Below are 576,716 nucleotides of genomic sequence, written 5' to 3' on the forward strand. Positions count from 1 at the left end.
CGGAACTGTTAACAGCAGTTTCCCCGTGTTTGACTGAAGGGCTTCCAGGGTGAATCAGTGGCACCCCTTTGTGGTGGAAGCAAAGACCTGCGGAGGTGGGCATGGTTGGTCCTCTCTTGTGTGACCAAGGAGACTCCGGTGAATCCAGGGAGTCGGAGGGGCTGAGTATTTGGGCCTTTGAGCCCCTAGCAGCCGAGTGTTAGCAGAGCCCCGGACCGCCCACCCCCACGTGACACTGCCTAGGCTGAATATGTATATCATTATACTTTGGCATCAGTCAGTGTGAATTGATTTTTAGGCCTACCGGGGACTACGGGCCAGAAACTGGCCCCCGCAGAGAGAGACACAAAGAGCGATGCCCTATAGAAATGCACATTGATTTTGGAGCATTCTATGTCTGCCATCCACCGGGCCAGGCATCCAGAAAGGTAAGCTCCTCAAAACAAACCCATATTCTGGTTAAAACGACTAAAATAGAGAAACGAGTGTGGACAGAACTCCCCAAATGAAAATGAGCAAACGAGCATGAAATCACCTGCGCCACATGCCTGCACAGTTCCCCCTCCCTGGGAACGGGAAGGAGGAGCCCCAGAGATCCACCCTCCAATTCGAGGCTGGATGTCAAAACATGCGAAAATAGCCAGCCAGAAGGAGGGGGTTGCCAGGGAGCCTCCGGGTCTCACCCAAAAAATGGCATTTCATTACATTCAACCTTAGTTTTCTGGGGGGAGCCTCTTTGGCTCCCCGAAGCTGCATCACCAAACACAAAAACTAGAGGGACTTACCTGGCAGGCGGTTGCTGCTCACACCTTTGTGCAGCCGCCGACCCAAAGCGACACAGGCCCGACAAGTTCCAGGAACATTAACGAAGTAGCGTGCAGCCAGTTCGACTGCCAAAAACCCCATGCCCAAATGTCAGCCCAGGACATGTTACCAAAGAGGGCAGCAAATGCATCAATCTTACGAACGTCATGGGCACAGGGATAGACCGCAGGCTGGCTAGCCAGAATAACACTGCGGACGACCTGAGAGACCTGAACCCTAGATCAGGGAAGAAGAGAAACTCGATTGTTACGACCCTGGGTTCTTCAGTGGAAACCAGAGGTGAAAATTGAGCTATTAAACTTTCTTATAGTACAGTTGAGTGCATCACGAGCGGCAATTGTTTGTATCTTCCTTGCCAGACGTAAGACTATTCTTGTTTCTCAAAGAGCATTTAAAGACTGAGCTGGGGGTTGATTATTAAATAATAACATAGGCTCCAACTATGTTTAATAATACTCTAATCATTTGTAAAGTAAACCTGAGTAAACTTGGTATAGGGCCGCGGTACGATTAGTTGAGCAGTCTGCCGGCAACGAGATAGCTGGCGGGAGGCTGATCTGGACTGAAGCGGTCTTCTCTGGTTGCTGGCTGTGGTGAAAGGAACTCCCTCCTATCCTTCCTCTTCGTTTCCTTATTTCTGTGTCTTGTTCAAGATAAGTATATTGAGCACCGTATTATGCATGTCTGGCATACTCATGTCCTATGTGTTTAGTAGTATACTTTATGTGTAATAGGTGTTTTTAGGGTTTATATTACTAGTTATTCAAAAGGGGGTCCCATTGGAACCACGTGGTCCCCTACCCTAAGCTGACTCTAACTTCAAGTTATTCAATAGTAGAGCTTTACCCTAGCTTGTGCTCAGTGTAAAACCTTGTATCCTGTCTATGTGGACCAAGGCTTTTAACGTAAGGTAGTGTGGTAAAGTTATTATTATTATTGTTATTGGTGTGAATGTATATGGGGGGCTGTTAAGGGGTTAATAAATAAGTACATGAATTATAGGAGTATCCCTTCTTCCTGTGTAGGAGTGCATTGATCAACCCTTAGACTGACATATATGGTCTAGTAGCAAGGTATTATTACTGTGGATAGTTTATTTTGGGGGCCGGGCCTTTTAGCTCTCCCATATTTGATACTCTGTCTTCTAACTACCCTTACCCCTTAATAGAACCAGTCCCCCATAGGAAGCCCACCACAATATTATTTATTTATAACAAGTGGGGGCCTGTCCGGGATGAACATTATAAGTGTAAAAAATTAGATTCTTGAGTGCCAAAACTAAAATTTTTTGTTTTCCGCAGAACGGTTGTGTGCTAGCCTAGGGTCCAGCTCATCTAGCAAAGGACATTCTTGCACTGACTGGACACCCAGCTGGATCCCTTCACGATTAAGGTTAGTGTGGCCTTGTGTTAGGGGCCGTGCAAATTTTTGTGTTTTTTTCCAATTTTTCTTTTTTAATTTTTTCTTTGGCTGGGAGCTAAAATTATTAGTGATGTCATCTGAAATGCAGAGACTAGCAAGGGAGCCTTCAGCAGTAGAGATAAAGAAACTTACCAAGTCTAATTTAGTATTGTTAGGCAAGGAATTTGGCCTAGAATTAAATGACGTGGATAAAAAGTGGACTTTGGTGAATTAAATATTACAGCATTGTATTGATGAAGAACTATTGGCAAATGATACACCTTTATGCCAGCCTAGCCAAGCAGAAAGTGCAACTCATAGGGATAGAGAATTAGCTCTAGAGTTAGCAAAAATAAAATTAGAGGAGCAAAGACTCAAAACCGAGGAGGCTAGAATTAGAGCGAATGCCACTGGACCTCCACCTGCCGGGGATTCAAACCCCAGGCATTATGAGAAAAAGCATAATTTGCCTGAATTTTCAGAGTCGGACCCTGAAAGGTTTTTCAACCATTTTCAGAGATTGGCCATGTCCATGAACTGGCCAAAGGAAGAGTGGGTGAAAATCCTACAGGGAAGACTTAGGGGTAAGGCCCAAGATATTTTTATAAACATGCCTGACGATGAGTGTTTTGAATATGATAAAGTCAGGGAACATATTTTGCGGGCATATGAAATTACTCCTGAAGCTCACCGCCAAGCTTATCGCAACCTTAGGCCTACCCACAACCAACCGCTCACTGAATTTGCTAATGATCAAATTAGATTGTTTGATAAATGGGTTCGCTCGGCTAAAGCCGAAACATACGAGGCACTCAAGAACACTTTGTTAATCGAACAGTTTATAGAGAGTATGCCAGACATTGTAGCTCAGTATATTAGAGGAAGGGTAGAGGTAAATTCTAAAATAGGGGATTTGGCCAAGTTGGCAGAAAACTACCAATTGGCGGGCAAAAGGCCCAATAAAAATAATTGTACCCCACAGAGTAACAAAACTTATACCCACAGCCAGTCCAGACCAGCTCATTCTAACCCTTTAACTAATGCACCTTCTGTTTCAGACATAACTAACCCTGTTAAAGTGTCTAGTCCCACGGCACCTAAGGGTGAACCGAAGGGTAATTCTGTTAGTAATGTCTCTTCTTCCCGACGTTTTTGTGGTCACTGTAAACGCCCAAACCACACTATTAGCCGTTGTTGGCAACTGGACCCGGAAAAAAGACCCAATGCTCTAGTTGTGACACAGGGCTTGAGGCCTTCGGAAGGGTTAGGGAGTAAGACCTCCAACCCACAGTGGTTGGACTTGCTTACCCCATTCTTATCGAAAGGGAGACTACTTTTGTCTGAGGGTTCTTCCTGGAAGGACGTGGTGATCTTCCGAGACACCGGTGCCATCCAGACTTTAATTTTAGAGAGTGCGTTGCAAGGTGCCAACACTCTCGACACTGGAGAGGTGGTACTGGTCGAGGGTGTCACTAGTGATACTCGAGCAGTACCCCTCCATAAGGTTACCCTGGAATCTGATTTCCACAAGGGTGTTTGTACAGTCAGAGTTACTTCATACCTACCTTTCCCTAATGTTGATGTAATAGTTGGTAATGATTTAGCAGGGGATAAGGTAGGGGACTCCAGACTGCCTATTATGTTGCCTACCCCTAAGGTTTGCCTGGATCCACCCGCCGCAGAGGATAATGTTGTGTACCCTGCGTGCACAGTGACCAGGTCTATGGGACTTAAATGTAAGGGCAGCCCTGTGCTTGCCAAGGTGGTAAATCCCGAGGACACAAGGAACTTTCCGAGTGGTGAAAACCAAGTGGACCTCGCGGACACATTCATGGCCCGACTCGATGACGTGGCCGAAGACATTGTGGAGAGCCTGCCACCGCCATCTACTGAGAGTAGTGGGGAGGTGGAGGAGAACACTGTTGACCCTCAGCCAATAGCATCTGACCAAGGCCTAGATGCCTCCTTCAGTGAGTTACAGAAAGCTGACCCCACTCTTGCAGATTGTCATGAGACAGCTGTCTCTATGGAGGAAATTGTAGACGCAGCAACTGGGTACTACTACAATGATCGGATTTTGATGAGAAAATGGAGACCACAGAGTGCTCCCTTGTCAAATGAGTGGGAGGTAGTCCACCAGGTTATGTTGCCGACCTGCTATAGAGAAAGAGTTTTGGCAGCTGCTCATGATGATCCTATGGGGGGACATCAAGGTATAAATATTATGTATCACAAAGTTTTAAAGTATTTTTTCTGGCCCAAGCTGAAAAGCGATGTGGCAAAATTTTGTAATGCGTGTATTGTTTGTCAACTGGTTGGGAAACCAAACCAGACTCCACCTAAAGCTCCTCTAAGGCCTATTGTCGTGCCAGAGGAACCATTTTCTCATGTGGTAATGGACTGTGTTGGACCATTACCTAGAACTAAGTCTGGTAATATTTACCTAATCACGATGATGTGTATCACTACTCGCTACCCCGAGGCTTTTGCTGTAAGGAACATCCGAGCAAAAACTGTTGTTGCTCGTATGTTGCAATTTTTTTCCACTTTTGGACTGCCTCGGGTCGTGCAAACTGACAATGGTACTAACTTTAAGTCTGATATTTTTGAGCAATTTTGTAAGGACCATGGAATAACTCATAAGGTTTCCAGCCCATACCATCCACAGAGTCAGGGGGTAATTGAACGTTTCCATCTAACTCTGAAGCAGATGTTGAAGACATCGTGCGAGAGTTCCCTCACCTTCTGGGATGAGAATTTACCGTATGTTTTGTTTGCGGCTAGAGAGGGATTACAAAGTTCACTGGGTTGTTCTCCTTTTGAGTTAGTCTTTGGCCATAAAGTTCGTGGACCCTTGCAAATGTTACAGGAGAATCTGTTAGGGAACGTAACGTTAACCGAAGGTTCGGCTTTCTTTGCGCAACACCACCAGAGACTCAAGGACTGCAAGGCGGCTGCACTAAAGTATCTTGGGAAGGCCCAAGAAAAGATGAAAGACCGAAACGATGCTACGGCTAAGTTACGGGTATTTCAGCCTGGCGACCCTGTCCTGGTATTAAAGCCTCGACTAGGGAACACTATGTCCCACAAGTACGAAGGCCCCTACATTGTGACAGAAAAGACTGGGGACCTCACGTACAAAGTGAGGCACTCTGACAAACGTAACCAGGTAATGCTCGTACATGTAAATCGGCTGAAGAAGTTCCAGGGCCCCAGGCCCATTGCACTAACCAATGTTTCCATTTCCAGTGAGAGAGGGGATGATTGTTCTGGGGACCCAACTAATCTCATTTTCAATAATTCTAGTTCTGTGAATGCTGTGGAAGAGGGACTGTCCCATTTGCAGATGGCCCAACGTGAAGAGGTGCAGTCGTTGGTTGATGAATTCTCCAGTCTGTTCGGGGAGGTCCAGACCCAGACTGATGCCATTTGCCATGATGTTGAGTTGACGGACTACACTCCCATTCGCCTTCAACCCTATCGGATGAGTCCAGAAAAGAAGGCCATCGTACGGAAGGAGGTCGACTTCTTGCTCCAGCACGGCCTCATCCGGCCGAGCCAGGGCTCTTGGTGCTCGCCCTGCCTTTTGGTCCCCACACCAGACGGCTCCTGGCGATTATGCACCGACTATCGGCAGCTCAACAAGGTGACCATTGTGGATGCCTATCCGCTGCCCCTCCTCGAGGACTGCATCGACGAGCTGAGAAACGCCAAGTACGTCTCGAAATTCGACCTCTCGAGGGGTATTATCAAATCCCACTCACTGAACGTGCTAAACAACTAACTGCGTTCGTGACACCCGAGGGTGTTATTGAGTATCAAGTGTTACCATTCGGCTTGCGTAATGCCCCTGCCACGTTCCAGAGACTCATGAACTCTCTGCTCGCTAAGGTGCTAAATTGTTGGGCGTATTTAGATGATATCGTGCTCTTTAACAGTAATTGGGCTGACCACATAACTAGGTTACGCCAGTTGTTCGCAATCTTGAAAAAGGCAAATCTTACCTTAAATGCTAAAAAGTGTCATTTTGGCCAAGGCACAGTGACGTACCTCGGTTATGAAGTGGGCCAAGGAAAAGTGTTACCTCGGCAAGATAAAATCAGTGCCATTCTGGAGTATCCAGTGCTCCGGTCTAAGAAGGACGTTCAAAGATTTATCGGTATTTATTTATTTATTTATTTATTTATTTATTTATTTATTTATTTATATATACAAGAAGGTACATTGGGTTTGTGAGAATACATTGGATAGTACAGTATTTACATTCTTGTAAAGCCACTAGTACGCGCAGCATTTCGGGCAGGTCCTTAATCTAGCAGATAATTTTAAGTAGGTAATTTCAATCAGAATTGATAAATGATAAAGATACATTACAAGAGAAAAATGAGATGAGAGAGATAAGTAAGTATATTAAAGCACATTGTTATATTAAAGCTCTGATTGATTACATTGACAGCTTGATTAGTAATTTAAACAAGATTAATAGACACCATACAGCAGATTGACAGCACATATAAGACAGCAATGATCACAATGGTAAAGATGTTCAGATTGGGTACATAAAGATTGGGAGACTGGGTAGCAATAGATACAGATAAACAAGATTTATAAACACCATACAACAGATTGGCAGCACATATAAGAAAACAGCAATGATCACAATGGTAAAGATGTTCAAATTGGGAACATAAAGGTTGGGAGATTGGGTAGCAATAGATACAGTGCAATTTTAAGGCAAAAAGTGAAAAACTACGAAGATGAAATTAGGTACTTTTTAGTATTGATTTTGAATGATGTAAAAGTTGGACAGCTTTTCAATTCAGTAGGGAGTGAGTTCCATAAATGGCCCACTGCCTTTTGACGAAAGGCGGTGGAGTTTCTGATGGGGAAGGAAGAGACAATTGCGCATCGCGTCCCGCAGGCGCGGTGCGGCCAGCCTGGGTGGCATAAAAGGCGCACGAAGTCAGGTCTCGCTCTCACTCCCACTCCCGTCCCGGACCACGATTCACGAAGCGGCTCCACGCTCAGCACCACGCCTCATCGACACGTGGGCCAGTACCCTTACCACTTCTACGTTCTGTTTACTGTGTACACGAGATTTCTCAAGCAATTGGACTCCCTCCCCGCTACTATGGTCCCACAACTGATGTTCTCCGATCCTTTGGGGCCTTCCACATCCCAGGCCGTTACCGCAGGGGCCCCCTGCCCTACCCAGCAAACCCTAAGGTAAGAGAGTTTCCTGTACAAGTTAGTCAGGACTACCCCCAGTGCTGGCGTGTGTTTGCGCCGTCCCTCGCGGCCCGTTCGTGCCGCTTAGCTAGTTGCCTAGGGCCTTCCGCCTGCTTGCTTCCCTGGGGTTGCTGGCGTTCCTCCAGGTCGGGACTGGTGCGCTGGTTATCTGCGGCGACTTCATGTGGCCTGGTTTCGGTGGTCCTGTGCCCTGGGGCCCGGCCCTATTGCGTGCTCGGTGGACCATTCGTCCCAGGTGTGCCCTCCCCGGTTTGCTGTGCCCCTAGGCTTGCCCTAGGGGCCATGTTTCGCCCGCGCCTGGCTGTGCGTGCGCGGCCAGGCTCCTTCTGTGGTCTGGCATCGCCCTCTGTGGCGACGCCACGCGGCGGTTCCCGGGGTTCTGAGCCCTGGGGCCCAAGCCCGGTAGGCGGCGCCCACGTGGCTTGGAGCTCGGTGAAGCACTCGCCCCAAGGATGCCCTTCATTTCCTTCCCCGTCCCAGGCGTTTTCCCCGGAACCTGGTTTGTTGCGCCCTCTAGGCTTGGCCCTAGGGGCCAGGGTTCGTGATGCGCTTGGACGTGCGTGACCGGCCAGGCTCCCTGCGAGCGTCCTGGCGTCACCCTGGTGGCGACGCCTCCTGGCCGGGTTTTTAGTTGTCTTTGTCCCTAGGGCCCGACCCTAGGGGCCCATGCCAAGGACGGCATCACCCACGTGGCATGGAGCTCCAGGAGCGCTTGCCTTGGGCTGTGTTCGCTTCCTTCCTGTCCTTCTCCCTTCTCGCCCTCGGGCAGGAGACGCCCTTGTGGCGGCGGTGCCCCGGTGGGTAGGCCCAACACTTTCTTGTTATTGGCTGACTTGCGTCAGCCGGTGTCGTCCGGCATGTTCTTCAGATGTTTGTCTGGACGGTGATGCCCTGCTTGTTCGTTCCAGTTGGTTGTCCGTCCGGTGTTGCTCGTTTTGTCCGTAACTAGGCGTTTTGCCTGGCTGGGGTAGATCAGCCTGTTCGTTCCTAGACGTTAGTCTGGCTGGTGTAGCACAGCCTGTTTGTCCCTGTAGTTTGTCTGGCTGGTGTAACCCAGCCTGTTCGTCCTAGTCGTTTGTCTGGCTGGTGTAGCCCAGCCTGTTCGTCCTAGACGTTCGTCTGGCTGGTGTAGCCCAGCCTGTTCGTCCTAGACGTTTGTCTGGCTGGTGTAGCCCAGCCTGTTCGTCCTAGACGTTCGTCTGGCTGGTGTAGCCCAGCCTGTTCGTCCTAGACGTTTGTCTGCCTGGTGTAGCCCAGCCTGTTTGTCCTAGAAGTTTGTCTGGCTGGTGTTGCCCAGCGTGTTCGTCCCTAGACGTTTGTCTGGCTGGTGTAGCCCAGCCTGTTCGTCCCTAGACGTTTGTCTGGCTGGTGTAGCCCAGCCTGTTCGTCCCTAGACGTTTGGCCGCTTGGTGTAGCCCAGCTTGTTCGTCCCAGTTGTTGTCTGGCCGGAGTAGGCCAGCTTGTTCGCCCCAGACGTTTGTCTGGCTGGTGTAGCCCAGCTCGTTTGCCCAGACGTTTGTCTGGCTGGTGTAGCCCAGCTCGTTCGCCCAGACGTTTGTCTGGCTGGTGTAGCCCAGCTCGTTCGCCCCAGACGTTTGTCTGGCTGGTGTAGCCCAGCTCGTTCGTCCCAGACGTTTGTCTGGCTGGTGTAGCCCAGCTCGTTCGTCCCAGACGTTTGTCTGGCTCGTGTAGCCCAGCTCGTTCGTCCCAGACGTTTGTCTGGCTGGTGTAGCCCAGCTCGTTCGCCCCAGATGTTTGTCTGGCGGGTGTAGCCCAGTTCGTTCGTCCCAGACGTTTGTCTGCCTGGTTTAGCCTAGCTTGTTCGTCCCAGTCGTTTGTCTGGCTGTTGAAGCCAGTTTGTTCGTCCCAGTTGTTTGCCTGGCTGGTGTAACCCAGCTTGCTCGTCCCAGTCGTTTGTCTGGCTGTTGAAGCTCAGCTTGTTCGTCCCAGTTGTTTGTCTGGCCGGTGAAGCCCAGCGTGTTCGTCCCAGTTGTTTGTCCGGTCGGTGTAGCTCAGCTTGTTTGTCCCAGTCGTTTGCCTGGCTGGTGTAGCCCAGCTTGTTCGTCTCAGCTGTTTGTCTGGCTGGCGCAGCCCTGCTTGCTCGTCACAGACGTTTTGTCTGGCCGGTGGAGCCCGGCTTGTTCGTACACAGATGTTCAGTCTGGCCGGTGTAGCCCGATCTGTTCGTACCCAGTCGTCTGGGATGGCCGGTGTATCCCGGCTTGTTCGTACCCAGTCGTTTGGGCTGGCCGGTGTATCCCGGTTTGTTCGTCCCCAGGTGTTTGCTGGCCCCGGTGTCCCACGTTATGTTCGCCCCAGCCGTTTGGCCTGGTCGGGGTAGACCGGCCCGTTTGTTCCATGACGTCTCGTCCACTCGGTGTAGCCGCCTGTTGTTCCTGCACGTACACGTTCCCTCCTGTTTCCCTGTCCTGTCCTCCTCCAGCGCAGGCGCATGCCGTCGGGCGGTCTGTCCGCTTGGGTGGGCTATGTTATGTTATTATCTTTTATTTAAGTTTCTAAATTAATTTATTACTTTGTTCAGCTTTCAGTTATGCCTTGTATTTACTTACTATTCCTGTTGCAGCGTTAAGGCAGTGTCCATTACCGTGGGATATGCAAATAATTTTGTTTTCACTTTTGAGACTATTATTGTTTTACTCTAGACCATCTATTCCATGAATAAGTACTGTTTAATTAACTAATCTATCCCATGAACTTTACAATTTTAATCTATCCAAACTATACCATGCATATATTACTGTTCAACCTAACCATCCTATACCTTGTATAGTCCTGCTTTAATCTACCCATATTATCCATGATTATCACTGTTTACTCTTTTATTTGTTCAGCTTAAATACAAGTATATTATATCTTTTATTTGTTCAGCTTAAATACAAGTATATTATAATACGGTCTTAAGCTATTTACTTGTTCAGTTTCAGTTTGTCTTGTATTTACTCCGCTATTTATTCTCTGTTTCTAGCACTGCTTACGCCTCATGCCTTTCTTACTGTTTTGGCCTCGCTATGTTATTTATATTATTTAAGTTTCTAAGATTAATTTGTTACATAGTCCAGCTTCAGTTATGCCCGGTATTTACTTAATAACACTGTTGCAGTGTTAAAGCAGTGTACATTTCTAGTGGGATACTCAAATAATTTTGCTTCTCACTTTTGAGATTATTATTGTTTGAATTCTTCTAAACTATACCACGAATAATACTGTCTTAATATAAACAAACTATACAATGAGTAATACGGTCTTATTATAACCAAACTATACCATGAATAATACTGTTCAATCTATACATGAATATTACTCTCTTAATCTATTTTAACTGCTCAGAGTTTATTACATTGGTTTTTATTACGATAGCATTGGCTATGTCCGGTATTCTCAATCACTATGGACACTTAACTTTACCTTGCTTTTGTCTACTTGTGTATGTGACGGTTGCCGGTGCGGCAGCTGGGCCTCCCTGCCTGTTTTTTCCCCCGTTAGACCTGTCGATGCTTACTTTTTCATTTTCCGCAGTGGCGAGAAGCCGGATCACGCAGCAACTGCAACACGGAAGAGGGCTCGGGCGATGTCGCGTGAGGACAACAGCGCAGTGGGGTGAGGACGCAGCCGGCCTTCGCTTCGCCTCCCCCTCCTCGGGGGCCTCCTCGGGCGGCTCTGATGTGGACGGCGACCACACTTCCCAGAGGCCACTGCCGGCAAAGCGGCGGGTGGCACAGCGTCGCAGCCTCCACCTTTTTCGGCCGACGATTGGACGACGCTGCAGGCGCCCATCGCGCAGGCTCGGGGGCCCTCTCATGTCACAAGCCTTCAGGGCATGGGAACCACCGAGGCAGACCCTGCCGCGGCTGCTACAGCCGCCCTGCCCCCCACCTTCACCGACCGTCGCCCACGGGCCAAGGCCAGGGGGCATAAGTCGAGGCGATGTGCGAGCTCCTCCAGTCTGTCCTCCTTCCTTCCTAGTTTGGTAGCGTAGTTGCTCTGCCACCCTGAGGTTTCCCTCGCGGCCAGCGGGCACTCGCCCTTCGGGGAGGGGGGTCCGGCCTGCTGGCCTGCGGGGTGGGGGTGCAGCGCCCGTCCCCAAGTGTTCCGCTGTCCGCAGCTACTACTTTGACTTTACTGCCATTCTACTAGTAAGCCCTACCTTGTCAGGTAATTCCTTCCTTGGCGGCTCGGCCTCTGGCCTGGGGTTATTTTCTTCTCCAAATACATATTCAGGCTTCCCCAGTCACTATGTTTTTCTGCCGCCTGATTATTCTCCAGCTAGGGTTTCCCTTATGTTATGTTGTTCACTTTGGTGTCCTGTTATACTTAGAATTAGATTTGTTACATTCGCCTCACTGCTAATTCTAGACATTAGGACATTAGGTTTCTGCAGAGTTGGTTACTAGGCTATAAGATTACGTTATGTTACTACGGGTGTACAATTTAAGATGTTTTGTGTACTTTGCGTTAGCCACGGCTATGTTATACATTTGTTAAGTCCTATTTAAAAGCCTGTTTTACTTCTGCAGAATTATTTATCATGTCAATAAAATTACGCCCCCAAGGCTTGGTGTCTTCCTTCCCCTGATCAGAAAACTGGGTCCCTTTATTTGCATAGAGTGTTTACGCAGATTAAGTTTAACTCTGGGGATATCAAAGATATATTTATTTCTGGTGTGGTGATAATGGATCCTATTACAACTGTCCAGGAAGAGTTTCAGACAAGGATTTGCATTTAAGAACAGGGTTTTATAAATGTAGTTGACACAAGAGAATTTGTGGAGTGAGATTATGTTTAGCATGTTTAGGGAGTTAAACAAGGGGGCTGTGTGTTGTCTGAAAGCAGAATTTGATATTATTCTGATAGCAGATTTTTGCTGGGTGATGATGGACTTGAGGTGGTTTGCAGTGGTTGAACCCCATGCACAGATACCATAGTTGAGATAGGGATAGATTAGTGCATAATATAGAGAGATGAGAGCAGAGTTAGGAACATAATATCTGATTTTGGAGAGTATACCAACTGTTTTAGAGACTTTCTTAGTTATGTGTTGTATGTGGGTACTGAAGTTGAGTCTCTTGTCTAGGAATATGCCAAGAAACTTTCCACCATTTTTATTGCTAATGTTTACATTGTCAATCTGAAGCTGAATTGCATTTGTAGATTTGCTTCCAAATAGGATGTAGTAGGTCTTTTCTATGTTAAGTGTTAGTTTGTTGGTTGACATCCATAAGTGGACTTTTTTTAGTTCATTATTAACAACATCATTTAGTGTATGTGGGTTGGGGTTGGTATGTGTGCGTACTATCGACGCTTTTGTCAGAACTTTTCCAGTGTTGCCACTCCTCTCACAGATTTGTTGCGGAAAGCCGTTAAATTTAAGTGGTCATCAGACTGTGCAGAGGCATTTAAAAATTTGAAATTGATTTTAGCTTCCGACCCAGTGCTTGCTAGTCCAAGGTTCGACCGACCATTTAAAATTCATGTTGACGCGTCTGACTCGGGTGCTGGTGCAGTGTTGTTGCAAACTGGGGATGATCAGGTGGAACACCCAGTATATTATTACTCTGTGAAATTTGACAAGGCACAACACAATTATTCAGTGGTAGAAAAAGAGGCGTTGGTGCTAGTGTTAACATGTAAAAAGTTCGAAGTTTACCTCACAGGTAATATAGTGGAAGTGTACACGGACCATAACCCACTAGTCTTCCTGACTCAGATGAAGGGTAAGAATAAAAGCATCCTCAGGTAGGCGTTGGACCTACAGGACTTCAACCTTTCCATTACCCACCTACCGGGCCGACTCAACGTGATAGCCGACGCTCTGTCCCGGTTGCCTGAATAACATTCATCTGAGGCACAGGAAGCCATTTACCAACTGTCATGCTTTAGTTAAATTAATTTTTTTAGGTTCTCCTGTGAGATTAAATATTCCGTGTCCAATTTATTTACTTCCCTGTTTTTTTTTTTTTTTTTTTTTTTTTCTTTCAGAGAACTCCTTTGTATTTTTCTTGCAGAGAAATTGTTGTTTTTGATTGATTTTTTGTTTTTGTCATATTTTTTCTTTTTATTCTCTGTATACTCTTACAAAAAAAAAATATGACTACTATTCTAGTAGTCACATTTTTTTTTCTCTCTCTGAAGGAGGGAGGAGTGTTACAACCCTGGGTTCTTCAGTGGAAACCAGAGGTGAAAATTGAGCTATTAAACTTTCTTATAGTACAGTTGAGTGCATCACGAGCGGCAATTGTTTGTATCTTCCCTGCCAGACGTAAGACTATTCTTGTTTCTCAAAGAGCATTTAAAGACTGAGCTGGGGGTTGATTATTAAATAATAACATAGGCTCCAACTATGTTTAATAATACTCTAATCATTTGTAAAGTAAACCTGAGTAAACTTGGTATAGGGCCACGGTACGATTAGTTGAGCAGTCTGCCGGCAACGAGATAGCTGGCGGGAGGCTGATCTGGACTGAAGCGGTCTTCTCTGGTTGCTGGCTGTGGTGAAAGGAACTCCCTCCTATCCTTCCTCTTCGTTTCCTTATTTCTGTGTCTTGTTCAAGATAAGTATATTGAGCACCGTATTATGCATGTCTGGCATACTCATGTCCTATGTGTTTAGTAGTATACTTTATGTGTAGTAGGTGTTTTTAGGGTTTATATTACTAGTTATTCAAAAGGGGGTCCCATTGGAACCACGTGGTCCCCTACCCTAAGCTGACTCTAACTTCAAGTTATTCAATAGTAGAGCTTTACCCTAGCTTGTGCTCAGTGTAAAACCTTGTATCCTATGTGGACCAAGGCTTTTAACGTAAGGTAGTGTGGTAAAGTTATTATTTTTTAATTATTGTTATTGGTGTGAATGTATATGGGGGCTGTTAAGGGGTTAATAAATAAGTACATGAATTATAGGAGTATCCCTTCTTCCTGTGTGGGAGTGCATTGATCAACCCTTAGACTGACATATATGGTCTAGTAGCAAGGTATTATTACTGTGGATAGTTTATTTTGGGGGCCGGGCCTTTTAGCTCTCCCATATTTGATACTCTGTCTTCTAACTACCCTTACCCCTTAATAGTACCAGTCCCCCATAGCAAGCCCACCACAATATTATTTATTTATAACACCGATCAATCTAAAGCGCGTCCCCAGTCACAGAGGCCGTGGGGCACAAAGAATGACTGAGAGCCACAACCAGACACAACACATGATGCACTCCTGGCCTGAACAACCAAGCATCAACAACCTATAAGGACCCCCTCCGGAAAACAGCAGTCTCATTCTTCGCCAGAAAAGGAGACGGCTGCAAACAAACGAACCTATCGCCTCGACCAAAAGAACAGAAACCCCTGCGCTGGAGGAAAGCATGACGCTCCCCAAGCCGACCCCCAGAGGCCAATACCAACACCAACAAGAAAAAGATCCTCCGAAAAACAATCCTGAACCGAAGGGGCTACAATAAACAGTGGAGAAGAGAGGAAAGAGAGCACTCTGTCCAAAGACCTGGATGGCTCAGGCGGCGAATGAGCAGGCCTGAGGTGAAACAACGCCTGAGACAACTTGCGAAACGGTGCAGAAGTAACATCAATACCGAAAGCAAGCAGCAGGGGCTCTGCCAATGCTGCACAATATGAGTCGAAAGTATTCGGCATAAGATGATGGTCCTGAATCAACCATGAGAAAAAGGACAAAAAACCAGCGTTGAATGTAATGAAACGCCATTTTCTGGGTGAGTCCCGGAGGCTCCTCGGAGCTATCCCAGGCTGATATGCTAATGTCAGACTTTGGCATCAGTCATGTGTATGGAGTTCTTAGGCCTACCAGGGACCACGGCCAGAACCGGGCCCCCTCAGAGAGGCAAGGGAAGCAATGGCCTATAGAAGCCCCCGTGTGGTTGGAAGCATTCCATGTCTGCCTCGACCGGAACAGGCACCCAGAAAAGTAAGCGCCTCAAAACAAACCAATATTCTGGATAAAATTGCTACCAAAAGCTGAACTAGTGGATAGAACTCCCCAACAGAAAACAAGCAAACTAGTGTGACATCACACGCCGACGCGCTGCTGTCTACGCAACTCTCCCCTCCCCAGGAGGGGGAAGGGGGAGCCCCAGAGCCTCCACGCCGGCTACCCACACCTCAGTTGTTGAGGCTGGATGTCAAAAACGCGAAAATAACGCCGACCGGAGGGAGGGAGGGATGCCGGGGAGCCTCTGGGACTCACCCAGAAAATGGCGTTTCATTACATTCAACACTGGTTTTCTGGGGGGAGCCCCGTCGGCTCCCCGGAGCTAACTACCCACAGACAGAAAAAAGAGGGACTTACCCGGGAGGCGGTCGTCGCACACTCCTCAACTCGAAGCCGAGACAACTGGCTGCAACCGCCGACCCAAAGCAACACAAGCCCGACGGGGTCCAGGAACATTCACAAGGTAACGAGCAGCCAGGACCCTGTTCGACCGCCAAAATCCCCACGCCCGAATATCAGACCAAGACACATTCCCAAAGACGGCAGCAAGAGCCGCGAACTTACGAACGTCATGGGCATGGGCATAGACAGCATGCTGGCTGGACTTAATAACCCTGCGGACGACCTGGGAGACCCGAACCCGCGAAGAGGGAAGAAGGGAAACCAGATCAACCCACAGCGCGTCCCCGGACACAGAAGCCATGGCACGCAAATAACGGCGAAGCGCCGCAACCAGACACAAAACATGATGCACCCCCAGCTTGACCAACCAAGCATCAACCACCCAGTGACCCATCAGGAACGCAGCAGTCTCATTCTTCGCCAGAAAAGAAGGAGACGGCTGCAAACGAACAAAACAATCACCACGACCAAAAGAGCAGAAACCCCTGCGCTGGAGGAGAGCATGAAGCTTCCCTACCCGACCCCCAGAGGCCAAAGCCAACAAGAAAAGTGCCTTGGAAAAACAATCCTGGACCGAAGAGGCTACAATAAACCGTGGAGAAGAGAGGAAAGAGAGCACTCTGTCCAAAGACCTGGATGGCTCAGGCGGCGAATGAGCAGGCCTGAGGTGAAACAACGCCTGAGACAACTTGCGAAACGGTGAAGAAGTAACATCAATACCGAAAGCAAGCAGCAGGGGCTCTGCCAATGCTGCACAATATGAGTCGAAAGTATTCGGCATAAGATGATGGTCCTGAATCAACCATGAGAAAAAGGACAAAAAACCAGCGTTGAATGTAATGAAACGCCATTTTCTGGGTGAGTCCCAGAGGCTCCTCGGAGCTATCCCAGGCTGATATGCTAATGTCAGACTTTGGCATCAGTCATGTGTATGGAGTTCTTAGGCCTACCAGGGACCACGGCCAGAACCGGGCCCCCTCAGAGAGGCAAGGGAAGCAATGGCCTATAGAAGCCCCCGTGTGGTTGGAAGCATTCCATGTCTGCCATCAACCGGAACAGGCACCCAGAAAGGTAAGCGCCTCAAAACAAACCAATATTCTGGTTAAAATTGCTACCAAAAGCTGAACTAGTGGATAGAACTCCCCAACAGAAAACAAGCAAACTAGTGTGACGTCACACGCTGACGCGCTGCTGTCTACGCAACTCTCCCCTCCCCAGGAGAGGGAAGGGGGAGCCCCAGAGCCTCCACGCCGGCTACCCACACCTCAGTTGTTGAGGCTGAATGTCAAAAACGCGAAAAAAACGCCGACCGGAGGGAGGGAGGGATGCCGGAGAGCCTCTGGGACTCACCCAGAAAATGGCGTTTCATTACATTCAACACTGGTTTTCTGGGGGGAGCCCCGTCGGCTCCCCGGAGCTAACTACCCACAGACAGAAAAAAGAGGGACTTACCCAGCAGGCGGTCGTCGCACACTCCTCAACTCGAAGCCGAGACAACTGGCTGCAACCGCCGACCCAAAGCAATACAGGCCCGACGGGGTCCAGGAACATTCACAAGGTAACGAGCAGCCAGGACCCTGTTCGACCGCCAAAATCCCCATGCCCGAATATCAGACTAAGACACATTCCCAAAGACGGCAGCAAGAGCCGCGAACTTACGAACGTCATGGGCACGGGCATAGACCGCATGCTGGCTGGACTTAATAACCCTGCGGACGACCTGGAAGACCCGAACCCGTGAAGAGGGAAGAAGGGAAACCAGATCAACCCACAGCGCGTCCCCGGACACAGAAGCCATGGCGCGCAAATAACGGCGAAGCGCCGCAACCAGACACAAAACATGATGCACCCCCAGCCTGACCAACCAAGCATCAACCACCCAGTGACCCATCAGGAACGCAGCAGTCTCATTCTTCGCCAGAAAAGGAGACGGCTGCAAATGAACAAAACAATCACCACGACCAAAAGAGCAGAAACCCCTGCGCTGGAGGAGAGCATGAAGCTTCCCTACCCGACCCCCAGAGGCCAAAGCCAACAAGAAAAGTGCCTTGGAAAAACAATCCTGGACCGAAGGGGCCACAACGAAACGAGGAGACGAAAGGAAAGCGAGCACTCTGTCCAAAGACCAGGACGGCTCGGGCAACGCATGAGCAGGCCGGAGGTAAAACAATGCACGAGACAACTTGCGAAATGGCGCAGAGGTAACATCGATACCAAAGGCAAGCTGAAGCGACTCCACCAGCGCCGCACGATACGAGGCGATAGTGTTAGGCATAAGATGACGGTCCTGAAACAACCACGAGAGGAAGGACAAGACCACCCGAACAGACAAGGAACACAACGAAGACGCAAAAAGAAACAGAAGGACCACCAGGAAACTTCATACTGCCGCCGAGAAGAAGCCCTCTGGTGGGACACCAACAAGGGGGCCACCTGATCACCATAGAGATGATGATAGACTCGAGTCAAAAAACCCACACGCGAAGACTCGAGAAGATACGAGAAGAGGAGAAGATCGAACCAGCCACATGACATACCGGCCCGATCTGCAGAAAGAGGCAGAGCCGCGGGAAAACCCTTGGGTTCGGACACCAAGCAACCAGCGCCTGAAACCAAGGCTGGGCCGGCCACCAATGGGGCCAGAAGGACAACTCTCCCCTGGTAAGTCTCTAAGCGAGTCAGGACCTGGAGCAACAGCCGAACTGGGGGAAAGAGGTACAGGAACCCCCACCTTGCCCAGTCTAGCCGAAAGGAGTCGACCACGACAGCCTCGCGATCGGGGAAGGGCGCCGCATAAATGGGAAGACGCCGCGACCACGCCGACGCGAAGAGGTCCACCTCGGGGCGTCCGAACGTCTGGCAAAGCCAATGGAAGGACTCGTCATCGACCGTCCACTCCGTGGAGAGGGGAACGAAGCGAGACAGGGCGTCGGCCAAGACGTTGGACACGCCCTGTACATGAACCACCAGGAGAACTCAGCAGACGAGTCACCCGAAGCGACCAACCCCAAAGAGACAAGGACCGCATCGAACCCCCGTGGTTCAGGCAATGAACCACCGGAGAGCAGTCCGAATGGAGCCGAATCGTCGATCCGAGGGCCACCTGAATCCTCCCCAGAGCAAACCACACTGCCGCGAACTCTCGCACCGTGCTGTGAGCTCGACGGAAGGACGGATCCCAACGCCCCTGGCCGGCCTGGCGAGCACTGGTTAGAAAAACCCCAGCCGAGAGATGACACATCCGTGTACACATCGAGTGAGAGCTCGGGTAGGCGCCTAGGGCACAGAACCCTGAAAAAACCGAAGAGGAAGCTGGTGACGCAGCAACCGACGCAAGGCCCCCGGGGGTCGAACTCTGCGATCGCGAGAGAGGCGGAAGGGGGGACCCCGAAGGAACCAGAACAGCTGTCGAAGCCAAACCTGACCCGGCGGGTAGACCACCATCGCGAAGTTCAGCCTCCCACACAGCCCCTCGTACAACCGCCGGGTGACCCAAGGGCCCTCCAGAAACAGACGAAGGCGGGACCGCAGCCGCAGGAGAGACTCCAGAGGGAGAGATAAGGAGGCAGTTCGAGAGTCCCAAACGAGACCCAGCCAAGTCCGAACCTGAGAGGGAATCAGATGGGACTTTCTCCAGTTCACCAAGAACCCGCACCTGCCGAGCTGGGAAAGAACCAAATCCCTGGCTAGCAAGCAAGCTGACTGGCTGGGAGCCCAAACCAGCCAGTCGTCGAGGTAGGCCAACACCCGAACACCTAGGAGACTGCAAACGAGCCACCATAACCCGTGTAAGGCGCGTGAACACGCGAGGTGCCAGGTTCAACCCGAACGGGAGACAACGAAAGCGGTAACTCAGACGCCCCACAACAAAACCGAGCCAGTACGCTGAACTGTGGATGAATCAGGACATGCCAATAAACGTCTCGGAGGTCCAGGGACACCATCCAAGCGTCCGGCTCCAACAAAGCCGAACCTGAGACAGCGTAGTCATCCGAAAGGAGGGGCAATGAACCCAGAGGTTCAGACGGGACAATTCCAGAATGAACCACAGGTCTGCGCAGTCCCGTTTCGGAATCGGAAACAGACGGGAAACCCATCTGAGGGACGACGTCGTTTCGACGATGCCCAAGCGTACCCACTCCAAGACGACTCTACAGAGCGCAGGGGAAGAAACCTGCCCTGCCAGCCCCGACCCCCCCCAAGGGGGAAGGGGCCACCCACCGCCACCGCAGGCCGCGAGACACAACCCAAAAGGCCCACGAATCATGGGACCAGGCGCGGGCGAACAGTGCAAGCCGCCCCCCCCCCCCCCATCGCCCCGTCAATGGGGCAAACTGTGAAAGGGCTGGCAACCCTTACGAGACTCAGAACCCCGCACAGAGCGAACACCGTGCCGGCCAGATGAGGGAGGGTCCGCAGGAGCCAAACCCGAACCTGACACCAAAGGCCTACCACTGACGAGAGGAACCCCGAGCCCTGGCATGACCCTTCCGGGAAGACCCACCCCGGGACCCCCGGAAAACCAACAAGTCTGACATCAGGACGACAAGCCGCCGACGCAGCCTGAATAAACTGCGCCACGGCCGACTCCTCAAACAGAAGAGGACAAAAAGGTGAAGAACGCCTAAAAGCCAGAGCCCAAGCAGATTCCACGGAGGAACCCAGCACCGGTCTGCCGACACGCGAGATGGGAAGCATAAAACAGGGAAACCGCATCCTGCAAAATCGGCGTGAACAGCTTCAACAAGGCAGCCGACGAATGCGCAGCCGAGGACAAGGTGCCGGACCCCGGGACGGACCCAAGCGTTCTCACATCCTCCATGAGCCAATCCGAGGACAGCTCCAAGAGGAAAAAGAACCGCAAGGCCGAAGCCAAAAGGCCCCGGGCGCGCAAGTCCTCCATAACGAGCGCCGCCAAAAGGGTGGGAACCTGCACATGGAGCTGAATAACGCCCACATCGCGGGGAAGGGCAGGGGCAAACAAGCACTCATTCAGGTACTCAAGCTCGCCCCCCAGGAAAACCTGAAGCACTGTGGAAGCTTCCCGCCACTCCAGCGTGCAGGAACGACAGAAGGAATGCCAGGAATCCAGAACAAACAAGGGGCAGTCTGCTAGCCAGAACGACTCCGGAACCTCATAATGGAGCCAGAAAGGGAACGAAGTCCCAAACCTGAATTTGGACGGATCCATTTCCGAGGCATAATCCAGGATCACGCAGGAGGTAAGCTGCAAAGGCCACTCGCACCACACCAGGTTGGATGCGATAAGCCAAAAACCTCCGGAAGAACGGAACCAATGTACCCGGGGGAACATGGAACCGAACCCGGGGAGGGGCCGACACCAAATCCAACTCGTACACAGAGGGGGGAAAAGAAAACCCCACTTCTTGTAACAATAAGCCCCGCTCAGAGGGAAGAAAAACCCAGGCGGGATCCAGCAGGGCCCCAAGGCCCCCCAAGTCAGCCCCTCCCCAGCCTTGAGGTCCTTCACCACAGGACCCGAGGCCGAGTCCTCTCCCCAAGCCCCGACCTCACAAGACAACGACGGAGCAGCCGGAAAAGCTGGAGGAAGGGGGGCCCACTGGTCAGACCCAGAAGCTTCGGCCGGGAGACAAGACTCGAATGCATCTGCCGCCCCCCCCCCCCCCGAAGGGGCACCCCACGAAGCTGCCTGAGTCTCAAGATCAAGTAACCCCTGCTCCGACCCCGAAACCCTCAGACGCTTCGAGGCCGGAAGCAGGGGGAAGGGGACCAGAACGAGCAGAAGGGGAAGGACGAGGAGGTGCGGACTGAACCAGGATCGAAGTGACCCCCACCCCCAAGTCCGGGTCACGAAAAGCAAAGCGGGGCAGCCCCGGGGCATCCGGGTGAGCAACCAACCGAGCGCGTTGCAACAGACGAAACCTAGACTGCAACGCACGCGCCGCCTGTACCCGAAGAGAATCATCACCTATAGCATCAGCCTCAAGAACTGTAGCCGGCGTGGAGGGTCTGGGGCTCCCCCTTCCCCCTCCTGGGGAGGGGGGAGCTGCGCAGACAGCGGCGCAGGCAGGCGTGTGACGTCACACTAGTTTGCTTGTTTTCGGTTGGGGAGTTCTATCCACTAGTTCGGCTTTTGGTAGCAATTTTGACCAGAATTGGGGTTTGTTTTGAGGCGCTTACCTTTCTGGGTGCCTGTTCCGGTCGATGGCAGACATAGAATGCTTCCAACCTACACGGGGGCTTCTATAGGCCATTGCTCCCCTTGCCTCTCTGAGGGGGCCCGGTTCTGGCCGTGGTCCCCGGTAGGCCTAAGAACTCCATACACATGACTGATGCCAAAGTCTGACATTAGCATATCAGCCTGGGATAACTCCGGGGAGCTGACGGGGCTCCCCCCAAGAAAACCAGCGTTGAATGTAATGAAACACCATTTTCTGGGTGAGTCCCGGAGGCTTCCTGGAGCCATCCAGGCTGATATGCTAATGTCCGACTTTAGCATCAGTCATGTGTATGGAGTTCTGTAGGCCTACCGGGGACCACGAGCTAGAACCTGGCCCCCCTCACAGAGGCACGAGGAGCAATGGCCTATAGAAACCCCCGTGTGGTTGGAAGCAATCTATGTCTGTCATCGACTGGGTTAGGCACCCAGAAAGGTAAGCGTCCCAAAACAAACCCCTATTCTGGTGAAAATTGCTACAAAAAGCCGAACAAGTGGATAAAACTCCCCAAGCAGAAACAAGCAAACGAGTATGACGTCACATGTCGCCGCACCAGCCTTCTGTGCAGCTCCCCCCTACCCCGGAGGGGGAAGGGGGAGCCCCTAGACTCCCACGCCGGCCATCCACCTCTCAGTTCTGAGGCTGGACATAAAAAAACACCCGAAAACCGCTGACTGGGGGGAGGGAGGGTTGCTAGGGAGCCTCGTGGACTCACCTAGAAAATGGCGTTTGATAACATTCAATGCTGGTTTTCTGGGTGTGAGCCCCGTCGGCTCCCCGGAGCTACCTACCCACAGACGAAAACCATAGGGACTTACCCCAGGAGGTGGTCGCTGCGCACTCCTCAACGCGAGGTTGAGACAACTGGCTGCAACTACCGACCCAAAGCAACACAGGCCCGACTAGGGCCCAGGAACAATTACCAAGTAACGCGCAGCCAGGACCCTGTTCGACCTCCAAAAACCCCGCGCCCGAATGTCAACCCAGGACATATTACCAAAAACAGCAGTAACAGAAGCAAACTTGCGAATGTCATGGGTACGGGAATAGACCGCAGGCTGGTTAGCGCGAATAACCCTGTGAACGACCTGGGAGACCCCAACTCTGGAACAGGGAAGAAGGGAAACCGGATCAACCCAAAGCGAATCCGCTGGCTACAGAGTTCGTAGGCGCGCAAATAACGGCGAAGAGCCGCAACAGAACACAACACATGATGCACCCCCGGCCTGACGAACCAAGCATCAACAACCCAAGGACCCCTCAGGAAAGCAGCAGTCTCATTCTTCGCCAGAAAAGAAGGAGACGGCTGCAAACGAACAGACCTTCAGCCGGGACCAAACGAGCAGAAACCCCTGTGCTGGAGAAGAGCATGAAGCTTCTCGATCCGACCCCCAGAGGTCAATGCCAACAAGAAAAGAACCTTAGAGAAACAGTCGTGAACCGAAGGGGCCACTATAAACCGAGGAAAAGAGAGATAAGAGAGCACCCTGTCAAGCGACCAGGATGGCTCAAGCAGCACATGAGCAGGCTGGAGGTGAAACAACGCATGAGACAGCTTGTGAAACAGGCACAGAAGTGACATCAATACCGAAAGCAAGCTGCAGCGGCTCCGCAAGTGCCGCACGATAGGGGGCGACAGTATTCGGCATAAGACGATGGTCCTGAAACAACCAAGAAAGGACAAGACAACCTTAACCGACAACAAAGTATACTATGAAGCCAAAGAAAGAAACGGAAAGACCGTCCAGAGACTTCATACTGCCGCCTAGATGAAGCCCGCAGGTGGGACACCAACAATGAAGCCACCAGATCACCATAGAGATGATGATAGACTTGAGACAAAAACGCCATACGCGTAGACTCGAGGAGAAGACCGAACCAGCCACGTGACGCACTGGTCCGATTTGCTGAAGGAGGCAGAGTCGCTGGAAAACCTCCAGGTTTGAACACCTTGCAAGCAGCGCCTGAAACCAAGGCTGGGCTGGCAACCGTGGGGCCAAAAGGACTACTCTTCCCAGGTAAGTCTCCAAGCAAGTCAGGACCTGGAGCAACAGCTGAACCGGGGGAAAGAGGTACAGGAACCCCAACCTCGACCAGTCCTGCTGAAAGGCATCGATCCCGACAGCCCTCGCTGTCAGGGAAGGGCGCCACATACACTGGAAGGCGCTGCGACCATGCCGACTCGAAGAGGTCCACCTCTGAGCGCCCGAACGTCGGACAGAGCCAAGTGAAGGAGTCGGCGTCTATCGTCCATTTCGTGGACAGAGGAACGAACCGAGACAGGCCATCTGCTAAGACGTTGGACACCCCCCCCAAACATGAACTGCCAGGAGAGCCAAACTCTGAGAACTCAGCAGATGAGTCACCCGAAGAAACCAGCGCCAAAGAGCCAGGGACCGCATCGAACCCCCCCTCGGTTCAGGCAATGAACCACCTGGATAGCAGTCCGAATGGAGCCGGATCACCGATCCACGGGCAATTCGAACCCTGCGAAGCGCAAATCAAACCACTGCAAACTCCAGCACCGTGCTGTGGGCCCGATGGAAGGATAGACCCTATCATCCCTGGCCTGGTGAGCACTAGTCACGAAGCCCCAGCCGAGAGATGACGCCGAGAGATGACGCCGAGAGATGACGCGTCCGTGAACACATCGAGCACGGGCTCGGGTAGGCGCCATGGCACTGAACCCCAAAAAACACGAAGAGGAAGCTGGTGACGCAGCAACCGACGCAAGGTCCCCGGGGGTCGAACCCAGCAATCCAGAGTGGCCTCGTAGCCTGGTGGATAGCGCGCAGGACTCGTAATTCTGCGGCGCGGGTTCGATTCCCGCACGAGGCAGAAACAATGGGCAGAGTTTCTTTCACCCTATGCCCCTGTTACCTAGCAGTAAAATAGGTACCTGGGTGTTAGTCAGCTGTCACGGGCTGCTTCCTGGGGGTGGAGGCCTGGTCGAGGACCGGGCCGCGGGGACACTAAAGCCCCGGAATCATCTCAAGATAACCTCAAGCAATTGCGAGAGAAGCGGAAGGGACAACCCCGAAGGAACCAAAACAGGCAAAGCCACCAAACCCAGGCCAACGGGTAGACCAACATTGCAAAGTTCAGGCTCTCGCACAGACCCTCGAGCAACTGCCGGGTGACCTGGAAGCCACCCAGAAAACATCAAATGTAGGACTGCAGGCGAAGGAGAGAGACTGCAGGGAGAGACAAGGAAGTGGTCCGAGAGTCCCAAACAAGACCCAGCCAAGTCCGAACCTGGGAGGGGACCAGATAGGACTTCCTCCAGTTCACCAAAAACCAGAACCCTGTGAGCTGGGAAAGAACCAAACTCCTGGCTAGCAGACATGCGGACTGGCTGGTAGCCCAGACCAGCCAGTCGTCGACGTAGGCCAACACCCGAACACCTAAAAGATGCAGAGGGGCCACCACGACCCGTGTAAAGCGCGTGATAACACGAGGTGCCTGATTCAACCCGAACAGGAGACAACGAAAGCTGTAACTCTGATGCCCCGAAACAAAACCGAGCCAGTCCCTGAACCCCAGATGATTCGGGACATGCCAATATACGTTCCAGAGGTCGAGGGACACCATCCAAGCACTTGGAACACCTGGGACAGCTTAGTCATCTGAAAGGAGGGGTAATGAACCCAGGGGTTCAGACGGGACAAGTCCAGAATGAACCGCAGGTCCGCACAGTCCCGTTTCAGGACCGGAAAAGGCGGGAGACCCACCTGAGGGACATCGTCGTTTGGACCACGCCCAAGCGAACCCACTCCAAAATGACCCGACAGAGCGCAGGGGAAGCAGCCTGCCCCGTCAGCCCCGAGCCACCCCGAAGGAGGAGAAGCCACCCAACACCACAGCAGACCTTCGGAGGCTACTCGATAAGCCCACAAATCGTGGGACCAGGCATGAGCGAACAGAGCAAGCCTCCCCCCATTGCCCTGTCTATGGGACGAACTGCAAAAGGGCCGGCGCCCCTTACGAGAACCCGAGCCCCACACAGAGCAAACACCACGCCTACCAGATGAAGGCGGTTCCAAAGGAGATGCCAGCCCTGAAACCGACATCAGTGGCCTATCCCGATGAGCAGAACCACGAGGCCTGGCACAACCCCTCCAGGGAAAGGCGCCCATCCCCCCCTGGCCCCCGGAGAACCAACAAATCAGACATGGGGCGACAACTAGCCGAAGCCGCCTGCAGATACTATGCCACAGCAGAATCTGCAAACAGCAAGGGCAAGGACGGCGAAGACAACCTAAGAGCGAGGGCCCAGGCAGATTCCAAGGAGGAAGCAAGCACCGCCTGCTGACACGTGAGCCGGGAGGCATAAAACAGCGACACCACATCTTGCAGGATCGGTGCAAACAGCTTCAACAAGGCAGACAAAGCCGCCGAGCCCAGGAAACCGAACCCCTGGAACGGCCCCAAGCGAGTCCGAAGACAGCTCAAGAAGGGAAAAGAAGCTCAAAGCCAAAGCCAAGAGGCCACGAGCGCGTAAGTCCTCGGCAACCTGCGCAGCCGAAAGAAAGAACCTGCACATGGAGCTGCACAATACCTACATCCTGAGGAAGGGCAGAAGCAAACAAGCACTCATTGAGGTGCTCTAATTCGCTCCCCAGTAAAACCTGGACCATCGTCAAGGCCTCACGCCACTCAAGCATGCGGGAACAACAGAAGGAATGCCAAGCTTCCAAACCAAAAACAGGACAAGTCTGCCAACCAGGATGACTCCGGAACCTCATTCCGGATCCAGTATTGAATGAATGCCCCAAACCTGAATGAAGACGGAATCCATGATTGAGGCGTAATCCGGGTCACGCAAGAGGTAAGCCATAATGGCTGCAAGCACCACACGAGGCTGGATGCAGGAAGCCGAAAACCTCCGGAAAGACGGGACCAAAGCACCCTGAAGGGTACACGGAACCGAACCCGGTTCAGGATGGGCAGTCACGATATCCAACTCATACTGCAGAGGGGGAAACCTTGAGGTTACCTTGAGGTGCTTCCGGGGCTTAGCGTCCCCGTGGCCCGGTCGTCGACCAGGACCTCCTGGTTGCCGGACTGATCAACCAGGCTGTTGGACTGCGGCTGCTCGCAGCCTGACGTATGAGTCACAGCCTGGTTGATCAGGTATCCTTTGGAGGTGCTTTTCCAGTTCTCTCTTGAACACTGTGAGGGGTCAGCCAGTTATGCTCCTTATGTGTAGTGGAAGCGTGTTGAACAGTCTCAGACCTCTGATGTTGATAGAGTTCTCTCTCAGAGTACCAGTTGCACCTCTGTTTTTCAACGGGGGTATTCTGCACATCCTGCCATGTCTTCTGGTCTCATGTGATGTTATTTCTGTGTGCAGGTTTGGGACTAGTCCCTCTAATATTTTCCATGTGTAAATTATTATGTACCTCTCCCGCCTGCGCTCAAGGGAGTACAGTTTTAGGCTCTTTAGTCGGTCCCAATAGTTTAGATGTTTTACTGAGTGGATTCTAGCAGTATAGGATCTCTGCACGCTCTCCAGGTCAGCAATTTCTCCAGCTTTGAAAGGTGCTGTCATTGTGCAGCAGTACTCCACTCTAGAGAGCACAAGCGTTTTGAAAAGTATCATCATCGGTATATAGCATCTCTAGTGTGAAAAGTTCTTGTTATCCTAACCTGTCATTTTTCTTGCAGTTGTGACGGACTACTTTATTGTGTTCTTTAAAGGTAAGGTCTTCCGACATGAGTATACCCAGATCCTTTACATTGCCTTTTCGTTCTATGTTATGATTTGCCTGAGTTTTGTACGTGGTTTCCGTTTTTATATTTTCATTTTTTCCATAGCGCATGAGCTGGAACTTATCTTCGTTAAACACCATATTATTTTCTGTAGCCCATAGAAAGACCTGATCTACATCTGACTGCAGATTCGCCGTGTCCTCTATGTTGCCTACTCTCATGAAGATCCTAGTGTCATCTGCAAAGGATGATACAGTGCTATAGGTTGTGTTCTTGTCTATGTCCGATATGAGGATGAGAAAAAGTACTGGAGCAAGCACAGTACCCTGGGGGACTGAGCTCTTTACGGTTGATGGGCTGGATTTTATTTTGTTGACTATTACACATTGGGTTCTGTTGGTCAAGAAATTGTAGATCCATCTGCCTATTTTTCCGGTAATTCCTTTTGAACGCATTTTATGTGCAATAACACCATGGTCACATTTATCAAAAGCTTTTGCGAAATCTGTGTAAATTACATCAGCGTTTTGTTCGTCTTCCATAGCATCTAATGCCATATCATAGTGGTCCAGCAACTGCGACAGGCAAGAGCGCCCTGTTCTGAAACCATGTTGTCCGGGGTTATGGAGATGCTGTGATTCCATGTATTTTGTGATCTTACTTCTTAGCACTCTCTCAAAATTTTTTATGATGTGCGATGTTAGTGCTATTGGTCTGTAATTTTTTGCCTCTGCCTTATTTCCTCCTTTATGAAGTGGTGCTATCTGCTGTTTTTATTATATCAGGAATAACGCCAGTATCTAGGCTTTGTCTCCACAGAATGTGGAGGGCCTGCGATAGTGGTTTTTTACAGTTCTTTATGAATATGGAGTTCCAAGAATCCGGGCCTGGTGCAGAGTGCATAGGCATACTGTTTATGGCTTCTTCAAAATCCAGTGGGGATAGGGTGACGTCTGATATATGATTTGATGTTGGTATCGTATCCATGAAAAATTCATTTGGGTTATCAATCTTTAGTGTGTTTAATGGCTCACTGAAAACAGAGTCATACTGCTTCCTCAGTAGCTCGCTCATTTCTTTGTTGTCATCGGTGAAAGTTCCATCTCCCTTTCGCAGGGGCCCGATACTAGATGTGGTTTTTGATCTTGATTTTACATGGGAGTAAAAATATTTCGGATTTCTCTCTATTTCACTGATGGCCTTTTGCTCTCTTTGCCTCTCCTGGGTTTTGTATGATTCTTGTAGCTTCCGTTCAATTGTTTCTATTTCTCTACCTAACCTTCTTCGCCGTTCTTGAGATAGGGTGCGACTCTCAAGTTGTTCCGCGATTCGTTTTCTTCGCCTATATAGGGAACGACGTTCCCGTTCCAATCTGCATCTCTTCCTCTTTTTTCTTAGAGGTATGCGGTTTGAACATATTTCTAGTGCTACTGAGCTTATTTTTTCCAGGCACTGGTTCAGGTTTGCATTTTCTAGCTGTTCTTCCCAGTTTATTTCTGTGAAGTCCTGGTTTATTTGCTCCCAGTTTATCTGTTTATTATTGAAGTTGAATTTGCTGAAATCTCCTCCACCGGGAATCTGGACTGGATTTGAAGGTCTACTTCCCATGGTCGTCATAACTTCAATTAAGTTGTGATCTGAGTAACAGGTATTTGTAATCATTATGTTCCTGATCAATTCATCATTATTAGTGAAAATGAGGTCTAGCGTGTTCTCCTTCCTAGTTGGTGATTTGTAGAGCATTTCTGGTTTGATTAAGTCGTACTCTAGGAATATCAAAACTGTATTTATTTCTGGTGTGGTGCTCATGGGTTCTGTTACACCCTTCTATGAAGCTTTTGAGATAAGGATTGGCATTACAATTTAGCGTTTTGTATATGTATAGTACACATGAGAGAATGTGCAGTGACTTAATGTCTAACATATTCAGGGATTTGAATAGGGGTACCGAGTGATGTCTGGGGCCAGAATTGGATATTGTCCTAATAGCAGCTTTGTGTTGAGTAATTAGAGGACGTAAGTGATTTTGGGTAGTAGAGCCCCAAGCACAAATACCATAGTTGAGATATGGATAGATAAGGGAGTAATAGAGAGTCACCAGGGCAGGGCGTGGTACATAATATCTGATCTTAGAAAGAATGCCCACAGTTTTTGAAACTTTTTTTGATATGTTTAGAATGTGTCCCTGGAAATTCAGCTTGTGGTCAATGAGAATGCCAAGGAATTTGCCATCTAATTTGTTACAAATTTGGGTATTGTTTATTTTGAGATTTATTTGATTAGAGGATTTATTGCCAAACAGAATATAGAAAGTTTTGTCAATGTTAAGGGTGAGTTTGTTGGCAGTTAGCCACAGATGGACTTTATTTAGCTCAGTATTTACTGTGGCATTTAGAGCAAGGGGATCAGGACTGGAGTAAATGAAGGTTGTGTCGTCAGCAAATAGGATTGGTTTGAGGTGTTGGGAGGCATTTGGAAGGTCATTAATGTAGATGAGAAAGAGGAAAGGGCCAAGTATGCTGCCCTGGGGAACACCAATGTTGATGGGTAGGGTGGGCGAAATTGTATTATTCACAGAAACACATTGGAGCCTGTCAGTAAGGTAGGATTTGAGGTATTGCAGGGAGTGTCCTCTGACACCATAATGATGTAATTTAAGAAGAAGGTTTTGGTGGTTGACAGTATCGAAAGCTTTACGCAGGTCCACAAATAACCCAACAGGGAACTCATTTTTATCAAGAGCTGTATGAATCGAGTTAAGCATACTAATAAGTGCATCGTTAGTGCTTTTTTTGGGCCTGAAGCCATATTGGCAAGGGCTAAGTATATTGAGTTTGGCTAGATATGAGTAAAGCTGCTTATAGATTAGTTTTTCAAAAATTTTTGACAAGTTTGGCAGGATTGATATAGGTCTGTAGTTGTTAACATCTGTGAGATCACCACATTTGTGGACAGGCGTTACTCTCGCTTTTTTTAGAATATCTGGAAACGTTTGGAGTTCAAGTGACTAGTTGAAGAGCAAAGCAATAGCAGGGGCTAAAGATCTGGAGGCTTTTGTGTAGATTAAAGTTGGTATCTCCTCAAGGGCACCAGACTTGGTTTTAAGGGAAAGGATTATCTCATTGACGTCAATGGAATTAATAGGCTTTAGGTACAGAGACTGGGGATAGTTCCCTGTAAGATAGTCCTTAATGTCAGTACTGGAAGATGGAATATCATTAGCAAGGGATGAACCAATGGAAGAGAAGAACCTATTGAACTCAATAGCAGAATCAGAGGCTGAAAGCTGACCATCGTTATTAGACAGGAGAGTCGGTTTGTTATTTAAAGACTTTTTTGATCCCAATATTTGTGAAATTGTTCTCCATGTTTGTTTAATGTTGCTCTTTATTTGGGTAAATTTATCTTCGTAGTATTTAGTTTTGGCTCGTCTAATTATCTTAGATAGCAATAATGAGTAATTCTTTGAGAATTCTTTGGAGACAATCCCTAACCTATACTTTTTCTCAAGGTCATGTTTTTTATTAATAGATTTAAGTATTCCCTTTGTAAGCCAGGGATTGTTAAGCCTTTTGGTTGTGACTTGTTTTGTAAGCATAGGACAGTGGGTATTATAAAGGCTAAGAGTTATTTGAAGAAAAGATTGAACTGCTAGGTTGATGTCCTCTATGTTACCTAACTCGGACTCCCAGTTGACATTATCAGTAGCAGTTATAAAATTGTCTATAGCAGTTTCATTGTGTAGTCTAAAACGTATCTCTCTTGACTCAAGAGGTGGTTTGCTAATGTTAGTTAAGAGAAATGTGGGGTAATGGTCTGTAGTGCTATCGGTGATTATACCTGAAGTAAGCGGAGAGGTTATATTTGTCCAGATGTGATCAAGAGTCGTGGCAGTGCTATCAGTGATTCTAGTAGGTCTAGTGATTAAGGGTATGAGGAAGCAGGAATTCATACAGTTGAGGAAGGTAACAGCAGTAGGGTGTTCTGGCTCGCAGAGGTCAATATTAAAGTCCCCTGCGATAATTAGGTGGTTTTTGTTCAGTCTGTTATCAAGTATTAGATTTCTAAGGTTTGAGTTGAATTCGGACACATCAGTGTTAGGAATTCTATAAACTGCACCCACAGACAGGATAGACTCACAGGATACAGGATATTACTGTATTAGCCAGGTGCTTCCATTTCAGGTGTCGTAGGTTGAAGTCCCCAAGCAGGATGATGTTCGGAGCTGGATTTGTGAGGTTTTCCAAGCAGTGTTCTATTTTCATTAGTTGGTCTTTAAACTGCTGAGGGTTTGCCTCCGGTGACTTATATACAAGGACAATAACTACATTTAAAATCTCTTTTTTGATTATCAGCACTTCCACCATATCATTTGAGGTGTTTAGCAGCTCAGTACAGATGAGTGTGTCTTTGATATAGAGGCTGACCCCACCCTGAAGCCGGTGTTTCCTATCACATCTGAAAAGATTGTACTCTGAGATCCATATTTCACCATCATGGTAGTCCTTTGTGTGGGTTTCTGTTAGGGCTGCAAACACTGCATTTGCCTCATGAAGGAGACCATCTATAAAGTGAACTTTGTTGGATTTGCGTGTTTTTATACCCTGGATGTTGGCAAATATAAATGTTATCATCGTGTTAGTGGAAGTGCTGGATGCCTTACTTGGTGTTAATATCTGAGGCTCTGGTAAGGAGGCCACTGTGTTTGCGTCCAGGGTGTGTCGTTTTGGAAGTGATTCGTCCAGTTTTGGTAGTAGGACGGGTGTTGTCTGGTGTAGTACCTGTGTGCTTGTTGATAATTTGAATTCCAGTCTTGTGGGTATCTCCGTTCCCCTCTGTAATCCTGTAGTGGTTCCATCTGACTGTTCCTCTCTCTTATATTTACTACTCTGTTTCTGCCTTCCTCTAAAAAATTTCCAGTAGTCATATTGATTTTCCCGTCTATAATGCTCTGTACCTCTCACATGGAATTCCGGACACTGAAGATTGTAGCATTTTTTGTCTCTAATTGAAAATTGACATAATTTAGGGTGGAAGTATCTACACCCTGTTCCAAAACGGCATGTACCCCTTTCCAACATGTTCCTGCATTTTCGAGGATGCAGAAAATGGCATTTTGCTCCTAATTTTCCATATTTGCATATTCCTTTAGCGTAGAATTTGCAAATATGTTCCGGTTTTGCGTTTTTCAAGGTATTTATATCTGTGACTGTCTTGTCTACCTCTTTATTGGAGCCATCTCCGTTTTTCTTCCCAATTCCTTCATCTATGCACTCTGTCTCACTGTTGCTCTCATCGTTTATATCATCTGAATCTGCAATATTGCTGTTATTTTGTACCACAATAGTCTCCTCCTCCACACTACTGCTGCGGTTCTCTAAACTATCTGTTCCTGAGTTTTGGTCGTTATCCAATGTTGACTTTTCCCAGTCCGCATATATCACTGGTAGCCTGTCTGTGAATGATAATCTCTGTGACTCGGGAATGTTTTTCATCAGTTTAGTTATATTCTCTAACATTAATCTGTCATCTTTGCAAACCCAGTAAATTCCTTGCCTTTTTATGCATCCTGGAGCTAATTCTGTACAGCCCAGGTGGAATCTTATGTTACAGATGCAGCACGTTACGCCTGCATTACGTCTTCCCAGTACTCCCGAACACTCGCCACACCTCTCCATTGTCTGATGTATTGTGTTGTATTTGAGGTTCACTGTATGGATCACTTGTTGATGTCAGTCCTTTTAACTCTTTATAAAATTATATGTATATATATTTATATGTTTAATATTTATAATATTATATGTATACCGTATATTTGTAATATTATGTATGTTATTTTGTTCAAACTTTATGGCAGGTACTTAGCGTAGGGTAGCGAAGCTGGTCCCCCGGTGAATACAGGTGACCTCTTGTTGTCCCAGGTTGATGTCACCAGTTTCCAGTTACCCGATTTATAACCACGGATGCCGCCTCGATCTTGCCACTATTCTATATTTCTAGTATTCTATATTTATAATATTCTATGCACGATTTTCCTTCACTTCCAACTTATATGTTGTTGTGATACCCGTTCCACATCACTGTTCCACGAATCACCGTTCACTATTTTTTTTCCCTAATACACGCATGTACACAAAGCCTCGTTCACTGGCTCACACGTGGTCTCCCGTTTATTCTCTATTTAACACAAAGTTCTATTGTTAATGACTATTTTCAATTTTCCAGCGGGTCACTATGCACTTTGTTATGTCTGTAATCAGTAATCCATGGCAGTAGTCCTAAGAATCCCGGTTAATGTCACGATTTTAACGGAGCGCGCACGGTACGTCTTCCCCCTCCCTCGACCTCGACTCGACTTCCTCTCCCTTGAAAAGGAAAACCCTCTCCTTGTAACAGTAACCCCCTGCTCTGAGGGCTGGAAAATCCAGGCGGGGTCCAACGGGCCCCAAGGCTCCCCAAGTCAGCCCCTCCCCAGCCCCGGGATCCTTCGCATCTGGACTCAGAGCCGAATCATCTCCCAAAGCACCGGCCTTAAAAGAAAAGGCCGGCACAGCCATAAAAGCCGGATGGAAGGGGGGCCAACTGGTCAGACCCAGAGGCTTCGGCAGGGAGGGCAGACTCGAATACCTCCGTCGCCAAACCGGAAGGGGCATCCTCCAAGACTGCCTGAGTCTCAAGACCATCTAAACCCTGCGCTAACTCAGAAACCCTCAGACGTTTCGGAGACGGAAGCAGTGGGGAATGGGGGGGGGAAGGGACCAGACCGAAGCACAGGAGGGGAAAGACGAGGGGGCGTGGACGAAACCGCGTCCAAACCACAGGAGGGAAAGGACGAGGGGGCGCGAAACGAAACCAAGGCTGAAGTGACTATCACCCCCAAGTCCGGAATCCGTATAAGCAAAACGGGGCAGCCTCGGGGCATCCGACGTAGCAACCAACCTAGCGTGTTGCAACAACCTAAACCTAACATGCAACGCTTGTGCTGCCTGTACCCGAATAATGTCATCATTAGACTGGGTAAACTGAGTCACTAGTAAGTAACATAACTCGCAGCACTCTGGGTCGAAAGTGTCACCGACCCAACAGGCAGCGTGATGGAGGCAAAAACAATGAGAATCACCCTGAGACAAGGGGACCGAGCAACCCTCAAACTCGCACAAAGCGAGGGGAAACTCAAGGGTCACATCTATCGAACCCATGCGTCCCCTTAGGGGATTCCCAGGGTCCTGAGATGGAACTCATGCTCACGGAAGCCCAGGCAGGGCTAACCGGCACCCAAACTACCAAACGACACTCTTAAGAGCTGAACCCCCGGGAAATGTACACTCACGAGGACTAAGCAGGGGGTACCACCACAGGAGAATGTAGTACCCAGATACCGCACTCAAGGGGCAACCAAAGCAGACCCCCCACCAGGCAGAAAAAGAAAACCCTGCAAGAGGACAGCATACCGAGGCTGAACAGAGCTGACTGCTTTGAATAGTGAAAACAAACTGCGCAGAACCTAACACCCTGTACGAGTGTAAACTGCCCCTTACCCTAAGGTAAACAAGGGCAGACAAAACACCCCCAGCACACAAAGGGCGGCCAAAAACCTGGCAGTAAACGGCCTAGAAGAGGCAGAACCCAAGGAACTTGTGGAAGGTGCCCCCAAGGGCAGTACTTACTGGGCACCTAGGAAAGGAAGCCCTAGGCACATGCAGCCTGAGTACTGAAGAATCACTCCTGGCTCGCACACCCCTTGAAGACGGACACCACATTTAAAGCAGAGTGCTGAAACAATCACTGGAGCCAGAACACACGACCGTTGCTTATAGCATCAACCTCAGAACTGAGAGGTGGATGGCCGGCGCGGGGGTCTGGGGCTCCCCCTTCCCTTTCCCGGGGAGGGGGGAGCTGCGCAGACGGTGGCGCAGCAACGTGTGATGTCATACTCGTTTGCTCGTTTCTGTTTCGGGAGTTCTATCCACTTGTTCGGCTTTTTGTAGCAATTTTCACCACAATAGGGGTTTGTTTTGGGATGCCTACCTTTCTGGGTGCATAACCCAGTCGATAGCAGACATAGAATGCTTCCAACCACACAGGAGGTTTCTATAGGCCATTGCTCCTCGTGCCTCTGTGAGGGGGGCCAGGTTCTGGCTCGTGGTCCCCGGTAGGTCCACAGAACTCCATACACATGACTGATGCCAAAGTCTGACATTAGCATATCAGCTTGGATAGCTCCGAGGAGCTGATGGGGCTCCCCCTCCCCCCCCCCCCCCACCAGAAAAAAACTTAACCGAAAAGTGAAGTACAATGATGGAGAAACAAAAAGATCCGGAAGGGCCGCCAGGAAACTTCATACTGCTGCCGAGATGAAGCCTGCAGGTGGGACACCATCAAAGAAGCCACCTCATCACCATACAGATGGTGATAGACTTCGAGTCAGAAAATCAAACAAATAGACTCGAGAAGATCAAACCAGTCTTGTAGCAGACTGGACCAATGTAAAGAAAAAAGGCAGAGCCGCGGGAAAGCCTCCGGGTTCGGACACAGAGCAAGCAGCGCCTGAAACCAAGGCTGGGCCGGCCACCATGGGGCCAAGAGGATTACCCGCTATTGGTAAGTTTCCAAGCGAGCCAGGGCCTAGAGCAACTGCTGAACCAGGAAAAAGATGTACAGGAACCCCCACCTTGACCAGTCCTGCTGAAAGGCATCGACCTCGACGGCCTCACAGTCGGAGAAGGGCGCCACATATACCGGACGTATTTTTCGACCACGCCGACGCGAAGAGGTCCACCTCCGGGCACCTGAACGTCTGGCAAAGCCAACTGAATGAGTAGGTGTCGACCATCCATTCAGTGCACCGGGAAATGAACCAGGACAGGCCGTCCGCCAAAACGTTGCACATCTCCTGAACACGAACGGCCAGGAGAGCCAAAGCCTGAGAACTCAGCAGACGAGTCACCCAAAGCGACCAGCCCCAAAGAGCCAAGGACCCGTATCGAACCCCCTCAGTTCAGGCAATGAACCACCAGGGAGCAGTCCATATGGAGCCTAATCATTGATCCGCTGGTGACCTGAACCCTCCGAAGCGAATACCACACCACCACGAACTCCCGGTCCATGGTGTGGGACCGACGGAATGATGGACCCCCACCGCTCCTGACCGGCCTGGTGAGCACTGGTCACAAGGCCCCAGCCGAGAGATGACTCGTCCATGAACATATCGAGCGAGGGCTCGGGTAGGCGCCAAGGCACTGAACTCCGAAAAACCTGTAGAGGAAGCCGGGGACGCAGCAGCCGACACAAGGCCCACGGGGGTGGAACCCAGCGATCGTGAGAGAGGCGGAAGAGACGTCCCCAAAGGAACCAGAACAGCTGACAAAGTAAAACCCGACCTGGAGGGTACACCATCATCGCAAAGTTCAGGCTCCCGTACAAACCCTCGAGCAACCGCCGTTTGACCCGGGCACACACGAGACCAAGAGGTTATTGGTCTCGCGTGTGCTTGAAGCATCTTGCCCCTCCTAGTCTTGAGACTTGGAGGGGCAAGAAACCCAAGGGTTCAGACCGGACAAGTCCAGAATGAGCTGCAGGTCCGCACAGTCCCATTTCGGTACTGGAAACAGGCTGGAAACCCACCTGAGAGACGTTGCGTTTCGACCACGCACCCACTCCGAGATGACCCGACAGAATGCAGGAAAAGAGGCCTACCCTGCCAGCCCCGAACCCCCCGATGGAGGAGGGGCCACCCAACGCCACTGCAGGCTGCAAGAAAGACCTGAAACGCCCACAAATCGTGAGACCAAGTGTGAGCGAACAGAGCAAGACTCCCTCCCATTGCCCCGTCAATAGGGCAAACTGCGAAAGGCCCGAGAACCCGACCTATGTACAGAGCGATCACCTCGTCGACCAGATGCAAATGGAACTGAAGGCAATGCCGGCTCCAAACCTGGCACCTGTGGCCTACCCCGGCGATTGGAACCCTGAGCCCTGGCACGACCTTTCTGAGAGGACCCCCCCCCCCTCTCCGTGACCTTGAAGAACCAACAAGTCGGACATTTGATGAAAGCTAGAAGAAGCCACCTGCAAATACCGCTCAACCGCAGAGTCCACAAACAGCAAGGGACAAAAGGGCGAAGAAAACCTAAGAGCCAGGGCCCCAAGCAGATTCCAAGGATGAGGAGAGCATAACCTGCTGACACGCGAGTTGCGCAGTGAAAAAACCGCTACACCATATCCTGCAAGATTGGTGCAAACAGCTTCAGCAGTGCAGACGATGCACAAGCAGCCCAGACCAAGGCACCAGACCTGGGAACGGCCACAAGCACCTCTACATCCTCCGCAAGCCAATCCAAAGACAGCTTCAGGAGGGAAAAAAGCACAAGACCGAAGCCGATAAGCCACGAGCGAACAAGTCCTCAGCCACAAGTGCAGCCGACAGGGAGGGAACCTGCATGTGAAGCTGAATCATGCCAACATCCTGCAGAAGGGCAGGAGCAAACAAGCAAGCATTAAGGTGCTCATATTCGCCCCCGGTAAACCTGTACCACGGTCAAAGCCTCGCGCCACTCAAACATGCGGGTATGACAGAAAGCACTCCAAAAAATGAAAGCAGTCCGCAAGCCAGGATGACTCTGGAACCTCATAAAGAACCCTGTATGGAGACAAAGACCCAAACCTGAAAGAAGACGAATCTATTATAGAGGCAAAATCTGGGTCGCGCGGGAGGTAAGCCGCAATGGCCGCCCGCACCTCATTAGGCAAGATGCGGGAAGCCGAAAACCTCCAGAAGGACGGAACCGAAGGACCCACAGAGATACGGAACCGAACCCAAATCAAACTCCTATGCAGAGGAAGGTAGGGGGGGGGGGACTACACTCCTTGTAACAGAAAGCCCTGCTGTGAGGGTCGGAAAACCCAGGCAGGGTCCAACGGGGCCCATGGCCCCCAAGTCAGCTCCTCCCCAACCCCGGGAACCTCCACATCAGGTCCTGGGGGCGAGTCATCTTCCAAAGTGGGATGGACCAGTGGGCCCTTTCTCTTCTTGCTTTTTCGGCCGCCCCGGCTTTTTCTTGTGAGGCCGGGGCGGCCAGAAAAGCAGAAAGAGAAAGGGCCCACTGGTCAGACTAGTGGGCCCTTTCTCACTGCCCACCGGTCTGTAGGCACCACAGCTTGCGGAAATGACTTGAATGCCTCCGTCGCCACCCCAGAATGGAAACCCCCCGAAACTGCCTGAGTCTCAGAAACCTCTAAACCCCGCCCCGACTCCGAAGCCCTCAGACGCTTCGGAGCCAGACGCAGGTGGGGGGGGGGGGGGACCAAAACGAACCACAGCAGGGGAAGAATGAGGGAGTGCGGACTGAACCAAGGCTGAAGCGACCAACACCCCCACCAAGTCTGGGTCCCTATAAGCAAAGCGGGAAAGCCTCGGGGCTGTACCGGGGAAGCAACCAACCTAGCACGTTGCAGCAGTCTATACCGAGCATGCAATGCCTGAGCCGCCTGCACCTGGATAATGTCATCAGTTGATTGGGTGAATTGAGTCACAAACAAGCAACAATGCTTGTAGGACTCAAGATCGAATGTGTCACCGACCCAACAGGTAGCATGACAGAGGCAAAAACAATGAGCCTCGCCCTGAGACAAGGGGACAGAGCAATCCTCAAACTCGCACAAGGCGAGAGGGGAATCAGGGGTCGCATCCATTGGACCCCGTGCTTCCCTGTGGGGTTTCCCAAAGCCCCTTAGACTGGTATCACTAAGGGGAAGCCCAGGCAGGGTAATGCTAACCGGCACCCAAATCTACCAACAAACTTCTAAAACTGAACGGCCGGGACATGTCCACTCACAGGGGCCAAGCAGGGGGTACCACCAAACTCCGGAGGTCAAGACCCTAATATAACTGGGGGCAAGGGCAACTAGGCAGACCCACCACGAGGCAAAAACAAAAAGAAAAAAAAAACAGCAAGAGGACAATGTCCAGGAGGAACAGAGCTGGTCACTGAAATAGGTGAAAACTAGCTGCACATTACCCTGCGCCCCACCAGTGCAAAAACCACCACTTATCCCAAGATAAACAAAGGGAGGAAAGACCCCCCAACACACTCGGAGCAGTCAGTACCGAGCAGCAAATGACCAACAGAGGTAGACCCCAAGGTGACTTGTGGAAAATAACCCCAAGCCCCAAGAGGGGGGTACTTACAGGGCACTCAGAGAAGGGAACCCTAAGCACACACAGCCCAAGTACCTGTGAATATTACTCCTAGCTTGCACACCACCGTAAGAGCAGTACTGAACCAAAGGCACGCAACCGTTGAAAAATTTTTAGTGAGTATAATTGGACAGACTTGTTGCTAGGCAAGGAAGTGAATGAGATGTATGTCAGGTTTTGTGAAATATATGATAAAGGCACAAAAAAATTTATACCAAAACAGAGAAGCAGAACTAGGAAACAGGATTGGTTCAACAGAAAGTGCGAGAGGGCCAGAGACCAAAAGACACAAAAATGGAATCAATACAGAAAGAGGCCGAACCCCCAAACATGCCAGCGATACAAAGATGCGAGAAACAACTACACAGCAGTGAGGAGAGAGGCAGAAAGAAATTTTGAAAAAGGGATTGCAGACAAATGTCAAACAGAACCAGGTCTATTCTATAAATTCATAAACAACAAATTGCAGGTAAAGGATAATAATCAGAGGTTGAAAATGGGAAATAGATTCACTGAAAATGAAAAGGAAATGTGTGAAACACTAAACGAAAAGTTCCAAAGTATGTTTGTACAAAATGAAATCTTCAGGGAACCAGATACAATAAGAATTCCAGAGAACAACATAGAGCACATAGAGGTGTCTAGAGACGAAGTAGAAAAAATGCTCAAGGAGCTAAATAAGAACAAAGCAGTTGGTCCAGATGGAGTTTCACCATGGGTTCTGAGAGAATGTGCACCTGAGCTCAGCATTCCTCTTCAACTGATTTTTTAGGCATCCCTGTATACAGGAGTTGTAGCTGATGTGTGGAAAAAGGCTAACATAGTTCCAATCTACAAAAGTGGAAGCAGGGAAGACCCCCTTAATTATAGACCGGTATCATTGACAAGTGTAATAGTCAAAATATTGGAAAAAATAATTAAAACTAAATGGGTAGAACACCTGGAGAGAAATGATATAATATCAGACAGACAGTATGGTTTTCGATCTGGAAGATCCTGTGTATCGAATTTACTCAGTTTCTATGATCGAGCAACAGAGATATTACAGGAAAGAGATGGTTGGGTTGACTGCATCTATCTGGACCTAAAAAAGGCTTTCGACAGAGTTCCACATAAGAGGTTGTTCTGGAAACTGGAAAATATTGGAGGAGTGACAGGTACGCTTCTAACATGGATGAAAAATTTTCTGACTGATAGAAAAATGAGTGATCAGAGGCAATGTATCGGACTGCTGAACCACAGGGTTCAGTTCTTGCACCAGTGATGATTATTGTCTACATAAATGATCTACCAGTTGGTATACAGAATTATATGAACATGTTTGCTGATGATGCTAAGATAATAGGAAGGATAAGAAACTTAGATGAATGGCATGCCCTTCAAGAAGACCTGGACAAAATAAGTACATGGAGCGCCACTTGGCAAATGGAATTTAATATTAATAAATGCCATGTTATGGAATGTGGAATAGGAGAACATAGACCCCACACAACCTATATATTATGTGAGAAATCTTTAAAGAATTCTGATAAAGAAAGAGATCCAGGGGTAGTTCTAGATAGAAAACTATCACCTGAGGACCACATAAAGAATATTGTGCGAGGAACCTATGCCACGCTTTCTAACTTCAGAATTGCTTCATGGATGGCGATATACTAAAGAAATTGTTCATGACTTTTGTTAGGCCAAAGCTAGAATATGCAGCAGTTGTGTGGTGCCCATATCTTAAGAAGCACATCAACAAACTGGAAAAGGTGCAAAGACATGCTACTAAGTGGCTCCCAGAACTGAAGGGCAAGAGCTACGAGGAGAGGTTAGAGGCATTAAATATGCCAAAACTAGAAGACAGAAGAAAAAGAGGTGATATGATCACTACATACAAAATAGTAACAGGAATTGATAAATTCGATAGGGAAGATTTCCTGAGACCTGGAACTTTAAGAACAAGAGGTCATAGATATAAACTACTAAACACAGATGCCGAAGAAATATAAGAAAATTCACTTTCGCAAACAGAGTGGTAGACGGTTGGAACAAGTTAGGGGAGAAGGTGGTGGAGGCCAAGACCATCAGTAGTTTCAAAGCGTTATATGACAAAGAGTGCTGGGAAGACGGGACACCACGAGCGTAGCTCTCATCCTGTAACTACACTTAGGTAACTACCATCCAATTCCAAGCCCATTTGCCGACCCAGAGTAACAATTTCCTCAACAATAGGCGCATCATTTACAGGCTCAAACCCCTCAAAGTCTAGTCTTTGAGAGTGAGGTTTGTGGCTTCAATCACTTCAAAACATTTCTGAAAAAGTGCCCTTTCATAGAGTTTCTTAAAATTCGCTATGATTTTCTAGTCCATAGGCTGAATTAGAGGAGTGGTGTTAGGAGGAAGGAACTTTATTGTGAGAAATTTACTGCATCTGTGCATCAATTCATCTTCCAATCCTGGAGGATGAGCACGAGCATTGTTGAGAAGCAGGGCCTTGAGTGGCAAATATTTCTCCTGCAGATATTTTTCTATAACAGGGCACACCACTTCATTCACCCACTCCGAAAAAAAAATCCTAGTCACCCATGCCCTTTTATTAGCCTTCCACATCACACACATTTGGTGTTTCTGCACTTTACACTGTTTAAAACCCTCGGATTTTCAGAATGATACACTAGCAAGGGTTTAATTTTCAAATCGCCACTCACATTTGAACACAGCACAAGCGTAAACCTATCTTTCATAGGCTTATGTCCGGGCAAGGATTTTTCCTCCTTGTTAATATATGTCTTCTTAGGCAATCTTTTCGAGAACAGTCCTGTTTCGTCACAATTAAACACTTGCTGCGGTAGGTATCCCTCAGCCTCGACAAACTCTTTAAATTCTTCAATAAATCGTTCAGCTGCTGGTTTGTCTGAGCTGGCTGCCTCCCCATGCTTCGCAACACTATGGATACCACTTCTTTTTCTAAATTTTTCAAACCATCCCCTGCTTGCCTTAAAGTCTATCGTATCTGCACTCGTTCCAGGGGTTTTCTTTACAAGGTCTTTGTGCAATACCCTGGCTTTCTCACAAATGATGGCCTCCGAAACACTATCAACCACTAACTCCTTGTTGTGTATCCAAATTAATAACAACTTTTCCACTTCAAGTATTTGTGGTCTTTGTTTTGTGATTGTTCTTAAGCTTTTTGCCACTTTAGCACTCATAATGTCCTTTTTCTTGCTAAGTATAGTGCATATCGTTGACGTGGCTTTGTTGTACTGCCTACAAAGTTCAATAACACGTGTACCATTTTCATGCTTCTGAATGATCTCTTGTTTTTCCTCTATTGTCATCCTCACATGGCCTTTCTTGCCTTGATCCTTACCACTGGCTTTCTTGGGACCCATGGTGAGATATATAATAACAACTTTTATGGTCAAATGACCAAAAATCCAACAAAACACTGAAATTCCTAGTGAAGAATTGACGCGGGATTGTCACTGGGCGCGAGGCACTGGTAAACTGAGGGGTGAGGGGCGACGATCGCCGTACCACCACATGCTAGGTCGGCCTGTACGCATATCAACACACTTGCCTTCCGAGGTAACCCTCGCTGTTCGAGGCACATTTTCTGAGCAAATCCTGCTCGTATTAAGAAATACTCGTATACAGGGACACTCGTATTCTGAGGTACCACTGTTCATATCAGCCTGGATAGCTCCGGGGAGCCGAAGGGGTTCCCCCCTCCAGAAAATCAATGCATAAATGTTCGTTATAAGGCAAATAGGATACTGGCATTTATTTCTTGAAGCATTAGTAATATAACACCTGTTGTTATTCTTCAGTTATATCTTGCTCTTGTTATGCCTAGATTATGCAGTTCAGTTTTGGTCGCCATACTATGGAATGGATATATATGCACTAGAACATGTCCAGCGTAGGATGACAAAAAAGTTAATTCTGCAAATTAGAAACCTGTCATATAAAAAGAGATTGACAAAGCTTAATTTACATTATCAAGAAAGGCCAAGAATTAGGAGTGACATAAATAGAGGTGTACAAGTGGATGAATGGGCATAACCAAGGGGATATTAATAGGGTATTAAAAGTATCAACACAAATTAGAACACGAAACAATGGGGTATAAATTGAATAGGTTTAGATTTAGGATGAGTAAATACTGGTTCGGTAACAGAGTCGTTCATTTGTGGAACAGCTTACAGCGTACCTTAGTGAAGTAGAAACCCTTGATTGTTTCAAGTGTAGGTTAGACATATATATGAATGAGATTGGGTGGATATAAATAGGAGCTGCCTTGTATGGGTCAATATGCCTTTTGCAGTTACCTTCATTCATACATTCAATTTCTGGATGAGCCTCGGTGGCTCCCAAATTTGCCCTCCCTTTCAGGTCGTTGGGTAGGTTTTATTTGTGCATCTGCTCCAGAACTGTTAGTTCAGACCCCTGGAGATGTTAAGCACCTTCCATCCAAATGAGTTGGGAAGATGGGGCAAATGAGCTCTCTCAAGATTTATGAGATTTGTTTATCATCATTTGTTTATATAGCAACCTGTCCTCACACAAGGTTGTTTAAAGCAGCGGCCGTTCTTCCCAGATGCATCCATCAATTTTAACATACAGTTTATTTAAAACTGGTTTGTTCTGAAATATAAATTAATATTCTTGTACATAAAAATTCTATGTATAATTAGACATAGGTTAGGTTAGGCAAGGTGTTTAGGTTCTGTTGGCAATTATTTGTATTTGAAGTATATGGATGAAGCACTTATAGAATTGTGGTTCAAATAGAGGACGCAAGCGAAACACTTGTTCCGGAAGTGTTCGGATATCATCAGTTGAGAATTGTATATAAACCGCTTTTCATTCATAAACATGGGGGTTTGACAGCTAGATTAATGAGCTTGGATCTTTGTATGCGAAGATGGGCTGTATATAGTTCGAGGAGTTCATTAGATGGGTTTTGAGGCTTCGGTCTCTTTTTTTAACTCAGCAGTGATTTTTTTCACTTGTTAATTTTCAGGATGCCTTTCCCAGCAAGGTTGCAAAATATCACCATTCTCTACACCTGTATGAGGGGAGGGGTATGCCAGTTTCTTGCTCTTGTCCCTGGTAGGCCCAAGAGCTTCTCGGCTGACGTGACCTGACAAATGGGAACCATTTCAGTGTATAGCTTCAGGGACCCTCCGGGGCTCACGCAGAAATCGGTATTTCATTACATTCAACGATGTTTTTTTAATGAGTTACTTGACTGTTTCATTACTGTTGTAAGTAAATGTTCAGAGATATTTGTACACAGCTCCCAGAACAATTCTTCTCTGATTTCCAAGCATGTATAAAAGTAAATATGAATATCATCCTACCAGTTGAGTTTTAACCCTTTAACTGCGCCGCCTCCAAATATGACACCCCCAGTGCGCAGGAAATAAATTCTCTTGAAAAAAATTCTTTTGTTTTTTAAAGTGTCAAAAACCCTTCCCTCAGTATGGGTATGTCAAAAAAATTTTGAAATTGTACTTACTTTGGCTGCTATGGGGTCCGTTAGTTGGCGCATGATGTCATCATTCCCCGTTCGCCCGTGACGTACGTTCCCGGGGACAGTAAGGCGCCCGGGGCGGGTCGTGCGAGTTGCCGCAAATATATTTTTGTTCATTTTTTGCGCACAGTTCCAAATACATTTTATTTGTTTTTACGTGCTAATCCTTTGTATAATGAACACGTACACTATATTATGGCAGTAAAACATCCGTACTGTCCGAGGACATTGTTACGTGCATGACACTTGTGTACACATATGTTGCACATATTTACCATGTATCATGCTAATTTATGTATATATATACAATCTATTTACAGACTATACACTGTCACACACTATATACATTCACCATCAACACATTCAGAACACCGCGAGTGTGAGCAGCCACACCCAGCCAGCCCTCCCTCACTCCTCCAACATCGCTCCTCCAAATCATACAGTTATTCACACCAATGTTTCATGTTCATTTATGTATATTTACAACATATGTACACACTATACACTGTCACACACTATATACATTTACCATCAACACATTCAGAACATTGCGAGTGTGAGCAGCCACACCCAGACAGGCCCTCCCTCACTCCAACATCTTACTCGCCAACATTCCTCCTCCCACCATACTGTTATTGTTTTTATTACACTATTTACACATGTTATATATACCTATCTATATGTTTTATTTACCAGAAGTATGCAAGTAAGCCGGTATTGTGTTCAAACAGTACAGTGGCCACCATACACTGCATGAGAAATCACACAGCAGACGACGCTACGATTACGTCACCTCCCTCATCAAAATAGCTCAACTCAACATACTCCTGTTGCTGTTATTACACTATACACACACACACACACACTGTATATACTCATGTACATGTGTGTTGCCCAAAGAGAACCACGAAGCTAGTATGGTGAGCAAAACAAGAGTGGCTGCCACACAGTGAGGCTACCTCAATTCTCTCCCGTCTTCCCTCCCTCACCAAAATTCCTCCTTCCACAATACTATGCACAACGCTAATTATAACCACAATCCTGCTCACTAATTCCTCTAAATGAATAATTGACCACAAGTTTATTTTGAAAAGGAACCTAAGAAGTCGTTTGAAGATTCCTAGATGGACGAAATAATGCTGTGGTGCTGTGCCTAGTGCTGTGAACATCGTGAACAACATTGAATCACTGATATTTGAACATTGTACCCAGTCATTATCACACTCAGGCTTTTCTATAATACTATCATGGCTAAATAATTTTATACAGGTTATATATATATTTTGACATTATTAGGCAATGGTGTGCTCACACGTTGAACAGCAGTGCTGTACACTCATGCTGAGAGCGCCAGCCTTGGTTGCTCACTCACTATTGAAGCTCTCACACCCGGGAATGTGGACCATGATTTTTTTTAAAGATGGCGTCTGTTTACAAGAGCCCTGAGGAAGCTGATGTGAACCCCATGTAACTGCGGGAGTTTTAAATGGAATGTGAAAAATACAAATACCTGGAGGCACGTAGCGCACCCCAGACGTGGGCCTGCAGGCGCGTTGCACAGTTAAAGGGTTAATGGAAAGTGTTTGAGATATAGAATAAAAGTAATTATTGTATTAAAAGAAGGCACCAAGCTGGGAATATAGAGTAAAAGTTATTACAGTAATAATATGAATGGGTTCCTTATTGTCTGGGACAGAAATCATGTTAGGATCATTGAGGTCTCCCTAAGTCAATAATTGACTTTCCACAGGTTGCAACCCACAACAGTTACTACTGTTACTCATGTAACTACTTGCTGCTAGCTCCAATTAGTTGTGACATGTCTATTAGCAATAGAAATATTTGCATGTGACAAATATATTTATAGGAATATAAGGTTTATTAGCATAAACAATCCTTAAAAAACAATATTTTTATTATTCAATTTATACTGATATTTTCACCCACATTAGAGCCATTACAAAGCATATAGAATCATCGGGTGGTCATTACAGTAGTAAGGTAAAGTCTTTTCTCTTCTCCACCAAGAATACCAATCTCTGCAACAACTTCTTCCATACCCACTGTGTGCCAACCTTCTTCATCCAATTCACTGTTATATTCTAACCCTAAGTCATTCAGTACCTGGGGTAAATGAAACAAAATATTAACAGCTTGATCACTCCATACATATACACACACACATCTGCTCTGGTCCTTCTCTCTTCTAATCCAGCAACTCTAAAAAGAGATACAAACCAGAGCAGATATACCATACAAAATACTGAGGAAAAAAGTCTTTTTCCAGATGAGGGAAATAGATATTGGTAAAAAAAAACCAGCGTTGAATGTAATGAAACGCCATTTTCTGGGCGAGTCCCGGAGGCTCCCCGGAGCTATCCAGCCTGAATGGATATGTATAACTTTCTGGCATCAAAGTGCTAGGAGTTCTTGCCTACCGGGGACCACGAGCCAGAACCTGGCCCCCTCAGAGAGGCACGAGGAGCAATGGCCTATAGAAACCCCCTTGTGATTGGGAGCATTTTAAGTCTGCCATCGACCGGGACAGGCACCCAGAAAGGTAGGCGCCCCAAAACAAACCCCTATTCTGGTGGAATTATTGCTACCGAAAGCCAGACCCTCCATGCCGGCGATCCAACTGGCAGTTCTTAGGCTGGATGTCAACAAACGCGAAAAACGCTGCCGCCCAGAGGGAGGGAGGGATGCCAGGGAGCCTCCAGGACTCGCCCAAAAAATGGCGTTTCATTACATTCAACGCTGGTTTTCTGGGGGGAGCCCCGTCGGCTTCCCGGAGCTACCTCACCACAGATAAGTCAAACAGGGAAGGAAACGGGAGATGGATACCACACGTCCTAACTGAACAACCAAAACCAGAGACAAAACAAAGACCAAAACACGAAGAAAAAGACCACCCAGGCCAACGACCAGGACGGCACCAAAACTCAAGAGCAGGCCAGAGGGAAACAACGCCCAGGACAGCAAGTGGAATGGAGCAGAAGGAACCGCAACACTGAACGCAAGCAGGAGCGGCACTGCCAGCACCAACCAACATGAGGTGACAGGACAATCCCAGACGACGGTCCCAGAACAACCCCGAAGGGAAGACAAGCCAATCCTATCAAAGACCGAAGGACCCTTCGCAGTGATAGGAAAACCTCACCCCGCCCCGAGACGAAACACGCAGGTGGGAGACCAATAACGAACCCACCTATGCAGACACAAACGACGGGAAACGAACACCACGATCGAAAACGCAAAACGCGAATCTAAAAACAGCGACCCCGCAACCCAAAGGAGCAACATAACCAGCTCCAGCAGGGAAGAATGAGGCACGCGTCCCAGAGGCATCCCAGAGGAGAACTACCCAGGACGAGAACCGCAGGAAAGCAAACACACCCGGTCCGGAAAAGGAACAAAGAAAAACCGAAACCAGGACCGCAACCCAGCAAACCCGGTTCCAAGAAAAGGAACCAGGAAGGCAGGAGTGGCAGACCGAAAAGTCCACACCCCCCCCACAGACAGAGCAACCCAAAACCTGCAGAAAACCACACAGAAATCGCAAGAACTCAGTACCAAAACGGAACACCGGAGAAGTCCAAAAGCAGGACGCGGAACATGGACAGAGGCCCACCGGATCACCAAACAGGATAATCAAGAAGCACTGACCCAGATACACAAAAAGTGTAGCATGGGGGAGGAAAAACGGAAATAGGTAAGGAAAACCACGAATACGGCCCAAGGAGCGGCCGGGAAGTAATGCACACGACCAACCACAAAATGTGTAGAGGAGCGCGTACATACCTGAGGGACCTCACGGACAGCAGGGTGCAGTCAGGCACCGAAGATAGGCAAGGAACGTGTCCAGACAGGGAAAAGACCCAGGGGTCGACAACGAAAACAAAAGCACCAATATGCAGGGCAGAGCCCCCCACAGGACAACAAAGAACAAAAGATGGACAAAAAAGGCACTAAAGACACATGCAAGGTGACCAAACACCACACCAAACACCCCAGTCAGGAACCATCAACGCAATCCCGCCAAGCGGGGAAGATAAACAAGGATGGAACAGTGAACAAGGGTGGCGGAGTGAGTAGAGTATCCCAAGAAGATACTCGCTCCAAACGCATGAGCCTAACTAGAGAAGCAAAGCTCTACGAAGTACCAACGATGGAACTCAAACCGTTCCGTACGTCCAAGGAAAATTCCTGCCAACCTGTGGAGAACTGTGAGGCGGCGCCCAAGCATATAACCGGCAGAGAAGCGAATAATAACTAGTCTCCCTGCAAGTGTGGTCTAGAACAGACATGCGAGACACCGTACCGACACTCAGTGCGCCCAACCTGCACCATCGCCCGCCAAAATATCACCCGCAACTACTGTATACGCAACAAAAGATAAATAGTTCCTTAGTGTTTGTGTTTATTGACCAATCTTCACGAAACAATAGAAACTGGGATAGTGGCACACGCCACCCTTGCGGCACATTGTGGGCACGAAACAATGGGCATAAAAGGGATAAGTGCAGAATCAGGAAAGACCGGAGGAATGACCGGCACGGAAACAGGCCCGGTGACGCGCGTAACCAATTACCACAGAACGTGGTGGTGGGGCCCCACGATTGGTGCAAGGGCGGGTTGGACATGTATGTGAGTGGGAATGGATGGTAAGAAACAGTAGCTGCCTCGCACGGGCCAAGAGGCCCTCCGCAGGTCCACTGCACTTATGTCCATATGTTTGTACGCACAAGGGGACACAGGAGGAAGTGAGCACCCAAAGGAGCCACAGACACTAAAAAGAACCTGATGAATGTCAGAGGGGAAAGGAAGCGAAAAGCACCAAAAAGCCATGTGGAGGAGGCACACGCCACCCACAGGAGCAAACGTAAAGAAGACAGAGCCCAGGAGGCTCAGGAAACTGCACAACCGTCAACTGACATGAGAGGCGGGGCCCAAGAGCCAGAGCTCAACCCCCGTAAGCACAACTAGGCAACCCCACCAAAAGTGAGAACCAGCACTAGGCCGACAGAAGCGCCAGACAAGACAACCTCACCTGCAGAGCAGACACACGATCGAGCCACAACACAGGCGAGCCAAGTAACATACTAGGAGCAGCGCTAAAGGCGTGCCCGAAAGCCAAGCATACTCGAAGCAATAGGCATAATATGTACCATTACCTGAATAAAATGCGAAGTCGAAGGAGAAATACGGCCAGAGGCGCGCGCCTTGCAGAAGACGAAGCAGTATACAGAGGGGGAGGAGGCGGCGCCACGCTAAACCATCCCACACCAAGAAGCAGAGGAAGAACAAAGTGACACCCCCAGATATAAATCCAAAACACCTTCAGCATCCAGAGGGCCACAACTAGAGGGAGAAACGAGCAAGAAGCTGTAGAAAACCATGAGAAACGACGCGAACACACGAGCATACCGCCCGTAAACAAAACGCACACCGCGGCCCCAGCACATGAGGTACGAAACGCACCACCCGTCCACCGGGAGGCGTGGCTCATACACCAGGCGGACACACAAATCGTACACACAACGTACAGACTACAAACACCAGGAAGGTGTGCGGAATGAAGACAAAGAACGCCGAAACTGGAAGTAGAGACGACGCGAAAACAAAACAAACAAAAACGAAGCAAAAGAAAACAGATGATGGAAGGGAACCAACAAGGCCGACAAAAGACCCGAGAGAAACCACATCGAAAATCAACAGACGTTCCAATAATATTGGAAGGTATGAAGAGACTCGCGAACCAACGAGAACCATGACAAGCACCCCTGACCAAGGAACAAGCAGGGACAACGATACGAAGCGGGTTAGGCACTATGTACTAGGTCAATATATAAATCCATCAATGTTTCACACCTTGTATGGATGTACCTTACCTGAACACTTTTTTTTTTTTGAACAGCATCGCGATGTAAGAGCGAAAAGGGTAAGGAAAAGGGGGTGAAACACACCCCCAAGAACGACGGGACCGACGAACCCGAAGGAACATGGAACCGAACCCAGGGAGGGGTATACCCGAAAACAACAGGAACACAGAGGGAAGGAACAACCCCACTGAGGAACTGCCAGCCCCCCACCAAAGGTACAAAGACCCAAGAGGGGCAAACGGGGCCGAGGCCCCCCAGGCAACCCCTCCCTAACCCCGGGAACCTCGACGGCATAACCCAGGGCCGAGCCGCACCCCCAAAGCCCCAGCTTAACAAGGAAAAGCCGGGGCAGCCGTGCAAACACTAATGAAGGGAGCCCACTGGTCAGACCCATATGGCACGGCTGGAGGAACTGACTTGAATGCCTCCGCCGCCACCCCGGAAGAGGAAAACCCCCGAGACCGCCCGAGTATCAACCCAACCAGACCCCGCCCCAACCCCGAAACCCGCCTATGGTTCGGAACAGGAAGCAAGGGGGGAAGTGAGTAGAACAGAAGGGGAAGAACAAGAAGTGGAAGGAGCCAGAGTCGAAGCGACCCCCACCCCCAAGTCCAGACCCCAACCACCAAAACGGGGCAGCCTCGGGGCATCCAGGGCCGCAAACAACCAAGAGCGTTGCAGCAACCTACACCCAGCAAGCAACGCCGCAGCTGCCTGCACCCGATTATCAAGACTAGTGGCCTGGGTGAAGGAGAGCGCGTACCAACAACAATCATCGGACGACTCCGGGTCACAAGAACAAGGACCCCAACAGGCAGCATGGCTGAGGCACAACCGGTGAGTGTCACCCTGAGACAAGGGGACAGATCAACCGTCAAACTCGCAGGACGCGAGGGGGGACTCCAGGGACACACCTAGAGGACCATGGAGCCCCCATGGGGTTTCCCAGGGCCCTTAGCCTTTGGTACACGCTAAGGGAAGCCCAGGCAGGGTACCGCGAACCGGCGCCCAAATCTACCAACAAACTGCTAAAGCTGAACCCCCGGGACGTGGCCACTTACGGGGGCCAAGCGAGGAGTACCGCCAACAGAAGAATTCGAAAGAAAATCACCTAGAACAGGAAAGGGGGACCATAGTAAAGGCAGACCCCCCACCAGGCAAAAACAAAAACAAAAGAAAAACCCCGCAAGAGGACAACGTACCCAGGTGGAACAGAGCCGGCCGCTGTTAATGGTGAAAACTAGCTGTGCAGTACCCCGTGCACCTACCAGTGACGAAAACTACCACCTACCCAGAGACAAACCAGGGCAACAAAATCCCAGCCGACTCCAAGGGTGGCCCAGTACCGAGCAGTAAAGGACACAGCGGAGGTAAAACCCAAGGCGACTTGTGGAAGGTGGCCCCAAGCCCCAAGGGCAGTACTTACAGGGCACCTAGGGAAGATAGCCCTAGGCACATGCAGCTCGAGTACTGTGGAATCTTACTCCTGGCTCACACCCCGCCGGTAGAGACAGTCCACACCACAAGGCACAGAACTGAAACAAAAACCGGAGCCAGAGGCACTCGACCAGCCAGTAATACCATCAGCCAAGAACTACCAGTTGGATCGCCGGCGTGGAGGGTCTGGGGCTCCCCCTTCCCCCTCTCGGGGAGGGGGGTTGCGCAGACAGTGGCGCGGCGACGTGATGACGTCATGCTAGTTTGATAATTTTGTTTGGGGAGTTCTGTCCACTCGTTCGGCTTTCGGTAGCAATAATTTCACCAGAATAGGGGTTTGTTTTGGGGCGCCTACCTTTACCTTTCTGGGTGCCTGTCCCGGTCGATGGCAGACATAGAATACTCCCAGTCACAAGGAGGTTTCTATAGGCCATTGCTCCTCGTGCCTCTCTGAGGGGGCCAGGTTCTGGCTCGTGGTCCCCGGTAGGCAAGAACTCCTTGTACTTTGACTGATGCCAGAAAGTTATACATATCCATTCAGCCTGGATAGCTCCGGGGAACGACGGGGCTCCCCCCAGAAAAAACCAGCGTTGAATGTAATGAAACCCCATTTTCTGGGTGAGACCCGGAGGCTCCCCGGAGCCCATATCCATATAGGATATCCAGGCTGATATGGATATATTAGACTTTGGCATCAATGTGACTGGAGTTCTAGGTCTTCCAGGGACCACGAGCCAGAACCTGGCCCCCTCAGAGAGGCACGAGGAGCTATGGCCTATAGAAACCCCCAAGTGGTTGGAAGCATTCTATGTCTGAAGGTCTGGGTCAGGCACCCAGAAAGGTAAGCACCCCAAAACAAACCCCCCTATTCTGGTTATGAAATTACTACTGAAAGCCGAACTAGTGGACAGAACTCCACAAATGAAAATTACCCCAAGAACTCAGTAGAAGAACTACCTGAAGCGACCAGCCCCAAAGAGCCACGGACTGCAGAGGCCCAAGGGTTGAGACAATGAACCAAAGGGATAGCAGTCCAAATGGAGCCGAATCACAGAGACCCCCCTGAGGCAACCGAATTTGTTGCCGCAACGCCTGCCACACTGCTGCAAACTCCCGCACTATGCTGTGAGCCCAACAGAAAAACGAAATTCAATGCCCCTGGTAGGCCTGGTGAGCGGTGATTACAAAACCCCAGCCAAGAGACGAGACATCCGTGCAAGGGAAAGGGGAAAATGCTATGGTACTGAACCCTGAAAAACCCAAAGAGGAAGCCGGAGATACTGCAACCGGTGCAAGGACCCAGGAGGCCGAACTCGGTGATCGCGAGAGCAGTGAAAGGGACTGCCCCGAAGATACCAGAACAGCCTTTAAAGCCAAACCCTACCCAGCGGGAAAACCAGCAAGGCACAGTTCAGTCTCCTGCACAACTGCTCGAGCAACCGCCCAGTGACCCAGGTTTCCTTCAAATACAAGGGGATCAAAACTTTGTAGCCAGAACAAAGCCCCAGGAGGCAGACAAATGGATGCAGTCCAAGAATCGCACATGAGGCCCAGCCAAGTCTGAACCTGGGACGAAACCAGATGGGGCTTCCGCCAATTCACCAGGAACCTGAACCTGGCAAGCTGGGAAAGAACCACTTCCCTGGTGAGCAGACATGCAGACTGGATGGGAGCTTATACCAACTGGAGGTAGGCCAGAACTCTAACAACTAGCAGACGAAGACGGGCCACCATTACCCTGGTTAAACGCGTATATACGCGAGGTGCCAGATTCAGACAGAACGGAAGGGAACGAAAGCAGTGAGCCTGATACCCAACCACGAAACCTAACCAATCCCTGAACCCTGGATGAATAGGAATGTGCCAATAGGTGTTCTCACGGTCCAGAGAAATAAATCATCCAAGTGCCCGGGTTGAGAAGCTGGACCTGGGACAACGTAGTCATCTAAAAGAAGGGGCAAGGAATCCAACAGTTCAGACGGGACAAGTCCAGAATTAACCGAAGATGCGCACAGTCTTGTTTTAGAGCAGAAAACAAGCAAGAAACCCCCTTGAGGGACGAAGTCGTTTTGACCACGCCCATGCGAGTCCTATCCAAGATGATCCAACAGAGAGACAGGAAAGAAGTCTGCCCTGCCAGCCCTGAACCCCCAACAGGAGGAGTCACACAATGCCACTAAAGACCGGAAGAGACGATGCAAAAAGCCCACAAATCGTGGGACCAAGCGTGGGCAAACAGAGCCAGCCTCCCCTCATCACCCCATCAATGGGGCAATCCTCGAAAGGGCCAACACAACTCCGAGAAGCTGACTTCCGCACAGAGCAACCACCACACTGACCAGACGAAGAAGGCCCTGGAGGACATACCGGCTCCGAAACTGCCACCAAAGGCCCAACTTGACCTACAGAAATCTGAGCACTGGCATGACTACCCCGGGAGGAGTGAGAACACCCAGTCCTGAGCACCAACAAAAATGAAATAACGCGGTAACTTGTAGAAGCTGCCAACAGAAACTGAGCAACACAGTCCTCCGGAAAGAGCAGGGGACAGAACAGAGACGAAGACTGCAAAGCCAGGGCCTAAGCTGAATCTAGAGATAGTGAGGATGGCTTGCAGAAACGTTAGTTGAGAGGTAAAAAATATAGACACCGTCTCTCGAAGGATCAGCGCAACAGCAGGGCAGCCTACGCCTCGGCAGCCGAAACCAAAACCCCTGTCGAAGGCCTTCCCACTTAACGCCTCCACATTCTCCAAAAGCCAGCCTGGAACAGCTCTTGAAGGCCGGCATGGCCGAGTAAGCTGGACAGAAGGGGGCCCACTGGCCAGATCCAGAGGCTTCGGCAGGAAGACCGAACTCGAATGCCTCCCCCGTCGCTACACCAGAAAGGGCATCCCCCGAGACCGCCCGAGTCTCAAGACCATCTAAACCCTGCTCCAACTCTGAAACCCTCAGATTTTTCTGGGCCTTAAGCAGGGGGTAGGGGGACCACAATGAACCACAACAGGGAAAGGACGAGGGGGCGCGGTCTGAACGAAAGTCGAAGCGACCCCCCATGTCCAGGTCCCTATAGGCAAAACGGGGCAGCCACGGGGCATCTGGGTGAGCAACCAACCTAGTGTGTTGCAACAACCTAAAGCGCACATGCAACGCTTGCCCCGCCTGAACTCTTAGAACATCATCCTTAAATTGGGTAAACTGAGTCACTACCAAGAAGTGGTACTCAAAGGACTCCAGGTCGATAGTGTCACCGATCCAACAGGCAGCATGATGGAGGCAAAAACAGTGAGGGTCACCCTGAGACAAGGGGACTGAGCAACCCTCGAACTCGCACAAAGCGAGGGGGGGAAGACTGGGGACACATCCATCGGACCCACGCACCCCCCTTAGGGTTTACCATGCTCCTGAGTCGGAACTCACGCTCAAGGAATCCCAAGCAAGGTACTGCTAACTGGCGCCCAAAACTACCAATCAACAACCAACTGTCAAAGAAAACTACCAATCAAGGGACAAGCAAAGCAGACCCCCCTACAAGGCAAAAACAAAAACAAAACCCCGCAAGAGGACAACGTATCCCAAGAAACAAAGCCGGCCTCTTTGACTGGTGAAAACAAGCTGCATAGCACCCTGCACCTCATACCAGTGCAAACTGCCACTTACCCTAAGGTAAACAAGGGACACAAAACACCCAAGCACCCAAAGGGCAGCCAAAAAAACGAGCAGTGAAACAGCCCAACAGAGGCAGGAACCAAGGAACTTGTGGAAGGTAGCCCCAAGCCCAAAGGGCAGTACTTACAGGGCACTTAGGGAAGGTAACCCTAAGCGCATGCAGCCCGAGTACAGTGGTACCTCGGAATGCGAGTGTCCCTGTATGCGAGTTTTTCGGAATACGAGCAGGATTTCCTCGAAAAATATGTCTCGGAACGCGAGGGTTACCTCGGGACACGAGTTTGTTGTACAGGCCGTTGTTACGCGTACAGGCCGACCCCGCGCGTGGTGGTTCGGCGATCGTCGCCCCTCCACCCCTCCGCCCCTCAGTTTACCATTGTCTCGCGCCCAGTGACTACCCCACATCAATTCTTCTCACGGATTTTCAGTGTTTTGTTGGATTTTTGGTGATTTGACTATACAATTTCTTATTATATATCTCACCATGGGTCCCAAGAAAGCCAGTGGTAAGGATAAAGGCCAGAAAGCCCACGTGAAGATGACAATAGAGGAGAAACAAGAGATCATTCGGAAGCATGAGAACGGTACACGTGTTGTTGAACTTTGTAGGCAGTACAACAAAGCCACATCAACAATATGCACTATACTTAAGAAGAAAAATGAGATTATGAGTGCTAAAGTGGCAAAAGGAGTCAGAACAATAACGAAACAAAGACCACAAATACTTGAAGTGGAAAAGTTGTTATTAATTTGGATACACGACAAGTAGTTAAGGGGTGACAGTGTTTCGGAGGCCATTATTTGTGAGAAAGCCAGGGTTTGGACAGATTTGTGGTGAGGAAATTGAGCAGTGAGCCTCAACCAGGACCTAGTGGCACTCAGATAAAACGTCCCAGGGAGAGCACACCAGAAAGGTCTTCACTGCCTGATGTGATAATGGAAGGGGACTCCCCTTCCAAACAGTAACTCCTCTCCTCCTCCCCCCTCCTCACCATCTTCCATACGCCTACAGCATTCAACAGCAAGGTAAGTAATAACTTGAACATAGTTTTGTAGGTTTATTTAGATGAATTAGGTTGACCAGACCACACACTAGAAATTGAAGGGACGACGACGTTTCGGTCCGTCCTGGACCATTCATCCTGGAAACGTCGTCGTCCCTTCAATTTCTAGTGTGTGGTCTGGTCAACATACTTCAGCCACGTTATTGTGACTCATCGCCTGCACATGAATTAGGTATAAAAATTTAGTTTGATGTGGGGTTTTGGGGGAAGTCAGGAATGGATTAATTCATTTCCCTTTATTTCTTATGGGGAAATTAGCTTCGGAATACGAGTTTTTGGAATGCGAGGCGTCTCCAGGAACCAATTAAACTCTTAAACTGAGGTATGCCTGTAATATAAAATAACTCCTGGTTCTTGCACCCCCTGGAAGACAGCCATCACACTTGCAACATAATGCTGAAAGACCACTGGAGCCAGAGCACACGATCTCCACCTCTAGCCTTAGCCTTAGAAATGATGGGTGGATAGCCGGCGTGGGGGGTCTGGGGGCTCCACCTTTCCACTCCCGGGAAGGTGGGAGCTGCGCAGACAGCGTTTCGGCGACGTGTGACGTCATGCTCGTTTCTTTTAGGGAAGTTCTATCCACTTGTTCGGCTTTTGTAGCAATATTTTCACCAGAATAGGGGTTTGTTTTGGGATGCTTACCTTTCTGGGTGATAGACCCGGTCAATGGCAGACATAGAATGGTTCCAACCACACGGGGGATTTCTATAGGCCATTGCTCCCCATGAGTCTCTGAGTGGGGCCAGGTTCTGGCTCATGGTCCTCGGTAGGCCCACAGAACTCCATACACATGACTGATGCCAAAGTCTGACATTACCATATCAGGCTAGTAAGCTCCAAGGAGCCAATGGGGCTCCCCACAGAAAAGGCTTTTGACAGAGTTCCACATAAGAGGTTGTTCTGGAAACTGGAACATTTTGGAGGGGAGAAAGGTAAACTTCTAACATGGATGAATAATTTCCTGATAGAAAAATGAGGGCCGTAATCAGAGGCAATGTATCGGATTGGAGGAATGTCGCAAGTGGAGTACCACAGGGTTCAGTTCTTGCACCGGTAATGTTTATTGTTTACATAAACGATCTACCAGATGGAATACAGAATTATATGAACATGTTTGCTGATGATGCTAAGATAATAGGAGAGATAAGAAACTTAAATGGTTGTCATGCCCTTCAAGACCTGGACAAAATAAGTATATGGAGCACCACATGGCAAATGGAATTTAATGTGAATAAATGCCACGTTATGGAATGTGGAATTGGAGAACATAGATCCCACACAACCTATAAATTATGTGAGAAATCTTTAAAGAATTCTGACAAAGAAAGGGATCTAGGGGGTGGTTCTAGATAGAAAACTGTCACCTGAGGACCACATTAAGAACATTGTGCGAGGAGCCTATGCTACACTTTCTAACTTCAGAATTGCTTTTATATACATGGATGGAGAAATACTAAAGAAATTGTTCACGACTTTTGTTAGACCTAACTCTAGATTCTCTAGAGTGGAGTACTGCTGCACAATGACAGCCCCTTTCAAAGCTGGAGAAATTGCTGACCTGGAGAGCGTGCAGAGATCCTTTACTGCTAGAATCCACTCAGTAAAAAATCTAAACTATTGGGACCGACTAAAGAGCCTAAATCTGTACTCCCTTGAGCGCAGGCGGGAGAGATACATAATAATTTACACGTAGAAAATATTAGAGGGGCTGGTCCCAAACCTGCACACAGAAATAACATCACATGAGACCAGAAGATATGGCAGGATGTGCAGAATACCCCCATTGAAAAGCAGAGGTGCAACAGGTACTCTGAGAGAGAACTCTATCAACATCAGAGGTCCGAGACTTTTCAACACGCTTGCTATACATCAAATCAAATCAAATCAAATCAAATCAAATCAAATCAAACGTTTATTTAGGTAAGGTACATACATACAAAAGATTTTACAAAGAGTGATGGATTTATAGATAGGGCTAGTACATACAATGCCTAAAGTCACTATTACGCAAAGCGTTTCGGGCATGAAAAACTTAAATGACTAAAGCTTAATACTAATTGAGCATAAAGAATAAAATGAAAACATGGAATGAAAACATACCTGAAAAAGCAGCACAAATACAATTCTGTCGACAAACAGCGCTCTTTAAAAAAACAGACATTGGTTGACAATAGAGGGGTAAGGTAGGTTACAGGGAATTTATTAGGTATAGCTTCGTTTTTATCTTAAACTAGTTGAGAGGGGTACAGTCTTTAACATGGTTGGGAAGGTCATTCCACATTCTGGGTCCCTTGATTTGTAGAGCATTTCTAGTTTGATTAAGTCGTACTCTAGGAATATCAAAACTGTATTTATTTCTGGTGTGGTGCTCATGGGTTCTGTTACAACCTTCTATGAAGCTTTTGAGATCAGGATTGGCATTACAGTTTAGCGTTTTATATACGTATAATACACATGAGAGAATGTGCAGTGACTTAATGTCTAACATATTCAGAGATTTAAGTAGGGGTACCGAGTGATGTCTGGGGCCAGAGTTGGATATTGTCCTAATAGCAGCTTTGTGTTGAGTAATTAGAGAACGTAAATGATTTTGGGTAGTAGAACCCCAAGCACAAATACCATAGTTGAGATATGGATAGATGAGGGAGTAATAGAGAGGGCAATAAGGGGCATAACTGGCAAACCCCTCACAGTGTTCAAGAGAGAACTGGATAAGCACCTCCAAAGGATACCTGATCAACCAAGTTGTGACTCATATGTCAGGCTGCGAGCAGCCGCATCCAACAGCCTGGTTGATCAGTCCAGCAACCAGGAGGCCTGGTCGACGACCGGGGCGCGGGGACGCTAAGCCCCGGAAGCACCTCAAGGTAAGGTGACCAAAGGCACCTCAAGGTAAGGTGACCAAAGGTGGAATATGCAGCGTGTGTATATTTCCATGTGTATATTCCAATATACACATGGAAAATCCTGGAGGGTCAGGTCCCAAATCTACACAGTGAAACAACAACGTACTGGAGTGAACGATATGGAAGAAAATGCAAGATTGAACCAGTGAAGAGCAGAGGTGCCATAGGCACAATCAGAGAGCACTGTATAAACATCAGAGGTCCACGGTTGTTCAACGTCCTCCCAGCGACTATAAGAAATATTGCTGAAACAACCGTGGACATCTTCAAGAGAAAACTGGACTGTTTTCTAAGAGATGTTCCGGATCAGCCGGGCTGTGGTGGGTATGTGGCCCTGTGGGCCGCTCCAAGCAACAGCCTGGTTGACCAAACTCTCACAAGTCGAGCCTGGCCTCGGGCCGGGCTTGGGGAGTAGAAGAACTCCCAGAACCCCATCAAGCAGGTATCAAGCAGGTATCAAGCGGTTGTATGGTGCCCATATCTTAACACTTTCGCACTCTCGGCGCTCAAAAAAAAACAATACCCCAGATGCTTTCAGCACTTCGCGCGCCTACGCGGTAAGACCGAAAAAGTGTACACTCTTTTGACTGTCCTGACAATAATTGAAGGCGCACGTATTTAAATTTGGTATCACTGTGTTCGCAATGAAATTGTCTATAAGAGCATAACTATAAAATGCCGCCCAAGCATAAGGAGTATCAACACCAAATAAAAAACTATGCAGATCACTCGCCGAGAGCGCCAAACAGCAACAAAATGTTTCCACTCTCTTAATGGTTGCGAAGCCTACAGTTGTCCTACATCGCTAATTTTGGTATCATTGGAATCGCAATAAAATTCTCTACACGGACATATGCATATGAATGTTTAATATAGGTAATTGCCCACCCGCAAGAGTGTGTGAAGTGGAGAGTAGTTAGCCGCGAGCGCACTGGCGAAAACACAGGGGGGAAATCATGCTTGGAAAGTTTATACATTTATACGTTTCCTGACCCTACTTTTCTATGTACGTATTTCTTTTTTATACCAATGTGTTCGCAATAAAATTTTCTATAAGATGAAATGTATAACAATTGTACAAAGCATGTGTAAGAGAAGCGCCAAATATAGAACCACGTCGCTCAGTATGCGTTCGCGGCAGAAACGAACGCATTGTTTTCGTTCGTTTGATGTTTGTCATGTTTATACTTGTTGAAACATTTTATAATTTGTATGACAGTGATCGCAGTAAAATTCCCTACACAGACATATACATAACACATACAAATATTTCCCACGTGTTGGATATATCAACGGCTAAAGGGAACCCACTGCCACATGCCTGCCACACCCAGAGCCACGCCCGCCACACCCCCAAACATACTGTGTGTTTTTTTTTTTTACTCATACTTTACTCTTTACTTTTTTTACTTTACTCTTTTTTTTTTACCCACTTCACGTAATTGTTCTGTTAGGCTTACCGAGTTATAGTAGTTATCCATATACAAATGATAACCCTTGTTGACTAGGGGCGCCATCAACCCCATCACGGTTTCCACTGTCGTTTTTCCAATTACACAATACACATCAAATTTATATATGTAGCCTGATTTCCCTTCGGCCAACATATAAAATTTTACACCATATTTATCAGGCTTGTTGGGATTGTAGACCTTGAAAGAGAGGCGGCCGCGCCATCCCATTGTACCCTCATCGAGACTCAATTCTTTTTTGGGGATATATACAGATTCAAATTTTTCTGAAAATTTTCGGTGAGGGAGAACGGGAATTTCATGGAGAAAAATCTGAGAGTATCCCCATCCATTTCGGTTAGAAAATGGAATTTATAGAAATATTTTTTCGATGGACTACAGGCGTAGTCTGTTATGCGGAAACGTAAGAAAATACGGTGACGACTCATGGATAATCTAATGCGCGAAAGTGTTAAGAAGCACATCAACAAACTGGAAAAGATGCAAAGACATGCCTCTAAGTGGCTCCCAGAACTGATGGACAAGAGCTACGAGGAGAGGTTAGAGGCATTAACCCTCAAACTGCTAGGGGTCCAAATGGCTTTAACATCCACAGGCGCAACAACAACAAAAAATTCAAAAAAAATTATTTATCTTTTTAATCTCTTTATTTGTGTTTTCTGAGCATGGGAAAAATAATAAAAAAATATACTTACCAATGCTGTAAATGAGCCGAGAAGATAAGCGATGACGTCACACCTGATCTTTGCTGGACAGCTGTGCGCCCAGGGTGAGTCAGGCGCGACGGAGGAAAAACCCGAGTTGCCGCAAATTTATTTTTGCGTTTTTATTTACATTATCTATGGCGTATTTTACACCCATTTTTTCACTGGTGTGGTTCAATATGTTCTCACATGAAGATTTATAAACATAAAACTGTTGTCAATGTATATTGTATCCACATATTAGTGTCACAAGTATTTGCACAAAAATGTCTTATTTCACAATAAAATATACAATTTCTTATGATTTATTTCCACTATATACACTCACTTATTCTGTATTTACATGTTTTGGCACCAGTCTTGGACATTTAGAAGTCATCAAGACTGTGATACTCGTTGAAACATCGGACATGGCACAGAGGGACCTGACACGCTGTGCACCAAGTCATCACCATTTTCTTTTGTGTTCTCTCTTGGTTGTTGACCAGCATACTACACACGCACGCTGGCCTACTGCACGCTTTCCAGTTGGTGGTAAAAACCTGAGATTGTGTGTCATAAAGGCATCCCTGTAAGTGAGCCTGGGTGTTGGAGCATGGTGCAATACCGGGTTCAGAATGGGCCTCTGTACACCAGGAATTACTTTGCCAAACTTCTGTAGTAAATGTGTTACTACAGTAAAATTGAATCCACGAAAATTACGTTTACCACCTGTTTTGACAAGATACACATTGTAACTGTTCAGCATTGTTACGTCAACAAGGTGGAAAAACATTTTCTTGGTTCACTTCACTGTTTTCCGTACACACTCTACTGCCCTCCCCCCCCCCATCATATCACATTTATCCACCAAACGCATGTTGATGTTATGAGGAAACGCATGTTTAGAGGAAACACTATCTGGCTTATAGATTATTTCTCTGGTGGTTCTGTTCACCTTGCCACTGTCCAGCATTATTCCAGCGTGAATGGTGGTCAACATGTTCACTTCATGCCTGTCTTTCCACCGCACAAAGTATTCCACCTGTTTTTCTGAGCTCGCAATCACCTACCTGCATAGCACCTGGAAACACTGGCATTTCCCTTCGTTTTGCCTTCACTATGCCACACACTCCAATTCTATTATCAAGCAAGAACCTAGTTAGCAAGGGACTGGTATAATAGTTATCTGTGTATAATATGTGGCCCTTGTTCAGATATGGTGCAAGCAGTGACTTCACAACACTACCTGAGAAGCCATGTTGGTCATTAGCAGGAATGTCTACATTTGTACCCGTATACATTATCATGTGTAACACCATTCCTGTTTCACAGTCACAGAGTACAAAGAATTTTAATCCAAATCGGTGGCGTTTAGAGGAAATATACTGCTTGAAGGCAAGACGTCCTTTGAAAAGCACAAGGGATTCGTCAATCACAAGCTTCTGAGCTGGTACGTAGAAATCCCTGTACTTTCCGATAAGTTCATTCAGGACGTGCCTAACCTTACAAAGTCTATCATCATCATTCCAGTCTTCATCATTTGCAAAGTGAAGACACCTGAGGATTATCGCAAATCGGCCTCGAGACATATATTTGCCGAACATCGGTGTTGGAACAGTATGGTCTTTGCTCCAGTAATGGTCGATTACGTGTTTGACACAATGTTTCAACAACATACATAGTGCCGAAAACACATACATTTCACCTACAGTCGTATCTTTCCATCACTGAAAACGTGAATAATCGGATAACTCCTCCTCATCAATGAGATCAGTCGCATATGTTTCATGAACAAGATGTTCCATTAGCGGCTCATCAAAATATGCAGTAAAATAGTCCATTTCACACATATCTGCACCTTTATCAGGGAAAATGACTGTAATTCCAACATCCGAATTATCAAAAACAGGAATTTGTGGAACAAAATCCGTCCCATCACTCCACACAAAAACACCGGATGTCTTTCTAGAGCCAATAGCAGCACCACGGCGAGGAAACCGTGTACCAGGAGCTGAAGCAGGTCTAGGAACAGTAGGAGCGGGCAGGGACGGTGATGGAAAATTCCTCGATGTTGAGGGTCTTTGTTCATGTGGTGCCATGTGGTGCCGCATGGCTTGGCCAGATGCTGCTGACGCGACAAGTTGTTGCTTGGCAACACCACACACTCCACTTGCACTAGCGAAACTATTTTCCAATTCTAAGTCACTAAAACTGGAAAATGATTCACCTTCTTCAGACTCGTCGAGCAAAACATCAATATCTTGCAAGGGAGCACATGAACTGTGTGGTCTTGCACAAATTGGGGTTGAGTGAGGGCGAGGCATGGGCGAGATGCTAGGCCTAGCCCTGGTGGAGCCAGCATGTTCACACTCGTCGTCGGTCGTATCCACCTCTGAGGGCTGTGTGTAGTCATGATCAAAGTCTGAGTCGTCATTATCAGACTCATCACCATCCGGGAACAAATTACGATTAATTTCGTCCTCGGTCAGAGGTCGCGAGGAATGCCTCGTTGAGCGGGGTCGGTCGTTGGAACTTGATGCACTCGCCATGGTGTCTGCCGGGTAACTGAGGCCTGAACACAAAGGGGACCCACGCTGGATTTTTTTTCCCAGGCGGAGTTTGTTTATGGTCGGTCGAGGCTCGCCGATGACTACCCCTATCCCACGCGGGGCATTTAAATTATAGCGTTAGTCATGAAAGCATATATAAATAATGTGCGCGGTTTCGGTTTTGTCACTAATATCATTTATATATGATGTGCGCGGTTTAAGGGTTAAATATGCAAAAACTAGAAGATAGAAGAAAAAGAGGCGATTACAGGCGATTAGACACTAGGTACAAAATAGTAACAGGAATTGATAAAATCGATAGGGAAGATTTCCTGAGACCTGGAACTTCAAGAACAAGAGGTCATAGCCAGTCAATAAATTGAGGCCAGAGAGACTTGTTGACACCGGCACAATTGAGTCAACGAACTGGTGGGATAAGCGGCTAGCTCACCTAAGCGGGCTCTCCCTCCCCCCTTTTGGGGGAGGGGTGGGGTGCTAACAAATGGGTGTGTTAGTTGAATGTTGATTTGCTTGTTTGTTTGTTTTCTTTTAGGGCAGTTCTTTGGCTCTGTTTGGATGTAGGTTGCAATATTCACAAGTAGAGGGTTTGCATTGTTTTCCTACATTTCTCGGTGCTTTAAGCTTGAGACCAGGAGAAATGATGAAGCTAGCTCCTACCCAGAGGCAAAAAGAGGCACATGAAACACCCCAGCTGACTCCATGGGCGGGCAATCACCGAGCAGCAAAAGACCACGGCGGAGGTAGGTCCCAAGCAACTTGTGGAAGGGAACCCCCAAGCCACAAGGGCAATACTTACAGGGCACCTAAGGAAGATAACCTTAGGCGCATGCAGTTCGAGTACTGGTGAAATTATTCCTGACTCAAACACTACCAAGGGCAGGACCACACCACAAGACAGAGTCTGGAGCCAGAGTCGCACTAACCCCAGGTCTCACATCAGCCACAGAACTGAGGTGTGGATACCTAGCGTGGGGATCTGGGGCTCCCCTTCCCTGTCCCAGGAAGGGGGGAGCTGCACAGACAGCAGCACGGTGACAGTAGTGACGTCATGCTCGTTTGTCGTTTGAGGGAGTTCTGTCCAACAGTTTAGCTATCAGTAGCAATATTTTAACCAGACAGGTTTTGTTTTAGGGTGCCTACCTTACTGGGGTGCTTGACCCGGTCAATGGCATAGAAAGCCTCCAACCACATGGATGGTTTCCATTGGCCATTGCTCCTTTTGCCTCTCTGAGGGGGGCCAGGTTCTGGGTCATGGTCCCCGGTAGGCCTAAAGACTCCTTTCACTTTGACTGATGCCAGGGTCTAGTATATTCATATCAGCCCGGATAGCTCCAGGGAGCTGAAGGGGCTCCCCCCCAGAAAAGGATAAATATGCATGGTAAACCGTAAGTATTTTATCTATGGTATCTAGGATATTTAGGATATCTAATATGACTCTGATGAAGAACTTCGTTGAGAAAATTCAGGATATTAAGAAGAGTTACCTTAAAGAAATTACAATAAGCAGCTGTCAAGAAAATTTATGTTGTACTGAATAATATTATTCATGGGGAAAACTTTACCTAAGTCATTTAATTACAGTGCTTCTATTACCATTGAGGGAGATAATATTAGAAGTCTTTGAAATTTAGCATCTAGGCTAGGAACAGATACAGATTTATGTAACTTGATAAAGTACTGTATATAAAAAATCAGCGTTGAATGTAATGAAACGCCATTTTCTGGGTGAGACCCAGAGGCTCCCCGGAGTTTATCCAGGCTGATATGCTAATGTCTGACTTTGGCATCAGTCATGTGTATGGAGTTCTGTGGGCCTACTGGGGCACCACGAGCTAGAATCTGGCCCCCTCAGAGAGGCATGGGGAGCAATGGCCTATAGAATCCCCTGTGTGATTGGAAGCATTCTATGTCTGCCATTGACCGGGTCAGGCACCCAGAATGGTAAGTGTCCCAAAACAAGCCCCTATTATGGTGAAAATTGCTACCAAAACCCGAACAAGTGGATAGAACTCCCCAAAAAAGAAACGAGCAAACGAGCATGATGTCACACATCGCCGCGCCGCTGTCTGCGCAGCTCCCCTCTCCATGGGAGGGGGAAGGGGTAGCCCCAGACCCCCGCCCAGCTATCCACCCTTCAGTTCCGAGGCTGGATGTCAAAACACACGAAAACCGCCGACCAGGGGGATGGAGGGATGCCGGGGAGCCTCCGGGTCTCACCCAGAAAATGACTGTTTCATTACATTCAACACTGGTTTTCTGGGAGGAGCCCAGAAAACCAAACTAATTACCCACAAAGGAAGAGTAAAGGGACTGACCTGGGAGGCGGTCGCTGCTCACACCTCAACTCAAAGTTGAGACAACTGGCTGCAACCGCCGACCCAAAGTGACACGGACCCGACTAGGCCCACGAACGTTCACGAGATATCGAGCAGCCAGGACCCTGTTCGACCACCATAAGCCCCGCGCCCAAATGTCAGCCCAGGACATGTTACCTAAACCTGCAGCAAGAGCAGCGAACTTGAAAACGTCACAGGGCATGGGGATAGACCGCAGGCTAGCTAGCCGGAACAACCATGCGAAAGATCTGGGAGATCCGCACCCACGAACAGGGAAGAAGGGATACCGGAGCAACCCAAAGCGCATCCCCAGACACAGAGGCCGAGGCGCGCAAAATAACGGTGGAGGGCTGCAACCGGACACAAAACATGATGCACTCCTAGCCCGACCAACCAAGCATCAACAACTGGAGGACCCCTCCAGAAAGCAGCAGTCTCATTCTTTACCAGAAAAGAAGGACGCGGCTGCAGACGAACCAACCTATCGCCACGACCGAAGGAGCAGAAAACCCCTGCGCTGGAGGAGAGCATGAAGCTCTCTGACTAGACCCCTAGAGGCCAATGCCAACAGAAAAAGAGCCTCCAAGAAACAACCCTGGAACCGAAGGGGCCACAACAAACCAATGGAGAAGAAAAGAAAAAGAGAGCACTCTGTCCAATGACCAGGATAGCTTAGGCGGCACATGAGCAGGCCAGAGGTGAAACAATGCACTGAGAAAGTTTGCGAAATGGTACAGACATAACATCAATACCAAAAGCAAACTGAAGCAGCTCCGCCAGCGCTGCAGGATACTAGGCGACAGTATGGGACAAGATGACGGCACCGAACCTCCACAAGAGAAGAACAAGACCACGTCAACAAACGCAGCTTCCTAAGAATGGACAGAAGGAAAAGGAAGGACCACCAAAAAACACCACACTGCCGCCAAGAAGAAGCATGCAGGTGGGACACCAGCAACTAAGCCACCTGACCACCAACAGAAGGCCGTAGGCCTTCGACTCAAGGCAGAACCGAACCAGCCCCGCAATGGGCCAATCGAGCCTAGGAAGAGGCGGAGCCATGGGAAGATCTCGGGTGCGACCACGGAGCCAGCAGACTCGAGGCAGAACCGAACCAGCCCTGCCATGGGCCAATCGAGCCTAGGAAGAGGCGGAGCCGTGGCAAGATCTCTCACCACGGAACCAGCAGAGCCGGAAGCCCAAGCCGGCAAAGGAGGGGATGGAACGTCTGCAGTACAGAAAACAACCCTGGTTGATACCTGGTTGATGGGGTTCTGGGAGTTCTTCTACTCCCCAAGCCCGGCCCGAGGCCAGGCTTGACTTGTGAGAGTTTGGTCCACTAGGCTGTTGCTTGGAGCAGGCCCGCAGTGAGTGCCCAACCCAATGCCAGTGAGCCCGCTAGGAGACCAGAGACATCGGTTCCGACGTGAGATGCTAGAGAAGTGACACCACGAGACCGGGAAAATGCCAACAGGCAGGATAAGCCAAGAAACCAGGAACCCAAACCTGGCAACATAGGAGAGCCAAAAGGCACAAATAAAACACACAACAATGTGTAGGATAAAATGAGAAAACGGAAAAACACAAGAAAAAGACCAGAAGAACAGCCCCTGCACCAACGACCAGGGACATAAGCGTAGAAGGAAGATGAAGAACGAAGAAGGCAAGTAGCAAACGGAATGAAAGGGACACGACCAACAACACACAGAGCCGCCGGTCATGTCCCAACAAGCTACGCCAACAACACACAGAGGTGCATGACACATCCCAACACAAGACTAAACAGAAAAAGGCGCAAAGGTATGCCACCAGATCAGTACCCGAAGCAAGAAGTACAAGCTACGAGGACATGATTACCACATTCAAGATTCTCAAAGGAATTTGATAGGGTAGAGAAAGATCGACTAAGGGACCCCAGGGGCACACGCACCAGGGGGACATCTTCGGAATGAGAGCTCAAAGGAGCCATAAAGACGTTGGAAAGAAGTAGGTGCCAGAATAGTAGGAACGCATGAGGAAGCAATGTGGTGAAGGATGACACCACACACAACCTCAAGCATAGAAATGAAAGAGCCCAGCAGACTCCGGAACCCGCACATTAGCGATTGACAGGTGAGAAGCGGGACTAAAAACCCAGAGCCCCACTCCTGCAAACACAACGAGCGAAGTACAACTACATAAGTACAGAGAATCCAACGTATATGGAAGGGCTAAGCCAGGCACTGCAAGAAGGGCAAGGAATGAGTGACCAGGTAAGACCATGAAAAAAATGGGGCCGTGACCCTCCTTGCAACAATGAACACAGAGGAACAAGGAAGGCCCCAGGAAGAAGTATGGAAGGGCCAAACAAAATGCCATAACCAATCCCCAACACACATCCACAGTATGAAAACTGCAGCAAAATGTCACCTCATAACATCTTCATCACAGTTACATTTACCCAAAACATATACCCCCCACCATTGTACCTCGGAACCTGGTGGAGGTGGGGCCCCTTGCTGGACTCGAGCATGGGTTGGACCTGCATAAGAGTGGGACTGGATGGGTATAAATAGGAGCTGCCTCTTATGGCCCAATAGGCCTGCTGCAGTCACCTAGCTGTGTCCTGATGTTCTTATATTCGTAACCAAAAACCACGAATCAGCGCCTGGCCGAAAGAGACGTCAGACCGCATAAACTCACCTGCAGAACGTAGGCACGAATGTGCCACGACACAACATAGCCAAGAAGATGCTGGGAGCAGCGCCTGTGGAAGAAGGCAAAGCAGCACATGCAGGAGAAGACTAGGGTAGAGGCGACTGGAGGAGCCCCTCACCCACATGCAGGGAAAAACCCAGCAGTCCTCCCCATAGCGGTAATCCAGAACACCCCCAGCAGCTATGGGGCACGGAATGGAGAATGGAGATGGAGCGAGAGGTGAAGCACCATGAGAGAAAAAGACGCAGAACACCAGCACACGTGCACACCACCCATATCAAAACAAACTACATAGCGCATGCGCAGGCAAGGATGCCAGATGCGGGTTGCTAGAAGCCGCGAGCTGAAGAAATAAAATCACGAATTTGACTATAAAACTAGACAAAATGTTATTGTCAATGATTGAGTCCCTGTACAGAGTACACAGGGAAGCTATGACCAGTAGCCGAAAAGAGTAATAAGTAGCGAAACATACATAGCATAACTCTGCATGTGGGCGACAGTCGCACCCAAGACCAAAAGTCATGCAGAACTCCAAGAAGAGTGGGAACATGACAGTGAAGGCCCGTCCCAAAAAGAAGGGTGGAGAAACTAAGAAAAGTACCCACCGAGATGACAGAACCTATGGATCCAAGGGACAAGGAACCGAACCAGGGAAGGGGTCGATGCCCAACAACTCGTACGGAGAGGGGGGAAGAAAAAACCCACTCCTCGTAACCGCAAGCCCCGCCCAGAGGGTAGAAAACCCCCAGCCGGGTCTAATGGAGCCCAAGACCCCCGAAGTTCAGCCCCTCTCCTAGACCCAGGAACCCACACGGTAGGTCCCGGGGCCGAGCTGTCCCCCCAAAGACCCAGCCTCACAAGAAAACAATTTTCTATCTTTTTAAGATAAAAATTAAGTACTACGTAATTAACTCAATGTAACCTACCTCACCCCTGAATGTCAACCCGTGTGTACGATTTTAAACAATGCTGTTGTTGACCAAATTGTATTTTTGCTTTTTTCTGCCATGTTTCCCCCCCCCCTTTTTCATTTTGTTCTTATATTTTCTCAACACAATTTATACTTTATTCTCAATTAGTATTAAGTTTTAGTCTTAGTGTTTTTCCTGCCCAAAACGCTTTGCGTATAGTGGCTTTAGGCATTATATGTACTAGCTCTATCTATAAATCCATCAACTTCTGTATCTCACCTTGTAAGTATGTACTTTACCTGAATAAATATTTGTATTTGTTTGTATTTTTTTTATAAAAAAGACCGGGGCAGGCAGACAAGTACTAAGGAAGGGAGCCCACTGGCAGACTCATACAACACGGCTGGAGGAACAGGCTCAAATGCCTCCGTCGCTACCCCGGAAGGGTAATTCCCCGAGACCGCCAGAGTCTCAAGACCACCTAAGCCCGATCCCGACTTCGAACCCACAGACAGTACGGATCTGGATGCAGGGAGGAATGGGGGGGGGGCAGGAGACCACAACAGGGGGAAAACAAGAGGGCGCGGTAGGAAACAAAACCGAAGCAACCAACACCCCCAAGCCCTGTTACACCAACTGAAACGGGGCAGCTTCAGGGCATCCAGGGAGCAAAGAACCTAGCGTGTCGCTCCACAGAAACGCAACGTGCAACGCCAGTGCTGCCTGTATCCGCATAGTGTGCATAAGACTGGGTAACCGAGTCATAAACAAGCAACAAAACTCATAGGACTCTGGGCCGATGGTGCCACTGACCCCACAGGCAGCAAATGGAGGCAAAGGCAGTGAGAGTCACCCCGAGACAAGGGGGACAGAGCAACCCTCGAACTTGCACAGAGCGAGGGGGGGGACTCCGGGTGTCACATCCATCGGACCCATGCGACCCCGTGGGAGTTCTCAGGATCCTGAGACGGAACTCATGCTCAGGGAAGCCCAGGCAGGGTACTGCTAACCAGCGCCCAAGTCTACCAAAACAACCTTTTAAGAACTGAACCCCTGGGACATGTACACTCACGGGGACCTAGCAGGGAAAACCACTGGAAGAAGGAAGAGTCCTCAATACACAGGGGGGCAAAAATCAAGGCAGACCCTCCACCAGGCAGACAAACAAAAAGAAAAAGAAAACCCTCGCAAGAGGACAGCGTACCCAGGAGGAACAGAGCCGGCTGCTATGATTGGTGAAAACAAGCTGTGCAGTTCCCTGCGCCCCTACCAGTGCAAACTGCCTCTCACCCTAAGGCAAACAAGGGAGACAGAACCCCCTAGTACACAAAGGGCAGCTGAAAACCAAGCAGTATACGGCCTGTCGTTATCGTGGAGATAATTTCGGCCTAGCAGAGGCAGAACCCAAGAAACTTGGGGAAGGTTGCCCAAAGCTCCAAGGGCAGTACTTACTGGGCACCTAGGGAAGGAAACCCTAGACACATGCAGCCCGAGTACTGGTGAATCACTCCCGGCTCACACACCACCTAGAGACAGTCACCACACACTAGGTACAGTGCTGAAATAACCACTAGAGCCGGAGCACACAACTGTTGCCCAGTCTCAGAACTGAAGCATCAGTCTCAGAACTGAAGGGTGGATAGCCGGGCAGGGGGTCTGGGGCTCCCCCTTCCTCCTCTCGGGGAGCGGGGGGAGCTGCGCAACCAGCGGCGCGGCGACATGTGACGTCATGTTCATTTGCTCGTTTCTTTTTGGGGAGTTCTATCCACTTGTTTGGCTTTTGGTAACAATTTTCACCAGAATAGGGGTATGTTTTGGGACGCTTACCTTTCTGGGTGCCTGATCCGGTCGATCGCAGATATAGAATGCTTCCAACTACATGAGGGTTTCTATAGGCCACTGCTCCCCATGCCTCTCCGAGGGGGCCAGGTTCTGGTTTGTGGTCCCCAGTAGGCCCACAGAACTTCATACACATGACTGATGCCAAAGTCTGACATTAGCATATCAGCCTGGATAAGCTCCGGGGAGCTGAAGGGGCTCCCCCAGAAATAATGAGAGAAATGTAACAAATATCAAACACCTATTCTGAATCTATGGTTAAGTAATAATGTTCACTTACTGTTTCATTTTCATTCATAAGAGCAATATTGTGGAGAACACAGGTAGCTTTCACAAATTTTCCACTAGCTTCTGCAGGCCCATCAATCATCTGCATCCGCCTGAATCTAGATTTGAAAACTGTCATCGCATTGGTAGTCAATTTGTGAGCTTCCTGGTGATTCTCGTTGTATAATGCCTCCTGATAACAAAATGATGAAAATAAAATAATATTTACCATAAAAAGCCTAGTCAAAGAAAACATTACTAAGCAAGTTAAAGGTACATTTTAACCCTTACTAGGCATTCCTGGCATGGCCTATGCTAGGAATGCCATGGACCTTTATGGACCTGGAAGATCTTAATGATGAGAAGAAATCTATTGTAAATACTGTACTTGAGAATTAATTCCAAAGAATTTCACATTTTCAACATATCTTCACCTCATTACAGCCAAACTAAAATGATTCTACATTTTCCCCCACCATCAGAAAGAAATGTTTTGTCATAGGAAGGAATTTTTTATATTTTTTCTTATGTGTACTAGGAAATTTACCTAATTTAGGACTGCTCAGTTAGAAGGATTAAATTGTATGAGTACTATATACAAACTGTCAAATTACTATTTCAAAAGAAGAACATTTATCATCTAAATTGTACAGCATAAAACTAACCTGGTATGACAACATTTGTGTCATGTGTGGAGTCATGAGGGCTGGTGCCAGGGGGTATACAGCAGGAGCAACCAAGTGTGTCTCTGCACTTGTAAGACTTTGAACCTTTAGCCAGGCCTCTGAATCCTATTAGTCAGTAGCAAAAAAACCAGGGTTGAATGTAATGAAACTCCATTTTCTGGGTGAGACCCGAGGACTCCTCGGAGCTATCCGGCTGATATGGATGTATAAGCTTTAGGCATCAGTCACTGTACATGGAGTTTTAGGCATACCGGGGACGAGCCAGAACCTGGCCCCCTTCAGAGAGGCATGAGCAATGGCCTATAGAGACACTTTATATATGGTTTAGAAGTATTCTATATCTGCCATCGACCAGGTTGGGCACCCAGAAAGATAGGCGCCCCCCATTCTGATGAAGAATTGCTACCAAATGCCGAACGAGAGGATAGAATTCTCCATGAAGAAAAAAGATAAAACGAGCATGACGTCATCTCGTTACCAATGCGCCGCCGTCTGTACAACGTCCCCCCCCTCCCTGGGAAGGGGAAGGGGGAGCCCCATACCACTGTCGGCTACCGGAGCCTGTCATGTCAGTTCTTAGGCTGGATGTCAAAACATGCGAAAAAAATGCCGAAGGGAGGGATGCCAGGGAGCCTCCGGCTGTCGTCCAGAAAATGGCGTTTCATTACATTCAACGCAGGTTTTCTGGGGGGAGCTCCTTCGGCTTCCCAGAGCTAACTACCCAAAAGCAAGGACAAAAGCGGGACCTGGTTGATACCTGGTTGATGGGGTTCTGGGAGTTCTTCTACTCCCCAAGCCCGGCCCGAGGCCAGGCTCGACTTGTGAGTCTGGTCCACCAGGCTGCTGCTTGGAGCGGCCCGCAGGGACCACATACCCACCACAGCCCGGCTGATCCGGAACTTCTCTTAGAAAACCGTCCAGTTTTCTCTTGAAGATGTCCACGGTTGTTCCGGCAATATTTCTTATAGTCGCTGGGAGGACGTTGAACAACCGTGGACCTCTGATGTTTATACAGTGCTCTCTGATTGTGCCTATGGCACCTCTGCTCTTCACTGGTTCAATCTTGCATTTTCTTCCATATCGTTCACTCCAGTACGTTGTTATTTTATCCGTGTAGATTTGGGACCTGACCCTCCAGTATTTTCCATGTGTATATTAAGGTATCTCTCTCGTCTCCTTTCTAGAGAGTACATTTGGAGAGCTTTGAAGACGATCCCAATAATTTAGGTGTTTTATCTCGTCTATGCGTGCCGTATATGTTCTCTGTATTCCCTCTATTTCAGCAATCTCTCCTGCTCTGAAGGGGAGAGTGAGTACTCGAGACAGGACAACACAGGTGACTTGAAGAGTACAACCATTGTGATGGGATCCCTGGATTTGAAAGTTCTCGTAATCCATCCGATCATTTTTCTGGCTGACGCGATACTTGCTTAGTTATGCTTCCTAAACGTTAGATCGTCGGACATCATTATTCCCAAATCCTTGACATGCTGTTTTTCTACTATGGGAAGATTAGATTGTGTTTTGTACCCTGTATTATGTTTCAGATCCTCATTTTTGCAGTACCTGAGTACCTGAAATTTATCACTGTTAAACATCATGTTATTTTCTGCTGCCCAATCGAAAACTTTGTTGACATCTGCTTGTAGTTTTTCAATGTCTTCAGCAGAGGTGAGGTAATTTTCATGCTGATTTTTGTGTCATCTGCAAAGGACGACACGAAGCTGTGACGTGTATTTTTGTCTATATCAGATATGAGAATAAGGAACAGTAGCGGTGCAAGGACTGTACCTTGAGGTACAGAGCTTTTAACATCGCTTGGACTCGATTTTATCTGATTGACTGTGTTATGATCTCAGCCTACAGGAGAAACGAGTCTCCCTCCTTGAGAGTTATTCGTCAAGCCTGACCTGATTAGAAGGTCTAGCGAATATTGAAGTGATAACGCATATGTAAAATAGTTGCTTGGATATGTATAACAGTTTGAGATCATGGGCAATGAAGAAGAACACAGATAAATGACTGGCGAGGAGATGTGGACATTTTGCTGGAGGTGTGAGGCTCGCTTCCGGAGGACCTTGACCTCACTTGAGTGCCAGACATCGCAGGGGGAAGCCGCGCTCCATTTGAGCTCCCGCCAGAAGGGAACCCCTAGTGATATATCTCGAAGAGAAGAGAAGTGTGTAGACGTGCCAGCTGTGGAACCGAGCTGGGAACGTTGTGGTATCAAGTCCTGGTCGACGAGTAGAGTTTAATAAGCTACTCAGAGGCATTTTCGTGGGCTGTGTGGAGCGCCCTGACCAGACGCCGTCAGAGGAAAAGCGCCCTCGATCAGTTAATCTGTGGTAAGCACGATATACGCCAGTTCATAGTGATCACTTGTAGTTGGTCGTGTGCCCAGCGACGGTAGCAATGTTTATTTATAAGTTAGACATGTTTTAATAAGGCAGAAAGCCTGAAATAGGAGAGTGAAGAGGGAGGAGCACGGAGCGACGTCCGCCCCCTCTTAGCGCTGGCGGACGACTGAGGGAGCCTGGCTCTTGACGGAGGAAGACCCTCCCAGCGAGTGAGGACCACCGCCAGGCGAGGTGGAGTATGGACCCGCCCAAAACGGGGGAGTCCACTCTCACTGTATGTAGAGAACAGATAGAGGTTTGAGGCAAGCATATTGTGTGGTTATTTTTGTTTATGTGTTAAAGGGGAACATTTTATTGGAGTGTCGATGGGTTGCAGGTTTGTCTTTTGGGGAAGAAGTTGCTGAGAACTTCGAAGCCAGCAGATGAAGTAGTTGATGAGACTCCAAGGTAGTGGAGCAGAGGACCTCGAGCTGTGAGGAGAAGCAGCAGTGAAGAGGAGTGTCACGTGCTTCTGTAGAGGTGGAGAAGCACCATAGTTGCTCGGGGAAACTTCATGGTGTAGCAGCCAAGAGAGCTGTGGAGGACCCTAGCAGAAGGGTGAAGCACCGTAGTTGCTCAAGGAAACTTCATGATAGCAGCCTGGAGGAGCTGCAGAGGATCCTGGTAGTGAAGCCCGGGAGAACCTAAGGATATTAGGGTAGTGAACTTCCAGAGGTGGAAGGGGAAGTTCTGGTGGATTACTTATAGGGAGTTGATAGTGTTTGGTTGTCATTAGCGTGCAAGACGCAGTGAGAGGTGAGTGACTGTTGGCATTCTTATGTCAAGGAGTTTTTTTATACTGAAGTATCAATGAACATTTATACTGGTATATGTTATTGCATTCAAATGCTGATTTTCTATATATATATGTTATCTTGCTGATGGTGCAACAGTGTATGTAGGCTTGATCAACTTGAGGAGGTTGATAGTATCAGGTGGTGAACCAGGAGATAGGATACCACTTGATAAGCTGATAATAGAGTTCTGATGGTGTTGGAGTGCAACCTGATTGTGATATTATAGAGTATAGGATTCATTATTATTATATGTGTGTATGTATCGTGTATGTGCTTTGTCCAGTAAATGTGTCACAATTTGCTGGTGTTTGCCCTTGTCCTAGTGAGGCTTCCCAGGAGGTAGTAAAGAAGGAGAGAGAGAGAGAAAGAACCAAGAACCACTGCCGTGGACAGGGTAGGAGGTAATACTAGTAAGTCATAGGGGATTGAGGAGATCATATCTCAAAAATAAGAGAGTGGGGAGTCACAGCGGCTCGAGTGGGTGTGTGCACGTGACAACGAGGCTAAGTGTTGGAGCCGCATCCCCTAAACGTGTGACGTTGAGCCCCTCTCCAAGAGCCAGAAGCGCCAAGGGTGATCTCCTAGTATAAGCACTCTGCCGAGTTGTGGGTTGGGTTGTCCATAGAGAAGGATCAACGACGACAACACCAACCAACCCACAGTCTATAATAACTGTTACTCTTTGTGTTCTGTTCGACAGGAAATTGAGTATCCAGCGTCCTACTTTTCCAGTTATTCCCATTAACCTCATTTTGTGAGCTATCACCCCATGGTCACATTTGTCGAACGCATTTGCAAAGTCTGTGTATACAACATCGGCATTTTGCTTTTCTTCTAGGGCTTCTGTGATTTTGTCATTGTGGTTCAGTAACTGTGACAGACATGATCTTCCCGCTCTAAATCCATGTTGTCCTGGATTGTGCAATTCATTGTTTTCCATAAAACTAGAAATTTGATTCCTAATCACTCTTTCAAACACTTTTATTATGTATGATGTTAGTGCAACTGGCCTATAATTTTTTGCCAAGGCTTTACTCCCCCCCCTTGTGCAACGGAGCTATATCTGCAGATTTAAGTGCTGCTGGTATCTCCCCTGTATCCAGGCTCTTTCTCCATATTACACTGAGTGCTCTCGCTACTGGTACTTTACATTTCTTTATGAATATTGAATTCCATGAGTCAGGCCCAGGAGCTGAGTGCATAGGCATATTGTCAATTTCTTTTGTCCCTCCCGGGACAAACCCGGGAGGCGGAAACCACTTGCCTGAAACCTGAAAGCAAGACAACTGGCAACACCAAACAACCCCGCGGATGACCCGGGAGACCTGAACAGGGATGAAGGCAACCCAGGCAACTCAAAGCGCATCCAGGGCCACAGAGGCTGCGGCATGCAGGCAATGGCAGAGAGCAATAACCGGACACAAGAAGATGCACCCCCGGCCAAACCAACCAAGCATCAACAACCACAGGGACCCCTTTGGAAAACAGCCGGCCCAACCTCGCCAGAAAAGAGGAGACGGCTACAAACGAACAAACCGGACACCAGAACCCAAAGGAGCAGAAACCTCTGATAAACAATCCAGAACTGAAGAAGCCACAACAAACTGAGGGGTGAAAAAATAGCACCCAGGCCAAGACCAGGATGGCTCAGGCGATGCATGAGCCGGCTGGAGGTGAAACAATGCACGAGACAGCTTGCAAAACGGTGCAGAAGAAACATCAAAACCGAAGCAAGCCTTAGCTGCTCTGCCAGCGCCGCACAAGACAAGGCGACAGTATGTGGCAGAAGATGACAGTCCTGAGCAGCCATGAGAAAAATGACAAGACCACAGCAACAAAAGGTGCAGTAAACCTATGAAGAGACAAAAAGAAAAAAGTACCACCACCAGTAAACCACATACTGCCGCAAAGAAGAAGCACGCAGGTGGGACGCCAAGAACAAAGCCACCTGATCACCAAACAGATGGTGATAGACTCGAGTCAAAAGCACCAGACGCGAAGACTCGAGGAGAAGACCGAACCAGCCACGTAATGTACCAGACCGAGCATCTGAAAGAGGCGGAGACGTGGGAAAAACCTCTGGTTGCGGACACCGAGCAAGCAGCACCTGAACCAAGGCTACCAGGAACCAGACAGAACCTCCGCTAGGTCACCAGGAATCTAAAAGAATAAAAGACAGGAAAGAACCAAAACTCTGGCAAGCAGAAACACCCCATCCGGGAGGATTCCCCCCCCCCCTCCTGGACCGCCAAAGGACCAACAAGTCAGACACGGACGACAACTAGAAGAAGTTGCTTGCAGAAACTGCCTAACCGCAGACTCCACAAACAGCTAGAACAAATGGCAACAAAAACCGAAGAGCAAGGGCCCAGGCAGAAGCCAATGAGGAAACGAGTACCACTAGCCGACACGCGAGACGTAAAGCGAAAAATTGTGACACTGCATCCCACAGGAATGGCGGAAACAGATCCAACAGTGCAGACGATGCATGAGCCGCTGATTTATGGAAGAGGAGAACACTGGAGGACATGTACTGCACTAAAATACAAAGATTCAATACATAAAATAAATAAAAATAAAAGTCCGCAGCCAGGGCTGTAAACCCCTAGCTCCTCTCGTCCTAATGACAATGAACTGTAGGGGGCAGGAGTGGTTGATGCGAGATCTACCTACACCTGTCAACGTTTCAACAGATCAGCTTGTAATATAAGACAAGGAGAAGATGAAATAACACAGATCTATACCTGAACACTATCACTGTGCAGGATCAGGGATCCGAACACATACACAGTCTTGCCTAGCACTAATATTAGTACAGCCAATATGCACACTAATAAATGCCAGGCGTATAAGGAATGAAGTAAGCAAATATGCAATTAAAAAACTGTAAAGATGGCCCAAATATCGTTAACTAGGGACAAGAATGTACATTAGAGATAATAAAGTAATATGACGTAGGCAGCAAGTGGAAACATAATGTATAAGAACTATTACATATACAGTATGATATCAAGGTAAATAAAAGGGGCTAGGCAGGCAGTGAATAACTGTCAATGAATGAGTGTCCAAAGTGCAATGAATGACTGTCAATGAACGATTGTCCAGCCAAGAAAAGATTCAGTCACTGAACGAAAATCGGGGCTAAGCCCCACAGTGTAATGAAGAACAATAAATATGGACATAGGAAGGTTACATTAAGAAAATGTATCCTAATGTGCCTTGTAATCTTTGTCATTATAGTGCATTGCCATTAGTGTGTATTAACTGTATTGCCATTAGTGTGTATTAACATTAGTGTGTTCATTGTGTCAATATTTTGTACTTAAATTTATCTGTTAGATCAGGACCCACCTGAACGCCACACGCGCCAGAGGCCCTCTTATCCCAAGTTCTTTCCCAAGAGGCAGACAAGAGAAGCTCCAGCATATTTCAACAATATTAAGTATTGTAGTACAGGTTGATGATAGTGAGTGGTGTCCCAGAGAACATAAAGGTATAGTGCTTTTGAAAAATAGGTGAGATAACAGGAATGTGCCAAGGGAAGTGAAAAAATGGATGAGAAAAAGTTGCCCTAGTGTTTCCAGTGCAGAGAAGAACATTCAAGATGGCCGCCGGCAAGAGGAAATACAAAACAGAGCTTGATTTTGAGGGATTCAATGAAGAAAGCATTGATATTAGCAGTCTATACAACAAATTGGTAAAATTAGATACTATAGTGACCTCTCATGTAGAAATAATTAGTAAATTGAAAGAAAGTAATGACCATTTAAATAGCAAAGTTTTATGTCTTGAGGGTTTAGTGAAAGACTTGTGCAAGGATAAGAATCAATTGGAAACAAATTGCAAAGCCATGGAAGAAGAAAATAAACTCTTAAAAATAGCTATAGAAGAAGTTAAAGTAAATTTAAACATAAATGACTACAACAGGTTAGGTAAGGAAATTCAACAGGAGAAACAGCTTTTGTCAGAACAGATGGAGGAAGTTACACAGGGAATAGAACAGTGCAAGAAAGATATGCAACTCACCAATGCACAAGTGGCTAAGGAGAAGGAAAAAATTGAAGCAGTAAAGGAAGTCAAACACTGCAGCAACCAAAATAAAACAAACATTAGGCTGGAAGTGAGAAAGGAATTGGCATCTACCTTGGCTACCTTGAGGTGCTTCCGGGGCTTAGTGTCCCCGCGGCCTGGTCGTCGACCAGGCCTCCTGGTTGCTGGACTGATCAACCAGGCTGTTAGACGCGGCTGCTCGCAGCCTGACGTATGAGTCACAGCCTGGTTGATCAGGTATCCTTTGGAGGTGCTTATCCAGTTCTCTCTTGAACACTGTGAGGGGTTTGCCAGTTATGCCCCTTATGTGTAGTGGAAGCGTGTTGAACAGTCTCGGGCCTCTGATGTTGATAGAGTTCTCTCTCAGAGTACCTGTTGCACCTCTGCTTTTCAACGGGGGTATTCTGCACATCCTGCCATGTCTTCTGGTCTCATGTGGTGTTATTTCTGTGTGCAGGTTTGGGACCAGCCCCTCAATTATTTTCCACGTGAAAATTATTATGTATCTCTCCCGCCTGCGCTCAAGGGAGTACAGATTTAGGCTCTTTAGTCGGTCCCAGTAATTTAGATGTTTTACTGAGTGGATTCTAGCAGTAAAGGATCTCTGCACGCTCTCTAGGTCAGCAATTTCTCCAGCTTTGAAAGGGGCTGTCATTGTGCAGCAGTACTCCACTCTAGAGAGCACAAGCGTTTTGAAAAGTATCATCATCGGTATAGCATCTCTAGTGTGAAAAGTTCTTGTTATCCAACCTGTCATTTTTCTTGCAGTTGTGACGGCTACTTTATTGTGTTCTTTAAAGGTAAGGTCTTCCGACATGAGTACACCCAGGTCCTTTACATTGCCTTTTCGTTCTGTTATGATTTGCCTGCGTTTTGTACGTGGTTTCTGTTTTTATATTTTCAATTTTTCCGTAGCGCATGAGCTGAAACTTATCCTCGTTGAATACCATATTATTTTCTGTAGCCCATAGAAAGACCTGATCTACATCTGATTGGAGGTTTGCCGTGTCCTCTATGTTGCCAACTCTCATGAAAATCCTAGTGTCATCTGCAAAGGATGATACAGTGCTATAGGTTGTGTTCTGGTCTATGTCCGATATGAGGATGAGAAAAAGTACTGGAGCAAGCACAGTACCCTGGGGGACTGAGCTCTTCACGGTTGATGGGCTGGATTTTATTTTGTTGACTATTGCACATTGGGTTCTGTCAGTCAGAAAATTGTAGATCCATCTGCCTATTTTCCCGGTAATTCCTTTTGAACGCATTTTATGTGCAATAACACCATGGTCACATTTATCAAAAGCTTTTGCGAAATCTGTGTAAATTACATCAGCGTTTTGTTTGTCTTCCATAGCATCTAATGCCATATCATAGTGGTCCAGCAACTGCGACAGGCAAGAGCGCCCTGTTCTGAAACCATGTTGTCCGGGGTTATGGAGATGCTGTGATTCCATGTATTTTGTGATCTTACTTCTTAGCACTCTCTCAAAAAATTTTATGATGTGCGATGTTAGTGCTATCGGTCTGTAATTTTTTGCCTCTGCCTTATTTCCTCCTTTATGATCTGAAGATCCTCCTCTAATCTGAAGTTGGTGCAAAACTCAGTTGATCGGAGTAAGTCCCTGATAATTTTTGGTTGCAAAGAAAAAGAGATAACATCTAGGTCAGAAAGAGCTGTAGAAGAATCGAAAGTAGTAGATATAATTTTTGGCCTCGTGGAAGGTCTTACAACCACAGAGAATGTCTGCAACTACAGGAGAATAGGCAGATATGTAAAAGAGAAAGATCGACCTTTGAGGATCACCCTAAATGGTGTCAAACAGATGGAAGAAGTACTAAGGAATGCTAGAAAATTACAAAGTGATGAGGATGGGAGAGAGTGGTCATTAAGACGAGATCTTTCAAAAGAAGATAGAGAGAAGCTGAAACTGAACCTCGCCGAGGCAAAACTTTAAAATGAGAGCAGGAATGAAGAAGAAATCAATTCTTTTTTCTACAAAGTGATAGAGGTAGGCAGACCAGTAAAGTGGTACATAAAGGCAAACCAACAAAATCATTAGAGAGAGGGGGAGTGAAAAATAAGAAGAGGGGGAACAAGTTCCTGAAGATTGCATACACCAACATAGATGGAGTAAGAGTGAAGATACTGGAGTTAAGTGATGTAATACAGCTGCAGACACCAGATATTGTTGCACTCACTGAGACAAAACTTGAAGATGTTATTTTAAATGAGGTCATATTCCCAAGGGGCTACTCAATTTGGAGACGGGACAGATTAGGAAATTAGGAAAGGCGGTGGCGTTGCTGTGCTGGTGAAAGAACACCTAAAGGTGAACAAAATAATGACTGCCAATCCACAAGAAGTTGACATAATAGCACTAGAGATCTGCCATGAGGATGATAAACTAATGATCATAAATGCATATAGTTCACCGCTAAGTAGCACATGGTCAAAGGAGGAGCTAGATAGTAAACGAGAAGGTCTTATAACAATAATGAGAGAGATCATAGCGAGAGCGGATAACAATAGTTTATGACTGTTGATAGTCGGCGACTTCAACTTGAAATCCTTAGACTGGGAAGGATATGAAGCTAAAACAGAAGATTTTTGGACCTGTAAATTTGTAGACCTCATCCTGGAAACATTCTTGTATCAACATGTTAAACAAGCTATGAGGATGAGGGAAGGGGACGTTCCCTCCATGCTAGATTTGATATTTACCAGGAAGGAGGAAGAAATATTTGACATTCAGTACCTTCCTCCCTTGGGTAAAAGTGACCATGTCTTTTTGGGAATAGAGTATGCAATGTGTTATAATCTGGAAGAAAATAAGGGGGTTGAAGCAGTTGAAAAACCTGACTTCAGGAGTGGACATTATGGCGACCTTAGACATTTTTTTAGTGAGTATAATTAGACAGACTTATTGCAAGGCAAGGAAGTGAATGAGATGTATGTCAAGTTTTGTGAAATATATGATAAAGGCACAAATTTTTTTATACCAAAACAGAGATGCAGAACTAGGAAACAGGATTGGTTTAACAGAAATTGCGAAAGGGCCAGAGACCAAAAGACACAAAAATGTAATCAATACAGGAAGAGGCCAAGCCCCCAAACATACCAGCGATACAAAGATGCGAGAAACAACTACACGGTTGTAGACAATCTAAACCTAGCATGCAATGCCAGAGCTGCCAGCACCTGAAGCGAGTCATCCGTGGACTGGGTGAACAGAGTCACTAGCAAGCAACAACTCGCAGGACTCTGGGTCGAAGGTGTAACCGACCTAACAGGCAGCTGGACGGATGCATAATCAGTGAGAGTCACCCTGAGACAACGGGACAGAGCAACCCTCAAACTAACAAAAAGTGAGGGGGGGGGGAGGATTTGGGAGTCACATCCAACAGACCCACGCGTCCCCGTGGGGTTTCCCAGGGCCCTTAGCTTTTCAATTTCCACTAAGGGAAGCCCAGGCAGGGTAGTACTAACCGACTCCCAATTTTACCAAACTTCTAAGACTGCACCCCTGAGACGTGTACACTCACGGGAGCATAGCAGGGTACCACCAATGTAAATATAGAGGGTGTAACTCAAACCCAAGGGCAGACCACCCGCAATGGCAAGAAACAAAAAAAAAGTAAAAACCCTGCAAGAGGGCAGTGTACCCAAAGGATGCAGAACTGGCTGCTATGAGAGGTGAAAACTAGCTGTATAAATACCCTGCACCCCCCTACCAATGACAAATACTACTCCCTACCCAGCTACCCAGAGACAGACAGGCAGACAGAGCAAGAAAACCTCCCAGCTGCCTCTAAGGGCAGACAAGTACCGAGCAGTAAATGACGCAACAGAGGTAACTCCCAAGGCATCTTGTGGAAGGAAGCCATGAGCCTGAAGGGCAGTACTTACAGGGCATTTAGGGAAGGGAACCCTAAGCGCTTGCAGCCCGAGTACTTGTGAATATACTCCCAGCTCGCACACCACCGAAGCAAAAACAGAGAAGAAAAGCCGAAGCTGGAGGTACACGACCGAAGCCCACCGACATCAGCCAAGAACTGAAAGGCTCGGGGGGACTGGGGTTCCGCCTTCTCCTTCCTGGGGGAGGGAGGAGGGTTGTGCAGATGGCGGCGCATTGGTAACGAGATACGTCATGCATGTTTGATCGTTTGTCTTCATGGAGAGTTATATCCTCTCGTTTGTCGTTTGGTAGCAATTCTTCACCAGAATGGGGGGGGGGGGTGTTTTAGGGCGCCTATTTATCTGGGTGCCAGACCCGGTAGATGGCACACATAGTCCAAATCATATACAGTGACATCTCAGCTTACGAATGCCCCTAATTACGAACTTTTTGGGTTATGAACCCAATTTCTTTGGAAAATTCGAATTGGGTTATGAACTTTTCCTTTTGAAACGAGTTTGCATTGCATTGCAAACGGGATTGCAGACAAATGTAAAACAGAACCAGGTCTATTCTATAAATTCATAAACAACAAATTGCAGGTAAAGGATAATATTCAGAGGTTGAAAATGGGAAATAGATTCACAGAAAATGAAAAGGATATGTATGAAACATTAAACGAAAAGTTCCAAAGTGTGTTTGTACAAAATGAAATCTTCAGGGAACCAGATACAATAAGAATTCCAGAGAACAACATAGAGCACATAGAGGTGTCTAGAGACGAAGTGGAAAAAATGCTCAAGGAGCTAAATAAGAACAAAGCAGTTGGTCTAGATGGAGTTTCACCATGGGTTCTGAGAGAATGAGCACCTGAGCTCAGCATTCCACTTCAGCTGATTTTTCAGGCATCCCTGTTTACAGGAGTTGTAGCTGATGTGTGGAAAAAGGCTAACATAGTTCCAATCTACAAAAGTGGAAGCAGCGAAGACCCCCTTAATTATAGACCTGTATCATTGAAAAGTCTAATAGTCAAAATATTGGAAAAAATAATTAAAACTAAATGGGTAGAACACCTGGAGAGAAATGAAATAATATCAGACAGACAGTATGGTTTTCGATCTGGAAGATCCTGTGTAATGAATTTACTCAGTTTCTATGATCGAGCAACAGAGATATTATAGGAGAGAGATGGTTGGGTTGATTGCATCTATCTGGACCTAAAAAAGGCTTTCGACAGAGTTCCACATAAGAAGTTGTTCTGGAAACTGGAAAATATTGGAGGTGGATGAAAATTTTTTTGACTGATAGAAAAATGAGGGCAGTGATCAGAGGCAATGTATCGGACTGGAGAAATGTCACAAGTGGAGTAACACAGGGTTCAGTTCTTGCACCAGTGATGCTTATTGTCTACATAAATGATGTACCAGTTGGTATACAGAATTATATGAACATGTTTGCTGATGATGCTAAGATAATAGGAAGGATAAAAAACCAGCGTTGAATGTAATGAAACGCCATTTTCTGGGTGAGCCCCGGAGGCTCCATGGAGCTTATCGGGCTAATGTGTGTTATGTTAGACCGGGACATTAGCTAAGGAGTTCAGACCTACCAGGGACCAGCGCCAGAACCTGGCCCCTTCAGAGAGGTTTCAGGGAGCAATGGCCCTGGAAAACCCCATATGGTTGGGGGTTTTCCTTATCTGCCATCGACCGGGGTTAGGCACCCAGAAAGGTAGGCGTAACAAAACAAACCCCACATGGTAAGAAACTACAACAAAAACCGAACAGAGGTAGAAAACTCCCTACAATCCCAAGGAAACAAGCAAACAAGCAAACATCACACTTTACTGCCGCGCCGATCGTCCGCGCAGCCCTCCCCACCCCGGGAGGGGGAGGGGGGAGCCCCGGACCTACCGCGCCGGCTGCCAAGCTCCAGTTCGGAAGCTAAGCTTCAACCAACGCGAAAAAACCGCCGACCGGTGGGAGGGAGGGTTTCCAGGGAGCCTCCGGGGCTCACCCAGAAAATGGCGTTTCATTACATTCAACGCTGGTTTTCTGTGGGGAGCCCCTACGGCTCCCTGGAGCTTCATACCCAAAGAGAAGGAAAAGAAAGGGCTAACCCAGGAGGCGGCCGCCACAAACTCTGCAACGCAAAGCCAAGACAACCGGTCGCAAACCTGTGACCCAAGGCAACAAGAACGCCCAAGAACAGACGCACATATGGATGGGCGGCCAAAAACCTGTGCGACCCACAATTCCCTGCGCCCGAAATGAGCCCGAGACGTCACCAACACAGCAGCAATTGCTGTAAACGTCTGAACAGCACGGGCGCAAAGACAGACCGCAGTAAGAAGGAAAACAATGCGGACGACCCGGGAGACCCGAGCCCTGAAAACAGGGAACGAAGGAACCGGATCAACCACAGCGCATCCCCAGGCACGGTACGCCGGCAACAGCAAAAAGCACAACTGGACAACACAGGACGCACCCCCCGGCCAAACCAAACAAGTACCAATACCCCAAGAACCCCTCCGGAAAGCAGCCGTCTCGACCGTCGCCAGGACAGAGAAAGGCTGCACACCAATAAAGCTACCACCAGTACCAAAGAGAAGGAAACTGAAACCGAAGGGGCTACCACAAACTGAGGGGAAGAGAAGAAGGCACCCTGAACAAGGACCAGGATGGCTCAGGCGACTCATGAGCAGGCCGGAGGGGAAACAAAACGCGAGAAGACGTAATAAACGTCATACAGTCTCCAAGACGAAGCTCGCAGGTGGGACACCGTCAACAAAGCCCCCTGAACACCATAGAGATGGCGATACCTGCGTCAAAATACCAGACGCGAAGAGCCAAAGAGAAGGCCGAACCAGTCACGGACAGGACCGATTCGGCCTGCTGAAAGAGGCGAAGCCTCAGGAAAAACGCCCCGGGTACGGACACCTATCAAGCAGCGTCTGAAAAGAAGGCCGGGCCGGCCACAGTGGAACCATAAGGACTGTTCTCATGGGAATGGGCTGCAACTGAGCCAGAACCCGAAGCAACAGCTGGACCGGGAGAAGAGGTACAGGTACCCCCCACCTCGACCAGGCCTGCCGAAAGCCTCCACCGTGAAGTCCTCGCAGGTGGGAAGGGCGCCACAAAACGGGCGACGCCTAGACCACGCCGACCCGAAGACGTCCATGGCCAGGAGTCCATAAGCCCAACAGAGCCAACAAAACGAATCGGCGACGACTGGCCAACCCACGAAGAGGAATGAACCGAGACAGCTGACCACCAGGACGCAGGACACACCCCGGACACGAACCACACGGTTAACCAAACCCCCTGTGGTTCCGGCAAGAACCACCAGAGAACAGTCCAAACAGAGCTGAACGGTAGAGTACCTAGTGACCCAAACCCTCCGAAGCGCAAACCAGACAGCCATGAACACCTGAACCGGGCTGTGAGCCCGACGGACAGACAGACGCCATCAACCTCGGCCGACCTGGTGAGCACTGGTCACAAAGCCCCAGCCGAGAGACGACCCGTCCGTGAACACATCGAGCGAAGGCTCGGGGAGCCGCCAAGGCACGGAACCCCGAAAACCCCAAAGAGGAAGCTGGTGACGCAGCACCAACACCAGATCCCCAGAGGAACCCAAGGAATGCAAGAGGCGGAAGTGGAGTCTCCGTAGGAACCAACCGACGCCGGAGCCAAACCCGACTCCGCGGGCAGACAAGCACGCCGAAGTGCAAACTCCCGCACAACCGCCCAAGCAACTGCTGAGCAACCCGGGACCCCCTCCTGAACAGCCAAAGGCGGGACCACAGCCACAGTAACACTTCTGGAGGGAAGACAATGAGGGGCCCAAGAGCCTGAAACAAGGCCCAGGTCCGAACCCGGGACGGAAACAGAAGGTAAAACCTCCAGATCACCAGGAAACCAAACCCAGCGATCTGGAAAGAACCATCCCCTGGCGAGCAGACAAGCGGACTGACTGGGAGCCCACTCCAGCCAGTCGTCGAGGTAGGCCAGACACCGAATCTCAGACGCAGACAGGGCACTAAGATCCGGTAAAGATGCAAAGAGTATACAAAGTGCCCTTCACAAAATAGGGAATGCAATAAAAACAGCAAACCTGAAGCCCCACCACCAAAGCATTGTATGACAATCATATGAAGACATATTATGACATATGACAATCATTATATGACAAAATGACAATTATAATCAAAGCATTATATGACAAAGAGTGCTGGGAAGACGGGACACCACGAGAGTAGCTCTCATCCTGTAACTACACTTAGGTAAGTACACATAGGTAATTACCAACCGTGCTAGCCCCAGAAAAACTGGAGAGGAACGTGCCAAGAAGTGACCTGGAGGTCCAGGTCCACCATCCATGCACCCGGCCCTAACAGAATCCGAACAGGAGACAACAGTCCTCCGAGCAGGGCAGAGGATCCAGGGCGCAGACGGTAGTAGTCCAGAAGAACTGCAGACTGGAAAAGCTCATGACTGCAAAGAGCAGACGGGAAGCCCAGAAGGATGGGGCGGATCGACCACGCCCCACGCACCCACGAAGAGGAAATGACGAAGCGCAGGGAAGAAGCCCACCCCGCCAGCTCTGAACCCCCCCCAAGGGGGAGAAGCCGTCCTCCGACGCCAGCAGAGGCCGGAAGACAACCCAAAGCGCCCACCAACAGCGGGACCAAGCGAGAGGCAACAGAGCAAGCTGCTCCCCCAGCGCCCAGTCAACAGAGAAGGGAACAGAACCCCTTCAGAAAGAAAAAGTACACTACCGAAGTCATGAGGAGAGACTACGGGAATGAAACCACACTTCGCTGGAAGAGGAAGTGAGGGGAGACCTGATCACCACATACAAGATACCCAAGGGAATTGACAGGGTTGAGAAGGACAGGCTATGTAACACAAGGGGCACACGCACTAGGGGACACAGGTGGAAACTGAGTACCCAAAAGAGCCACAGATAGAATTAAAGTTTTTTTTTTTTTTTTTTTTTTTTTTTTTTTGAGTGTCAGAATGGGAACGGGAAAGCACTAAGAAGTAATGTGGCGACTCCTCACACTAAAGTAACGAGGCTGACCCCCATACAATGTCACATGTAGACATGACAGAGCCCAAGAGGCACAGGAACCGATACACCTGTTGACGGACGGTTGAGAGGCAGGACCAAGGAGCCAGAGCTCAACCCCCACAAGCACAACTAGGTGAGGACATATATTGTAAAAGCACAAGCCGCCGACTAGTGGCAAAGAGCACTACGCCGGCCAGGCAAAGAAGGCACAAAACTGCATCAAAAGGCCCACCTCGACAGCAAAACCACAAAGTCCCAGCACAACCACAACATGTGCCAAGACCCAAAAAGCTCAGTCTGCAAGCCAGGAAGACCCCGGAACCCCAAAAGGCAGACCCGGGTCACACGAGGAAACAAAGTCCCCTGAACCCACAAAAGGGGGCCCAAGAGGAAGAAACCTCCAGAACGAAACCAAGGAACCCAAAGGAACCCAGAATCGAACCAGGGGGAGCCCAAACCACCACATTTGCCGACGGAGAACACCACTAAAAGGCAAAGCACAGACCCCAGCAGAACGCCCTGGGAAAACGGTCCCAACAGACCGAAAACCGAGGGGCAAGGTGTGGGAGCAAGCATACCAGCCAGGGGCACTGAGCCTAAACCCAGAGGCTCAGACCCAAAATCAACACCCAAACGTTCCCAGAGGAACAGGCAACGGCAAGAAAACACCAGAAAAACAAAGAAACGACAACAGGAGAACAAAAACCCTGCAAATTTTTTGAAAACTCACCAGAGACGCTCGCTCGCACACCCAGACGCATGTAAACAAACCGCAACGCCGCCCTGGTGGCCACGCCGGGAAACCGGCAGACGAAAATGGCCGCCAGCAGGGGCTGTGACTGACGCTTAATACACAAAAACACGCCAGCAAATGTGGGAAGCTAGCAGACTGGAAGGGCGAAAAACGACGCCCAACAGCAGAAAACCCCCTGAAGGGGCAAAACCGCCCCAGAACTGCTAGCAGGCAACCCCCACAGCCCCGGGAACCAACAACAGAGGCCCCGGGGCAGAGCCGTCCTCCAAACCCTCCGCCCTTAAAGAAAAGCAAGAGCCCATGGGAAAGGCAACAAGAAAGGGCCGCTGGTAAGACCCAGAAGCCTTGGCAGGAGGCACAGGCTCAAACCTCCGTCCCCAACCCGAACGGGGCATCCCCCGAAAACCGCCCGAGTCTGCCGCAACTGAACCCCGCCCCGACCCCGAAACCCGCAGACGGTCCGGAGCCGGGAACATGGAGAGAAAGGGGCGAGCAGCACCTAACCAAACGGGGCGGCCACGGGGCATTCGAGTGGGAAACTAACCTAGCATGTTGCAGCAACCTAACCTAGCTTGCAACACGGATGCCGCCTGTACTCTGAACAGTAATAACATCAGGAGAGTACTGGAGAACAAGCAGAGAATCACTCGCAAGACTCCGGGTCAAGGTGTCAGTGACCCAACAGGCAGCATGACGGAGGTAAAAATGGCGACTGTCACCCGGAGACAAGGGAACAGCAACCAACGATCCCGTTCAAGACGGGTTGGAACCCGGAAGACACATTCAATGGTCCCCCGAGCCCAGACAGGGGTTTCCAGGGCCCGTAGGGTAACAACTACGGGAAGCCCGGGCAAGGTGTTGCTAACCGGTTAAGAAACCCAAACATAACAAGAGGGTAGATTATAGCACTGAAAACCCCTGAGACGTGTACAAGCACGGGGGCCTAGCAGAGGGCCGCCAAACACTACCAGTGGAACTATAACCACCTTAGGCAGACCCCCACCAGGCAAGAAAATGAAAAACAAAAGAAAAACCCCGCAAAAGTACACCGTCTCCAGAGGCAACAGAAACCGGCCGCCGCTTAGGTGGCAGGCTGCGCAACACCTTGACGCCCTAACCAGCACAATACCAATCCCTACCCAGGGCCAAACAAGGGCCCCAAGCCCCAGCTGGCCCCAAGGGCGAGGCAAATGCCGAGCAGCAAGAACCTCTACGGGAATGGTTCCCGAATGCCCCAGGGAAGATAACCCTGTTACGCAAGGGCAGTACTCACAGGGCGCTTAGGGAAGTCAGCCACTAAGCACATGCAGCCCCGGCACTGATGAAGTACTCCTGGCCACCGCACACCACAACACACGGCAGTGAACGCCACACAAGGCAAACACCGCCTAGGAAACTGAGGCCAGAGAAGCGTCAATCCCGGTTGACATTAGCGAACGAACTGGAGCTTGGCAGCCGGCGCGGTAGGTCCGGGGCTCCCCCCTCCCCCTCCCGGGGTGGGGAGGGCTGCGCGGACGATCGGCGCGGCAGTAAAGTGTGATGTTTGCTTGTTTCCTTGTTTCCTTGGGATTGTAGGGAGTTTTCTACCTCTCTGTTCGGTTTTTGTTGTAGTTTCTTACCATGTGGGGTTTGTTTTGTTACGCCTACCTTTCTGGGTGCCTAACCCCGGTCGATGGCTGATAAGGAAAACCCCCAACCATATGGGGTTTTCCAGGGCCATTGCTCCCTGAAACCTCTCTGAAGGGGGCCAGGTTCTGGCGCTGGTCCCTGGTAGGTCTGAACTCCTTAGCTAATGTCCCGGTCTAACATAACATACATTAGCCCGATAAGCTCCAGGGAGCCGTAGGGGCTCCCCACAGAAAACTTAGATGATTGTCATGCCCTTCAAGATGACCTGAACAAAATAAGTATATGGAGCACCACTTGGCAAATGGAATTTATTGTTAATAAATGTCATGTTATGGAATGTGGAATAGGAGAAACATAGACTCCACACACAACCTATATATTATGTGAGAAATCTTTAAAGAATTCTGATAAAGAAAGAGATCTAGAGGTGGTTCTAGATAGAAAACTATCACCTGAGGACCACATAAAGAATATTGTGCAAGGAGCCTATGCCACATTTTCTAACTTCAGAATTGCTTTTAAATACATGGATGGCGATATTCGGTCATGCCCGAAACGCTTTGCGTAATAGTGGCTTTAGGCATTGTATGTACTAGCCCTATCTATAAATCTATCACTCTTTGTAAAATCTCTTGTATGTATGTACCTTACCTAAATAAACATTTGATTTGATTTGATTTGATATACTAAAAAAAAATTTCACGACTTTTGTTAGACCAAAGCTACAATATGCAGCAGTTGTGTGGTGCTCATATCTTAAGAAGCACATCAACAAACTGGAAAAGGTGCAAAGACATGCTACTAAGTGGCTCCCAGAACTGAAGGGCAAGAGCTACGAGGAGAGGTTAGAGGCATTAAATATGCCAAAACTAGAAGACAGAAGAAAAAGAGGTGATATGATCACTACATACAAAATAGTAACAGGAATTTATAAAATCGATAGGGAAGATTTCCTGAGACCTGGAACTTCAAGAACAAGAGGTCATAGATTTAAACTAGCTAAACACAGATGCCGAAGAAATATAAGAAAATTCACTTTCGCAAACAGAGTGGTAGACGGTTGGAACAAGTTAGGTGAAAAGGTGGTGGAGGCCAAGACCGTCAGTAGTTTCAAGCGTTATATGACAAAGAGTGCTGGGAAGACGGGATACCACAAGCATAGCTCTCATCCTGTAACTACACTTAGGTAATTACAAGAATGTAATCATCAATGCTATGTACACTCGTAACCTCCAGTGTACCATCCTGTATAGAAATAAATAAATAAGATGCCTGCAAATAGGCCAAGCAACATACCACAAACAATACCCAAAACTCATCCAAAAGGCGAGAACCGGAGCTTGGCTGACGGCATTGCCAGACTGTATAGGCACTTGTAGAGCTTAGGCAGTACACTGTTAAGACACAGCCTGACAGCTGGGTGGACAGCGCTTCGGGTTTGTAGTCCTGAGGTTCCGGGTTCAATTCCCGGCGGAGGCGGAGACAAAAGGGCAAAATCTTTCTTTCACCCTGATGTCCCTGTTCACCAAGCAGTAAATAGGTAACTGGGAGTTAGACAGCTGCTACGGGCTACTTCCTGAGGGTGTATAACAAAAAGGAGGCCTGGTCAAAGACCAGGCCGCGGGGACACTAAGCCCCGAAATTATCCCAAGATAACCCAATACAGTGGTACCTCGGAACACGAGTGTCCCTGTATGCGAGTTTTTCGGAGTATGAACCGGATTTCCTCGGAAAATGTGTCTCGGAAGGCGAGGGTTACCTTGGAACGCGAGTTTGTTGATACGCGTTCAGGCCGACCTAGCGCGTGGTGGTGCGGCGATCGTCGCCCCTCCGCCCCTCAGTTTACCATTGTCTCGCGCCCAGTGACTATCCCTCCTGAATTCTTCACAAGGATTTACAGTTTTATGTCGGTTTTTTGGCCATTTGAGCATAAAGTTGTTATTATATATCTCGCCATGGGTCTCAAGAAAGCCATTGATAAGGTTCAACCTAAGAAAATAGCTGTGAGTAGAGGCAGTAGAGGATGTCCCTTCTTGATTAAGAAAATGTGTGAAGTATGGGAAGAACTGCAAAGTTTTGTTGAAAAAACTCACCCAGATAAAGCTGTAGCAGGCCGTTGCATTGACCTTTTAAATGACAATGTGATGTCTTACTACAGACAAGTGTTAAAATGTAGGGAAAAACAAGTGTCTTTAGACAGATTCTTAGTAAGACAAACAAGTCCTTGTGGTATGCAGGCAAAATGTGCCAGAGTGTGCATACCAGTTAAGTCCTCACTGCCTGATGTGATAATGGAAGGGGACTCCCCTTCCAAACAGTAACTTCTCTCCTCCTCCCCCCTCCTCACCCAACCTGTCCTCTTAAAAATAACGTCGCTTTTGGCCGTTTGCCCGTATGGTCGAAATTGGACGTAATTTGAAAATAAAAAAAAATGAAAATAAATTTCGGATTTTTTTTTTCAACAACAGTAAGTTAAGGGTCCTCTGGTAGGTTAGGTGGGCAGGAAATTCTCATAAAGTTTCAAAACGTTATGAAAAACGTGAATTGAAAGTTTCTTCTCCTAGCGAGTCTAAGTAGGCCGGACGACTCAAACAGAAAACGGAACAGTACGTCACTTTTGTGAGTCGATTTCATTTCAAATTACGTCCAAATTTGGCCATAGTGCGCATACGAGCCAAAAGTGACGTTATTTTTAAGAGGACGGGTTGCCTCACCATCTTCCATACGCCTACAGCATTCAACAGCATGGTAAGTAATAGCTTGAACATAGTTTTGTAGGTTTATTTAGATGAATTAGGTATAAAAATTTAGTTTGATGTGGGGTTTTTGGGGTAGTCAGGAACGGATTAATTCATTTCCCATTATTTCTTATGAGGAAATTCGCTTCGGAATACGAGCCGTCTCCAGGATCGGATTAAACTCTTAAACCGAGGTACCCCTGTATAGTGTTGCCTGTTAAGATGCCGGCAGCATGGCTAGTTAATTATGACCTTAGGTACGTTTGCAGGAGGATAAGAGTACAAGTGGTGTAGAGGAGGACGTGGCGTCACTACGTGCCACGCCACACCCTAAATTCGGTAAAAGTACAAGGAATGTACCCTACAAACACAGTCTAGAACTCTCCCAGTATCCAGGGAGCCATAACAGGAGATATAAAATTAGGTAGTACGGTGTATGTCCCGTGATTAAGGACGCCTAACACCAACACGCGTTGACACTGTCGAAAACAAAACGAACACCCCCAAACCATACTCAGGACGCCTGAAGTACGAACTGGTCCCTCCCTGAATTTAGGGAGGGTAGCCCACAATGTTCATTTATTGAGATAAGATGTGATCATAAAAAAGATAAGTAGTACCGAAGAGCACCAATGATTCTTATAAAATATCGGAGGCAATCGTCACCGGAAGCGACAGATGTTGCAATAGTTTTTAATTAACTCAAACCTTCCAGACCCATGCACGAAGCCAAGCAGGCTCACATGGGGCACCAATTGGCATAAGAGGACCAATGGCCATGTAGGATCCAGTGAATTAGGATATAGTGACTGATATGATTTTTTACATGATGTAGAAAGAATACATTTCTTATTAAAGAAAACGGATAAAGTTGGTAAAATGTGCCACAGGAAGGGCAGAACCGACGAACCCGAAGGGACACGGAACCGAACCCGGGGAGAAGAGGCCAACACCAAAAACCGACTCGTACGTAGAGGGAGGGGGGGAAGAAAACCCCACACCACGTAACAGTAAGCCCACTCGGATGGAAGGAAAACCCAGGAGGGATCCAATGGGAGGGTTCCCAGGGGAGGGAGCCCTGGGAACCTCCACACCAGGACCTGGGGCCGAATCGTCCTCCAAAGCCCCGGCCTCAAAAGAAAAAACCAGGGCAGCCGTAAAAACACTAAGGAAGGGGGCCCACTGGTCCAACCCTTTTCTCGCAAATTCGTATAGTCAATATTGACTTATTAACAACGTGCATAGGTGATTATAGGTGTTACTTAACCTATACCTATAATAGGTTAAGTAACAATTGTAATTACAAAGCTATAAGATGCTTATCTTAAGATACTAACAAGGTTAGGTAAGGTCGGTGTTTTCTATGAAGCTTTTTAAGGGTATCTATTATGTTTAGTATGTCACCTATGCACTTATTTAATAAGTCAATATTGACTTTACGAATTATCGAGAACGGGTTGTCCAGGATGGCGATGAGGCATTCAAGTCGGTCCCTCCAGCTGTTGCATATGGGTCTGACCAGTCAACCCGTTCTCGATAATTCGTAAAGTCAATATTGACTTATTAAATATGTGCATAGGTGACATACTAAACATAATAGATACCCTTAACCCTTAACATGCTCGGGGTCTAATATCCTGCTATCCACACAGCCGCATGTCATTTTGAAAAAAAAAAAATTTTTTTTTTTTGCTAATCTGTTAAGTTCTGTTCACTGATCACGGGAAAAATAAAAAAAAAATTCTATTGTACTTACTTTTGTTGCAATAGAGCCGAGAAGCTCTGCGATGACGTCACAATCTGCATGGTCGCTCATGCAGTACACGCCCGGGAGATGTTGCGCGCGGTCCTCAAACAGCCAGAGTTGCCACAAATATATTTTCGCGCTATTTATTTACAATGTCTAAGCGCATTTTATCTAATTTTTTTTTCACTAATTGTGTTTCAAATACTGTTTGAACATATTTTGTATCAATAATTGTTGCATATTTGAGTATACACAGGCGCACACAAATGTTTTCAATTACGGCAATATAATATGTCATTACAGTCTATTATATTATATGTTCTGCTTATATGTTTACATATTTACACACTCGCACACGCTATACACACTTTGAAGCACACTTAGAAGATTTCTAGACTGTGGTAGTCATTGAAGCAGTCGACAGCACATAATGGGATACCACACGTTTCACACCATGTTTGCACAAGCTTCCGTTTCTTGTCTCTACGTGTCGTTGTTTTACACACCAAGCAATCACGTTGGGCTATTGCACGCTTCACACCAGGTGGCAAATACTTAAGTTTGTGTGCTAGGAAGCCTTCAGTGTGAGCGAGGCGTGGAGTACCAGCATGCTGCAACAGTGGGTTTATGATGGGCCGCTGAATACCTGGGACATCTTTTGCAAACTTTCCTAATAACTGTATTGCAGCATCAAATACAAAGTCACGGAAAGTGGGCTTACGTCCAGTTCTCACAAGGTACATGTTGAAACAGTTCAGCATGCTCATGTCCACAAGATGGAAGAACACTTTTTTCGTCCACCTACATGTCTTCCGCACACACTCTGCAGTGCCAATCATCATGTCTGATTTATCAATCAACCGCATGTTGATATTATAGTCTAAAACACAGTCTGGCTTATATAGTGGTGCGTTTGTTTTATGGCTCACTTTCCCACTGTTCACCATTGTTCCATCATGAATTGTTGTCAACAAGTTCACTTCTCTTTTGTCTTTCCACCGAACTGACAGAATGTTATCACTTTTCCTTCTCTGACACTCACCAACTGCAATGTCGTTGTCAAACACAGGCATTTCCCTTCGTTGTGGCTTTACTGTACCAACCAATCCGGTTCTATTTTCTAGCAAGAACCGAGCTAGCAAGGGACTTGTATAGTAATTATCTGTGTATAAAATGTGTCCCTTGTTCATCCACGGAGCCATGATGGTCTTCACTACACTCCCCGAGAATCCATGTTCGTCGTTACCGGGAATGTCTACATCACTAGCCGAGTACAGAATCATGTGTAACACGTATCCTGTCTCACAATCACAAAGAACAAAAAATTTCAGGCCAAATCGGTTTCGTTTTGAGGGAATGTACTGTTTGAATGGAACACGTCCCTTGAAAAGTATGAGAGATTCATCAACCACCAGCTTCTGTGCTGGTACGTAAAAATCTCTGAATTTTCCAATAACATCGTTCATGTAGTGCCTCACTCGCCACAGTCTATCATCAGGTGTTCGGTCCTGAACACTTCCAAAATGTAGACACCTGAGGAGTATCTGAAACCTGTCTCGTGACATATATTTCCCGAATAAAGGTGTTGGTATTGTCTTGTCCTTGCTCCAATAGTCATTTATTGCATGTTTGTGACAGTGCTTCATCAACAAACAGAGTGCCAAAAACACATACATTTCCGCCACTGTGGTATTTTTCCAACGCTGCAGTCGTGAAAATTCTGTGATTTCCCTCTCAATCAGGTAAGCAGCATGCAGGTTCGTTTGGTGTACAATGTATTCCATGAGTGGTTCATCATAGAATGCTGTAAAATATTCCATCTCAGCCATGTCCTCACCTTGGTTAGGGAAAAGGTTTGTAATCCCTACATCTTTATCGTCAAAGTGAGGAATATTAGGAATAAAATCGTCACCATCACTCCACTCAAGTACACCAGGCGTCCTGCGAGATGCAGAGGAAAGACGGCGAGGAAGCGATGCATACCGGCGACCAGGAGCTGAATACCGTCTGCGAGAAGCACGGCGGCTACGTGCACGTGAGGTGGGTGCACGTGAACACGAGGGTCTTGGTCCCTCATGTGGTGCCATGCGGTGGCGCTTGGCTGGGCGAGATGCTGCTGACGCGACAATTTCTCGCCCAGTTACACCACTGGTACCAGCCACAGGCTCAATAAAACTTTGATCTGAGTCACTAAACCCAGAAAAGGAGTCACCTCCCTCTGACTCGTCACCCTCAAACAGAAAATATCCACAGGAACTGTGAGGTCGTGGTAGAATTGGGGTAGAAAATGGGCGAGGAGGCATGGGAGAGCGTATAGGCCTCGCCATGGCATGGCGGTCATTTTCACTTTCACTGCTGCTGCTACTATCTCCCGACAACTGTGTATAATCCTCATCGTTGTCTGAATCGTCAAACACACTTTCTTCACCTTCAGAGAATAATTCGTGGGCTATTTGCTCTGGGGTGAGGGACTGAGTGATGCGTGCTCGTGAGGTGTTTGACCGTGCGCTCGCCATGGTGACTCTCGCTAAACTGAGGCCTCCCATGCCATTGGAGCGTGAGCTGGATTTTTTTTCAAAATGGCCGCTGTTTACTAGAGCCCCTGGGCAGCGTATGGGACCCCCAGCTACACCGCGGGCCATTCAAATCGTGCGCGGTACCCATACACTTCATATGAAGTGAAGCGCAGTTGACTGGTAAAACGATTTACACTTCATATGAAGTGATGCGCACTTTAAGGGTTAAAAAGCTTCATAGAAAACACCGACCTTACCTAACCTTGTTAGTATCTTAAGATAAGCATCTTATAGCTTTGTAATTACAATTGTTACTTAACCTATTATAGGTATAGGTTAAGTAATAATTGTAATTACGAAGCAATAAGATGCTTATCTTAACATACTAACAAGGTTAGGTAAGGTCGATGTTTTCTATGAAGCTTTTTAAGGGTATCTATTATGTTTAGTATATCACCTATGCACGTTGTTAATAAGTCAATATTGACTATACGAATTTGCGAGAACGGGTTGTCCTGGAAGGGGCATCCCCCGAGACTGCCTAAGTCTCAAAACCAGCTAAACCTTGCCCCGATCCCGAAGCCTTCAGACACTCCTGAGATGGAAGCTGGAGGTTGACCAAAAAACAGGGGAAGAATGAGGGGGAAGTGGACCAACCCAAGGCCGAAGCGACCCACACCCCCCAAGTCCAGGACCCTTTAAGCAAAATGGGACAGCCACAGGGCTTCCGAGGAAGCAAACAACCTAGCAATAAAAAAACTTGCAATCAAAAAACAGAGAAGAAAAGCCGGAGCTGGAGGTATATGACTGAAGCCTACCGACCTCAGCCAAGAACTGACAGGCTTGGGGGGACTGGGGTTCCGCCTTCTGCCTCCTGGGGGAGGGAGGAGGGTTGTGCAGATGGCGGAGCATTGGTAACGAGAAACGTCATGCATGTTTGATCGTTTGTCTTCATGGAGAGTTATATCCTCTCGTTTGTCGTTTGGTAGCAATTCTTCACCAGAATGGGGGGGGGGGTGTTTTAGGGTGCCTATTTTTCTGGGTGCCAGACCCGGTAGATGGCACACATAGTCCAAATCATATACAGTGACATCTCAGCTTACGAATGCCCCTATTTACGAACTTTTTGGGTTATGAACCCAATTTCTTTGGAAAATTCGAATTGGGTTATGAACTTTTCCTTTTGAAACGAGTTTGTTGATACGCACATGGTTGACCTAGAACGTGGTGGCACGGCGATCGTGCCTCAGTTTACCAGTGCCTCCCACCTAGTGACAATTGTGCCTGAGTTCTTTGTAAAGAATTACAGTTTTTTTTCAGATTAATGGCTATTTGAACATAAAATTTGTTATTATGTATCTCGCCATGGGTCCCAAGAAAGCCAGTGATAAGGTTCAAGTCAAGAAAACACATGAGAAAGACCAAAAGGAGCAACAACAAGAGGCAGCTGAGGAAATGTCTTTAGGGAAAGCGGAGGCAGTGTACAATGTCCCTTCTTCAACAATTAGGAAGTGGTGTAGATTGTGAGAAGAAATGCAAACTTGTTGAAACGACTCACCCAAAGAAAGCTGTAGTAGGCCGTTGCATTATCCTTTTTAATGCTACTATGATGCCTCACTACAGACAAGTGTTACAATAAAGGAAAAACAATCCTCTATGGATAGATTCTTAGTGAAAAAATCAAGCAGTGAGCCACAAGCAGGTCCTAGTGATATGCAGGCAAAATGTAGGAGAGAGAGTATCCCAGAAAAGCTGGGATACTCCCAGTATTCCAGAATTCTCATCGACCTGAGAATGGTCCAGGACGGGCCGAAATGTCATCATCCCTTCACCTTCTAGTGTGTGGTCTGGTCAACATCCCAGAAAAGTCATCACTGCCTGATGTGATAATGGAAGGGGACTTCCCTTCCGAACACTAACACCTCTCCTCCTCCTCCCCTCCTCACCGTCTTCCATACGTCAACTAGTCATCAGTAAAGTTAAATAATAACTTTAGTACTGAAGATTTGGGTGAATTAGGTATAAAATTTACTTTGAAGTTAAATTTTTTAGGAGTGTGGAATGGATTAATTCAATTTCCATTATATTTTATGGGGAAATTTGTTTCAGTTTACAAATTTTTGGCTTACGAACTGTCTCTGGGAACGGATTAAATTTGTAAGCTGAACCACTGTATAAGGTGTCTCTATAGGCCATTGCTCCTCGCGCCTCTCTGAGTAGGCCAGGTTCTGGCTCATGGGTCCCCGGTAGTCCTAGAACTCCATGTACATTGACTGATGCCCAAAGCTTATACATCCGTATCAGCCGGATGTATAAGCTCCGGGGAGCCAAAGGGGCTCTCCCCAGAAAAGTTTTAGAACAATCTCATGAAACTTAAAAAATTCCAAGTTCGAATATACAGTATCAGTTTTTAAAAGACAAAATTAAAAAAAAAATCAATTTAGTAGACTTTAAACATGAAAGGAAAGCAATTATCAAAATGAAGATATCAAGCCAGGAAGACTACATAGCATCACATCAAAGGAAAATGACACATCATTAACTGAAATAAAAGATCTACCTGGAAAATCTGTATCCGTGTTCCTGTCTTTGGAGAATCTAAGTGAATATCCCGGAATACAAGTCTATGGTCAACAATGAACTGCAGAACAAAAGCACAGTTGTCGTCTACAACAGGTGATATCAAATGAATCAGGGATGCATCAATGGCACCAAACACTCCAGGAAACCCGCAGTCTTGCTTAATAATCTCCGCAATCTGTACTCTGTGGAAATAAATATTAGGCATTGAGTCAATATGAAAAACACTTTTTTATGAGCAGAATCATTTGATTGTTCCCTATAGAAAAAAACAGCGTTGACTGCAATGAAATGCCATTTTCTGGGTGAGCCCAGAGGCTCCCTGGATCTATAGGGCTGATATTAGCTATATTAGTCTGGGACTTCAGTCATATGGAGTTGTCATGCCTACCGGGAACCTCAAGCCAGAACCTGGTTTCCTCAAGGAGGCGAAGGGAGTAATTGCCCATGAAAACTTCACTCTTTAGAGAGTATATTCATGTCTGCCACTTAACGAAAATGGCATCGACCGGCGAAAATGCCATTGACTGGGGTTAAGCACATAGAAAGGTAGGCACCCCAAAACAGACCTAAACCGGTAGAAATTGCAATCGGAGACCAAAACAAAGGTTAGAAACTCACTGCATGAAAAGCAAGGAAACAAGCAAATCATCATCAAACCCAACGCTGGGAGTGAGGGCCCCCCTTGCTCCACTGAGCTGGCCATCTGCCCACCAGTTTCGAGAATGAGCAAACAGAAGAAGAAACCGTTGACCAGAGGGAGGGAGGGTGCCAGGGAGCCTCTGGGGCTCACCCAGAAAATGGTACTTCATTACATTCAACGCTGGTTATCTGTGGGAAGGCCCGTCGGCTCCCTGGAGCTACATACCCAAAGAGCTACCAAAAGATATGTAAAAGAGGGACTTACTCGGGAGGTGGCAGCACTACACGTCTCATGACGAAGGCAGAACAATTGGCTGCAACTGATGGCCCAAGGCCACACAAGACTGCTGAGGGCAAGGAACAGTCACGAGATAATGCAGGGCCAGGACCTTGTTCGATCTCTAAAATCCCCATGCCCAAATGTCAGTCCAAGATATATTCCCAAACACAGCAGCAAGAGATGCATACTTTCGAATATCATAGACTGCAGGCTGGCTAGACTTAACCACTACACACTTTCTAACTTCAGAATTGTTTTTAAATACATGGATGGCGATATACTAAAGAAATTGTTCACGGATTTTGTTAGGCCAAAGCTAGAATATGCAGCGGTTGTGTAGTGCCCATATCTTAAGAAGCACATCAACAAACTGGAAAAGGTGCAAAGACATGCTACTAAGTGGCTCCCAGAACTGAAAGGCAAGAGCTACGAAGAGAGGTTAGAGGCATTAAATATGCCAAAACTGGAAGACAGAAGAAAGAGAGGTGATATGATCACTACATACAAAATAGTAACAGGAATTGATAAAATCGATAGGGAAGATTTCCTGAGACCTGGAACTTTAAGAACAAGAGGTCATAGATATAAACTAGCTAAACACAGATGCCGAAGAAATATAAGAAAATTCACTTTCGCAAACAGAGTGGTAGACGGTTGGAACAAGTTAGGTGAGAAGGTGGTAGAGGCCAAGACCGTCAGTAGTTTCAAAGTGTTATATGACAAAGAGTGCTGGGAAGACGGGACACCACGAGCATAGCTCTCATCCTGTAACTACACTTAGGTAATTACACTGCACTGCGCAACACTCCTTGAGGCTCTCGACGGGTGGTGTGCAACGCGCCTCAGGGATCTCTTAGGTATACCGTACTATTCAAAACTGGTGCGTGGTGATGCGGGTACGAAATGGATGCCCGAGAGCTCCAGAGATCGTCTGCCATTTTGAAACAAAATCCTAGCATGCCCCAGGTCTGTGGGGAGCCTCAGTTTCAAGGAAGCAACAATGTCTGACGCATCGTCAACGAGCTCCTGCATGGTCCACGGTCAGCCACAGTTCAGGAAAAACGACTCTCAGAGGACAAAATACGTGACACTGCATGATGATGGAGCGATGGATGATGATTCAGACTACAATCCAGAAAGAGACCTAACACGAGGTCTGACACGAGTGAGATGGAGGAGGTCGCAAGTGTGTACAGTACACACGCCTCACCCGGCGGCCGGGTGAGCAGGCAGGCCGGTTCCGTTTGGTGGCAGGCCACCAGGCACCCTCCACCAAGCAGGAAAAAATCTAAAATGGATGAAAAGTACCCCAAAAGTGCTCTACCACAATAGGAGGCCAGAGAGAGGCATGGCCACCGCTGTTATGCGAGCTGTGCAGCACTGTGCTCTCTAACCAGCAACAAACACTCCCTACCCAGGGCCAAACAAAAAGTACCAAAACCCAAGCTGACCCCACTGGTGAGGAAGAAGCCAAGCGACCGCTACCCCTACGGGAGTGAGACCCGAAAGCTCCAGGGAAGAGAACCATGAAACTCAAGGGAAGTACTTACAGGGCGCCTAGGGAAGTGAGCCCGAAGTGCAAGCAGACCTAGTACAGTGGCACCTCGACATACGATTGCCCATACTTACGATAATTTCGAGTTACGATGTAAATTTCATCGAAAAATGCGACTCGACATCCAATGGTGTCGTCGACTTCCGATATTTGTTGGTACACGTTCGGGTCGACCGAGCGCGTGGTTCCCGGTCACGCGGCCGACCTGCCTCAGTTTACTACAGCTGCCCGCTAAGTGACGATCGCGCCTATAAGAAATTTCGCTTTTGTGGTGATTTTTTGCATTTTAAACATTAAAGTAATCATTATATATCATGCCATGAGTCCCAGGGAAGTCAGTGGTAAGGCTCAACATATGAAAACCCATGTAAGGATGACCATAGAGCAGAAACAAGAGTACAGAATGTCTCTTCCTCAACAATTAAGAAAATGTGTGCAGCATGGGAAGAATTGCAAACCTTTGCTGAAACGACTCACCCAAATCAAGCTGCAGTAGGTCGTTGCCTTAACTTATTCAATGACACTCTGATGCATCATTACAGACAAATGTTAAAACGAAGGGAAAAACAAATGTCTCTTGACAAATTTGTAGTGAGACAAACAAGCACTGAACCACAACCAGGTCCTAGTGGTATTCAGGCAAAATGTAGGAGAGAGAGTACCCCAGAGAAAACATCACTGCCTGATGTGATAATGGAAGGGGACTTCCCTTCCAAACAGTAACAACTCTCCTCCTCCCCCCTCATCACCATCTTCCATACACCATCAAGAGCCCTCCATAAAGGTAAGAGAAACTTAGGTACTGTATTGTAGTTAGAAAAAATATTGTATTCAGTATAAAATGTATTTGTATGTTAATATTTTGGAAAGTGGGGAACGGATTAATTCAAATCCCTTTATTTCTTATGGGAAAAATCGCTTCGACTTATGATATTTCGACTTATGATCTGTCTCTGAGAACGGATTAGCATCGTAAGTCGAGGCCCCATTGTACTTGTAATTCCCAACCAATGCTCCAACACATGGCAGGTATCACCACTAGGGTAAAAATCCTGACAGGCAATCGAAACCAGAGAACACTTCTGCCCCAGTCAGCTTCAGTCAACAAACTGGTGGGCAGATGGCCGGCTGCATGGGCCCAACGCGAATAAGCGGCACGTCGGGTTGATGACGACTTACTCGTTTCCTTAAATTTCTTGGGGGAAGTTTCTAGCCTCTGTTTCGGTCTCCAGTTGCAATTTTCTACCAGTTGGGGTTTGTTTTGGGGCGCCTACCTTTCTGGGTTCCTAACCCCGGTCAATGGCAGACATGAATATATGCTCAGAGAGTAGAGTTTTCACAGGCCATTGCGCCCTGTGCCTCTCTGATGGAACCAGGTTCTGGCTTGTGGTTTGTGAGCTACGTCCTCAAAATAGCAAAAGAACTCCCTCAGAAATAACACAAACAAGCAACAATTCATCCAACTACCCCCCTGCTCATTAGTGCTATGTGTCTAAGTGTCTATCTTAAGTGTCCCTGCACGACCATTAACCACTGGACTGCGCCAACCGAGAAAACTCGGTCGGTGGGAAATTGCGTCAACCGAGAAAACTCGGTCGGTGGGAAACTGCACTAACCGAGAAAACTCTATGATTTTTTCGTACCCATTCAAATTGTGTGCACAATAGGTTGTGTACGAAATGGACTCTTAGAACCTATACGGCACGCATAGACCCAATAAAGCACCTAAATTATTGGGATCGTCTCAAAGCCCTCCAAATGTACTCACTAGAAAGAAGACGAGAGAGATATCAAATAATATACACCTGGAAGATACTGGAGGGCCAAGTACCAAATCTACACAGTAAAATAACAACGTACTGGAGTAAACGATATGGAAGAAAATGTAGAATAGAACTAGTGAAGAGCAGAGGTGCCATAGGCACAATCAGAGAACACTGTATAAACATCAGAGGTCCGCGGTTGTTCAACGTCCTCCCAGCAAGCATAAGAAATATTGCCGGAACAACTGTGGACATTTTCAAGAGGAAACTAGATTTATTCCTCCAAGGAGTGCCGGACCAACCGGGCTGTGGTGGGTATGTGGGCCTGCGGGCCGCTCCAAGCAACAGCCTGGTGGACCAAACTCTCACAAGTCAAGCCTGGCCTCGGGCCGGGTTTAGGGAGTAGAAGAACTCCCAGAACCCCATCAACCAGGTATCAACCAGGTAACCTCCAGTGTGAGGCAGCCATCTAGGAAAAAATTCCCAGAATGCCCTAGGGCTGCTGGCTGGGTTAGTAATGAGTAAGCAGCCATGGATGGTGCCCGCGCCTCTGGCTCCCAAACACCTGTCTGACACAGTGTTGAAAGATCGCGCTCTGTCGGTGAAATTCAGACCTAATTGTTTGAAGAACATAAGGGCCATGACATTGGTGAAGCTAGGTGCAATAAGGACCTAACACAAGTGGCTCCCAGAACTGAAGGGCAAGAGCTACGAGGAGAGGTTAGAGGCATTAAATATGCCAAAACTAAAAGACAAGAAAAAGAGGTGATATGATCACTACATACAAAATAGTAACAGGAATTGATAAAATAGATAGGGAAGATTTCCTGAGACCTGGAACTTTAAGAACAAGAGGTCATAGATTTAAACTAGCTAAACACAGATGCCGAAGAAATATAAGAAAATTCACTTTTGCAAACAGAGTGGTAGACTGTTGGAACAAGTTAGGTGAGATGGTGGTGGAGGCCAAGACCGTCAGTAGTTTCAAAGCATTATATGACAAAGAGTGCTGGGAAGACGGGACACCACGAGCGTAGCTCTCATCCTGTAACTACACTTAGGTAATTACACAAAGGTCGGATGCAAGTGATACAGCACCTATGAGGATGATACAGTGAGTGTATCCAGATGTAGCTCTGAGCACCATCCTTGCCACTTATGCTATCTCCAATTTATATATATGATATATAGATGAATCATTTTCTGCGTTCAGTAATGATGCATCTAATACAAGTAGCATAGATGAACAGTGTTAGCGGCTTCCATGGTGGTGTTTTCCATAGATATTTTCAAGAATAGCTGAATCTTCTCAAGAATGCCTGAATCTCTTCCAGACTGACTGACACTCTTCGAAGTTGGTTGAATCTCTTCCAGTGCGAAAGCGATCCCTTACAAAGCGATCTTTTCAAGACTACCTTACAAACTGATCATTTCCTATAATCTTCTCAATACTACCTTATGCTTTACAAGCTTGGCTACATACAACCTACAAGTACTAAAGCCAAGGGTGAACGTGAGTGCGTTATGTGCAAGCACACAGAACGAAGAAACAGGAAGCGAAAATCTATCTGTACCTGGTGCAACAAGAGTGAAGTCGCGCTGTGTACCATGGACTACTTCATTGATTATTACTCACTTCCGAAGTACTGAGTGTGTAATACAGTGTGTTACTGTGTAAATAGTGTGTGAAACTGTTCATATTGTAATTTTAGTGAATTTTTAACAAGTAATATTGCAACAATAAAGATTTATTGTGGACACATTACTGACACATGTATCACAGTTCCATGGAACATTATGAACGTTCTACTGTATACATATTGTAAAGGACACAAATATGCATCATATACGATAAAAAAAAAACAGCGTTGAATGAAATGAAATGCCATTTTCTGGGTGTGACCGGGAGGCTCCCTGGAGCTTATTAGGCTGATATGCTAATGTCAGACTTTGGCATCAGTCATCTGTATGAAGTTCTGTGGGCCTACCAGGGACTACGAGCCAGAACCTGGCCCCCTCAGAAAAGCATTGGGGAGCAATGGCCTATAGAAACCCCCATGTGATTGGAAGCATTCAATGTCTGCCATCGACTGGGTCTGGCACCCACAAAGATAAGCATCCCAAAACAAACCTCTATTCTGGTGAAAATATTGCTACCAAAAGCTGAATAAGTGGATAGAGCTCCCATAAAAGAAACGAGCAAACAAGCATGACGTCACATGTCACCGCACCGCTGTCTGCACAGCTCCCGCTCTTCCCGGGAGTGGAAAGGGGGAGCCCCAGACCCCCCACGCCGACTATCTACCCGTCAATTCTGAGACTGGATCGCAAAACACATGAAAAACTGCCGACCGGTGGGTGGGAGGGATACCGGGGAGCCTCCGGGTCTCACCAAGAAAATGGCATTTCATTACATTCAATGCTGGTTTTCTGGGGGGGAACCTTGTCGGCTCCCCGTAGCTAACTACCCACAGAGGAATACAATAGGGACTTACCCGGGAGGCGGTCGCTGCTCACTTCTCAGCTCAAAGTCGAGATACCTGGTTGCAACCGCCAACCCAAAGTGACACAGGCCCGACTGGGCCCCTGGAACGTTCACGAGGTAACGAGCAGCCAGGACACTGTTCAACCGCCAAAAGCCCCGCGCCCGAATGTCGGCCCAGGACATGTTGCCTGAGACGGCAGCAAGAGCAGCGCACTCACTTAGATTCAAAAGGTGACACCCCTAGGGTCAACACTTGCATCAGAGGAGCTCCAGCATATTTCAACAATCCTAAGTATTGTAGTACAGGTTGATGATAGTGAGTGGTGTCCTAGAGAACATAAAGGTATAGTGCTTTTGAAAAATAGGTGAGATAACAGGAATGTGCTAAGGGAAGTGAAAAATTGGATGAGAAAAAGTTGCCCTAGTGTTTCCAGTGCAGAGAAGAACATTCAAGATGGCTGCCGGCAAGAGGAAAAACAAAACAGAGCTTGATTTTGCTGGATTCAATGAAGAAAGCATTGATATACCCAGTCTATACAACAAGTTGGTAAAATTAGATACTATAGTGAACTCTCATGTAGAAATAATTAGTATATTGAAAGAAAGTAATGACCATTTGAATAGCAAAGTTTTATGTCTTGAGGGTTTAGTGAAAGATTGTGCAAGAATAAGAATCAGTTGGAAACAAATTGCAAAGCCATGGAAGAAGAAAATAAACTCTTAAAAATAGCTTTGGAAGAAGTTAAAGTAATTTAAACATAAATGACTACAACAGGTTAGGTAAGGAAATTCAACAAGAGAAACAGCTTTTGTCAGCACAGATGGAGGAAGTTACACAGGGAATAGAACAGTGCAAGAAAGATATGCAACTCACTTATGCACAAGTGGCCAAGGAGAAGGAAAAAATTGAAGAAGCAGTAAAGGAAGTCAAACACTGCAGCAACCAAAATAAAACAAACATTAGGCTGGAAGTAAGAAAGGAATTGGCATCTAATCTGAAGTTGGTGCAAAACTCAGTTGATCGGAGTAAGTCCCTGATAATTTTTGGCTGCAAAGAAAAGGCGATAACATCTAGGTCAGAAAGAGCTGTAGAAGAAGCAAAAGTAGTAGATAAAATTGTTGGCCTCGTAGAAGGTCTTACTACCATAGAGAATGTGTGCGACTACAGGAGAATAGGCAGGTACGTAAAAGGGAAAGATCGACCTTTGAGGATCACCCTAAACGGTGCCAAACAGATGGAAGAAGTACTAAGGAATGCTAGAAAATTACAAAGTGATGAGGATGGGAAATTGTGGTCGTTAAGACGAGATCTTTCAAAAGAAGACAGAGAGAAGCTGAAACTGAACCTCGCCGAGGCAAAAACGTTTAAATGAGAGCAGGAATGAAAAAGAAATAAATTCTTTTTTCTACAAAGTGATAGGGGTAGGCAGACCAGTAAAGTGGTACATAAAGGCAAACCAACAAAATCAACAGAGAGAGGGGAAATGAAGAATAAGGAGAGGGGGAACAAGTTCCTGAAGATTGCATACACCAAGATAGATGGAGTAAGATCGAAGATACTGGAGTTAAGTGATGTAATACAGCTGCAGACACCAGACATTGTTGCACTCACAGAGACAAAACTTGAAGATGTTATTTTAAATGAGGTCATATTCCCAAGGGGCTACTCAATTTCGAGACGGGACAGAAAAATTAGGAAAGGCAGTGGCATTGCTGTGCTGGTGAAAGAACACCAAAACGTAAAGGAAATAATGACTGCCAATCCACAAGAACTTGACATAATAGCACTAGAGATCTGCCATGAAGATGATAAACTAATGATCATAAATGCATATAGTCCACCACCAAGCAGCACATGGTCAAAGGAGGAGCTAGATAGTAAACGAGAAGGTCTTATAACAATAATGAGAGAGATTATAGCGAGAGCGGATAACGATAGGTCACGACTGTTGATAGTCGGTGACTTCGACTTAAAATCCAAAGACTGGGAAGCATATGAAGCTAAAACAGAAGATTTTTGGACCTGTAGATTTGTAGACCTCATCCAGGAAACATTCTTATATCAACATGTTAAACAAGCTACGAGGATCAGGGAAGGGGACGTTCCCTCCGTGCTAGATTTGATATTTACCAGGAAGGAGGAAGAGATATTTGACATTCAGTACCTTCCTCCCTTGAGTAAAAGTGACCATGTCTTTTTGGGAATAAAGTATGCAATGCGCTATAAGCTGGAAGAAAATAAGGGGGTTGAAGCAATTGAAAAACCTGACTTCAGGAGAGGACATTATGGCGACCTTAGAAATTTTTTTAGTGAGTATAATTGGACAGACTTGTTACGAGGCAAGGAAGTGAATGAGATGTATGTCAAGTTTTGTGAAATATATGATAAAGGCACAACAAAATTTATACCAAAACAGAGATGCAGAACTAGGAAACAGGATTGGTTCAATAGAAATTGCGAGAGGGCCAGAGACCAAAAGACAACAATGGAGTCAATAAAGGAAGAGGCCAAACCCCCAAACATACCAACGATACAAAGATGCGAGAAACAATTACACAGCAGTGAGGAGAGAGGCAGAAAGAAATTTTGGAAAAGGGATTGCAGACAAATGTAAAACCGAACCAGGTCTATTCTACAAATTTATAAACAACAAATTGCAGGTAAAGGATAATATCCAGAGGTTGAAAATGGGAAATAGATTCACGGAAAATGAAAAGGAAATGTGTGAAACACTAAACAAAAAGTTCCAAAGTGTGTTTGTACAAAATGAAATCTTTAGGGAACCAGACACAATAAGAATTCCAGAGAACAACATAGAGCACATAGAGGTGTCTTAGAGACGAAGTGGGAAAATGGCTCAAGGAGCTAAGTAAGAACAAAGCAGTTGGTCCAGATGGAGTTTCACCATGGGTTCTGAGAGAATGAGCACCTGAGCTCAGCATTCCACTTCAACTGATTTTTCAGGCATCCCTGTGTACAGGAGTTGTAGCTGATGTGTGGAAAAAGGCTAACATAGTGCCAATCTACAAAAGTAGATGCAGGGAAGACCCCCTTAATTATAGACCTGTATCATTGACAAGTGTAATAGTCAAAATATTGGAAAAATAATTAAAACTAAATGGGTAGAACACCTGGAGGAAAACGATATAATATCAGACAGACAGTATGGTTTTCGACCTGGAAGATCCTGTGTAACGAACTTACTAAGTTTTTATGATCGAGCCACAGAGATTTTACAGGAAGGAGATGGTTGGGTTGACTGCATCTATCTGGACCTAAAAAACCAGCGTTGAAAATAATGAAACGCCATTTTCTGGGTGAGCCCCGGAGGCTCCCTGGAGCTTATCGGGCTAATGTATGTTATATTAGACCAGGACATTAGCTAAGGAGTTCAGACCTTCCATGGACCAGTGCCAGAACCTGGCCCCTGCACAGAGGTTTCAGGGTGCAATGGCCCTGGAAAACCCCTTTGTGGTTGGGGTTTTCCTTATCTGCCATCGACCGGGGTTTGGCACCCAGAAAGGCAGGCATAACAAAACAAACCCCACTTGGTAAAAAACTAAAACAAAAATCCATACAGAGAGGTAGAAACTCCTTACAATCACAAGGAAACATGCAAACAAGCAAACATCACACTTTACTGCCGCACCGATCGTCCGTGCAGCCCTCCCCGCCCCGAGAGGGGGAGGGGGGAGCCCCAGACCTACCACGCCGGCTGCCAAGCTTCAGTTCGGAAGCTAAGCTTCACCTAACGCGAAAAAAAACGCCGAATGGTGGGAGGGAGGGTAGCCAGGGAGCCTCCGGGGCTCACCCAGAAAATGGCGTTTCATTACATTCAACGCTGGTTTTCTGTGGGAAGCCCCTACGGCTCCCTGCAGCTTCATACCCAAAGAGTAGGAAAAGAAAGGGCCAATCCGGGAGGCGGCTGCCACAAACTCTGCAACGCAAAGCCGAGACAACCGGTCGCAACCTGCGACCCAAGGCAACAAGAACACACAGGAATAAACGCGCATAAAGAATGGGCGGCCAAGAACCTGTGTGACCCTCAAATTCCTGCGCCCGAATTGAGCCCTAGACGTCGCCAACACAGCAGCAAAAGCTCCAAATGTCTGAACAGCACGGGAGCAAAGACAGTTCGCAGGCTGGAAGAATGAAAAACTCTGCGGATGACCTGGGAGACCCGAGCCCTGAAAACAGGGAACGAGGGGAACCGGATCAACCACAGCGCATCCCCAGACACGGTACGCAGGCAACGGCAAAAAGCACTACCGGACAACACAGGACGCACCCCCGGCCAAACCAATCAAGCATCAATAACCCAAGAACCCCTCCGGAAAGCAGCCGTCTCGACCGTCGCCAGGACGGAGAAAGGCTGCACACGTACAAATCTACCACCAGTACCAAAGAGCAGAAACCTGAACCGAAGGGGCTACCACAAACTCAGGAGAAGATAAGAAGGCACCCTGATCAGGGACCAAGACGGCTCAGGCGACGCATGAGCAGGCCGGAGTTGAAACAAAACACAAGAAAGCGTACGAAACGTCATACTGTCGCCAAGACGAAGCTCGCAGGTGGGACACCGGCAACAAAGCCACCTGAACACCATAGAGATGGTGCTACCCGCGTCAAAATACCAGACGCGAAGAGCCGAGGAGAAGGCCGAACCAGTCACGTACAGGACCGATTCGACCTGCCGAAAGAAGCGGAGCCGCGGGAAAACGCCCCGGGTTCGAACACCTATCAAGCAGCGTCTGAAAATAAGGCTGGGCCGACCACCAAGGAACCATAAGGACTGCTCTCGTGGGAATGGGCTGAAACCGAGCCAGAACCCGAAGCAACAGCTGGACCAGGAGAAGAGGAACAGGTACCCCCACCTCGACCAGTCCTGCCGAAAAGCATCCACCATGAATGCCTCGCAGGTGGGTAAGGGCGCCACATAAAATGAGCGATGCCTAGACCACGCCAACTCGAAAACGTCCACGGCCAGGAGTCCATACGTCCGACAGAGCCAACAAAACGAGTCGGCGACGACTGGCCAATCCGCGAAGAGAGGAATGAACCGAGACAGCTGTCCGCCAGGACGCAGGACACACCGCGGACATGAACCTCATGGTTAGTCAAACCCCGAGAATCCAGCAAGAACTGCCAGAGAACAGTCCGAACAGAGCTGAATGGTAGAGCACCGAGTGACCCAAACCCTCCGAAGTGCAAACCAGACAGCCACGAACTCACGAACCGTGTTGTGAGCCCGACGGACGAACAGACTCCACCATTCCCGGCCGACCTGGTGAGCACTGGTCACAAAGCCCCAGCTGAGAGATGACCTGTCCGTGAACACATCGAGCGAAGGCTCGGGGAGGTGCCAAGGCACGGAACCCCGAAAACCCCAAAGAGGAAGCTGGTGACGTAGCACCAACACAAGATCCCCGGAGGAACAAACCCAACGAATGCAAGAGGTGGAAGGGGAGTCTCCGAAGGAACCAAACAGACGCCGAAGCCAAACTCGACTCAGCGGGCAGACCAGCACGTCGAAGTTCAGACTCCTGCACAACTGCTCAAGCAACCACTGAGCAACCCGGGACCCCCTCAAGTACAGCCGAAGGCGGGACCACAGCCGCAGCAACACTTCTGGAGGGAAAAACAGGGAGTGGCCCAATAGCCCTAAACAAGGCCCAGGTCCGAACCCGGGACGGAAACAGATGGAATGGCCTCCAGATCACCAGGAAACCAAACCCGGCAATCTGGAAAGAACCACACCCCTGGCGAGCAGACAAGCGGACTGACTGGGAGCCCACACCAGCCAGTCGTCGAGGTAGGCCAGACACCGAATCTCAGACTCAGACAGGGCACTAAGATCCGGTAAAGATGCAAAAAAAAATACCCAGTGCCCATTACAAAATAGGGAAGGCAACAAAAAGCAGCAAGCCTGAAGCCCCACCACCAACTGTGCCAGTCCCAGAAAACTGGAGAGGAACATGCCAAGAAGTGACTTGGAGGTCCAGGGCCACCATCCAGGCACCCGGCCCCAACAGAAGCCGGACAGGAGACAACAGTCCTCCTCTGAGGGCATAGAATCCAGAGTGTAGACTGCAGAAGTCCAGAAGAACTGCAGATGCGAAAGGCCCATGACTGCAAGGAGCAGACGGGAACCCCAGAAGGATGGGGCGGATCGACCACGTCCAACGCACCCACGAAGATGACATGACGAAGCGCAGGGTAAGAAGCCAACCCCGCCAGCTCTGAACCCCCCCAAAGGGGGAGAAGCCGTCTACCGACGCCACCAGAGGCCGGAAGAACACCAAAAGCGCCCACCAACAGCGGGACCATGCGAGAGTCAACAGAGCAAGCTGCTCCCCTAGCGCCCCATCAACAGAGAAGGGAACAGAACCCTTTCCAAAAGAAAAAGTACACACATATACACATTATGTATATACACATACATATACATATACACAAACACACAAGATATGTTACACACACATGTGTATACACATGTGCACACAGAAACACACACAGCGTACACATGCACATGCGTACACACACACATACATTGCAAAAGAAAAGTACCAGTCGCCGACCAGTGGGCAGAGAGCACCACGCCGACCAGGCAAAGGAGGCACAAAACTGCATCAAAAGGTGTCAGTGACCCAACAGGCAGCATGACGGAGGTAAAAGTGGCGACTGTCACCCGGAGACAAGGGCACAGCAACCAACGATCCCGTACAAGACGAGTTGGAACCCGGAAGACATTCAATGGTCCCCCGAGTCCAGACAGGGATTTCCAGGGCCCGTAGGCTGACTGCTACGGGAAGCCCGGGCAAGGTGTTGCTAACCGGTTAAGAAACCTAAACATAACAAGAGGGTAGAGGATAGCACTGAAAACCCCTGCGACATGTACAATCACGGGGGCCTAGCAGAGGGCTGCCAAACACTACCAGTGGAACTATAGCCACACTGGGCAGACCCCCACCAAGCATGAAAACAAAAACAAAAGAAAAACCCCGCAAAAGTACACCGTCTCCAGAGACAACAGGAACCGGCCGCTGCTTAGGTGGCAGGTCACGCAACACCTTGACGCCCTAACCAGCACAATACCAATCCCTACCTAGGGCCAAACAAGGGCCCCAAGCCCCAGCTGGCCCTAAGGGCGAGGCAAATGCCGAGCAGCAAAAACCTCTACGGGAACGGTTCCCGAACGCCTCAGGGAAGATAACCCTGTTACGCAAGGGCAGTACTCACAGGGCGCTTAGGGAAGTCAGCCACTAAGCGCATGCAGCCCCGGCACTGATGAGGTACTCCTGGCCACCGCACAACACAACACACGGCAGTGAACGCCACACAAGGCAAACACCGCCTAGGAAACTGAGGCCAGAGAAGCGTCTATCCCGGATGACATTAGCTTAAGAACTGAAGCTTGGCAGCCGGCGCGGTAGGTCCGGGGCTCCCCCCTCCCCCTCTCAGGGCAGGGAGGGTTGCGCGGACGATCGGCGCGGCAGTAAAGTGTGATGTTTGCTTGTTTGCTTGTTTCCTTGTTATTGTAGGGAGTTTCTACCTCTCTGTTCGTTTTTTTGTTTTAGTTTTTACCATGTGGGGTTTGTTTTGTTATGCCTACCTTTCTGGGTGCCTAACCCTGGTCGATGGCAGATAAGGAAAACCCCAACCACAAAGGGGTTTTCCAGAGCCATTGCTCCCTGAAACCTCTCTGAAGGGGCCAGGTTCTGGCGCTGGTCCCTGGTAGGTCTGAACTCCTTAGCTAATGTCCCGGTCTAATATAACATACCCAATAAGCTCCAGGGAGCTGTATGGGCTCCCCACAGAAAAGGCTTTCGACAGAGTTCCACATAAGAGGTTGTTCTGGAAACTGGAACATATTGGAGTGGTGACAGGTAAGCTACTAACATGGATAAAAAATTTCCTACCTGAAAGAAAAATGAGGGCCGTAATCAGAGGCAAGGTATCAGATTGGAGGAATGTCACGAGTGGAGTACCACAGGGTTCAGTTCTTGCACTGGTAATGTTCATTGTCTACATAAACGATCTACCAGTGGGATTACAGAATTACATGAACATGTTTGCTGATGATGCTAAGATAATAGGGAAGATAAGAAACCTAGATAATTGTCATGCCCTTCAAGAAGACCTGGACAAAATAAGTATATGGAGCAATACTTGGCAAATGGAATTTAATGTGAATAAATGCCATGTTATGGAATGTGGAATTGGAGAACATAGACCCCACACAACCTATAAATTATGTGAGAAATCTTTAAAGAATTCTGACAAAGAAAGGGATCTAGGGGTGGTTCTAGATAGAAAACTGTCACCTGAGGACCACATTAAGAACTTTGTGCGAGGAGCCTATGCTACACTTTCTAGCCTCAGAATTGCTTTTAAATACATGGATGGCGAAATACTAAAGAAATTGTTCACGACTTTTATTAGACCAAAGCTGGAATATGCAGCGGTTGTGTGGTGCCCATATCTTAACACTTTCGCGCTCTCCGCAAAGGTCACTCAGCCAACCGAATGTGCGCGCTGCGTTTTTATCGCTTAAGCGTAAAAACAAAAATGTGTATACTCTTTTTACTCTTCTGACCTTAGTTCTCATGCTACGTATTTGATTTTGGTACCAACGTGTTCGCAATAAAATTCTCTAGAAGAACATCAGTAAAAAAAGTCACGAAACGTATAGGGATACCAGCACCAAATAAATAACTACGAAGATGACTCGCCGTGAGCGCCCATCAGCAACAAAATGTTTTTACTCTTGGGATTGTAATCACCTCCACACTTGTTCTACAGCGTTAATTTTGGTATCAATGGACTCGCAATGAAATTCCCAACACGGTGATATGAATATAAGCGTAGAATAATGATGCGGCCCGCCCGCAAGAGTGTGGGAAGTGGTGAAATTGTTACCCGGTATCGGTGACGGGACGACGCACGGCGCTTTGAAAGTTTATACTTATTTCACTCTCATGACATTAATTTTCTATGTACGTCATTCATTTTTGTGTCAATGTGTTCACAATAGAATGTTCTATGTGCCCATAGGTAAAAAATATCAACAAAGCGTAAGTTAGAATAGCGCCATATATAAAACAACGCTGGAACATATCAGTGAGCGTCAAACACACTCGAAATGTTTTTACTTTTGTTATGTTTGTCAAGTTTATACTTGTTGCACACAGTTATTTTTGGTTGTATATTGATCGGAATAAAATTCCCTAAACAGACATATGCATATAATACATGATATGGGGGAAGCATTACCAGTATAAACGGCTAAAGTCACCCACCTGCAACCTGTTTGGGACAAAATACCATTTGATCGAAGTTATCCACACCTTTCATGAACTTATTGTACCATGCAGCCTAGTGGTGAGAAAGAGAGCCTCATAGCGCGCAGTTTGAAACAAACCCAAAGTAAATCGGATAAAAATTGAATTTTATACAAATATTTTAAAAGAGGACTCAACTTTATGTCCACTATGCGTTAGCGTTAGACGAAACGGGACGCGCCGATGCGTCCGGATAGCGCGAAAGTGTTAAGAAGCACATCAACAAACTGGAAAAGGTGCAAAGACATGCTACTAAGTGGTTCCCAGAACTGAAGGGCAAGAGCTATGAGGAGAGGTTAGAGGCATTAATATGCAAAAACTAGGAGATAGAAGAAAAAGAGGCGATATGATCACTACGTTCAAAATAGTAACAGGAATCGATAAAATTGATAGGGAAGAATTCCTGAGACCCGGAACTTCAAGAACAAGAGGTCATAGATTTAAACTAACGAAACAAAGCTGCCGGAGAAATATGCAAAAATTCACTTTTGTAAACAGAGTGGTAGACAGTTGGAACAAGTTATGTGAGGTGGTGGTGGAGGCCAAAACCGACAGTAATTTCAAAGCATTATATGACAAAGAGTGCAGGGAAGACGGGACACCACGAGCGTAGCTCTCATCCTGTAACTACACTTAGGTAATTACTTACGAACGTCATGGGCATGAGGATAGACCAGAATAACCCTGTGGATGACCTGGGAGACCCGCACCCCTGAACAGGGAAGAAGGAAAACCGGGGCAACCCAAAGTGCGTCCCTGGACACAGAGGCTGAGGCACGCAAGTAACGGCGGAGGGCCGCAACTGAACACAAAAATGATGCACCCCCGGCCCGACCAACCAAGCATCCACAACCGAAGGACCCCTCCGGAAAGCAGCAGTCTCAATCACGGCCTGAAAAGAAGTAGACAGCTGCAGACGAACAACCTATCACCATGACCGAATGAGCAGAAAACCGCTGCGCCGGAGGAGAGTATGAAGCCCACCGACTTGACCCCTAGAGGCCAACGCCAAAAGGAAAAGAGCCTCCGAGAAACAATCCCAAACCGAAGTGGCCACAACAAACCGTGAAGAAGAAAATAAAAAAAAGAGCCCTCTATCCAAGACCAGGAAGGCTCAGGCAGCGCACGAGCAGGCCGGAGGTGAACAATGCACAAGACAGCATACGAAACGGCATAGATGTAACACCAATATCCAAAGCAAGCTGAAGCGGCTCCGCCAGCGCCGCAAGATACGAGGCGATAGTATGGGGCAAGATGACGGCCCCGAACCTCCACAAAAGGAGGACAAGACCACGTCAACAAATGCAGCTACCAAAGAAGGGACAGAAGAAAAAGGAAGGACCACCAAAAAAACCCACACTGCCGCCAAGAAGAAACATGCAGGTGGGACACCATGAATGAAACCACTCAAACATTAATAGAAGGCGAGAGACTCGAGGCAGAAACCGAACCAGCCCCGTCATGGGCCAATCGAGCTTAGGAAGAGGCGGAGCCGCGAGAAGATCTCCGGTGCGACCATGGAGCCAGCAGAGCCGGAAACCCAAGCTGGCAGAGGAGATGGAACGCCTGCTGTACAGAAAAAATCTCAACACCAGCGAGTCCACCTGGAGATCGGAGATGACAGCTCTGACGCGAGACTCCAGAGAAGGAACAACATGAGACCGTAAAATGCCAACAGGCAGGGAAGCCAGGAAGGCACAAACAAAACACACAACAATGTGTAGCTAACGGAATGAAAGGTGCAAAGGTATGCCACCAGACCAGTACCCGAACCAAGGAGTACGAGCGACAAGGACAAGATCACCACATTCCAAATTCGCAAAGGAATCGATAGGGTAGAGAAAGACCGATTACGAGACCCCAGGGGCACAGGCACCAGGGGACACCAGTGGAAGGAGAGCCCAATGAGCCAGAGAAACGTTGGAAAGAAGGAAGCAGTGACAGAGTAGGAGCCAAACGGAACGCATGAGGAAGCGATGTGGTGGAGGATGACACCACACACAGGTCCCAGCGGAAACACGATAGAGCCCAGCACAGGAACCCGCACATCAGTGAATGACAGGTGAGAAGCGGGACCAAAAATCCAGAGCTCAACTTCCACAAACACAACTAGGGAAGAACAACTAGGGAAGCACAGAGAAACCAATGTATACGAAAGGGCAAAGGCAGGCACTGGAAGACGGGCCAAACAAAACCCCACAACGAATCCCCAACACACAACCACAGTAAGAAAACTGCAGCAAAATGTCACCTCATAACATCCTGACACAGTAATATTTACCCCAAAACATACACCCCCACGATCGTACCTCGTAACCTGGTGGAGGTAGGGGCCCCTGTGCCGGACTCAAGCATGGGCTGTGCATGCATAAGAGTGGGACTGGATGGGTATAAATAGGAGCTGCCTCATAAAGCTCAAGAGGCCTGCTGCAGTCACCTGTGTTCCGATGTTCGTATATTCGTAGCCAAAAACTACAAACCAGCGCCTGGTTGAAAGAGACACCAGACCGCAGAAACTCACCTGCAGAACGTAGGCACGAACGTGTCACGACACAACGTATCCAAGAAGATGTCGGGAGCAATGCCAGTGAAAGAAGGCAAAGCCGCACATACAGGAGAGGAGTAAGGGAGAGGCGAAGGAGGAGCCCCACACCCATACGCAGGGAAAAGCCGGCATTCTCCCCATAGCGGCAATCCAGAACACCCCCAGTAGCCACAGGGCACGGACTGGATAATAAAGAGGAGCGAGAGGCGAAGCACTTGAGAGAAAAGGACGCAGAACACCAGCACACGTTCACACTGGCCACATCAAAACCAACTACCACGGCGCATGCGCAGGCAGGGATGCCAGATGCGGGTCGCAAGAAGTCGCTAGCCGATAAAAGAAAAACCCAAAATTGACTAGAAAACTAGACAAAATAGTGTTGTTAACGATTGAATCCCTTTTCAAAGCACACAAGGCAGCCGTGAACAGTAGACGAAAAGAGCAGTAAGGAGCAAAACATACATAGCATAGCCCTTCTGTGGCTACAAGAAGACCAATCTGGCAACTCTGTGCAGTGCAGGACAGTGCACGAAGAGAAGAAACAATCATGAAAGAACGAAACAGGACTGAAAACCGAGAAAAGCACGGAGGACCAACAAGCCCGAGAAAGGAACGGAGGGGAGCCACATTGGAAGACAACAGACGTTCCAATAATACGGGATAAAAACCTTCCCGAACCTTCGAAAACAAAGAGATGCAAGCGTAAAACCCGAAGGCACAGAAGGCTCAGTCGCACTTGAGACCAAAAGTCATGTAGAACCTTGAGAAAAGGGGAACATGATGGGGAAGGCCCATCACAAGAAGAAGGGTGAAGAAACGTATCCACCGACAGGACAGAACCAATGGATCCAAGGGACAAGGAACCGAACCCGGGGAGGGGTCGACTCCCAACAACATGGACGAAGAGGGAAGAAAAACCCCACTCCTCATAACCGCAAACCCTGCCCAGAGGGTAGAAAAATCCAGGCAGGGTCCAACGGGATACGAGGTCCCCCAAGTCAGCCCCTCACCAGCCCCGGGAACCCACAAGGCAGGTCCTGGGGCTGAGCCATCCCCCTAAAGCCCCAGCCACACAAGGAAAGCTGGGAAAACTGGACAAGCACTAAGGAAGGGAGCCTACTGGCAGACTCATACAACACGGCTGGAGGAACAGGTTCAAATGCCCCCGTCGGTACCCCGGAAGGAGAAGTCCCCCCAAGACCTCCTGAGTCTCAAGACCACCGAAGCCCCGTCCCGACTCCGAACCCACAGACGATAAGGATCCGGATGCAGGGAGGGAGGGAAGCGCCAAGTCAGCTTATGTAAGCTCCGGGGAGCCTCCCGGTCACACCCAGAAAATGGCATTTCATTACATTCAACACTGGTGTTTTTTATCGTATATGATGCCCATATTTGTGTCCTTTACAATATGTATACAGTAGAATGTTCATAATGTTCCCCCATAACCGGGAAAAACAAGGGGGAGCAGAAGGAAACAAAACGGAAGCAACCAACACCCCCTAAGCCCCGACACACCAACGAAAACGGGGCAGCCTCAGGGCTTCCGGGGAGCAAACTACCTAGCGTGTTGTCACCAACAAAACGCAATGTGCAACGCCTGTGCTGCCTGTACCCGCATAGTCCACATAAGACTGGATAACCGAGTCGCAAACAAGCAACAAAACTCGTTAGACTCCGGGCCGTAGGTGCCACCGACCCCACAGGCAGCAGACGGAGGCAAAGACAGTGAGAGTTACCCTGAGACAAGGAGACCGAGCAACCCTCGAACTTGCACAAAACGAGGGAAGATTCCGGGGTCACATCCATCGAACCCACGCATCCCCGTGGGGATTCCCAGGGCCCCAAGACAGAATCACGCTCAGGGAAGCTCAGACAGGGTACTGCTAACCAGCACCCAAGTTTACCAAACAACTTTCTAAGAACTTAACCCCCCTGGGATGTGTACACTCATGAGGACCTAGCAAGGGAAACCACCAGAAGAAGGAAAAGTACTCAGTACACAGGGGGCAAGAACCAAGGCAGACCCCCATCAGGCAGACAAACAAAAAGAAAAAGAAAACCCCGCAAGAGGGCAGCGTACCCAAGCGGAACAGAGCCAACCGCAATGATTAGTGGAAACAAGCTGTGCAGTACCCCGCGCCCCTACCAGCGCAAAACTGCCCCTCACCCTAAGGCGAACAAGGGAGACAGAAAACCATAGTACACAAACGGCAGCTGAAAACCAAGCAGTAAACGGCCTAGCAGAGGCAGAATCCAAGGAACTTGGGGAAGGTAACACCCCAAGTCCCAAGGGCAGTACTTACAAGACACCTATGGAAGGAAACCCCTAGGCACATGCAGCCCGAGTACTGGAGAATCACTCTTGGCTCACGCACCACCTAGCAGTCACCACACACACTAGGTACAGTGCTGAAACAACCACTGGAGCCAGGGCGGTGTTGCGCAGACAGCAGCGCGGCGATGTGTCATGTCATGCTTGTTTGCTTGTTTCTTTTAGGGGAGTTCTATCCACTTGTTCGGCTTTTGGTAGTAATATTTTCACCAGAATAGAGGTTGGTTTTGGAATGCTTACCTTTCTGGGTGCCAGACCCCAGTCGATGACAGACATAGAATGCTTTCAACCACACAGGGGGTTTCTATAGGCCACTGCTCCCAATGCCTCTCTGAGGGGGCCAGGTTCTGGCTCGTGGTCCCTGGTAGGCCCACAGAACTCCATACACATGACTGATGCCAAAGTCTGACATTAGCATATCAGCCTAGTGAGCTCTGGGGAGCTGATGGGGCTTCCCCACAAAAAAAAAAAAATAAATAAAACCGCATTGGAAATACATAGAACAAATAATTGAATATATATTTGTGGCAACACGCAGTGCTTGAATGACCCGTGCGACCGTGTCTGGGCGTGTCACACATGGGCGACCAGCCCCTGATGACAGTCACAGCGCACCTTGTCCACTGTCCTCACAGCCAAAGTAAGTGGAATTTGGTATTTATTTTTACATAGACATGTTCAGGGAAGGGAATTTATCATTTTACAAAGAAAAAAGAATTTTGGGGAATGCTTGATTTCATGCGCACAGGGGGAATGTCACAATAAATTCGGCGCATCACAGTGGTTAAAGATGCAAGGGAGTCACTGGAGAAAAAATAAAGCTTGGATTGGCCAACAGATGGAATACTAGAGACAACTTTAAGATAATTAACTAACTGGGATAGAATCCCTTACTCTAACTCATTTACTGCAACATTAAAGTATGATTTGTTCATTAAGATTCACTCCCCACTAATTATAATAACTGGTTGTTGACACTCACCTTTCTTCAACTGGAGGCCATTTTAAGGTATTTATCACATTGGCTGAGGAGGAAATCAGCAAACTTCAAAACAACATCAAAGTATCTAGAAGCCTTCACTTTAAACCTGCAGATAAAGTAATGTTAAATAATATTATCAGCATGTAATATCCTGTTCAAAATAGGGTACAGCAAAACTGTTAGAAAAAATCTTGCAAGAGCAAAATGCTCCCAAAACCATCATAGAATGTAACAAAATGCATCTTTCTGGCTGGACCTTGGTTGTTGTCTATGTCTGGCTGGACCTTGGTTGTTGTCTATGTCTGGCTGGACCTTGGTTGTTGTCTATGTCTAGTTGGACACAGATAGCTCAACCGGAGAGAAGAGGTAAATGAACCCTAAATCTCAACTAGACCAGCTGAAAACAATCCACCATGAGAGCAATATAATGAGGGTAATAGAGCCATGGAAGCCAGAAGCCAGTGATTCCATGTTGACATGAAGAGGTGACCGTCTAGCAGGGCCAAAGGAAGGACACATTGTCGACAGTCCACATGGAAATGGAACAAAAACAATAAAGACTATTTATGAGAATGTTGGACTCAACGAACAAGTGAACTGCACACAGAATTAAATCCCAAGAATCAAATTATGAGAATACAACAGCTGAGCTTCCTGCAGAGGTCAGCTCCAAAGAGGAAGAACTGTAGTGACCAGTGGTGCAGTGTTGCCGGATCTCGCTGGAGCGCCCCTCCGGCACCTCTGCAAGTGGATGATTGAATTGGGGAAAGGGAGAGGATGAGGGGAAAGGGAGAGGATGGCTTGTGGGTGATAGTTGATCATGGCAGATAAATATTAGTATTACATCACTAATAAGTTAATAATGTTTAATATTTCTTCGTTTTTTTTTAAAGACCCAATAATATTTAAATTTTACCTGAAATGTGAAAGTGATAAGGAAGGTAATCCCCATTTCATGTTCTTAAAACTAATTGAACTACCTGATCAGAAAGCAGAAACTATTGCTAGGCATCTATTGAGCTGTCTCAATTATCATGGGTTTGATGACTTATATTTGAAACAGAACCTTGTAACATTTGCTAGTGATGGGGCAAGTGTCATGCTTGGTGTCAAATCTGATGTTGCAACCATTCTCATGGAACATTACTATGATATAATAATCTGGCACTGTCTTAATCACAGATTAGAGTTTGCAGTAGGTGATTCAGTGAGAGAAGTTCATGGAATAATTAATTTTCAAGCATTTATGGACAAATTGTACTCGGTTTACAGTCAGTTGATCACCTCTAAATCAAAAGGAACTACCTGTATCTGAATGTGCCTCTCAACTTGAACAACGGATGTACAAAAACCAGCGTTGAATGTAATGAAACGCCATTTTCTGGGTGAGACCCGGAGGCTCCCCGGAGCTTTACCGGCTGATATGCTAATGTCAGACTTTGGCATCAGTCATGTGTATGGAGTTCTAGGGCCTACCGGGGACCATGGCCAGAACCTGGCCCCTTCAGAGAGGCAAGGGGAGCAATGGCCTATAGAAACCCCCGTGTGGTAGGAAGCATTCTATGTCTGCCATTGACCTGGGTCAAGCATCCAGAAAGGTAAGCATTCCAAAACAAACCCTATTCTGGTGAAAATTGCTACCTAAAGCCGAACTAGTGGATAGAACTCTTCAACAGAAAACAAGGAAACTAGTATGACGTCATACGTCACCGCGCCGCTGTCTGCGCATCACCCCCTCCCCGGGAGGGGGAAGGGGGAGCCCCAGACCTCCCACACCGGCTATCCACCCATCAATTCTGTGGCTGGATGTCAAAACACGCGAAAAACCGCCGACCGGAAGGGAGGGAGGGTTGCCGGGCAGCCTCCGGGTCTCACCCAAAAAATGGCGTTTCATTACATTCAACGCTGGTTTTCTGGGGGGAGGCCCGTTGGCTCCCAGGAGCTAACTACCCACAGAGGAAGGTCAAAGGGACAGAACCGGGAGGCGGACACCACGCACCCCCCACGGAGGCGAGACAACCGGCAGCAAACGCCAACCCAAGGCGCCACAGCCCCGAAAAGTCCCGGGAACAACACGAGAACAACGAGCAGCAAGGCCCCCGCACGAACACCAAAAATCCATGCCCGAAAGACCGCAAGGCCACGTCGCCCAGACGGCAGCAAGAGCAGCGAAGCCACGAACGCCACAGGCATGAGGGAAGAACACAGGAAGCTTAGCCGCAAGAACACGGCTGACCATCCGGGACATCCGGGGGAGCCGGTCGGCCGAGCGGACAGCACGCTGCACTTATGATCCTGTGGTCCTGGGTTCGATCCCAGGCGCCGGCGAGAAACAATGGGCAGAGTTTCTTTCACCCTATGCCTCTGTTACCTAGCAGTAAAATAGGTACCTGGGTGTTAGTCAGCTGTCACGGGCTGCTTCCTGGGGGTGGAGGCCTGGTCGAGGACCGGGCCGCGGGGACACTAAAAAAAAAGCCCCGAAATCATCTCAAGATAACCTCAAGATAACACCATCACCCGCGAACCGGGAAGAACAGAACCGGATCAACGCAAAACGCGCTCCGGACCCCAAACTCCATGGCACGCGAAACAACAGTGGAGGGCCGCCACTGAACACAAAACACGACACACCCCCGGCCCGACCAACGAAGCACCAACAAACCCTGGACCCCTCCAGAACGCAGCAGCCCCACCCCGCGCCAGAAAAGATGGAGACTGCTGCCACCGAACAACCACAACGCTAAAACCGAAGGAGCAAGAAAACTCGGCGACTCGACCCCCAGAGGCAAAGGCCAAAAGGAAAGAGCTGACGAAAAAACACACCAGAACCGAAGGGGCACTATCAACCGAGGAGAAGACAGAGCACGCTGACCAGAGACCAGGATGGTGCAAGCGGCGCACGAACAGGCCGGAGGTGAAACGACGCACAAGACAGCTTACTAACGGTGCAGAAGCAACACCAAGACCGAAAGCAAGCTGAAGCGGCTCCGCCCACGCCGCACGAAAAGAGGCGACAGTATGTGGCAAGACGACGGCCCCCAACCCCCACCAGAAAACCAAGCTGAGAGTAAACCAAGCTAACAAGAGTAACCACCTAAGAAGGGACAGGAAAAGGAAGGACCGCCAAAATACCCCATACTGCCGCCAAGAGTAGCACGCAGGTGGGACACCTACCACGAAGCCACCCGACCACCAACCGGAGGCGAGACCGCGAGGCAGAACATAAGCAGCCCCGACAAGGCCCCTCCGAGCCCAGGAAAATGCGGAGCCGCGGGAAGATGTCGGGCGCGACCACCGAAACCCAGGCGGCACAAGGAGATGGAACGTCTGCCGATGGAACGAATGGGCCGGAACTGCTTATACGAAAACAGGCTAGTGTGCCCTGGAAGTCCACGAACGAACCAGCAAGAAGGCTTATGTTCGCAAGTAGGTCGTGTAACAAGCACAGACCTCTGATGGTAATACAGTGTTCCCCAATTGTGCCAATAGCACCACTGCACTCCACTGGTACTATCCCGCAAGTTCTACCAGATAGGCGGGACCCAAGAGCCAGAGCTCAAACCCTGCAAGCACAGCCAGGAGCCTTACCAGGTGAGTACAGATACAACCCTACAACCCCCACACCCCTCAACATTAAAAAAGGTGGGTCCCCTGTAATGACTCCAGCATGGGTTGGACATGCACATGAGGGGGACAGGAAGGGTTGAAAAAGGGACAGTCACTGGTGTGCGAACGGTCTCAGTCGTACAAAAATATACCTAAATAAAGACAGGTATATAAACAACACCGCATCCAGCGCCCGGCCAAAAGACGCCAGACCGCAGAAACTCACCTGGCGAATGGTGGCACGAACTTGACACCAGAAGTGCCCAGAAGAACCTGGGAGCACAGCCAGGTGAAGACGCCAGAGCCGGACCGTGCTGGACCCGCAGGAGAGCAGGGAGAGGCAAAGGAGGCGGTCCACACCCATGACACAGGGAAAACCGCGGTGTCCTCCCCACAACTGGGAACCAGGACACCCCCGGAGCGAAGGGGCACATACCGCAGCCAGGGAGAAGAACGAGAGGCGAAGCACGGTAGCAAAAAGAGTGCAAAACACCAGCACTGAAACACCGCCCAGACCAAAACAAACTCCACGGCGCATGTGCATAACACACTGGCCGAACCGCACACCCTCTCTGCGGGAAGGCACCAACCAGGACTGCTGCACGAGAAAAGTAGCCAAAAGAGGAAGGAGGAACAATAAAACTGGCCAAAGAAGCAAAGAGCCCAAAAAGGAACCCAACCGGGCGACAAGTAGCAAAACAGGGCGAGAAGTAGCCCAACAGGGCAACAAGTAGCCCAACAGAGCTACAAGTAGCCCAACCGGCTCACAAGTAGCTCAACCGAGCCACAAGTAGCCCAAAACGGCGACAAGGACGAGGAGCCGACAGACGTTCCAATAATGCGGGAAGTAGCGAAAACCTTCCCGAACCCTCGAGAACACAGAAGCCAACACTAGTCCCGAAGGCACACGAAGGCGCAGGCGCACCCGAGATCAGAAGTCATGTAGAACCCCATCGAACGGGGAAACATGACGAAAACACCGTCCCAAAAAAGGGTGGGAGGAAACATCCACCCACAGAATGGAACCAACCAACTCAAAGGCCAAGGAACCGAGCCCGGGGAGGGGCCGACGCCCAACAGCACGTACGGCGAGTGGGGAGGAAAGACCCCACTCCGCGTAACCACAATCCCCGCCTAGAGGGGGATAAAAAAAACCCACGGGGTCCAACGGGGCCAAGGCCCCCCAAGTCGAGACAGGTCCAAGGGAGACAGAACAAGGGAGACAGAACACCCGAGCACACAAAGAGCGGCCGAAAACCAAGCAGTAAACCGCCAAGCAGGGGCAGGACTCAAGGGCAGTACTTACAGGGCACCTAGGGAAGGGAATCCTAGGCGCATGCAGCCCGAGTATTGGAGAATCACTCCCGGCTCACGCACCACCTAGAAAACAGACACCACACTCTAGGTACAGTGCTGAAACAACCACTGGAGCCGGAGCACATAACTGGTGCCTATAGCATCAGCCGAAGAACTGATGGGTGGATAGCCGGCGTGGGAGGTCTGGGGCTCACCGTTCCCCCTCCCGGGGAGGGGGGAGCTGCGCAGACAGCGGCGCAGTGACGTATGACGTCATACTAGTTTCCTTGTTTTCTGTTGAAGAGTTCTATTCTCTAGTTCGGCTTTGGGTAGCAATTTTCACCAGAATAGGGGTTTGTTTTGGAATGCTTACCTTTCTGGATGCTTGACCCGGTCGATGGCAGACATAGAATGCTTCCTACCACACGGGGGTTTCTATAGGCCATTGCTCCCATTGCCTCTCTGAGGGGGCCAGGTTCTGGCCGTGGTCCCCGGTAGGCCCTAGAACTCCATACACATGACTGATGCCAAAGTCTGACATTAGCATATCAGCCGGTAAAGCTCCGGGGAGTCGACGGGGCTTCCCCCAGAAATAGGCCGTGTTCTGAGCACCAGGTGGGTGACCAGCTCCGTTTGAAAAGTTTCAGCAGTGTGGAAACATTATGAAGCACTTTGTTTTCATTTTGAAAAAGCAGTGAAAGATGAAACAAGATTTGGAAGTGATAGAAAAACCTATGAAAGTCCGTTGAAAAAGCTAACTTCAGAACAGTTTCTTCAACAGAGTTCCACATAAGAGGTTGTTCTGGAAAATGGAAAATATTGGAGGGGTGACAGGTATGCTTCTAACATGGATGAAAAATTTTCTGACTGACAGAAAAATGAGGGCAGTGATCAGAGGCAATGTATCGGACTGGAGAAATGTCACAAGTGGAGTAACACAGGGTTCAGTTCTTGCACCAGTGATGTTTATTGTCTACATAAATGATCTACCAGTTGGTATACAGAATTATATGAACATGTTTGCTGATGATGCTAAGATAATAGGAAGGATAAGAAACTTAAATGATTGTCATGCCCTTCAAGATGACCTGGACAAAATAAGTATATGGAGCACCACTTAGCAAATGGAATTTAATGTTAATAAATGCCATGTTCTGGAATGTGGAATAGGAGAACATAGACCCCACACAACCTATATATTATGTGAGAAATCTTTAAAAGAATTCTGATAAAGAAAGAGATCTAGGGGTGGTTCTAGATAGAAAACGATTCTTAAACGATTCTTCGCGGCAGGTTAAATGATTCTTCGCGGCAGGGGATCGTATTCCAGGGACCTGCCCGAAACGCTACGCGTACTAGTGACTGTACAAGAATGTAACAACTCTTGTATATATCTAAAAAAAAAAAAAAAAAAAAAAACTATCACCTGAGGACCACATAAAGAATATTGTGCGAGGAGCCTATGCCACGCTTTTTAACTTCAGAATTGCCTTTAAATACATGGATGGCGATATATTAAAGAAATTGTTCACGACTTTTGTTAGGCCAAAGCTAGAATATGCAGCAGTTGTGTGGTGCCCATATCTTAAGAAGCACATCAACAAACTGGAAAAGGTGCAAAGACATGCTACTAAGTGGCTCCCAGAACTGAAGGGCAAGAGCTACGAGGAGAGGTTAGAGGCATTATATATGCCAAAACTAGAAGACAGAAGAAAAAGAGGTGATATGATCACTACATACAAAATAGTAACAGGAATTGATCAAATTGATAGGGAAGATTTCCTGAGACCTGGAACTTTAAAAACAAGAGGTCATAGATTTAAACTAGCTAAACACAGATGCCGAAGAAATATAAAAAAATTCACTTTCGCAAACAGAGTGGTAGACAGTTGGAACAAATTAGGTGAGAAGGTGGTGGAGGCCAAGACCGTCAGTAGTTTCAAAGCTTTATATGACAAAGAGTGCTGGGAAGACGGGACAGCACGAGCGTAGCTCTCATCCTGTAACTACACTTAGGTAATTACGATACAAGGTGACAGTATTCGGCATAAGATGACGGTCCTGGAACAACCACGAGAGAAAGGACAACACCACTTGAACTGAAAGCGCAGTACAACGATGAAGAGTCAAAAAGAAACGGAAAGACCTCCAGGAAACTTCATACTGCCGCCAAGACGAAGCCCATAGGTGGGACACGATCAATAAAGCCACCTGATCACCATATAAATGGTGATAAACTCGAGTCAAAAATACCAAATGTGAAGACTCGAGGAGAAGAGCGAACCAGTCTCGTAACAGACAGGGCTGATCTTCTAAAAGAGGCGGAGCCATGGAAAAACCTCCGAGTTTGGACACCGGGCAAGCAGTGCCTGAAACAATGGCTGGGTTTCTTCATACTGAAACGTCTGGAAACTGTTTCTTCTGGAAACCTCATACAGTACAACCTCGATTCAACGTACCCCGATTCAACGAATCTCCGGCTAGTTCGCACACTTTTCAGGCCGAATTTACTCACCCGGTTCGACGAACAATGGTTCGCCGAAGCGAGGGATGTTCGGATTTGCTTACGATGTCCAGACAGAGTTCACAGACTGGTGGAAAACTTTCCCATTCTATAACAGATTACAATCAATAATTCTCTCATATGACAAGTTGGATCACACAAGTGGATCACACAAGTGGACCACACAAATGGACCACACATGTGGACCACAAGTGGTCCACAAGCTTACGATTTTGGGACAGAGTTCACAGAGTGGTGGAAAACTTTCTCATTCTATCACAGATTACAATTAATAATTCCTTCATAAGAAGTTGGATCACACAATTGAACCATATGAACCAAACACCAGCCAAAATGGTCCACACAAACACCAGCCAAAATGGTCCACACAAACACCAGCCAGTGATCCACACAAGTGAACAACTGAGTTTCCATGATTTTCGTTCACTGATTTGGGGCACACGTATCTTTGTACATTAATTTAAAGGATGAAGCGTGATTACCTAGCTACATGTGGTAAAATCTCCTTATAGACATTTTCTGTGATGAAACAAGATGAGTGAGGGTGGACAGATAAGAGAATACTATACTGTAAACCTCACTTTACAGTGAGGTTTCACTCACTTTCGTCTGTGTGTCGTCATAGTTCAGTGACCCATGACTTTTGAAAGTTTCATATTAATAAATAATTTCTAAAACCAGTGTTTTAATTGCTTTTTATTATCCTAATTAAACTAAACTAAATAAAACCGAAAATATGCTGTAACATGATAGACATCTGCTCTTTGAGAAATTACTGTATGTTATTGGAACAACTCTAGCGTGAGTGGACGGGTCTAATCCCTGTACACACACCATGCTTGTTTCATCCCTCCCTCCCTCCCTCCCCTCCCTCCCTCCCTCTCTCCCCCTCCCTCCCTCTCTCTCTCTCTCCCCCCCTCTCTCTCTCTCTCTCCCCCTCTCTCTCTCTCTCTCTCCCCCCCCCCTCTCTCTCTCTCTCCCCCCTCTCCCTCTCTCTCTCTCCCTCTCTCCCCCTCTCTCTCCCCCTTCTCCCTCTCTCTCCCTTTCTCTCTCTCTCTCTCTCTCTCTCTCTCTCTCTCTCTCTCTCTCTCTCTCTCTCTCTCTCTCTCTCTCTCTCTCTCTCTCTCTCTCTCTCCATCCATCCATCCCCCTCCCTCCATCCATCCCCTCCATCCATCCATCCATCCCCTCCCTCCCTCCATCCATCCCCTCCCTCCATCCATCCATCCATCCATCCCCTCCCTCCATCCATCCATCCATCCATCCCCTCCCTCCATCCATCCATCCATCCATCCCCTCCCTCCATCCATCCATCCATCCATCCCCTCCCTCCATCCATCCATCCATCCATCCATCCCCTCCCTCCATCCATCCATCCATCCCCTCCCTCCATCCATCCATCCATCCCCTCCCTCCATCCATCCCCTCCATCCATCCATCCATCCCCTCCATCCATCCATCCATCCCCTCCATCCATCCATCCCCTCCCTCCATCCATCCATCCCCTCCCTCCCACCATCCATCCATCCATCCCCTCCCTCCATCCATCCATCCCCTCCCTCCCTCCATCCATCCCCTCCCTCCCTCCATCCATCCATCCATCCATCCCCTCCCTCCATCCATCCATCCATCCATCCATCCATCCCCTCCCTCCCACCATCTATCCATCCATCCCCTCCCTCCATCCATCCATCCATCCCCTCCCTCCATCCATCCATCCCCTCCCTCCCTCCATCCATCCATCCATCCATCCCCTCCCTCCATCCATCCATCCATCCCCTCCCTCCATCCATCCATCCATCCCCTCCCTCCATCCATCCATCCATCCCCTCCATCCATCCCCTCCCTCCATCCATCCATCCATCCATCCATCCATCCATCCATCCATCCATCCATCCATCCCCTCCCTCCATCCATCCATCCATCCCCCCTCCCTCCATCCATCCACTCCCTCCCTCCATCCATCCAACCATCCATCCATCCCCTCCCTCCATCCCCTTTCTCCCTCCATCCATCCAGAATTGAAGAAACAAATCAAGTTAAAAAAAAAAAGTTAACTGGGTCAGAGTTAGGGTTATCAGCGAGTCGGTCCCTTCACTACCACCGACACACCTCCCCCCCCCACCCCTACAGCCCATACACACACACACACCCTCAAATCATCCATCCTTCCATCCTACCATCAATCCATCTCCATCCTCTCCTTCCCTGCCTCCCTCCGTGCCTGTCTCCCTCCGTGCCTGCCTCCCTCCCTGCCTCTCCCTCACAAGCTCTGCCTGCCCACCTCCCTCCCAACCTCCCACTGATTTGTGGCAGACGTATCTTTGTAAATTAATTTAAAGGCTGAAGCGTGATTAGCTAGCTACATGTCGTAAAATCTCCTTATAGACATTTTCTGTGATAAAACAAGGTGAGTGAGGGTGGACAGATAAGGGAATACTGTTCTGTAAACCTCACTTGGTTTTCCTTCGTCTGTGTCGTTATAGTTCAGTGACCCATGACTTTGAAAGTTTCAGACTAATAAATAATTTCTAAAACCAATGCTTTAATAGCTTTTTATTATCCTAATTAAACTAAACTAAATAAAACCAAAAATATACTGTAATATGATAGACATCTGCTATTTGAGAAATTATTTGTTATTGGAACAACTCCAGCGTGAGCAAGTGGACGGGTCTAATCCCTGTACACACACACCATGCGTTTCTCGTTTCAATTCGTCGCCACAGTTCAGTGACTACGGCTTCGAAATAATAAAATTAATAAATCATTTAATCAATGGTCATTTAACAGATGATGAGATTATACAAAATGTTACTGGCACTGTTGACGTTCCCAGCACCAGCACAGCCGTACCCAGCACCAGCACAGCCGTACCCAGCACCAGCACAGCCGTACCCAGCACCAGCACAGCCGTACCCAGCACCAGCACAGCCGTACCCAGCACCAGCACAGCCGTACCCAGCACCAGCACAGCTGTACCCAGCACCAGCACAGCCGTACCCAGCACCAACACAGCCGTACCCAGCACCAGCACAGCCGTACCCAGCACCAGTACAGCCGTACCCAGCACCAGCACAAAAGCAGCTGAAGCCAACACAGCAGCAGCGAGCACCAGCAAAGCTGATGCAAACATCTAAAAACATCGTGTGTGAAGTGAACAATTAGAATAAGTGTTAAATTCAAGTGTGTACATAGTGTTAAAATTAAAGTTGCAATAATTCTAATGTACAATAGTTTTCAAGAACTGTATTGTAGTACTCAACATACAGCAAAACCACTTTTAATAATACAGTGCTAACAGCTTAATGCACTGCAGTACCTATTTACTGTAGAGCATTCACAACTTCACAAAACTTCAAGATGGACATAACTCCAACAATAAGGTAAATACATGAATTACAGTATTTTTAGTAGAGTAGTAAAATATAGGTACAGTAAGTAATATGATACAATGCATTTTTATTGTGTACAAGAAAAAAAAAGACACTGACGCAAACGCCTCTTGAAGGTCACCTCTTGCAACGAATCCAACGCTCCAACGAACTGGGGGTGGTCCCATATAGTACGTTGAATCGAGGTTGTACTGTACTGCCACCGAGATGAAGCACACAGGTAGGACATCATCAACGAAACCACGGTAATAGACCCCGCATCATAAAGACCAGACGGGAAGACTCGAGGAAAATCGAACGAGCGACATAACGGACCAGACCGATCATCTGAAAGAGGCGGAGCCGCAGGAAAGCCCCTGGGTTCGGACACTGAGCAAGCAGCGCCTGAAACCAGGTTTGGCCGGCCACCAAGGAGCCAAGAGAACTACTCTCCCCTGGTAAGTCTCCAAGCAAGCTAGGACCTGGAGAAAAGAACTGGGAAAAAGAGGTACAGGGAACCCCACCTCGAGCAGTCCTGCCAAAAAGCATCAACCCCTGACAGCCTCGCAGTCAGGGAAGGGCATCACATATCATGAGAGACGCCTCAACCACGCCGACGCGAAGAGGTCCACCTCCGGGAGCCCGTACATCCGGCAGAGCCAACTGAATGAGTCGGCATCGACTGTCCATTTCGAGGACAGGGGAATGAACCGAGATAGGCCGTCCACCAAGACGTTGGACACCCCCTGATCGTGAACGGCCAGGAGAGCCAAACCCCGAGAACTCAGCAGATGAGTCACCCAAAGCGACCAGCCCCAAAGAGCTGGTTGCTTCGGAGGACCACATCGAACCTCTTCGGTTCAGGCAATGACCCCTTGGGAAGCAGTCCGAATGGAGCCTGATCATAGATCCATGAGTGACTCGAACCCTCCGAAGCGACATCCACATCGCCGCGAACTCCCGCACCGCGCTGTGGACCCGACGGAAGGATGGATCCCACTGCTCCTGACTGGCCTGGTAAGCACTGGTCACAAAGCCCCAGCCAAGAGATGACGCATCCTTGAACACATCCAGTGAGGATTCGGGTTGGCGCCAAGGCACTGAACCCTGAAAAACCCAAAGAGGGAGCCGGCAACGCAGCAGCCGACCCAAGGCCCCTAGAGGCCGACCACATCGGTCACGAAAGAGGCGGAGGGGACGTCCCCGAAAGAACCAGAACAGCCAACGAAGTCAAAACCGATTCGTCGAGTAGACCATCACGGCAAAGTTCTGGCTCCCGCACAAACCCTCGAGCAACTGCCAAGTAACTCCGGGAATCCCCAGAAACAAGCAAAGGCGGGAACGCAGCCAAAGCAGAGACTCTAGAGGGAGAAACAAGGAGCGGTCTGAGAGTCCCACACATGTCCCACGGCGAGCTGGGAAAGAACCAAATCCCTGGCGAGTAGACACACTAACTGGCTGGGAGCCTAGACCAGCCAGTCTTCGAGGTAGGCCAGCACCCGAAGACCTAAGAGATGCAGGCGGGGCCACCACGACCCGGGTAAGGCGTGTGAACATGAGAGGTGCCAGGTTCAACCCGAATGGGAAACCATGAAAGCAGTAACCAAGACGCCCCACAACAAACTCAAGCTAATCTCCGAACTCCGGATGAATCGGGACTTTCCAAGACACGTCTTGGAGGTCCAGAGACACCATCCAAGCGCCTGGCTCCAACAGAATCTGGACCTGGGACAGAGTAGTCATCTGAAGAGAGGGACAAAAGACCCAAGGGGAAAGATGGGACAAGTCCAGAATGAACCGCAGGTTCGCACAGTCGCGTTTCGGGACTGGGAACAGACGAGAAACCCACCTGAAGACATCGTTGTTTTGACCATGCCCAATCGTACCCACTCTGAGATGACCCAACAGAGCGCTGGAGAAGAGGCCTGCCCCGCCAGCCCAGAACCCCCCAAAAAAGGAGGGGCCACCCAATGCCACCGCAAGCAATCGGAAATGACAGAAAAAGCCCATGAATCTTGAAACCAAGCATGAGTGAACAGAGCAAGCCCCCTCTTATCGCCCCATCAATGGGGCGAACCACGAAAGGACTGGCACCCCGTATGAGAACCCGTCTTACGCACAGAATGATCACCATGCCAACCAGACAAAGACGGGTTTAAAGGCGGCGCCGACCCAGAAACTGGCTCCAGTGGCCTACCACGACGAGAGGAACACCGAGCCCAAGCACGAACCCCGGGACCCCCGAAGGACCAACAAGTTAAAAAACAGACGACAACTAGTCAGTAGTTTCTGCTGCCCGCAGAAACTGCCACCGCAGATTCAGCAAACAGCAAGGGACAAATTGGCGATGAAAACCTAAGAGCCAGGGACCAAGCAGATTCCGACATGCAAGACGCAAAGCGAAAAACTGTGACACCGCATCCCGCAAGATCGGCGCAAACAGCTTCAGCAGTGCAGACGACACACACACCGCCAAGACCAAGGCCCAAGACCCAGGAACGGCCCCAAGCGCCTCCACATCCTCCTGAAGCCAATCCAAAGATCGAACCAGCCACGTGACATATTGGTCCGATCTGCTGGAAGAGGCAGAGCCGCGGAAAAACCTCCGGGTTCGGACACCAATCAAGCAGCGCCTGAAATCACGGCTAGGCCGTCCACCGGCCAAGAGGACAACTCTCCCCTGGTAAGTCTCCAAGCGAGCCAGGACTTGGAGCAACAGCTGAACCGGGAAAGAGGTACAGGAACCCCCAACTCGACCAGTCCTGCCGAAAGGGGTCGACCCTGATGGCCTCACAGTCGGGAAAGGGCACCACATACAGGCAAAGGCGCGCGACCACGCCGACGCAAAGAGGTCCACCTCGGGGCATCTGAACGTCTGGCAAAGCCAACGGAAGGAGTCGGCATCGACCGTCCATTCCGTGAAGAGGGGAATGAAACGAGACAGGCTGTTGCCCAAGACGTTGGACATTCCCCGCACGTGAACTGCCAGGTGAGCCAAACCCCGAGAACTCAGCAGACGAGTCACCCGAAGCGACCAGCGCCAAAGAGCCAAGGACCGCATCGAACCCCCCAGTTCAGACAATGAACCACCGGGGAGCAGTCCGAATGGAGCCGGATTGTCGACCTGCGGGCAACTCGAAGCCTCCGAAGAGCAAACCACACCGCTGCGAACTCCCGTAGAGTGCTGTGGGCTCGGCGGAAGAATGGACCCCACCTTCCCTGGCCAGCCTGGTGAGCACTGGTCACAAAGCCCCAGGCGAGAGACGACCCGTCCGTGAACACATCGAGCGAGGTCTCGAGTAGGCACCAACGCACTAAACCCCCAAAAACGAAGAGGAAGCCGGCGACGCAGCAACCAACACAAAGCCCCCAGGGTCCAAATCCAGTGATCACGAGAGAGGCGGAAGTAACGTCCCCCGAAAGAACTAGAACAGCCGACGAAGCCAAACCAGACCTGATGGGTAGACCAGCATTGCGAAGTTCAGGCTCCCGCACAGACCCTCGAGCATCCGCCGAGTGACCCAGGAGCCCCCAGAAACAGGCACATACGGGACGGCAGCTGCAGGAGAGGAAGAGACAAGGAAGCAATCCGAGAGTTCCACACAAGGCCCAGCCAAGTCCGAACCTTGGAGGGAACCAAATGGGACTTCCTCCAGTTCACCAAGAACTCGAACCCGGCGAGCTGAGAAAAAAACAGATCACTGGCTGCAGACAAGCGGACTGGCTGGGAGCCCAAACCAGCCAGTCGTTGAGGTAGGCCAACACTCGAACACCTAACAGATGCAGATGGGTCCCCACAAGCTGCGTGAGGCGTGTGAAAATGCGAGGTGCCTGGTTCAAACCGAACAGGAGATAACAAAAGCGGTAAGCACAAAGCCCTACAATAAAACCGAGCCAGTCCCTGAAACCTGGATGAATTGGGACGTGCCAATAAGCTTCCGGGAGGTTCAGGGACACCATCCAAGCGGCCAGCTCCAACAGGAGCCGAACCTGAGACAGCGTGGTCATCCGAATGGAGTGGCAACAAACCCAGAGGTTCAGACGGAACAAGTCTAGAACGAACAGCAGGTCCGCACAGTCCTGTTTCGGCACTGGAAACAGATGGGAAACCCATCTGAGGGACGTTGTCGTTTCGACCACGCCCAAGCAAACCCACTCCAAGATGACCTGACAGAGCGCAAGGGAAGAAGCCTGCCCTGCCAGCCCCAAACCCCCCGCAGGGGGAGGGGCCACCCAACGCCACCGGAGGCCGTGCGAATCGACCCGAAACACCCACAAATTGTGGGAACAGGCATGAACGAACAGCGCAAGCCTCCCTCCCCCCATCGCCCCATCAATGGGGTGAACCACAAAAGGGCCGGCGCCCCTTACAAGACCCAGAACCTCGCACAGAGCAAACACTGCACCGACCAGACGAAGGCGGGTCCGAAGGAGGAACTGAACACGTACCTGACACCAGTGGTCTACAATGATGAGAGGAACCCCGAGCCTAGGCACGACCCTTCCGGTAAGGTCCACCACAGGACCCCCAGAGAACCAGCAAGTCTTACATAAGACGGCAAGAAGCTGAAGCAGCCTGTATATACTGCGCAATGGCAGAAGCCTCAAACAAGAGAGGACAAAAAGGGGAAGACATCCTAAGAGCCAAGGCCCAAGCGGATTCCACAGAGGAGGCAAGCACCGTCTGCCGACATGCGAGCTGGGAAGCATAAAACGGAGCAACCGCATTCCGCAAGATCGGCGCGAAAAGCTTCTGCAAGGCAGCCAACGAGCGAGCCACTGAGGCCAAGGTGCGAGACCCAGGAACAGCCCCAAGTGCCCCCACTTCCTCCTTGAGCCAGTCGGAAGACAGCTTCAGGAGGGAACCTGCACATGGAGCTGAACGACACCAACATCCCGGGAAAAGGCAGGAGCAAACAAGCACTCATTGAGGTGCCCAAGGTCCCCCCCCCCCCAGGAAAACCTGAAGCACCTGTCGAAGCCTCCTGCCACTCAAGCATGCGGAAACAGCAGAAGGAGTGCCAAGCCTCCAAGGCAAAGACATGACAGTCCGCCTGCCAGGACGACTCCAGAACCTCGTAACGGAGCCAGAAAGGGAACGAAGGTCCCAAACCTGAAAGCCGAGGAATTCATTGCCGAGGCATAATCTGCATCACGCAGGAGGTTTGCTGCAAGGGCTGCCTGCATTGCAGCAGGTTGGATGCGATAAGCCGAAAACCTCCGGAAGGACGGAACCGAAGCACCCGGGGGAACATGGAACCGAACCAGGGGAGGGGCAGACACCAAGTCCAACTCATACACAGAGGGGGGAAAAGAAAACCCCACTCCTTGTAACAGTAAGCCCTGCTCCGAGGGCAGAAAAATCCAGGCGGGGTCTAGCGGGGCCCAAGGCCCCCAAGTCAATTTCTCCCCAACCCCAGGATCCTCCTCCGTAGGACCCGGGGCCAAGTCCTCCCCCCATGCACCGACTCCACAAGACAAAGCCAGCGCAGCAGTAGAAGCCGGATAGAATGAGGCCCTCTGGTCAGACCCAGAGGCTTCGGTCGGGAAGGAGACTCGAATGCCTCCGTCGCCACACCGGAAGGGGCATACCCCGAGGCTGCCCGAGTCTCAAGACCAACTAACCCTTGCCTCAACTCCGAAACCCTCAGACATTTCGGGGCCGGAAGCAAGGGAGGGGGTCCAGAACGAACAACAGAAGGGGAAGGACTAGGAGGTGCAGACTGAACCAGGGTCGAAGTGACCCCCACCCTCAAGTCCAGGTCCCTATAGGCAAAATGGGGCAGCCGCTGGGCATCCGGGTGAGCAACCAACCGAGTGCGTTGCAACAAACGAAACCTAGAATGCAACGTCCTGCGCAGCCTGTACCCGAAGATGATCATCCACAGATTGGGTAAATTGAGTCACCAGCAAGCAGCAATATTCACAGGACTCAGGATCGAAAGTGTCACCGACCCAACAGGCTGCGTCACAGAGGCAATAACAGTGAGGGTCGCCCTGAGAAAAGGGGACCGAACAACCCTCAAACTCACATGAAGCGAGGGGGGGGGGGGACCCCGGGGGTCGCATCCATCGGACCCATGCGTTCCCTATGAGATTCCCGGGGTCCTGAGAGCTTCCCTGAAGAGGACTCGCGGTCAGGTAAACCCAGGCAGGGTACTGCTAACCGGCGCCCAAAACTACCAAACCAACTCTCTAAAGCTGAACCCCAGGGACGTGTACACTCATGGGGACAAAGCAGGGGGCAGCCACCAAGTATCAGGGTGAGGCCAAACACCAGTGGCAATTAGGGCAGAACCCCCCACCAAGGCAAAATCAAAAAGAAAAAGAAAACCCCACAAGAGGACAAGGTATCCCAAGGAACGGAGCCGGCAGCTGTGATAGGTGACAACAAGCTGCACAGTACCCTGCGCCCCATACCAGTGCAAAACTGCCTCTTACCCTAAGGTAAACTAGGGAGACAAAACACCTAAGTACCCAAAGGGCGGCCGAAAAACCGAGCAGTTAAATGGACCCACAGAGGCAGACACCGAGGAACTTGTGGAAGGTAACCCCAAGCTCCAACAACAGTACTTACAGGGCACCTAGGGAAGGAACCTTAGGCGCATGCAGCCTGAGTACTGAAGAGTAACTCCTGACTCTCGCACCCCTGGAGTACAGCCGCCACACACAAGGCACAGCGCCGCAAAAAGACTGGAGCCAGAGCACACAACCGAGCAGATAGCATCAGCCTCAAGAACTGGGGTGTGGATTGCCGATGTGGTGGGTCTGGGGCTACCCCTTCCCCCTCCCAGGGAGGGGAGAGCTGCTCAGATGGCAGCGCGGTGACGTGTGATATCATACTCGTTAGCTTGTTTCAGTTTAGGGAGTTCTATCCACTTGTTCGGCTTTTTGTAGCAATTTTCACCAGAATAGGAGTTTGTTTTGGGACGCCTACGTTTCTGGGTGCCTAACCTGGTCAATGGCAGACATAGAATGCTTCCAACCACACAGGGGTTTCTATAGGTCATTGCTCCTCGTGCCTCTGTAAGGATGCTAGGTTCTGGTTCGTAGTCCCCCGGTAGGCCCACAGAACTCCATACATGACTGATGCCAACGTCTGACATTAGCATATCAGCCTGGATAGCTCCGGGGAGCCAACGGGGCTCCCCCCAGAAAGGCGACGAAAACTTTAGAGCCAGGGCTCAAGCAGATTCCAACAAAGAAGCGAGTACTACCTGCCGACACGCGAGACTCGAAGCGAAAAACAGCGACACCGCATCCCGCAGGATCGGCACAAACAACTTCAACAGTGCAGATGACACACGTGCCACTGAGACTAAGGCACCAGGAACGGCCCCAAGCTCTTCCACATCCTCTTCAAGCCAATCCGAAGGCAGCTCTTTTCCAAGAGGGAAAAGAAGTGCAAGACTGAAGCCAGCAGGCCACAAGTGCACAAGTCCTCAGCAACCAGTGCAGCATCTGCATATGAAGCTGATCCATGCCAACATCCCGCTGAAGGGAAGGGGTAACAAACATGCATTGAGGTGCTTGAAGTCACCCCCGAGGAAAACTGGGACCACCTTCAATGCCTCGAGTCACTCAAGCGTGCGAGTACAACAGAAAGTACTCCAAGCATCCAACGAGAACACAGGGCAGTCCACTAGCCAGGACGAATCTGGAACCTCATAATGAATCCAGTAGGGAAATGAAGACCCAAACCTGAACGAAGACGGATCCATGATATAGGTGTAATCCAGGTCGTGCAGGAGGTAAGCCATAAAGGCATCCCGCACCACAGAGGCGGGATACGGGAAGCTGAAAACCTCCGGAAAGACGGGACCGAAGCACCCAAAGGGACACGGAATCGAACCCGGGGAGAGGCAGACACCAATTCCAACTCATATGAAGAAGGGAAGAAAGAAAACCCCACTCCTTGCAACAGTAAGCCCTGCTCAGAGGGTAGAAAAACCCAGGCGGTGTCTAACGGGGGTCCCAAGGCCCCCAAGTGAGCCCCTCCCAGCCCGGGAACCACCACATCAGGACCCGGGGCCAAGTTGTCCCCCAAAGCCCCGGCCTCAAAAGAAATCGCCGGCACAGCTGTGGAAGCCAGAAGGAAGGAAAGGAGGGCCCACTGGTCAGACCCAAACGCTTCAGCAGGGAGAACCGACTCGAATGCTTCCATCGCTACTCTTGGCGGAGCATCCCCCAAGTCTCAAGACCATCTAAATCCTGCCCTGACCCTGAAACCCTCATGATGTTTCGGAGCCGGATGCAGGGGGATGGGGGAGAGGATCAGACCGAACCTTAGCAGGGGAAGGACGAGGAGTGCAGACTGAACCAAGGCCGAAGTGACCAACACCCACAAGTCCCGGTTGCAATAACCAAAACAGGGCAGCCTCGGGGCATCCAGGGAAGCAATCAACCTAGCGTGTTGCAACAACCTAAACTTAACGTGCAACACATGTGGTGCCTGTACCCGAATAGTCATCAGTGGACTGGGTAGACTGAGTCACAAACAAGCAACAAAACTCACAGGACTCTGGGTCAAAGGTGTCACTGACCTAGCAGGCAGCGTGTTGGAGGCAAAAACAATGAGTCATCCTGAGACAAGGGGACAGAGCAACCCTCAAACTCGCACAAAGCAGAGGGGGGACTCACTAGGTCACATCCATCGGACCCACAAGCCCTTGTGGGGATTCTCTGGGTCCTGAGACGGAACTCACGCTCAGGGAAGCACAGGCAGGGTACTGCTAACTAGCGCCCAAGTCTACCAACAAACTTTCTAGAAGCTGCACCCCGGGACGTGTCCACTAACGAGGGCTTAGCAAGGGGGTATCACCCAGAAACACAGATATATAAACCTAAGTTATAGATAGGGGGCAACGAACCAAAGGCAGACCCCCCACCAGGCAGGAAAACAAAAACAAAAGAAAAACCCCACAAGAGGACAACGTACCCAGGTGGAACAGAGCCAGCTGCCACAATAGGTAATAACTAGCTGTGCAGTACTCTGCACCCCTACCAGTGCAAACTACCCCTTACCCTAAGGTAAACAATGGAGGAGGAACCCCCCCCCCCCCCCCCGCACGCTCAGGGTGGTCTATTACCAAGCAGCAAAAAACCAACAGAGGTAGACCCAAAGGTGATACCTACTTGATGGGGTTCTGGGAGTTTTTCTACTTCCCAAAGAAGACTTGTGGAAGATAACCCCAAGCCCCAAGGGCAGTATTTACAGGGCACCTAGGGAAAAGGAGACCCCTAGGCACATGCAGCCCGAGTACTTAGGAAGATTACTCATGGCTCGCACATCACCCTGATTCGCCCAACACCACAAAGCAGAGCAGAGGACAGAAATCAGGAGCCAGAGCCACAGCAACTAATGCCATTCACATCAGCCTGAAGAACTGAAGGTGTGAGTAGCCGGCGTGAGGGGTCTGAGGCTTCCCCTTCCCCCTCCCGGGGAGGAGGGAGATGCAGAGATGGCAGTGTGGCAAGTGGTGACGTCATGCTCGTTTGCTTGTTTTTTAAGGGGAGTTCTGTCCACTCATTTGACTTTCAGTAGTAGTTTCAACTAGACTAGGGGTTTGTTTTGGGATGCTTACCTTTCTGGGATGCCTGACCCGATCGATAGCAGACATAGAATGTTCCAAATCACATGTGCAATTCTATAGGCCATTGCTCCTCATGCCTCCCTGAGGGGTCCAGGTTCTAGCTCGTGGTCCCCGGTAGGCCTATGAACTCCATTCACACTGACTGATGCCAAAGTCTCATATATTACATATCAGAACCAGGTATCAACCAGACTGGATAGCTTTGGGTAGCCTCTTATAAAGAGTTTGAGAACGAGAAAAACTTATGATCTGTCAAGTGATAGGGGCCTCCTGCAGAGGGTTTACCCACACCCTGAAGGAGAGTTCTCAAAAGGAAGTAAGGCACAGGGACTACACACACACACATTCATATCATTAACATTTCCTTTGATTATTTCTATCAATGAAACACTCCTTTATAGACTGCCAGTCATCTAGATCCTCTTAGAGCAATTCTTAATTATATCTCAACACTAAAGATTTAGAAGATTTAAAAAGATATTGCAATAGCCAACGTACTTGGCACTGGCTGAAGCCAAACTTTCAGTAGATCCAAGATAATAGAGAGCTGCTAATACTTGGTTGTCTAATGGCTCTTTTTCTGATGAGGTAAATCCAGCACTGTCTTGTTGGATCATTTCTTCTTTCTGCCATTCATCAACTAGGAACTACAAGAAGAAAAAACAGACATACTGTAATTATAACAAAATGATTCAAATAAATTGTCTCTGAAACATAATAACAGCAACTTATAAGTAAAAACCTAGCACTGAATATAACAAAATGCCTCTTTCTGGAGGCCCAAGGTGGCTCTTTGTTTTAAGCTGCTCTGGATACCTCCACACCTATCAAATAGCACCAGGCCTCTTTTGAGTCATTAATACCCTAGCAGAGACCAGAGGCCAAAACCTGGTTTCCTCACAGATGCGTAGTGAGCAGAGAATACTAAATAACTCTAATTGCGGAAATAGGCACCAAAATGGAAGAGCGAGAAAATGCAGACAACAGTAAGGCAAAAGTAAAGAAAACAGAAAATGAGACACCCTGCAAGTATCACATTTCAGAGCCAAGCCCCGAGAACTCAGCAGACAAGTCACCCAAAGCGACCAGCCCCAAACAGCCAAGGACCGCATCGAACCCCTCAGTTCAGGCAATGAACCACTGGGGAGCAGTCCAAATGGAACCGGATCATCGATCCACGAGCGACTCGAACCCTCTGGAGCGACATCCACACCACCGCAAACTCCTGGACCGTGCAGTGAGCCCAACAGAAGGACAGACCCCACCGCCCCTGGCCAGCCTGGTGAGCACTGGTCACAAAGCCCCAGTCAAGAGACGATGCGTCTGTGTACACTTCGAGCGAGGACTCGGCAGGCGCCAAGGCACTTAACCCCGAAAAACCCGAAGAGGAACCAAGCGATGCAGCAACCAACGCAAAGTCCCCCGAAGGCCTAACACCAACAATCGCGAGAGAGGCGGAAGGGCCGTCCCCGAAGGAACCACAACAGCCAACGAAGTCACACCCGACCCGGTGAGTAGACCATCATGGCAAAGTTCAGGCTCCAGCACAAACTCTCGAGCAACCACCTCGTGACCCAGGAGCCCCTCAGGAACAGACGAAGGCAGGAATGCAGACGGAGCAGAGCTGCTGGAAGAAGAGACAAGGAAGCGGTACGAGCGTCCCAAACCAGACCCAGCCAAGACTGAACCTGAGAGGGAACCAGATGGGACTTCCTCCAGTTCACCAAAAACCCGAACCCAGGCGAGCTGGGAAAGAACCAAATCCCTTGCAAGCAGACACGCGGACTGGCTGGGAGCCCAAACCAGCCAGTCGTCGAGGTAGGCCAGAACCCGAACACCTAACAAACGAAGACGGGCCACCACGACCCGAGTAAGGACGTGTGAAAACACGAGGCGACAGATTCAACCTGAAGGAAAGACAACAAAAGCGGTAACTTAACGCCCCACAACAAAACCTAACCAGGCAATGAACCTCGGATGAACCGGGACATGCCAAAACGTGTCACGAAGGTCAAAGGAACCTCATCCAAGCGCTCGGCTCCAACAGAAGAGGGACCTGGGAGAGAGTAGTCTTCCTGAAGGAGGGGCAATAAACCCACAGGTTCAGACGGGACAAGTCCAGAATGAACTGGAGGTCCACGAAGTCCTGTTTCAGGACAGGAAACAGGCGGGAAACCCACCTGAGGGACGAGGTCATTTCGACCACGCCCAAGCGAACTCACTCCAAGATGATCTCACAGAGCCCCAGGAGAAGAGGCCTGCCCTGACAGCCCCGAACCCCGAGGGAGGAGGGGCCACCCAACGCCCACACAAGCATAATCCGGGTCACGCAGGAGGTAAGCCGCAAGGGCTTCCCGCACCATAGAAGATGAAATGCAGGAAGCCGAAAACCTCTGGAAAGACAGAACCGAGGAACCCACGGAATCACGGAACCGAACCCGAGAAAGGGTAGACACCAAATCCAACTTCGTACCCAGAGGGAGCGAAAGAGAACCCTTCTCCTTGTAACACTAAGCCCCACTCTGAGGGCAGAAAAAACCCAGGCGGGGTCCAACCGGGCACAAGACCCCCTAAGTCAACCCCTCCCCAGCCCCGGGAACCTCTCCTTGAGGACCCGGGGCCGAGCCGGCCTCCAAACCCCTCCACTTCTAAAGAAAAAGCGGGAACCACCCAAAAAGCAGGAACGAAAGGGGCCCACTGGCTAGACCCAGAAGCTCTGGCTGAAGGCCCAGGCTCGAATGCCTCTGCCACAACCCCAGAAGGGGACACCCCGAGACCGCCCGAGTCTCAACACCAACTAGACCCTGCCCCGACTCCGAAATCCTTGGAGCCAGAAGCAAGGGGTGGGGAGGAGACCGGATGAACAACAGAGGGGGGAAGCACTAAGGAGGGGCGGACAGAACCAGAGCCGAAGCGACTCCTACCCCCAAGTCCGGGCCCTAATAACAAAACGGGGCAATCTTGGGGCATCCAGGGTTGCAACCAACCTAGCGCATTGCAGCAACCTAAATCTAGCATGCAACACCGTAGCTGCCTGCTACGGTGTCGCATATCATTAGTAAGTGGCCTGGGTGAACTGGAGCATGTACAGACAACACACGTCGCACGACTGGCTCAAAACAATCATCGACCCAACAGGCAGCAGGGCGGAGGCGAAACCGGTAAGTCTCACCCTGAGACAAGGGGACAGAGCAACCTTTGAACTTGCAAGCAGCAAGGGCGGACTCAGGGGTCACATCCATCGGACCATGTAGCCCCCGTGGGGTTTTCCTGGAGTCTTTAGACTTGTTTACACGTTAAGGGAAGCCCAGGCATGGTACTGCGAACCAGCGCCCAAGTCTACCAAACAAACTTCTAAAGCTGAACCCCCGGGACGTGTCAACTCACGGGGGCTAAGCAGGGAGGACCACCAACACAGAATAAAGATATAGAAATATATATACCCCAAGAACAGCGATAGGGGACCACAACGGCAGACCTCCCACCAGGTAAAAAACCAGCGTTGAATGTAATGAAACGCCATTTTCTGGGTGAGTCCCGGAGGCGTCCCGGAGGCTCCCCGGAGCTATCCCAGGCTGATATGCTAATGTCAGACTTTGGCATCAGTCATGTGTATGGAGTTCTTAGGCCTACTGGGGACCATGGCCAGAACCGGGCCCCCTCAGAGAGGCAAGGGGAGCAATGGCCTATAGAAGCCCCCGTGTGGTTGGAAGCATTCTATGTCTGCCTCGACCGGAACAGGCACCCAGAAAGGTAAGCGCCTCAAAACAAACCTCTATTCTGGTTAAAATTGCTCCTAAAAGCCGAACTAGTGGATAGAACTCCCCAACCGAAAATAAGCAAACTACCCGCCAAACACACACCGAAACTACGACGTTGGTACAACGTTCGAACAAGTTTTAACACCACCTAACCAGTTATAACAACCAATATAGCAAGTTGTAACAACGTTCCAATACGTCATAAACACGTTAAGCCAAGATGTAACAACTTTATTACAAGTTGTAACAAGCGGAAAATAGAGACAGTTTCGGTTTGTGTTTCCAGGGTAGTGTGATGTCACACACCGCCACGCCGCTGTCTGCGCAGCTACCCCCTCTCCAGGAGGGGGAAGGGGGAGCCCCAGACCCTCCACGCCGGCTACCCACACCTCAGTTCTTGAGGCTGCATGTCAAAAACGCGAAAAAATGCCGACCGGAGGGGAGGGAGGGATGCCGGGGAGCCTCCGGGACTCACCCAGAAAATGGCGTTTCATTACATTCAACGCTGGTTTTCTGGGGGGAGCCCCGTCGGCTCCCTGGAGCTAACTACCCACAGACGGAAAAAGAGGGACTTACCCGGGAGGCGGTCGTCGCTCACTCCTCAACTCGAAGCCGAGACAACTGGCTGCAACCGCTGACCCAAAGCAACACAGGCCCGACGGGGCCCAGGGACATTCACAAGGTAATGAGCAGCCAGGATCCCTGTTTGATCGCCAAAATCCCCGCGCCCGAATATCAGACCAAGACATATTCCCAAAGACGGCAGCAAGAGCCGCGAACTTACGAACGTCATGGGGATGGGGATAGACCGCAGGCTGGCTGGACTTAATAACCCTGCAGGATGACCTGGGAGACCCGAACCCGCGAACAGAGAAGAAGGGAAACCGGATCAACCCACAGCGCGTCCTCGGACACAGAAGCCGTGGCGTGCTAATAACGGCGAAGCGCCGCAACTGGACACAAAACATGATGCACCCCCGGCCTGACCAACCAAGCATCAACTACCCATGGACCCCTCCGGAACGCAGCAGTCTCATTCTTCGCCAGAAAAGAAGGAGACGGCTGCAAACGAACATAACAATCACCACGACCAAAAGAGCAGAAACCCCTGCGCCGGAGGAGAGCATGAAGCTCCCTACCCGACTCCCAGAGGCCAAAGCCAACAAGAAAAGTGCCTTGGAAAAACAATCCTGGACCGAAGGGGCCATAATGAAACGAGGAGACGAAAGGAAAGCGAGCACTCTGTCCAAAGACCGAGGACGGCTCAGGCGACGCATGAGCAGGCCGGAGGCGAAACAATGCACGAGACAGCTTGCAAAATGGCGCAGACGTAACATCGATACCGAAAGCAAGCTGAAGCGGCTCCGCCAGCGCTGCACGATATGAGGCGACAGTGTTAGGCATAAGATGACGGTCCTGAAACAACCACGAGAGGAAGGACAAGACCACCCGAACAGACAAGGAACTAACACGACGAAGACGCAAAAAGAAACGGAAGGACAGCCAGGAAACTTCATACTGCCGCCGAGAAGAAACCCTCAGGTGGGACACCAACAAGGAGGCCACCTGATCATCATAGAGATGATGATAGACTCGAGTCAAAAAACCCATACGCGAAGACTCGAGGAGAAGATTGAACCAGCCACGTGACGTACTGGCCCGATCTGCTAAAAGAGGCGGAAGCCACGGGAAAACCCTCGGGTTCGGGCACCGAGCAACCAGCACCTGAAACCAAGGCTGGGCCGGCCACCAAGGGGCCAGAAGGACAACTCTCCCCTGGTAAGTCTCTAAGCGAGTCAGGACCTGGAGCAACAGCCGAACTGGGGGAAAGAGGTACAGGAACCCCCACCTCGACATGTCTAGCCAAAAGGCATCGACCCCGACGGCTTCGCGATCGGGGAAGGGCGGCGCATAAACGGGAAGACGCTGCGACCACGCCGACGCTGAAGAGGTCCACCTCGGGGCGCCCAAACGTCTGGCAAAGCCAACGGAAGGACTCGTCGTCGACCGTCCACTCTGTGGAGAGGGGAACGAAGCGAGACAGGGCGTCGGCCAAGACGTTGGACACGCCCCGTACATGAACCGCAAGGAGAGGCAAACCCCAAGAACTCAGCAGACGAGTCACCCGAAGCGACCAACCACAAAGAGACAAGGACCGCATCGAACCCCCGCGGTTCAGGCAATGAACCACCGGAGAGCAGTCCGAATGGAGCCGAATCGTCGATCCGCGGGCCACCCGAATCCTCCCAAGAGCTAAACCACACTGCAGCAAACTCCCGCACCATACTGTGAGCTCGACGGAAGGACGGATCCTAACGCCCCTGGCCGGCCTGGTGAGCACTGGTCACAAAACCCCAGGCGAGAGACGACGCATCCGTGTACACATCGAGCGAGGGCTCGGGTAGGCGCCCAAGGCACTGAACCCCGAAAAACCCGAAGAGGAAGCCGGTGACGCAGCAATCGACGCAAGGCCCCCGGGGTCGAACTCTGCGATCGCGAGAGAGGCGGAAGGAGGAACCCCAAAGGAACCAGAACAACTAGCCGCAGCAAAACCAGACCCGACGGGTAGACCACCATCGCGAAGTTCAGGCTCCCGCACAGCCCCTCAAGCAAACGCCGGGTGACCCGAGGGCCCTCCAGAAACAGACGAAGGCGGGACCTGCAGCCGCAGGAGAGACTCCGGAGGGAGAGACAAGGAGGCGGTTTCGAGAGTCCCAAATGAGACCCAGCCAAGTCTGAACCTGAGAGGGAACCAGATGGGACTTCCTCCAGTTCACCAAGAACCTGAACTCGGCGAGCTGGGAAAGAACCAAATCCCATGGCTAGCAAGCAAGCTGACCGACTGGGAGCTCAAACCAGCCTGTCGTCGAGGTAGGCCAACACCCGAACACCTAGGAGACGCAAACGAGCCACCACAACCCGTGTAAGGCGCGTGTAAGGGTCCGCAGGAGGAGCCAAACCTGAACCTGACACCAGAGGCCTACCACGACCAGAGGAACCCCGAGCCCCGGCACGACCTTTCCGGGAAGACCCATCCCGGGACCCCCGGAAAACCAACAAGTCCGACATCGGACGACACGCCGCCGACGCAGCCTGAATAAACTGCGCCACGGCCGACTCCTCAAACAGAACAGGACAAAAAGGTGAAGAACGCCTAAGAGCCAGAGTCCAAGCAGATTCCACGGAGGAACCCAGCACCGTCTGCCGACATGCGAGACGAGAAGCATAAAACAGGGAAACCGCATCCCGCAAAATCGACGTGAACAGCTTCAACAAGGCAGTCGACGAACGCGCAGCCGAGGACAAGGTGCTGGACCCCGGGACGGACCCAAGTGTCCTCACATCCTCCATGAGCCAATCCGAAGACAGCTCCAGGAGGGAAAAGAACCGCAAGGCCGAAGCCAAAAGGCCCCGGGCGCGCAAGTCCTCCACAATGAGCGCCGCCGAAAGGGTGGGAACCTGCACATGGAGCTGAATAACGCCCACATCGCGGGGAAGGGCAGGGGCAAACAAGCACTCATTCAGGTACTCAAGCTCGCCCCCCAGGAAAACCTGAAGCACCGTGGAAGCTTCCCGCCACTCCAGCATGCGGGAACAACAGAAGGAATGCCAGGAATCCAGAACAAACAAGGGGCAGTCTGCTAGCCAGGACGACTCCGGAACCTCGTAACGGAGCCAGAAAGGGAACGAAGTCCCAAACCTGAATTCGGACGGATCCATTTCCGAGGCATAATCCGGGTCACGCAGGAGGTAAGCTGCAAAGGCCGCTCGCACCACACCAGGTTGGATGCGATAAGCCGAAAACCTCCGAAAGGACAGAACCGACGTACCCGGGGGAACACGGAACCGAACCCGGGGAGGGGCCGACACCAAATCCAACTAGTACGCAGAGGGGAGAAAAGAAAACCCCTCTCCTTGTAACAATAAGCCCTGCTCAGAGGGAAGAAAAACCCAGGCGGGGTCCAGCGGCAACCCGTTCTCGCAAATTCGTAAAGTCAATATTGACTTATTAACTACGTGCATAGGTGATATACTAAACATAATAGATACCCTTAAAAAGATTCATAGAAAACACCAACCTTACCTAACCTTGTTAGTATCTTAAGATAAGCATCTTATTGCTTCGTAATTACAAGTATTACTTAACCTATACCTATTATAGGTTAGGTAATAATTGTAATTACGAAGCAATAAGATGCTTATCTTAACATACTAAGTAGGTTAGGTAAGGTCAGTGTTTTCTATGAATCTTTTTAAGGGTATCTATTATGTTAAGTATGTCACCTATGCACATATTTAATAAGTCAATATTGACTTATTAAATTTGCGAGAACGGGTTGCCAGCGGGGCCCAAGGCCCCCAAGACAGCCCCTCCCCAGCCTCGAGGTCCTTCACCACAGGACCCGAGGCCCAGTCCTCTCCCCAAGCCCCGACCCCACAAAACAAGGACAGAGCAGCCGGAAAAGCTGGAGGAAGGGGGGCCCACTGGTCAGACCCAGACGCTTTGGCCAGGAGACAAGACTCGAATGCCTCTGCCGCCCCCCCGGAAGGGGCACCCCCCGAAGCTGCCCGAGTCTCGAGATCAAGTAACCCCTGCTTCGACCCCGAAACCCTCAAACGCTTCAGGGCCGAAAGCGGGGGGGGGGGGAGGGGGGGGGGAGGGGGGGGGGAGGGGGGGGATGACTAAAACGAACAGAAGGGGAAGGACGAGGAGATGCGGACTGAACCAGGATCGAAGCGACCTCCCACCCCCAAGTTCGGGTCTTGAAAAGCAAAGCGGGGTAGCCACAGGGCATCAGGGTGAGCAACCAACCGAGCGCGTTGCAACAGACGAAACTTAGACTGCAACGCACGCGCCGCCTGTACCCGAATAGAATCATCAGAGGATTGGGTAAATTGAGTCACAATCAAGCAGCAACACTCACAGGACTCAGTGTCGAAAGTATCACCGACCTAACAGGCAGCGTGGCAGAGGCAAAAACAATGAGGGTCACCCTGAGACAAGGGAACCGAGCAACCCTCAAACTCGCACACAGCGAGTGGGGACTCCGGGGTCACATCCATCGGACCCACGCGCCCCCTAGGGGATTCCCAAGGTCCTGAGCGTTTACTTTAAGAGGACTTGCGCTCAGGTAGTCCCAGGCAAGGTGCTGCAAACCGGCGCCAAAAACTACCAAGCAAACTTCTATAGCTGAACCCCAGGGACGTGTACACTCACGGGGACCTAGCAGGGGGCGCCACCGAGGAGAACAGTGGAAGGGCAAAAACAAATTGAATAAAATGACAGAACCCCCCACCAGGCAAAAACAAAAAAAAAAAAAAAAAAACGCAAGAAGACAGCAAACCCCAAGGAACAGAGCCGGCCACAATGTCGGGAATACAAGCTGAGCAGCACCCTGCACCCCTACCAGTGCAAATTGCCTCTTACCTGCCGGTAACAAGGGAGAACAGAACACCCAAGAGCCCAACAGGCGGCCGAAAAACCGAAAGGTAAAACAGACCAGCAGAGGCAGACCCCGAGGAGCCTGTGGAAGGTGGCCCCAAGCCCCAAAGGCAGTACTTACAGAGCACCTAGGGAAGGAAGCCCTAGGTGCATGCAGCCCAAGTACTGAAGATAACTCCTGGCTCTCGCACCCATAAAACCAACACCACACGCAAAGCACAGTGCAGTAGCGACACCGGAGCCAGAGCACACGACCATCGCCTATAGCATCAGCCTCAAGAACTTAGTTGTGGGTAGCCGGCGTGGAGGGTCTGGGGCTCCCCCTTTCCCCTCCTGGGGAGGGGGGAGCTGTGCAGACAGCGGCGCGGCGGTGTGTGACGCCACACTAGTTTGCTTATTTTCAGTTGGGGAGTTCTATTCACTAGTTTGGCTTTTGGTAGCAATTTTAACCAGAATAGGGGTTTGTTTGAGGCGTTTACTTTTCTGGGTGCCTGTTCCGGTCGATGGCAGACATAGAATGCTTCCAACCACACGGGGGCTTCTATAGGCCATTGCTCCCCTTGCCTCTCTGAGGGGGCCTGGTTCTGGCCGTGGTCCCCGGTAGGCCTAAGAACTCCATACACATGACTGATGCCAAAGTCTGACATTAGCATATCAGCCTGGGATACCTCCGGGGAGCCGACGGGGCTCCCCCCAGAAAAACAAAACAAAACAAAAGCCCTGCAAGAGGACAACGTACCCAGGCGGAACAGTGACGGCCGCTGTTATAGGTGGAAACTAGTTGTGCAGCACCCTGTGCCCCTACCAGTGACAAAAACTACCACCTACCCAGAGACAAACAAGGGTAAGAAAACCCCAGCTGACCCCAAGGGCGGCCAAATACCGAGCAGTAAATGGCACTCCACTGTGCCATTTATCCAGAGGTAACTTGTGGAAGGTGGCCCCAAGCCCCAAGGGCAGTACTTACAGGGCACCTAGGGAAGGTGACCCTAGGCGCATGCAGCCCGAGTACCGTGGAATACGTCTCCTGGCTCACGCACACTCTGGAAGAGACAGCCTACACCACAAGGCACAGAACTGAAACAAAACTGGAGCCAGTGGCACGACCGCACCAGACTCCCATCAACCCAACTGAAGTTTGGGTCGCCGGCGGATGGGTCTGGGGCTCCCCCTTCCCCCCCCTGCCGGAAAGGGGGTGGGGGGTTGCGCAGACAGCGGTGCGGCGACATGATGACGTTATGCTAGTTTGCTATTTTCTCACTTTTCGTTTGGGGAGTTCTGTCCACCTGTTCGGCCTTCGGTCGCAATAATTTTACCAGAATAGGGGTTTGTTTTGGGGCGACAACCTTTCTGGGTGCCTGTCCCGGTCGATGGCAGACATAGAATGCTCCCAACCACAGGAAGGGGGGGTCTCTATAGGCCATTGCTCCTCATGCCTCTCTAGAGGGGGCCAGGTTCTGGCTCGTGGTCCCCGGTAGAGAAGAACTCCATTCATTGACTGATGCCAGAAAGATATACAGGGGTACCTCGTTTTAAGAATTTATTTCGTTCCTGGAGATGGTTCGAACCCGAAAATTCGTAAACCGAAGCGAATTTCCCCATAAGAAATAATGGGAGATGAATTAATCCGTTCTTGACTTCCAAAAAACTTCAAAGTAAATTTTATACCTAATTCACCCAAATCTTCACTACAAAAGTATGTTCAAGTTATTACTTACCCTTGCTGATGATTCCTGTTGGTGTATGGAAGATGGTGAGGAGGGGGGAGGAGGAGAGGTGTTATAGTTGAAAGGGAAGTCCTCCATCCATTATAACATCAGGCAGTGAAGATTTCTCTAGAGTGCACTCTCTAGCACGTTTTGCCTGCATACCACTAGGTCCTGGTTGTGGCTCACTGCTTGATTTTCTCACTTTTCTCACAAGGAAACGTTCCATTGAAGATTGTTTATCCCTTCTTTGCAACACTTGCCTATAGTGAGGCAACACATTGTCATTAAAAAGATGAATGCAATGGCCTACTACATCTTTATCTGGGTGATTCTTTTCAGCAAAACTTTGCAGTCCTTCCCATACTGCACACATTTTCTTAATTAATGAGGAAGGGACATTCTCTACTGCCTCCTCTTCCTCCCCTGAAGATTTGTTGTACTGCCTAGCTAGTTCAAGTACCATTTTCATGCTTATGAATGATCTCTTGTTTTTCCTCTATGGTCATTCTCACATGGGATTTCTTACCTTGAACTTTACCACTGGCTTTCTTGAGACCCATAGGGAGATATATAATAACAACTTTTATGCTCAAATGGCCAAAAATCCAACAAAAAACTGTAAATTCTTGTGAAGAATTCAGGCAGGATAGTCACTGGGCGCGAGGCACTGGTAAACTGAGGCACGATCGCCGTGCCACCATGTGCTAGGTTGGTCGTACGCATATCAACAAACTCGTATCCCGATGCAAAGTTTGTATCCCGATTAAAATTTCCCGAACAAATTGGGCTTGTAACCCAAAAAGTTCGTAAACAGGGACGTTCATAACCCGAGGTACCAATACATATCCTTTCAGCCTGGATAGCTCCAGGGATCTGACAGGGTTCCCCCCAGAAAGTTGAGAAAACCCAAATTCAGAAGAGGAAGAGTCCATCAAAGAAATATTCAGGTATCGCAGAAGGTACTTGGAAAGTGCCTCCCAAGACGCCAAAAGGTGGGACCTCTAGAGGCAGGAAACCTCTGAAAGGATGATCCCGATGGACCCAAAGGCACACGAAATTGAACCCTAGGGAGAAATGCACCCAAGTCACACTCACACTGGGAGGGAGGGAGGATACAAAAACCCCTCTCCCTGCAAAAAGGAGACAAGGAATCACTTAGGAGTAAATTGGGACCCATGGACCTTTATAACTCTTCTCAAGCCCTTGAAGCTGAACTAAAGGGCTCCAGGGCACAGCCAGCATCTGAGCCCCTCCCTAAGATAGAAAAGCAGAGTCCAGGGGAGAAGCTTCAAAAGAGGATAGGGGGGTAAAGGCCGGCCGAAAAGAAAACCCAATAGCCTTGGTGGTACTTGCCGGCTCAACTGCCTCCACACCCAATTTGGAGATCAAAGGAAGGGCAAACCAAGCCCGAAGGGAAAGGAAAAGGAGGTATGGACAGAACCATGGTGGATATTACCAACACCTCCAATTCCTGGTCCCTAAATGCTAGTCAAGGTAGCTCTGGGGTATCCAACCTGGCTCACACCTGAGACCACTGGAGACAGGCAAAACAAACTGCAAAGCACTCACCACTTGATAAGCACTCCTGATAATTAAATATGAGATATTATTTGGGCCCTCTCCATGCCCGCAACGCCTAACCCACTTACTTGGATAACTGTGGTAATTCTAGAGCTAATACATGCATCACGTCTCTGACCGCAAGGGAAGAGCGCTTTTATTAGTTCAAAACTGGTCGGGCCTCGGTCCGTTAACCCACCTGTGGTGAATCTGAATAACTTTTTGCTGAGCGCATGGTCTCCGCACCGGCGCCGCATCCTTCAAGTGTCTGCCTTATCAGCTTTCGATTGTAGGTTATGCGCCTACAATGGCTATAACGGGTAACGGGGAATCAGGGCCCTCCTGATGAGGGCCCTCATCAGGAGGGCCCAAATAATATCTATGTCGCCGTGCTGCCATCTGCGCAGCTTCGGGGGGGAAGGGGAAGCCCCAGACCCCTCGCGCCGGCTACCCAACACCCCAGTTCTAAGGCTAATGTGCTAGGCAAAAGGCATGTACTCTGGCTCCTGACATTGGTGTTCAGCTCTGTGCCTGTGGTGTGGTGGCTGTCTTCTTGGGAGTGCATGAGCCAAAAGTAATTCTTCAGTACTCGGGCTGCATGTGCCTAGGGTTCCCTTCCCTAGGTGCCCTGTAAGTACTGCCCTTGGGGCTTGAGTCCTCCTTCCACAAGTTCCTTGGGTTTTGCTTCTGCTTGGGCATTTGCTGATCGGCTTTCGGCACCCCTTTGTGTGCTCAGGTGTTCTGACATCCTTGTTCAGCTTAGGGTGAGAGGCAGTTTGCACTGGTAGCGGCCCAGAGTACTACGCAGCTAGTTTTCACTTCTCACAGCGGCTGGCTCTGTTCCGCCTGGGTATGCTGTCCTCTTGCAGAGGTTTTGTTTTTCTTTTTGTTTTCCTGCCTGGTAGGGGGTCTGCCTTGGTTGCTGCCCCCTTCTGTACTGCATACGCTTCTCTGTTCTGGTGGTACCCCCCTGCTAGGTCCCCCGTGAGTGTACACGTCCTGGGGGTTCAGTTATTTAGAAGTTTGATTGGTAAACTTGGGCGCCAGTTAGCAGTATCCTGTTTGGGCTTCCCTGAGCGTGAGGGGGGGGGGGAGGGGGGGGATGACTAAAACGAACAGAAGGGGAAGGACGAGGAGATGCGGACTGAACCAGGATCGAAGCGACCTCCCACCCCCAAGTTCGGGTCTCGAAAAGCAAAGCGGGGTAGCCACAGGGCATCAGGGTGAGCAACCAACCGAGCGCGTTGCAACAGACGAAACTTAGACTGCAACGCACGCGCCGCCTGTACCCGAATAGAATCATCAGAGGATTGGGTAAATTGAGTCACAATCAAGCAGCAACACTCACAGGACTCAGTGTCGAAAGTATCACCGACCTAACAGGCAGCGTGGCAGAGGCAAAAACAATGAGGGTCACCCTGAGACAAGGGAACCGAGCAACCCTCAAACTCGCACACAGCGAGTGGGGACTCCGGGGTCACATCCATCGGACCCACGCGCCCCCTAGGGGATTCCCAAGGTCCTGAGCGTTTACTTTAAGAGGACTTGCGCTCAGGTAGTCCCAGGCAAGGTGCTGCAAACCGGCGCCAAAAACTACCAAGCAAACTTCTATAGCTGAACCCCAGGGACGTGTACACTCACGGGGACCTAGCAGGGGGCGCCACCGAGGAGAACAGTGGAAGGGCAAAAACAAATTGAATAAAATGACAGAACCCCCCACCAGGCAAAAACAAAAAAAAAAAAAAAAAAAACGCAAGAAGACAGCAAACCCCAAGGAACAGAGCCGGCCACAATGTCGGGAATACAAGCTGAGCAGCACCCTGCACCCCTACCAGTGCAAATTGCCTCTTACCTGCCGGTAACAAGGGAGAACAGAACACCCAAGAGCCCAACAGGCGGCCGAAAAACCGAAAGGTAAAACAGACCAGCAGAGGCAGACCCCGAGGAGCCTGTGGAAGGTGGCCCCAAGCCCCAAAGGCAGTACTTACAGAGCACCTAGGGAAGGAAGCCCTAGGTGCATGCAGCCCAAGTACTGAAGATAACTCCTGGCTCTCGCACCCATAAAACCAACACCACACGCAAAGCACAGTGCAGTAGCGACACCGGAGCCAGAGCACACGACCATCGCCTATAGCATCAGCCTCAAGAACTTAGTTGTGGGTAGCCGGCGTGGAGGGTCTGGGGCTCCCCCTTTCCCCTCCTGGGGAGGGGGGAGCTGTGCAGACAGCGGCGCGGCGGTGTGTGACGCCACACTAGTTTGCTTATTTTCAGTTGGGGAGTTCTATTCACTAGTTTGGCTTTTGGTAGCAATTTTAACCAGAATAGGGGTTTGTTTGAGGCGTTTACTTTTCTGGGTGCCTGTTCCGGTCGATGGCAGACATAGAATGCTTCCAACCACACGGGGGCTTCTATAGGCCATTGCTCCCCTTGCCTCTCTGAGGGGGCCTGGTTCTGGCCGTGGTCCCCGGTAGGCCTAAGAACTCCATACACATGACTGATGCCAAAGTCTGACATTAGCATATCAGCCTGGGATACCTCCGGGGAGCCGACGGGGCTCCCCCCAGAAAAACAAAACAAAACAAAAGCCCTGCAAGAGGACAACGTACCCAGGCGGAACAGTGACGGCCGCTGTTATAGGTGGAAACTAGTTGTGCAGCACCCTGTGCCCCTACCAGTGACAAAAACTACCACCTACCCAGAGACAAACAAGGGTAAGAAAACCCCAGCTGACCCCAAGGGCGGCCAAATACCGAGCAGTAAATGGCACTCCACTGTGCCATTTATCCAGAGGTAACTTGTGGAAGGTGGCCCCAAGCCCCAAGGGCAGTACTTACAGGGCACCTAGGGAAGGTGACCCTAGGCGCATGCAGCCCGAGTACCGTGGAATACGTCTCCTGGCTCACGCACACTCTGGAAGAGACAGCCTACACCACAAGGCACAGAACTGAAACAAAACTGGAGCCAGTGGCACGACCGCACCAGACTCCCATCAACCCAACTGAAGTTTGGGTCGCCGGCGGATGGGTCTGGGGCTCCCCCTTCCCCCCCCTGCCGGAAAGGGGGTGGGGGGTTGCGCAGACAGCGGTGCGGCGACATGATGACGTTATGCTAGTTTGCTATTTTCTCACTTTTCGTTTGGGGAGTTCTGTCCACCTGTTCGGCCTTCGGTCGCAATAATTTTACCAGAATAGGGGTTTGTTTTGGGGCGACAACCTTTCTGGGTGCCTGTCCCGGTCGATGGCAGACATAGAATGCTCCCAACCACAGGAAGGGGGGGTCTCTATAGGCCATTGCTCCTCATGCCTCTCTAGAGGGGGCCAGGTTCTGGCTCGTGGTCCCCGGTAGAGAAGAACTCCATTCATTGACTGATGCCAGAAAGATATACAGGGGTACCTCGTTTTAAGAATTTATTTCGTTCCTGGAGATGGTTCGAACCCGAAAATTCGTAAACCGAAGCGAATTTCCCCATAAGAAATAATGGGAGATGAATTAATCCGTTCTTGACTTCCAAAAAACTTCAAAGTAAATTTTATACCTAATTCACCCAAATCTTCACTACAAAAGTATGTTCAAGTTATTACTTACCCTTGCTGATGATTCCTGTTGGTGTATGGAAGATGGTGAGGAGGGGGGAGGAGGAGAGGTGTTATAGTTGAAAGGGAAGTCCTCCATCCATTATAACATCAGGCAGTGAAGATTTCTCTAGAGTGCACTCTCTAGCACGTTTTGCCTGCATACCACTAGGTCCTGGTTGTGGCTCACTGCTTGATTTTCTCACTTTTCTCACAAGGAAACGTTCCATTGAAGATTGTTTATCCCTTCTTTGCAACACTTGCCTATAGTGAGGCAACACATTGTCATTAAAAAGATGAATGCAATGGCCTACTACATCTTTATCTGGGTGATTCTTTTCAGCAAAACTTTGCAGTCCTTCCCATACTGCACACATTTTCTTAATTAATGAGGAAGGGACATTCTCTACTGCCTCCTCTTCCTCCCCTGAAGATTTGTTGTACTGCCTAGCTAGTTCAAGTACCATTTTCATGCTTATGAATGATCTCTTGTTTTTCCTCTATGGTCATTCTCACATGGGATTTCTTACCTTGAACTTTACCACTGGCTTTCTTGAGACCCATAGGGAGATATATAATAACAACTTTTATGCTCAAATGGCCAAAAATCCAACAAAAAACTGTAAATTCTTGTGAAGAATTCAGGCAGGATAGTCACTGGGCGCGAGGCACTGGTAAACTGAGGCACGATCGCCGTGCCACCATGTGCTAGGTTGGTCGTACGCATATCAACAAACTCGTATCCCGATGCAAAGTTTGTATCCCGATTAAAATTTCCCGAACAAATTGGGCTTGTAACCCAAAAAGTTCGTAAACAGGGACGTTCATAACCCGAGGTACCAATACATATCCTTTCAGCCTGGATAGCTCCAGGGATCTGACAGGGTTCCCCCCAGAAAGTTGAGAAAACCCAAATTCAGAAGAGGAAGAGTCCATCAAAGAAATATTCAGGTATCGCAGAAGGTACTTGGAAAGTGCCTCCCAAGACGCCAAAAGGTGGGACCTCTAGAGGCAGGAAACCTCTGAAAGGATGATCCCGATGGACCCAAAGGCACACGAAATTGAACCCTAGGGAGAAATGCACCCAAGTCACACTCACACTGGGAGGGAGGGAGGATACAAAAACCCCTCTCCCTGCAAAAAGGAGACAAGGAATCACTTAGGAGTAAATTGGGACCCATGGACCTTTATAACTCTTCTCAAGCCCTTGAAGCTGAACTAAAGGGCTCCAGGGCACAGCCAGCATCTGAGCCCCTCCCTAAGATAGAAAAGCAGAGTCCAGGGGAGAAGCTTCAAAAGAGGATAGGGGGGTAAAGGCCGGCCGAAAAGAAAACCCAATAGCCTTGGTGGTACTTGCCGGCTCAACTGCCTCCACACCCAATTTGGAGATCAAAGGAAGGGCAAACCAAGCCCGAAGGGAAAGGAAAAGGAGGTATGGACAGAACCATGGTGGATATTACCAACACCTCCAATTCCTGGTCCCTAAATGCTAGTCAAGGTAGCTCTGGGGTATCCAACCTGGCTCACACCTGAGACCACTGGAGACAGGCAAAACAAACTGCAAAGCACTCACCACTTGATAAGCACTCCTGATAATTAAATATGAGATATTATTTGGGCCCTCTCCATGCCCGCAACGCCTAACCCACTTACTTGGATAACTGTGGTAATTCTAGAGCTAATACATGCATCACGTCTCTGACCGCAAGGGAAGAGCGCTTTTATTAGTTCAAAACTGGTCGGGCCTCGGTCCGTTAACCCACCTGTGGTGAATCTGAATAACTTTTTGCTGAGCGCATGGTCTCCGCACCGGCGCCGCATCCTTCAAGTGTCTGCCTTATCAGCTTTCGATTGTAGGTTATGCGCCTACAATGGCTATAACGGGTAACGGGGAATCAGGGCCCTCCTGATGAGGGCCCTCATCAGGAGGGCCCAAATAATATCTATGTCGCCGTGCTGCCATCTGCGCAGCTTCGGGGGGGAAGGGGAAGCCCCAGACCCCTCGCGCCGGCTACCCAACACCCCAGTTCTAAGGCTAATGTGCTAGGCAAAAGGCATGTACTCTGGCTCCTGACATTGGTGTTCAGCTCTGTGCCTGTGGTGTGGTGGCTGTCTTCTTGGGAGTGCATGAGCCAAAAGTAATTCTTCAGTACTCGGGCTGCATGTGCCTAGGGTTCCCTTCCCTAGGTGCCCTGTAAGTACTGCCCTTGGGGCTTGAGTCCTCCTTCCACAAGTTCCTTGGGTTTTGCTTCTGCTTGGGCATTTGCTGATCGGCTTTCGGCACCCCTTTGTGTGCTCAGGTGTTCTGACATCCTTGTTCAGCTTAGGGTGAGAGGCAGTTTGCACTGGTAGCGGCCCAGAGTACTACGCAGCTAGTTTTCACTTCTCACAGCGGCTGGCTCTGTTCCGCCTGGGTATGCTGTCCTCTTGCAGAGGTTTTGTTTTTCTTTTTGTTTTCCTGCCTGGTAGGGGGTCTGCCTTGGTTGCTGCCCCCTTCTGTACTGCATACGCTTCTCTGTTCTGGTGGTACCCCCCTGCTAGGTCCCCCGTGAGTGTACACGTCCTGGGGGTTCAGTTATTTAGAAGTTTGATTGGTAAACTTGGGCGCCAGTTAGCAGTATCCTGTTTGGGCTTCCCTGAGCGTGAGGGGGGGGGGGGAGGGGGAGGGATGACTAAAACGAACAGAAGGGGAAGGACGAGGAGATGCGGACTGAACCAGGATCGAAGCGACCTCCCACCCCAAAGTTCGGGTCTCGAAAAGCAAAGCGGGGTAGCCACGGGGCATCAGGGTGAGCAACCAACCGAGCGCGTTGCAACAGACGAAACTTAGACTGCAACGCACGCGCCGCCTGTACCCGAATAGAATCATCAGAGGATTGGGTAAATTGAGTCACAATCAAGCAGCAACACTCACAGGACTCAGTGTCGAAAGTATCACCGACCTAACAGGCAGCGTGGCAGAGGCAAAAACAATGAGGGTCACCCTGAGACAAGGGAACCGAGCAACCCTCAAACTCGCACACAGCGAGTGGGGACTCCGGGGTCACATCCATCGGACCCACGCGCCCCCTAGGGGATTCCCAAGGTCCTGAGCGTTTACTTTAAGAGGACTTGCGCTCAGGTAGTCCCAGGCAAGGTGCTGCAAACCGGCGCCAAAAACTACCAAGCAAACTTCTATAGCTGAACCCCAGGGACGTGTACACTCACGGGGACCTAGCAGGGGGCGCCACCGAGGAGAACAGTGGAAGGGCAAAAACAAATTGAATAAAATGACAGAACCCCCCACCAGGCAAAAACAAAAAAAAAAAAAAAAAAACGCAAGAAGACAGCAAACCCCAAGGAACAGAGCCGGCCACAATGTCGGGAATACAAGCTGAGCAGCACCCTGCACCCCTACCAGTGCAAATTGCCTCTTACCTGCCGGTAACAAGGGAGAACAGAACACCCAAGAGCCCAACAGGCGGCCGAAAAACCGAAAGGTAAAACAGACCAGCAGAGGCAGACCCCGAGGAGCCTGTGGAAGGTGGCCCCAAGCCCCAAAGGCAGTACTTACAGAGCACCTAGGGAAGGAAGCCCTAGGTGCATGCAGCCCAAGTACTGAAGATAACTCCTGGCTCTCGCACCCATAAAACCAACACCACACGCAAAGCACAGTGCAGTAGCGACACCGGAGCCAGAGCACACGACCATCGCCTATAGCATCAGCCTCAAGAACTTAGTTGTGGGTAGCCGGCGTGGAGGGTCTGGGGCTCCCCCTTTCCCCTCCTGGGGAGGGGGGAGCTGTGCAGACAGCGGCGCGGCGGTGTGTGACGCCACACTAGTTTGCTTATTTTCAGTTGGGGAGTTCTATTCACTAGTTTGGCTTTTGGTAGCAATTTTAACCAGAATAGGGGTTTGTTTGAGGCGTTTACTTTTCTGGGTGCCTGTTCCGGTCGATGGCAGACATAGAATGCTTCCAACCACACGGGGGCTTCTATAGGCCATTGCTCCCCTTGCCTCTCTGAGGGGGCCTGGTTCTGGCCGTGGTCCCCGGTAGGCCTAAGAACTCCATACACATGACTGATGCCAAAGTCTGACATTAGCATATCAGCCTGGGATACCTCCGGGGAGCCGACGGGGCTCCCCCCAGAAAAACAAAACAAAACAAAAGCCCTGCAAGAGGACAACGTACCCAGGCGGAACAGTGACGGCCGCTGTTATAGGTGGAAACTAGTTGTGCAGCACCCTGTGCCCCTACCAGTGACAAAAACTACCACCTACCCAGAGACAAACAAGGGTAAGAAAACCCCAGCTGACCCCAAGGGCGGCCAAATACCGAGCAGTAAATGGCACTCCACTGTGCCATTTATCCAGAGGTAACTTGTGGAAGGTGGCCCCAAGCCCCAAGGGCAGTACTTACAGGGCACCTAGGGAAGGTGACCCTAGGCGCATGCAGCCCGAGTACCGTGGAATACGTCTCCTGGCTCACGCACACTCTGGAAGAGACAGCCTACACCACAAGGCACAGAACTGAAACAAAACTGGAGCCAGTGGCACGACCGCACCAGACTCCCATCAACCCAACTGAAGTTTGGGTCGCCGGCGGATGGGTCTGGGGCTCCCCCTTCCCCCCCCTGCCGGAAAGGGGGTGGGGGGTTGCGCAGACAGCGGTGCGGCGACATGATGACGTTATGCTAGTTTGCTATTTTCTCACTTTTCGTTTGGGGAGTTCTGTCCACCTGTTCGGCCTTCGGTCGCAATAATTTTACCAGAATAGGGGTTTGTTTTGGGGCGACAACCTTTCTGGGTGCCTGTCCCGGTCGATGGCAGACATAGAATGCTCCCAACCGCAGGAAGGGGGGGTCTCTATAGGCCATTGCTCCTCATGCCTCTCTAGAGGGGGCCAGGTTCTGGCTCGTGGTCCCCGGTAGAGAAGAACTCCATTCATTGACTGATGCCAGAAAGATATACAGGGGTACCTCGTTTTAAGAATTTATTTCGTTCCTGGAGATGGTTCGAACCCGAAAATTCGTAAACCGAAGCGAATTTCCCCATAAGAAATAATGGGAGATGAATTAATCCGTTCTTGACTTCCAAAAAACTTCAAAGTAAATTTTATACCTAATTCACCCAAATCTTCACTACAAAAGTATGTTCAAGTTATTACTTACCCTTGCTGATGATTCCTGTTGGTGTATGGAAGATGGTGAGGAGGGGGGGGAGGAGGAGAGGTGTTATAGTTGAAAGGGAAGTCCTCCATCCATTATAACATCAGGCAGTGAAGATTTCTCTAGAGTGCACTCTCTAGCATGTTTTGCCTGCATACCACTAGGTCCTGGTTGTGGCTCACTGCTTGATTTTCTCACTTTTCTCACAAGGAAACGTTCCATTGAAGATTGTTTATCCCTTCTTTGCAACACTTGCCTATAGTGAGGCAACACATTGTCATTAAAAAGATGAATGCAATGGCCTACTACATCTTTATCTGGGTGATTCTTTTCAGCAAAACTTTGCGTCCTTCCCATACTGCACACATTTTCTTAATTAATGAGGAAGGGACATTCTCTACTGCCTCCTCTTCCTCCCCTGAAGATTTGTTGTACTGCCTAGCTAGTTCAAGTACCATTTTCATGCTTATGAATGATCTCTTGTTTTTCCTCTATGGTCATTCTCACATGGGATTTCTTACCTTGAACTTTACCACTGGCTTTCTTGAGACCCATAGGGAGATATATAATAACAACTTTTATGCTCAAATGGCCAAAAATCCAACAAAAAACTGTAAATTCTTGTGAAGAATTCAGGCAGGATAGTCACTGGGCGCGAGGCACTGGTAAACTGAGGCACGATCGCCGTGCCACCATGTGCTAGGTTGGTCGTACGCATATCAACAAACTCGTATCCCGATGCAAAGTTTGTATCCCGATTAAAATTTCCCGAACAAATTGGGCTTGTAACCCAAAAAGTTCGTAAACAGGGACGTTCATAACCCGAGGTACCAATACATATCCTTTCAGCCTGGATAGCTCCAGGGATCTGACAGGGTTCCCCCCAGAAAGTTGAGAAAACCCAAATTCAGAAGAGGAAGAGTCCATCAAAGAAATATTCAGGTATCGCAGAAGGTACTTGGAAAGTGCCTCCCAAGACGCCAAAAGGTGGGACCTCTAGAGGCAGGAAACCTCTGAAAGGATGATCCCGATGGACCCAAAGGCACACGAAATTGAACCCTAGGGAGAAATGCACCCAAGTCACACTCACACTGGGAGGGAGGGAGGATACAAAAACCCCTCTCCCTGCAAAAAGGAGACAAGGAATCACTTAGGAGTAAATTGGGACCCATGGACCTTTATAACTCTTCTCAAGCCCTTGAAGCTGAACTAAAGGGCTCCAGGGCACAGCCAGCATCTGAGCCCCTCCCTAAGATAGAAAAAGCAGAGTCCAGGGGAGAAGCTTCAAAAGAGGATAGGGTGGTAAAGGCCGGCCGAAAAGAAAACCCAATAGCCTTGGTGGTACTTGCCGGCTCAACTGCCTCCACACCCAATTTGGAGATCAAAGGAAGGGCAAACCAAGCCCGAAGGGAAAGGAAGAGGAGGTATGGACAGAACCATGGTGGATATTACCAACACCTCTAATTCCTGGTCCCTAAATGCTAGTCAAGGTAGCTCTGGGGTATCCAACCTGGCTCACACCTGAGACCACTGGAGACAGGCAAAACAAACTGCAAAGCACTCACCACTTGATAAGCACTCCTGATAAATAAATATGAGATATTATTTGGGCCCTCTCCATGCCCGCAACGCCTAACCCACTTACTTGGATAACTGTGGTAATTCTAGAGCTAATACATGCATCACGTCTCTGACCGCAAGGGAAGAGCGCTTTTATTAGTTCAAAACTGGTCGGGCCTCGGTCCGTTAACCCACCTGTGGTGAATCTGAATAACTTTTTGCTGAGCGCATGGTCTCCGCACCGGCGCCGCATCCTTCAAGTGTCTGCCTTATCAGCTTTCGATTGTAGGTTATGCGCCTACAATGGCTATAACGGGTAACGGGGAATCAGGGCCCTCCTGATGAGGGCCCTCATCAGGAGGGCCCAAATAATATCTATGTCGCCGTGCTGCCATCTGCGCAGCTTCGGGGGGGAAGGGGAAGCCCCAGACCCCTCGCGCCGGCTACCCAACACCCCAGTTCTAAGGCTAATGTGCTAGGCAAAAGGCATGTACTCTGGCTCCTGACATTGGTGTTCAGCTCTGTGCCTGTGGTGTGGTGGCTGTCTTCTTGGGAGTGCATGAGCCAAAAGTAATTCTTCAGTACTCGGGCTGCATGTGCCTAGGGTTCCCTTCCCTAGGTGCCCTGTAAGTACTGCCCTTGGGGCTTGAGTCCTCCTTCCACAAGTTCCTTGGGTTTTGCTTCTGCTTGGGCATTTGCTGATCGGCTTTCGGCACCCCTTTGTGTGCTCAGGTGTTCTGACATCCTTGTTCAGCTTAGGGTGAGAGGCAGTTTGCACTGGTAGCGGCCCAGAGTACTACGCAGCTAGTTTTCACTTCTCACAGCGGCTGGCTCTGTTCCGCCTGGGTATGCTGTCCTCTTGCAGAGGTTTTGTTTTTCTTTTTGTTTTCCTGCCTGGTAGGGGGGTCTGCCTTGGTTGCTGCCCCCTTCTGTACTGCATACGCTTCTCTGTTCTGGTGGTACCCCCCTGCTAGGTCCCCCGTGAGTGTACACGTCCTGGGGGTTCAGTTATTTAGAAGTTTGATTGGTAAACTTGGGCGCCAGTTAGCAGTATCCTGTTTGGGCTTCCCTGAGCATGAGTTTCATCTCAGGACCCTGGGAATCCCCGCAGGGGTGCACGGGACCGATGGATGTGACCTGCCTGCCTGATACCTGCCTGATGGGGTTCTGGGAGTTCTTCTACTCCCCAAGCCCGGCCCAAGGCCAGGCCCGACTTGTGAGAGTTTGGTCCACAAGGCTGTTGCTTGGAGCGGCCCGCAGGCCCACATATCCACCACAGCTCGGTTGGTCCGGCACTCCTTGAAGAAAACAATCTAGTTTTCTCTTGAAGATGTCCACGGTTGTTCGGCAATATTTCTTATACTCGCTGGGAGGATGTTGAACAACCGTGGACCTATGAAGTTTAAACAGTGTTCTCAGATTGTGCTTATAGCACCCCTGCTCTTCATTGGTTCTATTCTGCATTTTCTTCCATATCGTTCTCTCCAGTACATTATTGTTTTACTGTGTAGATTTGGGACCTGACCCTCTAGTATTTTCCATGTGTATATTATTTGGTATCTCTCTCTCTGGTCTCCTTTCTAGTGAGTACATTTGGAGACCTTTGAGACGATCCCAAATAATTTAGGTGCTTTATCGTGTCTATGCGTGCTGTATATGTTTTCTGTATTTCCCTCTATTTCAGCAATCTCTCCTGCCCTGAAGGGGGAAGTGAGGACCAAAAAGTACTCTGAGTCCCCCCCCACTCGCTTTATGTGAGTTTGAGGGTTGCTCTGTCCCCTTCTCTCAGAGTGACTCTCATTGTTTTGTCTCCGTCATGCTGCCTGCTGGGTCGGGGATACTTTCGACCCAGAGTCCTATGAGTTTTGTTGCTTGTTGGTGACTCAGTTTACCCAGTCTACTGATGACGTTATTCAGGTACAGGTGGCACAAGCGTTGCATGTTAGGTTTCAGTTGTTACAAAGCACTAGGTTGCTTGCTGACCCGGAAGCCCCGAGGCTGCCCCGTTTTGGTTATAGGGACCCAGACTTTGGGGTAATGGTTGCTTCGGCCTTAGTTCAGTCCGCACCCCCATCATCTTTTCCCTGCTGTGGTTCGGTCTGCCCCCCACCCCCCTCTGCTTCCAGCTCAGAAATGTCTGAGGGTTTTGGGGTCGGGGCAGGGTTTAGATGGTGTTGGGACTCAGGTGGTCTCGAGGGATGCCCCGTTCCGGGCCAGCAATGGTGGCATTCGAGTCTTTCCTCCCTGCCAAATCATCTGGGTCTGACCGGTGGGCCTACTTTCTTCCCGCTTCTACGGCAGCGCCTGCCCCTTCTTTTTAGGCTGGGGCTTTGGGAGACGACTTGGCCCTGGGGCCTGATTTGGTGGCTCCCGGAGTGGGAGAGGAGCTGACTTGGGGGCCTTGGACCTCGTTGGACCCCGCCTGGGTTTTTCTACCCTCTTGAGCGGGGCTTGCTTTTACAGAGTGGGGCTTGCTTTTACACAGAGTGGGGTTTTCTTCCTTCCCCCCCCCCCCCCCTCTGCGTACGAATTGGATTTGGTGTCTGCCCATCCCCGGGTTCGGTTCCGTGTCCCTTTGGGTGTTTCAGTCCCGTCCTTCCGGAGCTTTTCGACTTCCCGTATCCCTCCTGCTGTGGTAAGGGAAGCCTTTGCGGCTTACCTCCTGCTCGACCTGGATTACGCTTCTATTATGGATCCGTCTACATTCAGGTTTGGGTCTTCGTTTCCTTACTGGATTCGTTATGAGGTTTCGGAGTCGTCCAGGCTGGCAGACTATCCTGTTTTTGCTTTGGAGGCTTGGCATACATTCTGTCATTCCCGCATGCTTGAGTGGCGTGAGTCATTGACGGTGGTCCAGGTTTTTCTGGGGGATGAGTTTGAGCACCTTAATGAATGATTGTTCTCTCCTGCCCTTCCTTGGGATGTGGGCGTTGTCTAGCTTCATGTGCAGGGTCCCTCCTTTTCAGCTGCACTTGGTTGCTGAGGACTTGCATTTCTTTTCCCTCTTGGAGCTGTCTGCCGACTGGCTTGAGGAGGATGTGGAGGCACTTGGGGCTGTTCCAGGGTCTAGCGCCGTGGGCTCGGCGGCACGTTTGTCATCCGCTTTGCTGAAGCTGGTTGCTCCAATCCTGCAGGGATGTGGTGTCGCTGTTTTATGCCTCCTGGCTCGCATGTCAGCAGGCGGTGCTGGCTTTCTCCTCAGAATCTGCTTTGGGTCCTGGCTCTTAGAATGTCGTCACCTTTTTGTCCCTTGCTGTTTGCTGATTCTGCGGTGGAGCAGTATCTGCAGGCAGCCTCGGCTAGCTGTCGCCTGTCGAGCTTGTCTGCTCGCCAGGAATTTGGTTCTTTCCCAGCTCGTTGGGTTCGGGTTCTGGGTGAACGGAGGAAGTTCCATTTGGTTCCCTCCCAGGTTCAGACTTGGCTGAGTCTTGTGTGGGACTCTAGGACCGCTTCCTTGTCTCTCCCTTCGGAGTCTCCCCTTCGGCTGTGGTCCCACCTTTGCCTGTTTCTGGGGCGCTCCCGTGTCACTCGGCATTTGCTCGAGGGTTTGTGCGGGAGCCTGAACTTTGTCGTGATGGTCTATCCGCCGGGTCGGGTTTGGCTTCGTCGGCTGTACCGGTTTCTTCGGAGCTATCCCTTCTGCCTCTCTTTCGCGATTGCTGGGTTCATCTACTGAGGGCCTTTCATCTGTTGCTGTGTCGCCGGCTTCCTCTTTGTTTTTTTCGGGGTTCAACGCCTTGGCGCCTACCTGAGCTCTCGCTCAATGTGTTCACGGATGCGTCGTCTCTGGGCTGGGGCTTTGTGACCAGTGCTCACCAGGCTGGCCAGGGGTGGTGAGGTCTGTCTTTTTGTTGAGCCCACAGCAGTGCAGGAGTTTGCGGCAGTGTGGTTTGCCCTTTAGAGGGTTCGGGTCGCCTGCGGATTAACGATTAACTCCATTCGAACTGCTCCACGGTGGTTCGGGAGGGGGGTCTAACATTCTGGCGGACGGCCTGTCTCGGTTTGTTCGCCTGTCCACAAAATGCACGGTCGACACCGACTCATTCAGTTGGCTCTGCCGGATGTTCGGGCGCTCGGATGTCTTCCGGTATATGTGGCGCTCTTCCCCGACTGCGAGGTCGTCGGGTTCGATTCCTTTCAGCAGGATTGGTCGGAGTGGGGGTTCCTGTATCTCTTTTCCCCGGTTCAGCTGTTGCTCCAGGTCCTGGCTTGCATGGAGACTTACCAAGGGAGAGTAGTCCTCTTGGCCCCATGGTGGCCGGCTCAGCCTTGGTTTCAGGCGCTGCTTTAATGGTGTCCGAACCCGGAGGTTTTCCCGCGGCTCCGTCTCTTTCAGCGGATTGGTCGGGTCCATCACATGGCTGGTTCGGTCTTCTCCCTCAAGTTTTTATGTTTGGTATTTTTGACTCGAGCCGCTACAGGTTGGTTTTGGTATAGATGTTACTTCTGCGCCAATTCACAAGCTGTCTCATGCATTGTTTCACCTCCGGCCAGCTCATGTGCCACTTGAGCCTTCCTGGTCTTTGGATCAGGGGCTTTCTTTTCTCTCTTCTCCTCGGTTTGTTGTGGCCCCTTCGGCTCAGGATTGTTTTGCTACGGCTCTTTTCCTATTGGCATTGGCCATTGGGGGTCAGGTCAGGGAGCTTCATGCTCTCTCCTCTGGCGCATGGGTTACTGCTCTTTTGGTCCTCATGATAGGTTTGTTCCATTGCAGCCGTCTTCTTTTCTGGCGAAGAATGAGAGGGTTCCTTTTCAGAGAGGTCCTTGGGTTGTTGATGCTTGGTTGGTCAGGCCAGGGGTAATTACCTAAGTGTAGTTACAGGATGAGAGCTACGCTCGTGGTGTCCCGTCTTCCCAGTACTCTTTGTCATATAACGCTTTGAAACTACTGACGGTCTTGGCCTCCACCGCCTTCTCACCTAACTTGTTCCAACCGTCTACCACTCTGTTTGCGAAAGTGAATTTTCTTACATTTCTTCGGCATCTGTGTTTAGCTAGTTTAAATCTATGACCTCTTGTTCTTAAAGTTCCAGGTCTTAGGAAATCTTCCCTATCGATTTTATAAATTCCCGTTACTATTTTGTATGTGGCGATCATATCACTTCTTTTTCTTCTGTCGTCTAGTTTTGGCATATTTAATGCCTCTAACCTCTCCTCGTAGCTCTTGCCCTTCAGTTCTGGGAGCCACTTAGTAGCATGTCTTTGCACCTTTTCCAGTTTGTTGATGTGCTTCTTAAGATATAGGCACCACACAACCGCTGCATATTCTAGCTTTGGCCTAACAAAAGTCATGAACAATTTCTTTAGTATATCGCCATCCATGTATTTAAAAGCAATTCTGAAGTTAGAAAGCGTATCATAGGCTCCTCGCACAATATTCTTTATGTGGTCCTCAGGTGATAGTTTTCTATCTAGAACCACGCCTAGATCTCTTTCTTTATCAGAATTCTTTAAAGATTTCTCACATAATATATAGGTTGTGTGAGGTCTATGTTCTCTTATTCCCCATTCCATAACATGGCATTTATTAACATTAAATTCCATTTGCCAAGTGGTGCTCCAAATACTTATTTTGTCCAGGTCTTCTTGAAGGGCATGACAATCATCTAAGTTTCTTATCCTTCCTATTATCTTAGCATCATCAGCAAACATGTTCATATAATTCTGTATACCAACTGGTAGATCATTTATGTAGACAATAAACATCACTGGTGCAAGAACTGAACCCTGTGGTACTCCACTTGTGACACTTCTCCAGTCCGATACATTGCCTCTGATCACTGCCCTCATTTTTCTATCAGTCAGAAAATTTTTCATCCATGTTAGAAGCTTACCTGTCACCCCTCCAATATTTTCCAGATTCCAGAACAACCTCTTATGTGGAACTCTGTCGAAAGCCTTTTTTAGGTCCAGATAGATGCAGTTAACCCAACCATCTCTTTCCTGTAATATCTCTGTTGCTCGATCATAGAAACTGAGTAAATTCGATACACAGGATCTTCCAGATCGAAAACCATACTGTCTGTCTGATATTATATCATTTCTCTCCAGGTGTTCTACCCATTTAGTTTTAATTATTTTTTCCAATATTTTGACTATTACACTTGTCAATGATATCGGTCTATAATTAAGGGGGTCTTCCCTGCTTCCACTTATGTAGATTGGAACTATGTTAGCCTTTTTCCATACATCAGATACAACTCCTGTAAACAGGGATGCCTGAAAAATCAGTTGAAGTGGAATGCTGAGCTCAGGTGCACATTCTCTCAGAACCCATGGTGAAACTCCATCTGGACCAACTGCTTTGTTCTTATTTAGCTCCTTGAGCATTTTTTCCACTTCATCTCTAGACACCTCTATGTGCTCTATGTTGTTCTCTGGAATTCTTATTGTATCTGGTTCCCTGAAGATTTCATTTTGTACAAACACACTTTGAAACTTTTCGTTTAATGTTTCACACATTTCCTTTTCATTTTCCGTAAATCTATTTCCCATTTTCAACCTCTGAATATTATCCTTTACCTGCAATTTGTTGTTTATGAATTTATAGAATAGACCTGGTTCTGTTTTACATTTGTCTGCAATCCCTTTTTCAAAATTTCTTTCTGCCTCTCTCCTGTCATGCATCATGTGTTGTGTGTCTGGTTGCGGCTCTCCATCATTATTTGCGCACCATGGCTTGTGTGTCCGGGGACGTGCTTTTGATTGATCTGGTTTCCCTTCTTCCCTGTTCCAGGGTACGGGTCTCTCAGGTTGTCGGCAGGGTTATTCGGTCTAGTGAGCCTGCGGTCTATCCCCCATGCCCACGGTGTTCGTAAGTTTGCTGCTCTTGCTGCCGTCTTTGGCAACATGTCTTGGCCTGACATTCGGGAGCTTGGCTTTTGGCGACCTAACAGGGTCCTGGCTGCGCGCTACCTCATGAATGTTCCTGGGCCTCGTCGGGCCTGTGTCACTTTGGGTCGGGGGTTGCAGCCAGTTGTCTTAGCTTTACGTTGAGGTGCGAGCAATGACTGCCTCCCAGGTAATCCCTCTAGTTTTTGTCTTTGAGCAAGTAGCTCCGGGGAGCCGACAGGGCTCCCCCCAAAAATCCAGCGATGAATGTAATGAAAAGCCATTTTCTGGGTGAGACCCAGAGACTCCCCAGCATCCCTCCCTCTCTCCAGTCAGTGTTTTTTTCACGTGTTTTGATATCCAGAACTCAGAACTGGGGTCTGGGGCTCCCCATTCCCTCTCCTGGAAAGAGGGAAGCTGTGCAGACGGCAGCGCGGCAACATAGTGACGTCATGCTCGTTTGCTCATTTTTCCTTGGAGAGTTCTGTCCACTAGTTCGGCTCTCAGTAGCAATTTTTTAACCAGAATAGGGGTTTGTTTTGGGATGCTTACCTTTCTGGGGTGCCTGACCCAGTCGATGGCAGACATAGAATGGTTCCAACCACACGGGGGTTTCTATAGGCCATTGCTCCTTGTGCCTCTCTAAGGGGCCAGGTTCTGGCTCGTAGTCCCCGGTAGGTCTAAGAACTCCATTCCTACTGACTGATGCCATAAGTCTAATATTAGCATATCAGCCTGGATAGCTCCAGGAAGTTTTCGGGTCTCACCCAGAAAATAGCGTTTCATTACTTTCAATGCTGGTTTTGTGTTTCACCTAACCTTTCTACTGGGTTCTTCTTGGATTTGTATAGATGTCCTACTCCCAAGTTCCTCAAGCCTTGTAGAGCCAGATTTTAGGACCCCTGGGTCCTGGTAGGCCAGCATGGGTCTGAGGCCCAGTGCTATCTTAAGGTTTAGCTATACCAGTCTGGGGAAACAGCTATCAGGGTCCTTTCAGAAATATACAGTATGCAAGGTAAAGATTAATGCCTATAGCTATTCAGTAACTGTGTATTATGGAAAATTTTGGTAAATCATGCCTTTATTTAGAATATGTAATGATAGGATTTTATAATTAAATTAAAAACTGTACACATATGCTTCCTAAACCTAGAACTCTTTTTCACCATATGATTTTTAAAACACATACCTGAAACAAAGGTTTTGTAACCCTAAATGTTTGCAGAAAATTTATTTCACTTAGGTATGTATCCCAGAAGGGATGAAGTGACAATCTACTGCTTCGAGACTTCCGGGTCTTGCCAACCTGAAAGAATTTAATCCATATATCTTGAGCTCATTAAGTTTTACCAAAATATGACATAATGCAAGACAGCATTTAAAATTATATCTCGCTTTATTTATGCATGGGGATGTGTTCTGGAATGCTGTACTAATAAAGAGCAAATTGTATAAATTGAACTTAAATATACTTATGTGAAAATTAAAGCACTAAATGTATTGAAGCACACATTTTTAGGATCAACCTCAGTAGTGTCCCTAAACTTATGCACTAGCTGTTACTGGTCAGATTAGCTAGTACTAGGCATCCAAGCCATTCTCTTCATCTATTGGCGACATGGGTTTATGTACAACCTCCGCATGCCTCCCCATCAGACAGGGAGTACATGACGATCAAAGATTAACCCAATACGTATGCATAAAAGAAATTATATTTGCCATCAATAGCGAAATTTGGCTATATTTTTGCCCTATGATGGTCATGGAGGAAGCTGGCATCAGGTGAAAGAGGGTTGTGACGATCTCTGTCTGGAACTTGTAGGTGTGGGACTGGGACGTCCGCCTCCTGGGGCTTGTAATTACCTAAGTGTAATTACCTAAGTGTAGTTACAGGATGAGAGCTACGCTCGTGGTGTCCCGTCTTCCCAGCACTCTTTGTCATATAACGCTTTGAAACTACTGACGGTCTTGGCCTCCACCACCTTCTCACTTAACTTGTTCCAACCGTCTACCACTCTATTTGCGAAGGTGAATTTTCTTATATTTCTTCGGCATCTGTGTTTAGCTAGTTTAAATCTATGACCTCTTGTTCTTGAAGTGCCAGGTCTCAGGAAGTCTTCCCTGTCGATTTTAGTCAATTCCTGTTACTATTTTGTATGTAGTGATCATATCACCTCTTTTTCTTCTGTCTTCTAGTTTTGGCATATTTAATGCTTCTAACCTCTCCTCGTAGCTCTTGCCCTTCAGTTCTAGGGAGCCACTTAGTAGCATGTCTTTGCACCTTTTCCAGTTTGTTGATGTTCTTCTTAAGATATGGGCACCACACAACAGCTGCATATTCTAGCTTTGGCCTAACAAAAGTCATGAACAATTTCTTTAGTATATCGCCATCCATGTATTTAAATGCAATTCTGAAGTTAGAAAGCATAGCATAGGCTCCTTGCACAATATTCTTTATGTGGTCCTCAGGTGATAGTTTTCTATCTAGAACCACTCCTAGATCTCTTTCTTTATCAGAATTCTTTAAAGATTTCTCACATAATATATAGGTTGTGTGGGGTCTATGTTCTCCTATTCCACATTCCATAACATGACATTTATTAACATTAAATTCCATTTGCCAAGTGGTGCTCCATATACTTATTTTGTCCAGGTCTTTTTGAAGGGCATGACAGTCATCTAAATTTCTTATCCTTCCTATTATCTTAGCATCATCAGCAAACATGTTCATATAATTCTGTATACCAACTGGTAGATCATTTATGTACACAATAAACATCACTGGTGCAAGAACTGAACCCTGTGGTACTCCACTTGTGACATTTCTCCATTCTGATACATTGCCTCTGATTACTGCCCTCATTTTTCTATCAGTCAGAAAATTTTTCATCCATGATAGAAGCTTACCTGTCACCCCTCCAATATTTTCCAGTTTCCAGAACAACCTCTTATGTGGAACTCTGTCGAAAGCCTTTTTTAGGTCCAGATAGATGCAGTCAACCCAACCATCTCTTTCCTGTAATATCTCTGTGGCTCGATCATAGAAACTGAGTAAATTCGATACACAGGATCTTCCAGATCGAATATGTGCAATTGTGCGGCCCAGGCTCTGCTTCAGGAGGCTGGGGTCATTCTTGCCCTTGATGGGGAGGTTCTTCTGAAGCCCTAACCACGGCGGTCTCTGGGTTTGGAGTCCCTGTGCCTGCTTTCACCAACTTCGATATCAAATCCGGAGCTCACAGTTCCTGCGACGGCGCTACAACCAACTGTATTGACATTTGCCTTTCAATTGTAGACTTTCAGCGCCATGGAGAGAGAGGGGGGAGGAACCTGCTGCTTGGGGTAACAGCTTCTCCTCCGTATCAACCTCCACTGGCTTTGCACCCTGGAGAGGCCACTCCAGACCAACAACCAGAGCACAACTCCATAGTCTCCTGAGACTGATGGATGCCTACTATATGCATCATTTCCTAAATCCCATGAAAGGAGACCACAAGTCACCCAACCTTCCTCTGAGAAATAATTTGGTTAAGTGTGGAACTACCTAAACAATACCCTGAAACAATTAAATAAGCACTCCAAATGACTACCTCCATCTACCACCAAGTAACATATAGGCTACCCATTAGTTCCTGGGTACCAAGTTTGCTCATAGGGTAGAGCCCAAAGTGGTAAGTGAGGTCTCCAACTCATAACCAAAGTCCCTGACCCACAGATAGATGGAAACGTGTCGATAAATCCTGCAAATCCAGAGAAATAAGTCATGACTGACCTTATGCTACCTAGTAACCCAAGGGAACACAGTGAATAACTGGAATGTTGAACATTAGTTTACCAACAAATTGTGGGTGATAATGCAGAGGGGTAGATGGCTAGATCTTCTGACTCAACTCTAGGTAAAACAAGCTGCAAATTGCAAAAACCCAATTTCTGCCACCACTTCATACTCTACTGAAAGAAACAAGAGTGGAAAGAAAACTTGGTCATTGATGCAAAAATATCAATGACCAAGCCAAATCCTGCAAAGAATCTAAATCAGTCTGCTTGCAGGCATGATGAAATGTATATAAAGCAACAAATGCTTCACAGGAAAGCAGAGCAAACAACTTGGCCAACGTTTATGCAGCCAACTGACCTGACAAGGCCAGGAGAGAACCTAAGAATGCATCAGAGAGCTTGGACAATAACCAGCATGAAAACATATCGTGCACAGCTAGATAAACAGTAGATCCTGCTTGGATCCTGCTTGATGAGGTTCTGAGAGTTCTTCTACTCCCCAAGCCCAGCCCGAGGCCAGGCATTGACTTGTGAGTTTGGTCCACCAGGCTGTTACTTGGAGTGGCCCGCAGGCCCACATACCTACCACAGCCTGGTTGGTCTGGCACTTTTTTTTAGAAAACAGTCCAGTTTTCTATTGAAGATGTCCACGGTTGTTCCGGCAATATTTCTTATAGTCACTAGGAGGACGTTAAACAACCGTGGACCTCTGATGTTTATGCCAAAAGCCGAACAACTGGATAGAACTCCCATAAAAGAAACGAGCAAACGAGCATGACGTCACACGTCGCTGCGCCACTGTCTGCGCAGCTCCCCCCTCCCCAGGAGGGGAAAGGGGGGAGTCCCAGACCCCCCCCATCCCCCTGGCTATCCACCCATCAGTTCTTAGGCTGGATGTCAAAACACGCGAAAATCCGTCGACTGGAGGGAGGGAGGGAGGGAGGGATGCTGGGGAGAATCCGGAGCTCACCCAGAAAATGGTGTTTCATTACATTCAACACCGGTGTTCTGGGAGGAGCCCCTTCGTGTTCCTGGAGCTAACTACCCACAGAGGAAAAACATAGGAACTTACCAGGGAGGTGGTCGCTACTAACTCCTCAATTCGAAGTCGAGACAACTTGCTGCAGCTGCTGACCCAAAGCAACACAGGCCCGACAAGGCCCCAGGGACGTTCACCAGGTAACGAGCAGCCAGGACCCTGTTCGACTGCCATAATCCCCATGCCCAAATGTCAGCCCAGGACATGTTGCCAAAGATGGCAGCAAGAGCAGCGAACTTACGAACGTCATGGGCACGGGGATAGACCGCAGGCTGGCTGGTCTTAACACTATCGCGCCCCTAGCATGTGCGCTGCCAACTTAGAGGTCATGCCCCTGGCGTGCGGGCAAACACGCGGCGACACTGAAATGTGTATACTCGTTTCAGTTTTCTCACCTTAATTCTCGTGCTACGTCGTTCGTTTTGGTATCATTGTGTTCGCAATAGAATTCCCTACAGGTGAATATGCATATAATGTCCAAAAACCTGGCATGACTCCCAACAGCAAAGCCTAAAGTTGGCAAAAGTTAACCGTGAGCGCACAAAATCAGTAAAATGTGTATGCTTGTTTCAGTTTTCTCATCTTAATTCTCGTGCTACGTCATTCGTTTTGGTATCATTGTGTTCGCAATTAAATTCAGTACAGGTGTATGTACATATATAATGTACATATAATGTACAAAAGCCCAGCGTGCCTCCCCGCAGGAAAACCTAAAGTTACCCATAAACGAGCACCAATTGGTACACACCAACCTAATGTGTATACTCGTTCAGTTTGATAACATCAATTTTCGTGTTACGTCTTTCATTTTGATTTCAAATTGTTCGCAATATAAAGGCGCGGATTTTAAAACTAGTCCCATAATAATAGAGCAATAACTGGAATTTTAACAAATACTTTAATTTTGGAAGCTCATCATCACAAAATTATTTATATCTTTCCAGTGTTCTGACATAAATGTTGTGTTACATATTCCATTGTGGTATAAAATTGTTCGCAATGTAAAAGCGCACATTTTAAAACTAGTCCCAAAATAATAGCACAATAAATAGAATTTTAACAAATATTTTAAAATTTTGACCAAAATCGTATTTATAATCTTTCAAGTGTTCTGACTTCAAGTTTCGTGTTATATCTTTCATTTTGGTATCAAATTGTGCTCACTCTAAAGGTGCTTATTTTGAAACTATCCCAAAGTCGATCGGATAAAAAATTAATTTTATACAAATATTTTTGTATTGGACACGAGCACTGTCCATGGCTAGGACACATGAGAGAAAAAAAACAGCGTTGAATGTAATGAAACGCCATTTTCTGGGTGAGTCCCGGAGGGTCCCCAGAGCTATCCCAGGCTGATATGCTAATGTCAGACTTTGGCATCAGTCATGTGTATGGAGTTCTTAGGCCTACCGGGGACCACGGCCAGAACCGGGCCCCCTCAGAGAGGCAAGGGGAGCAATGGCCTATAGAAGCCCCCGTGTGGTTGGAAGCATTCTATGTCTGCCATCGACCGGAACAGGACACCCAGAAAGGTAAGCGCCTCAAAACAAACCCCTATTCTGGTTAAAATTGCTACCAAAAGCCGAACTAGTGGATAGAACTCCCCAACCGAAAACAAGCAAACTAGTGTGACGTCACACACCGCCGCGCCACTGTCTGCGCAGCTCCCCCCTCCCCGGAAGGGGGAAGGGGGAGCCCCAGACCCCCCACGCCGGCTACCCACACCTCAGTTCTTGAGGCTGGATGTCAAAAACGCGAAAAACCGCCGACCGGAGGGAGGGAGGGATGCCGGGGAGCCTCCGGGACTCACCCAGAAAATGGCGTTTCATTACATTCAACGCTGGTTTTCTGGGGTGGAGCCCCTTCAACTCCCCGGAGCTAACTACCGACAGACGGAAAAAAGAGGGACTTACCCGGGAGGCGGTCGTCGCTCACTCCTCAACTCGAAGCCGAGATAACTGGCTGCAACCGCCGACCCAAAGCAACACAGGCCCGACGGGGCCCAGGGACATTCACAAGGTAACGAGCAGCCAGGACCCTGTTCGACCGTCAAAATCCCTGCGCCCGAATATCAGACCAAGACATATTCCCAAAGACGGCAGCAAGAGCCACGAACTTACGAACATCATGGGCACGGGGATAGACCGCAGGCTGGCTGGACTTAATAACCCTGCGGACGACCTGGGAGACCCGAACCCGCGAACAGGGAAAAAGGGGAAACCAGATCAACCCACAGCGCGTCCCTGGACACAGAAGCTGTGGCGCGCAAATAACGGCGAAGTGCCGCAACTGGACACAAAACATGATGCACCCCCGGCCTGACCAACCAAGCATCAACCCCCCATGGACCCCTCCGGAACGCAGCAGTCTCATTCTTCGCCAGAAAAGAAGGAGACGGCTGCAAATGAACAAAACAATCACCACGACCAAAAGAGCAGAAACCCCTGCGCTGGAGGAGAGCATGAAGCTCCCCTACCCGACCCCCAGAGGCCAAAGCCAACAAGAAAAGTCCCTTGGAAAAACAATCCTGGACCGAAGGGGCCACAACGAAACGAGGAGACGAAAGGAAAGCGAGCACTCTGTCCAAAGACCAGGACGGCTCAGGCGATGCATGAGCAGGCCGGAGGTGAAACAATGCAGAGACAGCTTGCGAAATGGCGCAGACATAACATCGATACCGAAAGCAAGCTGAAGCGGCTCCGCCAGCGCCGCACGATACAAAGCGACAGTGTTAGGCATAAGATGACGGTCCTGAAACAACCATGAAAGGAAGGACAAGACCACCCGAACAGACAAGGAACTAACACGACGAAGACGCAAAAAGAAATGGAAGGACCGCCAGGAAACTTCATACTGCCGACGAGAAGAAGCCCTCAGGTGGGACACCAACAAGGAGGCCACCTGATCACCATAGAGATGATGATGGACTCAAGTAAAAAAAACCATACGCGAAGACTTGAGGAGAAGATCGAACCAGCCATGTGACGTACCGGCCCGATCTGCTGAAACAGGCGGAGCCGCGGGAAAACCCTCGGGTTCGGACACCGAGCAACCAGCGCCTGAAACTAAGGCTGGGCCGGCCACCAAGGGGCCAGAAGGACAACTCTCCCCTGGTAAGTCTCTAAGCGAGTCAAGACCTGGAGCAACAGCCGAACCGGGGAAAGAGGTACAGGAACCCCCACCTTGACCAGTCTAGCCAAAAGGCATCGACCCCGACGGCCTCGCGATCAGGGAAGGGCGCCGCATAAACAGGAAGACGCCGCGACCACGCCGACGCGAAGAGGTCCAACTCGGGGTGCCCAAACGTCTGGCAAAGCCAACGGAAGGACTCGTCGTCGACCGTCCACTCTGTGGAGAGGGGAACGAAGTGACACAGGGCGTCGGCCAAGACGTTGGACACGCCCCGCACGTGAACCGCCAGGAGAGCCAAACCCCGAGAACTCAGCAGACGAGTCACCCAAAGCGACCAACCCCAAAGAGACAAGGACCGCATCGAACCCCCGCGGTTCAGGCAATGAACCACCGGAGAGCAGTCTGAATGGAGCCGCATCGTCGATCCGCGGGCCACCCGAATCCTCCCCAGAGCAAACCACACTGCCGCGAACTCCCGCACCGTGCTGTGAGCTCAACGGAAGGACGGATCCCAACTCCCCTGGCCGGCCTGATGAGCATTGGTCACAAAACCCCAGCCGAGAGACGACGCATCCATGTACACATCGAGCGAGGGCTCGGGTAGGCGCCAAGGCACTGAACCCCGAAAAACCTGAAGAGGAAGCCGGTGACGCAGCAACCGACGCAAGGCATCCGGGGGTCGAACTCTGCGATCGCGAGAGAGGCGGAAGGGGGAACCCCAAAGTAACCAGAACAGCTGTCGAAGCCAAACCTGACCCGGCGGGTAGACCACCATCGCGAAGTTCAGGCTCCCCGCACAGCCCCTCGAGCAACCGCCGGGTGACCCGAGGGCCCTCCAAAAACAGATGAAGGTGGGACCGCAGCCGCAGGAGAGACTCCGGAGGGAGAGACAAGGAGGCGGTTCGAGAGTCCCAAACGAGACCCAGCCAAGTCCGAACCTGAGAGGGAACCAGATGGAACTTCCTCCAGTTCACCAAGAACCCGAACTCGGCGAGCTGGGAAAGAACCAAATCCCTGGCTACCAAGCAAGCTGACTGGCTGGGAGCCCAAACCAGCCAGTCGTCGAGGTAGGCTAACACCCGAAAACCTAGGAGATGCAAACGAGCCACCACAACCCGTGTAAGGCGCGTGAACACGTGAGGTGCCAGGTTCAACCCGAACGGGAGACAACGAAAGCAGTAACTCAGACGCCCCACAACAAAACCGAGACAGTCCCTGAACCGTGGATGAATCAGGACATGCCAATAAGCGTCCTGGAGGTCCAGGGACACCTTCCAAGCTCCCGGCTCCAAGAGGAGCCGAACCTGAGACAGCGTAGTCATCCGAAAGGAGGGGCAATGAATCCAGGGGTTCAGACGGGACAAGTCCAGAATGAACCGCAAGTCCGCGCAGTCCCGTTTCGGAACCGGAAAAAGATGGGAAACCCATCTGAGGGACGACGTTGTTTCGATGACGCCCAAGCGTACCCACTCCAAGACGACTCGACAAAGCGCAGGGGAAGAAACCTGCCCTACCAGCCCCGACTCCCCAAAGGGGGGAGGGGCCACCCAACACCACCGCAGGCCGCGAGACACGACCCGAAAGGCCCACGAATTGTGGGACCAGGCGCGGGCGAACAGTGCAAGCCGCCCCCCCATCGCCCCGTCAAGGGGGCAAACAGTGAAAGGGCCGGTGACCCTTACGAGACCCAGAACCCCACACTGCGCGAACACGGCGCCAACCAGACGAGGGAGGGTCCGCACGAGAAGCCAAACCCAAACCTGACACCAGAAGACTACCACGACCAGAGGAACCCCGAGCCCTGGCACGACCTTTCCGGGAAGACCCACCCCGGGACCCCCGGAAAACCAACAAGTCCGACATCGGATGACAAGCCGCCGACGCAGCCTGAATAAACTGCGCCACGGCCGACTCCTCAAACAGAAGAGGACAAAAAGGTGAAGAACGCCTAAGAGCCAGAGCCCAAGCAGATTCCACGGAAGAACCCAGCACCGCCTGCCGACACGCGAGATGGGAAGCATATAACAGGGAAACCGCATCCCGCAAAATCGGCGTGAACAGCTTCAACAAGGCAGCCGACGAACGCGCAGCCGAGGACAAGGTGCCGGACCCCGGCACGGACAACAGGCGTCCTCACATCCTCCACGAGCCAATCCGAAGACAGCTCCAGGAGGGAAAAGAACCGCAAGGCCGAAGCCAAAAGGCCCCGGGCGCGCAAGTCCTCCTCAACGAGTGCCGCCGAAAGGGTGGGAACTTGCACATGGAGCTGAATAACGCCCACATCGCAGGGAAGGGCAGGGGCAAACAAGCACTCATTCAAGTACTCAAGCTCGCAACCCAGGAAAACCTGAAGCACCGTGGAAGCTTCCCGCCACTCCAGCGTGCGGGAACGACAGAAGGAATGACAGGAATCCAGAACAAACAAGGGGCAGTCTGCTAGCCAGGACGACGCCGGAACCTCGTAACGGAGCCAGAAAAGGAACGAAGTCCCAAACCTAAATGCGGACGGATCCATTTCCGAGGCATAATCCGGGTCACCAAGGAGGTAAGCCGCAAAGGCCGCTCGCACCACACCAGGTTGGATGCGATAAGCCGAAAACCTCTGGAAGGACGGAACCGACGTACCCGGGGGAACACGGAACCGAACCCGGGGAGGTGCCGACACCAAATCCAACTCGTACGCAGAGGGGGGAAAAGAAAACCCCACTCCTTGTAACAATAAGCCCTGCTCAGAGGGAAGAAAAACCCAGGCGGGGTCCAGCGGGGCCCAAGGGTCCCAAGTCAGCCCCTCCCCAGCCTCGAGGTCCTTCACCACAGGACCCGAGGCCGAGTCCTCTCCCCAAGCCCCGACCCCACAAGACAAGGACAGACAGCCGGAAAAGCTGGAGGAAGGGGGGCTCACTGGTCAGACCGAGAAGCTTCGGCCTGGAGACAAGACTCGAATGCCTCTGCCGCCCCCCCAGAAGGGGCAACCCCCGAAGCTGCTTGAGTCTCATGATCAAGTAACCCCAGCTCCGACCCCGAAACCCTCAGACGCTTCGGGGCCGGAAGCAGGGAGGGGTGACCAGAACGAACAGAAGGGGAAGGACGAGGAGGTGCGGACTGAACCAGGATCGAAGCGACCCCCACCCCCAAGTCCGGGTCTCGAAAAGCAAAGCGGGGCAGCCCCGGGGCATCCGGGTGAGCAACCAACCGAGCGCGTTGCAACAGACGAAACCTAGACTGCAACGCACGCGCCGCCTGTACCCGAATAGAATCATCAGAGGATTGGGTAAATTGAGTCACAAGCAAGCAGCAACACTCACAGGACTCAGGGTCGAAAGTATCACCGACCTAACAGGCTGCGTGGCAGAGGCAAAAACAATGAGGGTCACCCTGAGACATGGGGACCGAGCAACCCTCAAACTCGCACACAGCGAGTGGGGACTCCGGGGCCACATCCATCGGACCCACTTGCCCCCTAGGGGATTCCCAGGGTCCTGAGCGTTTACTTTAAGAGGACTCGCGCTCAGGTAGTCCCAGGCAGGGTGCTGCAAACCGGCGCCCAAAACTACCAAGCAAACTTCTATAGCTGAACCCCAGGGACGTGTACACTCACGGGGACCTAGCAGGGGGCGCCACCGAGGAGAACAGTGGAAGGGCAAAAACAAACTGAATAAAATAACAGAACCCCCCACCAGGCAAAAACAAAAAGAAAAACAAAACCCTGCAAGAGGACAGCGAACCCCAAGGAACAGAGCCGGCCGCGATGTCGGGAATACAAGCTGAACAGCACCCTGCGCCCCTACCAGTGCAAACTGCCTCTTACCTGCCGGTAACAAGGGAGAACAGAACACCCAAGAGCCCAACAGGCGGCCGAAAAACCGAAAGGTAAAACGGACCAGCAGAGGCAGACCCCGAGGAGCCTGTGGAAGGTGGCCCCAAGCCCCAAGGGCAGTACTTACAGGGCACCTAGAGAAGGCAGCCCTAGGCGCATGCAGCCCCAGTACTGAAGATAACTCCTGGCTCTCGCACCCACAAAACCAACACCACACGCAAAGCACAGTGCAGTAGCGACACCGGAGCCAGAGCACATACCAGCGATACAAAGATGCGAGAAACAACTACACGGCAGTGAGGAGAGAGGCAGAAAGAAATTTTGAAAAAGGGATTGTGGACAAATGTAAAACAGAACCAGGTCTATTCTATAAATTCATAAACAACAAATTGCAGGTAAAGGATAATATTCAGAGGTTGAAAATGGGAAATAGATTCACGGAAGATGAAAAGGAAATGTGTGAAACACTAAACGAAAAGTTCCAAAGTGTGTTTGTACAAAATGAAATCTTTAGGGAACCAGATACAATAAGAATTCCAGAGAACAACATAGAACACATAGAGGTGTCTAGAGACGAAGTGGAAAAAATGCTCAAGGAGCTCGGTAAGAACAAAGCAGCTGGCCCAGATGGCGTTTCACCATGGGTTCTGAGAGAATGTGCATCTGAGCTCAGCATTCCACTTCACCTGATCTTTCAGGCATCCCTGTGTACAGGAATCGTAGCAGACGGGTGGAAACAGGCTAACATAGTTCCAATCTACAAAAGTGGCAGCAGGGAAGACCCCCTCAATTATAGACCTGTATCATTGACAAGTGTAATAGTGAAAGTATTGGAAAAACTAATCAAAACTAAATGGGTAGAACACCTAGAGAGAAATGATATAATATCAGACAGACAGTATGGTTTTCGATCTGGAAGATCCTGTGTATCGAATTTACTCAGTTTCTATGATCGAGCCACAGAGATATTACAGGAAAGAGATGGTTGGGTTGACTGCATCTATCTGGACCTAAAAAAGGCTTTCGACAGAGTTCCACATAAGAGGTTGTTCTGGAAACTGGAAAATATTGGAGGGGTGACAGGTAAGCTTCTATCATGGATGAAAAATTTTCTGACTGATAGAAAAATGAGGGCAGTAATCAGAGGCAATGTATCAGAATGGAGAAATGTCACAAGTGGAGTACCACAGGGTTCAGTTCTTGCACCAGTGATGTTTATTGTGTACATAAATGATCTACCAGTTGGTATACAGAATTATATGAACATGTTTGCTGATGATGCTAAGATAATAGGAAGGATAAGAAATTTAGATGACTGTCATGCCCTTCAAAAAGACCTGGACAAAATAAGTATATGGAGCACCACTTGGCAAATGGAATTTAATGTTAATAAATGTCATGTTATGGAATGTGGAATAGGAGAACATAGACCCCACACAACCTATATATTATGTGAGAAATCTTTAAAGAATTCTGATAAAGAAAGAGATCTAGGAGTGGTTCTAGATAGAAAACTATCACCTGAGGACCACATAAAGAATATTGTGCAAGGAGCCTATGCTATGCTTTCTAACTTCAGAATTGCATTTAAATACATGGATGGTGATATACTAAAGAAATTGTTCATGACTTTTGTTAGGCCAAAGCTAGAATATGCAGCTGTTGTGTGGTGCCCATATCTTAAGAAGCACATCAACAAACTGGAAAAGGTGCAAAGACATGCTACTAAGTGGCTCCCAGAACTGAAGGGCAAGAGCTACGAGGAGAGGTTAGAAGCATTAAATATGCCAAAACTAGAAGACAGAAGAAAAAGAGGTGATATGATCACTACATACAAAATAGTAACAGGAATTGACAAAATCGACAGGGAAGACTTCCTGAGACCTGGAACTTCAAGAACAAGAGGTCATAGATTTAAACTAGCTAAACACAGATGCCGAAGAAATATAAGAAAATTCACCTTCGCAAATAGAGTGGTAGACGGTTGGAACAAGTTAAGTGAGAAGGTGGTGGAGGCCAAGACCGTCAGTAATTTCAAAGCGTTATATGACAAAGAGTGCTGGGAAGACGGGACACCACGAGCGTAGCTCTCATCCTGTAACTACACTTAGGTAATTACACTTAGGTAATTACATGACCATCGCCTATAGCATCAGCCTCAAGAACTGAGGTGTGGGTAGCCGGCGTGGGGGGTCTGGGGCTCCCCCTTCCTCCTCCCGGTAAGGGGGGAGCTGCGCAGACAGCGGCGCGGCGGTGTGTGGCGTCACACTAGTTTGCTTGTTTACGGTTGGGGAGTTCTATCCACTAGTTCGGCTTGTGGTAGCAATTTTAACCAGAATAGGGGTTTGTTTTGAGGCACTTACCTTTCTGGGTGCCTGTTCCGGTCGATGGCAGACATAGAATGTTTCCAACAACACAGGGGCTTCTATAGGCCATTGCTCCTTTTGCCTCTCTGAGGGGGCCCGGTTCTGGCCGTGGTCCCCGGTAGGCCTAAGAACTCCATACACATGACTGATGCCAAAGTCTGACATTAGCATATCAGCCTGGGATAACTCCGGGGAGCCGACGTGGCTCCCCCCAGAAAAGTGGACGTGATCGGTGTCCAAATCGAACGATACTGTTTATAACTCTGCGGACGACCTGGAAGACCCACACACGCGAACAGGGAAGAAGGGAAACCGGATCAACCCAAAGCGCGTCCCCAGACACAGAAGCCATGGCGAGTAAATAACAGCGAAGAGCCACAACCGGACACAAAACATGATGCACCCCAGGCCTGACCAACCAAGCATCAACCACCCAAGGACCCCTCCAGAAAGCAGCAGTCTCATTCTTTGCCAGAAAAGGAGGAGACGGCTGCACTCGAACAAAACCATCATGAAGACCAAAGGAGCAGAAACTCCTGTGCTGGAGAAGAGCATGAAGCTCCCCAACCCAACCCCCAGGGGCCAATAACAGCAGAAAAAGAGCCTTGGAGAAACAATCCTGCACCAAAGGGGCCACAACAAAAAGAGAAGATAGAAAAGAGAGCACTCTGTCCAAAGACCAGGACGGCTCAGGCGGTGCACGAGCAGGCTGGAGGTGAAACAATACATGAGACAGCTTGCGAAACGGCGCAGAAGTAACATCAATACCAAAAGCAAGCTGAAGCGGCTCCGCCAGCGCCATACGATATGAGGTGACAGTGTTAGGCATAAGGTGACTGTCTTGGAACAACCAAGAGAGAATGGACAACACCACCCGAACAGAAATCGAAGCACAACGATGAAGATGTAAAAAGAACCGGAAGGACCGCCAGGAGACCTCATACTGCCGCCGAGACGAAGCCCCACAGGTGGGACACCAACGAAGAAGCCACTTGATCACCATAGAGATGATGATATACCAGAATCAAAAAGACCATACGCGAAGACTCGAAGAGAAGATCGAACCAGCCACGTGATGCACTAGACCGATCTGTTGGAAGTGGCGGAACCGCGGGAAAACCTCTGGGTTCGGACACTGGGCAAGCAGAGCCTGAAACCACGGCTGGGCCGCCCACCACGGGGTCAAGAGGACTACTCTTCCCCTAGTAGGTCTCCAAGCGAGTTAGGAACTGGAGCAACAGCTGAACCGGGGGAAAGAGGTACAGGAACCCCCACCTCAACCAGTCCTGCCGAAAGGCATCGACCCCGATGGCCTCGCAACTGGGGAAGGGTGCCACATACTGGGGGAGGCGCTGTGACCACACTGACGCGAAGAGGTCCACCTCGGGGCGCCTGAATGTCTGGCAGAGCCAATGGAATGAGTCGACATTGACCGTCCACTCCGTGGATAGGGGACGAAACGAGACAGGCCATCGGCGAAGACGTTGGACACTCACTACACATGAACAGCCACGAGAGTCAAATCCCAAGAACTCAGCAGACAAGTCACCCGAAGCGGCCAGCGCCAAAGAGCCAAGGACCGCATCGAAACCCCGCGGTTCAGGCAATGAATCACCGGGAAGCAGTCCGAATGGAGCCAGATTATCGATCCGGGGGCGACCCAAACCCTCCAAAGCGAAAACCACGTCCCCGTGTACTCCCGTACCGTGCTGTGGGCTCGACGGAAGGACGGATCCCATCGCCCCTGGCCGATCTGGTGAGCACTGGTCACAAAGCCCCCAGCCAAGGGACGAAGCATCCGTGAACACATCAAGCGAGGGCTCAGGTCGTCGCCAAGGCACTGAACCCCGAAAAACCCGAATAGGAAGCTGGCGATGCAGCAGGTGATGCAAGGCCCCCGGGGGTCGAACCCGGCGATCATGAGGAAGGCGGAAGTCCTCGGCCAACTTCGCAGTCGACAGGGAGGGAACCTGCACATGGAGCTGCTGAACGCCAACATCCCGGGAATGGACAGGAGCAAACACGCACTCATTGAGGTGCTCAAGGTCGCTCCCCAAGAAAACCTGAACCACCGTCGAGACCTGGCGCTACTCAAGCGTGCGGTAACGACAGAAAGAATGACAAGCTTCCAACGCAAAAATAGGGCAGTCCGCCAGCCAGGACGACTCCGGAACCTCATAACGGACCCAGAAAGAGAACGAATTCCCAAACCTGAAAGACGATGGATCCATCACCGAGGCGTAATCTGGGTCACACAGGAGGTAAGACGCCAGAGCTGCCCGCACCACAGATGGTTGGATGCGGGAAGCCAAAAACCTCAGGAAAGACAGAACCAATGTACATGAGGGAACATGGAACCGAACCCGGGGAGAGGCAGATGCCAAATCCAACTTGTACACAGAGGGGGGAAAAGAGAACCTCCCTCTCCTTGTAACAATAAGCCCCACTCCGAGGTTAGAAAAACCCAGGCGGGGTCCAGCGGGCCCGAAGACCCCAAGTCAGCCCCCTTCCCAACCCCAAGTCCCCCTCCTCGGGACCCGGGGCCGAGTCATCCCCCAGAGCACCGGCCCGTAAACGCCTGCGCAGCCGAATAAGCCGAAAAGAAAGGGGCCCACTGGGCAGACCCAGAGGCTTCGGCAGGGAAATCGGACTTGAATGCCTCTGTCGCCACATCGGAAGGGGCATTCCCCGAGACAGCCTGAGACTCAAGACCATCAAAACCCTGCCCCGACCCCGAAACCCTCAGACGTTTCCAGGACGCACCACAGTAGGGGAAGGACAAGGGGGTGCGGACTGAATCAAGGTTGAAGTGACCCCCACCCCCAACTCCGGGTCCCTATAAGCAAAACGGGGCAGCCTCGGGGCATCCGGGTGAGCAACCAACCTAGCGCGTCGCAATAACCTAATATGAACATGCAATGCCTGCGCCGCCTGTACCCGCAAAACATCATCTTGAGATTGGGTAAAATGAGTTACGAGCAAGCAACAGAACTCGCAGGACTCGGGGTCGAAGGTGTCACTGACCCAACAGGCAGCGTGACGGAGGCAAAAACCATGAGGATCACCCTGAGTCAAGGGGGTCGAGCTACCCTCGAACTCGAACGAAGCGAAGGGGGGACTCCGGGGACACATCTGCCGGACCCATGCGCCCCTAGGGCTTTTCCCAGGGTCCTGAGCGCTTAACAGAAACTCACGCCCAGGTAATCCCAAGCAGTTTACTGCTAACCGACGCCCAAAACTACCAAACAACTGTCTAAAGCTGAACCCCAGGGATGTGTACACTCACAGGGACCTAGCAGGGGGCACCACCAGAAAACAACCATGCATAGGTCAGGCACAAAAAAAAGGGGTAACAAGGCAGACCCCCCTACAAGGCGAAAACAAAAGGAAAACAAAACCCTGTGAGAGGACAACATACCCAAAGGAACAGAGTGTACCCCAAGAAGTGGTGACAACAAGCTGCACAGTACCCTGCGCCCCACCAGTGCAAACTGCCTCTTACCCTAAGGTAAACCAGGAAAACAAAAGCCCCCAGCACCCAAAGGGCAGCCAAAAACCGAGCAGTAATAAGGCCTAGCAGAGGCAGACCCCGAGGAACTTGTGGAAGGTAACTCCAAGCCCCAAGGGCAGTACTTACAGGGCACCTAAGGACGATAACCCTAGGCGCATGCAGCCTGAGTACTGAAGAATAACTCCTGGCTCTTGCACCCCCAGAAGACAGCCAACACACTCAAAGCACAGTGCTGGAAAAGCTGGAGCCAAGCACATGACCTCTGCCTCTAGCATCAACCTGAGAACTGATGGGTGGATAGCCAGCACGGGGGGTTTGGGGCTCCCCCTTCCCCCTCCAGGAGAAGGGGGCGCTGCACAGACAGCGACGCGGCGAGGTGTGACGTCATGCTCGTTTGCTCATTTCTTTTTAGGGAGTTCTATCCAGTTGTTTGGCTTTTGGTAGCAATATTTTCCCCAGAATAAGGAGTTTGTTTTGGGATGCTTACCTTTCTGGGTGCCTGACCCAGTCGATGGCAGACATAGAATGCTTCCAATCACACGGGGGTTTCTATAGGCCATTGCTCCCCATGCCCCTCTAAGGAGGCCAGGTTCTAGCTCACCTGGATCAGCTTTTCATGCTGATTTTTGTGTCATCTGCAAAGGATGACACGAAGCTGTGACTTGTAATTTTGTCAATATCTGATATGAGAATAAGGAACAGCAGTGGTGCAAGGACTGTATCTTGAGGTACATTTATTTGATTGACTGTTACTCTTTGTGTTCTGTTTGCCAGCGTCCTACGCTACCAGTTATTCCCACTGATCTCATTTTGTGTGCTATCACTCCATGGACACATTTGTCGAATGCCTTTGCAAAGTCTGTGTTTGCAACATCTGCATTTTGCTTTTCTTCTAGGGCTTCTATGATTTTGTCATAGTGGTTGAATAACTGTGACAGACAGGATCTGCCTGCTCTAGATTCATGTTGTCCTGGGTTGTGTAGCTCATTATTTTCCATAAAACTAGAAATTTAATTCCTAATCACTCTTTCAAAAACTTTTATTATGCATGATGTTAGTGCAACTAGTCTATAGTTTTTTGCCAAGGCTTTACTACCCCCCTTGTGCAGAGGAGCTATATCTGCAGATTTAAGTGTAGCTGGTATCTCCCCTGTATCGAGGCTCTTTCTCCAAATTATGGCTGAGCGCTCGCGCTACTGGTACTGTACATTTCTTTATGAATATTGAATTCCATGAGTCAGGGCCCAGGAGCTGAGTGCATGGGCATATTGTCAATTTCTCTTTCAAATTCTTCCGAGTTCGTGTTAATATCCGTTATATTATCTGCAGCTTGAATGTCATTCATAAAGAAGCTGTCTTGATCATCAACTTTCATGTTTTTACTGGTGTGCTAAACATAGCCTCATACTGGCTTCTTAGAATTTCACTAATTTCTTTGTTGTCCTCTGTGTACATACCTTCAGTTGTAATTAAAGGTCCCATACTGGTGGAGGTTTTTTATTTTGATTTTGCGTATGTGAAAAAATATTTTGGATTTTTCTTTATCTCTTGTATAGCTTTCTGTTCCAATTCCATTTCCTCAGACTCGTATGATCGCTTCAACGTTTGTTCTATTTCTTCAATCTCCCTGTTTAGGTTTATTTTCCCTTCTTGTGATAGTCGTGTCCTGCCTAAGCATTTCCGTTATTTTTTCTTCTCCTGTACAGTCGTCTGCATTCTCTTTCTAGAGTGGTCCTCTTTCTGACACTCCTCACAGGCACGTGCTTCAAACAGACCTTGTATGCTTCAGCTGTCAGTTGAGCTATTCCCTGTAATTACCTAAGTGTAATTACCTAAGTGTAGTTACAGGATGAGAGCTACGCTCGTGGTGTCCCGTCTTCCCAGCACTCTTTGTCATATAACGCTTTGAAACTACTGACGGTCTTGGCCTCCACCACCTTCTCACTTAACTTGTTCCAACCATCTACCACTCTATTTGCGAAGGTGAATTTTCTTATATTTCTTCAGCATCTGTGTTTAGCTAGTTTAAATCTATGACCTCTTGTTCTTGAAGTGCCAGGTCTCAGGAAATCTTCCCTGTCGATTTTATCAATTCCTGTTACTATTTTGTATGTAGTGATCATATCACCTCTTTTTCTTCTGTCTTCTAGTTTTGGCATGTTTAATGCTTCTAACCTCTCCTCGTAGCTCTTACCCTTCAGTTCTAGGAGCCACTTAGTAGCATGTCTTTGCACCTTTTCCAGTTTGTTGATGTGCTTCTTAAGATATGGGCACCACACAACAGCTGCATATTCTAGCTTTGGCCTAACAAAAGTCATGAACAATTTTTTTAGTATATCGCCATCCATGTATTTAAATGCAATTCTGAAGTTAGAAAGCATAGCATAGGCTCCTTGCACAATATTCTTTATGTGGTCCTCAGGTGATAGTTTTCTATCTAGAACCACCCCTAGATCTCTTTCTTTATCAGAATTCTTTAAAGATTTCTCACATAATATATAGGTTGTGTGGGGTCTATGTTCTCCTATTCCACATTCCATAACATGACATTTATTAACATTAAATTCCATTTGCCAAGTGGTGCTTCATCTACTTATTTTGTCCAGGTCTTCTTGAAGGGCATGACAATCATCTAAATTTCTTATCCTTCCTATTATCTTAGCATCATCAGCAAACAGTTCATATAATTCTGTATACCAACTGGTAGATCATTTATGTACACAATAAACATCACTGGTGCAAGAACTGAACCCTGTGGTACTCCACTTGTGACATTTCTCCATTCCGATACATTGCCTCTGATTACTGCCCTCATTTTTCTATCAGTCAGAAAATTTTTCATCCATGATAGAAGCTTACCTGTCACCCCTCCAATATTTTCCAAGTTTCCAGAACAACCTCTTATGTGGAACTCTGTCGAAAGCCTTTTTTAGGTCCAGATAGATGCAGTCAACCCAACCATCTCTTTCCTGTAATATCTCTGTGGCTCGATCATAGAAACTGAGTAAATTCGATACACAGGATCTTCCAGATCGAAAACCATACTGTCTGTCTGATATTATATCATTTCTCTCTAGGTGTTCTACCCATTTAGTTTTGATTAGTTTTTCCAATACTTTCACTATTACACTTGTCAATGATACAGGTCTATAATTGAGGGGGTCTTCCCTGCTGCCACTTTTGTAGATTGGAACTATGTTAGCCTGTTTCCACACGTCTGCTACGATTCCTGTACACAGGGATGCCTGAAAGATCAGGTGAAGTGGAATGCTGAGCTCAGATGCACATTCTCTCAGAACCCATGGTGAAACTGCCATCTGGGCCAGCTGCTTTGTTCTTACTGAGCTCCTTGAGCATTTTTTCCACTTCGTCTCTAGACACCTCTATGTGCTTCTATGTTGTTCTCTGGAATTCTTATTGTATCTGGTTCCCTAAAGATTTCATTTTGTACAAACACATTTTGGAACTTTTCGTTTAGTGTTTCACACATTTCCTTTTCATTTTCCGTGAATCTATTTCCCATTTCCAACCTCTGAATATTATCCTTTACCTGCAATTTGTTGTTTATGAATTTATAGAATAGACCTGGTTCTGTTTTACATTTGTCTGCAATCCCTTTTTCAAAATTTCTTTCTGCCTCTCTCCTCACTGCCGTGTAGTTGTTTCTCGCATCTTTGTATCGCTGGTATGTTTGGGGTTTGGCCTCTTCCTGTATTGATTCCATTTTTGTGTCTTTTGGTCTCTGGCCCTCTCGCAATTTCTATTGAACCAATCCTGTTTCCTAGTTCTGCATCTCTGTTTTGGTATAAATTTTTTTGTGCCTTTATCATATATTTCACAAAACTTGACATACATCTCATTCACTTCCTTGCCTAGCATCAAGTCTGTCCAATTATACTCACTAAAAAAATTTCTAAGGTCACCATAATGTCCTCTCCTGAAGTCTGGTTTTTCAACTGCTTCAACCTCCTTATTTTCTTCCAGCTTATAATGCATTGCATACTTTATTCCCAAAAAGACATGGTCACTTTTACCCAAGGGAGGAAGGTACTGAATGTCAAATATCTCTTCCTCCTTCCTGGTAAATATCAAATCTAGCATGGAGGGAACATCCCCTTCCCTCATCCTCGTAGCTTGTTTAACATGTTGATACAAGAATGTTTCCAGGATGAGGTCTACAAATTTACAGGTCCAAAAATCTTCTGTTTTAGCTTCATATGCTTCCCAGTCTATGGATTTCAAGTTGAAGTCACCGACTATCAACAGTCGTGATCTATCATTATCCGCTCTCGCTATAATCTCTCTCATTATTGTTATAAGACCTTCACATTTACTATCTAGCTCCTCCTTTGACCATGTGTTGCTTGGCGGTGGACTATATGCATTTATGATCATTAGTTTATCATCCTCATGGCAGATCTCTAGTGCTATTATGTCAACTTCTTGTGAATTGGCAGTCATTATTTCCTTCACCTTTAGGTGTTCTTTTACCAGCACAGCAACGCCACCGCCTTTCCTAATTTTTCTGTCCCGTCTCCAAATTGAGTAGCCCCTTGGGAATATGACCTCATTTAAAATAACATCTTCAAGTTTTGTCTCCGTGAGTGCAACAATGGCTGGTGTCTGCAGCTATATTACATCACTTAACTCCAGTATCTTTGATCTCACTCCATCTATGTTGGTGTATGCAATCTTCAGGAACTTGTTCCCCCTCTCCTTATTCTTCACTCCCCCTCTCCTTATTCTTCACTCCCCCTCTCTCTATTGATTTTGTTGGTTTGCCTTTATGTGCCACTTTACTGGTTTGCCTACTCCTATCACTTTGTCGAAAAAGAATTTATTTCTTCTTCATTCCTGCTTTCATTTAAATGTTTTGCCTCGGCGAGGTTCAGTTTCAGCTTCTCTCTATCTTCTTTTGAAAGATCTCGTCTTAACGACCACCCTTTCCCATCCTCATCACTTTGTAATTTTCTAGCATTCCTTAGTACTTCTTCCATCTGTTTGGCACCAGTTTAGGGTGATCCTCAAAGGTCGATCTTTCCCTTTTACGTACCTGCCTATTCTCCTGTAGTCGCACACATTCTCTATGGTTGTAAGACCTTCCACGAGGCCAACAATTTTATCTACTACTTTAGCTTCTTCTACAGCTCTTTCTGACCTAGATGTTATCGCCTTTTCTTTGCAGCCAAAAATGATCAGGGACTTACTCCGATCAACTGTGTTTTGCACCAACTTCGGGTTAGATGCCAATTCTTTCCTCACTTCTAGCCTAATGTTCGTTTTATCTTGGTTGCTGCAGTGTTTGACTTCCTTTACTGCTTCTTCTATTTTTTCCTTCTCCTTGGCCACTTGTGCATAGGTGAGTTGCATATCTTTCTTGCACTGTTCTATTCCCTGTGTAACTTCCTCCATCTGTGCTGACAAAAGCTGTTTCTCCTGTTGAATTTCCTTGCCTAACCTATTGTAGTCATTTATGTTTAAATTTACTTTAACTTCTTCCAAAGCTATTTTTAAGTTTATTTTCTTCTTCCATGGCTTTGCAATTTATTTCCAATTGATTCTTATCCTTGCGCAAGTCTTTCACTAAACCCTCAAGACATAAAACTTTGCTATTCAAATGGTCATTACTTTCTTTCAATTTACTAATTATTTCTACATGAGAGTTTCACTATAGTATCTAAATTTACCAACTTGTTATGTAGACTGCTAATATCAATGCTTTCTTCATTGAATCCCTCAAAATCAAGCTCTGTTTTGTTTTTCCTCTTGCCGGTGGCCATCTTGAATGTTCTTCTCTGCACTGTAAACACTAGGGCAACTTTTTCTCATCTGATTTTTCACTTCCCTTAGCACTTTCCTGTTATCTCACCTATTTTTCAAGAGCACTATACCTTTATGTTCTCTGGGACACCACTCACTACCATCAACCTGTACTACAATACTTAGGATTGTTGAAATATGCTGGAGCTCCTCTGCTGCAAGTGTTGACCCTAGGGGTGTCACCTTTTGAATCTGTGAATCTGAAACTGTGTGGGAGTTTTGTCGCTTTAAGACCGTCTCCCATTGAATGTTTGCAAGGTCTACATTTATTTTTTCCCAGTCGATCCTTTTATTGTTGAAACTGAATTGATTGAATACCCCTTCTCGCCTGTTGGGTCTCTTAGACCTACTACCATTATTTATGCTAGTTCGCACTTCAATGAGTTTATGGTCTGAGTATGTAGTATCTGAGATTGTAATGTCTCTGATTAGTTCATCATTGATTGTGAATAACAAGTCTAGTGTGTTTTCGTTCCTAGTTGGATTCTGTAATCTGTTGATTGAGCGAGAATTTGTCACAGAATCTCAAAAGTTCTCTGACCTGTGGTTGGTTATTTCCCGGGTCGTTATTTCCCGGTCGTTCCCAGCTATGATAGTGTGTCTGCCATTCTACATCTTAGACTTGGTAAATTGAAATCTCCAAGGAAGATAATATCTGGAGCTGGGTTTGCTAGATTATCAAGGATGTTCTCTATTTTGTGCATCTGCTCTGTTAATTCCTTAACCATTGTATCTGGCGGTTTATATATTAGAATAATAATTAGGTTTATTTTTTCTACCTTAATTCCAAGTACTTCTACCAAATCATTAGTAGAGTTTAGTAGCTCTGTACATACCAGGTCCTCTTTAATATACAGACCTACTCCTCCATTTGACCTAGTTTCTCTATCACATCTATATAAATTATAATTGGTAATCCAGATTTCACTATCCATGTAATCTTTCGTATGAGTTTCCGTGAATGCCCCAAATATTGAGTTTGACTCTAATAGGAGGCCCATTTATGAACTCAACTTTATTTCTTGAGTTACCACACCACACTTCCATCAAAACACTTTGATACACCAAGAGTACCACACTTCCCTCAAAAAGAATCCAGTCGTCGTGGTTAATAAAGACCAATGACAGTAGAAAGCGGGAAACACATGTTACACATGTGGGAGAGCAGTAAAGCTCGAGCTGGGAGGGTGTATACAGAATATCCCACACTAGCAGAAAGATGCTCTCCACCCTGGGGAGTTTGGATACCAAATTCTCATTCAGAGTTTGGTATCCACCTTGACCCTTCTATGCCCTTGTCATTAAGGAATTACAGGGTTTGGAGTTGTTGAGAATTTAGTTGCCTTGGTTGCTATTTAACCCATCCTGGTAACCTCCTTCCTAAATACAAACACAGGCAACTTACTTTACCTAAATAATGGCAATATCAACCAGCCCATATATAAGAAAGAAGAAGCTGCTGAAATACGGGATGGGTAGCTCCTGGGTATCATGTCAGCAAATGGGAGAAGCAGCCAGACATGACAACTAGCAATTAGCAAAATGTTTATCAGTACTTCATTAGTCCTTTCCTGTGTTTCCCCTTGCCTCAGTATGAACCAGCAGGAACGTCTGAAGAGACCCCCCCCCCCTGTTCAATCCGTCCTCTTAATAGAATGTCAATGCCAAAAACTGGTGTTGAATATAATGAAATGCCATTTCCTGGGTGAGCCCCGGAGACTCCCTGGAGCTATCGGACTGATATTAGCTATATTAGTCTGGGGCTTATATGACAAGGGGCATGAATGGGGCTTTGTGGACAAGGGGAATGAACTACGACAGGCCATCTGCCAGGACATTGGACACTCCCCAGGTATGAACCGCACGGAGAGCGAAACCCCGAGAAACCTGCAGACGAATCACTCGAAGCGACTAGCCCCAAAGAGCCAAGGACCGAAGAGACCCCCTGTAGTTCAGACAATGAACCATCGGGGCGCAGTCCGAATGGAGCCTGATCGCAGAGCCCCGAGTGACCCGAACACGCCACAGCAAAAGCCACACCACCGCAAACTCCCGCACCGTGCTGTGAGGCGACAGAAGAAAAGAGCCCACCGACCCTGGCCGGCTTGGTAACACTGGTAACAAAATCCCAGCTGAGAGACGAAGCATCCGTGAACACATCGAGTGAGGGCTCCAGGAGGCGCCAGAGCAATGAACTCTGAAAAACCCAAAGAGGAAGCCTGCAACGCAGCAACCAATATAAGGCCCTGCAGGGGAAGAGCCCAGCAGTTGCTAGAGAGGTGGAAGGGCTGCTCTGAAGGAACCATAACAGATGCCGTAGCCAGACCTGACCCAGCAGGTAAACCAGCACAGCTAAATTTAGACCCCACACAACTGCTCGAGCAACTGCCAAGTAACCTGGGACCCCCCTTAGGAACAGCTGAAGGTGGGATTGCAGCTCCAGCAACGCCACGGGAGGGAGAGACACGGAAGCGGTCTGAGAGTCCCAAACGAGGCCAAGCCAGTTCCGAGCATAGGACTTCCTCCAGTTCACCAGGAACCTGAAGAGCTGGGAAAAAACCATACCCCTGGTGAGCACACAAGCAGACTAGCAGGGAGCCCACACCAACCACTCGTTGAGGTAGGACAGAACCCGAACCCCTAGCAGACGCAGACCTGGGTAAGACATGTAAAAATGCGAGGTGACAGATTCAGGCCAAAGGGAAAGCAATGAAGCAGTAAGCATGCCGCCCCACAACAAAACCTAACAATTCCCTAAACCCCAGATGAATCAGGACCTGCCAATATGCGTCCCAGAGGTCCAGACACACAATCCAACAGCCTGGCTCCAAATGAAGCCGGACCTGTGACTGAGTGGTCATTCAAAAGGAGGGGCAAGGAATCCAGTGGTTCAGATGAGATAAGTCCAGAATGAACCGAAGATCCACAAAGTCCCGTTTCGGTACCGAGAACAAGCGGAAACCCCACTTGAGGGACGAGGTTATTTCAACCATGCCCAAACGCACCCACTCCAAAATGACCTGATTGAGCGAAGGGGAAGAAGCCAGGCCTCAATCCTCTCAAAGGAGGAGGAGCCGTCCTACGCCACCACAGGCCAAAAGACACGACCCGAAATGCTCACGGTCTCTTTGGTCATGGGATCAAGTGTGGACAAACAGAGCCAGCCAGCACTCCATCAACAGGGCAACCCGCGAAAGGGCCGGCTTCCCTTACGACAAGCTGGCTGACAAGCACAGCGAGCAGTGTGCCTACCAGAAGATGACAGCTCCAAAGGAGGCGCCGGCTCAGAAACTGGCACCAAGTGCCCACCTTGACCAGAAGAACTCAAGCCCTGGCACAACCCTTCCAAGAGGCCCAAGAATGGCCACCCCAGTAAAACCAACAAATCCGACAGAGGATGACAATTAGCCAGCCACCCACAAAAACTAATTACCGGCCCCGTCCTCAATCAACAACGGACAAAAGGGCAGCGAAAATATAAGAGCCACGGCTCAAGTGGATTCCAAGGACTGTGTGTTGGCGGCTTGGCGACACACGAGGCGAGAGGCATAAAACAAAGACACCGCCTCCCGGAGGATTAGCACGAGCCAGTCCGAGGACAACTTGAGAAGAGAAAAGAAGCACAAGATCAAGGCCAAATGCCTGCAGGCGCAAAAATCCTCAGCCTCCAATGCAGCCAAAAGGGTAGGAACCTGCGTATGCAACTGCAGAAGACTAACATCACGTGGAAGCATAGGGAGAAAAGGCAAGCACTGAGGCATTCAAAATCGCCCCCCCCAAGTAAACCTGTAGAACAGTACCAGCCTCCCGCTATTCAAGCGTGCGGATCCGACAAAATCCGTGCCATGCTACCTGAAAAAAGAAAGGGCAGTCTGCCAACCAGAAAGACTCCAGAACCTCATAATGCACCCCAATACAGGGAAGAACTGAACTCAAACGAGAACGGATCCATCACAGAGGCAAAATCAGGGTCACACAGGAGATAAGCAGTAAGAGCCTCTCAAACCTCCTTAGGTGAGATGCAGGAGGCAGAAAACCTCCAGAACGAGGGAGCCGAGGAACCCTAGAGAACCCAGACCTGAACAGCTGAACCCAAATCAAATTCGTACAGAGAAGGGGGATACAAAAACCACGCTCCCTGCAACAACAAACACCACAATGAGGGCACCAAACTCAATCTCAAGATTGAGTTTTGTAATTTAAAAGGAAGTATTTTCCAGCAAGGTAAGGAAATTATTAGCTTGACTGATAAGGTAAGGATACAGGAGGAACACATCAAAGAACTAATAAAGGATAATGAGGCATGGAAAGTGAATAGTAGGGAATTTGAAGAAATTAACACGAAAATAGACTCATATGGTGAACAACTCCAAGAGGCCTGAGGGCTAGCATGGAGTTAGGCAAGGAGATGCAATGAGAAACTTCACTGGCAATTCAAATAGAGGAGGTTAATAAAGAACTAGAAAAGTACAAGAAATAAATAAGAGATATATGCACAAGTTGTAAAAGAGAAAGAAATGATTAAGGAAGTGTTTTCAGAAGTCAAAACCAGAAATGACAAACAAGAAGTGGATCTTAGGCAAGCAATTAATAAAGAACTGGTAACCAACAATAAATTGGTACGAAACACTGCAGATAGAAGTAAGTCCATAATAATTTTTGGAAGTTTAGAGAAGGAAATTTCATCTAGGATGGATCGAGCAGCAGAAGAGATGAAAATCATAGAGAAAATAGTAGGTTTAGGAGAAGGCCTAAATTCAAAGGAGCATGGCAGTGATTTTAGGAGGATAGGAAAAAATGAGAAAGACAAGAACCGCCCCTTAAGGGTGACGTTTAACCACCTGTGCTGCGCCGAGTTTATTGTAAAATTCTCCCTGTGCTCATGAAATAAAGTGTTCCCCAAAAATTCTTTTTTCTTCGTAAAATGATAAATTCCCTTCCCTGAACATGTCTATGTAAAATTAAATACCAAATCTCACTTACTTTGGCTGTGGGGACTGTGTACAATATGCACTGTGACATCATCAGGACCTGGTCGCCCGTGTATGACTACGCCCAGACACGGTCGTGCGGGCCATTCAAGCACCGGATGTTGCCACAAATATATTTTCAATTATTTGTTCTATGTATTTCCAATGCGGTTTTATTTGTTTTTTATTGTATATGATTCACATTTGTGTCCTTTACAATATGTACACAGTAGAATGTTCCTAATGTTCCATGGAACTGTGATACATGTGTCAGTAATGTGTCCACAATAAATGTTTATTATCGCAATATTACTTGTTAAAAATTCACTAAAACTGCAATATGTACAGTTTCACACACTATTTACACAGTAGCACACTGTATTACACACTCATTAAATGAAAACAGTGTGCTACTGTGTAAATAGTGTGATTATTAATTATAATAATAATAAAAAACCAGAGTTGAATGTAATGAAACGCCATTTTCTGGGTGAGTCCCGGAGGCTCCCCGGAGCTATCCCAGGCTGATATGCTAATGTCAGACTTTGGCATCAGTCATGTGTATGGAGTTCTTAGGCCTACCGGGGACCACGGCCAGAACCGGGCCCCCCTCAGAGAGGCAAGGGGAGCAATGGCCTATAGAAGCCCCCGTGTAGTTGGAAGCATTCTATGTCTGCCAACGACCGGAACAGGCACCCAGAAAGGTAAGCGCCCCAAAACAAACCCCTATTCTGGTTAAAATTGCTACCAAAAACCGAACTAGTGGATAGAACTCCCCAACCGAAAATAAGCAAACTAGTGTGACGTCACACACTGCCGCGCCGCTGTCTACGCAGCTCCCCCCTCCCCGGGAGGGGGAAGGGGGAGCCCCAGACCCCCCGCGCCGGCTACCCACACCTCAGTTCTTGAGGCTGGATGTCAAAAACGCGAAAAACCGCCGACCGGAGGGAGGGAGGGATGCCGGGGAGCCTCCGGGACTCACCCAGAAAATGGCGTTTCATTACATTCAACGCTGGTTTTCTGGGGGGAGCCCCGTCGGCTCCCCGGAGCTAACTACCCACAGACAGAAAAAGAGGGACTTACCCGGGAGGCGGTCGTCGCTCACCCTTCAACTCGAAGCCGAGACAACTGGCTGCAACCGCCGACCCAAAGCAACACAGGCCCGACGAGGCCCAGGGACATTCACAAGGTAACGAGCAGCCAGGACCCTGTTCGACCGCCAAAATCCCCGCGCCCGAATATCAGACCAAGACATATTCCCAAAGACGGCAGCAAGAGCCGCGAACTTACGAACGTCATGGGCACAGGGATAGACCGCAGGACTGGCTGGACCTAATAACCCTGCGGACGACCTGAGAGACCCGAACCCGCGAACAGGGAAGAAGGGAAACCGGATCAACCCACAGCGCGTCCCCGGACACAGAAGCTGTGGCGCGCAAATAACGGCGAAGCGCCGCAACCGGACACAAAACATGATGCACCCCCGGCCTGACCAACCAAGCATCAACCACCCATGGACCCCTCCGGAATGCAGCAGTCTCATTCTTCGCCAGAAAAGAAGGAGACGGCTGCAAACGAACAAAACAATCACCACGACCAAAAGAGCAGAAACCCCTGCGCCGGAGGAGAGCATGAAGCTCCCCTACCCGACCCCCAGAGGCCAAAGCCAACAAGAAAAGTGCCTTGGAAAAACAATCCTGGACCGAAGGGGCCACAACGAAACGAGGAGATGAAAGGAAAGCGAGCACTCTGTCCAAAGACCAGGACGGCTCAGGCGACGCATGAGCAGGCCGGAGGTGAAACAATGCACGAGACAGCTTGCGAAACGGCGCAGACGTAACATCGATACCGAAAGCAAGCTGAAGCGGCTCCGCCAGCGCCGCACGATACGAAGCGACAGTGTTAGGCATAAGATGACGGTCCTGAAACAACCACGAGAGGAAGGACAAGACTCGAGTCAAAAAAACCATACGCGAAGACTCGAGGAGAAGATCGAACCAGCTACGTGACGTACCGGCCCGAGCTGCTGAAAGAGGCGGAGCCGCGGGAAAACCCTCGGGTTCGGACACCGAGCAACCAGCGCCTGAAACCAAGGCTGGGCCGGCCACCAAGGGGCCAGAAGGACAACTCTCCCCCGGTAAGTCTCTAAGCGAGTCAGGACCTGGAGCAACAGCCGAACCGGGGAAAAGAGGTACAGGAACCCCCACCTCGACCAGTCTAGCCGAAAGGCATCGACCCCGACGGCCTCGCAATCGGGGAAGGGCGCCGCAACCACGCCAACGCGAAGAGGTCCACTTCGGGGCGCCTGAATGTCTGGCAAAGCCAACGGAAGGACTCGTCGTCGACCGTCCACTCCGTGGAGAGGGGAACGAAGCGAGACAGGGCGTCGGCCAAGACGTTGGACACGCCCCGTACGTGAACCGCCAGGAGAGAAAAACCCCGAGAACTCAGCAGACGAGTCACCCGAAGCGACCAACCCCAAAGAGACAAGGACCGCATCGAACCCCCGCGGTTCAGGCAATGAACCACCGGAGAGCAGTCCGAATGGAGCCGAATCGTCGATCCGCAAGCCACCCGAATCCTCCCCAGAGCAAACCACACTGCCGCGAACTCCCGCACCGTGCTGTGAGTTCGATGGAAGGACGGATCCCAACGCCCCTGGCCGGCCTGGTGAGCACTGGTCACAAAACCCCAGCCGAGAGACGACGCATCCGTGTACACATCGAGCGAGGGCTCGGGTAGGCGCCAAGGCACTGAACCCTGAAAAACCCGAAGAGGAAGCCGGTGACGCACCAACCGACGCAAGGCCCCCGGGGGTCGAACTCTGCGATCGCGAGAGAGGCGGAAGGGGGAACCCCGAAGGAACCAAACCAGCCGTCGAAGCCAAACCCGACCCGGCGGGTAGACCACCATCGCGAAGTTCAGGCTCCCGCACAGCACCTCGAGCAACCGCCGGGTGACCCGAGGGCCCTCCAGAAACAGACGAAGGCGTGACCGCAGCCGCAGGAGAGACTCCGGAGGGAGAGACAAGGAGGCGGTTCGAGAGTCCCACACGAGACCCAGCCAAGTCCGAACCTGAGAGGGAACTAGATGGGACTTCCTCCAGTTCACCAAGAACCCGAACTCGGCGAGCTGGGAAAGAATCAAATCCCTGGCTAGCAAGCAAGCTGACTGGCTGGGAGCCCAAACCAGCCAGTCGTCGAGGTAGGCCAACACCCGAACACCTAGGAGACGCAAACGAGCCACCACAACTAGTGTAAGGCGCGTGAACACGCGAGGTGCCAGGTTCAACCCGAACGGGAGACAACGAAAGCGGTAACTCAGACGCCCCACAACAAAACCGAGCCAGTCCCTGAACCGCGGATGAATCGGGACATGCCAATAAGCGTCCCGGAGGTCCAGGGACACCATCCAAGCTCCCGGCTCCAAGAGGAGCCGAACCTGAGACAGCGTAGTCATCCGAAAGGAGGGGCAATGAACCCAGGGGTTCAGGCGGGACAAGTCCAGAATGAACCGCAGGTCCGCGCAGTCCCGTTTCGGAACCGGAAACAGATGGGAAACCCATCTGAGGGACGACGTCGTTTCAACGACGCCCAAGCGTACCCACTCCAAGACGACTCGACAGAGCGCAGGGGAAGAAACCTGCCCTGCCAGCCCCGACCCCCCAAAGGGGGGAGGGGCCACCCAACGCCACCGCAGGCCGCGAGACACGACCCGAAAGGCCCACGAATCGTGGGACCAGGCGCGGGCGAACAGCGCAAGCCGCCCCCCCATCGCCCCGTCAAGGGGGCAAACCGCGAAAGGGCCGGCGACCCTTACGAGACCCAGAACCCCGCACAGCGCGAACACCGCGCCGACCAGACGAGGGAGGGTCCGCAGGAGGAGCCAACCCCAAACCTGACACCAGAAGACTACCACGACCAGAGGAACCCCGAGCCCTGGCACGACCTTTCCGGGAAGACCCACCCCGGGACCCCCGGAAAACCAACAAGTCCGACATCGGACGACAAGCCGCCGACGCAGCCTGAATAAACTGCGCCACGGCCGACTCCCCAAACAGGAGAGGACAAAAAGGTGAAGAACGCCTAAGAGCCAGAGCCCAAGCAGATTCCATGGAGGAACCCAGCACCGCCTGCCGACACGCGAGACGGGAAGAATAGAACAGGGAAACCGCATCCCGCAAAATCGGCGTGAACAGCTTCAACAAGGCAGCCGACGAACGCGCAGCCGAGGACAAGGTGCCTGACCCCGGGACGGACCCAAGTGTCCCCACATCCTCCATGAGCCAATCCGAAGACAGCTCCAGGAGGGAAAAGAACCGCAAGGCCGAACACAAAAGGTCCCGGGTGCGCAAGTCCTCCGCAACGAGCGCCGCCGAAAGGGAGGGAACCTGCACATGGAGCTGAATAATGCCCACATCGCGGGGAAGGGCAGGGGCAAATAAGCACTCATTCAGGTACTCAAGTTCACCCCCCAGGAAAACCTGAAGCACCGTGGAAGCTTCCCGCCACTCCAGCGCGCGGGAACGACAGAAGGAATGCCAGGAATCCAGACCAAACAAGGGGCAGTCTGCTAGCCAGGACGACTCCGGAACCTCGTAACGGAGCCAGAAAGGGAACGAAGTCCCAAACCTGAACGTGGATGGATCCATTTCCGAGGCATAATCCGGGTCACGCAGGAGGTAAGCTGCAAAGGCCGCTCGCACCACACCAGGTTGGATGCGATAAGCCGAAAACCTCCGGAAGGACGGAACCGACGTGCCCGGGGAACACGGAACCGAACCCGGGGAGGGGCTGACACCAAATCCAACTCGTACGCAGAGGGGGGAAAAGAAAACCCCACTCCTTGTAACAATAAGCCCCGCTCAGTGGGAAGAAAAACCCAGGCGGGGTCCAGCGGGGCCCAAGGCCCCCAAGTCAGCCCCTCCCCAGCCTCGAGGTCCGTCACCACAGGACCCGAGGCCGAGTCCTCTCCCCAAGCCCCGACCCCACAAGACAAGGACGGAGTAGCCGGAAAAGCTGGAGGAAGGGGGGCCCACTGGTCAGACCCTGAAGCTTTGGACGGGAGACAAGACTCGAATGCCTCTGCCGCCCCCCCCGGAAGGGGCAACCCCCGAAGCTGCCCGAGTCTCGAGATCAAGTAACCCCTGCTCCGACCCCGAAACCCTCAGACGCTTAGGGGCCGGAAGCAGGGGCGGGGGACCAGAACGAACAGAAGGGGAAGGACAAGGAGGTGCGGACTGAACCAGGATCGAAGCGACCCCCACCCCCAAGTCCGGGTCTCGAAAAGCAAAGCGGGGCAGCCCCGGGGCATCCGGGGAAGCAACCAACCGAGCACGTTGCAACAGACAAAACCTAGACTGCAAGGCACGTGCCGCCTGTACCCGAATAGAATCATCAGAGGATTGGGTAAATTGAGTCACAAGCAAGCAGCAACACTAACAGGACTCAGGGTCGAAAGTATCACCGACCCAACAGGCAGCGTGGCAGAGGCAAAAACAATGAGGGTCACCCTGAGACAAGGGGACCGAGCAACCCTCAAACTCGCACACAGCGAGTGGGGACTCCGGGGTCACATCCATCGGACCCACACGCCCCCTAGGGGATTCCCAGGGTCCTGAGCGTTTACTTTAAGAGGACTCGCGCTCAGGTAGTCCCAGGCAGGGTGCTGCAAACCGGCGCCCAAAACTACCAAGCAAACTTCTAAAGCTGAACCCCAGGGACGTGTACACTGACGGGGACCTAGCAGGGGGCGCCACCGAGGAGAACAGTGGAAGGGCAAAAACAAACTGAATAAAATGACAGAACCCCCCACCAGGCAAAAACAAAAAGAAAAACAAAACCCCGCAAGAGGACAGTGAACCCCAAGGAACAGAGCCGGCCGCGATGTCGGGAAATACAAGCTGAGCAGCACCCTGCGCCCCTACCAGTGCAAACTGCCTCTTACCTGCCGGTAACAAGGGAGAACAGAACACCCAAGAGCCCAACAGGCGGCCGAAAAACCGAAAGGTAAAACGGACCAGCAGAGGCAGACCCCGAGAAGCCTGTGGAAGGTGGCCCCAAGCCCCAAGGGCAGTACTTACAGGGCACCTAGGGAAGGCAGCCCTAGGCGCATGCAGCCCGAGTACTGAAGATAACTCCTGGCTCTCGCACCCACAAAACTAACACCACACGCAAAGCACAGTGCAGTAGCGACACCCGGAGCCAGAGCACACGACCATCGCCTATAGCATCAGCCTCAAGAACTGAGGTGTGGGTAGCCGGCGTGGGGGGTCTGGGGCTCCCCCTTCCCCCTCCCGGGGAGGGGGGAGCTGCGCAGACAGCGGCGCGGCAGTGTGTGACGTCACACTAGTTTGCTTGTTTTCGGATGGGGAGTTCTATCCACTAGTTCGGTTTTTGGTAGCAATTTTAACCAGAATAGGGATCTGTTTTGGGGCGCTTACCTTTCTGGGTGCCTGTTCCGGTCGATGGCAGACATAGAATGCTTCCAACTACACGGGGGCTTCTATAGGCCATTGCTCCCCTTGCCTCTCTGAGGGGGCCCGGTTCTGGCCGTGGTCCCCGGTAGGCCTAAGAACTCCATACACATGACTGATGCCAAAGTCTGACATTAGCATATCAGCCTGGGATGGCTCCGGGGAGCCGACGGGGCTCCCCCCAGAAAATAAACATTAAATGAAAAGTTCCAAAGTGTGTTTGTACAAAATGAAATCTTCAGAGAACCAGACACAATAAGAATTCCAAAGAACAACATAGAGCGGATAGAGGTGTCTAGAGACGAAGTGGAAAAAATGCTAAAGGAGCTCAGTAAGAACAAAGCAGCTGGCCCAGATGGCATTTCACCATGGGTTCTGAGAGAATGTGCATCTGAGCTCAGCATTCCACTTCACCTGATCTTTCAGGCATCCCTGTGTACAGGAATCGTAGCAGACGGGTGGAAACAGGCTAACATAGTTCCAATCTACAAAAGTGGCAGCAGGGAAGACCCCCTCAATTATAGACCTGTATCATTGACAAGTGTAATAGTGAAAGTATTGGAAAACTAATCAAAACTAAATGGGTAGAACATCTGGAGAGAAATGATATAATATCAGACAGACAGTATGGTTTTCGAGCTGGAAGATCCTGTGTATCAAATTTACTCAAGTTTCTATGATCGAGCCACAGAGATATTACAGGAAAGAGATGGTTGGGTTGACTGCATCTATCTGGACCTAAAAAAGGCTTTCGACAGAGTTCCACATAAGAAGTTGTTCTGGAAACTGGAAAATATTGGAGGGGTGACAGGTAAGCTTCTAACATGGATGAAAAATTTTCTGACTGATAGAAAAATGAGGGCAGTAATCAGAGGCAATGTATCGGACTGGAGAAATGTCACAAGTGGAGTACCACAGGGTTCAGTTCTTGCACCAGTGATGTTTATTGTCTACATAAATGATCTACCAGTTGGTATACAGAATTATATGAACATGCTTGTGATGATGCTAAAATAATAGGAAGGATAAGAAATTTAGATGATTGTCATGCCCTTCAAGAAGACCTGGTCAAAATAAGTACATGGAGCACCACTTGGCAAATGGAATTTAATGTTAATAAATGTCATGTTATGGAATGTGGAATAGGAGAACATAGACCCCCCACACAACCTATATATTATTTGAGAAATCTTTAAAGAATTCTGATAAAGAAAGAGATCTAGGGGTGGTTCTAGATAGAAAACTATCACCTGAGAACCACATAAAGAATATTGTGCAAGGAGCCTATGCTATGCTTTCTAACTTCAGAATTGCTTTTAAATACATGGATAACGATATACTAAAGAAATTGTTCATGACTTTTGTTAGGCCAAAGCTAGAATATGCAGCTGTTGTGTGGTGCCCATCTCTTAAGAAGCACATCAACAAACTGGAAAAGGTGCAAAGACATGCTACTAAGTGGCTCCCAGAACTGAAGGGTAAGAGCTACGAGGAGAGGTTAGAAGCATTAAATATGCCAAAACTAGAAGACAGAAGAAAAAAAGGTGATATGATCACTACGTATAAAATAGTACCAGGAATTGATAAAATCGACAGGGAAGATTTCCTGAGACCTGGAACTTCAAGAACAAGAGGTCATAGATTTAAACTAGCTAAACACAGATGCCGAAGAAATATAAGAAAATTCACCTTCGCAAATAAAGTGGTAGATGGTTGCAACAAGTTAAGTGAGAAGGTGGTGGAGGCCAAGACCGTCAGTAGTTTCAAAGCGTTATATGACAAAGAGTGCTGGGAAGACGGGACACCACGAGCGTAGCTCTCATCCTGTAACTACACTTAGGTAATTACTCAGTACTTTGGAAGTGAGTAATAATCAACAAAGTCGTCCATGGTACAAAGCGCGACTTCGCTCTCAGTGCACCAGGTACAGATAAATTTTTGCTTCCTGTTTCTTCATTCTGTGTGCTTGCAAATAACGCACTCACATACACCCTTGACTTTAGTACTTGTAGGTTGTATGTAGCCAAGCTTGTAAAGCATAAGGTAGTATTGAGAAGATTATGGGAAAAAGAGGTTTGAATTTCACTAACAGAGTGTTATCTTTCAGCATCGCGTTGGACAGGTTTTTGGGAGCCAGAGGCACGTGCGCCACCCATGTTTGGTCTTTCAGTACTAACCCAGCCAGCTGCCCTAAGGCATTCTGGGAATTTTTTCCAAGATGGCTGCCTCTCACTGGAGGTCCTAAGAGTCCATTTCGTACACAACCAACCTCACACACATTTAGAATGGGTACGGAAAAATAAAAAAAAGAGTTTTCTCAGTTGGCGCAGTTTCCCGCTGACTGAGAATACTCGGCAGGCGCAGTTAAGTGGTTAATGGAGTGAAGTATATGACAGAAGTGCTTCGGAATACCAGAAAATTGCAATGTGACGAGGATGGCAAACTTTGGTCAATAAGACAAGACCAATCAAAAGAAGACAGAGAAAAGCTGAAAATGTACCTAACTGAAGCAAAACGTCTAAATGGTGATAGAAATGAAGAAGACACAAATTCTTTTATTTTTACAAAGTGTCAGGGACTGGAAAGCTTATGAAATGGTTCATAAAAACAAGGCAATAAAATCATTAGTGGAAGGGGGAGTAAAAACCAAAGGGAAAGGGAACATGTTCCTGAAAATTATATATACCAACGTTAGATGGAGTGAGGTCAAAACTTTGAAGTTGCAAGATATAATTAAGCTTAAGGTCCCAGATATTGTTGCATTATCAGAGACAAAACTTGAAGGAAATATATTAAATGAAGTCGTATTCCCAAGGGGCTATTCAGTTTGGAGACATGACAGGAAAACTAAGAAAGGGGAAGGAGTAGCTGTGCTGGTGAAAGAACACCTAAAGGTAAGAGACTTAATATTTGAAAACCCTTGAGATATTGACATAACGGCATTGCAGGTGTAGAATCAGGATGATAAACTGATAATTGTAAATGCCGACAGCCCACCAGCAAGCAACACATGGACAAAGGAAGAACTGGATGAAAAGGGAGAGGGCCTCATAATGGTCATGAGAGATATTATTGTACAAGCAGATAAAGATAAATCACGACTGTTGATACTGGGTGACTTCAACTTTAAAGCAATAGACTGGGAGTCCTATGAAGCAAGAACGAAGGACTTTTGGACATGCAAATTTGTGAACCTCATTCTGGAGATTTTCTTGTATCAACACATTAAGCAGGCCACAAGAATGAGGGAAGGAGATATACTGTCAGTACTGGATCTAGTATTCACCAGGAAAGAAGAAGAGGAGATATTTGACATCCAGTACCTTCCTCCCTTGGGAAAGAGTGATCATGTCCTGTTAAACACTAAATATGCTTTAAGATATCATCTAGAAGAAAATGGGGACATTGAAACTGATAAACATGATAAACTCGATTTCAGGAGAGGTCATTATGGAGAACTTCAAAAAAATTTTAATGGGTGTAATTCGCTGACTTGTTGCTAGGCAGGGAAGTAAATGAAATGTATACCAAATTTTGCAAAATATACGATAAAGGCACAAACATTCATGCAGAGATGCAGGGCCAGAAAACAGGATTGGTTCAACAGAAATTGGGAGAGGGCCAAAGACCAAAAGACACAAAAAACCAGCGTTGAATGTAATGAAACGCCATTTTCTGGGTGAGTCCCGGAGGCTCCCCGGAGCTATCCCAGGCTGATATGCTAATGTCAGACTTTGGCATCAGTCATGTGTATGGAGTTCTTAGGCCTACCGGGGACCACGGCCAGAACCGGGCCCCCTCAGAGAGGCAAGGGGAGCAATGGCCTATAGAAGCCCCCGTGTAGTTGGAAGCATTCTATGTCTGCCATCGACCGGAACAGGCACCCAGAAAGGTAAGCGCCCCAAAACAAACCCCTATTCTGGTTAAAATTGCTACCTAAAACCGAACTAGTGGATAGAACTCCCCAACCGAAAACAAGCAAACTAGTGTGACGTCACACACTGCCGCGCCACTGTCTGCGCAGCTCCCCCCCTCCCCGGGAGGGGGAAGGGGGAGCCCCAGACCCCCCGCGCCGGCTACCCACACCTCAGTTCTTGAGGCTGGATGTCAAAAACGCGAAAAACCGCCGACCGGAGGGAGGGAGGGAGGGATGCCGGGGAGCCTCCGGGACTCACCCAGAAAATGGCGTTTCATTGCATTCAACGCTGGTTTTCTGGGGGGAGCCCCATCGGCTCCCCGGAGCTAACTACCCACAGACAGAAAAAGAGGGACTTACCCGGGAGGCGGTCGTCGCTCACCCCTCAACTCGAAGCCGAGACAACTGGCTGCAACCGCCGACCCAAAGCAACACAGGCCCAACGAGGCCCAGGGACATTCACAAGGTAACGAGCAGCCAGGACCCTGTTCGACCGCCAAAATCCCCGCGCCCGAATATCAGACCAAGACATATTCCCAAAGACGGCAGCAAGAGCCGCGAACTTACGAACGTCATGGGCACGGGGATAGACCGCAGGCTGGCTGGACCTAATAACCCTGCGGACGACCTGAGAGACCCGAACCCGCGAACAGGGAAGAAGGGAAACCGGATCAACCCACAGCGCGTCCCCGGACACAGAAGCTGTGGCGCGCAAATAACGGCGAAGCGCCGCAACCGGACAAAACATGATGCACCCCCGGCCTGACCAACCAAGCATCAACCACCCAAGGACCCCTCCGGAACGCAGCAGTCTCATTCTTCGCCAGAAAAGAAGGAGACGGCTGCAAACGAACAAAACTATCACCACGACCAAAAGAGCAGAAACCCCTGCGCCGGAGGAGAGCATGAAGCTCCCCTACCCGACCCCCAGAGGCCAAAGCCAACAAGAAAAGTGCCTTGGAAAAACAATCCTGGACCGAAGGGGCCACAACGAAACGAGGAGATGAAAGGAAAGCGAGCACTCTGTCCAAAGACCAGGACGGCTCAGGCGACGCATGAGCAGGCCGGAGGTGAAACAATGCACGAGACAGCTTGCGAAACGGCGCAGACGTAACATCGATACCGAAAGCAAGCTGAAGCGGCTCCGCCAGCGCCGCACGATACGAAGCGAGAGTGTTAGGCATAAGATGACGGTCCTGAAACAACCACGAGAGAAGGACAAGACCACCCGAACAGACAAGGAGCTAACACGACAAAGACGCAAAAAGAAACGGAAGGACCGCCAGGAAACTTCATACTGCCGCCGAGAAGAAGCCCTCAGGTGGGACACCAACAAGGAGGCCACCTGATCACCATAGAGATGATGATAGACTCGAGTCAAAAAAAACATACGCGAAGACTCGAGGAGAAGATCGAACCAGCTACGTGACGTACCGGCCCGATCTGCTGAAAGAGGCGGAGCCGCGGGAAAACCCTTGGGTTCGGACACCGAGCAACCAGCGCCTGAAACCAAGGCTGGGCCGGCCAACAAGGGGCCAGAAGGACAACTCTCCCCCGGTAAGTCTCTAAGCGAGTCAGGACCTGGAGCAACAGGCGAACCGGGGGAAAGAGGTACAGGAATCCCCACCTCGACCAGTCTAGCCGAAAGGCATCGACCCCGACGGCCTCGCAATCGGGGAAGGGCGCCGCATAAACGGGAAGACGCCGCGACCACGCCGACGCGAAGAGGTCCACTTCGGGGCGCCCGAACGTCTGGCAAAGCCAACGGAAGGACTCGTCGTCGACCGTCCACTCCGTGGAGAGGGGAACGAAGCGAGACAGGGCGTCGGCCAAGACGTTGGACACGCCCCGTACGTGAACCGCCAGGAGAGCCAAACCCCGAGAACTCAGCAGACGAGTCACCCGAAGCGACCAACCCCAAAGAGACAAGGACCGCATCGAACCCCCGCGGTTCAGGCAATGAACCACCGGAGAGCAGTCCGAATGGAGCCGAATCGTCGATCCGCGGGACACCCGAATCCTCCCCAGAGCAAACCACACCGCCGCGAACTCCCGCACCGTATTGTGAGCTCAACGGAAGGACGGATCCCAACGCCCCTGGCCGGCCTGGTGAGCACTGGTCACAAAACCCCAGCCGAGAGACGACGCATCCGTGTACACATAGAGCGAGGGCTCGGGTAGGCGCCAAGGCACTGAACCCCGAAAAACCCGAAGAGGAAGCCGGTGACGCAGCAACCGACGCAAGTCCCCCGGGGGTCGAACTCTGCGATCGCGAGAGAGGCGGAAGGGGGAACCCCGAAGGAACCAGAACAGCCGTCGAAGCCAAACCCGACCCGGCGGGTAGACCACCATCGCGAAGTTCAGGCTCCCGCACAGCCCCTCGAGCAACCGCCGGGTGACCCGAGGGCCCTCCAGAAACAGACGAAGGCGGGACCGCAGCCGCAGGAGAGACTCCGGAGGGAGAGACAAGGAGGCGGTTCGAGAGTCCCACACGAGACCCAGCCAAGTCCGAACCTGAGAGGGAACCAGATGGGACTTCCTCCAGTTCACCAAGAACCCGAACCCGGCGAGCTGGGAAAGAACCAAATCCCTGGCTAGCAAGCAAGCTGACTGGCTGGGAGCCCAAACCAGCCAGTCGTCGAGGTAGGCTAACACCCGAACACCTAAGAGACGCAAACGAGCCACCACAACCCATGTAAGGCGTGTGAACACGCGAGGTGCCAGGTTCAACCCGAACGGGAGACAACGAAAGCGGTAACTCAGACGCCCCACTACAAAACCGAGCCAGTCCCTGAACCGCGGATGAATCGGGACATGCCAATAAGCGTCCCGGAGGTCCAGGGACACCATCCAAGCTCCCGGCTCCAAGAGGAGCCGAACCTGAGACAGCGTAGTCATCCGAAAGGAGGGGCAATGAACCCAGGGGTTCAGACGGGACAAGACCAGAATGAACCGCAGGTCCGCGCAGTCTCGTTTCGGAACCGGAAACAGACGGGAAACCCATCTGAGGGACGACGTCGTTTCGACGACGCCCAAGCGTACCCACTCCAAGACGACTCGACAGAGCGCAGGGGAAGAAGCCTGCCCTGCCAGCCCCGACCCCCCAAAGGGGGGAGGGGCCACCCAACGCCACCGCAGGCCGCGAGACACGACCCGAAAGGCCCATGAATCGTGGGACCAGGCGCGGGCGAACAGCGCAAACCGCCCCCCCCCCATCGCCCCGTCAAGGGGGCAAACCGCGAAAGGGCCGGCGACCCTTACGAGACCCAGAACCCCGCACAGCGCGAACACCGCGCCGACCAGACGAGGGAGGGTCCGCAGGAGGAGCCAACCCCAAACCTGACACCAGAGGCCTACCACGACGAGAGGAACCCCGAGCCCTGGCACGACCTTTCCGGGAAGACCCACCCCGGGACCCCCGGAAAACCAACAAGTCCGACATCGGACGACAAGCCGCCGACGCAGCCTGAATAAACTGCGCCACGGCCGACTCCCCAAACAGGAGAGGACAAAAAGGTGAAGAACACCTAAGAGCCAGAGCCCAAGCAGATTCCACGGAGGAACCCAGCACCGCCTGCCGACACGCGAGACGGGAAGCATAGAACAGGGAAACCGCATCCCGCAAAATCGGCGTGAACAGCTTCAACAAGGCAGCCGACGAACGCGCAGCCGAGGACAAGGTGCCGGACCCCGGGACGGACCCAAGCGTCCCCACATCCTCCACGAGCCAATCCGAAGACAGCTCCAGGAGGGAAAAGAACCGCAAGGCCGAACACAAAAGGCCCCGGGCGCGCAAGTCCTCTGCCACGAGCGCCGCCGAAAGGGAGGGAACCTGCACATGGAGCTGAATAACGCCCACATCGCGGGGAAGGGCAGGGGCAAACAAGCACTCATTCAGGTACTCAAGTTCACCCCCCAGGAAAACCTGAAGCACCGTGGAAGCTTCCCGCCACTCCAGCGTGCGGGAACGACAGAAGGAATGCCAGGAATCCAGACCAAACAAGGGGCAGTCTGCTAGCCAGGACGACTCCGGAACCTCGTAACGGAGCCAGAAAGGGAACGAAGTCCCAAACCTGAACGTGGACGGATCCATTTCCGAGGCATAATCCGGGTCACGCAGGAGGTAAGCTGCAAAGGCCGCTCGCACCACACCAGGTTGGATGCGATAAGCCGAAAACCTCCGGAATGACGGAACCGACGTACCCGGGGGAACATGGAACCGAACCCGGGGAGGGGCCGACACCAAATCCAACTCGTACGCAGAGGGGGGAAAAGAAAACCCCACTCCTTGTAACAATAAGGGGCGCCCCGCTCAGTGGGAAGAAAAACCCAGGCGGGGTCCAGCGGGGCCCAAGGCCCCCAAGTCAGCCCCTCCCCAGCCTCGAGGTCCGTCACCACAGGACCCGAGGCCGAGTCCTCTCCCCAAGCCCCGACCCCCGGTCGGTGAAAGTATCACCGACCCAACAGGCAGCGTGGCAGAGGCAAAAACAATGAGGGCCACCCTGAGACAAGGGGACCGAGCAACCCTCAAACTCGCACACAGCGAGTGGGGACTCCGGGGTCACATCCATCGGACCCACGCGCCCCCTAGGGGATTCCCAGGGTCCTGAGCGTTTACTTTAAGAGGACTCGCGCTCAGGTAGTCCCAGGCAGGGTGCTGCAAACCGGCGCCCAAAACTACCAAGCAAACTTCTAAAGCTGAACCCCAGGGACGTGTACACTCACGGGGACCTAGCAGGGGGCGCCACCGAGGAGAACAGTGGAAGGGCAAAAACAAACTGAATAAAATGACAGAACCCCCCACCAGGCAAAAACAAAAAGAAAAACAAAACCCCGCAAGAGGACAGCGAACCCCAAGGAACAGAGCCGGCCGCGATGTCGGGAAATACAAGCTGAGCAGCACCCTGCGCCCCTACCAGTGCAAACTGCCTCTTACCTGCCGGTAACAAGGGAGAACAGAACACCCAAGAGCCCAACAGGCGGCCGAAAAACCGAAAGGTAAAACGGACCAGCAGAGGCAGACCCCGAGGAGCCTGTGGAAGGTGGCCCCAAGCCCCAAGGGCAGTACTTACAGGGCACCTAGGGAAGGCAGCCCTAGGCGCATGCAGCCCGAGTACTGAAGATAACTCCTGGCTCTCGCACCCACAAAACTAACACCACACGCAAAGCACAGTGCAGTAGCGACACCGGAGCCAGAGCACACGACCATCGCCTATAGCATCAGCCTCAAGAACTGAGGTGTGGGTAGCCGGCACGGGGGGTCTGGGGCTCCCCCTTCCCCCTCCCGGGGAGGGGGGAGCTGCGCAGACAGCGGCGCGGCAGTGTGTGACGTCACACTAGTTTGCTTGTTTTCGGTTGGGGAGTTCTATCCACTAGTTCGGTTTTAGGTAGCAATTTTAACCAGAAATAGGGGTTTGTTTTGGGGCGCTTACCTTTCTGGGTGCCTGTTCCGGTCGATGGCAGACATAGAATGCTTCCAACTACACGGGGGCTTCTATAGGCCATTGCTCCCCTTGCCTCTCTGAGGGGGCCCGGTTCTGGCCGTGGTCCCCGGTAGGCCTAAGAACTCCATACACATGACTGATGCCAAAGTCTGACATTAGCATATCAGCCTGGGATAGCTCCGGGGAGCCGACGGGGCTCCCCCCAGAAATGCAATCAATATAGGAAGAGGCCAAACCCCCAAACATATCAGCGATACAAAAATGCGAGAAACAAATCATAAACAACAAATTGCAGGTAAAGGATAATATCCAGAGGTTGAAAATGGGAAACACATTCACAGAAAATGAAAATGAAATGTGTGAAACATTAAACGAAAAGTTCCAAAGTATGTTTGTACAAAATGAAATCTTCAGAGAACCAGACACAATAAGAATTCCAGAGAACAACTATAGAGCATATAGGTGTGTCTGGAGATGAAGTGAAAAATATGCTAATGGAGCTAAGTAAGAACAAAGCAGTTGGCCCAGATGGAGTTTCACCATAGGCTCTGAGAGAAAATGCATTAGAAGTCAGCATTCCACTTCACCTTATCTTTCAGGCATCCCTGTGTACAAGAGTCATAGCAGACGTGTGGAAAAACCAGCGTTGAATGTAATGAAATGCCATTTTGTGGGTGAGCCCCGGAGGCTCCCTGGAGCTTATCGGGCAAATATATGTTATATTAGACCAGGACATTAGCTAATGGAGTTCAGACCTACCAGGGACCAGGGCCAGAACCTGGCCCCTACAGAGAGGTTTCAGGGAGCAATGGCCCTGGAAAACCCCCTTGTGGTTGGGGTTTTCCTTATCTGCCATCGACCGGGGTCAGGCACCCAGAAAGGTAGGCATGACAAAAAAAAACCCACATGGTAAAAAACTAAAACAAAAAACCGAACAGAGAGGTAGAACTCCCTACAATCCCAAGGAAACAAGCAAACATCACACTTTACTGCCGCGCCAATCATCCGTGCAGCCCTCCCCGCCCTGAGAGGGGGAGGGGGGAGCCCCAGACCTCATCGCACTGGCTGCCTAGCATCAGTTCGGAAGCTAAGCTTCAATCAACGCGAAAAAAACGCCAACCGGTGGGAGGGAGGGTTGCCAGGGAGCCTCCAGGGCGCACCAAGAAAATGGCGTTTCATTACATTCAACGCTGGTTTTCTGTGGGGAGCCCCTACAGCTCCCTGGAGCTTACCCATGAAATTGGAGTTGGAGGCATCTCATTCAACACGCCCCACAAAAAAAAAAAAAAAAAAAAAAAAAAAAAAAAAAAAAAAAAAAAAGCTGACTTTCCAACCCCCCTAATACATCCCCCTCACGACTGACACACACCCAATTATTATGCAGTCTTCATTTTGACTAAGGAATATGACAGAGCGATGTGTTACAAACAACTGAAATGGTAACATTTTCTCAGCTAATTTGGTGAAAAGCAGACAGTGAGTGAACTATCATGGTGGAGCATGGAGGCACCAGCCTCGTGTTGCCAACTACCTGATAACTGATAACCTGAGCTCACCCACTGACCCCACTTGCCTCCCCTGACAACACCTGCCTCCCCTGACAACACCTGCCTCCCCTGACAACACCTGCCTCCCCTAACAACACCTGCCTCCCCTGACAACACCTGCCTCCCCTGACAATACCTGCCTCCCCTGACAACACCTGCCTCCCCTGACAACACCTGCCTCCCCTGACAACACCTGCCTCCCCTGACAACACCTGCCTCCCCTGACAACACCTGCCTCCCCTGACAACACCTGCCTCCCCTGACAACACCTGCCTCCCCTGACAATACCTGCCTCCCCTGACAACACCTGCCTCCCCTGACAACACCTGCCTCCCCTGACAACACTTGACCACCTGCCTCCCCTGACAACACCTGACCACATCCCTCCCCTGACAACACCTGACACTACCTGCCTCCCCTGACAACACCTGACACCACCTCCCTCCCCTGACAACACTTGACCACCTGCCTCCCCAGACAACACCTGACCACCTCCCTCCCCTGACAACACCTGACACTACCTGCCTCCCCTGACAACACCTGACACCACCTGCCTCCCCTGACAACACCTGACCACCTGCCTCCCCTCACAACACCTGCCTCCCCTGACAACACCTGACACCACCTGCCTCCCCTGACAACACCTGACACCACCTGCCTCTCCTGACTACACCTGACACCACCTGCCTCCCCTGACAACACCTGACACCACCTGCCTCCCCTGACAACACCTGACACCACCTGCCTCTCCTGACAACACCTGACACCACCTGCCTCCTCTGACAACACCTGACACCACCTGGATCTCCTGACAACACCTGACACCATCTGCCTCCCCTGACAACACCTGACACCACCTGCCTCCCCTGACAACACCTGACCACCTGCCTTCCCTGACACCACCTGCCTTCCCTGACAACACCTGACCACCTGCCTCCCCTGACAACACCTGACCACCTGCCTCCCCTGACAACACCTGACACCACCTGCCTCTCCTGACAACACCTGACACCACCTGCCTCCCCTGACAACACCTGACCACCTGTCTCCCCTGACAACACCTGTCTCCCCTGACAACACCAGACACCACCTGCCTCCCCTGACAACACCTAACCACCTGCCTCCCCTGACAACACCTGACCACCTGCCTCCCCTGACCACCTGTCTCCCCTGACAACACCTGACACCACCTGCCTCCCCTGACAACCTGCCTTCCCTGACAACACCTGACACCACTTGCCTCCCCTGACAACACCTGACCACCTGCCTCCCCTGACCACCTGTCTCCCCTGACAACACCTGACCACTTGCCTCCCCTGACAACATCTGATCACCTGCCTTCCCTGACAACATCTGATCACCTGCCTTCCCTGACAACACCTGACACCACCTGCCTCCCCTGACACCACCTGCCTCCCCTGACAACACCTGCCTCCCCTGACAACACCTGACCACCTGCCTTCCCTGACACCACCTACCTCCATGCCAACACTTGACCACCTGCCTTCCCTGACAACACCTGCCTCCTCTGACAACACCTGACACCACCTGCCTCCCCTGACAACACCTGACCACCTGCCTTCATTGTCAACACCTGACCACCTGTCTCCCATGACACCACCTGTCTCCCCTGACAACACCTGACCACTTGCCTCCCCTGACAACACCTGACACCACCTGCCTCCCCTGACAACACCTGACCACCTGCCTCCCCTGACAACACCTGACCACCTGTCTTCCCTGACAACACCTGCCTCCTCTGACAACACCTGACACCACCTGCCTCCCCTGACAACACCTGACCACCTGCCTTCATTGACAACACCTGACCACCTGTCTCCCCTGACAACACCTGACACCACCTGTCTCCCCTGACAACACCTGACACCACCTGCCTCCCCTGACCACCTGTCTCCCATGACAACACCTGTCTCCCCTGACAACACCTGACACCACCTGTCTCCCCTGACAACACCTGACACCACCTGTCTCCCCTGACAACACCTGACCACCTGCCTCCCCTGACAACACCTGACCACCTGCCTCCCCTGACAATACCTGACACCACCTGCCTCCCCTGACAATACCTGACACCACCTGCCTCCCCTGACAACATCTGATCACCTGCCTTCCCTGACAACACCTCACACCACCTGCCTCCCCTGACACCACCTGCCTCCCCTGACAACACCTGCCTTCCCTGACAACACCTGTCTCCCCTGACAACACCTGTCTCCCCTCACAACACCTGACCACCTGTCTCCCCTGACAATACCTGACACCACTAACAACACCTGACCACCTGTGTCCCCTGACACCACCTGTCTCCCCTGACAACTGTCTCCCCTGACACCACCTGTCTCCCCTGACACCACCTGCCTCCCCTGCCACCACCTGCCTCCCCTGACACCACCTGCCTCCCCTGACACCACCTGTCTCCCCTGCCACCACCTGCCTCCCCTGACAACACCTGACCACCTGCCTCTCCTGACACCACCTGCCTCCCCTGCCACCACCTGCCACCCCTGACACCACCTGCCTCCTCTGCCACCACCTGCCTCCCCTGACACCACCTGCCTCCCCTGCCACCACCTGTCTCCCCTGACACCACCTGCCTCCCCTGACAACACCTGACACCACTTGCCTCCCCTGACACCACCTGCCTCCCCTGACACCACCTGCCTCTACTGACACCACCTGCCTCCCCTGCCACTACCTGTCTCCCATGACACCACCTGCCTCCCCTGACAACACCTGACACCACCTGCCTCCCCTGACACCACCTGTCTCCCCTGACACCACCTGCCTCCCCTGACAAGACCTGACCACCTGCCTCTCCTGACACCACCTGCCTCCCCTGTCACCACCTGCCACCCCTGACACCACCTGCCTCTTCTGCCACCACCTGCCTCCCCTGACACCACCTGCCTCCCCTGCCACCACCTGTCTCCCCTGACACCACCTGCCTCCCCTGACAACACCTGACACCACTTGCCTCCCCTGACACCACCTGCCTCCCCTGACACCACCTGCCTCCCCTGCCACTACCTGTCTCCCATGACACCACCTGCCTCCCCTGACAACACCCGACACCACCTGCCTCCCCTGACACCACCTGTCTCCCCTGACACCACCTGTCTCCCCTGACACCACCTGCCTCCCCTGACAACACCTGACCACCTGCCTCTCCTGACAACACCTGACACCAACTGCCTCCCCTGACACCACCTGTCTCCCCTGACACCACCTGCCTTCCCTGACAACACCTGACACCACTTGCCTTCCCTGCCATCACCTGCCTCCCCTGACACCACCTGCCTCCCCTGACAACACCTGACACTACTTGCCTCCCCTGAGACCACCTGTCTCCCCTGACACCACCTGCCTCCCCTGAAAACACCTGACCACCTGCCTCTCCTGACAACATCTGACACCACCTGTCTCCCATGAAACCACCTGCCTTCCCTGACAACACTTGACACCACTTGCCTTCCCTGACAACACTTGACCACCTGCCTCCCCTGACACCATCTGTCTCCCCTGACAACACCTGCCTCCCCTGACAACACCTGTCTCTCCTGACAACACCTGCCTCCCCTGACAACACCTGTCTCCCCTGACAACACCTGACCACCTGCCTCCCCTGATGCCACCTGCCTCCCCTCACAACACCTGACCACCTGTCTCCCCTGACAACACCTGCCTCCCCTGACAACACCTGACCACCTGCCTCCCCTGATGCCACCTGCCTCCCCTCACAACACCTGACCACCTGTGTCCCCTGACACCACCTGTCTCCCCTGACACCACCTGCCTCCCCTGACACCACCTGCCTCCCCTGCCACCACCTGCCTCCCCTGACACCACCTGCCTCCCCTGACACCACCTGCCTCCCCTGACACCACCTGTCTCCCCTGAAACCACCTGCCTCTCCTGACAACACCTGACCACCTGCCTCTCCTGACACCACCTGCCTCCCCTGCCACCTCTGCCACCACCTGCCTCCCCTGACACCACCTGCCTCCCCTGCCACCACCTGTCTCCCCTGACACCACCTGCCTCCCCTGACAACACCTGACACCACTTGCCTCCCCTGACACCACCTGCCTCCCTTGACACCACCTGTCTCCCCTGACACCACCTGCCTCCCCTGACACCACCTGCCTCCCCTGCCACTACCTGTCTCCCATGACACCACCTGCCTCCCCTGACAACACCTGACACCACTTGCCTCCCCTGAGACCTCCTGTCTGCCCTGACACCACCTGTCTCCCCTGACACCACCTGTCTCCCCTGACACCACCTGTCTCCCCTGACACCACCTGCCTCCCCTAACAACAACTGACCACCTGCCTCTCCTGACAACATCTGACACTACCTGCCTCCCCTGACACCACCTGCCTCCCCTGACACCACCTGCCTTCCCTGACAACACCTGACACCACATGCCTTCCCTGACAACACCTGACAACACCTGCCTCCCCTGCCATCACCTGCCTCCCCTGACACCACCTGCCTCCCCTGCCATCACCTGCCTTCCCGACACCACCTGGCTCCCCTGACACCACCTGTATCCCCTGACACCACCTGCCTCCCCTGCCACCACCTGCCTTCCCGACACCACCTGCCACCCCTGACACCGCCTGCCTCCTCTGCCACCACCTGCCTCCCCTGACACCACCTGCCTCCCCTGACAACACTTGACACCACCTGCCTCCCCTGACACCACCTGCCTCCCCTGCCACCACCTGTCTCCCCTGACACCACCTGCCACCACTTGCCTCCCCTGACACCACCTGCCTCCCCTGACATCACCTGACACCACCTGCCTCCCCTGACACCACCTGCATCCCCTGCCACTACTTGTCTCCCCTGACACCACCTGCCTCCCCTGACATCACCTGACACCACTTGCCTCCCCTGAGACCACCTGTCTCCCCTGACACCACCTGACACCACCTGTCTCCCCTGACACCACCTGTCTCCCCTGACACCACCTGCCTCCCCTGAAACACCTGACCACCTGCCTCTCCTGACAACACCTGACACCAACTGCCTCCTCTGACACCACCTGTCTCCCCTGACACCACCTGCCTTCCCTGACAACACCTGACACCACTTGCCTTCCCTGCCATCACCTGCCTCCCCTGACACCACCTGCCTCCCCTGACAACACCTGACACTACTTGCCTCCTCTGAGACCACCTGTCTCCCCTGACACCACCTGACACCACCTTTCTCCCCTCCCACCACCCGCCTCCCCTGACACCACCCGCCTCCCCTGACACCACCTGCCTCCCCTGACAACACCTGACCACCTGCCTCTCCTGACAACACTTGTCTCCCCTGACACCAGCTGCCTTCCCTGACAACACTTGACACCACTTGCCTTCCCTAACAACACCTGACCACCTGCCTCTCCTGACAACACCTGACACCACCTGCCTCCCCTGACAACACCTGACCACCTGCCTCCCCTGACCACCTGTCTCCCCTGACAACACCTGCCTTCCCTGACAACACCTGACCACTTGCCTCCCCTGACAACATCTGATCACCTGCCTTCCCTGACAACATCTGATCACCTGCCTTCCCTGACAACACCTGACACCACCTGCCTCCCCTGACACCACCTGCCTCCCCTGACAACACCTGCCTCCCCTGACAACACCTGACCACCTGCCTTCCCTGACACCACCTACCTCCATGCCAACACTTGACCACCTGCCTTCCCTGACAACACCTGCCTCCTCTGACAACACCTGACACCACCTGCCTCCCCTGACAACACCTGACCACCTGCCTTCATTGTCAACACCTGACCACCTGTCTCCCATGACACCACCTGTCTCCCCTGACAACACCTGACACCACCTGCCTCCCCTGACAACACCTGACCACCTGCCTCCCCTGACAACACCTGACCACCTGTCTTCCCTGACAACACCTGCCTCCTCTGACAACACCTGACACCACCTGCCTCCCCTGACAACACCTGACCACCTGCCTCCCCTGACAACACCTGACCACCTGTCTCCCCTGACAACACCTGACACCACCTGTCTCCCATGACAACACCTGTCTCCCCTGACAACACCTGACACCACCTGTCTCCCCTGACAACACCTGACACCACCTGCCTCCCCTGACAACACCTGACCACCTGCCTCCCCTGACAACACCTGACACCACCTGTCTCCCCTGACAACACCTGACACCACCTGTCTCCCATGACAACACCTGTCTCCCCTGACAACACCTGACACCACCTGTCTCCCCTGACAACACCTGACACCACCTGTCTCCCCTGACAACACCTGACCACCTGCCTCCCCTGACAACACCTGACCACCTGCCTCCCCTGACAATACCTGACACCACCTGCCTCCCCTGACAATACCTGACACCACCTGCCTCCCCTGACAACATCTGATCACCTGCCTTCCCTGACAACACCTCACACCACCTGCCTCCCCTGACACCACCTGCCTCCCCTGACAACACCTGACCACCTGTGTCCCCTGACACCACCTGTCTCCCCTGACAACTGTCTCCCCTGACACCACCTGCCTCCCCTGCCACCACCTGCCTCCCCTGCCACCACCTGCCTCCCCTGACACCACCTGCCTCCCCTGACACCACCTGTCTCCCCTGCCACCACCTGCCTCCCCTGACAACACCTGACCACCTGCCTCTCCTGACACCACCTGCCACCCCTGACACCACCTGCCTCCTCTGCCACCACCTGCCTCCCCTGACACCACCTGCCTCCCCTGCCACCACCTGTCTCCCCTGACACCACCTGCCTCCCCTGACAACACCTGACACCACTTGCCTCCCCTGACACCACCTGCCTCCCCTGACACCACCTGCCTCCCCTGACACCACCTGCCTCCCCTGCCACTACCTGTCTCCCATGACACCACCTGCCTCCCCTGACAACACCTGCCTCCCCTGACACCACCTGTCTCCCCTGACACCACCTGTCTCCCCTGACACCACCTGCCTCCCCTGACAACACCTGACCACCTGCCTCTCCTGACACCACCTGCCTCCCCTGCCACCACCTGCCACCCCTGACACCACCTGCCTCCTCTGCCACCACCTGCCTCCCCTGACACCACCTGCCTCCCCTGCCACCACCTGTCTCCCCTGACACCACCTGCCTCCCCTGACAACACCTGACACCACTTGCCTCCCCTGACACCACCTGCCTCCCCTGACACCACCTGCCTCCCCTGCCACTACCTGTCTCCCATGACATCACCTGCCTCCCCTGACAACACCTGACACCACCTGCCTCCCCTGACACCACCTGTCTCCCCTGACACCACCTGTCTCCCCTGACACCACCTGCCTCCCCTGACAACACCTGACCACCTGCCTCTCCTGACAACACCTGACACCAACTGCCTCCCCTGACACCACCTGTCTCCCCTGACACCACCTGCCTTCCCTGACAACACCTGACACCACTTGCCTTCCCTGCCATCACCTGCCTCCCCTGACACCACCTGCCTCCCCTGACAACACCTGACACTACTTGCCTCCCCTGAGACCACCTGCCTCCCCTGACAACACCTGACCACCTGCCTCCCCTGCCACCACCTGCCACCCCTGACACCACCTGCCTCCTCTGCCAACACCTGCCTCCCCTGACACCACCTGCCTCCCCTGCCACCACCTGTCTCCCCTGACACCACCTGCCTCCCCTGACAACACCTGACACCACTTGCCTCCCCTGACACCACCTGCCTCCCCTGACACCACCTGCCTCCCCTGCCACTACCTGTCTCCCATGACACCACATGCCTCCCCTGACACCACCTGTCTCCCCTGACACCACCTGTCTCCCCTGACACCACCTGCCTCCCCTGACAACACCTGACCACCTGCCTCTCCTGACAACACCTGACACCAACTGCCTCCCCTGACACCACCTGTCTCCCCTGACACCACCTGCCTTCCCTGACAACACCTGACACCACTTGCCTTCCCTGCCATCACCTGCCTCCCCTGACACCACCTGCCTCCCCTGACAACACCTGACACTACTTGCCTCCCCTGAGACCACCTGTCTCCCCTGACACCACCTGCCTCCCCTGACAACACCTGACCACCTGCATCTCCTGACAACACCTGACACCACCTGTCTCCCATGAAACCACCTGCCTTCCCTGACAACACTTGACACCACTTGCCTTCCCTGACAACACTTGACCACCTGCCTCTCCTGACAACACCTGACACCACCTGCCTCCCCTGACACCATCTGTCTCCCCTGACAACACCTGCCTCCCCTGACAACACATGTCTCTCCTGACAACACCTGCCTCCCCTGACAACACCTGTCTCCCCTGACAACACCTGACCACCTGCCTCCCCTGATGCCACCTGCCTCCCCTCACAACACCTGACCACCTGTCTCCCCTGACAACACCTGCCTCCCCTGACAATACCTGACACCACTAACAACACCTGACCACCTGCCTCCCTTGACAACACCTGACCACCTGTGTCCCCTGACACCACCTGTCTCCCCTGACAACTGTCTCCCCTGACACCACCTGCCTCCCCTGACACCACCTGCCTCCCCTGCCACCACCTGCCTCCCCTGACACAACCTGCCTCCCCTGACACCACCTGCCTCCCCTGACACCACCTGTCTCCCCTGCCACCACCTGCCTCCCCTGACAACACCTGACCACCTGCCTCTCCTGACACCACCTGCCTCCCCTGCCACCACCTGCCACCCCTGACACCACCTGCCTCCTCTGCCACCACCTGCCTCCCCTGACACCACCTGCCTTCCCTGACAACACTTGACACCACTTGCCTTCCCTGACAACACTTGACCACCTGCCTCTCCTGACAACACCTGACACCACCTGCCTCCCCTGACACCATCTGTCTCCCCTGACAACACCTGCCTCCCCTGACAACACCTGTCTCTCCTGACAACACCTGCCTCCCCTGACAACACCTGTCTCCCCTGACAACACCTGACCACCTGCCTCCCCTGATGCCACCTGCCTCCCCTCACAACACCTGACCACCTGTCTCCCCTGACAACACCTGCCTCCCCTGACAATACCTGACACCACTAACAACACCTGACCACCTGCCTCCCTTGACAACACCTGACTACCTGTGTCCCCTGACACCACCTGTCTCCCCTGACAACTGTCTCCCCTGACACCACCTGCCTCCCCTGACACCACCTGCCTCCCCTGCCACCACCTGCCTCCCCTGACACAACCTGCCTCCCCTGACACCACCTGCCTCCCCTGACACCACCTGTCTCCCCTGCCACCACCTGCCTCCCCTGACAACACCTGACCACCTGCCTCTCCTGACACCACCTGCCTCCCCTGCCACCACCTGCCACCCCTGACACCACCTGCCTCCTCTGCCACCACCTGCCTCCCCTGACACCACCTGCCTTCCCTGACAACACTTGACACCACTTGCCTTCCCTGACAACACTTGACCACCTGCCTCTCCTGACAACACCTGACACCATCTGCCTCCCCTGACACCATCTGTCTCCCCTGACAACACCTGCCTCCCCTGACAACACCTGTCTCTCCTGACAACACCTGCCTCCCCTGACAACACCTGTCTCCCCTGACAACACCTGACCACCTGCCTCCCCTGATGCCACCTGCCTCCCCTCACAACACCTGACCACCTGTCTCCCCTGACAACACCTGCCTCCCCTGACAATACCTGACACCACTAACAACACCTGACCACCTGCCTCCCTTGACAACACCTGACCACCTGTGTCCCCTGACACCACCTGTCTCCCCTGACACAACCTGCCTCCCCTGACACCACCTGCCTCCCCTGCCACCACCTGCCTCCCCTGACACCACCTGCCTCCCCTGACACCACCTGCCTCCCCTGACACCACCTGTCTCCCCTGAAACCACCTGCCTCTCCTGACAACACCTGACCACCTGCCTCTCCTGACACCACCTGCCTCCCCTGCCACCTCTGCCACCACCTGCCTCCCCTGACACCACCTGCCACCACCTGTCTCCCCTGACACCACCTGCCTCCCCTGACAACACCTGACACCACTTGCCTCCCCTGACACCACCTGCCTCCCTTGACACCACCTGTCTCCCCTGACACCACCTGCCTCCCCTGACACCACCTGCCTCCCCTGCCACTACCTGTCTCCCATGACACCACCTGCCTCCCCTGACAACACCTGACACCACTTGCCTCCCCTGAGACCACCTGTCTGCCCTGACACCACCTGTCTCCCCTGACACCACCTGTCTCCCCTGACACCACCTGTCTCCCCTGACACCACCTGCCTCCCCTAACAACAACTGACCACCTGCCTCTCCTGACAACATCTGACACTACCTGCCTCCCCTGACACCACCTGCCTCCCCTGACACCACCTGCCTTCCCTGACAACACCTGACACCACATGCCTTCCCTGACAACACCTGACACCACCTGCCTCCCCTGCCATCACCTGCCTCCCCTGACACCACCTGCCTCCCCTGCCATCACCTGCCTTCCCGACACCACCTGGCTCCCCTGACACCACCTGTATCCCCTGACACCACCTGCCTCCCCTGCCACCACCTGCCTTCCCGACACCACCTGCCACCCCTGACACCGCCTGCCTCCTCTGCCACCACCTGCCTCCCCTGACACCACCTGCCTCCCCTGACAACACTTGACACCACCTGCCTCCCCTGACACCACCTGCCTCCCCTGCCACCACCTGTCTCCCCTGACACCACCTGCCACCACTTGCCTCCCCTGACACCACCTGCCTCCCCTGACATCACCTGACACCACCTGCCTCCCCTGACACCACCTGCATCCCCTGCCACTACTTGTCTCCCCTGACACCACCTGCCTCCCCTGACATCACCTGACACCACTTGCCTCCCCTGAGACCACCTGTCTCCCCTGACACCACCTGTCTCCCCTGACACCACCTGTCTCCCCTGACACCACCTGCCTCCCCTGAAACACCTGACCACCTGCCTCTCCTGACAACACCTGACACCAACTGCCTCCTCTGACACCACCTGTCTCCCCTGACACCACCTGCCTTCCCTGACAACACCTGACACCACTTGCCTTCCCTGCCATCACCTGCCTCCCCTGACACCACATGCCTTCCCTGACAACACCTGACACCACCTGCCTCCCCTGCCATCACCTGCCTCCCCTGACACCACCTGCCTCCCCTGCCATCACCTGCCTTCCCGACACCACCTGGCTCCCCTGACACCACCTGTATCCCCTGACACCACCTGCCTCCCCTGCCACCACCTGCCTTCCCGACACCACCTGCCACCCCTGACACCGCCTGCCTCCTCTGCCACCACCTGCCTCCCCTGACACCACCTGCCTCCCCTGACAACACTTGACACCACCTGCCTCCCCTGACACCACCTGCCTCCCCTGACACCACCTGCCTCCCCTGCCACTACCTTCCCTGACACCACCTGCCACCACTTGCCTCCCCTGACACCACCTGCCTCCCCTGACATCACCTGACACCACCTGCCTCCCCTGACACCACCTGCATCCCCTGCCACTACTTGTCTCCCCTGACACCACCTGCCTCCCCTGACATCACCTGACACCACTTGCCTCCCCTGAGACCACCTGTCTCCCCTGACACCACCTGTCTCCCCTGACACCACCTGTCTCCCCTGACACCACCTGCCTCCCCTGAAACACCTGACCACCTGCCTCTCCTGACAACACCTGACACCAACTGCCTCCTCTGACACCACCTGTCTCCCCTGACACCACCTGCCTTCCCTGACAACACCTGACACCACTTGCCTTCCCTGCCATCACCTGCCTCCCCTGACACCACCTGCCTCCCCTGACAACACCTGACACTACTTGCCTCCCCTGAGACCACCTGTCTCCCCTGACACCACCTGACACCACCTGTCTCCCCTCCCACCACCCGCCTCCCCTGACACCACCTGCCTCCCCTGACAACACCTGACCACCTGCCTCTCCTGACAACACCTGACACCACTTGTCTCCCCTGACACCACCTGCCTTCCCTGACAACACTTGACACCACTTGCCTTCCCTGACAACACCTGACCACCTGCCTCTCCTGACAACACCTGACACCACCTGCCTCCCCTGACACCACCTGTCTCCCCTGACAACACCTGCCTCCCCTGACAGCACCTGCCTCCCCTGACAACACCTGTTTCCCCTGACAACACCTGACCACCTGCCTCCCCTGATGCCACCTGCCTCCCCTCACAACACCTGACCACCTGTCTCCCCTGACAACACCTGCCTCCCCTGACAATACCTGACACCACTAACAACACCTGACCACCTGCCTCCCTTGACAACACCTGACCACCTGTGTCCCCTGACACCACCTGTCTCCCCTGACACCACCTGCCTCCCCTGACACCACCTGCCACCACTTGCCTCCCCTGACACCACCTGCCTCCCCTGACATCACCTGACACCACCTGCCTCCCCTGACACCACCTGCATCCCCTGCCACTACTTGTCTCCCCTGACACCACCTGCCTCCCCTGACATCACCTGACACCACTTGCCTCCCCTGAGACCACCTGTCTCCCCTGACACCACCTGTCTCCCCTGACACCACCTGTCTCCCCTGACACCACCTGCCTCCCCTGAAACACCTGACCACCTGCCTCTCCTGACAACACCTGACACCAACTGCCTCCTCTGACACCACCTGTCTCCCCTGACACCACCTGCCTTCCCTGACAACACCTGACACCACTTGCCTTCCCTGCCATCACCTGCCTCCCCTGACACCACCTGCCTCCCCTGACAACACCTGTCTCCCCTGACACCACCTGACACCACCTGTCTCCCCTCCCACCACCCGCCTCCCCTGACACCACCTGCCTCCCCTGACAACACCTGACCACCTGCCTCTCCTGACAACACCTGACACCACTTGTCTCCCCTGACACCACCTGCCTTCCCTGACAACACTTGACACCACTTGCCTTCCCTGACAACACCTGACCACCTGCCTCTCCTGACAACACCTGACACCACCTGCCTCCCCTGACACCACCTGTCTCCCCTGACAACACCTGCCTCCCCTGACAGCACCTGCCTCCCCTGACAACACCTGTTTCCCCTGACAACACCTGACCACCTGCCTCCCCTGATGCCACCTGCCTCCCCTCACAACACCTGACCACCTGTCTCCCCTGACAACACCTGCCTCCCCTGACAATACCTGACACCACTAACAACACCTGACCACCTGCCTCCCTTGACAACACCTGACCACCTGTGTCCCCTGACACCACCTGTCTCCCCTGACACCACCTGCCTCCCCTGACACCACCTGCCTCCCCTGCCACCACCTGCCTCCCCTGACACCACCTGCCTCCCCTGACAACACCTGACCACCTGCCTCTCCTGACACCACCTGCCTCCCCTGCCACCACCTGCCACCCCTGACACCACCTGCCACCCCTGACACCACCTGTGTCCCCTGACACCACCTGTCTCCCCTGACACCACTTGCCTCCCCTGACATAACCTGTCTCCCCTGCCACCACCTGCCTCCCCTGACAACACCTGACCACCTGCCTCTCCTGACACCACCTGCCTCCCCTGCCACCACCTGCCACCCCTGACACCACCTGCCACCACCTGCCTCCCCTGACACCACCTGCCTCCCCTGCCACCACCTGTCTCACCTGACACCACCTGCCTCCCCTGACAACACCTGATACCACTTGCCTCCCCTGAGACCACCTGTCTCCCCTGACACCACCTGTCTCCCCTAACACCACCTGTCTCCCCTGACACCACCTGCCTCCCCTGACAACACCTGACCACCTGCCTCTCCTGACAATACCTGACACAACCTGCCTCCCCTGACACCACCTGCCTCCCCTGACACCACCTGCCTTCCCTGACAACACCTGACACCACCTGCCTTCCCTGACAACACCTGACACCACCTGCCTCCCCTGCCATCACCTGCCTCCCCTGACACCACCTGTATCCCCTGACACCACCTGCCTCCCCTGCCATCACCTGCCTTCCCGACACCACCTGCCTCCCAACACCACCTGTATTCCCTGACACCACCTGCCTCCCCTGCCACCACCTGCCTTCCCGACACCACCTGCCTCCACTGCCAACACCTGCCTCCCCTGCCACCCCTGACACTGCCTGCCTCCTCTGCCACCACCTGCCTCCCCTGACAACACTTGACACCACCTGCCTCCCCTGACACCACCTGCCTCCCCTGACACCACCTGTCTCCCCTGACACCACCTGCCTCCCCTGCCACCACTTGCCTCCCCTGACACCACCTGCCTCCCCTGACACCACCTGTCTCCCCTGATACCACCTGCCTCCCCTGACACCACCTGCCTCCCCTGCCACTACTTGTCTCCCCTGACACCACCTGCCTTCCCTGACATCACCTGACACCACTTGCCTCCCCTGAGACCACCTGTCTCCCCTGACACCACCTGTCTCCCCTGACACCACCTGAAACCACCTGTTGGATATTTCCAACACCGAGTACAACACTGTTGTATTCTCATTACTTATTACTAACTATACTAATTATTGTAGTAAGTAAAATTAACAACACGTAGAATTCTCATGTACTAATAATTTCATCTGTGCAGTAGGCTAGAATTCTCACGTCACCTGACGCCAGTATTGCGTCAGATTTCCTTACAGTAAACACATTATATCCAATGTATGTGAGAATTAAATTCGATTCTCTATAACTAAGGCATTCTGTATGATAACTAATTGCAGATGAATTGACCTCCAACTAAAAGCCGAATATAGCGTTGGAGTCATAGCGATTATCTCGTAATAAAAGTTAAAGTCACCAGTGAATGCCATGGGGAGACATTAATTACTCTCCCTTATATATTTACTATTCTTAAATTGGTAAATAATAATAATTTCCTCCTCTAAATAATAAACCCGTCCAGTCTTCAACGTTTCAAGCGTAAATGCGAGAAATATTAACGTTCGTGACATAATTTGTTTTATGAACGCGCGACGCGGCGTAGGTTGAGGAGGACCAACTCAGTACACGTGGAGAGCCGCTCAGAGGCAGACCTGCGCATACCGTACTCACAAGGAGACGCCATTGTCCAGCCACTAGGGCAGACGTTATCCATCCTCAGATGAAAGTCGCCACTGTGAGGCGTGAATAACCTTGCAGATAATATCTTCAGCTAGTGCTGGTGTCAGATAAGGAACCTTTTAACCTGGTTCTTGACGACACGTGACCAGCCAGTGAAGCGCGCCACTATCCAGGATAGGCTTAGCCGGAGCCTGGGGACGCGAATTACGGCAATCTTAAATCTTATACAGTGCCCTTTCAGCTAAGTATATTCCCTTTATGTGATGCATCTAGTAAAGAGTTTTGTAGTAGCTGGGTGATTGACCGTTATGACGCACGATAACATCTAATAACAGGTGATTAAATTTTGTCACCTGTAACTCTCAATTTCTTGAATATAGAGATTCAGTAGTTAAATTAGTTGCTACTGTAAATATTTGTCTTGCAGCACGTGAGAAGAATTCTTCCTGCCGCCTTCTCCCATGTTAATCCGTCCCATTCGTCAGCTGACCGAGTCCAGAGAATAAGAGGAAACTCCATGGCTTGTCTAGAGGAATCATCATTAAGCTAAGATTTTATATTCTTTCATGAATCTATTGCAATTCTTTATGTGTAGAATTCCTCAGGATTAATGTGTGTTTACTGTAACTCTCATTACTATGCTCATAATCTATGTTCCCATTTATGGTAATGATATCAGTTTCAATATAATTTTTATAGGATTAGATTATTATTAATTGAATTAGTGAACGAACCACACTAATTCCTGGACGTACTTACCTCCAGTAATAACCCCCCAATGTAGGTGTTTGAAGGTTTGATTCATTTAATTATACAGCCCATTAATTATTTCTATGATCATATTCTCTAGTATTTTATCCATAGTTACTGGTTTCATCTAGGAATTATCTAATGATCAGAAATTCTCAGTTTCCCTCTTTACTATAAAAGCGGGTGGTCCTTCGTAATTTAATTTACTACATTAATACAGTATTTAAATAATCACATTCAAGCCCCAAATATCCCACACCACCTGTCTCCCCTGACACCACCTGTCTCCCCTGACACCACCTGCCTCCCCTGACAACACCTGACCACCTGCCTCTCCTGACAACACCTGACACCACCTGCCTCCCCTGACACAACATGTCTCCCCTGACACCACCTGCCTTCCCTGACAACACCTGACACCACTTGCCTTCCCTGCCATCACCTTCCTCCCCTGACACCACCTGCCTCCCCTGACAACACCTGACACCACTTGCCTCCCCTGAGACCACCTGTCTCCCCTGACACCACCTGTCTCCCCTGCCACCACCTGCCTCCCCTGACACCACCTGCCTCCCCTGACAACACCTGACCACCTGCCTCTCCTGACAACACCTGACACCACCTGCCTCCCTTGACACCACCTGTCTCCCGACACCACCTGCCTTCCCTGACAACACTTAACACCACTTGCCTTCCCTGACAACACCTGCCTCCCCTGCCTCCCCTGACACCACCTGTCTCCCCTGACACCACCTGCCTGCCCTGCCACCACCTGCCTTCCCGACACCACCTGCCTCCGCTGCCAACACCTGCCTCCGCTGCCAACACCTGCCTCCCCTGCCACCACCTGCCTCCCCTGACACCACCTGCCATCCCTGCCACCACCTGCCTCCCCTGTACACCACCTGACACCACCTTCCTCCACTGACACCACCTGCCTCCACTGACACCACCTGCCTCCACTGACACCACCTGCCTTCCCTGACAACTTCCACCACTGACAACCCCCAATGAGAATAACTTCCACCTGCCTCCCCGACAACTTCCACCACTGACACCACCAGGTCTTCTCTGACAACCCCCAATGAGAATAACTTCCACCTGCCTCCTGACTCTAAATCCCCAACTACTGACACCACTTGCCCCCAGACTCCAACCCAGGGTTGCCAGATTCAAATTGCTAAAGGTAGCGAGCTGACGGTCTAAAAGTAGCGAATTTGTAATAAGAGTAGCCCAATTTTTTGTTTAGTGACTGATACGGGTTTCAAAGTAATCTATTATGATATATAGAATACATTAAACGATTTTAATTGTTTTATTAACATTATCTCTGCATATATATATTTAACCAATATGATAATAGGATAACTTACCAATATTTACTGTTTGAAGCTTAATGGGTGTGAAGTCCTTCCACGTCTTTACAGTTGAAGAGTACCAAGATCTTGATCTGCATCCACAACCTCGATCTTGTATATTGCAGACTCATATTTAAGCATTGACATGAGTGGTTCAAATGACGAGCAACAAGTTACATTTTCTTCAAGATATGTTTTGATTCTCAAGACTGATGTCAAAAGCTCAAGTCCCATTCCCATTCAAGATTTCTCAGTTTAGTTTTCACAGACGCTACTCTCGAAAATATCCGTTCAACCAGGGCATTACTGATTGGCAAGCTGTATATTTTCAACACAAACTCAGTGAGGTCAATCAGTATGGAATCGCCAGCAGTGTTCTTGACAGTTATTGTCTTGGTCTAAAATGACGATCCAGATGTCGGAATTTGTCCCTTACAAATGTTGGACTAGTCAATGGTTAACAGTAGGCGCCACTATCTTTCAATTTCACTAAGCTTAGATTGGTCAGTTAATACTAACGGAAGTTCCAAAAATGGTGGCCATGTAAGCTAAGGCATATGATAGGTAACAGATTTTTCACCTTTTTTTATATTTTCAGCATTACTTAGAATACGAGAAAGAAGCTATTTGCAAGCTTTCACTAAAAAATTATCGCATCTTTCTTGAACACTTTGAAACTTTCCCTGGGTTGTAAAATTGTTTTGTCTGTTAGTGGCCAGAAGTGTTGAAAATTCATACCCAAAGTCAACTTTCTCCAGGGGCAGATACATAGAATTGTAGTCCAAATTAACATGAAGCTTTGCATGATGAGGACGAAAGATTCTTCTGAGTATTCCAAGAGTGAAGTTTTCTAAGACAGTGTGAAGGCTATTCTGATCTGCTTCATCTTTTGATAAAGTAAATTCATCCTTTCAAAATCATTTAGGATTGGTTTGAGACATGTGAAATATAGCTTATTGGAGGGATCAGCGTACATTGAAAATAGTTGCCTTGCAACATATTTATCACAAAAGGAAGAAGCTATTTGGTAATGAGTTGTTAGAGTAACCCAACTGATCAAACGGCCAGCTTTACACTACCGCTCCTTGCCAACCATCATCTTCCTGACAAAGGTATTAACTTTAAGGGATCTTTCCCATCATTTATCAATCTGTAAATTTCTAGATAACTTTCTCCCCTTAATGAAGATCTGTGGAACCAGGTGTAGCTTTTGGGATGAAGTATTATTAACAATTAAGGTTGGGAAATCTATTGCCCCTGGGGAGGATTACCTTACCTTGCGGTTACTTTTTCTTTCAAAGGTTCCTAGGATCAACGTCCCCAGGGGCCGGTCTCTGACCAGGGCTCTCCTGCGGTAAGTGGTCTAGTCAATCAGGCTGTTGGACTCGGCTGTGATTTGTACAGATTATATTATTAAAGCATAAATAATCATCATTGAGTTTCTTAATATTAATAGCCCAAAGTAGCCCAACTTGCGTTTAACCCTCAAACAGCGTATATCATATATAAATGATATCAGTGACAAAACCGAAACCGCGCACATCATTTATATATGATTTCATGTCTAGCGCTATAATTTAAACGCCCCGCCTGGGATAGGGGCAGCTATAGTACATCCACGACCGATAGTTGCCAGATGCCACCTAGAAAAAAAATCCAGGCCAACATTCTTGGGTGTTACAGCGTCAGTATTGAGCAAGCCACCAAGGCTGGCGCACGCAGCACGAGCTCACAGCACAGCTGTTCAGCTTGTGACCACAGCATCGCCTACAAATACCATAATATAAATGATACTGCTATTATTTAGCAGCGATAGTATTACTGAAGCCCCCTGACTGTGATAAAACTGACCAGGATTCTGATAATAGCAGGATTGTGGTGATATTCAGCACTGTGCTCCATGGAGGGAGGAGTAAGGCTGTGGGAGGGAGGGTTGTGGCGTCGTCTTCTGACTGTGTGTGGCCACCATTTATTGACTGCACTCACCATACCAGCTTAGTGGTTCGCCATGGTGAACACAAATGTAGATACTTATATATAACGTGTGTATAGTGTGAGATAACAGCGAGAGGAGTAGGTTGGGAGCCACCATTTTGGTGAGGGAGGAGCGTCGTCTGCACGACTTGGCATGTTGTTTACTGATGGCCACTATGATCTTTGGGCACCATACCAGCTTATTTGTTCAGGTATAGTGAATAAAACAGGTAGATACTTATATATAATGTGTGTATATAGCGTAATAACACCACAAACAATATTGTTGGAGGACAAATATTAGTGCGTCTGGCCTTGAGGGCGGCCGCCGATCAGCTGACTGTGTGAGTAGCTACGTCTTTGTGGCCTTTACTCACCATACAAGCTTAGATGTACAGTTATGGTGAACAAAACATGTAAATACATATATATAACGTCTGTGTATAGTGAATAAATACAAAAGAGTATTGTGGGAGGTGAATGAGGGTGAGTGAGGTGGTGTTGAGGGAGGGAGAGGCAGTGAGTGGCTCGCTGGTGTGTGGTGTTTCACTCCTCGTTGCTTTTTGACTCACAAGACCAACTTAGTAGTTCGTTATGGTATACAAAACATGCAAATACTTATATATAACCTGTGTATATAGTGTAACAACAGCAAAACTATTTGTTTATTGTTTTATGAACGTAATAATTGAATCACTAATATGCACACCATAATTTTGAGTACAGCGATGGTTCACACATTTTATAATATAAATATACCACAATTCACTGTATGGAATAATATTACTGCAAAAAAACTAAGAAAAAATCAATCAGAGACATTGAAATAATTAGGTAATAATATATTTGTGGCAACTGCCGTCTGACAGCTCGGGCGGAGTAGACCTCGTCTGGCGAAGGCTCTGCCAACGCCCCTTTTTTGCCACACTTCCCTACCCTATTGCAGCTAAAATATGCCACCTACGTTTTTTTTTTTATTTTTTCCGTGATCAGGGAACAAAAATGAACACTTCTATAAGACGAAAGAATTTTTTGGAATTTTTTTTTTTTGTTGCGCCTGTGGGTGTGAATTCCATTTGGGCCTCTAGCGGTTTGAGGGTTAAACTAGCCCAAAAAGTCGCAAGTAGCGAAATTAAAAATTTGGGAGCGTGGGGCTCTCAAAAGTATCCCAATTCGCTATTTGTAGCCCAATCTGGCAACCCTGCTCCAACCCATACCAATGATGCAACCTGCCTCCCCTGACACCATTTTATCATCCTTCAACCATTTCTCATTGGAAACATTGGGTAAGCAAAATATAATACTGTACAACTGTTTACACTTTGGTGAATCATAGTTAATGACAGTGGCTGTCATCAACTATGACAGTTCGGTCTCGGTGATCGCTTGGACGAACAATCCTCGCTTAATCGAACATTTGTATGTTCCATTGAACATTTAGTTCCGAATTCAATTTGTTTGGATCTTCCGGGAATTCGCTACAGTGGGGTTCGTTAGAGTGAGGATGCACTATATCAGCCTGGATAGCTCCGGGGAGCCGAAGGGCCTTCCCCCAGAAACAAAGCTTTTCAAAAGCCAAGAGGTGAGAAACTCACCAAGAGGCGAGGTCGTTTTGACCAGACCCAAGTGAACCCACTCCAAGATGACCCGACAGATGGACGGGAAAGAGGTCTGCCCCCCCCCCCCCCCCCCCAGAAGGGAGGAGGGTCTGCCTAATGCCACCAAAGGCTGCCAGAAACGACCTGAAAAGCCCATGAATTGAGGGATCAAGTGTAGGAAAAAACACCCAGCCTTTCCCCATCAATGGGGCGACCCGTGAAAGGGCCAACGCAAACCCAGAGAACGCAACTTACGTGCAGAGCCCAAGACCCCCGACTGACCCCAAGGGCGAGGACAGGCACAAGCGAGGAAGTTCTCTAACAGGAAGTGTTTCCTGAATGCCCCAGGGAAGAGAACCCTGACTCCACAAGGGCAGTACTCATAGAGCACCTAGAGAAGGTGGCTTCAGAAGCATGAAGCTCCGGTACCCAGGAACTCCAAGCCAGCACACACACAAGTGCAGGAACAGCTGTATAAGGCAAAATCACAGAACAGGAAATCGTAGCCTGAGGTGATATCCGACCGCCAGCACATCAGTCAAGAACTGAAGGGTGGGTAATCCGGCTCACCTGAGCTGGCTCTCCCTCTACCTTTGGGGAGGGTGGCACTAACAAGCTGGGGGCTAGTTGGACAAAGTGTTGCTTGTTTGTTTTCTTTCTGGTGTGTGGGGGGGGGGTCTTTTGCTATTTTGAGAACCTAGCTCGCAATTTTCAACAAGACAGTGGTTTGTTTTGTTTCGCCTACCTTTCTGGGGTATCTACTCGATTTAATGGCCTATATGGGGCTGTACCCAGGTCGTTATATCCAGGGCTCCGGTATTTCCAAAGTTGATGAGGTGTCGGTATTATTTCAAGTAACATTCAGGTAAGATATATTATATATAACTAAAATGAAATAAAGTTCATTGTGTAATTGAATTCCAAGTTAGCTCCTGTGTTAGTGCCCATTCTATCACAGGTTACAATTAATAATTCCTTCACATGACAAGTTGGATCACACAAGTGGACAAGTGGACCACACAACAAGTAAACCACATTAACCAAACACCTCCCTCCCTCCCCCCCACTCTTCCCTCACTGCCACTCATCACTCATTGCCACTCTTCCCTCACTGCCACTCTTCCCTCACCCCCACTCTTCCTTCACCACCACCACCACCCTCTCTCCCTCACTGCTTCTCCCTCTCAATGCCTCCCTCCATCATTGCCTCCCATCCCTCCATCACTGCCTCCCATCCCTCCCTTAATGCCTTCCATCCCTCCCTCATAACATGAGAACAGCAGGCTATGGAGGAGGGAGCTACTAATGGGGCCGAGACTATGCGTAGAGGCGGACATGTCTGTCAACACCTGCTCGCAGATGCCAACTGTGCATAATTCATAATTAAAACTATATTTGTTTAATTAATAAATAGGAAACCATAAAACATGTTAATGATTAATAATGTATAGTAATATACAAAAATTAACATATTTTGGCATAAATATTTTACAACTTAGATTAAAAATTTTAATACAGAATGGATGAGACGTTTGGCAACCATCATCTCGTCAGCAATCCTTCCCTCCTCCTCCCTTACCGCCTCCCTCAACACAACCACTCTCCCTCCCACACCACCAACACTCTCCCTGCCTCTCCCCCTCAATGCCTCCCTCCATCAATCACTGCCTCCCATCCCTCCCTCAATGCCTTGGAGGTCGGTGTCCTGTTGCCATTTGAGGGCGTGCCGACACCAAAACAAACCCAATACCGACCTACAGTTATATCAGGCTCCAGATACCGGTCTCCCAAACCGGTTGTTATTACCGGCAGATCGGAATAAAAGAGGTCGTTAAATCGAGTGGATAAGAAAATGGTAGCGGCTTGCAAAATTTACATAATTCCCGTTTTCTGTGAGTGGGTCCCCCTGGAAGGTAGGACAGTGCACTTTAGTATGACAGTTTCTTGACATTGGGAACGCTCACAAAAATGGGCTGCCTTGTTACCTAGCGGCAAAATGTTGATCTATCCTAATTGCATTTGTATCTGTCTTCGGGAAGAACAATGCACCTTGGGTAACAAATACATTGTATAACTTAGAAACTGGCTATATAATAATAATCATGACTCAAAATTCCTGATGTTTTAAATAAAGAGACAAATTATTGTGAGTTTTACCATTTAGCGATCACTTGCATTATAAAACTGTACCAATACATTATGTTCAGTAGCATTATTTAAAATTATTTATTGTGCTGTATTATTGAAAAACATATAGCACATTGGAAAATTAACAAGACATTTCTTACAAAACTTACTGGTTCTTTTTCATGATTGCAATGTTCCGAGTCCTTTGGAAGTTGAATGTATATTCTTCGTTCACCTTCTGCTCGACCATCATTGAGTGCTAAACGCAGCAGATTTGATTTTACTTTTATTTCTTGTCGAGAATTTATCTGCACCTGTAATACATATAAAGAGGTGTGTTTTAACTCGTTAACAAAGGTAAAAGTATTTAATCCCTGGAAGGCACTTGCCTTAACCACTCAACTGCTCGGCTTCCAAATATGACATCTCCCCAGTGCGCAGGAAATAAATTCTCTCGAAAAAATTCTTTTTTTTTTTTTGAAAGTGTCAAAAACCTTTCCCTAAGTATGGGTATAGTAATGGAAAGTTTAAATTGTGCTTACTTTGGCTGCTATGGGGTCCGTAAGTTGGCACGTGACGTCATCATTCCCTGTTCGCCCGTGGTGTACGCTCCCGGGGCAGGATGCGTGAGCTGCCGCGAATATATTATTGTTCATTTTTTGCGCACAGTTCCAAATACAATTTATTTGTTTTTACATGCCATTCCTATGTATAATGAACACATACACTATATTATGGCAGTAGAATATCCGTACTGTCTGTAGACACTGTGTTACGTGCATCACAAAAATGTTCACTTATCCCTGCACATATTTCCAATGTATCACACTAATATATTTATATTTACAGTCTATATACACACTGTACAGTATCACACACTATATACACACAACATCAACACACTCAGTACTCAGCAAGTGTGCGATATGCTGCGAAACACCCAACGGGGCACAGTGGCACCTTGCACTCCACGCACCAGGTGCTGATGCATCTTCTCTTTTGTTCTCTGCGGGTAGTGTTCCTGCAGTACTATACACACACGTTTACCCTTCTCACATGATGCTGTGCCTGGCATATACTCCAGCATGTCTACTCTGAAGTTCTCGTTACCCCTCAGTCTGTCTGGAGCTGCGTGTGGCATTGTTGTTTGCACCCCGTGAGGTGCAACGGAGCCCTCCTTGCCATACTTTACTAGCAGCTGTGACACAACACCAGCACTGAATGTACGTAGTGACGGTCTCCTGCCAGATTTTGCCAGGTACATATTGAAGCAGTTGAGCACTGCAACATCTATTAGGTGGAAGAAGAACTTTTTCGTCCACTTCACAGACTTGTGCACGCACTCCACTGCACCAAGCATCATGTCACATTTATCGATGAGGCGCATGTTCACGTTATAGTCTATGACACAGTCCGGTTTATACATGGGGAAGCGCATCTGAAAGTGGACTTTCCCACTGTCCAACATGTCACCGGTGTGAATCGTAGTCAGCATATTCACCTCACGTCTGTCCTTCCACCGTACTGACAGCATATTGTCACACTTACGCAACTGGCAATCACCCACTGCTATACCAATACCAAACACTGGCATTTCCTTCCTGTGGGCCTTCACAGTGCCCAATATGCTGGTGTTGTGGGCAAGGAGGTATCTGGTCAACAAGGGGCTGGTGTAATAGTTGTCGGTGAATAGTATTTGCCCCTTGTTCAGCAACGGTTCCATCAGGGTTTTTACAACACTGCCGGAGAACCCGTGTTCATCTTGAGCTGGTATGTCGACTGTGGTGTTGTGTGTTACTGAGGAAGTCTTGGTTGTAGGGTTGACATAAAGCCATTGCTTGGTTACTGACTTTAATACCTAAACTGATACATGACTAGCAGCTTCCAAGCTGATGGCGTCCCTGCATGCTTTCTTGTTAATCTCCTCTCCTGGCGTCTGAGCCGCAGCACATACAAACGGATGGTACCGTTTTTTATGAACATGACATCCCTTCTTTTCTTTAACCCTCAAACCGCGCATATCATATATAAATGATATCAGTGACTAAACCTAAACCGCGCACATCATTTATATATGATTTCGTGTCTAGCGCTATAATTTAAACGCCCGCCTGGGATAGGGGCAGCTATAGTACAGCCACGACCGATAGTTGCCAGATGCCACCTAGAAAAAAAATCCAGGCCAACATTCTTGGGTGTTACAGCGTCAGTATTGAGCAAGCCACCAAGACTGGCGCACGCAGCACGAGCTCACAGCACCGCTGTTCAGCTTGTGACCACAGCATCGCCTACAAATACCATAATATAAATGATACTGCTATTATTTAGCAGTGATAGTATTACTGAAGCCCCCTGACTGTGATAAAACTGACCAGGATTCTGGTAACAGCAGGATTGTGGTGATATTCAGCGCTGTGCTCCATGGAGGGAGGAGTAAGGCTGTGGGAGGGAGGGTTGTGGCGTCGTCTTCTGACTGTGTGTGGCCACCATTTATTGACTGCACTCACCATACCAGCTTAATGGTTCACTATGGTGAACACAAATGTAGATACTTATATATAACGTGTGTATAGTGTGAGATAACAGCGAGAGGAGTAGGTTGGGAGCCGCCATTTTGGTGAGGGAGGAGCGTCGTCTGCACGACTTGGCATGGTGTTTACTGATGGCCACTATGATCTTTGGGCACCATACCAGCTTATTTGTTCAGGTATAGTGAATAAAACAGGTAGATACTTATATATAATGTGTGTATATAGCGTCATAACACCACAAACAATATTGTTGGATGACAAATATTAGTGCGTCTGGCCTTGAGGGCGGCCGCCGATCAGCTGAATGTGTGAGTAGCTACGTCTTATGGCCTTCACTCACCATACAAGCTTAGATGTACAGTTATGGTGAACAAAACATGTAAATACATATATATAACATCTGTGTATAGTGAATAAATACAAAAGAGTATTGTGGGAGGTGAATGAGGGTGAGTGAGGTGGTGTTGAGGGAGGGAGTGGCAGTGAGTGGCTCGCTGGTGTTTGGTGTTTCACTCCTCGGTTCTTTTTGACTCACAAGACCAACTTAGTAGTTTGTTATGGTGTACAAAACATGCAAATACTTATATATAACCTGTGTATATAGTGTAACAACAGCAAAACTATTTGTTTATTGTTTTATGAACATAATAATTGAATCACTAATATACACACCATAATTTTGAGTACAGCGATGATTCACACATTTTATAATATAAATATACCACAATTCACTGTATGGAATAATATTACTGCAAAAAACTAAGAAAAAATCAGAGACATTGAAATAATTAGGTAATAATATATTTGTGGCAACTGCCGTCTGACAGCTCGGGCGGAGTAGACCTCGTCTGGCGAAGGCTCTGCCAACGCCCCTTTTTTGCCACACTTCCCTACCCTATTGTGGCTAAAATATGCCACCTACGATTTTTTTGTTATTTTTTCCGTGATCAGGGAACAAAAATGAACACTTCTATAAGACGAAAGAATTTTTTGGAATTTTTTTTTTTGTTGCGCCTGTGGGTGTGAATTCCATTTGGGCCCCTAGCGGTTTGAGGGTTAAAAAGAATGAATACATGTCTATGAATGAATGAATACATGTCTATAAAAGAATGAATACATGTCTACCATGCTTGTAGCACAAAGCAAAGTTATTAACACAAAGTAAGTTATTAACTATATCAAGAGATATTGCATACATTTAACATTAATTAAGCACACAAAGAATTTAAAGAACTTAATCTTTACCACACAGGATTTCAATGTTAAAAATACATATGCAATGTTAAACATATATGAAAGAAACTGTAATACAAAGTTACAAAATATTGAATGAGAGATCCTGCATTATTCAAACAATATTAAATTTAGTTCAGCATAATTAGTAAATACTTTGCATTACATAGGAACACAATTAATCATCAAATTGTGTAGGGCGTTTAACATGACGTTTAGGACGAGAGTCCTTAAATACAAGAATATCCCTTGAAGATATTGTTTGTTGGGTTATAAGTCATTTTTTCTTTTTCCTTTGTTCGACTTTGCACTTCATCATTTTCTACACTAGTTGGAATCACTTTGAAATAAGCCATATTACGTGTTATACTATGATCTCTATTACTCGCTGTTACCATAGTTCCTTTTACACTAATCACTTTATATGGTTTTGTATCATACGGCATATCTATCTTTCCCAATTTTTGTCTTTTTAACTAGAACAGTGTCTCCAACCTTTATGAATTGTTCCTTTGCATGTTGATCATGAGCAATTTTCAATTTGCCCTTGGCTAGTGCATCCTTCTGAGCGAGACGTGTATCCGTTACCTCGGCTGGTATGACGGGTAGTGAGATCCTCATAGGACGTCCAAATAAGAGTTCACCAGGCAACTTGCCCAGTGTTCCATGCGGTGTTGCACGGTAGTTCCTGAGAAAAGCATACATAGATTGTTTCCAGGATCGTCCTTCGGCATGAGCCCCCTCAATAGGAGCAGAGAAGTCTGGCAAAATTGAGGCGGTGACAGATTAAGCATCCTGTATCGATCTGCTTCACCAGCACACACAGGCAGGAGTTTGCCACAAAGATATTATTACCTAATTATTTCAATGTCTCTGATTTTTTCTGTATTGTTTTGCAGTAATAGTACAGTAGAACCTCGAATAATGAATTTAATCCGTTCCGGCGTCGTGATTTTTTAATTCGATGTTTTAAATAATGGAGCAGCATACCTTACATACACTGAACAAACATTTATTGCATTTTTTTTCTTAAAATTTGTTCAATATTTTTTTCATTTTTTATAGCAAAAGGTTCGTTCGGTGTTCGGCAATTTTTTTTGTTTCAAATGTGTTCCATTTGATTTGTATTTTTCATTTATGTCTCAATAATGGAGCAGCCTACCCGACAAACACTGAACGAACCTTTATTGCATTTGTCCGTTTTTCAAATTGTTTCAACTGTTTTTTTAATTTTTCATTTTTTTTATTTAAGAAACATGGAGCAGCCTACCTGCCAAAAACCGAATTAACCATTTTGACATTTGTTCTGTTTTTCAATTTTGTTTATTTTTTGTTTATTTAAGAAACATGGAGCAGCCTACCTGCCGAATACCGAACGAACCTTTTTGACATTTGTTGCTGTTCAAACAATTGCATTTCGTTTTTCTACATAAAAGTCAATGCTTTGCAATATCACAGCAGTCACCCATTTATATCCCAGCATCAGTAGCATCTTTAAACAATAAAACATAATTTATTTGCATCGTCGGAGGCATCCGAGAATGAGCGAGAAGAAAGCACGACACCACCATGTGGTGATGTCGCTATTGAAACGAGCGCTCGCCATACAAGACGAATTCTTGGCGATCTGGGCGCTCGTTTCCCAAAATGCTCCCCAATTGAGGCGGTCATCACTCAAGGTTCTACTGTATTCAATAGTGTATAATGTGATAAATTTATATAATAAAATATGTGAACCAACTGTACAACTAAGCTGGTGTGGTGTTCAAACAAAACAGTGGCCACAAAAAACTAGCGTGGAATGTAATGAAACGCCATTTTCTGGGTGAGACCCGGAGACTCCCCGGAGCTTACTAGGCTGATATGCTAATGTCAGACTTTGGCATCAGTCATGTGTATGGAGTTCTGTGGGCCTACCGGGGACCACGAGCCAGAACCTGGCCCCTTCAGAGGCATGGAGAGCAATGGCCACCCCATGAGGGTGGAAGCATTCTATGTCTGCCATCGACTGGGTCAGGCGCCCAGAGAAGTAAGCATCCCAAAAAAAAACCCTTATTCTGGTTAAAATATTGCTACCAAAAGCCAAACAACTGGATAGAACTCCCACTAAAAGAAATGGGCATGACAACACATGCCGGCACACCGCTGTCTGCGCAGCTCCCCACTACATGAAAGGGGGAATGGAGAGCCCCAGACCCCTCATGCCGGCTATCCACCCATCAGTTCTTAGGCTGGATGTCAAAACACGCGAAAAACTGCCGACCTGAGGGAGGAAGGGATGCCGGGGAGCCTCCGGGTCTCACCCACAAAATGGTGTTTCATTACAATCAACGCTGGTTTTCTGGGGGCAGACACTTTGGCTCCCCGGATCCACAAAGGAAAAACATAGGGACTTACCTGGGAGGCAGTCGCTGCTCACTCCTCAACTTGAAGTCGAGACAACTGGCTGCTGCCGCCGACCCAAAGCGACACAGGCCCGACAAGGCCCAGTTACGTTTACCACGTAACGAGCAGCCATGACCCTGTTTGACCGCCAAAAACCCCGTGCATGATTTTCAGCCCAGGACATGTTGCCAAAGACGGCAGCAAGAGCCGCGAACTGACGAATGTCATTATTAAGGCTGGCTAGCCTTAATAACTCTGTGGGCTACCTGGGAGACCAGCATCTGCGAACAGGGAAGAAGGGAAACCGGATCAACCCAAAGTACGTTCCGGACACAGAAGCCGTGGCGCACAAATAACGGCGAAGAGCCGCAACCGGACACAAAACATGAAGCACCCCTGGCCTGAACAACCAAGCACGTACAACCCAGGGACCTCTCCGGCGGAAAACAGCAGTCTAATTCTTTGCCAGAAACCAAGACCAAAGGAGCAGAATTCCCCTGCGCCGGAGAAGAGCATGAAGCTCCACAACCCGACCCCCAGAGGCCAATGCCAACAGAAAAAAAAGAGCCTTAGAGAAACAATCCTGAACCGAAGTTGCCACAACAAACCGAGGAGAAGAAAGAAAAGAAAGTACTCTGTCCAAAGACCTGGACGGCTCAGGCGGCACATGAGCAGGCCGGACGTGAAACAATGCACAAGACAGCTTGCGAAATGGCCATTTCGCGAAATGGCCAAAACATCAATACCGAAAGAAAGTTGAAGCAGCTCCATCAGCGCCACACAAAACGAGACGACAGTGTTAGGCATAAGGAGGACGGTCCTGGAACAACCAAGAGAGAAAGGACAACACCATCCGAACAGAAAGCAAAGCACAATGACGAAGATGTAAAAAGAACCAGAAGGACCGCCAGTAGACCTCATACTGTCGCCGAGACGAAGCCCGCAGGTGGGACACCAACAAAGAAGCCACCTGATCACCATAGAGATGATAATAAACCCGAGTCAAAAAGACCATACACGAAGACTCGAGGAGAAGATAGAACCAGCCACGTGACGCACCGGGCTGATCTGTTACAACAGGCGGGGCCGCAGGAAAACCCCTGGATTCGGACACTGGGCAAGCAGCGCCTGAAACCTACAGCTGGGCCGGCCACCACAGGGCCAAGAGGACTATTCTCCCCTGGTAGGTCTCCAAGTGAGCCAGGACCTGAAGCAACAACTGAACCGGGGGAAAGAGGTACAGGAACCCTCACCTCGACCAGTCCTGCCGAAAGGCATCGACTCTGACGGCCTCCCAATTGGGGAAAGGCACCACATACTGGGGCAGGCTCCGCGACCACGCTGACATGAAAAGGTCCACCTCGGGGTGCCAGAACGTATGGCAGAGCCAACGGAAGGAGTTGGCATCGACCGTCCATTCCGTGGATAGGAGAACGAAATGCAACAGGCCGTCGGCCAAGACGTTGGACACTCCCGGCACACGAACGGCCAGGAGAGCCAAACCCCGAGAGCTCAGTAGACGAGTCACCCGAAGCGACCAGAGCCAAAGAGCCAAGGACCACATCGAACACCCGTGGTTCAGGCAATGACCCACCAGGGAGCAGTCCGAATGGAGCCGTATCATCGATCTGCGGGTGACCCGAACCCTGCGAAGCGCAAACCACACCGCCGCGAAACTTCCACACCGTGCTGTGGGCTTGACGGAAGGACAGACCCTTCCGCTTCTAGCCGGCCTGGTGAGCACTGGTCACAAAGCTCCAGCCGAGAAACGAAGCATCTGTGAACACATCAAGCGAAGGGCTCGGGTTGGCGCCAAGGCACTAAACCCCAAAAAATCCCAAGAGGAAGCCGGCGACGCTACAGCTGACGCAAGGCCCCCGGGGGTCAAACCCGGCAATCGCGAGAAAGGCGGAAGGGACGTCCCCGAACGAATCAGAAGAGCCGACGAAGTCAAACCGGACCTGGTGGGTAGACCATCATTGCTAAGTTCAGGCTCCTCCACAAACCCTTGAGGAACCGCCGAGTGACCCAGGAGCCCCCCAGAAACAGGCGCAAGCGGGACCGCAGCCGGAGGAAGAGACAAGGAAGCGGTCCGAGAGTACCGCACAAGACCCAGCAACAACCGAACCTGGGAAGGAACCAGATGGGACTTCCTCCATTTCACCAAGAACCCGAACCCGGCGAGCTGGGAAAGCACCAAATTCCCTGGCTAACAGACAAATGGACCGGCAGGGAACCCAAACCAGCAAGTCGTCGAGATAGGCCAACACCTGAACACCTAACTGATGCAGACGGGCCACGACGACCCGCGTAAGACGCGTGAACACGTGAGGTGCCAGATTCAACCCGAATGGGAGACAACGAAAACGGTAACCTCGACGCCCCATAACAAAACCGAGCATGTCCCTGAACCCCAGATGAATCGGGACATGCCAATAAGCATCCCGGAGGTCCAGGGATACCATCCAAGAACCTGGCTCTAACAGGAGCCGAACTTGAGACAGCGTAGTCATCCGAAAGGAGGGGCAATGAACCCAGGGGTTCAGACGGGACAAGTCCAGAATGAACTTTAGATCCGCACAGTCCCATTTTGGCACTGGAAACAGACGGGAAACCTATCTGAGGGACGACATCTTTTCAACGACGCTCAAGCAAACCCACACCAATACGATGCGATGGAGCGCAGGAGAAGAGGCCTGCCTCCGCCAGCCTCGAACCTCCCGAAAGAGGAGGAGCCACCCAACGCCAAGGCAGGTCGAAGGAAACGACCCGAAATGCCTACGAATCAATGGACCAGGCATGAGCGAACAACGCAAGTCTCCCACCATCGCACCGTCACTGGGGCGAACCACGAAAGGACCGGCGCCCCTTACGAGATCCAAAACCTCGCACAGAGTGAGCACCGCGCCGACCAGACGAAGGCGCATTCGAAGGCAAAGCCGAACCCGAAACTGGCACTAGTGGCCTACCACGACGAGTGGAACCCCGAGCCCTGGCACAACCTCTCCGGGAAGGCCCCTATCTCCGAGACCACTGGAGAACCAACAAGTCAGACATAGGACGGCAACTGGCTGAAGCAGCCTGAATATACTGCGCCACGGCCGAAGGAGCAAAAAGCAAAGGACAAAACGGCGAAGACATCCTAAGAGCCAGGGCCCAGGCCAATTTTAAGGAGGAGGCAAGCACCGCCTGCCGTCACGTGAGCCGGGAAGCGTAGAACAGGGAAACCGCATCCCGCAAGATCGGCGCAAACAGCTTCAACAAAGCAGACGACCCGCACACCGCCGAGCCGAAGGCACCAAACCTCGGAACGGCCCTAAGCGCCCCCACATCCTCCCCAAACCAGTTCAAAGACAGCTCGAGGAGGTAAAAGAAGCGCAAAGTCGAAACCAAGAGGCCCTGGGGACGCAAGTCCTCTGCCACCTGCACAGCCGACAGGAAAGGAACCAGCATATGGAGTTGCTGAACGCCAACATCCCGGTGAAGGACAGGGGCAAACAAGCACTCATAGAGGTGCTCAAGGTCACCCCCCCAAGAAAACTTGAACCACCGTCGAAACTTTGCGCCACTCAAGCGTGCGGGAACGACAGAAAGAATGCCAAGTCTCTAACGCAAAAATAGGACAGTCCGCCAGCCAGGACGATTCTGGAACTTCATAACGGACCCTAAAAGAGAAAGAATTCCCGAACCTGAAAGACGACGGATCCATCACCGAGGCCTAATCCGGGTCACGCAGGAGGTAAGAAGCCAGGGCTGCCCGCACTGCAGACGGCTGGATGCGGGAAGTCAAAAACCTCTGGAAGGATGAAACTGACGCACCCGAGGGAACATGGAACCAAACCCAGGGAGGGGCAGACACCAAATCCAACTCATACGCAGAGGGGGAAAAAGAGAACCCCACTCCCTGTAACAATAAGCACCGCTCCGAGGGTAGAAAAACCCGGGCGAGGTCCAGCAGGGCCCAAGGCCCCCAAGTCAGCCCCTCCCCATCCCCAAGATCCCTCTCCTCGGGACCAAGTTATCCCCCAGAGTACCAGCCCCTAAAAAAAAGCCGGCGCAGCCAAGTAAGACGAACAGAAGTGGGTCCACTAGTCAGTCCCAGAGGCTTCAGCAGGGAGATCGGAGTCAAATGCCTCTGTCGCCACACCAGAAGGGGCATCCCCCCGAGACCACCAGAGATTCAAGACCATCTAAATCCTGCCCCGACCCCGAAACCCTCAGACACTTCGGGGCGGGAAGCAGGGCGGGAGGGTGGGGCGGGGACCAAAATGCACCACAGCAGGGGAAAGACGAGGGGGTGCGGATTGAACCAAGGTCGAAGCGACCCCCACCCCCAAGTCCGAGTCTCTATAAGCAAAATGGGGCAGCCTTGAGGCATCCGGGTGAGCAACCAACCTAGCGCGTTGCAATAACTTAAAACGAGCATGCAACGCCTGCGCCGCCTGTACCCGCAAAACATCATCTTGAGATTGGGTAAATTGAGTCACGAGCAAGTAACAGAACTCTCAGGACACGGGGTCGAAGGTGTCACTAACCCAACAGATAGCGTGATGGAGGCAAAAACTGTGCGGGTCACCCTGAGTCAAGGGGATCGAGCAGCCCTCAAACTCACACGAAGCGAGAGGGGGACTCCGGGGACACACCCATCGGACCCATGTGTCCCCTAGGGGTTTCCCAGGGACCTGAGCGCTGAACGGAAACTCACGCCCAGGTAATCCCAGGCAGGGTACTGCTAACCAGCACTTAAATCTACCAAACAACTGTCTGGAAAAACAAAAACAAAACCCCACAGGAGGACAACGTACTCCAAGGAACAGAGCCAGCCGCTGTGAGTGGTGAAAACAAGCTGCGTAGTACCCTGCACCCCACCAGTAAAAACTGCCTCTTACCTTAAGGTAAACCAGGAAGACAAAACCCCCCAGCACCCAAAAGAGGATCCGAAAACCGAGCAGTAATACTGCCTAGCATCGGCAGGCGGTGCTGGGTTCCTCCGTGGAATCTGCTTGGGCTCTGGCTTTTAGCTTGTCGTCGCCTTTTTGTCCTCTTCTGTTTGAGAAATCGGCCGTGGTGCAGTTTATCAAGGCTGCGTCGTCGGCTTGTCATCCGATGTCAGACTTGTTGGTTTTCCAGGAGTCCCGTGGTGGGTCTTCCCGTAAGTGTCGTGCCAGGGCTCAGGGTTCCTCTCGTCGTGCTAGGCCACTGGTGTCTTGTTTGGGTTCAGCTCCTTCTTCGGACTCGCCCTCATCTGGTTGGCACGGTGTTCGCTCTGCATGGGGTTCTGGGTCTCGTCAGGGGCGCCGGTCCTTTCGTGGTTTGCCCCATCGACCGGGCGATGGGGATGGGGGGGGGGGGCTTGCTCTGTTTGCTCACGCCTGGTCCCACAATTCGTGGGCGTTTAGGGTCGTGTCTGTCGGCTTGCGGTGGCGTTGGGTGCCCCCTCCCCTTTCGGGGGGTCGGGGCTGGCAGGACAGGTTTCTTCCCCTGCACTCTGTCAGGTCATCTTGGAGTGGGATTGCTTGGGCCTCGTCGAAACGGCGTCGTCCCTTAGATGGGTTTCCCGTCTGTTTCCAGTCCCGAAACGGGACTGCGCGGACCTGCAGTTCATTCTGGACTTGTCCCATCTGAACCCTTGGGTTCATTGGCCCTCCTTTCGGATGACTATGCTGTCTCAGGTTCGGCTCCTCTTAGAACCGAACGCTTGGATGGTGACCCTGGACCTCTGGGATGCTTATTGGCATGTCCCGATTCATCCGAGGTTCCTGGACTGGCTCAGTTTTGTTGTGGGGCGTCTAAGTTACCGCTTTCGTTGTCTCCTGTTCAGGTTGAACCTGGCACCTCGTGTGTTCACACGCCTTATGCGGGTCGTGGTGGCCCGTTTGTGTCTCTTAGGTGTACGGGTGTTGGCCTACCTCGACGACTAGCTGGTTTGGGCTCCCAGCCGGTCAGCTTGCTTACTAGCCAGGGATTTGGTTCTTTCCCAGCTCGCTGGGTTTGGGTTCTTGGTGAAAGGGAGGAAGTCCCATCTGATCCCCTCTCAGGTTCCGGCTTGGCTGGGTCACGTTTGGAACTTTCAAACTGCTTCCTTGTCTCTCCCTCCGGAGTCTCTCCCTCCGGAGTCTCTCCAGCAGCTGCGGTCCCGCCTTCGCCTGTTTCTGGTGGGCCCTCGAGTCACCCGGCGGTTGCTCGAGGGGCTGTGCAGGAGCCTGAACTTTGTGATGTTAGTCTACTCGCTGGGTCGGGTTTGGCTTCACTGGCTGTTCAGGTTCCTTCGGGGTCGTCCCTTCTGCCTCCGCGTGATCGCTGGGTTCGACCCCCAGAGGCCTTGCGGCAGCTGCTGCATCACCGGCTTCCTCTTCGGGTTTTTCGGGGTTCAGTGCCTTGGCGCCTACCCGAGCCCTCGCTCGATGTGTACACAGATGGTAGGGTTTTCCCGCGGCTCCGCCTCTTCCAGCAGATCGGGCCAGTACGTCACATGGCTGGATCGATCTTCTCCTCGAGTCTTCACGTATGGGTTTTTTACTTGAGTCTATCATCATCTCTATGGTGATCAGGTGGCCTCCTTGTTGGTGTCTCACCTGAGGGGTTTCTTCTCGGCGGCTGTATGAAGTTTCCTGGCAGGTCCTTCTGTTTCTTTTTGCATCTTTGTCGTTTTAGTTCGCTGTCTGTTAGGGTGGTCTTGTTGTTTCTCTCTTGGTTGTTTCAGGACCATCATCTTATGCCTAACACTGTCGTCTCGTATCATGCGGCGCTGGCGGAGCTGCTTCTGTTTGCTTTCGGTATCTATGTTACGTCTGCGCCATTTTGCTGTCTCGTGCTTTGTTTCACCTCCGGCCTGCTCAAGCCCCGCCTGAGCCGTCCTAGTCTTTGGACAGAGTGCTCGCTTACCTTTCATCTCGTCCTTTTGTTGTGGCCTCCTTCGGTCCAAGATTGTTTCTCCAAGGCTCTTTTCTTGTTGGCATTAGCCTCTGGGGGTCGGATCAGGGAGCTTCATGCTCTCCTTTGGCGCAGTGTCGTTTCTGCTCTTTCGGACGTGGCGATTGTTTTGTTCGCCTGCAGCCGTCTCCTTTTCTGGCGAAGAATGAGACTGCTGAGTTCCAGAAGGGTCCGTGGGTGGTTGATGCTTGGTTGGTACGGCCAGGGGTGCATCATGCTTTGTGTCCGGTTGTGTCGCTTCACCGTTATTTGCGCGCCATGGTTTCTGTGCCTGGGGATGTGCTTTGGGTTGATCCGGTTTCCATTCTTCCCTGTTCACGGGTTCGGGTCTCCCAGGTCATCCACAGGGTTATCAAATTCAGCCAGCCTGTGGTCAATCTCCATGCCCATGACGTCCGTAAGTTCGCGGCTCTTGCTGCTGTCTTTGGGAACATGTCTTGGTCTGATATTCGGGCCCGGGGTTTTTGGCGATCGAACAAGATCCTGGCTTCTCGTTACCTCGTGAATGTCTCTGGGCCCCGTCGGGCCTGTGTTGATTTGGGTCGGCGGTTGCAGCCAGTTGTCTCGACTTTGAGTTGAGGAGTGAGCGACGACCGCATCCCGGGTAAGTCCCTTTTTTTCCATCTGTGGGTTGTTAGCTCCGGGGAGCCAACGGGGCTCCCCCCAGAAAACCAGCGTAGAATGTAATGAAACGCCATTTTCTGGGTAAGTCCCGGAGGCTCCCCGGCATCCCTCTCTCCCCCTTCGGTCGGTGGTTTTTCGTGTTTTTGACATCCAGCCTCAGAACTGAGGTGTGGGAATCCGGCATGAAGGGTCTGGGGCTCCCCCTTCCCCCTCCTGGGAAGGGGGCAGCAGCGCAGACAGTGGTGCGGCGACGTGTGACGTCATACTAGTTTGCTCGTTTTTCTGTTGGGGAGTTCAATCCACTAGTTCGGCTTTTGGTAGCAATTTTAACCAGAATAGGGGTTTGTTTTGGGGCGCTTACCTTTCTGGGTGCCTGATCCGGTCGATGGCAGACATAGAATGCTTCCAACCAAATGGGGGTTTCTTTAAGCCATTGCTCCCCTTGCCTCTCTGAGGGGGCCCGGTTCTGGCCGTGGTCCCCCCCCCCGGTAGGCCTAAGAACTCCATACACATGACTGATGTCAAAGTCTGACATTAGCATATCAGCCTGGAATAGCTCCAGGGAGCCTCCGGGACTCGCCCAGAAAATGGCGTTTCATTACATTCAACGCTGGTTTTTTGGAGTGCAGTTCCTTGCTCAGAGGGATTGTTGTTAATAATGGTATGTTTTTCTATCCACTGTTCCAGTACAAACTTAATATCCCCTCCCTTTGTGACTTCATTTTTAGGTCCTTTCTGGGGGGGAGCCCCTATGGCTCCCCAGAGCTATCTGGGCTGATATGAATGTATTAGACCCTGGCATCAGTCAAGGTGAATGGAGTTCTTAAGCCTACCTGGAACTACGAGTGAGAACCTGGCCCCTTCAAAGAGGCATGAGGAGCAATGGGCCTATAGAAACACCCATGTGGTTGGAAGCATTCTATGTCTGCCATCGACCGGGTCAGGCACCCAGAAAGGTAAACGCCCCAAAACAAACCCCTATTCTGGTTAAAATATTGCTACTGTAAGCCGAACTAGTGGACAGAACTCCCCAAATGAAAATGAGCAAATGAGCATAACGTTGCTGATGTGGGGGTCTGGGGCACCCCGGGAGCCCCAGATCCCCATGCCAGCTATCCACCCTGTAAATACTGTCCTGGGGACTTGGGGCCATCTTCCACAAGTTATCTTGAGGGCTACCTGTGCAAGGTCTTTTGCTGCTTGGTGATTGGCCGCCTTTGGAGTCAGCTGGGGTGTTTCATTCACCCCTGTTTGCCTCTAGGTAGGGGATAGTATTCGTCACTGGTTGGGGCACTGGGTACCGTGCATCTAGTTATCACCTCTCATACCTGTCAACTCTTTTCTGCCTGGATACGTTGTCCTTTTGCAGGGTTTTTCTTTTCTTTTTGTTTTCTTGCCTGGTGGGGATTTTGTTTCTGCCTCCGTCATGCTGCCTGTTGGGTCAGTGACACCTTCGACCTGGAGTCCTGTGAGTTTTGTTGCTTGTTTGCGACTCAGTTCACCCAGTGCAACTATGACACTGTTCAGGTGTAGGCAGCGCAGGTGTTGCATGCTCGTTTTAGGTTGCTGCAGTGCACTAGGTTGGTTGCTGACCCGGGAGCCCCGAGGCTGCCCAGTTTTAGTTATAGGGACTCAGACTTGGGTGTGTTAGTCACCTCGACTTTGGTTCAGTTCGGGCCCCCTAGTCCTTGCCCTGCCGTGGTTCGTTCAGGCCCTCCCCACCCCCTCCCCTGCTTCCGGCTCCAAAGTGTTTGAGGGTTTCAGAGTCAGGGTAGAGTTTAGTTGGTGTTGAGACTCGGGCGGTCTCGGGGAATGCCCCTTCCGGGGTGGCAACAGAGGCATTTGAGCCGGTTCCTCTTGCTGAAGCCTCTGGGTCTGACCAGTGGGCCCCTCCCCCCCTTCCTTCCTGCTTTTCCAGCTGCTTCTGCCTTTCCTTTTGACGCCGGAGCTTTGGGGGACGGTTTGGCTCACGGGTCGTGCTGTGGAGGTTCCCGAGATTGGGGAGGGGTTGACTTGGGGGCCTTGGGCCCCGTTGGATCCCGCTTGGGTTTTTTAACCCTTGCGGTTACAGTGATTGGGGTTTTCCCCTCCCCCCCTCCACGTACGAGTTGGATTCGGTGTCAGCCCTTCCCCGAGTTTGTTTCTATGTCCTTTTGGGTCCGTCGGTCCCATCCTTCCAGAGGTTTTCGGCTTCCCGCATCCCACTTCATGAGGTGTGGGACTCCATTGCGGCTTACCTCCTGTGCGACCCGGATTACGCCTCCTTAATGAATCCGTCTTCATTCAGGTTTGGGATCTTAGTTTTTTTATTGGATTCATTATGAGGTTCCGGAGTCGTCCTGGATAGCTAACAGTCCTGTGTTTTCATTGGAGGCTTGGTACACGTTCTGTTGGTCCCGCACGCCTGAGTGGTGTCAGGCTCTGACGGTGGTCCAGGTTTACCTGGAGGGGTGAGTTTGAGCACCTCAGTGCATGCTTGTTTACCCCTGCCCTTCCTCAGGATGTTGACATCCTGGGGTTTCACGTGCAGGTTCCCACCCTTTCGGCTGCACTGGTTGCTGAGGACTTGTGCGCTCGTAGCCTGTTCTTTTCCCCCCCCTCCCCTGTAGTTGTCCTTGGATTGGCTTGAGGAGGATGTTGAGGCGCTTGGGCCCATTCCTGGGTCTGGTGCCTTGGTCTCGGCAATGCATGCGTAATTTGTCCTGCTGATACTGTTCGCGCCGATCCTGTGGGATGCGGTGTCTCTGTTTTTCGCTTCTTGTCTCGTATGTCGGCAGGCAGTGCTCTGACCTCCTTGGAATCTGCTTGGGCCCCCTGACTCTTAGGTTTTCGTTGCCTTATTGTTCCTTGGTGTTTGCGGATTCTGCAGTTGGGCAGTGTCTGCAGGCAGCTTCTTCTAGTTGCCGTTTCATGTCAGACTTTGTTGGTTTTCCAGGGGGTGGGAAGGGGGATTGGTGGTATTCCCAGAAGGGTCGTGCCAGGGCCCTGGGTTCCTCCCGTCGTGGTAGGCAGGTGGTGCCAGTTTTAGAGCCAGCGCCGCCTTCAGACTCAACTTCGTCTGGTCGGTGCAGTGATCGCTCTGCTTGTACGTCGGGTTTTCACAAGGAGCGTCGGCCCTTTTGCGATTTGTCCCATTGATGGGGCAATGGGGGAAAGGGGAGACTCGTGCTGTGCGCTCATGCCTGGTCTCATTTTTGGGCTTTTCAGGTCGTTTCCGACGGCCTGTGGTGGCATTAGGTGGCCCCCCCTCCTCCTCCTTCGGGGGGGGTTCAGGGCTTACAGGGCAGGCCTATTTTCCTGCGCTCTGTCAGGTCATTTCGGAGTTGGTGCGCTTGGGCGTGGTCAAAACAACGACGTCCCTCAGATGGGTTTCCTGTCTGTTTCCAGTCCCGTGTGTGTGGACCTAAGGTTCATTCTGGACTTGTCCTGCCTGAACCCCTGGGTCTATTACCCTTCTTTCCAGATTACTATTCTATTCGAGGTCTGGCTTCTCTTGGAGCCAGGCACTTCGATGGTGTCCCTGGACCTCCGGGACGCATATTGGCACATCCTGATTCATCCAGGGTTCAGGAACTGGCTCGATTTGTTGTGGGGCATCTCGGTTACCACTTTTGTTGCCTTTCATTCGACATGAATCTGGCACCTCGCATGTTCACACGCCTTACCCGGGTCATGGTGGCCCATTTGCATCTCTTAGGCGTTTGGGTTCTGGCCTACCTCGATGACTGGTTGGTGTGGGCTCCCAGCCAGTCTGCTTGTCTGCTCGCCAGGGATTTGGTTCTTTCCCAGCTCACTGGGTTTGGGTTCTTGTTGAACTGGAGGAAGTTCCATTTGGTTCCCTCTCAGGTACAGTCTTGGCTGGACCTTGTGTGGGACTCTCTGACCGCTTCCTTGTCTCTCCCTCGGCTGCAGTCCTGCCTTCGCCTGTTTCTGGGGGCTCCCATGTCACCCGACTGTTGCTTGAGGGTTTGTGCAGAAGCCGGAACTTTTGCCGTGATGGTCTAACCGCTGGGTCAGCTTGGCTTCGTCGGCTGTTTCAGTTCCTACGCGGACGTCCTTCCGCCTCTCTCATGGTCGCTGGGTTCGGGCTTTGGGTGCCTTGCATCGGCTGCTGCGTCGCCGGCTTCCTCTTCAGGTTTTCAGGGCTCAGTGTCTTGGCACCTACCCGACCCCTCTCTCAGTGTGTTAACGGACGTGTCATCTCTTGGCTGGGACTTTGTGACCAGTGCTCACCAGGTCAGGCCAGGGGCAGTGGGGTCCATCCTTCCGTCGGGTACACAGCATAGTGCGTGAGTTTGCTGCAAGGTGGGAGTCGCTTCAGAGGGTTCGGGTTGCTCACGGATCAACGATCTGGCTCCATTTGGACTGCTCCCCGGTGGTTCATTGCCTGAACCAAGGGGGGTTCGATGCAGTCCTTGGCTCTTTGGGGCGGGTCGCATCGGGTGACTTGTCTGCTGAGTTTTCGGGGTTTGACTTCCCTGGTCGTACACTTTCAGGGTGTGTCCAACATCCTGGTGGATGGCCTGTCTCAGTTCATTCCGCTGTCCTCGGAATGGTCGGTTGATGCCGACTCATTCAGTTGGCTCTGCCGGATGAATGTGCTCCCGGAGGTGGACCTCTTCATGTTGGTGTTGTTGAGGCGTCTCCCATTGTATGTGGCACCCTTTCCCGACTGCAAGGCCATCGGGGTCAATGCCTTGTGACAGGACTGGTCAAGGTGGAGTTACATGTATTTCTTCTTCCCTGGTTCAGCTGTTGCTCCATATCCTAACTTGCTTGGAGACTTATCTAGGGAGAGTAGTCCTTTTGGCTCCTTGGTGGCTGGCTCAGCCTTGGTTTCAGGTGCTGCTTGCTTCGTGTCCGAACCCGGGGTTCTTCCCGCAGCTCTTCCTCTTTCAGCAGATTGAACCAGTCTGTTACAAGGCGGGTTCAATCTTTTCCTCGAGTCTTCACATATGGTCTTCTTGACTCGAGTCTATCACCCCTTGTGTGATGAGCAGGTGGCTTCATTGTTGATGTCCCACCTTTGTCTCGGCGGCACCTTTGTTTCGTGTGCTTCGTCTCGGTGGCACCTTTGTTTCATGTGCTTCGTCTCGGCGGCAGTGTGAAGTTTCCTGGACGTCCTTCCATTATTTCTTGTTTCTTCCCCAGTTTACTTCGGTCTCTGTTCGGGTTGTCTTGTCCTGTCTCTCGTGGCTGTTTCAGGACCGTCATCTTACGCTGAATACTGTCGCCTTGTATTGTGCGGCTGCTGGCGGAGCCTCTGCAGCTTGCATTAAGCATTGATGTTACTTCTGCCCCATTCCGCAAGCTGTCTCAGGCGTTGTTTCATTTCCGGCCTGTTAATGCACCGCCTGAGTTGTACTGGTCTTTGGATTGGGTGCTTTCTTTTCTCTTTTCTTCTTGGTTTGTGGTGGCCCCATTGGTTCAGGATTGTTTGGCAAAGGCTCTTTTCTTGTTGGCATTGGTCTCTGGGGGTCTGCAGCTCATTTGCAGTCATCTGCTTCTTTTCTGGTGAAGAATGAGACTGCTGCTTTCCAGAGGGGTCCCTTGGGTTGTTGATGCTTGGTTGGTCAGGCCGGGGGGTGCATCATGTTTTGTGTCCGGTTGCGGCTCTCCGCCATTACCTGCGCACCACGGCCTCGGTGATCAGGGACGCGCTTTGTGTTAACCCAGTTATCTTTTTTCTCTGTTCCAGGGATGGGGTCTCACAGGTCATCTGCAGGGTTATTTGGTCCACCCAGCTTGTGGTCTATCCTCGTGCCCACGACGTTCATATGTTTGCTGCGCTGGCTGCCGTCTGCGGTAACATGTCTTGGGCTGACATTTGGGCACGGGGTTTTTGGAGGTCGAACAGGGTCCTGGCCGCTCGCTACCTTGTTAACAGTTCCAGGGCCTAGTTGGGCCTGCTTCGCATTAGGTCGGTGGTTGCAGCCAGTTGTCTCGACTTCGAGTTGAGGAGCGAGGGCTGACCGTATCCCGGGCAAGTCCTCTCTTGTTTTTGTCTTTGGGTAAGTAGCTCCAGGGAGTCATAGTTCTCCCCCAGAAAACCAGCATTGAATGTAATGAAACGGCATTTTCTGGGTGAGACCCGGAGGTTCTCTGGCAAACCTCCCTCCCTCTGGTCAACTTTTTTTTCGCAGTTTTGACATCCAGCCTCAGAACTGCAGGGTGGATAGTCGGCACAAGGGTCTGGGGCTTCTCCTTCCTCCTCCCGGGGAGGGGGGTTGTGCAGATAGTGGAGTGGCGACGTGGTGATTTCATGCTTGTTTACATTTCGGTTGTTTTGTCCACTAGTTCAGCTTTCAGTAACAATAGTTTAACCAGAATAGGGGTTTGTTTTGGAATGCTTACCTTTCTGGGTGCCTGACCCGGTTGATTGCAGACATAGAATGCTTTCAACCACACGAGGGTTTCTATACGCCATCGCCCCTCATGCCTCTGAGGGGGGGGGGCTAGGTTCTGGCTCATGGTCCCCGGTAGGCCTAAGATCTCCATTCACTTTGACTGATGCCAGGGTCTAATGCATTCATGTCAGCCCAGATAGCTACCAGATAGCCTCTGGGTCTCACCAAGAAAATGGCGTTTCATTACATTCAATGCTGGGTTTTTTGTCCGTTGTTGTTTTTGGATGCCACTGTGACTATCTGTGAGGAACCCCTTCGGCTTCCTGGAGGTATCAGGCTAATGTGTGATATATTAGACCGGGGCATTAGTCTAAGGAGTTCGACCTACCGGGGACCACTAGCCAGAACCTGGCCCTCCCTGAGAGAGGGGAATAGCTCACACGCCACCAGTAGAGTGTCCTTGCCACAAGGCGCACAAACTGAGAGAAAATCTGGAGCCAGAGGCATATGACTTGCCAATATTACATCAGCCAAGAACTGACGGTTGGATCACCGGCGAGAGGGTCTGGGGCTCCCCCTTCCCCCTCCCAGGGAGGGGGGTGGATGGGTTGCTCAAACAGCGGCGTGACAACGAGATGATGTCATGCTCATTTGATAATTTTTATTAGAGAGTTCTCTCCACTCGTTTGGCTTTCGGTGGCAATATTTACAGTATTTACACCAGAATAGGGGTTTGTTTTGGAGTGCCTACCTTTCTGGGTGCCAGACACGGTTGATGGCAGATATAGAATGCTCCCAATCACTGAGGATTTCTATAGGCCATTGCTCCTCATGCCTCTCTGAGAGGGCCAGGTTCTGGCTCCTGGTCCCCGGTAGGCAAGAACTCCATATACTTTGACTGATGCCAGAAAGTTAATAGATACACATCAGCCTGGAGAGCTCTAGGGAGCCAACAGGGGTCCCCCCCAGAAACGGGTAACACAGGTAAATTGCAGGTGTAACTGGACTGTGGTACAAAAATTTATTAATGGATGTTACTGGAATGAAATTTGGCTAACTCGAATATTCAGCTAATTCCAATTGGGGTGAGTTCCATATGATATGGATTACTCTGCACAGACAGTACTTCTATTTTACACTTACTTCCTCACCGTCTTCTTTCATATACATTTATTATAGAAGTTACAGTATTTAATTTATGCAGTCATAATTCTACATTCATATTCTAAAGGTAAAGGTTTAGCACACACAAGTTAATTATGACTTGGTTACAAAAGATTTTTTCTAAATAACTTTTCTTAACATTGAACATAATAGCGTACAAGAAAATGTTCAAATATGAAGGTCAAGATGGAAACATAATAAATTAAAGCAAAATCTACACCTCAAGCATATAAGCCACTTCAATAAATATATAGTACAGTATTTAAAGTATCTCACACTTGAACATGGGCAAATTTTTAAGTACAAAGTTTAATTCTACTTAAAATGATTTACCTTGAAGTCAGGAAATTTTATAACATCTTTAAGGAAAATTTTGGCAGGACAATCAACTTTCTTCGATACATGACCACAAGACTCCTCTTCTTTCACTAGCACATTCTAAGAGATAAACAAACATATTGTTAGAGTCACATCAACAATGGTTGTCAATGGCTCAATGCATAAATCAAATTAAATGTTTACATATATATTGTTACACTAATCTCCTGCTTAAGCAGAAGATCCTGCCTGTTCCCTTTACTGTCTATTCACCAACGTATCTGCATGCTCCAACATAAGGAATCAACATCAACAATACAGTGCTCAGATGCCTCAGTGTCTAGACAGACACCCTACTCCCCCTCCACTCTATAGTACCCAAGACACCTGGCACCTGCAGAGACCCAGCGCCACTCACCCAGCCTAATTGGTTGTTTATTTACTGGCCGATGGTTACCCACGACATCAGCGCCGTCTATGGTGGCCTGGCCCCCATATATGAGGAGCTCCCCAACGTCCAGTCCTCAGAATATACTTCGTGCTCCCAAGCAGTAACACATAATGTCGCCTCCCCAGGAAACAGTAGATGCGTACAGCTTTTGTATATTGTATTAATTGCACCTCTCTGCTTAACATAATAACTCGCCTGTGTTTATATTTCTTTTACATACTATATCGTGTTTTTGCCAAGTGGATAAGGGGCTTTGTTTTAGTTGTTATTAACACTTTCGCGCTCTCGGCGAAGGTCACTCAGCCAACTGTATGTGCGAGCGGCGTTTTTATCGCTTAAGCGTAAAAACAAAAATGTGTATACTCTTTTTACTCTTCTGACCTTAGTTCTCATGCTACGTATTTCATTTTGGTACCAACGTGTTCGCAATAAAATTCTCTAGAAGAACATTAGTAAAAAAAAGTCACGAAAGCTATAGAGATACCAGCACGAAATAAATAACTACGAAGATGAGTCGCCGTGAGCGCCCAACAGCAACAAAATGTTTTTACTCTTGGGATTATTATCACCTCTACAATTGTCCTACAGCCTTAATTTTGGTATCAATGGACTCCCAATGAAATTCCCAACACGGTGATATGAATATACAGTGGTACCTCGGAATGCGATTGTCCCTGTATGCGAGGTTTTCGGAAGGCGAGCAGTATTTACTCCAAAAATTTGTCTCAGAAGGCGAGGGTTACTTCGGGACGCGAGTTTGTTGATACGCGTACAGGCCGACCTAGCGCGTGGTGGTTCGGCGATCGTCGCCCCTCCGCCCCTCAGTTTACCATTGTCTCGCGCTCAGTGACTACCCCCACATCAATTCTTCTCGCGGATTTTCAGTGTTTTGTTGGATTTTTGGTGATTTGTCTATACAATTTGTTATTATATATCTCACCATGGGTCCCAAGAAAGCCAGTGGTAAGGATAAAGGCCAGAAAGCTCATGTGAGGATGACAATAGAGGAGAAACAAGAGATCATTCGGAAGCATGAGAACGGTACACGTGTTGTTGAACTTTGTAGGCAGTACAACAAAGCCACATCAACAATATGCACTATACTTAAGAAGAAAAATAAGATTATGGGTGCTAAAGTGGCAAAAGGAGTAAGAACATTAACGGCACAAAGACCACAAATACTTGAAGAAGTGGAAAAGTTGTTATTAATTTGGATACACGACAAGGAGTTGAGGGGTGATAGTGTTTCGGAGGCCATTATTTGTGAGAAAGCCAGGGTGTTGCACGAAGACCTTCTAAAGAATACCCCTGCAACGAGTGATGCAGATAAGAAAGAGTTTAAGGCAAGCAGGGGCTGGTTTGAAAAATTTAGAAAGAGAAGTGGTATCCATAGTGTTACAAGGCATGGGGTTATGTGATGTGATTATGGAAGGGGACTCCCCTTCCAAACAGTAACTCCTCTCCTCCTCCCCCCTCCTCACCATCTTCCATACGCCTACAGCACTCGACAGCAGGGTAAGTAATAACTGGAACACAGTTTTGTAGGTTTATTTAGATGAATTAGGTAAATTAGGTATAAAAATTTAGTTTGATGTGGGGGTTTTGGGGTAGTCAGGAACCGATTAATTCATTTCCCTTTATTTCTTATGGGGAAATTAACTTCGGAAGGCGAGGCGTCTCCAGGAACGGATTAAACTCGTATTCTGAGGTATGCCTGTATGTGGCTATTAGAGAAAACAGAAATTTCATGGCAAACATGTTTATACTATCCCCAAGTCGATCGGATAGAATTAGATTTTAGAGAAATATTTGCTCAAATGACACTTGAGCGCGGTGTTTGGGTGCATTCAAGATAAAAAAGTGTGTCACGTTCAAGCGACATATACCTGCGAAAGTGATAACACTTTCACAAAGTGTTATCACAAAGTGATAAATTAATTAAACATTTTCACACACCGGGTTGTCACTGCTTTATCAGAGCAGCTTTTCCATGAACGTGTTCACCTTTTCAACCATTCCCAACACTTCCCTGATCTCAGTGGAAGAGGCAACATCTTCCCTTACCTCCTCATTCCCTTACTAATGATGTAAATTGTTGATGAGGACCTGCCATACTCCCTTGTGAGATCAGTCACACAGACACCACACTCATGCTTTGCTATAATTTCCTTCTTCAAATCCACAGTAATTGTGTCTTTCTTCCTCTTGAAAACACTATCTTTAGCAAGCAGCTTCTTTGGCGACATCGTGCGTTACAAATTGTAGTCACAAAACCACTAAAAACACAAAGAAAAGCGCAAATAAATCCAAAGGGATGCTTGTCGTGTACGATACAACAACAACACTGGCGTCGGAGGCATCCAAGAATTTGCGAGAACCCGCGAGACGCTAGGAAGCACCATGTGGTTTTGCTCGTTAATAGAGGTAAAGCTCGTCAATAGAGTCAAATTTGCTGCGAGTGGCTCGCTCGTTACTGGAAATGCTCGTTAATAGAGCCGCTCGTTAATCGAGGTTCCACTGTATATATATATATTGTGACGATAATCTCTTTCAAGAGAGATTGAGCCTGCTCTTCCCTACATAATTACGTCAAAATACAAGATACTATATACAAGATACGTTCACCAAGTATCACCAAGTAAGTAATTATCAAAAGAAGGCACCAAACCGGGAAGGCTATGTAGCACCATCAAATACGCAAAATAATCAGAGGGCGCTAAATATCACCAAGGATGCCAATACGAGAACAAAAACGCATAAGGCGAACGATATCAAAAGTATCCGAGTCACCAAGAATTCTATCGAGGGACAGGTGACCGCGAGGGGCGGTCGGAAAGCAAGACACACGCTCGTCCTGGAAGTCAGGACATTCAAGAAGGACATGCACGACCGTAAGAGGGACAATGCAACTAGGACAATAAGGGGCAGGGCGGCGCTCCATCAAGTGCAAGTATCACCAAACGTTTTGCCCAGAGAGCAAATCGTACCCAGCACACCTGGCCACCGCCGTAACCAGCTAACTGCTCATCCTCTGCCTGCCTGTTGCTGATTGGCTGGTGTCTCGTCGCCCCTGCCCTCCGCCACCACCACAAGTCGACGTCTGGGCTGCAGTGCGCCAGTCTCGTCAGAATATCTCAGTGCTCCATGCAGTTGACATCTCTCGCTGGTAGACTAAGCCTTGGCTTTCGTGTACTAAGGGAGGTGGCAGCTCAAAGCCAGTATTCCAGCACTCATATTTTATTTTGCTATCACTGTAACTTACTTGTCTTAGCGTAACTTTTCATTTGCCAGTGATTATTCATGTTATTTTGTTTGTTGACTTATCCTGCATATTTTATGAGATTGCCTTTATTCATGTCTTGTTTTTCTAGAGTAATTAAAATTTCATTGTTTATATACTTGTGTTTTGTGTGTCTTCCCATTACCTTACCACAGATGAAAGGACCAACTTTTCTCTTTTTTTTTATTATGTGACGAGGCCCTGCCCTTAGCTTTTGAAACAGCCGAACACCAACGCTTTACCGTCACATAACGTGGGGGCCTGTCCGGGAGCTTCACTCAGGTACTGGTGCCAAGTAGTAAATTTATGGTAAGCGTATTTGGCTTTGGTAACGTAGCTTTTCACTATTTTTCATATTCAATTTTATTTTCATATGGTGCTGTGTGTATTGTGCATTCCAAGAGTAGCATATGGTGAAGGTGAGACAACTTTGGATAACGTGGTGACTGTAGGCCTCAGTCATTCTCTTAATTGGTCATCTCTCCCTCCGTGTTATTACTCGTGTTTACCATCTTTTGTCCCTAGGATATTTCTCATATTTTCGGCAGATCATCATATTGGTACCCTGGTACTGTGGTCTGTCCCCGGGTCAAGTGCACCTAATCTTCTGCAATCTGACAATAGGAGGATAAAGAGGGCCATAGTTCCTCTCGCACGAACTTTAGTTGCTGAATTGGGACCTCAGCAGCAGTTCTCGTCACCAGTTGACACCTCGCACCCCTACACGTCGGTCAGAGATGATGATATTTACATTGGTAGGGAATTAGCCTTCTTTTTCAGAGCACAAAAGTTCGCTAATTCTGTAAGTATCATATTAATTTCAGTGGGAAAAACTTGCTTATGTCCTATAGACTCGGCAAGGTATGCCTACATTCTTGGACTACCAATTTTACTTTTGAGGCAATTAACTGTTTCATTTGTTTTAGAAACTCAGTTTCGCTTGTTTAGTAGGATTTTCTTGCCCTTATCCTCTTACATGAGTACCGGGTACAAGATTTCCTGCGACCTTGATTTATTAATCATTTGTCATCTTGAAATTAACATTAATTGTTAACGATTCCACAGGATAGGTACCAGTTGCCACGTTGTCCTGTTTCTGACATTCACCATATCACAACAGTATATTCGTTGTGCATTTATTTGCTAATTTCACCATGTTTCGCCTCCAAGCTTTCCGTGCAGATCCAGCAGGTGAAATAGGGACTTTAAGTCGTGCCAAGAGGACTGAATTACAAACTCTTGCACATGAGTATCAACTAGAAGTTCCCTACCAAGCCAACAAAAATGAAATACATAACCTGTTACTGGATCATCTCTTAGAGGAAGGTAAGATAGACTCTGAAACTCACGAAACTTACTTTATTGCAGATAAAACTGATTTGACAACGATGAAACTCAAACTAGAGCTGGCCAAGATCGAACGCGAGCAGCACAGAGAAGCCCTTGAGCAACAAAGGGAAGCAGCTGTCATACGAAAGGAAGAAAAAGAACGTGAAATCACCCTCAAGGAACGTGAAGCTGCCATAAGAAAGGAAGAACAAGAACGTGAAATCACCCTCAAGGAACGTGAAGCTGCCTTGAGGAAAGAAGAACAAGAACGTGAGGTTGCAATACTCCGTGAGCGAGAACGAGTACAGATTGAAACAAAACAACGCCAATTGGAGATGCAACACGAACATGACAAACAACAAGCAACCCTGACTATGGAATGTCGTCAACGAGAATTCGCGTTGGAAACTTCACACCTCGCTCAACGCCAGCAAGCTACCGCTAATCTTCCCGTCAGTTTCAATATATCACATGCAAGTAAGTTAATGCCACCATTCGTAGAAACAGAAGTTGATGTGTTTTTCACCACCTTTGAAACCCTTGCTAATCAACTTAGTTGGCCTGCCGACCAATAGGCAACCCTTCTCAGAGTACATCTTACAGGTAGAGCTGCAGTTACACTCAGTACTTTGGCGTCTGAGAATGACTACCAGACTCTGAAACAAGCAGTGTTGGACGCCTACCTTCTCTCCACCGAAAGTTATCGAAGGAAATTCCGTGACCACCTGAAGGCAAGTACCACTACCTTTCTCGAGTTTGCTAATACCAAAAGGAGATATTTTATGAAATGGCTGGAAGCAGCACATGTCTCTACCTTTGCAGAACTCGTCAACCTCATGCTAGTTGAAGAATTCTTGAGGCGTGTGCCACCTCCTGTCCATCTATATTTAGCAGATAAAGAAGAAACCGACTACCTAAAGTGTGCTAAGTCGGCTGACACTTACAGCCTCATCCACCGGCTGACACCAGAACCATCTTCCAGTAAGAAGTCGTGGTACAGTTACGAGAAAGTGAGTACCGATCAAGCTGGCTCGCAATTGTACTGTAAGTATTGTAGACTCTATGGACATACCATAGATAAATGTGGTAAGTCTCAATACAAAGGAAACACCGAAACGCCAAAACCCAAACAGACTCCTCCTAAGTCCGGTAAGCCTGTGATGAATGTTGGTGTTCATGTTAATGATCTTTCTCTTTTCAGTAAACACCTGTATACTGGAACTGTCTCTGCCAACGGTTCAAATCCGGAGGGACGTTTCAAACTGAAGATCTTGAGGGACACAGCGGCTCTTCAATCAATTATTTTGAAGTCGGCTGTGCCCAACATCGCCTACACCGGAGAAACTGTCTTTATCACTGACCTCACTGCTACCACTCCTTATCCTCTCGCCAGAGTCCACCTGGATTGTCCCTTCGTGACAGGAGAAGTCCAAGTCGCCATCAGGGAAAAGCCTTTTCCCATGCCTGGAGTGCAACTTCTCCTGGGCAACGACTTGGCAGAAGACCTGCAACCGACCAACTTGATCGTCATGGACAAACCCCAGGTGTGTACCTCTGTGATGGATAATCCCATTTTTGAGTATGTTCCAGCAAAGGTTCAAGAGAGTGATGAAGTTTCTCCTCCGGTTTTAGTGACCACCCGTGCACAAGCTGCACGACCACAGCCAGCTGACTCTACTGCTACCGCTGTCCCTCAAGACCCTCAGAAACTACCCCCGAATCTGACCAAGTTGGAGTTCCGTAAGTTACAGAGGGAAGATCTTACCTTGACACCATTGTTTTTCCAGGCTGAGACTCAACCTGACAGTATTCCTGGGTTCTTCCTAGAGAACGAGTTGCTCTACCGCAGATATAGACCCAGTAAACTGAAGGAGGAGGACGATTGGGCCAACGTCGAACAACTAGTGATTCCTGCCAGCCTGCGGCCCACTATTCTACACCTGGCCCACGGAGCACTCTCCCACTACGGATTTAACAAGACTTACCATGGAATCCGTCAAGACTACTACTGGCCAGGTATGGTAAATAGCGTCAAACAGTACGTCAAACAGTGTCATACATGTCAGATGGCAGGTAAACCGAACATCTCTATTCCCAGAGCACCATTGACTCCCATACAGGTGCCTGCGGAACCTTTCCACAGACTTATTATAGACTGTGTTGGTCCTTTACCTCGGACCAGTTCAGGTAACGCCTATATCTTAACCATCCTGTGTCCTACCACCAGATTCCCCATAGCAGTTCCAGTAAAGAACATTACGGCTGCTACGGTTGTGAAACACTTATTGAAGATCTTCACCCAGTACGGATTTCCAAGGGAGGTTCAGAGCGACTGTGGCACCAACTTCACCAGTGATCTCTTCAAGAGGACACTGGAAGAGTTCAACATCAAACAGATATTGTCCAGTCCCTATCATCCTGCTTCACAGGGTTCTCTTGAGCTTAGTCATCAAACTATTAAAGCACTCCTGAAGAAGTTTTGTAATGAAACCTCTAAGGATTGGGATAAGCAAATTGACCTAATAATGTGTATCTATAGAAGTCTTCCCAATGAGTCCCTAGGAGTATCTCCTTATGAGATGCTCTACGGACGTAAGTACCGTACTCACCTCAAGGCTTTCAAAGACTCTCTATGTGATGCCACCTTCAGTGAGCATCAGAATGTGCCCCAGTTTCTTCAAAACCTACAACACATTCTAGAGAGGGTCCGCAGTTTTGCCCAAGATAATCTATTGAAAGCACAGGAGAGGATGAAGACTCATTACGACCAGACCAGCAAAGTAAGGAAATTTAAACCGGGAGACTTCGTACTTGCTTATTTCCCTATCCCAGGTTCTCCTTTACAAAACAGGTTTTCAGGACCCTACCACATCAAGGAGTGCAGAAACAACCATAACTACGTTCTAGAGACTCCAGATAGGCGGCGGAAGACCCAGTTGTGCCACGTCAACCTCCTGAAGCTATATAACGGTACTCCTCCCACTGTCATGATTAATTACTCGTCATTTAAAGAGCCATACATCCACAGTGAGACCTTCCCTGCTTCTCCTCCCGAAAGCACTGACAAGGAGTCAGCGCTTTCTAATTCAGAAATCCTAACTGATCTTCCCAACTATTTTCAGGACAATCATAGTGCACCTCTCATCAAGATTTTCAAAGAACATCAAGAGTTGTTCCGAGATGATCCCCAAGAGTGTAATGTTACCCAGCACGACATCCAACTGCTCCCTGACACCCGGCCGATTCGTCAACCCTTCTACCGAATCAGCCCTAGCAAGAAGGAAGTCATGCGTGCTGAGGTGCAGTACCTCTTGGATCATGGACTGGCTACACCTTGTGAGTCCCGCTGGGCCTCACCCTGTATCTTGGTGCCAAAACCCCAAGGTAAGGTAGCAACACCACTAATCATTTTAACCCGTCCCAAGCAACGGTATAATTGGACCATGCAGCAAACCGTTGCTTTTGAACAACTCAAATTCCTCCTCTGTTCTAATCTCATTCTCGCCTCGCCAGATATCACCAAGCCTTTCGTCCTTCATGTCGACGCCAGTGGTACCGGCATCGGTGGTGTCCTGATGCAGCAACAAGGCGAGGAGGTTCTACCTGTCAGTTACTACAGCTACAAGTTGAAACCCCCACCAGAGGAACTACAGCACTATTGAAAAGGAGCTACTCTCCATCGTCCTGAATCTCCAGCACTTTGCTCCATACCTACAAGGTGCCAGGTCTACCACCATCTTCTCAGACCACAATCCTCTCCGCTTCTTACATCAAGCCCAATTCACTAACCAGCGTCTTCTACGATGGGCTTTATATCTGCAAGATTTCAACCTGGAGATCCGCTATATCAAGGGTTCTGACAACATCATAGCCGACGCCCTCTCCAGAGTCTATGAAGTAGAAGCAACTCCAACTATTACTCCACCACATGAAGACGTAACTTCTTCCAGAACCGCAGGCTTCGGGGGAGAATTGTGACGATAATCTCTTTCAAGAGAGATTGAGCCTGCTCTTCCCTACATAATTACGTCAAAATACAAGATACTATATACAAGATACGTTCACCAAGTATCGCCAAACGTTTTGCCCAGAGAGCAAATCGTACCCAGCACACCTGGCCACCGCCATAACCAGCTAACTGCTCATCCTCTGCCTGCCTGTTGCTGATTGGCTGGTGTCTCGTTGCCCCTGCCCTCCGCTACCACCACAAGTCGACGTCTGGGCTGCAGTGCGCCAGTCTCGTCAGAATATCTCAGTGCTCCATGCAGTTGACATCTCTCGCTGGTAGACTAAGCCTTGGCTTTCGTGTACTAAGGGAGGTGGCAGCTCGAAGCCAGTATTCCAGCACTCATGTTTTATTTTGCTATCACTGTAACTTACTTGTCTTAGCGTAACTTTTCATTTGCCAGTGATTATTCATGTTATTTTGTTTGTTGACGTATCCTGCATATTTTATGAGATTGCCTTTATTCATGTCTTGTTTTTCTAGAGTAATTAAAATTTCATTGTTTATATACTTGTGTTTTGTGTGTCTTCCCATTACCTTACCACAGACGAAAGGACCAACTTTTCTCTTTTTTTTTTATTATGTGACGAGGCCCTGCCCTTAGCTTTTGAAACAGCCGAACACCAACGCTTTACCGTCACATAACATGGGGGCCTGTCCGGGAGCTTCACTCAGGTACTGGTGCCAAGTAGTAAATTTATGGTAAGTGTATTTGGCTTTGGTAACGTAGCTTTTCACTATTTTTCATATTCAATTTTATTTTCATATGGTGCTGTGTGTATTGTGCATTCCAAGAGTAGCATATGGTGAAGGTGAGACAACTTTGGATAACGTGGTGACTGTAGGCCTCAGTCATTCTCTTAATTGGTCATCTCTCCCTCCGTGTTATTACTCGTGTTTACCATCTTTTAGTCCCTAGGATATTTCTCATATTTTCGGCAGATCATCATATTGGTACCCTGGTACTGTGGTCTGTCCCCGGGTCAAGTGCACCTAATCTTCTGCAATCTGACAGTAGGAGGATAAAGAGGGCCATAGTTCCTCTCGCACGAACTTTAGTTGCTGAATTGGGACCTCAGCAGACGAAAGGACCAACTTTTCTCTTTTTTTTTTTATTATGTGACGAGGCCCTGCCCCTAGCTTTTGAAACAGCCGAACACCAATGCTTTACCGTCAAAATATATATATATATATATATATATATATATATATATATATATATATATATATATATATATATATATATATATATATATGCAGAAAATCCACAGAGAAATGGAAAAGAGAGATGAACGTTTCGGCCGATCTGGGCCTTTGTCAACACCGGACTGAAAGAAATCACAAAGGAAGAGTGGAGGCAGACACTAGATCCTCACCACCATCTCCTTGGGAAAGAATTAACCAGAAAAAGGTATAGATTAGATAAAAAGGTATAGAATTAGGGTTCGGACACCGAGCAAGCAGCGTCTTAAACCAAGGCTGGGTTGGCCACCAGGAGCCAGGACAACTCTTCCCTGGTAAGTCTCCAAGCGAGTCAGGACCTGGAGCAACAGCTGAACTGGGGGAAAGAGGTACAGGTAACCCCACCTCGCCCAATCCTGCCTGAAGGCATCAACCCCAACGACCTCGCAGTCGGGGAAGGGCACCCCATATACTGGGAGACCCCTCGACTACGCGGATGCAAAGAGATCCACTTCTAGAGGCCCAAACATCCAGCAGAAGCAGAGTCGCCAGAGGAAGAGACAAGGAAGCGGTCCGAATGTCCCACACAAGACTGAACCTGAGAGGGAACCAGATGAGACTTCCGCCAGTTCACCAAGAACCCAAACTCGGCAAGCTAGGAAAGAACCAAATCCCTGGAGAGCAGACACGTGGACTGACTGGGAACCTAAACCAACCAGTCGTCGAGGTAGGCCAGAACCCAAACACCTAACAGACCTAGCTACAACCCGGGTCCACCACGACCCGGGTAAGGCGCATGAAAACGTGAGGTGCCAGACTCAAACAGAAAGGAAGGCAACGAAAGCAGTAACCCTGACACCCTACAACAAAATCGTGCCAGTCCCTGAACCTCGGATGAATAGGGAAGTGCCAATATGCATTCTTCAGGTCCCAGGATACCATCCAAGCATCCGGCTCCAACAGAAGGTGACCTGGGACAGAGTAGTCATCCTAAAGGAGGGGCTGTCTGAACCCACGGGTTCAGACAGGACAAGTCCAGAATGAACCGGAGGTCCGCGCAGTCCCGTTTCGGGACCGGAAACAGGTGGGAACTCACCTGAGATGACTCGACAGAGCACAGGAGAAGAGGCATGCCCCGCCAGCCCCGAATCCCCTGAAGGAGGAGGAGGAGCCACCCAAAGCCACCACAGGCCACACGAAACGATCTGAAAGGTCCACAAATCGTGGGCCCAGGCACGAGCAAACAGAGCGAGCCTCCTCCTCCATTGCCCTGTCAATGAGACGAACCACGAAAGGAGCCGACGCACTGAACGAGAACCTAAGCGGTGCACAGGGCGATCCCCGCACCAACCAGAAACAGACGGTACCGAAGGCTGCGCCTGCCTCAAATCTGGCACCACTGGCCTACCACAATGGGAAGAACCCCGAACCCTGGAACAACCCTTTTGGGAAGGCCCCCCATGAGTCCCCCGGAGGACTAACAAGACCAACATAGGACGGCAACTAGCCGAAGCTGCCTGCAGATACTGCACATTCGCAGACTCTGCAAACAGCAATGGACAAAAAGGTGAAAACAACCTAAGAGCCAGGGCCCAAGCAGATCCCAAGGAAGAAGTGAACACTGCCTGCTGACACGCGAGTCGAGAAGCAAAATGCCACGAAACCGCATCTCGCAGGAGAGGCGCGAACAGCATCAACAATACAGACTATGCATGCACCACCAAGGGCAACGCACCAGATCCAGAGGCGGCTCCAAGCTCCTCCACATCCAACTCGAGCCAATCTGAGGACAGCTCGAGGAGGGAGACGAAATGCAAGGCCGAAGCCAGCAGGCCATGTGTATGCAAATCTTCTGCGACCACAGCAGCCGAAAGGAAGGAACCTGCACATAAAGCTGCATCACACCAACATCCCACGGAAGGGCAGGGGCGAACAAACATGCATTGAGATACTCAAATTCGCCCCCCCAGGAAAACCTGCAATGCTGTCTGAGCTTCCCTCCACTCAAGCACGTGGGACCAACAGAACGTATACCAAGCTTCCAACAAGAAGAGCGGGCAGTCTGCTAACCAGGACAACTCCGGAACTTCCTAACAAACCCAGTACGGATACGAAAAATGACCGAGGAGCCCATGGGATCACGGAACCGAACCCAGGGAGGGGTAGACGCCAAATCCAATTCTTACAAGGAGGGAGCAAAGGAGGTAGGACTTGTAACACCAATCCCCACTCCAAGGGTACAAAAACCCAAGCGGGGGTCCAACAACGGGGTTCAAGGCCCCTAGTCAACACCCTCCTCCTGCCCCGGGAACCTCACCTCGAGGACCTGGGGCCGAGCCGTTCTCCAAACCCCCCGCCTCTATGGCAGGAGCAGCCGAAAAAGCAGGAACGAAAAGGGCCCACTGGTCAGGCCCAGAAGCTCCGGCTGGAGGAATAGGCTCGAATGTCTCCGCTCCAGAAGGAGAATTCCTCGAGTCCGCCCGAGTCTCAACACCAACTAAACCTTACCCCGACTCCGAAACCCTCAGACATTTCGGAGCCAAAAGCAAGGGTTGGGGGTGAGTTTGGGGACTGGATGAATCATGGAAGAGGAAGGACAAGAGGAGCGGACAGAACCAAAGTCGAAGCGACTCCCACCTCCCAAGTCCGGGTCCCTATAACCAAAACAGGACAGTCTCGGGGCATCCAGGGAAGCAACAAACCTATCGAGCTGCAGCACCCTAAACTTAGCATGCAACACCTCTACTGCTTGCACCCTCATATCATGTTCAGTAGCTTGGGTGAAGTGAAGCCCATACAAAGAACAAATGTCGCACGACTTCGGGTCAAAAGAATCACCGACCCGACAGGCAGCATGGTAGAGGCACAACCGGTGATTGTCACCCTGAGACAAGGGGACAGAACAACCATCAACCTCGCATGAAGTGAGAGGGAACACAAGGGTCATATCCATTGGACCACGGAGCCCCGACGGGGTTTCCCTGGGCCCTTAGCCTTGGTATCACACTAAGGGAAGCCAAGGCAGGGTACTGCAAACCGGTGCCCCAAAAAAACAAGCAAACTTCTAAAGCTGAACCCCCGGGAAGTGTCCACTCATGGGGGGGCCTAGCAGCGGGGTACCACCAAGAACACATATATGTATATAGAAAGACCCCCAATTATAGAATGGGGGTAACCAACCAAAGGCAGACCCCCACCAGGCAGGAAAACAAAAACAAAAGAAAAACCCCGCAAGAAGACAACGTACCCAGGCGGAATAGAGCCAGCCACCATAATAGGTGATAACTAGCTGTGCTAGTTATCACCCTGCGCCCCTACTAGTGACGAAAACTACCTGCTACCCAGAGGGGGACAAGGGCAACAAAACCCCCAGCTGACTCCAAGGGCAGCCAAGTATCATGCAGTAAAAGACACAGCAGAGGTAGGTCCCCAAGGTGAGTAATGGAAGGTGGCCCCAAGCCCCAAGGGCAGTACTTACCTAGCACCTAGGGAAGGAAACCCTAGGCGCATGCAGCTCGAGTACCGTAGAATATTACTCCGGGCTCACACACCACCTATAGAGACAGACCATGCCACAAGGCACAGAAACGAAACCAAAGCAGGAGCCAGAGGCACATGACCTGCCAGTATCACAGCAGCGAAGAACGCCAATTGGATCACTGGCGCCAGGGTCTGGGGCTCTCCTTTCCCTTTCCCAAGGAGGGAAGGAGGGTTGGGTTGCGCAGACAGCGGCACAGCAACGTGATGACGTCATGCTCGTTTGCTAATTTTTGCTTGGGGAGTTCTGTCCACTCGTTCGGCTTTCAGTAGCAATATTTTCACCAGAATGGGGGTTTGTTTTAGGGCGCCTACCTTTCTGGGAACCAGACCCGGTCAATGGCAGACATAGAATACTCCCAACCACACAAGGGATTTCTATAGGCCATTGCTCCTTGTGTCACTATGAGGGGGGCCAAGTTCTGGCTCGTGGTCCCCTGGTAGGCTAGAGCTCCATGCACTTTGACTGATTCCAGAAAGCTAATAGATACATATCAGCCTGGATAGCTCCGGGGAGCCGACGGGACTCTCCCCAGAAAACGAAGAAATATCATAACATTATTAACTTATTAGTGATGTAATACAAATATTTTCCTACCATGATCAACCATCACCCACAAGCCAACAATCACCCTTTCCCCATTCCATCATCCACTTGCAGAGGTGCCGGAGCAGTGCTCCGGCGAGCTCCTGCAGCACTGCACCACTGCTGCCGCCTCCCGGGTAAGTCCCCTCCTTTTACTTATCTTTGGGTAGTTAGCTTCAGGGAGCCAACAGGGTTTCTCACAGAAAACCAGTCTTGAATGTAATGAAACATCATTTTCTGGGTTAGCGCCGAAGACTCCCAGACACCCTCCCTCCCTCTGGTCGGTGGCTTTCATCGTTGAAGAACTGGAGTGGTGGGCTGCCGTCTCCCCCTTACCCACTTAGCTGGTGTGTTAGTTCCATGAAGTATTACTTGTTGGGTTTTTTCTAGCGGGAGTTACAGTATTTTGATCTTTTCAAATGTAGATTGCACAAGTTAACCAGACAGTGGTCTGTTTTGATTCGCCTACCTTTTTGGGCCCTTTCCTGGTCGATGGCAATTATGACATGGTACTTTAAATGTAAAGTGCTCATAGGCAATTGTTACCTGCACCTTTCTGAGGGGACCAGTTTCTGGCTTGTGGTCCCTGGTGGACATAAGGACTTCCATGACTCACCTTAAACTAATATAGCACATATCAGTGCAGATAGTTGTAGGGAGCCTCCAGGGCTCACCCAGAAAATACTGTAACCCCGCGATTATCCGGGATTCAAACATCCGGAAAACGCCCTTATACAGCCAAAATCGTGATCGGATAAAGTTATCACAATATCCGGCCAAAATGGCCACAGGAACCGGATAAAAGCTGGTTTGGCCGGATGAATATTCGGCCATTCCATATTAATCCCGTCTGTGGCTCTAGACGCATGGTGGAGGAAGGAGTGGGGTGGGTGGGTGGTGTCGGGAGGGTGGGAGGGGTGCGTCGGAAGGGACCACCTAGGTACAGGAATTACCATTAATTTTAGAACACTTAATCATAGCCAAAAACAAATGAAATAAGTACTAGTAATTATGTAATAACAAATAAATAAGTTTCCTAAAATTAATGTGCACAGGCTGAAGTTTCCTTCAAAAATATTGTGAGTTTTTTTCCTCCTGGCGGCCTACGTAACGTGCTATAGCTGCCCCACCCCAAGTGGACCTGTCCAACACTGGTCAACCCATGTGCATCCATCCCTCGTGTTACACACAGTGCTGGTCCATTAGTGAAATATTTTTTTAAATAACTTTTTTATTTTCATAGTAACTTTGAACATTTTTGGCCAAGACTATGTCTGGTAGCAGCATCAATCGTTCTGGAGGTGTTAAGAGGAAGAAAGTTGTCCTAACAATTAAAGACAAGTTACTGTTATACACCTCAACCAACTAGTGCGGCGTCACAGTGCTGCGCCATTAGTGAAATATCTTTTTAAATAACTTTTTTATTTTCATAGTAACTTTGAACATTTTTGGCCAAGATTATGTCTGGTAGCAGCATCAATCGTTCTGGAGGAGTTAAGAGGAAGAAGGTTGTCCTAGCAATTAAAGACAAGTTATGTGTTGTTCAACCAGTGAGGCGTCACAGGCAGCCAAATGCCTTCAACAAGTGAGGCGCCACAGGCAAGCCAAGCGCCTTTAACAAGTGATGCGCAAGCAAGCAAGCGCCTTCAACAAGTGAGGCGTCACAGGCAAGCCAAGCGCCTTCAACAAATGAGGGCATGCAAGCGCTTCAACAAGTGAGGCACATGCAAGCGCCTTCAACAAGCGAGGCCTCACAGGCAACCCAAATGCCTTCAACCAGTGAGGCTTCAGCAGCTGGCAGTCAAAACTAACTTTGCTTAATGATCTGTACAGTAATTTTAAGTGTTAATTTTAGTGTTGTGTTAGTATAAGTTACGTAAATTGTTAAGAATTCTTAACTTCAAGATGTGTGGCATCAATCAAGAAGACGAACACCAACAAGGTAAGTTGAGGTTTCTAGTTGAATATTTAATAATTATATGTGGCAAGGCAATTCAAATTATGTTGTTTGTACTGTAGTATAAAAGTAGTTGGAAATGGTCACTTTTGGACTCGTAGGTGAAAAAGTACCATTATCCGAAAAATGTGATAATCCGGCTGGGGGTCCTTCCCATATAGTCCGGATGATCGAGTGGAGACAGTAGTGTTTCATTACATTCAACGGTGTTTCTTTTGAGGCTGCAGGTCTCAGAGGTGGCCAGCTGTAGTTTGTTTTGACTCACTGACTTTCTGGATGCCTTCCTCTGTGATGGTATAAATGCCACAGCTCCCTGTGGCTCTGTGAGGGGGGCCAGTTTCTGGCTGTTGGTTCTCAGAAGGCCGTTGAACTCTGCGACTGATGGTACCTAGTAGATGGAACCTACATCGGAGATGGCAGCTTTAGGAAGCCACAAGCGACTTCCCCCAGATATATATAATAAAACATAATATAAAAAGGAAGTAGTCCACATCTACCTTTCTTCTCTCAAAATTAGGCCTATGTTTCTTTTGGTAGGCACTTCTGTTGACACCATACTGACACTCCATTACTTTTGTACCATTAAGTATGTAGGGAACACCATCAAACTCTGGTAGCGTATTTTCTCTTAGTTCTTCATGTTGCCACAAAATTTTACGATTCACAGCACACCAACCTGAAAGTTCCAGATATAATATTAGTAAAAAAACAGTGTTGAATGTAATGAAACGCCATTTTCTGGGTGAGTCCCGGAGGCTCCCCGGAGCTATCCAGCCTGAATGGATATGTATAACTTTCTGGCATCAGTCAAAGTGCTAGGAGTTCTTGCCTAGGGAGCTCCCCCGGGGGGGGGGGGGAAAGGGGGGGAGCCCCAGACCCCACAGTCGGTGACCCAACCATTAGTTCTTAGGCTGGATGTCAAAACGCGAAAACACCGCCGACTGGAGGGAGGGAGGGATGCCGGGGAGCCTTCGGGACCCACCCAGAAAATGGCGTTTCATTACATTCAACGCTGGTTTTCTGGGGGGAGCCCCGTCAGCTCTCCGGAGCTAACTACCCAAAGATGAGGAAAAAACAGGGACTTACCCGGATGGCGGTCCATCCTTACTCCTCAACGAGATGTCGAGACAACTGGCTGCAACCGCCGACTCAAAGCAAAGCAGGCCCAACCAGGCCCAGGAACATTCACCAAGTAGTGAGCGGCCAGGACCCTGTTCGATCTCCAAAAACCCCGGGTCCCGAATGTCCACCCAAGACATGTTGCCAAAAACGGCCGCCAAAGCAGCAAATTTATGAACGTCGTGGGCCCGGGAAAAATCCGCAGGTTGGCTACACTTAATAACCCTGCGGACAACCTGAGAGACCTGAGCCCCGGGAACAGGGAAGAAGGGAAACCTGATCAACCCAGAGCGCATTCCCCAGTGGAGCCTGATCGTCGATCCGCGAGCGACTCGAATCCTCCAGAACGACACCCACACAGCCGCGAACTCCCATACCGTGCTGTGAGCCCGACAGAAGGACGGACCCCACCGCCCCTGGCCTGCCTGGTGAGCACTGGTCACAAAACCCCAGCCAAGAGACGACACATCCGTGTACACATTGAGCGAGGGCTCGGGAAGGCACCAAACCCCGAAAAACCCAAAGAGGAAGCAGGCAACACAGCAACCAATGCAAAGCTCCCGAAGGCCGAACCCAACAATCGCGAGAGGTGGAAGGGCCGGCCCGGAAGAACCAGAACAGCCAATGAAGCCACACCCAACCCGGCGGATAGACCATCATGGCAAAGTTCAGGCTCCAGCACAAACTCTCAAGGAACTGCCTCGTGACCCGGGAACCCCTCAGAAACGGGTGAAGGTGGGACCACAGGCGCAACAGAGTCGCCAGAGGAAGAGTCGAGGAAGAGTCAAGGAAGCAGTGCAAGCGTCCCAAACCAGACCCAGCCAAGACTGAACCTGAGAGGGAACCAGATGGGACTTCCTCCAGTTCACCAAGAACCTGAACCCGGCGAGCTGGGAAAGAACCACATCCCTGGCGAGCAGACACGTGGACTGGCTGGGAGCCCAATCCAGCCAGTCGTAGAGATAGGCCAGCACCCAAACACCTAGCAGACACAGGCGAGTCACCACGACCCAAGTAAGGTGTGTGAAAATGCGAGGTGCCCGATTCAACCCGAAGGGAAGACAATGAAAGCGGTAACCCTGACACCCCACAACAAAACCGAGCAAGTCCCTGAATCCCGGATGAACCGGGACGTGCCAATACGTGTCCTTGAGGTCCAGGGACACCATCCAAGTGCCCTCCTCCAAAAGAAGACGGACCTGGGACAGCTTAGTCATCGAAATGACAGCTTAGTCAGCTTTGTGCCCATCGAAATGATGGGCACAAAACCCACGGGTTCAGACGGGACAAGTCCAGAATGCACCGAAGTCTGCGCAGTCCCGTTTCGGGACTGGAAACAGGTGGGAAACCCACCTGAGGGACGATGTCGTTTCGACCACGCCCAACCGAACCCACTCTGAGATGACCCGACAGAGCGCAGGAGAAGAGGCCTGCCCCAAACCCGCCAAGGGAGGAAGAGCCACCCAAAGCCACCATAGGCCGCACGAAACGACCCGAAAAGCCCACGAACCGTGGGACCAGGCGTGAGCAAACTGGGCGAGCCCCCCCCCCAATCGCCCCGTCAATGAAACGAACCGTGAAAGGGCCAACGCGCCTTGCGAGAACCTAAGCGCTGAACAGGACAGTCCCCAAACCGACCAGCAACAGCTGGAACCGAAGGCGCCACCAGCCCCGAATCCAGCACCAAAGGCCTACCCTGACGAAAAGACCCCCCCCCCCCCCCGAGCCCTGGCATGACTCTTCCAGGAAGGCCCCCCGCGAGCCCCCAGGAGCAACAACAACTCAGACATAGGCCGACAACTGACCGAGGCTGCCTGCAGATACTGCACCACAGCAGACTCCGCAAACAGCAACGGACAAAAGGGCGAAGACAAACGAAGAGCCAGAGCCCAGGCGGACTCCAAGGAAGAAGCTAGCACTGCCTGACGACACGCGAGGCGAGAAGCATAGAACCGCGAAATCGCATCACACAGGATAAGTGCGAAGAGCTTCAACAAAGCAGACGACGCTCGTACCACAGAGGGCAGCACACCAAACCTGGCAGCGGCCCCAAGCGCTTCCACATCCAACTCGAGCCAATCCAAGGACAGCTCATAGAGTGAAAAGAAACGCAGAGCCAAAGCAAGCAGGCCATGAGTCCACAAATCCTCTGCAACCAAGGCAGCCAAGAAGGAAGGAACCTGCATGTGAAGCTGCAGGACACCAACATCCCGTGGAAGGGCAGGGGCAAACAAACAAGCATTAAGATGCTTGAAGTCCCAACCCAGGAAAACCTGCAACGCCGTAGAAACCTCTCACCACTCAAGCGTGCGGGACCGACAGAACGTGTGCCAAGCCTCCAACGAAAAGAGAGGACAGTCTGCCAACCAGGACGACTCCGGAACTTCATAACAAAACCACTACGAACCAGGGGATCCATCACGAAGGCATAATCCGGGTCACGCAGGAGGTAAGCCGCCAAGGCCTCCTGCACCTCCGAAGATGAAACACGGGAAGCCGGAAACCTCTGGAAAGACGGAACCGAAGAACCCGCAGGATCATGGAACCAAACCCGGGGAGGGGTGGACACCAAATCCAATTCATACGCGGAGGGAGTGAAAGAAAACCCCTCACCTTGTAACACCAAGCCCCGCTCAGAGGGTAGAAAAACCCAGGCGGGGTCCAACAGGGCCCAAGGCCCCCAAGCCAACCCCACCCCAACCCCCCCAACCCCAGGAACCTCCCCCAGAGGGCCTGAGGCCGAGCCATCCTCCTGAGCCCCCACCCCCAAAGAAAAGGTGGGAGCAGCCGAAAAATCAGGAACAAAGGGGGTCCACTGGCCAGACCCAGAAGCTCCGGCAAAAGGACCAGGCTTGAATGCCTCTGCCACCGCCCCAGAAGGGGACACCCCTGAGACTGCCCGAGTCTCACAACTAACTAACCCAGTCCCGGCTCCGAAACCTTCAGATGTTTTGGAGCCGGCAGCAATTAAGACCAAATGGGCAACAGAAGGGGAAGGACTTGGAGGGGCGGATGGAACCAGAGCCAAAGCTACTCTCACCCCCAAGTCCAGGTCCCTATAACCAAAACGGGGCAGTCTCAGGGCATCCGGGGCAGCAACCAACCTAGCGCGTTGCAGCAACCTAAAGCGAGCATGCAACGCCTCAGCTCCCCTCACCCGCATATCAGGCACAGTAGCCTGGGTAAACTGGAGTACGTACAGACAACACACGTCGCACGACTCTGGGTCAAAACAATCACCGACCCAACAGGCAGCATGGCGCATTCAAAACCGGTGAGTGTCCCCGAGACAAGAGGACAGAGCAACCTTCAAACCCACAGGATACGAGAGGGAGACTCAGGGGTCACATCCATCGGACCACGTAGCCCCCGTGGGGTTTTCCAGGGCCCTTAGCCTTTGTAACACGCTATGGGAAGCCGAGGCAGGGTTATCTTGAGATGATTTCGGGGCTTTTAGTGTCCCCGCGGCCCGGTCCTCGACCAGGCCTCCACCCCCAGGAAGCAGGCCGTGACAGCTGACTAACACCCAGGTACCTATTTTACTGCTAGGTAACAGGGGCATAGGGTGAAAGAAACTCCGCCCATTGTTTCTCGCCGGCACCTGGGATCGAACCCAGGACCACAGGATCACAAGTCCAGCGTGCTGTCCGGTTGGCCGACCGGCTCCCTGGGGTCGGTCGGTACTACGAACCGGGTACCGGGTACTGCGAACCGGCACCCAAAACTACCAAACAAACTGCTATAGCTGAAACCCCGGGACGTGTACACTCACAGCAAGGAGGACCACCAACACAAAATGGAGAAATAAAGATATAGATATACCCCAAGAACAGCGATGGGGGACCAACATGCAGACCCCCCACCAAGCAGACAACAAAAACAAAAGAAAAAACCCACAAGAGGACAACGTACCCGGGCGGAATAGAGCCGGCCGCTGTTAAGGATGAAAACTAGCTGTGCAGTACCCCACGCCCCTGCCAGTGACGAATACTAACCCCTACCCAGAGACAAACAAGGCCAAGAAAAAACCCAGCTGACCCCAAGGGTGGCCAGGTACTGAGCAGTACACGGCACAGCGGAGGTACTGGGACCCCAAGGGGACCCAGGGAAGGTGCCCCTAAGCCCCAAGGGCAGTACTTACAGGGCACCTAGGGAAGGTGACCCTAGGCGCATGCAGCCCGAGAACCATGGAATATCACTCTTGGCCCACACACCACCGGAAGGGACAGCTCACACCACAAGGCACAGAACTGCAACGGAAAACTAGAGCCAGAGGCACGACCGCACCAGATCCCATCAGCCTAAGAACTAATGGTTGGGTCACCGACGGTGGGGTCTGAGGCTCCCCCCTTCCCCTCCCGGGGAGGTGGGGTTACGCAGATAGCAGCACAGCGACATGATGACGACATGCTTGTTTGCTAATTTTCGTTTGGGGAGTTCTGTCCACCTGTTCGGTCTTCGGTAGCAATAGTTTACCAAAATAGGGGCTTGTTTTGGGGTGCCTACCTTTCTGGGTGCCTATCCCAGTCGATGGCAGACATAGAATGCTCCCAATCATAAGGGGGTCTCTATAGGCCATTGCTCCTCATGCCTTTCTAGAGAAGGCCAGGTTCTGGCTCGTGGTCCTCGATAGGCACGAATTCCATGCATTGACTGATGCCAGAAAGTTATACATATCCATTCAGCCTAGATAGCTCCGGGAAGCCGACGGAGCTCCCCCAGAAAGAGTATAATACAGGGGTACCTCAGTTTAAGAGGGTATCCGTTCCTGGAGATGGCTCGTATTCCGAAGCTAATTTCATAAGAACATAAGAACAAAGGTAACTGCAGAAGGCCTATTGGCCCATACAAGGCAGCTCCTATTTATAACCACCCAATCCCACTCATATACATGTCCAACCCGCGCTTGAAAAAATCGAGTGTCCCCATCTCCACCACGTTACGCGGCAATTGGTCCACAAATCAACAACCCTATTACTGAACCAGTATTTACCCAAGTCTTTCCTAAATCTAAACTTATCCAATTTATACCCATTGTTTCGTGTTCTGTCTTGTGTTGATAATTTTAATACCCTATTAATATCCCCTTTTTATATCCATTCATCCACTTGTAAACCTCTATCATGTCACCCCTAACTCTTCGCCTTTCCAGTGAAGGCAACTTAAGCTTTGTTAATCTTTCTTCATATGAAAGATTTCTAATTTGGGGAATTAACTTAGTCATTCTACGCTGGACACGTTCAAGTGAATTTATAACCATTCTATAGTACGGCGACCAAAACTGGACTGCATAATCTAAATGGGGCATAACCAGAGCAAGATATAGCTGAAGAACCACACCAGGTGTCTTGTTACTAACGCTTCGATTAATAAATCCCAGTGTCCTATTCGCCTTATTACGAACATTCATGCTTTGATCCTTTTGTTTTAAATTCTTACTAATCATAACACCCAGATCCCTTTCGCAATCCGACTTCGCAATCTCAACACCATCTAGCTCGTATCTTGTAACTCTATCATCATTACCTAGCCTCAAAACTTTACATTTATTAGCATTAAATTCCATCTGCCAGTCTTTTGACCATTTTAAAACCCTATTTAGATCAACTTGAAGTGATAGCAAGTCTTCTTTCGTGTTAATTTCCCTACCGATTTTTGTATCATCTGCAAATTTGCAGATTTTGCTACTCGAATCTGAATCTAAATCATTTATATATATTATAAACAACAGAGGGCCCAGGACAGAGGCCTGAGGTACTCCACTAACAACATTATCCCACTCTCACTTAACCCCATTTATACTAACTCTGTTTCCTTTGGAATAGCCATGCCCTAATCCAACTTAATATAGCACCCCCAATACCATGAGCTTCTATTTTTTTAATTAGTCTTTCATGTGGCACTGTATCAAAAGCTTTGCTAAAGTCAAGGTACACAACATCACAATCCTTACCACTATCAACTGCCTCAACTATATTGGAATAAAAAGTTAGCAAATTTGTTAAACATGAACGGCCATTTGTAAAACCATGTTGCGACTCATTTATTAATTTATGTTTTTCAAGATGAAGAAGAATTGTATTTGCAATTATTGATTCAAGTAACTTTCCCACAATAGACGTTAGGCTAATTGGCCGATAGTTTGACGCAAGTGATCTATCTCCTTTCTTAAAAATTGGTACCACATTAGCTACCTTCCATGACTCTGGCACTCTGCCTGACTCTATTGATTTAATAAATATGGTAGACAGTGACTCGGGAAGCTCCTCTTTGCATTCTTTAAGCACCCTGGCAAACACTTCATGCGGCCCTGGGGATTTGTTTGGTTTTAGTTTTTCTAATTGTTTTATTACATCCTCCCTGGTAACTGCTAAACTAGTCAACCTGTCCTCATCCCCACCCACATAGACTTGTTCGGCTGAAGGCATATTGTTTCCCCATAAGAAATAATGGGAAATGAATTAATCCGTTCCTGACTACCCCAAAAAACTTTTATTTTTTTACATTGTTACATTTTAACACTTGTCTGTAGTAAGACATCACATTGTCATTTAAAAGGTCAATGCAACGGCCTGCTACAGCTTTATCTGGGTGAGTTTTTTCAACAGAACTTTGCAGTTCTTCCCATACTTCACACATTTTCTTAATCAAGAAGGGACATCCTCTACTGCCTCTACTCACAGCTATTTTCTTAGGTTGAACCTTATCAATGGCTTTCTTGAGACCCATGGCGAGATATATAACAACAACTTTATGCTCAAATGGCAAAAAAACCGACATAAAACTGTAAATCCTTGTGAAGAATTCAGGAGGGATAGTCACTGGGCGGGAGACAATGGTAAACTGAGGGGCGGAGGGGCGACGATCGCCGCACCACCAGGCGCTAGGTCAGCCTGAACGCGTATCAACAAACTTGCGTTCCGAGGTAACCCTCGCCTTCCGAGACACATTTTCCGAGGAAATCCGGCTCGTATTCCGAAAAACTCGCATACAGGGACACTCGTGTTCTGAGGTACCACTGTACATAGATTATAATACATATTTTGACCAAACCACACACTAGAAAGTGAAGAGACGACGATGTTTCGATCTTTCCTGGACCATTCTCAATTGACTTGAGAATGGTCCAGGACGGACTGAAATGTCGTCGTCTCTTCACTTTCTAGTGTGTGGTTTGGTCAACATATTTCAGCCACGTTATTATGACTCCTCGTCTTCATTATAATACATATTTTGAAAAATACATTGAAGGGAAAACTTTTGGCCAATAATAATACTATCAGTAAGAAAAATCAAACATAGAATAAATGGAAATGTTATCTTCTGGCAAACCTCTCAGTATCTCCTCATATTTAGGCCCTGGTATAGCCAAGCCTTAGGAAATCACACTGAGCTTCCAAAGCTCACTATGACTTACATTGAGCATTGGAGAGTCTTGGGATACAAGAGCACAATAGAATTGAAGAAATAAAACACCAGAAAGATAGAGCACACCTAAACAAGGTACTGCATGGACAATATTTGCAACCACTGATGTGAGCTATGTACACTCATTGTCTAGGTCCGACTGCTTGTTAGCACCATTCACTCATCTATATATGATACACCCAGTGACCTGAGTGTCCCAAATAAGGAAGAAGGCAGCCCTGTTTCCAACAGGTAGAATGACAATCACAACTGCAACCCAACAGTGACAATTTATAAGATGTATGAAACCATGGATAAGAAGAATCAGTTATGTGATCCAAACACAACCTTGGCTAAAGTACACAGTCCAAATGTGCACAGGGAGCAGAGCCAAGTGTGATAGCAACACAGGCACACAGCTTACTATTACCACACCCCATTACCAGGTCTTGCAGTAAGCTATGTTCTACTCAGACTCAAGAGTAGTCAATCTACAGAGGATCTGAAACCCCTCGGAACATGTATCTTTGGTAATTACCCAAGTGTAATTACAGGATGAGAGCTAAGCTCGTGGTTCCCCGTCTTCCCAGTATTCTTTGTTATATAACGTTTTGAAACTACTGACGGTTTTGGCCTCCACCACCTTCTCACTTAGTTTGTTCCAACCGTCTACCACTCTGTTTGCAAAAGAAAATAGTCAAATATTTTTTTGGCACCTCTGTTTTCTTAGCTTGAATCTGTGTCCTCTTGTTCATGAAGTTCCTGGTTTCAGGAATTCCTCTTTGTCAATTTGGTCTATTCCTGTTAGTATTTTTGTAAGTGGTGATCATATCAGCCTATCTTTCTTTCTTCTATCTTTTAGTTTTGGCATGTTTAACGCCTCTAGTCTCTCCTCGTAACTCTTACTTTCCAGCTCCGGAAGCCATTTTGTAGCATGCCATTGCACCTTCCCAGTTTATTTATGTGCTTCTTGAGGTTAGGGCACCATACAATTGCTGCATATTCCAATTTTGGTTTCACAAAAGTCATGAAGTTTCTTTAGTATTTCACCATCCATATTATTAAAAGCAAGTCTGAAGTTGGAAAGCGACGCATACGCTCTTCTCACAATGTTCTTTATGTGTTCCTCTTGCGACAGCTTACTATCCAAAACCACTCCACGGTCTCGTTCTTTATTAGAGTTCTCTAATTCCATTCCACATAATTTGTAAGTTGTGTGTGGCTATGTTCCCCAATTCCATATTCCATAATATGGCATTTATTCACATTAAATTCCATTTACCAAGTAGTGCTCCATATACTTATTTTGTCCAGGTCTTCTTTGGAGGGCATAACAATCATTTAAGTTTCTTATCCTTCCTATTATCTTAGCATCATCAGCAAACATGTTCATATAATTCTGTATTCCATCTGGTAGATCATTTATGTAGACAATGAACATCACCGGTGCAAGAACTGAACCCTGTGGTACTCCACTTGTGACATTCCTCCAGTCCAATACATTGCCTCTGATTACTGCCCTCATTTTTCTATCAGTCAGAAAATTTTTTATCCATGTTAGAAGCTTACCTGTCACCCATCCTATTTGTTCCAGTTTCCAGAACAATTTCTTATGTGGAACTCTATCGAAAGCCTTTTTAAGGTCCAGATAGAGGCAGTCAACCCAACCATCTCTTTCCAGTAAAATCTCTGTGGGTCGATCATAGAAACTGAGTAAATTCGATACACAGGATCTTGTAAATCGAAAACCATACTGTCTGTTTGATATTATATCATTTCAATCCAGGTGTTCTACCCATTTAGTTTTAATTATTTTTTCCAATATTTTGGCTATTACACTTGTCAATGATACAGGTCTATAATTGAAGGGGTCTTCCCTGCTGCCACTTTTGTAGATTGGAACTATGTTAGCCTTTTTCCACACATCTGTTACGACTCCTGTACACAGGGATGTCTGAAAAATCAGCTGAAGAGGAATGCTGAGCTCAGGTGTGCATTCTCTCAGAACCCATGGTGAAACTCCATCTGGACTAACTGCTTTGTTCTTACTTAGTTCCTTGAGCATTTTTTCCACTTCATCTCTAGACATGTCTATGTGTTCTATTTTGTTCACTGGAATTCTTATTGTGTCTGGTTCCCTGAAGATTTCATTTTGCCCAAACACACTTTGGAGCATTTCGTTTAAAATTACACACATTATCTTTTCATTTTCCATGAATCTGTTTCCCATCTTTAACCTTTGAATATTATCCTTTACCTGCAATTTGTTGTTTATGAATTTATAGAATAGGCCTGGTTCTGTTTTACATTTGTCCGCAATCCCTTTTTCAAAATTTCTTTCTGCCTCTTTCCTCACTGCCGTGTAGTTGTTTCTCGCATCTTTGTATCGCTGATATATTTGGGGGTTTGGCTTCTTCCTATATTGATTCCATTTTTGTGACTTTTGGTCTCTGGCCCTCTCACAATTTCTGTTGAACCAATCCTGTTTCCTAGTTCTGCATCTCTGCTTTGGTATAAAGCAGAGATGTGCCTTTATCATACATATCACAAAACTTGACATACATCTCATTCACTTCCTTGCCTAGCAACAAGTCTGTCCAATTATACTCACTAAAAAAAATTCTAAGGTCACCATAATGTCCTCTCCAGAAGTTAGGTTTTTCAACTGCTTCAACCTCTTTATTTTCTTCTAGATTGTAATGCATTGCATACTTTATTCCCAAAAAGACATGCTCACTTTTACCCAAGGGAGGAAGGTACTGAATGTCAAATAACTCTTCCTCCTTCCTGGTAAATATCAAATCTAGCGTGGAGGGAACGTCCCCTTCCCTCATCCTCGTAGCTTGTTTAACCACTTAACTGCACTAACCGAGTATTCTCGGGCAGCGGGAAACTGCGCCAACCGAGAAAACTCTTTTTTTAATTTTCCGTACCCATTCTAAATGCGTACCAGGTTAGTTGTGTACGAAATGAACTCTTAGGACCTCCAGTGAGAGGCAGCCATCTTGGAAAAATTCTCAGAATGCCCTAGAGCTGCTGGCTGGGTTAGTTTTGAGTGAGCAACCATGGGTGGGGCACGCACCTCTGGCTCCCAAACACTTGTCCGACGCGTTGTTGAAAGAAAGATAACACTCTGTCGGAGAAATTCAAACCTTATTGTTTGAAGAACATAAGGGCCATAATATTGGTGAAGCTAGGCGCAATTAGAACCTAACACAAAGGTCGGATGAAAGTTATACAGCACCTATGAAGACGATAAAGCGAGTGTATCCAGTTGTAGCTCTGAGCGTCACCCTTGAAATCCTATGCTATCTCCAATTTATTTAGAAATACATAGATGAATCGTTTTCTGCGTTCAATGATGATGCATCTGATACAAGTAGCATAGATGAACAGTGTTAGCGGCTTCCATGGTGGTGTTTTCCATTGATATTTTCAAGAACAGCTGGATCTCTTCCTAACTGATAGACACTCTTTGAGGCTAGCTGAATCTCTTTCTGACTGATGGACAATCTTTGAGGCTAGATGAATCTCTTTCTGACTGACGGACACTCTTTGAGGCAAGCTGATTCTCTTCCTGTGTGGGGACCATACAAAGCGATCTTTTCAAGACTACTTTACAAATTGATCTTTTCCAATAATCTTTTCAAGACTACCTTATGCTTTACAAGCTTGGCTACATACAACCTACAAGTACTAAAGCCAAGGGTGTACGTGAGTGTGTTATTTGCAAGTACACAGAATGAAGAATCAGGAAGCGAAAATTTATCTGTACCTGGTGCAACGAGAGCGAAGTCGCGCTGTGGACTACTTCATTGATTATTACTCACTTCCGAAGTACTGTGTAATACAGTGTGTTACTGTGTAAATAGTGTGTGAAACTGCACATATTGTAATTTTAGTGAATTTTTAACAAGTAATATTGCGACAATAAACATTTATTGTGGACACATTACTGACACATGTATCACAGTTCCATGGAACATTATGAAGGCTCTACTGTATACATATTGTAAAGAACACAAATATGCATCATATACGATAAAAAAGAACAAATAAAACCACATTGGAAATACATAGAACAAATAACTGAAAATATATTTGTGGCAACACCCGGTGCTTGAATGGCCCGCGCGACCGTGTCTGGGTGATTCATGCACGGGCAACCAGGCCCTGATGACGTCACAGTGCACCTTGTCCACGTCCCCACAGACAAAATAAGTGGAATTTGGTATTTATTTTTACATAGACATGTTCAGAGAAGAGAATTTATCATTTTACGAAGAAAAAAGAATTTTTGGGGAACACTTTATTTCATGCGCACAGGGGGAATTTCCCAATAAACTCGGCGCAGCACGGTGGTTAACATGTTGATACAAGAATGTTTCCAGGATGAGGTCTACAAATCAACAAGGTCCAAAAGTAGTCTGTTCTAGCTTCATATGCTTCCCAGTCTATGGATTTCAAGTTGAAGTCGCCGACTATCAACAGTCGTGATCTATCTTTATCCGCTCTTGCTATAATCTCTCTCATTATTGTTATAAGACCCTCTTGTTTTACTATCTAGCTCCTCCTCTCTCCATGTGTTGCTTGGTGGTGGGCTATATGCATTTATGATCATCAGTTTATCATCTACATGGCAGATCTCTACTGCTATTACGTCAACTTCTCGTGGATTGGCAATCATTATTTTGTTTACCTTTAGGTATTCTTTCACAAGCACAGCAACGCCACCGCCTTCCTGAATTTTTCTGTCCCGCCTCCAAACTAAGTAGCCCCTCGGGAATATGACCTCATTTAAAATAACATCTTCAAGTTTTGTCTCCCTGAGTGCAACAATGTCTGGTGTCTGCAGCTGTATTACATCACTTAACTCCAGTATCTTTGATCTAACTCCATCTACATTTGTGTATACAATTTTCAGGAACATGTTCCCCCTCTCCTTATTCTTCACTACCCTTTTCTCTAGCAATTTTGTTGGTTTGCATTTTTGTACCATTTTACTGGCCTGCCTACCCCTATCACTTTGTAGAAAAAAACCAGCGTTGAATGTAATGAAACGCCATTTTCTGGGTGAGTCCCGGAGGCTCCCCGGAGCTATCCAGGGTGAATGGATATGTATAACTTTCTGACATCAGTCAAAGTGCTAGGAGTTCTTGCCTACCGGGGACCATGAGCCAGAACCTGGCCCCCTCAGAGAGGCACGAGGAGCAATGGCCTATAGAAACCCCCTTGTCGTTGGGAGCATTCTATGTCTGCCATCGACTGGGATAGACACCCAGAAATGTAGGCACCCCAAAACAAACCCCTATTCTGGTGAAAATATTGCTACCGAAAGCCGAACGAGTGGACAGAACTCACCAAACAAAATTAGCAAACTAACATGACTTAATCATGTCGCCACGCCACCGTCCAGGTGGACGGTGGCGGTTGAAGGCCAGGTACCAAATTTGCACAGAAAAATAACAACATACTGGAACAAAACATACGGAAGGAAATGCAGAATAGAACCAGTGAAGAGTAGAGGTGCCATAGGCACAATCAGAGAGCACTGTCTGAACATCAGAGGTCCACAGCTGTTCAACACCCTCCCAGCAAACACTAGATATATTGCTCAAACAAAGGTGGATGCATTCAAGAGGCAATTAGATAAGAACATAAGAACATAAGAACAAAGGCAACTGCATAAGGCCTATTGGCCCATACGAGGCAGCTCCTATCTATAACCACCCAATCCCACTCATATACATCTCCAACCCGCGCTTGAAACAATCGAGGGACCCCTCCTCCACCACGTTATGCGGTAATTGGTTCCACAAATCAACAACCCTGTTACCGAACCAGTATTTACCCAAGTCTTTCCTAAATCTAAATTTACTCAACTTATACCCAGTGTTTCGTGTTCTGTCTTGTGTTGATACTTTTAATACCCTATTAATATCCTCTTTGTTGTGTCCATTCATCCACTTGTAAACCTCTATCATGTCACCCCTAACTCTTCGCCTTTCCAGTGAATGCAATTTAAGCTTTGTTAATCTTTCTTCATATGAAAGATTCCTAATTTGGGGAATTAACTTAGTCATCCTACGCTGGACACGTTCAAGTGAATTTATATCCATTCTATAGTACGGCGACCAAAACTGAACTGCATAATCCAAATGGGGCCTAACCAGAGCAAGATATAGCAGAAGAACCACACCAGGTGTCTTGTTACTAACACTTCGATTAATAAATCCCAGTGTCCTATTTGCCTTATTACGAACATTCATGCATTGATCCTTTTGTTTTAAATTCTTACTAATCATAACGCCCAGATCCCTTTCGCAATCCGACTTCACAATCTCAACACCATCTAGCTCGTATCTAGTAACTCTATCATCATTACCTAGCCTCAGAACTTTACATTTATCAGCATTAAACTGCATCTACCAATCTTTTGACCATTTCAAAACCCTATTTAGATCAACTTGAAGTGATGGTGAGTCTTCTTCCGTGTTAATTTCCTACCGATTTTTGTATCATCTGCAAATTTGAAAATGTTGCTACACAAACCTGAATCTAAATCTTTTATGATGCATTAGACCAGCACCAAATAAAAAACTACGTCGATTGCACTCGTGTCAACAACACAATGGTCTTACCACGAAGATACAATACAATGCCTTTCTCCCAAACAGGCTATGTGGCTGTTAGAGAAAACGGAAATTTCATGGCAAACATGTTTATACTATCCCCAAGTCGATCGGATAAGAATTAGATTTTATAGAAATATTTGCTCAAATGACACTTGAGCGCGGTGTTTGGGTGCATTCAAGAGAAAAAAGTGTGTCACGTTCAAGCGACATATACCTGCGAAAGTGATAACACTTTCACAAAGTGTTATCACAAAGTGATAAATTAATTAAACATTTTCACACACCGGGTTGTCACTGCTTTATCAGAGCAGCTTTTCCAAGAACGCGTTCACCTTTTCAAACATTCCCAACACTTCCCTGATCTCAGTGGAAGAGGCAACATCCTCCCTTACCTCCTTATTCCCTTACTAATGGTGTAAATTGTTGATGAGGACCTGCCATATATTATAAACAACAGTGGTCCCAGGACAGAGCCTTGAGGTACTCCACAAACAACATTATCCCACTCTGATTTAACCCCATTTATACTAACTCTGTTTCCTTTGGAATAGCCATGCCCTAATCCAACTTAATAAAGCACCCCCAATACCATGAGCCTCTATTTATTTTAATCAGTCTTTCATGTGGCACTGTATCAAAACCTTTGCTAAAGTCAAGGTACACAACATCACAAACCTTACCACTATCAACTGCCTCAACTATGCTGGAATAAAAAGATAGCAAATTTGTTAAACATGAACGGCCATTTGTAAAACCATGTTGCGACTCATTTATTCATTTATGTTTTTCAAGATGAAGATGAATTGTATTTGCAATTATCGATTCAAGTAATTTTCCCACAATAAATGTTAGGCTAATTGGCCGATAGTTTGACGCAAGTGATCTATCTCCTTTCTCAAAAATTGGTACCACATTTGCTACCTTCCATGACTCTGGCACTCTACCTAACTCTATTGATTTATTAAATATGGTAGACAGTGGCTCGGAAAGCTCCTCTTTGCATTCTTTAAGCACCCTGGCAAACACTTCATCCAGCCCTGGGGATTTGTTTGGTTTTAGTTTTACTATTTGTTTAATTACATCCTCGCTGGTAACTGCTAAACTAGTCAACCTGTCCTCGTCCCCACCCACATATATTTGTTCGGCTGAAGGCATATTGTTAAGTTCCTCTTTAGTAAATACAGATATAAAATATTGAATAAAAATACTACTCATCTCCTCGTCATTATCCGTTATTTGACCTGTCTCAGTTTTTAGTGGACCTATCCTTTCTCTAGTCTTAGTTCGATATAACTGAAAAAAAACTTTAGGATTTGTCTTCGCTTGCCCTGCTATGCGAACTTCGTAGTTTCTTTTTGCTTTCCTTATCTCTTTTTTAACATTTCTAACCAGTTGTATGAATTCCTGTTCTAAACTAACTTCCCCATTCTTAATCCTTTTGTACCACACTCTCTTTTTACCTATAAGGTTCTTCAGATCCTTTGTTATCCACTTTGGATCATTAGTATTCGATCTATTCAATTTATATGGTATACTACGACCTGGGCTTTGCTTAGAATATTTTTAAACAGGTTATATTTTGAATCCACATCAAAATCCCCTTTTCCGTCACCTGTCTCTGGGTTTAGGATCTAGCCCACACCCCATCCCCTAAGACATTTCAATCTATTTGACCCAAAAAATTTCTTAGGCTATTGAAATCAGCTTTTCGAAAATCAGGCACTTTAACAGAATTTTCTCCTACAGATCTATTCCACTCTATGCTAAATCTGATTTCTTTATGATCACTGTTCCCTAGCTCACTCCCTATTTCCATGTCCTTAATTTGTGTTTCCCTGTTAGTTAACACTAAATCTAAAATATTATTTCCCCGCGTTGGTTCCTTAACCCTCAAACCGCTAGGGGCCCAAATGGAATTCACACCCACAGGCGCAACAAAAAAAAAAATTCCAAAAAATTCTTTCGTCTTATAGAAGTGTTCATTTTTGTTCCCTGATCATGGAAAAAATAACAAAAAAATCGTAGGTGGCATATTTTAGCCGCAATAGGGTAGGGAAGTGTGGCAAAAAAGGGGCGTTGGCAGAGCCTTCGCCAGATGAGGTCTACTCCGCCCGAGCTGTCAGACGGCAGTTGCCACAAATATATTACAGTGGTACCTCGGAATGCGATTGTCCCTGTATGCGAGGTTTTCGGAAGGCGAGCAGTATTTACTCCAAAAATTTGTCTCAGAAGGCGAGGGTTACTTCGGGACGCGAGTTTGTTGATACGCATACAGGCCGACCTAGCGCGTGGTGGTTCGGCGATCGTCGCCCCTCCGCCCCTCAGTTTACCATTGTCTCGCGCTCAGTGACTACCCCCACATCAATTCTTCTCGCGGATTTTCAGTGTTTTGTTGGATTTTTGGTGATTTGTCTATACAATTTGTTATTATATATCTCACCATGGGTCCCAAGAAAGCCAGTGGTAAGGATAAAGGCCAGAAAGCTCATGTGAGGATGACAATAGAGGAGAAACAAGAGATCATTCGGAAGCATGAGAACGGTACACGTGTTGTTGAACTTTGTAGGCAGTACAACAAAGCCACATCAACAATATGCACTATACTTAAGAAGAAAAATAAGATTATGGGTGCTAAAGTGGCAAAAGGAGTAAGAACATTAACGGCACAAAGACCACAAATACTTGAAGAAGTGGAAAAGTTGTTATTAATTTGGATACACGACAAGGAGTTGAGGGGTGATAGTGTTTCGGAGGCCATTATTTGTGAGAAAGCCAGGGTGTTGCACGAAGACCTTCTAAAGAATACCCCTGCAACGAGTGATGCAGATAAGAAAGAGTTTAAGGCAAGCAGGGGCTGGTTTGAAAAATTTAGAAAGAGAAGTGGTATCCATAGTGTTACAAGGCATGGGGTTATGTGATGTGATTATGGAAGGGGACTCCCCTTCCAAACAGTAACTCCTCTCCTCCTCCCCCCTCCTCACCATCTTCCATACGCCTACAGCACTCGACAGCAAGGTAAGTAATAACTGGAACACAGTTTTGTAGGTTTATTTAGATGAATTAGGTAAATTAGGTATAAAAATTTAGTTTGATGTGGGGTTTTTGGGGTAGTCAGGAACGGATTAATTCATTTCCCTTTATTTCTTATGGGGAAATTAACTTCGGAATGCGAGTTTTCGGAAGGCGAGGCGTCTCCAGGAACGGATTAAACTCGTATTCTGAGGTATGCCTGTATTACCTAATTATTTCAATGTCTCTGATTGATTTTTTCTTAGTTTTTTTGCAGTAATATTATTCCATACAGTGAATTGTGGTATATTTATATTATAAAATGTGTGAACCATCGCTGTACTCAAAATTATGGTGTGCATATTAGTGATTCAATTATTATGTTCATAAAACAATAACAAATAGTTTTGCTGTTGTTACACTATATACACAGGTTATATATAAGTATTTGCATGTTTTGTACACCATAACGAACTACTAAGTTGGTCTTGTGAGTCAAAAAGCAACGAGGAGTGACCGCCAAACACCAGCGAGCCACTCGCTGCCACTCCCTCCCTCAACACCATCTCACTCACCCTCATTCACCTCCTACAATACTCTTTCTGTATTTATTCACTACACACAGACGTTATATATACGTATTTACATGTTTTATTCACCATAACTGTACATCTAAGCTTGTATGGTGAGTAAAGGCCACAAAGACGTAGCTACTCACACAGTCAGCTGATCGGCGGCCGCCTTCAAGGCCAGACGCACTAATATTTGTCCTTCAACAATACTGTTTGTGGTGTTATTACGCTATATACACACATTATATATAAATATCTACCTGTTTTATTCACCATACTTGTACAAGTAAACTGGTATGGTGCCCAAAGACTATTGTGGTCACCAGTAAACAACATGATAAGTCGTGCAGACGACGCCACCGCCCTCACCAAAATGGCGGCTCCCAACCTACTCCTCTTGCTGTTTATACCCTATATACACACGTTATATATAAGTATCTACATTTGTGTTCACCATATCGAACCACTAAGCTGGTATGGTGAGTACAGTCAATAAATGGTGGCCACACACAGTCAGAAGACGACGCCACAACCCTCCCTCGCACAGCCTTACGCCTCCCTCCATGGAGCACAGCGCTAAATATCACCACAATCCTGCTATTATCAGAATCCTGGTCAGTTTTATCACAGTCAGGGGGCTTCAGTAATACTATCACTGCTAAATAATAGCAGTATCATATATATTATGGTATTTGTAGGCGATGCTGTGGTCACAAGCTGAACAGCGGTGCTGTGAGCTCATGCTGCGTGCACCAGCCTTGGTGGCTTGCTCAATACTGACGCTGTAACACCCAAGAATGTTGGCCTGGATTTTTTTTCTAGGTGGCATCTGGCAACTATCGGTCGTGGCTGTACTATAGCTGCCCCTATCCCAGGCGGGGAGTTTAAATTATAGCGCTAGACACGAAATCATATATAAATGATGTGCGCGGTTTCGGTTTTGTCACTGATATCATTTATATATGATATGCGCGGTTTGAGGGTTAATATGTTGCGTTAGAAAGCAATCATCAATTAATTCTAGAAAATCTTATGCTTCATTATTCCCTGTTTTGTTCACCCAGTTTATTCCACTAAAATTAAAGTCACCCATGACATAAACACTGTTAGATCTAGATGCTCTAGATATTTCATCCCATAGATGCTTTGCTTCCATTCTGTCTAAATTTGGCGACCTATATATAACTCCTATTATAATATTATTTGCTTTTTCGTTTAATTCTATCCAAATAGTTTCTGTGTGTGGCTCAGTTTTGATTCCCTCTTTGAGACTACATTTCAAATTGTTCCTAACATATATGGCTACTCCCCCTCCTCGTCTAATATATCTGTGTGAAATAGTTTAAATCCATTTATTTGATATTCAGCTAATAGTTCTCAAATTTCTACATTCATCCACGTTTCAGTAAGTGCAATAATATCTATTTTTTCTGTACAGACAAGAGCATTTAACTCGTTTATTTTGTTTCTTAGACTTCTACTGTTAGTGTAATATACCCTAAGTGAATTGTTATTTTGAGGCCCTTCTCTTTCCCTGATCATTTTGCCAATTTGTTTCTCCAACAAACACATACTTTTATTACATCCTTCCTCCCTATCAATTCCCATACCACTATTTACTAACAGTTTAAACCCAAATAAATACCTCTAACCACTGGTTCCGAGTTCGCAACAGCAACAACCCCAGCCCTCGATAGATGCACCCCATCATGAGCATACATTTCACTTCTTCCATAGAAGTGTTCCCAGTTGTCTATGAAAGATATTGCATTTGATTTGCAATATCTTTCCAGCCGGCAATTGACACCAAGTGCCCTCGACAACCATTCATTCCCAACGCTCTTTCTTGGAAGAATGCCACATATGATCGGGATTCCTCCCTTGTTCCTAACTAATTCTATGGCTTTGTTAAATTTCTTTATCAGTTCCTCATTCCTAACTCGTCCAACATCATTACCGCCTGCACTAATACAAATAATGGGTTTGTTCCCATTTCCTGTCATAATATCTTTCATGTTGTCAACAATATCTCCAATTCCAGCCCCCGGATAGCAGACCCTTAACCTGTTCCCCCTATCTCTGGCACAAAACGTCCTGTCTAAATACCTCACCTGGGAATCTCCCACAACCAAATTTCGTTTAGGTACCTCCTTAACTTTCTGAGCACTTTGAGGGGCCTCTGCTTCGTTGCTTTTCGTTGTTTTCCGTTTCGAGTGAACTGCAGGCTCACCACAGCATTCGTCTTCCAACACAGCAAATGAATTTGATGTCCTTAGGGCATCTGTAGGCGGCCTTGTCAAGGTCTTCTTAAGACCCCTGTCCTTAATGACCTTCCACGACGAGGTCTTGTTAATATTGGTCTCCTCCTTCGTTTCTTCCCGATGTTCCAGCTGTTGTACCTCCTCTCGTAAGGAATCCATCTCTGCTCTCAGAGTTCCAACTAGATTCATCAATTCCTTCACTAATCCTTCCATTATTGCTATAATAATGTCACTACAATCGGAGCTCCAGCTAACACAACCTCTCACTGTGACTGCACCTGACAGACTGGATCTTTGTATCTTTGGGGGCACTCACTTCTACCATTCATAAGTTCTTGCAAGTGCCGGAGCAACCAGGCTGGAGTGGATATGTGGGCCTGTGGGCCACTCCAAGCAACAGCCCGTTGGATGAAGTTATCACAAGTCGAGCCTGGCTTCAGGCCAGGCTCGAGGAGTAGAACAACTCCCAGAACCCTCTCCAGGTATGCTTCAGGTATGGGTCCCCCTTGCCTTATAGAATGAACCAGATTCTGGTCCTGGCTTCCAGTAGATCAGAGAAAGTCTCAGGGGCCTGGTGCAATTTCTTAAGACATGGTTATACCAGTGCTTATGCTCAGGGAGCTAATGAGGGGAGCCCCTTCCAGAAAATAAAACAATAAATCTTAGAAAAAGCCAAGTCAACAAATCCCCAACCTATTGGTTTCAGTGTCGTGAAACTTTCATCAAAATATTTTCAGAAATAGATTTTAGACAAATTTTTAAAAAATAAGAACGTTTTGTTGATAAGGAAAACAGCTCCTAATAACTGGAACTGAAGGATAATGCAGTAATAAAGAGATGCAACCACCTGTCTGATGCTCAAAGAAGAAGAATAGTAGTAAGAAATGTCCACAAAGTGGATATGCAGCTGGTGCCTTTACATCATTGCTGAGTAATACATGGTGTTGTTCTTCAGTTATATCTTGCTCTGGTTAGGCCCCATTTAGATTATGCAGTTCAGTTTTGGTCGCCGTACTATAGAATGGATATATATTCACTTAAACGTGTCCAGCGTAGGATGACAAAGTTAATTCCCCAAATTAGAAATCTTTCATATGAAGAAAGATTAACAAAGCATAAATTGCATTCACTTGAAAGGCAAAGAGTTAGGGGTGACATGATAGAGGTTTACAAGTGGATGAATGGACATAACAAAGGGGATATTATTAGAAGTATCAACACAAGACAGAACACGAAACAATGGGTATAAGTTGAGTAAATTTAGATTTAGGAAAGACTTGGGTAAATACTGGTTCGGTAACAGGGTTGTTGATTTGTGGAAGCAATTATGTACAGCGTAACAGTGGTGGAGGTGGGGTCCCTTCGATTGTTTCAAGCGTGGGTTGGAAATGTATATGAGTGGGATTGGGTGGTTATAAATAGGAGCTGCCTCGTATGGGCCAATAGGCCTTCTTGAGGTTATCTTGAGATGATTTCGGGGCTTTAGTGTCCCCGCGGCCCAGGTCCTCGACCAGGCCTCCACCCCCAGGTAGCAGCCCGTGACAGCTGACTAACACCCAGGTACCTATTTTACTGCTAGGTAACAGGGACATAGGGTGAAAGAAACTCTGCCCATTGTTTCTCGGGCGTCCGGGATCGAACCCGGGACCACAGGATCACAAGTCCAGTGTGCCGTCCGCTCGGCCGACTGGCTCCAATTACCGGCTTCTGCAATTACCTTTGTTCTTATGTTCTTATAATAACACATATAATAATGAGTAACTATGTTAATATGCTCTATTTTGTTATATATCATATAAATACATTGTCGAATGTTAATATATGTTACTTTCATCAATGTCCCAAAAATATATTTTTGGGGGGGAATTTTTTTTTTTAAGATTTTAGTTTTTTCTGTTTTGTTTATTATCTGATATTGTTGTAACCTTTACATCCTGGAGAGTGCATATGTTTTCCTAACAATGTGAAGATAGAATGAAATTGGTCAACAAATAAATCAGTCACAACTCGCAAAACTTGTACAGTACTTTTAGTTTTTTTGACTGATATTTTCTCTGATTTCAAACTCTATTTTCTTTGTCTCTTTAGATTGTTTTGATGATTAGGGACCATATTAGGGCTTTTTCACTTAGATAAAGGATACCCTAAATATATCCCCTAAATCATTATAATTATCCCTATATTTTGTGTTTTTGGGGGGTTATTTTTTCTTGACTTCATTTCAACACATATTGACCTACAACTTTCACATATTCGTGTATGAATGCCAAACAATGTTTATTCAAACATACAATTAGATTAACAAATTAAAACTACCTTTATTCATTGTTAATAACTTCAACTTCAATTATCTCTGAGACTAGAGTTTCAATTTTGAGTGGCTTCTAAATTTCCAGTTTTTGACCGATTCTCACTATTTTGACATTGTGTGCTCAGCTGTCTGTTCTACAATCCCATCAGAATGGATTTTTCATAAACTTTATACATTTGGAGTTATAATTTTTTCGGGTCTAAATTTGCCGCATATTTCAAATGCCTTATTGACGATTTGTTTTACAGTAAACTATACTGAAAACCTATATACTAATTTGATGAAAATGAAGATCATATGCTATTCTGAGAGAATAATAACATTAAATGAACAATTGGTGATCATTCATATTTTTTATTCTGGAATAAAAATCTGAAGTTTTCAATATTCAATTTTAAAATTAATTTTGATTCTCTTGTTTTTCAAGTTACACTGATCATTTAGACAACGTTGGAGCATTTGCCTAGTTGATTATGCAAAAAAAAAAAAAAAATGGAAAGTGTTTGTGCAAGTTTTAAAAACTTATGTTAAATTATTTTGTCAAATCGAATATGTATGTATTGCGCGGTTTAAGGGTTAAAGATTCTATTCACTCAATTACAACTTTCAACCATCTGAACAAATCCAACGGGAGCCTTGATGAGGGTTCGAACCTGTGCGCTGGGAGCTCTAAGGCGCCCTCTAGTTGACTGCACCATGACATGGTCAAAAGAATTGTAACCTGGAGTACTACTGCACCCACAAGGGTCCCGAGGATTCCACTGAAGCCTAACTGGGTTACACACAATTCCCCCATGCACTTGGGCTCCGTCAACCAGTAATTCTACCTCTGAAGCCCCTCCTTCAATACACTTAGTTAAATTTGTGTATTGAAGAATACACAAATTTAACTACGTCAATGAAGGATACATCAGGGGGTGCAATTACTGGTTGACAGAGTCGAGAGCATGGGGGAATTGTGTGTAACCCGGCTAGGCTTCAATGGAATCCTCGGAACCCTTGTGGGTGCAGTGGTACTCCAGGTTACAATTCTTTTGACCATGGCGTGGTACAATCGGCTATAGCACGCCTGGGAACACCCAGCACATAGGTTCGAACCCTCATCATTGTTGGATTTGTTCTTTGATATATCATGTTAATGTGATTTCTCAGTGTGTTTTCAACCATCTATTGTTAGAGCATATATATTTGAAACATTTTATAGTAAACATCAGTTGAACATGTACAGTAATCAAATTGGTATGAATATTATTGAGCCTGTGATATTTACCTTCTCTTCCAAAACTACGCTGCACCTTGTAGCAGATGAAACGAGATGACGTCCTCTGCTGAAACAGTCTTACAGTTTCATTTGCCTTTTCCAAAGTATGAACATAGCCACAATTGGGTTTGACCATATAATCAAAATAACCAGTTCCCATTACTGCTTCTGCAATCATTTCTCCACTAACCATGTCATTCTCAACAGAAACTTGTGTTGCCTCCAATGTATCTTCACTACCTATTTTAACTTTTTCATTAACACTATCTGCAGCATTATATTCAGCTTTCTTATTTGCTTCTCTCATACACAAATGATATTTTCTAAATGTTCTTTGGGCAGGTGGTGGAAATGTTACATTTTTCTTATTAATTTCATGGTTATGAGTTTTAACATACTTAACTGAAACAGAGCCATCATGACACTCCTTCACCAACATCCTTGCAGGGCAAATGATTCCAGTTTTCACTCGTCCGGTCCTCCACCTTCTTAAGGAAACTCTTCCTGTATCACTGGGTGCATCTGAATACCTATCTGGGCCATTGTACTGGCAAACAAAACATAGGTATGCTTTCCCATCATTGGATGTTACACTATGTCTTGTGCTGAAGTACGAAAATGATTTTACTTCTTCATCTTCCTTCCAAAGTTTGAATTCGGTAAGAGAAGTGAAATGCTTTTCTATTACATTAACTTCCATGTCTGTGTGATCACTCTCCATGTGCTTCATCATAGAAGAAATATGAAAAAATCTTTTTTCACATGATGGATGAATACACTTAGTTTTTTTCAGCTTCCCTTGAACTCCACATGATTCCATGTGTCTCTCTAAACTTCGCAAATGACCATATACTGTATCACAGTTTTGACACTTGAAACCATGTTCGTTGTCAGGTTTGGGTCCTTCTATATCTGGATGATCCTTCCTGACATGCTGTAACATCCTAGATTTATGGAAAAATTCTTTTGTACATGCAGAATGAAGACACTGTGTTTTCCTTAATTTTCCTCTTTTGCCACATGTATGTGTATGAGACTTTAGACTTCGCTCATGAGAATATTCTCGGTCACATTTAGGACACTTGAAGCTTGTATCTTTCACAGGTTCTACATATTCCATCTCAGGATGATCTTCTTCAACATGCTGAATAAGTCTACACTTATGGAAAAATTCCCTTTTACAAAGTGGATGAATGCATGGCGTTTTCTTGACTTTGCTTCGGTTTCCACAAGATTTTTCATGTGTTAAGAAACTTGATAAATAGGGGAAAGTGCGAAGACAGTTTTGACAACTGTAATTTGGGGCAGCCTCTATTAGTGGCATCATATTTGGATGCTCCTCCTTCAGATGATGCATCATACTAGACTTTTGAGAAAATTGCTTCTTACAAGAAGGATGCATACACATTATTTTCCTCAAATTGTCAAGTTTACTGCAATGACTCTTTAGAAAGACTGATTTACCACAGTTTTTTTCATGTGAATGTAACACCGACAGATTGGTAAACACATGTTCACAATTACAACATATATATTCAGGATTAATAAAGTTAGAATTTGCTTTTAGTTCTGGCCCAGCTTCACCAGTGTGATCCTTTTCATAATGCTCAATCATTCGAAATTTATGGAAGAATTTCTTCGAACATGATGGATGGATGCACTGTGTTTTTCTTAGCTTGTTGACTTTACTACATATTCTACTGTGGGATTCTAAGGACCGCATATGTGAAAATTCACGATCACAATTCTCACACTTATACTTAAGCTGCCGTCTTGGCCGCACACATTTATTTTCAAAATTAGTTTGGCTATCCTTATCTGTATTATTTTGTTTTACATTTAATAAATCTGTTTGAAGCATACTATCCATTTCTTCAGAGTATGGCTGTATCTCTTTCTCTTGCTTGAGGTGGGTAACTTTGATACTAGACTGAGCTTTCAAATACTTGGTTTTACCATTAGGCTGAACAATCATAATCACAGAATCTGGTGCAGAATCAATTACTTCATGAGGAAGTTCAGTATCATCAATCTCATGCTTCAACTGCAAAGGTAGACTCATTAACTCTGGATCCGGATGAATACAAATTGACTCACATTCAGGCTCAGTTCCTTTTCTTTCAGTGCAATAATTTTCATGATCTTCATTACCTTTTGTACTACTCCTCGAGTAATTCCTTGTATTAACTGAATTTTCCTGGTGGTATTCAGTGGATTCAGATTTTGTTATATCTTGGGTACAAATCATCTCGCCTCTATCTATTTCTTTGCACTCATGAATATTACAGATACTTTGATTTTTCTCTCTACATATGTAACTATTTTCCTTTGACAATTCTTTGTCGAGCTTCAAATTCACTATAATTTCATTTTTGGGAAAATTCTCATTACATGTAACCTGACTGTCCATAAAACACTCTTCCATTTCACAATCTGTCATCTGAAAAAAATACAAATACAGTATTAATTATATAGCAAATTAAAATAAATATTATCTTTGTTGCTACTTGTGTTTTGACTGCATTATGTATGACTGTAATTAAGCTCATAGAAACACCAATAATGAATTACTGGAGATACAGAATGTATTTATCACTTTAGGCCAACCAAGAAAGGTATACCCAATCTTGAGTACTGTTCAGTACAGTACTCAGTTCTCTTTCAAACCAGGAGTGATTTCTGAAACAGAGGGAATACAAAGAACATATACAGTGCACACATAAACACAATAAAACACCTAAATTATTGGGGCAATCTCAAAGCTCTCAAAATGTACTTTCTAAAAAGGAGACAAGAGAGGTAGTCTATCGCATAATATATATACATTGAAGATACTGGAAGGCCAGGTCCAAATGTGTACAGTAAAATAACAACACACAATATTGTAGGATATTCAGAATAGACACAGAAAAGAGTAAAGGTGCCCTAGGTACAATCTGAGAACAATGTATGAACATCACAGGTTCACTGCTATTCAATATCCTCCCAGCAAACAAAAAATATTGTTGGAAGGAAAGTGGACGTTTTCAAGAAAAAATTTGAGACATGTTCCCTGCAAGACGTGCCAGTTTGTAGTGGATATGTGGGCCTGAGAGGCCACTCCAAGCAACACTGTTGAACCAAGTTATCACAAGTTAAGCCTGGCCCCAGGCAGGCACGGGTAGTAGAACAACTCTCATAACCCACTCCTGTTATTGAACATATCCAGTATAACTTTCATGATACAATCAATATCATGAAATATTCTTGGAAATACAATTCACATAAACCCTTTCTTTTTCCTAACCCCACTTCCCCAATCTCTCCCTCTCAAGTTTAGTTTAGCATTACAAGTTCACCCAACAGCAGAAGTGTTAGGATTTCACCGCAGATTTGAAGACAAATGTGTAGGGTATGTTGTAATTAATATGCTTTGTTAGGGATAAGAAACCTGTGAACAGTGTACATATACTTCAGACTTCCATTAAGGTTTCTCCAAGGTCAAATTACTGACTTTCCCCAGGCTGAAACCCCACAAAAGTGTTTTAACTCCCAAGTACACAGGTTTCCTGTCTTTGACAAAGCAAATTAATTATAACGTACCTTACACATGATCCCTTCCTAAGTTTTATATAGTCATAATGGCTTGGCACTTTCTCCTGATAGTTTTTCTCCCCCTCTTTTTTACCCCAAGTACTCATTTAGTGTCATGCGAATAGAGGCATCAGGTGAAAGGACATGCGCCAACTATTTCTGTCCCGTCCAGGGACTGACAGAATTCTACAAGTTTTGATCCTCAAGATGCGATCCTCAATTGTGAGTTTGGCACATGGCACAACACCCTTTAGCAGTGATAGAATCATAAACCTAATAAGATGTTTCATATTTTAATACATGCACAGTTGACATGGAACTGTCTTATTTACCATAAAACAACTGTTTTATGGTAAATTCCAAAACAACACACCCTGGACCGGGGTAGAGTGGGGGGAGAACTACCAAAGCCCACCAAAAGTGACACGCAATGTGGGAAATCATTCATATTTGCAAACATACAAGGCTTGAAACCAAAATCAAGAAATAAAGTTCATAAATGGCCTCCTAATAGAATCGAACTCAATATTTGGTGCATTTACAGAAACCCACACAGAAGACCACATGGATAGTGAAATCTGGATTCCGAATTGTAATCTATATAGATGTGACAGAGTAATTAGGTCAAGTGGAGGAGTATATTATAATATTCTGTATATTAAAGAGGAGCTGGCATGCACAAAGCTCCTGAACTCTTCCAATGAGGTGGAAGGTAGGTAACCAACCACAGGTCACAGAACTACTGAGATTCTGTGACAAATTCTCGCTCAGTCAGCACATTACAGAACCAACTAGGAACGAAAACACGCTGGACCTGATATTCACGAACAATGAGGAGCTAATCAGACACATTACTGTCTCAGACACTACGAACTCGGACCACAAGCTAATTGAAGTGCAAACTAACATTAATAACGGTAGTAGGCCCAAGAGAAACAACAAGCGAGAAGGGCTATTCAATAAATTCAATTATAATAATAAGAGAATAGACTGGGAGAAAATAAACAGGGAACTTACAAACATCCAATGGGAAAATGTTCTAAGAAATAAAAATCCTACACAAGGAATAGAAAAACTGTCTTCTGAAGCATATGAAATCTGTCTGAAACATGTTCCTTTGAGGAAAGCCAGAAAGAGATCCAATGTAGAAAGAGAACGCAGACGACATTACAAAAGGAGGAAGAAATTAACGGAAATGCTTAAGAAGACACGACTCTCCATACAGAGAAGAAATAATTTAAACAGGGAGATTGAAAAATCGAACAGAGACTGAAGCATTCCTATCAGACTGAAGAAAGGCAACTAGAACAGAAAGCAATTCAAGAAATAAAGAAAAACCCAAAATATTTCTTCACATATGCTAAATCAAAAGCGAAAACCACTGCCAGTATTGGACCTATTCGTATTAGTGAAGGTTCATACACTGAGGATGACAAAGAAATTAGTGAAATCCTAAAAAACCAGCGTTGAATGTAATGAAACGCCATTTTCTGGGTGAGTCCCGGAGGCTCCCCGGAGCTATCCATGGCTGATATGGATACCCTAACTATTTTGCATCAGTCGATGTGGGTGGAGTTCTAGGCCAACCGGGGACCACGAGCCAGAATCTGGCCCCCTCAGAGAGGCACGGGGAGCAATGGCCCATAGAAATGCACATGTGATTTGGAGCATTCTATATCTGCCATCGACCGGGACAGGCACCCAGAAAGGTAAGCACCACAAAACAAACCCCTATTCTGGTTAAACAACAAAATCGACAAACGAGTGGACAGAACTTCCCCAGGAAAACGAACTAACAAGCATGACGTCACGCGAGCCGCGCCGCATGTCTGCGCAGCTCCCCCCTCCCCGGGAGGGGGAAGGGGGAGCCCCAGACCCCCGCGCCGGCGATCCCCGCCCCAGTTCTGAGGCTGGATATCAAAACCGTGAAAAAACCCACCGACCGGAGGATGGGAGGGTGCCGGGGAGCCTTTGGGACTCACCCAGAAAATGGCGTTTCATTACATTCAACGCTGGTTTTCTGGGGGAAGCCTCTACGGCTCCCCGGAGCTACCTCACCAAAGACTACCTAAAAAACAAGGGGACATACCCGGGAGGCGGTAGGAGAATCACTCAACACGAAGTCGAGACAACAACCCAAGGTATAGCATTCGCCAGAAAAAGGGGAGAACGGCCGCAGACGAAGAAAACCTATGATCACGACAATAGGAGCCAAAAACCACTGCGCCTGAGAAGAGCAAGAAGCTCTGCCACACGGCCCCTAGAGGCGAATGCCAACACAAAAAGAAAACCGAGGCAAAGCAAACCTGACCCCAAGGAGCCACAACCACCAAGGAGAAGAAAAACAGGAGAGCACCCTGTCCAAAGACCAGGACGACACAGGCAGTGCATAAGCAGGCCGGAGGTGTAACAACGCACGATACAACCTGCGAAACGGCGCAGAAGGAAAATCGATACCGAAAGCTAGCAGCAGAAACCAAGGTGCCAGACCCAGGAACGGCCCCAAGCGCCTCTACATCCTCCGCAAGCCAATCCTATGACAGCCCCAGGAGGGAAAAGAAAACGCAGGACCAAAACGAAAATGCCACAAATGTGCAAGACCACCTCCACAAGTGCAGCTGACAGGGAAGGAACTCGCATAAGGAGCCGCCCCGCACCAACAACCTGCAGAAGGGCAGGAGCGAAAAGACTCATTAGGAGGAGCAAAATCGCTCCCAGGAAAACTAGGAGCGCCGAGACAGTGTGAAGAGAAGAGATATTCACAAAAGAACAAAAAGGCCAACACCCAGAAGCTGCTGGGAAGAGGACCCACAAGCCCTAGAAAGGACCGGAGGGAAGCTCAACCAAATGACAGACGCACCTAGAAAACGGGAAGGAGCTAAACAGTCCCGAACTTTCGAGAACAAAAAGAAGCAAACAAAAAGGACGAAGGCCCCAAAACCCCTGTCGCACCCGAGACCAAAAGTCATGCAGAAACCCCAAGAAGAGGGGGACATGACGGAAGAAGGCCCGTCCCGGAAAAAGGGGCGAAGATCGTAGAAAAGCACCCACCGACAGGATGGAAACAACGGGTACAACGGACAAGGAAACCATGCCCAGGGAGGGGCCGACGCCCATAAAGCACGTGCGGAGAGGGGGAACGAAAAACCCCACACCACAAAACTGCAAGTCCCCCCAGAGGGTTAGAAACACCCCGGCGGGGACCAACGGGGCCTGAGGCCCCTCACGTGAGCCCCACCCCAGCCCCAGGGAACCCACCCTGCAGGCCCCGGGGCCGAGCTGTCCCCTCAAAGCCCCAGCGTCAAGAAAAACCCCGGGGCAGCCGTGAAAAACACGAAGGAAGGGAGCCCACTAGGCTCTGGAACTTGAACCGAAACCGGAGGATAGGCGAGGGGCGAGATGAAGACCCCAAGCTCATCCCCAGCCAGCACAATGAGGCGAGGACAAGACAGTGAAATCAAGGAACATGGAAAAACCAGGCCCTGCACGGCAAGACCGGCAAGGAAGGAGAGCCCCAGAGGGAGCACAGAAGGGCCAAACATAATGCCACAACCAACCCCGACACGCAGCTGCAGTACCAAAACCGCAGCAAAACGTCACCACACTCCCCGAGGAAGCGACAGAGAAGATAGATAAATTGTACACGAGTGGCACACAAGGGGACATAGGCGGAAACCGAGCACCCGAGCCACAGGGACGGTAGAAGAAACGTGTGCAGTGTAACAGGCAATCAAAGGAACACATTAGGCAGCCCAACATGGGCTGACCCTATACACAGCCCCAAGAGCAGAGATTGAGAGTGCCCAAGAAGCATAGAATCTGCCCGACAGGCAGAACCCAACCTGCAAACACAAGGAGGCGAACACAAAACCTCCGACACAGGAAAACGTACTACCAAACAGGCACACCCACTGTTGCACTGCGGAACAAGGTGGAGGTGGGGCCCCGAACTCAAGCAAGGTTAGACAAGCATAGGAGAGGGGCAGGAGGAGTACAGGCAGGAACCGCCTCTGAAGGGACAAGAGGCCACCTGCAGACACCCGTGAACCGAGGAAGGAATCAGGTGGAGAAAACAAGAGCTGCCCAGTATGGGCTAATAGCCCTGCAGTAGGCACCTCGGTTGATACGGTCCACGTTCTCAAGTACGTATGTACACCCATTCCTACTCCCAAAGACAAAAACAGCGTCAGGACGAAGAAGACGCCAAAACCGCACCAACTCACCTGCAGAACATAGGCCCTGAAGGGCCATGACGCAAGCGTTCGAGTCCGTATCCGCCGGAGGCGGCCAGTGCGCCCACGCTGGAGAGGATGGAGCAGCGAAGGAGGCTCCCCACCCTAGAACGCAGGGAAAAACCTCATGAATTCCACACAGCGGCACCCCAGAACACCCCCAAAGCAACGGGGCACGGATGGGAATAAGAAAAGAACGAGATGCAAACCCCCCGAGAGAATTGGAGCAGAACACGTGTGCACACTGCCCGGAACCAAAACAAACTCCCACGGCGCATGCGCAGGACGCGAAAGAAAGTAGCCCAACCAGGCGAGAAGTAGCCCAACCAGGCGAGAAGTAGCCCAACAAGGCGCGAAGTAGCCCAACAAGGCAAGAAGTAGCCCAATAAAGCGAGAAGTAGCCCAACAAGGCTCCTTGTTGGGCTCCAACAAGGCTCCTTGTTGGGCTCCAACAAGGAGCCCAACCTGTCCAGAACAGAAGGAACCAGTATGGAGGCAAACTCCGGGACACGCAGGAGGAAGCCGCAAAGGCCAACCGCACCGCAGGCGAAGAGATGCGGTTAGCCAAAAACCTCCTGAAGACGGAACCGAAGAAACCACAGGGACACGGAACCGAACCCGGGGAGGAGCAGAACCCAAGCCCAATCGTACGCAGAGGGGGAAAGAAAACCCCACTCCTCGTAACAGTAAGCCCCGCTCAGAAGGACTGAAATCCAGGCGGGGCGCAATGGAGCCCAAGGCCCCCAAGGCCGCTCCTCCCCAACCCCAGGAGCCTCTGCACCAGGCCCCGGGGCCGAGTCGACCTCCAAAGCCCCGGCCTCACAAGAAAAAGCCAAGGCAGCCGAGAGAGCTGAAAGAGAAGGGGGCCCACTGGTCAAAACCCCGGAGCATCGGCCGGAGGAACAGACTCGAATGCCTCCGCAGCTACCCCGGACGGGGCAACCCCCGAAACTGCCCAAGTCTCAGAACCTCTAACCCCGCCCCGACCCCGAAGCCTGCAGATGCGTAGGGGCCGGAAGCAGGAGGGGGTTAAAACAAGGGGGGCGTTGAAGGAACCAAGGCCGGAAGCGACCAAAACCACCCAAGTCTGGGTCCCTACAAAAGCGGGGCAGCATCGGGTGTCCGGGGAAGCGACAAACCAGAGCGCGTTGCAACATCCTACCCTGCAACGCGCGAGCTGCTTGCACCCACGGAAATTCATCAGCAGACTGGGTGAATGGAGTCACGAACAAGCAACAAAGCTCGCAGGACTCAAGGGTCGAATGTGTCACCGACCCAACAGGCAGCATGACGGAGGCAAAAACAAGGAGAGTCACCCTGAGACAAAGGGACAGAGCAACCCTCAACTCGCACAAAGCGAGAGGGGACGCAAGGGTCTCCACTATCGGACCCGAGAGCCCCCGGGGGGTTTCCCAGGGCCCCTAGACTGGGTCTGCTAAGGGTTATCCCAGGCAGGGTACTGCTAACCGGCGCTCCAAACTACCAAGCAAACTGCTAAAGCTGAACCCACGGGACGTGTCCACTTGCGAGGGCAAAGCAGGGGGTGCCACCACACAAACGAACCTAATATAAGGGGGGGGGGAAACAAGGAAGACCCCCCTACCAGGCAAAAATAAAAGAAAAAAACCACACAAGTGGACAACGTACCCAGAGGGAACAGAGCCAGCCGCTGTCATAGGTGAAAACTAGCTACGCAGTACCCTGCGCCCCACCAGTGCGATAACTACCACTTACCCCAAGGTAAACAAGGGAGTGAAACCCCCAAACCCTCGGGGTGGCCAAACGCCAAGCAGCAAAAAGCCAACAGAGGTAGACCCAAGGTGACTTGTGGAAGGCAACCCCAAGCCCCAAGGGCGGTACTTACAGGGCACTCAGGGAAGGTGACCCTAAGCACATGCAGCCCGAGTACCTGAGAATACTACTCCCAGCTCACACGACCACCGTAAGAGCAGCACTGCAAACAAGTCACAGCACTGAGACAAGACTGGAGCTGGAGCCACACGACCGTGCATTATCCCATCAGCCGAGGAACTGGGGCGGGGATCGCCGGCGCGGGGGTCTGGGGCTCCCCCTTCCCCCTCCCGGGGAGGGGGGAGCTGCGCAGACATGCGGCGCGACTCGCGTGACGTCATGCTTGTTAGTTCGTTTTCCTGAGGGAGTTCTGTCCACTCGTTTGTCGATTTTGTTGTTTAACCAGAATAGGGGTTTGTTTTGTGGCGCTTACCTTTCTGGGTGCCTGTCCCGGTCGATGGCAGATATAGAATGCTCCAAATCACATGTGCATTTCTATGGGCCATTGCTCCCCATGCCTCTCTGAGGGGGCCAGGTTCTGGCTCGTGGTCCCCGGTAGGCCTAGAACTCCACCCACATCGACTGATGCAAAATAGTTAGGGTATCCATATCAGCCATGGATAGCTCCGGGGAGCCGTTGGGGCTCCCCCCAGAAAAGCAGTATGAGGACATGTTTAGCACTCCAATTCTCAGCATGAAAGTGGAAGATTCGAACAATTTCTTTATGAATGATACTCAAACACCTGTAAATATAACTGATATCAACACGAGCGTGGCAGATTTTGAAAGAGAAATTGACAATATGCCCATGCACTCAGCCCAGAGTCCAGACTCATGGAATTCAATATTTATAAAGAAATGCAGAGTGCCAGTAGCACAGGCACTCAGTATAGTGTGGAGGAAGAGCTTGGACACAGGGGGAGATACCAGATGCGTTTAAAGCAGCAGACATTGCCCCTCTACACAAGGGTGGTAGCACAGCACTGGCAAAGAATTATAGACCAGTTGCTCTAACGTCCCACATAATAAAAGTATTTGAGAGAGTGATCAGGAGTAAGGTCACTAGATTCATGGAAACCAATGACCTCCACAATCCAAGCCAACATGGATTTAGAGCAGGAAGATCATGCCTCTCACAGCTACTTGACCACTATGACAAAATCACTAAGGTATTAGAGGAAAAACATAATGCAGATGTCGTATACACAGATTTTGCAAAGGCATTCGACAAATGTGACCATGGAGTGATTGCACACAAAATGAGGTCAATGGGTATAACTGGTAAAGTAGGATGCTGGATACTCAATTTCCTGTCGAACAGAACACAAAGAGTAACAGTCAATCAAGTAAAATCGAGTCCGAGCGCAGTTAAAAGCTCTGTACCTCAAGGTACAGTCCTTGCACCACTGCTGTTCCTTATTCTCATATCAGACATAGACAAAAACACAAGTCACAGCTTCGTGTCATCCTTTGCAGATGATACAAAAATCAGCATGAAAATTACCTCTGCTGAAGACATTGATAAACTACAAACAGATATTAACAAAGTTTTCGATTGGGCATCAGAAAATAACATGATGTTTAACAGTGATAAATTCCAGGTACTCAGATACGGCAAAAATGAGGATCTTAAACATAATACAGGGTACAAAACACAATCGAATCTGCCCATAGTAGGAACACAGCATGTCAAGGATTTGGGAATAATGATGTCTGACAACCTAACGTTTAGGGAGCATAACCAAGCAAGTATTGCATCAGCCAGAAAAACGATAGGATGGATTACGAGAACCTTCAAGTCCAGAGATCCCATCACAATGGTTGTACTCTTCAAATCACTTGTGCTGTCCCGTCTTGAGTGCTGCTCAGTACTCACTTCCCCCTTCAGAGCAGGAGAGATTGCTGAAATAAGAGGGAATACAGAGAACATATACGGCACGCAAAGACGAGATAAAGCACCTAAATTATTGGGATCGTCTCAAAGCTCTCCAAATGTACTCACTAGAAAAGAGACGAGAGAGATACCAAATAATATACACATGGAAAATACTGGAGAGACAAGTCCCAAATCTGCACAGTAAAATAACAACATACTGGAGTGAACGACATGGAAGAAAATGCAGAATAGAACCAGTAAAGAGCAGAGGTGCCATGGGCACAATCGGAGAACACTGTATGAACATCAGAGGTCCACGGTTGTTCAACGTCCTTCCAGCGAGCATCAGAAATATTACAGGAACAACCGTGGACATCTTCAAGAGGAAACTAGATTGTTTCCTTCAAGGAGTGCCGGACCAACCAGGCTGTGGTGGGTATGTGGGCCTGCGGGCCGCACCAAGCAACAGCCTGGTGGACCAAACTCTCACAAATCAAGTCTGGCCTCGGGCCGGGCTTGGAGAGTAGAAGAACTCCCAGAACCCCATCAACCAGGTATCAACCAGGTGACCAGTTATTTCATCCAGTTAATAATCAGCATATAGATTTTAAAGCATTACCAAATGTAACCTAACTCATGACAAATACGATGCATCTTAAGACTGTGGAATGCACGTGATACAATGTGTATAAAACTAGCGTTGAATATAATGAAATACCAGTTTCTGGGTGAGCCCTGGAGGCTCCCTGAAGCTATCCTTAATGATGTAGTGCTATATTTGTTGGAGTCATCAGTCGCAGAGTTCTTGTTGCCTACCGGGGACCAGAGCCAGAACCTGGACTCCTAAGAGAGGTGCAGAGAGCAATGGCCTATGAGCACGTTACATTTAAAGTATGTCATACCTGCTGTTGACCAGGAAAGGAACCCAGAAAGGTAGGCGAATCAAAACAGACCACTCTCTGGTTGAAAACTGTGAGCTACATTCTTAAAGCAGCAAAAGAACTTTCTCAGAAAGAAAACAAACAAGCAACACTTCATCCAACTAGCCCCTTGCCCATTAGCGCTATCCCCACCCCCATGTGGGGGAGAGAAAGTCGGCAACCCACCAATTCAGTTCTTGAATGATGAAAGCCGCTGACCAAAGGGAGGGAGGGTGTCAGGGAGCCTCCAGGGATCATCCAGAAACTGGCATTTCATTACATTCAAGGAGGGTTTTCTGTGGGGAGCCCCTTTGGCTCCCTGAGGCTAACCACCTACAGGCAAGGCTAACAGGGACTTACCAGGATGGAGGCAGCACTGCAAATCTCAATGCGTGGAAGAGACAGATGGCTGTGACAAGCGCTCCAAGGCCTCAGAGGAACTGGGACGTTAATGAGATACCTGGTGGCCAGTACCCTGTTCGACCTCCAAAATCCCCACGCCCGAATAATGTCCCAAGACATATTGCCCAAGACAGCTGAAAGAGCGGCATACTTCCTAACATCATGGGAACAATGGTAGACAACAGGCAGGCTAGACTTAATGACACTGTGGACAACCTGAGAAACATGAGCCCTGGAAGAGGGAACCAGGGAAACCGGATCAACCCAAAGCACAGCCCTCGTTATAAGCTGGAAGAAAATAAGGAGGTTGAAGCAGTTGAAAAACCAGACTTCAGGAGAGGATATTATGGTGACCTTAGAAATTTTTTTAGTAAGTATAATTGGACAGACTTGATGCTAGGCAAGGAAGTAAATGAGATGTATGCAAGTTTTGTGAAATATATGATACAGGCACAAAAAAATTTATACCAAAACAGAGATGCAGGGCCAGAAAACAGGATTGGTTCGACAGAAATTGTGAGAGGGCAAGAGACCAAAAGCACGTCCCCGGACACACAAGCCATGGTGCACAAATAATGATGGAAAGCCGCAACCAGACACACAACACATGATGCATGACAGGAGAGAGGCAGAAAGAAATTTTGAAAAAGGGATAGCGGATAAATGTAAAACAGAACCGGGCCTATTCTACAAATTCATAAACAACAAATTGCAGGTAAAGGATAATATCCAGAGGTTGAAAATGGGAAACAGATTCACGGAAAATGAAAAGGAAATGTGTGAAACATTAAATGAAAAGTTCCAAAGTGTGTTTGTACAAAATGAAATCTTCAGAGAACCAGACACAATAAGAATTCCAGAGAACAACATAGAGCGGATATAGGTGTCTAGAGATGAAGTGGAAATATGCTAAAGGAGCTCGGTAAGAACAAAGCAGCTGGCCCAGATGGAGTTTCACCATGGGTTCTGAGAGAATGTGCATCTGAGCTCAGCATTCCACTTCACCTGATCTTTCAGGCATCCCTGTGTACAGGAATCGTAGCAGACGTGTGGAAACAGGCTAATATAGTTCCAATCTACAAAAGTGGCAGCAGGGAAGACCCCCTCAATTATAGACCTGTATCATTGACAAGTGTAATAGTGAAAGTATTGGAAAAACTAATCAAAACTAAATGGGTAGAACACCTGGAGAGAAATGATATAATATCAGACAGACAGTATGGTTTTCGATCTGGAAGATCCTGTGTATCGAATTTACTCAGTTTCTATGATCGAGCCACAGAGATATTACAGGAAAGAGATGGTTGGGTTGACTGCATCTATCAGGACCTAAAAAACCAGCGTTGAATGTAATGAAACGCCATTTTCTGGGTGAGTCCCGGAGGCTCCCCGGAGCTATCCCAGGCTGATATGCTAATGTCAGACTTTGGCATCAGTCATGTGTATGGAGTTCTTAGGCCTACCGGGGACCACGGCCAGAACCGGGCCCCCTCAGAGAGGCAAGGGGAGCAATGGCCTATAGAAGCCCTCGTGTAGTTGGAAGCATTCTATGTCTGCCATCGACCGGAACAGGCACCCAGAAAGGTAAGCGCCCCAAAACAAACCCCTATTCTGGTTAAAATTGCTACCTAAAACCGAACTAGTGGATAGAACTCCCCAACCGAAAACAAGCAAACTAGTGTGACGTCACACACTGCCGCGCCGCTGTCTGCGCAGCTCCCCCCTCCCCGGGAGGGGGAAGGGGAGCCCCAGACCCCCCGCGCCGGCTACCCACACCTCAGTTCTTGAGGCTGGATGTCAAAAACACGAAAAAACGCCGACCGGAGGGAGGGAGGGATGCCGGGGAGCCTCCGGGACTCACCCAGAAAATGGCGTTTCATTACATTCAACGCTGGTTTTCTGGGGGGAGCCCCGTCGGCTCCCCGGAGCTAACTACCCACAGACAGAAAAAGAGGGACTTACCCGGGAGGCGGTCGTCGCTCACCCCTCAACTCGAAGCCGAGACAACTGGCTGCAACCGCCGACCCAAAGCAACACAGGCCCGACGAGGCCCAGGGACATTCACAAGGTAACGAGCAGCCAGGACCCTGTTCGACCGCCAAAATCCCCGCGCCCGAATATCAGACCAAGACATATTCCCAAAGACGGCAGCAAGAGCCGCGAACTTACGAATGTCATGGGCACGGGGATAGACCGCAGGCTGGCTGGACCTAATAACCCTGCGGACGACCTGAGAGACCCGAACCCGCGAACAGGGAAGAAGGGAAACCGGATCAACCCACAGCGCGTCCCCGGACACAGAAGCTGTGGCGCGCAAATAACGGCGAAGCGCCGCAACCGGACACAAAACATGATGCACCCCCGGCCTGACCAACCAAGCATCAACCACCCAAGGACCCCTCCGGAACGCAGCAGTCTCATTCTTTGCCAGAAAAGAAGGAGACGGCTGCAAACGAACAAAACTATCACCACGACCAAAAGAGCAGAAACCCCTGCGCCGGAGGAGAGCATGAAGCTCCCCTACCCGACCCCCAGAGGCCAAAGCCAACAAGAAAAGTGCCTTGGAAAAACAATCCTGGACCGAAGGGGCCACAACGAAACGAGGAGATGAAAGGAAAGCGAGCACTCTGTCCAAAGACCAGGACGGCTCAGGCGACGCATGAGCAGGCCGGAGGTGAAACAATGCACGAGACAGCTTGCGAAACGGCGCAGACGTAACATCGATACCGAAAGCAAGCTGAAGCGGCTCCGCCAGCGCCGCACGATACGAAGCGACAGTGTTAGGCATAAGATGACGGTCCTGAAACAACCACGAGAGAAAGGACAAGACCACCCGACCAGACAAAGAGCTAACACGACGAAGACGCAAAAAGAAACGGAAGGACCGCCAGGAAACTTCATACTGCCGCCGAGAAGAAGCCCTCAGGTGGGACACCAACAAGGAGGCCACCTGATCACCATAGAGATGATGATAGACTCGAGTCAAAAAAACCATACGCGAAGACTCGAGGAGAAGATCGAACCAGCTACGTGACGCACCGGCCCGATCTGCTGAAAGAGGCGGAGCCGCGGGAAAACCCTCGGGTTCGGACACCGAGCAACCAGCGCCTGAAACCAAGGCTGGGCCGGCCACCAAGGGGCCAGAAGGACAACTCTCCCCCGGTAAGTCTCTAAGCGAGTCAGGACCTGGAGCAACAGCCGAACCGGGGGAAAGAGGTACAGGAACCCCCACCTCGACCAGTCGACCCGAAAGGCATCGACCCCGACGGCCTCACAATCGGGGAAGGGCGCCGCATAAACGGGAAGACGCCGCGACCACGCCGACGCGAAGAGGTCCACTTCGGGGCGCCCGAACGTCTGGCAAAGCCAACGGAAGGACTCGTCGTCGACCGTCCACTCCGTGGAGAGGGGAACGAAGCGAGACAGGGCGTCGGCCAAGACGTTGGACACGCCCCGTACGTGAACCGCCAGGAGAGCCAAACCCCGAGAACTCAGCAGACGAGTCACCCGAAGCGACCAAACCCAAAGAGACAAGGACCGCATCGAACCCCCGCGGTTCAGGCAATGAACCACCGGAGAGCAGTCCGAATGGAGCCGAATCGTCGATCCGCGGGCCACCCGAATCCTCCCCAGAGCAAACCACACTGCCGCGAACTCCCGCACCGTACTGTGAGCTCGACGGAAGGACGGATCCCAACGCCCCTGGCCGGCCTGGTGAGCACTGGTCACAAAAACCCCAGCCGAGAGACGACGCATCCGTGTACACATCGAGCGAGGGCTCGGGTAGGCGCCAAGGCACTGAACCCCGAAAAACCCGAAGAGGAAGCCGGTGACGCAGCAACCGACGCAAGTCCCCCGGGGGTCGAACTCTGCGATCGCGAGAGAGGCGGAAGGGGGAACCCCGAAGGAACCAGAACAGCCGTCGAAGCCAAACCCGACCCGGCGGGTAGACCACCATCGCGAAGTTCAGGCTCCCGCACAGCCCCTCGAGCAACCGCCGGGTGACCCGAGGGCCCTCCAGAAACAGACGAAGGCGGGACTGCAGCCGCAGGAGAGACTCCGGAGGGAGAGACAAGGAGGCGGTTCGAGAGTCCCACACGAGACCCAGCCAAGTCCGAACCTGAGAGGGAACTAGATGGGACTTCCTCCAGTTCACCAAGAACCCGAACCCGGCGAGCTGGGAAAGAACCAAATCCCTGGCTAGCAAGCAAGCTGACTGGCTGGGAGCCCAAACCAGCCAGTCGTCGAGGTAGGCCAACACCCGAACACCTAGGAGACGCAAACGAGCCACCACAACCCGTGTAAGGCGTGTGAACACGCGAGGTGCCAGGTTCAACCCGAACGGGAGACAACGAAAGCGGTAACTCAGACGCCCCACCACAAAACCGAGCCAGTCCCTGAACCGCGGATGAATCGGGACATGCCAATAAGCGTCCCGGAGGTCCAGGGACACCATCCAAGCTCCCGGCTCCAAGAGGAGCCGAACCTGAGACAGCGTAGTCATCCGAAAGGAGGGGCAATGAACCCAGGGGTGCAGACGGGACAAGTCCAGAATGAACCGCAGGTCCGCGCAGTCCCGTTTCGGAACCGGAAACAGACTGGAAACCCATCTGAGGGACGACGTCGTTTCGACGACGCCCAAGCGTACCCACTCCAAGACGACTCGACAGAGCGCAGGGGAAGAAGCCTGCCCTGCCAGCCCCGACCCCCCAAAGGGGGGAGGGGCCACCCAACGCCACCGCAGGCCGCGAGACACGACCCGAAAGGCCCACGAATCGTGGGACCAGGCGCGGGCGAACAGCGCAAGCCGCTCCCCCCCCCCCCATCGCCCCGTCAAGGGGGCAAACCGCGAAAGGGCCGGCGACCCTTACGAGACCCAGAACCCCGGACAGTGCGAACACCGCGCCGACCAGACGAGGGAGGGTCCGCAGGAGGAGCCAACCCCAAACCTGACACCAGAGGCCTACCACGACGAGAGGAACCCCGAGCCCTGGCACGACCTTTCCGGGAAGACCCACCCCGGGACCCCCGGAAAACCAACAAGTCCGACATCGGACGACAAGCCGCCGATGCAGCCTGAATAAACTGCGCCACGGCCGACTCCCCAAACAGGAGAGGACAAAAAGGTGAAGAACGCCTAAGAGCCAGAGCCCAAGCAGATTCCACGGAGGAACCCAACACCGCCTGCCGACACGCGAGACGGGAAGCATAGAACAGGGAAACCGCATCCCGCAAAATCGGCGTGAACAGCTTCAACAAGGCAGCCGACGAACGCGCAGCCGAGGACAAGGTGCCGGACCCCGGGACGAACCCAAGCGTCCCCACATCCTCCACGAGCCAATCCGAAGACAGCTCCAGGAGGGAAAAGAACCGCAAGGCCGAACACAAAAGGCCCCGAGCGCGCAAGTCCTCCGCCACGAGCGCCGCCGAAAGGGAGGGAACCTGCACATGGAGCTGAATAACGCCCACATCGCGGGGAAGGGCAGGGGCAAACAAGCACTCATTCAGGTACTCAAGTTCACCCCCCAGGAAAACCTGAAGCACCGTGGAAGCTTCCCGCCACTCCAGCGTGCGGGAACGACAGAAGGAATGCCAGGAATCCAGACCAAACAAGGGGCAGTCTGCTAGCCAGGACGACTCCGGAACCTCGTAACGGAGCCAGAAAGGGAACGAAGTCCCAAACCTGAACGTGGACGGATCCATTTCCGAGGCATAATCCGGGTCACGCAGGAGGTAAGCTGCAAAGGCCGCTCGCACCACACCAGGTTGGATGCGATAAGCCGAAAACCTCCGGAAGGACGGAACCGACGTACCCGGGGAACACGGAACCGAACCCGGGGAGGGGCCGACACCAAATCCAACTCGTACGCAGAGGGGGGGAAAAAAAAAAACCCACTCCTTGTAACAATAAGCCCCGCTCAGTGGGAAGAAAAACCCAGGCGGGGTCCAGCGGGGCCCAAGGCCCCCAAGTCAGCCCCTCCCCAGCCTCGAGGTCCGTCACCACAGGACCCGAGGCCGAGTCCTCTCCCCAAGCCCCGACCCCACAAGACAAGGACGGAGCAGCCGAAAAAGCTGGAGGAAGGGGGGCCCACTGGTCAGACCCTGAAGCTTCGGCCGGGAGACAAGACTCGAATGCCTCTGCCGCCCCCCCGGAAGGGGCAACCCCCGAAGCTGCCCGAGTCTCGAGATCAAGTAACCCCTGCTCCGACCCCGAAACCCTCAGACGCTTCGGGGCCGGAAGCAGGGGCGGGGGACCAGAACGAACAGAAGGGGAAGGACGAGGAGGTGCGGACTGAACCAGGATCGAAGCGACCCCCACCCCCAAGTCCGGGTCTCGAAAAGCAAAGCGGGGCAGCCCCGGGGCATCAAGCAACCATCCGAGCGCGTTGCAACAGACGAAACCTAGACTGCAACGCACGTGCCGCCTGTACCCGAATAGAATCATCAGAGGATTGGGTAAATTGAGTCACAAGCAAGCAGCAACACTCACAGGACTCAGGGTCGAAAGTATCACCGACCCAACAGGCAGCGTGGCAGAGGCAAAAACAATGAGGGTCACCCTGAGACAAGGGGACCGAGCAACCCTCAAACTCGCACACAGCGAGCGGGGACTCCGGGGTCACATCCATCGGACCCACGCGCCCCCTAGGGGATTCCCAGGGTCCTGAGCGTTTACTTTAAGAGGACTCGCGCTCAGGTAGTCCCAGGCAGGGTGCTGCAAACCGGCGCCCAAAACTACCAAGCAAACTTCTAAAGCTGAACCCCAGGGACGTGTACACTCACGGGGACCTAGCAGGGGGCGCCACCGAGGAGAACAGTGGAAGGGCAAAAACAAACTGAATAAAATGACAGAACCCCCCACCAGGCAAAAACAAAAAGAAAAACAAAACCCCGCAAGAGGACAGCGAACCCCAAGGAACAGAGCCGGCCGCGATGTCGGGAAATACAAGCTGAGCAGCACCCTGCGCCCCTACCAGTGCAAACTGCCCCTTACCTGCCGGTAACAAGGGAGAACAGAACACCCAAGAGCCCAACAGGCGGCCGAAAAACCGAAAGGTAAAACGGACCAGCAGAGGCAGACCCCGAGGAGCCTGTGGAAGGTAGCCCCAAGCCCCAAGGGCAGTACTTACAGGGCACCTAGGGAAGGCAGCCCTAGGCGCATGCAGCCCGAGTACTGAAGATAACTCCTGGCTCTCGCACCCACAAAACTAACACCACACACAAAGCACAGTGCAGTAGCGACACCGGAGCCAGAGCACACGACCATCGCCTATAGCATCAGCCTCAAGAACTGAGGTGTGGGTAGCCGGCGCGGGGGGTCTGGGGCTCCCCCTTCCCCCTCCCGGGGAGGGGGGAGCTGCGCACACAGCGGCGCGGCAGTGTGTGACGTCACACTAGTTTGCTTGTTTTCGGTTGGGGAGTTCTATCCATTAGTTCGGTTTTAGGTAGCAATTTTAACCAGAATAGGGGTTTGTTTTGGGCGCTTACCTTTCTGGGTGCCTGTTCCGGTCGATGGCAGACATAGAATGCTTCCAACTACACGAGGGCTTCTATAGGCCATTGCTCCCCTTGCCTCTCTGAGGGGGCCCGGTTCTGGCCGTGGTCCCCGGTAGGCCTAAGAACTCCATACACATGACTGATGCCAAAGTCTGACATTAGCATATCAGCCTGGGATAGCTCCGGGGAGCCGACGGGGCTCCCCCCAGAAAAGGCTTTAAAACAGAGTTCCACATAAGAGGTTGTTCTGGAAACTGGAAAATATTGGAGGGGTGACAGGTAAGCTTCTATCATGGATGAAAAATTTTCTGACTGATAGAAAAATGAGGGCAGTAATCAGAGGCAATGTATCGGAATGGAGAAATGTCACAAGTGGAGTACCACAGGGTTCAGTTCTTGCACCAGTGATGTTTATTGTGTACATAAATGATCTACCAGTTGGTATACAGAATTATATGAACATGTTTGCTGATGATGCTAAGATAATAGGAAGGATAAGAAATTTAGATGATTGTCATGCCCTTCAAGAAGACCTGGATAAAATAAGTATATGGAGCACCACTTGGCAAATGGAATTTAATGTTAATAAATGTCATGTTATGGAATGTGGAATAGGAGAACATAGACCCCACACAACCTATATATTATGTGAGAAATCTTTAAAGAATTCTGATAAAGAAAGAGATCTAGGGGTGGTTGTAGATAGAAAACTATCACCTGAGGACCACATACAGAATATTGTGCGAGGAGCATATGCCACGCTTTCTAACTTCAGAATTGCATTTAATTACATGGATGACGATATACTAAAGAAATTGTTCATGACTTTTGTTAGGCCAAAGCTAGAATATGCAGCTGTTGTGTGGTGCCCATATCTTAAGAAGCACATTAACAAACTGGAAAAGGTGCAAAGACATGCTACTAAGTGGCTCCCAGAACTGAAGGGTAAGAGCTACGAGGAGAGGTTAGAAGCATTAAACATGCCAAAACTAGAAGACAGAAGAAAAAGAGGTGATATGATCACTACATACAAAATAGTAACAGGAATTGATAAAATCGACAGGGAAGATTTCCTGAGACCTGGCACTTCAAGAACAAGAGGTCATAGATTTAAACTAGCTAAACACAGATGCCAAAGAAATATAAGAAAATTCACCTTCGCAAATAGAGTGGTAGACGGTTGGAACAAGTTAAGTGAGGAGGTGGTGGAGGCCAAGACCGTCAGTAGTTTCAAAGCGTTATATGACAAAGTGTGCTGGGAAGACGGGACACCACGAGCGTAGCTCTCATCCTGTAACTACACTTAGGTAATTACACTTAGGTAATTACAACTGAGTTATGAGGAAAGGCTGCGGGATATGCACCTTACAACACTGGAAGACAGAAGAGTAAGGGGAGACATGATCACAACCTACAAAATCCTCAGAGGAATCGACCGGGTAAACAAGGATAAACTATTCAACACTGGTGGGACGCGAACAAGGGGACACAGGTGGAAACTGAGTACCCACATGAGCCACAGAGACGTTAGAAGGAACTTTTTCAGTGTCAGAGTAGTTAACGGATGGAATGCATTAGGCAGTGATGTGGTGGAGGCTGACTGCATACACAGTTTCAAATGTAGATATGATAGAGCCCAGTAGGCTCAGGAATCTGTACACCAGTTGATTGACAGTTGAGAGGCGGGACCAAAGAGCCAAAGCTCAACCCCCGCAAGCACAAATAGGTGAGTACAACTGGTGGCCAGCAGGTAGCAGCGTAATGCAGCTACCGGACTCAGAGCGTGATGCACCCCTGGCCTAACAAACCAAGCAACCACAATCAATGGACTCCTTCAGAAGCCTGCTGTGTCATTCTTCGTCAGAAAAGGAGACAGCTGCAAACAGACAAAACAACCACCAGGACCAAAGGAATTAAACCCTTGGCACTGGAGAAGAGCATAAAGCTTCCCAACCCAACCCCTAGAGGCCAAGGCCAACAATAACATGCCTTCCAAAAACAATCACCTACTGAAGGGGTCACCACAAACCGAGAAGAAAGAAAAGAAGGAACCCGGTTCAATGACTAAGAAGCCTTAGGTCAGAGGTGAAAGAATGCACGAGAAAGCATGCAAAAACGGAGCAGAAGTTACATCCACCCTGAGTGCAAGCTGCAGCACCTCCGCCAAAACCACGTGATAAGAAGCGACAGTATTCGGCATGAGATGCCGATCCAGAAAAAGCCACAAGAGAAAGGACAAAAACAACCCGGTCTGACACCGACGAAACCCGCCAGAAAAAGAAAAAGGCAGAAAAATCACCAAAAGTCTCCATACTGTCACTGAGAAGAAGACCACAGGTGGGACACCATAAAAGAAGCCACTGATCACCATACAAAGAATGATACACGTGCGTTAGAAATGCCAGATCCTTAACACAGAGTAAGTCAAACCAGCGAGGTACTTCACCAGACCGACCTGTTGAAAGAGGCAGAGGGAGGAGGAAGGCGCCATGGCACCAAACCCTGAAAAACCTGAAGGGGAAGCCAGTGACACAGCAAATGGCGCAAGGACACCTGGGATCATACCCAGAGCCCGTGAAAGTGGGGAAAAAGGCTGCTCCGAAGACACCAGAAGAGAAACCAAACCAGTTTCAAACCCAAAGCAAAATTCAGGCTCCCACACAGCTGCTCGAGCAACCTCCAAGTGACCCGGGTTTTCCCCTAAAAACAGCCAGTGGTGGGACTGCAGCTGGAACAAGGCCGCAGGAGGGAGAAAAAGGGACGCCGTCCGAGAATCTCAAACAAGGCCCAGCCAACTCCGAACCTACGGAACCAACTGGGACTTCCACCAGTTCACCAAGAACCCGAACCCAGCGAGCTGGGAAAGAGCCAGATCCCTAACTAGTGGACAAGCAGACTGGCTGGGAGCCCAAACCAACCAGTCATTGAGGTAGGCCAAAACCCGAAGATCTAGCAGATGCAGACGGGCCACCATGACCTGAGGAGTCAAGTGTGTAAAACCGCGACGTGTCAGATTCAAATCGAACGGGAGACAACGAAAGTGGCAAGCCTGTCGCCCCACCAACAAAACCTAACCAATCCCTTAATCCTGAATGGATAAGGATGTACCAATACACGTCCTTGAGGTCCAGGAAAATCATCCAAGTGCCGGATCGTGAACGAGCCGGACTTTGGACAACGTGGTCATCCGAAAGGAGGGGGAAAGAAATCAACCTGTTCAGATAAGACAAGTCCAGAATGTACTGGAGATTTGCACAGTCCTGTTTCGGAACCTGAAACTGGCAGGAAATCTCCCTGAGATGAGGTCGTTTCGACCATGCATAAGCAAACCCACTCCAAGATGACCCAACGAATGGATAAGGAAGAAGCCTCCCCCCCCCCCGACCTGTCCCCCCTGAAGGAAGGAAGGACCGCCCAACGCCATTGAAGGCCACAAGATCTGACCCAAAAAGCCTACGAGTGTGTGGGACCAAGTGTGGGCAAAAAGAGCCAGCCTTTCCCCCCTTTTCCCCTTTCACGGCCGTACTACCTGTGAAAGGGGAAATGAACATGGTGCGCTTCCAGAAATGAACCCGAGGAGGAGGCCCACCCACCCCTGAAATAAACCTGATGGGGGGGGGGGGACACCCAGAAATGAACCCGAGGGGGGGGATACCCAGAAGTGAACCCGTGGGGGGACCACCCGGAAATGAACCCGAGGGGGGGAAGCACCTGGAAATGAACCCGAGGTGGGGGGGGGGGCAAACAGGGCAAACTGCCCCGGCCCACCTGGGAAGGAAGAGGGGACACGGACTGAACCAAGGCTGAAGCAACTCACGCCCCTAAATCTGAGGTCCTAAAACCTAAATGGCAGCTCCGGGGCCTCCAACTTTGCAACCAACCTGGCCCATTGCAATAAAGAGAAGCGATCATGCAATGCAGCTGCTGCCTAATCCCTGACATCATCAGATAAGGGATGAGGAAATTGGACCACAAGCCAGCAACAAGTCTCACAAAACTCCAGATCATAGGTGTCCCTGACCCAACAGACAGCATGATGGAGGCAGTACGGATGATCGTCTCCCTGAGGCTGGGGTGACGAACAACCTTCAAATTCACACAAGACGAGAGTGTGCTCGAAAAAAGTATCCATGATAGGACCAAGCCCAAAGGAGTTTTCCAGCGCCTGCAGGGTAATTAAGCCCCACAGAAAGCCCCAGCACTAGGGCCAGCTAACCTGTTAAACCCTGTCTGAAGCAGGCAAACTGACAGCAATTAGCAGCTGTGAAACCTCGGAGGCAATAGAGGAGGACTACTAAATCAAATCAAATCAAATCAAATGTTTATTTAGGTAAGGTACATACATACAAGAGATTTTACAAAGAGTGATGGATTTATAGATAGGGCTAGTACATACAATGCCTAAAGTCACTATTACGCAAAGCGTTTCGGGCATGAAAAACTTAAATGACTAAAGCTTAATACTAATTGAGCATAAAGAATAAAATGAGTTGAGAACAAATAAAAAAAAAAAAGAGATAAAAAGGGGACGACATGGCTGAAAATGCAGCACAAATACAATTCTGTCGACAAACAGCGTCATTTAAAAAAAAAAACAGACATTGTTTGACAATAGAAGGGTAAGGTAGGTTACAGGGAATTTATTAGGTATAGCTTCGTTTTTATCTTAAACAGGTTGAGAGAGGTACAGTCTTTAACATGGTTGGGAAGGTCATTCCACAATCTGGGTCCCTTGATTTGTAGAGCATTTCTAGTTTGATTAAGTCGTACTCTAGGAATATCAAAACTGTATTTATTTCTGGTGTGGTGCTCATGGGTTCTGTTACAACCTTCTATGAAGCTTTTGAGGTCAGGATTGGCATTACAGTTCAGCATTTTATATATGTATAATACACATGCGAGAATGTGCAGTGACTTAATATCTAACATATTGAGAGATTTGAGTAGGGATACCGAGTGATGTCTGGGGCCAGAGTTGGATATTGTCCTAATAGCAGCTTTGTGTTGAGTAATTAGAGGACGTAAGTGATTTTTGGGTAGTAGAGCCCCAAGCACAAATACCATAGTTGAGATATGGATAGATGAGGGAGTAATAGAGAGTCACCAGGGCAGGGCGGGGTACATAATATCTGATCTTAGAAAGAATGCCAACAGTTTTTGAAACTTTTTTTGATATATTTAGAACCACCACAACCTAGGCAAAACCTAATAAGGAGCTAAGCTGGCGAAAATGCCACTGCTACAACAGGCGAAAAACGTTGTATGAAAACAAGAAAAAACCAGAGACTTCACAACTAGCAAACTAGCAGCCGGAGAAAAACATCGGCCGCTGCATGATAGCAAGAGGAGGCTGCGCCAGCCGCAGTGCGCCCCACCAAGAAACATACACCCACCCCTACCCGGGGCAAGATGGAAAGCCCAAGACCCCCAGCCTACCCCAGGGCTAGACAACCACAATTGAGGAAGCCTTCTAAAAGGGAGTGATTCCCAAATGACCCAGAGAAGATAACCCTGACCATGCAAGGGCAATACTCACGTAGCACCTAGGAAAGGTGTCCCTAGATGTATGCAGCTCTGATATTTCAGGTACTGTGCCTTGAAATCCAGGCCAGTGCACCCGGCAAGTGTAGGAACAGCTGTTGAGGCAAAAATCCACAATAGAAATCATGGCCTGAGGCGACGTCTGAGCACCAAGCACATCGGTCAAGAACTGAACTGGTGGGATGGCAGCTCCCTCCCCCCCTTCCCACTCATGAGCAGGGGGGGGGGCTACTGTAGTTGGATGAAGTGTTGTTTGCTTTCTTTCTGGAGCAGTTCTTTTTGCCATTTTGAGGATGTAGCTCGCAATTTTCAACCAGACAGTGGTCTGTTTTGATTCACCTTTCTGCGTGCCTTTCCTTGTCAATGGCAAGTATGATATACTTTAAATGCATAGTGTTCATAGGCCATTGCTCCCTGTGCCTCTCTGTGGGGTCCAGGCTGTGGCTCTGGTACCCAGTAGGTAACAAGAACTCTGAGACTGATGACCTCAACTAATATAGCACTATATAGTATTGATAACTTCATGGATCCAACAAGGATTCCCCACAGAAAATAGTAATAAAATATGAAAGTTTTTACATTTCAAAATAGAAAGGGAGAATTTACTGATGAAACTAGAGTGCAAAACGACTGTGCACAAATGATCATACACCAAAAGAATAATTTACTTACATTATCTGTAGCCGTGTCTAGGTTAGACATGGTTAATGATAACACTTAGCCACCTTATATCTCTACATGTACCATTTACATCATTATTCACTTCTTGGTTGTGATAAGTGCAGCTTACAGGTCCACCCCCCCCCCCCCCCGAGGACCACAATAGTGAAGGTATGGGGGGTGAAGCCCCCCACTGTTGATGCTCAAGTTAACACTTGAGTGATGTTCCTTGGAGTTCAGCTCTTAGGTATGATGGGTGCACTTTACGTTAAAGATCTGTTCTCCTGTAAACTCTTGGTAGTATCCAAAATGTCTTCATGAAGGTGTTTGTTATTGTTGTTGTTGTTGGTATGAAGGGCAGCGACGGGACTAAGCTGTGCCCTGCCAGTCCAAATGTGCAGAAGACGGCGAGAGAATAGTCCCCTGATGGTGGAATACCGCAGTCAGAGAGATGACGAGTCACAACCCATAAGCATCTTCGTAGTCTATAGATATTGATACATGCAAATTAGTACAGTATTCATCTTCTTTACAATACGATTGATGCAGTTTACATGAAGGATTTTCCTGCCCCAAGAGGGCACGAGTGGTGATGCTGGAAGACGCCTCACTCACAGTAGCGCATCAATCTTCATAATTTGACAGAGCTTCTAAGTTGTCGAGGTCGCCTGTGTGTGCGAGGATGATGAAAATAAACATATGAGTGCAATTCATGAAATCTGATAAAACCTTCTTGGCAGCGGCGGATGTTGTGTGGAAGGCGTCGGATCATCGCTTGTCATACTACACCAATGTTTACGTTTTCTGTGATTGGGCTTGATATTATTGTTGTTGTTGTTGTTGTTGATTAAAATTCAAATTCAAATGTTTATTTAGATAAAGTGCATGCATACAAGGGGTGATGCAGATATTGATGAATTTATACATAGAGCTAGTACATACAATGCCTAAAGCCTTCAGAAATGCCTCCAGAAAAAATCAGAAATGCCTTCTGATTTTTGTTTTTCATTTTATCTAATTTCTGTGTCCTTCCTGGCTATCTATTGGATCTTTATTTTACTTCTAATTTGTTAGTATTTTATTGTATTTGCTTTTATTCTTGTGTTTTGCTATATCGTGATCCCTCTGCATCTCTATGCACACTGATATTGATCCGGATCAAAATCTTCTGTCTCATATCTACACCAACCAGCACATTGATCATCATTATTGCAAGTATTTCACAGCACACCAGGCTAAAAACAAACTCCAAAATAGCACCTGTTTATCAGTTTACAACCAAAATATATGTTAGATCACTTGGTAAACATTTTGACAATACAAATGCATTTCTGCGGTTGGAAGAAAACGCTCACAGAGTGGGGGACTTATTTTATTTTATAATAATAATAATTATTAATTATTTAAATACAAATAATTAATTAATAATAATAGTCATCATTAATGATTAAATACTTGATAATCCTTAAATGAAGAAGCATAATAGCTCATTATAACGAATAAATAAATGATTAAAGTGGAATTAATTATAATGACTAATAATGATTAGTGAATAACCATAAATTAATATACAGAATAAAATTAATGGATAGCCGTTATAATGATCAAATACAATGAAGAGAGATCTCTAATTGAAAGTTGCAAGATTGAATTACGGTAATTCCAATTCTTGGTATTCTTGGCTTATCACTTTGGGGGTTCCGTCGGAGCACCCCCAAGGTAACACAAATTCGTTGCAAGATGGAACAAGTGTCCCCAGCAAACTGCTTTGTCCCAGCCGATGATCCTGGTGGTGTTCCAGCTGAGCATGCCCCTGGGCGCCAAGCACAGCTGCTGACGTTCCGGCCGATGTGGTCCCGGCCGATGATCCAGCAGCTGATGGCCCAGCTGGTGGGGTTCCAAGCTGAGCACGCCCCTGGGGGCCAAGCACAGCTGCTGACGTGCCGACTGTTGTGGTCCCAGCCGATGAGCCAGCAGCTGCAGGCTCAGCTGACGGTCTTACAGCTGAGCATGCCTTGTAATTAATCATTGTGATTAAATAAAGTCCATCTTTGGCTAACTGCCAACAAACTCACCCTTAACATTGACAAAACTTTCTATATTCTGTTTGGCAATAAATCCTCTAATCAAATAAATCTCAAAATAAACAATACCCAAATTTGTAACAAATTAGATGGCAAGTTCCTTGGCGTTCTCATTGACCACAAGCTGAATTTCCAGGGACACATTCTAAATATATCAAAAACTGTTGGCATTCTTTCTAAGATCAGATATTATGTACCCCGCCCTGCCCTGGTGACTCTCTATTACTCCCTCATCTATCCATATCTCAACTATGGTATTTGTGCTTGGGGTTCTACTACCCAAAATCATTTACGTCCTCTAATTACTCAACACAAAGCTGCTATTAGGACAATATCCAACTCTGGCCCCAGACATCACTCGGTACCCCTACTCAAATCTCTGAATATGTTAGATATTAAGTCACTGCATATTCTCTCATGTGTATTATACATATATAAAACGCTAAACTATAATGCCAATCCTGATCTCAAAAGCTTCATAGAAGGTTGTAACAGAACCCATGAGCACCACACCAGAAATAATACAGTTTTGATATTCCAAGAGTACGACTTAATCAAACTAGAAATGCCCTATAAATCAAGGGACCCAGAATGTGGAATGATCTTCCCAACCATGTTAAAGACTGTACCTCTCTCAACCAGTTTAAGATAAAAACGAAGCACTACCTAATAAATTCCCTGTAACCTACCTTACCCCTCTGTTGTCAACCCATGTCTGTTTTGTTTTAAACAACGCTGTTTGTCTGTAATAATTTGTAATTGTATTTGTGCTGCTTTTTCAGCCATGTTTCCCCCTCTTTTATCTCTTTTTTTATTTGTTCTCAACACATTTTATTCTTTATACCCATTAGTATTAAGCTTTAGTCATTAATGTTTTTCCTGCCCGAAACGCTTTGGCTTTAGGCATTGTATGTACTAGTTCTATCTATTAATCCAACAAACTTTGTAAAATCTCTTGTATGTATGTCCCTTACATTTATATAAATAAATAAACATTTATTTATTTATTTATTTATTTATTATTGTTAATTAATTGTTTGCAGTTGTTTAATTATTATTTATATGCTGCCAGTGACCCAGCAGCTGAAGGTCCAGCCGAGCATGCCAGTATAATCACCCATTATTATGAGTATTGTCAATTAATTATTAGTAGCTAATAATAGCAGCCGAAGGCTCAGCTGGTGGTGTTGCAGCCGAGCATGCACAGTCACTCTCATTATTTATATACGATTTATGTTCTTTACATTTTGTCATTCTTTATATTCCTTTCTAATTTATATATTATATATTGTTTGTTTGTTTCTCGGGCCAGACCCAGCTGCTGAGGTGCCGGCTGACGTAGTCCATGCTGATGATCCAGCAGCTGAGGGCCCAGCTGGTAGTGTTACGGCCACTGGGCGAGGCCCAGCTGTTGGGCCAGCTGGTGGAGTGCCAGATGTGCACGACACCGGGGGCCTAGCCCAGCTCCGGATGTCTCGGCTGACGAGTTTTCAGCCTATGACCCAGCAGCTGAGGCTCCAGAAGGAGGTATCCAGCCGACGATGTCCCGCCTGCTGAAGTTGACATCTAGCGGCGTCCAACCGAAGATGCCGCAGCTGCAATGGTCCAGCTGCCAAGGCTACAGATGCCGTGTCCTAACCGAGGATTTTCACGAGAGAAGAAGGGAAGACCACATTTTCTCTACATTCTTAATAATAATTTCGTTACAGTTCTAATTCGTCTTGATGAGCGTAAGTGGTCCCGCAGTTCCCCACTCAGCTATGCTGGGGCTTCATTCACTCCTACCCATTCCTGCCTTACGCAACAGGTGTCGCATCCATTTATCACCACTCTCGCAGCCTAAGTTGCCAACAGTACGCTTTGATGCGGGTCCCACGCACCTTGTGCCTTTGCTTTTCACGTTACCTCTGCACACCAGCTCCTGCCCACCCTTACTGCTTTAATACTTCCAGATCCACAATAGAACGAGGACGAGGAAAACCTGTGATGATGGACCACGGCTCTCATGCCCACCGTGCGAGGTATCCTGGGAGGTGACCGACACGCTTCTAAGCCGACACCTCCACTCCACACCCGCGGGGCTCACCACAGCGACAATGACCGACACGGGATCGACCCTGGGAAGTCGGCCTCGGAGTGGACAGCGTTCACATTCCCACATCCGCCCTGGGGCCAGCTTTCCAGGACTAGTCTCTGTGAGGGCGGGCTACTACGACGAAGATATACACGGGATCGACCAGTCATTTGCCATGGTGGAAAGCGCTCCCTGCATGGAGTACAAACCCGGCAGTAGGTACTCCTCCCAGGGCACAGTCGGTGGGCCATCCCGCCTCTCTGCTCCACGGCTCGTCAAGATGGCGCTCCGTCGGCCCACCAAGCGAGCTGCGTCTGTTAGCAGCATCTGCCTAGTAGACCCGGAATGGTACCTTCTTCAGTCAGGAAAACCTGATTGTTTTTTAATGGTCTCTCCGGGCATATGGGCACGCTTACGGCCACGGTAGCGAGAAGTCATGTTCCTACTTATTTATTTATTTATTTATTTATTTATTTATGCATATACAAGAATGTACATAAGGAATGTGAGGATACAAATATGGTAATTACAGTCTTGTAAAGCCACTAGCACGCGCAGCGTTTCGGGCAGGTCCTTAATCTAAGAGAATTTTAAGGAGGTAAATACTTGCAAAATTTATAGACAAAAAAATGATAACAGATTACATGGAATGAAAAAAAAAGATGAGAGAAAATTATAGGTACAGTATATTAAAGCACATAGGTAGCTATGATTGATTGCAATGACAGCTTAAAATGGTAGTTGACAACAAATTGGTAGGCACAATACAGCAGAAACAATATAAGATTGATTGCAATGACAGCTTGAATGGTAGTTGACAAAAATTGGTAGTCACAATACAGCATATGGCTAGCACATAAAAGAAGACAGCAATGAACACAATGATAAGGTTGTTTGATATTACATAAAAATTAGGAGATTGGGTAACACTAGGTACAGAGCAAATTTAAAGCTCAGTGTAGGAAACTAAATAGATGAAGTTAGGTACTTTTTGGTTTTGCTTTTAAATAAGGCAAAAGTTTTACAGTTTTTCAATTCACTAGGGAGTGAGTTCCATAGACTAGGTCCCTTAATTTGCATAGAGTGTTTACACAGATTAAGTTTGACCCTGGGGATATCAAAGAGATATTTATTTCTGGTGTGGTGATAATGGGTCCTATTACATCTGTCCAGGGAGAGTTTCAGAGCATGGTTTGCATTTAAGAACAGGGTTTTGTAAATGTAGTTGACACAAGAGAATGTGTGGAGGGAGTTAATATTTAGCAAGTTTAGGGATTTAAACAAGGGAGCTGAGTGTTGTCTGAAAGCAGAGTTAGTTATTATTCTGATAGCAGATTTTTGCTGTGTGATGATGGGCTTAAGGTGGTTTGCAGTGGTAGACCCCCATGCACAGATACCATAATTAAGATAGGGGTAGATTAGTGCATAATATAGTGAGAGGAGAGCAGAGTTAGGAACATAATATCTGATTTTGGAGAGTATACCAACTGTCTTAGAGACTTTCTTAGTTATGTGTTGAATGTGGGTGCTGAAGTTGAGTCTCTTGTCTAGGAATAGGCCAAGAAACTTGCCATCATTTTTATTACTGATGTTAATGTTGTCTATCTGTAGCTGAATTGCATTTGATGATTTGCTTCCAAATAAGATGTAGTAAGTCTTTTCGATGTTTAATGTTAGTTTGTTCGTTGACATCCATAAGTGGACTTTTTTTTAATTCATTATTCACAACATTATTTAGTGTATGTGGGTTGAGGTTTGAGTAGATAAGGGTAGTATCGTCAGCAAACAATATAGGTTTGAGAATATTAGAGACATTAGGCAGATCGTTTATATATATAAGAAATAGAAGAGGTCCTAAGATGCTGCCCTGTGGCACTCCAACGGTAATTGGTAGAGTGGAAGAAGTTGTATCATTGATGGTTACATATTGGTGTCTGTCACTAAGATAGGATCGGATGTAGTCAAGGGCAAGGCCTCGGATTCCATAATGCTGGAGTTTAAGTAAGAGGTAGTTGTGATTAACAGTATCAAAGGCTTTTCTTAGGTCAATGAAGAGTCCAATCGGAAACTCATTTTTGTCAAGGGCTGAGTAGATAATGTCAAGGAGACTAATGATTGCATCATTGGTGCTCTTTTGGGACCGGAAGCCAAACTGGCAGGGGCTGTGTATGTCGAATTTTACGAGGTAGGAATAGAGCTGTTTGTAAATAATTTTTTCAAATATTTTTGATAGAATGGGTAGATTTGATATTGGTCTATAATTGTTTATGTCCGCCGGATTGCCTCCTTTATGGACTGGCGTTACTCTTGCTTTTTTGAGGATATCAGGGAAGGTGTGATACTCTATAGATTTGTTGAACAGTAGTGCTATGGGTGGGGCAAGGGCATGGGAGGCTCTCTTGTACACAATGGACGGAATTTCACTGGTGTTCCCTGCCTTGGTTTTTAGAGAATGTATGATGGACACAACATCTGCCGGGCTGATTGGTGAAAGGAGAAGAGAGTTTGGATAGCTGCCTGAGAGATATGTGTTAATATGTGTCTGAGTCTGTGAGATTTTACTGGCAAGATTAGCACCAACCGATGAAAAGAAACTATTAAATTCATTTGCCATTTCTAAGTCTTTATACCAGATACAAGGGGAGCTGTTATGTTTGTCCATATGTGGTCCAAGGTAGTGGCTGATGTTTGAGTGACTCGGGTAGGTTTGGTGATAGTGGGGATTAGCATACAGGAGTTCATGCTGTTAAGGAAATAGTCAACTTGAGAGCAATTTTGTTGACCCAGGTCAATATTAAAGTCTCCTCCCAGAATGAAGTGGTTTTTGTTGAGATTGTTGTTTATAATAAGATTCCTTAGGTTGTCTGAGAAAGAAGCTATGTTAGTATTGGGAAATCTATAGATGGCTCCAATAGTCAAAGAAGATTTAAGGGATTTAATTGAAAACTGAGCAAAAGTATATTCACAGTAGTCATCTCTGTCACTAATAACACTGTTGCAGATAAATGTATCTCGGTAATATATAGCTGTGCCACCACCTTTTTTATTAGGCCTACAGTTATGAATGGCTTTATAACCAGCTAAGTTGTAGAGTTAGGTATAGTCTTTATTTTGCAGTCTCCGTGGTGTAGTGGTAAGACACTCGCCTGGCGTTCCGCGAGCGCTATGTCATGGGTTCGTATCCTGGCCGGGGAGGATTTAATGGGCGCAATTCCTTAACTGTAGCCTCTGTTTAACGCAACAGTAAAATGTGTACTTGGATGAAAAAACGATTCTTCGCGGCAGGGGATCGTATTCCAGGGACCATAGGATTAAGGACTTGCCCGAAACGCTACGCGTACTAGTGGCTGTACAAGAATGTAACAACTCTTGTATATATCTCAAAAAAAAAAAAAAAAAAAAAAAAAAAAAAAAGTCAGTTGACGGTATACCCCCATCCTTGTAGAGTTTTATTTGGTTATGTGAGTGTTGTTTAGTTCCTAGGATACTAGAGATAGTTTTCCAAGTGCTTTTCATGTTGCCTTTTGCTTCATTGAATCTATTGACATAATATGCAAGTTTTGCCTTTCTTATGATACTGGTAAGCATTGATGAGTACCTTTTAGCTACTTCCTTTGAAACTAGGCCAATCCTAAGTTTCTTTTCATATTCATGTTTCTTGTTGATTGAGTTGAGAATGCCACTTGTGAGCCATGGATTGTTTAATCTTTTGTCAGTTACTTGCTTGGTAAGAAGGGGACAATGAATGTTGTAGAGGCTTAGAGTTTTGGAGATGAAGAGGTTAGCTAATGAATTTATATCATGGGTATTATTGAATTCAGAATCCCAGTTAATATTGTAAAGTGCCTCTGTAAGATTGTCTAAAGCTGATTCACTGTGTAGCCTAAATGAAAGTTTCTTGCTTTTTGGTGGTGTTATGTCCATGTTCGCTATGAGAAAGGTAGGATAGTGGTCAGTTGTTCTGTCGTAGATTATACCAGATACAAGGGGAGCTGTTATGTTTGTCCATATGTGGTCCAAGGTAGTGGCTGATGTTTGAGTGACTCGGGTAGGTTTGGTGATAGTGGGGATTAGCATACAGGAGTTCATGCTGTTAAGGAAATAGTCAACTTGAGAGCAATTTTGTTGACCCAGGTCAATATTAAAGTCTCCTCCCAGAATGAAGTGGTTTTTGTTGAGATTGTTGTTTATAATAAGATTCCTTAGGTTGTCTGAGAAAGAAGCTATGTTAGTATTGGGAAATCTATAGATGGCTCCAATAGTCAAAGAAGATTTAAGGGATTTAATTGAAAACTGAGCAAAAGTATATTCACAGTAGTCATCTCTGTCACTAATAACACTGTTGCAGATAAATGTATCTCGGTAATATATAGCTGTGCCACCACCTTTTTTATTAGGCCTACAGTTATGAATGGCTTTATAACCAGCTAAGTTGTAGAGTTAGGTATAGTCTTTATTTAGCCAAGTTTCTGTTAAAATAATGAACGATAGGTTAGTACCTAGTGCTGTGAGTAATGCATTTAAATCGTCAAAATGTTTACCAAGTGATCTAACATTTTGGTTATAAACTGATAGACAGGTGCTATTTTGGAGTTTGTTTTTAGCCTGGTGTGCTGTGAAATACTTGCAATAATGATGATCAATGTGCTGGTTGGTGTAGATATGAGACACAAGATTTTGATCAGGATCAATATCAGTGTGCATAGAGATGCAGAGGGATCACGATACAAGATACACGATAAAGCAAAACACAAGAATAAAAGCAAATACAATAAAATAGTAACAATTTAGAAGTAAAATAAAGATCAATAGATAGCCAGGGAGGACACAGAAGTTACATAAAATAAAACACAAAAAATCAGTAGAGACTGACAATATAAATGTAAAATAAAAAATAATAAGAAAAATGATAATCATAAAAAAAAATGATCTTGAAGATAATTAGCTTAGTAATGGTTAATTAACAGGGTAATAAAAAGCCCTAGGTTTAGTGACAAGGGGATTAACTAAGAACACATAATTAAGAGTATAAAACAGGCAAAGATGACAAACAAACAAAAAAAAATAAAAAAAAATTAAAAAATAAAAATAAAAATAAACACCCTTGGAAAGGAAAGGCAGAGCTTAAGTACACTTTGGTTGTATGTGAGACTACAAATAGCAGCCAGCTTCCGCTCGCCCTTAGGGGGTGGGGGTTCCGCGCCGCTGGCCCTCACGGGATTGGGGGTGCTCCGACGGAACCCCCAAAGTGAACCCCCAAAACTAATTAGAGATGTCACTTCACTGTATTTGATTTAATCATCATTATAACGGCTATCCATTAATATTATTTCAGTATAATAATTTATGGTTATTCACTAATCATTATTAGTCACCATAATTAATTATCCACTTTAATTATCTATTTATTCGTTATAATGAGCTAGTATGCTTCTTCATTTAAGGATTATCAATTACTTAATCACTTATGATTATTAATTAATTATTTGTATTTAATAAATAATTAATTATTATTATTATTATAAAAATAAATTAAGTCCCACTCTGTGAGCGTTTTCTTCCAACCGCAGAAATTGTAAAAAATTTCTTAATTAAAAATTATAAAAATTATAGCTAGGAGGACTGACACTGGACAAAACTATTCAATAACCACTGAAGCTCACCTTAAAATAAAATAAATAAATAAAATAAAATTAAATGTTTATTTAGGTAAGGTACATACATACAATAAATTTTTACAAAGAATGGTTAACTTATAGGTAGAGCTAGTACATACAATGCCTAAAGCCACTATAATAATAATAATAATAATAATAATAATTTTTATTTAGGTAAGGTACATACATAATGAGATTTTACAAAGTTTGTTGGCTTTATAGATAGAGCTAGTACATACAATGCCTAAAGCCACTATTACGCAAAGCGTTTCGGGCAGGAAAAAACACTACTGACTAAAGCTTAAAACTAATGGGTAAAAAGAAAAAAATGCGTTGAGTACAAATAAAAATAGAGGTAAAAGAGGGGGGAACATTGTTGAAAAAACAGCACAAATACAATTACAAATTATTACAGAAAATTACATTAAAACAGCGTTGATTTGTAAAACAAAAAAAAAACAAAAAACATACATGGGTTGACAATAGAGAGGTAAGGTAGGTTACAGGGAATTTATTAGGTATAGCTTCGTTTTTAACTTAAACTGGTTGAGAGAGGTACTGTCTTTAACATGGTTGGGAAGGTCATTCCACATTCTGGGCCCCTTGATTTGTAGAGCATTTCTAGTTTGATTAAGTCGTACTCTAGGAATATCAAAACTGTATTTATTTCTGGTGTGGTGCTCATGGGTTCTGTTACAACCTTCTATGAAGCTTTTGAGATCAGGATTGGCATTATAGTTTAGCGTTTTATATATGTATAATACACATGAGAGAATATGCAGTGACTTAATGTCTAACATATTCAGAGATTTGAGTAGGGGTACCGAGTGATGTCTGGGGCCAGAATTGGATATTGTCCTAATAGCAGCTTTGTGTTGAGTAATTAGAGGACGTAAGTGATTTTGGGTAGTAGAGCCCCAAGCACAAATACCATAGTTGAGATATGGATAGATAAGGGAGTAATAGAGAGTCACCAGGGCAGGGCGTGGTACATAATATCTGATCTTAGAAAGAATGCCCACAGTTTTTGAAACTTTTTTTGATATGTTTAGAATGTGTCCCTGGAAATTCAGCTTGTGGTCAATGAGAATGCCAAGGAATTTGCCATCTAATTTGTTACAAATTTGGGTATTGTTTATTTTGAGATTTATTTGATTAGAGGATTTATTGCCAAACAGAATATAGAAAGCTTTGTCAATGTTAAGGGTGAGTTTGTTGGCAGTTAGCCACAGATGGACTTTATTTAGCTCAGTATTTACTGTGGCATTTAGAGCAAGGGGATCAGGACTGGAGTAAATGAAGGTTGTGTCGTCAGCAAATAGAATTGGTTTGAGGTGTTGGGAGGCATTTGGAAGGTCATTAATGTAGATGAGAAAGAGGAGAGGGCCAAGTATGCTGCCCTGGGGAACACCAATGTTGATGGGTAGGGTGGGAGAAATTGTATTATTCACAGAAACACATTGGAGCCTGTCAGTAAGGTAGGATTTGAGGTATTGTAGGGAGTGACCTCTGACTCCATAATGATGTAATTTAGGAAGAAGGTTTTGGTGGTTGACAGTATCGAAAGCTTTATGCAGGTCCACAAATAACCCAACAGGGAACTCATTTTTATCAAGAGCTGTATGAATCGAGTTAAGCATACTAATAAGTGCATCGTTAGTGCTTTTTTTGGGTCTGAAGCCATATTGGCAATGGCTAAGTATATTGAGTTTGGCTAAATATGAGTAAAGCTGCTTATAGATTAGTTTTTCAAAAATTTTTGACAAGTTTGGCAGGATTGATATAGGTCTGTAGTTGTTAACATCTGTGAGATCACCACATTTGTGGACAGGCGTTACTCTCGCTTTTTTTAGAATATCTGGAAAGGTTTGGAGTTCAAGTGACTTGTTGAAGAGCAATGTAATAGCAGGGGCTAAAGATCTAGAGGCTTTTTTGTAAATTAAAGTTGGTATCTCCTCAAGGGCACTAGACTTGGTTTTAAGGGAAAGGATTATCTCATTGACGTCAGTGGAATTATAGGCTTTAGGTACAGAGACTGTGGATAGTTACCTGTAAGATAGTCCTTAATGTCAGTACTGGAAGATGGAATATCATTTGCAAGGGATGAACCAATGGAAGAGAAGAACCTATTGAACTCAATAGCAGAATCAGAGGCTGAAAGCTGACCATCGTTATTGGACAGGAGTGTTGGTTTGTTATTTAAAGACTTCTTTGATCCCAATATTTGTGAAATTGAGCTCCAAGTTTGTTTAATGTTGCTCTTTATTTGGGTAAATTTATCTTCGTAGTATTTAGTTTTGGCTCGTCTAATTATCCTAGATAGCAATAATGAGTAATTCTTTGAGAATTCTTTGGAGACAATTCCTAACCTATACTTCTTTTCAAGGTCATGTTTTTTATTAATGGATTTAAGTATTAGGGCAGCATACTTGGCCTCTCCTCTTTCTCATCTACATTAATGACCTTCCAAATGCCTCCCAACACCTCAAACCAATTCTATTTGCTGACGACACAACCTTCATTTACTCCAGTCCTGATCCCCTTGCTCTAAATGCCACAGTAAATACTGAGCTAAATAAAGTCCATCTGTGGCTAACTGCCAACAAACTCACCCTTAACATTGACAAAACCTTCTATATTCTGTTTGGCAATAAATCCTCTAATCAAATAAATCTCAAAGTAAACAATACCCAAATTTGTAACAAATTAGATGGCAAATTCCTTGGCATTCTCATTGACCACAAGCTTAATTTCCAGGGACACATTCTAAACATATCAAAAAAAGTTTCAAAACTGTGGGCATTCTTTCTAAGATCAGATATTATGTACCACGCCCTGCCCTGGTGACTCTCTATTACTCCCTTATCTATCCATATCTCAACTATGGTATTTGTGCTTGGGGCTCTACTACCCAAAATCACTTACGTCCTCTAATTACTCAACACAAAGCTGCTATTAGGACAATATCCAATTCTGGCCCCAGACATCACTCGGTACCCCTACTCAAATCTCTGAATATGTTAGACATTAAGTCACTGCACATTCTCTCATGTGTATTATACATATATAAAACGCTAAACTATAATGCCAATCCTGATCTCAAAAGCTTCATAGAAGGTTGTATCAGAACCCATGAGCACCACACCAGAAATAAATACAGTTTTGATATTCCTAGAGTACGACTTAATCAAACTAGAAATGCTCTACAAATCAAGGGGCCCAGAATGTGGAATGACCTTCCCAACCATGTTAAAGACTGTACCTCTCTCAACCAGTTTAAGTTAAAAGCGAAGCTATACCTAATAAATTCCCTGTAACCTACCTTACCCTTCTATTGTCAACCAATGTCTGTTTTTTTCTTTAAAGAGCGCTGTTTGTCGACATAATTGTATTTGTGCTGCTTTTTCATCTATGTTTTCATTTCTTGTTTTCATTCTACTCATTATGCTCAATTAGTATTAAGCTTGTCATTTAAGTTTATCATGCCCGAAACGCTTTGCGTAATAGTGGCTTAAGGCATTGTATGTACTAGCTCTACCTATAAGTCAAACAATCCTTGTAAATATTTATTGTATGTATGTACCTTACCTAAATAAAATTGTATTGTATTGTATTGTATTGTTGTATTACCTTTGTAAGCCAGGGATTGTTAAGCCTTTTGGTTGTGACTTGTTTTGTAAGCATAGGACAGTGGGTGTTATAAAGGCTAAGAGTTTTTTGAAGAAAAGATTGCACTGCTTGGTTGATGTCCTCTATGTTACCTAACTCGGACTCCCAGTTGAAATTGATACAGTGCAATTTTAAGGCAAAAGGTGAAAAACTATGAAGATGAAATTAGGTACTTTTTAGTATTGATTTTGAATGATGTAAAAGTTGGACAGCTTTTCAATTCAGGAGGGAGTGAGTTCCATAAACTGGGTTCCTTTACTTGCATAGAGTGTTTACACAGATTAAGTTTAACTCTGGGGATATCAAAGAGATATTTATTTCTGGTGTGGTGATAATGGGTCCTATTACATCTGTCCAGGAAGAGTTTCAGACAAGGATTTGCATTTAAGAACAGGGTTTTGTAAATGTAGTTGACACAAGAGAATTTGTGGAGTGAGATTATGTTTAGCATGTTTAGGGAGTTAAACAAGGGGGCTGTGTGTTGTCTGAAAGCAGAATTTGATATTATTCTGATAGCAGATTTTTGCTGGGTGATGATGGACTTGAGGTGGTTTGCAGTAGTTGAACCCCATGCACAGATACCATAGTTGAGATAGGGATAGATTAGTGCATAATATAGAGAGATGAGAACAGAGTTAGGAACATAATATCTGATTTTGGAGAGTATACCAACTGTTTTAGAGACTTCTTAGTTATGTGTTGTATGTGGGTACTGAAGTTGAGTCTCTTGTCTAGGAATATGCCAAGAAACTTTCCATCATTTTTATTGCTAATGTTTACATTGTCAATCTGAAGCTGAATTGCATTTGTAGATTTGCTTCCAAATAGGATGTAGTAGGTCTTTTCTATGTTAAGTGTTAGTTTGTTGGTTGACATCCATAAGTGGACTTTTTTTAGTTCATTATTAACAACATCATTTAGTCTATGTGGGTTGGGGTTGGAGTAGATGAGGGTAGTATCATCAGCAAACAAAATAGGTTTCAGAATGTTAGAGACATTAGGCAGATCATTGATGTATATAAGAAATAGAAGAGGTCCCAAGATGTTGCCCTGTGGCACTCCAACGGTTATTGGTAGAATGGGAGAGATTATATTATTGATGGCTACACATTGGTGTCTATCACTAAGATAGGATTGGGTATAGTCCAGTGCATGGCCTCGGATTCCATAATGATGGAGTTTACATAAGAGGTAATCGTGATTAACAGTATCAAAAGCCTTTCTCAGGTCAATGAAGAGTCCAATTGGAAACTCATTTTTGTCAAGGGCAGAGTAAATTATATCAAGGAGACAAATAATTGCATCGTTGGTACTCTTTTAAGAGCGGAAGCCAAACTGACAGGGGCTAAGAATGTCGAATTTTACGAGATAGGAGTAGAGCTGTTTGTAGATAATTTTTTCAAACATTTTTGATAGTATGGGTAGGTTCGATATTGGTCTATAGTTATTTATGTCTGCCGGATTACCTCCTTTATGAACTGGCGTTACTCTTGCTTTTTTAAGGATATCAGGGAAGGTATGACACTCAAGGGATTTGTTGAACAGCAGAGCAATAGGTGGCGCAAGGGCATGGGAGGCGCTCTTGTATACAATGGATGGGATTTCACTGATGTTCCCAGCTTTGGTTTTTAGTGAGTGTATGATGGACACAACATCTGACGGGTGAGAGGAGAAGAGAGTTTGGATAGCTGCCGGAGAGATATGTGTCTGTGTTGATATGTGTCTGATAATGTAGATGAGAAAGAGGAGAGGGCCAAGTATGCTGCCCTGAGGAACACAAATGTTGATGGGTAGGGTGGGAGAAATTGTATTATTCACAGAAACATACTGGAGCCTGTCAGTAAGGTAAGACTTAATGTATTGCAGGGAGTGTCCTCTGACTCCATAATGATGTAATTTAAGAAGAAGGTTTTGGTGGTTGACAGTGTCAAAAGCCTTACGCAGGTCCACATATAACCCAACAGGGAACTCCTTTTTATCAAGAGCTGCGTGAATCAAATTAATCATACTAATAAGTGCATCGTTAGTGCTTTTTTTGGGTCTGAAGCCATATTGACAAGAGCTAAGTATATTGTGTTTGACTAGAAAAGAGTAAAGCTGCTTGTAGATTAGTTTTTCGAATATTTTTGACAAGTTAGGCAGGATTAATATAGGTCTGTAGTTGTTAACATCTGTGTGATCACCACATTTGTGGACAGGGGTTACTCTTGCTTTTTTAGAATGTCTGGAAAGGTTTGGAGTTCAAGTGACTTGTTGAAGAGCAATGCAATAGCAGGGGCTAAAGATCTGGAGGCTTTTTTGTAAATTAAAGTTGGTATCTCCTCGAGGGCACTAGACTTGGTTTTAAGGGAAAGGATTATCTCATTAACATCAGTGGAATTAGTAGGCTTTAGGTACAGAGACTGTGGATAGTTACCTGTAAGATAGTCCTTAATGTCAGTACTGGAAGATGGAATATCATTTGCAAGGGATGACCCAATGGAAGAGAAGAACCTATTGAACTCAATAGCAGAATCAGAGGCTGAAAGCTGACCAACGTTATTGGACAGGAGTGTTGGTTTGTTATTTAAAATCTTCTTTGATCCCAATATTTGTGAAATTGTGCTCCAAGTTTTTTTAATGTTGCTCTTTATTTGGGTAAATTTATCTTCGTAGTATTTAGTTTTGGCTCGTCTAATTATTTTAGATAGCAATAACGAGTAATTCTTTGAGAATTCTTTGGAGACGGTTCCTAACCTATACTTCTTCTCAAGGTCGTGTTTTTTGTTAATGGATTTAAGTATTCCCTTTGTAAGCCAAGGATTGTTAAGCCTTTTGTTTGTGACTTGTTTTATAAGCATAGGACAGTGGGTATTATAAAGGCTAAGAGTTGTTTGTAGAAAAGATTGCACAGCTAGGTTGATGTCCTCTATGTTACCTAACTCGGACTCCCAGTTGACATTATCAGCAGCAGTTATAAAATTGTCTATAGCAGTTTCATTGTGCAGCCTAAAACTTAACTCCCTTGACTCTAGAGGTGGTTTGATAATGTTAGTTAAGAGAAATGTGGGGTAATGATCTGTAGTGCTATCGGTGATTATACCTGAAGTAAGCGGAGAGGTTATGTTTGTCCAGATGTGATCTAGAGTCGTGGCAGTGCTATCAGTGATTCTAGTAGGTCTAGTGATTAAGGGTATGAGGAAGCAGGAATTCATACAGTTGAGGAAGCTAACAGCAGTAGGGTGTTCAGGCTCGCAGAAGTCAATATTAAAGTCCCCTGCGATAATTAGATGGTTTTTGTTCAGTCTGTTATCTAGTATTAGATTTCTAAGGTTTGAATTAAATTCGGACACATCAGTGTTAGGAATTCTATAGACTGCACCCACAGACAGGACAGACTCGGCACCCTTGACTCTGAAACTGGCAAAGATATACTCCCCACAGCAGTCTCTAGTTCTAATTACTTTTAAGCATGTTAGTTCTTGGTGGTAGTAAAGAGCAGTGCCACCACCTCTCTGAATTGGTCGACAGTTGTGAATTGCCGAGTAGTTAGGCATGTTAAAGAGTTGAGTAGTATCCTCTTTCAACCACGTTTCAGTAAGTATAATAAAAGAGAATTTGTTGTCAATAGTTTCAATCAAGGCACTAACATCATCAAAGTGTTTACCTAGGGATCTAACGTTCAAGTTGATTACAGAGATATTGTGATTATCTGTTAATACATTGTTTACATCATGTGCTGTAAAATATCTGCAATTTTGATCATTGAAGTGATGATTGTCATAGATAGTGGATAAGAGGTTTAGTTCTGGGTCTATACTTGTCTGCATAAAAAGGCTGTTTGCAGGAAAACAAGGCAAGAATGGCAAATTACAAAATAGAAAACAAAGAAAAAAGTAGAATAAAAATTCTAAAGTAATATAAACTTAATGGTAATTTTAAGTAAAAAGAAAAAAAAACTTAATGGGAACTAGGAATGTAAAACATTAACTAGAATAATTAATAACAATAGATGACCAAAAAAGTAAAAAAGCAATTATGAAATCTATCAAATGAAAAGCTTGCTTACTATACTATTATAAGTACACTATAGTTGAATACTAAACTTACACTAAAACAAACTGATGTAGTTTAAATAGAGATACACTCAGGAACACTGGATAATGAAGTTAATACTAGAAGACACAGGCAAAGCCAGTGTACTATGGAACATGGGAGTAAAAAGAAAAAATGACAATAATAAAGATGACAATATTATTATTATTTTTTTTAAATAAAGTTAAAACCTTTTGAAAGGAAAGGCAGAGCTAAAGTACACAAAGGTAGTTAAATGAGATTATAATTTGAATTCAGGCTATACAGCAGCTATCCCACAGTCACTGAGGAAAGAATTAATCCAGTCCTGACCCCCTTGCTCTAAATGCCACAGTAAATACTGAGCTAAATAAAGTCCATCTTTGGCTAACTGCCAACAAACTCACCCTTAACATTGACAAAACTTTCTATATTCTGTTTGGCAATAAATCCTCTAATCAAATAAATCTCAAAATAAACAATACCCAAATTTGTAACAAATTAGATGGCAAATTCCTTGGCATTCTCATTGACCACAAGCTGAATTTCCAGGGACACATTCTAAATATATCAAAAAAAGTTTCAAAAACTGTGGGCATTCTTTCTAAGATCAGATATTATGTACCACGCCCTGCCCTGGTGACTCTCTATTACTCCCTTATCTATCCATATCTCAACTATGGTATTTGTGCTTGGGGCTCTACTACCCAAAATCACTTACGTCCTCTAATTACTCAACACAAAGCTGCTATTAGGACAATATCCAACTCTGGCCCCAGACATCACTCGGTACCCCTACTATAATAATTAATAATAATAATAATAATAATAATAATGAGATAATCCTTTCCCTTAAAACCAAGTCTGGTGCCCTTGAGGAGATACCAACTTTAATCTACAAAAAAGCCTCCAGATCTTTAGCCCCTGCTATTGCTTTGCTCTTCAACAAGTCACTTGAACTCCAAACCTTTCCAGATATTCTAAAAAAAAGCGAGAGTAACGCCTGTCCACAAATGTGGTGATCTCACAGATGTTAACAACTACAGACCTATATCAATCCTGCCTAACTTGTCAAAAAATTTTGAAAAACTAATCTATAAGCAGCTTTACTCATATCTAGCCAAACTCAATATACTTAGCCCTTGCCAATATGGCTTCAGGCCCAAAAAAAGCACTAACGATGCACTTATTAGTATGCTTAACTCGATTCATACAGCTCTTGATAAAAATGAGTTCCCTGTTGGGTTATTTGTGGACCTGCGTAAAGCTTTCGATACTGTCAACCACCAAAACCTTCTTCTTAAATTACATCATTATGGTGTCAGAGGACACTCCCTACAATACCTCAAATCCTACCTTACTGACAGGCTCCAATGTGTTTCTGTGAATAATACAATTTTTCCCACCCTACCCATCAACATTGGTGTTCCCCAGGGCAGCATACTTGGCCCTCTCCTCTTTCTCATCTACATTAATGACCTTCCAAATGCCTCCCAACACCTCAAACCAATCCTATTTGCTGACGACACAACCTTCATTTACTCCAGTCCTGATCCCCTTGCTCTAAATGCCACAGTAAATACTGAGCTAAATAAAGTCCATCTGTGGCTAACTGCCAACAAACTCACCCTTAACATTGACAACACTTTCTATATTCTGTTTGGCAATAAATCCTCTAATCAAATAAATCTCAAAATAAACAATACCCAAATTTGTAACAAATTAGATGGCAAATTCCTTGGCATTCTCATTGACCACAAGCTGAATTTCTAGGGACACATTCTAAACATATCAAAAAAAGTTTCAAAAACTGTGGGCATTCTTTCTAAGATCAGATATTATGTACCACGCCCTGCCCTGGTGACTCTCTATTACTCCCTTATCTATCCATATCTCAACTATGGTATTTGTGCTTGGGGCTCTACTACCCAAAATCACTTACGTCCTCTAATTACTCAACACAAAGCTGCTATTAGGACAATATCCAATTCTGGCCCCAGACATCACTCGGTACCCCTACTCAAATCCCTGAATATGTTAGACATTAAGTCACTGCACATTCTCTCATGTGTACTATACATATACAAAACGCTAAACTGTAATGCCATTCCTGATCTCAAAAGCTTCATAGAAGGTTGTAACAGAACCCATGAGCACCACACCAGAAATAAATACAATTTTGATATTCCTAGAGTACGACTTAATCAAACCAGAAATGCTCTACAAATCAAGGGGCCCAGGATGTGGAATGACCTTCCCAACCATGTTAAAGACAGTACCTCTCTCAACCAGTTTAAGTTAAAAACGAAGCTATACCTAATAAATTCCCTGTAACCTACCTTACCCCTCTATTGTCAACCCATGTATGTTTTTTTTTTTTTTTTTTTCCAAATCAACGCTGTTTTAATGTAATTTTCTGTAATAATTTGTAATTGTATTTGTGCTGTTTTTTCAACAATGTTCCCGCCTCTTTTACCTCTATTTTTATTTGTACTCAACGCATTTTTTTCTTTTTACCCATTAGTTTTAAGTTTTAGTCAGTAGTGTTTTTTCCTGCCCGAAACGCTTTGCGTAATAGTGGCTTTAGGCATTGTATGTACTAGCTCTTATCTATAAAGCCAACAAACTTTGTAAAATCTCTTTATGTATGTACCTTTGCCTAAATAAAAATTATTATTATTATTATTATTATTATTTAAGTTTATCATGCCCGAAACGCTTTGCGTAATAGTGGCTTTAGGCATTGTATGTACTAGCTCTACCTATAAGTCAACCAATCTTTGTAAAAATTTATTGTATGTATGTACCTTACCTAAATAAACATTTTATTTTATTTTATTTTTTTTTAAGGTAATCCGGCAGACATAAACAACTATAGACCAATATCGAACCTAACCATTCTATCAAAAATATTTGAAAAAATTATCTACAAACAGCTCTACTCCTATCTCGTAAAATTCGACATTCTTAGCCCCTGTCAGTTTGGCTTTCGTTCCCAAAAGAGTACCAACGATGCAATTATTAGTCTCCTTGATATAATTTACTCTGCCCTTGACAAAAATGAGTTTCCAATTGGACTCTTCATTGACCTGAGAAAGGCCTTTGATACTGTTAATCACGATTACCTCTTATGTAAACTCCATCATTATGGAATCCGAGGCCATGCACTGGACTACATCCAATCCTATCTTAGTGATAGACACCAATGTGTAGCCATCAATAATATAATCTCCCCCATTCTACCAATAACCGTTGGAGTGCCACAGGGCAGCATCTTAGGACCTCTTCTATTTCTTATATACATCAATGATCTGCCTAATGTCTCTAACATTCTGAAACCTATTTTGTTTGCTGATGATACTACCCTCATCTACTCCAACCTCAACCCACATACATTAAATGATGTTGTTAATAATGAACTAAAAAAACTCCACTTATGGATGTCAACCAACAAACTAACACTTAACATAGAAAAGACCTATTACATCCTATTTGGAAGCAAATCTACAAATGCAATTCACCTTCAGATAGACAATGTAAACATTAGCAATAAAAATGATAAAGTTTCTTGGCATATTCCTAGACAAGAGACTCAACTTCAGTACCCACATACAACACATAACTAAGAAAGTCTCTAAAACAGTTGGTATACTCTCCAAAATCAGATATTATGTAACTAACTCTGCTCAAGTTCAAGTTCAAGTATGTTTATTGAGATAAGCAATAAATACATCTCAAAGGGATAGAGTAGCTTAGGCTATTTCTACCCCCCTCTACTTCAAGTCCCTCAAGGGGCGCACAAATTCAGTGAGTACAAATAGACATATAACAGTACAAGAATCCCATTTAACATTGCATACAGCAAGTACAGCATATAATTGTTACATTCTTGGGGCAAAATTCTTGTAGCTCCTAAATATACTGTCTATTATACCATTATCACACATCCAAACAATTTGATGTGGTACACTATTTATTTCCTTATTTCTATATTTTTCAATAAGGTGACACTCTAATACATAATGTTCTAAGGTGTGGGCGTACGGCATATTACATAATTTACACTCCTTATCTTTTTCACTGACATCAACACCGTATTGCCAGATATATTTATATCCTAACCGTAATCTCATGTAAATTGAATCCTTCCAAGTAGACTTTCCTTTACCATAAGTGAAGGACGAATTTGTATTTATTATTGAATAATTCTTAAGTGTGTTACTACTGTCCACCATTGCCATTCTCTTTATCATTTCTTCACCCTCCTGAATCACCTTGAGTCTTGTTTTTATTTGTTTCAAGGATAACTGACATACAACATCAACAAGAGTTTTTTCAGTGGCTCTCTTCGCTATGTCATCAACTACCTCATTCAACAGTATTCCCACATGTGAAGGGATCCACATGAATCTTACTTTATACCCAGTTTTTTCTAGTCTCTTAACATTCTCTCTACACTCTATCACAATATTCTGATATACTGGGCGTCTGCTATTTAAAGACTCTAACGCTCCTCTGCTGTCAATAAAGAAGCAAGCATTTTTACCACATTTGACTACTTCCTGTAATCCTGCTAATACACCTTGGAGTTCAGCCTGCGTTGAAGAGACATTGTCAGTTAAGCGGCGTCCAATAACAGTATCTACAGTGCCGATGTCAGTGTACTCCCTGATCAAGACTCCACATCCTGCCTTCCCATCCCTAGCTACTGACCCATCACAATATACATGTAGAGTGTTTTCCGTAGGCAGTTTTCTAATTATACAATCATATGTTGCCCTCAGCTCTCCTATTTCATACATACTTTTTTTCTTATGCAAGGGAGTAATTACTACATCTACATTACAATCCTCCCATGGTGGTGTAAATTTTCTCTTGGGCACAGCAATACACTCTGTAATAACATCATACTTTATAACATTATAACATAATTTATTCATATATACTCTCTTCTTCATCATACACTGTTCACTACTTCCCACCTTTTGAACCGAGAGGATTAATTCATTAGCTCCCCCACCTCGCATTAATCTAATGGCAGAGTCTACATTTATCTCTGAAATTCTATCCCCAATACTCTGCAGATTCAACTCCATCCTCATTATCTCAATCATAGCATTTCTTGGGCATCCTAAGATAATTCTCATTGCTTCATTTTGTACCTTCTCCAACTTGCCCATCCTACCTTTACCAAAACAAGAAATGACAGGTGCAGCATAATCAATAAGAGATCTTACAGTACTCAAGTATAACATTCGTAGCACAGGGACTCCCACTCCCTTTCCACAGCATGCCAAAGCCTTCAGAGGTTGTAATCTCTTCCGACATTGACCCAACAGTCTGTTCATCTCAGCTTCCAAACTCTCATGGGTATATCCAACATATATGCCTAAATATTTATATATATTAACTCACTCTATATTTTTATCGTTTATTTTCAAAACAATGGGGCTCCGACTTAAGAACATAAGAACATAAGAACAAAGGTAACTGCAGAAGGCCTATTGGCCCATACGAGGCAGCTCCTATTCTATAACCACCCAATCCCACTCATATACTTGTCCAACCCGTGCTTGAAACAATCGAGGGACCCCACCTCCACAATGTTACGCGGCAATTGGTTCCACAAATCAACAACCCTGTTACTGAACCAGTATTTACCCAAGTCTTTCCTAAATCTAAACTTATCCAATTTATATCCATTGTTTCGTGTTCTGTCCTGTGTTGATACTTTTAATACCCTATTAATATCCCCCCGGTTATGTCCATTCATCCACTTGTAAACCTCTATCATGTCACCCCTAACTCTTCGCCTTTCCAGTGAATGCAACTTAAGCTTTGTTAATCTTTCTTCATATGAAAGATTTCTAATTTGGGGAATTAACTTAGTCATCCTACGCTGGACACGTTCAAGTGAATTTATATCCATTCTATAATATGGCGACCAAAACTGAACTGCATAATCTAAATGGGGCCTAACTAGAGCAAGATATAGCTTGAGAACCACACCAGGTGTCTTGTTACTAACGCTGCGATTAATAAATCCAAGTGTCCGATTTGCCTTATTACGAACATTTATGCATTGATCCTTTTGTTTTAAATTCTTACTAATCATAACTCCCAGATCCCTTTCGCAATCCGACTTCGCAATCACAACACCATCTAGCTCGTATCTTGTAACTCTATCATCATTACCTAACCTCAGAACTTTACATTTATCAGCATTAAACTGCATCTGCCAATCCTTTGACCATTTCAAAACCCTATCTAGATCAACTTGAAGTGATAGTGAGTCCTCCTCCGAATTAATTTCCCTACCGATTTTCGTATCATCGGCAAATTTGCAAATGTTGCTACTCAAACCTGAATCTAAATCATTTATATATATTATAAACAACAGAGGTCCCAGGACAGAGCCTTGAGGCACTCCACTTACAACATTTTCCCACTCTGACTTGATTCCATTTATACTAACTCTCTGTTTCCTTTGGTATAGCCATGCCCTAATCCAGCTTAATATAGCACCCCCAATACCATGAGACTCTATTTTTTTAATCAGTCTTTCATGTGGCACTGTATCAAAAGCTTTGCTAAAGTCAAGGTATACAACATCGCAATCCTTACCACTATCAACTGCCTCAACAATGCTAGAATAAAAAGATAACAAATTTGTTAAACATGAACGGCCATTTATAAAACCATGTTGCGACTCAATTATTAATTTATGTTTTTCAAGATGAAGACGAATTTTATTTGCTATTATAGATTCGAGTAACTTTCCCACAATAGACGTTAGGCTAATTGGTCGATAGTTAGACGCAAGTGATCTATCTCCTTTCTTAAAAACTGGTATCACATTAGCAACTTTCCAAAACTCTGGCACTCTGCCTGACTCTATTGATTTATTAAATATGGTTGACAGTGGGTCACAAAGCTCCTCTTTGCATTCTTTAAGCACCCTAGCAAACACTTCATCCGGCCCTGGGGATTTGTTTGGTTTGAGTTTTACTATTTGTTTAAGAACATCCTCCCTGGTAACTGCTAAACTCGTCAACCTGTCCTCGTCCCCACCCACATAGACTTGTTCGGCTGAAGGCATATTGTTAAGTTCCTCTTTAGTAAATACAGATACAAAATATTTATTAAAAATACTACTCATCTCTTCATCACTATCTGTTATTTGACCTGTCTCAGTTTTTAATGGACCTATCCTTTCCCTAGTCTTAGTACGATATAACTGAAAAAACCCTTTAGGATTTGTCTTTGCTTGCCCTGCTATGCGAACTTCATAGTTTCTTTTTGCTTTCCTTATCTCTTTTTTAACATTTCTAACCAGTTGTACGAATTCCTGTTCTAAAGTGACCTCCCCATTTTTAATCCTTTTGTACCAAGCTCTCTTTTTACCTATAAGGTTCTTCAAATTCTTTGTTATCCACTTTGGGTCATTAGTATACGATCTATTCAATTTGTATGGTATACTACGTTCCTGTGCTTTGTTTAGAATATTCTTAAATAAGTTATATATTGAATCCACATCGAAATCCCCATTTAAGTCACCTATCGCTGGGTTCATGTCTCGCTCCAAGACCGGCCCACACCCCATACCCAAGCCTTTCCAATCAATTTGACCCAAAAAATTTCTTAGGCTATTAAAATCAGCTTTTCGAAAATCTGGCACTTTAACAGAATTTTCTCCTACTGGTCTATTCCATTCTATGCTAAATCTGATTTCTTTGTGATCACTGCTCCCTAGCTCACTCCCTATTTCGATGTCATTAATTTGCGTTTCCCTGTTAGTTAACACTAAATCTAAAATATTATTTTCCCGTGTTGGTTCCTTAATGTGTTGCGTAAGAAAACAATCGTCAATTAATTCTAGAAAATCTTCTGCTTCACTATTCCCTGTTTTGTTCAACCAGTTTATTCCGCTAAAATTAAAGTCACCCATGACATAAATACTGTTAGATCTAGATGCTCTAGATATTTCATCCCATAGATGCTTTGCTTCCATTCTGTCTAAATTTGGTGGCCTATATATTACTCCTATTATAATATTATTAGCTTTTTCGTTTAATTCAATCCAAATAGTTTCTGTGTGTGGCTCTGTTTTGATTCCCTCTTTGAGACTACATTTCAAATTGTCCCTAACATATATGGCTACTCCACCTCCTCGTCTAATATATCTATCTGTGTGAAATAGTTTAAATCCATATATTTGATATTCAGCTAATAGTTCTCTATTTTCTACATTCATCCACGTTTCGGTAACTTCTACATTCAAACTGAGTTTTGTTTTCATTACCACCAGTCCCATATGGTGACACAGGTTTCCGAAATTGTCCAACACTGTTTGAACCTTTGAAATATCTTTGCCCTGAAACAAAATATCATCGGCATATGTGATCGGAGTTACCCCATTTGAGTATCTCTCAGATGCTATCTTATTCATTAGTACATTAAACAGGGTGGGACTCAACACTCCTCCCTGAGGTGTGCCGAGTTCAAAAGACCTCACACCTGGCATACAACCTTGATACCACACCTGAGCCTTCCTTTCGTAAAGATAATCCCCTATCCAGCGCAATAATTTCCCTTTAACACCAAGACTAGCTAATTCATATAAAATAACCTCTTTGTTGGCTTTATCAAAAGCTCCTTGTAAATCAATGAAAATTCTATAATAATCATTTTCATTAGCTAGACATTTAATAATACAATCAGAGGTACTTTTTCCTTTGAGGAACCCGAACAAATTACTAGACAGCTGATCACCTATTATATATAAAAGTCTATTTAAAATGATCCTCTCCATCATTTTACAAAAACACGAGGTTAAAGACACAGGTCTATACTCTCCATTGGCTTTAGGGATAGGGATGATCATAGCTTTTTTCCATTTACTGGGAATACTGCCCTCTTTATAACTAATATTAAAGAGGTCTAAAAGTGGGCTTTTCGTCATAGTGGCAAGTTCATTAAGTATTTCATAAGTTACTCCATCCTCCCCAGATGCGGTAGATTTCCCAACTTTAATCGCCGTTATTAGTTCTTCTCTGGTAATACCTGTGCAAGTGACATCACCACTGTTACCTGCTATAAGTATAAAATCCTTTCTTAGATCTTTCCAAGAATCTAATGACTCTCTCGTTACAGCGGGTAATGAACTAAGTTTGGCAGCTTCCGCCCATTTATTTACGAGCCCATTTGCAATTCCTTGCGGGTCTGGATGTGCAACAAAATTGTGCTTTTTACCCCTTATTTTATTTACGTCTTGCCAGATTTCCTTCAAGCTTCTGTTACTCCCAACTTTCTCTGCAAATTCCTGCCAATACTTGCTCCTAATTTCCTTTCTCTTCTCCCCACACAGCCTAGCAACTGCCAGTAAAGCATTCTTCCTTTCCTCAGTCCTACCATTCCTATTCCAATCCCTGTGAGCTCTCCTCATTGTTAATGTCCACCCCTTAAGCATCTTGTCATGTGTATAATTTTCTTTTCTGGGGGGATGCCTTTTTATACTAAATGGTTTCCGGTTCAATGTTGCATTAAATACATCTACCTCCGTAATTAAATCTTCATAAAATGCTTCTGCCGAAACCGGCTTATAAGTATCATACCAAGACTTAATATGGCCAACAAGACCCCTTAATTCTCCCTCATTAAACTTTAACCTTTTCCTCTGAAGGCAGGCATGCTTTTTATCTAGTTTAAGCTGTATTTGTAATGCAAAATGATCACTTAGCATTTCATCCACAGTAAGACAATTCCCCTCTATGCCCTCAGCATTTATTAAACAAGCATAATCTAATCTCCCTCCCCTCAAATGAGTAGGAGAGGGCTCGCCCAGCAGTTGAACATCTTCATGTTCCTGCAAAAACTGGTACCATCTGCAACCATTCCTATTTGCTTTACCCCTTGATCCTAAAGCTGGATGTCTGGCATTAAAATCCCCAACCACAAGTGTATCTTCAGAAAAGAAGGAATCTGGCAAGTATCGTAAATCAAGGGAGCTATCAGAGATGTATAGATTAATGAAATTTAACTCTCTGTCCTTTAATTGTATCCATTTAGTTTAGTTCATTTATTATGCACCCCATACCCATCTTGTGGGCGGTAGTGGAAAGGGTTACAGAGGCACATAATGGGCTCAGGGACTGAACCCCACAATTCATTTAGCTAAGCAAGTTACAATCTTGATGAGCTAGTTACAAAATTCAATATAAGTCATCACATCAACAATGGGTTCGAGATCGACCTCAAGTACAGGTTCTAAATTAAGCAACTGACATATGTGGAGAGCTAGTGTCAAAATTTATATGTTTGTCCTGCACACCGCCCCCCATCCAGTGGGCAGCGGTGGATAGGTTACAATCACTTAGTTACTACCTACAGTTAGCAAACTGGGGATATTTGGCTAAAATTTCTGGTAGCAGATCATTTTGAATGAAATATTGACACATCGCTGGAACATTGGTTATAGAATTGTCTCTAAATTCACGTATCTTTTCGCACTCCATCACATAGTGACGGAGGGTGTGCGAATAATTTTGTTGACAGTTTACATTTGGTCAGGTCTACATCAGCAGATAATGAGAATTCCCAGAGATACTTGTAACCGAGTCTAAGCCGAGCAGTAGTAACATCTAGAAGTCTGCTGATTTTATTGGATGATCCATAGATGTGTGGCTCCTCTTGCATGATAGTATGATGATAGATGGAATTACTGGTGTCAATTTCACTTTGCCTCAGATCTACAAGATCTTGTTGAAGTTCTCAGTGTACTGCTGCTCTCAGATTGCTCATTGACAATCCAAGGTTACACTCAACGGCTCCTTTAAAGGCAGATTCTTTGGCTAACTTATCAGCTCTATCATGCATTCGGAGGCCAACATGAGATGGAGACCACATGAAATGGACTCTGTTACCATCCTTAATAATTGTGTTGTATTTGTGTCTAGCTTCGGACACGAGCATGTTACAGTTATGTCTTAAAGAGTTTAGAGCATTTAAGGATGATAAGGAGTCACTTACAATTAATGTATCAAGGTTGGAGACTTATACACATTTCAGTGCAAGGATCAAGGCAAATAGTTCAGTCTGAAGGGTAGAGGCCCAGTTGTTTATACGGACTCCCCACTCAAAGTACAAGCCATCGCCCATTGTCAGAACAACTGCACTTCCAGCTGCACCCGTGGTGCGGTGTAGGGAACCATCAGTGTATATAATTTGAGAGAGAGAATGCTCTGTGGACACCATTTGGTCACCATTTGGTCCGGGAGACATCTCCCGTCACGCAGGGTGCAGTTGCGCCTCCACAGATCTCCAGTATCATCTTTTGATACTGGTAATGGCTCAAAAGGGCCACCACTTACGGGCTATTCATGCCCGTGCCACCTCTTGGGTGGCTTAATCTTCATCAATCAATCATGCTCTGTGGACAGAGCATCAATATGGCTTAAGGCGTTGAGCTTTGCCTCAAGACGAAGCTTGGGCTGATCTCTAATTTGCTTCTTGGGTGGAAAGGGAGGGATTAAAACTGGAAAGGGTGTAACCTCCCACGGTGCAGGAAAGTGCCGTTGTTGTTTCTCTTGGTACAAATCATGAACCCCATACATTCTGAGTTGAGTTCCAGTTTTTGTTATCCATTTGGAACAATGCTGATCTTCAATAAAGAAATTCTGGAGGGCTTCTGTGCAAGGATTAGGATGAGTTAGCTTAAGCATTTTTATACCAATTTGACAGTTAATTTCAGTAACACGATCAACAACGCTCAGAATATTAAGTTCCTTTCTCATATTAAGTATCTTTGTGGTACGAGGGCACCCAAGGATTATCCTCAAGGCTTCGTTCTGCAATTTTTCAAGCCCTCCAAGCTTTCTTTCAGGCATCAAAACAAGCAGAGGTGCAGCATAATCCACTAAAGATCTGATGTATGCAAGGTACATCATTTTGACAATTCTGACATTGGCACCATAGCCTGAGTGATAACCTGCAACAGCCTTGAGAGCTCGGAGCCTCTCTTTATACTGACGACAGAGTCTGAATACAACAGGACCATACAGTGGCACCTCAAGGCCAAGGTATTTGAATCTGTTTACATAGTCAAGCTGGGAGCCATCAGACAGTTGCATCTTGCGAACAGCTCCTCCCTGCCTGGGTGGGCGCCGATTTAGTATCTTTGTTTTCTCTGCTGAGATAATTAAACCTAGGTCCTGACATGAGTCTAATACAGAGTTAAGAGTGTTCTGCGTGTTAGCATACCCAGCGGTGTGCAGCTGCTGTCTTGTGAAAGGGGCCCACGCCGTCTCCGTCCCGGTTTATATAACCTCGGGTCAATGCGCGCGCAGTTTGGGCGCGGATAAAGTCAGCTTCCAGACATACGTTTTCTTCCACTCAGAAAACCCACCGTTTTTGGGAAACAGTGTTCTTTTTTCTGAGGTTGGAAGAAAACGTGCTCAGATTGGGGACTTGTTTATTTTATAATGGTAAATAATAAATTGATATATAATAAATTAATATATAATAAATTAATTTATTATATAAATTAATAAATAATAAATTAATAATTAATAAAATTATTAGTATATAATAAATAATAATAATAACAAATAGTATAATGATAAGCAATTATTTTTAATGAATCAAATAGCTAATTAGGATGAATGATAAATAATTATTGACTAGTGCATAACAATAAAGTATTAAGGAATAATTATAATGAATAATCCTTAATGATAAAGGAGAGATCAATTACAATTAATAACTACATCCATAGTTAGTAAATGAAAGTTGCATTAATTAGACTAATTACAATTCATGGGAATATTTCTTAGCTATCTGCAGGCTTATCACTTTGGGGGTTCCGGCGGAGCACCCCCAATCCCGCGATGGCCAGCGGGAGAAGGATTAAGGAGAAGGGGGTCCTTACTCTTACTAGCATGTAGACTGGGCAAAGGATTAGCTGCGGACAGCGGGACACTTGGGGACCGGCGCTGCACCCCCACCGCAGGCCAGCTGGCCGGACCCCCCCCCCCCCCCCGAAGGGCGAGGCCCGCTGGTCGCAAGGAGGCCTCAGAGTGGCAGTGCAACAACGTCCCGGACGTAGTCAGCTGGGGGTTCCAGCTGGTTGCTGGACCCGCCGTTAACGCCGATGGCTAGCCCGTCAAGAGAGCCGAGTGGCCCTGTCAATTCTAAAGGCAAGAGGGCGTGGTCGGCTGAAGGCGAGCCTAGCTCTGCGAGGGCGGCGCGAATTAATCGCCCTGAAGTGTTGCCTGTTCACTGGGCACGGGCCGGGTAGAACTTGCCGGGGGGCGCTCGTTGGGCTAGGGTATGCGTGCGTCCTGCACTGCGCTTGCAGGATCCGAAGAGTGTTGATTCCTGACCATGTAAGCGATACCTGGTCCAGTCGGAGCGTGCGTCGATTTTTTGTCGCGTAGCTCACCTCCCCCGGGCTGAAAGATATAAGGCAGTAAGGGTGGGCAGAAGCGGCATGCAGTGTTATCGTGACAGGCAAGGGCACAGACGAGAGGAAAACCCTAGCTGAATCAATACGGAGACGAAAACGGGGGGAGGGAGCCCGGCACAGGAATTAAGAGATTCCTTAATTAACAATCCTGGATGAATAAAGAGTTTTCCGAATAATTATACTGTAGCAATGAAGGGGGCTAACAATTCTAAGAATCTTCCAGCAAACGGAAGGGGGAAGTACCTTTGCTAAGAGCAAAGGTGGGAGAAAGCCAGTAGGAGAGCAGCAAAGAAGCACAAAGCAACTATAAACAGGGATAATACGAAACTATAAATCTTGAATATAACAATACATATACCAAGAACGGGTATATACAATAAAGCAATATATACATAAACCATAAAATGGAATAAGAACCAATTCTTAAAGCCAAATCTATAACATGCTTGTGTCCTAAGCGGATGTAGAATGTGAGCGGGGAACATTACCCTTGGTCTCCATCCCATCTCTGCCTCCAGACGGGTGATAGGGCTGGATAGAAGCCAAGGAGTCTGCCTTAAGTGGCCGCTGAGTGTAGTCTTGTGTTGTCAATGAGCGTCCGCAAGCCGCAGCTAGTGCGCCGTGAACTTCGGCTACATCTTTTAGAACAGGTGCAAAGTGAAATCGACGGCAGGGAACCGTCATCCAGTAACTGTAATAAGGAATAATATTAAGAATACAATGTCGTAAATAATCGTACAATGTAAGGATACAATGTAATATCGTAAATAACCGATGACGGCAAGTGCCGCAGAATGGAAGAAAAATAAATTGCTGGGCACAACGTCGGGTGGAACGCTTCAGCTGGAGGTTCCTGACTGAAGCATCGGCTGCCGGGAAGCCTAAGATGGAACTGGGGTGTTAGCAGCTGTAACATCGTCTGCTGAAACTAGCCGAGTCTGTGAGGGCGCCCGCTGCAACAGCTACGGCCGAGCCACCAGCTGGCCCATCCTCTGCAGGAACAACACCGGCTGGGACGACGTCGTTGTAAAAGCCTAACAATGTAATAAATTATATTACATGAATAATCTTAAATAAAATGGTGTAAATAATAAAATTATAAACCAATTATAACTAATTAATTATAAATAATTATAAATTGCAAAACAAAGTATGCTCATAATAAAGCTGGACTAAAACTCGTTAGAGAAACGGGATTAACACTGAGCCGAGGTAAATACAACCAAATACAATAACGAAAAGGAGTGAAAAAAGACACGTCAGCTGGAACTTCGCGACCAGCGGCCTAGGAGGCCGCTGTGACATCCGGGCTACACCGGGCAGACAACACGTCTGGGTAAACTCCACTTGGTCCGGGAGACATCTCCCGTCACGCAGGGTGCAGTCGCACCTCCACAGATCTCCAGTATCATCTATTGATACTGGTAATGGCTCAAAAGGGCCACCACTTACGAGCTATTCATGCCTGTGCCACCTTTTGGGTGGCTTCATCTTCATCTTAACACATTCACAAGGGAGACATCTCCCGTCATGCAGGGTGCATTCGCACCTCCACAGATCTCCAGTATCAGCTCCTGATACTGGTAATGGTAATGGCTTAAAAATGGCCACCACTTACGGGCTATTTATGCCCGTGCCACCTTTTGGGTGGCTTCATCTTCATCTTAACACATTCACAAGGGAGACATCTCCCGTCATGCAGGGTGCATTCGCACCTCCACAGATCTCCAGTATCAGCTCTTGATACTGGTAATGGCTTAAAATGGCCACCACTTACGGGCTATTTATGCCCGTGCCACCTTTTGGGTTGCTTCATCTTCATCTTAACACATTCATAAGGGAGACATCTCCCGTCATGCAGGGTGCATTCGCACCTCCACAGATCTCCAGTATCAGCTCTTGATACTGGTAATGGCTTAAAAAGGGCCACCACTTACGGGCTATTCATGCCCGTGCCACCTTTTGGGTGGCTTAATCTTCATCAATCAATCAATCGTCTGGATAAACCAGCGGCCTGGGAGGCCGCCTAGCTATATGACCAAATAAATATAAAACTGAAACATCGCCGGCTTAACTCGTCACAGGAAGGACGTCAGCTGGGAAGCAGCAGTACCTTCCGACTAAATTGAGGAATAAACTGAAAGTTTAATCGTGGCAGAAAAGTTGAATAAAACGTGGAGCAAACGCAATGCATAAATTGCAGTAACAAATTGCTGAGGGAAATGACTCATAAAACAAGTGCAGGAATAATCTAAAGTCAGAGGCTTGCTCCATGCTAAATTGAGGAAGACTTTAATCTTAATACACGTCATGACTGGGAGACTAAGGATATAACAAGTTATTTTTGTAAGCGTTTGGTTAATGATGGAGGAACGTAAATCACCAAAACAGGAGCGGGCTCCCGTTTACTAAATTGACATGGAAATACGAATTCTTTTACGAATAGATTTTTTTTTTTTTAAGGCAAGAGGTGTAAGCAATGCTATAAATTTCCTAAATTTGCCGCGTAATGAAACTAATCAAGCTGAAAGTCTAAATAAAGGAATGTAATAAAATTGAACAGAATTAATTAAAAATGACCGCAATAATTAGAATTAAATCCATTACTCGTAAACCCTCTTGTATATATGTACCTTACCTAAATAAACATTTGATTTGATTTGAAGTCGCTCAAGCGGCAGACCGCACGGCCAGGCGTTATGCAGTACACTGAAAACTTGGGATGAGGAAGGGGCCCGCGTAACGGGGCACTCCAGGCAGACCAACATCTGGTACACGCGACCAAGGAAAACACGGGAATATTGTGCTACAGCATTCGAACGAAACGTGGTGGAATTGACGTACCGGGCTTCGTGAATCTTGGACCTGGTCGGGAGAGGGAGTGAGAGCGGGACCTGACTTCCCGCGCCTTTTATGCCACCCAGGCTGGCCGCACCGCGCCTGCGGGACGCGATGCGCAATTGTCTCTTCCTTCCCCCGTCAGAAACTCCACCGCCTTTCGTCAAAAGGCAGTGGGCCATATATCATCAGCATAGCTAATGATGTGGACGTTGGGTTTGCTCGGTATAGAGTTTAACAGCGTGTTTATTAAGATATTAAATAAGGTAGGACTGAGGACACCACCCTGCGGGATACCTAGTTCAAAGTCTCTTGTTACACTTCTATGCCCCTGGAAAAATACAGATGACTTCCTAGTTGGATAAGTAACCCCTGATCCAACAAAGAAGCCGACCACCAATATTCATTCTTGCAAGGCTCACTCAAGATAACATGTCTATTTGCAATATCAAAGGCAGACTTAAGATCTAGGAAGGTGGTATATGACTTTTCAGTGTGCAGGGTAAGAAAGGTGGTGATGCAATGATGCACACTTGTATCCGCAAGCTAATACTTTCAATACCTCTATATCTAAAAAAAAGCTAGAGTAACGCCTGTCCACAAATGTGGTGATCTCACAGATGTTAACAACTACAGACCTATATCTATCCTGCCAAACTTGTCAAAAAATTTTGAAAAACTAATCTATAAGCAGCTTTACTCATATCTAGCCAAACTCAATATACTTAGCCCTTGCCAATATGGCTTCAGACCCAAAAAAAGCACTAACGATGCACTTATTAGTATGCTTAACTCGATTCATACAGCTCTTGATAAAAATGAGTTCCCTGTTGGGTTGTTTGTGGACCTGCGTAAAGCTTTTGATACTGTCAACCACCAAAACCTTCTTCTTAAATTACATCATTATGGAGTCAGAGGACACTCCCTACAATACCTCAAATCCTACCTTACTGACAGGCTCCAATATGTTTCTGTGAATAATACAATTTCTCTCACCCTACCCATCAACATTGGTGTTCCCCAGGGCAGCATACTTGGCCCTCTCCTCTTTCTCATCTACATTAATGACCTTCCAAATGCCTCCCAACACCTCAAACCAATTCTATTTGCTGACGACACAACCTTCATTTACTCCAGTCCTGATCCCCTTGCTCTAAATGCCACAGTAAATACTGAGCTAAATAAAGTCCATCTGTGGCTAACTGCCAACAAACTCACCCTTAACATTGACAAAACTTTCTATATTCTGTTTGGCAATAAATCCTCTAATCAAATAAATCTCAAAATAAACAATACCCAAATTTGTAACAAATTAGATGGCAAATTCCTTGGCATTCTCATTGACCACTAAGCTGAATTTCCAGGGACACATTCTATTTATTTATTTATTTATTTATTTATTTATGCATATACAAGAATGTACATAAGGAATGTGAGGATACAAATATGGTAATTACAGTCTTGTAAAGCCACTAGCACGCGCAGCGTTTCTGGCAGGTCCTTAATCTAAGAAAATTTTAAGGAGGTAAATACTTGCAAAATTTATAGACAAAAAAATTATAATAGATTACATGGAATGAAAAAAAAGAAGATGAGAGAAAATTATAGGTACAGTATATTAAAGCACATAGGTAGCTATGATTGATTGCAATGACAGCTTAAAATGGTAGTTGACAACAAATTGGTAGGCACAATACAGCAGAAACAATATAAGATTGATTGCAATGACAGCTTGGATGGTAGTTGACAAAAATTGGTAGTCACAATACAGCATATGGCTAGCACATAAAAGAAGACAGCAATGAACACAATGATAAGGTTGTTTGATATTACATAAAAATTAGGAGATTGGGTAACACTAGGTACAGAGCAAATTTAAAGCTCAGTGTAGGAAACTAAATAGATGAAGTTAGGTACTTTTTGGTTTTGCTTTTAAATAAGGCAAAAGTTTTACAGTTTTTCAATTCACTAGGGAGTGAGTTCCATAGACTAGGTCCCTTAATTTGCATAGAGTGTTTACACAGATTAAGTTTGACCCTGGGGATATCAAAGAGATATTTATTTCTGGTGTGGTGATAATGGGTCCTATTACATCTGTCCAGGGAGAGTTTCAGAGCATGGTTTGCATTTAAGAACAGGGTTTTGTAAATGTAGTTGACACAAGAGAATGTGTGGAGGGAGTTAATATTTAGCAAGTTTAGGGATTTAAACAAGGGAGCTGAGTGTTGTCTGAAAGCAGAGTTAGTTATTATTCTGATAGCAGATTTTTGCTGTGTGATGATGGGCTTCAGGTGGTTTGCAGTGGTAGACCCCCATGCACAGATACCACAATTAAGATAGGGGTAGATTAGTGCATAATATAGTGAGAGGAGAGCAGAGTTAGGAACATAATATCTGATTTTGGAGAGTATACCAACTGTCTTAAAGACTTTCTTAGTTATGTGTTGAATGTGGGTGCTGAAGTTGAGTCTCTTGTCTAGGAATAGGCCAAGAAACTTGCCATCATTTTTATTACTGATGTTAATGTTGTCTATCTGTAGCTGAATTGCATTTGATGATTTGCTTCCAAATAAGATGTAGTAAGTCTTTTCGATGTTTAATGTTAGTTTGTTCGTTGACATCCATAAGTGGACTTTGTTAAAGACCATGTTAAAGACTTCTAAACATATCAAAAAAAGTTTCAAAAACTGTGGGCATTCTTTCTAAGATCAGATATTATGTACCACGCCCTGCCCTGGTGACTCTCTATTACTCCCTTATCTATCCATATCTCAACTATGGTATTTGTGCTTGGGGCTCTACTACCCAAAATCACTTACGTCCTCTAATTACTCAACACAAAGCTGCTATTAGGACAATATCCAATTCTGGCCCCAGACATCACTCGGTACCCCTACTCAAATCTCTGACTATGTTAGACATTAAGTCACTGCACATTCTCTCATGTGTATTATACATATATAAAACGCTAAACTATAATGCCAATCCTGATCTCAAAAGCTTCATAGAAGGTTGTAACAGAACCCATGAGCACCACACCAGAAATAAATAGTTTTGATATTCCTAGAGTACGACTTAATCAAACCAGAAATGCTCTACAAATCAAGGGGCCCAGAATGTGGAATGACCTTCCCAACCATGTTAAAGACTGTACCTCTCTCAACCAGTTTAAGTTAAAAGCGAAGCTATACCTAATAAATTCCCTGTAACCTACCTTACCCTTCTATTGTCAACCAATGTCTGTTTTTTCTTTAAAGAGCGCTGTTTGTCGACATAATTGTATTTGTGCTGCTTTTTCATCTATGTTTTCATTTCTTGTTTTCATTATACTCATTATGCTCAATTAGTATTAAGCTTGTCATTCAAGTTTATCATGCCCGAAACGCTTTGCGTAATAGTGGCTTTAGGCATTGTATGTACTAGCTCTACCTATAAGTCAACCAAGCCTTGTAAAAATTTATTGTATGTATGTACCTTACCTAAATAAAATTGTATTGTATTGTATTGTATTGTATCTGTGAGGGATTCCAGTTATCTCGGCAGGTATGGTACTTTTGACATAACATGAGACCCCCCTAGTTCCTCCATCAGCATATAAGTGAAAGCCTATATAGCCATTTAGCCTCAGTATGCTACCATCCCTATCCCCAGTTTCCTGGAGTGCTACTATGTCAATATCCTCTCTAAGAGTATAATAGTGTACATCCACCGCTCTAGTTTTTAATCCATTAATGTTCCAAGATAATATTCTCAATTTACTTTCATCCATGATTAATAATAAAACTACCTTTGCCCTGTCCGTCACATTCCATGAGATACAAGAGTACCTTAGAAACTTCCTTCCAACACCGTAACATTTTTTCTTTCTCCTCACCTTCACAACTACTACTAACATCGAAGGCAATATTTTTCATATCTATTTTCTTTGTTATTTCTGTAACCCGTTTTACTTTAACCGTTCTTTCACCATTTGTCACAACAGGAGGTTGAACACCACTAACACTACTAGAAAGTGTATTCTCCTGACTATCCTCTATCATCGTTACCTCATGCACATCATTACTTTCTTCTACGCACGTTTCACTTTCCATTTCACGTCTCGTTTTACTTTCAATTACACGTCCTGTTTCACCACCATCTTCACCCCGTCCACCTTCCATAGCCAATTTTTCCAATGCCTCAATCCTCTTATCTAGTTTTTTTAGATACTCCAAAATTTGATTACCAACCTCAGAGGTGACCATATTGTCCTGAACCTTGTCGTCACAAGGTTTCAGTTTTTCCACTGCATGATGTACTTTCCCTAAGCTCGCCTTTACTTTCTCCGTCCCTTTTTCCCACACATTGATCATCGGGGCTGCCGTTGGCTTCCAACTGTTTCCTCCATGTTCCTCTTGCACAATTTTTCCTTGCCGCGAGGATACATCTATCCTGCTTGTAGGACCCGTTCTAGTCTCTTTCAGATGAGGCTTCATGGGGCATAGAGAGGAACCAGCATTGTGGATGCCTCGACAGTTGCAACAAAATGGGATGATTTTTTCACTTCTTTCAATCTTGACTCTACACTCTCGCGAGTCGTGATTTTTCCCACAATACCGACACCTGGGGTCAAACTGGCATTTCCATGCCATATGTCCCCAACGTGAACACTTCATGCACAGTATGGGCTCCTCAACGTATTTTGCAACGTTCCTATAGCCTAGTCCTTGCACAAAAATTTTCTCCGGCGCCTCACCCTTTACCAAGGCAACAACCTGGCTTCGTTTGTCACCACGAACACTGTTCCTCTTCGCCCAGACAACATTATCATTGTTAAGAAGAAGACAGTCAGGATCTAAGTAAGTGGAAAACTTGAAAACTATGATCTTTGTGTGCAACATACCTTCTTCTGGAGGAACCATCACTACATTCTCAAAACCAACCGTCGTGAGGCGTTCCACGGCCTGTTCAGTCCCAACTGTTATGTAGGGCCGGTGAAGACCCTCCTTGAAAAGTGGTTCGTATTCCAAACATTGTTTAGCCAGACGTACCGTCCACTCTAGCTTTTGGTGGAAATTCAATTGGCATGTTGTAGGGAACAACAGCCTCTTCCTTCTTGTCTTGTCTTGCTTGTCTTGAGTCTTGCTGAGTAGGGTCTCATTCTTTGGTCTCTTTACAATCTCATCGTCACTCTCACTGTCTCGCTGTCTGTTATTATTTCTCCGTTTCTTTTTGTTCACTACTAATTCAAACGGTCGATTATCATCTTGTCTGTCCTCCTCACTACCACTTAGGCATAACGCCTCAGCCATTTCTTCGACGCTGTCAATAATCGAGAACAAATGCACAATATCCTGTATCACCACGTGCAAAAACGAAGAGTGTGGGGCAATCCTCCACCTCCCACCAATCAGCGGACGCCAAGAGCGCCAACCTAGCGACCGCACACAACCGTGGTCTGGATACAACTGTGACTAACTCTGCTCTCATCTCTCTATATTATGCACTAATCTATCCCTATCTCAACTATGGTATCTATGCATGGGGTTCAACCACTGCAAACCACCTCAAGTCCATCATCACCCAGCAAAAATCTGCTATCAGAATAATATCAAATTCTGCTTTCAGACAACACTCAGCCCCTTGTTTAACTCCCTAAACATGCTAAACATAATCTCGTTCCATAAATTCTCTTGTGTCAACTACATTTACAAAACCCTGTTCTTAAATGTAAATCCTGCTCTGAAACTCTTCCTGGACAGATGTAATAGGACCCATTATCACCACACCAGAAATAAATATCTCTTTGATATCCCCAGAGTTAAACTTAATCTGTGTAAACACTCTATGCAAATAAAGAGACCCAGTTTATGGAACTCACTCCCTATTTAATTGAAAAGCTGTCCAACTTTTACATCATTCAGAATCAATACTAAAAAGTACCTAATTTCATCTTCATAGTTTTTCACTTTTTGCCTTAAAATTGCACTGCATCTATTGCTACCGAATCTCCCAACCTTTATGTTCCCAATTTGAGCATCTTTACCATTGTGATCATTGCTGTCTTATATGTGCTGCCAATCTGCTGTATGGTGTTTATTAATCTTGTTTATCTGTATCTATTGCTACCTAGTCTCCCAATCTTTATGTACCCAATCTGAACATCTTTACCATTGTGATCATTGCTGTCTTATATGTGCTGTCAATCTGCTGTATGCTGTCTATTAATCTTGTTTAAATTACTAATCAAGCTGCCAATGTAATCAATCAGAGCTTTAATATAACAATGTGCTTTAATATACTTACTAAGCTCTCTCGTCTCATTTTTCTCTTGCAATGTATCTTTATCATTTATCAATTCTGATAGAAATTACCTACTTAAAATTATCTATACAATACAATACAATACAATACAATTTTATTTAGGTAAGGTACATACATACAATAAATTTTTACAAGGATTGTTTGACTTATAGGTAGAGCTAGTACATACAATGCCTAAAGCCACTATTACGCAAAGCGTTTCGGGCATGATAAACTTAAATGACAAGCTTAATACTAATTGAGCATAATGAGTATAATGAAAACAAGAAATGAAAACATAGATGAAAAATCTGTTAGATTAAGGACCTGCCCGAAACGCTGCGCGTACTAGTGGCTTTACAAGAATGTAAATACTGTACTATCCAATGTATTCTCACAAACCCAATGTACCTTCTTGTATATATATAAATAAATAAATAAATAAAAATAAATAGGAAACGTAAAAAACTTGTGTCCGAAATGGTAACAATATATGTGTACGATCCGTGGTGTGTACCAAGTGACTAGTATCCCGGGTTCCCATCCTTCAACAGTCAACAGAAAACGAGACGTAAACACGGGCCAGGAGCCATTCACGGGTAAATATAGTGTGAATTATTGCGTCATGGTGTAAGCCATCAGAGATTAGCGAATGGAAAATACGACAGGTCTGTGATTAAGTATAGATCATTATCCCATATAATACCTTTCACCTCTGGCATAACAACTGGTAGAGCAAGTGATAAATTTAAATTTTTAAATTTTGCCCCGAGGGGCGAGTTTATTGGGCAGCGCCACTCATCTTGTGAGTGAACATACCGCCATAGCAGAATGTACAACACTCCCCAATAGGAAGAAAACCCGCTGGGTTGTTCATCCTGTCACTTGTACCCAGACACAACTGGGACTTGCTTAACTGTCTCAAGTGAACAGCTCCTCAAACAAGAAGATTAACATTTATCAACCCTTAAAAGCTTACGTTATCTTGCGGGTGCAAAATGGGGAAATCTTTTAAGAACAGTATCAATATTTGACAAATAGTGTTTTCCTAACTCAAACAATGTGGGGTTTATTATTCTACAGTTATTCCTAATGTCTCTCAGGTGTTCACATTCACGTAGATAGTGGTCAAGGCGGTGTCCATCACTCTCACCACAGATTCTGCAACTTCGCTGATCAACTGTTGTTTCCATTCCAAATCTCCATGGATATTTGTATCCAAGACGGATTCTCGCTATTACAGATTCTGTCACTCGTCGTCCTCCTCTTCGGCCATACTGATTGGGATTGCCAGCTGCAACCATGTTGTACCATCGTACAGATTCACTGGTTTGTGCTTCTATCCTCCTTTCCTCAGTTACCTTGTCACGGTGATGTTGCCTGATAATACCTCTAATTTGTAGTTGAGTCTTGGGTATGAAGTATTCAATATGGTCTCCTTCAGCGCCTTCAGCAGCCAGCACATCTGCTCGTTCATTCCCACATATTCCAACATGGGAGGGGATCCACAGAAACTTGATGACTCTTCCCTGATTGGTAAGTACTCTCACAGCTCTCTTGATTTCAGCGACTATTGCAAGATTTTCTGCCTGATTTTTACTTAGGCTTTGCAGTGCTGCTTTTGAATCGGTGCAAATCACTGCACCATTAGTGTTCCGTTCAAGAAACCTTAACGCCATAACAATGGCAGTTAGCTCTGCTTGCGTTGAAGATGCATAGTTCTCAATACGTGCTTTTTCTTCATTTCTGCGTTGGAAGGTATTATCCTTGATTACCGTGTATGCTGCACCAGCCCTGCCATTGATAGGATTAGATGACCCGTCAGTGTAGATTTGATCTAGTTCATCTCCGGCTTCTTTATAAATGTCCTCGAGATACTTGTGCCTCATTTCTTGTGGTATCATGTTGGATTTTTTCATTGCCATTTCATTGATGATGATCTTACATGAGTCATCCTCCCAGGGAGGTAACCTCTCTACAGGCAGGAGCTCACGGGCTTGCTCAAGCAGGTGAAGCTCTTCAAGGTAGCAGACTGTTCTGTGATGCCATTTTTTGCTTCTCCTGTTTCCCCCTGAAATTAGCACAGAGCTCAGTTTTTTCTTGGCAATATCATTGTAATGGGGATCTCTGGCTATCCTAATTGCAAGCTTAGCATTCAGCTCCTGAATTCTGCTTTTAATACTGGGAAGGGACAACTCCTCTCGTAGATTAGACGTTTTGGCAGTTCTTGGGACTCCAAGAATGATTGTCATGGCTTCATTTTGAATGCTTTCAAGCCTTTTCATATCGCTTTGGGAGTAGGTGCACAGTACTGGTGCGGCATAGTCTATGACGGAGCGCACATAGGCTGTGTACATCATTTTGAGCACGGCAATAGAGGCTCCATGTCCATTCCAGGTCATAGCTTTCAGTGCCCTGAGTCGACTTTTGCATGTTCCTATGAGTTGATTGAGCTCCTCTTTCTTTCCCTTGTTAGAGCCGACAGTGACGCCAAGGTACCGATAGTGGTCAACCCATTCAAGTGTTACACCATTAATTTGCAGTTCTTCATTTGCTCTCCGCTTGTGATGGGAGTATGCCTTCGTCTTGTTTGTGGAGAGAGTGAAACCGAGCTCAATACATTTCCTTCCGAGGAGTTCAATGGACTGTTCAATTTTTCCCAAGGTGGGAGCTTGTATTAGGACATCATCTGCATATCCCACTTGTTGTGTTCCTTCCGGAAAATCAATATTTGCAATGGCGTTCATAAGTACATTGAATAGTGTAGGGCTTAAGACTCCGCCTTGGGGGGTCCCGAGTTCCATACTCAGTGTTCTGGAGACTGCTCCATTGAAGCAAACCTTGGCTTTCCTTCCTGTGAGGTAGTCTTCAACCCATTTCATGAGTCTCCCCTTGACACCCATGCATGCAAGCTCGTCCAGGATCGCAATCCCCTGTGCTTTGTCGAAGGCTCCTTTGATGTCAACAAATACAGAGTACCTAGCCGTGTCATTAACCAAGTAATTAACTATACAATTTGCTGTGCTCCGTCCTTTAACAAATCCATTGACCCCCTCCCCTAACCTGCCTATTTTGTGCAACAGTCGGTTTAGGATGATCCTTTCAAGCATCTTGCAAGTGCATGACACGAGGCTGATAGGTCTGTAATTACCAGGGTCATTAGGCTTCGGTATGGGAATAATTATTGCGTGTTTCCATTGTGTGGGCAACACTCCACTTAGGAATGACTTGTTAAACAGGTGGAGTAGTGGATTCCCAGACACTTCACACAGTGCATTGAGTATGTCGTAGGTGACGCCATCTTCACCAGGTGCTGTACTTTTACCCTTTTTCATAGCGCCCCTTACTTCTTGGGCTGTGATTGGTTCCCCATACTCGTCATCACTAGACAGTGCTCTTGTTATCCTAATTCTTCTGTCATCATGTCGCAGGAGCTGTTCCCTGCTGATTTCTGCAGGGAGGGAGGAGGAGGATGCTGCATCACTCCACTTGTGAATTAGTTCCTCAGCCTTACCCTGGGGGTCTTTGTGAGCCGCAGGCCGGGCTCTGCCCCCCTTAGCTATCTGAATTTTTGCCCACACTTGTCTTGCAGATGTTTCCCGTCCAATAGAGCTAGTGAACTCAAGCCATTGTCTTTCCCGCTCTTTAATCTTCTCTTCCCTGGCTACTTGACACACTGTTTTAAACAACTCTTGGTTACTTTCAGTGGGATGTCTCCGGTACTCTCTACTCATGTCTCGCACATTTGCGTTAAGCATCTTTATGTAATCATTCTCATACCATTTTATTTTCTTCCTCTGAGGGTTACTTCGCCCAGGCGTACGGCGCGGAACTCTTAGACAGCTCTCAATTTGGTGGTTAAGGTCATCAACAAATGTGTCAATGTCTTCTGGGATTTGGTATTCCGTGAACCAGTCACTCATCCTGTTTATGAAGTGCGGCCTCATATCTGGTCCGAGTGATAACTATCCTATCTTGCTCATCACCACAGGAACTATCCCAATCTATTTGATTTTATTTATTTTATTTATATACAAGAAGGTACACTGGTTTTAGGAGTGTACATAGTGTTCATGTTTATACATTCTTGTAAAGCCACTAGAGCGCATAGCGTGTCAGGCAGGTCCTTAATCTAACAGATAATTTTAAGTTGGTAATTTCTAGTAAAATTGAAAAAAAAGTTTACAGGTACAGTGTAAGAAAATTGGAGTAAGATTAGTAGCTATATTAAAGTAAAATTTTAGGGTTATCAACAGGTACATTGTAGCATAATTTTAAAATTATTTAAAGCTATAATGCAGTAAAACATGCGTTCAATATAACAACCATGATATAAGGTAAAGCAATAATTTCTGGTAAAGTTGTATTGCTTAGGAACATATATTGGGGGATTGGGTAGCACTAGATACAGTGCGAGACAAAGCACGAGGTAGGAAACTATGAAGATGAAATTAGGTACTTTTTGGTTATTTTTGAATAAGGCAAAAGTTGGACAGCATTTCAATTCATTAGGGAGTGAGTTCCAGAGACTAGGTCCTTTTATTTACATAGCGTGTTAACGCAGAATAAGTTTGAATCTGGGGATATCAAAGAGAGATTTATTTCTGGTGTGGTGAATATGGGTTCTGTTACACCTGTACAGTATTACGTCTGTATTACATAATGATCTCCTTATCAATCATTAACAAGTTCTTCAGATGTTACTTTCATAATATGCTCACTTAAAACAAAAGGAGGCAACCACTCTGAAGTTGTAACTCTTATAACAAAATCTGCTGGTGTTCCAATCTAGCTTGGGCTGTATCATCTCGTGGTTCAACTTCTGCTGGTGTTCTAATCTAGCTTGGGCTGTATCATCTCGTGGTTCAACTTCTGCTGGTGTTCTAATCTAGCTTGGGCTGTATCATCTCGTGGTTCAACTTCTGCTGGTGTTCTAATCTAGCTTGGGCTATATCATCTCCTGGTTCAACTTCTGCTGGTGTTCTAATCTAGCTTGGGCTGTATCATCTCCTGGTTCAACTTCTGCTGGTGTTCCAGTCTAGCTTGGGCTGTATCATCTCCTGGTTCAACTTCTGCTGGTGTTCCATTCTAGCTTGGGCTGTATCATCTCCTGGTTCAACTTCTGCTGGTGTTCTAATCTAGCTTGGGCTGTATCATCTCCTGGTTCAACTTCTGCTGGTGTTCCAGTCTAGCTTGGGCTGTATCATCTCCTGGTTCAACTTCTGCTGGTGTTCCAGTCTAGCTTGGGCTGTATCATCTCCTGGTTCAACTTCTGCTGGTGTTCTAATCTAGCTTGGGCTGTATCATCTCCTGGTTCAACTTCTGCTGGTGTTCTAATCTAGCTTGGGCTGTATCATCTCCTGGTTCAACTTCTGCTGGTGTTCTAATCTAGCTTGGGCTGTATCATCTCCTGGTTCAACTTCTGCTGGTGTTCTAATCTAGCTTGGGCTATATCATCTCCTGGTTCAACTTCTGCTGGTGTTCCAGTCTAGCTTGGGCTATATCATCTGGTTTAACTTCTGCTGGTGTTCCAGTCTAGCTCAGGCTATATTCATCTCCTAGACCCATCTCTGAAGGGTCTGGCTTCAGAGGCTGTTCTAGTATCTTCGAGGCAGCTTCTTTTCCCGCTCTCACGATCGCTGGGTTCAATTTCCAGGATCCTTACATCGTTTGCTGCATCTCAGGCTTCCTGAGATGAGCCGGTCGGCCGAGCGGACAGCACGCTGGACTGTGATCCTGTGGTCCCGGGTTCGATCCCGGGCGCCAGCAAGAAACAATGGGCAGAGTTTCTTTCACCCTATGCCCCTGTTACCTAGCAGTAAAATAGGTACCTTGGTGTTAGTCAGCTGTCACGGGCTGCTTCCTGGGGGTGGAGGTCTGGTCTAGGACCGGGCCGCGGGGACACTAAAAAGCCCCGAAATCATCTCAAGATAACCTCAAGATAACCTCCTCTTCGGGGTTCGGTGCCTTGGCACCTTCCCCCTTCCCTCACTCGATGTGTTCACAGACACCTTGTCTCTCGGCTGGGGTTTAGTGACCAGTGCTAACCCGGTCAGCCAGGGGCATTGGTCCCTGGCTCACAGCACAGTGCGGGAGTTTGCCGTTGTGTGGCAGGCACTAATGCAGATTTGGTTGCCTCGGGGATTTGGCTAAATTCGGACTACTCTCCCATGGTTCATTGTCTCAACCAGGGGGGAGGGGGTCGCTGTTGGTCCATGGCTCTTTGGAGCTGGTCGCTTCAGATAGCTCTTCTGCTGAGTTCTCGGGGTTTAGTTCTCTGCGCTGCTCACATTCAGGGGGTGTCCAATGTCCTGTCAGATGGCCTGTCTCCCCTCATTCCTCTTTCCACGGAGTGGACAGTTGACGCCACCTACTTCCTTTGGATTTGTCTGGTGCTCGGGCGCCTGGAGGTGGACCTGTTCGCGTTGGCTTGGCCCAGGCACCTTCCCATATATGTGGGGTTGTTCCCCAACTGTAAGGCGCTCGCAGTGGATGCTTTCTAGCAGGACTGGTCAAGGTGGGGGTTCCTGTACTTTCAACTCCTGGTCCAGCTGTTGCTTCGGGTTCTGGTACGGCTCAAATCTTATTGGGGGAGAGTTGTTCTCATGGCCCCATGGTGGCTAGCCCAGCCTTGGTTTCAGATGCTGCTTGCACGGTATCTGAACCCGGGAATTTTTCCGCCTCTTTCAGAAGGTCAGGCTAGTGAGGTACAGTACCTCGTTGGTTTGAGATATTCTTCCGCACTATGTGTTTTTTTTTTTTTTTACACAGGTATTGCCATTCGTATGGTGTTCAGGTAACTTCATTGATGGTGTCCCACCTTCAGTCTTCCTCTCAGCGACAGTATGAAGTCTCCTGACGGTCTTTCCGCCATTTCCTCTCCCTTCGCAGGATTTTGTCAGTGTCTGTTCCAGTTGTTTTGTCTTTTCTTGGCTCATTCAGGACCAGCTTCTTATGCTGAAAAATGCTCTTCTTATCATGCGGTGCTGGCGGTGCTGCTCCAGCTTGTGTTCGGGGTGGATGTCACTTCTGCTCCATTCCGCAAGCCCTCTCGTGTGTTTTTTCACCTCCGGCCTGCTCATGCGTGCCTGAGCCTTCTTGGTCTTTGGACTGGGTGCTCTCGTTTCTCTCTTTCCTCGGTTTGTGGTGGCCCCTTCGGTCCAGGATTGTTTTCTCAAGTCTTTGTTTTTGTTGGCTTTAGCCTCTGGGGGTCGGGTGAGGTAGCTTCATGCTCTTCTCTGGCACAAGGGTTTCTGCCCTTTTGGGCCTGGACATTGTTTTGTTCATTTACATCCTTCTCCTCCTTTTCTGGAGAAGAATGACACAGCTGGTTGTTGACGCTTGGTTGGTTAGGCTAGGGTGCATCATGTGTTGTGTTCGGTTGCATTTTTACACCGCTACCTGCGAGATCCTGGTTCAGCGACAGTAGATGCGCTCTGGGTGGACCCAGTTTCCTTGGTTCCCTGCTCCAGGGCTCATGTCTCTCAGGTTGTCCGCATGGTTATCAAGTCTAGCCAGCCTGCTGTCTACCCTCGCGCCCATGATGTGCGGAAGTATGTAGCTCTTGCTGCCGTCTTTGGAAATATGTCTTGGGTCGATATTTGAGCCCGTGGGTTTTGGAAATTGAACAGGGTCCTGGCCGCCAGATACCGTATTAATGTCCTGAGTCATCTGCGGCCTTGTGTTTCCTTGGGACATCTTTTGCGGCTTGTTGTCTCTTCTTCGTCGTGAGACCTGCTGTGCTGCTGCTTCCCGGTTAAGTCCTTGTCTTTACTTTTCTGTGGGTAGATAGTTTCAGGGAGCCAATGGAGCTCCCCTCAAAAAACCAGCATTGAATGTAATGAGACGCCATTTTCTGGGCGAGTCTCGGAGACTCCCTGACACCCTCCCTTCCTCTAGTCGACGATTTTCAGCATTCTCCAAACTGGGGGTAGTGCGACCTGCTCGCCTGAGTAGGGTCTCCCTCCTCTTTCAAGGGAGGGTGAGGGGCTTACGAGCATGTGCGCCAGTTGGATGATGTGTTGCTTGTTTCACTGTTTTCTGTGTGGGGGGAGTTCTGGGCCTCTGTTCAGATATAGGTTGCCATTTAACTAGTTAGAGGGTTGTAATGGTTTACCTACCTTTCTAGGTGGTTTCCCCGGTCAATGGTATAAATGACACTCAAAATGTAGAGTGTTCATAAGGCCATTGCTCCCTGCACCTCTCTGAGGGGGGCCAGGTTCTAGCTCATGGCCCATGATAGGCACTTGAACTCCAGGGACTGATGACAACAAACTAATATGGCACACATCAGTTTGATAGCTTCAGGGAGCCTCTTGGCTCACCCAGAAAATGGTGTTTCATTACATTCAACGCTGTTATTTTGCACAACAGTGGGGAGATGCATTTAATGAATTTATCATTGCCCCAAACTTGCCCGAAATTCATTGTCTGCCCGAAACGCTGTGCGTACTAGTGGCTTTACAAGATTGTAATTACTATGCTATGTATCCTCACAATCCCAATGTACCTTCTTGTATATATATATATAAATAAAATAAAAATAAATAAAATCAGTCCATGGGTTTAAATAATTTAATAATAATTGACTGTGTCGGGGGACAGGAAGCCAGAGTGTATTCATACATGTTAGGCTTTTATTTAGGTCTTCCACCCCAGGGTCGAATTACTGACCCCGCCCAGGATGCAACCCCACAACACATTGGCTAACTCCTGAGTACCTACTTGCTGCTAGGTGAACAGAGGCATTAGGTGAAAGGAAATGTGCCCAGTTATTTCTGTCCCGCCTGGGATTCGAACCCGGAATTCTCGATTGTGCATCGAGAACAAACCCGACTGTACTACCGGGACCCTAAAAATACTGTACCTCTTTATTTACCCATACTTGATTGAACCTGACTACTTACTACTACTGCTGATAGACATTGTTCAACTCACAAATAAAGAAATATTCAAAGAAAAAGGTGGGGAAAATTATTAAGAACCAAGAGGCCACACTACATGATCAATGAGAAAAAATCACATTGCTATCTTGAGGTTATCTTGAGAAGATTTCGGGGCTTTAGTGTCCCCGCGGCCCGGTCCTCGACCAGGCCTCCACCCCCAGGAAGCAGCCCGTGACAGCTGACTAACTCCCAGGTACCTATTTACTGTTAGGTAACAGGGGCATTCAGGGTGAAAGAAACTTTGCCCATTTGTTTCTGCCTCGTGCGGGAATCGAACCCGCGCCACAGAATTACGAGTCCTGCGCGCTATCCACCAGGCTACGAGGCCCTCTCGTAGCCTCGTAGATGGCTTGGACATATCCAGTTAAAAGATAGAGCTACAGCCACCACATACACAAAATTTGTCCCATATTCAAATACAGTGGCACCTCGATTAATGAGTTTAATCCGTTCTGGCACCGAGCTCGTTATGTGGAAAACTCGTCTTAAGAAACAAATTTCCCCATTTAAAGTAAAGGAAAATAAATTTAATCCGTTCCACTCCCAAAAACATCCATACTTGTATGACATTTTATAATGTGAATATAATACTGCACATGTAATTATAAATGTTTTGTTGTACTGTTTTCATGTTTACTTTACCTTATGAAGAGTCGTTGCTGGCTTGAGGGAGACAATGGGGAGGTGGGAGGAGGAGGGGTTATGGTGTGGAAGGAGAATCCACCTCTGAGTCAGGTGGGCTCTCTCTTCTTGGGAATTTCACCCCACTGGGAACGGGTTGTAGTTCACTATCACTGGCTCTTCTTTTCTCTACTTTTGCAAAGAATGTATCTATTGACAATTGCTTTTGTCTTTGTTTTAGGATGTTCCTAAAACGAGACAGCAAATTGTCATTAAACATGTTCACACACCGGGTTGTCACTGCTTTATCAGGGTGATTTTCAGTTCCACGGTAACTGTCTCTTTCTTTCCCTTCCCAACACTGTCTTTAGCAAGCAGGTTCTTTGTCAACATTGTGTGTTACAAATTGTAGTCACAAAACCACAAAAAACAAAACAAAGAAAAGCGCAAATAAATGCAGAGGGATGCTTGTCGTGTGCGATACAGCAACGACACTGGCGTCGGTGGCATCCGAGAATTTGCGAGAACCCGCGAGATGCTAGGAAAAGCACCATGTGGTTTTGCTCGTCAATAGAGGTGAATCTCGTCAATAGAGACAAATTTGCTGTGAGTGGCTCGCTCTTTACTCAAAATGCTCGTAGATAGCCGCTCGTTAATCGAGGTGCCACTGTAAATAAAAAATTTTGAAAAATACATAATACTGTACTGCTAAAACTAGAAGAAAATAATAATAAACTGCATGAGAATACTCTCACTGATGCTAGATGATCTACCAAAACAGCTTAACACTTTCGCGTTCCACAGACTGAATAGCTCGTCACTCATTTTTCTACTGAATGTGTTCCAACGACGCAATACTGAGTCACTCATTAAAACATTTTTTAAAAATTTAAATTTTATCAGATCAATCTGGTAGTGGTTTTAAAATAAGCGCCTTTAGATTGCACACAATTTGATACCAAAATCAAAGATATAACATGAAACTTGATGTCCAAACACTTGAAATATTATAAATAGGCCTATGGTCCGAATATTAAAATATATGTTAAAATTCTATTTATTGTCCTATTATCTTGGGACTAGTTTTAAAATGCGCGCCTTTTTATTGCGAACAATTTGATACCAAAATGAAAGATGTAACACAAATATTTATGTCAGAACACTGGAAAGATATAAATAAATTTGTGATGATGAGCGTCCAGAATTACAATATTTGTTAAAAATCCAGTTATTGGTCTATTATTCTGGGACTAGTTTTAAAATAATCACCTTTTTATTGCGAACAATTTGATACCAAAACGAGCGACGTAGCACGAAATTTGATGTTATCAAATTGAACGAGTTGAACATTAGGTTGCAATGTACAAAATGGTGCTCGTTCACGGGTAACTTCAGGCTTTTCTGCGGGGAGGCACTCCAGCCTTTTGTACATTTTATTCATACACATCTGTGGGGAATTTAATTGCGAACACAATGATACCAAAACGAGCAACGTAGCACGAGAATTAAGGTAAAAAAATGGAACGAGAATGCACATGTTACTGATTTTGTGCGTTTTTGCCGACTTTACGCTTTGCTGTTGGGAGTCACGCTAGGCTTTTGGACATTATATTTATACACACCTGTAGAGAATTTAATTGCGAACACAATGATACCAAAACGAGCGACGTAGCACGAGAATTAAGGTGAGAAAGCTGGAATGAGTATACACATTTGGGTGTCACCGCGCGCTTACCCGCACGGAGGGGCCACTATCCCCCTGTCAACCGCGAGTTTCCACGGAGCGCGAAAGTGTTAATGAAGTAGATATCACATTATCCACCAACATTTTATAAGGTTACTTATTTCTTTCTAGCCCACTTCTGGTGCTTCATTCAAGGTTGAACACACCACTGTCATCCATTCAAGTAAGGTTACATTTTGCATTCTTTTACCATAATGTGAATGTAACCGTTGTAGCTTAAATAAAATTTGTCTTGTCTTGAAAATACAGTACACTTTAACATAGATTTAGCTATGAGATTTAGCTATTAGATCTCTCCAGTGGTTTAAATCATATCTGTTATTACACAGTGTTAAATGTTTATTAATACTGTATTAATTTATTTCACAGTCAGCTGGTGTTATTATGTAGTAAGTATTAAAATTATTTCTGGGGGGAGCCCCGTCGGCTCCCCGGATCTTTACCGGCTGATATGCTAATGTCAGACTTTGGCATCAGTCATGTGTATGGAGTTCTAGGGCCTACCGGGGACCACGGCCAGAACCTGGCCCCCTCAGAGTGGCAAGGGGAGCAATGGCCTATAGAAACCCCCGTGTGGTTGGAAGCATTCTATGTCTGCCATCGACCGGGTCAAGCATCCAGAAAGGTAAGCGTTCCAAAACAAACCCCTATTCTGGTGAAAATTGCTACCTAAAGCCGAACTAGTGGATAGAACTCTTCAACAGAAAACAAGGAAACTAGTATGACGTCATATGTCACCGCGCCGCTGTCTGCACAGCTCCCACCTCCCTGGGAGGGGGAAGGGGGAGCCCCAGACCTCCCACGCCGGCTATCCACCATCAGTTCTTCGCCTGATGCTATGGGCAACGGTTATGTGCTCAGGCTCCAGTGGTTGTTTCAGCACTGTACCTAGAGTGTGGTGTCTGTTTTCTAGGTGGTGCGTGAGCCGGGAGTGATTCTCCAGTACTCAGGCTGCATGCGCGTAGGGTTCCCTTCCCTAGGTGCCCTGTAAGTACTGCCCTTGGGGCTTGGGGCCACCTTCCACAAGTTCCTTGGGTCCTGCCCCTGCTTGGCCGTTTACTGCTTGGTTTTCGGTCGCTCTTTGTGTGCTCGGGTGTTCTGTCTCCCTTGTTCGCCTTAGAGTAAGGGGCAATTTTTGCACTGGTGGGGCGCAGGGTACTGTGCAGCTTGTCTTTACCAATCATAGCGGCCGGCTCTGTTCCGCTTAGGTACGCTGTCCTCTTGCGGGGTTTTCTTTTTCTTTTTGTTTATCTACCTGGTGGGGGGGGGTCTGCCTTCGTTCTTGCCCCTTGTGTCCCTTGTGTTCTGAGTATTTTCTGGTGGTAACCCCTGCTAGGTCCCCGTGAGTGTACACGTCCCGGGGGTTCAGCTCTTAGAAAGTTGTTTGGTAGCTTTGGGTGCCGGTTAGCAGTACCCTGCCTGGGATTACCTGAGCGCGAGTCCTCTTATAGTAAACGCTCGGGACCCTGGGAAACACCTGGGGGCGCGCGGGTCCGATGGATGTGACCCCAGAGTCCCCCCCTCGCTTCCAGCGAGTTTGAGGGTTGCTCTCACCCTTTGTCTCTGGGTGACTCTCTGTTTTGCCTCCGTCTGCTGCCTGTGGGGTCGGTGGCACCTTCGACCCGGAGTCCTGCGAGTTTGGTTGCTCGTTGTGGCTCGGTTACCCAGTTGTGCTGACAAAGCGGGTGCAGGCAGCAGGGGTTGTTGCACATGAGCCTTTATGGTGGCAACGTTCTCGTGGTTTCCTCCCCGGGAGCCCCGGGGCTGCCCCGTTGTAGTTCGTTTTGGGACTTGGGGGTGTTGGTTGCTTCGGTTCCATCCATGCCCCCTTGTCTTTCCCCTGGATCACCCTTCCTGCCTGCATCCGGTTCCTTACCGTCTGTAGGTTCGGGGCGGGGTTTTTTATGGTGTTGAGACTCGGGCAGTCTCGGGGAATTCCCCTTCCGGGGTTGTGACGGGGGCATTTGAGTCTGTTCCTCCAGCCGTGTTGTATGAGTCTGCCAGTGGGCTCCCTTCCTTAGTGTTTTCACGGCTGCCCCGGTTTTCTGGTACGGCCGGGGCTTTGAGGGAACGGCTCGGCCCCGGGGCCTGTCGGGTAGGTTCCCGGGGCTGGGGAGGGGCTGACTTGGGGGGCCTTGGCCCCGTTGGACCCCGTGGGGGTTTTTATACCCCTCTAGGCGGGGCTTGTGGTTATGCGGAGTGGGGTCTTTCCTCCCCGCTCGCCGTACGTGCTGTTGGGCGTCAGCCCCTCCCCGGGCTCGGTTCCTTGGCCTTTGAGTCGGTTGGTTCCGTCCTGTGGGTGGATGTTTCCTCCCACCCCTTTTTGGGACGGTGTTTTCGTCATGTTTCCCCGTTCGATGGGGTTCTGCGTGACTTCTGATCTCGGGTGCGCCTGCGCCTTCGTGTGCCTTCGGGACTAGTGTTGGCTTCTGTGTTCTCGAGGGTACGGGAAGGTTTTTCGCTACTTCCCGCATTATTGGAACGTCTGTCGGCTCCTCGTCCTTGTCGCCCTGTTGGGCTACTTGTCGCCCTGTTGGGCTATTTGTCGCCCTGTTGGGCTGCTTGTCACCCTGTTGGGCTGCTTGTCGCCCTGTTGGGCTGCTTGTCACCCTGTTGGGCTGCTTGTCGCCCTGTTGGGCTGCTTGTCGCCCTGTTGGGCTGCTTGTCGCCCTGTTGGGCTGCTTGTCGCCCTGTTGGGCTGCTTGTCGCCCTGTTGGGCTGCTTGTCGCCCTGTTGGGCTGCTTGTCGCCCTGTTAGGCTGCTTGTCGCCCTGTTGGGCTGCTTGTCGCCCGGTTGGGCTGCTTGTCGCCCGGTGGGGCTGCTTGTCGCCCAGTTGGGGCTGCTTGTCGCCCGGTTGGGCTTGCTTGTCGCCCGGTTGGGCTACTTGTCGCCCGGTTGGGTTCCTTTTGGGCTCTTTGCTTCTTTGGCCGGTTTTATTGTTCCTGCTTCCTCTTTTGGCTACTTTTCTCGTGCAGTAGTCCTGGCTGGCGCCTTCCCGCAGAGAGGGTGTGCGGTTCGGCCAGCGTGTTATGCGCATGCGCCGTGGAGTTTGTTTTGGTCTGAGCGATGTTTCTGTGCTGGTGTTTTGCGCCCTTTTTGCTACAGTGCTTCGCCTCTCGTTCTTCTCCCTGGCTGCGGTATGTGCCCCTTCGCGCCGGGGGTGTCCTGGTTCCCAGTTGTGGGGAGGACACCGCGGTTTTCCCTGTCATGGGTGTGGACCGCCTCCTTCGCCTCTCCCTGCTCTCCTGCGGGTCTGGCAGGGTCCGGCTCTGGCGTCTTCACCTGGCGGTGCTCCCAGGTTCTTCTGGGCACGGTTGAGTCGTGTCAAGTTCGTGCCACCGTTCGCCAGGTGAGTTTCTGCGGTCTGGCGTCTTTTGGCCGGGCGCTGGATGCGGAGTTGTTTATATACCTGTCTTTATTTAGGTATATTTTTGTACGACTGAGACCGTTCGCACACCAGTGACTGTCCCTTTCTCAACCCTTCCTGTCCCCGTCATGTGCATGTCCAACCCATGCTGGAGTCATTCAGGGGACCTTCCTTTTTTAATGTTGTGAGGTGTGGGGGTTGTAGGGTTGGTTCTGTACTCACCTGGTTAGGGCTCCTGGCTGTGCTTGCAGGATTTGAGCTCTGGCTCTTGGGTCCTGCATATCTGGTAGAACTTGCGGGATAGTACCAGTGGAGTGCAGTGGTGCTATTGGCACATTTGGGGAACACTGTATTACCATCAGGGGTCTGTGCTTGGTACACGACCTACTTGCGAGCATAAGCCTTCTTGCTGGTTCGTCCGTGGACTTCCAGGGCGCACTAGCCTGTTTTCGTATGGCAGTTCCGGCCCGTCCTGGTTGTGGGGGTATGTGGGCCGGTGGACTGCTCCTAGCAGCTGCCTGGTGGGCCACCCTCTGGCCGGTCTGGCCTGGCCTTGGGCCGGGCTTGAGGTGTAAAAGAGCTCCCAGTACCTCATCCAGCAGGTATCGTGCGGGGTTTCTCCGCCGTCGGTCGCCTGGTGCAGGTTTCTGGGCCTACGGGGTTTTGTCGTGTCTCCGTTGGCCCTGTCTGGGGTCTGCCTGCTCCGTTCTCTGCCTTTGCAGAAGGGAGTTGCTATTTACATGTTGCATGTTGCAGTGGTGCCTGTTGCTGCTGCTGCACGTATGCATTGGTACCGTGTTTCACGGTGGCGTGTCCTTGTTCCTGTGTCCGGTTGTGGAGTGGCACTTTGCTGCCGTTTTGTGCCTGGGGATTGCGCAGGGGTTTTTCTGTCCCTGCCTGATTGTCCACCCCTGGTTGTTCTCCTGGGGTTTTTGTGCTTCTGCTCTTTCTTCCTGCCTCCTCTGCAGCAGGGATGTTCTGCGTGTGTTCTTTGGCATTTGTCAGCCTGTGTCCTGTGATGTGCTACTTAGTCTCGGTCTATTGCAGTTGTTCGTACCCCTTGGTTCGGGTACTGTGCTGGCGGCGACCCTTCCGCCTTCTTTGGTTTCCTAGCTTGCCCTGCCCTTTTTTTTTTTTTTTTTTTTTTTGGGGTCTTGCGATGTCTCGCGTCGGACCTGTCGTTTCTGAACTCCTGGCGGGCTTGCATGCTTTGGAGAGTTTTTCTGTTCGGCAGACGTTCCATCTCCTTGTGTCGCCTGGGTTTTGGTGGTCGCGCCCGAGATCTTCCCGCGGCTCCGCCTTTTCCTGGGCTCGGAGGGGCCTTGTCGGGGCTGCTTATGTTCTGCCTCGCGGTCTCGCCTCCGGTTGGTGGTCGGGTGGCTTCGTGGTAGGTGTCCCACCTGCATGCTTCTCTTGGCGGCAGTATGGGGTATTTTGGCGGTCCTTTCTTTTCCTGTCCCTTCTTAGGTGGTTACTCTTGTTAGCTTGGTTTACTCTCGGCTTGGTTTTCTGGTGGGGGTTGGGGGCCGTCGTCTTGCCACATACTGTCGCCTCTTTTCGTGCGGCGCGGGCGGAGCCGCTTCAGCTTGCTTTCGGTCTTTGTGTTGCTTCTGCACCGTTAGTCAGCTGTCTTGTGCGTCATTTCACCTCCGGCCTGTTCGTGCGCCGCTTGCACCATCCTGGTCTCTGGTCAGCGTGCTCTGTCTTCTCCTCGGTTGGTAGTGCTCCTTTGGTTCCGGTGTGTTTTTTCGTCTGCTCTTTCCTTTTGGCCTTTGCCTCTGGGGGTCGAATCGCTGAGTTTTCTTGCTCCATCGGTTTTAGCGTTTTGGTTGTTCGGTGGCAGCAGTCTCCATCTTTTCTGGCGCGGGGTGGGGCTGCTGTGTTCTGGAGGGGTCCAGGGTTTGTTGGTGCTTCGTTGGTCGGGCCGGGGGTGTGTCGTTTTTTGGTGTTCAGTGGCGGCCCTCCACTGTTTGCGTGCCATGGCGTTTGGGTCCGGAGCGCGTTTTGCGTTGATCCGGTTCTGTTCTTCCCGGTTCGCGGGTGATAGTGTCCCGGGTGGTCAGCCGTGTTCTTGCGGCTAAGCTGCCTGTGTTCTTCCCTCATGCCTGTGGCGTTCGTGGCTTCGCTGCTGTCGCTGCCGTCTGGGCGACGTGGCCTTTTGGTCTTTCGGGCATGGATTTTTGGTGTTCGTGCAGGGGCCTTGCTGCTCTTTGTTCTCGTGTTGTTCCCGGGACTTTTCGGGGCTGTGGCGCCTTGGGTTGGCGTTTGCTGCCGGTTGTCTTGCCTCCTTATGGGGTGCGTGGTGTCCCCCTCCCGGTTCTGTCCCTTTGACCTTCCTCTGTGGGTAGTTAGCTCCGGGGAGCCGACGGGGCTCCCCCCAGAAAACCAGCGTTGAATGTAATGAAACGCCATTTTCTGGGTGAGACCCGGAGGCTCCCCGGCAACCCTCCCTCCTTCCGGTTGGCGGTTTTTCGCGTGTTTTGACATCCAGCCTCAGAACTGATGGGTGGATAGCCGGCGTGGGAGGTCTGGGGCTCCCACTTCCCTCTCCTGGGGAGGGGGGAGCTGCGCAGACAGCGGCGCGGTGACGTATGACGTCATACTAGTTTCCTTGTTTTCTGTTGAAGAGTTCTATCCACGAGTTCGGCTTTAGGTAGCAATTTTCACCAGAATAGGGGTTTGTTTTGGAATGCTTACCTTTCTGGATGCTTGACCCGGTCGATGGCAGACATAGAATGCTTCCAACCACACGGGGGTTTCTATAGGCCATTGCTCCTCTTGCCTCTCTGAGGGGGCCAGGTTCTGGCCGTGGTCCCCGGTAGGCCCTAGAACTCCATACACATGACTGATGCCAAAGTCTGACATTAGCATATCAGCCGGTAAAGCTCCGGGGAGCCTCCGGGTCACACCCAGAAAATGGCATTTCATTACATTCAACGCTGGTTTTTTGAAGTTTATAATTTGTATATTTTATCTTTCTGAGAAGGATCCCATAGTAGCTTCCCAAGCTTAACTATGTTGCCACCAAGCCCAATACACAATTCCTTTGAAAAACCAGCGTTGCCTACCAGGAGCCAGGACTAGGAAAAACCCAGCATTGAATGTAATAAAACACCTCTCTCTCTGTTAGAGCCCTGGTGGCTCCCTGCAGCTATCTCACTGAGATTGCTGCAGTGTACCAATCACATCAGTTGTATGAGTTCGTTTGACCTACCAGGGACCAGAGCCAAAACCTGGCCCCTTCACATGAGGTGCAGAGAGCAAATGATAATCTTCCATTTCACCGGGAAAGCGTCTAAAAAGTCAACGAAACTTTACAGGTAACTGCTTGGTTCCCAAGACCCAAGTTCCAGTTCCCAAGAACCTCTAAAATGCCAAATAACCCCCAAACAAAACAAAATAAACAAAAATAAAAGAAAACACAACTAGCTAAAACCCAAAGGTACCAAATGCTGTCAAAGGCATCCACCAGGCAGCCCAGTGTCTAGCATGAGCCTTCAGATCAGTTCAGGTGCAGATTAACACTGCCATGAACTGAGAAACATGGAAGGGAGGGATGGGAGACAGGAAGCTACTAGGGCTCTGCCAGAAAGAGACATTTCATTACATTCAGTGATGGGTTTCTAGGGGGAGGGAACCCCTTGGTGGCTACCTGTAGCTAAATAACCACAGAGAAAATTAGAGGGACTTAACAGAGAGGAGAAAAGGCAGCAGAAACTAAAACGAAGTAGAAACCAATGGTTGGAAAACATGACCCAGGGACGTTGACTAAATACCTGACTGCCATGACCATGTTAGTCTGCCAAAATCCCCGTGCCTGAATATCTGCCTAAGACATTAGAGAAGACCGCTATTAGTGCAACGTATTTGCGTACATCATGGACCCAGGGATATACTGCAGGCTGGTTAGCCTTGATGACACTGTAGACAACCTGAGACACACAAGCTTTGGAATAGGGGACCAAGGAGACTGGATCAATCTAAAGAGCATCCACCAAGGCTGAAGCAGTGGCTTGCAGATAGCGACGAATCGCCTCCTTCGGACACAACAAATGATGCACCCCTGGCTGCATCAACCAAGCATCAATAACCAAAGTACCTCTCTGGAAACCCACTGACTTGTTCTTTGCCAGAAAATAAGGAAATTGTTGCAAGTTTTTTTTTTTTTTTTTTTTTTTTTGAGATATATACAAGAGTTGTTACATTCTTGTACAGCCACTAGTACGCGTAGCGTTTCGGGCAAGTCCTTAATCCTATGGTCCCTGGAATACGATCCCCTGCCGCGAAGAATCGTTTTTTCATCCAAGTACACATTTTACTATTGCGTTAAACAGAGGCTACAGTTAAGGAATTGCGCCCAGTAAATCCTCCCCGGCCAGGATACGAACCCATGACATAGCGCTCGCGGAACGCCAGGCGAGTGTCTTACCACTACACCACGGGGACTGCCCGAAGAAGTGAAGAAAGCACCAACACAGGGCCAAAAAAGCATAATCCTGCATTCAGAGAAGAGCATGAAGCTCACCGGCCCAACAACTGGAGGCAAGAGCCTACAAAGACATCGCCTTAAAAATGGAGTCTCGGAGTGAAATGGCAAGACATGAGCCAAAGGGAGGAGAAAAATTCTAGTATCCTGTCCAGGGACCAAGATGGCTCTGGAGAAGCATGGGTGGACCAGAGGGGGAAAATGCTCAAAATAACTTAAGGAACAGAGCTGCAATAGAATTGACATTGAAAGCCAACAACAGCAGCAACTCTGCCATTGTCACACGATAAGAGGTGACAGTGTTGGGCATGAGATGCAGATCAATAAATTACCGTGAAAGAAAAGATATTACCATATGAACTGAAATTGAAGAAAGACAGCGAAGGGACAGAAAAAGGCAAAATGAGCGCCAAGATTCTTCATACTGTACTGCTGCCTGGAAGACAAACGTATGTTGGAACTAATAATACAGCCACCTATAGGCCACAAAATTGGTCCACAGGTAGTGATAAATCCATGTCAGAAAGTCCAGATATGAAAAGATGTGGAGAAGGTCGAACCAGCAAGGAACGTCACTGGACTGATTCTCTGAAAAAGTCAGAGTTGTGGTAAAATGCCTGGTTTCAGATACAGGGCTAGAAGAGATGGAAACCACGGCTGATCCGGCCACAAAGTAGCCAGAAGGGTCAACTGAACCAGGGGAAAGAGGTAAATGCACTCACACCTCCACCAGATCAGCTGAAAATCATCTACATAGAAAGACTCACAATTGGGAAATGGCGCCACATAAGATGATAGACACCGCGCACCTGCAGGCCCACGCTTGGGGTGCGCTACACGCCTCCGGGTATTTGTATTTTTCATGTTCGATTTAAAAGTGGCGCACGATGACGCGGGTATGGAATGGATGGCTGGGGGCCCCAGTGATCGTTTGCCATCTTGAAAAAAAATCCTAGCATGCCCCGCGGCCGTGGGAAGTCCCAGTTCCTAAGCAGCAACATTGTCTGACGCATCGTCAACGAGCTCCCGCTCCACGGTGACCCGCGGTCATGGAAAATGACTCTCTGAGGAGGAGCTTCGCGATATTTTGTACGATGACGGTGGTATGGATGATGACCTGGACTATGATTTGGAGAAAGATCTGACACAGAGGTCTGATACGAGTGAGGGAGAGACGGAATTGGATGATGTGGCGAGCGTGTATGGTACACGCTCCTCGCCCGGCCTGTCTCACCACCCTGGGTCAACACCGTTATCATCACCACCATCATGTATGTCTCCAGACGCTAATTCATTATTCAGTGACAGTACATGTGACGAATCTTTCTCGGGCTTCAGTGACATTGTCTCCGATACCAGTAGTGTGGATGACCCGAGTACTAGCAGCGGGTGTGGTACCAGGCGGGGTTTTGCTGCCTCAGCAACACTTCGAGGCAGGCAGCAACGTGTCTCACAGCATGACGACAGTGGGCCCTCAACATCAGGTGTTCGTGGTAGGCCTACGGTACGAAAATCTGCCTCGGCGCCAAGCATACCCTCACGCAGCTCTGGCAGCAGGCAGCAGACGACGTAGCCGTGGTTTTGGTGCTCGTGGTGGTGTTGGCGCCAACACCAAACCCCCTGGTGTACTTGTGTGGGAGGATTGCGCCACATTTATCCCTCAAATACCAACGTTTGATGATACCGACGTTGGTGTTACAGCTTTATTCCCGTATACCGGTGATGATATGGCAGACATGGAATATTTCCAGGCATATTTTGACAATGTCTTCATGACTCATCTTGTGACCGAGACAAACACATACGCCCACACCCTCATAGATGGCGGCATATTACCTGCCTCACGCCTCACGAGATGGAAGGATACGACAATCGACGAGATGTACGTGTTTCTGGCACTATGATGATGATGAAACACTCCGAGAAAGCTGTTGTCCAGGACTATTGGAATAAAGACAGCCTTGTTCCATCGCCCGTCTTCAACCGGTATATGTCGCGAGATAGGTTCCTGTTGATTCTCAGGTGCCTGCATTTCGAGAACAATGCAATTGAGGACAGACATGACAGACTGTGGAAGGTACACAAGGTATTCAGCTGACCTGCGAGGGAAGTTCAGGGATTATTTTGTACCTGGACAGAATGTCGTTATCGACGAGTCGCTTGTACTGTTCAAGGGCAGACTGGCATTCAAGCAGTACATCCCTTCCAAGCAGCACCGTTTTGGCCTGAAGTTTCTCGTGCTGTGCGATTGTGAGACTGGTATCGTCCTGGACATGATCTTGTATTCTGGTACAGACGTCGACATACCAGCTCAAGATGAACACGGGTTCACCGGCAGTGTTGTAAAAACCCTGATGGAACTGTTGCTGAACAGGGGTCATATACTGTTCACTGACAACTACTACACCAGCCCCCTGTTGACCAGATACCTCCTTGCCCACAACACCGGCGTATGTGGCACTGTGAAGGTCCTCAGGAAGGAAATGCCAGTGTTTGGTATAGGTATAGGCTTAGGTGAGTGCCAGCTGCGCAAGTGTGACAATATGCTGTCAGTGCGGTGGAAGGACAGACACGAGGTGCTGACGACGATTCACACCGGCACTATGTTGGACAGTGGCAAGGTCCATTTTCAGACACGCAATCCCACGTGCAAGCCGGACTGTGTCATAGACTATAACGTGACCATGCGCCTCGTTGATAAATGTGACATGATGCTTGGTGGTGTGGAGTGCGTGGGCAAGTCTGTAAAGTGGACTGAAAAAGTTCTTCCACCTCATGGATGTTGCAGTGCTCAACTGCTTCAATATGTACTTAGTGAAGTCCGGCAGGAAACCATCTATATGTACCTTCAGTGCCAGCGTTGTGTAACACCTGCTGGTAAAGTATGGCAGGGAGGACTTTGTAGTACCGTGCGGGGTGCAAGCAACGATGCCACACGCAGCTCCAGACAGACTGAGGGGTAATGAGAACTTCGGGGTACACATGCTGGAGTATATGCCAGGCACAGCATCACGGGAGAAGGGTAAATGTGCGTGCATAGTATGCAGGAACACTACACGCAAAACACAACAGCGAAGATGCATCAGCACCTGGTGCGTGGAGTGCAAGGTACCACTCTGCCCTGTTGGCTGTTTCGCAGCATATCACACACTCACGGAGTACTGAGTGTGTGTATAGTGTGTGTATATAGTGTGTGATACTATACATTGTGTATATATAATGTAAATATAAATATATCAGCGTGATAAATTGGAAATAAGTGCAGGATAAGTGTACTTTTTTGTGATGCATGTAACACAGTGTCTATGGACGGTACAGATGTTCTACTGCCAAATATAGTGTACGTGTTCACCATACATCGGTTTGGTAGGTAAATTCTGATACATTGTATTTGGAACTGTGCGCAAAAAATGAGCAAAAATATATTCGCGGCAGCGTGCGCATCCCGCTCCGGGCGCCCCACCGGCCCCGGGAGCTTACGGCACAGGTGCACGGGGAATGATGACGTCACGCGCCACCTTACAGACCCCATAGCAGCCAAAGTAAGTACAATTTCGACATTCCCTTGCTATACGCATATACAGGAAGAGGTTTTTGATACTTTCAGAACAAAAAAAGAATTTATATCTTGCACACGGGGGGTGGGGGGGGTGTCATATTTGGAGGCCGCGCAGTTAAGGGGTTAAAGATGGGGCAGTCCCGAGACAAACCGTTCTCAAGGACATTGGAAAAAACGCAGGTGCACATCGATGCAGTCCGCATTTGAGCACTTCGCTCTAGCCCCTGCATTCGAGCTCTCTATTCCTGACCTTGCTCAAGTTCTCTGCTCCAGGTCTCGTCTTAATTTAATTACACTTTCGCTCGGAGACAACTCAGCATTGAGTCCTCTGTTAACCCTTAAACCGCACAATACATATATATATATGATTTCAGTAACAAAACCGAAACCACGCAATACATTAATAGCTGTTTTAGTGTCTAGCGCATTAATTTAAACGTCCTGCATGGGATAGGGGCAGCTATAGTGTAGCCATGACAAATAGTTGACAGACGCCACCTAGAAAAAAAATCGTGGTCAACATTCCTGGGTGTGAGAGCTTCAGTATTGAGCGAGCCACCAAGGCTGACACACACAGCATAAGCGCACAGCACTGCTGTTGTATGTTCATGTATGTATTTAGCGTTGATAGTATTACAGCAGACCCTTGACTGTGATAAAACTGACCAGGATTCTGATAATATCAGGATTGTGGTGATATTTAGTGCTGTGCTCCATGGAGGGAGGAGTAATGCTGTGGGAGGGAGGGAGGGTGGTGGCGTCGTCTTCTGACTGTGTGTGGCCACCTTTTATTGACTGCACTCACCATTCCAGCTTAGTGGTTCGATATGGTGAACACAAATGTAGATACAGTGGTACCTAGCATAACGATCGCCCCAAAAGGCGAACATTTTGGGTAACGAACGGCCCGATTGGCGGGCGATGAGTCACAATAACGTGGCTGAAGTATGTTGACCAGACCACACACTAGAAATTGAAGGGACGACGACGTTTCGGTCTGTCCTGGACCATTCTCAAGTCGATTGTGTCGTCGTCCCTTCAATTTCTAGTGTGTGGTCTGGTCAACGGCCCGATTGGCGTCAAATCGTCCTGCATGGCGAATGCTCGTTTGAGTAACGTCAACACCACATGGTGGGGTCGCGCTGCTTCTTGCACATTCTTAGACGCCTCCGACGATGCACATAAATTATGTTGTTCTTGTTTAAAGATGCTAATGATGCTGGGATATAAAGGGGTGACTGCTGAGATGTTGCAAAGCATTAACATTTTTGTAGAAAAAAAGAAATGAAATTTCTTATATACAACAAATGTCAAAAAGGTACATTAGGTGTTCGGCAGGTAGGCTGCTCCATTATAACAATATTTCTTTGTTTCAAATGTGTTCCATTTGTTTTGTATTTGTAATTTACGTCTCAATAATGGAGAAGCCTACCTTACATACACTGAACCATTATGACATTGTCCTTTCTTCAAATGTGTTCAATATTTATTTTTCATTTGTCTTATAGCAAAAGGTTCGTTTGGTGGTCGGCAGGTAGGCTGCTCCATGTTTCTTACATAAAAAAACGTAAATAATAAAAAAAATGAAGAATTTTGAAAACCAGAACAAATGTCAAAATGGTTCGTTCGGTGGTCTACAGGTAGGCTGCTCCATGTTTCTTAAACAAAAAAAAAAAAATAAAAGTAAAAGAACTGTTGAAACAATTTGAAATACAGTACAACCTCGATTCAACGTACTATATGGGACCACCCCCAGTTCGTTGGAGCGTTGGATTCGTTGCAAGAGGTGACCTTCAAGAGGCGTTTGCGTCAGTGTCTTTTTTTTTTCTTGTACACAATAAAAATGCATTGTATCATATTACTTACTGTACCTATATTTTACTACTCTACTAAAAATACTGTAATTCATGTATTTACCTTATTGTTGGAGTTATGTCCATCTTGAAGTGTTGTGAAGTTGTGAATGCTCTACAGTAAATAGGTACTGCAGTGCATTAAGCCGTTAGCACTGTATTATTAAAAGTGGTTTTGCTGTATGTTGAGTACTACAATACAGTTCTTGAAAACTATTGTACATTAGAATTATTGCAACTTTAATTTTAACACTATGTACACACTTAAATTTAACACTTATTCTAATTGTTCACTTCACACACAATGTTTTTAGATGCTTGCATCAGCTTTGCTGGTGCTCGCTGCTGCTGTGTTGGCTTCAGCTGCTTTTGTGCTGGTGCTGGGTACAGCTGTGCTGGTGCTGGGTACGGCTGTGCTGGTGCTGGGTACGGCTGTACTGGTGCTGGGTACGGCTGTGCTGGTGCTGGGTACGGCTGTGCTGGTGCTGGGTACGGCTGTGCTGGTGCTGGGTACGGCTGTGCTGGTGCTGGGTACGGCTGTGCTGGTGCTGGGTACGGCTGTGCTGGTGCTGGGTACGGCTGTGCTGGTGCTGGGAACGGCTGTGCTGGTGCTGGGTACGGCTGTGCTGGTGCTGGGTACGGCTGTGCTGGTGCTGGGAACGGCTGTGCTGGTGCTGGGAACGGCTGTACTGGTGCTGGGTACGGTTGTGCTGGTGCTGGGAACGTCTGTGCTGGTGCTGGGTACGGCTGTGCTGATTGATTTGCTGCTAGTTCGTGAAAAATATTGACTCATTTTCATTTGTTTCCTTCTTTGTGTCATGTCCTTGAGACAAATATCTTTCATCGTCCTTAGGTGTTGATAAAAGCCTGGTAGCTCTGGATTGTCAGTTTGTGAAACAATATCAAGGAGTTTTTCAACATGGAACAATGCGTTAGCACACGTAGCAGATTGTAAACTGCTATCATTCTCATCCTCATCTTCCTTTCCGTCGTCGTCAACAGTGCCAGTAACATTTTGTATAATCTCATCATCTGTTAAATGACCAATGGGTGGATCGACTGCATCAATATCTAACCACTCCTCCACATCGTTCAGCGTCAACTCCGTCTCACCAGCGGCATGCAGTTCTTGATAAATATCATTTGAAAATCCTTCAAAATCCATTTCTTCCTCAGTCACTTCATCAGCATGATCAAGCAACAGGAGTTTTTTCCAACAATTTCTTAATGTTGACTCTTGAACTTCATCCCAAACTTTAGCCCAGTTGTAAATGCCTTCCTTAATTGAGTATTTTTGGTAACGTTCCAGTGTTGCTTGACCTCGCGAATCGGTTCCTTGTCTTTTGTCTTCATCTGACTCAAACACCACCATGATTTCTTTATTCATTTCTCGTTTGTAGAGCCTTTTCATTGCATATATAACACCCATATCCATTGGCTGGATCAGAGAGGTGGTATTGGGAGGCAAGGCCATACATTTGATGCGTCCATCATGTGACGTTAATTTGTCGAGCCCTACATGAGCTGGGGCATTGTCAACCAAGAGTAATGCCTTGACATCATTCCGTCTCACTCCACACTTCTTTATCTGAAAATCTCTAACTTCTTTGCAAAAATGATTTTTGAACCAGTCTACAAAAATATCTCCAGTAAACCAAGCTGTTTTAGAGCTGTAGTAGACCACAGGTAGCTTGTTCATTAAATTTTTCAAAGCACGTGGGTTTTTTGACTTCCCCACAATGGCGGACTTTGTTCTGTGACTTCCGTCTGCATTTGCACACAGCATGGCAGAAACTTTTTCTTTGTTTACCTTACGGCCAGGAACACTCTCATCTAGCCTAGATGCCAAAGTGTTGTTCTGCAAGCATTTCCAATTAAAGCCTGTTTCATCGGCATTGTATACCTGAAAACGCCTTAGATCATTTGTTATTATGTAATCATTTAATTTACGCTTAAATGGCTCGACTGAATCCGTATCTGCACTTAATGATTCTCCACAAACTTTCCTGTTCTTAATATTATGTCTATTCTTAAATCTTTGCAACCATCCTTCACTTGCTTGAAAATCTGGAATGTTCATCTTTTGTGCAAATTTATCGGCTGCTGTCTTAATGGCGTCGCCGCCAAGTGGCATCCCCACAGAGCGCTCCTGGTTAAACCATTTATACACAGCTTCATCCAAATTCGTATTTGCAGAACCTTTTATTGTTTTCCTTTTATTTAATGCACCACTATCACTCGAAGCAAGAAACTTCCTAATATTATCTTTCTGTCTCTTGATATCACACACCGTACTTTTCCCGACATTAAATTCTGCTGCCAGCCTAGTAACAGAGTAGCCACGTTCATGTTTCTCTATCATGTCTAATTTCTGCTCAATGGATAAAAAACTTCTCTTCCTCTTTGCAGATACAGCACGATTAGCAAGCCCTTGAGACATCTTGTTGTATATTAATAAAGCTGTAGTCAAAAAAATGGTAAATTCCACGATTATTCTTTCACCGGCGGACAAACACGTCACTCGCACGCAGACAAATGTAACAGCACTGAGTGCCTACTGTATAAACGCAGACTAGGTCTATACACCCTCCAGTAGGCTGGTGTTTAAGCCAGATCCAGTAACATAAATTTATCTCAAATATTGGATTTACATCATATTATATATTTTTAGGTTATATATTTAGATTAGTAACATTATTAGGATAATAAGAGATATAAAAAACTTATTTTAGAACTGATTTATTAATTTTATTATTTCGAAACCGTAGTCACTGAACTGTGGTGACGAATTGAAACGAGAAACGCATGGTGTGTGTACAGGGATTAGACCCGTCCACTCGCTCACGCTGGAGTTGTTCCAATAACAAATAATTTCTCAAATAGCAGATGTCTATCATATTACAGTATATTTTCGGTTTTATTTAGTTTAGTTTAATTAGGATAATAAAAAGCTATTAAAGCATTGGTTTTAGAAATGATTTATTAGTCTGAAACTTTCAAAGTCATGGGTCACTGAACTATAACGACACAGACGAAGGAAAACCAAGTGAGGTTTACAGAACAGTATTCCCTTATCTGTCCACCCTCACTCACCTTGTTTTATCACAGAAAATGTCTATAAGGAGATTTTACGACATGTAGCTAGCTAATCACGCTTCAGCCTTTAAATTAATTTACAAAGATACGTCTGCCACAAATCAGTGGGAGGTTGGGAGGGAGGTGGGCAGGCAGAGCTTGTGAGGGAGAGGCAGGGAGGGAGGCAGGCACGGAGGGAGACAGGCACGGAGGGAGGCAGGGAAGGAGAGGATGGAGATGGATTGATGGTAGGATGGAAGGATGGATGATTTGAGGGTGTGTGTGTGTGTATGGGCTGTAGGGGTGGGGGGGGGAGGTGTGTCGGTGGTAGTGAAGGGACCGACTCGCTGATAACCCTAACTCTGACCCAGTTAACTTTTTTTTTAACTTGATTTGTTTCTTCAATTCTGGATGGATGGAGGGAGAAAGGGGATGGATGGAGGGGGGGATGGATGGATGGATGGAGGGGGATGGATGGATGGATGGAGGGAGGGGATGGATGGATGGATGGAGGGAGGGGATGGAGGGAGGGGATGGATGGATGGATGGATGGAGGGAGGGGATGGATGGATGGATGGAGGGGATGGATGGAGGGAGGGAGGGGAAGGAAGGATGGATGGATGGATGGATGGATGGATGGAGGGAGGGAGGGAGGGGAAGGATGGATGTATGGATGGATGGATGGATGGATGGAGGGAGGGAGTGGATGGAGGGAGGGAGGGATTGGATGGATGGATGGGGGTAATGGATGGAGGGAGGGAGTGGATGGAGGGAGGGAGGGAGGGGATGGATGGATGGATGGATGGAGGGGATGGATGGATGGATGGATGGAGGGAGGGGATGGATGGAGGGAGGGGATGGATGGAGGAAGGGGATGGATGGATGGATGGATGGAGGAAGGGGATGGATGGATGGATGGATGGATGGATGGAGGAAGGGGATGGATGGAGGGGATGGATGGATGGATGGATGGAGGGGGGATGGATGGATGGATGGAGGGAGGGGATGGATGGAGGGAGGGGATGGATGGATGGATGGATGGATGGAGGAAGGGGATGGATGGATGGATGGAGGAAGGGGATGGATGGATGGATGGATGGATGGATGGAGGAAGGGGATGGATGGATGGATGGATGGATGGAGGAAGGGGATGGATGGATGGATGGGAGGGATGGATGGATGGATGGAGGGAGGGGATGGATGGATGGATGGAGGGAGGGGATGGATGGATGGATGGAGGGAGGGGATGGAGGGAGGGGATGGAGGGAGGGGATGGATGGATGGATGGATGGATGGATGGAGGGGATGGATGGATGGATGGATGGAGGGAGGGGATGGATGGAGGGAGGGGATGGATGGAGGGAGGGGATGGAGGGAGGGGATGGAGGGAGGGGATGGAGGGAGGGGATGGATGGAGGGAGGGGATAGATGGATGGATGGAGGGAGGGGATGGATGGATGGATGGAGGGTATGGATGGAGGGAGGGGATGGATGGATGGATGGAGGGAGGGGATGGATGGATGGATGGGGAGAGAGAGAGAGAGAGAGAGAGAGAGAGAGAGAGAGAGAGGGAGAGGGAGAGAGAGAGAGAGAGAGAGAGAGAGGGGGGGAGGGAGGGATATGAAACAAGCATGGTGTGTGTACAGGGATTAGACCCGTCCACTCACGCTGGAGTTGTTCCAATAACATACAGTAATTTCTCAAAGAGCAGATGTCTATCATGTTACAGCATATTTTCGGTTTTATTTAGTTTAGTTTAATTAGGATAATAAAAAGCTATTAAAACACTGGTTTTAGAAATTATTTATTAATATGAAACTTTCAAAAGTCATGGGTCACTGAACTATGACGACACACAGACGAAAGTGAGTGAAACCTCACTGTAAAGTGAGGTTTACAGTATAGTATTCTCTTATCTGTCCACCCTCACTCATCTTGTTTCATCGCAGAAGATGTCTATAAGGAGATTTTACCACATGTAGCTAGGTAATCACGCTTCATCCTTTAAATTAATGTACAAAGATACGTGTGCCCCAAATCAGTGAACGAAAATCATGGAAACTCAGTTGTTCACTTGTGTGGATCACTCTGGCTGGTGTTTGTGTGGACCATTTTGGCTGGTGTTTGGTTCATATGGTTCACTTGTGTGATCCAACTTCTTATGAAGGAATTATTAATTGTAATCTGTGATAGAATGAGAAAGTTTTCCACCACTCTGTGAACTCTGTCCCAAAATCGTAAGCTTGTGGACCACTTGTGGTCCACATGTGTGGTCCATTTGTGTGGTCTACTTGTGTGATCCACTTGTGTGATCCAACTTGTCATATGAGAGAAATATTAATTGTAATCTGTTATAGAATGGGAAAGTTTTCCACCAGTCTGTGAACTCTGTCTGGACATCGTAACCAAATCCGAACATCCCTCGCTTCGGCGAACCATTGTTCGTCGAATCGGGTGAGTAAATTCGGCCTGAAAAGTGTGCGAACTAGCCGGAGATTCGTTGAATCGGGGTACGTTGAATCGAGGTTGTACTGTATGGACAAATGCTATAAAGGTTTGTTTCAGTGTTTGTCGGGTAGGCTGCTCCATTACTGAGACGTAAGTGACAAATACAAAACAAATGGAACACATTTGAAACAAAGATTGTCATAATGGAGCAGCCTACCCGACAAACACTGAACGAACCTTTTGCTATAACGAATATGAAACACAAGGGCTGCTGGCTGGGTTAGTACTGCGTGAGCAACCATTTGTGGCACCAAACAACTGTCCGACACAGTGTTGAAAGATTGCGCTCAGTCGGTGAAATTCAGACCTTATTGTTTGAAGAACATAAGGGGTCATAATATTGGTGAAGCTAGGCGCAATAAGGACTTAACACAACGGTCGGATGCAAGTGATACAGCACCTATGAGGATGATACAGCGAGCATATCCAGTTGTAGCTCTGAGCCCCACCCTTGCCATCTCCAATTTATATAGATGATACATAGATGAATTGTTTTCTGCGTTCAGTAATGATACATCTGATACAAGTAGCATAGATGAACAGTGTTAGCGGCTTCCATGGTGGTGTTTTCCATAGATATTTTCAAGAATACCTGAATCTCTTCCTGACTGTCGGACACTCTTTGAGGCTAGTTGAATCTCTTCCTGTGTGGGACCCTACGAAGCGATCTTTTCAAGACTACCTTACAAATTGAGCTTTTCCTATAATCGTTTCAATACTACCTTATGCTTTACAAGCTTGGCTACATACCACCTACAAGTACTAAAGCCAAGGGTGCACTCGAGTGCGTTATTTGCAAGCACACAGAGCGATGAAACAGGAAGTGAAAATCTATCTGTAGCTGGTGCAATGAGAGCAAAGTCGTGCTGTGTACCATGGACTACTTCGTTGACTATTACGCACCTCCAAAGTACTGAGTGTGTAATACAGTGTGTTACTGTGTAAATAGTATGTGAAACTGTACATATTGTAATTTTAGTGAATTTTTACCACGTAATATTGTGACAATAAACATTGTGGACACATTACTGACACATGTATCACAGTTCCATGGAAAATTATGAACATTCTACTGTATACATATTGTAAAGGTCACAAATATACATCATATACGATAAAAGAAACAAATAAAACCGCATTGGAAATACAGGCATACCTCAGAATAAGAGTTTAATCCGTTCCTGGAGACGCCTCGCCTTCCGAAAACTCGCATTCCGAAGTTAATTTCCCCATAAGAAATAGAGGGAAATGAATTAATCCGTTCCTGACTACCCCAAAAACCCCACATCAAACTAAATTTTTATACCTAATTTACCTAATTCATCTAAATAAACCTACAAAACTGTGTTCCAGTTATTACTTACCTTGCTGTCGAGTGCTGTAGGCGTATGGAAGATGGTGAGGAGGGGGGAGGAGGAGAGGAGTTACTGTTTGGAAGGGGAGTCCCCTTCCATAATCACATCACATAACCCCATGCCTTGTAACACTATGGATACCACTTCTCTTTCTAAATTTTTCAAACCAGCCCCTGCTTGCCTTAAACTCTTTCTTATCTGCATCACTCGTTGCAGGGGTATTCTTTAGAAGGTCTTCGTGCAACACCCTGGCTTTCTCACAAATAATGGCCTCCGAAACACTATCACCCCTCAACTCCTTGTCGTGTATCCAAATTAATAACAACTTTTCCACTTCTTCAAGTATTTGTGGTCTTTGTGCCGTTAATGTTCTTACTCCTTTTGCCACTTTAGCACCCATAATCTTATTTTTCTTCTTAAGTATAGTGCATATTGTTGATGTGGCTTTGTTGTACTGCCTACAAAGTTCAACAACACGTGTACCGTTCTCATGCTTCCGAATGATCTCTTGTTTCTCCTCTATTGTCATCCTCACATGAGCTTTCTGGCCTTTATCCTTACCACTGGCTTTCTTGGGACCCATGGTGAGATATATAATAACAAATTGTATAGACAAATCACCAAAAATCCAACAAAACACTGAAAATCCGCGAGAAGAATTGATGTGGGGGTAGTCACTGAGCGCGAGACAATAATAAACTGAGGGGCGGCGGGGCGGAGGGGCGACGAACGCGCTTGGTCGGCTGTACGCGTATCAACAAACTCGCCCCCAAACTCGCCTCCCGAAGTAACCCTCGCCTTCTGAGACAAATTTTTGGAGTAAATACACTTCGCCTTCCGAAAACCTCGCATACAGGGACAATCGCATTCCGAGGTACCACTGTACATAGAAAAAATATTTGAAAATATATTTGTGGCAACACGCGGTGCTTGAATGGCCTGCACGACCGTGTCTGGGAGCTTCACACACGGGCGACCAGCCCTTGATGACGTCACAGCGCACCTTGTCCACGTCCCCACAGCCAAAGTAAGTGGAATTTGGTAATTATTTTTACATAGACATGTTCAGGGAAGGTAATTTATCATTTTACAAAGAAAAATGATTTTTTGGGAACATTTGATGTCATGCACACTGAGGGAATTTCACAATAAACACAGTGCATCACAGTGGTTACATGGGAACATTCGTTTTGTATGACATTTGTTTCACATAACGAACACAGAACGGATTAAATTTGTTATTCGAGGTACCACTGTACTTATATATAACGTATGTATAGAGTGTTTTATTTAACTGTGCCAATGAAGAGGCCAAGGGGGAACTCGTTTGTTGACACTGAACAAATCTATAGTACCCAGTGAGGTGAGAAAGTGTAGTAAAAATTAATATTTCTGATTAAGACAGTGAATATGGTAAACAGACTGTGACTGCACCCTGTGTCGAAACTGATCCGACTAGTAGAGTCGACCATAGTGATATCTTCTTCCATGGCAGTGAATCAGTGCACTAGCCACTGACATAAGGCTGCCAGGAAAAGGTACATTTCGTGGAGCAATGAGAGTCACTAAAACACAATGTTAACCCAAGCATTGGACACCCCACTGAACCTGTCCCCCCTGGTGTGTCGAGAGGATCAACACCACGTCTGTGTTACCCAAGGAAGGAAGGAAGAAGGACGAGGATACGTCTGAGCCAGGTAGCAGCCAAGGATGTGGTGATGGTACTTCAGTGAGCTGGCAACACATGGGAACTACAAATCACTGTAGATATCATCATTTCCTATCTAAGACATCTGCCCTCCTCTTTCCCCTTGTTGAATAGGTATTCCCAAGGGAACCTGTAGGAATTTATTAATATACACGTATATGTATACACCCATGTGGTAGGATACATTGAGATTATACATGCAAATAGAATAACATGGAAAAAGGCTTGAAAGCATACAAAATGAAGCCATGACAATCATTCTTGGAGTCCCAAGAACTGCCAAAACATTTAATCTACTAGATGAGTTGTCCCTCCCCAATGTTAAAAGCCGAATTAAGGAACTGAATGCTAGGCTTGTAATTAAGATAGCCAGAGATCCCCATTACAATGATATTGCTAAGAAAAAACTGAGTTCTGTGCTACTTACAGGAGGAAACAGGAGAAGCAAAAAATGGCATCACAGATCAGTCTGCTACCTCGAAGAACTTCACCTTCACCTGAACTTGAGCAAGCTCGTAAGCTCATGCCTGTAGAGAGGTTACTTCTCTAGAAGGATGACCCATGCAGGATTACCATTTATGAGATGACAACAGATGACAACAAAGAAGGCCAACATAGAAATGAGGCACAAGTATCTCGAGGAAATTTATAAAGAAGCTGGAAATGAATTAGATCAAATCTACACTGATGGGTCATCTAATGGCAGGGCTGACGTAGCATACACTGGAATTAGGAATGATGCCTTTCAATGCAGAAATGAAGAAAAAGCATGTATTGAGAACTATGCCTCTTCAATGAAAGCAGAGCTAACTGCCATTATTATGGCGTTAAGATTCCTTGAACAAAACACTACTGCTGCAGTGATCTGCATTGATTCAAAAGCAGTACTATAAAGGCTTAGTAAAAATAGGGCAAAAAATCTTGCGATAGTCGCTGAAATCAAGAGAGCTGTGAGAGTACTTTTTCTGGGGGGAGCCCCGTCGGCTCCCCGGAGCTATCCCAGGCTGATATGCTAATGTCAGACTTTGGCATCAGTCATGTGTATGGAGTTCTTAGGCCTACCGGGGACCACGGCCAGAACCGGGCCCCCTCAGAGAGGCAAGGGGAGCAATGGCCTATAGAAGCCCCCGTGTAGTTGGAAGCATTCTATGTCTGCCATCGACCGGAACAGGCACCCAGAAAGGTAAGCGCCCCAAAACAAACCCCTATTCTGGTTAAAATTGCTACCAAAAACCGAACTAGTGGATAGAACTCCCCAACCGAAAACAAGCAAACTAGTGTGACGTCACACACTGCCGCGCCGCTGTCTGCGCAGCTCCCCCCTCCCCGGGAGGGGGAAGGGGGAGCCCCAGACCCCTCGCGCCGGCTACCCACACCTCAGTTCTTGAGGCTGATGCTATAGGCGATGGTCGTGTGCTCTGGCTCCGGTGTCGCTACTGCACTGTGCTTTGCGTGTGGTGTTAGTTTTGTGGGTGCGAGAGCCAGGAGTTATCTTCAGTACTCGGGCTGCATGCGCCTAGGGCTGCCTTCCCTAGGTGCCCTGTAAGTACTGCCCTTGGGGCTTGGGGCCACCTTCCACAGGCTCCTCGGGGTCTGCCTCTGCTGGTCCGTTTTACCTTTCGGTTTTTCGGCCGCCTGTTGGGCTCTTGGGTGTTCTGTTCTCCCTTGTTACCGGCGGGTAAGAGGCAGTTTGCACTGGTAGGGGCGCAGGGTGCTGCTCAGCTTGTAATTCCCGACATCGCGGCCGGCTCTGTTCCTTGGGGTTCGCTGTCCTCTTGCGGGGTTTTGTTTTTCTTTTTGTTTTTGCCTGGTGGGGGGTTCTGTCGTTTTATTCAAGTTTGTTTTTGCCCTTCCACTGTTCTCCTCGGTGGCGCCCCCTGCTAGGTCCCCGTGAGTGTACACGTCCCTGGGGTTCAGCTTTAGAAGTTTAGGTCCAGCCAGCCTGCGATCTATCCCCGTGCCCATGACGTTCGTAAGTTCGTGGCTCTTGCTGCCGTCTTTGGGAATATGTCTTGGTCTGATATTCGGGCGCGGGGATTTTGGCGGTCGAACAGGGTCCTGGCTGCTCGTTACCTTGTGAATGTCCCTGGGCCTTGTCGGGCCTGTGTTGCTTTGGGTCGGCGGTTGCAGCCAGTTGTCTCGGCTTCGAGTTGAGGGGTGAGCGACGACCGCCTCCCGGGTAAGTCCCTCTTTTTCTGTCTGTGGGTAGTTAGCTCCGGGGAGCCGACGGGGCTCCCCCCAGAAAACCAGCGTTGAATGTAATGAAACGCCATTTTCTGGGTGAGTCCCGGAGGCTCCCCGGCATCCCTCCCTCCCTCCCTCCGGTCGGCGGTTTTTCGCGTTTTTGACATCCAGCCTCAAGAACTGAGGTGTGGGTAGCCGGCGTGGGGGGTCTGGGGCTCCCCCTTCCCCCTCCCGGGGAGGGGGGAGCTGCGCAGACAGCGGCGCGGCAGTGTGTGACATCACACTAGTTTGCTTGTTTTCGGTTGGGGAGTTCTATCCACTAGTTCGGTTTTTGGTAGCAATTTTAACCAGAATAGGGGTTTGTTTTGGGGCGCTTACCTTTCTGGGTGCCTGTTCCGGTCGATGGCAGACATAGAATGCTTCCAACTACACGGGGGCTTCTATAGGCCATTGCTCCCCTTGCCTCTCTGAGGGGGCCCGGTTCTGGCCGTGGTCCCCGGTAGGCCTAAGAACTCCATACACATGACTGATGCCAAAGTCTGACATTAGCATATCAGCCTGGGATAGCTCCGGGGAGCCTCCGGGACTCACCCAGAAAATGGCGTTTCATTACATTCAACGCTGGTTTTTTTTCTCTTTTTATTTATAAAACACATAAATACAATATAAAAACATTTACCAAAGCAGCAGTACACAGTGAGACAGATAGCACACACATAACTCATAATAAAATTGAAACACTCAACACAAACAGGTGATTAACAACCCGTCCTTCAGCACAGAAGGAAAATTACAGTACTAACGAAGAAAGGCGTACGATGGGGAACATAAATGAACACAACACTAGGGGAAGGCTTATATCTATTCACTTAAACATATACAGAACATATAAAACACTTGAAAACATTAGTACCATTTAACCTAATGTAAACATTTCCCAAAACACCCCACCAAACAAATGGCATACAGACCAAAAGGCCAGACACATAATACAAAACAAGGACTAAATACAAAAATGCATAAACAGAAAGAAAAACAATATACAATAGTGACAATAATGAGTTAACAATGTAATACAGCAAAAATGAATACAAAGCAAATTATTTCATTTTAAAGCACACAGTTCAGTTACAACACTTAACAGCCATTTTTTTGTTTTGTTACAAAGTCGTCATAAAATAAATATACATTCAAACCCTAGCAAATACAGAGCTATCACACACCACCCAAACCTAGGACATGAATAGTATAAAGGTAACAGAATAAATGCACAAATGATAAGGTACCCACTCAAGTAAAACGGATCACATTTTAGTTCAAATGCCACATATGTACTATGGCAGGGCATAATAAAAGGGACCCAAGAATCCAGCATGAAACACACATACATTTCACTCCGAACCAAGAGAAGGCATTGATAAAAACAGTTGATAGAACCAGTTAACTATATAACAAAGTCCCCTCTACCGGAAACAATGTAACAAGGGGGGGGGGGCACAGCACCCTGTAAAATACATATATACACATTTGTACCTGTACCACCCAGCAACTGGGAAAACATGGAAGCACATCACAGGGACAGGTCATGTAATGAATCCAGGAAACCACACCTCAAACAAACCCATGCACACCCAAATTGTCCCCAATCATAGCACCACAAACATCCGTATGGTACCCAGGCACAATACCATCATATTGCTATGCAGTGACACACAGTGCCGCCACACAAACCCACCACAAGAGGAAAGGAAGGCACACGGACAACAGGTCATGTCGTGCGCAATCCCAGCATACACTCGCACAAATGCTACTAAGTGGCTCCCAGAACTGAAGGGCAAGAGCTACGAGGAGAGGTTAGAGGCATTAAATATGCCAAAACTAGAAGACAGAAGAAAAAGAAGTGATATGATCACTACATACAAAATAGTAACAGGAACTGATAAAATCGATAGGGAAGATTTCCTGAGACCTGGAACTTTAAGAACAAGAGGTCATAGATTTAAACTAGCTAAACACAGATGCCGAAGAAATATAAGAAAATTCACTTTCGCAAACAGAGTGGTAGACGGTTGGAACAAGTTAGGTGAGAAGGTGGTGGAGGCCAAGACCGTCAATAGTTTCAAAGCGTTATATGACAAAGAGTGCTGGGAAGACGGGACACCACGAGTGTAGCTCTCATCCTGTAACTACACTTAGGTAATTACACTTAGGTAATTACCTAACTCGCCAACATTCATCCTCCCACCATAGTGTTATTAATTTTATTACACTATTTACACACGTTATATATAAATATCTACGTGTTTCATTCACCATAACTATACAACTAAGGTGGTATGGTGTCCAAACAGCAGAGTGGCCACCATACACAGCATGACAAGTCACACACCAGCCAGTAGACGAAGCCACCTCCCTCACCAAAATGGCTCCTCCCAACATACTCCTTTTGCTGTTATTACACTATATACACTCATTATATATAAATAATGTATCTACAGTTTTGTTCACCATAGTGAACCACAAAGCTGGTATGGTGATTCCAGACAAATACAAGTTGCCACACACCAGTTAGTAGATGACGCTTCCTCTCCCTCCCTCCTTCGCCAAGAATACTCCTTTCGTCATACTACGCACACTGCTAAGTCTCACCACAATCCTGCTATTATCATAATCCTGGTCATTTATATCACAGTCAGGGGGTCTTCTGTAATACTATCATCAGTAAATAATACCAGTTACATATATATTTTGACATTTTTAGGTGATGTTGTGGTCACAAGCTGAACAGCAATGCTGTTAGCTCATGCTGCATATGCCAGCCTTGGTTACTCACTCAGTACCGAGACTCTCACACCCAGAAATGTTACTCACGATTTTTTTTTAATGGCGTCTGTTTACGAGAGCCCGAGGAAGCTGATGTGAACCCCATGTAGCCGCTGGAGTTTTGAATGCTATGCTATACCTATGAGCACCCTAAGGCGCTTTGTGCACCCCCAGATCTAGCACCTCAAGGTGCTTTGCGCATTGCAGTGGTTAAGCATTGAAAGTACTATGTGTGTGAAGTTAGTAAGATACCAAAATTATGAAATGCATCAGAAAATTGTCTTTGGAGAAAATCACTTTTGAAAGTAAAATAGCAAAAGCTGAAGTATGTTTATGAAATTAAAAGTTCAATACAATATGATTATTTAATTGACTTATGAACATTGACTTTAATTTGTAAAAGCCAACAAATACTTATTCTCATTGTGATTTTTATTTTTCTAGGTGTAATGGTGCGACAGGACGAATCCATAATGGGACAGGGTGGTTTGTGTGGAGTGACCACCCCTGGTATAGACTCCCTGCCTCTCATAACACCAACTTCTATTACAACTACTTCCAATGGCATGGCTACAGAGGTGCAGGTTAGCAAAAACTATCATACTCATCTCTGAATATCAAGATAATATAATACTGTTCAGTGTATATAGTGTGGTGCAGCAGTCGCCAACCTTTCAGAGCTTGCAGATCACTAAATTCATAATTTTAAATTCCACAGACCATTAATATGAATCCTGCAGTCCACCAAACAAGAAATGATAGTTATTTAAGCAAACTATTTGATGTCATTAAATATAACAGTTAAAGAAAATACACAGTTATGTATAATACACAAATAAAATTGTCGCGCGGGCCATTGGTGATCTGTGGATCACTGGTTGGCCACTGCTGGTGTGGTGTGACCTTCCCTTAATAAACTAAATGGAGTGGAGCCCATTGGTTTTACTGTATAATGCATTTTGTTCAGTCTGCTATGTCCCTGGTCACCCCATTATACTGAATATGTATAACCTGTTCAAGATGAAAACTTACCTGAAACATCAATGTGCAAATTTATGTGTGTTTTCTGGGGGGAGCCCCGTCGGCTCCCCGGAGCTATCCCAGGCTGATATGCTAATGTCAGACTTTGGCATCAGTCATGTGTATAGGGTTCTTAGGCCTACCGGGGACCACAGCCAGAACCGGGCCCCCTCAGAGAGGCAAGGGGAGCAATGGCCTATAGAAGCCCCCGTGTGGTTGGAAGCATTCTATGTCTGCCATTGACCTGAACAGGCACCCAGAAAGGTAAGCGCCTCAAAACAAACCCCTATTCTGGTTAAAATTGCTACCAAAAGCCGAACTAGTGGATAGAACACCCCAACCGAAAACAAGCAAACTAGTGTGACGTCACACACCGCCGCGCCGCTGTCTGCGCAGCTCCCCTCTCCCCAGGAGGGGGAAGGGGGAGCCCCAGTCCCTCCACGCCGGCTACCCACACCTCAGTTCTTGAGGTGTGGGTAGCCACACCTCAAGAACTTAGCCACACCTTATCCACCACCTTCTCATCTAACTTGTTCCAACCGTCTACCACTCTGTTTGCGAAAGTGAATTTTCTTATATTTCTTCGGCATCTGTGTTTAGCTAGTTTATATCTATGATCTCTTGTTCTTAAAGTTCCAGGTCTCGGTAAATCTTCCCTATCGATTTTATCAATTCCTGTTACTATTTTGTATGTAGTGATCATATCACCTCTTTTTCTTCTGTCTTCCAGTTTTGGCATATTTAATGCCTCTAACCTCTCCTCGTAGCTCTTGCCCTTCAGTTCTGGGAGCCACTTAGTAGCATGTCTTTGCACCTTTTCCAGTTTGTTGATGTGCTTCTTAAGATATGGGTACCACACAACCGCTGCATATTCTAGCTTTGGCCTTACAAAAGGCGTGAACAATTTCTTTAGTATATCGCCATCCATGTATTTAAAAGCAATTCTGAAGTTAGAAAGCTTGGCATAGGCTCCTCGCACAATATTCTTTATGTGGTCCTCAGGTGATAGTTTTCTATCTAGAACCACCCCTAGATCTCTTTCTTTATCAGAATTCTTTAAAGATTTCTCACATAATATATACAGTGGTACCTCGGAATGCGATTGTCCCTGTATGCGAGGTTTTCGGAAGGCGAGGTGTATTTACTCCAAAAATTTGCCTCAGAAGGCGAGGGTTACTTCGGGAGGCGAGTTTGGGCGCAAGTTTGTTGATACGCGTACAGCCGACCTAGCGCGTTCGTCGCCCCTCCGCCCCGCCGCCCCTCAGTTTATTATTGTCTCGCGCTCAGTGACTACCCCCACATCAATTCTTCTCGCGGATTTTCAGTGTTTTGTTGGATTTTTGGTGATTTGTCTATACAATTTGTTATTATATATCTCACCATGGGTCCCAAGAAAGCCAGTGGTAAGGATAAAGGCCAGAAAGCTCATGTGAGGATGACAATAGAGGAGAAACAAGAGATCATTCGGAAGCATGAGAACGGTACACGTGTTGTTGAACTTTGTAGGCAGTACAACAAAGCCACATCAACAATATGCACTATACTTAAGAAGAAAAATAAGATTATGGGTGCTAAAGTGGCAAAAGGAGTAAGAACATTAACGGCACAAAGACCACAAATACTTGAAGAAGTGGAAAAGTTGTTATTAATTTGGATACACGACAAGGAGTTGAGGGGTGATAGTGTTTCGGAGGCCATTATTTGTGAGAAAGCCAGGGTGTTGCACGAAGACCTTCTAAAGAATACCCCTGCAACGAGTGATGCAGATAAGAAAGAGTTTAAGGCAAGCAGGGGCTGGTTTGAAAAATTTAGAAAGAGAAGTGGTATCCATAGTGTTACAAGGCATGGGGTTATGTGATGTGATTATGGAAGGGGACTCCCCTTCCAAACAGTAACTCCTCTCCTCCTCCCCCCTCCTCACCATCTTCCATACGCCTACAGCACTCGACAGCAAGGTAAGTAATAACTGGAACACAGTTTTGTAGGTTTATTTAGATGAATTAGGTAAATTAGGTATAAAAATTTAGTTTGATGTGGGGTTTTTGGGGTAGTCAGGAACGGATTAATTCATTTCCCTCTATTTCTTATGGGGAAATTAACTTCGGAATGCGAGTTTTCGGAAGGCGAGGCGTCTCCAGGAACGGATTAAACTCTTATTCTGAGGTATGCCTGTAGGTTGTGTGGGGTCTATGTTCTCCTATTCCACATATCATAACATGGCATTTATTAACATTAAATTCCATTTGCCAAGTGGTGCTCCATATAATTATTTTGTCCAGGTCATCCTGAAGGGCATGACAATCATCTAAGTTTCTTATCCTTCCTATTATCTTAGCATCATCAGCGAACATGTCCATATAATTCTGTATACCAGCTGGTAGATCATTTATGTAGACAATAAACATCACTGGTGCAAGAACTGAACCCTGTGGTACTCCACTTGTGACATTTCTCCAGTCCGATACTTTGCCTCTGATCACTGCCCTCATTTTTCTATCAGAAAATTTTTCATCCATGTTAGAACCTTACCCGTCATCACTCCAATATTTCCCAGTTTCCAGAACAACCTCTTATGTGGAACTATCGAAAGCCTTTTTTAGGTCCAGATGTGGGTTGCCAAACTGGAATTTAATGTTAATAAATGCCATGTTATGGAATGTGGAATAGGAGAACATAGACCCCACACAACCTATATATTATGTGAGAAATCTTATCCAGGTGTGTGGGTTGTGGTGCTGGTTATGTACTCACCTGGTAGGGCTCACCTGGTTGTGCTTGCAGAGTTTGAGCTCTGGCTCTTGGGTCCCACCTATCTGAAAGAACTTGCGGGATAGTAGCAGTGGAGTGCAGTGGTGCTATAGGCACAATCGGGGAACACTGTATAACCATCAGAGGTCTGCGGTTGTTACACGACCTACTTGCGAGCATACGCCATATTGCCGGTACGTCTGTGGACTTCCAGGGCACACTAGCCTGTTTTCGACTAGAAGTTTCGGCCCGTCCTGGTTGTGGGGGGTATGTGGGCCTGTGCGCCGCTCCAAGCAGCTGCCTGGTGGGCCACCCTCTGGGCGGTCTAGCCTAGCCTCGGGCCGGGCTTGGGGTGTAAATGTGCTTCCAGTACCCCATCCAGCAGGTATCGAGCGGGGTTCTCCGCCGTCGGTCGCCTGGTGTGCAGGTTTCTGGGCCTGCTGGGTTCTGTCGTGTCTCCGTTGGCCCTGTCTGGGGTCTGCCTGCTCCGTTCTCTGCCTTTGCAGAAGAGAGTTGCTATTTACATGTTGCATGTTGCGGTGGTGCCTGTTGCTGCTGCACGTGTGCATTGGTAACGTGTTTCGCGGTGGCGTGTCCTTGTTCCTGTGTCCGGTTGTCGTGTGGCACTTTGCTGCTGTTTTGTGTCTAGGGTTTGCGTATGGGGGTTTGCTTGTTGTTTTTCGTGGTCTTCAGGTCCCTGGCTTGGCCCTCTCATGTGCGTGGGGTTTTTCTGTCCCTGCCTGATTGTCCACCCCTGGTTGTTTTCCTGGGGTTTTTGTGCTTCAGCTCTTTCATCCTGCCTCTCCCCAGTCATTTTCCTGGCATTTCCTATGGTCGGTTTCCACCGCTTAATTTCCTTGTGCGTTCCCTTGTTTCCTCCTCTGCCGCAGGGGTGTTCGGCGTGTGTTCCTTGGCTTCTTGGGCGTTTTTTCGGCTTGTGTCCTGTGGTGTGTTTCTTTGTTTTGGTCTGTTGCAGTTGCTCGTACCCCTTGGTTCGGGTACTGTTCTGGCGGCAACCCTTCCGCCTTCTTTGGTTTCTTAGCTAGCCCTGCCGGTTGGTTTTTCGGGGTCTTGCGATGTCTTGCGTCGGGCCCGTCGTTTCTGAACTCCAGGCAGGCTTGCTTGCTTTGGGGAGTTTTTCTGTTCTGCAGACGTTCCATCTCCTTGTGCTGCCTGGGTTTCGGTGGTCGCGCCCGAGATCTTCCCGCAGCTCCGCCTTTTCCTGGGTTCGGAGGGGCCTTGTCGGGGCTGCTTCCGTTCTGCCTCGCAGTCTCGCCTCCGGGTGGTGGTCAGGGGGCTTCGTGGTATGTGTCGCACCTGCGTACTTCTCTTGGCGGCAGTATGGGGTATTTTGGCGGTCCTTCCCTTCCCTTTCCTGTCCCTTCTTAGGTGGCTACTCTTGTTAGTGTCGGCTTGGTTTTCTGGTAGGGATTGGGGGCCGTCGTCTTGCCGCATACTGTCGCCTCTTTTGTGAGGCGCTGGCGGAGCCGCTTCGGCTTGCTTTCGGTGTTGGTGTTGCTTTTGCACCGTTAGTAAGCTGTCTCGTGCATCGTTTCACCTCCGGCCTGTTCGTGCGCTGCTTGCACCGTCCTGGTCTCTGGTCAGCGTGCTCTGTTTTCTTCTCGGTTGGTAGTGCCCCTTCGGTTCCGGTTTGTTTTTTCGTCGGCTCTTTTTTCCTTTTGGCATTTGCCTCTGGGGGTCGGGTCGCTGAGTTTTCTTGCTCCTTCGGTTTTAGTGTTTTGGTTGTTAGATGGCGGCAATCTCCATCTTTTCTGGCACGGGGTGGTGCTGCTGCATTCTGGAGGGGTCCATGGTTTGTTGGTGCTTGGTTTGTTGGGCTGGGGGTGTGTCGTGTTTTGTGGTCTGTGGTGGCCCTCCGCTGTTGTTTGCGTGCCACGGCATCTGTGTCTGGGGCGCGTTTTGCGTTGATCTGGTTCAGTTCTTCCCGGTTCGTGGGTGATGGTGTCCCGGGTTGTCAGCCGTGTTCTTGCGGCTCAGCTGCCTGTGTTCTTCCCTCATGCCCGTGGCGTTCGTGGCTTCACTGCTCTCGCTGCCGTCTGAGCGACGTGTCCTTGTGGTCATTCGGGCGTGGATCATTGGTGTTCGTACGGGGGCCTTGCTGCTTGTTCTCGTGTTGTTCCCGGGACTTTTCGGTGCTCTGGCGCCTTGGGTTGGTGTTTGCTGCCGGTTGTCTCGCTTCCGTGAGGGGTGTGTGGTGTCCGCCTCCCGGTTCTGTCCCTTTGACCTTCCTCTGTTGGTAGTTAGCTCCGGGGAGCCAACGGGGCTCCCCCCAGAAAACCAGTGTTGAATGTAATGAAACGCCATTTTCTGGGTGAGACCCGGAGGCTCCCCGGCAACCCCCCCTCCCTCCCTCCCTCCGGTCGACGGTTTTTGCGTGTTTTGACATCCAGCCTCAGAACTGATGGGTGGATAGCTGGCGTGGGAGGTCTGGGGCTCCCCCTTCCCCTTCCCGGGGAAGGGAGAGATGCGCAGACAGCGGCACGGTGACGTGTAACGTCATACTAGTTTGCTTGTTTTTCTGTTGGGGAGTTCTATCCACTAGTTCGGCTTTAGGTAGCAATTTTAACCAGAACAGAGGTTTGTTTTGGAATGCTTACCTTTCTGGATGCTTGACCCGGTCGATGGCAGACATAGAATGCTTCCAACCACACAGGGTTTCTATAGGCCATTGCTCCCCTTGCCTCTCTGAGGAGGCCAGGTTCTGGCCATGGTCCCCGGTAGGCCCTAGAACTCCATACACATGCCAAAGTCTGACATTAGCATATCAGCCTGGTAAAACTCCGGGGAGCCTCTGGGTCTCACCCAGAAAATGGAGTTTCATTTCATTTGTGACGATAATCTCTTTCAAGAGAGATTGAGCCTGCTCTTCCCTACTTAAAGTTACGTCAAATATACAAGTACAAGATGCTTCATTCAAGATACGTGACCGGTAGCACAAAACGTTTTGACCAGGAGGCAAAACGTACCCAAGAACCCCCCTACTCCACACACCCTCCATGCCGGCTCGTCGTCAACCAGCAAACTACCCATCCCAGCCTGCCTGCTCCTGATTGTTGACTCGCCGTACGCGCACCTGCACCCTGCACCTCAGCGCCATCTACCTAAGTCGACGTCTGAGCCTGACCAGCCATCAACTTCAGAATATTCTTTGTGCTCTTAGAGTTGACATCTCTCTCTGGCATACTAAGCTCTCTGGCTTTCATATACTAAGGGAGGTCTCAGCTAAAGCCAATATTCTCAGCACCATTTCACCATTATATTTAATCTATTGTGTTTTTGCATTTATCTTTGTTATTTAATTACATTAGTCATTTACCTGAGATTTGTCTTTATTTTCATTTATGTTTAAAGTAAATATATTAAAGTTTTATTGTTTATACTTTGTGTTTTACGTGTTCCTCCCTCTAACTTACCACAGACAACAGGCAAGCAGTCTATCTTTTTTTTGTAAGTGTGACCAGGCATTGACACCTGCCATTGGAGGACTGTCGAACATCTATACTCCAACACTTTCCCGTCACACATGCAACGCTAGTTTTTTGCCAGACTTCCCCGCCCTATAGCGGGCAATATGTGCCATTTATGATTTTTTTATTATTCTTTCCATGACCAGTGACCATAAATTAACAGGTTTAGAAGAAAAAATCATTTTTTTTTCATGCACCTGTGAGTGACACATGCTAAATAGTCAAGCGCCATACAAGGGTTAACCCTTAACATGCTAGGGGTATAATATCCTTTCTTCCCCACAGGCGCATGTAATTTTGAAAAAAAAAAAAAATATTTTTTCTTCCTAACCTGTTCATTTGTGTTCACTGTTCACGGGAAAAATAATAAAAAATCATAAGTGGCATATATTGCCCGCTATAGGGCAGGGAAAGTCTGGCAAAAAATAGGGGCTGACTCAGCATGCGTCCCAAGCGGTCTGTTGCTCGCCAGCGGTCAGGCCGGAGTTGCCACAAAGAGATAATTACCTAATTATTTCAATGTCTCTGATTGATTTTTCATAGTTTTTTTGCTGTAATATTATTCAATAGTGTGTAGTTTGATATATTTATATAATAAAATGAGTGAATCATCGCTGTACTCAAAAATATGGTGTGCATATTGTTGATTCAATTATATTCATCAATCAGTGAACAAATACTTTGTCGGTTATTACACTATAAGCACAGGTTATATATAAGTATCTGCATGTTTTGTTCACCATAACGAACCACTAGGTAGCTATTATGAGTCAAAAAGTAACGAGGAGTGACCGCCGTGTACCAGCCAGCGACTCCCGCCCTCCCTCAAGTCATCTGACTCACCCACATTCTCCTCCCACAATACTGTTTTTGCTATAATTCACTATATACAGACGCTATATATAAGTATCTACATTCGTGTTCACCATAACAAGCCACTAAGTTGGTATGCTGAGTGGCAGTGCCAGTTACAGGCAGTGGCAGTCCACCACTGCCACTCCCTCCCTCCCTCACCTCACCTGACTTGCCACAATTCTCCACCCACCATACTGTTTTTGCTTTTATATACAGACGTTATATATAAGTATTTACATGTTTTGTTCACCATAACTGTACATCTAAACTTGTATGGTGAGTAAAGGCACAAAGACGTAGGACCTCACACAGTCAGCTGATGGCTGCCACCCTCAAGGCCAGATGCACTAATATTTCTCCAACAACAATACTGTTTGTGGTGTTATTACGCTATATATACACATTATATATAAATATCTACCTGTTTTATTCACCATACTTGTACAAGTAAACTGGTATGGTGCCCAAAGACCATCGTGGTAAGCAGTAAACAACACCGTCGTCTGCACGGTGGTGTCGCCACCGCCCTCACTAAAATGGCGGCTCCCAACCTCCTCCTCTTGCTATTTATACCCTCTATACTCAAGTTATATATAAGTATCTACATTTGTTTTCACCATAGCGAACCACTAAGCTGGTATGGTGAGTGCAGTCAATAAAAGGTGGCCACACACAGTCAGAAGACAATCGCCACCACCCTCCCTCCCACAGCATTACTCCTCCCTCCATGGAGCACAGCGCTAAATATCACCACAATCCTGCTATTATCAGAACCCTGGTCAGTTTTATCAGTCAGGGGTCTTCTGTAATAATATCACCGGTACATAATAGCATGAACAAGTATATTATGGCTTTTTTAGGCGATGCTGTGGTCACAGGCTGAGCAGCAGTGCTGTTAGCTCATGCTGCGTGCGTCAGGCTTGGTAGCTCACTCAATACTTAGGCCAATAACACCCGGGAATTTGGCCCACGATTTAAAAAAAAAAATGGTGTCTGTTTACAAGAGCCCTGATGAAGGTGTGGTGAACCCCGTGTATCCGCGGGCCGTTTAAATCTTGCCTAGTACTCCAACACGTCATATGACATGATGCGCAGTTGACTGGAACAACTTCTAACACATCATATGACGTGATGCGCACTTTAAGGGTTAAAGTAAATGCTCAGGACCCTGGGAATCCCCTAGGGGGCGCATGGGTCCGATGGATGTGACCCCGAAGTCCCCGCTTGCTGTGTGCGAGTTTGAGGGTTGCTCGGTCCCCTTGTCTCATGGTGACCCTCATTGTTTTGGCCTCTGCCACGCTGCCTGTTGGGTCGGTGATACTTTCGACCCTGAGTCCTGTGAGTGTTGCTGCTTGCTTGTGACTCAATTTACCCAATCCTTTTTTTATTCTATTCGGGTACAGGCGGCGCGTGCATTGCAAGCTAGGTTTTGTCTGTTGCATCGCACTCGGTTGGTTGCTCACCCGGATGCCCCAGGGCTGCCCCTCTTTGCTTTTCGAGACCCGGACTTGGGGTGGGGGTCGCTTCGATCCTGGCTCAGTCCACACCTCCTCGTCCTTCGCCTCCTGTTGTTCGTTCTTGTCTCCTCCCCCCTGCTTCCGGCCCTGAAACGTCTGAGGGTTTCAGGAGTCAGAGCAGGGGGTTACTTGATCTCGAGACTCGGGCAGTTTCGGGGGATGCCCCTTCTGAGGGGGGTTGGCAGAGGCATTCGAGTCTTGTCTCCCGGCCGAAGCTTCTGGGTCTGACTAGTGGGGCCCCCTTTCTTCCGGCTTATATGGCTGCTCCGTCCTTGTCTTGTGGGGTCGGTGCTTGGGGGAGAGGACTCGGCCCCGGGTCCTGCTGTGAAGGACCTCGAGGCTGCGGAGGGGCTGACTTTGAGGGCCATTAGGCCCCGCTGGACCCCGCCAGGGTTTTTCTTCCCTCTGAGCGGGGCTTGTTGTTACAAGGTGTGGGGTTTTATTTCCCCCCCTCTGCGTATGAGTTGGATTTCGTGTTGGCCCTTCCTCGGGTGCGGTTCCGTGTTCCCTTGGGTGCGTGGGTTCCGTCTTTCCGGAGGTTTTCGGCTTATCACATCCAACCTGGTGTGGTGCGGGTGGCCCTTGCAATGTACCTCCTGCGTGACCCGGATTATGCCTCGGAAATGGATCTGTCCGAGTTCAGGTTTGGGACTTCGTTCCCTTTCTGGCTCCTTTACGAGGTTCCGGAGTCTTCCTGGCTAGCAGACTGCCCCTTGTTTGTTCTGGATTCCTGGCATTCCTTCTGTCGTTCCCGCACGCTGGAGTGGCGGGATGCTTCCACGGTGCTTCAGGTTTTCCTTGGGACGAGCTTGAGTACCTGAATGAGTGCTTGTTTGCCCCTGCCCTTCCCCGCGATGTGGGCGTTATTCAGCTCCATGTGCAGGTTCCCACCCTTTCGGCGGCGCTCGTGGCGAAGGACTTGCGCGTACGGGGCCTTTTGACTTCGCCCTTGCGGTTCTTTTCCCTCCTGGAGCTGTCCTCGGATTGGCTAGTGGAGGATGTGAAGACGCTTGGGTCTGTCCCGGAGTCCGGCGCCTTGTCCTCGGCAGCGCGTTCGTTGGCTGCCTTGTTGAAGCTTTTTGGGCTGATTTTGCGGGATGCGGCTTCCTTGATTTATGCTTCCCGTCTCGCGTGTCAGCAGGTGGTGATGGGTTCCTCCGTGGAATCTGCTTGAGCTCTGGCTCTTAGGCTGTCGTCGCCTTTTTGTCCTCTTCTGTTTGAGGAGTTGGCCGTGGTGCAGTTTATCCAGGCTGCATTGTTGGCTTGTCGTCCGATGTCGGACTTGTTGGTTTTTCAGGGGGTCCTGTGGTGGGTCTCTCCAGAAGGTTGTGCCAGGGCTCGGGGTTCTTCTCATGGTAGGCCACTGGTGTCAGGTTCGGGTTCGGCTCCTGCTTCGGACCTACCCTCGTCAAGTCGGCGAGGTGTTTGCTCTGTGCGGGGTTCTGGGTCTTGTAAGGGGCGCCGGTCCTTTCGCGGTTTGCCCCATTGACGGGGAGATGGGGGGGGGGGGGAGGCTTGCACTGTTCGCCCATGCCTGGTCCCACGATTCGTGGGCATTTCGGGTCATATCTGTCGGCCTGCGGTGGCGTTGGGTGGGCCCCCCCCCCCCATTGGGGAGGTCGGGGCTGGCAGGGCAGGTTTTTTTCCCTGCGCTCTGTCAGGTCATCTTGGAAAGGGTTCGCTTGGGTGTCGTCGAAACAACGTCATCTCTCAGATGGGTTTCCCGTCTGTTTACGGTCCCGAAACGGGTCTGCGCGGACCTGCGGTTTATTCTGAACTTGTTCTGTTTAAACCCCTGGGTTCTTTGCCCCTCCTTTTGGATGACTACGCTGCCTCAGGTTCGGTTCCTCTTGGAGCCGGGCACTTAGATGGTGTCCCTGGACCTCCATGACGCTTATTGGCATGTCCCGATTCATCCGAGGTTCCGGGACTGGCTCGGTTTTGTTGTGGGGCATCTAAGTTACCGCTTTCGTTGTCTCTCGTTCGGGTTGAACCTGGCACCTCGCGTGTTCATGCGCCTTCCGCGGGTCGTGGTGGCCCGTTTGCATCTCTTAGGTGTTCGGGTGTTGGCCTACCTCGACGACTGGCTGGTTTGGGCTCCCAGCCTGTCGGCTTGCTTGCTAGCCAGGGATTTGGTTCTTTCCCAGCTAGCCGGGTTCGGGTTCATGGTGAACTGGAGGAAGTCCCATCTGGTCCCCTCACATGTTCGGACTTGGCTGGATCTGGTTTGGGACTCTCGGACCGCTTCCTTGTCTCTCCCTCCGGAGTCTCTCCTGCGGCTGCGGGCCCTCAGCCTTCGTTTGTTTCTGGTGGGCCCTCGGGTCACCCGGCGGTTGCTCGAGGAGCCTGACCTTCACGATGGTAGTCTACCCGCCGGGTCGGGTTTGGCGTCATCGGCTATTCTGGTTCCTTCGGGGTCGCCCCTTCTGCCTCTCTTGCGATCGCTGGGTTCGACCCCTGGGGGCCTTGTGTCAGCTGCTGCGTCGCCGGCTTCCTCTTCGGGTTTTTCGGGGTTCAGTGCCCTGGCGCCTACCCGAGCCCCCGCTCGATGTGTAAACAGGTGCATTATCTCTCGGCTGGGGCTTTGTGACCAGTGCTCACCAGGCTGGCCAGGGGCGTTGGGGTCCGTTCTTCCGTCGAGCTCACAGCAAGATGCGGGAGTTCGCGGTGGTGTGGTTTGCTCTTTGGAGGATTCAGGTCGCCCACGGATCAACGATTCAGCTCCATTCGGACTGCTCTCCTGTGGTTCATTGCCTGAACCGCAGGGGTTCGATGCGGTCCTTTTCTCTTTGGGGTTGGTCGCTTTGGGTGACTCATCTGCTGAGTTCTCGGGGTTAGGCTATCCTGGTGGTTCATGTACAGGGAGTGTCCAATGTTTTGGCCAACGGCCTGTGTCTCTTCGTTCCCCTCTCCACGGAGTGGACGGTCGACGACGCTTCCTTCTGTTGGCTTTGCCAGATGTTCGGGCCCCCCGAGGTGGACCTCTTCGCGTCGGCGTGGTCGAGGCGCCTTCCCGTGTATGCAGCGCCCATCCCCGATCGCGAGGCCATCGAGGTCGACGAGGCTCACCCCAGAAAATCAGCGTTGAATGTAATGAAACGCCATTTTCTGGGAGAGTCCCGGAGGCTCCCCAGCTTCCCTCTCTCCTTCCGGTCAGCGATTTTTTCGTGTTTTTGACATCCAGCCTCAGAACTGAGGTGTGAGTAACTGGCGTGAAGGGTTCTGGGGCTCCCCCTTCCCCCTCCTGGGGAGGGGGGGAGCTGCTCAGACAGCTGCGTGGCGATGTGTGACATCACACTAGTTTGCTTGTTTTCTGTTGGGAGTTCTATCCACTAGTACGGCTTTTGGTAGCAATTTTAACCAGAATAGGGGTTTATTTTGGGGCGCTAACCTTTCTGGGTGCCTGATCCGGTTGATGGCAGACATAGAATGCTTCCAACCACATGGGGTTTTCTATAGGTCATTGCTTCCCCTTGCCTCTCTGAGGGGGCCCGGTTCTGGCCATGGTCCCCGGTAGGCCTAAGAACTCCATGCACATGACTGATGCCAAAGTCTGACATTAGCATATCAGCCCGGGATAGCTCTGGGGAGTCTCTGGGACTCGCCCAGAAAATGGCGTTTCATTACATTCAACGCTGGTTTTTTGTTTTCCTTGCCTGGAGGGGGTTTGCTGTATTTGGCTATTGGTCTACTTCTGATATTTTGGTGGCCTTTCTCTGTAGGACCCTGGGATTGTACACGTCACAGGAGTTCAGCTGTAGCAGTTTTTGCCGTGTTAGTTTGGGTCTCACCAATTTGGCAGTACCTTGCCTGGGCTTCCTGTAGCAGTCAGCCTGTGGGCCCTGGAAATCCCCATTGGGACTCATTTGAGCGATGGCTGCATCTTCTGAGTTCCAACTCGCCTTGTGCGAGTTTAAAGATTGCTCTGTGCCCTTGTCTCAGGGCAACAGTTACCTGTTTTGCCTCCGTCATGCTGCCTGTTGGGTCAATAACACCTTTGACCTGGAGTCTTGCGAGTCGTGTTCTCTACTTGTACTCTAGTTTACCCCTTCTCTTGACAATGAGGTTCAGGTACAGGCGGTGATGGCATTGCATGCTATATTTCGGTTGCTGCAACGTGCTAGGTTGGTTGCCCACCTGGATGCCCCGAGGCTGCCGTATTTTGGTTATAGGAACCCGGGCTTGGGGGCGTTAGTTGCTTTGACGTTGTTCTGTCTGCGCTTCCAAGTCTTTTCCCGGTTGGTGTTGTTCGCCCTGCTCCTCTCCCCCCTGCTCCCGGCTCCCAAATGTCTGAGGGTTATGGAGTCGGGGTGGGGTTTTGTTGGTGTCGAGATTCGAGCAGCTGCGGGGGCCTCAGTCGGGTCGGGGACAGAAGCATTTGAGCCTGTTCCTCCTGCCAAGGCTTCTGGGTCTTACCAGCAGACCCCCCACCCCTTCTTCTCTGCCTTTCCCCTTTACTCTGTCTTTTCTTTAGGGGTAGAGGGGTGTGGAAGGAAGGCTTTCTTCCGGAGGTTTTTTGCCTCTTGAATCTCGCCTTAGGACGTTCGTGAGGCTTTTTCGGCTTACCTCCTGCGAGACCCGGATTTTGCCCATGTCATGGATCTGTCCTCATTTGTGTTCGGTTCGTCTTCCCCGTATTGGGTGCATTTGGAGGTTCCGGAGTCTTCCTGGCTGGCAAACTGCCCTTTCTTTTCGCTGGCGGCATGGCATGGGTTTTGTCAGACCTACACACTCAAGTGGCGGGAGGTGGTTACCGTTGTTAAGGTTTACCTTGGGGACGAGTTTGAGTACCTTAATATGTGCTTGTTCACCCCCTGTGCTTTCCCAGGATGTTGGCCTTGTTCAGCTGCATGTGCAGGATCCCGTCCTTTCGGTGTCCTTGGTCACTGAGGCATTTGTCTTAGGTCTTGCATTTCTTTTACCATCTTGAGTTGTCCTCGGACTGGCTGAGGAGGATGTGGAAGCGTTCAGTACCGGGCCTCAGCCGCGCTGTTGAAGCTGTTTGCGCCTATTCTGCGGAAGGCGGTGTCTCTGTTCTTTACCTCTCACCTCGTGTGCCATCAGGCCGTGCCATACAAATGGAGATAGACTCGAGTCAGAAAGACCAGACGCGAAGACTCAACAAGATGAGCGAACCAGCCAGGTAATGGGCAGGACCAATCTCCTCTAAGAGGCGGAGCCGCAGGAAGACCCTCGGGTTCGGACACCAAGCAAGCAGCGCCTGAAACCAAGGCTGGGCCAGCCACTAAGGGGCCAAGAGGACTACTTTCCCCCTGGTACGTCTCCAAGCGAGCCAGGACCTGGAGCAACAGCTGAACCTAGGGGAAGAGGTACAGGTAACCCCACCTCGCCCACACCTGCCTGAAGGCATCGACTCCGACGGCCTCACAGTCGGGGAAGGGCGTACAGGGAGATGCCTCGACCACACCGATGCAAAGAGATCCAGTTCCAGAGGCCCGAACGTCCTGTAGAGCCAACAGAACATGTCGGCGTCGACCGACCATTTCGTGGATAGGGGAATGAACCTGGACAGGCCGTCTGCCAGGACGTTGGACACCCCACGGATGTGAATGGCCAGGACAGCCAAACTCCGAGAACTCAGCAGACGAGTCACCTGAAGCAACCAGTCCCAATGAGCCAAGGACCACATCGAATCCCCATGGTTCAGGCAATGAACCACCAGGGAGCAGTCTGAATGGAGCCGGATCGTAGATCTGCGGGCGACCCGAACTCTCCAGAGCAAAAACCACACCGCCACGAACATTCGCACTGTGCTATGGGCCCGATGGAAAAACGGACCCCACCGCTCCTGGCCGGCCTGGTCACAAAGCCCCAGCCGAGAGACGACTCAGTCCGAGAACACATCGAGCGAGGGCTTGATTAGGTGCCAAGGCACTGAATCCCGAAAACCCGAAGAGGAAGCCGGTGATGCAGCAGCCGATGCAAGGCCCCGGGGAGTCGAACCAGGCGATCATGAGAGAGGCGGAAGGGACGTCCCTGAAGGAACCTGAACAGATGACGAAGCCAAATACGACCTGGCAGGTAGACCATCATTGCAAAGTTCAGGCTCCTGCACAGACCCTCGAGCAACCACCGCGTGACCAGGGAGCCCCCTCGAAATAAGCACATGCGGGACCACAGCCGAAGGAGAGACTCCAGAGGGAGAGACAATTAAGTGGTCCGAATCCCACACAAGACCCAGCCAAGTCCGAACCTGGGAGGGGACCAGATGGGACTTCATCAGTTCATCAGGAACCCGAACCTGTCAAGCTGGGAAAGAACCAAATTCCTGGCGAGCAGACACGCAGACTGACTGGGAGCCCAGACCTGCCAGTCGTCGAGATAGGCTACGACCAGGTTCGTGAAACTTCGTTCAAATGAAACTCCGCAAATGAAACACCATCCATTTGGGGAGTTCTGTCCACTTGTTTGTCTATTTTAGTCGTTTTTAACTAGAATAGGGGTTTGTTTTGAGGCGCTTACCTTTCTGGGGGCCCTGGCCTGGTTGATGGCAGACATAGACTGCCCCAAATCCCATGTGCATTTCTTTAGGCCATTGCTCCTCGTGCCTCTCTGAGTGGGCCAGGTTCTGACTCGTGGTCCCTGGTAGGCCTAGAATTCCATTCACGCTGACTGATGTCAAAGTCTAATGATGTACTTGTCAGCCTGGATAGCTTCGGGGAGCCGAAGGGGCTCCTCCCAGAAAAATGGCATTTCATTATATTCAATGCTGGTTTGTTATATATTTAGTTATAGTCTTGGTTACAGCAGTTGGTTTGTTGGCAATGTAGTGGAGTGTTGTAGTAGTTGAGACGAGGCATGGAGCAGGGCAAAGAGCTCAACGAGGCCGGGGGTGTGGAGCTCGGAATCAGGGTGAGTGTGTAGAGCGTATCACTCTGAATATGGGGCCGAGTCGAAGAGCTCAGTGGGGGATGAGAGTGTGGAAGCTCGATGTGGTTGAAGTCTGGCTGTCTGCTCTGTGTCGAGGCTGAAGCATCTTGTGAGGGTAGGAACTGGACTGGACACGTCCAGTCCAGTTCAGTCATTATTGGTGAATGTTGAAGATGTGCGATATCTCCTAAGCGTTTGTACTGAACCACTCTTGGAGTTAGACTAGTGATGATTTGCTCTCGACTGGTTATATTACCAGTCTTCACCTCACCTGACCATCTTCTAGCATGTTTGGGAAGAATTATTACCTGTAATTAGTTGTACACTTGGGAAGAGGTATTAATTGTAACTAGTGGACCTAGTAGAATTAACAGACCCATCTCATTATCTACACATAAGCTAATGAGAGTTGGGAGCAAGTATATTACTGACATAATATAATTGCTACAAAAGTCTTTTCATCTGCTTGTATAACTGTCCAAACTTGTAATTTTATTTTATTTTTTTATTTTTTACAGGCATCGTTATCAAGTCTGTTGACAGTTGAAGAAACCGTGAGCCAGGAGGATCTTATTTCCAAGCTCCGTACAGTCATCAATGAGAATCTTGAACTGAAAGGTACAGTACATAGTAGTTAATATTCACATCAACTTTTCTATCTTTTTCTGATTTGCCTCCTCAGTGGTTTGCTGGAGCTTGCCACCTGGATAGCTTCCAAATCTATCATGCTGCACTAGGCCTCGGCGTGTCACTAGAGCCTACCAGACACCAGAAACAAAATCAAGTCCACTGAATAGAGGTGCAAGGAGTCTGGAGATACTAGGTCAATCAACCCAAAAGGAAGTTTAGCTTTCTAAACTCTACCAGTCCCTCAGAAAGAGTGTGGCTGCCTTGAAAAGTCTCGACCTCTTTGAGGAGGTAATGGTGGTTAGTGCAATGGTGGACCATATGAATGTTAACTTCCATACCCACCTGTTTTTAGTACCATCAGGATAGACGGTCAGCTTCAGCTGGTCAAATTCATCTGAGTCATTCTTTTGGGTTTCAGCAGCCATATTGTGGCTAACCCCAGCAACAGCATGGTGGGAACATGTCTAGGTGCCGACTTCAGGATTGGAGCCATGATGTTTTGTCCCATGCCTGGTCACCAGGGATTTCTCATGGGTTTGGCTTCCTGTGTTTGGCTTTTCGACCCACTGCCTCGCAGGGCTCGAGTGAGATAGTGAGTTCGCAGGTGGCAAGTGATAAAGTTGATAAAAGTTAACCCTCGCTTGTTTGCAGAATTTTGTTTGGTAATTTTCAAATTATCCGACATTCTTGGAGGTAGTTTTGAGTTTTATGACACTTTCATTTTTTAATGAGACACAATGCGAAACAATGCGTGCATTTGGAGCCGACGTGGTGCACAGATGTTCCTTGTTTGTGCTGATATGTAAAACAAAGTAACAGAATGAACACTCTAGTCTCGTGACAAATTCAAACAATGGGAACAATAGGCCGTGAATCTGTGAGGTCACAAAGTAGCAGGCACTAGAGCGGTGGCGCCCAACACGATCAGTGGGCAAATTAAACTATCTCCCACCCACCCACCCACCCACCCACAATCCCGGACCACTGTTCAGCTCAACCCTGTAAGCACAACCAGGTGAGTACAAGTATGTGAGTACACCCTCACTGCTGCCCTCCCTCCCCTCAGGTGGCTAGCTCAGTAGATTGCCAGCCAGAGAATCTCCATATAATACAATAAAGCATTCATGAAACAAGTATTTTTATAACTTATTATCCTAATAATATTACTAAACAAAATCTGTAACCAAAAATATATATGATTATGTACATCCAGAATTTAACAAATCTGGCCAACAGGGTCTAGTGTGTTAGGCTTATCGGAGTGAACCTGTCCCTCCCCCACCACCGACAAACCTCCCTCACTCCTCCCCCTACATCCCATACATTCACTCATAAAGGTCACTAGTTCAACTCAACATCCATAGCCTCCATGCATGCCTGCCAGCCTCCCTTTCTCCCTGCCTGCTAGCCTCCCTCTCTGCCACCTTACCTGCCTGCCTGCCACCCATCCTGCCAGTCTGCCTGCCTGCCACCCATGCCTGCCAGTCTGCCTGCCTGCCTGCCAGCCTGCCAGCCTGCCTGCCTGCCTGCCTGCCTGCCTGCCTGCCTGCCTGCCTGCCTGCCTGCCTGCCTGCCTGCCTGCCTGCCTGCCAGCCTGCCTGCCTGCCTGCCTGCCTGCCAGCCTGCCTGCCAGCCTGCCTGCCTGCCTGCCTGCCTGCCTGCCTGCCTGCCAGCCTGCCTGCCAGCCTGCCTGCCTGCCTGCCAGCCTGCCTGCCTGCCTGCCAGCCAGCCAGCCAGCCAGCCAGCCAGCCAGCCAGCCAGCCAGCCAGCCAGCCTGCCTGCCTGCCTGCCTGCCAGCCTGCCTGCCTGCCTGCCAGCCTGCCTGCCTGCCTGCCAGCCTGCCTGCCTGCCAGCTTACCTGCCTGCCTGCCAGCCAGCCTGCCTGCCTGCCTGCCTGCCTGCCTGCCTGCCTGCCTGCCTGCCTGCCAGCCTGCCTGCCTGCCTGCCTGCTTGCCTGCCTGCCTGCCTGCCTGCCTGCCAGCCAGCCAGCCAGCCAGCCAGCCAGCCAGCCAGCCAGCCAGCCAGCCAGCCAGCCAGCCAGCCAGCCTGCCTGCCAGCCAGCCTGCCTGCCAGCCAGCCTACCTGCCTGCCAGCCTGCCTGCCTGCCAGCCTGCCTGCCTGCCAGCCTGCCAGCCTGCCTGCCTGCCTGCCTGCCTGCCTGCCTGCCTGAATGCCAGACTGAATGCCAGCCTGAATGCCTGCCAGCCTGCCTGCCTCCCTCTCTGCCAGCCTCCCTTCCTCCCAGCCTGCCTTTCCCTCCCTCCATGCTGACCTCCCTCCCTAATTCTCCCCCCCTCCCTACTTCCCTTACTACTTCCCTCCCTTCCTGCCTACCTCCTAGCAACTCTCCCTCACTGCCTCCCTCCCTCCCTCACTAATTCTCCCCCCTCTCTCTCATACTGCCTCCCACCTAAGCTCCCCCATCCATCCACCCACCAGTCAGCCATCACTGACACAATGCGTGCATTTGGAGCCGACATGGTGCCCAGATGTTCCTTGATTGTGCAGATATGTAAAACAAAGTCACAGAATGAACACTCCAGCCTCTTGAAAAAATCAAAACAATAGGAACAATAAACCGTGAATCTGTAACATTACAGGGGTAGAATGCACTCTAAAAGTGGTGGTGCCAGACATGGTCAGTGGGCAAACTGGACCATCTCCCACCCACCCATCCACCCACCACCATGGGCCAGCGTGATGTTTGGCGGGCCGCTTCCTCACCCCAACTTCGTTCGTGTAGGGTAACCCCCAACCCCAGCCGGCGTGAGGCTTGGCGGACTGCTTCCCACCCGAACTTAGTTTGTGTAGTGTGACTCCCCAACCCCAATCCGGAAACTGGAAGTTTTGGATAACTAAAGTTCGGAAACCAAGTGATGCTCTGTACTTGTAAAAAATAATAAATTCCACTTACTTTGGCAGTGGTTACGTGGACAAAGTATTCTTGAAAAGATTGCTTTGTAAGATAGAATTGGAAAGATCGAGGAAAAGCTTGATGACAAAATTCTGTCCTGGTGTCACTCATACAGTATCTTCACCTATATATAGGAAAGTGAGCGCACCTATAAAAACTGGAGATGACAAGGGTGGGCATGGGTGGCACTCAGCTACTACTGAATACGCTCGCTTTATCATCCTCATCGGCGCTGAATCACTTGCATCCGATCCTTGTGCTAGTTCCTTATTGTGGTTAGCTTCTTTAATATCATAACCCTTATGTTTTTCAAACATTAAGGTCTGAATTTAAGCGACAAAGACAGGACAAAGGACAACCGACAAATCTTTCAACCACAACTGTCAGACAGGGATTGGGAGCCAGAGGCGGGTGCGCCACCCATGGCTGCTCACTCGGAACAGATCCAGTCAGCAGGCCTAGGGCATTCTGGGAATTTTTTCCAAGATGCCTGCTTCTCTCTGGAGGTTCTAGGAGTCTTATTTCGTACTCAACCAACCGCTGTCATGTTTTGAATGGGTACAAAATCTTAAATTGGTGTTTTCTGTGGGAAGTCCCTATGGCTCCCTGGAGCTTATCGGGCTAATGTATGTTATATTAGACCGGGACATTAGCTATGGAGTTCAGACCTATCAGGGACCAGTGCCAGAACCTGGCCCCTTCAGAGAGGTTTCAGGGAGCAATGGCCCTGGAAAACCCCCTTGTGGTTGGGGTTTTTCCTTATCGGCCATCGACTGGGGTTAGGCACCCATAAAGTTAGGCATAACAAAACAAACCCCACATGGTAATAAACTAAAACAAAAAAACGAACAGAGAGGTAGAAACTCCCTACAATCCCAAGGAAACAAGCAAACAAGCAATTATCACAATTTACTGCCGCGCAGGTCCTCCGCGCAGCCCTCCCCTCCCCGAGAGGGAAGGGGGGCCTCGGACCTCACCGCGTCGGCTGCATTCAGTTCGTAAGCTAGTGTCAACCGGGATAGACGCTTCTCTGGCCTCAAATTCTTGGGCGGTGTTTGCCTTGTGTGACGTTCTCTGCTGTCTTTGTGTGGTGTGCGGTGGCCAGGAGTACCTCATCAGTGCCGGGGTTGCATGTGCTTAGGGGCTTCCTTCCCTAGGCGCCCTGTGAGTACTGCCCTTGCGTGTCAGGGTTATCTTCCCTGGGGCGTTCGGGAACTGCTCCCGTAGGGGTTTTTACTGCTCGGCATTTGCCTCGCCCTTGGGGCCAGATGGGGCTTGGGGCCCTTGTTTGGCCTTGGGCAGGGAGTGGTGTTGTGCTGGTTAGGGCGTCAAGGTGTTGCACAACCTGCCACCTAAGCGGCGACCAGTTCCTGTTGCCTCTGGGCACTGTGTACTTTTGTGGGGGTTTTCTTTTGTTTTGTTTTTGTTTGCCTGGTGGAGGTTCTGCCTTGTGGGTCTATAGTTCCCCTGATATTGTTTTGGTGGCCCTCTGTTAGGCCCCCGTGCTTGTACACGTCCCAGGGGTTTCAGTGTTATCATCTACCCTTTGATTTGTTTGGGTTTCTTAACTGGTTAGCAACACCTTGCCCGGGCTTCCCGTAGTTGTTACCCTACGGGCCCTGGAAACCCCTATCAGGGTTCGGTGGACCCATGGATGCGTCTCCCGAGTTCCAGCCTGCCTTGTGCGGGTTTGAAGGTTGCTGTGTGCCCTTGTCTCAGGGTGACAGTCACCTGTTTTGCCTCCGTCATGCTGCCTGTTGGGTCTTGCGAGTCGTGTTCTCTGCTTGTGCTCCAGTTTTACTCTGAGGATGTTCCTGTTAGGGTACAGGCAGCATCATGCGTTGCATGTTAGGTTTAGGTTACTGCAATGCACTAGGTTGGTTTCCCACCCGGATGCCCCGAGGCTGCCCCAGTTTTGGTTTTAGCGACCCGGACCTGGGGGTGTTAGTCCGCTCCTGCTTTGGCTCCTTCCGCACTCCCTGGTCCTTTCCCTGTGGTTCATCGTGCACCTCCCCCCCTCCCCTGTGTCTGGCTTCAAAACGTTTGAGGGTTTCGGCCTCGGCACAGGAGTTTAGTTGGTAATGAGGCTCGTGCTGCCTCGGGGGCTGCCCCACTCGGGTCGGGGACGGAGGCATTTGAGCCACTTCCTCCTGCTGAGGCTTCTGGGTCCTACGAGCAGACCCCCTTCTTGTCTGCCTTTCTCCTGGACTCTGCCTTTTCTTCAGGGGTAGAGAGTTTGAAGGACGGCTCTGCCCGGGTCCCAACATGGGAGATCCTGGGGCTGGGGAGGAGTCAACCTGGGGGCCTTGGGCCCCCTTTGACCCCGCTTGGGTGCTTTTGCCTTCCTCGCGGGGATTTATTGTTGCAGGGGGAGAGGTTTTCTTACCTTCCCTTCCCTGTATGAGTATGATTTCGGGTTCGGTTCCTCCCCGGATTTGGTTCCGGGCTCCTTTGGGTACCTCAGCTCTGTCTTTCCAGAGGTTTTCTACTTCCCGTATCTCTGCGAAGGTGGCTCGGGAGGCTCTTGCTGCATACCTCTTGCGAGACCCAGGTTATGCCTCTGCGATGGATCTATCCTCGTTTGAGTTCGGTTCTTCTAGCCTTTTTTGGGTGCGTTTGGAGGTTCCGAAGTCTTCCTGGCTGGCAGACTGCCCTTTCTTTTCATTGGGGGCATGGCATGGGTTCTGTCGGACCTGCATGCTTGATTGGCGGGAAACTTCTACTTTTATGCAGGTTTACCTGGGGGCGAGTTTGAGCACCTTAATGTGTGCTTGTTCGCTCCCGTGCTTTCTCGGGATGTAGGCCTTTTCCAGCTTCACGTGAAGGTTCCTCTTCTTTCGGCTTCGTTGGTTGCAGAGGATTTGCGCGCCCGTGGGCATTTGGCTTCGGTCTTACGTTTCTTTTTCCTTCTCGAGCTGTCTTCTGCCTGGCTTGAGGAGGATGTGGGAGCGTTGAGTGAAGGGCCTTTGTCTGGGATGCTGACTTTGGCAGCTAGGGCGTCGGCTGCACTGTTGAAGTTCTTTGCGCCCATCCTGAAGGAAGCGGTGTCTCTGTTTTTTGTTTCTCATCTCGCATGCCATCAGGCTGTGCTCACCCTCTCTTTGGAATCTGCTTGGGCCCTGGCTCTTAGGTTCTCGTCTCTGTTTTGTCCATTGCTGTTTGCAGAGACTGCAGTCTCTCATATTCTGCAAGCAGCTTCGTCTAGTTGTCGTCCTATGGCGGACTTGTTGATTCTCCGAGGCAGTCATTCTCGGCAGTTTCGGAGGGGCCGTGCCAGGCTTCCGGGTTCCACTGGTCGAGGTGGGCCATTGATGCCAGTTTCTGAGTCAACGTTCCCTTCGGGGCCAGTGTCGTCTGGTCGGCGCGGTGATCACTCTGTTCGACGTTTGGGTTCTTGTAAGGGGCGTCGGCCCTATCGCGGTTCGCGATGGGGGGGAGGCTCGCTCTGTTTGCCCACGCTTGGTCCCACGATTTGTGAGCCTTTTCGGTCATGTTATCCGGCCTGCAGTAGCGTTGGGCGACCCGTCCTCCTTTGGGGGGTTCGGGGCAAACAGGGCAGGTTTCTTCTCCTGCGCTTCGTCAAGTCGTCTTGGAGTGGGTGCGCTTGGGCGTGGTCGAAACGACTCCCTCCCTCAGTTGGGGTTTCCATCTGTTTCCAGTGACAAAACGGGACTATGCGGATATGAGGTTCATTCTGGACTTGTCCCGTCCTGAACCCCTGGATTCCTTGCCCCTCCTCTCGGATGAATACTCTGTCTCAGGTCTGGCTTCTGTTGGAGCCGGGTGCCTGGATGGTGTCCCTGGACCTCAAGGACACTTATTGGCACATTCCTATTCATCCAGGTTTCAGAGACTGGATTAGGTTTCAGTGGTGGGGTGTCACGCTTACCGCTTTCACTGCCTACCTTTTGGCTTGAATCTGGCACCTTGCATTTTCACGCGTCTGACACGGGTTGTGTTGACCCGTCTGCATCTTCTAGGGATTCGGGTTTTGGCCTACCTCGATGACTGGCTGGTGTAAGCTCCCAGTCGGTCAGCTTGTCTGCTCGCCAGGGATATGGTTCTTTCCCAGCTCGTCAGGTTCGGGTTCCTGGTGAACTGGAGAAAGTCCCATCTGGTTCCGTCCCAGGTTTGGACCTGGCTGGGTCTTGTTTGGGATTCTTGGACCTCTTCCTTGTATCTCCCTCCAGAGGCGTTGCTACGGCTGCGAATCTGCCGTCGGCTGTTTCTGAGGGGGTCCTGGGTCACTCGGCGGACCTCTTCGCGTCGGAGTGGTCTCGGCGTCTCCCAATCTATGTGACACCCTTCCCCGACTATGAGGCGTTCATAGTGGACGCCTTTCGGCAGGACTGGTCGAGGTGGGGTTACCTGTTCCTCTTCCCCGCGGACCAGCTGTTGCTTTGGGTTCTGGTTCGGTTGGAGACCTTCCCAGGGAGAGTAGTCCTTGTGGCCCCTTGGTGGCTGGCCCAGCGTTGGTTTCCGGCGCTATTGGCTCAATGTCCAAACCCGGGGCGTTTCCCGTAGCTCCGCCTTTTTCAGCAGGTCGGCCCGGTCTGGTACTGTGCTGGTTCGACCTTCTCCTCTGCTCTTCACGTCTGATCTTTTTGTCGCGGGTTTATCGCCATTTCTATGGTGATCAGGTGGCTTCGTTGAAAGTGTCCCACCTGAGAGTTTCGTCTCAGCGACAGTATGACGTTTCCTGGCGTTCTTTTCGCCATTTTCATGCTCTTCATAGGTTGTCTTATCTTTCGGATCGGGTTGTCTTGTCCTTTCTTGGCTTTTACAGGACCGTCATTTGATCCCTAAATACTGTCGCCTCGTATCGTGCGGGGCTGGCGGAGCCACTCAAGCTAGCGTTCGGGGTGGACGTCACATCCGCCCCGTTCCGTAAGCTGTCTTGTGCAATGTTTCACCTCCGGCCTGCTCATGCGCCGCCTGAGCCGTCCTGGTCCTTGGACAGGGTACTCTCCTATCTTTCCTATCCTCAGTTTGTGGTGGCCCCTTCTGTTCCAGATTGTTTTTCCAAGGCCTTGTTTTTGTTGGCATTGGCCTTTGGGGGCCGGGTAGGGGAGCTTCATGCTCTCATTCGGCGCAAGGGTTTCTGCTCTTTTGGTCCTGGGGGTAGGTTTAGTCCTGTTTGCAGCCTTCTCCATCTTTTCTGGCAAAGAACGAGACGGCTGCTTTCCAGAGGGGTCCGTGGGTCATTGATGCTTGGTTGGTTCAGCCAGGGGTGCATCATGTGTTATGTCCAGTTGCGGCTCTAAGCTGTTACCTGCGCTCTTCAGCTGGGGTAGCTGGGGATGCGCTTTGGGTTGATTCGGTTTCCCTCGTTCCCCTGTTCCAGGGCTCGGGTCTCCTAGGTTGTCCGCAGGGTTATTAAGTCTAGCCAGCCTGCGGTCTATCCTCGCGCCCATGACGTTCGGAAGTTTGCAGCTTTGGCTGCCGTGTTTGGTAACATGTCTTGTGCTCATATTCGGGCCCGTGGATTTTGGAAGTCGAACAGGGTCCTGGCCGCCCATTATTTGGTGAACGTTCCTGCTCCTCACCGTTCTTCTGTTGCTTTGGGTTGCAGGTTGCAGCTAGTTGTCTCGACTTCGCGTTGAGAAGTTTGTGGTCACCGCCTCCTAGGTAAGTCCCTATTTTCCTTCTCTTTGGGTATGTAGCTCCAGGCAGCCATAGGGGCTCCCCACAGAAAACCAGTGTTGAATGTAATGAAACGCCATTTTCTGGGTGAGCCCCGGAGGCTCCCTGGCTACCCTCCCTCCCATTCGGTTGGCGGGGGTTTTTCGCGTTGGTTGAAGCCTAGTTTCCGAACTGAAGGCAAGAGTTTCTACCTCTCTGCTCAGTTTTTTGTTATAGTTTCTTACCATGTGCAGTTTGTTTTGTTATGCCTACCTTTCTGGGTGCCTAACCCTGGTCGATGGCAGATAAGGAAAACCCCCAACCACAATGGGGTTTTTCAGGGCCATTGCTCCCTGAAACCTCTCTGAAGGGGTCAGGTTCTGGCGCTGGTCCCTGGTAGGTCTGAACTCCATAGCTAATGTCCCTGGTCTAACATAACATACATTACCCTGATAAGCTAAAGGAAGCCTCTGGGGCTCACCCAGAAAGTGGCGTTTCATTACATTCAACACTGGTTTTCTTGGCCTGCAGCCGTTTTAGGCAAACAGGTTTTCTCAACCAGTGCAGCACAGTGGTTAAAATATATTCAGTTTCTACAACAAATGCATCTTCTGTTGTAACAAACCTACTTGATGGAGCTGAAATGCTTTACATGTTTCAGCAATATATTGTTTTCTATGTATCATTACAGTGATTTCTAAGTAATAACCAGGTTTCTAATTGTAAACTAAACACTACAGAAACGGTGGCACAAAACAATCTTGCTCTTCGACAACAATTGGGACTAGTGGTGAAGTGGAGACAGCAGAATGATCTACACCAGCAACAACAACGACAACACATCAGTGAGTTCACTCAGCAGCTGTCCTCACTCCAGCAAGAAAATGCCCGTCTTAGAGCTCACCTTGCTGGTTCAAAGGTGATTACTTTGTGAACACACATGAAATTTGGTTTTGCATTGATTACTATATGATTTTTCTATAAACTATGAGTGTGGATAATTGAGTAATAATGTAATTTGAGAAGTTTGTGCATAGGTTTACTCAATAACTCATTTATTTTTATGTATCCTTATGTGTTGTAAAATATTTTGCCTGGTGTTTTGGACACAGATTGTGTACAATTTACCTTACCAATATTGTAATTATTAATTCATGAAACTAGCATACCTGTTGTCTGTATTCCAGATTTTATTGTACTTCTGTAACAGTAATAATAATAATGAGAAAATCAGTAGGAGTCTTGAGGAGGATTGGAAGCTCATCACGGCTCCTACAGATTTTCTCATTGATACGTTAATGTGATTTCTCTGTGTAACAGTAATAACAATAGTAATAATTTGGGGGGGGGATGTAATTACCTAAGTGTAGTTACAGGATGAGAGCTAAGCTCATGGTGTCCTGTCTTCCCAGCACTCTTTGTCCATATAACGCTTTGAAACTACTGACGGTCTTGGCCTCCACCACCTTCTTCACCTAACTTGTTCCAACCGTCTACCACTCTGTTTACAAAAGTGAATTTTCTTATATTTCTCCGTCATCTTTGTTTCGATAGTTTAAATCTATGACTCTTGTTCTTGAAGTTTCAGGTCTCTTATCAATTTTATCGATTCCTGTTACTATTTTGTACGTAGTGATCATATCACCTCTTTTTCTTCTATCGTTTAGTTTTTGCATATTTAATGCCTCTAACCTCTCCTCGTAGCTTTTGACCTTCAGTTCTGGGAGCCACTTAGTGGCATGTCGTTGCACCTTTTCCAGTTTGTTAACGTGCTTCATAAGATATGGGCACCATACAACCTCTGCATATTCCAGCTTTGGTCTAATAAAAGTCGTGAACAATTTCTTTAGTATTTCTCCATCCATGTATTTAAAAGCAATTCTGAAGTTAGAAAGTGTAGCATAGGCTAATCGCACCATGTTCTTAATGTGGTCCTCAGGTGACAGTTTTCTATCTAGAACCACCCCAGATCCTTTTCTTTGTCAGAATTCTTTAAAGATTTCTCACATAATTTTAAGGTTGTGTGGGGCCTTATGTTCTCCAATTCCACATTCCATAACATGGCATTTATTAACATTAAATTCCATTTGCCAAGTGTTGCTCCATATATACTTATTTTGTCCAGGTCTTCTTGAAGAGCTTGACAATCATCTAGGTTTCTTATCTTCCCTATTATCTTAGCATCATCAACAAACATGTTCATATAATTCTATATTCCCACTGGTAGATCGTTTATGTAGACAATGAACATTACTGGTACAAGAACTGAACCCTGTGGTACCCCACTTGTGACATTTCTCCAATCCGATACATTGCCTCTGATTATTGCCCTCATTTTTCTATCAGTCAGGAAATTTTTCATCCGTGTTAGAAGCTTACTTGTCACCCCTCCAATATTTTCCAGTTTCCAGAACTACCTCTTATGTGGAACTCTGTCGAAAGCCTTTTTTAGGTCCAGATAGATGCAGTCAACCCAACCATCTCTTTCCTGTGAAATCTCAGTGGCTCAATCATAATAACTGAGTAAGTTCGTTACACAGGATCTTACAGATCTAAAACCATACTGTCTGTCTGATATTATATCATTTTTCTCCAGGAGTTCTACCCATTTAGTTTTAATTATTTTTTCCAATATTTTGACTATTACACTTGTCAATGATACAGGTCTATAATTAAGGGGAGTCTTCCCTGCTGCCACTTTTTGTAGATTGGAACTATGTTAGCCTTTTTCCACACATCAGGTACAACTCCTGTAAACAGGGATGCCTGGAAAATCAGTTGAAGTGGAATGCTGAGCTCAGGTACACATTCTCTCAGAACCCATGGTGAAACTCCATCTGGACCAACTGCTTTGTTCTTACTTAGCTCTTTGAGCATCTTTCTGGGGGGAGCCCCATCGGCTCCCCGGAGCTTTACCAGGCTGATATGCTAATGTCAGACTTTGGCATCAGTCATGTGTATGGAGTTCTAGAGCCTACCGGGGACCACGGCCAGAACCTGGCCCCCCTCAGAGAGGCAAGATGGGCAATGGCCTATAGAAACCCCCGTGTGGTTGGAAGCATTCTATGTCTGCCATCGACCGGGTCAAGCATCCAGAAAGGTAAGCGTTCCAAAACAAACCCCTATTCTGGTTAAAATTGCTACCTAAAGCTGAACTAGTGGATAGAACTCCCCAACAGAAAACAAGCAAACTAGTATGACGTCATACGTCACCGCGCCGCTGTCTGCACAGCTCCCCCCCTCCCCAGGAGGGGGAAGGGGGAGCCCCAGACCTCCCATGCTGGCTATCCACCCATCAGTTCTTCAGCTGATGCTATAGGCACCGGTTGTGTGCTCTGGCTCCAGTAGTTGTTTCAGCACTGTACCTAGAGTGTGGTGTCTGTCTTTTAGGTGGTGTGTGAGCCGGGAGTGAGTCTCCAGTACTCGGGCTGCATGCGCCTAGGGTTCCCTTCCCTAGGTGCCCTGTAAGTACTGCCCTTGGGGCTTGGGGCCACCTTCCACAAGTTCCTTGGATCCTGCCCCTGCTAGGCCGTTTACTGCTTGGTTTTCGGCCGCTCTTTGTGTGCTCGGGTGTTCTGTCTCCCTTGTTCGCCTTAGAGTAAGGGGCAGTTTTTGCACTGGTGGGGCGCAGGGTACTGTGCAGCTTGTCTTTACCAATCATAGCGGCCGGCTCTGTTCCGCTTGGGTACACTGTCCTTTTGCGGGGTTTTCTTTTTCTTTTTGTTTATCTACCTGGTGGGGGGGTCTGCCTTCGTTCTTGCCCCTTGTGTTCTGAGTATTTTCTGGTGGTACTCCGTGCTAGGTCCCCGTGAGTGTACACGTCCTGGGGGTTCAGCTCTTAGAAAGTTGTTTGGTAGCTTTGGGCGCCGGTTAGCAGTACCCTGCCTGGGATTACCTGAGCGCGAGTCCTCTTGGAGTAAACACTCGAGACCCTGGGAAACCCCTGTGGACGAGCGGGTCCGATGGATGTGACCCCCAGAGTCCCCTCTCGCTTCCAGCGAGTTTGAGGGTTGCTCTCACCCCTTGTCTCTGGGTTACTCTCTGTTTTGCCTCCGTCTGCTGCCTGTGGGGTCGGTGACACCTTTGACCCAGAGTCCTGCGAGTTTTGTTGCTTGTTGTGGCTCGGTTACCCATTTGTGCTGACTAAGCGGGTGCGGGCAGCAGAGGCGTTGCACTACTAGAGATCTACTAGAGATCGGTGACTTCAACTTGAAATCCATAGACTGGGAAGCATATGAAGCTAAAACAGAAGATTTTTGGACCTGTAAATTTGTAGACCTCATCCTGGAAACATTCTTGTATCAACATGTTAAACAAGCTACGAGGATGAGGGAAGGGGACGTTCCCTCCATGCTAGATTTGATATTTACCAGGAAGGAGGAAGAGATATTTGACATTCAGTACCTTCCTCCCTTGGGTAAAAGTGACCATGTCTTTTTGTGAATAAAGTATGCAATGCGTTATAAGCTGGAAGAAAATAAGGAGGTTGAAGCAGTTGAAAAACCAGACTTCAGGAGAGGACATTATGGTGACCTTAGAAATTTTTTTAGTGAGTATAATTGGACAGACTTGATGCTAGGCAAGGAAGTGAATGAGATGTATGGCAAGTTTTGTGAAATATATGATAAAGGCACAAAAAAATTTATACCAAAACAGAGATGCAGAACTAGGAAACAGGATTGGTTCAATAGAAATTGCGAGAGGGCTAGAGACCGAAAGACACAAAAATGGAATCAATACAGGAAGAGGCCGAACCCCCAAACATACCAGCGATACAAAGATGCGAGAAACAACTACACGGCAGTGAGGAGAGAGGCAGAAAGAAATTTTGAAAAAGGGATTGCGGACAAATGTAAAACAGAACCAGGTCTATTCTATAAATTCATAAACAACAAATTGCAGGTAAAGGATAATATTCAGAGGTTGAAAATGGGAAATAGATTCACGGAAGATGAAAAGGAAATGTGTGAAACACTAAACGAAAAGTTCCAAAGTGTGTTTGTACAAAATGAAATCTTTAGGGAACCAGATACAATAAGAATTCCAGAGAACAACATAGAACACATAGAGGTGTCTAGAGACGAAGTGGAAAAAATGCTCAAGGAGCTCGGTAAGAACAAAGCAGCTGGCCCAGATGGCGTTTCACCATGGGTTCTGAGAGAATGTGCATCTGAGCTCAGCATTCCACTTCACCTGATCTTTCAGGCATCCCTGTGTACAGGAATCGTAGCAGACGGGTGGAAACAGGCTAACATAGTTCCAATCTACAAAAGTGGCAGCAGGGAAGACCCCCTCAATTATAGACCTGTATCATTGACAAGTGTAATAGTGAAAGTATTGGAAAAACTAATCAAAACTAAATGGGTAGAACACCTAGAGAGAAATGATATAATATCAGACAGACAGTATGGTTTTCGATCTGGAAGATCCTGTGTATCGAATTTACTCAGTTTCTATGATCGAGCCACAGAGATATTACAGGAAAGAGATGGTTGGGTTGACTGCATCTATCTGGACCTAAAAAAGGCTTTCGACAGAGTTCCACATAAGAGGTTGTTCTGGAAACTGGAAAATATTGGAGGGGTGACAGGTAAGCTTCTATCATGGATGAAAAACTTTCTGACTGATAGAAAAATGAGGGCAGTAATCAGAGGCAATGTATCAGAATGGAGAAATGTCACAAGTGGAGTACCACAGGGCTCAGTTCTTGCACCAGTGATGTTTATTGTGTACATAAATGATCTACCAGTTGGTATACAGAATTATATGAACATGTTTGCTGATGATGCTAAGATAATAGGAAGGATAAGAAATTTAGATGACTGTCATGCCCTTCAAGAAGACCTGGACAAAATAAGTATATGGAGCACCACTTGGCAAATGGAATTTAATGTTAATAAATGTCATGTTATGGAATGTGGAATAGGAGAACATAGACCCCACACAACCTATATATTATGTGAGAAATCTTTAAAGAATTCTGATAAAGAAAGAGATCTAGGAGTGGTTCTAGATAGAAAACTATCACCTGAGGACCACATAAAGAATATTGTGCAAGGAGCCTATGCTATGCTTTCTAACTTCAGAATTGCATTTAAATACATGAATGGCGATATACTAAAGAAATTGTTCATGACTTTTGTTAGGCCAAAGCTAGAATATGCAGCTGTTGTGTGGTGCCCATATCTTAAGAAGCACATCAACAAACTGGAAAAGGTGCAAAGACATGCTACTAAGTGGCTCCCAGAACTGAAGGGCAAGAGCTACGAGGAGAGGTTAGAAGCATTAAATACTGTATGCCAAAACTAGAAGACAGAAGAAAAAGAGGTGATATGATCACTACATACAAAATAGTTACAGGAATTGATAAAATCGACAGGGAAGACTTCCTGAGACCTGGAATTTCAAGAACAAGAGGTCATAGATTTAAACTAGCTAAACACAGATGCCGAAGAAATATAAGAAAATTCACCTTCGCAAATAGAGTGGTAGACGGTTGGAACAAGTTAAGTGAGAAGGTGGTGGAGGCCAAGACCGTCAGTAGTTTCAAAGCGTTATATGACAAAGAGTGCTGGGAAGACGGGACACCACGAGCGTAGCTCTCATCCTGTAACTACACTTAGGTAATTACTTTGAGCCTTGGTGGTGGCAATGCTCTCGTTTGTTTGCTCCCCGGGAGCCCCGGGGCTGGCCCATTTTGGTTCGTGTTGGGACTTGGGGGTGTTGGTTGCTTCGGTTCCTTCCACGCCCCCTTGTCTTTCCCCTTGAATTCCCCCTTCCTGCCTGCATCCGGTTCCTTACTGTCTGTAGGTTCAGGGCGGGGTTTGATGGCTTTGAGACTCGGGCAGTCTCGGGGTATTCCCCTTCCGGGGTAGTGACGGGGGCATTTGAGCCTGTTCCTCCAGCCGTGTTGTAAGAGTCTGCCAGTGGGCTCCCTTCCTTAGTGTTTTTGCGGCTGCCCCGGTTTTCTGGTTCAGCCGGGGCTTTGGGGGGACAGCTCGGCCCCGGGGCCTGTTGTGTAGGTTTCCAGGGCTGGGGCGGGGCTGACTTGGGGGCACTTGGCCCTGTAGGACCCCGTGGGTTTTTTTCTCCCCCTTTAGGTTAGGCTTGTGGTTACGCGGAGTGGGATTTTTCCTCCCCACTCGCCGTACGTGTTGTTGGGCGTCAGCCCCTCCCCGGGCTCGGTTCCTTGGCCTTTGAGTCGGTTGGTTCCGTCCTGTGGTTGGATGCTCCCCCCCCCCCTTTTTGTGATGGTGTCTTCGTCATGTTTCCCCGTTCTTGGGGTTCTACGTGGCTTCTGGTCTCAGGTGCGCCTTTGCCTTTGTGTGCCTTCGAGACTAGTGTTGTCTTCTGTGTTCTCGAGGGTTCGGGAAGGTTTTCGCTACTTCCCGCATTATTGGAACGTCTGTCAGCTCCTTGTCCGGATTGCCGTTGGGCTGCTTGTGGTCCGGTTGGGCTACTTGTGGCCCGGTTGGGATGCTCTTGGCCCGGTTGGGTTCCCTTTTGGGATCTGTCTTCGCTTCGTTGGCCGGTTTTGTTGTTCCTGCTTCCTCTTTTGGCTACTTTTCTAGTGCAGTAGTCCTGGTTGGCGCCTTCCCGACGAGCGGGTTGTGCGGTTCGGCCAGCGTGTCATGCGTCTGCGCCATGGAGTTTGTTTTGGTCTGGGCGGTGTGTTTCAGTGGTGGTGTTTTGCGCCCTTTTTTCTCAGGTGCTTCGGCTCTCGCTCTTCTCCCTTGCTCCAGTATGTGCCCCTTCGCTCCGGGGGTGTCCTGGTTTCCAGCTGTGGGGAGGACGCTGAGGTTTTCCCTATGTCATGGGTGTGGGCCGCCTCCTTCGCCTCTACCCTGCTCTCCTGCGTGTCCGGTTCTGGCTTCTTCACCTGGCGGTGCTCCCAGGATCTTTTGGGCACTGTTGGGTCGTGTCACTTTCGTGCCTCCGTTCGACAGGTGAGTTTATACGGTCTGGCGTCTTTTGGCCAGGCGCTGGATGCGGAGATGTTTATATACCTCTCTTTACTTAGGTATATTTCTGTACGACTGAGACCGTTCGCACACCAGTGACTGTCCCTTTTTTAACCCTTCCAGTCCCACTCATGTGCATGTCCAACCCATGCTAGAGTCATTCAGGGGACCCACCTTTTTTCGTGTTATGAGGTGTGGGGGTTGTGGTGCTGGTTATGTACTCACCTGGTGGGGCTCTCCTGGTTGTGCTTGCGGGATTTGAGCTCTAGCTTGTGGGTCCCGCCTATATGGAAGAACTTGCGGGATAATACCAGTAGAGTGCAGTGGTGCTATAGGCACAATCGGGGAACACTGTATAACCATCAGAGGTCTGCGGTTGTTACACGACCTACTTGCGAGCATACGCCATATTGCCGTTACGTCCGAGGACTTCCAGGGCACACTAGCCTGTTTTTGAATAGAAGTTTTGGCCCATCCTTGTTGTGGGGGGTATGTGGGCCTGCGGGTTGCTCCAAGCAGCTGCCTGGTGGGCCACCCTCTGGCCGGTCTAGCCTAGCCTCGGGCCGGGCTTGGGGTGTAAATGAACTCCCAGAACTCCATCCAGCAGGTATCGAGTGGGATTCTCTGCCGTCGGTCGCCTGGTGTGCAGGTTTCTGGGCCTGCTGGGTTCTGTTGTGTCTCCTTTGGCCCTGTCTGGGGTCTGCCTGCTCTGTTCTCTGCCATTGCAGAAGCGAGTTGCTATTTACATGTTGCATGTTGCGGTGGTGCCTGTTGCTGCTGCTGCACGTGTGCATTGGTAACGTGTTTCGTGGTGGCGTGTCTTTGTTCCTGTGTCCGGTTGTGGTGTGGCACTTTGCTGCTGTTTTGTGCCTAGGATTTGCGTATGGGGGGTTTGCTTGTTGTTTTTCGTGGTCTTCGGGTCCTTGGCTTGGCCCTCTCATGTGTGTGGGGTTTTTCTGTCCCTGCCTGATTGTCCACCCCTGGTTGTTTCCTGAGGTTTGTGCTTCAGCTCTTTCGTCCTGCCTCTCCCCAGTCGCTTTCCTGGCATCTCCTTTGGTCGGTTTTGCCTGCACTTGCTGCTGTGGGGGGGGGGGGAGGTTCGGTTTCCACTGCTTCCTTTCCTTGTGTGTTCCCTTGTTTCCTCCTCTGCCGCAGGGGTGTTCTGCGTGTGTTCCTTGGCTTCTTGGGCGTTCTTTCTGCCTGTGTCCTGTAATTACCTAAGTGTAGTTACAGGATGAGAGCTACGCTCATGGTGTCCCGTCTTCCCAGCACTCTTTGTCATATAACGCTTTGAAACTACTGACGGTCTTGGCCTCCACCACCTTCTCACTTAACTTGTTCCAACCGTCTACCACTCTATTTGCGAAGGTGAATTTTCTTATATTTCTTCGGCATCTGTGTTTAGCTAGTTTAAATCTATGGCCTCTTGTTCTTGAAGTTCCAGGTCTCAGGAAGTCTTCCCTGTCGATTTTATCAATTCCTGTTACTATTTTGTACGTAGTGATCATATCACCTCTTTTTCTTCTGTCTTCTAGTTTTGGCATATTTAATGCTTCTAACCTCTCCTCGTAGCTCTTGCCCTTCAGTTCTGGGAGCCACTTAGTAGCATGTCTTTGCACCTTTTCCAGTTTGTTGATGTGCTTCTTAAGATATGGGCACCACACAACAGCTGCATATTCTAGCTTTGGCCTAACAAAAGTCATGAACAATTTCTTTAGTATATCGCCATCCATGTATTTAAATGCAATTCTGAAGTTAGAAAGCATTGCATAGGCTCCTTGCACAATATTCTTAATGTGGTCCTCAGGTGATAGTTTTCTATCTAGAACCACTCCTAGATCTCTTTCTTTATCAGAATTCTTTAAAGATTTCTCACATAATATATAGGTTGTGTGGGGTCTATGTTCTCCTATTCCACATTCCATAACATGACATTTATTAACATTAAATTCCATTTGCCAAGTGGTGCTCCATATACTTATTTTGTCCAGGTCTTCTTGAAGGGCATGACAATCATCTAAATTTCTTATCCTTCCTATTATCTTAGCATCATCAGCAAACATGTTCATATAATTCTGTATACCAACTGGTAGATCATTTATGTACACAATAAACATCACTGGTGCAAGAACTGAACCCTGTGGTACTCCACTTGTGACATTTCTCCATTCCGATACATTGCCTCTGATTACTGCCCTCATTTTTCTATCAGTCAGAAAATTTTTCATCCATGATAGAAGCTTACCTGTCACCCCTCCAATATTTTCCAGTTTCCAGAACAACCTCTTATGTGGAACTCTTTCGAAAGCCTTTTTTAGGTCCAGATAGATGCAGTCAACCCAGCCATCTCTTTCCTGTAATATCTCTGTGGCCCGATCATAGAAACTGAGTAAATTCGATACACAGGATCTTCCTGATCGAAAACCATACTGTCTGTCTGATATTATATCATTTCTCTCCAGGTGTTCTACCCATTTAGTTTTGATTAGCTTTTCCAATACTTTCACTATTACACTTGTCAATGATACAGGTCTATAATTGAGGGGGTCTTCCCTGCTGCCACTTTTGTAGATTGGAACTATGTTAGCCTGTTTCCACACGTCTGCTACGATTCCTGTACACAGGGATGCCTGAAAGATCAGGTGAAGTGGAATGCTGAGCTCAGATGCACATTCTCTCAGAACCCATGGTGAAACGCCATCTGGGCCAGCTGCTTTGTTCCTCCCGAGCTCCTTTAGCATATTTTCCACTTCATCTCTAGACACCTCTATCCGCTCTATGTTGTTCTCTGGAATTCTTATTGTGTCTGGTTCTCTGAAGATTTCATTTTGTACAAACACACTTTGGAACTTTTCATTTAATGTTTCACACATTTCCTTTTCATTTTCCGTGAATCTGTTTCCCATTTCCAACCTCTGGATATTATCCTTTACCTGCAATTTGTTGTTTATGAATTTGTAGAATAGGCCCGGTTCTGTTTTACATTTATCTGCTATCCCTTTTTCAAAATTTCTTTCTGCCTCTCTCCTTACTGCTGTATAATTGTTTCTCGCATCTTTGTATCGCTGGTATGTTTGGGGGTTTGGCCTCTTCCTATACTGATTCCATTTTTGTGTCTTTTGGTCTCTTGCCCTCTCACAATTTCTGTCGAACCAATCCTGTTTTCTGGTCCTGCATCTCTGTTTTGGTATAAATTTTTTTGTGCCTTTATCATATATTTCACAAAACTTGCCATACATCTCATTCACTTCCTTGCCTAGCATCAAGTCTGTCCAATTATACTCACTAAAAAAATTTCTAAGGTCACCATAATGTCCTCTCCTGAAGTCTGGTTTTTCAACTGCTTCAACCTCCTTATTTTCTTCCAGCTTATAACGCATTGCATACTTTATTCCCAAAAAGACATGGTCACTTTTACCCAAGGGAGGAAGGTACTGAATGTCAAATATCTCTTCCTCCTTCCTGGTAAATATCAAATCTAGCATGGAGGGAACGTCCCCTTCCCTCATCCTCGTAGCTTGTTTAACATGTTGATACAAGAATGTTTCCAGGATGAGGTCTACAAATTTACAGGTCCAAAAATCTTCTGTTTTAGCTTCATATGCTTCCCAGTCTATGGATTTCAAGTTGAAGTCACCGACTATCAACAGTCGTGATCTATCGTTATCCGCTCTCGCTATAATCTCTCTCATTATTGTTATAAGACCTTCACGTTTACTATCTAGCTCCTCCTTTGACCATGTGCTGCTTGGCGGTGGACTATATGCATTTATCATCATTAGTTTATCATCCTCATAGCAGATCTCTAGTGCTATTATGTCAACTTCTTGTGGATTGGCAGTCATTATTTCCTTCACCTTTAGGTGTTCTTTTACCAGCACAGCAACGCCACCGCCTTTCCTAATTTTTCTGTCCCGTCTCCAAATTGAGTAGCCCCTTGGGAATATGACCTCATTTAAAATTACATCTTCAAGTTTTGTCTCCGTGAGTGCAACAATGTCTGGTGTCTGCAGCTGTATTACATCACTTAACTCCAGTATCTTCGATCTCACTCCATCTATGTTGGTGTATGCAATCTTCAGGAACTTGTTCCCCCTCTCCTTATTCTTCACTCCCCCTCTCTCTATTGATTTTGTTGGTTTGCCTTTATGTACCACTTTACTGGTTTGCCTACCCCTATCACTTTGTAGAAAAAAGAATTTATTTCTTCTTCATTCCTGCTCTCATTTAAATGTTTTGCCTCGGCGAGGTTCAGTTTCAGCTTCTCTCTATCTTCTTTTGAAAGATCTCGTCTTAACGACCACCCTTTCCCATCCTCATCCCTTTGCAATTTTCTAGCATTCCTTAGTACTTCTTCCATCTGTTTGGCACCGTTTAGGGTGATCCTCAAAGGTCGATCTTTCCCTTTTACGTACCTGCCTATGGTGCGCTTATTTGTCTCGGTCTGTTGCAGTTGCTCGTACCCCTTGGTTCGGGTACTGTTTCTGGAGGCAACCTTTCCGCCTTCTTTGGTTTCCTGGCTTACCCCTGCTGGTTGGCTTTTTGGGGTCTTGCAGCTCAACTCTGAGAAGTGTATTTTCGATGTTCAGAGCTGGATTTCTTGGGACACTGTGTGTCAGCAGCAGGGGTCCAACCACTAGAGAAGAAAATCGAGGCAATCAAGGAACTCCAGCACCTATCCACTCCAAAGAAGTTGCAAGAATTTCTTGGTGTGGTGAATTTTTATCATCGATTCATCCCACATTGTTCGGATATCTTGCGACACTTGTACGACCTCTTACGTAGTCGGAAACACACGTCCCGTCTTCTGTTGGACTCCCCAGGCAGAGACAGCATTCACCAACAAAAAACACAAGCTGGCGGAATTCACCTTAATTGCACACCCAATGTCTGACGCTCCCACCAATCTCTCTACCGACGCTCAAGCACAGCTATTAGTGCTGTACTACAACAGCTCATTGAAGGAGAATGGCGCCCAATTGCATTCTTTTCAGCGCGCCTGTCACCCGCTGAAGAGAAGTACAGCACTTTTGATAGGGAACTGCTCGCCATCTACGCAGCCATACAACATTTCCGGCACTTCTTCGAGGGGCAGAATTTCCACATCCTCACAGACCACAAACCCCTCACGTATGCACTGGCTGCCAAGGGTGATGCTCACTCTCCTCGAGTAGCCAACCACCTGAGATTTATCTCTCAATTTACCTCGGATATCCGTCATGTCAAAGGAACTAACAATATCATAGCCGATGCACTGTCTTGACCCACCATAAACCACGTCGTGACAAACCCAGCTCAGGTGGACTATTGTGTAATCAGTAAGGCCCAACGGGAAGACCCTGATCTGCAGCGATTATGAACATCTGACACAGCTCTCCGGTTCGTCGAGATTCCCATGGAAGGTGGTGGTAGTATAATCTGTGACACCTCACGGACGGGAGCACTTAGGCCCTACATTCCTGCCCAGTTTCGCTGAAAAACATTCTCAGCGTTTCACTCCCTAGCACACGCAGGAGTACGTGCTTTCCAGAAACTACTAACGGAGCGTGTCGTATGGCCAGGAAGAGCCCTCTTCAACAGTTCCCGTTACCTTCTGACCATTTCGAGGTGGTGCATGTAGACATCGTTGGACCGTTACCGTCGGCAAGAGGATATTCTTATCTACTCACCTGCATCGATCGATTCTCCAGATGGCCGGAAGCAATCCCATTAATCAACATCTCAGCTGAGTCAGTGGTCCAGGCTTTCCTTTCTGGATGGGTCACCCGTTTTGGCAGCCCCTCTGTCATCATCACCGACCAAGGACGACAGTTCGAATCATATCTACGGAAGGAATTTATGGAATTCCTCGGCACCACACACAACCGAACCATAGCATACCACCCTGAGTCAAACGGAATGGTAGAACGCTGTCATAGACAACTAAAAGCCGTTCTAATAGCTCAAGCACGCCCTGATGATTGGATCAACAACCTTCCATTACTCTTGCTTGGCATTCATTCGGCCACGAAGGAGGGCAGTGGATTCTCGGTAGCAGACTTAGTATACGGATCTAGCCTACGGCTTCCGGGCGAATTCTTAACCCCAACGCCACTTATCACACCCCCAGACCCCACTTTTGTCCAGAAATTGCGGGCGGCCATGACAAACATTCGGCCTACACCACCACGCCAACCGACAACTCGTGCTACATATGTGCCTTCATGAGCTCCACACAACTGAACACGTGTTTGTAAGAATCGACGCTGTTCGACGCCCTCTACAGTCACCTTACAAAGGACCATTTAAAGTGGTTTCTCGAACACCGAAGTTCTTCACCATTGAACGCCGACGACAGCGGGTAAACATCTCCATCAATCGCCTTAAACCAGCACACTGTGACGCTGCCCCAGACATCTCTCCAGAAACACATCCACCTACTACGCCGTTCACTTTTTGATCACTGTTACCATCAGCACCGCCACCTACGACAATGGACGATCCTGTACAACCTCCCATCCTACAACCCCAGTTACCAGCTGCACCACAACCTGATCCTACGACGATGGACGATCCTGTGCGACCTCCCACCCTGCGACCCCAGTTAGATGACATCAGCGAAGAGGAGGAAGTTAACTTTGAGGGTTATGCAACGCGAGCAGGGTGTACAATTCACCGACCAGCTAGGTTCCTTGATCAAGTGTTTTTCCTTTTATCCCCTGGGAGGGGGAGTTCTGTAGCGAGTAGATTATCCCAATAATATACTCGCTCCAAACGCATTGGCATAATGAGAGAAGCAAAGCTCTTCTTAGTACTAATTATGGAACTCAAACCTTTCCCAACTTCCACATACTATTCCTGTCAACCTTTGGAGAATGGTGAGGTGTTGCCCGAGCATATAAGCAGCAGAGTGGCGAATAATAACTAGTCGACTTTCAAGTGTGGTCTAGAACAGACACTTGCGAGATACTGTACCGACTCTCAGTGCGCTCAACTCACACCATTGCTCACCAGAGTTTCACCTGCATACTTCTGTATACTCGACCAAATATATATATATTCTATTAGTGTTTGTGTTTATTGTCACCATACTTTACGTAACAATAGAACCGTTACAATCTCTTTCATTATTGTTATAAGACCTTCTCGTTTACTATCTAGCTCCTCCTTTGACCATGTGGTGCTTGGCAGTAGGCTATATGCATTTATGATCATTAGTTTATCATCCTCATGGCAGATCGCTAGTGCTATTACGTCAACTTCTTGTGGATTGGCAATTATTATTTCGTTCACCTTAGGTGTTCTTTCACTAGCACAACAACGCCACCGCCTTTCCTAATTTTTCTGTCCCGTCTCCAAATTGAGTAGCCCCTTGGGAATATGACCTCATTTAAAATAACATCTTCAAGTTTTGTCTCCGTGAGTGCAAAAATGTCTGGTGTCTGCAGCTGTATTACATCACTTAACTCTAGTATCTTCGATTTCACTCCATCTATGTAACATATATGTCAGTAACATATATGTTACTGATCACATGCGTTGTAAGGCTCTAGTAGAATTCCAGGACCTCTACTTTGGTATGAGTCAATTTGTTTTAAATTTACTAAACACAAGGTGTATTGGAGACACTAAATCTGAACGGATTGAATGAAGAATGTTTGTTGTCTGTGTGTAATATTTATTGTATATATGTAATGTTTGTTGTCTATATGAACAATCTACTAGAAGGAATACTGAATTATATGGAACATGTTTGCTGATGATGCCAAACTACTTGGGAAGATAAGAAATTTTGAAGATTGCCATGCTCTTCAAGATGAATTGGATATAATAAGTGTATGGAGCAACACCTGACTGATAGAATTTAATGTGAATAAATAACACGTTATGGCATGTGGAATAGGACAATAGACCACACACAACATACAAATTATATGAAAAGCTTTCAAGAGCTCTGATAAAGACAGAGATCAAGGCGTGGTCCTGAATAGAAAACTGTCCCATAAGGACCACATAAAAACATTGTGCAGGGAGCCTTTGCAACTATTTTTCAACTTCAGAATTGTTTTTAAATACATGCTGGCACAATATTAATGAAACTGTTCATAACCTTTGTAAGACCAAAATTGGAATGTTCAGTGGTTGAATGGTGCCCATATCTCAAGAAGCACATCAATTAACTGGAAAAGGTGCAGAGACATTCAACTAATGGCTACTGGAACTGGAATACAAGAGCTACAAGGAGAAGCTAAAGGTGTTAAATATACCAGTTATAGAAAATAGAAGAAAAAGTGTTGATATGATCACTACATACAAAATAGTAATAGGATTTGACAATATTGACAAAGAATTCTTGAAAGCTGCATCTTCAAGAACAAGCATTCATAGACTCAACCTAAGGAAACAAAGCTGCCAAAAAACCAGCATTGAATCTAATGAAACACCATTTTCTGGATGAGCCCCGGAGGCTCCCTGAAGCTATGCAGCCTGATATGTGCTATATTGGTTTGGGGACATCAGTTACAGAAGTTCTATTGCCAACCGGGGACCACAAGCCAGAACCTGGCCCCCTTCAGAGAGGCACAGGAAGCAATGGCTCATATGAGCACTCTATATTTCAAGTATGTCATGTCTGCCATCAACTGGGGAAGGCATCCAGAAAGATAGGTGAACAAGTACAAACCCTCTACTGGTGAAAATTGTAACCTTTGGCTCTGTTCGGACATAAAACTTCCCCTAAAAGAGTACAAACAAGCAAATCGTCATCCAACTAGTGCGCCCACTTGTTAGTGCTCCCCTCCCCCTTCTGAGAGGGGGGAGGGAGAGCCTGCTCAGGCGAGCCAGCAGCTCACACCTCCAGTTCATAGAATGATGAAAAAACCACCAACTGGAGTGAGGGGAGGGTGTCAGGGAGCTTCCGGGGCTCACCCGCAAAATGACATTTCATTACATTCAATGCTGGTTTTCTGAGGGGAACCCTGTCAGTTCCCTGAAGCTAACTACCCACAGATAAATAAAAAGAGGGACTAAATTGGAAGATGGCAGCACCGCAGGTCTCAAGACGAAGACAAAGACGAGACTCCAGGACATGACAGTCGGCCCATGCTACACAAAGCTAGAGAGGGCCAGGAACCTTGACAAGATACTTGGTGGCCAGGATCTTGTTCAATTTCTAAAATCCCCATGCCCAAATGTCAACCCAAGACATAGGCCCAAAAGCCACAGCGAGAGCAGCAAACTACAACACATCACGGGCATGTGGGGAGACCGCAGGCTGGCTAGACTTGAAAACCCTGTGGACAACCTGAGAGACCCGAGTCCTGGAACAGGGAACCAGGATAACCTGAGCAACCCAGAGCATGTCCATTGTTTCTGAACCAGAGGCCTGCAGGTAGTGATGTAAAGTCGCTACCAGACACAAAACTTGATGCATCCCCAGCCTAACCAATCAAGCATCAACAACTCACGGATTCCTCCGGAAGCCCGCTGTCTCATTCTTTGCTAGAAAAGAAGGAGAAGGCTGCAAATGAATAAAACGACCCCCAGGACCAAAGGAGCAAAGCCCTCTGCACCTGAGGAGAACATGAAGCTCCCCAACCTGATCCTCAGAAGCTAAAGCCACCAAAAACAAAACTTTCAGAAAACAAGCATGGACCGAAGGGGCCACTACAAACCGAGGAGAGGAGAGGAGAGAAACAAGAGCACCCTGTCCAAAGACCAATGAGGCACAGAGGCACAGGTGGCGTATGAGTAGGCCGGAGGTGGAAAATGCACAAAATAGCTTACAGAATGGAGCAGAAGTGACATCCACCCCGAACGCAAGGTGAAGCAGCTCCGCCAACGCCGCATGAAAAAAAGCAACGGCATTCGGCTTGAAATGCCGGTCCTGAAAAGACTAAGAAAGGACAAAACAACCAGATCAGATACTGACAAGACCTCACAAAGGGAAAGGAAATGGCGAAATATCCACTAGGAGATCCGCGGTTGTTCAACGTCCTCCCAGCAAGCATAAGAAATATTGCCGGAACAACCGTGGACATCTTCAAGAGGAAACTAGATTTATTCCTCCAAGGAGTGCCGGACCAACAGGGCTGTGGTGGGTATGTGGGCCTGTGGGCCGCTCCAAGCAACAGCCTAGTGGACCAAACTCTCACAAGTCAAGCCTGGCCTCGGGCCGGGCTTGGGGAGTAGAAGAACTCCCAGAACCCCATCAACCAGGTATCAACCAGGTATCAACCAGATGTCATACTGTCTCAAAGAGGAAGACAGCAGATGGAACACCATCAAATAAGCCACCTGATCACCATATAAAAGGCGATACACCCGTGTCAAAAAGACCAAACGCAAACAGCGGAAGAGTAGGGCAAACCAGCAAGGTACCTCAGAGGCCTGACCCTTTGAAGGAGGCAGAGCTGTGGAAAAGCTCTCAGATTTGGACACTGAGCAAGCAGTGCCTGAAACCAAGGTCGGGCTGGCCACCTTGAGGCCCCAATAAGATGCGAGTCATGCCAACACCCAGAGCAACAGCTGGACCGGGTGACGACCTCGCAGTCAGGAAACGGTGCCATGTACAAAGGGAGATGCCGAGACGATGCCAACGCGAAGAGTCCACCTCCGGGCACCCAAACGTCTGACAAAGCCAAAGGAAGGAGGCGGCATCGACCGTCCACTCCATGGAAAGAGGAAGGAAGCACATCAGGCTATCTGCCAGGACTGCGGACACCCATGAAAGCGAACAGCATGGAGAGCCAGCCTCGAGAACTCGGCAGAAGAGCCACTTGAAGCGACCAGACCCAAAGAGCCACGGACCGCAGATACCCTCCCTGGTTGAGACAATGAACCACAGAGGCACAGTCCGAAAGGAGCCGGATCACAGAGCCCCAAGGGATCCAAACCCTCACAGCGCCTGCCATTCAGCTGCAAAGACCTGCATCGTGCTGTGAGCCCAACGGAAGGATGGAGCTCTGTGCCCCTTGCTGGCCTGGTGAGCACTTATCACAAAGCCCCAGTCGAGGGATGAGACAACCGGTAACACATTGAGCAAGGGCAAAGGAAGGCGCCATGGCATTGAACATCGAAAAACCGTAAAGAGGAAGCCAGAGTCGCAGCAACCAACGCAAGGACATCAGGTTCAAACCCAGCAATCCCAAGAGTGGCGAAAGGGGCTGCCCCGATGGTACCAGAACAGCCACTGAAGCTAAACCCTGCCCAGTGAGAAAACATGCAATGCAAAGTTCCGGCACCAGCACAGCTGCTCGAGCAACTGCTGCGTGACCTGTGTTCTTCCCACAAATACAGCTGAAAGCGGGACTGCAGCTGAAGCAAAGCCGCAGGAGGGAAAGAGACAGACGCTGTCCAAGAATCCCACACGAGGCCCAGCAAAGGTCAAACCCGGGAAAGAACCAACTGGGACTTCCGCCAAGTTACCAGGAACCCAAATCCAGCAAGATGGGGAAGCATCAGATCCCTGGCCAGCAGACAAGCAGACCGGGAGGCAGCCCACACCAACCAGTCAGTGAGGCAGGCTGTCAGCCAGAAAGTTACCTGAATCACGAAACACCCTTGAGCAAGAGAAGAGGAACCGAACTCAAAGAAAACTGGATCCAACACCGAGGCAAAACCTGGGTTCCACTGGAGGCACGCGCCATGGGCATCCCAAACCCCCCAATGGAAATCTGAGAGGAAGAAAACCTCTGAAAAATGAATCCGAGAAACCACAGGGCAACCGAAAATGAACCCGGGAGTAGCCCTATCTACCACATTTACCAGTGGAATGATGCACCACGAGAATGAAAAGCCTCCATAGGCATTTATAAAAAGAACATAATATGGAATGGTAAGTCACAGGACTCTGATGAAAAGACTCACGGCAAAACAGCCATAATACAGACAGGATACCAAAAGCCAAAGGTTTGGGAGCCGGAAGAGCATATGACAAGTGCACTGGGCCCAAAACTTGTGCCTAGAAGAACAGAAGCAAAACTACCACAGAACCACAGTCACGAACCAAGACTGTGAGACAAGACCATCACCCAAAGTTCCCAGGGGAAACATACAAGGGAGGATGCCATAACATAAAGAACAAGACAGAGAATGTCGTGCAGCAGCAGTAGCATAACCATGGATGGACCCAAGGAAGGTATGCACAGTAGGAGTGGTGTCCCAAGGAATGGACCTAAAGCAAACAACACGTACCAAGGGCACTATGCACTCTGCACCAGGCCCGGATTCTTGGAACTCCATATTCATCAAGAACTGTAAAAAACCACTATCGCAGGCCCTTCACATTCTGTGGAGACTAAGCCTAGATACTGGCGTTATCCCTGACATACTAAAAACAGCAGAGATAGCACCACTCCATAAAGGAGGAAATAAGGCAGAGGCAAAAAATTACAGACCGATAGCACTAACATCGCACATCATAAAAATTTTTGAGAGAGTGCTAAGAAGTAAGATCACAAAATACATGGAATCACAGCATCTCCATAACCCCGGACAACATGGTTTCAGAACAGGGCGCTCTTGCCTGTCGCAGTTGCTGGACCACTATGATATGGCATTAGATGCTATGGAAAACAAACAAAACGCTGATGTAATTTACACAGATTTCGCAAAAGCTTTTGATAAATGTGACCATGGTGTTATTGCACATAAAATGCGTTCAAAAGGAATTACCGGGAAAATAGGCAGATGGATCTACAATTTCCTGACTGACAGAACCCAATGTGTAATAGTCAACAAAATAAAATCCAGCCCATCAACCGTGAAGAGCTCAGTCCCCCAGGGTACTGTGCTTGCTCCAGTACTTTTTCTCATCCTCATATCGGACATAGACCAGAACACAACCTATAGCACTGTATCATCCTTTGCAGATGACACTAGGATTTTCATGAGAGTTGGCAACATAGAGGACACGGCAAACCTCCAATCAGATGTAGATCAGGTCTTTCTATGGGCTACAGAAAATAATATGGTATTCAACGAGGATAAGTTTCAGCTCATGCGCTACGGAAAAATTGAAAATATAAAAACAGAAACCACGTACAAAACGCAGGCAAATCATAACATAGAACGAAAAGGCAATGTAAAGGACCTGGGTGTACTCATGTCGGAAGACCTTACCTTTAAAGAACACAATAAAGTAGCCGTCACAACTGCAAGAAAAATGACAGATTGGATAACAAGAACTTTTCACACTAGAGATGCTATACCGATGATGATACTTTTCAAAACGCTTGTGCTCTCTAGAGTGGAGTACTGCTGCACAATGACAGCCCCTTTCAAAGTTGGAGAAATTGCTGACCTAGAGAGCGTGCAGAGATCCTTTACTGCTAGAATCCACTCAGTAAAACATCTAAATTACTGGGACCGACTAAAGAGCCTAAATCTGTACTCCCTTGAACGCAGGCGGGAGAGATACATAATAATTTACACGTGGAAAATAATTGAGGGGCTGGTCCCAAACCTGCACACAGAAATAACACCACATGAGACCAGAAGACATGGCAGGATGTGCAGAATACCCCCGTTGAAAAGCAGAGGTGCAACAGGTACTCTGAGAGAGAACTCTATCAACATCAGAGGCCCGAGACTGTTCAACACGCTTCCACTACACATAAGGGGCATAACTGGCAAACCCCTCACAGTGTTCAAGAGAGAACTGGATAAGCACCTCCAAAGGATACCTGATCAACCAGGCTGTGACTCATACGTCAGGCTGCGAGCAGCCGCGTCTAACAGCCTGGTTGACCAGTCCAGCAACCAGGAGGCCTGGTCGACGACCGGGCCGCGGGGACACTAAGCCCCGGAAGCACCTCAAGGTAGCCTCAAGGTAGGGGGAGAAAAGAACCCCAAGAACCCAAACTTCCAGAGGAAGATTGATTGATTGATAAAGATTAAGCCACCCAAAAGGTGGCACGGGCATGAATAGCCCGTAAGTGGTTTTAAGCCATTCCCAGTATCAAGAGCTGATACTGGAGATCTGTGGAGGTGCGAATGCACCCTGCATGATGGGAGATCTGTCCCTTGTGAATGTGTTAAGATGAAGATGAAGCCACCCAAAAGGTGGCACTGGCATGAATTGGTAAGTGGTGGCCCTTTTGAGCCATCACCAGTATCAATAGATGATACTGGAGATCTGTGGAGGTGCGAGTGCACCCAGCGTGACGGGAGATGTCTCCCGTGTTTTAAACAGAAGATGAAGATGAAGCCACCCAAAAGGTGGCTCGGGCACGAATAGCCCGTAAGAGGTGGCCCTTTTGAGCCATCACCAGTGTCAATAGATGATACTACAGATCTGTGGAGGTGCGACTGCACCCTGCGTGACGGGAGATGTCTCCCGTGTGAATGTGTTAAAATGAAGATGAAGCCACCCAAAAGGTGGCACGGGCATGAATAGCCCGTAAGTGGTGGCCCTTTTGAGCCATCACCAGTATCAAGAGCTGATACTGGAGATCTGTGGAGGTGCAAGTGCACTCTGCGTGACGGGAGATGTCTCCCATGAATGTGTCCAAGATGACGATTAAGCCATCCAAAAGGTGGCACGGGCATGAATAGCCCATAAGTGGTGGCCCTTTTGAGCCATTTCCAGTATCAATAGATGATACTGGAGATCTGTGGAGGTGCGACTGCACCCTGCGTGACGGGAAATGTCTCCCGTGGATGAGTAGATTGATGATTGATGAAGATTAAGCCACCCAAGAGGTGGCACGGGCATGAATAGCCCGTAAGTGGTGGCCCTTTCGAGCCATTACCAGTATCAAAAGATGATACTGGAGATCTGTGGAGGCGCAACTGCACCCTGCGTGACGGGAGATGTCTCCCGGACCAAGTGGTGACCAAATGGTCTCCAGAGGAAGAGAGAAAAGAAAAGGGCACCAGGGGTAACCAAGTACCCAAAGCAGCCTTGGAAACAAGAAAAAGAACTCGCCCAGAGGCAGAGGAAAAGAAAAGGGAATGCAGGAGACAAAGCTGAGGTGAAGGCTACAAATAGAGAACCTCAGGAGTGCCAAAAACGCAGCATGACCCCTGCAAGCACAACAAGAGGAGCACTGCCATTCAGACGTTGAAAATGGGGGACAGATACACGGAACATGAAAAGGAAATGTGTGAAATATTAAACAAAAAGTTCCGAAGTGTGTTTGTACAAAATGAGATCTTCAGGGAACCAGACGCAATAAGAATTTCAGAGAACAACATACAGCACATAGAGGTGTCTAGAAACGAAGTGAAACAAATGCTCTTGGAGCAAAGTAAGAACAAAGCAGTTGGCCCAGATGGAGTTTCACCATGGGTTCTGAGAGAATGTGCAGTTGAGCTCAGCATACCACTTCACCTGATCTTTCAGGCATCCCTGTGTACAGGAGTCATAGCAGATGTGTAGAAAAAGGCTAACATAGTTCCAATCTACAAAAATGGCAGCAAGGAAGACCCCCTCAATTATAGACCTGTATCAAGTGTAATAGTCAAAATATTGGAAAAATATAATATAAACTAAATGTGTAGAACACCTGGAGAGAAATAATATAATATCAGACAGTATGGTTTTTGATCTGGAAGATCCTGTGTATCGAATTTACAGTTTCTATGATAGAGCAACAGAGATGTTACAGGAAAGAGATGGTTGGGTTGACTGCATCTATCTGGACCTAAAAAAGGCTTTCGACAGAGTTCCACATAAGAGGTATTTCTGGAAACTGGAACATATTGGAGGGAAAATTTTCTGACTGATAGAAAAATGAGGGCAGTGATCAGAGGCAATGTATCGGACTGGAGAAATGTCACAAATGGAGTACCACAGGGTTCAGCTCTTGCACCGGTGATGTTCATTGTCTACATAAATGATCTACCAGTTGGAATACAGAATTATATGAACATGTTTGCTGATGATGCTAAGATAATAGGAAGGATAAGAAACTTAGATGATTGTCATGCCCTTCAAGAAGACCTGGACAAAATAAGTATATGGAGCACCACTTGGCAAATGGAATTTAATATGAATAAATGCTATGTTATGGAATGTGGAATAGGTGAACATAGACCCCACACAACCTATAAAATATGTGAGAAATCCTTAAAGAATTCTGATAAAGAAAGAGATCTAGAGGTGGTTCTAGATAGAAAACTATCTCCTGAGGACCACTTAAAGAACATTGTGAGAGGAGCCTATGCCACGCTTTCTAACTTCAGAATTGCTTTTAAATACATGGATGGTGAATTACTAAAGAAATTGTTCATGACTTTTGTTAGGCCAAAGCTCGAATATGCAGCGGTTGTGTGGTGCCCATATCATAAGAAGCACATCAACATACTGGAAAAGGTGCAAAGACATGCTACTAAGTGGCTCCCAGAACTGAAGGGCAAGAGCTACGAGGAGAGGTTAGAGGCATTAAATATGCCAAAACTAGAAGACAGAAGAAAAAGAGGTGATATGATCACTACATACAAAATAATAACAGTAATTGATAAAATTGTCAGGGAAGATTTCCTGAGACCTGGAACTTCAAGAAGAAAAGGGCATAGATTTAAACTAATTATACAAAGATGCAGAAGAAATATAAGAAAATTCACTTTCGCAAACAGAGTGGTACACGGTTGGAACAAGTTAAGTGAAAGGGTGATGGAGGCCAAAACCGTCAGTAGTTTCAAAGCGTTATATGACAAAGAGTGCTGGGAAGACGGGACACCACGAGCGTAGCTCTCATCCTGTAACTACACTTAGGTAATTACAGCGAGAGAAGTACAAACTCTCTTAAACAACCAACAACACCTCAGCAGCGATGCAGGAACTTAGAGCAATCCACATACCTCCATGCCCCTAACAGAGCAGATATAACCCAAACCAGAGATGTGTCACTGGAAGAGCAAGAGTGCAAGACGAAAGCGAAAAACGCCCCCAAAAAGCGAGCGCAAACTCCCAGGTGTCACATGTAAACAAGATGGAGCGCGGGCGGCCAGGTGTGAAAGCATCCCAGTAAAGCAAAATGGCTGAAAACAAACATCCAAGCCAAAAGCAAATGCGCCGGATGGAATGGTTCTGAAATCATGTCAGCAAATGTGGTAAAACCAGAGTAGAAGGGTAGAAGAGGACAAAAACCCCCTTCTATAATGCAAAACCCCAGCCCAGAAGGCACAAAGGCCCAAGCAGGGGCACAAAGCCAAAGCGCTCGTCCCGGGTTACCCATCAAAGCCTCGGGAAACCCTGATAGAGACCCTCACCCTCAAGGCAGAGCCCTCATCCACACCTACCACCCCTGAAGAAAAGGCAGAGTCCAGGGAAATGGCTTCAAAGAAAAGTCTGCCAGGCCGACCCAGAAGCCTCGGCAGGATAATCTGGCACAACAACCTCTGTACCCAAATCGGAAGGGGCAGTCCCTAAAGCCACTCGATCTAAACCCTACCCTGACTGCGAAACCCACAGACATTAAGGAGTCGGCAGCTTGGGAGCAGGGCGAACCACGCCCACCTGGGAAGGAAGCGGGAGCACAGGCAAAGCGAAAGTCAATGCGACAAGCGCCCCCAAATCCAGGGCCCCAAAACCCAAGCATGGCAGCTCCAGGGCTTCTAACCGAACAACCAACTTGGCTCGTTGCAACAAAAAATATGTAGCATGCAACTCTTCTGAAACCTGACCCCTGAGTTCTTCAGACAAAGAACTGGTAACTGTAGCACAAGTGGAGAAAAAGTCCGACACGACTCCGAGTCGAAGGTGTCACCGACCTAACAGGTAGCATGAAAGTGGCACCACGGATGATCTTCACCCCTGAGACAGGGGCAACGAACAACCAACAAACTCACACAAGGCGAAAGAGGACTCAGAAGACATGCTAATGGTCATCCTAAACCCTATGGGGTTTTCCAAGGCCCAAATGGTGAGTAACCCCTACAGGGGGAACCCAGGCACTGGGCTAGCTAAGCCAGTTAAACCCTGTCTAATACCAGGCAAACTGACTACCAAGAGTAGTTGTGAAACCTCGAGGGCACCAGAGGAAGACTACCAAACACAACCTAGATGGACCTAATAGGAAGCTAGGCAGACCTCGAAAAGAAATGTTTAAAAATAAAAGCATAAAAACCCTGAAATCCCAGAAACAAACAAACTGGCAGTCAGAGAGAGACTCGTCTGCCACGTGTGTGCAGGCTGTGCTTGACCACAGTGCACCCCACCCAGCAACAATCACTGCCTACCCAGGGCATGGAAATCCTTACGAACCCCCACCCAACCCCAAGGGTGAGGCCAACACCAAGTGACGGAGACCCTTATGAGAGTGAGTCACGAATGCCTCAGGGAAGAAAACCCTAAACATTCAAAGTAGTACATGTACTTACAGGGCGTCTAGGAAAGTGCGCTTTAGACGCACGCTGCCCTGCGTACCGAAGAACACCTGGTGTTGCTTATCTGGGGCTTTGACTCAAATATAGAATTATTTAATTAAGAAAATTAATATAATCGAAGGATCACCCACTTTTGAGAAAAGAGGGAAAACAAATAAAAGTGATTATAAGACTGACACTATAGAACCAGTTCCTATGTATATTAAAATTATTTAACAATCACTTAAAGAGAATAAATGGACTGTATTATTAATTGATTAAAGTTAAAAGCCTCAAATATCAACATTGGGGGGGGGGGTTATTTCTAGACGTTCATATGTATCTAGGAACCAGTGTGGTTCATCACCAGTTCATTAATGGGGTTTGTAAAATAATAGAATCTTACCTAGAACGTAGATTCTAAAGGATCATAAAATATTAAATGATCAATATCTTGAAAGATAATTAAATCCTAAGAAATAATAAATGCAAACTTATTGAGTACTGAGCAGTAAATTATTGCTTTATATTATTCGTCTTGATCATCATATATAGAAATTAATAATGGTATTAGTCAAATTTTCTACGAAACAAGATTTAGTCTCATCTGTAAGACGACTTCACTAAGTCCGTTTCGATACACGTCGTGATCACAAAGTCCTAGTAAGGAAGAAACACCAATGGTGAACATTGTAGATGAAGGAGGAAGTACTTGGTTCAGCCTTTTCTACATGCTATAATCAGGGAAATTTGAGTAGCATTTGACTAGGCTATAAATTACTCCAATATTCACTGAAATTGGAAATAAAACTGAAAGAAACTAACATGGTATTGATGGTCTTCACACAACTTAACGACAGGCTATCCATAAATACACAATCTAGAATGATGCATCAGACTAAAATGTATACTTAATGTAGGCGTGTTGGAACACTAAAGCCTGCCGATATCGCCTCTGCCAGTCCCTGACGTTCACTGCTGTGGACGTGTGATTACAGGCCGTGACTATCTTTGTTGACGCGCAGTTGAACAGTTTGAGTACTGTAGACCACGTGATCTTATTAAATGGCTGCCGTCCGTGGAGGCACGTGTGCACCACGCGACGTCCTGTGCTTGAAGCTTGAAGAACGCCTCCTTCCTCCCACCACTCCCAGTCACTCATGCGCAGAGACGCTCATAGCGATCCCGGACGTAAACCATTTCGGTTTACTACTAATTATTTGGGAACTGAAGAAGTACAATTTGAACTATCATCACCAATAAATATACTGTATTGGATAATAATACCCTCTCTCGCAAGGCAACTGATCCAATCAACACTACAAATTGAACAAGAAGAGCCGACGTGTTTCCATCCTACGCCACAGTAATATTTCACTAGAATAACCAACTTGGTTAAATACCCGAGCTCGGCACGCATAAACACGCAAAATGGTTATTTCTTTCATAAAGAACAATAATTTTAGAAAGAAAGAGTTATTAACTGAACTCTATATTTCTCTAACATGTGTGGGAGATTTCATGTTTAAGCTTGCAATCGACGCATGGCGTCATGATGGCTGGGAATTTTCTGGCCAAATTATGCCTCACTATGGAAATGCCAATTGAATTAATTCTACATATTAGTAGTGTTAGTAATTACTATGGTTAATACAATAATGATGTATTATAATACATAAATGATGTATTAGTGTTGGAAACTTTCCAACACCTTGCCAACACACCACCCACACAGCTAGCATAACCACACAGGGCAAAATCCAAACAGGCAAATGAGGCCAGAGGTAACGTGTGTCCCCCAATGCACATCAGTCAAGAACTAGTGGTGTAAGCTGCTGGCTCTTCTGAGTGGGCTCCCCCTTTCCAATCTCGGGATGGGGGGTGGAAGAGCGCTAACAAGAGGGCGCTAGTTGGATGACAATTTACTTGTTTGTTTGTTTTCTTTTGGGGGAGTTCTTTGGCTCTGTTCAGATGTTGGTTGCAATTTTCACCAGTAGAGGGTTTGTATTGGTTCGCTTACCTTTCAGGGTGCCTTTCCCGGTCAATGGTAGACATGACATACTCTAAATGTAGAATGCTCATATGGCCATTGCTCCCTGTCCCTCTCTGAGGAGGGCCAGGTTCTGGCTCATGGTCCGCGGTAGGCAATAAAACTCCTGTAACTGATTTCCCCAAATTAATTTACCCCATATAAGTATGGATAGCTTCAGGGAGCTGATGTGACTCTCCCCAGAAAGATATTAGAAAGTTTTCTTTTGCAAACAGAGTGGTAGATGATTGGAACAAGTTACATGAGAAGGTTGTGGATGCCAAAACTGTCAGTTGCTTCCAAGCATCATATGACTAAGAGTACTGGGAAGATAGGACACCGCAATCATAACCCTCATCCTCTGTCTACATTTAGGCAATATATATTTATAATTTTCCATATGTCATCTTTCAGTCACCAGAAGAACCTCAACCACATTTTCAAGAATTTGATGAGACTATTAAATTATTAAATACGCGTCTGGAAGTGGCAGAGAGAAACCTGCGGAAAGTTGAAGAGGAAAGGGAGAAACTAATCTCTCAGAGGTCAAGGCTAGAAGGAGACATCACACTACTCAAGGTGAGTCACTTATTCCTGCTTATTATCTTATTGTTAACTAGTTTACTTATGTAACTCCCTGAGGCCCAACTTTAATTAGTTTAGTTAATACAGTGGTACCTTGCATAACGATCGCCCCACAAGACGAATATTTTGGGTAACGACTGGCCCGATCGGCGAGAAATCGTCCCATATGACGAACGCTCGTTTGTGTAACGTCAACACCACATGGTGGGGTCACGCCGCCACTGTCGACAGTGTTGTATTGGTGTCTCACACGACCAGTATCCGTCTGTATCGCTCCACACACAATTCTGATATTCGTGTTTTTTTTGTGTGGTTTTGTGACTACAATTCTGAACGCATGATGTCGTCTAAGAAGCAGCCTGCGAAAGCAGGAGTTTGCAAGGGGAAGAAAGAGGCAATCACTGTGGAAGTGAAGAAAGAGATCATAGCAAAGCACGAGCGTGGCATTCGTGTGGTTGATCTTGCCAGGGAGTATGGCAGGGCTCCCTCAACAATATCCACCATACTGAAGGGCAAGGATAAATATAAGACGCTTGATGTGGCCAAAGGAGTTAGCAAGCTCACCAGCAAACGTCCAAAACTCCTGGAAGATGTGGAACGGCTACTGCTGGTGTGGATGAATGAACGACAATTGCATGGCGATTGTGTCTCTGAAGCTATCGTTTGCGCTAAGGCTAGGATGCTGTATGTGGACCTTGTCAGGAAGATACTAGGTGCGTCGTCTGAAGATGAGGAGGTATTTAGGGCAAGCCGTGGCTGGTTTGAGAACTTTAAGAAAAGGAGTGGTATACACAGTGTTGTGCGACATGGGAAGGCTGCCAGCTCTGATAAAGGTGCTGCTGAGGCTTTTGTGCCAGAGTTCCAGAAATTTGTTGATCAGGAGCAGTTTCTGCCACAACAATTTTTCAATTGTGACGAGACCGGCCTTTTTTTGAAAAAACTGACGAAGAGGACCTACATCACGCAAGAGGAACAATCATTGCCTGGCCACAAACCGATGAAGGATCGCCTTACTCTCGTGCTCTGTGCCAATGCAAGTGGCGATTGCAAGGTCAAGCCGCTGCTCGTCTATCACTCAGAAAATCCACGAGTGTTCAAGGTGTTTAAGGTGCACAAGACACGGCTGAATGTGATGTGGAGGTCGAACAAGAGGTCCTGGGTCACGCAGATCTTCTTTAGTGAGTGGGTAAATGACGTTTTCGGCCCCACAGTGAGAAATTATCTCGTCGACAAGCAGTTACCACTCAAGGCCTTGCTTGTGCTCTATAATGCACCTGCGCATCCTTGACAACTGCAAGATGATCTGTTCCCTGAAAATCAGTTCATCACCATCAAGTTTCTTCCTCCAAACACCACGCCACTCCTCCAACCCATGGATCAGCAGGTCATTGCTAACTTTAAGAAGCTCTATATGAAGGCCTTGTTGGAGAGATGTGTTCATGTGATTGACACCACAGAGCTGACCCTCAGACAATTCTGGAAGGAGCAGTTCAATATCATGGGGGCCTTGCGTTTGATAGATAAGGCCTGGGAAGGGGTGTCACGGAGAACCCTACACTCTGCATGGCGAAACCTGTGGCCTGAGGGTGTCCCTGAGCGAGACTTCGAAGGTTTCGGTCCTGCACCTGCATCTGCATCCGCACCTGTGGATGACCCGGAGGCTCTTTTAGTGGATGATATTGTCGCTCTGGGACACACACTGGGTCTGGAGGTGGATGCCGCTGATGTGCAGGAGTTGGTGGAGGAGCACAGTGATGAACTGACCACCGAGGAACTCCTGGAACTGCAGAAAGAGCTGGTGCAACAGGAGGTACAGGAGCTCTCATCGGGGGAGGAGGAGGTCTGCGAGGATGCTATCCCATCTAGTGAGATCAGGGATATGCTGGGCATGTTCGAAAAGGTGACAGCATTTGCGGAAAAGCATCACCCTGATAAGGCGGTGACAACACGGTGCGTGAACCTGTTTAATGACAATGTGCTGTCTCGATTTAGGGACATCCTCAAACGAAGACAACAGCAAGTGACACGCGATATGGTCAGTGGACAAGGTGGGAAGAGACGTGCTAGTGATATTGAACCACAACCCGGTCCTAGTGGGGTTAAATTCCCGAAGAGAGCGAGCCCGCCTGACCCAGAGGTGGTGTCTCCCTCCTCCTCATAAGCCCTCTCCTCCCTCCCTCCCGATCGGCTCCCTCAAGCCAGCAACGACTCTTCATAAGGTAAAGTGAATATACACATGGAAACAGTCAAACAAACATTTATTTAACATGTACAGTATAATATTACCAGTGTATAATGTCATTGTTGTTTTAGGGGGTGGAACGGATTATTTGTATTTACATTGTTTTGGGTGGGGAAAATTGTTTTGCATGACGCCGGTTTCACATGACGATGGCGGTGTTGGAACGGATTAAATTCGTTATGCGAGGTACCACTGTATATTATGCACCCCATACCCATCTTGTGGGTGGTAGTGGAAAGGGTTACAGAGGCACATAAAGGGCTCAGGGACTGAACCCAACAATTCATTTAGCTAAGCAAGTTACAATCTTGATGAGCTAGTTACAAAATTCAGTATACCACATCGACAATGGGTTCGAGATCGACCACAGAAAAATGAGGGCCGTAATCAGAGGCAAGGTATCGGATTGGAGGAATGTCACGAGTGGAGTACCACAGGGTAATGTTCTTGCACCGGTAATGTTCATTGTCTACATAAATGACCTACCAGTGGGAATACAGAATTATATGAACATGTTTGCTGATGATGCTAAGATAATAGGGAAGATAAGAAAACTAGATGATTGTCATACTCTTCAATTATGTGAGAAATCTTTAAAGAATTCTGACAAAGAAAGGGATCTAGGGGTGGTTCTAGATAGAAAATTGTCACCTGAGAACCACATTAAGAACATTGTGCGAGGTGTGGGACATTTGGGGCTTGACTATATTTATTTAATTATTAAAGTAATGAAATCAATTACGAAGGACCACCCGCTTTTATAGTAAAGAGGGAAACTAATAAATGTGATCATTTGAAATTCCTAGAGGAACCAGTAACTATGGATAAATACTAGAAAATATAATCACTTGAAAAATTAATGGGCTGTATATATAATTTAATTGAATCAAAGCCTCAAACACCTACATTGGGGGGGTTATTGCTAGAACTTCATATATGTCTAGGAACTAGTGTGGTTCGTACACCAGTTCATTATGTAATAACCTAATCCTATGACCAATTAGAGAATCAATAGAAAATTTGTCACCAATAAGAACATAGATTATGAATATCAGAAATTAATGATTATCATAAACACGTGTTAAATCCAGTGCACAGCGATCAATAGTAATAATTCAATACAGATAATTTGAATAATGGAATACGGAAAAGGGTCTTAGCTTGAAGACGTTTTCCAAGACATCAGTCATGAATCATCCTCGGAATCTCCGGAATTCATCATGGAACACTGGGAGATGAATAACACGGGAAAGTAGCAGCTCGGGGAATTCTTCACACGCAAGCTGTAAATCAAGATATATTACGTAGCACCATATTAGGCTGCTAAATATCTCTATTCAAGAAATTGGAAATGGAGAGTGGAAAATTATACTAACATGTGTTTTATTTATGTCGCTCGGCGTGACGACAAGCTACCCTGCTGTAAACTATCTCTAATGATGCATCAAAAGGGAATAAGTGTACTTAGCTAATAGGGCACTGTATAAGTTGAAGCTTGCCGAAGCTCGCGTCCTAGGCTCTAGTGTCGCAATGGCGAACACGTGGCGTTTAGCTTGGCCTAGATGTCGATGCGCTTCTCTGGCCGGTCCCGATGGATTACACGGAACAATTGACAAGTTCCGGGCTGAATGTCAAGTTAATTCTTGTTGACGATTCACCACGATGTATCCTAGGACACTGACACCAAACGAGTTGCTGAATTCAGCAACTAGTCTTCACACCGCACTTTGGCGACTTTCCTCTCACACCGACGCTTCTACACGCACTCTCGGTAGCGTCTCCTCGATTAGTGGCGTCTCCCCTGCCCACAATCCGCGTCCCGCATTTGCTACACAAATTATTTACTGCGAATAATATTATTTCTCGCAGTTGCGACTAAAATGCTTGGATAATGACGGGTTTATAATTCAGGGGAGTTAAATATTATTATTTGCTCGTTTTACGATGGTAAACTAGCAATGGAGATGAATTTAATTCTCTCCGTGGCATTCACGCGTGACGTTAAATTTATTACCAGATGACAGTTGTAACTAGAAACGCTCAATTTGGCATTATTTGGGAGTCAGGTTATCGCTAAATAATTATCACACAGAACACTGTTGTTTTTAGAGAATCAAACTCAATTCTCTGACACACTGGATATAAATGTGTTTATTATGGTGAAATCTGACGCAATACTGGTGTCTGGTGACGTAAGAATTCTAGCGTTATTGTACAGATACAATTATTAGTTCATGTGAACTCTACGGGTGGTTAATTTTAGTTACTACAGTAATTAGTAGATTTTAGTAATAATTAATAATAATACAACTGTATTGTATTAGTGTTGAAAATTTCCAACACGAGGAGCCTATGCTACAATTTCTAACTTCAGAATTGCTTTTAAATACATGGATGGAGAAATACTAAAGAAATTGTTCACGACTTTTGTTAGACCAAAGCTGGAATATGCAGTGGTTGTTGATGTGCTTAAGAAGCACATCAACAAACTGGAAAAGGTGCAACGACATACCACTAAGTGGCTCCCAGAACTGAAGGACAAGAGCTACGAGGAGAGATTAGAGGCATTAAATATGCAAAAACTAGAAGTCAGAAGAAAAAGTGGCGATATGATCACTACGTTCAAAATAGTAACAGAAATCGATAAAATTGAGAGAAGAATTCCTGAGACCCGGAACTTCAAGAACAAGAGGTCATAGATTTAACCCTTGTAGCATGTGTCACTCACAGGCGCATACCAAAAAAAAAAAAAAAAAAAAAAATCCTTCTAAACCTGTTTATTTGTGTTCACTGATCATGGGAAAAATAATAATAAAATCGTAAGTGGCATGTATTGCCCGCTATAGGGCGGGGAAGTCTGGCAAAAAACAGGCGCTGACTCAGCGTGCTTCCCAGACAGTCTGTTGCTCGCCAGCTGTCAGGCCGGAGTTTCCACAAAGAGATAATTACCTAATTATTTCAATGTCTCTGATTGATTTTTCATAGTTTTTTGCTGTAATGTTATTCAATAGTGTGTAGTGTGATATATTTATATAATAAAATGAGTGAATCATCGCTGTACTCAAAAATATGGTGAGCACATATTGTTGATTCAATTATGTTCATAAAACAGTGAACAAATACTTTGTTGGTTATTACACTATATACACGTTATATATAAGTATCTGCATGTTTTGTTCACCATACCGAACCACTAAGTTGCTATTATGAGTCAAAAAGTAACGAGGAGTGACCGCCACACACCAGCCAGCCACTCACTCCCTCAACACCTCACTCGCCCACATTCTCTTCCCACCATACTGTTTTTGCTTTTATTCACTATATACAGATGTTATATATAAGTATCTACATCCGTGTTCACCATAACAAACCACTAAGTTGGCATGCTGAGTGGCAGTGCCAGTGGCAGCCCGCCACTGGCTCCTACTTCCTCCCTCCCTCAAGTCACCTGACTCACCCACATTCTCCTCCAACAAAACTGTTTTTGCTTTTATTCACTATATACAAACACTATATATAAGTATCTACATTCGTGTTCACCCTAACGAGCCACTAAGTTGGTATGCTGAGTGGCAATGGCAATGGCAGCCAGTGACAGCCCGCCACAGGTTGCCACTCCCTCCCTCACCTCACCTGACTTGCCACCATTCTCCTCCCACCATACTGTTTTTGCTTTTATATACAGACGTTATATATAAGTATTTACATGTTTTTGTTCACCATAACTGTGCATCCAAGCTTGTATGGTGAGTAAAGGCACAAAGACGTAGCTACTCACACAGTCAGCTGGTGGCGGCTGCCCTCAAGGCCAGACGCACTAATATTTCTCCTCCAACAACACTGTTTGTGGTGTTATTACGCTATATACACACATTATATATAGGTATTTTCCTGTTTTATTCACCATACTTGTACAAGTAAACTGGTATGGTGCCCAAAGATCATAGTGGTCACCAGTAAACAACATGATAAGTCGTGCAGACGACGCCACCTCCCTCACCAAAATGGCGGCTCCCAACCTACTCCTATTGCTGTTTATACCCTCTATACAAACGTTATATATAAGTATCTACATTTGTGTTCACCATAGCGAACTACTAAGCTGGTATGGTGAGTGCAGTCAATAAAAGGTGGCCACACACAGTCAGAAGACAACGCCACCACCCTCCCCTCCCACAGCATTACTCCTCCCTCCATGGAGCACAGCGCTAAATATCACCACAATCCTGCTATTATCAGAACCCTGGTCAGTTTTATCACAGTCAGGGGTCTTCTGTAATAATATCATCGCTACATAATAGCATGAACAAGTATATTATGGCATTTTTAGGTGATGCTGTGGTCACAAGCTGAAGAGCAGTGTTGTGAGCTCATGCTGCGTGCGTCAGGCTTGGTAGCTCACTCAATACTGAGGCCCCTCACACCCGGGAATTTGGCCCACGATTTTTTTTTAACCCTTAAATTGCGCAACACGTCATATGAAGTGTTGAGTAACTTGCTATAAATTGCGCATCACGTCATATGACGTGTTGGAGTACTACGCAAGATTTAAACGGCCCGCGGATACACGGGGTTCACCTCACCTTCATCAGGGCTCTTGTAAACAGACGCCATTTAAAAAAAAAATCGTGGCTAAACTCCCGGGTGTGAGGGGCCTCAGTATTGAGTGACCTACCAAGCCTGACGCACACAGCATGAGCTGACAGCACTGCTGTTCAGCTTGTGACCACAGCATCGCCTAAAAATGCCATAATATACTTGTTCATGCTATTATGTAGCGATGATATTATTACAGAAGACACCTGACTGTGATAAAACTGACCAGGGTTCTGATAATAGCAGGATTGTGGTGATATTTAGCGCTGTGTGCCATGGAGGGAGGAGTAATGCTGTGGGGATGTCTTCTGACTGTGTGTGGCCACCTTTTATTGACTGCACTCACCATACCAGCTTAGTGGTTCGCTATGGTGAACACAAATGTAGATACTTATATATAACGTGTGTATAGAGGGTATAAACAGCAAGAGGAGAAGGTTGGGAGCCACCATTTTGGTGAGGGCGGTGGCGTCGTCTGCACGACGCCACCGTGCAGACGACGGTGTTGTTTACTGGTTACCACGATGGTCTTTGGGCACCATACCAGTTTACTAGTACAAGTATGGTGAATAAAACAGGTAGATATTTATATATAATGTGTGTATATAGCGTAATAACACCACAAACAGTATTGTTGGAGGAGAAATATTAGTGCGTCTGGCCTTGAGGGCGGCAGCCATCAGCTGACTGTGTGAGGTCCTACGTCTTTGTGCCTTTACTCACCATACAAGCTTAGATGTACAGTTATGGTGAATAAAACATGTAAATACTTATATATAACGTCTGTATATAAAAGCAAAAACAGTATGGTGGATGGAGAATGGTGGCAAGTCAGGTGAGGTGAGGGAGGGAGGGAGTGGCAGCCAGTGGCGGGCTGCCACTGCCACTCAGCATACCAACTTTGTGGCTCGTTATGGTGAACACGAATGTAGATACTTATACAGTGGAACCTCTATTAACGAGTTTAATCCGTTCTGGCACCGAGCTCGTTACCTGGAAAACTCGTCTTAAGGGGGCTTATCATCGCAAAAATTTGGAAAAATCGAATCTTTTTGAAAAATTTATAAAAATACTACAACGTTCTGGCAACACTTTGGCGCAAACCCGAGAATGTTATGATATAAATTAAAGTATTTATGGTACATTTCCATGCGTAATTGTGCAGAATCCGGTGCCCCGCGGCTGTGGCGCGCCAAGAGTATTGCGTCATATGTTCTAAACGTCAATTTTTTCGTAATAACGTCGGAAATAACTCTGTATATATGACAACAAATATACACTCAATGGCAACCGTCTGCTAGTGCAGGTGGGTGAGACTACCAGTCACATGTTGTGTCCTGTTGAGAGTGGAGGGTGTTGATGCGCGCTCCATTTTTGCTCCTGGAATCTCGCTTTTGTAGCGTATTGCGTCATATGTTCTAAACGTCAATTTTTTCGTAATAACGTCGGAAATAACTCTGTATATATGACAACAAATATACACTCAATGGCAACCGTCTGCTAGTGCAGGTGGGTGAGACTACCAGTCACATGTTGTGTCCTGTTGAGAGTGGAGGGTGTTGATGCGCGCTCCATTTTTGCTCCTGGAATCTCGCTTTTGTAGCGTCTAGCGCACAATGACCTATAAACGGAAGGGTCTGAATGCAAGAGTAGCCAATTTGACACGCGGTCGCCGTCGTTGGCTGGAAAGGAGAGACGCTGTAACACAAGGGAGGTTATTATCAAGTGAAGCCCTCCCCTCCTCACCTGTGAGAGGCATGACGCAGCAGCCACACCCTGCTTCGACCCTCCTCACACATCCTCAACCCCTCGATGTGTATGGACCGGCCACGACAGTGCCATCTACATCTGGTGTGGCAGTGCCATCTACATCTACTGCTGTGGCTGGTGTGGCAGTGCCGTCTACATCTGGTGTGGCAGTGCCATCTACATCTGGTGTGGCAGTGCCATCTACATCTGGTGGGGCAGTGCCATCTACATCTACTGCTGTGACTGGTGTGGCAGTGCCGTCTACATCTGGTGTAAGTCATACAAGTCGAAGTCTGGTAATATGTATGTGCAGGATATATATATGTATATATATATTTTTTTTTTCAATTTTTTTTTTTCGTTTGTTATCAGGGGATGTGCATGGAACTTGCACACCTTGCTCAATGGATGCCTATCTGCAAGGGTGCCAATTATGAACGAAATCGGTCGATGACACACTCGACTACAGGTGGCCGAACTTTGATCTTATTTTACTCAGGTAAGTAATTTACAACTTCAAGGTGTTTCTCAGCTTTCATTTATTAATCAATTTACATGCAAATTACACCTTATATGTAGAGTTTGTGCTTCTACAATCCTATTGAGACATTTTAGTCCAAATTCCATTTGTTGATTTTATAAAAATTTATAAACATCAAATATTGCATATTTTTGGAAGGGTAACTTTGAATAATTATATTATTGCACTAAACACTTTTTTTGATAAAACTGCTCAATAGAATCCTTTATTATGTGCTAAATGTAATATCTGATTGTTATAGAAATATTTTTGTTGACACATGTGTTCCCTGAAATTATTTGAAAATGTTGAAAATTCGTTGCATAATACGTTGTGTATTTTTTTTCTCCTTTTCTGTTTAGGGTGTGATGCTGAAACTTGGACCAGTTGCAGCTCTTTCTATAACCATTTCATAAATAAATTTATAAACAAATTGAACAATTTTTACGAAACCCGTAATATGCCCCCTTAAGAAACAAATTTCCCCATTTAAAATAAAGGAAATAAATTTAATCCGTTCCACTCCCAAAAACATCCATACTTGTATGCCTTTTTTTTATGTAAATATAATACTGCACATGTAAATATAAATGTTTTGTTGTAGTGTTTTAATATTTACTTTACCTTATGAAGAGTAGTTGCTGGCTTGAGGGAGACGATGGAGAGGTGGGAAGGAGGAGAGGGGTTATGGTGTGGAAGGAGAATCCACCTCTGAGTCAGGCGGACTCTCTCTTCTTGGGAATTTCACCCAAATTTCATTTCAAATGTCACACAAGGATGCGTTAGACCAGCACCAAATAAAAAACTACATCGATTACACTCGTTGTGTCAACAATATAATAGTCTTACCACGAAGATACAATACAATGCCGTTTTCTCAAAGAGGCAATGTGGTTATTAAAGAAAACAGAAATTTCATGGCAAACATGTATACAATCCCCAAGTCGATCGGATAAGAATTGGATTTTATAGAAATATTTGCTCAAATGACGCTTGAGTGCGGTGTTTGGGTGCATTCAAGAGAAAAAAAGTGTGTCACGTTCAAGCGACATATACCTGCGAAAGTGATAACACTTTCATAAAGTGTTATCACAAAGTGATAAATTAATTAAACATTTTCACACACCGGGTTGTCACTGCTTTATCAGGGCAGCTTTTCCAAGAATGCGTTCACCTTTTCAAACATTCCAAACACTTCCCTGATCTCAGTGGAAGAGGCAGCATCCTCCCTTACCTCCTCATTCCCTTACTAATGGTGTAAATTGTTGATGAGGACCTGCCATACTCCCTTGTGAGATCAATCACACAGACAACACACTCATGCTTTGCTATAATTTCCTTTTTTAAATCCACAGTAATTGGGTCTTTCTTCCTCTTGACAACACTATCTTTAGCAAGCAGCTCCTTTGGAGACATCGTGTGTTACAAATTGTAGTCGCAAAACCACTAAAAACCCAAAGAAAAGCTCAAATAAATCCAGAGGGATGCTTGTCGTGTGCGATACAACAACAACACTGGCGTCGGAGGTGTCCGAGAATTTGCGAGAACCCGCGAGATGCTAGGAAGCACCATGTGGTTTTGCTCGCTAATAGAGGCGAGCTCGTCAATAGAGACAAATTTGCTGCGAGTGGCTTGCTCGTTACTGGAAAAACTTGTTAATAGAGCCACTCGTTAATCGAGGTTCCACTGTATATAGTGAATAAAAGCAAAAACAGTATTGTGGGAGGAGAATGTGGGTGAGTCAGATGACTTGAGGGAGGGCGTGAGTGGCTGGCTGGTACACGGCGGTCACTCCTCGTTACTTTTTGACTCATAATAGCTACTTAGTGGTTCGTTATGGTGAACAAAACATGCAGATACTTATATATAACCTGTGTATATAGTGTAATAACCGACAAAGTATTTGTTCACTGATTGATGAACATAATTGAATCAACAATATGTGCTCACCATATTTTTGAGTACAGCGATGATTCACTCATTTTATTATATAAATATATCAAACTACACACTATTGAATAATATTACAGCAAAAAAACTATGAAAAATCAATCAGAGATATTGAAATAATTAGGTAATTATCTCTTTGTGGCAACTCCGGTCTGACAGCTGGCGATCAACAGACCGCCTGGGACGCACTCTGAGTCAGCACCTGTTTTTTGCCAGACTTCCCCACCCTATAGCGGGCAATACATGCCACTTACGATTTTATTATTATTTTTCCCTTGATTAGTAAACACAAATTAACAGGTTAGGAAGAATTTTTTTTTTTTTTTCCAAAATTACATGCGCCTGTGGGGAACAAAGGATATTATACCCCTAGCATGTTAAGGGTTAAATAGTGTCTGTTTACAAGAGCCCTGATGAAGGTGTGGTGAACCCCTTGTATCCGCTGGCCGTTTAAATCTTGCGTAGTACTCCAAAGCATCATATGATGCGATGCGCAATTTACTGCAAGTCGGTCAAAGCATCATATGATGCAATGCGCAACAAAAGGTTAAACTAACAAAACAAAGCTGCCGGAGAAATATAAGAAAATTCACTTTTGTAAACAGAGTGGTAGACGGTTGGAACAAGTTAGGTGAGAAGGTGGTGGAGGCCAAGACCGTCAGTAGTTTCAAAGCGTTATATGACAAAGAGTGCTGGGAAGACGGGACACCACGAGCGTAGCTCTCATCCTGTAACTACACTTAGGTAATTACACACAAAGATGAGAGAAACAACTATACGGCAGTAAGGAGAGAGGCAGAAAGAAATTTTGAAAAAGGGATAGCGGATAAATGTAAAACAGAACCGGGCCTATTCGAGTGTAGCTCTCATCCTGTAACTACATTTAGGTAATTACTCTTAGGTAATTACACACATACAAAGGCACCTCGACATACAATTGCCCCTACTTACGATAATTTGACACTTTCGATAATCCGATGGTGTCATCGACATCCGATATTCGTTGGTACACGTTCGGGTCGACTGAGCACGTGGTTCCCGGTCACACGGCCGACCTGCTTCAGTTTACTACAGCTGCCCGCTTAGTGACGATTGCGCCTATAAGATATTCCACTTTTGTGGTGATTTTTTGCATTTTGAACATTAAAGTAATTATTATCTATCGCGCCATGAGTCCCAGGAAAGTCAGTGGTAAGGTTCAACATATGAGATCCCATGTACAAATGACCATAGAGCAGAAACAAGAGATCATTCGTAAATATGAAGATGGTGTGCGGGTAGGTGAACTGGCTAGGCAGTACAACAAATCTGTCAACGATATCCACCATACTGGCCAAGAAAAAGGACATTATGAGTTCTAAAGTGGCAAAAGGCATATCAATAATCACAAAACATAGAACACAAACACTTGAGGATGTTGAGCAGTTATTATTAATTTGGATACACAACAAGGAGTTAGCGGGTGATAGTGTTTCGGAGGCGATCATTTGTGAAAAGGCAAGAAAATTGCATGAAGATCTTTTAAAGAAAACCCCTGGAACGAGTGATGCAAAAGTGAAAGAGTTTAAGGCGAGCAGGGGATGGTTTGAGAAATTTAGAAAAAGAAGTGGAATTCATAGTGTTGTGAGGCATGGGGAAGCTGCCAGCGCAGACAAACCACCGGTTGAAAGATTCATTGGCGAATTTAAAGATTTTGTGCAGAGTGAGGCATACCTACCACAACAAGTGTTTAATTGTGACGAGACAGGGCTATTCTGGAAAAGATTTCCAAAGAAAACATACACTACCAAGGAGGAGAAGTCATTGCCTGGACACAAGCCTATGAAAGATCGGTTTACTCTTGTGTTGTGTGGTAATGCGAGTGGCGATTTGAAAATTAAACCATTGCTTGTGTATCATTCCGAAAATCCAAGGGTTTCAAAAAATATAATGTGCAGAAACACAAAATGTGTGTGATGTGAAAGGCTAATGCTAAGGCATGGGTGACTTGGCAATTTTCTGGGGGGAGCCCCCTACGGCTCCCCGGAGCTATCCATGGCTGATATGGATACCCTAACTATTTTGCATCAGTCGATGTGGGTGGAGTTCTAGGCCTACCGGGGACCACGAGCCAGAACCTGGCCCCCTCAGAGAGGCATGGGGAGCAATGGCCCATAGAAATGCACATGTGATTTGGAGCATTCCATATCTGCCATCGACCGGGACAGGCACCCAGAAAGGTAAGCGCCACAAAATAAACCCCTATTCTGGTTAACAACAAAAATCGACAAACGAGTGGACAAAACTCCCCCAGGAAAACGAACTAACAAGCATGACGCCACACGAGAGGCGCCGCATGTCTGCGCAGCTCCCCCCTCCCCGGGAAGGGGAAGGGGGAGCCCCAGACCCTCGCACCGGCGATCCCCGCCCCAGTTCTGAGGCTGGATATCAAAACCATGAAAAAAAAACGCCGACCGGAGGGCGGGAGGGTGCCGGGAAGCCTCTTGAGACTCACCCAGAAAATGGCGTTTCATTACATTCAACGCTGGTTTTCTGGGGGGAGCTCCTACGGCTCCCCGGAGCTACCTCACCAAAGACTACCTAAGAAAACAAGGGGACGTACCTGGGAGGCGGTCGGTGAATCACTCCTCAACACGAAGTCGAGACAACAACCCAAGGTATATCATTCGCCAGAAAAAAGGGAGAACGGCCGCAGACGAAGAAACCTATGATCACGACCATAGGAGCCAAAAACACTGCGCCTGAGAAGAGCAAGGTTGGCAAGGCTATGATTGGTAAAGACAAGCTGCACAGTACCCTGCGCCCCACCAGTGCAAAAACTGCCCCTTACTCTAAGGCGAACAAGGGAGACAGAACACCCGAGCACACAAAGAGTGGCCGAAAACCAAGCAGTAAACGGGCAAGCAGGGGCAGGACCCAAGGAACTTGTGGAAGGTGGCCCCAAGCCCCAAGGGCAGTACTTACAGGGCACCTAGGGAAGGGAACCCTAGGCGCATGCAGCCCGAGTACTGAAGAATCACTCCCGGCTCACGCACCACCTAGAAAACAGACACCACACTCTAGGTACAGTGCTGAAACAACCACTGGAGCCGGAGCACATAACCGTTGCCTATAGCATCAGTCGAAGAACTGATGGGTGGATAGCCGGTGTGGGAGGTCTGGGGCTCCCCCTTCCCCCTCCCGGGGAGGGGGGAGCTGCGCAGACAGCAGCGCGGTGACGTATGACGTCATACTAGTTTCCTTGTTTTCTGTTGAAGAGTTCTATCCACTAGTTCGGCTTTAGATAGCAATTTTCACCAGAATAGGGGGTTTGTTTTGGAATGCTTACCTTTCTGGATGCTTGACCCGGTCGATGGCAGACATAGAATGCTTCCAACCACACGGGGGTTTCTATAGGCCATTGCTCCCCTTGCCTCTCTGAGGGGTCCAGGTTCTGGCCGTGGTCCCCGGTAGGCCCTAGAACTCCATACACATGACTGATGCCAAAGTCTGACATTAGCATATCAGCCGGTAAAGCTCCGGGGAGCCTCCGGGTCTCACCCAGAAAATGGCGTTTCATTACATTCAACGCTGGTTTTTTAGGTCCAGATAGATGCAGTCAACCCAACTATCTCTTTCCTGTAAAATCTCTGTGGCTCGATCATAGAAACTGAGTAAATTCGATACACAGGATCTTCCAGATCAAAAATTTTACTCTCTCTGATACTGTATTATATAATTTCTCTCCAGGTGTTCTACCCATTTAGTTTTGATTAGTTTTTCCAATACTCTCACTATTACAGTAGTCAATGATACAGGTCTATAATTGAAGGGGTCTTCCCTGCTGCCACTTTTGTAGATTGGAACTATGTTAGCCTGTTTCCACATTCATTTTAAAGAAAATTCACACCCCAGGAGTGACTCGAACCCATACTGCCAGGAGCACTCTGCATCTGGTTTACAGGGCACCTAAACCCCTCGACGATCATGACCGGATGTGCGTGTTCGTGCGGTGCCGGCGAAGCCGCTTCAGCTTGCTTTCGGTTTAGATGTTACTTCTGCGCCATTTTGCAAGCTGTCTCGTGCATTGTTTTACCTCCAGCCTGCTTATGCTCCACCTGAGCCGTCCTGGTCTTTGAATAGAGTGCCCTCCTATCTCTTTTCTCCTCAGTTTGTTGTGGCCCCTTCGGTTCAGGATTGTTTTTCGAAGGCTCTTTTTCCTGTTGGCATTGGTCTCTGGGGGTCGGGTTGGGGAGCTTCATGCTCTCCTCCGGCAGGGGGTCTTTGGGTTGTTGATGCTTGGTTGGTCAGGCCGGGGGTGCGTCATGTTTTGTGTCCAGTTGCGGCCCTCCACCGATAATTGCGCGCCACGGCTTCTCTCTCTAGAGACATGCTTTGGGTTCATCTGGATTCCCTTCTTCCCTTGTTTGCGGGTACGGGTCTCTCACGTCGTCTGCAGGATTATTAAGTCTAGCCAGCCTGCGATCTTTCCCCATGCCCATGACGTTCGTAAGTTCTCTGTTCTTGTTCCCGTTTTTTGAACATGTCCTGGGTTGATATTCGGGGTTTTTGGCGGTCGAACAGGGTCCTGGCTGCACGCTACCTTGTAAATGTTCCTGGGCCTTGTTGGGCCTGTGTCACTTTAGGTCGGTGGCTGCAGCCTGTCTCAACTTCGAAGTTGAGGTGTGGTGCACCGACCGCCTCCCAGGTAAGTCCCCTTCTTTTCTTATTCTTTGGTGAAGTAGCTCCGGGAAGTCGTAGGGGCTCCCTCCAGAAATCCAGCATTGAATGTAATGAAACGCAATTTTCTGGATGAGTCCCAGAGGCTCCCCAGCAAAAGGGTCGGCTTTTTTCACATTTTGATGTCCAGCCTCGGAACTGAAGGTGTGGATCGCCGGTGCAAGGATTTGGGGCTCCCCCTTCCCCCCCCCCCCTGGGGAGTGGGAAGCTGCCCCACATGTTGCGCCAGACATGTGGCAAGGCTTGTGTGATGTCATGCTTGTTTGCTCGTTTTCCCTTGGCAGAATTCTGTCCACTTGTTTCGTTATTTTTGTTGGTTTCACCAGAATAGGGATATGTTTTGAAGCACTTACCTTTCTGGGTGCCTGTCCCAGTTGATGGCAGATATAGAATGCTCCAAATTCACATCTGCATTTCTATAGGCCATTGCTCCTCATGCCTCTCTGAGGGGGCCAGGTTCTGGCCATGGTCCCCAGTAGGCCTAGAACTCCTCCCACATCGACTAAATGCCAAAAGTTAGGACTATCCCTATCAGCTTGGATAGCTCTGGGGAGCCTCCAGGACTTGACAGGAAAATGGCATTTCATTACATTCAATGCTTTTTTTTTTTTTTAACATAAATGGTCTTATTATATATCGTGCCATTGGTCCCAAGATGGATGGGTGAGAGGAGTGGATGGATGTTGAGGCGACTGGATGGATGGATGGTGAAAGGGGGACTGGATGGCTGGTGGGGGAACTGGATGGTGGGAGAACTGGATAGATGGATGGTGGGGAAACTGGATGGATGGATGGTGGGGGAACTAGATGGATGGATGGATGGCTAGGGGGTGGGTGGATGGATGGTGAGGGAACTAGATGGATGGATGGATGGTGGGGGAACTGGATGGATAGAGGGGGGAACTGGATGGATTGTGGGGAAACTGGATGGATGGAGGGGGGGGAACTGAATGGATGGATGGTTGGGGAACTGGATTGATGGAGGAGAGAATTGGATGGATGGATAGTAGGGGTGGATGGATGGATGGTAAAGGGGGACTGGATGGATGGTGGGGCAACTGGATGGTTGGATGGTGAGGAACTGGATGGAGGGATGGTGGGGGGGGACTGGATGGAGGGATGGTGGGGGGAGGGGAATGAATGGATGGTGAGGAGGACCTCCATTCCCCACACTGCCCCTCCCTAGGGGGCCTCGTAGCCTGGTGGATAGCGCGCAGGACTCGTAATTCTGTGGCGCGGGTTCGATTCCCGCACGAGGCAGAAACAAATGGGCAATGTTTCTTTCACCCTGAATGCCCCTGTTACCTAGCAGTAAATAGGTACCTGGGAGTTAGTCAGCTGTCACGGGCTGCTTCCTGGGGGTGGAGGCCTGGTCGAGGACCGGGCCGCGGGGACACTAAAAGCCCCGAAATCATCTCAAGATAACCTCAAGATATAACCTTCCCGCTACCTGCATCCCGCTACCTCCATCCCACCACTGGACCCTTCTCGCTACCTCTGTCTCCCACACCGCCCCCTCCCAGCTACCCCCATCCCGCCACTGGACCCTCCCTGCTACCTCCATCTTCCACACCGCCCCCTCCCAGCTACCCCATCCCGCCACTGGACCCTTCTCGCTACCTCCGTCTCCCACACCGCCCCCTCCCAGCTACCCCATCCCGCCACTGGACCCTCCCTGCTACCTCCGTCTCCCACACCACTCCCTCCCAGCTACCCCCATCCCACCACTGGACCCTCCCTGCTACCTCCGTCTCCCACACCGCCCCCTCCCAGCTACCCCATCCCGCCACTGGACCCTTCTCGCTACCTCCGTCTCCCACACCACCCCCTCCCAGCTACCCCCATCCCACCACTGGACCCTTCTCGCTACCTCTGTCTCCCACACTGCCCCCTCCCAGCTATCCCATCCCGCCACTGGACCCTTCTCGCTACCTCCGTCTCCCACACCGCCCCCTCCCAGCTACCCCCATCCCACCACAGGACCCTTCTCGCTACCTCTGTCTCCCACACCGCCCCCTCCCAGCTACCCCATCCCGCCACTGGACCCTCCTCGCTACCTCCGTCTCCCACACCGCCCCCTCCCAGCTACCCCCATCCCGCCACTGGACCCTTCCTGCTACCTCCGTCTCCCACACCGCCCCCTCCCAGCTACCCCCATCCCGCCACTGGACCCTTCCTGCTACCTCCGTCTCCCACACCGCTCCCTCCCAGCTACCCCCATCCCGCCACTGGACCCCTCCCAGCTACCCCATCCCGCCACTGGACCCTCCCTGCTACCTCTGTCTCCCACACCTCCCCCTCCCAGCTACCCCCATCCCGCCACTGGACTCCTCCCTGCTACCTCCGTCTCCCACACAGCCCCCTCCCAGCTACCCCATCCCACCACTGGACCCCTCCCTGCTACCTCCGTCTCCCACACAGCCCCCTCCCAGCTACCCCATCCCACCACTGGACCCCTCCCTGCTACCTTTATCTCCCACACTGCCCCCTCCCAGCTACCCCATCCCACCACTGGACCCCTCCCTGCTACCTTTATCTCCCACACCTGCCCCCCTCCCAGCTACCCCCATCCCGCCACTGGACCCTCCCTGCTACCTCCGTCTCCCACACCTGCCCCCTCCCAGCTACCCCATCCCACCACTAGACCCTTCCCTGCTACCTCTGTCTCCCACACCGCCCCCTCCCAGCTACCCCCATCCCACCACTGGACCCTTCCCTGCTACCTCCGTTTCCCACACCGCCCCCTCCCAGCTACCCCCATCCCACCACTGGACCCTTCCCTGCTACCTCTGTCTCCCACACCGCCCCCTCCCAGCTACCCCCATCCCACCACTGGACCCTCCCTGCTACCTCCGTCTCCCACACCGCCCCCTCCCAGCTACCCCATCCCACCACTGGACCCTTCCCTGCTACCTCCGTCTCCCACACCGCCCCCTCCCAGCTACCCCATCCCACCACTGGACCCTTCCCTGCTACCTCTGTCTCCCACACCGCCCCCTCCCAGCTACCCCATCCCACCACCAGACCCTCCCTGCTACCTCCGTCTCCCACACCTCTCCCTTCCCCAGCTGTACCTTCCCAGCCACACCTGCATCTTATTAATACAGAACGCTTCCTACCTACCAACTGGTGGATCGGGGTCACACTGCCTGATATTAAACTTTTATTGTTTATTGACTGAAATAAAAAAGTATTCTCTCAGAAACCCAATGTACCTTCTTGTATATAAATAAATAAATAAATAAATAAATAAATAATAAAATAAATTTATTCGGTGAAAGCCTGATTGACTGTAAATGCCTGACTGGTTGCTACCACAACTGTGAATGCTTAAAATGCATGACTGACTTGTGACTGTAAGTGACTGGTTCTGAGTGGCTGCCACATAACAGAGGCCGTGAAATGTTTGAAAGGAAAATTTGGAACCAGTGATGCAGATATGAATGCATTTTAGGTGAACACAGGTTGGTATCACCTCCCTCCTCCTCACCTCCCTTATACATCAACATCGCTCCCCCATCCTGCCTCCCTCCTGCCTCCCTCCTTACCATCTCCCACACACCTTCTGTCTAGCAGGAGACATGTAGACATCTAGACATGTAGCAGTCTACATAACAAGTTGGTAAATTTAGATACTATAGTGAACTCTCATGTAGAAATAATTAGTAAATTGAAAGAAAGTAATGACCATTTGAATAGCAAAGTTTTATGTCTTGAGGGTTTAGTGAAAGACTTGCGCAAGGATAAGAATCAATTGGAAACAAATTGCAAAGCCATGGAAGAAGAAAATAAACTCTTAAAAATAGCTTTGGAAGAAGTTAAAGTAAATTTAAACAAAAATGACTATAATAGGTTAGGTAAGGAAATTCAACAGGAGAAACGGCTTTTGTCAGCACAGATGGAGGAAGTTACACAGGGAATAGAACAGTGCAAGAAAGATATGCAACTCACTTATGCACAAGTGGCCAAGGAGAAGGAAAAAATAGAAGAAGCAGTAAAGGAAGTCAAACACTGCAGCAACCAAGATAAAACAAACATTAGGCTGGAAGTGAGGAAAGAATTGGCATCTAACCTGAAGTTGGTGCAAAACACAGTTGATCGAAGTAAGTCCCTGATCATTTTTGGCTGCAAAGAAAAGGCGATAACATCTAGGTCAGAAAGAGCTGTAGAAGAAGTTAAAGTAGTAGATAAAATTGTTGGCCTCGTAGAAGGTCTTACAACCATAGAGAATGTGTGCGACTACAGGAGAATAGGCAGGTACGTAAAAGGGAAAGATCGACCTTTGAGGATCACCCTAAACGGTGCCAAACAGATGGAAGAAGTACTAAGGAATGCTAGAAAATTGCAAAGTGATGAGGATGGGAAAGGGTGGTCGTTAAGACGAGATCTTTCAAAAGAAGATTGAGAGAAGCTGAAACTGAACCTCGCCGTGGCAAAACATTTAAATGAGAGCAGGAATGAAGAAGAAATAAATTCTTTTTTTCTACAAAGTGATAGGGGTAGGCAAACCAGTAAAGTGGTACATAAAGGCAAGCGAACAAAATCAATAGAGAGAGGGGGAGTGAAGAATAAGGAGAGGGGGAACAAGTTCCTGAAGATTGCATACACCAACATAGATGGAGTGAGATCGAGATACTGGAGTTAAGTGATGTAATACAGCTGCAGACACCAGACATTGTTGCACTCACGGAGACAAAACTTGAAGATGTAATTTTAAATGAAGTCATATTCCCAATTTGGAGACGGGACAGAAAAATTAAGAAAGGCGGTGGCGTTGCTGTGCTGGTAAAAGAACACCTAAAGGTGAATGAAATAATGACTGCCAATCCGCAAGAAGTTGACATAATAGCACTAGAGATCTGCCATGAGGATGATAAACTAATGATAATAAATGCATATAGTCCACCGACAAGCAGCACATGGTCAAAGGAGGAGCTAGATAGTAAACGTGAAGGTTCCATAACAATAATGAGAGAGATTGTAGCGAGAGCGGATAACGATAGATCACGACTGTTGATAGTCGGTGACTTCAACTTGAAATCCATAGACTGGGAAGCATATGAAGCTAAAACAGAAGATTTTTGGACCTGTAAATTTGTAGACCTCATCCTGGAAACATTCTTGTATCAACATGTTAAACAAGCTACGAGGATGAGGGAAGGGGACGTTCCCTCCATGCTAGATTTGATATTTACCAGGAAGGAGGAAGAGATATTTGACATTCAGTACCTTCCTCACTTGGGTAAAAGTGACCATGTCTTTTTGGGAATAAAGTATGCAATGTGTTGTAAGCTGGAAGAAAATAAAGAGGTTGAAGCAGTTGAAAAACCAGACTTCAGGAGAGGACATTATGGTGACCTTAGAAATTTTTTTAGTGAGTATAATTGGACAGACTTGATGCTAGGCAAGGAAATGAATGAGATGTATGTCAAGTTTTGTGAAATATATGATAAAGGCACAAAAAAATTTATACCAAAACAGAGATGCAGAACTAGGAAACAGGATTGGTTCAACAGAAATTGTGAGAGGGCTAGAGACCAAAAGACACACAAATGGAATCAATACAGGAAGAGGCCGAACCCCCAAACATACCAGCGATACAAAGATGCGAGAAACAACTACACGGCAGTGAGGAGAGAGGCAGAAAGAAATTTTGAAAAAGGGATTGCAGACAAATGTAAAACAGAACCAGGTCAATTCTATAAATTCATAAACAACAAATTGCAGGTAAAGGATAATATTCAGAGGTTGAAAATGGGAAATAGATTCACGGAAGATGAAAAGGAAATGTGTGAAACACTAAACGAAAAGTTCCAAAGTGTGTTTGTACAAAATGAAATCTTTAGTGAACCAGATACAATAAGAATTCCAGAGAACAACATAGAGCACATAGAGGTGTCTAGAGACAAAGTGGAAAAAATGCTCAAGGAGCTAAGTAAGAACAAAGCAGTTGGTCCAGATGGAGTTTCACCATGGGTTCTGAGAGAATGTGCACCTGAAGCTCAGCATTCCACTTCAACTGATTTTTCAGGCATCCCTGTGTACAGGAGCTGTAGCTGATGTGTGGAAAAAGGCTAACATAGTTCCAATCTACAAAAGTGGGAACAGGGAAGACCCCCTTAATTATAGACCTGTATCATTGACAAGTGTAATAGTCAAAATATTGGAAAAAATAATTAAAACTAAATGGGTAGAACACTTGGAGGAAAACGCTATAATATCAGACAGACAGTATGGTTTTCGATCTGGAAGATCCTGTGTAACGAACTTGCTCAGTTTTTATGATCGAGCCACAGAGATTTTACAGGAAAGAGATTGTTGGGTTGACTGCATCTATCTGGACCTAAAAAAGGCTTTCGACAGAGTTCCCCATAAGAGGTTGTTCTGGAAACTGGAATATATTGGAGGAGTGACAGGTAAGCTACTAACATGGATGAAAAACTTCCTAACTGACAGAAAAATGAGGGCCATAATCAGAGGCACGGTATCGGATTGGAGGAATGTCACGAGTGGAGTACCTCAGGGTTCAGTTCTTGCACCGGTAATGTTCATTGTCTACATAAACGATCTACCAGTGGGAATACACAATTACATGAACATGTTTGCTGATGATGCTAAGATAATAGGGAAGATAAGAAACTTAGATGATTGTCATGCCCTTCAAGAAGACCTGGACAAAATAAGTATATGGAGCAACACTTGGCAAATGGAATTTAATGTGAATAAATGCAATGTTATGGAATGTGTAATTGGAGAACATAGACCCCACACAACCTATAAATTATGTGAGAAATCTTTAAAGAATTCTGATAAAGAAAAGGATCTAGGGGTGGTTTTAGATAGAAAAATGTCACCTGAGGACCACATTAAGAACATTGTGCGAGGAGCCTATGCTACACTTTCTAACCTTAGAATTGCTTTTAAATACATGGATGGAGAAATACTAAAGAAATTGTTCACGACTTTTATTAGACCAAAGCTGGAATATGCAGCGGTTGTATGGTGCCCATATCTTAAGAAGCACATCAACAAACTGGAAAAGGTGCAACGACATGCCACTAAGTGGCTCCCAGAACTGAATGACAAGAGCTACGAGGAGAGGTTAGAGGCATTAAATATGCAAAAACTAGAAGATAGAAGAAAAAGAGGCGATATGATCACTACGTTCAAAATAGTAACAGGAATAGATAAAATTGATAGGGAAGAATTCCTGAGACTCGGAACTTCAAGAACAAGAGGTCATAGATTTAACCTAACGAAACAAAGCTGCCGGAGAAATATACGAAAATTCACTTTTGTAAACAGAGTGGTAGACGGTTGGAACAAGTTAAGTGAGAAGGTGGTGGAGGCCAAAACCGTCAGTAATTTCAAAGCTTTATATGACAAAGAGTGCTGGGGAGACGGGACACCACGAGCGTAGCTCTCATTCCTGTAACTACACTTAGGTAATTACACTTAGGTAATTACACCAAAAAGAGTCTTCAGTAAAGGTGAAGTGCAGTTAAATGTTCACTTAGTGTATTTATGGTTTACATTTACGCTTGATTGTTTTATGTATGAAAAATATGAGTAGTATTCTGTACAAAATGTATTTTTAAGTTAATATTTTTTGGGATGTGGAACGGATTGATTCAATTTACATTATTTCTTATGGGAAAATTTGCTTTGGGTGACGAATTTTTGGATGACGACGTGTGTCTGGGGATGGATTACAATCATGAACAAAGGTATCACTGTATGTGTGTAATTACCTAAGTGTAGTTCCAGGATGAGAGCTACGCTCGTGGTGTCCCGTCTCCCCAGCACTCTTTGTCATATAATGCTTTGAAATTACTGACGGTTTTCCACCTTCTCACTTAACTTGTTCCAACCATCTACCACTCTATTCACAAAAGTGAATTTTCGTATAATTCTCCGGCAGCTTTGTTTCGTTAGTTTAAATCTATGACCTCTTGTTCTTGAAGTTCCGGGTCTCAGGAATTCTTCCCTATCAATTTTATCGATTCCTGTTATTATTTTGAACGTAGTGATCATATCGCCTCTTTTTTCTAATATCTATTAGTTTTTGCATATTTAATGCCTCTAACCTCTCCTCGTAGCTCTTGTCCTTCAGTTCTGGGAGCTACTTAGTGGCATGTCTTTGCGCCTTTTCCAGTTTGTTGATGTGCTTCTTAACCCCTTAACTGCGTTGCCTCCAAATATGACACCCCCGCAGTGCGCAGGAAATAAATTCTCAGGAAAAATTCTTTTTTCTTTTTAAAGTGTCAGAAACCCTTCCCTCAGTATTGGTATGTAGAAAAAAAATCGAAATTGTACTTACTTTGGCTGCTATGGGGTCCGTAAGTTGGGGCGTGACGTCATCATTCCCTGTTCGCCCGTGACGTACGCTCCCGGGGCCAGTAGGGCGCTCGGGGCGGGGCGCGCGAGTTGCCGCGAATATATTTTCGTTCATTTTTTTTGCACAGTTCCAAATACATTTTATTTGTTTTTACGTGCTAATCCTAGGTATAGTGAACACGTACACTATATTATGGACAGTAAAACATCCGTACTGCTCGAAGACACTGTGTTACGTGCATGACACTTGTGTACACATATGCAGCACATATTTACTATGTATCATGCTAATTTATGTATACTGTATATACAATCTATTTACACACTATACACTGTCACACACTATATACATTCACCATTAACACACTTAGAACACCTCGAGTGACAGCAGCCACACATCAGCCAGTCTCCCTCACTCCAACATCTTACTCTCCAACATTGCTCCTCCCACCATACTGTTATAGTTCTTATTACACATGTTCTATATACCTATCTACATGTTTTATTTACTTGAACTATGCAAGTAAGCCGGTATTGTGTCCAAACAGTACAGTGGCCACCATACACTGCATGAAAAATCACACAGCCGACAGCAGACGACGCTACGATTACGTCACCTCCCTCACCAAAATAGCTCCTCTCAACATTCTCCTGTTGCTGTTCTTACACTATATACACACACTATATATACCCGTGTACATATGTGTTGCCCATAGCGAACCACTAAGCTAGTATGGTGAGCAAAACAAGAGTGGCAGCCACACACACACAATGAGGCTACCTCAATTCTCGCCCTCCCTCCCTCACCAAAATTCCTCCTTCCACAATACTACGCACAACGCTAATTATAACCACAATCCTGCTATTATCACAATCCTGGTCACTAATTCCTGTAAATGAATAATTTACCACACGTTTATTTTGAAAAGGAACCTAAGAAATCATTTGAAGATTCCTAGATGAACGAAATAATGCTGTGGTGCTGTGGCTAGCGCTGTGAACATCGTGAACAGCATTGAATCACTGATATTTGAACATTGTACCCAGTCATTATCACACTCAGGCTCTTCTATAACACTATCATGGCTAAATAATACAAGTTATATATATATTTTGACATTATTAGGCGATGCTGTGGTCACACGCTGAACAGCAGTGCTGTGCGCTCATGCTGCGAGCGCCAGCCTTGGTTAATCACACACTACTGAGGCTCCCACACCCGGGAATGTGGACCACGATTTTTTTTAAAGATGGCGTCTGTTTACAAGAGCCCTGAGGAAGCTGATGTGAACCCCATGTAGCCGCGGAGTTTTAAATGGAACGTGAAAAATACAAATACCTGGAGGTGCGTTGCGCAAACCAGACGTGAGCCTGCAGGCGTGTTGTGCAGTTTAAGGGTTAAGATATGGGCACCATACAACTGCTGCATATTCCAGCTTTGGTCTAATGAAAGTCATGAACAATTTCTTTAGTATTTCTCCATCCATGTATTTAAAAGCAATTCTGAGGTTAGAAAGTGTAGCATAGGCTCTTCGCACAATGTTCTCGCACCACCCCTAGATCCCTTTCTTTGTTAGAATTCTTTAAAGATTTCTCACATAATTTATAGATTGTGTGGGGTCTATGTTCTCCAATTCTACATTCCATAACATGGCATTTATTCACATTAAATTCCAATTGCCAAGTGTTACTCCATATACTTATTTTGTCCAGGTCTTCTTGAAGGGCATGACAATCATCTAGGTTTCTTATCTTCCCTATTATCTTAGCATCATCAGCAAACATGTTCATGTAATTCTGTATTCCCACTGGTAGATCGTTTATGTAGACAATGAACATTACCAGTGCAAGAACTGAACCCTGTGGTACTCCACTCGTAACATTCCTCCAATCCGATTCCTTGCCTCTGATTACGGCCCTCATTTTTCTGTCAGTTAGGAAATTTTTCAGGCATCCCTGTACACAGGGATGCCTGAAAAATCAGTAGAAGTGGAATGCTGAGCTCAGGTGCACATTCTTTCAGAATCCATGGTGAAGCTCCATCTGGACCAACTGCTTTGTTCTTATTTAGCTCCTTAAGCATTTTTTCCACTTCGTCTCTAGACACCTCTATGTGCTCTATGTTGTTCCCTGGAATTCTTATTGTGTCTGGTTCCCTAAAGATTTCATTTTGTACAAACACACGTTGGAACTTTTCGTTTAGTGTTTCACACATTTCCTTTTCATCTTCCGTGAATCTATTTCCCATTTTTAACCTCAGAATATTATCCTTTGCCTGCAATTTGTTGTTTATGAATTTATAGAATAGACCTGGTTCTGTTTTACATTTGTCTGCAAAACCTTTTTCAACAAAATTTTCTGCCTCTCTCCTCACTGCCATGTAGTTGTTTCTCGCATCTTTGTATCGCTGGTATGTTTGGGGTTTGGCCTCTTCCTGTATTGATTCCATTTTTGTGTCTTTTGGTCTCTGGCCCTCTCGCAATTTCTGTTGAACCAATCCTGTTTCCTAGATCTGCATCTCTGTTTTGGTATAAATTTTTTTGTGTCTTTATCATATATTTCACAAAACTTGACATACATCTCATTCACTTCCTTGCCTAGCATCAAGTCTGTCCAATTATACTCACTAAAAAAAATTCTAAGGTGGCCATAATGTCCTTTCCTGAAGTCAGGTATTTCAACTGCTTCAACCTCCTTATTTTCTTCCAGATTATAACGCATTGCATACTTTATTCCCAAAAAGACATGGTCTACTTTTACCCAAGGGAGGAAGGTACTGAATGTCAAATATCTCTTCCTCCTTCCTGGTAAATATCAAATCTAGCATGGAGGGAACGTCCCCTTCCCTCATCCTCGTAGCTTGTTTAACATGTTGATACAAGAATGTTTCCAGGATGAGGTCTACAAATCTACAGGTCCAAAAATCTTCTGTTTTAGCTTCATATGCTTCCCAGTCTATGGATTTCAAGTTGAAGTCACCGACTACCAACAGTCGTGATCTATCGTTATCCGCTCTCGCTATAATCTCTCTCATTATTGTTATAAGACCTTCACGTTTACTATCTAGCTCCTCCTTTGACCATGTGCTACTTGGCGGTGGGACTATATGCATTTATGATCATTAGTTTATCATCCTCATGGCAGACCTCTAGTGCTATTATGTCAACTTCTTGTGGATTGGCAGTCATTATTTCTTTCACCTTTAGGTGTTCTTTCACCAGCACAGCAACGCCACCTCCTTTCCTAATTTTTCTGTCCCGTCTCCAAATTGAGTAGCCCCTTGGGAATATGACCTCATTTAAAATAACATCTTCAAGTTTTGTCTCCGTGAGTGCAACAATGTCTGGTGTCTGCAGCTGTATTACATCACTTAACTCTAGTATCTTCGATCTTACTCCATCTATGTTGGTGTATGCAATCTTTAGGAACTTGTTCCCCCTCTCCTTATTCTTCACTCCCCCTCTCTCTATTGATTTTGTTGGTTTGTCTTTATGTACCACTTTACTGGTTTGCCTACCCCTATCACTTTATAGAAAAAAGAATCAATTTCTTCTTCATTCCTGCTCTCATTTAAACTTTTTGCCTCAGCGAGGTTCAGTTTCAGCTTCTCTCTGTCTTCTTTTGAATGATCTCGTCTTAACGACCACACTTTCCCATCCTCATCACTTTGTAATTTTCTGGCATTCCTGAGTACTTCTTCCATCTGTTTGGCACCGTTTAGGGGGATCCTCAAAGGTCGATCTTTCCCTTTTATGTATTTGCCTATTCTTTTGTAGTCGCACACATTCTCTATGGTAGTAAGACCTTCTACGAGGCCAACAATTTTATCTACTACTTTTGTTTCTTCTACAGCTTTTTCTGACCTAGATATTATCTCCTTTTCTTTGCAACCAAAAACTTATCAGGGATTTGCTCCGATCAACTGTGTTTTGCACCAACTTCGGGTTAGATGCCAATTCCTTTCTCACTTCCAGCCTAATGTTTGTTTTATCTTGGTTGCTGCAGTGTTTGACTTCCTTTACTGCTTCTTCTATTTTTTCCTTCTCCTTGGCCACTTGTGCATAAGTGAGTTGCATATCTTTCTTGCACTGTTCTATTCCCTGTGTAACTTCCTCCATCTGTGCTGACAAAAGCTGTTTCTCCTGTTGAATTTCCTTACCTAACCTATTGTAGTCATTTAAGTTTAAATTTACTTTAACTTCTTCCAAAGCTATTTTTAAGAGTTTATTTTCTTCTTCCATGGCTTTGCAATATGTTTCCAATTGATTCTTATCCTTGCGCAAGTCTTTCACTATACCCTCAGGACATAAAACCTTGCTATTCAAATGGTCATTACTTTCTTTCAATATACTAATTATTTCTTCATGAGAGTTCAGTATAGTATCTAATTTTACCAACTTGTTGTATAGGCTGGTTATATCAATGCTTTCTTCATTGAATCCCACAAAATCAAGCTCTGTTTTGTTTTTCCTCTTGCCGGCAGCCATCTTGAATGTTCTTCTCTGCACTGGAAACACTAGGGCAACTTTTTCTCATCTGATTTTTCACTTCCCTTAGCACTTTCCTGTTATCTCACCTATTTTTCAAGAGCACTATACCTTTATGTTCTCTGGGACACCACTCACTACCATCAACCTGTACTACAATACTTAGGATTGTTGAAATATGCTGGAGCTCCTCTGATGCAAGTGTTGACTCTAGTAGTGTCACCTTTTGAATTCCCTTTGAATTTTGAATTCCCATGCACACACACACGTGTAATTACCTAAGTGTAATTACCTAAGTGTAGTTACAGGATGAGAGCTATGCTCGTGGTGTCCCGTCTTCCCAGCACTCTTTGTCATATAACGCTTTGAAACTACTGACGGTCTTGGCCTCCACCACCTTCTCACTTAACTTGTTCCAACCGTCTATCACTCTATTTACGAAGGTGAATTTTCTTATATTTCTTCGGCATCTGTGTTTGGCTAGTTTAAATCTATGACCTCATGTTCTTGAAGTTCCAGGTCTCAGGAAATCTTCCCTGTCGATTTTATCAATTCCTGTTACTATTTTGTACGTAGTGATCATATCACCTCTTTTTCTTCTGTCTTCTAGTTTTGGCATATTTAATGCTTCTAACCTCTCCTCGTAGCTCTTACCCTTCAGTTCTGGGAGCCACTTAGTAGCATGTCTTTGCACCTTTTCCAGTTTGTTGATGTGCTTCTTAAGATATGGGCACCACACAACAGCTGCATATTCTAGCTTTGGCCTAACAAAAGTCATGAACAATTTCTTTAGTATATCGCCATCCATGTATTTAAATGCAATTCTGAAGTTAGAAAGCATAGCATAGGCTCCTTGCACAATATTCTTTATGTGGTCCTCAGGTGATAGTTTTCTATCTAGAACCACCCCTAGATCTCTTTCTTTATCAGAATTCTTTAAAGATTTCTCACATAATATATAGGTTGTGTCGGGTCTATGTTCTCCTATTCCACATTCCATAACATGACATTTATTAACATTAAATTCCATTTGCCAAGTGGTGCTCCATATACTTATTTTGTCCAGGTCATCTTGAAGGGCATGACAATCATCTAAGTTTCTTATCCTTCTTATTATCTTAGCATCATCAGCAAACATGTTCATATAATTCTGTATACCAACTGGTAGATCATTTATGTAGACAATAAACATCACTGGTGCAAGAACTGAACCCTGTGGTACTCCACTTGTGACATTTCTCCAGTCCGATACATTGCCTCTGATCTCTGCCCTCATTTTTCTATCAGTCAAAATTTTTCATCCATGTTAGAAGCGTACCTGTCACTCCTCCAATATTTTCCAGTTTCCAGAACAACCTCTTATGTGGAACTCTGTCAAAAGCCTTTTTTAGGTCTAGATAGATGCAGTCTAACCAACCATCTGTTTCCTGTAATATCTCTGTTGCTCGATTATAGAAACTGAGTAAATTCGATACACAGGATCTTCCAGATCGAAAACCATACTGTCTGTCTGATATTATATCATTTCTCTCAAGATGTGTAAAATAAATAAATATATATATATATATATATATATATATATATATATATATATATATATATATATATATATATATATATATATATATATATATATTATATATATATATATGCAACAATGATCACAAAAACACTGATCCAAGTATGCAGAATAACCACATATGAAAAATAGAAAATGCTTAACGCGTTTTCGGCTAATTCGCCTTCATCAGAGCAAAGTAGAATCAAAGTATTCTACTTTGCTCTGATGAAGGCGAATTAGCCGAAAACGCGTTAAGCATTTTCTATTTTTCATATGTGGTTATTCTGCATATATATATATATATATATATATATATATATATATATATATATATATATATATATATATATATATAATGTATATGTGTGTGTGCGAACAAGCCTGAATGGTCCCCAGGACTATATGCAACTGAAAACTCACACCCCAGAAGTGACTCGAACCCATACTTCCAGGAGAAACTCAACTGGTATGTACAGGACACCTTAATCCACTCGACCATCACGACCGGACATAAGGAGGTGATAGCCGAAGCTGTTTGAACCACCCCCCCGCCGGCACTCGGATGGTAATCTTGGGCATAGTATTTTATCAAATCACCTCATTGTTTGGGGCACACATGAGGAACACAAATGCAAACAAGCCTGAATGGTCCCCAGGACTATATGCAACTGAAAACTCACACCCCAGAAGTGACTCGAACCCATACTGCCAGGAGAAACGCAGCTGGTATGTACAGGACACCTTAATCCACTTGACCATCACGACCGGACATCAGGAGGTGAAAGCCGAAGCTATTTGAACCACCCCCCGCCGGCACTCGGATGGTAATCTTGGGCATAGTATTTTATCATATCAAAATCTTTTATCAAATCAATATATATAATATTTATATATATAATATATATAATATATATATATTTCTTTTGGAAGGGGCTCTGTTCCCTTCGCTGTAGACGGTTCAGCCTGTCTCGGTTCATTCCTCTGTTCACGGATTGGCAGTCGTCGCCTACTTGTTTCGTTGGCTCTGCTGGACATATGGACTCCTGGCCATGGACATCTTCGAGTTGGCGTGGTCTAGGCATCGCCCATTCTATGTGGCACCCTTACCTGCCTGCGAGGCATTCACGGTGGATGCTTTTCAGCAAGACTGGTCGAGGTCATGATGATGATGAATCATCATCATCTCAAGATAAGAGGTGGGGGTACCTGTTCCTCTTCTCCCGGTCCAGCTGTTGCTTCGGGTTCTGGCTCGGTTGAAGCCCATTCTCAAGGAGAGTAGTCCTCGTGGTCCCTTGGTGGCCGGCCCAGCTTTATTTTCAGACGCTGCTTGATAGGTGTCTGAACCAGGGGCATTTTCCCGCGGCTCCGCCACTTTCGGCAGGTCGGACTGGTCCTGTGCGTGACTGGTTCGGCCTTCTCCTCGGCTCTTCGCGTCTGGTATTTTGACGTGGGTTTCACCACCTCTATGGTAATTACCTAAGTGTTATCTAAGTGTAGTAACAGGATGAGAGCGTAGCTCTCAGTATCATGGTGATCAGGTGGCTTTGTTGACGGTGTTCCACCTGCGAGCTTCGTCTCGGCAACAGTATGATGTTCCTGGTGTTTCTATGCACCTTTTTCTTGTTCTTCGTAGGTTGTCTTCTCTTTCGCATCGGGTTGTCTTGTCCTTTCTTGGGTTTTCAGGACTACAGGTATTTGATGTTTCTTACTGTCGTCTCGTTTTGTGCGGCGCTGGCGGTGCCGCTTCGGGTTGCGTTCGGGGTGGACGTCACATCTGCCCCGTTCCGTATGCTTTCTCGTGTTTTGTTTCATCTCCGGCCTGCTCATGCATCGCCTGAGCCATCCTGGTCCTTGATCATGGCGCCCTCTTATCTTCTCCTCAGTTTGTGGTAGCCCCTTCGGTTCAGGTTTCTGCTCTTTGGTAGAAGAGTAGAAACCTGGTAGAAGTCTTCCAGCCTGAGGTCTATCCTTGTGCCCGTGCTGTTCGAACGTTTGCAGTGTTGGTGATGTCTAGGGCTCATTTCAGGCGCAAGGATTTGAGGGTCTCACAGGTTCCTGGCCAGCCGTTCTTTATGCGTGTGTCTGCTCCTGTGCGTTCTTGTTGCCTTGGGCCGCAAGTTGCAGCCTGTTGTCTTGGCTTCGCGTTGCAGAGTTAGTGGCGGCCGCCTCCCGGGTCAGCATTTCTTTTCCTTCTCATTGGGTATAAGGCTCCAGGGAGCCGTTGGGGCTCCCCACAGAAAACCAGCGTTGAATGTAATGAAACACCATTTTCTGGGTGAGCCCCGGAGGCTCCCAGGCAACCCTCCCGCCCACCGGTCGGCAGTTTTTTCGCGTTGGTTGAAGCTTAGCTTCCGAACTGATGCTAGGCAGCCAGCACGGTGAGGTCTAGGCTCCCCCCCCTCCCTCTCTCGGGGCGGGGAGGGCTGCGTGGACGATTGGTGCGGCAGTAAAGTGTGATGTTTGCTTGTTTGCTTGTTTCCTTAGGATTGTAGGGAGTTTCTACCTCTCTGTTTGTTTTTGTTTTACTTTTTTAATGTGGGGTTTGGTTTGTTATGCTTACCTTTCTGGGTGCTTGACCCCAGTCGATGGCAGATAAGGAAAACCCCAACCACAAGGGTAGGTTTTCCAGGGCCATTGCTCCCTGAAACCTCTCTGAAGAGGCCAGGTTCTGGCACTGGTCCCTGGTAGGTCTGAACTCCTTAGCTAATGTCCCAGTCTAATATAACATACATTAGCCCGATAAGCTCCAGGGAGCCTCCGGGGCTCACCCAGAAAATGGAGTTTAATTACATTCAACGCTGGTTTTTCCATCTCCGGTCTGTTCATGTGCCGGCTGAGCCGCCTTAGTCTCTGGACAAGGGTTTTTTCCTTTCTCTCTTGTCCTCGGTTTGTGGTGACCCCTTTGGTTCCTGATTGCTTTTGAAGGGCTTTGTTTGTTGACTTTGGCCTCTTGTGGTTAGGTTGGGAGTCTCCGTGCTCTTCTCTGGTGCCGTGGTTTTTGTTTGGTCCTGGTGGTCGTTTTGTTCATTTGCATCCATCTCCTTCTTTTCTCATGACAAATGAGATGATAGGTTTCTGGAGGGGTTTGTTGGTTGTAGATGCTTGGTTGGTTAGGCCGGAGGTACATCATGCGCTGTGTTCGGTGGCGGCTTTATGCTGCTACCTGCGGGCCAGCGGTTCTGTGTTGGTGGACGTGGTCTGGGTTGATCCAGTTTCCCCTGGTTCCCTGTTCCAGGGCTCATGTGTCTCTGGTTGTCAGCGGTGTCCTTAAGTCTCGCTAGCCTGAAGTCTACCCTTTTGACCATGAAGTTTAGAAGTACAGTATGCCACTCTTTCGGCTGTCTTTGGTCATATGCCTTGGGACGATATTCGGGCACGGGGGTTTTGGAGGTCAAACAAGGGTCCTGGCCACCAGGTATCTCGTAAACATGTTGGGCCCCTCAGCGGCCGTGTGTTGCCTTGGGGCACCTGTCACGGCCATTCTCTCTCTCTCCCTCACATTGAGACCTGCGGTGCTGCTGCCTCCCTGGTATGACCTTGTTTTTCCTTCTATGCAGGTACAGTAATTAGCTTCAGGGAGCCGACAGGGCTCCCCACAGAAAACCAGCGTTGTATGTAATGAAATGCCAGTTTCTGGGTGAACCTTGGAGTCTCCCGGACTCCCTCTGTCCCTCCCTCCCTACCTCCGGTCGGTGGCTTTCATCATTCAAGAATTGAGAGGTGAGGAGTTCCGGCCGCATCCCCCTTCCCTTGTGTGGGTGGGGGGATTGCTAACTAATGGGTGGTTTGTTGGACGAAGTGTTGCTTGTTTGTTTTCTTTCTGTGGGAATTCTTTTGCTATTCTGAAGATGTAGGTTGCAATTCCAACCAGATTGTGGTCTGTTTTGTTTTGCCTACTTTTCTGGGTGCCTTCCCTGGTCAATGGCAATTATAAGGACTGGGATAAGGACTGTTCCTGAACAAATAGTCTGGATGTGTCACAACGGGAAGATTGATGATATTCTGAAGAGATATAAGAATTTTGCACCAAGATTGCTAATTTGTTGAATTGTCTGAATGTCTTTTAAAAATTGTCTGTGTACCTAGTCTAAAAGTATTTGTTGTATGCCTGGTAATATACTGCATATGTAAAGGAAGAAATGTATATGTTTATCACTCAGAATGTTCGGTAATATGCTTATTGTTTGTGATGTGTGCCGCCTTATGTACATATGAACCTGTTGTACTGAACGGGGTGAGAATAGCTTGAGCTACCTCATCCCTTTATGTGTATATATACCTCAATAATCTTATTTCAATTTCAATTTCTTGGTTGATGGTAAGTATGATATACTTTAAATGTAAAGTGTTCATAGGCCATTTCTCCCTGCATCTCTCTGAGTGGGGTCAGGTTCTGGCACTGGTCCCCAGTAGGCAACAAGACCTCTTTAACTGATGACCCCAAATAGAATAGCATTATATTAGTTGGATAGCTTCAGTGAACCACCGAATCTCACCCAGAAACTGATGTTTCCTTGCATTCAGCGCTGGTTTTTTGTTTTATTGCTCCTCTCCTTCTTGGCAGGGTTTCCAAAATTTTGGGTTGATCTCTGATCCCTGTTTGGCAGACCAAATTCTGATCCTGGCCTCCAGTAGGCTAGGGTGGATCTCAGGGACTTGGTGAAGTTTCCTAAAGCTTTGCTGTGACAGCAATGAAGCTCATAGAAATATTGAGGGCTCACTATAATAGGGAGTTCCATTAGTCAACACTTTATTTATATGAATTTAATTAATGTTAATTAATGTTCTTTTTTTTAGTGTGATTTGACTACAAGCCGCAGTGAACAAGAGAGACTTCAGTTGGAGAGGTTTGAGCTTTTAAGCACAGCTAATGAGCTTCGACAGCAATTACGTCAACTTCGGGAGGGTGCTGCTGTTAAAGCACATTCTTTAGAAGCCAGTCCTGTTTATGGTATGATTTACTGATACTATATACATAGCAATTGTTGCTCTTGCTATTTAAACATGTAGGGCATGAATTAAGTTATGATATTTGTCTTGTGAATGCTGCTATATGATTAGAGGCATGAATCCACTAGACTAGTGATTCTTAACAAAATTTCTCTGTTAACACCCCTTCCTAACATCCAAGCCGTTCGTGCACCTCTTTCCATATTGATGACAAAACATTCTGTACTGTATTGTCATGGGAATTAATAAAGGACCCTATTGTGGTTTGTTATCATATTAGTAACCCCTGGTTACGAACGCATGCACTAGAGATACACTGCCATCAGTTTTGCCATAGCACATTCAAACTAGAAAATAAAATTTGACAGAGTGAGTAGTAACAGGCTGTGTATAATCATAGAGGTTCCTTTCTTAACTCAATTAAATCAATAATGCAAGCTGGCTATTTCAGGTGCAATTATGTTTTATGGCTTGTAAATTAATCAACTTGTTGATAAATTTGACATCATACATCAAAATTCCACAGCTATAATCAATCATAACACTAAAAGTTTTCCTTATTATTCCTGTCAATGCTCCATGGTGTGTTCCCTGCACAAGTAGGAGTATATGACCTTGTTACTTGTGTACTGTCTGGACATAGAGGTAATATACTTTATCAAATTTTTGGTATGCTGAGATGTACTGTCATAGTCATATTTTGTAATAACCAATAGAGGTTTAGCATTGAGAAAACTAGTCGGTTTGAATTTTCTACAAATTGTAACATTTTCCCAAGTCAAACCTGATTCTGCTACCCACACATCAGTGTGTATTGTTGTTATCCTTGATGACTATTGGTCCATTGATCTCATAAAAATACACAGACTATCATTTTCCCTTTAATACTTTAATGGGTAAACTGTCTCAATCTTTCATTTAATATAATATATATGATTCTTTCACCATTAACTGCTTTAATCACTGTGCTGCGTCAACCTAAAAAACTCGGTCAGTGGGAAACTGTGCCAACCGAGAAAACACCTTTTAAAGATTTCGTACCCATTCCTAACACATGCATGGTAGGTTGTGTACGAAATGGACTCTTGGGACCTCCAGTGAGAGGCAGCCATCTTGGAAAAAATTCCCAGAATGTCCTAGGGCTGCTGGCTAGCTTAGTACTGAGTGAGCAACCATAGTGTGGCGCACGTGCTTTTGGCTTCCAAACACCTGTCTGACGCGGTGTTGAAAGATCCCTCTCTGTCGGTGAAATTCAGACCCTTATTGTTTGAAGAACATAAGGGTCATGATATTCAGTCCCCGTGGTGCAGTGGTAAGACACTCGCCTGGCGTTCCGCGAGCGCTTAGTCATGGGTTCGTATCCTAGCTGGGGAGGATTTACTGGGCGCAAATCCTTAACTGTAGCCTCTGTTTAACTCAACAGTAAAATGTGTATTTGGTTGTAAAAACGATTCTTCGTGGCGGGGATCGTATTCCAGGGACCTGCCCGAAACGCTATGCATACTAGTGGCTGTACAAGAATGTAACAACTCTTGTATATATCTCAAAAAAAAAAAATAATGAAGCTAGGCGCAATAAGGACCTAATACAAAGGTCGGATGCAAGTGATACAGCACCGATGAGGACGATATAGCGAGCGTATCCAGTTGTAGCTTTGAGCTAAAATAGATGAATCATTTTCTGGGTTCGGTGATGATGCATCTGATACAAGTAGCATAGATGAACAGTGTTAGCAGCTTCCTTTATTTAAAATATTTCCATAGATATTTTCAAGAATAGCTGAATCTCTTCCAGAATGGCTGAATCTCTTCCATATTGACTGAATCTCTTCCCCATTGACTGAATTTCTTCCAGAATGACTGAATCTCTTCCAGTGAGGGCCCTTACAAAGCGATCTTTTCAAGACTACCTTACAAATTGATCTTTTCCTGTAATCTTTTCAAGACTACCTTACGCTTCACAAGCTTGGCTACATACCACCTACAGGTACTAAAGCCAAGGGTGTGCGTGAGTGCATTATTTGCAAGCACACAGAACGAAGAAACAGGAAATGAAAATATATCTGTACCTGGTGCAACGAGAGCGAAGTTGCGCTGTGTACCATGAACTACTTCATTGATTACCACTCGCTTCCAAAGTACTGAGTGTGTAATACAGTGTAGTTACTGTGTAAATAGTGTGTGAAACTACATATTGTAATTTAAATGAATTTTTAACAAGTAATATTGCGATAATAAACATTTATTGTGGATACATTACTGACACATGTATCGCAGGTCTATTGAACATTATGAACATTCTACTGTATACATATTGTAAAGGACACAATTATACATCATATACGATAAAAAAAAAAAAAATAAAACCACATTGGATTTTGCAAACCTCTACAATAATACAAGTAGCTGAGTACAGTAGTACTAAGTTTCCCAGTTGGTATTAAGGAGGGCCTAAAACTTGTACAGTACACAAGTCAGGAAATAAGACAAGACACAATTTGAAAATTACAGTACCTACTGTATTTCTGGGGGGAGCCCCGTCGGCTCCCCGGAGCTATCCAGGCTGAATGGATATATATAAATTTCTGGCATCAGTCAAAGTGCTAGGAGTTCTTGCCTACCGGGGACCACGAGCCAGAACCTGGCCCCCTCAGAGAGGCACGAGGAGCAATGGCCTATAGAAACCCCCTTGTGGTTGGGAGCATTCTATGTCTGCCATCGACCGGGATAGGCACCCAGAAAGGTAGGCGCCCCAAAATAAACCCATATTCTGGTGAAAATATTGCTACTGAAAGCCGAACGAGTGGACAGAACTCCCCAAACAAAATTATCAAACTAGCATGATGTCATCACGTCGCCGTGCCACCGTCTGCGTAACCCCCCCCCCCCTCCATGAGAGGGGGAAGGGTCAGCCCCAGACCCTCCACGCCGGCGATCCAACTGGCAGTTCTTGGCTGATGGAATTACTGGCTGGGCGAGAGCCTCTGGCGCTGGTTTTTGTTTCAGTTCTGTGCCTTTTGGTGTGGACTGTCTCTACCGGTGGGGTGTGAGCCAGGAGTAAGATTCCACGGTACTCGGGCTGCATGCGCCTAGAGCTATCATCCCTAGGTGCCCTGTAAGTACTGCCCTTGGGGCTTGGGGCCACCTTCCACAAGTCACCTTGGGTTCTACCTCCGCTGTGTCCTTTACTGCTCGGTACTGGGCCACCCTTGGAGTCGGCTGGGGTTTTGTTGCCCTGGTTTGTCTCTGGGTAGGTGGTAGTTTTCGTCACTGGTAGGGGCGCGGGGTACTGCACAGCTAGTTTTCACCATTAACAGCGGCCGGCTCTGTTCCGCCTGGGTAAGTTGTCCTCTTTCGGGGTTTTTCTTTTGTTTTTGTTTTTGCCTGGGGGGGGGGGTCTGCCTTTATGGTCCCCCATTCCTGTTCTAGGTGATTTTCTTATGAATTCTTCTGTTGGCGGTACTCCCCGCTTGGCCCCCGTGAGTGGACATGTCCCCGGGGTTCAGCTTTAGCAGTTTGTTGGTAGATTTGGGCGCCGGTTCGCAGAACCCTGCCTGGGCTTCCCTTAACGTGTACCAACGGCTAAGGGCCCTGGGAAACACCACGATGGCTCCGTGGTCCTAGAGGTGTGTCCCTGGAATCCCTCTCGCGTCCTGCGAGTTTGACAGTTGATCTGTCCCCTTGTCTCAGGGTGACACTCACCAGTTGTGCCTCCGCCATGCTGCCTGTTGGGGTCCTTGTTCTTGTGACCCGGAGTCGTCCGATGATTGTTGTCGGTATGCGCTCTCCATCACCCAGGCCACTGGTCTTGATAATTGGGTGCAGGCGGCTGCGGCGTTGCTTGCTGGGTGTAGGTTGCTGCAACGCTCTTGGTTGTTTGTGGCCCTGGATGCCCCGAGGCTGCCCCGTTTTGGTGGTTGGGGTCTGGACTTGGGGGTGGGGGTCGCTTCGACTCTGGCTCCTTCCGCTCCTCATCCTTCCCCTTCTGTTCTACACACTTCCTCCCTTGCTTCCTGCTTCGAACCATAGGCGGGTTTCGGGGTTGGGACGGGGTCTGGTTGGGTTGAGACTTGGGCGGTCTCGGGGGTTTTCCTCTTCCGGGGTGGCGGCAGAGGCATTCGAGTCGGTTCCTTCCAGCAGTGCCGTATGGGTCTGACCAGTGGGCTCCCTTCATTAGTGTTTGCACGGCTGCCCCGGCTTTCCGTGTCAAGCTGGGGCTTTGGGGGTGCAGCTCGGCCCTGGGTCATGCCGTCGAGGTTCCCGGGGTTAGGGAGGGGTTGCCTGGGGGTCCTCGGCCCCATTTGCCCCTCTTGGGTCTTCGTCCCTTTGGTGAGGGGCTGGCCGTTCCTCAGAGTGGGATTGTTCCTTTCCTGTGTTCCTGTTGTTTACGTGTATACCCCTCCCTGGGTTCGGTTCCATGTTCCTTCGGGTTCGTCTGTCCCGTCGCTCTTGGGGGTGTTTCACCCCCTTTTCCTTACCCTTTTCGTTCTTACGTCGCAATACTGTTCAAAAAAAAGACAAAAATCAAATGTGTATTCAGGTAAGGTACATCCATACAAGGTGTGAAACAAACGTTGATGGATTTATATATTGACCTAGTACTTACAGTGCCTAAACCGCTTCGTATCGTTGTCCCTGCATGTTCCTTGATCAGGGGTGCTTGTCGTGGTTCTCGTTGGTTCGCGAGTCTCTTCATACCTTCCAATATTATTGGAACGTCTGTTGATTTTCGATGTGGTTTCCCTCGGGTCTTTTGTCGGCCTCGTTGGTTCCCTTCCGTCATCTGTTTTCTTTTGCTTCGTTTTTGCCTTGTTTTGTTTTCGCGACGTCTCTACTTCCAGTTTCGGCATTCTTCGTCTTCGTTCCGCACGCCTTCCTGGTGTTTGTACGATGTGTGTTTACGTTGTGTCTGTACATTGTGTGTACGATCTGTGTGTCTGCCTGGTGTACAAGCCACGCCTCCCGGTAGACAGGTGGTGCGTTTTGTACCTCTTGTGCTGGTGCCGCGGTGTGTGTTTTGTTTCTGGGCGGTATGCTCATGTGTTCGCATCATTTCTTGTGGTTTTCTACGGTTTCTTGCTCGTTTTCTCCCTCCAGTTGTGGCCCTCTGGATGCTGAGGGTGTTTTGCATTTATATCTGGGGGTGTCACTTCGTTCTTCCTTTGCTTCCGGGTGTGGGATGGTTTGGCAGGGCGCCGCCTCCTCCCCCTCTGTACTGCTCCGTCTTCTGCAGGTTGCGCGCCTCTGGCCGTATTTCTCCTTCGACTTCCACATTTTATTCAGGTAACGGTACATACTATGCCTACTGCCTCGAGTATACATGGCTTTCGGGCACACCATTAGCTCTGCTTCTGGTATATTACTTGGCTCGCCTGTGTTGTGGCACGGTCGTGTGTCTGCTCTGCAGGTGAGGTTGTCATGTCTGGCACCTCTGTCGGCCTAGTGCTGGTTCTCACTTTTTGGTGGGGTGCTTGCCTAGTTGTGCTTGTGGGGGTTGAGCTCTGGCTCTTGGGCTCCGCCTCTCCTGTCAGTTGACGGTTGTGCAGTTTCCTGAGCCTCCTGGGCACTGTCTTCTCTACATTTGCTCCTGTGGGCAGAGTCTGCCTCCTCCACATGGCTTCTTGGTGCTTTTCGCTTCCTTTCCCCTCTGACATTGATCAGGTTCTTTTTCGTGTCTATGGCTCATTTGGGTGCTCGGCTTCCTTCTGTGTCCCCTTGTGCGTACGAACATACAGACATAAGTACAGAGGAACTGCAGAGGGCCTATTGACCCGTGCGAGGCAGCTCCTGTTTCTTACCACCCATTCCCACTCATATACATGTCCAACCCGCCCTTGCACCTATCGTGGGGCACCACCACCACGTTATGTGGTAATTGGTTCCGCAAATCACTGAGCCTGTTATCGTGCCGGTCATTCCTCTGGTCTTTCCTGATTCTACGCTTATCCCTTTTCTGCCCAGTGTTTCATGCCCACAATGTGCCGCATGGGTGGCGTGTGCCGCTATCCCAGTTTCTATTGTTTCGTGTAGATTGGTGACAATAAACACAAACACTAAGAGACTAACTATCTTTTGTTGCGTATACAGTAGTATGCGGGTGATATTTTGGCGGGCAATGGTGCGGGTTGGGCGCACTGAGAGTCGGTACAGTGTCTCGCATGTGTCTGTTCTAGACCACACTTGCAGGTAGACTAGTTATTATTCACTACTCTGCTGGTTATATGCTTGGGCGACGCCTCACCGTTCTCCAAAGGTTGGCAGGAATTTTCCCTGGAAGTAAGGAACGGTTTGAGTTCCATCATTGGTACTATGTAGAGCTTTGCTTCTCTCGTTAGGCTCATGCGTTTGGAGCGAGTATCTTATTTGGATATTCTGCTCACTCCACCACCCTTGTTCACGGCTCCATCCTTGTTTACTCTTCCCCGCTAGGCGGGATTGCGTCGATGGCTCCTAACAGGGGTGTTTGGTGTGGTGTGTTTGGTCACCTTGCTTCTCAGTCTTCAGTCTTGCTCAATCTTCAGTGCCTTTTTTGAACCTGTCTTTTGTTCTTTGTTGTCCTGTGGGGCTCTGCCCCGCATTTCGGTGCTTTTGGTTTCGTTGTCGACCCCTGGGTCTTTTCCCTATCTGGACACTCATTCCTGGCCTATCTTCGGTGCCTGGCTGCACCCTACTGTTCATGTGGTCCCTCGGGTATGTAAGCGGTCCTCTCCACATTTTGTGGTTGGTCGTGTGCATTCCTTCCCTGCCGCTCCTTGGGCCGTATTCGTGGTTTTCCTTACCTATTTCCTCCCCCCATGCTACACTTATTTGTGTATCTTGGTCAGTGCTTCTTCACTGTCCTGTTTGGTGCTCCGGTGGGCCTCTGTCCATGTTCAGTTCCCTGCTTTTGGACTACTCCGGTGTTCCGTTTTGGTACCGAGTTCCTGCGGTTTTCTGTGTCATTTCCTGCAGGCTTCAGGTTGCGCTGTCTGTGGGGAGGTGTGGACTTTTGGTCTGCCGCTCCTGCCTTCCTGGTTCCTTTTCTTGGAACCGGGTTTGCTGGGTTCCGGTCCTGGTTCCGGTTTTTCTTTGTTCCTTTTCCGGACCGGGTGTGTTTGCTTTCCTGCGGTTCACGTCCTGGGTAGTTCTCCTCTTGGATGCCTCAGGGATGCATGCGTCTTTCTTCCCTGCTGGAGCTGGTTATGTTGCTCCTTTGGGTTGCGGGGGTCGCTGTTTTTCGATTCGCGTTTTGCGCTTTCGATCGTGGTGTTAGTTTCTCGTCATTTGTGTCGGCACTGGTGGGTTCGTTATGGGTCTCCGACCTGCGTGTTTCGTCTCAGGGGCGGTGTGTGGTTTTCCTGGCGGTCTTTCCGGTTTTCCTATCACTGCGAAGGGTCCTTCGGTCTTTGATAGGCTTGGCTTGTCTTCCCTTCGGGGTTGTTCCGGGACCGTCGTCTGGGATCGTGTCCTGTCACCTCTTATTGGGTGGTGCTGGCAGAGCCGCTCCTGCTTGCGTTCAGTGTTGCAGTTCATTCTGCTCCGTTCCACTTGCTGTCTTGGGCATTGTTCCTCTCCAGCCTGCTCTTGAGTTTTGGTGCCGTCCTGGTCGTTGTCCTGGGTGGTCTATTTTCTTCTCGTTTTGGTCTTTGTTTTGTCTCTGGTTTTGGTTGTTCAGTTAGGATGCGTGGTATCCGCCTCCCGGTTCCTTCCCTGTTTTACTTATCTGTGGTGAGGTAGCTCTGGGGAGCCGACGGGGCTCCCCCCAGAAAACCAGCGTTGAATGTAATGAAATGCCATTTTCTGGGTGAGTCCTGGAGGTTCCCCGGCATCCCTCCCTCCCTCCGGTCGGCGGCGTTTTTCGCGTATTTTGACAACCAGCCTAAGAACTGCCAGTTGGATTGCCTGACGTGGAGGGTCTGCGGCTCCCCCTTTCCCCTCTCGGGGAGAGGGGGTGGGGGTTGCGCAGATGGTGGCGCGGCGATGTGATGATGTCATGCTAGTTTGATAATTTTGTTTGGGGAGTTCTGTCCACTCGTTCGGCTTTCGGTGGCAATATTTTCACCAGAATGGGGGTTTGTTTTGGGGTGCCTACCTTTCTGGGTGCCTATCCCGGTCGATGGCAGACATAGAATGCTCCCAACCACAAGGGGGTTTCTATAGGCCATTGCTCCTCGTGCCTCTCTGAGGGGGCCAGGTTCTGGCTCGTGGTCCCCAGTAGGCAAGAACTCCTAGCACTTTGACTGATGCCAGAAAGTTATACATATCCATTCAGCCTGGATAGCTCCGGGGAGCCTCCGAGACTCGCCCAGAAAATGGCGTTCATTACATTCAACGCTGGTTTTTTGTGGCAACAGCTAAAGAACGACTCAGAATATTGCAGTCATGTAAAGTGGAAAACAGTAATTGAACAAATGATGAGGCAAAGATAAAATGGGAATTTCTTCTAAGAGAGCAATAAAGATTTACAAGGAACTCTACAGGAGATTTCAGGAAATCATTAAGATTTAATCAAAGTGAAGGCTTGTAGTTTTGGCACTGGTAGTGTTGCTTAAATAAAACAACAGTGTACACATTTTCTGTGGGGAGCCCCTTCAGCTCCCTGGAGCTATCGAGCTAATGTGAAATTCATTAGACCAGGGATTAGTTAAAGGAGTTCAGGCTACCAGGGACCACAAGCCAGAACCTGTCCCCCTTCAGAGAGGCACAGGGAGCAATGGCCCCTGGAAAAAAAAACTGTGGTTGGGGGTTTTCCTTATCTGCCATTGACCTAGGGTAATGCACCCTGAAGGGTAGGCATAACAAAGCAGACCCCACATGATAATAAAATTGCAACTTAAACCCAAAAAGACACACTCCTCCCCCCCCCCCTCCCCAGAGGGGGAAGGGGTCCTCTGCTGCTTGGCAACTGCCCATCCTTGGGCTGCTTGGCTAGCTGTATTTTTTTGTTGCAACTGTTTTTAAGGTTTAAAAAGTTTTAATTAACCTTTTACAAAAATTTATATGATGGAGAGATGGATAGAGGGATGGATGGATGGATGGATGGATGGATGGATGGATGGATGGATGGATGGATGGATGGATGGATGGAGGTATGAAGGAATGGATGGATTAAGGGAGGTATGGATGGATGGATGGATGGATGGATGGATGGATGTATGGATGGATGGAAGGATGGAGGGATGGATGGATGGATGGAGGTAGGGATGGATGGGTGATGAGTTGAACTATGTGACCAGTGAAGCAGAGAGAATATATGGGATGTAGGGGTGGTGGGGAAGGTGTGCCGGTGCAGTTGGTAAATGCTACAAAAAAATAATGAAAGCACCCCTACGCCAACTCGCTGCAGGCAGAAATAAAATGAATATCTCCCTGATGCAAATCGATGCAAGCGAAAAAAATGAAAACACCCCTGATGCAAATCACTGCAGGTGGGACAAAAATCAATATCCCTCCTGATGCAAATCGCTGCAGACGGGACAAAAATTAATACCCCCTTCCCTGATGCAAATCGTTGCAGCCAGAAACGGCAAAACTGCAGCGATTTGTCTCGTTTCCTACTACGTATCCACTCGATTTAACGGCCTCTTATTTACCGATCTGCCGGTTCCAACGACTGGTATCTGGAGCCTCATATACTGCTCTGGCAGTTGATAGAACTATAGGTCGGTATTGGGTTTGTTTTGGTATCGGGGCCCCCTCCCCGCTCAGCTCGTTGTCGCCGTCTGGGGGCTTAGTGGGCGGCTGCCGGAGTGTGATGCTCCTTGGGACAGTCCTCTGTCCTTTTCTAGCCTTGTGCTCCTGCTGCCGTCCTCTCCAATTCTGCTGGGCATCTTTTCCTTTTCCTTCTGTTTCGTTTTTCTCCCCCCTCTTCTCCTATCTGCTTGCCGTTTCCTGCCGACCTTTTGCTCGTTCTGGTTCTTCCCTTGGACTTCTTCTACTTTGACGCCCGGGTGCTTGAGGAGGCATACTCTTGCACCCGTAGAACTGCAGTACCCGACGTCGAGAGCGAGGGGAACCTTTTATTGTCAATCCCCACTTCGCCACTGAACCCGATCTCGACGGACTGTCGGTTTCTTAAGGTGGCGTTTGTGGGGCGTATACTCACGACGCACCCCTAGGAGGCCCCGACAAGATCGGCGATAGCTTCTTGTTGGGTGTCCTGCCTCTAATTGTGGCTCCATGGTGGGTGTGGGGGCACATTCGTGAGTGAATTCGTAATTTCGTCAAGATGATAACCCCTGTTTCGGCTGCTTCTGGCTTACCTTTTCAGGCTCGTGGGGTGGGCGACCAAGCCCCCGAGTCGGTCCGTATTGGAAGACCGGGCTCTGTAGCCTCCGCTGCATTGGGCCCCGACCTTGCTCCTCCTTTGGCCTCTCTGACTCCTTCCCCTGGCTCCCCTCCCTCCTCTGTGGTTGGGTCGAGCCCCAAGCCCCCAGTGGTGACTACCTCGTCCCCTGGCGCGGCTCCTTCTCTAGTTGTAACTACTGCGCCTTTTAACCCCTCTCTCTCTGGAGGTTCTCACCGCCGTTCTCGTCACGGCCGCCCTCGCTCGATTCCTTCCAGTTCTGCTACCTATCAAGCCTTGTTTGGTCCCGCTTCGTGGGCCAAATATTTTGATCTCCTCCCTCTTGATTCTGCGCCTCCTGACGATTTCTCCCTTCATCGACATCTCATTGATTCCGTGGATGCCTCCATTACTTTTAACCCCACTCGTCTCGGTACGCGTGTCGTTGCTGCTCCTTCTCAGGATGCTGCTTCCCGCTTGGCTGCCTTATCCTGCCTTGGCGAGACCCCCGTTCGGGTCTCGAAGAACGTTCAGTTGAATGCCAGTGTTGGCACTATTTTGCTCCCGCCCCATGTTGCGACCGGTGTTCGGGACCTACGCGACTGCCACGACGATATTCGACATATCCTCGCTGCCCAGGGCCATTCTATTCTCCAGGTGGACACGTTTACTCGTCCCCCTCGTGGTAGTCGCCGTCAACCCCTCCGGGTTGTGAAGATTACCTTTGATGGTAGGACCCTTCCACCCTCTGTCATTCTTGCTGGTGCCAGGTGCTCTGTCCAGGAGTACATTCCTTCTCCTCGGCTCTGCAACAAGTGCTGGAGGTTTGGGCATGGTGCCCTCCGCTGCTCCGGGACTGTCTCTCTCTGTCCTTTGTGTGGTGGCGAAGGTCACTCTAAGTCGGAGTGCGCTTCTCCCCAGGCTCGTTGCCTCAACTGCGGTGAGGCCCATCCTACCTTCTCCCGTGCGTGTGTCCATTACAAGCTTGAGGCAGCCGTCCTCAACTTGAAGCACCGGGAGCGTTTATCTTTTCCTGAGGCGAGGCGCCAGGTTCGCCGGCTCCCGCCTTATGCTAATATCTCTTATGCTCGCGTGTTGCGCTCTTCCTCTCCTCGTCCTTCCCGCCTTCCTCAGACTCACAACCGTTTCCAGGCCTTGGACCCTGATGCGCCCACTGCCCCCTCCTCTGTCCCTTTGGGTTCTCTCCCGAAGGATCCTCCTCCTGGTCCTCTGTCTGGGGTTCCCCTTCCTTCTACCCGGTCTGTCGTGTCTTCTGTGTCTCCTTCCTCGTCCCCCTCCGATCCTCCTTCCCATCCTCTTCCTCCATCTATCGGCTCTCCCCGCCGCCTGTCGGTGCGGGCGGATGTCCATCGCTCTCCTAACGGCCGTCGTGTGTGCTCTCGTTCGGCTTCTCCTGTTGAGACACTGGAATCCGTTGCCCGGTACGTAGTTGCTGGGACACCGGTCTCTTTAAGTCAGAAGCGTAAGCCTGGCTCCTCTCCTTCCTCTTCCCCGGCGGGTAAGAAGGCTTCGCTTTCTTCCTCAGCTCCTCCTTCTGGCTCTGTTGCTCCTTCCACTCCCGTTTCAGTGCTTGCGCCCCCTGTTCCTGCTATGGAGGTTTCTTTGGCCCCTGCTTCCCTTTCGGTTGCTGCTCTTGCTGGGGTGCGCTCCTCTCTTTCTACTCCCCCTCTTCCTGCTGCTGTCCTTGACTGCTCCTCTCCGTTGTCTCCTCCTCCTCCTCCTCCTCCTCCTCCGGACCCTGCCCGCCCACCTCTGATCTGTTCTCCCGTTTCCTTCCCTCCGTCTTTGCTCAGTTTACCCATGCCCCCTAACCCTGACTTTGCTGACCCTGATCCCGACCCTGATATTCTTTAACGTGCTCTGTTGGTCTTTCGCCTTTGTTTCTTCCTTGTTCTCTGTTTTTGTCCTTTCTCTTCTCGTCGTTGTCCATTCTTCAATGGAACGTTCGAGGTTATTACGCCAATTTCCTCGAACTCCAACTTCTGGTTTCGCGGTTTTCGCCCCTTTGTGTCTGTCTCCAGGAGCCGATGCTTGGTGCTCGTCCTGGTCGTTTTCGTGGCTATTCCTTTCTCTCCCCCCCCCAGCCATTGCTGGGGCTTCTAATTCTTCTGCTCTCTTGATTCGGGCTGATGTTCCCTTTGTTCCTTTACTTTTTCCTTCGCCTCTCCATTGTTCTGCTGCTCGTATCTTTGTGGGGAAATGGTACACAGTTTGTTCCATTTATCTCCCCCCGAGTGTCCCGCTCTCTCTTCCTGATTTGAAACACCTCCTAGACTCCTTGCCGGAGCCTGTGCTCCTGCTGGGTGACTTCAATTGTCGTCATTCTCTTTGGGGTGACGTTCTGACGAATACCCGGGGTCGCCTCCTTGAGCCGTTTCTCCTCTCTTCTTCCCTGTCTCTTCTGAATTCTGGTGAGCCCACTCATTTGGACTCTCGAACTCGCACCCTTTCTTGTCTTGATCTTTCTCTCTGCTCTTCTTCTCTTTACTTAGATTTCACATGGCAGGTTCTTGATGACCTCCATGGAAGTGATCATTTCCCCATCCTTGTTTCCTTTTTCTCTTTTCGCCCTTCCCTCTCTTTCCCTAGGTGGCAGTTTGCTAAGGCGGACTGGACCCTATTTTCCCTCAGTGCTACTCTCTCTGACCTCTCCCTTCTGCCCCTCTCTCGCGCTCTCCTCCTTTTTCATGACACTGTCTTCGACGCTGCCCTCCGCTCTATTCCTCGCTCTTCCTCTCGGGGTCCACGGAAGTGCGTTCCCTGGTGGAATGCGGACTGTGCTCGGGCTGTCCGCTGTAAGCGTGCAGCCTGGAAGAAGCACCGCCGTAGGCAGACGACCGATTCTTTTCTTTTCTTTCGGAAAGCGAGTGCGGTGGCCCGTAGGGCCATCCGTACGGCTAAGCGTGAATGTTGGGCATCTTATGTCTCGACAATTTCGTCCGAAACCCCTCTGGCCCAGATCTGGAAGCGTATCCGCAAGATAGCGGGTAAGTTCGTTCCCGATGTTTCACCGGTCCTTCACCTCCATGATACTCTTGTGGCGGACCCGTTGCAGGTCGCTTCCGAACTGGGTTCCCACTTTTCTTCTGTTAGCTCTGGTCTTCATCTTCCCCAATCTTTCCTTCTTCGTAAACCTGTCCTTGAGTCTCGTCCTTTAGATTTCTGCACTCATCTTCAGATTCCCTATAATGATCCCTTCTCTCTCTCTGAACTTCGTTCTGCCCTGGCCCTCTGCGGTTCTACGGCGGCGGGCTCCGATGGTATTCATTATGAGATGCTTCGCCATCTCCCTCCGAGCACGTCTCAGTATTTACTGAGTCTGTATAATCGGATCTGGGAGTCGTCGTCAGTCCCTGAGGACTGGCTCGATGCCGTTGTCCTCCCTGTTCGCAAACCGGGGTCTCTGGGTACTTCCCCTAAGGACTTTCGCCCTATTGCTCTCACAAGTTGTGTCTGCAAACTCTTTGAACGTATGGTTAACGTTCGTCTGATGTGGTTCCTGGAACACCATCACCTCCTCTCCCCTTCTCAATTTGGTTTCCGCAAGTGCCGCAGCACGACAGATGTCTTGGTGAACTTGGAGGTCTATATACGTACTGCTTTTGCTGCGAAGACCTCCGTTGTTGCCGTCCTTTTTGACCTAGAAAAGGCTTACGACACCACTTGGCGTTATCATATCCTATCTCAACTTCATTCTTTTGGCCTTCGTGGTCATCTCCCTCTCTTTCTCCGCAGCTTCCTCTCTCGTCGTTCCTTTCGGGTGCGCCTTGGTACCGCTCTCTCTCCCTCTTTTCGGCAATACGAAGGTGTGCCCCAGGGTAGTGTTCTGAGCACTACTCTTTTTCTGGTTGCCCTCAATGGTCTTCTTTCCTCTCTTCCTTCTGGTGTCTTCTCCGCTCTCTATGTCGATGATCTTACCCTTTGTTGTCAGGGTGATGATTCGCCTCTCCTTCAACGCCGGCTTCAACTTGCGATTGATGCCGTGTCGTCTTGGGCCACAGGTCATGGCTTCAAGTTCTCTACTTCTAAGACTTGTGCCATGACTTTTACGTGGAAACGGGTTGTTCTTCGTCCCTCTTTGTCACTTTATGGTCATCCCCTTGAATACAAAGATTCCGCGAAGCTTTTGGGGTTATTCCTTGACACTCGTTTGTCTTGGTCTCCCCATATCTCTTACCTCCGTGTTGAGTGCTCTAAGTCCCTTACCCTCCTTCGGGTCTTGTCCCATACTTCTTGGGGGGCAGATAGGCGCACTCTCCTTGCTTTACATTCCTCTCTCGTCCTGTCTAAGCTCGATTATGGTTGCCCTGCTTACTCGTCTGCTTCTCCTTCTACTCTTCGCCGTCTTGATGCTTTGCACCATACTGGGTTGCGCCTCAGTTCTGGTGCCTTTCGTTCGACTCCCGTCCTTAGCTTGTATGTTGACACTGGCTTCCTGTCTCTCCAGGACCGCCGTGATCGCTACTGTCTTCGCTATCTTGCGCGGTCCTTGCAACATCCTTCCTCTCGTCTCTGTCGTGCTTTAACTTTTACCCCTCCTGCGGTTCCTGTTCCTCTTCACCACCTCCCTCTTTCTGTCCGGTTATCTTGCCTGCAGGATTCTCTTTCCGTTCGTATTTCTGATGTTTCTCCTCGTGTTGTTCCTTCTTTGCCCCCGTGGAGGGTCCCTCTTCCGCGGTTTTGTACATCCTTGACTCGTATCACTAAAGCTTTTACCCCTCCTACAGTTCTAAAACGCCTTTTCCTCGAGCACTTTTCTTCTCACTCCCGCTCCGTTTCTGTCTTCACCGATGGGTCTAAGTCAGCGGACGGTGTTGGCTACTCTGTTGTTTTTCCTGATCGCACTTATATGTGTCGCTTGCCTCCGGAGACTAGCATCTTTACAGCGGAACTTTATGCTATTCTCTATGCTCTTCGTCTCCTGCTTTCTCGTTGTCAGTCTTCCTTTGTGGTTGTTGTTGACTCTCGTAGTGCCCTCATGGCTCTCGGGTGCTTTAATCCAGTTCATCCGGTAGTTGTCGAGATCCAGCATTGGCTGTTTCTCGTTCACAGTAAATTTAAGTCGGTTGAGTTTTGTTGGGTTCCCAGCCATATTGGCGTGTCTTTAAATGAGCGTGCGGATGCTGCCGCTAAGGAAGCTGTCCGCTCTTGTCCCATCTCTCGTAAAGGCATTCCGTATTCCGACTTTTACCCGGTTATCCATTCCTCAGTCCTTACCCGTTGGCAGGCTTCTTGGTTGTCTGTTACTGGTAACAAGCTACGTACTCTTAAATGTTGTGTTTCCTCGTGGCCGTCCTCCTTCCACCGTAACCGGCGGTGGGAAACAGCTCTAGCGAGGTTGCGTATTGGCCATACTCGCTTAACCCATGGTCACTTGATGGAGCGCCGCCCTGCTCCTTATTGTCCTAGTTGCATTGTCCCTCTTACGGTCGTGCATGTCCTTCTTGAATGTCCTGACTTCCAGGACGAGCGTGTGTCTTGCTTTCCGACCGCCCCTCGCGGTCACCTGTCCCTCGATAGAATTCTTGGTGACTCGGATACTTTTGATATCGTTCGCCTTATGCGTTTTTGTTCTCGTATTGGCATCCTTGGTGATATTTAGCGCCCTCTGATTATTTTGCGTATTTGATGGTGCTACATAGCCTTCCCGGTTTGGTGCCTTCTTTTGATAATTACTTACTTACTTTGGTATCGGGGTCCTCATATGGCAAGCTGGCCGCCAACCTCTATCGTCCCCTCCCTTACCCTCACTGTACCTCTCCCCCACGCCCTCACTTCCTGCTTCCCCCCCCCTCCTCCCCCAAGAGACCTCTGGGAGGTGGCTAGGTAGAATTCCAGTCAGACAGCCTGGAGAATCTCCATCTAATACAATAAAGCATTCACGAAACAAGTATTTTTATAACATTTTATTATCCTAATAATATTACTAAACAAAATTTGTAACTAAAAATATATATGATGATGTACATCCAAAATTTAAGAAACAAAATCTGGCTAACTGGGGTCGAGTGTGATAGGCTTATCAGAGTGAGCCTGTCCCTCACCCACCACCGTCACACCTCCCCCACCCTTCCTACATCCCATACACACTCTCTGCTTCACTGGTCACATAGTTCAACTCATCACCCATCCATCCCTACCTCCATCCATCTATCCCTCCCTCCCCTCCCTCTATTCATCCCTCCATCTGTCCATCCCTCCATCCTTCCATCCTTCCATCCATCCATCCATCCATCCATCCATCCATCCATCCATCCATCCCTCCATCCATCCCTCTTTCCATCTATCCATCCATCCATTCCTCCCTCCCTTAATCCATCCATTCCTCCCTCCATCCATCCCTCCTTCCATCCCTCCTTCCATCCCTCCCTCCCTCCATCCATCCATCCATCCATCCCTCCCTCCCTCCCTCCCTCCCTCCCTCCCTCCCTCCATCCATCCATCCATCCATCCATCCATCCATCCATCCATCCATCCCTCCCTCCCTCCCTCCCTCCATCCATCCATCCATCCATCCATCCATCCATCCATCCATCCCTCCATCATCCATCCATCCACCCATCCCTCCATCCATCCATCCATCCATCCATCCATCCATCCCTCAATCCATCCATCCTTCCATCCATCCCTCCATCATCCATCCATCCATCCATCCATCCATCCATCCCTCCCTCCCTCCATCCATCCATCCATCCATCCATCCATCCATCCCTCCATCATCCATCCATCCACCCATCCCTCCATCCATCCATCCATCCATCCATCCATCCATCCCTCAATCCATCCATCCTTCCATCCATCCCTCAGTCCAACCATTGTTCCATCCATCCATCCCTCCCTCCTTCCTTCCATCCCTTCATCCATCCCTCTATCCTTCCATCCATCCATCCATTCCTCCATTCATCCCTCCCTCCCTCCCTCCCTCCCTACATCCATCCCTCCATCCATCTCCATCCTCTCCCTCCTTGCCTACCTCCCTGCTTCTCCCTTCCTGCCTACCACCCAGCATCTGGCTGCCTCCCTCCCTCCCCCTCCCTGCCTCCCAGCCTCTTCCTGCCTGCCTGCCTGCATTTTAGCCTCTCCCTACCTGCCCGCCTGCCCACTCTGCCCGCCCATCCACCCACCAGTCAGCCATCACTGACACAACGAGTGCATTTAGAGCTGACATGGTGCACGGATGTTCCTTGATTGCGCAAACCGCAAATATGTCCAATAAAGTCACAGAATGAACACTCCAGCCTCATGAGAAATCAAAACAAAGTGCCGTGAATCTGTGACGTCACAGGGTAGAAGGCACTAGAGTGGTGGACCAAGTGGCTGTCTGTACAAAATATATCTTACCTGAATGTTACTTGAAATATTACCGGTACTTAACATTTTCGCGCTCTGGGCGCGCAACCTCCTCACTACCCCAGGTGGGCTTGGGCATTCCACGGAATCATGAGGTAATTCTGAAAAGTGTATACTCTTTTCAACTTTGTCACCTCAATTCTTGTCCTAAGATATTGAATTTGGTATTAATGTGTTCGCAATAAAATTATCTAGGGGAGTAAATGCATATAAGCTCCATAAGCCCGGCTTACCACCCACAGCAAACAGAGAAGGTGCGAGTGAGTGACCCAGGAGCACTCAGGAGCGATAAAATGTGTACACTCTTTTCACTTTAGTCACCTCAATTATTGTCCTAGGTCTTTCATTTTGGTATCAATGGGTTCGCAATAGAATTCTCTAGAGGAGTATATGCATATAATAATAAAAAAAACACCTGGTCATGCTCCACCTGCCAACAAGTTGAAGACAGGCCATATGTTACCCGCGAGGGAGTGCCCAGATGCCTCCTGCTACACCCCCAATTTCCGCCCACTAATGTTTAGTATATTTTCCGGTTGCTAACATCAATTTTCGTGTTACAGCGCTCATTTTGGTATGAAATTATTTCTAATACAATGCATGGATATATGCATATAAGGCCAAATTGAAGAACAATATTGCAAATACAATACAATAAATTATAAACAACAATATAAACTTTTAAAAAAATAAAACTTTTTGTACTTACCAATACAGTGTTGTTTGTTGAGCATGACATGAGTTGAACATTACTTTTATCCACTCCACCTGCAGCAAGAAAAAGTTTCCTGAAGAGTCAACCCATGTTTTCTGTGGGGAGCCCCTACGGCTCCCAGGAGCTTATCGGGCTAATGTATGTTATGTTAGACCGGGACATTAGCTATGGAGTTCAGACCTACCAGGGACCAGCGCCAGAACCTGGCCCCTTCAGAGAGGTTTCAGGGAGCAATGGCCCTGGAAAACCCCATATGGTTGGGGGTTTTCCTTATCTGCCATCGACCGGGGTTAGGCACCCAGAAAGGTAGGCGTAACAAAACAAACCCCACATGGTAAAAAACTACAACAAAAACCGAACAGAGAGGTAGAAAAACTCCCTACAATCCCAAGGAAAACAATCAAACAATCAATTTACTGCCGCGCCAGTCGTCCGCGCAGCCCTCCCCTCCCCGGGAGGGGGAGGGGTGGGGGCCCGGACCTCACCACGCCGGCTGCCGTCAGTTCGCAAGTTAGTGTCAACCGGGATAGACGCTTCTCTGGCCTCAAATTCCTTGGCGGTGTTTGCCTCGTGTGGCGTTCTCTGCTGTTGTTGTGGTGTGCGGTGGCCAGGAGTACTTCATCAGTGCCGGGGCTGCATGCGCCTAGGGCTTCCTTCCCTAGGCGCCCTGTAAGTACTGCCCTTGCGTGTCAGGGTTATCTTCTCTGGGGCGTTCGGGAACCGCTCCCGTAGAGGTTTTTGCTGCTCGGCATTTGCCTCGCCCTTGGGGCCAGCTGGGGCTTGGGGCCCTTGTTTGGCCTTGGGTAGGGAGTGGTTTTGTGCTGGTTAGGGCGTCAGGGTGTTGCGCGGCCTGCCACCTAAGCGGAGACCGGTTCCTGTTGCTCTGGGGATGGTGTACTTTTGCGGGGTTTTTCTTTTGTTTTGTTTTTGGTTGCTTGGTGGAGGTGCTGCCTCGTGGGCCTATAGTTCCCCTGGTATTGTTTTGGTGGCCCTCTGCTAGGCCCCCGTGCTTGTACACGTCCCAGGGGTTTTCAGTATTATCATTTACCCGTGTTTTGTTTGGGTTTCTTAACCGGTTAGCAACACCTTGCCCGGGCTTCCCGTAGTTGCTACCCTACGGGCCCTGGAAACCCCTGTCGGGGCTCGGGGACCCATGGATGCGTCTCCCGAGTTCCAGCCTGCCTTGTGCGGGTTTGAAGGTTGCAGTGTGCCCTTGTCTCAGGGTGACAGTCACCTGTTTTGCCTCCATCATGCTGCCTGTTGGGTCAATGACACCTTTGACCCGGAGTCTTGCGAGTCCTGTTCTCTGCTTGTGCTCAGGTTTTACTCTGAGAATGTTCCTATTAGAGTACAGGCAGCATCAGCGTTGCATGTTAGATTTAGGTTATTGCAACGCGCTAGGTCGGTTTCCCGCCTGGATGCCCCGAGGCTGCCCCGTTTTGGCTTTAGGGACCCTGACCTGGGGGCGTTGGTTGCTATGGCTTTGACTCCTACGCCCTCTGGTCCTTCCCCTGTGGTTCTTCCTGCACCTCCTCCCCTGTGTCCGGCTCCGAAACGTATGCGGTTTTCGGCCTTGGCACAGGATTTAGTTGGTGGGGAGACTCTGGCTGCTTCGGGGGCTGCCCCATCCGGGTCGGGGACGGAGGCATTTGAGCCGATTCCTCCTGCCGAGGCTTCTGGGTCCCACCTGCAGGCCCCCTTCTTGTCTGCCTTTCCCTTGGACTCTACCTTTTCTTCAGGGTTAGAGGGTTTGGAGGACGGCTCTGCCCCGGGTCCCGACGTAGGGGATCTTGGGGCTGGGGAGGAGTCGGCCTGGGGGCCTTGGGCCCCTTGTGACCCCGCTTGGGTGCTTTTGCCTTCCCCATGGGGTTTATTGTTGCAGGGGGAGGGGTTTTCTTACCCTCCCTCCCTGTATGTGTATGATTTGGGTTCGGCTCCTCCCCGGGTTCGGTTCCGGGCGCCTTTGGGTACCTCGGCTCCGTCTTTACAGGGGTTTGCTACTTCCCGTCTCTCCGCGAAGGTGGCACGGGAAGCTCTTGCTGCATACCTCTTGCGCGACCCGGGTTATGCCTCCCCAATGGATCCGTCCTCGTTTGAGTTCGGTTCTTCTTCCCGTTTTTGGGTGCGTTTGGAGGTTCCGGGGTCTTCCTGGCTAACAGACTGCCCTTTCTTTTCGTTGGGGGCGTGGCATGGGTTCTGTTGGACCCGCACGCTTGATTGGCGGGAGACTGCTACTTTTATGCAGGTTTACCTGGGGGGCGAGTTTGAGCACCTTAATGCGTGCTTATTCGCTCCTGTGCTTTCTCGGGATGTTGGCCTTTTCCAGCTTCACGTGCAGGTTCCTCAGCTTTCGGCTTCCTTGGTTGCGGAGGAGTTGCGCTCCCGTGGGCATTTGGCTTCGGTCTTGCGTTTCTTTTCCCTTCTCGAGCTCTCTTCTGTTTGGCTCGAGGAGGATGTGGGAGCGTTGAGTGAAGGGCCTTCGTCCGGGGTGCTTTCTTCGGCAGCTAGGGCGTCGGCTGCACTGTTGAAGCTCTTTGCGCCCATCCTGAAGGAAGCGGTGTCTCTGTTTTTTGCTTCTCGCCTCGCGTGCCGTCAGGCTGTGCTCGCCCTCTCTTTGGAATCCGCTTGGGCCCTGGCTCTTAGGTTTTCGTCTCCTTTTTGTCCGTTGCTGTTTGCAGAGTCTGCAGTGTCCCAGTTTCTGCATGCGGCTTCGGCTAGTTGTCGTCCTATGGCGGACTTGTTGATTCTCCGGAGCGGTCGTTCTCGGCAGTTTCGGAGGGGTCGTGCCAGGGTTTCGGGTTCCGCTGGTCGAGGTGGGCCATTGGTGCCAGTTTCTGAGCCGTTGTTCCCTTCGGGGCCAGCGTCGTCTGGGCGGCGCAGTGATCGCCCTGTTCGACGGTTGGGTTCTCGTAAGGGGCGTCGGCCCTTTCGCGGTTTGCCCCGTTGACGGGGCGATGGGGGGGAGGCTCGCTCTGTTTGCCTACGCTTGGTCCCACGATTTGTGGGCCTTTTCGGTCGTGTCATCCGGCCTGCGGTGGCGTTGGGCGACTCGTCCTCCTTTTGGGGGTTCGGGGCTAACAGGGCAGGTCTCTTCTCCTGCGCTTCGTCAAGTCATCTTGGAGTGGGTGCGCTTGGGCATGGTCGAACCGGCTACGTCCCTCAGGTGGGTTTCCCGCCTGTTTCCAGTGCCGAAACGGGACTGTGCGGATCTGAGGTTCATTCTGGACTTGTCCCGTCTGAACCCCTGGATTCCTTGCCCCTCCTTTCGGATGACTACTCTGTCTCAGGTCCGGCTTCTGTTGGAGCCGGGTGCCTGGATGGTGTCCCTGGACTTCAAGGACGCGTATTGGCACGTTCCTATTCATCCGGGGTTCAGGGACTGGTTAGGCTTCGTGGTAGGGCGTCACGCTTACCGTTTTCGATGCCTACCTTTTGGCCTGAATCTGGCACCTTGCGTTTTCACGCGTCTGACCCGAGTTGTGGTGACCCGTCTGCGTCTTCTAGGGATTCGGGTTTTGGCCTACCTCGACGACTGGCTGGTGTGGGCTCCCAGTCGGTCAGCTTGTCTGCTCGCCAGGGATTTGGTTCTTTCCCAGCTCGCCAGGTTCGGGTTCCTGGTGAACTGGAGGAAGTCCCATCTGGTTGCATCCGAGGTTCGGACCTGGCTTGGTCTTGTTTGGGATTCTCGGACCGCTTCCTTGTCTCTCCCTCCGGTGGCGTTGCGGCGGCTGCGGGACCGCCGTTTGCTGTTTCTGAGGGAGTCCCGGGTCACTCGGCGGTTGCTCGAGCGGTTGTGCGGGAGTCTGAACTTCGCCATGCTAGTCTACCCGCCGGGTTGGGTTTGGCTTCAGCGTCTGTTTTGGTTCCTTCGGGGACGTCCTTTCCGCCTCTCTCGCGATCGTTGGGTTCGCCCTCCGGGGGTCTTATGTCGGTTGCTGCGTCACCGTCTTCCTCTTCGGATTTTTCGGGGTTCGGTGCCTTGGCGCCTTCCCGAGCCCTCGCTCGATGTGTTCACGGACGCGTCGTCTCTCGGCTGGGGCTTTGTGACCAGTGCTCACCAGGCAGGCCAGGGACGGTGGGGTCCGTCCTTCCATCGGGCTCACAGCACGGTTCGGGAGTTCGCGGCTGTCTGGTTCGCGCTTCGGAGGATTCGGGTCGCTCGGGGATCGACCATTCGCCTCCATTCGGACTGTTCTCCGGTGGTTCATTGCCTGAACCGCGGAGGTTCTCTTCGGTCCTTGGCTCTTTGGGGTTGGTCCCTTCGAGTGGTTCGTCTGCTGGATTCACGGGGTTTGGCTCTCTGTGCGGTTCACGTCCGGGGAGTGTCAAACGTTCTGGCGGACGGTCTGTCTCGCTTCCTTCCCCTGTCCACGGAATGGACGGTCGACGACGACTCGTTTCGTTGGATCTGCCTGACTTACGGTCTCCCAGATGTGGACCTCTTCGCGTCGGCGTGATCCCGGCGTCTCCCTATATATGTGACACCCTTCCCCGACTGCGAGGCGTTCGCGGTGGATGCCTTTCGGCAGGACTGGTCGAGGTGGGGTTACCTGTACCTCTTTCCTCCGGTCCAGCTGTTGCTTCGGGTTCTGGTTCGGTTAGAGACATTCCTGGGGAGAGTAGTCCTCGTGGCCCCTTGGTGGCCGGCCCAACCTTGGTTTCCGGTGCTTTTGGCTCGGTGCCCGAACCCGGGACGTTTCCCGCGGCTCCGCCTCTTTCAGCAGGTCGGCCCGATCCGGTACGGGGCTGGTTCGACCTTCTCCTCTGCTCTTCGCGTCTGGTCTTTTTGACGCGGGTGTATCACCATTTGTATGGTGATCAGGTGGCTTCTTTGATGGTGTCCCACCTGAGAGCTTCGTCTAGGCGACAGTATGAAGTTTCCTGGCGTTCCTTTCGCCATTTTCTGGCTCTTCGTAGGTTGTCTTTTCTTTCGGATCGGGTTGTTTTGTCCTTTCTTACTTGGCTTTTTCAGGACCGTAATTTGATGCCTAATACTGTCGCCTCGTATCGTGCGGCGCTGGCGGAGTCGCTCAAGCTAGCTTTCGAGGTGGACGTCACATCCGCCCCGTTTCGTAAGCTTTCCCGTGCTATGTTTCACCTCTGGCCTGCTCATGCGCCGCCTGAGCTGTCTTGGTCCTTGGACTGGGTGCTCTCCTATCTTTCCTCTCCTCGGTTTGTGGTGGACCCTTCGGTTCCTGATTGTTTTTCCAAGGCTTTGTTTTTGTTGGCATTGGCCTCTGGGGGCCGGGTAGGGGAGCTTCATGCTCTTCTCCGGCGCAGGGGTTTCTGCTCTTTTGGTCCTAGGGGTAGGTTTGTCCGTTTGCAGCCTTCTCCATCCTTTCTGGCGAAGAACGAGACGGCTGCTTTCCGGAGGGGTCCGTGGGTCATTGATGCTTGGTTGGTTCGGCCGGGGGTGCATCATGTGTTGTGTCCTGTTGCTGCACTTCGCCGTTACCTGCGCGCTTCAGCCGGAGTGGCTGGGGATGCGCTTTGGGTTGATCCGGTTTCCCTCGTTCCCTGTTCCAGGGCTCGGGTCTCCCAGGTTGTCCGCAGGGTTATTAAATCTAGCCAGCCTGCGGTCTATCCTCGCGCCCATGACGTTAGGAAGTTTGCGGCTTTGGCTGCCGTGTTTGGTAATATGTCTTGGGCACATATTCGGGCGCGTGGATTTTGGAAGTCGAACAGGGTCCTGGCCGCCCGTTATTTGGTGAACGTCCCTGCTCCTCGTCGTTCTTGTGTTGCTTTGGGTCGCAGGTTGCAGCCAGTTGTCTCGACTTCGAGTTGAGGAGTTTGTGGCCGCCGCCTCCCGGGTAAGTCCCATTTTTCCTTCTCTTTGGGTATGTAGCTCCTGGGAGCCGTAGGGGCTCCCCACAGAAAACCAGCGTTGAATGTAATGAAACGCCATTTTCTGGGTGAGCCCCGGAGGCTCCCTGGATACCCTCCCTCCCATCCGGTCGGCGGGATTTTTCGCGTTGGTTGAAGCCTAGTTTCCGAACTGACGGCAGCCGGCGTGGTGAGGTCCGGGGCCCCCCCCTCCCCTTCCCGGGGAGGGGAGGGCTGCGCGGACGACCGGCGCGGCAGTAAATTGATTGTTTGATTGTTTTCCTTGGGATTGTAGGGAGTTTTTCTACCTCTCTGTTCGGTTTTTGTTGTAGTTTTTTACCATGTGGGGTTTGTTTTGTTACGCCTACCTTTCTGGGTGCCTAACCCCGGTCGATGGCAGATAAGGAAAACCCCCAACTATATGGGGTTTTCCAGGGCCATTGCTCCCTGAAACCTCTCTGAAGGGGCCAGGTTCTGGCGCTGGTCCCTGGTAGGTCTGAACTCCATAGCTAATGTCCCGGTCTAACATAACATACATTAGCCCGATAAGCTCCTGGGAGCCTCCGGGGCTCACCCAGAAAATGGCGTTTCATTACATTCAACGCTGGTTTTTTATAGGTGGAGTGGATGGTGGGCAAGCATTACTGCTTATCAGCCCAGAATTGTTTCTTGCGATGGTTGTTGGTGTAGCATGGTCCAGGACATAGTGCCACATCACACGACTTGCACTTACCGTGTGAGTCCCTCCTTTTACCAGACATTTTGCAAACACGACACCGCAGACGCTTCTCTATCTTTACTTGGGCATGGGACAAGTTTCTGTTGAGACGTTCTGGATAATCAACAATACGGGGTCTTTTCGCAGCAGCAGCACCACTAGGGATAATCAGCGTCATGTCTTCTGACTCAGATGATGAAGGTACAGGATACAGGTACAGGTGAACTGAACTGTGGGTGCCTCACACCTGATGGTCCTAGTGTTGATGGTTCGGGTGTTGCAACATTGGCTCCAGTGGCATTTACATCAGCATCATGTGGGATGTCATCATTTTCCTGTGGCCATTTACTAGGATGATAGAACAGTAGTAGTGCCGAAATGACTTTTTCGTGGAAATGGAGTAATGTGAGCTTCCTTCTATCTTTTGTGTAGTATTTATACAACACATAAGCATTCTGGATAGCCATTTGCAAAAAAATAGAAGGTCATTTTCTTCGTCCCATTTGAGACTTTTCCTTGTGAAGTGATAATATTTGACCATTTGGTGAAAGTGATCAACACCTTTCATGTTTGTATTGTAGTCATAGATTGCGTTTGGCTTGTTGACAGTGACCTGTTGCACTGAAGATGTTCCATCATGATTCCGTACTCATTTTCTAAGTTCAACTTCTTGTGTATCTGCATTGTGGCAAGTTGTTATGAGTGAAACAACTCTCTTATCTTTCCACAAAATTATGAAAGTATTGTCCTTCCGTTTGAATACAGTTGTATCTACCAGCAATTTACCCTTTGCTCGGATCTGAAGGGTTTTAGGTGCACCACGCTGCATTCTCATGGCACCACAGGTGTATACCCCTACTTCAAGCAGCAATTCACTCAATCGAACCGAATTATAATAGTTGTCCATATATAAATGGTAACCTTTGTTCTTCAGTGGTTCAATCAAGCCCATTACCGTTTCAATCATCGTTTTCCCAATTCCGGTATAAATTTCAAAATCAAAGATGTAGCCAGTCTCTGATTCAGCTAGCATGTAGAGCTTTATTCCATATTTATCAGGTTTATTGGGATTATAGATCTTGAAAGATAGACAGCCACGCCATGCCATTGTGTCTTCATCCAAACTCAAATTTTTCTGAGGAATATATAATGTCTTGAATTTATTTGTGAGATATTGCACGACTGATCGAACTTTGATTAGTCTGTCTAGATTGTGGTCCTTGAGGAATAGACTTATTGTTATAAATATGGAAATACTTTCCAATCAATTCATATTATTTACAAGTCATAAACGTATTGAAACAAGGTATATGCCAAAATCTTCCTGTTTGGCAGTACATTCTAATTCTTTGCAACGGGCAAATACCCATCAAGATCCTAAGTCCCAAATATCGTGCCATGTCTTTCACTGTCGTTGGTTCCCATCTCTTGTTTGAGTTGATCCCAGTATGTGCATTGCTTTGGAAAAGCATACAAATAAGTTTCATAGTCATATATTTCAGCAAGCTTTGAGTGAGAAATAATTGAATAAATCCCAAAGGAGTGCTAGGTACAGGAACAGTCAAGCCTGGTGTTCCTGTAAAACTGTCTACAAAGGGTGGAGTATTGTCACTACATCACCCTTCACCAGAATCTGTTGGTGTTGGGGTACGTGTGGTAACATTTGGCTCTGGCACGAGCCCCAGTAACTCGCCTTGCACGTGTGGCAGTCTCAACCTCAGACTCCTCACTTCCAATCACTATCAAAATCCTCCTCTGCTGTTTCTGTTTCAATACATTCACTAACTTCATCAGTGTCAGTCTCAACAACACTTTCATCACTAGATAATTCAGATAAATCATCAAATACAGCCGGAAACTTAGAGGGATGTTAGTCTTACACGCTTGTACTTCTGGTGCACACTACTTAGCTTCTCCTCCTGACATATTGTTTTCACGGATTTCTTCCTGGAAGGGCCTTGTTCATGATCACTATCCATCGCTGGAGTAAGTCCAGACAGTATCTAAAGCCACACTAAAGAAATATAGCCACGAAAAATAGTCCGAAATATTCACACGTTTGAGACGCGAGGGGAGGCGACACCAGGTCACAACAGTGCAGCGTAAACAATGGGTCTACGGCATGGGCCGAGCCGCCTGGGTGCCACATGGCCTAACAAAGGCGGCGCGCAAGTTTAAAATCAGTCTCCCAAAAATCGGATAAACACCTGGATTTTTGGCAAATATTTTAACCCTTAAGTTGCGCAACACATTATATGATGGGTTGAGTGACTTGCTATAAATTGCGCATGCCATGCTATAAATTGCGCATCCCATCATATGATGTATTGGAGTACTACGCAAGATTTAAATGGCCCGCGGATACACGGGGTTCACCTCACCTTCATCAGGGCTCTTGTAAACAGACACCATTTTTTTTTTAAATTGTGGGCCAAATTCCCGCGTGTTAGTGCCTCAGTATTGAGTGAGCTACCAAGCCTGACGCACGCAGCATGAGCTCACAGCACTGCTGTTCAGCTTGTGACCATTTGTAACATGTATATTATGGCATAAAAATGTCATAATATACATGTTCATGCTATTATTTAGCGATGATATTATTACAGAAGACCCCTTACTGTGATAAAAATGACCAGGATTCTGATAATAGCAGGATTGTGGTGATAATTAGCACTGTAGTGGGAGGAGTAATCTTGGTGGGGAGGGAGGTAGCATTGTCTGCTGACTGTGTGACCACCTTTTACTGTCTGGACTCACTATACCAGGTTAGTTATTCACTATGGTAAACAAAGCATGCAGATACTTATATATAACGTCTGTATATAAAAGCAAAAAAAGTATGGTGGGAGGAGAATGGTGGCGAGTCAGGTGAGGTGAGGGAGGGAGGGAGGGAGGGAGTGGCAGCCCGCCACTGGCTGCCACTGCCACTGTCACTGCCATTCAGCATACCAATTTAGTGGTTCGTTGTGGTAAACACGAATGTAGATACTTATATATAATGTGTATATACAGTGTAATAACAGCAATAGGAATGTGGGGGAGAAGCCATTTTGGTGATGGGTGTGGCAACATCTGCATGATTTGTCATGTTGGTAGGGGTGGCCACTATGCTCTTTGGGCATTATACCGGCTTAGTTGAACAGTTATGGCGAACAAAACACGTAGATACTTATATATAACGTCTGTATATAGGGTAATAACACCACAAACAGTATTGTTGGGATAAAATTTTAGTGCGTCTGACCTTGAATGTGTGAGGAAAGCAGCCGCCAGCTGACTGTGTGTAGTGACGTCTCTTAGTGCCTGAACTAATTATATCAACTTAGCTGTACAGTTGTAGGTGAACAAAACATATAGATACTTATATATAACATCTGTATATAGTGAATAAAAGCAAAAACAGTATTGTGGGAGGAGAATGTTGGTGAGTCAGGTGAGGGGAGGGAGGGAGGAAGTAGCAGCCAGTGATGGGCTGCCACTGGCTGCCACTGCCACTCAGCATACCAACTTAGTGGTTCGTTATGGTGAACACGAATGTAGATACTTATATATAACGTCTGTATATAGTGAATAAAAGCAAAAAACAGTATGGTGGGAAGAGAATGTGGGCGAGTGAGGTGTTGAGGGAGTGAGTGACAGCGAGTGGCTGGCTGGTGTGTGGTGGTCACTCCTTGTTGCTTTATGACTCATAATACCAACTTAGTGGTTTGTTATGGTGAACAAAACATGTAGATACTTACATATGACCTGTGTATATAGTGTAATAACCGACAAAGTATTTGTTCACTGTTTGATGAACATAATAATTGAATCAACAATATGCATATCATATTTTTGAGTACAGTGATGATTCACGCATTTTATTATATAAATATATCACACTACACACTATTGAATAATATTACAGCAAAAAGACTATGAAAAATCAATCAGAGACATTGAAATAATTAGGTAATTATCTCTTTGTAGCCACTCCTGCCTGACAGCTGGGAGCAACAGACCATCTGGAACGCACGCTGAGTCAGTGCCTGCTTTTTGTCAGACTACCCCGCCCTATAGCGGGCAATGTATGCCACTTATGATTTTTTATTATTTCTTCCCATGATCAGAGAACACAAATTAACAGGTTTAGAAGTTTTTTTTTTTATTTTTTTTTTTTTTTTTTTTTTTTTTTTTTTGGGTATGCGCCTGTGGGTGACAAATACTAATTAGCCATGAGCAACACGAGGGTTAATGGAGGACGCAATGCTGAGTCGTCGGACTTGCCTCTATTTAACCACCTAACTACGCCAACCGAGTATTTTCGGTTGGTGGGAAACTGCGGCAACTGAGAAAACTCTTTTTGATTTTTCAGTACCCATTCCAAATGTGTATGAGGTTGGTTGTGTACAAAATGGACTCTTAGGACCACCAGTGAGAGGCAGCCATCTTGGAAAAAATTCCCAGAATGCCCTAGAGCTGGTGGCTGGGTTAGTATTGAATGAGCAACCATGGGTGGCGAACGCACCTCTGGCTCCCAAACACCTGTCCGACACGGTGTTGAAAGATAACTCTTTGTCGGTGAAATTCAAACCTTATTGTTTGAAGAACATAAGGGTCATAATATGGGTGAAGCTAGGCACAATAAGGACCTAACACAAAGGTCGAATGCAAGTGATACAGCACCTATGAGGACGATGCAGCGAGCATATCCATTTGAAGCTCTGAGCATCACCCCTTGCAATCCTATGCTATCTCCAATTTATTTAGATGATACATAGATGAATCAGTTTTCTGCGTTCAGTGATGATGCATCTGATACAGGTAGCATTGATGAACAGTGTTAGCGGCTTCCATGGTGGTGTTTTCCATAGATATTTTCAAGAATATCTGAATCTCTTCCTGACTGATGGACACTCTTTGAGGCAAGCTGAATCTCTTCCTGTCTGGGACCATACAAAGCGATCTTTTCAAAACTACCTTACAAATTGATCTTTTCCTATAATCTTTTCAATACTACCTTATGCTTTACAAGCTTGGCTACATACAACCTACAAGTACTAAAGCCAAGGGTGTACGTGAGTGTGTTATTTGCAAGCACACAGAATGAAGAAACGGGAAGCGAAAATTTATCTGTACCTGGTGCAACTGAGAGCGAAGTCGCGCTGTGCACCATGGACTACTTCATTGATTATTACTCGCTTCTGAAGTATTGAGTGTGTAATACAGTGTGTTACTGTGTAAATAGTGTGTAAAACTGTGCATATTGTAATTTTAGTGAATTTTTAACAAGTAATATTGCGACAATAAGCATTTATTGTGGACACATTACTGACACATGTATCACAGTTCCATGGAACATTATGAACATTCTACTGTATACATATTGTAAAGGACACAAATATGCATCATATATGATAAAAAACAAATAAAACTGCATTGGAAATACATAGAACAAATAATTGACGATATAATTGTGGCAACACCCGGTGCTTGAATGGCCCGCGCGACAGTGTCTGGGCGATTCATGCACAGGCGACCAGGCCCTGATGACGTCACAGCGCACCTTGTCCATGTCCTCACTGCCAAAGTAAGTGGAATTTAGTATTTATTTTTACATAGACATGTTCAGGGAAGGGAATTTATCATTTTAGGAAGAAAAAATAATTTTTGGGGAACACTTTATTTCACCCGCACAGGGGAAATTTCACAATAAACTCGGCGCATCACAGTGGTTAAACCATGGATTCTTCTTTTGCTTTTCGTTCTTTTCCTGTTGGGCTGGGATAAACCTGTTTACTGCCTTCTGACACTTTTGGGTGACATAGTCCATCATGTCTTGTACGGACTTAGTTGTGAGTTCTGTGTCCCATGGGATATCCCCTAGGAATTTTCTCATCTCATAATTTCCTTTTCAGTGTGCCAGCCCTTTGTTTCCCAGTTCCTTTTTTGGGAGATAATTCCTAGCTCTACCAGGTACTCATGGTAGAGCTAGGAATACTCATGAATACACTGTGATCACTCATTCCCAAGGGGGCTTCCAACTTAACTTCCCTTATATCCGACTCATTTAGGATAAATATCAGATCAAGCATAGCTGGTTCATCCTCTCCTCTCATTCTTGTCGGTCCCTTGATGTGTTGGCTTAGAAAGTTTCTTGTTGCTACGTCCAGCAGCTTAGCTCTCCATGTGTCCGGTCCTCCATGTGGGTTTCTGTTCTCCCAATCTATCATCCTGTGGTTGAAGTCTTCCATGATTAGTAGTCTGGATCCATTCCTGCTAGCTACAAAAGCTGCTCTCTCTAATATATTGATGGTGGCCATGTTGTTTCTATCATATTCCTGTCTGGGTCTTCTGTCATTTGGTGGGGGGTTATATATGACTACTACTACAATTTTTTGTCCTCCAATTGCTATGGTACCTGTTATGTAGTCACTGAAATCTTCACAGCCCTGAACAACCATCTTTTCAAACCTCCAGCCTTTTCTTATCAGCAAAGCTACACCACCTCCTCCTCTTCCTTCTCTCTCTTTCCTTACTACATAGTAATCCTGTGGAAACACTACATTTGTTATGGTTTTCGATAGCTTTGTTTCTGTGAGTGCTATTATGTCTGGGTTTACTTCTAGTGCCCATTCTCCAAGTTCACTTGCTTTATTCGTAATATATGTTAGTGTACATTGCCTTGAAGCTCACTTTCTTTTGGTCATTTTCTTGTCCCCTTCTTGGTGAGCATTCTGCTGACGGAGGAAGCTGTTCAGTAGGTGTGATGATCTGTGAGGTGGTTTACAGGGTCACAGTAGATTCTGGGATACAGAATCCACTGTAGGAGTTCAAGGGAAGGGGGGACAGGTAGGGTATGAGGTAAGGAGGTAGGGGTGACATGGAGGATATGGGGTGAGGGGGGAGGAAATTGAAAATTGAAATTGAAATAAGTTTATTGAGGTAAAATACACACAAAGGGATGAGGTAGCTCAAGCTATTCTCACCCCATTCAGTACAACGTGTTAATATATACATATACACACATCACAAGTAAACATATTACCAAACATTCTGAGAGGTAAACATATACATTTCCTCCCTCACAAGTAGTATGGTATCAGACGTACACACAAATACTTTTATGACCTAGGTATACTGTATAGACAATTTGCAAGACACCTGCAGATAATTCAACAAAATATTACAATCTTGGTGCAAAATTCTTATATCTCTCAAGAATATCATCAACCTTTCCGTTGTGACACATCCAGGCTATTTGTTCAGGAACAGTCCTTATCTCAGTGTTTCTATATACACTAATCAACGGACAATCAAGAATATAATGGGCAAGGGTGTGAGACCTTAACATACCACATAGTTTACACTTCGTGTCATTACCATGAACATCTATCCCATATTCCCAGTAATATTTGTACCCAAGCCTGAGCCGCATGTACACAGAGTCACTCCAAGCATTTCTCCTTTTACCATAAGTGAAATGGGTGTTTTGACTCACATACATATAGTGTTGCATGGTTTGACTACTCTCATACATTATCTCTCTCCTCTCCACTCCCGCCTGTGCCTGAATATTTCTGATTTTGCTTCTTATTTGTCTCATTGTGAATTCACATTCAATGTCAACTTGTGGTTTTGATGTGGCACGTTTGGCCAAGTCATCCGCCACCTCGTTAAGCACTATTCCAACATGAGATGGAATCCACATGAATTTCACACTATAACCTTTCAGCTGTATCTCAGTTATTCTTCTCTTACAGTCCTCCACTATAGACATGAAGACTGGGTTTCTACTGTTTAAGGACTCCAGTGCTCCTCGGCTATCGACAAATACAAAAACATTTTTGTCGTCATGACGTACTTCCTCCAAACACGCCAGAATGGCCTGCAGTTCAGCTTGTGTGGATGATATATAATTACTAAGCCGGAGTTCAATTATCCTGTCCACAGTCCCAAACTCCGTATAATCCCTTATTAGGACACCACACCCTGCCCTGCCATCCTCCGCCACCGACCCGTCGCAATATACATGTAAACTGTTGCCTCTTGGTAACCGAGATATCATGCTTCCATACAAACACCGTAATTGTCCCGGTTCATGATGAATCTTTTTCACCTTGAGGGGTACAATTTCGACGTCTATTTTCTGTACTTTCCAGGGAGCAGACATATTACACTTTCGAGAGGGTTTACAGCAGTCAAGTACGTCGTATTCCCTGAGGTCATGAGCTAATCCTCTCGTATAGCGAGTCTCCCTCAGTTTCCTGGAAGTGTGTACGTCACTCAAGCAGGTCTGAACGCTCTCCAACAGCTTATCCCCTCCTTTTCTCCGCATGAAACGAATAGATACTCTAGTGTTAATGTCACGGACTCTATCACACACACTCTGTAAATTTAATTCCATTCTCATTATTTCAATCATTGCATTTCTTTGACATCCAAGAATAATCCTCATAGCCTCGTTCTGTATCAGCTCTATTTTTTGAATTCTGCCTTGGCCTGTGTAAGACAATACGGGTGCTGCGTAGTCTATCAGGGATCGAACAGTGCTTATGTATAACATCCGCAAGATAGGTACCCCAACACCTTTACCAGAAAAAGCCAGTGCTTTTAGAGGATGCAGACGGGCTTTACATAAGGTGCTGATATGATTTATTTCAGCATTTTTACTCTCACATGTGTATCCAACATACATGCCCAGATACTTGTACTTCTGTACACGGCTCAGTTCCACACCATTTAGAGTAAGTGTTATATTTCTTCGTTTCCTATACTCGTATTTGGTTTTATCTGCATTTATAACTAAGCCTAACTTGTGACAGGTTGTACCAAGTATGTTAAGAGCATCTTGAATTTTGTTCCCAGAAGTGCCTTGTATAAGAATGTCATCAGCATATATGATCGTCGTGACCCCTGGAGGATACATCTCTGATGCTAATCTGTTCATTAATACATTGAATAAGGTGGGACTTAATACTCCCCCTTGTGGGGTACCTAACTGAAACCTCCGTTCCTCAGACATGTATCCCTGGTAATACACCTGACCTTTTCTGCCTTGCAGGTAATCCCTTATCCAGTGTAGCAATCTCCCTGTTATTCCCAGATTGGCTAATTCGTATAAGATTACTTCCCCATTGGCTTTATCAAACGCTCCTTGTAGATCAACAAAAACTCTACAATTGTCATCCACATTAGACAAACACTTTAAGAGACAATCCGCAGTACTTTTGCCTTTGATAAAACCAAAGAGATTATTGGACATGTTATCACCTACAAGGTAGAGTAGCCTATTTAACAAAATCCTTTCCATCATTTTACAAAAGCAGGATATTAAGGAGACAGGTCTGTAGCCTCCGTTTGACTTAGGGATAGGAATGATGACAGCCTCTTTCCATTTTCTTGGTAACTTTCCCTCTCTATAACTCATATTAAACAAATCAAGTAAGGGATTAGGTTTCATACCGGCTAAATAATTAAGTATGTCATACGTTACTCCATCTTTTCCCGGAGCAGTGGAGCTGCCACTTTTTATAGCATCCAGTAGCTCATCGTGGGTTATCTCAGTGCATGCTATAGATCTTGTATTTAAGGCACATAAAGTTACTCCATTTCTAATATTTTCCCATGACTCAATGGTGACTCTCGTGTCTGCAGGTAAGGACTCCATACCAGCAGCACTTGCCCATTTATCTACTAACTCATTAGCAACTTTCCCTGGATCTGAGTGAGCAATGAATTTAGTCTTACAACCCCTGACTTTATTTACTGCTCTCCATATGTCTTTAAGGTTCTTAGTATTACCAATGGCCTGAGCAAAGTCTTGCCAGTATCTGTCCCGCGCCTCCTTCCTCACCTGACTGCATTCCCTAGCCACTTCCAACATTGTATTTTTCTCTTCATCCCTCCTTCCATTTTTTAACCATGCTTTATGCGCACCCCGTAGCATTCTCTCCCATCCCTTGACTTGCTGATCATTGGAATATTTAAATTTCTTAGGTCCGTGCGTCTTGCTTCCCCTGCCCCCGTTATTTTCCCTCTGTACTAATTTCTCTATGTTCACGACCATGTCCTCGTAAAAACTATCAACGCAGAGCGGCGTGTAATGTTGATACCAATCTCCCATATTTTGAATAAAATAATTTTTCATATCTTTCTTAATATTTAGCCTTTTCCTTTGAAAGTGGACTTGTTTTTTCCCCAGTGGTAATTCAACGTTCAAGGCAAAGTGGTCACTAAGTAGTTCCCGAACAACCCGAGCCTCCCCCATAATCCCCTGAGAGTTTAAAACGCAGGCATAGTCAAGCCGTCCTCCCTTGATGTGAGTTGGTTCATTGTTTCCCAATAGACAGGTATCTGGATGATCTTGTAGAAACTGTAACCACTTGACCCCATTAGCATTAATACTACCCACTGTCCCAAGGCTTGTGTGCCGAGCATTAAGGTCCCCAATGACCAGTGAAGGATTAGTATAAATGCAGTCAGGTAAATAGTTAGCGTCGAAGCAGTTCCTGGATACATACAAATTAACTACAATAAATTCCCCTTCCCTTAATGATAATTTAACACAAACACTCTCTATACCTTGCGTTTTTGATGGCGGTTCTACTAACTCTGCTGGTATGGAGTTCTTAACATAAATCGACGTGCCTCTGATGTTATTTGCAGCGAAGAGGTGAAACCCTTTATAACCATTTAATTTCAATAATCCTTCATTCCTATCCCCTGTCTCCTGGAGAGCTACAACATCAATATCATTTCCCATCACATAACAATGAACATCTGTAACCCTGTTTCTCAAACCATTAACATTCCATGACAACACTTTCAGTCTAGGGTGATCCATTATTAATCAATTCATTGCCTAAGTCATCCCCAATAAGTTCACTAAATGATAGCCATACCTTGTATAACATCTCCCACCTCCTCCCAAGTTCACCAGTAAAAGCGACATTGCGATTCTCAAGAGATTTTTTCAGCCCTGAGATGTCCATTATTGGCCCAAATGATTCCTCCATTTTATGTGTAATTATAGGGTTCTTCCTTTCACTACGACTACCATCATTCACACACACTTCACTTTCCTTCATTTCATCACTCAATATTTCATCTTTGTCCTCAACCACTATATCCTGATTATCCTTCACCGTTTTGTGATTTTCCTTGACCTCCTGAACGTTTAATTTAGCCTCGATGGACTCGATTCTCTGCCCCAGATTTTGGAGGAACTCACCAACTTTTTTAAGTTCAGCCCACACTTCCTTGACCATATTATTATGACCCTCTCTCTGAGCCACAGTAGCCACTTCACTCACCGTTACACTGTCACTGCCGGAGTCCTGAGTGGTGGCGTGGCTGCTTGTTGCTGGAGCCTGCCTAAGTAAAGGTGACTCCTTTACCCACGCATTCGTCCGGTTCACTGGCACTGTTTGGGGCAGACTGTTTTGCTGTGCTCCCGGTGTCTGGGTAAGAGCTCTTGCTTGCTCTGTAACATTCACCGGCCGGAGAACAGCCATACTCGGCCTCTTGCTACACACAGCCGAGCTCGCATTGTGAACACCTCCACAGTTGCAGCATCTGGGAACTATTTTCTCACCCAGATTCAGTCTGTTTCTACACACAGTAGAGAGGTGAGACTTTCCGCAGAAACGACATCGTGGATCATTTTGACATCTCCAGGATTTATGCCCCCATCTGCAGCATTTCAGGCATATTATGGGCTCTTCCACATACTTTGCTACATGCCTGTAGCCAGCCCCGGTGATGAACACTTTTTCGGGTACGTCACCTCTCACTAGAGCCACCACCTGACTCCTAGCTTCACCTTTAATAAGGTGACGCTTGGCCCACACAAATCGTTGGTCGTCGAGTATAAACTCGGGGTCCAGAATCTGAGGGTATTTATAGATAATTACCTTCGTCAGCTTCTCGTTCCCCTCCGGTATTTCCATAAGAATTCCATCGTATCCTTGCTGGGTAAGATACTCCACTGCCTCCATAGAACCTACCGTTAAGTAAGGTCTGTTTACACCTTCCTTCAGCAGGGGCTCGAACTTGCGGTGTTCTCTTCCGAGTTTGACGGTCCACAGCAGCTTCTGATGATAGGATAGGGGGGAGGAGGGATAGGATGAAAGGGGATGGGGTACTGGGGGGGGGGGGAAAGAGGGGAGGGGGGGCATGGTGGGAATGGGGGAGGGGTGACAGGGTCAGAATGGGGTGGGGAAGGAGGGAGGGTTGAGTGGGCATTTGGATGGGGGCAGGTAGGGTGAGGTGAAGGGAGGGTTTCTATGCAGAGGAGGGTGAGGTGAAGGGAGGGTTTCTATGCAGAGGAGGATGATGGTATTGCCCTCTCCTCTGGTGTTGCTGATATGCTGGTTGTGGGTTCCTCTCTTGTCTCTGGGACTGTTGTGTTGGTGGCTGTGATTTCCTGGTTTGCTCCTCTCTCCCTGCGCTTCCTCCTTGCCTCTGCTGCCCTGGCTCTATCCTCTTTCGTCCTGTCCCTCTGGAGGAATACTTTTTTGTATTCCTCCACATACTGCAGATGACTTTTCCTTTTCTAGAATAAACTCCTTCGTGGTCTCGTTTGCAAACACTATCTTCACCAGGCGGTATCTGTCCTTGTTGTACCAGCCCAACATGAAAACCTTCTCAATGTTTTGTTCAGCCCCTTGTATCCTTAACCCCTTTAGTATCCCATTTACTGCCTCCCTGTCCTTGCTCTTCCATTCTTGCCTATAGGATCCTTCCTGTTCTTTGATGCCTACAGCTATCACTGATCTTTTTCTTTCCAGCAGCTGACTGGTGCACCTTGCTTCTTCCTATGAGGTAGCTGTTTGTATGGCTACCTCCCTCACTGTGGCCATTGCTTCTGTACTCTTTCACAGTATTTCCACAAATGTTTCAGGTACAGAGGGATTTCCTTCCAATGCAACAATTTCATCTTCCCTTTGGATGAATATTTGATGCTCAGTCTCATTATTTTTCTCTGTGAGGGATTTGATCTCCTCTGCTGCTGTCAGCTCACTTTGCAGGTTGCTAATTGTTTTCTTCATTTCATGCATCTCCCTCCTGAATTCCTCCAAAACTTACGGCTAATATTTCCTTCATTTGGTCACTTTGACTGTTCCCTGTGTCCCTGGTGCGTCTACTTGCCATCTTTGTCCCTTTCCCTGATGTGTCTTGAAAGGGTTAGGCAAGGGGGGCAGAGAGAGAGAGAGAGAAAGAGAGGGCAAAAGAGACAGAGAGCAAGTAAGAGAGCAAAAGAGATAGAGAGAGAGAGAGAGAGAGAGAGAGAGAGAGAGAGAGAGAGAGAGAGAGGAAGCAAGGGAGAGGAAGCAAGAGAGTGGGCAAGAGAGAGAGCAAAAGAGAGAGGGGGAGGGCGAGATAAGGGGGGAGGGCGAGAGAGGGAGAGGGCGAGGGCGAGAGAGGAAGGGTGAGAGAGGGAGGGAGGGCGAGAGAGAGGGAGGGAGAGCGAGAGAGAGGGAGGGAGGGCGAGAGGGAGGGAGGTAGGATGAGAGAGGTTCCTTCCCTCTCGACTGCCTTGATTGCGGAGGATTTGCGGACTCGTGGCCTGCTTGCTTTGGTTCTGCATTTCTTTTCCCTCCTTGAGCTGTCGAGTTGGCTCGAGTTGAATGTGAGAGCGCCTGGGGCCTCTGCCGGGTCCGGTGCACTGCCCTCTGCTGTGCGGGCGTCATCTGCTTTGTTGAAGCTCTTCGCGCCCATCCTGCGTGATGCGGTTTCGCAGTTCTATGCTTCTCGCCTCGCGTGTCGTCAGGCGGTGCTGGCTTCCTCCTTGGAGTCTGCCTGGGCCCTGGCTCTTCGTTTGTCCTCGCCCTTTTGTCCGTTGCTGTTTGTGGAGTCTGCTGTGGGGCAGTATCTGCAGGCGGCCTCGCTCAGTTGTCGGCCTATGTCTGAGTTGTAGTTGCTTCGGGGGGCTCACGGGGGGCCTTCCCTGAAGGGTCATGCCAGGGCTCGGGGGTCTTTTCGTCGGGGTAGGCCATTGGTGCCAGATTCAGAGCTGGCGGCGCCTTCGGGTCCGGCTGTGGCTGGATGGAGTGGGGTCCTTCCTGTTCGCCGCCTCGGTTCTCGTAAGGCGCGTCGGCCCTTTCGCTGTTCGTCCCATTGACGGGGCGATGGGGGGGGGGCGGCTCGCCCAGTTTGCCCACGTCTGGTCCCACAATTCATGGGCTTTTCGGGTCGTTTCATGCTGCCTGTGGTGGCGTTGGATGGCTCTTCCTCCCTCTTCTCCTGCACTGTGTCGATTGGGTCATCTCGGAGTGGGTTCGCTTGGGCGTGGTCGAAACGACGTTGTCCCTCAGGTGGGTTTCCCGCCTGTTTCCGGTCCCAAAATGGGACTGCGCAGACCTCCGGTTCATTCTGGACTTGTCCCGTCTGAACCCGTGGGTTTTGTGCCCCTCCTTTCGGATGACTACGCTGTCCCAGGTCCGACTTCTTTTGGAGAGGTGTGCTTGGATGTTGTCCCTGGATCTCAAGGACGCGTATTGGCACTTCCCGGTTCATCCGGGGTTCAGGGACTGGCTCAGTTTTGTTGTGGGGCGTGAAGGTTACCGCTTTCATTGTCTTCCCTTCTCTTCTGGCGCCACACGTTTTCACATGCCTCACTCGGGTTGTGGTGGCCCGCCTGCGTCTGCTAGGTGTTCGGGTGCTGGCCAATCTCGACAACTGGCTGGTTTGGGCTCCCAGCCAGTCCGCATGTCTGCTCGCCAGGGATTTGGTTCTTTCCCAGCTCGCCGGGTTCGGGTTCTTGGTGAACTGGAGGAAGTCCAATCTGGTTCCCTCTCAGGTTCAGTCTTGGCTGGGTCTGGTTTGGGACGCTCGCGCTGCTTCCTTGTCTCTTCCCCTGGTGGCTCTCTTGCGCCTGCGGTCCTGCCTTCACCCATTTCTGAGGGGTTCCCGGGTCACGAGGCGGTTGCTCGAGGGTTTGTGCGGGACCCTGAACTTTGCCATGATGGTCTACCTGCCGGGTCGGGTGTGGCTTTGTCGGCTTTCTGGTTCCTTCGGGGCCGGCCCTTCCGCCTCTCTCGCGATTGTTGGGTTTGACCTTCGAGGGCTTTGCGTCGGTTGCTGCGTCGCTGGCTTCCTCTTCGGGTTTTTCATGGTTCGGTGTCTTGGCACCTTCCCGAGCCCTCGCTCGATGTGTACACGCATGCGTCGTCTCTTGGCTGGGGTTTTGTGACCAGTGCTCACCAGGCCGGCCAGGGGCAGTGGGGTTTGTTCTTCCGTCGGGCTCACAGCATGGTGCGGGAGTTCGGGGCGGTGTGGATGCCTCTCCGGAGGATTTAAGTCACTCATGGATCGACGATCAGGCTCCATTCGGACTACTCCCTGGTGGCTTCTGTTGCCAGGGATGCGCTCTGGGTTGATCCGGTTTTCCGTCTGCCGTCGCGCAGACGGCAGCGCGGCGACCTGATAACGTCATGATGGTTATCTAATTTTCGTTTGGGGAGTTCTGTCCACCTGTTCGGTCTTCGGTCGCAATAGTTTACCAGAATGGGGCGCTCACCTTTCTGGGTGCCTATCCTGGTTGATGGCAGACATAGAATGCTCCCAATCATACGGGGAGGGGGGGGGGGTCTCTATAGGCCATTGCTTCTCGTGCCTCTCTAGAGGGGGCCAGGTTCTGGCTCGTGGTCCTCGGTAGGCAAGAACTCCATGCATTGACTGATGCCAGAAAGTTATACATATCCATTCAGCCTGGATAGCTTCTGGGAGCCTCGGGGACTCACCCAGAAAATGGCGTTTCATTACATTTAACGCTGGTTTTCTGGGGGGAGCCCCGTCGGCTCCCCGGAGCTATCCCAGGCTGATATGCTAATGTCAGACTTTGGCATCAGTCATGTGTATGGAGTTCTTAGGCCTACCGGGGACCACGGCCAGAACCGGGCCCCCTCAGAGAGGCAAGGGGAGCAATGGCCTATAGAAGCCCCCGTGTAGTTGGAAGCATTCTATGTCTGCCATCGACCGGAACAGGCACCCAGAAAGGTAAGCGCCCCAAAACAAACCCCTATTCTGGTTAAAATTGCTACCTAAAACCGAACTAGTGGATAGAAGTCCCCAACCGAAAACAAGCAAACTAGTGTGACGTCACACACTGCCGCGCCGCTGTCTGCGCAGCTCCCCCCTCCCCGGGAGGGGGAAGGGGGAGCCCCAGACCCCCCGCGCCGGCTACCCACACCTCAGTTCTTGAGGCTGATGCTATAGGCGATGGTCGTGTGCTCTGGCTCCGGTGTCGCTACTGCACTGTGCTTTGCGTGTGGTGTTAGTTTTGTGGGTGCGAGAGCCAGGAGTTATCTTCAGTACTCGGGCTGCATGCGCCTAGGGCTGCCTTCCCTAGGTGCCCTGTAAGTACTGCCCTTGGGGCTTGGGGCCACATTCCACAGGCTCCTCGGGGTCTGCCTCTGCTGGTCCGTTTTACCTTTCGGTTTTTCGGCCGCCTGTTGGGCTCTTGGGTGTTCTGTTCTCCCTTGTTACCGGCAGGTAAGAGGCAGTTTGCACTGGTAGGGGCGCAGGGTGCTGCTCAGCTTGTATTTCCCGACATCGCGGCCGGCTCTGTTCCTTGGGGTTCGCTGTCCTCTTGCGGGGTTTTGTTTTTCTTTTTGTTTTGCCTGGTGGGGGGTTCTGTCATTTTATTCAGTTTGTTTTTGCCCTTCCACTGTTCTCCTCGATGGCGCCCCCTGCTAGGTCCCCGTGAGTGTACACGTCCCTGGGGTTTAGCTTTAGAAGTTTGCTTGGTAGTTTTGGGCGCCGGTTTGCAGTACCCTGCCTGGGACTACCTGAGCGCGAGTCCTCTTAAAGTAAACGCTCAGGACCCTGGGAATCCCCTAGGGGGCGCGTGGGTCCGATGGATGTGACCCCGGAGTCCCCACTCGCTGTGTGCGAGTTTGAGGGTTGCTCGGTCCCCTTGTCTCAGGGTGACCCTCATTGTTTTTGCCTCTGCCACGCTGCCTGTTGGGTCGGTGATACTTTCGACCCTGAGTCCTGTGAGTGTTGCTGCTTGCTTGTGACTCAATTTACCCAATCCTCTGATGATTCTATTCGGGTACGGGCGGCACGTGCGTTGCAGTCTAGGTTTCGTCTGTTGCAACGCGCTCGGTTGGTTGCTTCCCCGGATGCCCCGGGGCTGCCCCGCTTTGCTTTTCGAGACCCGGACTTGGGGGTGGGGGTCGCTTCGATCCTGGTTCAGTCCGCACCTCCTCGTCCTTCCCCTTCTGTTCGTTCTGGTCCCCCGCCCCTGCTTCCGGCCCCGAAGCGTCTGAGGGTTTCGGGGTCGGAGCAGGGGTTACTTGATCTCGAGACTCGGGCAGCTTCGGGGGTTGCCCCTTCCGGGGGGGCGGCAGAGGCATTCGAGTCTTGTCTCCCGGCCGAAGCTTCAGGGTCTGACCAGTGGGCCCACCTTCCTCCAGCTATTCCGGCTGCTCCGTCCTTGTCTTGTGGGGTCGGGGCTTGGGGAGAGGACTCGGCCTCGGGTCCTGTGGTGACGGACCTCGAGGCTGGGGAGGGGCTGACTTGGGGGCCTTGGGCCCCGCTGGACCCCGCCTGGGTTTTTCTTCCCACTGAGCGGGGCTTATTGTTACAAGGAGTGGGGTTTTCTTTTCCCCCCTCTGCGTACGAGTTGGATTTGGTGTCGGCCCCTCCCCGGGTTCGGTTCCGTGTTCCCCCGGGTATGTCGGTTCCGTCCTTCCGGAGGTTTTCGGCTTATCGCATCCAACCTGGTGTGGTGCGAGCGGCCTTTGCAGCTTACCTCCTGCGTGACCCGGATTATGCCTCGGAAATGGATCCGTCCACGTTCAGGTTTGGGACTTCGTTCCCTTTCTGGCTCCGTTACGAGGTTCCGGAGTCGTCCTGGCTAGCAGACTGCCCCTTGTTTGGTCTGGATTCCTGGCATTCCTTCTGTCGTTCCCGCACGCTGGAGTGGTGGGAAGCTTCCACGGTGCTTCAGGTTTTCCTGGGGGGTGAACTTGAGTACCTGAATGAGTGCTTGTTTGCCCCTGCCCTTCCCCGCGATGTGGGCGTTCTTCAGCTCCATGTGCAGGTTCCCTCCCTTTCGGCGGCGCTCGTGGCGGAGGACTTGCGCGCCCGGGGCCTTTTGTGTTCGGCCTTGCGGTTCTTTTCCCTCCTGGAGCAGTCTTCGGATTGGCTCGTGGAGGATGTGGGGACGCTTGGGTCCGTCCCGGGGTCCGGCACCTTGTCCTCGGCTGCGCGTTCGTCGGCTGCCTTGTTGAAGCTGTTCACGCCGATTTTGTGGGATGCGGTTTCCCTGTTCTATGCTTCCCGTCTCGCGTGTCGGCAGGCGGTGCTGGGTTCCTCCGTGGAATCTGCTTGGGCTCTGGCTCTTAGGCGTTCTTCACCTTTTTGTCCTCTCCTGTTTGGGGAGTCGGCCGTGGCGCAGTTTATTCAGGCTGCGTCGGCGGCTTGTCGTCCGATGTCGGACTTGTTGGTTTTCCGGGGGTCCCGGGGTGGGTCTTCCCGGAAAGATCGTGCCAGGGCTCGGGGTTCCTCTCGTCGTGGTAGGCCTCTGGTGTCAGGTTTGGGGTTGGCTCCTCCTGCGGACCCTCCCTCGTCTGGTCGGCGCGGTGTTCGCGCTGTGCGGGGTTCTGGGTCTCGTAAGGGTCGCCGGCCCTTTCGCGGTTTGCCCCCTTGACGGGGCAATGGGGGGGCGGCTTGCGCTGTTCGCCCGCGCCTGGTCCCACGATTCGTGGGCCTTTTCGGGTCGTGTCTCGCGGCCTGCGGTGGCGTTGGGTGGCCCCTCCCCCCTTTGGGGGGTCGGGGCTGGCAGGGCAGGCTTCTTCCCCTGCGCTCTGTCGAGTCGTCTTGGAGTGGGTACGCTTGGGCGTCGTCGAAACGACGTCGTCCCTCAGATGGGTTTCCCGTCTGTTTCCAGTTCCGAAACGGGACTGCGCGGACCTGCGGTTCATTCTGGACTTGTCCCGTCTGAACCTCTGGGTTCATTGCCCCTCTTTTCGGATGACTACGCTGTCTCAGGTTCGGCTCCTCTTGGAGCCGGGAGCTTGGATGGTGTCCCTGGACCTCCGGGACGCTTATTGGCATGTCCCGATTCATCCGCAGTTCAGGGACTGGCTCGGTTTTGTAGTGGGGCGTCTGAGTTACTGCTTTCGTTGTCTCCCGTTCGGGTTGAACCTGGCACCTCGCGTGTTCACACGCCTTACACGGGTTGTGGTGGCTCGTTTGCGTCTCTTAGGTGTTCGGGTGTTGGCCTACCTCGACGACTGGCTGGTTTGGGCTCCCAGCCAGTCAGCTTGCTTGCTAGCCAGGGATTTGGTTCTTTCCCAGCTCGCCGGGTTCGGGTTCTTGGTGAACTGGAGGAAGTCCCATCTGGTTCCCTCTCAGGTTCGGACTTGGCTGGGTCTCGTGTGGGACTCTCGAACCGCCTCCTTGTCTCTCCCTCCGGAGTCTCTCCTGCGGCTGCGGTCCCGCCTTCGTCTGTTTCTGGAGGGCCCTCGGGTCACCCGGCGGTTGCTCGAGGGGCTGTGCGGGAGCCTGAACTTCGCGATGGTGGTCTACCCGCCGGGTCGGGTTTGGCTTCGACGGCTGTTCTGGTTCCTTCGGGGTTCCCCCTTCCGCCTCTCTCGCGATCGCAGAGTTCGACCCCCGGGGGACTTGCGTCGGTTGCTGCGTCACCGGCTTCCTCTTCGGGTTTTTCGGGGTTCAGTGCCTTGGCGCCTACCCGAGCCCTCGCTCGATGTGTACACGAATGCGTCGTCTCTCGGCTGGGGTTTTGTGACCAGTGCTCACCAGGCCGGCCAGGGGCGTTGGGATCCGTCCTTCCGTCGAGCTCACAGTACGGTGCGGGAGTTCGCGGCGGTGTGGTTTGCTCTGGGGAGGATTCGGGTGGCCCGCGGATCGACGATTCGGCTCCATTCGGACTGCTCTCCGGTGGTTCATTGCCTGAACCGCGGGGGTTCGATGCGGTCCTTGTCTCTTTGGGGTTGGTCGCTTCGGGTGACTCATCTGCTGAGTTCTCGGGGTTTGGCTCTCCTGGCGGTTCACGTACGGGGCGTGTCCAACGTCTTGGCCGATGCCCTGTCTCGCTTCGTTCCCCTCTCCACGGAGTGGACGGTCGACGACGAGTCCTTCCGTTGGCTTTGCCAGACGTTCAGGCGCCCCGAAGTGGACCTCTTCGCGTTGGCGTGGTCGCGGCGTCTTCCCGTTTATGCGGCGCCCTTCCCCGATTGCGAGGCCGTCGGGGTCGATGCCTTTCGGCTAGACTGGTCGAGGTGGGGGTTCCTGTACCTCTTTCCCCCGGTTCGGCTGTTGCTCCAGGTCCTGACTCGCTTAGAGACTTACCGGGGGAGAGTTGTCCTTCTGGCCCCTTGGTGGCCGGCCCAGCCTTGGTTTCAGGCGCTGGTTGCTCGGTGTCCGAACCCGAGGGTTTTCCCGCGGCTCCGCCTCTTCCAGCAGATCGGGCCGGTACGTCACGTAGCTGGTTCGATCTTCTCCTCGAGTCTTCGCGTATGGTTTTTTTGACTCGAGTCTATCATCATCGCTGGTGATCAGGTGGCCTCCTTGTTGGTGTCCCACCTGAGGGCTTCTTCTCGGCGGCAGTATGAAGTTTCCTGGCGGTCCTTCCGTTTCTTTTTGCGTCTTCGTCGTGTTAGCTCCTTGTCTGTTCGGGTGGTCTTGTCCTTCCTCTCGTGGTTGTTTCAGGACCATCATCTTATGCCTAACACTGTCGCTTCGTATCGTGCGGCGCTGGCGGAGCTGCTTCAGCTTGCTTTTGGTATCGGTGTTACGTCTGCGCCGTTTCGCAAGCTGTCTCGTGCATTGTTTCACCTCCGGCCTGCTCATGCGTCGCCTGAGCCGTCCTGGTCTTTGGACAGTGCTCGCTTTCCTTTCATCTCCTCGTTTCGTTGTGGCCCCTTCGGTCCAGGATTGTTTTTCCAAGGCACTTTTCTTGTTGGCTTTGGCCTCTGGGGGTCGGGTAGGGGAGCTTCATGCTCTCCTCCGGCGCAGGGGTTTCTGCTCTTTTGGTCGTGGTGATAGTTTTGTTCGTTTGCAGCCGTCTCCCTCTTTTCTGGCAAAGAATGAGATGTCTGCGTTCTGAAGGGGGCCGTGGGTTGTTGATTCTTGGTTGGTCAGGCCGTGGGTTGTTGATTCTTGGTTGGTCAGGCCGTGGGTGCATCATGTGTTGTGTCCGGTTGCGACTCTATGCCGTTATTTGCGGACCATGGCTTCTGTTGCCAGGGATGCGCTCTGGGTTGATCCGGTTTCCCTTCTTCCCTGTTCCCGGGCTCGGGTCTCTCAGGTTGTCTGCAGGGTTATTAAGTGTAGCCAGCCTGTGGTTTTTCCCCGGGCCCATGACGTTTGTAAATTTGCAGCTTTGGCAGCTGTCTTTGGCAACATGTCTTGGGTGGACATTCGGGCCTGGGGTTTTTGGAGATCGAACAGGGTCCTGGCCGCTCGCTACTTGGTGAATGTTCCTGGGCCTCGTCGGGCCTGCGTTGCTTTGGGTCGGCGGTTGCAGCCAGTTGTCTCGACTTTGCGTTGAGGAGTGAGGACGACCGGCTGCCCGGGTAAGTCCCTGGTTTTTCCTTATCTTTGGGTAGTTAGCTCCGGGGAGCCGAAGGGGCTCCCCCCAGAAAACCAGCGTTGAATGTAATGAAACGCCATTTTCTGGGCGAGTCCCGGAAGCTCCCCGGCATCCCTCCCTCCCTCCCTCCGGTCGGCGGTGTTTTTTCGCGTTTTTGACATCCAGCCTAAGAACTAATGGTTGGGTCGCCGGCGGTGGGGTCTGGGGTTCCCCCTTCCCCCTCCCGGGGAGGGGGGGGGGGGGTGCGCAGACGGCAGCGCGGCGACCTGATAACGTCATGATGGTTATCTAATTTTCGTTTGGGGAGTTCTGTCCACCTGTTCGGTCCTCGGTCGCAATAGTTTACCAGAATAAGGGTTTGTTTTGGGGCGCCCACCTTTCTGGGTGCCTATCCCGGTTGATGGCAGACATAGAATGCTCCCAATCATACGGGGGGGTCTCTATAGGCCATTGCTTCTCGTGCCTCTCTAGAGAGGGGCCAGGTTCTGGCTCGTGGTCCCCGGTAGGCAAGAACTCCATACACATGACTGATGCCAAAGTCTGACATTAGCATATCAGCCTGGGATAGCTCCGGGGAGCCTCCGGGACTCGCCCAGAAAATGGCGTTTCATTACATTCAACGCTGGTTTTTTGCTGTACGTAATGTTATTCAATATTGTGTAGTGTGATATATTTATATAATAAAATGTGTGAATCATCGCTGTACTCAATGGTAGAGCGATAATTATGGTGTGCATATTATTGATTCAATTATTATGTTCATAAAACAGTGAACAAATACTTTGTCAGTTATTACACTATATACACAGGTTATAAATAAGTATCTGCATGTTTTGTTCACCATAACAAACCACTAAGTTGATAATGCGAGTTAAAAAGCAACGAGGTGTGGCCAGCCAGCCACTCGCTATTACTCCCTCCCTCAAAAACACCTCACTCGCCAAATTCCTCCTCCCCACCATACTGTTTTTGCTTTTATTCGCTATATACAGACGATATATATAAGTATCTACATGTTCTGTTCACCATTACTGTTCATCTAAGCTGGCATAGTGCACAAAGAGCATAGTGGCCACCCATACACAGCATGACAAGTCAGGAAGATGATGCCACCTCCCTCACCAAAATGGCTTCACCCAACACTCCTTTTGCTGGTATTACACTATATATATATACACATTATATATAAGTATCTGCATTTGTGTTCCCCATAGTGAACCACTAATCTTGTATGGTGATGGCAGACAGTAACAGGTGGCCACACACAACTCATGCTCCCTCCCTCCCATTGTCACTGGTTCAAGGCTAGACACACTAACATTCCTCCTTCAAGTATACTGTTGTGGTGTTATTACCCTATATACACACATTATATATAAGTATCTACATATTTTGTTCACCATAACTATTCAATTAAGGCGGTATAGTGCTCAAAGAGCATAGTAGCCACCCTCACCCAGCATGACAAGTTATGCAGATGTCGCCACCTCCCGCACCAAAATGGCTTTTCTGAACACTCTTTTTGCTGTCATTACACTATATATATACACGCTATATATATCTAAGGATCTACATTTGTGTTCACCATAAGGAATCACTAAGTTGGTATGCTGAGTCAAACAGCAGCAAGGAGTGACCATCACATCAACAAACTGGAAAAGGTGCAAAGACATGCTACTAAGTGGCTCCCAGAACTGAAGGGTAAGAGCTACGAGGAGAGGTTAGAAGCATTAAATATGCCAAAACTAGAAGACAGAAGAAGAAGAGGTGATATGATCACTACGTACAAAATAGTAACAGGAATTGATAAAATCGACAGGGAAGATTTCCTGAGACCTGGCACTTCAAGAACAAGAGGTCATAGATTTAAACTAGCTAAACACAGTTGCCGAAGAAATACAGTATATGAAAATTCACCTTCGCAAATAGAGTGGTAGACGGTTGGAACAAGTTAAGTGAGAAGGTGGTGGAGGCCAAGACCGTCAGTAGTTTCAAAGCGTTATATGACAAAGAGTGCTGGGAAGACGGGACACCACGAGCGTAGCTCTCATCCTGTAACTACACTTAGGTAATTACACACCAGCTAGCCCGCCACTGGCTGCCCCTCCCTCCCTACCTCACCTCACTTGACTCGCCAACCTTCTCTTCCCACCATACTGTTTTTTGCTTTTATTCACTATATACAGATGTTTTATATAAGTATCTGCATGTTTTGTTCACCATAGTGAACAACTAAGCTGGCATGGTGAGTCCAGACAGTAAAAGGTGGTCACATAGAGTCAGCAGATAATGCTACCTCCCTCTCCAACAAGATTACTCCTCCCACTACAGCGCTAATTATCACAACAATCCTGCTATTATTAGAATCCTGGACATTTTTATCACTTTCAGGGGTCTTCTGTAATACAGTGGCACCTCGATTAACGAGCGGCTCTATCTACGAGCATTTCGAGTAACGAGCAAGCCACTCGCAGAACATTTGTCTCTGTTAACGAGCTTTTCCTCAATTAATGAGCATTACCGCTGGTTATCGGACAACTTTTACAACAGTTTTGTTGTTGTTTCACAAGACAAGTTTTCCACATGACGAGCTCGGTGCTCGTCGTGGATTAAACTCGTCAATCGGATTAAACTTGTTAATTCGAGATGCCACTGTACTATCATCGCCTAAATAATAGTATGTACTGTACTTATAGGTTTTGACATTTTAGGGGATGCTGATGTCACAAGTTGAACAGCAGTACTGTGAGCTCATGCTGCATGTGCCAGCCTTGGAGGCTCACTCAGTACTGATGTCCTAACACCCAGGGAATGTTGCCCACGATTTTTTGTTTGTTTAATGGTGATCTGTTTACAAGAGCCCTGATGAAGGTGAGGTGAACCCCATGTATCCGCGGACCATTTAAATCTTGCGTAGTACTGCAACACGTCATATGCCGTGATGCGCAATTTTGGGTAAGTTACTCAACACATCATATGACGTGTTGCGCAGTTTAAGGGTTAATGAATCCATCTTCATTCACGTTTGGTTCTTCATTTCTTTACTAGGTTTATTATGAGGTTCCAGGACTGCCTTGTTTTGTCGTTGGAGGCGTGGCACACTTACTGTTGGTCCCACACACTTCAGTGGCATGGGACTTTGACGATGGTCCAGGTTTACCCGAGGGCGAGTTTGAGCACCTTAATGTGTGCTTGTTTGTCCTATGCCCTTCCTCGGGATGTTGGCATAGTGCAGGTTTCATGTGTAGGTTCTCTCACTCTTTCGGCTGCACTTGTTGATGAGGATTTGCACACTCGTGGCCTGTTGGCTTTGGTCTTGTGTTTCTTTTTCATCTTGGAACTATCTACAGATTGGCTTGGGGAGGACTGTGGAGGTGCTTTGGGCTGTTCCTGGGTCTAGTGCCTTGGTCTTGATGGCACATGTGTCGTCTGCACTGTTGAAAGCTGTTTGTGCCTAATCCTGCGAGATGCGGTGTTTGTTCTTTGCTTCTCGTTTCGCGTGTCGGCAGGCAGTGATCACCACCTCCTTGGAATCTGCTTGGACCCTGGCTCTTAGGTTTTCATCTTCTTTTTGTCCCAGGCTGTTTGTAGATTCTGTAGTTGGACAGTATCTGCAGGCAGCTGCTTCCATTTGTCGTCCATTGTCAGACTTGTTGGTTCTCTGGAGGGCCCATGGGGGGGGGGGGGTCTTCCCAGAGGAGTCATGCCAGGGCTCATGGTTCCTCCTGTTGTGATAGGACAGTGGTGCCAGTTTCTGGCCGGTGCTGTCTTCGTATGGTCGGCACGTTGATCGCTCTGTGCGAAGGTCGGGTTCTCAGTAAGGGGCTTCGGCCCTTTTGCTGTTTCATCCTGTTGACAATCACGGGGGCCTAGCAGAGGGCCACCAAACACTACCAGTGGAACTATATCCACACTAGGCAGACCCCCACCAGGCAAATGAAAAAAACAAACAAAAGAAAACCCTGCAAAAGTACACCGTCCCCAGGAACCGGTCGCCGCTTAGGTGGCAGGTCGCGCAACACCTTGACGCCCTAACCAGCACAATACCAGTCCCTACCCAGTGCCAAACAAGGGCCCCAAGCCCCAGTTGGCCCCAGGGGTGAGGCAAATACCGAGCAGCAAGAACCTCTACGGGAATGGTTCCCAAATGCCCCAGGGAAGATAACCCTGTCACGCAGGGGCAGTACTCACAGGGCGTGTAGGGAAGGAAGCCCCTAAGCGCATGCAGCCCCGGTACTGATGAGGAACCACCTGACCACCGCAAAACACAACACACGGCAGTGAATGCCATGAAAGGCAAACACCGCCTAGGAAACTGATGCCAGAGAAGCGTCTATCCCAGTTGACATTAGTTACAAACTGATGCTAGGCAGCCGGCTTGGTGAGGTCCAGGGCTCCCCCCTTCCCCTCTCGGGGCGGGGAGGGCTGCGCGGACGATCGGCTGTGGCAGTAAAGTGTGATGTTTGCTTGTTTCCTTGGGATTGTAGGGAGTTTCTACCTCTCTGTTCGTTTTTTTGTTTTAGTTTTTTACCATGTGGGGTTTGTTTTGTTATGCCTACCTTTGTGGGTGCCTAACCCCAGTAGTTGGCAGATAAGGAAATGTGGGTGCCTAACCCCGGTATATGGCAGATAAGGAAAACCCCAACCACAAGGGGGTTTTCCAGGGCCATTGCTCCCTGTAACCTCTCTGAAGGGGCCAGGTTCTGGCGCTGGTAGGTCTGAACTCCTTAGCTAATGTCCCGGTCTAATATAACATACATTAGCCCGATAAGCTCCAGGGAGACGTAGGGGCTCCCCACAGAAAGGATAATATTACTGTCTTAAAGATGATCGCAATCTTGATAAAACCCCAGCAAAGCACAGAGAATCACTTCTAACTGCCTGCATGGAAATCTCCAATGTTTTCAAACAAATTGTCAGGGATACCCAGGCAGAACCAGAATTGGAGCTACATCTCAGCACGTCGGGATCAGATGCAACGTTGGCGTCGGGGCCGGATGCGACGTTGGCGGTGGGGCTGGATGCGATGTTGGCGGTGGGGCCGGATGCAACATTGGTGGCGTGGCCAGATGCGACGTTGGCGTCGGGGCCGGATGCGACGTTGGCGGCGGGGCTGGATGCGATGTTGGTGGTGGGGCCGAATGCAACGTTGGCGGCGTGGCCAGATGCGACGTTGGCGGCGGGGCTGGATGCGATGTTGGCGGTGGGGCCGGATGCAACATTGGTGGCGTGGCCAGATGCGACGTTGGCGTCGGGGCCGGATGCGACGTTGGCGGCGGGGCTGGATGCGATGTTGGTGGTGGGGCCGAATGCAACGTTGGCGGCGTGGCCAGATGCGACGTTGGCGTTGGGGCCGGATGCAGCATTGGCGTCGGAGCCGGATGCGACGTTGGCGGCGGGGCCGGATGCTATGCTGGCGTTGGACGCGACGTTGGGGTCAGGTGCGGTATCGGCGCCTAAACCGGGTGCGATATTGGCACCAGGGTTTTTGAAACAAACAAAACAAGGACCCAAAATCTGCTGATACTACAAATGGGGTATCTGTAAGCATGGGATATTGGGGAGAACAAATGGACTTTGTAAATATGATCATCCCAGAAAGTGCAGGACCCTTCTTAGTACAGGTAAATGTACCAAAAGCTGTGATCTCTTTCACGCAGAACTGTGCAAAAACTCTTTAAATAAGAATGAATGTTTCAACACAGAATGTCCAGCTTTTCACATAATAGGTACCAAGCGAATAAGACCGACAACCCATCTCAAAGAAAGCAGCCACAACACTATTTACCAAAAGGATTTTTTAGCAAGAGGAGGAGGAGAAGAATGGCTAAAAATGTCCAGACTTTATCACCATCTCGGTCAAATGCTAGAGAGGACGCAAACACAATGGCCTCCTTACCAAAGCCTCAGATATTAACACCAAGTAAAGCATCCAGCACTTCCACAAACATAACATCATATTTATTTGCCAACATTCAGGGTATAAAAACACACAAATGTAACAAAGTGCACGTCATAGATGGCCTCTTACATGAGGCAAATTGCCAGTGTTTACAGCCCTAACGGAAACTCACACAAAGGACTACCATGATGGTGAAATATGGATCTCAGAGTATAATCTTTTCAGAAGTGACAGGAAACACAGGCTACAGGGTGGGGTCAGCCTGTACATCAAGGACACACTCGTCTGTACTGAGCTGCTAAACACCACAAATGATATGGTGGAAGTGCTAATAATGAAAATAGAGATCTTAAATGTAGTTATTGTCCTTGTATATAAGTCACCAGAGACAAATCATCAGCAGTTTAAAGACCAACTAATGAAAATAGAGCACTGCTTGGAAAATCTCACAAATCCAGCCCCAAACATCATCCTGCTTGGGACTTCAACCTACGGCACCTGAAATTGAAGACCATAGCAGATACAGTTGTAGCAGAGAGAATTCTGGGAAGTAGCCTAAATGAACAGGCACATGCAAATGACCTTCTACGGATGTGCGACAGGTTTGCCTTAAACCAGCATATAGTAGAACCAACTAGGAAGGAGAACACGCTGGACCTCATTTTCACTAATAATGATGAATTGATCAGGAACATAATGATTACAAATACAGTACCTGTTACTCGGATCACAACTTAATTGAAGTTCTGACTAGCATGGGGAATAAACCAGTTCCGATTCCGAGTGGAGGAAATTTCAGCAAATTCAACTTCAATAATAAACAGGGAAACTGGGAGCAAATAAACCATGACTTACAAAAATAAGCTGGGAAGAGCAGCTAGAAAATGCAAACCTGAACCAGTGCCTGGAAATAAAAAGCTCAGTAGCACTAGAAATATGTTCAAATCGCATACCCTAAGATAAAAGAGGAAGAGATGCAGATTGGAATGGGAACGTCGTTCCCTCTATAAGCGGAGAAAACGAATCGCGGAACAACTTGAGTCGCACCCCATCTCAAGAACGGCGAAGAAGGTTAGGTAGAAAAATAGAAACAATTGAACTAAAGCTACAAGAATCATACAAAACCCAGGAGAGGCAATGAGAGCAAAACGTCATCAGTGAAATAGAGATAATTCTGAAATATTTTTTCTCCTATGCAAAATCAAGATAAAAAACCACATCTAGTACCGGGCTCCTGTGAAAGGGAGATGGAACTTTCACTGAATGACAACAAAGAAATGAGCGAAATACTGAGGAATCAGTATGACTCTGTTTTCAGAGAGCCAATAAACACACTACAGATCGATAACCCAAATGAATTTTTCATGTATATGATACCAACATGAAATCATGTATCAGATGTCACCCTATCCCCACTGGGTTTAGAAGAAGCCATAGACAGTATGCCTATGCACTCTGCACCAGGCCTGTGATTCTTGGAACTCTATATTCATCAAGAACTGTAAATAAAATGCTATTGCAGGCCCTTCACATTCTTTGGAGACAAAGCCTAGATACTGGCATTATCCCTGAACATATTAAAAACAGCAGAGATAGCATCACTCCATAAAGGAGGAAATAAGGCAGAGGCAAAAAATTACAGACCGATAGCACTAACATCGCGCACAATAAAAATCTTCGAGAGAGTGCTAAGAAGTAAGATCACAAAATACATGGAATCACAGCATCTCCACAACCCCGGACAACATGGTTTCAGAACAGGGCGCTCTTGCCTATCACAGTTGCTGGACCACTATGACATGGCACTTTATGCCATGGAAGACAAACAAAACGCTGATGTAATTTACACATATTTCGCAAAAGCCTTTGACAAATGTAACCATGGTGTTATTGCACATAAAATGCGTTCAAAAGGAATTACCGGAAAAATAGGCAGATGGATCTACAATTTACTGACTAATAGAACCCAATGTGTAATATTCAACAAAATAAAATCTGGACCATCAACCGTAACGAGCTTAGTCCCCCAGGGTACATGTGCTTACTCCAGTACTTTTTCTCATCCTCATATCGGACATAGACAAGGACACAACCTATAGTACTGTATCATCCTTTGCAGATGAGACTAGGATTTTAATGAGTAGACAACATACAGGACTCGGCAAACCTCCAATCAGATGTCAGATCAGGTATTTCTATGGGCTACAGAAAATAATATGGTGTTTAACGAAGATAAGTTTCAGCTCATGCGTTACGGAAAAAATGAAAATATAAAAACGGAAACCACATACAAAACTCAGTCAAATCATAATATAGAACGGAAAGGCAATGTAAAGGATTTGGGTGTATTGATGTTGGAAGACCTTACATTTAACCCTCAAACCGCTAGGGGCCCAAATGGAATTCACACCCACAGGCGCAAAAAAAAAAAAAAAAAAAAATACAAAAAATTCTTTCGTCTTATAGAAGTGTTCATTTTTGTTCCCTGATCACGGAAAAAATAACAAAAAAATCGTAGTTGGCATATTTTAGCCGCAATAGGGTAGGGAAGTGTGGCAAAAAAGGGGCGTTGGCAGAGCCTTCGCCAGACGAGGTCTACTCCGCCCGAGCTGTCAGACGGCAGTTGCCACAAATATATTATTACCTAATTATTTCAATGTCTCTGATTGATTTTTTCTTAGTTTTTTGCAGTAATATTATTCCATACAGTGAATTGTGGTATATTTATATTATAAAATGTGTGAACCATCGCTGTACTCAAAATTATGGTGTGCATATTAGTGATTCAATTATTATGTTCATAAAACAATAAACAAATAGTTTTGCTGTTGTTACACTATATACACAGGTTATATATAAGTATCTGCATGTTTTGTACACCATAACGAACTACTAAGTTGGTCTTGTGAGTCAAAAAGCAACGAGGAGTGACCGCCAAACACCAGCGAGCCACTCACTGTCACTCCCTCCCTCAACACCACCTCACTTACCCTCATTTACCTCCCACAATACTCTTTCTGTATTTATTCACTATACACAGACGTTATATATACGTATTTACATGTTTTGTTCACCATAACTGTACATCTAAGCTTGTATGGTGAGTAAAGGCCATAAGACGTAGCTACTCACACAGTCAGCTGGTGGCGGCCGCCCTCAAGGCCAGACGCACTAATATTTGTCCTCCAACAATATTGTTTGTGGTGTTATTACACTATATACACACATTATATATAAGTATCTACCTGTTTTATTCACCATACCTGAACAAATAAGCTGGTATGGTGCCCAAAGACCATAGTGGCCATCAGTAAACAACATGCCAAGTCGTGCAGACGACGCTCCTCCCTCACCAAAATGGCGGCTCCCAACCTACTCCTCTCGCTGTTATCTCACACTATAGACACGTTATATATAAGTATCTACATTTGTGTTCGCCATAGCGAACCACTAAGCTGGTATGGTGAGTGCAGTCAATAAATGGTGACCACACACAGTCAGAAAACGATGCCACAACCCTGCCTCCCACAGCCTTAATCCTCCCTCCATGGAGCACAGTGCTAAATATCACCACAATCCTGCTATTATCAGAATCCTGGTCAGTTTTATCACAGTCAGAGGGCTACAGTAATACTATCACTGCTAAATAATAGCAGTATCATTTATATTATGGTATTTGTAGGCGATGCTGTGGTCACAAGCTGAACAGCGGTGCTGTGAGCTCGTGCTGCGTGCGCCAGCCTTGGTGGCTTGCTCAATACTGACTCTGTAACACCCAAGAATGTTAGCCTGGATTTTTTTTCTAGGTGGCATCTGGCAACTATCGGTCGTGGCTGTACTATCGCTGCCCCTATCCCAGGCAGGGCGTTTAAATTATAGCGCTAGACACGAAATCATATATAAATGATGTGCGCGGTTTCGGTTTTGTCACTGATATCATTTATATATGATATGCGCAGTTTGAGGGTTAAAGAACACAATAAAGTAGTCGTCACAATTGCAAGAAAAATGACAGGTTAGATAACAAGAACCTTTCACACTAGAGATGCTATACCGATGATGATACTTTTTAAGACGCTAGTGCTCTTTAGAGTGGAATACTGCTGCACAATGACAGCCTCTTTCAAAGCTGTAGAAATTGCTGACCTGGAGAGCATACAGAGATCCTTTACTGCTAGAATTCACTCAGTAAAACATCTAAACTACTGGGACCGACTGAAGAGCCTAAATCTGTATTCTCTTGAGCGCAGGCGGGAGAGATACATAATAATTTACACATGGAAAATAGTAGAGGGGCTGGTCCCAAACTTACACACAGAAATAACAGTTACTTAATAACAGTTAGTAATAGTTAATAGTTAATAACAGTTAGTAATAATATGTTACCAATGTAACATACGATTATGTTATGTTGTTGGGTAGATTAGATACACAGTGTTTAGTGAGTTTCATATTTATTTAGTATAGTAGTCCTGGATACAGCAGTGTCGTAGACGTTGAGACAGAGCTTGGAGCAGAGCAGAGAGCCGAGTGCGGCCGGAGTCGTGGAACGCTATGTGGGAGTTATATGTGAAAAATTATCTCAACCGAATGAGATAGAATTGATAAGGACGAATTCCTGAGACCTGGAACATCAAGAACAAGAGGTCATAGATTTAAACTAACGAAACAGAGCTGCCGGAGAAATATAAGAAAATTCACTTTTGTAAACAGAGTGGTAGATGGTTGGAACAAGTTAGGTAAAAAGAGTGCTGGGTAGACGGGACACCACGAGAGTAGCTCTCATCCTGTAACTACACTTAGGTAATTACACGAGACCAAAAGGCATGGCAGGATGTGCAGAATACCCCCGTTGAAGAGCAGAGGTGCAGCAGGTACTCTGAGAGAGAACTCTATCAACATCAGAGGCCCGAGACTGTTCAACACGCTTCCGCTACACATAAGGGGCATAACTGGCCGACACCCTCACAGTGTTCAAGAGAGAACGTGACAAACTCCTCCAAAGGACACCTGATCAACCAGGCTGTGACTCGTATGTCAGGCTGCGAGCAGCCGCGTCCAACAACCTGGTTGACCAGTCCAGCAACGAGGACGCCTGGTCGATGACCGGGCTGCGGGGTCGCTGAGCCCGAAATCACCTCAAAGTAACCTTAAGGTAAGGTGGCATGACGTCGCCGCGCCGCCATCTGCGTAACCCACCCCCATCCCTTCCCCAGGAGGGAGAAGTGGGAGCCCCAGACCCTGTGTGCCGGTGATCCAACCGGCAGATCTTGGCTGATACGATTCTGGAGAAGTCGTGTGTCTCTGCCTCCGGTTTTTTGTCTCAGTTCTGTGCCGTGTGGTGTGTGAGCCAGGAGAAATTTTCCTTGGTACTCGGGCTGCATGCGCCTAGGGTTTCCTTCTCTAGGTGCTCTATAAGTACTGCCCTTGGGGCCTCCTTCCACAAGTCACCTTGGGATCTACCTCCACTGTCTTTTAATGCTCGATACTTGGCTGCCCTTGGCGTCAGCTGGGGTTTTGTTGCCCTTGTTTGTCTCTGAGTAGGAAGTAGTTTTCGTTACTGGTAGGGACGCGGGGTACTGCACAGCTAGTTATCACCTATTATAGCAGCCAGGTCTGTTGCGCTTGGGTACGTTGTCCTCTTGCGGTGTTTTGCTTCTGTTTTTGTTTTCCTGCCTGGTGGGAGGGGGTCTGCCTTGTCCTCCCCCTCTCAGTTGTTGGGGTCGGTGTATTTTCTTCTGTGTTTTGGTGGTATCCCTCGCTAGGTCCCCGTGAGTGGACATGTCCCAAGGGTTCAGCATTTAGAAGTTAATTTGGTAGACCTGGGTACCGGTTTGTAGTACCCTGACTGGGCTTTCCCTTAGCATGATACCAAGGCTAAGGGCCCCTGGCAAACCCTGTAGGGGATTCCAAGGTCCGATGGATGTGACCCTTGAGTCCCCTCTCGCTTCCTGCGAGATTGAAGGTTGCTCTGTCCCCTTGTCTCAGGGTGACACTCGCCGGTTGTGCCTCCACCATGCTGCCTGTTGGGTCGGTGATTCTTTTGACCTGGAGTCAGTGCGATGTTTGTTGTCTGTACGTCCTCCAGTTCACCCAAGCTACTGAACATGATATGAGGGTGCAGGCAGCTGCTGAGTTGCATGCTAGGTTTAGGTTGTTGCAACGTGCTAGGTTGGTGGCGGCCCTGGATGCCCCGAGACTGCCCTATTTTGGTTATAAGGACCCAGACTTGGGGGTGGGAGTCACTTTGGCTCTGGTTCCGTCCGCCCCTCCTAGTCCTTCCCCTTCTGTTGTGCGTCTGGTTCCTTACCCCCCTTGCTTCCAGCTATGAAACGTCAGAGTTTTCGAAGTCGGAAAAGGGTCTAGTTGGTGTTGAAACTCAGGCGGTCTTGGGGGAGTCCCATTCTGGGATTGTGGCTTAGGCATTCAAGCCTAGTCCTCCAGCCGGAGCTTCTGGGTCTGACCAGTGGGTCCCCTTCGGTCCTGCTTTTTCGGCGGCTCCCGCCTTTTCTTTAGAAGCGGGGGGTTTGGAGGCCGACTCGGCTCCGGGTCCTCAGGGTGAGGCTCCCAGGGTGGGGGAGGGGTTGACTTGGGGGCCTTGGGCCCCATTGGACCCCGCCTATGTTTTCATACCCCTCGGAGCGGGGCTTGGTGTTACGAGGAGAGGGGGGTTCTCTTTCACTTCCTTCTCATACAAGTTGGATTTGGCGTCTACCCCTCCCCGGGTTCGGTTCCGTGATCCCGTGGGTTCTTCGGTCCAGTCCTTACAGAGGTTTTTGGCTTCCCATGTCCCATCACAATATGGAATATTATATTGAAATAATCATTCAAGATTTTCAAGATTGCACTGTATGGTAAATGGCTATATATTAAGATATACTTTATTGTCAATGGTTGAATATTAAAATACTGTCACGAGTCAGTGCTAATCAACTTCTCTATTTATTTTGCTCAAATTTTCATAGGAGAACACACCTGTGAGTTGCCCCAAGTTCTGCTCTGCACTTTAACTATTCACATCATCATAGGGTGCTAACCGTAAACAAATTCAATATTGGCAATGTTGGCAGATGTATTACATTTAAGTATAATTATAGTAGACTGTTATTTATTTTTTAATTAAAAATTAATATATCATTACAGAAGGGATTGGAGGAATTCTTACTGAAGCAGATGCTCAGAAATTACATGATCAGCTGAAAAAGGAGCAAGATACTTCTGCCACTCTTTTGCAGGAACTCCATGACACACGCAATCAGGTATAGTAAAGTAATAATGTTTTAATAAACTTTTATTAAAACTAATAATAAACTTTTAACCCTCTAACTGCTCCTATAGCTCTCAAGCGATCAAGGCCAGTGCGTTTATCAATTATGGGAGATTTAATGTGCCTCGTAATAATGAAAAGTCCTGAAGATTCCATGTGGACATCAGTCATCAATGGACACCTCTGGCAAATTATTTGTCATATTGGAAAAAATCCTGTAAGCATTTGTTTCCTTTCTGGGAATTAGAGGTAGTAAAAAACCACCATTGAATGTAATGAAATGCCAGTTCCTGAGTGAGCCCTGGAGGCTCCCTGAAGCAATCTTACTAATCAATTGCCTTCTCCTTGAGTGGCATCAGTTGCAGAGTTCTTTGTAAGCCTACTGGGGAACATCAGCCAGAAATTGGCCACCTCAGAGAGGTGAAAGGAGGAACGGCCATGAGCACTTTATATTTAATGTAGGTCATCTTGCCATCAACCCGGGAAATCCCAGAAAGGTAGACGACTCAAAACAGACCACTGTCAGGTTAAAAAACTGCAATCTACATCTTCACAAACACAAACGAACTCCCCCAAGAAACAAACAAACAAGCAAAACGTCGTCCAACTAACTCTTCGCTCGTTAGCTCCACCCACCCGCAGAGGGGAGGAGGAGCCGACCTGAGTAGGTCTGACCACCAACCTCCAGTTCTTTGAATGATGAAAACCACTGACCAGAGGGTGTCAGGGAGCCTCCAGGGCTCACCCAGAAACTGCCATTTAATTACATTCAACACTGGTTTTCTGGGGGAAGCCCCATCAGCTCCCTGAAGCCAATTACCCACCGACACAGAAAAGGAAAACAGGAAAGAACCTGGGAGGTGGAAGCCCCACAGAGCACAACCCAACAAATGCAGCTGCCCGCTATAGAAGCCTCAAAGCAACACAAAGCAGCAGAGGGCTTCCAGGACGGTCACAAGACATCCAGAGGCCAGGACCTTGACTGATCCCCAAAACTCATAGGCACATAGGCACAAACAACAAAAGAGGCACAAAATAGTAACAGGAATTGATAAAATCGACAGGGAAGACTTCCTGAGACCTGGAATTTCAAGAACAAGAGGTCATAGATTTAAACTAGCTAAACACAGATGCCGAAGAAATATAAGAAAATTCACCTTCGCAAATAGAGTGGTAGACGGTTGGAACAAGTTAAGTGAGAAGGTGGTGGAGGCCAAGACCGTCAGTAGTTTCAAAGCGTTATATGACAAAGAGTGCTGGGAAGATGGGACACCACGAGCGTAGCTCTCATCCTGTAACTACACTTAGGTAATTACACTTAGGTAATTACATCCAAAAAAGCATGGGCACGAGGGTAGACTGGAGGCTGGCTAGACTGAAAGAAACTGCAGACAACCTAATACACACGAGTTTTGGCACTGAAAACCAGGGAAACCTGAGCAACTTAACCCTTAACCAGCGCATGGCTATATACCGTTTGACACCCACAGGCGCATACAAAAAAAAAAAAAAAAAAATTCTTCCTAACCTGTTAATTTGTGTTCACTGATCATGGGAAAAATAATAAAAAAATCGTAAGTGGCATATATTGCCCGCTATTGAGTGGGAAAGTCTGGCAAAAAACAGGCGCTGACTCAGCGTGCGTCCCAGGCGGTCTGTTGCTCGCCAGCTGTCAGGCCGGAGTTGCCACAAAGAGATAATTACCTAATTATTTCAATGTCTTTGATTTTTCGTAGTTTTTTTGCTTTAATATTATTCAATAGTGTGTAGTGTGATATATTTATATAATAAAATGAGTGAATCATCGCTGTACTCAAAAATATGGTGTGTATATTGTTGATTCAATTATGTTCATCAAACATTGAATAAATACTTTGTAGGTTATTACACTGTATGCACAGGTTGTATATAAGTATCTGCATGTTTTGTTCACCATAACGAACCACTAAGTTGCTATTATGAGTCAAAAAGTAACGAGGAGTGACCACCACACACCAGCCAGCCACTCACTCCCTCCTTCAACACCTCACTCGCCCACACTCTCCTCCCATTATACTGTTTTTGCTTTTATTCACTATATACAGATGTTATATATAAGTATCTACATTCGTGTTCACCATAATGAACCACTAAGTTGGCATGCTGAGTGGCAGTGCCAGTGGCAGCCCGCCACTGGCTGCTACTTTCTCCCTACCTCAAGTCACCTGACTCACCCACATTCTCCTCCCACAATACTGTTTTTGCTTTTATTCACTATATACAGACGCTATATATAAGTATCTACATTCGTGTTCACCATAACGAACCACTAAGTTGGTATGCAGAGTGGCAGTGGCAGCCCACCACTGGCTGCCACTCCCTCCCTCACCTCACCTGACTTGCCACCATTCTCCTCCCACCATACTGTTTTTGCTTTTATATACAGACGTTATATATAAGTATTTACATGTTTTGTTCACCATAACTGTTCATCTAATCTTGTATGGTGAGTAAAGGCACAAAGACATAGCTACACAAGCTAGCTACTACTACATAATTGTCAGGAGTCATAACAGATGCTGTGTTTCCAAAGGACTACTATATAGTAAGGAAAGAGAGGGAAGGGAGAGGAGGTGGAGGAGTGGCCCTGATGATAAGGAAGGACTGGAGTTTTGATGAGATGGAAATTCCGGGCTGTGACGGATTCAGAGATTACATAACAGGAACTATAACAATGGGTGGACCTAAGATAATAGTGGCAGTCATTTACAACCCTCCCCTAAATGACAGAAGACCTAGACAGGAGTTTGATAGGAACAACATGGCAACCATTAATATAATACAGAGAGCAGCTTCAGTTGCCTGCAGGAATGGCTCCAGACTCTTAATCATGGGCGATTTCAACCATGGAAAGATTGACTGGGAGAATGGGAACCCACATGGTGGTGCAGATACGTAGAGAGCTAAACTCTTGGAAGTGGCAACAATGGAATTTTCTGAGCCAGCATGTCAAGGAACCCACAAGAGTGAGAGGCAATGATGAACCAGCTAGACTCGACTTGATATTCACCCTGAATGAGTCAGAAATAAGGAAAGTCAAAGTTGAAGCCCCCATAGGAATGAGTGACCACAGTGTACTGACCTTTGAGTACTTGGTGGAGGTAGGATAACCTATCCAAGGATGGGAGTAGAGGGAAAAAGACTGAATTACCGAAGAGGAAAATATGACGAGATGAGGAGCTTCCTCAGGGGAATACCATGGGAAACAGAACTTAGAGATAAGAATGTGCAGGTCATGATGGATTTTGTCACCCAGAAGTGCCAGGAAGCTGCAGACAGGTTTATCCCCGTCCAAAAGGAGAAAAACGAAAAACAACAGAAAAACCTATGGTTCAACCAGGAATACAAGGTAGCGAAGCAACTGAGTAAAAGAACATGGAGAAACTACAGAAATACCAGAACACCAGAGAGCAGGGAGAGATACCAGAGGGCCAGAAATGAGTACCTCAGAGTGAGGAGGGAAGCAGAGAGACAGTTTGAAAATGACATCGTGAGTAAAGCCAAGACCCAACCAAAGCTGCTCCACAGGAGGAAATCCACAGGATCAGGAGGAAAACAGCAGTGAAGGAACAAGTGATGAAGCTGCGAAAAGCGGAGAACAGATACACAGAGAATGACAAGGAGGTGTGTGAAGAACTCAACAAGAGACTCCAGGAGGTCTTCACAATAGAACAAGGAGAAGCCCCTGCACTAAATGAGGCGGCGGCAAACCAAGCAACCTTGGAGGAATTTGACCTCACCAGTGATGAGGTCAAAAGGTGTCTACTGGAGCTGGATGTGACAAAGGCTGTTGGGCCTGACAGAATCTCACCATGGATACTAAAGGAAGGTGCAGAAGCACTAAGTGTGCCACTCTCTATGGTGTATAACAGGTCACTGGAAACAGGAGACTTACCAGAAAGTTGGAAGACAGCTAACGTGGTCCCAATACAGTATATACAAAAAGGGTGACAGGCAAGAGGCACTGAATTACAGGCCAGTTTCCTTAACTTGTATACCATGCAAGGTGATGGAGAAGATCATGAGGAAAAGGCTCGTAGAGCATCTGGAGGGAAATAACTTTGTAATGCACCACCAACATGGGTTCAGGGATGGTAAATCGTGCCTCACAGGTTTAATAGAATTTTATGACCAGGCAACAAAAATTAGGCATGAAAGAGAAGGGTGGGCCGACTGCATTTTCCTGGATTGCCAAAAAGCCTTTGACACAGTACCCCATAAAAGGCTGTTAAAAAAGTTGGAGCAACAGGCAGGAGTAAAAGGAAAGGTGCTCCAGTGGATAAGGGAGTACTTAAGCAACAGGAAACAGCGAGTAATGGTGAGGGGGGAGACATCAGAGTGGTGAGATGTCACCAGCGGAGTCCCACAGGGCTCAGTACTTAGACCCATCCTGTTTCTAATATATGTGAACGATCTTCTGGAGGGTATAGACTCATTCCTCTCAATGTTTGCTGATGATGCAAAAATTATGAGAAGAATCAAGACGGATGAAGATAAACAGAGACTACAGGATGACCTGGATAAACTGGAGGAATGGTCTAGAAAATGGCTGCTAAAGTTCAACTCGGGAAAGTGTAAGGTGATGAAATTAGGCGAAGGGAGCAGGAGGCTGAACACAAGGTATCATCTGGGAGGTGAAATCCTGCAAGAGTCAAATAGAGAGAAAGACCTGGGGGTTGATATCACACCGAACCTGTCCCCAGAGGCCCACATCAAAAGAATATCATCAGCGGCATATGCTAGACTGGCCAACATAAGAACTGCCTTTAGAAACTTGTGTAAGGAATCTTTCAGAACCCTGTATACCACTTATGTAAGACCAATCCTGGAAATATGCAGCTCCAGCCTGGAGTCCATACCTAATTAAACACAAGACAAAGTTAGAGAAGATTCAGCGGTATGCCACCAGGCTCGTCCCGGAACTGAGAGGATTGAGCTACGAGGAAAGGCTAAAGGAGCTGAACCTCACATCCCTGGAAAACAGAAGAGTAAGGGGAGACATGATAACCACCTACAAAATTCTCAGGGGAATTGACAGGGTGGACAAAGACAAACTCTTCAGCACGGGTGGGACACGAACAAGGGGACACAGGTGGAAACTTAGTACCCAGATGAGCCACAGAGACGTTAGAAAGAATTTTTTCAGTGTCAGAGTAGTTAATAAATGAAATGCACTAGGAAGTGATGTGGTGGAGGCTGACTCCATGCACAGTTTCAAATGTAGATATGATAGAGCCCAGTAGGCTCAGGAATCTGTACACCAGTTGATAGACAGTTGAGAGGCGAGACCAAAGAGCCAAAGCTCAACCCCCGCAAGCACAATTAGGTGAGTACACACAGTCAGCTGGTGGCTGCCGCCCTCAAGGCCAGGCGCGTTAATATTTCTCCTCCAACAATACTGTTTGTGGTGTTATTATGCTATATACACACATTATATATAAATATCTACATGTTTTATTCACCATACTTATACAAGTAAACTTTTATTCACCATACTTGTACAAGTAAACTGGTATGGTGTCCAACGACCATAGTGGTCACCAGTAAACAACATGATAAGTCATGCAGACGACGCCACCACCCTCACCAAAATGGCGGCTCCCAACCTACTCCTCTTCCTGTTTATACCCTCTGTACACACATTATATATAAGTATCTACATTTGTGTTCACCATAGCGAACCACTAAGCTGGTATGGTGAGTGCAGTCAATAAAAGGTGGCCACACACAGTCAGAAGACAACACCACCACCCTCCCTCCCACAGCATTACTCCTCCCTCCATGGAGCACAGTGCTAAATATCACCACAATCCTGCTATTATCAGAACCCTGGTCAGTTTTATCACAGTCAGGGGTCTTCTGTAATAATATCATCACTACATAATAGCATGAACAAGTATATTATGGCATTTTTAAGCGATGATGTGGTCACAAGCTGAACAACAGTGCTGTGAGCTCATGCTGCATGCTTCAGGCTTGGTAGCTCACTCAATACTGAGGCCCCTAACACCCGGGAATTTGGCCCATGATTTAAAAAAAAAATGGCGTCTGTTTACAACAGCCCTGATGAAGGTGTGGTGAACCCCGTGTATCCGCGGGCCGTTTAATTTTTGCGTAGTATTCCAAAGCAGCATATGATGCAATGCGCAATTTATTGCAAGTCGGTCAAAGCATCATATGATGTGATGCGCAATTTACGAGTTAAAAAGCAACCAGCAACACAGAACCGGTAACCTGCCGGAAGGCGGAAGCGGCATAAATTGGCCATCAAACACAACACGTGATACACCCCCGGCCTAACCACCCAAGCATCCACAATCAACAGACCCCCCAGAAACCTGCCACCTCATTCTTTGCCGGAATAGAAGGAGCAGACAGCAAACTTACAAAACAACCCACCAAAAACAGGCACGAACCGAAGGGACTGCCACAAACCAAAATGAGTAAATGAGAAAGGAAAGATCCTGGTGCAAAGACCAAGATGCTTCGGGCAACGCTGGAAGTGAAAAAGCATGTGAAAGCTAGCAGAACAGAGTGGAAGGGACATTCCTCCGGACCAAAAGCTACAGCGGCTCCGCCAACACCCAACAATATGAAGCGACAGCATTTAACAGGAGATGCAGACCCAGGAAAAGTCAAGAGAGAGAGAGAGAAAGGACAAAACAACACGGTTCGACACCAACGAAATCAGACAAAGAGAAAGAAAAAGACGGAAAGACTGCCAAGAGACTGCATACTATTGCTGAGACGAAAACCACAGGTAGAACACCATGAAAGAAGTTACCTGATCACCATACAAATGGCAATACACACGTGTCAGAAGGCCAGACACAGAATACAGAGGAGGAAGTCGAACCAGCGAGGCACCTCACAGACCCGACCACCTGAAAGAGGCGAGGCTGCGGAAAAATGCCCTGCTTCGGACACTAAGCAAGCAGTGCCAGAAACTAAGACTGGGCCGGCCACCATGGGGGGCCAGGAGAAAGCTCTTCCCTGATAGGATTCTAACCAAGCTAGAACCCAGAGCAACATCAGGACTTGAGGGAAGAGATACAGTAACTTTCAGTAGTCACAGTCAGTAGTCACTTGTCAGTCACAGTGAGAGAGTGTGTTAGCTGGAGCTCCTGATTGTAGTAATATTATAGCAATATGGAAGTTGTAGTGAAAGAACTGATGAATATAGTTGGAGCTCTGAGGACAGAGTTGGATTCCCTACGGGAGGAGGTATGACAGCTGAAACAACATCAAGAAGAAACAAAGGAGACCAGTATTAAAAAGACCTCATCTTGGAAAGTCGTTAAGGACAGGGGTCTTAAGAAGACCTTGACAAAGCCGCCTAAAGACATCCTAAGGACTTCTAGTTCATTTGGCGTGTTGGAGGACAAGTGCTGTGGTGAGCCTGTAGTTCACTCGAAAGGGAAAGCAACGAAGCGCAGGCCACTCAGAAAGTAAAGGAAGTACCTAAGCAAATTTTGGTTGTGGGAGATTTCCTGGTAAGGTATTTGGATAGAACGTTTTGTGCCAGAGATAGGGGGAACAGGTTAAGGGTTTGCTATCCGGGAGCTGGAATTGGTGTTATTGTGAACAACATGAATGGTATTATGGCTGGGAATGGGAACAAACTCATTATTTGTATCACTGCAGGTGGAAATGATGTTGGACGAGTTAGGAGTGAGGCACTGATACAGAGGTTTAAGACAGCCATAGAATTAGTTAGGAGCAAGGGAGGAATCCCGATCATATGTGGCATTCTTCCAAGAAAGGGAGTGGGAAATGAATGGTTGTCAAAAGCACTGGGTGTAAATTGCTGGCTGGAAAAATATTGCAAATCAAATGCAATATCTTTCATAGATAACTGGAAACACTTTTATGGAAGTAATGACTTGTATGCTCAGGATGGGGTACATCTACCCAGGGCTGGGGTTATTGCTGTTGCCAACTCTTTAGAACCTGTGGCATGAGGGATTTGTTTGGGTTTATACTGTTAGTAGATAGTGGTATGGGAATTGATATGGAGAAAGGAGGTAATAAAAATACGGATTTGCGGGAGAAACAACTTGGCAAAATGATCAGGGAAGGAGTGGAGCCTCAAAATAACAATACACTTCGGGTATATTATACGAACAGTAGGAGTGTAAGAAACAAAATAAACGATTTAAATGCTCTTGTCTGTACAGAAAAAATTTGATATTATTGCACTTACTGAAACATGGATGAATGTAGAAAATAAAGAACTATTAGCTGAATATCAAATGAATGTATTTAAACTATTTCACACAGATAGATATATTAGATGAGGAGGGGGAGTAGCCATATATGTTAGGGACAATTTGAAATGTAGTCTCAAAGAGGGAATCAAAACTCAGCCCCACACACAAACAATTTGGATAGAATTAAACGAAAAAGCAAATAATCTTACAAGAAGAGTTATGTATAGGCCACCAAATTTAGACAGAATGGAAGCAAAGCATCTATGGGATGAAATAGTATTTGTGTCATGGGTGACTTTAATTTTAGTGGAATAAACTGGATTAACAGAACAGGGAATAACGAAGCAGAAGATTTTATAGAATTAATTGACGATTGCTTTCTTACTCAACACATTAACCCTCAAACCGTGCATATCATATATAAATGATATCAGTGACAAAACCGAAACCGCGCACATCATTTATATATGATTTCGTGTCTAGCGCTATAATTTAAACTCCCCGCCTGGGATAGGGGCAGCTATAGTACAGCCATGACCGATAGTTGCCAGATGCCACCTAGAAAAAAAATCCAGGCCAACATTCTTGGGTGTTACAGTCAGTATTGAGCAAGCCACCAAGGCTGGCGCACGCAGCACGAGCTCACAGCACCGCTGTTCAGCTTGTGACCACAGCATCGCCTACAAATACCATAATATATATGATACAGCTATTATTTAGCAGTGATAGTATTACTGAAGCCCTCTGACTGTGATAAAACTGACCAGGATTCTGATAATAGCAGGATTGTGGTGATATTTAGCGCTGTGCTCCATGGAGGGAGGCGTAAGGCTGTGCGAGGGAGGGTTGTGGCGTCGTCTTCTGACTGTGTGTGGCCACCATTTATTGACTGCACTCACCATACCAGCTTAGTTGTTCGATATGGTGAACACAAATGTAGATACTTATATATAACGTGTGTATAGAGTGTGATAACAGCGAGAGGAGTAGGTTGGGAGCCGCCATTTTGGTGAGGGAAGAGCGTCGTCTGCACGTCTTGGCATGGTGTTTACTGATGGCCACTATGGTCTTTGGGCACCATACCAGCTTATTTGTTCAGGTATGGTGAATAAAGCAGGTAGATACTTATATATAATATGTGTATATAGCGTAATAACACCACAAACAATATTGTTGAAGGACAAATATTAGTGCGTCTGGCCTTGAGGGCGGCCGCCGATCAGCTGACTGTGTGAGTAGCTACGTCTTTGTGGCCTTTACTCACCATACAAGCTTAGATGTACAGTTATGGTGAACAAAACATGTAAATACGTATATATAACATCTGTGTATAGTGAATAAATACAGAAAGAGTATTGTAGGAGGTGAGTGAGGAGGTGTTGAGGGAGGGAGTGGCAGTGAGTGGCTCGCTGGTGTTTGGCGGTCACTCCTCGTTGCTTTTTGACTCACAAGACCATCTTAGTAGTTCGTTATGGTGTACAAAACATGCAGATACTTATATATAACCTGTGTATGTAGTGTAACAACAGCAAAACTATTTGTTTATTGTTTTATGAACATAATAATTGAATCACTAATATGCACACCATAATTTTGAGTACAGCGATGGTTCACACATTTTATAATATAAATATACCACAATTCACTGTATGGAATAATATTACTGCAAAAAAACTAAGAAAAAATCAATCAGAGACATTGAAATAATTAGGTAATAATATATTTGTGGCAACTGCCGTCTGACAGCTCGGGCGGAGTAGACCTCGTCTGGCGAAGGCTCTGCCAACGCCCCTTTTTTGCCACACTTCCCTACCCTATTGCGGCTAAAATATGCCACCTACGATTTTTTTGTTATTTTTTCCGTGATCAGGGAACAAAAATGAACACTTCTATAAGACGAAAGAATTTTTTGGATTTTTTTTTTTTTGTTGCGCCTGTGGGTGTGAATTCCATTTGGGCCCCTAGCGGTTTGAGGGTTAAGGAACCAACACGGGAAAATAATATTTTAAATTTAGTGTTAACCAAAAGGGAAACACAGATTAATGACATTGAAATTGGGTGTACACTAGGGAACAGTGATCACAAAGAAATCAGATTTAGCCTAGAGTGGAATAGATTTGCAGGAGAAAATTCTGTTAATTTTAAGAACACCTGAAGATGAGAGAATTAATACGTGACAACCCTCGAGAAGTTGACATAATGGCATAGTAGGTCTGGAATCAGGATGATAAACTGATAATTGTAAATGCCTACAGCCCACTAGCTAGCAACACATGGACTAAGGAAGAACTTGATGTCAAACTAGAGGGCCTCATAATGGTCATGAGAGAGATCATAGTACAAGCAGATGAAGATAAATCGTGATTGTTGGTACTGGGGGACTTCCCTTAATACACTTTCACTCGGAAAGAACTCAGCATTGAGTCCTCTGTTAAACAGAGTGATGTCCGGTCAGGACTCAGCATTGAGTCCTCCATTAAAATATTTGCCAAAAATCTGGTTTTCTAGTCCCGGTCTAATATAACATACGATACGGGCTCCCTGGAGCCCAATAAGCTCCAGGGAGCCTCCGGGGCTCACCCAGAAAATGGCGTTTCATTACATTCAACTCTGGTTTTCTGTGGGGGAGCCTCTACGGCTCCCTGGAGCTTATCGGGCTAATGTATGTTATATTAGACCAGGACATTAGCTAAGGAGTTCAGACCTACCAGGGACCAGTGCCAGAACCTGGCCCCTTCAGAGAGGTTTCAGGGAGCAATGGCCCTAGAAAACCCCCATGTGGTTGGGGTTTTTCTTATCTGCCATCGACCAGGGTCAGGCACCCAGAAAGGTAGGCATAACAAAACAAACCCCACAGGGCAAAACTAAAACAAAAAAAAACGAACAGAGAGGTAGAAACTCCCTACAATCCCAAGGAAACAAGCAAACATCACATTTTACTGCCGCGCCGATTGTTCGCGCAGCCTTTCCCGCCCCGAGAGGGGGGAGGGGGGACCCCCGGACCTCACCTCGCCGGCTGCCTAGCATCAGTTCGGAAGCTAGTGTCAACTGAGATAGACGCTTCTCTGGCCTCAGTTTCCTAGGGGGTGTTTGTCTTGTGTGGTGTTCACTATTGTGTATTGTGTTGTGCAGTGGCCAGGTGTTCCTCATCAGTACCGGGGCTGCATGCGCTTAGGGGCTTCTTTCCCTAAGCGCCCTGTGAGTACTGCCCCTGCATGACAGGGTTATCTTCCCTGGGGCTTTCAGGATCCATTCACGTAGAGGTTCTTGCTGCTCGGCATTTGCCTCGCCCTTGGGGCCAGCTGGGGCTTGGGGCCCCTGTTTGGCCCTGGGTAGGGACTGGTATTGTGCTGGTTAGGGCGTCAAGGTGTTGCACAGCCTGCCACCTAAGCGGCGACCGGTTCCTGTTGCCTCTGGAGACGGTGTACTTTTGCGGGGTTTTTCTTTTGTTTTTATTTTCATGCCTGGTGGGGGTCTGCCTAGTGTGGCTATAGTTCCACTGGTAGTGTTTGGTGGCCCTCTGCTAGGCTCCCGTGATTGTACACGACGCAGGGGTTTTCAGTGTTGTCCTCTACCCCCTTGTTATTTTGTGTTTTAACCTGGTTAGCAACACCTTGCCCGGGCTTCCTGTAGTTGTTACCCTACGAGCCCTGGAAACCCCTGTCGGGGCTTGGTAGACCATTGAATGTGCCTTCCGGGTTCCAACCCATCTTGTGCGGGTTCATTAATTGCTGTGCTCTTGTTTCCAGGTGACTGTCGCCACTTTTACCTCCAGCATGTTGTCTGTTGGGTCCCCGACACCTTGACCCAGAGTCTTGTGAGAGATATTCTCTGCTTATTCTCCAGTACTCTCCTGATGTTATATCTGTTCAGACTACAGGCAGCATCCGTGTTGCAAGCTAGGTTAGGTTGCTGCAACACGCTAGGTTGGTTTTCCCACTCGGATGTCCCCAGGGCCGCACCGTTTTGGTTAGGTGTTGTTCGCCCCTTTCCCTCCCTGTTCCCGGCTCTGGACCGTCTGCGGGTTTCGGGTCAGGGCGGGGTTCAGTTAGGGCCGAGTCTCGGCCAGTTTTGGGGGCTGTCCCGTTCGGGTTGGGGACGGAGGTTTTCGAGCCTGTTCCTCCTGCCAAGGCTTCTGGGTCTTACCAGTGGCCCTTTCTTGCTGCCTTTCCCATGGACTCTAACTTTTCTTTAAGGGCGGAGAGCTTGGAGGACGGCTCTGCCCTGGGGCCTCTGTTGCAGGGTTCCTGGGGCTGTGGGGGATGCTTGCTAGCAGTTCTGGGACAGTTTGCCCCTGCCTGGGTTTTCTGCTTCTGGGCAGAGTTTTTCGCCCATCCAGTCTAATTGCTTCCCACTTTTGCTGACGTGTTTTCGTATCTTTTGTGTCGGTCACAGCCCTCTGTTCTGGTGGCCATTTTCTTCTGCCGGTTTCCCGGCGTTGCCACCACGGCGGCGTTGTGGTTTGTTTACATGCGCCTGGGGTGTGCGAGCGAGCATCTTGGGTGAACTTTTTCACCTTTTTCAGGGGTTTTATTCTCCTGTTGTCATTTCTTTGCTTTTCTGGTGTTTTCTGCCCGTCTTCTGTTCCTCTGGGAACGTTTGAGTGTTGATTTTACACCGGATTTTCTGTTATGTCTGTTTATGCTTGCTCCCACACCTTGACCCTCGGTTTTCGGTCTGTTTTGACCGTTTCCCTGGGGGTTCTGTCTGGGGACTGTGCTTTGCCTTTCTGTGGTGTATCTCTGCCTGGCAAATATGATAGTTTGGGCTCCCCCTGGTTCGATTCCGGGTTCCTTTTGGTTCTTTGGTTTCGTTCCGGAGGTTTCTTCCTCTTGGGCCCCCTCTGTGGGTTCAGAGGGCTTTGTTTCCTCATGTGTGACCCGGTTCTGCCTTCTGGGGTTCCGTGGTTCCGGGGTCTTCCTGGCTTGCAGACTGATCTTTTTGGGTCTTGGCACGTGTTGTGGTCGTGTAGGGACTTTGGGTTTTGTTGTCGAGGTGGGCCTTGTGCCTTCTTCGCCTTGCCGGCGTGTGCTCTCTGCAGACACGGGCCCAGCGAATCTGCGGTTCTTCTGGACTTCTTCAGTCTGCGCCCTGGATTCGATGCCCTCATCAGAGGACTCTGGTCCAGCTTCTGTTGGAGCTGGGTGCCTGGATGGTGGCCCTGGACCTCCAGGTCAATTCTTGGCACATTCCTCTCCAGTTTTCCGGGACTAGCACTAGCGGGTGGTGGGGCTTCAGGATTGCCACTTTTGTTGCCTTCCCTAGTTTGTAATTGGCACTTGGTGTATTTACGCATCTTTACCGGATCTTGGTGCCCTGTCTGAGTCTGCTTGGGATTCGTTGTCTGGCCTACCTCGACGACTGGCTGGTGTGGGCTCCCAGTCGGTCCGCTTGTCTGCTCGCCAGGGGTGTGGTTCTTTCCAAATCACCGGGCTTGGTTTCCTGGTGATCTGGAGGCCGTTCCATCTGTTTTCGTCCCAGGTTAGGACCTGTCTGGGTCTTGTTTAGGGCTCTTGGGCCGCTCCTTGTCTTTCCCTCCAGAAGTGTTGCTGCGGCTGTGGTCCCGCCTTCGGCTGTTCATGAGGGGGTCCCGGGTGGCTTGGCGGTTGCTCGAGCAGTTGTGCGGGAGTCTGAACTTTGACGTGCTGGTCTGCCCGCTGGGTCGGGTTTAGTTTCGGCATCTGTTTGGTTCGGAGACTCCCCTTCCGCCTCTCTTGCAATCGTTGGGTTTGTTCCTCCAGGGATCTTGTGTTAGTGCTGCATCACCAGCTTCCTCTTTGTGGTTTTCGGGGTTCCGTGCCTTGGCCCCTCCCCGAGCCTTCGCTTGATGTGTTCATGGACGGGTCTTCGCTCGGCTGGGGCTATGTGACCAGTGCTCACCAGGTCGGCCGGGATGGTGGGGTCTGTCCGTCCATCGGGCTCACAGCACAGTTCGGGAGTTTGTGGCTGTCTGGTTTGCTCTTCGGAGGGTTTGCGTCACTCAGGTGCTCTACCATTCAGCTCCATTCGGACTGTTCTCTGGCGGTTTTTTGCCGGAACCACAGGGTTTCTCTTAGGTGTTTGACCTTTAGGGTTGATCCCTTCGAGTGGTTTGTTTATTGGATTCTCGGGGTTTGGCTAACCGTGAGGTTCATGTCTGAGGTGTGTCCTACGTCCTCGCGGACAGCCTGTCTCGGTTCATTCCTTTGTTTGCAGATTGGCCAGTCGTCACCGACTCGTTTCGTTGGCTCTGCCGGACGTATGGACTCCTGGCCATGGACGTCTTCGAGTCGGCGTGATCTAGGCGTCGCCCATTCTGCAGCACCCTTACCCGCCTGCAAGGCGTTCACTGTGGATGCCTTTCGGCAGGACTTGTCGAGGTGGGGGTACCTGTTCCTCTTCTCCTGGTCCAGCTGTTGCTTCAGGCTCTGGCTCGGTTGGAGCCCATTCCCAAGGAGAGTAGGCCTCATGGTCCCTTGGTGGCCGGCCCAGCTTTATTTTCAAACGCTGCTTGATAGGTGTCCGAACCCGGGGCGTTTTCCCGCGGCTCCACCTCTTTCGGCAGGTTGGACCGGTCCTGTATGTGACTGGTTCGGCCTTCTCCTCGGCTCTTTGCGTCTGGTATTTTGACGCAGGTATCACCATCTCTGTAGTGATCAGGTGGCTTTGTTGATGGTGTCCCACCTGTGAGCTTCATCTCGGCGACAATATGATGTTCCTGGTGTTTCTATGCACCTTTTTTCTTGCTCTTCGTAAGTCATCTTCTCTTTCGCATCGGGATTGTCTTGTCCTTTCTTGGGTTTTCAGGACTACAGTTATTTGATGTTTCTTAATGTCGCCTCATTTTGTACAACGCTGGCGGAGCTGCTCCAGTTTGCGTTCAGGGTGGACGTCAAATCTGCCCCATTCCGTACGCTTTCTCGTGTTTTGTTTCACCTCCGGCCTGCTCATACGTCGCCTAAGCCATCCTGGTCCTTGATCAGGGTGCCTTCTTATCTTCTCCTCAGTTTGCGGTAGCCCCTTCGGTTCAGGTTTCTGCTCTTTGGTACTGGTGGTAGGTTTGTACGTTTGCAGCCTTTCTCCATCCTTCTGCCGACGGTTGAGACCAGTTGCATTCCGAAGGGGTCCTTGGGTTATTGATGCTTGATTGGTTCGGCCGGGGGTGCGTCTTGTGTTGTCCGGTAGCCCTTTTTTGTCGTTACCTGAGTACCGTGTCTGAGGATGCACTTTGGGTTGATCCGGTTTCCCTCGTTCCCTGTTTCAGGGCTCAGGGTCTCCCAGGTCATCCGCAGAGTTTTTTAAGTCTTCCAGCCTGCAGGTCTATCCTTGTGCCCAGTCCTGTTCAGACGTTTGCAGCTTTTGCTGCTGTGTTGGTGACGTCTAGGGCTCATTTCGGGCGCAAGGATTTGAGGGGCGGACAGGTTTCTGGCTCCCCTTTCTTTATGTGTGTGTCTGCTCCTTGTGCGTTTTTGTTGCCTTGGGTCGCAGGTTGCAGCCTGTTGTCTCGGCTTTGCGTTGCGGAGTTTGTGGCGGCCGCCTCCCGGGTCAGCACTTTCTTTACCTTCTCTCTGGGTATGAAGCTCCAGGGAGCCGTAGGGGCTCCCCACAGAAAACCAGCGTTGAATGTAATGAAATGCTGGCTTTCTGGGTGAGCCCCGGAGGCTCCCTGGCAACCCTCCCTTCCACCGGTTGGCGTTTTTTTCGTGCATTGGTTAAAGCTTAGCTTCTGAACTGATGCTAGGCAGCCGGCTCAGTAAGGTCCAGGGCTCCCCCCCTCCCCCTCTCGGGGCGGGGAGGGCTGCACGGACGATCGGCGCGGCAGTAAAGTGTGATGTTTGCTTGTTTGCTTGTTTCCTTGGGATTGTAGGGAGTTTCTACCTCTCTGTTAGTTTTTTGTTTTAGTTTGTTACCATGTGGGGTTTGTTTTGTTAATGCCTACCTTTCTGGGTGCCTAATCCCGGTCGATGGCAGATAAGGAAAACGCCAACCACAAGGGGGTTTACCAGGGCCATTGCTCCCTGAAACCTCTCTGAAGGGGCCAGGTTCTGGCGCTGGTCCCTGGTAGGTCTGAACTCCTTAGCTAATGTCCCAGTCTAATATAACATACATTAGCTCGATAAGCTCCAGGGAGCCTCCGGGGCTCACCCAGAAAATGTCCTTTCATTACATTCAATGCTTGTTTTTTGTAGCCTAAGGGGTTAAGTAAGACAGATAAATTTCAGTTATATTTAATAATGATTGTGGATTTACTGTCTTCTTTATTCAGGTTGAAGGCTTGGAATCAGAAGTGCAACGAGCTCAAGAGGAAGCGGCTCTTCATCGTGATCGTTACCGCAGTTTACAGTCCCAAGGAATTCATGCCCAAGCTGCCGTTACTAGTACTTCACTCGATGCCCTTAAGAAGGTTACGTTCATTTCACAGTACTGTACTCCTACTGAGTCTAAGCTATAAGCAAAGGCCCGGTACACATGTGGTGCTCTCAGGCTCAGCCAAGCTATCCAGATAGTTGTCTTCAGTTGTTCTTCACCTTGTGTACAGTTTTCTTATCTTCAGTTCTGCTGATCTATCTCTCTCATACTCTGCTCTTTCCTTCAACTTCAACTGTATCTGCATTGTAGCATGTTGTAACCAGTGTAACAATTTGCTTGTCTTTCTTCAAAATTACAAACACATGACCCATTACACTACACACGACCCCTTTATATTTGTTCACATGACCCTTTCCTAACAAAGTAAAGTGAATTGCATAGCATTTATTATTAACCCTTAAACTGCGCAACACATCAATAGCTGCGGTGAACAACTGTCACGGATTTGCACACCACAGCTATTGATGTGTTGGAGTACCGCGCAGGATTTAAAAGTCCCGCAGTTACACGGGGTTCACATCAGCTTCCTCAGGGCTCTCGTAAACAGACGCCATTTAAAAAAAATCGTCGGCAACATTCCCAGTTGTGAGAGCCTCAGTACTAATTGAGCAACCAAGGCTGGTGAACCCAGCATGAGCTGACACCACTGCTGTTCAGCATCGCCTAAAAAATGTAAAAAAACTGTTGCAACACAACAACAACAAGACGCAACAGGCATTTCCCCTCTGAATCGCAACACTGAGGCGCTGGAACAAGAAACTTTTTACATTGTTGAATGTAATGAAACGCCATTATCTGGGTGAGACCATTGAGGCTC

The 576,716-nt window shown here is 48.0% G+C and overlaps 3 protein-coding genes across 9 annotated transcripts in view; 2 read left to right on the forward strand and 1 right to left on the reverse strand.

Moving 5' to 3' along the window:
* Window positions 1–47,379: 47,379 nt before the first annotated feature.
* Window positions 47,380–332,461, reverse strand: LOC123757639 (uncharacterized). The gene is given in 13 exon segments (XM_045741479.2): window positions 47,380–47,606; window positions 73,237–73,416; window positions 73,889–74,014; window positions 102,069–102,273; window positions 124,015–124,040; window positions 124,042–124,120; window positions 144,906–145,054; window positions 175,180–175,296; window positions 242,927–243,070; window positions 264,307–264,411; window positions 281,117–281,295; window positions 305,204–307,634; window positions 331,699–332,461. Coding segments are annotated over 13 exon segments (3,921 nt in total). The 5' UTR covers window positions 331,729–332,461; the 3' UTR covers window positions 47,380–47,456.
* A 39,859-nt stretch (window positions 332,462–372,320) lies between these two features.
* The window catches only part of LOC123757411 (optineurin), a 490,032-nt gene continuing 285,636 nt past the window's right edge, over window positions 372,321–576,716 (forward strand). For 2 of the 7 annotated variants that reach the window (XM_069326927.1, XM_069326933.1), the window contains exons 1-8: window positions 372,376–372,473; window positions 410,478–410,617; window positions 427,071–427,170; window positions 436,459–436,637; window positions 464,414–464,578; window positions 499,543–499,696; window positions 559,178–559,293; window positions 575,796–575,933. In XM_069326927.1, coding sequence (XP_069183028.1) covers window positions 372,458–372,473; window positions 410,478–410,617; window positions 427,071–427,170; window positions 436,459–436,637; window positions 464,414–464,578; window positions 499,543–499,696; window positions 559,178–559,293; window positions 575,796–575,933 — 1,008 coding nt within the window. In that variant the 5' untranslated portion in view covers window positions 372,376–372,457. Of the gene's footprint in view, window positions 372,474–383,231; window positions 383,279–383,484; window positions 383,505–394,397; window positions 394,511–410,477; window positions 410,618–427,070; window positions 427,171–436,458; window positions 436,638–464,413; window positions 464,579–499,542; window positions 499,697–559,177; window positions 559,294–575,795; window positions 575,934–576,716 lie in introns of those variants that run through there. The other 5 variants (XM_069326929.1, XM_069326931.1, XM_069326928.1 and 2 more) reach the window with 5 other exon arrangements.
* LOC138366197 (mucin-5AC-like) lies at window positions 472,956–475,249 on the forward strand. Its single transcript, XM_069326934.1, has 3 exons — window positions 472,956–473,443; window positions 473,544–473,670; window positions 474,054–475,249. Exons 1-3 carry the CDS (start codon window positions 473,039–473,041, stop codon window positions 474,161–474,163), a joined length of 642 nt encoding a protein of 213 aa, XP_069183035.1. The 5' UTR covers window positions 472,956–473,038; the 3' UTR covers window positions 474,164–475,249.

Source organism: Procambarus clarkii, chromosome 19 (genome assembly GCF_040958095.1).
Source record: "Procambarus clarkii isolate CNS0578487 chromosome 19, FALCON_Pclarkii_2.0, whole genome shotgun sequence".
NCBI classification, from domain to species: domain Eukaryota; kingdom Metazoa; phylum Arthropoda; class Malacostraca; order Decapoda; family Cambaridae; genus Procambarus; species Procambarus clarkii.

What these genes read in the sequence shown, in the direction of transcription:
- LOC138366197 (XM_069326934.1), top strand. Translation starts at nt 473,039, where the DNA reads ATGACCTATAAACGGAAGGGTCTGAATGCAAGAGTAGCCAATTTGACA. An exon ending in CAGTGCCGTCTACATCTGGT is followed by an intron (nt 473,444 to 473,543) that starts GTAAGTCATACA and finishes GTTTGTTATCAG; the next exon opens with GGGATGTGCATGGAACTTGC. An exon ending in TTTGATCTTATTTTACTCAG is followed by an intron (nt 473,671 to 474,053) that starts GTAAGTAATTTA and finishes TTTTCTGTTTAG; the next exon opens with GGTGTGATGCTGAAACTTGG.